The sequence below is a fragment of the Dendrobates tinctorius genome, unplaced genomic scaffold (assembly GCF_039654945.1).
Source record: "Dendrobates tinctorius isolate UK_male_01 unplaced genomic scaffold, ASM3965494v1 ptg000009l, whole genome shotgun sequence".
NCBI lineage: Eukaryota > Metazoa > Chordata > Amphibia > Anura > Dendrobatidae > Dendrobates > Dendrobates tinctorius.
In genome coordinates this window covers 24539678-25116393 of record NW_027361677.1, presented here as the reverse complement: position 1 = coordinate 25116393, position 576716 = coordinate 24539678, and the positions used below count along the sequence as shown (strand labels likewise).

Genomic DNA, 576716 nt, shown 5'->3' with positions numbered 1-576716 from the left:
CAACCTATTCCCCCACAAGAGCTGGAAGAACAGGCTGAAGAGCCTCGCTGAGAAAGATTCTGGCAAAGGGAAAGCGACAGAGACATACAAGAAAACGGGGACCAGGTACGTCTTCAACATTGTGACCCTTTCTCTGTAGGTCAGCCTCCAGTTCTTCCATCGCTGAACCTTTGCATTTCCGGTTTCCAATTTCTCCTCACAATTTAGCATAGCATTATCATCCCAAATTTAACCCCCAGGATCTTAATATGGGTGGAGGCTTTGGAAAACTGCGGCAGATCAAAGCTGGGCTCAGTATCTAATGTCCACAGAGCTTGACTTTTTTCAAGGTTGACAAGAGACCCGGAGGCCTCTGAGTAGCTTCTGATGGACGCAGATAACATCTGCACCTCACGAGGATTGGAGATCACCAGCGTCACATCGTCCGCATAGGCAACAACATTCAGAGGCGGGCAGTGGGGGACCGGCACCCCCTGAAAATCGCACTCCTGCAGTGACCTCAGAAACGGGTCTAGGGCAAAAACATACAGGAGCGGACTCATTGGGCAGCCCTGCCTCACCCTCGCCCCAACTCCAAAGGTGTCACCCTGCCAACCATTAATCAGAGGAAAGCTCACCGCCTCTCTGTACAACGTCTTCAGCCAATCCACAAATTGTCCCGGAATACCGTACTTTGACAAAGTGGCCCACAGATAGTCATGATCAACCCTGTCAAAGGCTTTAGCCTGGTCCAGACTAACAACATATCTCCCACACCGCAGAGCTTTACATCTCTCAAACATCTCTCGTATCGAGATGACTGCTCCAGAGATGTTCCGCCCTTTTACTGTGCCAAACTGAGAGCCTGCCAACAGTGCCGGGGACAAACAGACTAACCTAGAAAACAGGATCTTTGCTAGAATCTTCCTGTCCACATTCAAGAGGGCAATCGGCCTCCAGTTCTTGATGTCGCTCGGCTCTTTACCTTTAGACAGCAGAATTAACGAGGACACTCTCATGGATGGAGGCATCAGGTGATTTTCTAGACAATTTCTATACACATCCACGAGAATTGGAGCCAGGAGGTCTCTGAATTTCTTATAAAATTCTGCTGTTATACCATCTGGACCTGGTGCCTTCTTCAGATATAACTTATCAATAGCCTCCTTAACTTCTTCCACCGTTAAATCTGCTGTCAAAGGAGAAAAGTCCAGATCATTAGTATCAGGCACTGGAGTTGCCTCCAAGAATTGAGTCATCTTATCTTTATCCAAAACTTTCCTCTGAAACAAGTCAGCATAGTAAGATCTCACCACCTCCAGGATACCCTCCCATGAATCCTGCAATATACCCTGGGAGTCGGTGAGACCCGTGACCATTTTTTTGGCCACCCTCTCCCTGCAATTCTCAAAGGGATCAGGGGCCCCTAAGGACCCATAATCCCGTTCAAGAACCAGGGAGGTATACCTGCTATACTGATACTGCTTTATCTCAGATTTCAGCCGGTCGATCTTCACTTTGTCATCCCCGCCCGCCGAATACAGTGACTCCAATTCTTTGCGCAGCTTTAGGTACTGGCTGTACTTATTCCTCCCTTTATTAACTGACAGTCTCTTTAAGAGGGATCTGATATCCTCCTTGACGTCCTCCCACCAGTCGGTCATGTTGTCATAGAAGTCAACCCTGTCTAGATGAAGCTGGATAAGGGAGTGAACACGGCTCTGAACATAGGCATCATCCAGGAGACTGGAATTGAGCTTCCACAACCCTCTACCAATATCCGGACGGTTAGAGGAACCCAAAGAGAAGCACAAGGCGAGGTGATCAGAGTAAGGGACGACCTTCTCACTCAGGGCACCTACAGCCTCAGTAGGACTGACAAAAGCAAAATCTATCCTACTGCTCCTGTTGGAACATGAATATCTTAATCTTGGCTGTCGCCCACCCTGTGTGAAAATGTCAGTCAGTCCTGCCTGCATTATGACGTTATATAGGACCTTACCATCCCTGGTCACTGCCCTGCCTGAGGAGCTGTCACCTGATGTCATTATGGCATTAAAGTCCCCCGCCATCACCACTGGAAGAGAAGTGAAGAGGTAAGGCTTGACATTATTAAACAGCTGGATCCTGTCAGTCACTGTCTGTGGCCCATAGATGTTAATAAGCCGGAGTCGCCTCCCATGGACAGTGACTTCCAGGACCAGACATCTTCCCATGACCACCTCCGTCATCCTATGCACAGTCACATCATTGGTGTTAAACAGGACAGCGACCCCGGCGTAAGGCTCCACAGCCAGTGACCAGAAAGAAGGACCGGACCGCCATTCCCTCTCAGCCTCTCTCATAAGCCCCAGAGATGTCAGTCGTGTCTCCTGCAGGAAGATGACATCTGTGTCCAGATATTTGACATGTTCATACACCGCATGTCTAGTTCTCCTCAGCTTAATGCTATTCATATTGCTCGAGGTCACTGTCAATGAGAACCCCGCCATCACAGCACAATAAAGAAAGAGCAGAGTAACAGCCATCATCATGACTCAGAGATGTTCTGTCCACCACTTGTGTCCATGTCAGACTCTACCTGAGGGTCCACAGATAAGGGCTTCCGCTTTGGCGGGGGATGCTCCTCTATGTCCCTGTCACACTCAGCATCAACTTTCCTCAACTCTTCCTCATAATCGTCACCATTGGAGTCAGATAAAACTCCATACTTGTTGGACACGACCATCACTCCTGCAGAATTCTGAACCTTCTTACTAGCACTCTGACCAGTGTCATATTCTGCCTCAGGTTTACGGGAGGATGTGTTCTTTTTCTTCCTTTTATTATTATTAATGCTCCAGTCATCAGATACAGACAGCGATGCTGAAGGGGGGGCTATCTGAGGCTGCTGGACCTGATGGACGACCTCCATGTTCCCCTCTGCACCCTGCTTCTCTGGTGCTGCCTGAGTGGACTCCTGGTGGGCATCTGAGCTGGTCAGCATTTCTCCTGACATTAAACACTCCTCCTCATGTGTCCCTGCCACCACATCCTCATCCTCCTGAGCCTCTGCCCCTGCGATCACTAACTCATCAGGGAAGACTCTGCAGATGTTGTGCCAGGCATCTGGACAGTCCCTGTGAGGGTGGCCCATCCTACCACAGAGGTTTCACCTGACGTCCCGGCAGTCTGCAGCGACATGGCCGATTGCCCCACACAGACTGCACTTCACCACAGTACAGGCGTTAGCCAGATGACCTTTCCCGCCACATTTGAAACACTTTCTGGGTTGCCCGTGATAATAACACCTTCCCTTCTCCCTCCCAATGAAGAAGGAGTTGGGTAAGTGGGCAGTGATGTTATCACATTGCCGCAGTTTCACCAAGACCCTCCACCCCATTGTCCAGATACCATCCTCATCTCTGACCTTGGTGAGTCCAGAGACGAGGTCACAGTGTCTCCGGAGCCACACCTCGATGTCCTGTGGAGGAACGGCCTCATTCCAGAAGGTGATATTCACTGTGACAGTGTCCGGCCTGGAGATAGGAACCAACACAAACTTATTCCAGCCCTCAGCATCTTTGAACTTGGGGTAATTGGCCCAGAATCTGTCCAGGTCAGACATGAGCTTGAAGCTGACCTCGTAGCCCTGCCTGTCCTGAAGATTAGACACCGCCAGTATCTCATTTGCCACAAACCCCATCTGGCCGCAGAGCAGCTCTCTCACCACATACCTGCGATGTGGCAGATCCTCCTTGGCACCTAAGTATTTAAACCGCACCACATTAATACGTTTGAATGTCTGGCCGGTATACCTGGCGCTGGAAGTGAAGGATGGGGCGCCGCGGCTCCAGGCATTCCTGGGGGGCACCTGCTGGGTCACACTGGGCTGACTGACAGGGAGAGGGCCTGCAGCAGGGGGGGCTGTCACACCTTGTGGGTTAGATGGCAAAGGGGGATAATCACATATCATGCACACTATCATAAGCAGCATCATTATCAGACAGTTCGACATCCATTACAGAATGTGAAACCCCTCCAACCCCCGACCCCATGAGCACAGCATCCCCAGCCACAGTCTGTGCTTCAGCCTCAGCCTCGGTCTCATCAGCACAAACAGTCTCACAAATACTGTCCTGCTCCTGTGTGGGGCACTCTGGGACCTGTGGTGCCTCTGCTGGAGTCTGCAGTGTGTGCTCCTGTTCACACTCGGCTGCCTCCTCAACACAAACAGTCTCACATACACTGTCCTGCTCCTGTGTGGGGCATTCTGGGACCTGTGGTGCCTCTGCTGGAGTCTGCAGTGTGTGCTCCTGTTCACACTCGGCTGCCTCATCAACACAAACAGTCTCACATACACTGTCCTGCTCCTGTGTGGGGCACTCTGGGACCTGTGGTGCCTCTGCTGGAGTCTGCAGTGTGTGCTCCTGTTCACACTCGGCTGCCTCATCAACACAAACAGTCTCACATACACTGTCCTGCTCCTGTGTGGGGCATTCTGGGACCTGTGGTGTCTCTGCTGGAGTCTGAAGTGCATGCTCCTGTTCACACTGAGCTGCCTGCTGCTGCAGTTGTTTTCCCTCCTGGAAGCAGAAGCGGGCAGCCTGTAACACTGGCCGTGTCCGCTGCTGGGGGGTCCCGTAATGAACATCAGGGGTCCTGGCCTCTACAGCACAGTCCTGCTTATAGGAGGCGAACCGCTTGCGGTTCCTGTAGGTCTCTGCCAGGGGCCCCATGCTCTCCAGCACAGATTCAGTGTCCTGCACAACACTCGCCAGCTGTACACCCAGTGTGTTCAGTCTCAGGTCATAGGCGTCATTACTGGCAGGATTAGTGGCCTTTAGGCTATAGATGAAGTCTACCTCCATTTGCAGCGCTTTTTTTTGCTGCTGTAACTCACCCAGTTTTCGGACAAGTCCCCGGTATCTCATCCGCTAGCTGCAGCTCGGGTGCACGCGCCGGCTCCACAGGTTTAGCCTTGACCACGGGTACAGGGGTTTTGAAGAAAGTCTTGTGCGGGTCCACCATAGATGGTTTTGTGGCCCCTTGGCTGGATGTAGGCTCCGCAGCAGGTTTATCGCTGCCACCTGTGACCGTGTGCGTCCTGACCGCGCCATACTGCCATGTTGCTGTAGGTTTTCCTGCATTGTCTGTCTTTCCAAAGACGTCTGTCTCTGCCTGGGAGCAGGAGAGGTGATCTGCACAGCTGGGGCCGATCTCACCTGTGCACCTGGCAGGAGCTGCTTACTGACTGGGGAGCTACAAGACTTCACATTCAGCTGGATTCCATCACTCACTGACACTTTTCCTTCTTGCTTCTTTGCTGGAACTGGAGAAGGTTTTCCTCCCAAAACTTTAGTCACAGCTTTCTCCTCCTTCACCGAACTGCTGCAGCTTTGACTCGCTGCATTCACTGGACTCACAGTGGCTTTGGGATTAACATTCCCATTAGTAGAAGCCTGGGAGGCTAGTCCCAGTGTAGGCCGGGAAGCCTGGGCCTTGACTGTGGAGCTTCCCCGCCCAGGGTGGCCCCTCCCTGGGCTTGCTCCAAACATCAGGAGAACCACTGACACACAACCTCACAGCTAGGAGGCAGTATTATAGTAGTTATATTCTTGTACATAGGAGCAGTATTATAGTAGTTAAATTCTTGCACATAGGGGTAGTATTGTAGTTATATTCTTGTACATAGGGGGCAGTATAATAGTAGTTATATTCTTGTATATAGGGGCAGTATTATAGTAGCTATAATCTTGTATATAAGAGCAGTATTATAGTAGTTATATTCTTGTATATAGGGGCAGTATTATAGTAGATATATTCTTGTACATAGGGGCGGTATTATAGTAGTTATATTCTTGTATATAGGAGCAGCATTATAGTAGTTATATTCTTGTACATAGGGGCAGTATTATAGTAGTTCTATTCTTGCACATAGGGGCAGTATTATAGTAGTTATATTCTTGTACATAGGAGCAGTATTATAGCAGTTATATTCTTGTATATAGAGGCAGTATTATAGTAGTTATATTCTTGTACATAGGGGCAGTATTATAGTAGTTATATTCTTGTACATAGGGGCAGTATTATAGTAGTTATAATCTTGTACATAGCAGTATTATAGTAGCTATATTCTTGTACATAGGGGCAGTATTATAGTAGTTATATTCTTGTACATAGGGGCAGTATTATAGTAGTTATATTCTTGTACATAGAGGCAGTATTATAGTAGTTATAATCTTGTACATAGGAGCAGTATTATAGTAGTTATATTCCTGTACATAGGGGCAGTATTATAGTAGTTATATTCTTGTACATAGTGGCAGTATTATAGTAGTTATATTCTTGTACATAGAGGCAGTATTATAGTAGTTATAATCTTGTACATAGGAGCAGTATTATAGTAGTTATATTCCTGTACATAGGGGCAGTATTATAGTAGTTATATTCTTGTATATAGGGGCAGTATTATAGTAGTTATATTATTGTATATAGAGGCAGTATTATAGTAGTTATATTCTTGTGTACATAGGAGCAGTATTATAGTAGTTATATTCCTGTACATAGGGGCAGTATTATAGTAGCTATATTCTTGTACATAGGAGCAGTATTATAGTAGTTATATTCTTGTACATAGGGGGTAGTATTATATGAATACATCAAATGCAAGACATAAAAATAGACATCTGCCATCAAACTAAATTTGTATTCCTGGATTAAAAACACATGTGACATGCACACATATGAACAAGTCGGTAGGACACTGTTCATATCACCCACTGACTCAAACACAAACAGAGAGCTCAGAATGACAATTGTGCAGAAATATCCTGCAGTAAAACATATACCAGTAGTCAGCAAGTGCTGATAAAAAAGATGATAACAAATACAGGGTATTTAGTCGATACTTTTTTTTGCAAAAAAATGTATACCAAGCTGCTCCACCCCGTCAAGGTAACCCCTATTGAAGCAGTCCCTATCTAATGTATTTAAAACCTGAACATGTGAACAGTGTCTAAATGAACAGGATGAAGACAGGCGCTTCTTAGTATGGGCACGTGGTGTAAGAGAGGCTCTTTATGTGCAAGTCACGCAAGACAGGGGTGGTGTCTCTCAAATCATGCATAGGCACGGAAAAAAACTGGATTGTAAACACATGTGACATGCACACATATGAACAAGTCGGTAGGAAACTGTTCATACCACCCCAGTGGCGTAGCGTGGGGGGGCGGTCCGCCCCAGGCGGCACATGTGTGGGGGCGGCGCGGCAGCAGCAGCAATTCCACCCTGTGGGAGAAGCACGGAGGCACAGTGCAGTGCAGCGGCGGGCAGGGAGCGATCACAGCAGCTCCGCTGCCTGCGAGAGGGAATAGCAGAAGCGGAGCTGCAAGGACCCGTCCTGCTTCCTGCCCGGAGGCCGCGCTTCCTGTTTGACACAGAGGAGTGCCGCTGAATGACGTCATCATTCAGCAGCCGCTGCTGTGTGAGCGAGGAAGCGCAGGCGATGCTGCGGACAGGTGAGAGGAGAGAGGTGGTGTCTGTGTGTATGTATGTCTGTGTGTGTGTATGTATATGTCTGTCTGTGTGTGTGTATGTCTGTGTGTGTATGTAGTATGTCTGTCTGTGTGTGTATGTATGTGTGTGTATGTCTGTCTGTGTGTGTATGTCTGTCTGTGTGTGTATGTAGGTTAGCCTGGCCCTGGAGGAGATGGGGACATGAGAAGATCGTGATGGGGAGAGAAGGCCATGATGCCTGGGGTGACGGGAGAAGGCCATGAGGGGGTAATGGGAGAAGGCCATGATGGGGGTAATGGGAGAAGGCCATGATGGGGGTAATGGGAGAAGGCCTTGAGGGGGTAATGGGAGGCCTTGAGGGAGTAATGGGAGAAGGCCTTGAGGGAGTAATGGGAGAAGGCCTTGAGGGGGTAATGGGAGAAGGCCCTGAGGGGGTAATGGGAGAAGGCCTTGAGGGAGTAATGGGAGAAGGCCTTGAGGGAGTAATGGGAGAAGGCCTTGAGGGAGTATTGGGAGAAGGCCTTGAGGGGGTAATGGGAGAAGGCCATGTGAGGGTAATGGGAGAAGGGCATGTGAGGGTAATGGGAGAAGGCCATGATGGGGGTGATGCAGAGAAGGCAATGATGGGAGTGATGGGGTGATGGAGCAGACAATGATGGGGTGATGGAGCAGGCAATGATGGGAGTGATGGGGAGAAGGCAGTGATGGGGTGATGGAGAAGCCAATGATGGGAGTGATGGGAAGACAATGATGGGGTGATGGAGCAGGCAATGATGGGAGTGATGGTCTAGAAGGCAGTGATGGGGTGAAGAAGGCAATGATGGGGGTGATGGAGAGGGCAATGATGGGGTGGTGGGGGAGAATGCAATGATGGTGGTGATGTATAGGGCAATAAATGGGGGTGGTGGAGGAATTGATGGAGGTGGTGGAATGGGCAATGATGGGAGTAGTGGGGGAGAAAGCAAAGATAGTGGTGGAGAAGAAAATGATGGAGGTGGTGAAGAGGGCAATGATGGGGTGGGGGAGAGGACAATAATGGGATGTGAGGGGAGGAGGACAATGAGTGGTGTGGGGGATTGGGATGGGAGGAAGGGGGACTTATAATGGCCTTAGGAACAGGGGGAGGTGGAGGAAGACATTATCGCTTATTATGTCTAACACAGTCCCTTAGTATATAGCATACTCACTATGTCTAACACAGTCCCTTAGTATATAGTGTACTCACTAATTCTGTATAACACCATCCTTAGTTACATAGTTTCCTCTTTTATTATGTATAACACCATCCCTTATTACGTATCATCCTCTCTAGTTATATATGGTGCCGTCCCTTATTATATAGCTTCCTCTGCTGTTATGTATAGTGCTGTCTCTTACATAGTGTATTCTTGTTAATTTTGTTATTTACAGTGCCCTCTTTTATTACATAGTCCCTTCTCTTTTTAGATATAAAATGACTGCTGATCGAGGAGCCGGTGACCAAACTACCAGTCCATCAGCTCCTCCATTAGAAAGGAAGCTTTCCCATGCTCCATCAGCCATCATTGCATTATACAGCCAACAAGACAGGACGGTATGTAATAAATAACAGGGCTCTATATAATCCAATATGTAAGGGACGGTACTGTACATAACAAAAGAGGGCACTGTGTAAGGGACAGCAATATACATAATAAAGGAGACTATGTAATATATATACCTGTATGTGTGTGTGTGTGGCTATATAATATCAATATCTATCTATCTATATGTATATATACTCACACACACGTAGCTTTGATGCCATAAAAGGAGGGGGGCCCGGACACATTTCTTGCACAGGGGCCCCAAGCTGTCAGTGTCCGCCCCCTGTCCGCCAAAATAATTTGTACTTTCTGGTTTTTTTTCTGTCACATTATTAAAAATTATTATTAAAAAAGCCATTAGGTCTTCATCCAGCATCATCAAGCTAATACATATATATAGAGAACTGCAAGAAGATGAAAGTCTAGAAATTTAGAAATAATAGCAGAGTTAGTAGCAGACTAAAAATTAGATCTTTGAGTGTAGTGTGGGCTCTTCGGATGCTTCCGAATTATCAACGACCAAAGGGGCGGCAAATTTTTCGACCGCCCAGGGCGCCACAAACAGCTGCTACGCCACTGTACCACCCACTGACTCAAACACAATCAGAGAGCACAGAATGACAATTGTGCAGAAATATCCTGCAGTAAAACATATACCAATAGTCAGCAAGTGCTGATAAAAAGATGATAACAAATACAGGGTATTTAGTCGATACGTTTTTTTGCAAAAAAAAATGTTTGAGTCAGTGGGTAGTATGAACAGTGTCCTACCGACTTGTTCATATGTGTGCATGTCACATGTGTTTTTAATCCAGTTTTTTCCGTGCCTATGCATGATTTGAGACCCCACCCTCTCTTGTGTGACATGCACATAAAGAGCTGGCTTACACCACGTGCCCATACTAGGAAGCGCCTGTCTGTATCCTGTTCATTTAGACACTGTTCACATGTTCAGGTTTCAAATACATTAGATAGGGACTGCTTCAATAGGGGTTACCTTGACGCGGTGGAGCAGTTTGGTATACATTTTTTTGCAAAAAAACGTATCGACTAAATACCCTGTATTTGTTATCATCTTTTAATCAGCACATGCTGACTACTGGTATACGTTTTACTGCAGGATATTTCTGCACAATTGTCATTCTGTGCTCTCTGTTTGTGTTTAAATTTGTATTCCTGTTTTATCACTTGAGGCATAGTTGAGGTCACATTCAGGACAAATAGTTTAACGTGATTTATAAAAAAAACCTGTCATGATCCCAGTGCAGGTTTTGACCTGCACGTCAGGGGTTAATGTCTTGAGCTCAGTGCAGGCTTTGACCTGCACACCTGGGGTTAATTATTGTGGCCTCTCTTTGATTCAGGCAGAACTTTTTTTTCCACGCTTTCAATTCTCCATTACTTTTCAACTAGGGTCCAAAAATGTTAAAGCGGATGCCCTGTCAAGAAGTTTTGACTCGGTGTCTCCCCCCGAGCCGCCGTCCTCCATTCTTCCCCCAGGAGTGGTAGTGGCGGGGGTCTCATCAGAGTTGGAACAAGAAATTTTGAGGGCTCAGTTCCTAGCTCCGACGACCAGGCCAGGGGATAAATTGTTTGTTCCGGATTTATTGCAGCCTAGACTTCTGCAGGAGTTTCATGAGTCTAGGATGAGTGCTCATCCAGGTATCACAGCCACTAGAGAGGCAGTAGCCAGGATTTTTTGGTGGCCTTCACTGGGGTCCGATGTCAAGAAATTTGTTGCTGCTTGTGGAGTTTGTGCCCGCTCCAAAAGCTCGCTTAACCGGCCGGCTGGGGAACTCATACCTTTACTGGTTCCTGATAGGCCATGGACTCATCTCTCCATGGATTTTATTACCGGTCTTCCACCTTCCAGGGGCAATACCGTGATCTGGGTGGTGGTGGATAGGTTTTCAAAACAGGCCCATTTCATTCCCTTGGCAGCACTACCCTCAGCAGAAAGATTGTCAAGGTTGTTCGTACAGCATATGGTCCGATTGCATGGGGTACCCCTGAATGTGGTGTCTGACAGAGGTTTGCAGTTTGTGGCCACATTTTGGAGGGCATTCTGTATGAAATTGGGCATCTCACTCTCCTTCTCGTCGGCATATCAACCGGAGAGTAATGGTCAGACGGAACGCACCAATCAATCCCTGGAACAAATTCTCAGGTGTCTGCCATCCGCCAGACAGGAGGATTGGTGTGATGCATTACCATTGGCGGAATTCGCTTTTAACAACCCGGTGAGTCAGTCCACCAACATGTCCCCATTCCTAATCAATTATGGGTTTAATCCTCATTTTGGGGAGTTTTCACGGGTGGATTCTGGTTGTCCAGGGGCAGAGGGGTCAGTCCAACGGTTAAAAAACCTCTGGGCTGAAGTCCAGCGTAATATCTCTCGGGCCCAGGGGAGGTACAAATATTTTGCTGACAAAAAGAGGGCCCCGGGACACGTTTCAGGTGGGGGAGAAGGTTTGGCTTTCCACACATAACATCAACTTGAAGGTACCGTCAGCTAAATTGGGACCACAGTTCATTGGTCCGTACGAGACTGTAGAGATAGTCAACCCGGTGGCATATAGGTTGAGTCTCCCCGCCTCCTTAAAAATATCCAATGTGTTCCATAAATCTCTGTTGAAACCCGTGGGGTCTGTCAAGGAGGACTCCAAGTCTGTTGTTCCTCCAGTGTTGGTGGATAGTCACTTGGAGTATGAGGTTGGACATATTGTGGACTCTCGGCGGGTGCGCCGCTCTTTGCAGTACCTGGTCCACTGGAAGGGATATGGACCGGAGGATCGCTTGTGGGTCCCTGCTCACTCTGTTTATACAGATCGCCTGGTTCGGGCTTTCCATGCCAAGTACCCGGGGAAGCCTGGGGGTCCAGAGGCCCCCTGTTGAGAGGGGGGTACTGTCATGATCCCAGTGCAGGTTTTGACCTGCACGTCAGGGGTTAATGTCTTGAGCTCAGTGCAGGCTTTGACCTGTACACCTTGGGTTAATTATTGTGGCCTCTCTTTGGTTCAGGCAGAGCTTTTTATTGCCCTGAGATACTCCAATCCCTGTCAGTTATACTTTTGCCTTTGGCCGAGTGTTGTGACCCCTGTGTGTTTGTTGTCTTATGGCTTGTTTATATGGTTCTGTCCCCCGTTGTGAGTTTGCCTGTTGATACTGTACTGTATATCTGCTTCTCTGGTTTCTGACTTCTTGGCTACGTCTTGACTATCCGTTCGGTCTTGCCCTTTGGTAATTGTCGTGCTATCTCGTGCTTTGACCCCGGCCTGATCTGGTTTATTTCCCTGTCTATGCCTATTAGTAACTTTGTTCCGTAGTTACCATTCTAGGAGTTTTCCTGCAGCTCCTAACTCTCAGAAGTTTAGGCCACGCCCCCAGCAGTCACGTGATTCAGGTCCTGCGGGTCTGAAGCACGCATCTTCCCGCTCCACAGGTATCTCTGAGCACAGGTTGTCTTACTCAGGACACGCGCACTGGCTCAGTGAGCAAGTGCAGTGCGGTGTTCCTGACAAAAACATTTACAAATATATATTTTCTTTACACTTTAGGAGAACTTTTGTATGGCACCAATGATGTAGATGTCCCTCGTTGCCAGAGATACACTTAGGAATCCCTTTTTACTTTAAGTGTTCACAAACTTTTTGTACAATTTCATCAAATGACTCAGGAATGGAAGGATAATGAAGTAAATCAGAGCATTTGACAGAAGTCATTTCTCAGTCTTTTAGTGCTATAAAAATATTCTGAATTATGTGAAACCTCTGCTTCTATCTGCCGAGCAGGTGAAGTGATGGAATATTTCTACAACTGAGAAATAAGATACCAACTTTTCAATTTTCCTCCCTAATCCCGCAATCAATCAGAATCAGCTTCTCATTTGCCGTCTTGTCTGACTCTATTTGCATTCATTTTATTAAGTTATTCATATATAAGGGAGGTAATAGTCCCATTTGCTGGAGCCCAGTGAGGACTACTAGGGCTGGCTACTCATGGTCTTCAGGGTCCTTCTGTGTTTCTTCCATTTCATTTTGGCCGCCAAGAGCAAAAAGAAGAGGAATATAACTGGGACCCCAATGCAAAATTTGGAACATCAAATTTATAGATTTGGCCCCTTTATGTGGCTTTTCCGACCGACTTTCGAGCAAGGGTTTGGGTGCAAATACATACTTAATTTGAATAAAAAATAATACTTATAAATAAAAAAAAATAATAGTTTAATAATTATAAAAACTAAGCTACTAAGAAAAGTGCAAGAGAAAACAGAAGTCCAAAATAAGATGAAAAAATAAAACTTTCCTTTATTAAATATGTATTAAATCTATATTATATTTATAACTGCATGAAACTTTTTTTAAAAAGTAACAATATAAGGAAAAATTTGTTATCGAGGATAAGGACCATACAGCTTGTTATCGAGCACAAACATGAAACATTCTCCTTTATTAAATATATATTAAATCTACATTACATTCATATTAAAATGTATACAAATTGACATAGTAGATACAACTCCAATTCCAAGAAAGTCGGTAAGCAGTGGAAAATGTAAAGAAAACAATAATGTGATGATTCGGAAATCTCTTATCACCATATTTTTTTTCGTCACAGCAGAACACAGGACACAGACCGGATGTTGAACGTTGGACATTTTTCCTTTTCATGTGAAAAAATTGGCAGAAACACATCTCAAGTTGTGACAGAGTTAACAAAAGGCAGTAAAAGTAAATTATGAAAATGAAAATCAGCTGGGGAGTCAATTTTTAACTAAGTTACATGACTATGTATGAAACGAGCATGTTAGAGAGGCAGAGTCTCTCAGAAGCAAAGATGGTCGGAGGTCAACAATCTGTGGACAACTGCATCTAAAATTTGTGGAAAAAATGTAGAAAAAATGTCCTCAATGAAAAATTGCAAAGACTTTGAATATCCCATCATCAACAGAGCAAAATATCAGAGATTCTGGAGAAATTCATGTCCACAAGTGACAAGACCGACACTCAGTATTGGATGATCGTGATCTATGGGTTCTCAGGCAGTACTGCATCAAATACAGGCATGATAAAATCATGAAAATCCCTGGGCTCAGGAATAACTCCAGTAATCACTGTCTGTGAACACAGATTGCCGTGCAATCCATAAATGTAAGTTAAAGCTCCATCATGCAAAGAAGAAGTCGAATATCAATACAATCCCGAAACGCGGCCAACCTCTGTGGGACAAAACTCATTTATAATCAATTGAGGCAAAATGGAAAACTGTTCTGTGGTCATATGAATGAAAATATAAAATTATTTATTGAAACCACAGACGCTGTCACCTGAGGACTCAAGAGGAGTAGGACCATTCAGCTTATTATCAAGGAGAGGGAGTATCAACCTTGCCATTGAGATGAGGGACCATCCAGCTTTTTATCCAGTAGAGGGAACATCCAGCTTGTTATCATTGAGAGGGACGAACCAGCTTGTTATTGAGGAGAGGGGGAGAGGGAGCATACAGCTTGTTATTGAGAAGAGGGACCATCTAGATAATAATCGAGGAGAGGGATCAATCCAGCTTATTAACGTTGAGAGGGACCATCCAGCTTGTTATTGAGGAGAGGATAGCATCAAGCTTGTTTTCAAGGAGAGGGACCATCCAGCTTGTAACCAAGGAGAGGGACCATCCAGCTTGTTACCAAGGAGAGGGACCATCCAGCTTGTTATGGAGGTGAGCGACCATCCAGCTCATTATTGAAGAGAGGGACTATCCAGCTTGTTCTCCAGGAAAGGGACCATCCAGATTGTTATCTAGGAGACTGACCATCCAGAATGTTATCAGAACACTTCTGCTCTTTGGTATATGGTGGAGGTATTAGTGCTTCTGTTTGGGGAAGCTTACACATTAACGATGCCATCAATGCTGAGCCTTTAATATAAGTTTTGGATAATCATCTGCTCCATCCAGACAATGTCTATTACATGGAAGGCCTTGTATATTTCAGAAAGATAATGATTAATCACATACTGCATCAATCACAACTACCCAGCTCTGCAGAAGAACAGTTCAGGTGATGAAGCGGTCAACTGCAGTTTAAACCTTTCGCCAGTAGAAGACATTTGGAAAATTATGAAACAAAAAATCAAACAAAGACCCCGAACTGTGGAGAAGTGAGAATCCAACATCAGACAATAGTGGGACCATGTTCCTCTCCCAAAACTCCAGCAATTGTCTCCTCACTTCACAGAGTGTTGAAAAGAAAAGAGGGGATCTTACACAAAGGTGGACACGGTTCGGGCACAACTTTTTTGATATGTGTTGCTGCTATTAATTTCTAAATGAGATATTTTTTTTTTAAATAAAATGGACTAATGTCCAACATTCAACTTTTGATCTACGGTATGTTTGATGCTCTGTTGTGAAAAAGATATGCGACAAGAGATTTCCCAATCATTGCTCTTAATTTCTTTACATTTTACAGAATTTTTTTGGACTTGGAGTTGAACAATGATAATGGATAATGAACCTTCTCAGAGTATCTCTCACTTCTATTTAGAAGTTTCAACGATTCAGTTTACGGAAGGTGAGAAGAAATACAGATGTGGCCAAAAGTTTTGAGACTGACCCAAATTTTGGTTTTCTCAAAGTTTGCTTCTTCAATGTTTATTGTGGCAATTTCCATTCATTCTAGATTGTTATGAAAAGTGATAGATGAATTCTAAAGTCATTCCTTACAATGAAAATTACTTCGATCACAAAAACCCCATTTCTTATTCCTGCTGTGTCGAGGTAAATAGGATGGAAGAAAACATTAAATGTAACAGCCATGTTTCATCGAGATGCAGAAAGTGACAGCTGGGAGAGCTGGAGCAAGGAGGAAGAATGGAAGGATGCATAGATTACAGCAATTGACGTTGAGACACTTGTAGTATCATCATGATCCCGTAATGAAGCGTTTCTGCCGGGGTCCGGCCATCGACACATAATATAGAAAGAAATATAACTGCTGCAAGAACAGGGCCGGAAGACGGAAACGAGGAGACAAACTCCACTTTATTTCATATTTACATCTAAATAGATATTGTCCTTGTTGGAGTTAACATAAAAGGTATCACAATCCAGAGTAATCACAATCAGAGATGTACTGGAGTCATGGGATCAACTGGACTAAAATACCAATGTACAGCGTAATATAGGGACTAAGGATGAGCGGACCAGTAGAAGTTCAGGTTCTGGTACATGATCCAAGCTTTTTTTCAAAGTTCAGTTTGGGTACCGGAACTGTACGCAACCTTGAACCAGAACCTGAACCCCATTAAAAACGATGGGGACCCAAACTTTTGAGCTGGAAAGATCTATCTCTGCAAATGACTCCCTCTGGAACTCCGAACATTGCAATGGACTTCACGGAAAAGTCTGTGTTCGGCATTTAGTACCAGACACTAACTGTCCGGTACGAACCCTGAACCTTTATGTCCGGGTTTGCTCATCTCTAGTAGAAACTGAACTTTATAATGACCATGAACTTTTCACCACAACGTTTTTTTAATCTGTGACCATGGGCGTACCCACCGTGGTGCAGGGGAGGGGAGCTGCCCCCCTACAAGCAGTGGAGCGGTGCCTATCATGATGAGGCCACCTGTTTTTCCTGCCGCCGGCCCTTTAAATCTTCGGGCATGGTGGCTTTACAGGTGCGGGCGCTCGCGCAAGCATCAGTGAGTCAGTGGCCACTGAACGTCAGGACGTTCTTTGTGGGCGGAGAGAGCGCTCCGCTATCACCATCTCCCGCCCCTGGCTGCAACTCGCCGCTGAACATATCAGGTCAGGCATCCGGAGGAGCTCCTAATACCCGCACGATCCTGAGGCAATCGCTGTTATTCTATTTAGTCAGTGACGTCACGCTGGGTCTGGGTGAGTGCTGACTGGGCTGATGTATATACAGGGGCTGGCTGTGGCTGATGTAAATACAGGGGCTGACTGGGCTGATGTATATACAGGGACTGGCTGGGCTGATGTATATACAGGGGCTGGCTGTGGCTGATGTACATACAGGGGCTGGCGGCGGCTCGGCTGATGTATATAAAGGGGCTGGCTGTGGCTGATGTATATACAGGGGCTGTCTGTGGCTGATGTATATACAGGGGCTGGCTGTGGCCGATGTATATACAGAGGCTGACGTATATACAGGAGCTGGCTGGGCTGATCTATATACAGGGGCTGGCTGTGGCTCTGCTCATGTATATAAAGGGTCTGGCTGTGGCTGATGTATATACAGGGGCTGGCTGTGGCTGATGTATTTACAGGGGCTTGGAGCTGGCTGGGCTGATGTATATAGTGGCTGGGGGCTGACTGGCTGGGCTGATGTATATAAAGGGGCTGGCTGTGGCTGATGTATATACAGGGTCTGGTTGTGGCTGAGCTGATGTATATACAGGGGCTGGAGGTTGGCTGGGATGATGTATATACAGGGGCTGGCTGTGGCTGATGTATATACAGGTGGTGCTTGGCTCAGTGGGCTGGACCTGGTGATGATATATATACAGGTGGTGCTGGGCTTAGTGGGCTGGACCTGGGGATGATATATACAGGTCGTAGTGGGCTGGATCTGGTGATGATATATATACAAAGGTGCTGGGCTCAGTGGGCTGGACCTGGTGATGACATATGCAGGTGGCGCTGGGCTCAGTGGGCTGGACATGGTAATGATATATAAACAGGTGGTGCTGGGCTCAGCGGGCTGGACCTGGTGATTATATATATACAGGTGGTGCTGGGCTCAGTTGGGTTGGACTTGGTGATGATGTATATAAAGGTGGTGCTGGGCTCAGTGGGCTGGAGCTGGTGATGATATATATGCAGGTGGTGCTGGGCTCAGTGGGCTGGTGATGATGTATATACAGGTGCTGGGCTTAGTGGGCTGGGGAATGTGATGATATATACAGGTATGGGGCTCATTATACTGTATGGAGCAGTTTAATTCACCTTTTTCGTTCTAAAATTTTACAACCTGAACGATCATGGCTTGCCCCCCCCCGCCTAGTTTTGATCCTGGGTACACCCGTGTCTGTGTCTGTTCAAGTTAGCCTGTTGCCTCCTGTTGAAACCATCAAGTATGGTGCCTCCCCATGAGTAGAATTGTTAAACTATCTTCTGTGTATATATGTACTCCTTCCACCAACCCGGGGAACTGTTCTACTACCAAGTGACAATCTATCATCTATACATGCAGTATCTCTCCAACCATCTAATATGTATTGTGGTGTAATGACCACTGTTTCCGCTAGGGGGCGCTGTGTGGATGTCCCAAGAGAGAGAATGAGTGGCAGAATATGGAAGGACCGTTATGTATCTCAAGGTGGGTGGCCTTGAGATGGAGACTGATGCGTGTGTTGATCAGCAGTGATTCTGCTGCGGTGCTGTGTCATTGTGTCAGGGAGAAGTCTCCAGGTAGCTAGGGAGACGGGAGGACATGGTTACCTACAAACCCACCCAGGGGGTGTGTTTAGTACTCTATAGTAAAAGATTGTGAGTGTGTCAAGGACCTGTGATGAGGTCATAGCCATGTGACCCAGTGGGCGTGGCTACGGACCATATATGGTGGCCAGGGTAGGTCACAGGGGTTGAATGCAGGGACCTGGTTGGTGCAGAGCGGAAGGTCCCGCGAGGAGAGTTGTCTCCTGGCTCACAGCATGAGAGGTGGCTGTGAGAAATGGCGATGTGTACCTGAGCGTTCCCTGGAGGGAACGAATGTGTGCGATGGTGAAGCCGCATGACGAACCCTGATGGGTGAGATAACGCTGAGGCTGAAGAGCTGCGCCATGGACATGTGCATAACCTGTGTGAGTACAGGATAACCAGAGTGAAGCTCTGTAATGGACGCTAAGCTGTTGTATATTGCTGCTGTGGGTTTATGATGGAGGAATAAACCGCATGGACTATCTGATGGTTTTATGAAAACCCGGTGCCGGATGTGTTTTATTCGCTGCCAAGCGAGTGATCCCCTGCTGGAATTACAGCGCTACCTCACAGTATCTATTATCTATGTATTATCTATCTATCTTCTATATATCTATGTATCTATTTTCTATGTATTATCTATTATGTACCAATCATCTATTATCTATCTGTTATCAATTATCTATAATCTATCATTTATTATACAGTGGGGCAAAAAAGTATTTAGTCAGTCAGCAATAGTGCAGGTTCCACCACTTAAAAAGATGAGAGGCGTCTGTAATTTACATCATAGGTAGACCTCAACTATGGGAGACAAACTGAGAAAAAAAAATCCAGAAAATCACATTGTCTGTTTTTTTTTCATTTTATTTGCATATTATGGTGGAAAATAAGTATTTGGTCAGAAACAAAATTTCATCTCAATACTTTGTGATATATCCTTTGTTGGCAATGACAGAGGTCAAACGTTTTCTGTAAGTCTTCACAAGGTTGCCACACACTGTTGTTGGTATGTTGGCCCATTCCTCCATGCAGATCTCCTCTAGAGCAGTGATGTTTTTGGCCTTTCGCTTGGCAACACGGACTTTCAACTCCCTCCAAAGGTTTTCTATAGGGTTGAGATCTGGAGACTGGCTAGGCCACTCCAGGACCTTGAAATGCTTCTTACGAAGCCACTCCTTCGTTGCCCTGGCGGTGTTCTTTGGATCATTGTCATGTTGAAAGACCCAGCCACGTTTCATCTTCAATGCCCTTGCTGATGGAAGGAGGTTTGCACTCAAAATCTCACGATACATGGCCCCATTCATTCTTTCATGTACCCGGATCAGTCGTCCAGGCCCCTTTGCAGAGAAACAGCCCTAAAGCATGATGTTTCCACCACCATGCTTTACAGTAGGTATGGTGTTTGATGGATGCAACTCAGTATTCTTTTTCCTCCAAACACGACAAGTTGTGTTTCTACCAAACAGTTCCAGTTTGGTTTCATCAGACCATAGGACATTCTCCCAAAACTCCTCTGGATCATCCAAATGCTCTCTAGCAAACTTCAGACGGGCCCGGACATGTACAGGCTTAAGCAGTGGGACACGTCTGGCACTGCAGGATCTGAGTCCATGGTGGCGTAGTGTGTTACTTATGGTAGGCCTTGTTACATTGGTCCCAGCTCTCTGCAGTTCATTCACTAGGTCCCCCCGCGTGGTTCTGGGATTTTTGCTCACCGTTCTTGTGATCATTCTGACCCCACGGGGTGGGATTTTGCATGGAGCACCAGATCGAGGGAGATTATCAGTGGTCTTGTATGTCTTCCATTTTCTAATTATTGCTCCCACAGTTGATTTCTTCACTCCAAGCTGGTTGGCTATTGCAGATTCAGTCTTCCCAGCCTGGTGCAGGGCTACAATTTTGTTTCTGGTGTCCTTTGACAGCTCTTTGGTCTTCACCATAGTGGAGTTTGGAGTCAGACTGTTTGAGGGTGTGCACAGGTGTCTTTTTATACTGATAACAAGTTTAAACAGGTGCCATTACTACAGGTAATGAGTGGAGGAAAGAGGAGACTCTTAAAGAAGAAGTTACAGGTCTGTGAGAGCCAGAAATCTTGATTGCTTGTTTCTGACCAAATACTTATTTTCCACCATAATATGCAAATAAAATGAAAAAAAAACAGACAATGTGATTTTCTGGATTTTTTTTTCTCAGTTTGTCTCCCATAGTTGAGGTCTACCTATGATGTAAATTACAGACGCCTCTCATCTTTTTAAGTGGTGGAACTTGCACTATTGCTGACTGACTAAATACTTTTTTTCCCCACTGTATATCTATTATCAATCATCTATCCGTCTCATATCCATCTATACTAGTGATGAGTAAATGGCTCTTTGAACAAAACATTGACATATTGGTTCCATGATACGGGAATTCCCTAGATCTCAAATCAATTACGAACCTGGGGTCAATTCTTAACTAGTGAGTGAACAAAGAAAAACAAAAAAATTGTGATACACTCTGATAAACTCCGGGCACTGATTAGACAAGAATAGGCGGCCATCAGTCAAGATTTGGCCCAGAAGTTGATATCCAGCAGTTGAGGTGAAGGAAGAAAGTCTTGAAAAATAAAGGTCAACACTGTAAATATCGAGTCTTTGCAAAAACGTGATGTATTTTCTCAATAAGCGTTTCAAAAACGTAGGAAATGCTTCTAATCGTGCTTCAGTAATCACAGAAACATCCAACTAAATGTTCTATTTTGTAAAAACCAAGTCTGAAACCTTTTGGCCAAGATTGTTCACAAGTATGTGATTTCCAATGATCTCCAGGGGCTTGCTGGAGTGTTTGTTTATTTATACCCATCATGAATATAGCGGTTCTGTACATAAAGACATGATAGCAAAGTGCAGAATTCATACTGCAGCTGCCTAATAAGCAAAATATACACCTTGTGTCCTCTCGGACGAAGTGCAGCTACACAACTCAACAATTCTTTGTTCTAGTATTCTCATTACTACCCCTTGCGCATCATTTAAATCAGACTAGTGCTATCTATGGTTTTCATGGACAGCACTCATACCCATGTTATTCCGTGGGGCCGTGTGGATTTATTCCTCAGACCGAGAGGTCCGCACAAAGAAATGAGTCCAATTTTGAACCCAGTGTTGGATCACAATCAGCAACGCAAGTCTCTGGGTCAAAAGAAAATATTGGACAGCACTCGGATGGCATCTAAGTGTGATCCGATTTTCAGGGACTGACTGATCGAAAAGGTGGAGAATCTTTATTTTTCTCTCCACCTTCAAGAAAAACGTATCAGAGTCTGATCAGCATAATAAAAACGTTTTTTCTTGGTTGGAGTAAAAATGGTCGTGTGACCCTACGCTACGGGTGAGATTTAGCAGACCTGAAGATTTACAGGATTGTTACTTTTATAACTCAAATATTAACATTATATTATCCAAAAAAAAAAAAAAAATATATATATATATATATATATATATATAATTAGAAATAATAGTGAAAAAATTGCAAAAAAAAAAATCCTCTGATTTAATGAAGATTAGTCGCAGCGGTCACTTAAAGGGTGACAGCACAGATCTTACAGATATTGTAAGCTGTGCCTTTAACAGAAGCATAGACGTTTCCCATTACCTTTCCGGACGGCCGCGTCTTCTATGTTGTGGTAAAACACAAATCAAGTCATTTGTGATGCACAAGGCTATGGCTGATTGGCGGCAGCAGGATGCCTTGATTATGGGTACGATGGAGGATGGCGCCCACTTTATGCCCTTTTGTTTCCCACCTTAATCCACTGATTGAAATCAAATCTGTTTACTGTGATTTTTTTTTTTTTTTTACACAGAAACGACCAAAACAAATATTTGCCGTTAATTGCGGCCGCCTGTTCTTAATGGTGATTGCAATAATCCCTCTGAAATAAGATGTGAAATATTTCACATTTCTGAGCAGCTGATTTGTTATAGTTGCGCTAAATTACACTCTCTGCCGCCGAGTCTCAAGTATTCTCGTTTTTTTTCATCAATCCGTCTTGAGCGAATTGATTTGCATGAGGAAGAAACCGATGATATGAGACGAACCTGACAAGTAACAGCGATCTCCATATACCGGAGGCTCAGCTCCATCAGGTGGTGCTGTGTTATAAAGGGTTGGCACTGCCGCCTACAGCGCAGGGGTCTGAACCTCAGGGGCGGAACTATATGAATCGCAGAAGTTGTAGTACATTCCAATCTTAGTACCGTCATCCAGATAAAAGGGCACTAATGCTATTAAGTCACAGAGTATTGTACACTTACCAATATGACATATATGTGTGTTTATATTTTATCTTATATCTGATTCTTTCAGTTGTCCAGGAACCTCAGGGGCGGAACTACATGAGCTGCAGACGCTGTAGAACATACATGTCTGAGTAGCGGAAGCCAGATAAAAGGGACACTAAGGCTATTAAGTTTTTAGGTGTTGCATACTTAGCATTATGACACATACATATGTTTATATTTTATCTTATATCGGCTTCTTTCAGTGGTCCAGGAACCTCAGGGGCAGAACTATTTAGGTTGGAAAAACTAGTGGATCCATGCCCTAGTATCGAAGGTACGCTAAAAGGAGCACTGATGCTCTATAATCATAGGGTATTGAACACTTACCAATATTTCAATGCACTAAATCAGGACATTGACCCAACCCTTGGAACTGCCCCAGAACTTCAGAACCACTGACTTCTGGTTAAACACTAGTCCTTTTGCTAATCGGTTATTGCTATGGGGTCGGATTTCGCTGCACCAGGCGTATATCTAAATGTCCTCACTAAAGCAATAAGGCTTGTTGGCACCTGTCCAGAAACCATCATCAGAGAACATAGTCTCTCCCTGGTAGCTCCAAAGGTAAAAAAATAAAAAATAAAAGTGGGAGTGAAGACCAAATGTCAGAAAAGATGCCCACAATTGAAAATCTTTCATTACTGAAGAAAAGGTACCAATAAGGCCCCATGTTTGCCTGTTATACTCCCATTATGGACCTTGGTTTGTATTGTAGTTTGTAGCTACACCCCTGCTTAAAGTACTCACTTCCTTTTAAGTTAGCTTCAAAATCTGATCTTCTAGAGAGCAAGCCCTATTCGAGACCCCAGATATCGAGGAACTGGTACTTATAGGGTGCTAAGGTTAATTCTTACACTCCCATTATGGGCCCTAGTAAAGATTTTGCATTGTAGCTTTTGGTTACACCCCTGCTTAGGTTACTCATGTCCTTTGAAATTGGCCACAGAATCTGATCTCCTAGACAGTAAGCCCTATTTGAGACCCCCCGATATTGAGGAACTAATACTTATAGGGCCCCCTTGTTACCTGTTACGCTCCCATTATAGGCCCTGATACAGATTTTGCATTTTAGCTTCTGGTTACACCCCTGCTTAAGGTACTCTCTTCCTTTGAAACTGGTCACAGAATCTGATCTTCCAGCCTCTAGGCCATATTTGAGACCCTCCGATAATGGATAACTAGTACTTATAGGGCCTCATTGTTACCTGTCCTGCTCTAATTATTGGCCTTTGTGCAGATTTTGCATTGTAGCTTCTGGTTACACCCCTGCTTAAGTTACTCTCTTCCTTTGAAACTGGTCACAGAATCTGATCTTCCAGCCTCTAGGCCATATTTGAGACCCCCCCGATAATGGATAACTAGTACTTATAGGGCCTCATTGTTACCTGTCCTGCTCTAATTATTGGCCTTTGTGCAGATTTTGCATTGTAGCTTCTGGTTACACCCCTGCTTAAGTTACTCTCTTCCTTTGAAACTGGTCACAGAATCTGATCTTCCAGCCTCTAGGCCATATTTGAGACCCCCGATAATGGGGAACTAGTACTTATAGGGCCTCATTGTTACCTGTCCTGCTCTTAGTATTGGCCCTTGTGCAGATTTTGCATTGTAGCTTCCGGACACACCCCTGCTTAAGTTACTCTCTTCCTTTGAAACTGGTCACAGAATCTGATCTTCCAGCCTCTAGGCCATATTTGAGACCCCCCCGATAATGGATAACTAGTACTTATAGGGCCTCATTGTTACCTGTCCTGCTCTAATTATTGGCCTTTGTGCAGATTTTGCATTGTAGCTTCCAGACACACCCCTGCTTAAGTTACTCTCTTCCTTTGAAACTGGTCACAGAATCTGATCTTCCAGCCTCTAGGCCATATTTGAGACCCCCGATAATGGAGAACTAGTACTTATAGGGCCTCATTGTTACCTGTCCTGCTCTTAGTATTGGCCCTTGTGCAGATTTTGCATTGTAGCTTCCGGACACACCCCTGCTTAAGTTACTCTCTTCCTTTGAAACTGGTCACAGACAACAGAGCTGCACTTTTTTGTGCTCCATGTTGGTAGGTTTATTTGCAGCCCCATATAAGACTATGATCGGCGAGTTGCACTGAGTGACACATTCAGCTCTGCTACCTCCGTAGTAATAAATCATAACACCAGACCGATCATTGGGTCATGCAGAGAGGTAACGGTGGCGGCTTCTAATTGCACATCCCTGGAAATGTTCTCGGCCAATGATTTTCTGCAGCCATTTGGAAACGATTCAGTTTTGGAAATGTCAGACCTAATTGTACGAACCCTAAGAACTTTCCGCCGGCCTGAAAACTTGCTTCACTTCTCAGCGATTTTCACACGTCTCTGGAGACAGGAAGGTGATGCCGCGATGTCGGAAGGTTAATTATGTAACCTGCGGATTAGTTTTATTCTGATATCGTTTCTCCACTTGTAAATTCTTTTTTATAAATCAGAGAGCAAATCTCACATTTTATGGGATATTTATCTGGGTGTAGCTGAGCTGGGTTTGTCTGAAGTAGTAGTTTGGTCTGCAGAGCTGTATTTGTCACGTAGTGCAACCTTGAATCAAATGACTTTTTAGGTGTAGTACGGCTTGTAAGATCTAACAAGTTTTTCACATTTAGTGGAGTTGAGTTTATTGTTCAGCGTGTAAGATATAGCAGTGTTTAATTTGTCCCATGTAGTACAGAGTTTTAAGTGCAGTGGAGATGAGTGTAAAATGTTGCAGAGCTTTGTTTGTCACATTTATTGGAATTGAGTTTTTAGGTGCAATAAGGTGGAATTTTTTAAGATCTAGCAGAAATGAGTTTTAGGTGTCGTAGCGCTGAGATTGTAAGCTATAGCAGAGGATTCTAGGTGTAGTAGGGCTGTGTTTGCAAGATGTAGATGACTTGAGTTTGTAAGATATGACAGAGCAAAGTTTGTCACATTTAATACAGTTGAGTTTGTATGTATAGTAGGGTTTGTTTTGTAAGCTATAGCAGAGTTGAATTTATTTCATTTAGTAGAGTTTACTTTTAGGTGTAGTGGGGATGAGTGTAGAATTTGCCAGAGCTGAGTTTGTCACATTAGGGTGAGAGAAGATTGATTCTTTTAAGCTATAGCTTCGAGATTTAGGTGTACTAGAGTCGAGTATGTCACATGTAGTAGATAGAAATGAGTCTGGAAAATGTGGCAGTGCAAAGTCACATTAAGTTTTCGTGTAGGAGGATTGATTTTGTAAAATATAGCAGAGTTGAGTTTGTCTCATTAAGTAGCCTTAACTTTCAGGCATAATAGAGTTGAGTTTGTAAGATGTAGTAGAGTTGAGTTTTAGAGTTTCAGGTGTGGTAGGCCTGAGTTTGTAATATGTAGTAAAGTTGAGTTTGTCTCATTAAGTAGTGTTGTGTTTTTTTGGTATAGTAGAGTTGTTTGTCACCTGCAGTAGGGTTTGGTTTTATAATTTTAGATGTAGCAGGGCTGAGTTTGCAAGATGGATAGAGTTGAGTTTGTCACATGTAGATGAGTTCAGTTAGGAAAAAATGGAAGAGCAAAGTTTGTCACATTTTTTACAGTCTTTTGGTGTAGTGGGATTGATTTTGTAAGATATAGCTGAGCTGAGTTTGTCTCATTAAGTAGTGTTGACTTTCAGATGCAGTAGAGTTGAGTTTGAGTTTTAGATGCAGTAGAGCTGAGTTTGTAACATATAGTAGAGTTGAGTTTGTCAAATGTATATGAGTTGAGTATCAGATGTAGTAGGGCTGCCTTTGTCACATGTAAATTAATTGAATTTGAAAATTGTGGCAGGGCAAGGTTTGTCACATTTAATAGCGTTGAATTTGTAAGATATAGCAGAGCGGAGTTTGTCTAATTAAGTAGCGAGCAGAGCTGAGTTTGTAAGATGTATTAGAGCTGAATTGGCTACATGACGAGCTGAGTTTTCACTTTTCAGGCGTAAGATGAATTAGAATTGAGTCTCACATGAAGCAGAACTGAGTCTCACATGAAGCAGAGTGGAGTCTGTCACATGTAGCAGAGTTGAGTTTTCAGATGTAGGACTTGTCCATCTATTCTGGTTCAATGTTGATTATGAACAGGACAGTTTTCTTTCCTGAGTCCAAATATACCGATCTGAGTAAATCCCTGGATCGACGCCCTGAGATTGTCCAATGCAGCAGAGCTGCGTGTGTCATTTGTCACTAGTGCGGCTTCATCTGATCCTGCAGGTAGCGCAGCAACGCTTCGCCGGGCGGTGCGGAGACGGAGAGTGCAGGTGACAAGGCATACACAATGGATTGCCGCGCTCTCGGGTGTTTAGCATCATGTAAAGGTCAGCACCAGTTAGTCACAGTGAAATAAACATTTCCCGGATCTGGAGAGCGGAATACATTATAATAAATGCACCGGGGATGGAGACAGGAGGCGCACCTGCACACTCTACTGTGGATGATGCACCAATATATCTTCGACCATGCCATGCTCCGAGAAGCTGAGATAAGTGTCCGATGAGCCGGATTATTCCCTTTCAAAGGAGTTGTCCAATTATGTGTACATTTTTTTTTCTCTGCATGTGATTGGGGCAAAAGAACATTTTTGTAATTGGGTTTCATTAAAAATTTTGCACCGTTTGCCTTTTATAGCCTCTGTGTTACTCTGTCTATTGCTGGCTGCAGAATGAGTTAACTGAGCATCCATCAGTGAGCTCTTTCTGGGGACTTGGTAACTCTTTTATCTGTCTTTTTCTGAGCTACTACCAGCTGATATATGACCAGAGGCCAAATCACAGTTACATATGCCGGGAAACAAAGAGCTTAGTCGCGGTCAGACATACTAAACTGACACTGTGATTTCTGCTCCGGAGGAGCCATCGGATGGGCACCAATCTGTCTTCCTCATGCTTTCCAATTTCCGAGAATCTGAGATACAAGGAACTGTTTGCCTCAGATTCTGAAATGGTCCAGAATATTTCTCCAACCCTGTGCCGCCTGTGACACGCAAGGTCCACTGTGGCGAGGGCCATTGCCAGAAATATGGGTACCTCGGTGAACTCGCCCTTAGCTTGATAGGTATATGGCATGATTGCTCAGATCACCGCGAGTCCTCACTGCCCAGCGGCCGATGGCGTCCACCCCGGCTCTCAGATTGACTTTGATTGGAAATGAATCTATGACCTTCGCTTTCCAAGACACATAATATGGCTATAATGTGAAGACCCCACCAAACAGCATCCCGTAACTCAGCATCTTGGAACTGTGTGAAGACACCACCAAACAGCATCCCGTAACTCTGCATCTTGGAACTGTGTGAAGACCCCACCAAACAGCATCCCGTATCGCAGCATCTTGGAACTGTGTGAAGACACCACCAAACAGCATCCCGTATCGCAGCATCTTGGAACTGTGTGAAGACACCACCAAACAGCATCCCGTATCGCAGCATCTTGGAGCTGTGAAGACGCCACCAAACCGCATCTCATATCTCAGCATCTTGGAGGTGCGAAACTCCACCAAACAGCATCTCATATCTCATCATCTTTTAACTGTGTGAACACCTCATTAAACAGCTTCCTGTATCTTAGCATCTTAGAACTGTGTGAGAAATCCACCAAAAAGCATCTTGTATTTCAGCATCTTGCAACTGTGAAGACCCTATCAAAAAGCCTCCCATATCTCAGCATCTTGGAACTGTGTGAAGACCACATCAAACAGGAGCACATATCTCAGCATCTTGGAACTATATGAAGACCCCATCACACACCATCCCATATCTCAGCATCTTGGAACTGTGTGAAGACCACATCAAACAGCAGCACATATCTCAGCATCTTGGAACTATATCAAGACCCCATCACACACCATCCCATATCTCAGCATCTTGGAACTATATGAAGAGCCTATCAAACAGCAGCACATATCTCAGCATCTTGGAACTATATGAAGAGCCCATCAAACAGCAGCACATATCTCAGCATCTTGGAACTATATGAAGACCCCATCACACACCATCGCATATCTCAGCATCTTGGAACTATATGAAGACCCCATCACACACCATCGCATATCTCAGCATCTTGGAACTGTGTGAAGACCACATCAAACAGCAGCACATATCTCAGCATCTTGGAACTATATCAAGACCCCATCACACACCATCCCATATCTCAGCATCTTGGAACTATATGAAGAGCCTATCAAACAGCAGCACATATCTCAGCATCTTGGAACTATATGAAGAGCCCATCAAACAGCAGCACATATCTCAGCATCTTGGAACTATATGAAGACCCCATCACACACCATCGCATATCTCAGCATCTTGGAACTATATGAAGACCCCATCACACACCATCGCATATCTCAGCATCTTGGAACTATATGAAGAGCCCATCAAACAGCAGCACATATCTCAGCATCTTGGAACTATATGAAGAGCCCATCAAACAGCATCCCGTATCTCAGCATCTTGGAACTGTGTGAAGACCACATCAAACAGCAGTACATATCTCAGCATCTTGGAACTATATGAAGACCCCATCACCATCACACAGCATCCCATATCTCAGCATCTTGGAACTATATGAAGACCCCACCACACAGCATCCCGTATCTCAGCATCTTGGAACTGTGTGAAGACCACATCAAACAGCAGCACATATCTCAGCATCTTGGAACTATATGAAGACCCCATCACACAGCATTCCATATCTCAGCATCTTGGAACTATATGAAGAGCCCATCAAACAGCATCTCGTATCTCAGCACCTTGGAGCTGTGTGAAGACCTCATCAAACAGCATCCCGCATCTCATCACCCTGGAACCCTGTGAATGTGACATGTGTAAACGAGGGCTACTAGGCTTAATTACAGTAATAATTAGCATTGTCAGATGGAGACTTGGAAGAACAGTTTCCCCTTTAGATGTGACGCGAGACTCCCAGGAAGGATTTCGGATCCGACCTTTTATAATGAATTGGAAATACCATGATTGGCTCCCGGTGCTAATGGCGTCTGATACCAGCGCCAGCGTCTGGACGGGTGCCAGGCTGTTTGGGGATGTATAGAGTGTCTAAAAACAGCTTGAGACAGCTTGTAATAGGAGCCGCGAATATGTAGAGCGGCCACTGGGGACGTGAGCGCCGAGCGAGGAGCGCGGATTACTGCAAAGGTCAGGACAACTTTTCATTACATCTCGCGGCTGCACAAAAGTCTCCAAAAACCTTCAGAAAAAGCACCAAACCTGAGCGTTAGCCGAACCTACTCTACATATTATATTAGGGCACCGATTGCCCAATATACAGTAACTAGCAAATTGGGGGGTTTAAAGGGGATGTTCACTTTATGTTCTAATGTATTTATTAAATATATTATATAAATATATAGTATAAATAGATCAGGTGTAGTTATAGATTCTACAAAGAAGAATGTGTTTCTATGGTAACAGACTACAAACACGCTCGCTGTAGTCTGATCTGCCTCCTTTGGCAAAAAATATGTATGTTTTGCAAATCTATAGTTTGAAAGCTACAGAAGATTCCAAGAATCTCGTATAAATAAGAAGTCCCCCCCACCAAATTTTCATTACTATGAACCTGACCCCCAACACCCAAGTGGAAGGGGGAAATGGGAGTCACATGTTAAAAAGTGGGTCAAGCTTAAAAAAAAAAAATCTCCAAAAAGCTGGTATATTTATACAAGCCTAATATCCACTTCTGGCACCAGAGCCTCAAGAGCAATTACTATGCTTAAAATCCCAGGGGCAAGTTCAGAAATTGGCAAAGGGGAGTGGCTTGCCAGTATATGGGAGTGTCCATGCTAATAAAAAGTTAAAAAGTATTTTTTTTTCCAGCACTGGCATATTTTTATGAAGCACATGAGCCTCGGAGATCAAGTGCAACATCACAGATTCATAGGCACATTCAGGAAGGGGCAACGGGGTGTGGCCTGTTGCAAAGGGGTGTGGCTATGTTAATAAGGACATTAAAAAATATGTTGTTGGTTTTCTACATTTGCGTTGTCTTATGTAGCAGATGTTCCTCTAGATCCCCGTCTGACTCCAGGACCACTGAGAACACAATGTGAAAGGACCTTTATCGACTATTGAAAAAGTTGCATAAATCAGTCGCAAACATTTGGAAAACAAAAATGGTGCCTATGAAAAAAAAGTGGGAAAGCATAAAATAGGCTGAAAAAAAAAAAAAAACAGAATTCGGCACTCATCAAAAAGTGACTAAAAATGGCAAGAAGTAGACAAAAAAAGGCGCAAATGCAAGAATGTATCAGATCCATAATCTCTAGGTAGGTGCTATGTAAAGACTGTAACTGGGGGGGGCTTGCGGATATCTGCTTCCCATGTGCCGGGTGCCAGGGGAGCTCGGATACAGGTGTGCAGTGAATCCAGCTCGGCGCTTTGGCATATGTATCCGAGTGTGAACAGCGCTCGGCCATGATTAGGAGGAGCAGTGAAGTGTGGAGTCCTAGTAATGGGCATGTCAGGAACCATGTTTCCACACTACGCCTATTATCCAAAAAAAAGTGCATTAGCCACTTCACAGCCAAGGAGATAAAAACCTATCGCGCCGCGCACAATCTAAACAGCTGGCAGCCCCGTCAACTTGATTTGATTTTTGATATGCCTTATATTCTGCAATTTGTACCGTATTACGGCTCTTCTCCTCCTGCTCTACGAAGAGACGCCGCCGCTGATTGTCATTGCTCTGAAGCCGCAAGAGACGCCGAGAATTAAGGCTTGTAAAACGATCAGCCGGGCGAGTACAGTACAGGATATGGAGGATACGCGCCTGACGCCGCCATGGCCAAAAAACAAATCTAGAGCAAATGAGCAAATTTGGATTGTAGTAAATGAAGTCAATATCTTGTTTTCACAGCAATATATGATGGCACATGGTACTAGGGCAGATGTCTCCACTGTTGGGATTTTCCGGTGGAAATATTTCGATTTGTCGTGCATTTCTTTTTCTTAAGTGAATTAATTCTAAACAGATAAAATTTGCTACAAATTTCCCAATTTTTCTAAGTCCAGCAAAACTGCGAGAAGGGGGTTAAAAAAACAGGTTATATTCACATATACCCATCATTACCGATTACTAGCCCGCCGCCACTATTCCTCGTTCTTTATTCACATATACCCATCATTACCGATTACTAGCCCGCCGCCACTATTCCTCGTTCTTTATTCACATATACCCATCATTACCGATTACTAGCCCGCCGCCACTATTCCTCGTTCTTTATTCACATATACCCATCATTACCGATTACTAGCCCGCCGCCACTATTCCTCGTTCTTTATTCACATATACCCATCATTACCGATTACTAGCCCGCCGCCACTATTCCTCGTTCTTTATTCACATATACCCATCATTACCGATTACTAGCCCGCCGCCACTATTCCTCGTTCTTTATTCACATATACCCATCATTACCGATTACTAGCCCGCCGCCACTATTCCTCGTTCTTTATTCACATATACCCATCATTACCGATTACTAGCCCGCCGCCACTATTCCTCGTTCTTTATTCACATATACCCATCATTACCGATTACTAGCCCGCCGCCACTATTCCTCGTTCTTTATTCACATATACCCATCATTACCGATTACTAGCCCGCCGCCACTATTCCTCGTTCTTTATTCACATATACCCATCATTACCGATTACTAGCCCGCCGCCACTATTCCTCGTTCTTTATTCACATATACCCATCATTACCGATTACTAGCCCGCCGCCACTATTCCTCGTTCTTTATTCCCATATACCCATCATTACCGATTACTAGCCCGCCGCCACTATTCCTCGTTCATTATTCACATATACCCATCATTACCGATTACTAGCCCGCCGCCACTATTCCTCGTTCTTTATTCACATATACCCATCATTACCGATTACTAGCCCGCCGCCACTATTCCTCGTTCTTTATTCACATATACCCATCATTACCGATTACTAGCCCGCCGCCACTATTCCTCGTTCTTTATTCACATATACCCATCATTACCGATTACTAGCCCGCCGCCACTATTCCTCGTTCTTTATTCACATATACCCATCATTACCGATTACTAGCCCGCCGCCACTATTCCTCGTTCTTTATTCACATATACCCATCATTACCGATTACTAGCCCGCCGCCACTATTCCTCGTTCTTTATTCACATATACCCATCATTACCGATTACTAGCCCGCCGCCACTATTCCTCGTTCTTTATTCACATATACCCATCATTACCGATTACTAGCCCGCCGCCACTATTCCTCGTTCTTTATTCACATATACCCATCATTACCGATTACTAGCCCGCCGCCACTATTCCTCGTTCTTTATTCACATATACCCATCATTACCGATTACTAGCCCGCCGCCACTATTCCTCGTTCTTTATTCACATATACCCATCATTACCGATTACTAGCCCGCCGCCACTATTCCTCGTTCTTTATTCACATATACCCATCATTACCGATTACTAGCCCGCCGCCACTATTCCTCGTTCTTTATTCACATATACCCATCATTACCGATTACTAGCCCGCCGCCACTATTCCTCGTTCTTTATTCACATATATCCATCATTACCGATTACTAGCCCGCCGCCACTATTCCTCGTTCTTTATTCACATATACCCATCATTACCGATTACTAGCCCGCCGCCACTATTCCTCGTTCTTTATTCACATATACCCATCATTACCGATTACTAGCCCGCCGCCACTATTCCTCGTTCATTATTCACATATACCCATCATTACCGATTATAACCCGCCGCAACTATTCCTCGTTCTTTATTCACATATACCCATCATTACCGATTACTAGCCCGCCGCCACTATTCCTCGTTCTTTATTCACATATTTCCATCATTACCGATTACTAGCCCGCCGCCACTATTCCTCGTTCTTTATTCACATATTTCCATCATTACCGATTACTAGCCCGCCGCCACTATTCCTCGTTCTTTATTCACATATTTCCATCATTACCGATTACTAGCCCTCCGCCACTATTCCTCGTTCTTTATTCACATATACCCATCATTACCGATTACTAGCCCGCCGCCACTATTCCTCGTTCTTTATTCACATATACCCATCATTACCGATTACTAGCCCGCCGCCACTATTCCTCGTTCTTTATTCACATATACCCATCATTACCGATTACTAGCCCGCCGCCACTATTCCTTGTTCATTATTCACATATTTCCATCATTACCGATTACTAGCCCGCCGCCACTATTCCTTGTTCTTTATTCACATATACCCATCATTACCGATTATAACCCGCCGCCACTATTCCTCGTTCTTTATTCACATATACCCATAATTACCGATTACTAGCCCGCCGCCACTATTCCTCGTTCTTTATTCACATATACCCATCATTACCGATTACTAGCCCGCCGCCACTATTCCTCGTTCTTTATTCACATATTTCCATCATTACCGATTACTAGCCCGCCACCACTATTCCTCGTTCTTTATTCACATATACCCATAATTACCGATTACTAGCCCGCCGCCACTATTCCTCGTTCTTTATTCACATATACCCATCATTACCGATTACTAGCCCGCCGCCACTATTCCTCGTTCTTTATTCACATATACCCATCATTACCGATTGTCATGATCCAGGTTGGATGATGATAGTTAAAAGCACATGTAACCTTTTTTTTTCCTTAAGCTGTGTGCTTAAGTTTGGTTTTGCCCCCGGTGGCCATTAGGATTATTACACAGTGGTGTCTTTTGTTCTAGTCTGCCCCCGGTGGTGGTTAGCGATATTACACGGGAATCACTAACAGGTGTGATTCCTCTGGCTTAACTATAAAGGTGTGTCATGTGCTCTCACTGGTGTTGGTGATAGTGTTCATTTCAACCATCCCTGGTGGAGGAAGGAGCTAGAGAGAGTTCCTTGCAGCACAGTCTGAGTCCTGGTGTGGAAGGAGTCAGAGGGGATTTCCTTGCAGCTCTGACAGAGCTTGGTGGCAGCTATTCAGGAGGAAAGCTGCATTCTGGTGATGGACTCTGTTGCTGGGAGCAAGAGCAACAGAGGAAAGCTAAGTGGTGTTTCCCTGTTTGTGCCTTTCCTTTATGTGTGTTTCAGTGCAGTGGTGGGATTAGTCTCTGCACCGGCCATTTCACTAGAAAGGGGTAGGTGCAGGGTGAGCCAGGGTTTAAAGGTATCCTGATCGGCGCCCGGTGCGGAACCGGCCTAGGGATCGGTACGAGTGTACAAGACACTGACTCAGGGGAGTGCAGGATGTCTCCACATCCCCATTTCCTATCGCAGGGCCCACCATTGTAATTGTTTCCCTGGTGTTTCCCCTTATTATTTAAATTCGCCTGCTGGAGGCGGTGTATCCGGCTTCACGTCTTATTATTTAAATTTGCCCTGCTGGAGGCGGTGTGTCCAGTCACACATTGACCATTACACCGATAACTAGCCCGCCGCCACTATTCCTCATTTGTTATTCACATATACCCATCATTACCGATTACTAGCCCGCCGCCACTATTCCTCGTTGTTTATTCACATATATCCATCATTACCGATTGCTAACCCGCCGCCACTATTCTTCGTTCATTATTCACATATACCCATCATTACCGATTACTAGCCCGCCGCCACTAGTCCTCGTTTGTTATTCACGTATACCCATCATTACCGATTACTAGCCCGCCGCGCCACTATTCCTCATTCATTATTCATATAAAACCCAACATTACCGAACACTAGCCCGTCACCACTATTCCTCGTCCGGTCCTCTGATTGACACTTTCATGGTCTTCTCCCTCCGACTCTTCTGGCTGGAACTGCCGCTGACTAAGTGTGGAGCAACTCACCTCAATGATGGGACCATGAGGATCCAGGTCAGTGGCGGCACCAGCCAGAAGACGTAAAGGGAGAAGAAGACCAAGGAGGAAAGGTGGCAGCTGGACATGTACGGGAAGGGTATAGAAGATGCAAGTAGATAAAAGTTTACCGATTCAATACACAATGGATTTATTTACTTGAATATCCTCTTTGAATTTTGGGAAATTTGGCCAACTCCAATATGGATACCATGGGGAAAGGGAGAATCTATCAGTAAGCTCCTTCTGACACCAGGGTTTTACCTAGAAGGCTTCATTCACCAGTCCTATGTTTTTGTACGAGTGATATCTGTAGTTTTCAGGGATAACAATCGTAATTGTGATATTCTATGGGGTCATTCACATGTTTCCGTGGAAAATTGTGGAGACGTGTCAGAGTTTCGGATCAGGGTCAGTAAAGCAGGTCCATGAAAAAAATTGGACCAAACCCGGATGACATTTATGGTCCAATTTTCCGGGACAGTCACATAGGAGTAGATGAAGGCACTTGCAAACTCTCCAGTCACAAGGAGCTCACTGATGAATTCTCAAATAACTCATTCTGCATCCAGTTATAGTCAGTGCAACACAAACTATAAAAGGCAAATGGTGCAAAACTTTTAAAAGTGACTCAATAGCAAAAATGATTTTTTAACCAATATACGGTACATTGATTTAAGTAAAAAAAACGCCCTGAAGGTGTCCACACCTGGAATTCATGCAATGTCTTGTGGTGTCACGCTACATTAAAATGCAATTTTATGCACAGCTCCATTGTAGAAAGTGAATAATCTGCTATTTAGGGAGTGGGAATCAAATGTTCGCAAATTTTAGTTGGCCATATAACACCAAGCAACAAGACTATACTGTGCCATTCTGGTGGTCTGAACTCTGGGACCCCAGCAATCCTCTGGAATCTGAGAACTCGGTCTCGAATGGAGAGAAGGTGCACATGCTTGGCCTCCTATCTGTGCATTGTCTACAGGAGCACAGCGCCGTGTTGTTTTCACCAGTCTCTTGGGCAGTGATTGGATCACTGTTCTCAGGATCCCAAGGGTGAGACCACCTGTTTTCAATTATCCCCTATTCTATGGATAAGGGATGACTTACTATCTTGGGAATATCCATTGAATATTAGGCACCATGGTGGTCACAAGCTTTGAGTGGTGCCACCCGAGGACAGCCCTGGTGTCCTGCACCATTAGCTGGGACCATGTGTCAATTGTCCATTGTTTATAGAAGAGAAAACTACTAAGGTTTACATACTCAACGTTCAAGAGGGGACCTGTTACTCAACGTTCAAGTGGGGACCTGATACTCGACGTTCAAGTGGGGACCTCATACTCGACGTTCAAGTGGGGACCTCATACTCGACGTTCAAGTGGGGACCTCATACTCGACGTTCAAATGGAGACCCGATAAACATTCAAATGGAGACCCGATACTCAACGTTCAAGTGAGGACCTGATACTCAGTTTTCAAGTGGAGATCTGATACTCATTGTTCAAGTCGAGACCTGATACTCAACGTTCAAGTGGGGACCTGATACTCGACGTTCAAGTGGGAACCTGATACTCGACGTTCAAATGGAGACCCGATACTCAACATTCAAATTGAGACCCGATACTCAACGTTGAAGTGAGGACCTGATACTCAATTTTCAAGTGGAGATCTGATACTAATTGTTCAAGTCAAGACCTAATACTCAATGTTAAAGTGGGGACCTGTACCCAGAGTCATGTGATATGACCTGAGAGGACGAGAAATGTCCTTTGGGAATACATTGCATTAATGTCATGGCTGACAACAAGTGGCGTGAAGAGTCTTCTCCATAGACGGTAACTGGATGAAGACACCTACCATTATGTAAGACAACAAGAAGAGGGATTAGCTCTTAGAAGAGTATGATAAATCACTTTATTATGTCTTATGTTGTTGTTATTTTGCTTTTTTTATGCCTTCTTTCCAACACTTGTTATGCTGCCATCTGGCACGAGGATGGGTCATTTGATTTGGCACTAATGCTTGGTCACAATGTGGGGCCACATAAATTTTTTGCCATAACATTTTTTTAATCCTGTGTTTGGTGCGAAATGTGGAACTCAAGTCTGGAAGAGGGGTCAAAGACACAAGAACCATTGTTGCCAAATGTCCAACGAGAGGTCTCCAGTGATGTGGTCACTTGTCAACTCTTTTAGAAAGTCTGAAGGGCTCCTGCTAAAAAAACGGGAGACCTTACAGAGTTTGCGGAAATGTTGTCAAGTCTCAATGGTGTTGGTGGAGTTTCGTAAAAGGCTGGGCTCGCGGAAGGTTTCTTGTGTATGACATCAGGATGCTTTGCCATTAGATGAAGCACCAGCATGCACATAGAGGGTGAAGGAATGGTCATGGAGAGAAAAAGGGTGAGGTCACAAAACACCCTGAATCCGGGATGGATCCCTAAGAGTTGTTAAGTAGAGGTCCAACCTTACATGATCACTGAAAACAAAGCAAAGCCTAAAAGCAGTAACTTCAGTATCCCCCACCATCAGCGGAGAAGTGGAGGAAGTGAGGGCACCGTACAATGCAACAGATGTTCACAGGGAAGCCGCAGCACGCTCCGCTCTGAATATTAATCAGGTTCCCCTGAATTGTGGTGACATTAAACATTGGACCCAAGGGACCCAAATGTCAATTAAGTTTATCCAAAAGAAATGTCATTTAATTTCATTGCGTTAATTATACTGTCTGTTATTACTATGTACAAGTAAACAGGAAAATACACATCTAAGTAGTTATATATGAGAAAAGGCCTTAAAGGGAATGTGTCACACCGGCCACTGGGGCTATTCTAGACCTGTGCACATGTACATTAGCAGCAACAGACTGGCCTGGATCCTATCCTTTATACTGAAGCATCAAATGAGCGTGTGCAAAGTCAATATAAGAGGAAGCTGTGAAATCACTGTGTATAGTGGTGTTAGATCTTATAATCCTGTCTATGATGATAATACAACTGTTGAAAAGTCATATGTACAAAATATTTAAGAAAACTCTGATCAAGTATTCCATTTCCCTGCAGCACTCCAACAGGAGGAATTGGGTATTACATGTTGTTCGCATAATGCAGGAAAGGACAGGTCCTCCAAAGACATTTTGTAATGACTCCTGTCCCGGGAAAAAGAGATGAAAAATCTAAACATGGGACCTTCTCTATTAGCTTAAAATGTAATAATACTCTGTATGAAAATGTTTTTTCCAAAAAAAGATAATCCTGAACATGACTATTATTTTCTGGCTTGTCAGACTTGCCAATGTCATATATGCCCGATTAGGCATCCCACGGTTCACATTTTCCATTAGGAATGACCAAAATTATAAAAATTGGTTTTAGCATCAGCAAAAATGTTTTATGGACGTTTTTAGAAAACCTAAATAAATCAATCCTGCAGCACATAAAGACATTCTACAAAACTGTGTTTCCAGCTGTATGGTGAGAATCTCGAGAAGGTCTTCTAAAGGAGAAATATTGTTGTGTAGCCTACACAAATTGTGACCTCATCACCGGAAAACATCTTTGGAATAAACTTCAACATAGAGGGTTAGCCCAACCTTGTCACCCTACACCTATCCTTCCATCCATGCTCCAAAATTGAGTAGAAAGAAAACCTTCTGAGAAATTTGTAGGCTGTTCCACCTGCACTAACTCGTATTGATGCAGCTGATGTCCATCGTCTTGAGATGTTTGCCAAGTACATACACTTGTGTCCTTCCTTACCTTTCCATGTTTCTCTACGGACTCCTTCTTCTTACAATAAAAATTCAATAAAATATCACAACATGTTATCAAAACTCTCAACAGGCTGCAGCTTATTTCATAACCACCGTATGGTCATCTATAAAATAAATATCTCCTGACAGAGTATCATAAAATCAAGGGTTTTTTAAGATGTTGGCCCGGAGTAAGGTATTAATGAACAATTCTCAGGGTAGGTCATCAATGTCAGGTCGGTAAAGATCTGGCAATCCCACCGATCAGGTCATCATTGGAGCTGAAACATCAAGGCTCCATGGACTTTGTGGCCTTGTGGTGGCTCTTCTTGGATCTTCAGCTGAAGAGCTGCAGTAGCCAAGGATAGTGACAGGTTCAGACCTGTGGGGGTGTCACTTGCTGTACCCTCTCCTGTTGTGAGTTCATTTTCCCCTTCACCATTGAGGTCTGATGATCTCCCTCTTCTGGTGAAGGAAGGTAGTGAGGCTGATTACCAAGCACCTGAGCAGAATGATGATGACTGGCTGACTGGAATTGCTGACTGGATATAAGGCAGCCGACGCCCTTCTTCCTTGCGGGTGATTTCTCTGAGGGATTCTTGGAGACCAGTCTGATTCCTGCTCCTCAAAAGCTAAGTTTTCTGCTTTGCTTTTTGCATTTGTGTTTTGGTTTTGTTTTGCATTGTTTTTCTGGATTTCTGCCATTCCCTGCTGGGGTGAGCTGAATTCCTTTTTGCTCTGTCTTCAGAAAATACCTTTTCTGAATATAGTCTTTTTGAAGCCTAGCGTCTTCAGGGCTTTTTTCCCTATCAGTCAGTTGGCTCTTGTTTTTTATAGGGTTTTGGCGGCTTACAGACAGCAGCTTTTCTATCCTGTCCTATTTAGTTAGCTTGGGCCCCATCATTTGCTCAGCCTATCTTTCTATCTCTGTTAGTGTTTTTTCATCTTGCTTCACTGTCATTATATGTTGGGGGCTGCCTATTGCTTTGGGGTCTGCTCTGGGGCAGTTTAGATTTCCCTTTCTGTCTTTAGGCTATTTAGTTCTCCGGCTGTGATTGAGGGGTCTAGGGCACCGTAGGAACCCCCCACGGCTACTGCTAGTTGTTGTTGTTAGGTTCAGGGGTCTGCAATCCGATAGCTGCCAACTTCTCTGGTTTTCTGGACTTAGCTAGTATTTCTGTTTTTGCCTCCTACGGTGACTCATTCATAACACTCTCCAGTGAGATATTGCTGACCCATCCCAAGGATAGAACGTCAACATCTCATTCTTAGACAGCTCCTTTTAGTTGGTCATCTTGCTCCATTCCTCGGGAGGAAAAGTAAGGAACGGTACATCTTTATGCAAGTAAAGTTTGAGAATCCATCCTGGGAACGTCATAGATGTGCGGTCCTATGGTTGAGTTGGACCTACATGTTCGCTGTAAGAAAACATCACCTCCGGCTTTGGTGACCCTTCCCATGGATGGTCATGATATTCCCCTTCATAAAAATTTGCAAATCTGTTGGGCCATTCTTTCAGCGAAGGAATAAGCAGTCCTCCTGACATACATATAAGCTAGAATGACATCAATTTTGCGCTTCGGACGAGAGAGCTTTCTTTATGCCTCCTCTGACAGCCTGCATTTCCTACACGCGTTTCGAGTTTGGAGAAGAAATATGGTCGCCTGTTGTTGTTTACACGGTAGAGTGGGGTTTTTTGTCCCAGAAGTGGCTCCTTTCATTCCTGGTTTATGTTCTGCGGAGGTTTTCACTGAGACAGACATAAAACAAGCACATGCTTCTTAATACTCCAGCACCATCACAAAGGAGAATTAACAGTGACAGCAAGGAGAGAATTCATGTTTTGTTTCTTACATCAGATACTAAGCAGATGCTCCGAGGTATCGAGACAGATGCTCAAGAATTATACTCAACATTATGCTCAATTTCAACTTTTTGCAAAATTGTGATCTGATTGGATGCTATTTACTGGATAATCTATCATGGGATGGCTGTGCGCATTATAGGGACATCGGATCAGTGGCGGTCTCAAAATAAGTGCAAAGTGCTCCCCACCCTTAGCTTTCTGCAAATTTTAGTAAGAAATCCAAATTTTCACAAGTCAAACACAACACATCACAACATGCTGAATAAACTCTTGACAGGTTGCAATTCTAGTCTTGACCACCAGGTAGCTCCACATAGATACATACAGTATAAATATCTCCCAAGAGAACATCGCAAAATTAGAAAATTTTGCTAATTGACTTTGTGGCAAATTTTTGATTACATATTTTCAAATCTTTAGACCTTTTTATCTTGTGTTGTGGACACATTTAGCAGCCCATTCAATAAAGGGGCATGGTTTAAAGGAAAAAGGGAGTGACTTAGATAAAAAGGGTGTGGCTTAGAGAATGATGGTCATAAATTGATAGAACCATGTGCTCCAAATTGTGTCATAATTGCACCAAATTTGAGCATAGCAAGCCAAGCAATAAGTGTTGCATAAATGTTGTAAAATTAAAGACAGATGTATCTGAACTTGCACAAAAGGGAGTGGTAAACGTGATAAGGGGTGTGGTTTAGATTAAAGGCGGTGCTCCAAATTTTACCAAATGTAAAAATAATAATCCACCAAGGGTAAAAGTAGTCATAAAATATTGGCCGACCACGTGGTTCTTCAGTTGGGAACCTTGGCGTTTAAAAATCAAATTAATTATGAATTTTCCAAAATTTTCAAATTTAGTAGAATCTAAGGTTTTTGAGCAACAGCTTGTACAAATACAGCAAAATGTCCAACCCTTCACCCGTCTGGCTGCCTCAGCTCCTTTGCTCGCTCCCTCTGGTCTTCAGATCAGTCTTCTTTTGACACTACGCCTCCCGCGGTCATATGGGGCACAACGAACGTCACTGACGCCTATGTCACCCCCAACGTGACCAAGTGAGTCCTGGTCCTTTATCCGAAAACCGAAGGGAGCGAGCGTAAGATCGGGTGTAGACCTGCAGAAAAAAGACAGGGGAGGGCCCAATTAATTTTTTAACCCCTTTTTAGCCCTTGTTTGCTCTACTTTTGGGGTTCGGAAGAGCATAATAAATATTTTTTAAGCATTTTCAATTCTGACTGAATTTCATTTGGTCGATTCGGATCTGCCCGCCGATTTAAGTTAATCTGTCAAGGTTACACCCAAACCCTTTTGCCCATATTGTGTAGTATTGCACTATATGACGATTTAATGTAGTATTGCACTATATGACGATTTAATGTAGTATTGCACTATATGACGGTTTAATGTAGTATTGCACTATATGACGATTTAATGTAGTATTGCACTATATGACGGTTTAATGTAGTATTGCACTATATGACGGTTTAATGTAGTATTGCACTATATGACGGTTTAATGTAATATTGCACTATATGACGGTTTAATGTAGTATTGCACTATATGACGGTTTAATGTAGTATTGCACTATATGACGGTTTAATGTAATATTGCACTATATGACGGTTTAATATAGTATTGCACTATATGACGGTTTAATCACATAACTCTCCATAGATAATCTGAATTATTTTATTTTTATATCACCTTCTGCTATCAATAAAATTATATCATGTCCGTCGCTGTGCGCCCATCGTGCCGTCCCCGCAGCTTCCCGTTCACGGTTCGTATATGATCAGACAGGCTTGAAGTACATTAAAATTTGTTGCCGGCTTGTCTGTCAGCTTTATTTTTTTTGTTTAAGGAATGTCATAACCTGTTCCGGCGCCGCCGGAGGTGCTCAGGCAAGGAGAACGACTGCACGGCGGCAGGAAGTAACCTTCCAACAGGACGACTTCCCTGGATGAAGCTACAATAAGACATCGGTGCAGCGCATGGTCGGATTTATGGGCCCTGACATAAAGGAGCGGGATCGCCCCATTCAGGATCCTCAACTAGGCGCTGCTAAAAGGAGCGCCCCCCCTTCTGGAGCACCCGGCCTCTCCGCCCATTGGTTTTAATTGGCTGCTACCTTATCTCCCTTGTGGTGGCACTGTTGGGAGATTGAACACCTGCAGCTGATCTTTTTCTGTTTCTAAAGAAAAAAAATCTTCACAATGGTCTTCACTGTAATCAAATATATCAATAGTAATGATAATGAAAGGACAGTCAGTGGAAAACTGTTTGCTGGGGTCTTCTGATTGCCCCTGGAAACAGACAACAGTTTACCTTTGTCCCCCTATCTACCAGGTACGTTCCGGCTGACCTTAGCAAAAGGCTGGACAGTTGATCTCCATCCCATTATCAGTCATATGTCTTCTAGTTGCTCCTGGAAACAAACAACAGTTTAGCTTCATCCCTCTATCTACCATGTGCCTTCTGGTTGCCCTTGGCAACAGTTATGCTACATCCCATTGTCATTCATATGTCTTCTGGTTGCCATTGGCAACAGGCCACAGTTTCGCTCAATCCCATTATCAGTCATGTGTCTTCTCGATGCTCCTAAAAGCAGAAAACAGTTTAGCAACATCCCCCTATCTACCATGAGCCTTCTGGATGCCCTTGGCAACAGTTCAGCTCCATCCCATTGTCAGTCATGTGTCTTCTGGTTGCCATTGGAAACCAAATATTGTCTCAACCGATAATCATCTGGTTTGAGGCCTATCGGCTCTTCTAATTTCTTATATATAGCTGCTGTCTAATGGTCACCCCTGAAAACAGGCAGCAATTTAGCTCTATCAATTGTTCACCATATGTATACTGGCTGCCCTTGGAAACTGCCAACGCTGTCAACCACAAGCCTTCTGGTTGCCCTTGGAAATGCTGTCAACCACAAGCCTTCTGGTTGCCCTTGGAAACGCTGTCAACCACAAGCCTTCTGGTTGCCCTTGGAAACGCTGTCAACCACAAGCATTCTGGTTGCCCTTGGAAACACAAAGCAGTTTGGCTCTGCCTCAATGTCAGCTACGTGCCTTCTGGTTGGAACAGCAGATATAGCTCTAGCCACCATCAGACACATTTATCTGGTTGCCCTTGGCAACAGACAACAGTTTAGCCCGTTCCTGCTGTCAGACATTCTTAAAAGGATATTCTTATTTATGATTGGTGGAAGTATATCCTTTTGACTCCCATCTATGAAAATTCAGGGGCCACAGTACCATTTTTTATATGTCTGGCCTACAGTGGCCACAATAGCTTAGGAAACTAGTCAAAGTCCCATTCACTTGCCGCCCCCCGCAGTGACATTGCAAGGAAAAACAGTCAGTGGAGGATAACTTTATCTTAGGGCTGTTTCCTTTTTATTTCCAGGATTAGTGAGGGTCCAAAAGGACCTCTCGTGATCATAAAGTGATGGCATATCCTACTATCATCATAATCCAGAGGAGAATTTATTTTTTACCTAAATTCATGTATTTTGGTCAAAAAAAGGTAATTTTTGCACAATTTGGCTTTTACAGGATCTGTGTTCATAAGTCAGCTGAGAAGAACTCAGAAACAGACAGATAACTATCAGAAGGAGCTCACTGAAAGATTCTCAGTTAACTCATTCTGCAGTCAGTTCAAAACAGAAGCAAAAAAAGCAACGTAGTGACGCCCTATAGTTTTGTTTTTTTTGCATATGAGGCACATTTTTGGACTTGTATTGAAAATACAGATCCAAGTCAAGGACTACACTACAAGCTACGAAACCCAGTGCCGTGAAATTTTTAACAATTTTGGTATTGTGCCTCAGGAGCCCAGGAATAAAGAAGAGAGACGTCTGTGGTTTCAGAAAACATATTTGTTTTTCTCTTTTATTCCCTGTAGTAAATTCTCATTTTTCTCCTGCATTGTCAAAACTTTAGGGGTTCACTTCCCATTTTTCATCTCGGAAGGGAACGGTATTTTAGGCCTTTCTTCTTTTCAATGTCACTTTGAGTAATACGAAGAAATGTCATCGGAATTGAGTTTTAATATTTCAGTTATTATATAGATCTCGGCTAATATATTGAATCGCCTGAAGGGTCCCTAAATTTCCATGAGAGCGCTGTCGTAATTACAGACGCTGGGTCCTGCCAGGCGGAACATTCTATGAAATATATCCGCACTTTTCCAAGGAAACTTTCCTTGCATGCAGCTTTCCTTTCATAATTTTGTCAGCAGAGTCTCAGTCCAATTAAGACAGCTACAAAGATTTTTTTTTTTTTTTTTTTAATGAGACGGATCCACGCGTCACTCGAAATATTCCAACCCAGCAGATTTTAAAGACTTGAGGCGTTATCTTATACAGGAAAGGATTAAAAATAGATCTTCATGGCCTCTCGAGGAATCTCTCTTATTTGTCGTTTTGAAATGTTGTTAATTATAAGCTGGCTGATAACAGAGTACAATAGCTTGTTTCTAAAAATAAAAAAAAAATTGATGTTGCCAGTCAATTCCAGAGCTCTGTGGTTACAGCGTCACTCGCAACCTTAATATTTGATGCTTAAAGGGAACTTGTATGCGCGTTTTTACTTGTGGATGTAGTGGTACGGCTGCATAGGCGCTTGACCCCTGATAAAAATGATACCTTTTTAGTAGAGATCCGATGTCCCAGTCATGAGAAATCTAGTGTAAAAGCTATATGCAAATTAGGCTGCTGGAAGAAGTAGTCTAAGTGCACTGACACACCCCAGCCCAGTGCACTTCCTGATTGATTTGCATATTGTTTCTACATCAGATTTTTCATAACTGGAACATCCCATCTCGATAAAAAAGGTATCATTTTTATTGGGGCACACAGGTCTTCTCAGCCACACCAGTAATTCTATATTTAAAAATGTGCTGACAGGTTCCCTTTAAGAAGGTATTCGAAAAAATAAATTGTAAAATTGAAATGATCAGTAGTGATCTGTGAAGGAGCCTGGTATCAAGTGCTTAGTTTATCTGCAGCGCCACCAGAGGAGAAACTATCAACATGATCCCACAATCGCCAGCACCTTGCAGAACTATTACTATCAACGGGATCTTGCAATCGCCGGAACCTTACAGAATTATTACTATCATCGGGATCCCGCGATGATCGTTAGCACCTTGCAAAATTATTACTATCAACATGATCCTGTGATTGCCTTCACCTTGCAGAATTATTGCCATCATCGGGATCCTGCGATCGCCTGTGCCGTGCAGAATGATTACTATCATCGGGATCAAGCAACCGTCAGCGCCTTGCAGAATTATTACCATCATCGGGATCCTGCAACCGTCTGCGCCTTGCAGAATGATTACTATCATCGGGATCAAGCGACCGTCAGCGCCTTGCAGAATTATTACCATCATCGGGATCCTGCAACCGTCTGCGCCTTGCAGAATGATTACTATCATCGGGATCAAGCGACCGTCAGCACCTTGCAGAATTATTACCATCATCGAGATCCTGCAACCGTCTGCGCCTTGCAGATTGATTACTATCAGTGAGATCAAGCGACCATCAGCGCCTTGCAGAATTATTGCCATCATCGGGATCCCGCAATCGTCTGCGCCTTGCAGAATGATTACTATCATCGGGATCAAGCGACCGTCAGCACCTTGCAGAATTATTACCATCATCGGGATCCTGCGATCGCCTGTGCCTTGCAGAATGATTACTATCATCGGGATCAAGCGACCGTCAGCGCCTTGCAGAACGATTACCATCATCGGGATCCCGCAATAGTCAGCGCCTTGCAGAATGATTACCATCATTGGGATCAAGCGACCGTCAGCGCCTTGCAGAATTATTGCCATCATCGGGATCCTGCGATCGCCTGTGCCTTGCAGAATGATTACTATCATCGGGATCGTGCAGTTACCAGTGCCTTAGACACAAAAACACACATGGGCTGTGCACACTGCAAACAAGTCTGTATGACAATGTTCACACCACCAAAAGACTGAAGCACAGAAAAATACAGTAAAAAGTAACAGTAAACAGCAAGTGCTAGTAAAAAGATGATAACAAAACGGTATTTAGTTGATACGTGAAATTGGTTTCTTGCTATTGCAAGTCTGGGGAGGTTCCTCCCCTCTCTTATGGGCCGTGCATACAAAAGCCGTCTACCATCGAGTGTCCACATCAGACATCACCTGCCTGAATGCTGCTTATACAGGTACTATACACATGATCAGGCTTTTAAATACATCGGTTAGGGACTACTCTGAGATGGGTATACCTTGACGTTTGGTAGAGCAACTTTGCATACATTTTTTGCAAAAAACATATCAACTAAATACCCTGTTTTGTTATCTTTTTACTAGCACTTGCTGTTTACTGTTACCTTTTTACAACAGAGTATTTTTGCGTTTGTTTTACTGTATTTTTCTGTGCTTCAATTACCAGTGCCTTGCAGAATGATTACCATCATTGGGATCCCACGAGCACCTGTGGCTTGCAGAATGATTACTATTATGGGGATCAAGCGATCGTCAGTGCCTTGCAGAGTTATCACTATCATCGGGATTCCGTGATCGCCTGCGCCTTACAAAATGATTACTATCAATGAGATCCCGCGGTCGCCTGAGCCTTGCAGAATGATTACTATCATCGGGATCCCGCGATTACCAGTGCCTTACAGAATGATTACTATTGTCGGGATCAAGAGATCTTCAGCACCTTGCAGAATGATTATTATCGTCGGGATCAAGTGATCGTCAGCACCTTGCAGAATGATTACTATCGTCGGGATCAAGTGATCGTCAGCACCTTGCAGAATGATTACTATCGTTGGGATCAAGTGATCGTCAGCGCTTTGCAAAACTATTACTATCGTCAGGATCAAGTGATCGTCAGCACCTTGCAGAATGATTACTATCGTCGGGATCAAGTGATCGTCAGCGCCTTGCAGAACTATTACTATCGTCGGGATCAAGTGATCCGCAGCACCTTGCAGAATGATTACTATCGTCGGGATCAAGTGAGCGTCAGCGCCTTGCAGAACTATTTCTATCGTCATGATCCCGCAATCGGCAGCACCTTGTAGAATTATTCGCTTTTGTGTAGGGATGTTACTATGTGCGATTGAAGACCGGAGGGACATAATCCCGCAGGATGAGCTCTCAAATTCGGGAATGAATATGAGTTTAGCACAAGATATGGAGCGTGCATGCTTTATGCAGTCCATAAAGATGAGAGACAATGCGGAGGAGCCGCCTCTGAGCACGCTCACATCTGCTGTACCTGCTAATGGCCCGCAGCCTCTCATCATTATGATGGAGAAGGCACTTTGCTGGTGATACAAGGTATCCAGTGCTGACAAGAACACGCTGACTCCAAACGTCTATTTTTCATCAAATTGTAACAAGCATTTGGTTGTTAGCTCATCGGAGCAGCATTAGTAGTGTTGGGCGTAATGACAAACAGGTCTGCTTCATCTGCCTCTTTATTCTATAGGACAGTCTGACCTACAACTACAGGGTATGGGGTATATTTATCTATTAGAGATGAGCGAATCGTCTTGCAAGACCCTTGTCCAACAGCCAAGTCAGTATTTTTTCCCCACCGGACGAGAGCGCAACGTTGCGCCAATCTAAAGTCTATTTTTCTACTATTGATCTGTTTTTCTAAATATATTTATATCATCACCATCATCTACACCGACCAACCAGCAGGAATTCTGCCTCTCAAGGACTCGTTAGTTTATCTTTAAGAAGCCTCCTAGTCTGCACTCATTACCTGTATTAATTGCACCTGTGTAAGACACCTGTCCACATACTCAATGACACGCCAACCTCTCCACCATGGCCAAGACCAAAGAGTTGTCTAAGGACACCAAGGACAAAATTGCAGGCCTGCTCAAGGCTAGGATGGGCTACAGGATAATAGGCAAGCAGCTTGGTGAGAAAGCAACAACTGTTGGCACAATTAGTAGAACATGGAATAAACACAAGATGACTGTCAGTCTTCCTCGGTCTGGGACTCCATGCAAGATCTCACCTCGCAGGGTAAGGATGATTGTGAGAAAGGTCAGGAATCAGCCCAGAACTACACGGGAGGACCTGATTAGTAGCACTAGTCCGTCATGGATTAAAATCCTGCAAGGCAAGCAAGGTCCTACTGCTCACGCCAGCACATGTCTAGGCCAGTTTGAAGTTCGCCAATGACCATCTGGATGATCTAGAGGAGGCATGAGAGAAGGTAATGTGGTCAGATGAGACCAAAATAGAACATTTTGGCATCAACTCCATGCGCCGTGTTTGGAGGAAGAAGGATGAGTTCAACCCCAAGACCAACGTCCCAACCGTGAAGCATGGTGGGGGAAACATCATACTTTGGGGGTGCTTTTCTGCAAAGAAGACAGGACAACTGCATTGTATCATATGGAGGATGGATGGAGTCATATATCATGAGATTTTGGCCATCAACCTCCCTTCCCTCAGTAAGAGCATTGAGGATGGGTTGTGGCTGGGTCTTTCAGCAAGACGAGCCAAAACACACAGCCAGGGCAACTAAGGAGCGTTCCAGTAAGAAACATTTCAAGGTCTTGTAGTGGCCTAGCCTTCTCCAGACCAGAGCCCAATAGAAAATCTTTGAAGGGAGCTGAAACTCAATGTTGCCCATTGACAGCCCCGAAACCTGAAAGATCTGGAGATTTGTATGTAGTGTACCTAAGATACGGTGATCTACGCCATTTCCTACTCTATGTGTGACACTCTATTGATCCGTGCTCTTCAACTTACGCCTATGCCATAGTTGTACAACTAATCCACGCTGGGAGTTGCAGTTTCGGAAAAGTAAAAGATCCACAAGTTAAAAACGGTTGCAATAAAAACCAGTCCGATGCCAGGCGGAGACTGAGTCTCTCTGTCACAGAGTATTTAAGAGATTCCCGCGCCAAGTGAAGAGTGCCAATCCACAAATTCTAATATCATTATCGCTCTTGTACTCTCTAAGCCGCTGTATAATAGCAGCTACTTACTATCCGCAATTACCCGCAAGGGACGATGGAAAAAAGAAATAGCCCACGTAGAATATAGTATAATTTCCCACATTTGTGCTCAAGATCAAAATAATTGAAGTGATGTGCTGAAAACGGCAATTTGTCTTCTAGCGTTTTTATTAAATTTCTCATTTGACTTTTCGGGGCGAATCTCCACGACGATGGAATTTAATCCAATTTGACTAAGAACAATGGCGGCATAAACTGATGGATTACTTCCCCGTATTGTCACCCGGCTTTCCCAGACTCCTGAATGGCCTAGATTCACCTATGTAAATCTCATACTGTTTTGCACCTGCAGCTCCTATGCAGATTTATGGGTCTCCATGACTACAGACTGCAAAACAAGTGGTCATGCCCCTACTGATAAGTCAGACTAAAAATAACCATATCCTTTAGATAGTAGTTAAGTCCCTCATACACACCAGACTAATGATGTTTGAACCCACGATCTTAACATTATAAGATACTGAGCTACAAGCTCTGGTGAAGCCTCTAGGAGAATTTTGTGTACTTGATCTATATTTCAGGCTCTGACTCCATAGGCAAATTACATAGAGATACATTATACATAACAAAGTATTTCTATGTACTTGTATTCTAGATTTTTTATTCCTATAAAATTTATAAAAAATAATAATGAAAAACTTTTTTTTTCTCGCACCCTTAGACTTGAATTTGTAAGCCAATATCATCAACATTAACAGGAATAAACACATGAAATAGATCATTCCGTTTGTAATGACTCTATATAATATATGAGTTTCACTTTTAGTATTGAAGAACTGAAATAAATTATCTTTTTGATCAAATTCTAATTTTGTGAGCAGCACTTGTGCAATCCTGCTTTTAGTATGTTCCCTCACATGTAATCCCAACCCCACTTAGGCTAGTTTCACATTAGCGCTTTTGAGCGCAGCGACGGCCCGCGCACGGCCGCCGCTATGCCCCGCCCCCTGCTGCGCCTCCGCCGGTAGCTCCGCCTACCGACGCAAGACGCTGCATGCGTCCTGCGTCCCCTATCTTTATCACTGGGGGAGCAGGCCGTGCGCAGTATGCGTTTGGCGGCGCATGCGTCCTTTTCACGGTGCGCCGAGCGCAAACAAACTGCAGCAGGCTGCGTTTAGCGCTGGTCGGCGCACTGTAAATAGTCCGAAGAGGCAAGTCTTGTTTGATGTTATTTATTCATGATAGGTGGCCACTGTCATGTGATTGGAACATCAAACAACTAACTTGTGTATTTTCATGTTTACCCAATATTATATTGAGTAAGCCTTTGTTTAAAGCATATAAAAGCTGGGAGGCAGCCAGAAGAGACGGGAGCTTGTGGACCTGTGTGAGAGGACGCTCTTGACAGTGTGGGTCCTAGGGCGCATTTCTGTCTTCGCTGACCACTCCTCCAGCTGCAATATTTTCTGGACAGACGTAAATGCCCCTAGTGAAGATTCTTTTCTTTTCTTCTTTCTGATGTAAGTATATGTACCAAAACCTTTGTAATTTGAATATATAAGTATACGCAATATCATACTATTTTCTATTTCGATATCATTAGCATACACTCCATTGATTTGTTGTTTTTGTCACTTGGATTGATCATTGTATAATAAAATTGTGTTATATCCAAGTAGTATCCTTCTTTAAAGCCGTATCCGAACCTTATTGCTGAACAGTTGGCAATACACCATCCCATAGTACCATGCCCATATACCCATCATACATATCCTCCATCCCATAGTCCCATGCCCATATACCCATCATACACATCCTCCATCCCATAGTCCCGTGCCCATATACCCGTCATACATATCCTCCATCCCATAGTCCCGTGCCCATATACCCATCATACATCCTCCATCCCATAGTCCCGTGCCCATATACCCATCACACAATCTCCATCCCATAGTCCCGTGCCCATATACCAGTCATACATATCCTCCATCCCATAGTCCCGTGCCCATATACCCATCATACATATCCTCCATCCCATAGTCCCGTGCCCATATACCCATCACACATCCTCCATCCCATAGTCAACCATTATGACATCATAATGAGCGGGGGGGCTTGCAACCTTTGTTGACATCGGCGTCGCCATGGCAACCATTATGACATCATATTGAGGGGCGGGGCTTGATACACACACACTTTTTCCCCATTATGTAGATAGGGGCAAAATTGTTTGGTGAATTGGAACGCGCGGGGTTAAAATTTCACCTCACAACATAGCTTAGGACACTCTCGGGGTCCAGATGTGTGACTGTGCCAAATTTTGTGGCTGTAGCTGCGACGGTGCGGATGCCAATCCCGGACATACACGCATGCATACATACATACATACACACACTTGAGCTTTATATATTAGATTACACATATATGAGAATATGGTTATCTTGACCTCTATTGCAGGCAGACAACCTAGAAGCAGAATATACAAGTCCATAGAGATACATTGTATATACAACAATGTATTTCTATGGTCCCTGTATACTGAGGTGAAGAAAAAGATGTGCACCCCCTGCACCTCATGTACCCCCACCCATGTTCCCATGATGTACCCCTATTCCCTAATTACCTGTCAGCAGTGTCTCTTCCTGTCCATGAAAACACTTTACTTATAATCTGAAGCATGGCTCCCCCCATAAGTCACACGGGCATGACATCATCACAAGACATGGGCGGAATCCTGGATGTTTGGGTCCAGCCAAACAGTTAAAAAAAAGTCTGGGTTCAGGTACCAGAACACTACCCGGACCTGGACCCATTTCACTTGAATGTGTTTGTCACGCTGTCATGTGCATGACAGCGTGGCACACACCGCTTCTAATCGGTGGAAAAATCATCATCGCTGGTCAAATTGCCAGGATTACCACTCTGTCAAACGACAGCATGAGCCCACAGCTGTGATCAGAGGTATAAAGTTTACCACCGGTCATTAGTGCAGGCTTATGGGACTACTGCTCCCAACAGCCTACGCCTGCTGCCGCTAATAACAGAGAGAGCAGGCGGCGGATGATGGGAGTATTCATCAGCCGTTGCCTGCGCTCTAAATAATTAATTTAAAAAAAGGTGTGGGTTCCCCTGTATTTTTGATAACCATCCAGGCAAAACTCACAGCTGGAGGCTGCAACCCTCAGCTGTCAGCTTCGGTAAGGCTGGTTATCAAGAATAGATTTAAAAAAAGGTGCCTCTCCATTACCAATCCATGTGCTTCATGTCAAAGGACAATACAAAGGTGACATAAACCCCACAAATATGAACCCCACTTGCCCCCCCCCCCGCCGCTACAGGGCACGTGGGAAAAGCAGGGCAAAGCACCAGAATTGGTGCATCTAATAGATGTGCCTTTTCTGGGCGGCTGCGGGCTGCTATTTTTAGGGTGGGGGGGTCAATATCTAAGTCTCCTTACCAGCCTGAGAATACCAACTGCCTGTTTTAGTTTAGTTGGTTGTCAAAAATGAGGGGACCACACTGTTTTTTTATTTATTTAAGTAATTAAAAAAAAAAGTGTGAGGACCCCTCTAATCTTTATATCCAGCCTTGCTAAAGCTGACAGTTAAGGGTTGCAAGAAAATAATGTGAAAAAGCAGCATCCAATCCGGGTGAAAAATACTCACAAAAATGTATTCTGCTAATGGCAGAATAAACTATTGTGAGTATTTTTCACCCGGATTGGATGCTGCTTCTTCACATTATTTTCTTGGAATTGTCATGTCCATTTGGGTGTCTGGACTGGAAGCGTGCATCTCCTGAATGATCTTGTATGTGCTGTCGGCTGTTACTTTATTTTGCAGTTAAGGGTTGCAGTCCGCAGCTGTCAGTTTTGCCTGGCTGGTTATGAAAAATACAGGGGAACCCATGCAGGCTTATTTTTATTATTTAGAGTGCAGGCGCCAGCTCATGAATACTCCCATCAGCCGCTCCTGCTCTCACTATAATTAGCGGCAGCAGGCTTAGGCTGAGGGGAGCAGTTGTCCCATCAGCCGACGCCAGTGACCGGAGGTAAACTTTATACCTCTGATCACAACTGCAGGCTCACTCTGTAATTTGGCAGCTTGGGAACCGTGGCTCTCTGACCGGTGGTAATGATTTCACCGCCGATTAGAAGCACAGTTTGTCAGATTAGACAGCACTATTACGATTAGAAGCACTGTTTGACAAAGCAGCAAACACACAACGTATTGATCAATGGGGGTCTGACTGATGGGACGCCCACCGATAAGCAGAATGGGGCAGTTTTATACCTGCCAGAATGGAGTGACGGGGCACATGCTCAATCACAGATTCATTCATCCTCTATGTTATGCACTTGTCCCTGATCTATGAGCTTTTTATATTTCTCATCCAATCAAAACATGGCCACGCCCACAGAGATATGATTGGTTTAAAAGGAAATTTGCACAATAAATTCCAGGAGTCATAACTCTGGAACAGAGGAGCATAGAAAAAAAAGAAAAACTGTTCCAGAATCAGTGGAACAGCAATAATTGGAGGAGGCACTGAGTTTAAATGAAAAAAATCAAGTGAAAGATCCCTTTAAGGGAATTTGTAGCAGCACAAATATACAATCACCTTTACATAGTCGGCAGAATCTGCAGGATCAGGTGGCAGAGGGATTGGGTATGTCAGATTTCCAACGACTGATCCTCTTTTTTTTTTTTTTTTTGGGGGGGTGGGGGGTGTTGCTGCTAGACTAGTTTTGCCATATTTCCGCAATGTTCTGCAGGACCGCAAGACTTTTCATGGCACAGAATGTTTGTGGCAGGCTATAATGAGGAGCTGAGGGAGCGAAACATTGTACGTCGTGCTGCATCGCTTTCTGCCATCTGGGTTCTACATCTGTCTCCACCCAGACGAGCACAACCGCCACGGTATGTGTCACATAACAGATCCCTGGGCCATTGTGCTACCATCACACTCTCGCTCCGATCCCGCTGAAATGGCTCGGTAATTTGCAACTGTTTTCTGGAGGAATTAGCTATAATGAGCGTCGGGATATTATATACATTAGATGAAAACGGTAAAAGGAAAAAAAATGGTGTAAAAAATTTGCAGAACTGATAGAACCTGGCAGAGGAAAGTAACTTCAGGTACAGATCAGTGGGTACGGCGTACTATAGTTATAAATGCTGTAAACTCATCTCCGAGGTCAGTGAGTCAGTGTATCCAAGCCAAGTGTGATACTGTCTGCTGAGACATTGTATCTAACCCTATTAAGTGGGATACTGACTCCGGAAAAGCTACACGCTCTGCTATACTGTTATAAATGGAGGCTGCATATAGTTACTCTATGGGCGGTGTATGAGTCTCAGTTGGGTTCACGCTGTATGGGGGATTTAAGAAAAGATGGCGGTACTAGATAAGTGCAATGTAGGTAACACATAGATAGGTGATGTACAGTGCCTACAAGTAGTATTCAACCCCCTGCAGATTTAGCAGGTTTACACATTCGGAATTAACTTGGCATTGTGACATTTGGACTGTAGATCAGCCTGGAAGTGTGAAATGCACTGCAGCAAAAAAGAATGTTATTTCTTCGTTTAATTTTTTTTTAAATTGTGAAAAGTTTATTCAGAGGGTCATTTATTATTCAACCCCTCAAACCACCAGAATTCTGTTTGGTTCCCCTAAAGTATTAAGAAGTATTTCAGGCACAAAGAACAATGAGCTTCACATGTTTGGATTAATTATCTCTTTTTCCAGCCTTTTCTGACTATTTAAGACCCTCCCCAAACTTGTGAACAGCACTCATACATGGTCAACATGGGAAAGACAAAGGAGCATTCCAAGGCCATCAGAGACAAGATCGTGGAGGGTCACAAGGCTGGCAAGGGGTACAAAACCCTTTCCAAGAAGTTGGGCCTACCTGTCTCCACTGTTGGGAGCATCATCCGGAAGTGGAAGGCTTATGGAAACTCCTGTTAGCCTTCCACGGCCTGGACAGCCTTTGAAAGTTTCCTCCCATGCCGAGGGCAGGCTTGTCCGAAGAGTCAAGGCTAACCCAAGGACAACAAGGAAGGAGCTCCGGGAAGATCTCATGGCAGTGTGGACATTGGTTTCAGTCAATACCATAAGTAACGTACTCCACCGCAATGGTCTCCGTTCCAGACGAGCCTGTAAGGTACCTTTACTTTCAAAGCGTCATGTCAAGGCTCGTCTACAGTTTGCTCATGATCACTTGGAGGACTCTGAGACAGACTGGTTCAAGGTTCTCTGGTCTGATGAGACCAAGATCGAGATCTTTGGTGCCAACCACACACGTGACGTTTGGAGACTGGATGGCACTGCATACGACCCCAAGAATACCATCCCTACAGTCAAGCATGGTGGTGGCAGCATCATGCTGTGAGGCTGTTTCTCAGCCAAGGGGCCTGGCCATCTGGTCCGCATCCATGGGAAGATGGATAGCACGGCCTACCTGGAAATTTTGGCCAAGAACCTCCGCTCCTCCATCAAGGATCTTAAGATGGGTCGTCATTTCATCTTCCAACAAGACAACAACCCAAAGCATACAGCCAAGAAAACTAAGGCCTGGTTCAAGAGGCAAAAACTCAAGGTGTTGGAGTGGCCTAGTCAGTCTCCTGACCTTAACCCAATTGAAAACTTGTGGAAGGAGCTCAAGATTAAAGTCCACATGAGACACCCAAAGAACCTAGATAACTTGGAGAAGATCTGCATGGAGGAGTGGGCCAAGATAACTCCAGAGACCTGTGCCGGCCTGATCAGGTCTTATAAAAGACGATTATTAGCTGTAATTGCAAACAAGGGTTATTCCACAAAATATTAAACCTAGGGGTTGAATAATAATTGACCCACACTTTTATGTTTAAAATTTATTAAAATTTAACTGAGCAACATAACTTTTTGGTTTGTAAGATTTATGCATCTGTTAATAAATCCTGCTCTTGTGTGAAGTTTGAAGGCTCTAACTTATTTGCATCTTATCAAACCTGCTAAATCTGCAGGGGGTTGAATACTACTTGTAGGCACGGTATGTGTATTGTATCAATGCTGTATGAATGTGTGCTGTATGGGAAACTATAATTACTATATAAATGCTGCTTATAGAATATGTAGTATGATATAGGTGAGACATGTGCTGTATAAATAGGATATGGATACATTTTAAAAATTACAAAAAGGAAAATGGGCTGATGCAAAAGATTGGGCACCCTTGGAGATTTGCATGCTCAGATAACTTTGACCAAGGTCAATTAGCCTGTTAGGGTTACAGCTTGTTCACAATTATCGTTAGGAAAGGCCAGGTGATGCAAATTTCCCAGCTTTATAAAAACACAGCCTCCTCTAACCTCATGACAAAAACAGCAGCCATGGGATCTACTAAACAGCTGCCTAGCACTTTGAAAATGAAAATGGTGCAGGCTCGCAAAGCAGGAGAAGGCTAGAAGAAGACAGCAAAGTGTTTCCAAGTTGCCCTTTCCTCAGTCCGAAATGTAATTAAGAAATGGCAGTTAACAGGAAAATGGAGGTCAAGATAAGGTCTGGAAGACCAAGCAAAATTTAAGTAAGAGCTTGTTATAGGATTGCTAGAGAGGCAAATTGGAACCCCCGCTTGACTACAAAAGATCTTCAGAAAAATTTTGCTGACTCTGGAGTTGTGTTACATTGTTCTACTGTTCAGAGACAACTGCACAAATATGGCCTTCATGGAAGAGTCATTAAAAGAAAACCTCTCCTGTGTCCTCACCATAAAATTCAGCGTCAGAAGTATGCAAAAGAACATCTAAACAAGCCTGATGCATTTTGGAAACAAGTCCTGTGGACCGATGAGGTTATAATAAAACTATTTGACCACAATGATCAAAGGGCTGTGAAGAGAAAAAAAAAGGCACAGAATTTCAGGAAAAGAACATCTCGCCAATCATTAAGCATGGGGTGGATCAACCATGATTTAGGGTTGTGTAGCAGCCAATGGCACAGGGAACTTTTCACGGGGAGAGAGAAGAATGGATTCAATGACATTTCAACAAATTCTTGATGCAAACATAACACCATATGTAAAAAAGCTGAAGGTGAAAAGAGGAAGAGGATGGATCCTACAAATTGATAATGATCCTACACGTCACGATCCACAATAGATGACCACAAAAGGCGCGAGCTGAAGGTTTTACAATGGCCCTCACAGTCCCCTGATCAGAACATCATTGAAAATCTATGGCTAGACCTCAAAACAGCAGAGGAAGCAAGATGACCCAGGAATCTCACCGAACTTGGAGGAACTCTCCAAGGAAGATTGGCTGAAAATCCTTCAAACAAGCAATGAAAGACTCTTGTCTGGCTATAAAAAGTGTTTACAAGCTGTGATACTTTTAAAAGGGGGCGCTACTAGGTAATAACCATGCAGGGTGCCCAAACATTTGCATCTGGCCATTTTCCCTTTTGCAATTTTTAAAATGTAAAAGATGAATATATATATAGATGTGGATATATATACATTGCCTAAAATACAAAGGAAATGTGTCATCTGTAGCTTTAGGCCTTTTAGAGATCATTTGACCCTCCAATTGCTTACCGTAATTGTTTACAATAACAGTGATTTTGACCAAACTTTTACATGCTACTGTATTCCCTATACAGGGCGGCACACAATCCACCACTGACTCCCAAATCGTGCGGGAATTTCCACAGTGATCGCATGGAATGCAGAATAGAAGTCGCATGGCGTCCAGGACCTTCATGCTGCGCCTACGGCGGTGTCCCCAGATTATAAATGTGGAGCAGTGTCAGGAGATGTAATGAGATTGCTGCACGGCAGGGAGCGTCCTGGTAATAAGTGGCCCGATACACGTACAGATGGCTCTCCGTCCTAATAATACGACGGGCACATCACATATTAATATGATCTAATAAGTATCTCTTTTCCGGGAACCTGGTTGTCACAAAAGCTTTAATCTGCGACTAATGGACGGCAGGTGCCGAGCGGACGGAGCGATCAATCTCTGATAATATACTATAGTGATTAAAGGTCCATATGGATGATACATGGAGCGTCTTCCCCGCGCAGAACAAGTGGAAGGCTATCTAGGATTATTCTCCCCGTAGGATAAAGTGAGAATTAATCACATGGCGAAAAATCTTATTGATGAGTCTTGGCCCTGACTTCCATTGTTCCCATTGTGCCGTCGAGAGAAAAATGGCCTCGCTGAACGATCACGGTTCATGCTGAACTCGGACTGGTTGGCTTTCACATTTAGGGTATGTGCAAAAGATTTTCCAAACTATTCAGAAGACACTGGATATTACTGGCATAACATACCCTAGACCATAAAAAAAAGCCGCCATACACTGACAAACATTAGTTCCGAAATAATACTATATAGTGCTCATATGATATATACTGTTGCCATACATTGCTAATAACAGTAGTCTATAGCAGTCGTGTAATACCGCAATACAGCGCTTAAATAATACCGTACAGTGACAAAGAACATACTGTAATAGAGATTTTATAAAACACTCCCTCTAATAACAGTGCCATATAATGCCTAAATAATACTACCATACAGTACCCAAAAAAATAACATCATAAAGTCTAACGTTTACATAAGTGATCAATATAGAATAGTGCCACAGTCCATGTTATAGTACTGAAAAGAAAAATAGAGCCATAAAGTGTCCAAATAATATAGCTGTGCATGCTAAAAAAAGTGATATACAGTGTATGCAGGCCTACTATTAATAGCCAGGAAAAAATATGTGAAGACCACAATCCAAACACAGTGCCATAAAAGCCATCAAAATGTGCCAAATAACAGTACCCTATAGCAGCCATGAAACACGGCAATATAGAGCTTATATATTAGTGCCACATGGTGCTGAAATAATAATGTTATACATGCTGAGAAAACTGCACTTAGCCCTCCTGCTAAAATATGTGGAACCCCCAAATTTACTTAAAGCCCCCAAAAGAGTGCCATATAATAGCTAAACAATGCCGTAATACAGTGACAAATAATAGCACAATACAGCACTCGATAAATAAAGCATTAAGGTGCTGACTTAACAGTTCCATATACAGCCTAAATAAAGCTACCATACAGCACTCACAAAATAACGCCATATGGCGGTTATATAACAGTTCCACAAAGTGTGTAAATAATGCAACCAAACAGTGCCAAATGAACATACTACATAGCACTTACAATGTTATGCCATATAATAGTTATATAATAGTTCCATATTGTGCAGGAATAAAGTGAGAAATAAAAATACTCTATGGTACTCACAAAATAATGCCATATAATGATTACATAACGGTTCCATATAGTGCCTAATAGTGCAACAATACACTGCTACATAAAAGTACTATACAGCCCTGACAAAATAACACCATATGGTAGTTATATAACAGTTCCACAGAGTGTGTTAATAATGTACCATACAGTGCCATGTAAATGTTCTATACAGCAGCCACAAAATAGTGCCATATAATAATTATACAATGGTTCCATATAGTACCAAAATAATGCAACAATACAGTGCCACATAAAAGTACTGCACAGCCCTCACAAAATACCGCATGACAGTAGTTATATAATGGATCCACATAGTGCCTAAATACTCTCAGCACATGATGCCCATGTAATCCTGCCTTACAGAGCTTCATAATAGCCCAGAAATGCTGAAATAATGGTGCCATATGGGTGACCGCATGAAGCTGTGTGGCCCTTGTTCCAGCACCTATTTTTGGTCCTGTCCCCCCCCCCCCCCGATAATATTTTCCCTTCCTCTAGAGATGTAGTTGCGGCTCCCGACACTTTGGGGAATGATCTATGAGCCACCATCACTCCTGGAAAGCTTGTATATAATTAGATTCCGTTCATTTGAAGATTAGAGTTGGGCTGACAGATTTATTATCAGCTGTGTGTGCCGGGAAGAAGACGGACCTGACGGCACCCGGCAATGATGGATTTGATTAAGTAGGCAAGAAACGTGCGCCGTCCAAGGAGCGTCCTCAGCGACGTCCAAACAGTGACCTCAGCACTGGCCGAGGAGCGTCCTTAGCATCGGCCGAGTAGCGTTCTCAGCGCTGGCCAAGGAGCATCTTCGGCACCGGCCAAGGAACTTCCTTAGTGACGTCCGAGGAGCATCCTCAGCAACGTCCGAGGAGCGTCCTCAGCAATGTCGGAGGAGCGTCCTCAGCACCGGCCAAGGAGCGTATTCAACACCGACCGAGGAGTGTCCTCAGTGACGGCCGAGGAGCGTCCTCAGTGACGGCCGAGGAGCGTCCTCAGTGCCAGCAGAGGAGCGTCCTCAGCTACGTCCCAACAGCGACCTCAGCGCCGGCCGAGGAGCGTCCTCAGCATTGGCCGTGGAGCGTCCTCGGCACCGGCCAAGGAGCATTTTCAGCTCCGGCCAAGGAACTTCCTCAGCGACATCCGAACAGAGTGTATTGCCAACTGTTCAGCAATAAGGTTCGGATACGGCTTTAAAGAAGGCTACTACTTGGATATAACACAATTTTAATTATACAATGGCTATAAAACACCAAATTAATGGAATGGCAGATATAATATTACCCTATCTTGTTAATTTCATGTGAATCCTACAATTATTATGAATTATAATACATAGAGAAATAAGTATCCATACTATACATTACCAAGCAGTATTGCAACATCACTTCTCCACTGGAGGGACCACAGTGTCAAATGAGAAGGAAATGCTCTGGTCTTGTCATCAAAGAAACCGTGCACCCACGATAGCTTCTGGAAATGTCCCCGCCTCACTGACACAGGTCCACCTTTTTATACACAAAATTCCCACATTCCCTCTGTGCAGTAGGCTGAGTCATCAGAATCTTGAAACTGCACAAGACTTGAAGGTCTGTTTGCTATAGCCTCTTAGTGTGTTTGCACCAACCAGAGATTTGTTTGCCAATAGCATGTCAACCCAGACTCTGTTTGCCTCTGGTCAACTTGTCAAAGTTGTCTATTACTGTTCAAAGTTCAACATATGTTGCTTGTTACAAAGTTAACTCTTCATGCTCATAGCTTAACACTCTAACATGGTAGCATATGGGCAGCATGACTTCCATAATCACCTATTCTGAAAACTGGATACCTATCGTAACCCAGACACACACTCAGACATGTCAAGATGTGTATCACAATCGGTCCTCGATTATGGATGTCATGCACGATCATTGCTACATGAGACCATAACATTTCGGTCTCTCTTGTCTTCGAGAATCATACTATTATTGAGCACAAGACTTCCTTGTTCAAGCAGCATAAATATTCATTATCTGTACAGTTGTTATTCCTATTGTCCTAGGTTATATATAAGAATATACCACACAACTCTTATATTAGAATACCACACAGAATTAGTTGGAAAGCTCCTTGTAGAATTCCCATCAACCACCCCCCAAGTGAAATATTCAGTATTTATCACTGTTTATCAACAGGGGGTCACTTGTGTGCAAATCAGGATAATGAATCTTTGAAACGCAGAGCTTCAAAGACCACAGAACAATTCCTTGTCTTACGGTATTGACACAGAGCAAACGCTTTGTGGCTCAGTGTCAAAGTTCAGCATTAATGATATTACACCATAGTATATTGCAATCTAGTGTTTGGATTCAAACAACCATATTTTATATTTGCAATACTTTCTACCCTTGGTCTAATGACCACACTATATCAAAGCATATAAGCAATATATTACAATATGTAAGCTATAAGATATCCATATTTTTATTAGCACCACACAGAGTCCTCAGTGACGGCCGAGGAGCGACCTCAGCACTGTCAAAGGAACGCCTCAGCGACGGCTTATATCTACTCGGGCTAACGTGTCACTAAATGAAACTTTGGAAAAACTCAATCATGTACTCGTCTTCTGGGACGTTTCCGCAGGATGAAGCGAAAACTATTTACGCCCCATTAATCACCCCCCCCTGCAGTGTCTGCTCGCTGATGGTATTATTTGTAAAAATGCTCACTAATTACAGCAAGAATAAAGAGCGATTTTCTGTGTCCTGAACTCACTGACAAACGACAAGAGGGGTAACCGGACGCTATAAGATCAGGCCGAGGCTCTCCTGAAATACTCTGTGCTGCTCCATGCACCATTACTCTATCACCTATCCGCTTGTATCATCGCCCTCCTTATGTCATCACACTGTCCTTCTTCGCACTAACATTAGACAGGTTACTGTCTCCTATATGATCAAGTGGAGATTTAGAAAAATAAATAAATAAAACTTAAAAAATATATATATACAGTGCCTTGCGAAAGTATTCGGCCCCCTGGAACTTTTCAACCTTTTCCCACATATCATGTTTCAAACATAAAGATACCAAATGTAAATTTTTGGTGAAGAATTAACAACAAGTGGGACTCAATTGTGAAGTTGAACGAAATTTAGTGGGGGACCGCTATGGGTACCAGATTCGTGCCCAGTTATGCAAATTTGTATGTTGGCAAGTGGGAACATGAAACCATCTTTCCCGAGGGCAGGCTGCGCGCGAATCTGGTACTCTGGCACCGCTTCATAGATGATATTATTTTTATTTGGTCAGGTGGGCCTACTCTTTTAACAGATTTTATTGATGAATTGAATAAAAATTGTTATTTTTTAAAATTTACCGCAACTACTAGTCTCACGGAGATTAACTTTTTAGACTTAAAAATCTTTATTGAGGACAACACCATTCAGACACAACTATTTCACAAACCCACTGATTCAAACAATTATATTTCGCTAGAAAGCTGTCATGTCGCAAGTTGGCTTCTTAATATTCCAAAGAGCCAATTCATACGGGCTCATAGAAATTGTTCCAAGTCACAGGACTATTTAACTGAGGCTGAAACTCTAATCAAAAAATTTTGTCAAAAAGGTTATGATACCCAATCCCTGCTAGCAACCAGGGAATATATTGGACATATACCAAGGGAACAATTCCTCAGACATAAAATAAAAAATAAAGAAAATATTAGTATAGACGAGATTCCTATCATCACCCAGTATAATTCAAATAGTCAAATTCTCAGAAAAATTGTAAATAAACACTGGGGTATTTTGAAGAATGATAAAATCATAGGGGAAGTTCTACCAGCCCGCCCTAGGTTTGTCTTTAGAAGGGCAAATAATTTAGGTAACCTGGTAGCCCCTTCTATTTCAATATCTAAAAAAGGCCCCAATTCTCATTCACAACAGCAATTAAAAGGTTTTTTTCCCTTGCAAAAAATGTGTATCTTGCAGAAAATTAGGCAGTAAGAAACAATTCTCTATTATAAATAAATCCATGGAGATTCAGATTCGTGATTTTATCACCTGTGACACGAAGGGGGTGATATATTGTATCACATGTCCATGTGATAAATTATATATAGGTCGAACGATACGTCCCTTAAATGTCAGAATTGGGGAACATTTACGGAATATTTGTAAGAAATTCACAGGTCACCCCCTCTCTAATCATTATCTTACACATCATGGGAGCTCCCTAAGGGATACTAAAGTGACTGGGATTCAAATAGTTAAAAGAAGTATCAGGAAAGGTAATTTTATCCATCAGATGTCCAGGGTGGAAAGTAAATGGATATTTGAACTGAATACTCTGATCCCAAACGGTTTAAATAGCGAGATTGAGCTATTTGCTTTTAATGCATAGTATAATGCTCCAAAGCTATATACTGGAGGCTATATAAGGGTTCCTCTTGCTCTAGGGGGCCATCCCTGAAGAAGGAATCAGTGAATTCCGCAACGCGTAGGATTTGCCATTGCTTTCTGGCCCCATCAGCGCCCCATAGGGCTTTCTTGCCTGTCACGTGATCTATCACGTGACTGTGACGTCACGCAAGGTCCTTCAGCTTTTTTGGACCTTGCAGGCCTGCTTTTGCAAGCGGCGGCTGGTACTCTTACAGCCTGCCGATATACACCTCCAGCTGCGCGCCAGTCACCGGCCGGGACGGCGGCATGCTAGGAGGTAGCACCCTTTAGCTCCAGTAACTTTTTATATACCTGTGTCGGGGAGTATCATTGGGAAAGCACCTGGAAATCCACCCTGCATTCTGAAGACCTTTTTCCCTGCCTCGCCAGTTTTTAGCTTCAGTAAAGGTAATAGATTTCTTCATAAGATATCTTTATTTAACCAAGACACATTTAATTAGCGCAAGTTTCTATCAGGTTTATTTATTATTATTATTTTATGGAGACAACTTGAGTGGTGTGATGTCTTATTACTTGCTGCTTTGTGTTCTGTGGGTGTACGCTTTAGCGCCATTGGTATATACATATATTTATTGCAAAGTTCAACATATGTTGCTTGTTACAAAGTTAACTCTTCATGCTCATAGCATAACACTCTAAGATGGTAGCATATGGGCAGCATGACTTCCATAATCACCTATTCTGAAAACTGGATACCTATCGTAACCCAGACACACACTCAGACATGTCAAGATGTGTATCACAATCGGTCCTCGATTATGGATGTCATGCACGATCATTGCTACATGAGACCATAACATTTCGGTCTCTCTTGTCTTCGAGAATCATACTATTATTGAGCACAAGACTTCCTTGTTCAAGCAGCATAAATATTCATTATCTGTACAGTTGTTATTCCTATTGTCCTAGGTTATATATAAGAATATACCACACAACTCTTATATTAGAATACCACACACAGAATTAGTTGGAAAGCTCCTTGTAGAATTCCCATCAATCACCCCCCAAGTGAAATATTCAGTATTTATCACTGTTTGTCAACAGGGGGTCACTTGTGTGCAAATCAGGATAATGAATCTTTGAAACGCAGAGCTTCAAAGACCACAGAACAATTCCTTGTCTTACGGTATTGACACAGAGCAAACGCTTTGTGGCTCAGTGTCAAAGTTCAGCATTAATGATATTACACCATAGTATATTGCAATCTAGTGTTTGGATTCAAACAACCATATTTCATATTTGCAATACTTTCTACCCTTGGTCTAATGACCACACTATATCAAAGCATATAAGCAATATATTACAATATGTAAGCTATAAGATATCCATATTTTTATTAGCACCACACAGCGTCCTCAGTGACGGCCGAGGAGCGACCTCAGCACTGTCAAAGGAACGCCTCAGCGACGACTTATATCTACTCGGGCTAACGTGTCACTAAATGAAACTTTGGAAAAACTCAATCATGTACTCGTCTTCTGGGACGTTTCCGCAGGATGAAGCGAAAACTATTTACGCCCCATTAATCACCCCCCCCTGCAGTGTCTGCTCGCTGATGGTATTATTTGTAAAAATGCTCACTAATTACAGCAAGAATAAAGAGCGATTTTCTGTGTCCTGAACTCACTGACAAACGACAAGAGGGGTAACCGGACGCTATAAGATCAGGCCGAGGCTCTCCTGAAATACTCTGTGCTGCTCCATGCACCATTACTCTATCACCTATCCGCTTGTATCATCGCCCTCCTTATGTCATCACACTGTCCTTCTTCGCACTAACATTAGACAGGTTACTGTCTCCTATATGATCAAGTGGAGATTTAGAAAAATAAATAAATAAAACTTAAAAAAAATATATATACAGTGCCTTGCGAAAGTATTCGGCCCCCTGGAACTTTTCAACCTTTTCCCACATATCATGTTTCAAACATAAAGATACCAAATGTAAATTTTTGGTGAAGAATTAACAACAAGTGGGACACAATTGTGAAATTGAACGAAATTTATTGGTTATTTTACATTTTTATGGAAATTCAAAAACTGAAAAGTAGGTCGTGCAATATTATTCGGCCCCTTTAACTTGCGCCACCTTTTGCTGCGATTACAGCTGCAAGTCGCTTGGGGTATGTCTCTACCAGTTTTGTACATCGAGAGACTGAAATTCTTGCCCGTTCTTCCTTGGCAAACAGCTCGAGCTCAGTGAGGTTGGATGGAGATCGTTTGTGAACAGCAGTTTTCAGCTCTTTCCACAGATTCTCGATTGGATTCAGGTCTGGACTGTGACTTGGCCATTCTAACACCTGGATACGTTTATGTGTGAACCATTCCATTGTAGATTCTGCTTTATGTTTGGGATAATTGTCTTATTGGAAGACAAATCTCCGTCCCAGTCTCAGGCCTTTTGCAGACTCCAACAGGTTTTCTTCAAGAATGGTCCTGTATACGGCTCCATCCATCTTCCCATCAACTTTATCCATCCTCCCTGTCCCTGCTGAAGAAAAGCAGCCCCAAACCATGATGCTGCCACCACCATGTTTGACAGTGGGGATGGTGTGTTCAGGGTGATGAGCTGTGTTGCCTTTACGCCAAACATATCGTTTAGCATTGTTGCCAAAAAGTTTGATTTTGGTTTCTTCTGACCAGAGCACCTTCTTCCACATGTTTGTGTCTCCCAGGTGGCTTGTTGCAAACTTCAAACGACACTGTTTATGGATATCTTTGAGAAAAGGCTTTCTTCTTGCCACTCTTCCATAAAGGCCAGATTTGTGCAGTGTACGACTGATTGATGTCCTATGTACAGACTGTCCCACCTCAGCTGTAGATCTCTGCAGTTCATCCAGAGTGATCATGGGCCTCTTGGCTGCATCTCTGATCAGTCTTCTCCTTGTTTGAGATGAAAGTTTAGAGGAACGGCCGGGTCTTGGTAGATTTGCAGTGGTATGATACTCCTTCCATTTCAATATGATCACTTGCACAGTGCTCCTTGGGATATTTAAAGTTTTGGAAATCATTTTGTATCCAAATCCGGCTTTAAACTTCTCCACAACAGTATCATGGACCTGCCTGTAGTGTTCCTTGGTCTTCATGATGCTCTCTGTGCATCAAACAGAACCCTGAGACTATCACAGAGCAGGTGCATTTATACGGAGACTTGATTACACACAGGTGGATTATATTTATCATCATTAGTCATTTAGGACAACATTGGATCATTCAGAGATCCACAATCAACTTCTGGAGTGAGTTTGCTGCACTGAAAGTAAAGGGGCCGAATAATATTGCACGCCCCTCTTTTCAGTTTTTGAATTTCCACAAAAATTTAAAATAACCAATAAATTTCATTCAACTTCACAATTGTGTCCCACTTGTTGTTGATTCTTCAACAAAAATTTACATTTGGTATCTTTATGTTTGAAGCATGATATGTGGGAAAAGGTTAAAAAGATCCAGGGGGACAAATACTTTCGCAAGGCATTGTATATATACTGTATATATAGTAAAATATTAAAGGTGATGTCCGGGAGTCAGGACTAAGATATTCATGACCTATTAAAGGGATAGGTCATTAATATCTGATTGGTTGGGCCACACATCTGAGCCCAGAACATCCCAGCTCCATACACTGCTTAGTGGGCATTCCTGGGTACTGCACCTTAGTTCTCATTCACCTGTATGAGAGATAAAGTCCAGTACCAGGGAGCAGTCACTTATCAGTGTAAGGAGACAGCAGTTGATTGGTGGGGGTCCTCTTGTGATTAGTACTGATGAGGGGGCTTAATCATGAGCAGAGGCACCAGGTAGTAGGAGGTTTGCAGGGTTCTGGGCCAGTGGCCACGGACTACTGAAGTGGCCACTAAACTAAGGTACTGCAAACATTTTTGCTCAACTCTAGCTGACACACATGTTAATCCCAGACTATCCCTTTAAATTTAAGGAAAATAGTAAAGCAAAAATTTACAAAAGCAAATAAGGAAACAGACACAAAACAAATAAAAAAAATGCAATCAGAAAATCAAATAAAAGATTACAATTAGATATCTAAGGAAAAAATATATAGTTGGGTCCTTTCTTAACCTGTTTATATATCAGACATAGGCTTAAATATTTAATATACGATGGTGCTAAAACATAAAAAAGCCCAGATGGCATCCATCGTCCCCCATGTTAAAAAAAAATTTTTTCATTTAGTTGCTATCATAACATATTTTTTCAAGAAAAGTTAAAAGGAATCTGTCAGCGGGTTTTTGCTACATAATCTGATGGCAGCATGATGTAGGGGCTGAGACCCTGATTCCAGTGATGTATCACTTAGTTTATTAGGTGCAGCAGTTTATATGCAATCACAGTTTTTTCTGCAGGGGATCTAGAAATGCTGAGCCCTGTATAACCCCGCCCACACCACTGATTGATAGAAATCAGTGGTGGGGGCGTGGTTGGACTACTAATCCCGAGCCACCTAGTCCTGCAATGATAATCTCCTACTAATAATACATTGATTTTATTAAAACAGCAAAACACAACTTAATAAGTAACACATCGCCGGTATCAGGGTCACTGCCACTACATCATGGTGTTCTCAGATTACACAGCAAAACCTGCTGACAGATTCCCTTTAAGGGTGAATGAACTGTTCAGTATAAACACGAATTTTCGGGCATCTGAGCTTTCTCTGACATATTTCACTCAGTAAATGATCATTTATGATACATCTAAATTGAAATATTAATGTGGAAGAGATGATGCTTAGAGAACAAGTTCTAGAGGGAGTCAATGACGATTTATGCTTAGACTTGATTGAAGGGGAGAAAAGTAATACAAATATTACTAAGTTTCCAGGGAAGAGATGATGCTTAGAGAACAAGTCTAGAGGGAGTAAATGACGATTTACGCTGAGACTTGATTGAAGGGTGAAAAGTAATACAAATATTACTAAGTTTCCAGCGAAGAGATGATGCTTAGAGAACAAGTTCTAGAGGGAGTAAATGATGATTTATGCTGAGACTTGATTGAAGGGGAGAAAAGTAATACAAATATTACTAAGTTTCCAGGGAAGAGATGATGCTTAGAGAACAAGTCTAGAGGGAGTAAATGACGATTTACGCTGAGACTTGATTGAAGGGTGAAAAGTAATACAAATATTACTAAGTTTCCAGCGAAGAGATGATGCTTAGAGAACAAGTTCTAGAGGGAATAAATAACAATTTATGCTGAGACTTGATTGAAGGGGAGAAAAGAAATACAAATGTTACTAAGTTTCCAGCGAAGAGATGATGCTTAGAGAACAAGTTCTAGAGGGAGTAAATGACAATTTATGCTGAGACTTGATTGAAGGGTGAAAAGTAATACAAATGTTACTAAGTTTCCAGCGAAGAAATGAAGCTTAGAGAACAAGTTCTAGAGTAGAGGGAGAAAATGACGCTGAGACTTGATTGAAGGGGAGAAAAGTAATACAAACGCTACTAAGTTTCCGGGGAAGAGATGATGCTTCGAGAACAAGTTCAGCTGTAACTTCACGCACAGGGAGAAAATCATGACATTGACCCAGAGGACACAGAACCAATATAGATTTAGATTATTAGTCATCTGCTGTATCACAAATTGTCAACATGAACATAATAAACTCAGAGAAAAAGTCTCATTTTAGCATCTTTTAATGTGATTTCCTTTCCCTTTGTGTTTGTTATTTGATAAGGATGCGACAGATTCCACCTGCTGCACTCCCGGGACTTGCGGGATATTAAACATGCTGATCGAAGACAATGTACTTTATATTGTCACTTCTAACGCAATGTACAGCTGGTTCTCTATGCCTGGAGTGGTCATGCTTACCAAGTAGGAGCTAAAGTCTTGCAAAGTGACCGAGACAAGGTTATAGGGATACAACTTACTTTACAATGTATAAATCAGTGGGAACTGGTGGTTTTGTAGAAGGTGATCTGACCCTGGTCTGAGCATGGTGCCATTGTCCTGGGGGGGGGTATCTAATGATCACCAAAAGGGGAATGTTGTGAAAAATATCTAATATAAAAGGAAAAGCAGCATCACACACTCGTTGGATTTACTGGGTTCTCAAAAGCGATGGTCAACTCTCTGAGAAGGTTCTCCGCTCTTATGGAGATTGTATACGCGTAGGTAGTTGTACAGAAGATTTTTTTGTATTTCGGGATCATAGAATCGTAGAGTTGGAAGGGACCTCCTGGGCCATCTGGTCCAACCCCCTGCTCAAAGCAGGATTAGCTAAATCATCCCAGACAGATGTCTGTCCAGCCTCTGTTTGAAGACTTCCATTGAAGAACTCACCACCTCTCGTGGCAGCCTGTTCCACTCATTGATCACTCTGTCAAAAAGTTTTTCTAATATCTAATCTGTGTCTCCTCCCATTCAGTTTCATCCCATTGCTTCTAGTGTTTCCTTGTGCAAATGAGAATAAAGTTGATCCTTCTACAATGTGACAGCCCTTCAGATATTTGTAGACAGCTATTAAGTCTCCTCTCAGTCTTCTCTTTTGCAAACTAAACATTGCCAAATCCTGCAACCTTTCCTCATAAGACAGGGTTTGCAGACCGATCACCATTCTGGTCGCTCTTTTCTGAACTTGCTCCAATTTGTTGATGTCTTTTTTAAAATGTGGCGCCCAAAACTGGACACAATATTCCAGATGAGGTCTGACCAAAGAGGAGTAGAGGGAAATAATGACTTCACGTGATCTAGACTGTATGCTTCTGTTAATACATCCTAGAATTGCATTTGCCTTTTTTGCTGCTGCATCACACTGTTGACTCATATTCAGTCTGTGATCTATTAGTATACCCAAGTCTTTCTCACATGTGCTGTTCCTTAGCCCTATTCCTCCCATTCTATATATGCTTTTTTCATTTTTATTGCCCAGATGTAGTACTTTGCATTTCTCCCTGTTAAAAACCATTCTGTTAGTTGCTGCCCACTGCTCCAGTTTGTTTAAATCTTTTTGAATCCTCTCTCTCCCTTCTCTAGTATTAGCTATCCCTCCTAGCTTTGTGTCATCAGCAAATTTAATCAGTTTACCCTCAATCCCTTCATCTAAATCATCGATAAAGATGATGAACAATACAGGGCCCAGGACAGAGCCCTGTGGTACCCCACTTGAGACATTCTTCCAATTGGATGTGCAGCCATTTACGACCACTCTTTGGGTCCGATCACTAAGCCAGTTATGAATCCACCTAACAGTTGCCTTGTCCATTCCATACCTAGTCATTTTTTCAATAAGGATTGTGTGAGATACTTTGTCAAATGCTTTGCTGAAGTCAAGATGTACTATATCTACAGCATTTCCCTGATCCACCCAATCAGTGATACCGTCATAGAAGGAAATTAAGTTAGTCTGACATGACTTATTAGTTACAAACCCATGCTGACTCTGTTTAATCACTTCATTCTTATCCAGGTACTGACATACATGTTGTTTAATAATTTGTTCAAAGATCTTTCCTGGTATAGAAGTCAGACTCACCGGCCTATAGTTGCCTGGGTCCACCTTCTTCCCCTTTTTGAAGATAGGAACAACATTTGCTCTTCTCCAGTCTTCTGGGTCTTCTCCTGTTCTCCAAGAATTTTCAAAGATTATGGAGAGCGGTTCAAAAGTTTATTCTGCCGTCTCCTTCAGTACTCTGGGGTGTAATTCATCTGGACCTGGAGACTTGAATTCATTTAGGTTAGCGAAGTGTTTCCTCAGTATATTTCTGTTTATAGTTATCCTGGATTCTTCTATTCCCTTAATAGGACAGTGAAGAACAGTTGATGTTACATTTCCTTTCTGAGAGAAAACAGATGCAAAATAGGAATTTAAAAGTTCGGCCTTCTCAATATCCTGTCTTACCATTTCATCATTTTCATCCTGTAAAAATCCTATAGCATCTTTGACTTTTCTTTTACTTTTGACATATCCCCAAAATCCTTTATTATTGCTTTTGACGTTTCTTGCAAGCCTCAATTCATTGTCAGCTTTAGTTAATCTGATTCGTGCCCTGCAGGTTCTGCAGACAGCATTATATTCTTCTTTAGCTATGCCTCCCTCTTTCCATTTTATAAACATTTCTTCCTTCCTTTTTAGCATGTGCTTAAGTTCTGTGTTCATCCATCCTGGTTTCCTTAAATGCTTCCTATTATTCCCTCTTTTCGGAATTTATAACAATTGTGCTTTGAGAATTTCATTTTTCAAGATTTCCCATCCTTCCTGGACATTTTTGTCCTTAAGGATATCCAGCCATTGGATCCCGCCAATTATCTTTCTGAATCCCTTAAAATCTGCCTTTCTGAAATCTAACCTTGACGTCTGAGTCTTCACAGGTCTTCCTCCTCTATTTATCCAAAATAGCATGGTCGCTACCTCCTAGGGTCCCAGCCACTTTTACCTCCTCAACCATTTCCTCCCTGTTTATAAGGATTAGATCCAAGGTAGCAGTTCCCCTTGTTTTCTCCCCTACCTTTTGGAAGATAAAGTCGTCAGCAAGAGAGGATAAGAATTTCCTTGACCTGTTAGTTTTGCCTGAGAGAGATTCCCAACAAATGTCTGGATAGTTGAAATCTCCCATGACAACTATGTCATATTTTTTGGAGAACTTGGTCATTTGATGCATAAAGAGTTCATCCATATCTTCAGCTTGCACAGGCGGCCTGTAGTAAATGCCTACAATGGTGTCCTTTCCATTGTTCTGTCCTTGTATTCTTACCCAAACAGTTTCCACAGAACTCCCAGTCTCTGAAGCTTGGATCTCTGTGCAGATATACGCGTTTCTAACATACAATGCGACTCCTCCTCCTCGTTTATCAAGTCTGTTTCTTGCAAATAAGTTGTATCCTTCTAGTCTTGTATTCCAATCATGTGTATCGTCCCACCAAGTTTCAGTGATTCCAATGACATCATATTTCTTTTCCTGTGTTAGTAGTTCCAATTCTCCTTGTTTGTTGCTCATGCTTTGTGCATTAGTATAGAAACATTTTAGTTTGTTATTGGTTTCTCTTTCTCCAATATTTTTATTATTTAGATTCTTTTGTCTTTGTTCTTCCTTTCCACTTCTAATAGCAGAGTTCTCAATAGCATTTGTCAGGTGTATGGCTTTTTCTGGTCTTTTGCTTCCCTTCCCGCATTGTTCTAGTTTAAAGCTCTTCTTACAAGTGTAGCAAGACGACTTCCAAATACCTGCTTTCCAGTCTTCGTAAGGTGCACCCCATCTCTAGCAAGTAGTCCATCGTATAGGTAATTCATTCCTTGATCCAGAAATACAAATCCTTGCTGACGGCACCATCGACACTAAGCATGCCCACATCAGTACGGCACTGAGAATGTCACGTGACTTTTATATGGCTCCACGATCAGCATGCCCACTTCAAGATAAACTTTAAGAATGTCCCATGACTTTTTTCCAGATCAATACCAAGCATGAACATAAGGTTAGTCCTGAAAAAAAAAAGTCTGACCTATATACACAGGATAGGCCATAACTTGCTGATCATCAAGGGTCCAACTACTGGGACCCCAATGATCCTAGGATCCGTCCTCTCAATGGGAGAGCCAGAAATAATGCTCAGATTTCTCCAATAGTCCCAAAGACAATGAATGCAGTGGAGGACAAGCAGCTGCACACCCGTCCCGCTCATGATGAGGCTGTAGAGATCAGCAGTTTATTCTTATAGATAAGGGATGATATAATTTTTGGGAATACACCTCTATCGCACTGCTAAGCCGAACGCAGAGCAAGTGGAGCCGATGAGGGCAGGAAAGGGTTACTGAAAGCGCTCCGAGCTCTGCAGTATAATCCATGAAACATTTTTGTCACGGAAAAAAAAAGTTAATGGTTTGTAAATAACACAAAAAAATAAAGCTGGAATTGTGGGAGGAAGGAACAGCTTGTGCGAAAGTTTTGTCAGGAGATGCCAAGTTTGGCCATCTAAAGGAATTACAGCCCAAATCTGCATGTGCATAAATATCCAGTCAGATTGCACACAGCTGTCGGTTCTCTCCCAGGGTGGGTGAAATGGATCTCACAGCAGCCCGGGTACATATACAATACAGACACAATGCAGAGTGCCATATTTCTATGGAACACTTAAAGGGGAACTTTAACTCATTTTTAAAAAAAAAAATAGCACACCTCCTCTTATTGCAGCTTCTCCGCTGATTTTGGAACAGTTTTCCTTTTGCTTCTACGCCCCTCCGTTACAAAGTTATGGACCAGGTAAGATGGTGCAAATTTTCCCTTCAATCAACTGGGCGTGTACCACAGAACTTCAATGTGGGTGTGGCCGTGTTTTGATTGGCCAGCACCAGAGGAGAAAACGTAAATGTTCTTTGGTACACACCCAGTATGTTGCAGGGAAAATTTGAACCATTATTATCAGGGGGCATAACTCTGGAATGGAGGGGCGCAGAAGAAAAAGGAAAACTGTTCCAAAATCAGTGGAACAGCGACAATTAAAGGAGGTACTCAGTTTAAATTAAAAAAAAATCCCCTGAAGTGTCCCCTTTAAACAGATTTGTATAGTTTTGCAACAGCTACAGATGGAGAGTACTAAACCCTTACTTCTTGATGAACTATGCACAGCACTAGAAAGAAGTGAGCCGTATTCACATAAGTCCGCAGAGGAGCTGTGTACATAAAAGTTTGGAAGACTTTTAATCAAGACTATTTGTGCAAATGAAGTTTCGCATATAAAATGTAAAAGTTGCAAATGTCTGCACACCCTTCAAAGAGCAAATCAAATTCACTTTAAATTTCATTAAAAAAAATTGGATTCTACAGAATACAATTTTTTTTTCAAAAATTTTGGAAAATTGTTCCTTTTTAGGTCTCAAGCGACACCGTGAGGTCATGTAACACCGAAGGTGCCAATAGCCAAAAACTGAACAGACAGATAAGACTGGAGCCAGGAGGAAAAGTGAGTAGATGAGAAAGTGGGGTAGGGACCTGCAGCACCTGGAAGAAGAAGGGCGTCCTGAGTATAAAAGTTTTTATTTTTAACCCTTCCTTTTATATTATGATATGAAGTCTGGTCAGATCTCAGAAATTCAATTTCCGTTGCATGAAATCGATGCAATTTACTGGCAAAATTTCAAGCAAATGTAAAGAATCAAATCTCATCAGTTTCGCTCCTCTATACTTTACAGTGAGTCCTGCTGAGCCTTAAAATCAGCATCATGTAGTCCATTAGGATGCTATTTGTACTGCTTTACAGTATATGTTAGCATTATATTGTTAGTTTTAGAATATCAGCAGCAAGAAAACATGGCTGTGTTTTTCCAAAATCAGAGCTTCTGGTCGTATATAGTATTGCAGCTCCAATCACTTTCAGAAAGCTGCAATACCAGACACAACCAATGTGTGGCGCTGTTTCTGGAAGGCATTGTTGCTTTTTTTCTTCTGTATAATGTGCTCCGAGGGCACATTCAGCTCTGCTGCATCAGCGCCCATTAGACACGACAGGGCAGCAAATTGCCATTCCTTCCATTATTTTCAATCTCGTCACATAAAAAAGAAGCCCCACGGTAAAGATCGACAAGAGCGCTTCCTCCACAGTCGGCGCTCACCAGAGTCGGCAACGCTAAGATCTTTTGCATTTTGCCGACATCAAATAAGCAAATCAAACAAACTCTGACATGCATCAAAAATGATCGCGCAGCAGGAATCGTCAGATCAAGCAGAACACCGGCCGCCGCACCCTGCCTTCTTACTATATAAGTATTATATTGAGAACAGAAATTAACCCCTTCTTTAACAAACGTCAGAGCTGCCAGGGATTTCTTGCGCATCTCCGGCATTGATGCCTCGTGTTGCATTAAACTTTTATTTTCCCTTTCTTTCATTTTTTTTTCCTTACTTACCTTCTTTCTTTCTTTTCCTTTCTTACCTTCTTTCACTTTCTATTATTTTCGTTCTTTCCTTATTTGTCATTTTTCTTTCCTTTATTTCTTTTTCTTCTTCCCTTCTTTCCTTCCTTTCCCTTCCTTCCTTCCCATACCGTCCTTCCTTTCCCTTTCCTTTCCTTCCATACCTTCCTTCTTTCTTGTTGCTGTGCACAAGGCCCTCTTCTGGAGGTTTCCTAAATATCCCAAGGATTAGCGCGCAGTTATACAGGAATACAACAGTAAATTCCAACCTGAGACTGTGGAAAAACTACAACTCCCAGCATGGCCTGACAGTTTAATACAACGCTCAACTTTCCAGTCTGTACACACTGTGTGAGGAAACATTCCACCCTCTATATTGTATACGGTCATATAGTGCACTAATGCATATGTCATCAAGTGAGTGATTATAATAACCGCCAGGTAGCATCCTTAAATAATGCTGTCATACTGTACATGTTCAACTGTCTTTATACGATGAAGCATCCCACTCCTCTATGTTGTATATGGTCACACAGTTTACAAATATCCATATCATACATTATATACTTAAAACTGTCAGGTAGGGTGCCTAAATAATGCTGTCATACTGTACATGCTCAACTCTGGAGTTTCTTTCCAGTATACAAGGAAACATCCCACTCCCCTATGTTGTGTATGGTCATAGATGTTATAAATATCTGTATAATACTCTAATTATGGCCGCCATATAGAATGCTTAAATAATACTGTCATACTGTCCTTGCTCAATATTGCAATCTCTTTACATTATATGAGAAAACATTTCTCCTTGTATGCGATGTGCAGTCATACAATGTACAAATATCCATATAATACCCTAATTATAACCGACAGATAGGGTGCTTAAATAATGCTGCCATACTGTACATGTACATGTATTATGCAAGGAAACATCTGACTGTTCTATATTGTGTACTGTTATACAATGTACAAATACCAATATTATAAAGTGTCAATTTATAACCGCCAGATAAGGTTCATAAATATTACTGTCATACTGTACATAGCCTTTTCATATAGTGCTATACATGTAACTAGCTACCTCTTTTATACAAGTAATACTGCCACAATGTCTAATAAAATACCACCATATAAGGCTCAAATACAGTAACCAAATTCACGCATAAAATAGGCTAATATGATAGTCCTACAGTTCCAGTCCCAACCTTCAGCAAGAGCGGCTGATGGCGCTGCAAAAAAATATATTAGTGAAATATTGTAATATAATTCCTTAATTATGCAATGGTAATTTTTCCATTACTGCCGCCATATGGTGCCTCCACCGATTCCACAATGGTGATTGTCCCATTACCTCCACCAAAACTCCTTCTAGACCCTTTCCCATGAAATCACATAGTATGTAACAAAAGTTTTCCCTTTTTGTGCCAATCATCAGGATCCATACCTGCACATATGGCTTAACTGCTAGTGGACACTGTATGGCACTACTATTTGGAAATTGTGCGTTATTCCAATTATTTAGATGTTTGCTAGTGATCTTACATTGGCACAGTACGAAGGCATTATTTGGACGGTGTTGTTATTTGTGCACAGTATGGCATGTGTTTTGGACATGGTATCCTTATTTTATTTGCAGTATTAATTGAGCACAGTAAGGTAGTATTATTGGAGCATAATACATAGGTATTATTTGAACACAGTACGGTGGCAATACTGGATTCCAATATAACAGTATTGATCATGGAATGGTTGTAATACTGGAGTACAGTATAGTGGTAATATTTGAGCACAGTATGATAGTATTATTGGAGTACCATATAGCTTTATTAGTTGAGCCCAGTATGGCAGTATTATTGAAGGACAGTATGGTGGTAATATTTGAGCACGATATAATGATATAATTGTAGAATTATAATGCAGATTAGTTGAGTATAGTATGATAGTAGTATTGGAGAATCATATGGCAGTGTTAGTTGAGCACAGCATGGTCACAGTATTATTTGAGCACAGTACAATGGTAAAGTATGACTAATATGGCAGGTCAACTGAGCACAGTATGGTACTATGAATGGTGCATAGTATTACAGTATGATGGTAATATTTAGGCATAGTATAATGGTATTATTGGAGTATAAATAGATTAGTTGAGGATAGTATGATAGTATTGTTGAAGCAACATGTGGCTGTATTAGTTGAACACAGTATAAGAGCAGTATTATTAGAGCACAGTATGGTGGTAATACTTGAGCTCAGCATATTGATATTGCAGGAGTACAATATTGCAGTATTAGCTGAGCACAGTATAGTAGTAGTATTATTCGAGCACAGTATGGTGGTAATATTTGAGCACAGTATAGTGGTATTGCAGGAGACGGAGTGTAATATGACAGATTAGTTGAGCACAGTATGACACTATGAATGGAGTATGACATGATGGTATTATTTGGGAACGGTATGGTGGTATTATTTGAGTACAGCATAATGTTGTTATTGGAGTATAAATGGCAGAATTGTTGAGCACAGTATGATATTAATATTGGAGAACCATGTGGCTGTATTAGTTGAGCACAGTATGGTAGTATTATTGGAGCACAGTACAGTGGTATTGAGGGAGTACGATATGGCAGTATTAGTTGAGGACAGTATGGCACTATGTATGGAGCATGATACGTTGCCATTACTTAAGTACAGTATGGTGGTATTATTTGTGCACATAAGGCGGTAAACCAGTGGCTTTTAACCCCATTCACGACATGAGCCGTACATGTATTACGCATGTCGTGTCTCTCACTTTGATGTGGGATCCAGCGCTGAGCCCACATCTTTCCCGGCACGTCAGTTGTTTTGAACAGCTGATATGTGCCCCTAACAGCCCGGGTGGAATCGTGATCACTGTTAACCTGTTAAATACTGCTGTCAATCTCTGAAAGCGGCATTTAATGTGATTGCGCTGGAAGCACATCACTAATTCCGCCCTTTGGAGCCGGTGTCACATGACCGCGGGTTGCCGATGGGTTGGCATGAAAACCTGGGGTCTGTAGCAAACCCCTGTGGTTGTCAATGCCGGTTTGCTATGAGCACTGCACAGCAGTCGGCGATCATAGCAAGTGTGCATTTCTGCTACATGTACGTAGCAGAGCTGATCGGGCTGTGACAGCTTCTAGTCTCCCATGGAGGCTATTGAAGCATGCAAAAAGTAAAAAAAATGTTTTTTTAAAAATATTTAAAAAATAAAACAATGTAAAAGTTCAAATCACCCCCCTTTCGCCCCATTCAAAATAAAACAATTAAAAAAAACAAAAAACATACACATATTTGGTATCGCCGCGTTCAGAAAGGCCCATCTATTAAGACATAAAAATAATTAATATAATCGGTAAACGGTGTAGCGAAATAAAAAGTCAAAACGTCAAATTACTTTTTTTGGTCACCGCAACATTGCATTAAAATGCAATAACAAGCGATCAACAGATCAAATCTGCATCAAAATGGTATTAATAAAAATGTCCGCTGTCATGCTCGCCATGTCTGTTTTGCCTCATGACCCCTGGAGCGGTGTGCACGCGCATCTCATGTCTGCTATCCTGCATGTTCCCTAGAGCAGTGTGCACACTCACCTCATGACTGTTGAGCTGCGGGATGCCTGCATTTCTGCTCTGCCTTCTGTGATCGTCTCGGCATGTCTGAAAACCCCTGATCATGTGACCTCTCCTAGGATCCCGCACTGTCTGGTTTGGCAATCCTCTCTGCATGCCTGGAATCCTGATCATGTGACTGCTCTCTGTGATCCTGGAGGATCTGAACTGGAAGTTCTCGCCTGGTCCTGACCCAGAAGTGGCGGTGCTAATGCCCTATATCAGACCGCCCCTCCCTATGCTCAGGGCCTGAGTTATTGTGTTGCTTCCCTGCATGGCTGCTTGGTCTGCTGGGTCGCTCCCTCTATTCTGTGCCCCTGCACTTTTCTCTGTCTTGCGTCTCTGCACATGCTCCGTGCTTGTACTCCGTCTCTTGTCCAGTGCCTTATCTACTGTTTGTCTGATGTGCCATGTTCGTCCCTTGTCCTGCTTGGACTTGTAGTCCTTCTGTTATTCTCTTCCTTGCCATGTCTTGTCTTCGCTATGCTCTGCCTTGTTTCCTCTCTGTTCTCTGTCTGTTATTTCTGCTCTCTGTTCTATGGTGCTCTCTAGCACATTCCCTGGCTAGTCCCAAGACTTTACCTTGGCCTGGCTCTGGGCTTCGGCCTACGCTCTGCTGCTAGCCCTGTTCCTGCTCTGACCTGACTCTGTGCTTCTGGCTATGCTTCCGTACCGTGTTCCGTACTCTGGTCTTGCTCTGCCCTGTTTCTCGTCTTGCCTTGCTTTGCTGCTTCGTGTGCCCTTTGCATGCGCATGACCTTCCTAGCCTTCTGTTTGTGCCTCAGCCATGCCCGCCCTAGCTGTGCCCGCCTGCTTGTGCCTCAGCCGTGCTCGTCGGTCAGTGACAGCTGTGTCGCCTAACACGCCTCAGCCGGGTTCGCTGGAGTCTTGCCCGGCTGTCAGAGCCACAGCCCGATCAGCTAGCCAGTGCCCCAGCCGTGCTCTCTGTGCTCCCTTGCACCTCACGCTGTTTTAGCACTGTGCTCTTCGTGCTCTCTATAGCACGCGCAGGCCCTCGCCTGCCCATGGCATACCTCCCCGTGCTTCTGTAAAAGTACGCGCAGGCTTTTCCATGTCCCCTATTGTGCCTTCTTGCACGCACAGGCCCTAACCCTGTCCTTGAACCCTGACCCTGGCGTGCCTCTCTACACGCGCAGGACTCTGCCTCGCCTGACCCTGGCGTGCCTCTCTGCATGCGCAGGACTCTGCCTCGCCTGACCCTGGTGTGCCTCTCTGCACGTGCAGGACTCTGCCTCGCCTGACCCTGGCGTGCCTCTGCATGCGCAGGACTCTGCCTCGCCTGACCCTGGCGTGTCCCTCTACACGCGCAGGCCTCCGTCCTTGTACCTGTCCCTGGCGTGTCTCTCTGCACGCGCAGGCCTCCGTCATTGTACCTGTCCCTGGCATGCCCCTCGGCATGCGCAGGCCTCCGTCCTGTGAACCTGATCCTGGCGTGTCTCCAAGCACGCACCCTGCCTGAACCCTGGCTTGCCTGCCAGATTCCCGAAACCTGCCGACCGCTGCCAGAGGCCCAGAACCAGATGACTGCGGCCTGATGTCCGGAGCTGATGTCCGCAGCCTGATGCCTGGACCCTGTCGTTCGTTGCCAGTAGTCCGGAGTCTGATGCCATTGCACCCTGTCTTGGATCCTGGCGTGTCCTTGCACGCACACTGCCTTGGACTCTGGCGTGTCTCTCGGCACACACCTTGTCTTGGACTCTGGCGTGTCCTAGCACGCATCCCTTCTAGGAACACTTGTGTGATCCCTAACACGTACCCTGCCCTGGACTCTGGTATGTTTTCGTGCACGTGTTATGCCTGGAATATTTGGCGTGCCCTGCACGCATCCTGCCGTGTTTCACTGTTTGTGCCCTGCACCTGATTCCCTGTTTATGCCTTGCACCTGAATAAAGTGTGAAACCACCTTTGCTGAAAAAACCCTGTGACTTCGCTTTATGTTTGGTATCCTGTCTGTCCTGTTGCCAGACACTCAATAGTGTCTCCTTGAGCCGGCCGTCTGGTCCAGCTGCCGTGGTGGCTCACCCCTTTGGTCTTGCCCCTGACACTCCCTGTACAGGGGGTGGGTTCTCACTAGGTCAGCTCGCCCTAGGTGGGTGGGTGCCACGGCCCAGAGGGTCCACTCATTCAAGAATAACGACTCAGCGTAAGCTGACGCTCGTCACATCCGCTCGGCGCACAAAAAATAATCCTTCACCCAACAAACAAACTTTTAAATTTTTTCACCACTTAAACGGAAAACAACCTACACATGTTTGGTATCTACAAACTCGTAATGACCTGGAGAATCATAATGGCATGTCAGTTTTAGTATTTGGTGAACGTGGTAAAAAAAAAAAAAAAAAGCAAAACAACAGTTGTGGAATAATACTTCTTTTGCAATTTCACCGCACTTGGAATTTTTTCCCATTTTCCAGTAACAAATGTTAAAACCAGTGGTGTCGTTCAAAAGTACAACTCGTCCCGCAGAAAACAAGCCCTCACTTGGCCATATTGACGGAAAATTGAAAAAAGTTATTGGTCTTGGAAAAGGGGAGCGAAAAACAAAAACGCAAAAACAAAAAGGGGTTAAAGTTCTTGATGTGGTCCTGATACCGTCACTTTGTGCACGTCCCTGATAATCTTGCTTAGTTATATCAACACCAATGTGCCATAAATGATGTAAGGTCGACATCCCTTAAAGTATGAGCCTAATAGGGAGACATTTCCTCCATCTTACAGACATGTAATCCCTAATATCTGACATCAGAGTCGTCTCTGCTCATTTCCATGCACACAGCCCTTTTTCATGGAAGGATCAAGGAGAAGACTGACTTGTCTTCTCTGGGAATTTTCGCCTTCGGCTCTGCCTTTTGCAGTTTTGTCGTGTAACCTGGTGAACGTCTGAAGTAAGAATTCGCGAGCCGACACGAGGAGAAACACTTGATCTCTTTGTACTTGACACTGACATCTTGGATGGGAAAGTTGTAGAAGCCCAGAAAAGGGCGGATGACGGAGGAGAGGACACAAGGGCTTATTGAGCGCGGACTGTGCCGAGATTCAGTGAGACAGACAGCACCATCGTATCCACGGCCTCAGGGCACGGGACCGCCACAAAGGAAGGAATCCGGGGTGACGACAATGGACGCGGTGTCATCAGGCATCACATCCTCGCTAGGAGCCACCAGCCGCCATATTTCTTTTTTATCTTTCGGTTCTACTTAAATATTTACGGAGATTCTTTCAGTCCGGGACATAAATGTGTCACCCATAATGGGATTAATGATCTCAATAAAGCCGAGTAATGGAGTCATTTCATTACATTACGAGACGCATATATTCACGAGAATTTACTGGGCTCCAAATAACATCAGGATCCATGGAAGAAAAGATCATTCCGGTATCAGCTGTCTATATCAGGTCTGTGTATCCAGAGATAGAGGGAAGGAGAGATAGACAGAGAAGGATGGATAGATAGCAAATAGATAATAGATGGATGGATAGATAACAGATAAATAATAGATAGATGATAGATAGAGAGAATAGATAGATAAATAGATGGATAGATAATAAATAGATGATAGATAATAGATAGATAATATAGAGATAAATAGATAATATATAATAGATAGATGGATAATAGAGAGATGACAGATAATATATAATAGATTGCCTTTGCTGTACCTGTACATCTCTCATCAGTAATCCCTATTATCCTCCCTATTACTATGCCCCCGTCCTCGGCCCCTACAGATTCCATTACCCATATGTTCTTGGTCAGATGCCTCCTTCTAGTCGATGACTCCTTGAGATATAAGATTTTGGGGAGCAGAGCGGCCGGTCACGTGTCCTCGCACCCCTGTAGATATAATGGCAGCGCGGCCTGAATCCCTCATTTCCCAGCAGATGTGTTTGCCGTACAGGTGAGACTAAATAATGGCGCTGTCTCCATTGACATGTGAGGCGTGCAGCTTTCTGCTGTAGGGGACAAGTGATCGCTGAAATATTCAAATACGGAGATTGCATAATTTATTATATACCTTTACACAGGACAAACAGGCGCCGGCGCTGGGAAAGCTTTCTGCGGGAGATTGATGGAATGGCCGGGACCGGTGCCTTACAGGAAAGAAACGCCGCCATATACATTCACAGTAAACGGAGTAATTCTTGTCTAGTTATATCCTGTAATGATGATGACTACTACTCTCATCCGGCATTAACCAGGCGCATACAATGTCTATTTTCAGCATAGCACCAGCTTAATCCAGAGCAATGTACAAAGATTGAAAGAGTAAGTAAACTTTTATCGAACCCTATTCGGCATGTTGCACTGACAGCATCACAGCTGCTGAGATGACGGCATCACTAGTCCCAAAGACTTCGTAGCTTTCTCTATTCACATTCGAAGCAGTCTTCAAAACTAATGAGGCAAGGGAGTGACAGTCACAGCCCTGCAATGCACTGCTCACTGCTAGCAATAAAGCTGCATACTTTTTGAATTTACTGTTAGAGAAGAACAGAGAAATAATGGCCCTGAATATTAGGATTACTCCTTTAGTCCGTAGATATAAACGTCGCAAATTGTGAAACTAGTTTCCAGAAGAAGTTTCTCTTTAAGGCCTGTTTCACACATACGTTTTTACCTGTCAGTTGCCATCCACCAAACAGGCGGAGGACGGATCCGTGTCCGTCGAGACAACAACGGGTGCCACCGGACCGTTGATATGACTGGATCCGCCGATCTAGGAATGTAAAAGGAACCGCGCTTAAAAAAAAAAAAAAAAGACAGCCGATGTGCCGGGGGGACCGCGAGAAGACATGTGCCGGGGGGAGCTCGCGATGTCGCGGGAGGTCGGAGCTCGGGTGAGGAGATGGCGGGAGCGATGGTCGGAGCTTGGGTGAGGAGACAGCGGGAGCGATGGTCAGAGCTCGGGTGAGGAGACGGCAGGAGCGATGGTCGGAGCTCGGGTGAGGAGACGGCGGGAGCGATGGTCGGAGCTCGGGTGAGGAGACGGCGGGAGCGATGGTCGGAGCTCGGGTGAGGAGACGGCGGGAGCGATGGTGAGAGATTTTAGCGGCTCCCGGGACGGCAGTAACGGGTTCAAATGCTTCCCAGGGCTATGATTCTGGGCATGTGCGGTTCAAACTGACGGTCCGTCAGAGAGAAAAAACGTTGCAGGGTCCGTCTCATCCGCCCGGGAGCCGCTAAAATCTTGGCGGATCCGTACAAAAACGTGTAGGACGGACGACTGTCAGTCAAGATCCGCCAATAATGTAAGTCTATGGGGAAAAAAAACGCATCCGCCCTTTTTGAGCGGATCTGTTTTTTAAAAAAAATTGGCGGATTTTGACTGATGGCAAATAACGGATGTGTGAAACAGGCCTAAATGGTCACTGCACTTTCAGACAAAGAGTCAACTACTAGGCGTCTCCCTTCTGCCTAACTTGATCTCTACCGCCAGTTGTCAAGTATAATTTGTCACTAGCAGCAGAGATGCCAAGATGGATTACCGGAAGTGGAGTGAGGGTTTGTCTTTCCTTACAGGAATTGGGGAAGGGTCATTGTCTCTCCTTATATAAAGTAGGTGGGTCTTTGTCGCTCTACAGGAAGTTGGGCGGGTATTTGTAGCAGGATGTGGGGGTATGACTGTCTCCCTACATTATTTATGGCTGGGTCTTACTTCTACAGTCTCTTTTTCTCTCTACAGTAAGGGTGGCCGGGTCTTTGTCGCTCTTCAGTAAGGGTGGCCGGGTCTTTGTCTCTCCACAGTAAATGTGGCCGGGTCTTTGTCGCTCTTCAGTAAGGGTGGCTGGGTCTTTGTCTCTCTACAGTAAGGGTGGCCGGGTCTTTGTCTCTCTACAGTAAGTGTGGCCGGGTCTTTGTCTCTCTACAGTAAGTGTGGCCGGGTCTTTGTCTCTCTACAGTAAGGGTGGCTGGGTCTTTGTCTCTCTACAGTAAGGGTGGCTGGGTCTTTGTCTCTCTACAGTAAGTGTGGACGGGTCTTTGTCTCTCTACAGTAAGGGTGGCTGGGTCTTTGTGTCTCTACAGTAAGTGTGGCCGGGTCTTTGTCTCTCTACAGTAAGTGTGGCCGGGTCTTTGTCTCTCTACAGTAAGTGTGGCCGGGTCTTTGTCTCTCTACAGTAAGGGTGGCTGGGTCTTTGTCTCTCTACAGTAAGTGTGGCCGGGTCTTTGTCTCTCTACAGTAAGTGTGGCCGGGTCTTTGTCTCTCTACAGTAAGGGTGGCTGGGTCTTTGTCCCTCTACAGTAAGGGTGGCCGGGTCTTTGTCTCTCTACAGTAAGTGGAGGCAGGTCTTTGTCGCTCTTCAGTAAGTGTGGCCGGGTCTTTGTCGCTCTTCAGTAAGTGTGGCCGGGTCTTTGTCTCTCTACAGTAAGGGTGGCTGAGCCTTTGTCTCTCTACAGTAAGTGGAGGCAGGTCTTTGTCTCTCTACAGTAAGTGTGGCCGGGTCTTTGTCTCTCTACAGTAAGTGGAGGCAGGTCTTTGTCTCTCTACAGTAAGTGTGGCCGGGTCTTTGTCGCTCTTCAGTAAGTGTGGCCGGGTCTTTGTCTCTCTACAGTAAGTGGAGGCAGGTCTTTGTCTCTCTACAGTAAGTGTGGCCGGGTCTTTGTCTCTCTACAGTAAGGGTGGCCGGGTCTTTGTCTCTCTACAGTAAGTGGAGGCAGGTCTTTGTCTCTCTACAGTAAGTGTGGCCGGGTCTTTGTCGCTCTTCAGTAAGTGTGGCCGGGTCTTTGTCTCTCTACAGTAAGGGTGGCTGAGTCTTTGTCGCTCTACAGTAAGTGTGGCCGGGTCTTTGTCTCTCTACAGTAAGGGTGGCTGGGTCTTTGTCTCTCTACAGTAAGTGTGGCTGGGTCTTTGTCGCTCTTCAGTAAGGGTGGCTGGGTCTTTGTCTCTCTACAGTAAGTGTGGCTGGGTCTTTGTCGCTCTTCAGTAAGGGTGGCTGAGTCTTTGTCGCTCTACAGTAAGTGTGGCCGGGTCTTTGTCTCTCTACAGTAAGGGTGGCCGGGTCTTTGTCTCTCTACAGTAAGTGTGGCTGGGTCTTTGTCGCTCTTCAGTAAGGGTGGCTGGGTCTTTGTCTCTCTACAGTAAGGGTGGCCGGGTCTTTGTCTCTCTACAGTAAGGGTGGCCAGGTCTTTGTCTCTCTACAGTAAGTGTGGCCGGGTCTTTGTCTCTCTACAGTAAGGGTGGCTGGGTCTTTGTCTCTCTACAGTAAGGGTGGCCGGGTCTTTGTCTCTCTACAGTAAGGGTGGCTGGGTCTTTGTCTCTCTACAGTAAGGGTGGCTGGGTCTTTGTCTCTCTACAGTAAGTGTGGCCGGGTCTTTGTCTCTCTACAGTAAGGGTGGCTGGGTCTTTGTCTCTCTACAGTAAGTGTGGCCGGGTCTTTGTCTCTCTACAGTAAGGGTGGCTGGGTCTTTGTCTCTCTACAGTAAGTGTGGCCGGGTCTTTGTCTCTCTACAGTAAGTGTGGCCGGGTCTTTGTCTCTCTACAGTAAGTGTGGCCGGGTCTTTGTCTCTCTACAGTAAGGGTGGCTGGGTCTTTGTCTCTCTACAGTAAGGGTGGCCGGGTCTTTGTCTCTCTACAGTAAGTGGAGGCAGGTCTTTGTCGCTCTTCAGTAAGTGTGGCCGGGTCTTTGTCTCTCTACAGTAAGGGTGGCTGAGTCTTTGTCGCTCTACAGTAAGTGTGGCCGGGTCTTTGTCTCTCTACAGTAAGGGTGGCTGAGTCTTTGTCTCTCTACAGTAAGTGTGGCCGGGTCTTTGTCTCTCTACAGTAAGTGGAGGCAGGTCTTTGTCTCTCTACAGTAAGTGTGGCCGGGTCTTTGTCTCTCTACAGTAAGGGTGGCCGGGTCTTTGTCTCTCTACAGTAAGGGTGGCCGGGTCTTTGTCTCTCTACAGTAAGGGTGGCTGGGTCTTTGTCTCTCTACAGTAAGGGTGGCTGGGTCTTTGTCTCTCTACAGTAAGTGTGGCCGGGTCTTTGTCTCTCTACAGTAAGTGTGGCCGGGTCTTTGTCTCTCTACAGTAAGGGTGGCTGGGTCTTTGTCTCTCTACAGTAAGGGTGGCCGGGTCTTTGTCTCTCTACAGTAAGTGGAGGCAGGTCTTTGTCTCTCTACAGTAAGTGTGGCTGGGTCTTTGTCTCTCTACAGAAAGTGGGGGCAGGTCTTTGTCTCTCTACAGTAAGTGGAGGCAGGTCTTTGTCTCTCTACAGTATGTGGAGGCAGGTCTTTGTCGCTCTTCAGTAAGTGTGGCCGGGTCTTTGTCTCTCTACAGTAAATGTGGCCGGGTCTTTGTCTCTCTACAGTAAGGGTGGCTGGGTCTTTGTCTCTCTACAGTAAGTGTGGCCGGGTCTTTGTCTCTCTACAGTAAGTGTGGCCGGGTCTTTGTCTCTCTACAGTAAGGGTGGCTGGGTCTTTGTCTCTCTACAGTAAGGGTGGCCGGGTCTTTGTCTCTCTACAGTAAGTGGAGGCAGGTCTTTGTCGCTCTTCAGTAAGTGTGGCCGGGTCTTTGTCTCTCTACAGTAAGGGTGGCTGAGTCTTTGTCGCTCTACAGTAAGTGTGGCCGGGTCTTTGTCTCTCTACAGTAAGGGTGGCTGAGTCTTTGTCTCTCTACAGTAAGTGTGGCCGGGTCTTTGTCTCTCTACAGTAAGTGGAGGCAGGTCTTTGTCTCTCTACAGTAAGTGTGGCCGGGTCTTTGTCTCTCTACAGTAAGGGTGGCCGGGTCTTTGTCTCTCTACAGTAAGTGTGGCTGGGTCTTTGTCTCTCTACAGTAAGTGTGGCTGGGTCTTTGTCTCTCTACAGTAAGTGGAGGCAGGTCTTTGTCTCTCTACAGTAAGTGTGGCTGGGTCTTTGTCTCTCTACAGAAAGTGGGGGCAGGTCTTTGTCTCTCTACAGTAAGTGGAGGCAGGTCTTTGTCTCTCTACAGTAAGTGGAGGCAGGTCTTTGTCTCTCTACAGTAAGTGGAGGCAGGTCTTTGTCTCTCTACAGTAAGTGGAGGCAGGTCTTTGTCTCTCTACAGTAAGTGTGGCTGGGTCTTTGTCTCTCTACAGAAAGTGGGGGCAGGTCTTTGTCTCTCTACAGTAAGTGGAGGCAGGTCTTTGTCTCTCTACAGTAAGTGTGGCCGGGTCTTTGTCTAACTACAGTAAGTGGAGGCAGGCCTTTGTCGCTCTACAGTAAGTGGAGGCAGGCCTTTGTCTCTCTACAGTAAGTGGAGGCAGGTCTTTGTCTCTCTACAGTAAGTGGAGGCAGGTCTTTGTCTCTCTACAGTAAGTGTGGCCGGGTCTTTATCTACAGTAAGTGTGGCTGGGACTTTGTCTAACTACAGTAAGTGGAGGCAGGCCTTTGTCACTCTACAGTAAGTGGAGGCAGGTCTTTGTCTCTCTACAGTAAGTGTGGCCATGTCTTTGTGTCTCTACAGGAAGTGTGGCCAGGTCTTTGTCTCTTTTCAGTAAGTGGGGTACGATCTTTGTATCTCTACTCTAAGTTTAGGATAGTCTGTCTCTCTACATTAAATGGGGTTTGGTATTTGTATCTCTATAGTAAACATGGCCATTTCTTTGTCTCTTTTCAGTAAGTGTGGCTGTGTCTTTGTCTCCTGACAGTACGTATGGGTGGGACTTTGTCTCTATACAGTACTTGTGAGGTTTTTTTTTTGTCTTTCTAAAGTAAGTGGGGGCAGTTCTATGTCTCTCTACAGTAAGTGAGGGCAGGTCTTTGTCTCTATACAGAAAGTGGGGCAGGTCTTTGTTCCTCTACGATAACTTTGGGTGAATGTTTATCTCTCTAGTGTAAAGCTCCCGTTACACTCAGCGACGCTACAGCGATCCCGACAACGATACGACCTGGTAGGGATCGTTGCTGCATCGCTATGTGGTCACTGGTGAGATGCCAAACAGTCAGATCTTCCCAACGACGCAGCAATGATACGGTGACCCGTAGCGACCTTTGTAACGATGTTGGCGGTCGTTGGGACCCTGTCACATAGCAGCTACTCTGACGATTCAGACCTCGATGAGGGATGTACTGTGTGACGCAGTAGTCACACAGGCGTGGATTTGCGGTGCCTTTTCCGCACCCTCTCAGCTCCAATTGGTGGTCGCTACTGCGTCCTGATTGGCGGCCTTGCCTTAAAAGAAGGCAACATAGTAGCGCTTCCATTCTTTGTTCCTAACCGCGTGCTGGTTTGCAGTACACTGATAGAAGCCAAGCCCTCCCTCCAGTTTTGTTAACGGATCCGTGGCAGCAGCCTGAAGTAGAAATTAAAAGAATAAAATTCGAGAGAGAGAGAATTTTTTTAGGTGCCAGAATGGAAAATGCAGCTGTGGGGGTTAAAATAAAAGATATCTTCCGGGCATGTTCAATTTTAAAAGATGGAATCTGTTGCTGGATTCCGTCTTTTAACGGAAAACGACGGATCCTGCGCCCATAGGCCTCCATTATAGCCAATGACGGATTGTTGCTGTCCGACTTTTTGACGTTCACAAAAAACGTTCCTGTGTCCGTCGTCTCCGCCCGACGGACAAAGATTTTCCGATGGATCCGTCGGATGAAACGTGAGGCCATCCGTCACAATCCGTCGCTAATACAAGTCTATGAGAAAAAAAAGGATCCGTTTTTTTTAAAAAATGACGGATTGTGACTGATGGCAAAAAACTGATGTGTGACAGAGGCCTAAGAAGTGGGGGGTCTGTCTTCATCTCTCTGCAGTAAGTGTGGGTGGGTCTTTGTCTCTCTACTTTGGACTCTCATTACTATGTGCCGAGAATTGAAAGTCCAGATATGCCATGTACACTATCAGTCATCCTCTGTGTTGTAGTAATGGTGGCATCGGAGGCACACTTATTATGATGCCCTTTTCCATCCCTTAATAAACATAAGAATTAATAATCCACTTCTGAGAATTAAAGCCACCTGTGGGCCTCACTATTAACAGTGTGGTCAGCGATACCCAGTAGCACTCAGGATGATGAGAGTCCAGTGTGATGCAGAAGTGGGATGAAGATGTCCTCCGATATCTGTCAACATGTACGGACAGTCCGAACTCTTGTTGCCAGCTTGTAAATTACTCAGTATCAGCAGCCGCCGTCGGGACTATTCATCTAGAAGCCAAGTTTTAATTGACTGGCACTGCCATAGTGACAAACAAAGCTCGGGCGGACGGATTCTACCATGAGGCTCATCAGCAATTAACGAGATTGCCCAGTATCTCATTAATGGAAAGAGCAGATAAATGGGCGACTGTCTTAAGAACGGGCTCAACAATCCAACTAGACTTTTTGCCAGCCAATTAGCTAAAGCAGTCATACCAATTATCCCAGTAGTCTAGGGCAAGTTGGTCGATGGACTGTTGACAAAAGACATAGTCTTCTTAAAAATCCTGAACCCAAAAGAAAGGGTGAACCAAATGACTATAGAAAAAGTGACTCCACCATTTTGAGAAGTTGACTCCTCTTCTTGAGGCATTAGATCCTATTGGCATCATTAGAGGCACCATAACCCACAGTGAAATCAGAATAAACCCAACAGCTTACTAGGAACTAGTGGAATGACTTAAAGATTCAACCTTTTCTTGTGAAGCCACAACCACCAAACCACTGGACCATCCACAAGCCATGATGGCTTAATTGACGTTGAAGAATGTTTGAAGCTCTAGGAGTCATTGCCAAGGTTGATGCCTGAGAGATACCAATATTAGAAATGGAATATGATAAGTGGAAGGACCATCTTACATTTTATATTGGTGCCCCAAAGCACCATTCAATGGTCCCACATGTACCCTACTGCTTCATTCAACGATCACATGTGCCCTGCCGCTCCACTCAATGGTCACACGTATGCCTAGTGCTTCACTCAATGGTTACACATGCCCAGCCATTCCATTCAATGGTCATACATGCCCTACTGCTCCACTCAATGGTCACACGTGTGCCCTACTGTTCCACTCAATGGTGACACATGTGCTCTGCTGCTCCACTCAATGGTCACACGTGTGCCCTGCTGCTCCACTCAATGGTCACACGTGTGCCCTGCTGCTCCACTCAAATGGTGACATGTGAGCCCTGCTGCTCCACTGAATGGTGACACATGTGCCCTGCTGCTCCACTCAATGGTGACACGTGAGCACTGCCGCTCCACTCAATGGTCACACGTGGGTCCTGACGCTCCATTCAATGGTCACACATGCCCTGCCGCTCCACTCAATATTCACACTTGCCCTATGACTCAATTCTATGGTCACACATGCCCTGCCACTCCACTCAATGGTCACACGTGTGCCCTACTGCTCCACTCAATGGTCACACGTGTGCCCTGCTGCTCCACTCAATGGTCACACGTGTGCCCTGCTGCTCCACTCAATGGTCACAAGTGTGCCCTGCTGCTCCACTCAATGGTCACACGTGTGCCCTGCTGCTCCCCTCAATGGTGACACGTGAGCCCTGCCGCGCCACTCAATGGTCACACGTGGGTCCTGACGCTCCATTCAATGGTCACACGAGCCCTACGACTTCATTCTATGGTCAGACGTGACCTGCCGCTCCACTCAATGGTCACATGTGGGTTCTGACGCTCCATTCAATGGTCACACATGCCCTGCCGCTCCACTCAATATTCACACTTGCCCTATGACTCAATTCTATGGTCACACATGCCCTGCCGCTCCACTCAATGGTCACACGTGTGCCCTACTGCTCCACTCAATGGTCACACGTGTGCCCTGCTGCTCCACTCAATGGTCACACGTGTGCCCTGCTGCTCCACTCAATGGTCACACGTGTGCCCTGCTGCTCCACTCAATGGTGACATGTGAGCCCTGCCGCTCCACTCAATGGTGACACGTGGGTCCTGACGCTCCATTCAATGGTCACACGAGGGTCCTGACGCTCCATTCAATGGTCACACGAGCCCTACGACTTCATTCTATGGTCAGACGTGACCTGCCGCTCCACTCAGTGGTCACATGTGGGTTCTGACGCTCCATTCAATGGTCACACATGCCCTGCCGCTCCACTCAATATTCACACTTGCCCTATGACTCAATTCTATGGTCACACATGCCCTGCCACTCCACTCAATGGTCACACGTGTGCCCTACTGCTCCACTCAATGGTCACACGTGTGCCCTGCTGCTCCACTCAATGGTCACACGTGTGCCCTGCTGCTCCACTCAATGGTCACACGTGTGCCCTGCTGCTCCACTCAATGGTCACACGTGTGCCCTGCTGCTCCCCTCAATGGTGACATGTGAGCCCTGCCGCTCCACTCAATGGTGACACGTGGGTCCTGACGCTCCATTCAATGGTCATACGAGGGTCCTGACGCTCCATTCAATGGTCACACGAGCCCTACAACTTCATTCTATGGTCAGACGTGACCTGCCGCTCCACTCAATGGTCACATGTGGGTTCTGACGCTCCATTTAATGGTCACACATGCCCTGCCGCTCCACTCAATATTCACACTTGCCCTACGACTCCATTCTATGGTCACATGCCCTGCTGCTCCACTCAATATTCACACTGTTACGGGCTGGCGGAATGCACCAAATAATAAAGAAGGTATAAGGTGCGTTCGCAGCCCGGGGTCCACCGTGCATAGATGGTAAAAGCTGCTCGGTAATGGAGGACGTTATATGGCGGTACAATAGAGGAACACAAGGGGTTAACTCCACCTAGTGTGTACAGAGCCGCCCAACCGCCAAACACAAATGCCACAGCCTGTTTATGCTCACAGAGCTCGGCAATGTGAGCACTGGTGTATAGACACAGAACTCTACCCCTGAGACACTGGGTTAGAGTCCCTCTAGTCACAATAGTGCTCGGCACCGCAACTGCGATGCCTGAACAGACACCTATAGGATGCTGTGCCCTGCTAGAAGTCACAGGGTGCAGCTGAACGTTGCTTACTGCACAGCACAGCTCTGGCAGACGCCACTAACCAGCCTAAACTCAGGCCTGGAAAGCGCATAGGACGCGCACGGCGCCGTACTAACAGATGCTGCAGTAACGTGGTGCCTTAGATTGGCGCACACAGGCGCTAGCATGTGTGAGGAGCAGGGAGCACTGCGACGCTAGGCAGTGCCACACAACTCGGCGCTGACTCTGAACTCTAACCCTAATAACATGCGTATCAAAGGGAAGGGGTTTCATAATGAGTCATTCAGCGGTTCACAAACATCCATCATCACACACATCTTTACCAAATATTGTGTATACTAGCGCATGGCCGATTGGCCATGCAAACCTTTTATAGCAGCGTCCTTCCGGGACCTTCCTGGTGGTGCAATCCGAGCTGGAGAAGGACCTAAGCATGTGACCTCCGATCTCCAATGAGAGATCGTCCCACGGGCATGCTCAGTAGACCGAAAGGAGGACAGTCCCTGGAGTAGCTCGCTGCTGACCAGCATACGTTGCTATAGCTGGACCAGAGGTGGCAGCAGCAACCAAACCCACAGAGCTCGTTTGAGCAGAGCGCAGGGATCGACGAGTCTGCTGAGCAGCCTCCTATGTGGCTGGAGAGGAATGGGAGACCGCAAAAGGCCAGGGTCGGGATTCCTGCTGTACAGCGTCAGGAACCCGACGCCTAACACACACTTGCCCTACGACTCCATACTATGGTCACATGTGACCTGCCGCTCCACTCAATGGTCACACGTGGAAGCTGCCGCTCCATTCAATGATTATGTGTCTTTCTCCGTCAATGTCATGGACTTTGAGTGAAGCGGCACCGCACGTGCTCAACCTCCGCTCAAACTCCCCTAATTTCATTCAATCATAAACTGAGGAGAAATGTGAAACTCAGAACCCCCATTCCAATAATCAGTGGGGTCCCAGCACTCGTACATTTATCACTCACCCTGTGCATCGGTAATAAATGTCTATTAGGAGTGTCCTAGTAATCCAACATCATCATCTTTTATGTGAAATGAGATCCATGAGAAAGAAGCCAAACCTCAAGTCTCCCGGCCACCGGACGGCTAATGCACTGGTAATACGGAGAGGACGTCTCTCAGGGGCCGATACAGCGATACCCTCCTATACCAAGGTGCATTAATGTGGATACAGACGCAGGTGCAGTAATGGGAGCTTCCAGTAATACACTTGGTTTCCGCTCTTCAGTGTTCATTACTAGCAGACATAAATCACACATTAATCCACTCTGTAGAACGCTGTCCGTGCCCATTATGCCACGGCAATGGCGTGCCAACTAGGCAAGTATTACAAAGCACCGGTGTAAAGTTCGCTCATGCCCATAGGCGTCATCAGTAGCATGTTTCGCTGGCCTCCCTACAAAGCACAGGCGTGTTATCTATGATCGAGCAGCCTGCTCTAATGGCAAGAGTTGTACATATCCGGCTATACTTGTGAAGACATGAAATCTGGAATGTATTGGAGGGCAGAATGCCAACTGCCTCACCTTCCCGCAGGTCTCAGATTTATTCCATGCCTCCTCAGTCTCCCCAAAAAACACATCTAATGGGAAACAGCAAATACAGTAGAAAAGAGAAGAGAGGAGCAAGGTGGGGAGAGGAGGGGGATGCAGCTGCAGCTGATAAGTGTAATTATTGTCATGGCTATCAGTGAAACAGCATGAACGGTAGAGGAGGGCATGAGGGGAAACATTTGACGGGTCAGGCTACACATCAGGAAGTGTGCCCACTCAGGAGGCATGGTAGCGCCACACTACGGCTGTCTGCAGAGGCAGTTTTTTTAATAACAGTGGTGCCAATCCTAGTGCCAATAGCTGCACTAAATTCCTAACCAACGGCACAAACCATCAAATTAACTAAATTACGATACAAGTACAGGCGGGCAGAAGAACCAATGTGTTCTCACCACGTCCCAACACCTGCTTGTCCAATGATTATATACTAGCATGTGAGGACATGGTGGACGTTGTTTCTATTGAAGAAGCACCTAGAAAACCAAGTTGGCATGGTGGAAAAACCAGTAACTATCTCTGCTACTAAAGGTACCTCTGATGATGAGGAGGTTTGGGCCACCAAGCTTACTGTTCTCCTGGGACAGAAATACTAGTGTATAAACATGTAAAAAAAACAGGGATATCAAAAAGCAACTAACATACACACACTCACCAAAAGTAGAGAGGTATATAGGGAAAGGTAGGAAAGTACAAACCAAACAGGATAGTGAGTGAGGAAAGCATACACACAAAAACAGCATGCAACATTCTCCAGCAGCAACAATGATCTCCAACTCAGCAAGGATACTCCAAAGGGCTAGGAAGCAAAGCTTTCACTGGCGAGGCAGAGGGGGTCTGACCAGATTTTATAGGGAGAGGAAATGACCAGGTCAGGAACAGCTGTGAGATGGAGCTGCAACTTTCTAACCAGCATAGAAAGGTTAGTTAATCTCTTCAGCTCCAAAGGAAATTAAACCCATTTAATATGAAACACAAACACACCGGATAAATGGAAGTTCTGTGATTCACAATATGTAATGTTTTCTAACCCCAGATCTCCCAGGAGGATGTGGCACACTTGTGTCACACAGAGTAGAAAAACTCTTGACAGTGACTTCTGCCAACCTATGATAGGTACAAACCCCATGTGGAAGTTGAAAGAGATGTAGACATTGAAGAGGCACCTAGAAAACCAAGCTGACATGGTGAAAATACCAGTTTGTGACCTTTTCAAAGGAGCCCCAGGACGAACTCTACATCTACGGTTGTCCCTCACCGGTAGATGACAGTGGTGACCATCAAACTCAAAATATCATTGCATTGATGACATCTTGTAGACATTATGGGCTTCTACAACCTATGTACCAATGATGGGAACCATGAATATTGCTACTTTGGATGATCGTCACTGTGTGCCAGGTATCTGCGCTCAGTGTGACAGTTCCTTCACCAATAGGTTTAACCCAAATATACCTGTACCCCTTTCGTCTAAATAATATAGAAAAAGAGACTAAACTGTGAGATGTTGACACTCGTATCACATTCCTAGGGTATCACCTAGACATGGTCGGTGATGGGTAGATACCAGTATGTGGTACATATCTTCACGACACCACCAAATCTGATCTGTGACTCCTGAAGATGCCACCATCCCCGTATCCAAGCCCTGTAACGCCACAATATCTCCTGGGATCTGCTACTTAACGAGGATCTGCAGCCTGAAGAGGTTTCTTGTGGAACACCCCTATTTATGGCGAACCCCAAAAACCACCATTGCAAAGTAGAAAACACGTGCGCCACAATGTAGCATTTAGAAGAGTCGTGAATGGGCTACTATTCCAAAAGTGCATGCAATGTAATGTACCAGTATAGCAGAGCTGAAGTCAGGCGTAGCAGAACTTTGATTTCTGCACAGGACTGCTGCATCCTCTGGGACAAAGCAGCCGACATTCGGAGCTGAAATTCACCTCTCCTGCGCACATTTGTGATAAATAATGAACTTTTTGGGACGAAGCTTGGGCACCAAGAGGAGAGTAGAAGTCTTCACACCCCAGGAGTGGTTAGAGTTAACTCTTCAGTGACTAGACTGTAACTCTTAACTGTCAATCAAAATCCTTATTTCATCCTATGGATCACGTATGTTGCCTATCCAGGACTGAAGAGGCAACGCAAATGTTGGATGCCGATACTGTCTTGTGGCTCAGCAGCTTCAAAATGTCTTGTCCAATATGACAGGGAACACTAAAAGGGACAACTACCTGCATCTAGTCGAAAGCTTGTCGGAGCAACGCGTAACATATTATGCACCTATATAACTACGGGATAAGTGTAGCAGCCACGGAGAATTTTTGTGAAGTTTGACAATATATCATCCTTTGCCTCCTACTGTTGTGATGTTGTATCCACCTACATGATTTCATTTCTCTTTTTCATTGCCGATAGTGAACACGCCGTACACTACAGATAATGTGGGTGTATACAGTCAGGTTTCTGAGAAATCCTCTATATCTCCTGATATCACCCTCCCTACTCCCAGGAGCTCGGGGGGCCACCGGCCGTGTGGTGAGCCCCTCCTGGGCTGCCTTATTGCTCATCTGATGGTTTTCATTACAGCTCCCAGCAATAAATATTAATCTCAGTTACCTGACTGCTCCATATTTTTCTCATCTGTAAATCTCCCCTTATTTTCAATGCCATCTCCAGTGCGGAGCTGCACTTAACCCTTCTCCAGCCAAATCAGCCTCCGCACAGATCCTCCTCCTCCCATACCACTGAGGTTTAGTACAAGTATTAACTTGCCATAGGAGCTTGCAATCTATTCTAGAGCATAGTTATTATTACAGTGGGCAGAAGAGCTTGCTGTCTATTAAAGAACACACTTGTTGCACTGAGTATAGGAGCTTGCAATCTATTGTAGAATTCAGCTGAGAAATTGGGCACAGGAGCTTGCAATCTGATAGAGAATACAGACATTACACAGGGCACAGGAGGTTGCAATTTGTTGTAGGACACAATCATTGCACCGGGTACAAGAGCTTGCAATCTATTTTACAAAACAATTGTTACCATGGACACAAAAGCAAACAATCTGTTATAGAACGTTATTATCACACCGAGCCTATGAGCTTCCAATCTGTTTTGCAACACTATTCTGACACAAGAGCTTGCAATCTAGAGTAGAACATAGTTGTCACACTAGACAAAGGAGCTTGCAATCTGTTTCACAACACAATGGTTATCCAGCACAAGAATTTACAATCAATGCTAAAACAGAGCGGGTACAGGCGCTTGCAATCTATTGGGGAAAAAAAGCAGTAGTTACGTTTGGCATAGACACTAGCAGTCTAGATATAATAATTAGAATGGGCACAAGAGCTTGCAATCTATTTCATAACATAATGGTTATACATATATTAAATATATATTCCAATCATTGGTGCACTGAGCCCAGGAGCTTGCAATCTATTTTGCTGCACTGCTAATACACTATGCACAGGAGCTTGCGATCTATTTTACCCCACAATCCTTATATCGGGCACAGGAGCTTGCGATCTATTTACCCCACAATCCTTATATCGGGCACAGGAGCTTGCGATCTATTTTACCCCACAATCCTTATATCGGGCACAGGAGCTTGCGATCTATTTTACCCCACAATCCTTATATCGGGCACAGGAGCTGGCACTCTAATTTACCCCACAATCCTTATATCGGGCACAGGAGCTTGCACTCTATTTTACCCCACAATCCTTGTATTGGGCACAGGAACTTGCACTCTATTTTACCCCGCAATCCTTATATCGGGCACAGGAGCTTGCACTCTAATTTACCCCACAATCCTTATATCGGGCACAGGAGCTTGCACTCTAATTTACCCCACAATCCTTATATCGGGCACAGGTGCTTGCACTCTATTTTACCCCACAATCCTTATATCGGGCACAGGAGCTATTTACCCCACAATCCTTATATCGGGCACAGGAGCTTGCACTCCATTCTGTACATTATAATGATACAAACTTCCACTTTAAAGCAAAACGTGTTGGGAATGCAGTAGGGGTTGCTTAGCAATTCAACCTGCAGGATGATTTAGGGGGGGTTCTGTAAATAAGAGATGCCAGAATTTTTACAACCCCCTCCCCAAAATAACCCAAAAGGATTCAACACCAGGAAGGCTCGGATGATAACTGCATTTTATTCCACAGGAATAGGAAGACGTGGGAGCAGTAGATGTTGGAAGGAAGGGAGAGATCTTGTGCTGTGACTGACAGCAGCAGCCGTGCCATGCCTTGAATGGAGGAGGCTCAGCTGTTCTGCTGGGGTATGGGGGTCTTTCTCACTGCTGCAGTGAGGAGGGGGGAGATATACAATATTCTGAGCAGGGAGCAGACACAAAAAGCTATAAGCTACTTTGTCAGGGGTGCAACATATAAAACACAATTTCCATTGCAAAATACATGATGGCATCTCCAGGGGGATATTCTTCCCAATGCAAACTTCTGTAGAAATGGTGTCCTTGCAATCCACAGGCTCAGCAATCCAGACATTAAATAACCACACTGCATGTTAACTAGGCAGTCCATATAGGGAGGGGGGTGACCAAATGCCCCTCCAAATTCCAGGCTGCCAACTTTCAAGCTACACCAGACCAAACCCCACACTTGGGGGGGATTCCACTGCAATGTGTCCTAAGATGCAGCTTTAGAGAATGGAAAGGGGGTTTCATCTCCAAAAAAAGGGGGGGGGCGAATACAGCCAGGAGGGTGGGGTGCTGCATGACCCAACAAAAAAGAAAAAACACAGCACCCATCAACTTTAAAGAGAGGGTAGGGGGGATCAAGCAAGGATAATACCCCAAAAAATCAGCCCCTCACTCACTGTGCTTAGTATTCACACCTTGCCTTGCCATCCACACACAAGAAGGAAAAAAAGCAAATGCAAAGACACTGTGTATGCAGCAGCACAATACATACAACAAGCATTGGAGGAGCAGAGCTCTTACCTGGGACAGCAGCAGGGACAGGGTGACTTGTGATTTGGGATCCATTTTGCCAGCTTTACCAGGGACTGGAGCTTCTATTACACATACACCAAGGCTGCTCTGTGCATATTTGCACTGTGAAACAGCCTTTGAGAAGAGGCTTCTCGTTGAGAGCCAGCCAACTTCCCAAATAGATCAGCAGCATCATCAGTTAAGCATTGGATAGAGGCTGGTGACCAGAGCCAATGGCTTTACAAGGTGCATTTCATCACAGCATATCCCCAGATTGTGAGGCTTTGCATTAGGTAAACGCCTCTGGCAATCACCACCTTTATATATTGTATTAAATCCCCCTGTATTAAGCAGTATTGCCAAGTGCTGTGCATTTTCCTTCCCTGATCCCATGCACTCCTCATCAGCGCAGAGCTCAATATTTACATGTTTACTAAACAGATAGAATGTATCCAGAGGAAGAGGACACAATGTAGCAGGATTCCCAGAGGTCTGGGGACATGTACATGGCTTCCCAACCATTGGGGTACATGGTATCTTTAGTAAAAACTAGCCTGGCATTGAGGGATGGGAGGGTGAAGCTGATGGCACATGGATGGGTGAGGGCAGCTGTGTCCTACAGAGGAAATCTATTCATTGGGAGTAATGAAAAGTAAAGTTACATCCATTGCTTCCATTCACTGACATGAATTATAGGGGGTGAACTTATGTTTGGGTAGATCCATTGATTCCATTCACTGACAGTTAATATTGGAGGATAATTTAGTATTTGGGTAGATCCATTGATTCCATTCACTGGTATTAATTGTACCCCCAATATTACCTGTCAGTGAATGGAATCAATGGATTTACCCAAATATTAAATTCACCCCCAATATTAGCTGTCAGTGAATGGAATCAATGGATCTACCCAAATACTAAATGTACTCCCAATATTACCTGTCAGTGAATGGAATCAATGGATTTACCCAAATATTAAATTCACCCCCAATATTAGCTGTCAGTGAATGGAATCAGTTAATGCAGCCAAATACTAAACTCACTCCCATTCTTACCTATTTGGGTTGATCCATTGATTCTCTTTCACTGACAGCTAATATTGGGGGTGAATTGAATATTTCAGTAGATCCACTGAATCCATTCACTTATGGGTTGAATTTAATATTTATTTAGATCCACTGAGTCTAAAAAATTGGGCAAGTCAAAATTTAAATTTATTTGCCGCATATGGAGCAAGTCATAGTAATTTTGGGGGTGAATTTAATATTTGGTTATTGTCCTTTACTCCTTTCACCGACATATAATATTGAGGTGAATGTAATTCTACAAATTGGACGAAAACCAAAATCTAAAAAGTCATTGTAACACTGGGGGTAAATTTAATATTTCTATAGAGCCCTTGATTCCATTCACTGACAGATAATATTGGGTGAATTTAATATTTCGGTAGCTCCTTTGATTCCATTTACGGACAGGTAATTTGAGGGGTGAATTTAATATTTAGTTAGATCAATTCATTCTTCATATTTTGGTAGATCCATTGATCCCATTCACTGACAGGTCATTTAGGGGTGTGACCTTAATATTTGCTTGAATCCTTTGATTCCAAAAGTTGGGTGGACTCCAACATCTAAATTTCTTTTCCGCATATGGAGTAAGTCACAGTCCGTACAGAGCTGTTTATGGTCTGTAATCCCAGACACATAGTTCTGCAGCGGAGCTGTATACACTAAACGGTAGATTTCCACTAATTGCGTTTGGTCAAAACGATGTCTAGAGGTTTGTAATCTTTGTATAAACGATGAAAGAAAGAAAATCGTGTAACTTTCTAACATACTGTGAACGTTTCTGCAAATTCTGCTTGCTGTCAATGAATGGAAAAAACGCACGTTTACATTCTGTAGAGTCCAAAATTGTCTCACAGATGAACATTTTTTTTCTCCAGTTGTTTTCAGTCCAGGCAATGCTCTGTGAGCATAGTTTGTTACAATGAACTCAAGCTATAAATTAGAGAATTGGCTCTAAACAAATTGAATATATTCAGAATTTTCCCAAATTCAGGAATTCTGGGGAATCTGAATTTTGGGCGACCACCTCTGAATCAACAAGGTTAAAAAAAAAAAATAATAAACAAGGGGCCTTGTCTCCTGCAGCATCACCCACAGGAAGGAGAGGAGAAGGGAGAAGAAAAAGGCAGAGGAGAGCTGGGCGAGGAAGCTGCTGATGGGACAGGTATGGAGAGGCGCCAAGCAGTGGAGAGCATGAGTGTATTTTTTTAGGCGCTTTCCAGCAGATTAATCACGCCAAATTTATTTAATACAGAATCTAGATTGTCTAGACTGGATGCAATGGTAGCAAACCCTCATCTGTGACTTAATGTATAAAGGGGGACAGCAAGCAGAGTTATGAATATTGGGTTACAGAGAGATGATAGATTAGAAACTTGGTGCATGAGGATGAGAATTTACAAGTAGGACAGGCCGGTATATGGATATAATGGGATGGATAAGAGATAGGGAGAAGTAAGAAGGGTGACGGGAATAGTCATAGTAATAAAGTAGCGGATGGAGATGATGAATGATAATGAAGAAGGATGATAGATGATGGACAGCTCATCTGATGATAACAGTGCCGAGCAGAAACCCTGAAGGAGGATGGAAATGAAGAGGAGTGATGGACAGTGTATGGGGAGGGGGGATTATTTATTCCTTATCTCTTGAATCTGTTATGAGATTTTCATACTTTGCAACAAAAATATTAAAATAAAGAAGTCGCGTCTTAGCCAACTGTTGGGAAGAATGGGGTGATTTAAGAAAGAAAAATGTCTAACCGGTGTTGGACTACGTTCATATGGGTCAGATTTGGTACAGAATTGGAAATGAATTTCGCAATGCCACAATACCATAATGTCACAATATCACAGAGGGCCGGAACTCAATTAGTGGTAGTTACATAGGGCAGCTTCCTCTAGTGATGGATACAGAGGGCTAGTTCACTCTAGTGATGGTTACAGAGGGCCAGTTCACTCTAGTGATGGTTACAGAGGGCCAGTTCCTTCTAGTGATGGTTACAGAGGGCCAGTTCCCTCTAGTGATGGTTACAGAGGGCCAGTTGCCTCTAGTGATGGGTACAGAGGGCCAGTTCCCTCTAGAGGTGGTTAGAGAGGGCTAGCTCCCTCTAATGGTGGTTACAGGCCAGTTCCCTCTAGTGATGGTTACAGAGGGCCAGTTGCCTCTAGTGATGGTTACAGAGGGCCAGTTCCCTCTAGTGGTGGTTACAGAGGGCCAGTTCCCACCAGTGGTGGTTAGAGGGCCAGTTCCCTCTAGAGGTGGTTACAGAGGGCTAGCTCCCTCTAATGGTGGTTACAGGCCAGTTCACTCTACTGGTGGTTACAGAGGGCCAGTTCCCTCTAGTGGTGGTTACAGAGGGCTAGCTCTCTTTTTAGTGGTGGTTACAGAGGGCCAGTTCCCTCTAGTGATGGATACAGAGGGCCAGTTTAGTGGTGGATATAGAGGGTCACTTCCCACTAGTGGTGGATACAGAGAGCCAGTTACCACTAGTGATGGTTACAGAGGGCCAGTTCCCTCTAATGGTGGTTACAGAGGGCCAGTTCCCTCTAGTGGTGGTTACAGTGGGCTAGCTCCCTCTAATGGTGGTTACAGAGGGCCAGTTCCCTCTAGTGGTGGTTACAGAGGGCTAGCTCTCTTTTTAGTGGTGGTTACAGAGGGCCAGTTCCCTCAAAAGGTTGTTACAGAGGGTCAGCTTTCTCTAGTGGTGATCACAGAGAGCCAGTTCTCTTGAGTGGTGGTTACAGAGGGCCAGTTCTCTAGAGTGGTGGTTACAGATGGTCAGCTTCCTCTAGTAGTGGTCACAGAGCACCAGTTCTCTCAAGTGGTGGATATAGAGGGCCAGCTCCCTCTAATGGTGGATACAGAGGGCCAGTTCCCTCTAGTGATGGATACAGAGGGCCAGTTTAGTGGTGGATATAGAGGGTCACTTCCCACTAGTGGTGGATACAGAGAGCCAGTTACCACTAGTGATGGTTACAGAGGGCCAGTTCCCTCTAGTGGTGGTTACAGAGGGCCAGTTCCCTCTAGTGGTGGTTACAGAGGGCCAGTTCCCTCTAGTGGTGGTTACAGAGGGCCAGTTCCCTCTAGTGGTGGTTACAGAGGGCTAGCTCCCTCTAATGGTGGTTACAGAGGGCCAGTTCCCTCTAGTGGTGGTTACAGAGGGCTAGCTCCCTCTAATGGTGGTTACAGAGGGCTAGCTCCCTCTAATGGTGGTTACAGAGGGCCAGTTCCCTCTAGTGGTGGTTACAGAGGGCTAGCTCTCTTTTTAGTGGTGGTTATAGAGGACCAGTTCTCTTTTTAGTGGTGGTTACAGAGGGCCAGAACTTGATCATTTTAAAGTTTGTCTTTCACAGGGGACTTGGAGCTTTGTATCAATATATAACTAAAATAAAATGAAGGCAGATGCGGCATCTAAAATGATTTTAATATTAAGAGATGAAAATCCCCTTTAAGGCAGTGATAATAGTATCAGTGTATTAGATGAGCATGTGATTGAAGGCATTTATTTCCTCCTACATCCGTAGTGTGAAGTTGTAAGGATTGTTATTCTTTACTATGTATTTGGTTTTTTTTTTACGCCACTACATAGTGTTGCATTTTCACACTCCTGGCAGCAGATGGTTCAGTGAGGAGTAGGCAGCGGCGGCGGCAGCAGCTCAGAGACAAGACTTGATTACATTTAAATTTTACCCATCTTCTTTGCAAACATCCTATTCAGAGGAATAATTAGTCGTCCTTGGAGGAGGGGAAGGTGATGTCTTATGCTTCATTCTCCTTCTTGAGAAAAAAAAATCTTAGGTTTGCCTGCGGCTGGGCGATGATCAGAGCCTGCTCAGAGTGATAATCAGCTGCTCTCACTGTCACAATGTATAGTGGAGGGGAGGGATGAGAAGAGTAGGGGCATTCATTGAGGAGGGGAGACAAGGGGTCAGAATCGCAGCGATCGACAACAATGATCCATTCTACTGGCGCAAGGCTCGGGATCTGCCATTATGTAGCAAGTATTAATCACAATGTAATCCTGCTGACAGTAACGCTGGATGTTTACATGTATTATTAGTACTACTCATGTCACACAGCGCAGGATACAGGACAGGCAGGAGGCGCAGATCCCATGAGGGCGAGCGCTGCTCTGAGGCTGATCGTCTACTGCAGCACATTGCTCTGATCACTTCTGCAGGAAGTTCTTTGTTCTGCGCTAATCAATGATTAGCTCCGGTCTCTGGTCTAGAGCCTCAATAATGTGCAGTATTGCGTGCCCCAGCTGCTGCAGAACCTCATAATACACCTCAGCTGCTGCAGAACATCATAATGCCAAATACAGACAGGATTGTATAATATGGATGCTAGCTGCTGCAGAACCTCATAATGCACCTCAGCTGCTGCAGAACCTCATAATGCACCTCAGCTGCTGCAGAATCTCATAATGCACTTCAGCTGCTACAGAATCTCATAATGCACCTCAGCTGTTGCAGAAACTCATAATACACATCTCAGCTGCTGCAGAACCTCATAATGCACCTCAGCTGCTGCAGAACCTCATAATGCACCTCAGCTCCTGCAGAACCTCATAATGCACCTCAGCTCCTGCAGAATATCATAATGCACTTCAGCTGCTGCAGAATCTCATAATGCACCTCAGCTGCTGCAGAACTTCATAATACACACCTCAGCTGCTGCAGAAACTCATAATACACATCTCAGCTGCTGCAGAACCTCATAATACACATCTCAGCTGCTGCAGAACCTCATAATAAACACCTCAGCTGCAGCAGAAACTCATAATACACCTCAGCTGCTGCAGAAACTCATAATACACATCTCAGATGCTGCAGAACCTCATAATACACCTCAGCTGCTGCAGAACCTCATAATACACATCTCAGCTGATACAGAACCTCATAATACACCTCAGCTGCTGCAGAACATCATAATACACCTCAGCTGCTGCAAAACCTCCTGAAACACATTCCAGCTGCTGTAGAACTTCATAATACACATTTCAGCTACTGTAGAACCTCATAATACACACCTCAGCTGCTGCAGAACCTCATAATATATACCTCAGCTGCTGCAGAAACACATAATACACATTTCAGCTACTGCAGAACCTCACCTCAGCTGCTGTAGAACCTCATAATATACACCTCAGCTGCTGCAGAACTTCATAATATACACTTCAGCTGCTGCAGAACCTCACAATATACACCTCAGCTGCTGCAGAACATTAGAATAGACAGCCCAACTTTTATGATACAGAACTCTGAATTTCCTGTAAAGACATACATTTTAATGATGATATGCTGAGCGCTTGCAGCCACCACTAGAGGGAGCTGTTAAGACATCTACATACTGCCTTTTGATGGAGCTTAATGTGTAAGTAGAATCTATTCAGCTACTAGACTCCCCCCAGTGGTGTCTGAAGTGTATTACATGGGATTTGAAGCTCTGTATGTAAAAAAAAAATCCAACAGTCATAATATTGGAAGAAATTCTTCAGATTAAACAAAGATTGTACTAAAGGGAGGACATTCCTCCGGTCATATTATGGACCCAGACTGTTACAAATCCGCCCCAGTGACTTATTAAGGCGGGCTTCTGGGTTCCCTTGAGGGTTCTGTCATTTTGATGAAACTTATATTGCTGCATACTGAACTATTCATGACATTAAAACTAACATTCAGCACTGCAGTGAGATAAAACACTAAAAAGCAGGCGCATAGGATATATACACTCACTGGCCACTTTATTAGGTACACCATGCTAGTAAGGGGTTGGACCCCCTTTTGCCTTCAGAACTGCCTCAATTCTTCGTGGCAGAGATTCAACAAGGTGCTGGAAGCATTCCTCAGAGATTTTGGACCATATTGACATGATGGCATCACACAGTTGGCGCAGATTTGTCGGCTGCACATCCCTGATGCGAATCTCCCGTTCCACCACATCACAAAGATGCTCTATTGGATTGAGATCTGGTGACTGAGGAGGCCATTTGAGTACAGTGAACTCATTGTCATGTTCAAGAAACCAATCTGAGATGATTCGAGCTTTATGACATGGCGCATTATCCTGCTGAAAGTAGCCATCAGATGTTGGGTACATTGTGGTCATAAAGGGATGGACATGGTCAGCAACAATACTCAGGTAGGCTGTGGCGTTGCAACGATGCTCAATTGGTACCAAGGGGCCCAAAGAGTGCCCAGAAAAAATTCCCCACACCATGACACCACCACCACCAGCCTGAACCGTTGATACAAGGCAGGATGGATCCATGCTTTCATGTTGTTTACGCCAAATTCTGACCCTACCATCCGAATGTCGCAGCAGAAATCGAGACTCATCAGACCAGGCAACGTTTTTCCAATCTTCTACTGTCCAATTTCGATGAGCTTGTGCAAATTGTAGCCTCAGTTTCCTGTTCTTAGCTGAGAGGAGTGGTACCCAGTGTGGTCTTCTGCTGCTGTAGCCCATCTGCCTCAAAGTTCGACGCACTGTGCGTTCAGAGATGCTCTTCTGCCTACCTTGGTTGTAACGGGTGGCAATTTGAGTCACTGTTGCCTTTCTATCAGCTCGAACCAGTCTGCCCATTCTCCTCTGACCTCTGGCATCAACATGGCATTTCCGGCCACAGAACTGCCGCTCACTGGATTTTTTTTCTTTTTCGGACCATTCTCTGTAAACCCTAGAGATGGTTGTGCGTGAAAATCCCAGTAGATCAGCAGTTTCTGAAATTCTCAGACCAGCCCTTCTGGCACCAACAATCATGCCACGTTCAAAGGCACTCAAATCACCTTTCTTCCCCATACTGATGCTCGGTTTGAACTGCAGGAGATTGTCTTGACCATGTCTACATGCCTAAATGCACTGAGTTGCCGCCATGTGATTGGCTGATTAGAAATTAAGTCTTAACACACAGTTGGACAGGTGTACCTAATAAAGTGGCCAGTGAGTGTAGATAGCGATACTGAGCAGTTTAAGTGGGAATCCAGCTCTGAGGTGAGATAACCACTTACCAGAAAGCAGCCATGCATCTACTGTATGTCTGCATCTCGCTCTGTTCCTCCCTCCACTTACCAAAAACTTAAATGGGCAGTCTGACTTTTTTTGTGCTATGTAACCTGAGAGCAACATGATGTAGCGGCAGAGACCCTGATTCCAGTGATATGTCACTTACTAGGGTTTGTGTTTTGCTGTTTCAGTACAATCAGTCTTTGATTGATTTTTAATGAAAAGTGTTACTTTTAAAAAAAAGAGACTTCTTATTTTAATGTAGATGTACTGGAATGATAAATAAAAATGGTTGCTAAAGTATAGGCACCCTTGGAAATAGGTAGTGATTTGATAAATCCCCTATGCCAGGGGGATACGTCTCTTTATCCTCATCTGGCTGCGGGGATCCTTGGGTGAGAGCCATGCTCACAGTGCCAGGATTAGTAACCTCATTCCCATTCTGTGCCACGCCGCGCCATCCGTGCTCCTTTCATTGTCTCTTACCGCCGCTGCATTCCATAGAACCAAGTGTTAGTTCTATTCTCCGCGGCAACCACTTCATCATTCATTAATTCTGCACATTCCTCCATCCTTGTTACATTGCACGTCTGGCAGACGAGTCTCTATCTCACCATCCAAATTATTTTCCTCTCCCGACACAGATTCTTCATAATCACTTATTTTCCTTTCTGTGCATTAGTGTTATGCTGCGGGATAATGATTATGTGGGGAGATGTATATCCCCATATGATCCTCTATAGATGGGTACGTTACATAGGGGGCAGCAACAGTTACAATTAGGATAAGGCATCCGAAAACATTCCACTTATTTGTACAGTGTAGGAAAAAAAAAGTGGGAACCGTCAGCAAGCAGATTCGTCCACTTATTAAACATTCTGTTTTGGTTATTATTCTAATCTGATAATGGTTTTTCTAAATACCAGGTCTATCCGATCCGAAGATGATCCAATCTCTTGTTTGTTTTGTGGAAACCATCAGCAAGCAGATTAGTTATGTCAATAGATGCCATTTTAGTTATTATTCTTGTCTTTGCTAAGTGCTATTGACATGAAATTCTCACCAGATGTAGGTAACGACCCATCCAATCCGCACAGGGAAAGAAACCAAACCATAGGTGTCCATAAATTATGTGTAATAATGAGAAATGACACAGCAAAAAAAGTAACCGTTGCTATTTAGAAACCGCCAGCAAGCAGATTAGTTGCTGTTAACTGATCTTGTTATCTGAAAATCCAGGCAAGCTCTTTTTACAGCCACCAAGTAGAATTTATAATGAAACCATCAGCAAGCAGATAGGTTGCTGTCGACAGATCTCATTATTTTGATCATGTAAGTGAATATCTAGCTCAGTTTATTAACATATAAACAATGCAAATTGTTCTTTTGCTATTGTGAAACCATCAGCAAGCAGATTAGTTGCTGTTGACTGATCTCTTTGGCTGATAACATCCAGGTTAGTTCATACTAAAGCATAAAAATTGTCCAGAATGAAACACCTAACAAAAAATCTTTCAGTGCTATATAGAAACCGTCAGCAAGTAGATTATTTGCTGTTTACTGATCTTGTTAGTATGATAATTGCTTGAGCGAATATCCAGGTTTGATCAATTAATTAAGACATTAAAATAACTTCGTAGTTGTTAAGCAATGAGTGATCCTGCAATAGCAGCTTGCTGATTGTTTCCAGGTAAAGTAAAAAAACATGAAGATGCTGGTGACCTGTTATTCAGCACAACATTGTATGAAAAAGTTAAATGATGGTAATATATTTTTTGCCACTAGGTGGAGCTCTAAAGTACAATACTGCATGGACCATTTTTATTCTAAAGTGCAGACCCTGTGGTCAGATGTGGTATTACACAGCAGCCTGGAATATTCCTTGACTCCTCGATCCCTGAGCTTTCCAGTTAATTTAATTAGAAGTATTAATTTCCACTATCTCAAAACTAGGAAAATGTCTGCAAGATTCAAGTACATAAATTACCATAAGAAATTAATTGTCTCCTTATTTCTTTAGCGGCAAATTACAAATCACAGGAGAAGTTGCTACTATGGAAAATAAGTGTTGTTCTACATTGCTACTTGTGGAATAAAACCAGAAAATATCTGTGTCATAAAGACATATCCCAAAATGCAAGCATTCCGGTATTGTGCAATCTTCAGCTAGGCCACTAGAGGCTCAGCTGAGTCATAATCTAATGCTGGGTGAGCACTGCTGGCACCACATGGGCACTGGGCATCAGCTCCACATGTTAGTCAGTCATAGGCTTTGTTCCTATGGTATTTTGGGGTATTTCTGGAGGAATCCCGGGGCATTAATGGGGCACAGATTGAGCTAGATACATATAAGGTGTAACTGTCGGTAAGAATAGAATAGACTACTCTGGATCATGATCCAACCGCCCTCCCACAGTGTACAACATCCGGCCACATTGCCCCCTGTGTATAACATCCGGCCCCATTGCCCCCTGTGTATAACATCCAGCCCCATTGCCCCCTTTTGTATAACATCCAGCCCCATTGCCCCTCAGTGTATAACATCTAGCTCCATTGCCCCCCAGTGTATAACATCCAGCCCCTCACCCCCGGTGTATAACATCCGGCCCCATTGCCCCCCTGTGTATAACATCCAGCCCCATTGCCCCCCTGTGTATAACATCCAGCCCCATTGCCCCTCAGTGTATAACATCTAGCTCCATTGCCCCCCAGTGTATAACATCCAGCCCCTCACCCCCAGTGTATAACATCCAGCCCCATTGCCCCCCAGTGTATAACATCCAGCCCCTCACCCCCAGTGTATAACATCCAGCCCCATTGCCCCTCAGTGTATAACATCCAGCCCCATTGCCCCCCAGTGTATAACATCTAGCTCCATTGCTCCCGTGTATAACATCCAGCCCCTCACCCCCAGTGTATAACATCCAGCCCCATTGCCCCTCAGTGTATAACATCCAGCCCCATTGCCCCCCAGTGTATAACATCCAGCCCCATTGCCCCCCAGTGTATAACATCCAGCCCCATTGCCCCCCAGTGTATAACATCCAGCCCCATTGCCCCCAGTGTATAACATCCAACCCCATTGCCCCCAGTGTATAACATCCAGCCCCATTGCCCCTCAGTGTATAGCATCCAGCCCATTGCCCCTCAGTGTATAACACCCAGCCCCATTGCCCCCCAGTGTATAACATTCAGTCCCATTGCCTCCTATGTATAAAATCCGGCCCCTCACCCCCAGTGTATAACATCCGGCCCCTCACCCCCGGTGTATAACATCCGGCCCCTCACCCCCGGTGTATAACATCCGATTCTTCGCCCCCAGTGTGTTATATAGAGCCCCCCGCCATGCCGTCTGCCTTTTCTAACGTGACAGAATGGTGCAGAACTCACTGATACCAGCGCGGTCCTGTAATAGGAGCCACCGGGGTAACAAGTCCATCCAGCACATTTCTTCCGTCCTAAATCTTCCCCCTTCACTTGTGAGTGATATTATTGAGAAGCGGAAGAAAAAAGCAGCAACTCGGCTACAAAGTGGAGACCCCGTAACGATACAGAGCAGGGGTGCCGAGTCCTGAGGAGCAGAGGGCAGAAAAGTCACCACCACTCTCCTGACCCCATAACTGCAGAGTCCAGACCTCCTATAAATATTGCGCCCCCACTAGGAGCTTTATGGCCCAGCAGCTGTATACAGCCTTACATCACCAAGCACAATGCCGAGCGTCGGATGGAGTGGTGTAAAGCCGCCACCACTGGACTCTGGAGGAAACATGTTCTGTGAAGTGACAGATCATACTTCTCTATCTCTCTCTGTATACAGTATATATATATACACACTACTTCCCATAAATATACTACATGCTGGAACTTGTAGTCCTGCTCCATCGTCCTCCAGCTCGTGCGTCTCCCTGACGTTTGGATCCGTCATTATCTCTCTGAATTGAGGATACATTAGAAATAATTGATAACCATTAGAGGTATCCGCCGCTGACCGCTTCATCTGCTCGGAGAGGATTCATTAATTACATAATTACAATCTATTTCTGTCCTGTTGTTGAGAATGTTTTCATGTCTAGAAAGCAAAGCGCTGGGGGATCTTGTAATGAGCGGATGATTACGGATATTTTTACTTTCCCAATTCATGTAACATATAAAATGGAGAAAATTTGCATCAGATCTTGATTAAACATTTCTTGCAAAACTTCTAAATGAGATAAACTTTGCCCCTAAAGCCGAACTCGGCTCCGATGCATCTAGGAAGAAAAATGAAGCAACTTTGCAAGCAGCCTTGGTTAACAATGTCCCATCATTCTGTCTCTACAGCTCCTATGCAGACGCATGGATTTCCACGGTAACAGACTACAAACAAACCTCGTGTAGTCGGGTCAGACAGTCACAATTGATTCCATGCGTCTGAAACATCTTGTTAATCTTTCTAAGATGTGTCTGCAAAAATAAGAGAAGGGGTAATACGTGATCGGAGTGAGGCTCATTTAGGAAAATGTTGCTGAAATCATTCCCTAATTTCTAGATGCAATTTCTCGCAGATTGGTGATCTCCGACCATCTTTGCTTCTGGGAGACTCTGCCTCTCTCACATGCTCGTTTTACACACAGTCGTGACTTAGGTGAACATTGACCGTCAAGCTGTTTTTCATTATTCCCTGTTGCTTTTCTAGCCTTTTCCTAACCCAGTACCAACGTTTTTGAGATGTATCACTGCCAGCAATTTCTTAATGAGATAGTTTTTTAAATAAAATGAAAAAAATGCCCAACGCTCAACATCTAATCTGTGTCCTGTGAAGAAAATATGGCGATAAGAGATTTCCAAATCATTTAATTCTTGTTTTTTTTACATGGTTGGATGGATGGATAGGTGGGTGAATTGGTGGATGAATGGATGTAGGATGGATGGAAGGGTGGGTGAGTTGATAGATGGATGGATGGATTGGTGGGTGAATGGATGGATGGAAGGAAGGGTGAGTGGGTGGGTGGATTGGAGGATAGATGGAAGGAAGGGCGATTGTATGGAAGGATGGGTGGGTTAATGGGTGGATAGATGGAAGGAGATAAGGATGGATGGATGGAAGGATAGCTGGGTGGGTTAATGGAAGGATGGATTGATAGAAGAAAGGGTGGAGAGATAGATGGGTGGCTGTATCAGTTTGTTGGCGAATGGATGGAAGGATGGTTGAACAGAAGGAAGGAAGGACTGACAGATGGGTGGGTGGATGGGGTAGAAAGAAAGAAAGGAAGGAGGGAAGGGTGGGTGTATGAATGGATGGAAGGATGGTTGAACAGAAGGAAGGAAGGACCGACAGATGGGTGGGTGGATGGGGTAGAAAGAAAGGAAGGAGGGAAGGGTGGGTGTATGGATGGGTAAGTGTATGGGTGGATTGATGGAGGGAAGGGTGGATGTATTGATGGCTAGACAGATAATTAAAGAGGTAGATAATATATAGAATGACAGCTAAAATTCCTTAAAAAGAAGTATAAAACAGCCACAATTAAAAAGTGCGACAGACACTACACTGAAAGCAGCCGGCAGGTAGATTGCTGGGCACTAGGCTTGTGCTGAGGAGGTTGCTGTTCTCGGTCACATGAATGATTTGTGCACTAAGTAACATTTATAGCAGGGTTTGATGTTTGGTGGATTTTGGGTTCCTGGGATTTAGGAGCGACCTTAGAGTTGGGGTGGGATGGCTGCTTCCACACTGGACTCTACGTTCTGGACCTGCTCAGCTGCAGCTCCACATGCGGCTCTGGAGGGGATTAAATGGGACATTGCCAGTAAGAAAGAGAAGAAAAGCCGAGTGTCTAGAGAAGATGGAAAGCGGAGTTCTGCGGAAACTTCTGCTAGAGGTGGACTCGTGTGCCTTGGGGAAAGTGAGTTCCCCCATGTCCTGCCTGGGTGTAAAAATTGAATTATGTGATTTGTGCCTAAGAAAAAGTCTTGTATTATTTTTTTTATTACTAAAGTTTACCATTTACTTTATTCTCTGCTGATTGTGACCTGACAGTTCTGCCCCATTTATATCCACAATAGATAGATGATAAATCTCTGGATAATGGACACGTAACAGCCGGATGATGGATCTCTGCACAGAGAACGTTGCACATAGTGACGCACACTTTAGCCTCTATAATCTCCACATTTGGGCCGTTTTGTCATTCCCCGACTTGTGTTGTCCGCAGTTATGACTTGATGCTACAACAGAAGGCAAATAGCATCCGTGTAATCAGAACTGATGCTGAAGTTACGGACGCGGGGTCGCTTCAGTGAGATAATATCGGAGATAACACTTTCAAATTATTTTTCGAGGAGCCATGGCGGCTGATCTCAGCCATTAATGGTAATAACGCCGGGGGGTGAAGACGCACATTTTAGAACATGAATACATCTGTAATACACTTAAAGGGATTGTTTGGTCCAAATCTATAAGTCTGCAAACACTGTGTGTGACCGCAGACTAATGAATTCCCCTGGAGCACGCACTGTGCTGCGGGGATTCACCGGATTCTGAGTCAGGACCGGAGGGTAAGTATGAGTTATACATACTCCTGGCCAGTGATCATGGCATCAATCCATACACCTACATGGACCTATGCCGAGCTCTGAAGGTCCTGGCTGGGAGTATGTTTAACCCATACTTAATTCCGGTCCCGACTCAGAAACTGGCAAAACCCCGCTGGGGGATTAATAAGTCTCCAGTCACACAGAGTGATTACAGACTTACTAATGTGGACTGGACAACCCCTTTAAAACGTAAGAAATGGAAACTATATGCACACACTTCAAAAGTTGGATGATGATGGCAGAGGGTTTTTTTTTTTACTGTGCATTCATTTGCTAAATGGAGATGTGGATTGAATTTGATGTGTATCAATATAGAATCATAGAATCATAGAATCGTAGAGTTGGAAGGGACCTCCTGGGCCATCTGGTCCAACCCCCTGCTCAAAGCAGGATTCGCTAAATCATCCCAGTCAGATGTCTGTCCAGCCTCTGTTTGAAGACTTCCATTGAAGGAGAACTCACAACTTCTCGTGGCAGAATATGTCTCATAGTGGTCCGCACAGTCATGCCCCTAGCAGTTTGTACAGCCGTGCCCCTAGTGGTTTGTACAGCCGTGCCCCTAGTGGTTTGCACAGCCGTGCCCCTAGTGGTTTGCACAGCCGTGCCCCTAGTGGTTTGTACAGCCGTGCCCCTAGTGGTTTGTACAGCCGTGCCCCTAGTGGTTTGTACAGCCGTGCCCCTAGTGGTTTGTACAGCCGTGCCCCTAGTGGTTTGTACAGCCGTGCCCCTAGTGGTTTGTACAGCCGTGCCCCTAGTGGTTTGTACAGCCGTGCCCCTAGTGGTTTGTACAGCCGTGCCCCTAGTGGTTTGTACAGCCGTGCCCCTAGTGGTTTGTACAGCCGTGCCCCTAGTGGTTTGTACAGCCGTGCCCCTAGTGGTTTGTACAGCCGTGCCCCTAGTGGTTTGTACAGCAGTGCCCCTAGGGGTTTGTACAGCCGTGCCCCTAGCGGTTTGTACAGCCGTGCCCCTAGTGGTTTGTACAGCAGTGCCCCTAGTGGTTTGTACAGCCGTGCCCCTAGTGGCTTGTACAGCCGTGCCCCTATTGGTTTGTACAGCCGTGCCCCTAGCGGTTTGTACAGCCGTCCCCCTAGCGGTTTGTACAGCCGTGCCCCTAGTGGTGTGTACAGTACAGCCGTGCCCCTAGCGGTTTGTACAGCCGTGCCCCTAGTGGTGTGTACAGCCGTGCCCCTAGCGGTTTGTACTGCCGTGCCCCTAGCGGTTTGTACAGCCGTGCCCCTAGCGGTGTGTACAGCCGTGCCCCTAGCGGTGTGTACAGCCGTGCCCCTAGTGGTGTGTACAGCCGTGCCCCCTAGTGGTGTGGACAGCCGTGCCCCCTAGTGGTGTGTACAGCCGTGCCCCCTAGTGGTGTGTACAGCCGTGCCCCCTAGTGGTGTGTACAGCCGTGCCCCCCTAGTGGTGTGTACAGCCGTGCCCCCCTAGTGGTGTGTACAGCCGTGCCCCCCTAGTGGTGTGTACAGCCGTGCCCCCCTAGTGGTGTGTACAGCTGAGCCCCCTAGTGTTGTGTACAGCCGTGCCCCTAGCGGTTTGTACAGCAGTGCCCCTAGTGGTGTGTACAGCAGTGCCCCTAGTGGTGTGTACAGCCGTGCCCCTAGTGGTTTGTACAGCCGTGCCCCTAGCGGTTTGTACAGCTGTGTCCCTAGTGGTGTGTACAGCCGTGCCCCCTAGTGGTGTGTACAGCCGTGCCCCCTAGTGGTGTGTACAGCCGTGCCCCCTAGTGGTGTGTACAGCCGTGCCCCCCTAGTGGTGTGTACAGCCGAGCCCCCTAGTGGTGTGTACAGCCGTGCCCCTAGCGGTTTGTACAGCCGTGCCCCTAGTGGTGTGTACAGCAGTGCCCCTAGTGGTGTGTACAGCCATGACCCTAGTGGTTTGTACAGCCATGACCCTAGTGGTTTGTACAGCCGTACCCCTAGCGGTTTGTACAGCTGTGTCCCTAGTGGTGTGTACAGCCGTGCCCCTAGCGGTTTGTACAGCTGTGCCCCTAGTGGTGTGTACAGCCGTGCCCCTAGCGGTTTGTACAGCTGTGTCCCTAGTGGTGTGTACAGCCGTGCCCCTAGCGGTTTGTGCAGCTGTGCCCCTAGTGGTGTGTACAGCCATGCCCCTAGTGGTGTGTACAGCCGTGCCCCTAGCGGTTTGTACAGCTGTGTCCATAGTGGCGTGTACAGCCGTGCCCCTAGTGGTATGTACAGCCGTGCCCCTAGCGGTTTGTACAGCCGTGGCCCTAGAGGTTTGTATAGCCGTGCCCCTAGCGGTTTGTACAGCCGTGGCCCTAGCGGTTTGTACAGCCGTGGCCCTAGCGGTTTGTATAGCCGTGCCCATATTACTCTGCATTACAGTCCATGAGACAGTCGGTTCCTATCATGGGGTCAATTATACACTTGACCGGACTCTTTCCAGTCCTCCCAGCCCCAGCCATTACCAGTGAGCCTCTGCTCTCCGACCTGCTCTGCTCTTCTTTCTTATCTGATGATGCTGGTAGCAAGGTCAGGGCTGCCACTAGGAATTTCAGGGCACCATACTGGCAAAAATTTTGGGCCCGCTTGAGACTCTGCCTCCACCCTCCTTGAACCTTCCACAGTCCCACTGCCCACTCTTGGAAAAACTCCACTTCTACACTATGTCCTCACCAATCACACATTAAGGCTGTGTGCCCACGTTGCGTTTTATATGCGTTTCCGCCGCAGCGGCAATGCTTAAAAAACGCATTCCCATGCAATCCTATTAGTATTCCGCAATTGCTGTGCCATGCTGCTGATTTTACCCCTGCGGAATCACATTGCAGTAAAATCAGCAGCATGTCCATTATTTCTGCAGAATCGTGGCGTTTCCGCCGCCATAGGATTGCATTGAAACGCTCACTTTACACATGTGGCTATGCCCACCATGCGTAAAGTGAGCTCATGTGCGGATGGTACCCAGGGTCTGGAGGAGAGGAAACTGTCCTCCATGCCCTGGGTACCATATTCTTGTAAAACATAGAATTAAAATAAAAAATTGGGCTATACTTACCCTCTGTCGGCCCCCGGAGTCCTCAGTTGCCACCAGCGCCAATGAGGACTCCGGGGGCCGACAGAGGGTAAGTATAGCCCAATTTTTTATATTCTTTTACTATTGATGCGGCATAGGCAGCATCAATAGTAAAAAGGTGGTCACACTTGTCAAGCACTATGCTTGACAAGTGTGACCAACCTGTCAATCACCTTCCCAAGTGATGCTTCAAATCCCTTGGAAAGCGCAAGCATTCTGCACGCAAAAAACGCTTGCAAAATGCTTGTTTTGTGGGAAAACGCATGCAAATTCCGCATGCGTTTTACCCGCCGCAGGGAGTTGCGGAAATGCTGCAGAAATTTCTGCAACGTGGGCACTTAAATGACCTGCGGTTTACCTGTGGATTTGCCTGCGGGTTGCCCCTGCGTTTTGACACCAGTACAATGGAGCAGGTGTCAAACCGCTGCGGAATCCTCACAAAGAATTGACATGCTGTGGATTTAAAGCCGCAGCAAATCCGCAGCATGTGCACTGCGGTTTTTAAATTCCATTCATTAACATTGCACTGTACATTGCTTGCTGATCCGCAGCAGAACCCGCACCGTGTGCACACACCCTAACAGTTCCCACCAGATCACATACATGGCGAGCGGCTTTTGTTTCAGCCAAAAGTATTTTTAAGCCGCTAGTACGGCAAGGTAGACTCTTTTAGCCGGGCCCTGCTCTACTCTACACTATCCAACACTAATTTTAGGTATATCACTCTCATCATTCTCCCCAGCTCTGCCGGCAATCGGTACAAGCATGGGAGAATGATGAGAGCTGTTTTCAGCACCCGCCGCTGGGGAACAGCACTTACTGTAGCGCTTCCTCCCAGGCGCCGATGTGTGTCACACGGATGACATCAATGTGTGTTCTCAGTGTGCACATGTGCAGGACGTTTTGCCGTTCGTGCCGACGGTAAAAAGCAGATGTGTCAGCATTTTTTCTCCACAGACACACTGTCTGTAGAAAGACACTGACATGTGCACAGGCCCATTCATACATGTGTCAAGTGTCTCCGGTATGTGTGAAAACTGTCACCACACGTACTGGAGACACGGATGTGTGAAAGAGGCCTTAGTGTGATCCGATCCTCTTGGAAGAAAGAATCGGAGCACATTGAGAAGAGAACTTAATTTCTCCATCTTCTCCATTGTCTGAGGCAGTGGAAGTCGGACTGCAGTCAGATGACAGCTGAGTGCAGGCCGATGTATCACACACATCCATAGATTTCAGTGGGTGCGTGTGATCTGAATTCCAGAGCCACTCGCAGCGTGCTGAAGATTATTTTTCCACAGGCCAATTTTGGTTCGTAGAGAAAAAACAACAGATCTGCGCTGCCCCATAGTATAACATTGTGCCGAGAGTTATCCGATAAAACATCACACAGCGCTCGGCCGTGTTATACGCTCGTGTGAGAGAGCCCGGAGAGCCTTTATCCCCTGCAGATCTTCTCCCATCAGCCTCTGATGCTGGAGGCCGGCCTCAGTTACTTGTTTTCTGTAATACTGTGGATATACTGTATATATATATTAGTGTTTCTATACATGACACCTCTGTGAGCTGAGCCTATTCCTCAGCTATAAATCCTGACGAGCAGCGTCCTGGAGACCCCCTGCAGAGACACGTGAGGCTGCTGTGCCCCATCTGCCCCCTGCAGAGACACATGAGGCTGCTGTGCCCCATCTGCCCCCTGCAGAGACACATGAGGCTGCTGTGCCATCTGCCCCCTGCAGAGACACATGAGGCTGCTGTGCCCCATCTGCCCCCTGCAGAGACACATGAGGCTGCTGTGCCCCATCTGCCCCCTGCAGAGACACATGAGGCTGCTGTGCCCCATCTGCCCCCTGCAGAGACACATGAGGCTGCTGTGCCCCATGTGCCCCCTGCAGAGACACATGAGGCTGCTGTGTCCCATCTGCCCCCTGCAGAGACACATGAGGCTGCTGTGCCCCATCTGCCCCCTGCAGAGACACATGAGGCTGCTGTGCCCCATCTGCCCCCTGCAGAGACACATGAGGCTGCTGTGCCCCATCTGCCCCCTGCAGAGACACATGAGGCTGCTGTGTCCCATCTGCCCCCTGCAGAGACACATGAGGCTGCTGTGCCCCATCTGCCCCCTGCAGAGACACATGAGGCTGCTGTGTCCCATCTGCCCCCTGGAGAGACACATGAGGCTGCTGTGTCCCATCTGCCCCCTGCAGAGACACATGAGGCTGCTGTGCCCCATCTGCCCCCTGCAGAGAAACATGAGGCTGCTGTGCCCCATCTGCCCCCTGCAGAGACACATGAGGCTGCTGTGTCCCATCTGCCCCCTGCAGACACGTGAGGCTGCTGTGCCCCATCTGCCCCCTGGAGAGACACATGAGGCTGCTGTGCCCCATCTGCCCCCTGCAGAGACACATGAGGCTGCTGTGCCCCATCTGCCCCCTGGAGAGACACATGAGGCTGCTGTGCCCCATGTGCCCCCTGCAGAGACACATGAGGCTGCTGTACCCCATCTGCCCCCTGCGGAGACACATGAGGCTGCTGTGCCCCATCTGCTCCCTGCAGAGACACATGAGGCTGCTGTGCCCCATCTGCCCCCTGCAGAGACACATGAGGCTGCTGTACCCCATCTGCCCCCTGCAGAGACTCGAGGCTGCTGTGCCCCATCTGCCCCATGACAGGACACCGTGGCTCCATTCAGAAGACTGAAGTTATCAGAGCAGTTTGGAGAATAAATGACACCTGTGGGAATGAGAGGGGGCTGCCGTATCCTGTCGGGGGGGGGGGGGGCTGCCGTATCCTGTCGGGGGTGGGCTGCCGTGTCCTGTCAGGGGGGGGGCTGCCGTATCCTGTCGGGGGGTGCTGCTGTGTTCTGTCGGGGGGGCTGCCGTGTCCTGTCAGGGGGCAGATTGGGCTCAGCAGCCTTAGGCTAAGTGCACACGTAGCGGAGCTCTCTCGGAAATTATCGCGAGAATTCCGGAATTCCATTCCGCGGGAAAATCGCATTTTAAATTCCAGCGATTTTCCCGCGGAAAAACTAGCATTTTGCAAGCGTAATTAGCTTGCCGAATTGCTAGCGTTTTCCAAGCGATCTGTAGCATCGCTTGGAGAACTGATTGACAGATTGGTCACACTCGTCAAACATAGTGTATGACGAGTGTGACCAACTTTTTACTACTGAGGCCGCCTATGCAGCATCAGTAGTAAAAGATAGAATGTAAATAAAAAATAGTGTTATTCTCACCTTCCGGCGTCCCGCGCATCCGTTCCCAGTAATCCTTTGCGAAAATGCCCGCGATGACGTCAGTTCTCGCGGGATCGCGACGTCTCTCGATAATTCGCGATGACGTCGCGCGAATGACCGCGAGACTTCGCGATCCCGCGAGAACGGACGCCATCGCGGGCATTTTCGCAAAGGATTACCGGGAGCGTGGAGAGAGGCGGGAAGGCTGCGCGGGACGTCAGAGGGTGAGAATAACAATATTTTATTTTAAATTCTATTTTTTACAGGGATATGGTACCCAGAGCCCGGAGGACAGTCTCCTCTCCTCCGGACCGTGGGTACCATTGTTCTGCTTACTTTCTGCATGGTGTGCACAGCCACATGCGGGAGGTAAGTGGAACAATGCATTCCTATGGGTGCGGGATCGCCGCGATATTAATGAGCATGCTGCGGTTTTTACCGTGAAGCGATTCCGCCGCGGTAAAAACCGCAGCATTAGCACAGCATTGCGGAATCCCATAGGAATGCATGGGACGCTTATTTTTCGCGGCAAAATCCGCGGAAATGCAAAAAAAAATGCAACGTGTGAACTCAGCCTAACGCTTCTCTGCAGGGGTGAGGGTGTGACCGCACACACTGTGCTCTTATCAGGGTCTATAGCCGACACAGACGGGTCAGGACATAGCAGCGTCCTCAGTGATGTGCTGACAGTATGACTGACGGAGCGTCTGCTGCAGGGGCTGGAGCCTGTCATCACACCGTCCATACACGTCACACAGGCTCAGTCACACTCCTCACCCGGGGGCTGCGCTGCTCCTGACTGTGACTGAGGAGAGGAGCCCGCGCTAAGCAGGGATTGGCTGGTGGGAAGTCCCGCCCTCCTGTGGCTCAGCACTGACTGGCTCTCCCAGCTGTCTCTCACAGTGACTCCTCCTCCTTCTCCCTCCACACACCGCTCTGGCTGATGAACAATGTGTGAGACTGACGCCGGCGTCACGTGGGGTCACAATCCAGACAGTGCGGCACTGAGCCTCCACCAGCACAGGGGTCTCCTCACACACAGGCTACAGCTGGTGGGAAAATGGCAGCCTGAAGGTACAGACCTCTAATATTACCTGCGCCAAGACAACATGGCTATAACAGGGCAGCGCTAGTTCTCAGCGGCCATAACTGTGAGCGCCTCCGCTCCCTCAGGGGCCATAACTGTGAGTGCCTCCGCTCCCTCAGGGGCCATAACTGTGAGCGCCTCCGCTCCCTCAGGGGCCATAACTGTGAGTGCCTCCACTGCCTCAGGGGCCATAACTGTGAGTGCCTCCGCTCCCTCAGGGGCCATAACTGTGAGCGCCTCCGCTCCCTCAGGGGCCATAACTGTGAGTGCCTCCACTGCCTCAGGGGCCATAACTGTGAGTGCCTCCGCTCCCTCAGGGGCCATAACTGTGAGTGCCTCCGCTCCCTCAGGGGCCATAACTGTGAGCGCCTCCGCTCCCTCAGGGGCCATAACTGTGAGTGCCTCCACTGCCTCAGGGGCCATAACTGTGAGCGCCTCCACTCCCTCAGGGGCCATAACTGAGTGCCTCTGCTCCCTCAGGGGCCATAACTGAGTACCTCAGGGGCCATAACTGTGAGTGCCTCCGCTCCCTCAGGGGCCATAACTGTGAGCGCCTCCGCTCCCTCAGGGGCCATAACTGTGAGCGCCTCCGCTCCCTCAGGGGCCATAACTGTGAGCGCCTCCGCTCCCTCAGGGGCCATAACTGTGAGCGCCTCCGCTCCCTCAGGGGCCATAACTGTGAGTGCCTCCACTCCCTCAGGGGCCATAACTGTGAGCGCCTCCACTCCCTCAGGGGCCATAACTGTGAGCGCCTCCGCTCCCTCAGGGGCCATAACTGAGTGCCTCCGCTCCCTCAGGGGCCATAACTGTGAGCGCCTCCACTCCCTCAGGGGCCATAACTGTGAGCGCCTCCGCTCCCTCAGCGGCCATAACTGTGAGCGCCTCCGCTCCCTCAGGGGCCATAACTGCGAGTGCCTCCACTGCCTCAGGGGCCATAACTGTGAGCGCCTCCACTCCCTCAGGGGCCATAACTGTGAGTGCCTCTGCTCCCTCAGGGGCCATAACTGCGAGTGCCTCCACTGCCTCAGGGGCCATAACTGTGAGCGCCTCCACTCCCTCAGGGGCCATAACTGTGAGTGCCTCTGCTCCCTCAGGGGCCATAACTGTGAGCGCCTCCGCTGCCTCAGGGGCCATAACTGTGAGCGCCTCCACTCCCTCAGGGGCCATAACTGTGAGTGCCTCTGCTCCCTCAGGGGCCATAACTGTGAGTACCTCAGGGGCCATAACTGTGAGTGCCTCCGCTCCCTCAGGGGCCATAACTGTGAGTGCCTCCACTCGCTCAGGGGCCATAACTGTGAGTGCCTCCACTCCCTCAGCGGCCATAACTGTGAGTGCCTGCGCTCCCTCAGGGGCCATAACTGTGAGCGCCTCCGCTCCCTCGGGCCATAACTGTGAGCGCCTCCGCTCCCTCAGGGGCCATAACTGTGAGCGCCTCCGCTCCCTCAGGGGCCATAACTGTGAGCGCCTCCGCTCCTTCAGGGGCCATAACTGTGAGCGCCTCCGCTCCTTCAGGGGCCATAACTGTGAGCACCTCTGCTCCCTCAGGGGCCATAACTGTGAGTACCTCTGCTTCCTCAGGGGCCATAACTGTGAGTACCTCCGCTCCCTCAGGGGCAGGCTCATATCATCCTCCTGCATTCCTGCCTTTCACTATCTGTCTGCATTGTACAAGAAGTAGATGGAAGTCACATTATACCCTGTGTCTGGCTGCTCGGAGAATGCGCTGACCCTGGCTGGCGCCTTAAAGTCACTTATAGATAAATTGCGCAAAGTGTAATCGGGGTCATCCGGCTCACTGTGATGATAAAGGAGCAGGCCCACCTGGAAAGTCGCTGTTAAGTTGGGGGGGGGGGGGCGGATCCCGTTATTTTACCTTTTACTGTGTCATGTCTGTAATGAGTCAATTTCCTGCAGTTCTAAAATGTCCTGTGATCTCATGTGAGGAGCAACATTAAATAGTTGTAGGTACGGCATGAAGTATTAGCTGGGAGATGGTCAGATCTAGGTGCATGCCGTCCATTGGGCGGGACAGTGGCGGTGGCCCCATGTCTACGCTAATCACTGGTTGTGCAATTTTACTAATGCAAACCAGTAGGGAAAAAAATGGCTTAAAGAGAATCTGTCCTTAAAGGCAAATCTGGTTATTGTGATAAGACACAGGGAAAAAGAGTCCAGGCACGGAGATAGGAGTCCGGGCGTTTGGAGAACAGGCCAGAAATGAGGAAAAGAACACAGATACTGCTTAAAAAATCCAGGGCAGAGAGAAGAGTCTGTGAGGAAGGGAGAAAAGAGGGGAGCAGAGTGTACGAGAAAGGGGAGGAAAGCATGTGGGGAAAGGGAAGAGCATGTTCTAGGAGGGTGGAAGAGTATGTGTGTGAGGAAGGGGAGGAGAGCATGTGATGAAGGGAGAAGAGCCTGCCAGGAAATGAGAGCCTGCAAGGAGGGGTGGAGAGCCTGCAATTAGGGGAGGAGAGAGTGGTGGGAAAGGGAAGAAAGTGTGCGAGAAAGTGGAGGAGAGCATGTGAGAAAGGGGAAAAAAGTGTACAAAGAAGGGGAAGGAAGTGAGCGAGGTGGAAGGAGAAAAGTGCGGGATAGGAGGAGAGTCTGTGGGAAAGGTGAAGAGAGTGTGCAAGGAAGGGGAGGAGAGTGTTCTAAGTGGGTGGAAGAGTATGTGTGTGAGGAAGGAGAGGAGAGTGTGCGAAGAAGGAAGAAAAGCCTACGAGGAAAGGAGAGCATGCAAGGAAGGGAAAAGAGCCTTTCAAGGAAGGTAGGAGAACCTACAAGGAGGGGAGGAAAGTTTGCAAGGAAGTGGAGGAGAGCATGTGAGGAAGAGGAAGAAAGTGTAAAAAGGGGAGAAAGAGTGTCCTAAAGAGGGGAAGAAAGTGAGCGAGCAGAAAAGAGAGAAATGTGGGATAGGAGGAGAGTCTGTGAGAAAGGTGAAGAGATCTTGCAAGGAAGGGGAAGAGAGCATGTGTGCAAGGCAGGGGGAGAGTGCTTGAAGAAGGGAAGAGTAAGTGTGTGTGAGGAGACCATGTGATGAGGGGAGGAGAGCATGTGATGAGGGAAGGAGTGCAGGGGAGGAGAGCATGTGAGGAGGGGAGGAGTTCAGGGGAGGAGAGTAGGGGCGGAGTGCATGTGATGAGGGGAGGAGAGCATGTGATGAGGGAAGGAGTGCAGGGGAGGAGAGGAGGGGAGGAGTTCAGGGGAGGAGAGTAGGGGAGGAGTGCGGGTGAGGAGGGGAGGCGTGCGGGTGAGGAGGGGAGGAGAGCATGTGAGGAGGGGAGGAGTGCAGGTGATGAGGGGAGGAGAGCATGTGAGGAGGAGAGGAGTGCGGGTGAGGAGGGTGTCAGAGACACCGCACTACACTTGCTCATAGAGCCAGTGCGCGTGTCCTGAGTACAGAAGCAGTGCTAAACGAGGTACAGGAGGAATAAACAGACGGGAGGTCAGACAAAGCCAAAGGTCATACACAGGATCACAGTACAGTACCAGGGATGAGACAGAGCGGATAATCAGGGCCAAGCAGAGATCAAAACCAAACAGACATAGGAGGTACCAGGCAGAATCCAAAGCGATATCCAGAGAACAGACCGAGTCATACACAGAGAATCAAGTAACCAGAACACAGCACTAACACACTCAGGGGTCACCACACAAATGCCAAGGGCAAGAGTATAACTGACAGGGTTGGGAGCGTCCTGAGGCTATAAGAAGCCTCCCCCAGAACCAGGGAGAGGCCACAATCATAGCCCCAGGTGTGCAGGTAAGCCTGCATCGGGATCACAACCTTTAACCCCAGAAATGCCAGTCATCAGCACTGGTTCCAAACATTAACCCCACGTGTGCGAGTCAAACCCGCACTGAGATCATGACAGTACCCCCCTCTCAACGGGGGGCCTCTGGACCCCCAGGCTTGCCCGGGTACTTAGCATGGAAAGCCCGTACCAGGCGATCAGCATGCATCAACCGGGCTGGCACCCAGGACCTGTCCTCCGGTCCATATCCCTTCCAATGAACCAGGTACTGTACCGACCGCCGTACCAACCTGGAATCTACGATATGACCAACCTCGTACTCCACCTGCCCCTCGACCAAAACAGGAGAAGCAGCAGACTCGGAGTCTCCCCGGACTGCTTCAAAAGGTTTCAGTAGAGATTTGTGGAAGACGTTAGGGATCTTGAAAGAGGGTGGAAGGCACAGCCTATACGCCACTGGATTGATTTTTTCCACAATCTTGTACGGGCCAATGAATTTGGGGCCCAACTTGGCTGACGGAATCTTTAACTTAATGTTTCGCGTGGAGAGCCAAACTTTCTCTCCCACCCGAAACATGGGACCAGGTGTTCGTTTCCTGTCCGCAAAATACTTATACCTGCCTTGAGACCTGGATATACGCCGCTGGACTTCTGCCCATGTATTTTTTAACCGCTGAACAGAGTCCTCAGCCCCGGGGCACCCCGAATCCAGACGAGAAAACTCACCGAAATGAGGACTGAACCCATAGTTAATCAAGAAAGGGGACCTACCAGTGGATTGACTCACCCGACTATTGAAGGCAAATTCAGCTAACGGCAGCGCATCGCACCAGTCACTCTGTCTAGCAGAGGTTAGACACCTGAGGATCTGTTCCAGGGACTGGTTAGTGCGCTCCGTCTGCCCATTGCTCTCAGGATGGTATGCAGACGAAAAGGACAGAGACATACCTAATTTTTTGCAGAAAGCACGCAAAAACTTAGCCACAAACTGCACACCATGATCAGACACCACATTCAGGGGTACCCCATGCAACCTGATCACATGCTGCACAAACAACCTGGACAACGTCTCAGCTGACGGTAGTGCGGACAGGGGTACGAAATGAGCCTGCTTAGAAAACCTGTCCACCACTACCCATATCACTGTATTACCCTTAGATGGAGGGAGATTGGTAACAAAATCCATGGATAAGTGAGTTCATGGCCTTTCGGGCACTGCCAAGGGTATCAGCTCCCCTGCCGGCCGGCTATGAGAGCTTTTAGAACGAGCGCAGACCCCACAACCAGCAATGAATTTTTTTATGTCCGAACCAAGGGTAGGCCACCAAAAGATCCTAGCCACCGCCAGACGTGTGGCTGAAATACCAGGGTGAGCACTCAGCTTGGATTCATGGAACTCCTGCAAGAGTTTCAGGCGAAGTTCCTGTGGGACAAACAACTTCCCCTCCGGCTTGGCCGCCGAGGCCTGCGACTGGGCCCCCTGAATCTCCCGTTCCAATTCAGATGAGACCTCTGCTATCACAACCCCAGGGTGAAGAATGGAGGACGGTGGCTCAGGGGGTGACACCGGCTAAAAACTGCTTGATAAGGCGTCAGCCTTGACATTCTTAGACTCTGGACGAAATGTAATTGTAAACTGAAAACGGGAAAAAAAAAGTGACCAACGGGCTTGTCTGGGCGTTAGTCTTTTAGCAGACTCAATGTACGACAAATTTTTGTGATCCGTGATCACCGTAACCGGGTGACTGGCCCCCTCCAAAAAGTGCCTCCATTCTTCAAACGCCAATTTGACCGCAAGAAGCTCTCTATTGCCTACGTCGTAATCTCTTTCCGCAGCAGAGAACTTCTTGGAAAAGAAAGCACATGGCCTGAGATTGGTTAGAGTGGCAGGCCCTTGGGACAACAGCGCCCCCACCCCCACCTCAGAGGCGTCCACTTCCACGACGAATGGTTTGGACGGATCTGGCTGCACTAACACAGGAGCAGACATAAAACATTTTTTCAGCGTCGCAAAGGCCGCTTTTGCGAGCGAGGACCAATTTCTCACATCCGCACCTTTGCATGTTAGATCCGTGAGAGGTTTGACCACTTGCGAAAACCCCCGGATAAATTTGCGGTAATAATTGGCGAACCCCAAGAAGCGCTGAAGACCCTTAAGATCTCGGGGTTGCACCCAATCCGCAATGGCCTGCACCTTGGGGTCCATGCGAAAACCCTCACCGGATACAATTAACCCCAAAAAGGACAACTCTTGTACACAGAATACACATTTTTCCAATTTGGCATACAAATGATTTTCTCTCAGCCTTTGGAGCACAGTTCGTACATGTTCCAAATGAGAATACTTGGGGGAATATATCAAAATATCATCTAAGTAGATAACGACAAAACGAACAATGAGATCCGAGAATACCACGTTGATGAAATTCTGAAATATGGCAGGGGCGTTGGTAAGACCAAACGGCATGACTAAATTTTCAAATAGTCCCTCGGTCGTGAGGAACGCGGTTTTCCATTCATCCCCCTCTCGGACCCTTATCAAATTATATGCCCCCCCGAAGGTCCAGTTTAGAAAATCACTTTGCCCCTGATAGTTGGTTACATAAATCGGGAATCAACGGAAGGGGGTACGTATTCCGTACAGTAATTTGATTAAGCTCCCGGAAGTCGAGACAGGGACGTAACCCGCCATCTTTTTTCTTTACAAAAAAGAAACCTGCCGCCACAGGTGAGACTGAAGGACGTATGTGTCCTTTGCGCAGACTTTCAGTAATGTACTCCTTCATAGCCAAGCGCTCAGGACCGGACAAATTAAACAGACGGGCTTTGGGTAATTTAGCCCCCCGGGACCAGCTCAATAGCGCAGTCAAAGGGTCTATGTGGCGGTAACGTCTCGGCCTCGCTTTCGGAGAATACATCTTCGAAGTCCTTTAGGCATTCCGGAATACCTTCCAGCTCGACAGATGACAGACACAGATTTAACAGGTTCAACCAGCCGTGCGGCTTTATCATATAACTCAAAATCATTAAACCCCCATTGTACAATCTCCCCCGTTTTCCAGTTAATAACTGGGTTATGGTGTTGTAACCAGGGCATGCCCAACACCAACCCTGCAGGTAGATTGTCCAGCACAAAACAACTTATGTTTTCCACATGAGTAGCGCCCACTCTGAGCGAAAACACATCAGACATAAAGCGAATTCCCTCCTTAGTGAGGGGAGATGAGTCAATGGCCATCACCTTGATCGGAACCTTGAGCCTAACTGTCCCTATCTTGCAGTGTGTGACCAATTGGGAGTCAATAAGATTAATAGATGATCCGCAGTCCACAAAGGCTGTAGAGGAAAAAGAACTACCATCCACAAACAGTTCCACAGGCAGTACTACTTTAGAAAACGAGGAAAATGGTACCTGAGGGTCTGAGCAGCCTCCCCGTTGACTACCCAGACCTAGTCGTTTCCCGCCGACTGGGTTTGAAGACGGGCAATTCGGGCACTCCCTTTTCCAATGTCCCGTTTTACCGCAGTAAAAGCATAACTGCTTGTCCTTCCGGCGTTTCCTCTCCGTATCCTTCAGGGAGAGGGCGCCTACATCCATGGGCTCAGGGGCAGTCTCTTTTCCACTGGGGAATAATGGAGTATCCACCTGCATCACCCCTCTGGCCCGCAGCCTGCGGACCATCCGGACGGCCTGGGTCATGGCGTCCTCGAGAGAGTTAGGTGGGGGATGTAACGCCAAGGCATCCTGCAGCCGCTCGGACAAGCCTCTGCGAAAGAGTCCTCGGAGTGCGGCGTCGCTCCAAGAGACCTCTGCCGCCCAGCGGCGGAACTCAGAATAAAACCACTCAGCTGTGTGTTTCCCCTGACAGACACTCATCACCATGTCCTCTGCCAATCGCACTCGGTCAGGTTCATCATAAATGTGCCCGAGGGCCTCCAAGAATGCGTTCACTGACATACGTTCAGGAGCAGAGGAAGACAGAGAGAAAGCCCGTGCTTGCTGAGCCCCCCGAAGTAGGGAAATAATGACCCCCACCCTCTGGAACTCATCCTCGGAGGAGCGGGGCCTTAGAGAAAAAAAAAGCTTGCATCCTTCTCTGAAAGACCTGAACTCCTTTTTATCCCCTGAGAAAAGGTCTGATAATTTGACCGGAGATTTGGGGGACGCTAATGACACATCCCTACCCTCAGAACTAGAAGCCCCTGCATCGACAGCCCCCTGCACAGTAACCACCAACTGTTGCTGGGTATGGGCCATCGTGCGTTGTTCGACATTGAGCTTATGGAACATTTGGGTCAGGTGCTTGACCTGATCAGCCAAGGCTTGTATGGGATCCATGAGGATAACACACACTTTTTTTTTTTTTTTTTTTCTTCAGAAAAAAAAAACAAAAAAAACTGAAAGGGTCAGTTATAATGTCAGAGACACCGCACTACACTTGCTCATAGAGCCAGTGCGCGTGTCCTGAGTACAGAAGCAGTGCTAAACGAGGTACAGGAGGGATAAACAGACGGGAGGTCAGACAAAGCCAAAGGTCATACACAGGATCACAGTACAGTACCAGGGAGGAGACAGAGTGGATAATCAGGGCCAAGCAGAGATCAAAACCAAACAGACATAGGAGGTACCAGGCAGAATCCAAAGCGATATCCAGAGAACAGACCGAGTCATACACAGATTATCAAGTAACCAGAACACAGCACAAACACACTCAGGGGTCACCACACAAATGCCAAGGGCAAGAGTATAACTGACAGGGTTGGGAGCGTCCTGAGGCTATAAGAAGCCTCCCCCAGAACCAGGGAGAGGCCACAATCATAGCCCCAGGTGTGCAGGTAAGCCTGCATCGGGATCACAACCTTTAACCCCAGAAATGCCAGTCATCAGCACTGGTTCCAAACATTAACCCCACGTGTGCGAGTCAAACCCGCACTGAGATCATGACAGAGGGGAGGAGAGGAGGGGGAGAAGAGTCTGATTTGATTAGTTGGTGGCTTGACTATAAACAAAGATGAAGAGACCAGTCCATCAGGCTGAGCTGATTAAAAAGATCAGACTCTTCCTCCTGTGATGAACTTGATATTTTACGCTACCCATGGTATAATGAAAAAGATTACCGATTCCCTAGATAAAGTGACATCTCTGTGTTCTTCGGGGGTGGTTTTATTTAAAGCAAGGGTTGGGTCCAACATCTGGAGTTCAATTGATGGGAGGTACAATTTTTTTTATATCATTAAAGACCATTCATTTAAAAATGCAGCCACCAGGCTAATCACTCCGGATCCGGCTCTCAGCACCCAGTGACCAAGAAGAAAACATAGTATTTTATTTGTGCAGAGTGGCTCTAAATTCTATGTGACCCATGGTAAAAATTCACTGTGCTTCACTACATAGTCTTTCTAGTCTATTTTGACTTCTCGTTATGGTTTTACCCTCTCCGCTATTCTCCCAGGTAGCAGCCATTGTGCTGAATTCCGTGTATTCTGCGCAAAACTTCTTGGAACAATTGACGGTTACATAATTGGTTCATTTGCAAAGCTGGCATGGCAGACACGATGTACTCTCCCAGGCAGCAACTATCGCCCCATCCCCCGAAGGAAAAGTGAACAGAACTAACAAATTTAAAATTCTGCTCAGAACGGGACCCCAGTAAAACCATCGCTCCACCCCATCGCGGTCCTGACCAGAATCGCCAACAGATTCTGCACAATGAGCCAGATCCAAGTGACAGAACATTCAATGGATACAATGTATCAAGATACAATCACTTCTAGAATCCCGAACCGATTCACGCCTAGCAAGGGTTACATTAATATTTATGTGGCAGCGTTAGGAACATCTCCAGAACCCAACCCCACAAGCCACTATTAGGGGAAGGCGCCATTATTGTCCTGAGGTAAAGGAGGCACAGAGCAGTATATCAATTACTCATTCCTTATATTTCAATGCAAACGACCCAAAATTTCCCCTGACCTTGTCGAACTATTGCTCTATTTTTCCTGTAGGAAAAGATGAGCAGATAGATAATATAGTTTTCTGGAAAAATAATAATCTTTATATAGCGCTAACATATTCCGCAGCGCTTTACAGTTTGCACACATTTTCATCACTGTCCCCGATGGGGATCACAATCTAAATTCCCTATCAGTATGTCTTTGGAGTGTGGGAGGAGACCCACGCAAACACAGATGTTGTCCTTGGTGGGATACGAACCCAGGACTCCAGCGCTGCAAGGCTGCGGCACTAACCACTGAGCCACCGTGCTGCCCATAAAATATTCAATCTAACTTGTGTTTTATTCATTTCCATCTCTGCTTATTCTGGGTTAGGAGTCCAGTGCGTGGGAAAGGTCATAAGCACACTGCCAGTCATTGACTAGCACTGCCCACTGGACTCCTAAGCCCATGCAATAATTTGCAAATTATATGGAAACCTTCTACAATAAATGATATCTGTCCGGCTCCATCTGATCTGTCATCATGTCAGCAGATTAGAAAGATCTTTTTTATGGTGACTGGTTCCTTTTAAGAGATTTCTTTGAAAAAAAGAAAAGAAGTAAAAAAACAAATTTTTCCATTCTTGTGTGCAGCTCCGCAGCTGCTATAAAGGCCATCACACAGATAAAGCAGCTGCAGATGATATTATGGAGCATATGTACTTAAAGGGGAAGGTTAGGAGAGGTGTAAAAATAGCTGCTCTGAGATTTTTACAATGTATCAGTGCAGATAACATGTATCTGTCTTTGTAGCCATCCGTTTTTACATGGTTTGTTAGGCCTCTTTCACACTTCATTTTTTTGCATCAGTTCAAATCCGCCAAAAAGTCAGAGAAGCGGATCCGTTCTCAACTGATGTGAACGGATGGCACAGGATCCGTTTTCAGACGGATCCTGAAAATGAGGAAATAAAGGAACTGCTGGCCGGGGAGAGAGAGAGAGAGAGAACGGATGCAACGGACAGCAATCCGTCACAATCCGCCATTAATGCAAGTCAATGGGGAAAAAAAACGGATCCTCAAAAGAAAATTGAGGATCCGTTTTTTTCAAAACCTGGCGGATTGTGACTGATTGTAAAAAACGGAAGTGTGAAAGAGGCCTTATATGGACATCCATGTCTTAGGAGATGGACTACATTCATCGGCCGTGTCTTAGGAGATGGACTACATTCATCGGCCGTGTGTTAGGAAATGGATTTGTCACGATCCATGCTGGATTGTGACAGATAAAAGCACATGTAACCTTTTTTTCCTTTAAGCTGGTTGCTTAAAGTTAGTTTTGCCCCCGGTGGCCATTAGGGTCATTACACAGTGGTGTCTTTAGTTCTAGTTTTGCCCCCGGTGGTGGCTAGTATTATTACACGGGAATCACTAGCAGGTGTGATTGCTCTGGCTCTTGCCTATAACGGAGAGTCAGGTGGTCTCACTCACTGTTGGTGATATTGGTCATTTCCAACCATCCTTGGTGGAGGAAGGAGCTAGAGAAGAGTTCCTTGCAGCTCAGTCAGAGTCCTGGTGTGGAAGGAGCAACAGTGAGGAGTTCCTTGCAGCTCTGACAAAGCTTTGGTGAAGTAGCAGCTATTCAGGAGGAAAGCTGCACTCAGGTGCTGGACTCTGTTGCTGGGAGCAATAGCAACAGAGCAAAGCTAAGTGTTTTTTCTATGTTTGTAACTTTCCTTATGTGTGTTTTAGTGCAGTGGTGGGATTAGTTTCTCCACCGTACAATTCATTAGAAAGGGATAGGTGCAGGGCGAGCTAGGGTTTTTAGGTATCCTGCTCGTCGCCAGGTGTGGAACCTGCCTAGGGACCGTCAGGAGTGTAGAGACACTGACTCAGGATAGTGCAGGAGGTCTCCACGTCCCCGTTCCCTATTGCAGGGCCCTCCATTGTATCGGTTTCCCTGGTGTTTCCCTTATCTCTGTAAATTCGCCCTGCTGGAGGCGGTGTATCCAGATACATGTGTAACTATTGAAATTCGCCTGCTGGAGGCGGTGTATCCGGCTGCACGTTTCTTTGTTTAAATTCGCCCTGCTGGAGGCGGTGTATCCAGGGTCACGGGTGTCATAGAAATTCACCCTGCTGGAGGCGGAGTATCCAGTCTCCCGTGACATCACAGGATTACATTCATCGTCAGTATGTTAGGAGATGGACTACACTCATCATCCATGTCTTAGGAGATGGACTACACTCATCATCCATGTCTTAGGTCAGGGGTGGGAACCTCCAGCCCACGGGCCGCATGCGGCCCGCAGTGGCTTTTCATGCTGCCCGCGGGTAGGTCCCTGGAATCCTCAATGCTCGGGCGGCTGCTGTATCCTGTCAGCTGCCGACCCTTTAACCCCCAAGTGCACAGGCACGCAGCGTTCATTACAAAACGCTGCCTGCCCTGCACATGATGATGTCGTCTGGGTGGTCGGGACTAGTGCCCAATGCTCTCCCATCCACATGTCCCGGAAGAGGAGATGCTGCCAGAGAGTCAGCGATCTCTGTGAGTGCGTGCCCGCAGCTCTGTGCCTCCATGGGGATCTGTGCCCTCCAGCTATGTGCCCCCCGTGATCTCTGTGGCCCCAGCTATGTGCACCCCTGTGATATCTGTGGCTCCCAGCTTTGTGCCCCATGTTATCTATGTGCCCACCTGCTATGTACCCCCTGTGATGTTTGCGCTCCCATGTGCCCCTTGTGATCTGTCACCCAAAGCTATGTGCACCCCTGTGATCTTCGTGTCACCCCTCAGTGATCTGTCCCCCCAGTGCTATATATTCCCCCACAGCTGCTGCATTTACCCCGAAAGTGTATATCCCCCCGAGTACTGTAAATCCTACCACCTGTGATATATATAGTCCCCAGTGATGGAGAAGCAGCTCCAGCCGTCACATTAAGGGTGAGTTACCGTAACTAATTGTTAGCCTGAAAATTACCGCTGTATATTTAGTCAATGTACCCACGTATGCAGAAAATCTGCATGAAAACCGGACTCCTTCCCAGAAAACGCTCGTTTTTTTTGCGCGTTTTTGCGTGTTTTCCCGCGCATCCCCAGTCTCATAGAAAATAGCTAGAATTAATGAGCATGCTACGTTTGTTACCGCAATGCGTTTTTTTCGTGGAAAAAAACGCATCAATATGCACAAAAAGTGCTGAATTCATTAAAATGAATGGAATGCTTCTTTTAAGCATTTTTGCTGGTAAAAAAAACGCAAAAATAACGCTTACGTGGGTACACAGCCTCAAGGTGATCATTTTTGTGTGGCCCTCGAATGATGGTAGAAATTTCCAAATGGCACCCGGATGGAAAAAGGTTCCCCACCCCTGTCTTAGGTGATGGACTACAGTACAGACCAAAAGTTTGAACACTACCTCTTGAAGCTCATCAAGAGAATGCCAAGAGTGTGCAAAGCAGTAATCAAAGCAAAATGTGGCTACTTTGAAGAACCTAGAATATAAGACATATTTTCAGTTGTTTCACACTTTTTTGTTAATTATATAATTCCACATGTGTGAATTGATAGTTTTGATGCCTTCAGAGTGAATCTACAATTTTCATAGTCATGAAAATAAAGAAAACTCTTAGAATGAGGTGTGTCCAAACTTTTGGTCTGTACTGTATACTTTACATTCATCTTCCATGTCTTAGGAGATGGAATACACTCATCATCCATGTCTTAGGAGATGGACTACATGCATCATCCATGTCTTAGGAGATGAGCTACATTCACCGTCCATATGTTAGGAGATGTAATACATTCATCATCCATGTCTTAGGAGATGGACTACATACATCATCCATGTCTTAGGAGATGGGCTACATTCATCGTCCATATGTTTGGAGATGTAATACATTCATCATCCATGTCTTAGGAGATGGACTACATGCATCATCCATGTCTTAGGAGATGGACTACATGCATCATCCATGTCTTAGGAGATGGACTACATGCATCATCCATGTCTTAGGAGATGGACTACATGCATCATCCATGTCTTAGGAGATGGACTACATGCATCATCCATGTCTTAGGAGATGGAATACATTCATCATCTTTCTCTTAGGAGATGGAATACATTCATCATCCTTGTCTTAGGAGATGGACTGTATTCATCATCCATGTCTTAGTAGATGGACTACATTCATCATCCATATCAACCACATCATTTCCACTCCCACCTCAGCCTTTCTTGTACCTTCTGCTTGGATGGAGGCTTCAGGGATTTGCACCCACTCTCTAAGTGCTGTTTTCTTTTACCTTTCTTCAGATGCTTTCACTTTGCATCCAACTCATCACAAACCATCTCCATTGGGTTGAGGTTGGATGATTGTGGAGAAAATGTCCTCTAACGCATTCGCTATCCCTTTCCTTCTTGCTCGTATCGCTGTGAGATGGTTTTGATTCATTGTCCTGTTGGTCACTTTAAGGCTATGTGCCCACGTAGCATTTTTCATGCAGAAAATTCCTGAGCGGAAACGCACACCGTGTTACCGGGAAAACGCATGCGTTTTATGAAGTGCTTTTGTAAGCATTTTTGATGTTTTTGTTAAGCGTTTTTGCATGCGTTTTCCTATGCGTTTTTGCAATACAATTGAATGTATGCAGGAACACGTGCGTTTCCGCAAAATTAAAGAACATGCTGCGTTTTTTTCTGCTAAACGTTTCTGCAGCAGAAAAAACGCACCATTAGCACAACATGTGTGGATTCCATTATGATTACATTGGATGCTTTTCTTAAAAAGCAGCAGAAACGCTTGTCTAAAAGCGCTGCGGAAGCGCTTAAAAAACGCAACGTGGGCACACAGCCTAAGTGTATACCAGATGGGATGGTGGTCACTGTAAAACACTGTGGACATCATTCCGGGTGAGTGTACCTTGGAAGAAATTATCAGCAGTGTCACCAGCAAAGCACCAGGACACCATAACACTTACCCCACCATGCTTCACGGTGGGCACCACACATGTAGAAACTATCCGCTCACCTGTTCTGCGACTCACAAAGAAATGGCGCCGGCATTGGAGGTGGGTAATGTAGCAAATTGGAGAGGACAATCTCTAAAAATCCATGCAAGTTACATTCTGGTGGTGCACAGACAAAACCTTGACAATCAAATTCCCTTTATGTGGCGAGATGGATAGAATTGTTATAATCAATAAATTATACTGTAAATTATTGGAAACCCTAAAAACCTACCAATACTTCCAGAACAAAATGCAAAAAGCAACACTTAACGTAATAATTTGGGCTTCTGCCAAGCAGATATAGGAATCCAGAGACGGTACAAAGACCCAACATTAATCTGCTCATTAAATTCTGATGTGATTTTGATTGCAACATTTTAATAAACAAAAATAATTTATTACTAGATGTCATCATGAAGAATCTTACTGGAAATGTATCACTAAGCAGGAACAGAGATGACACCAAATCCACGAGGTTTCTGCTACAGCAGTGATTTCCAGTAGTTATATTCTTGTATATAGGGGGCAGTATTATAGTAGTTATATTCTTTTACATAGGGGCAGTATTATAGTAGTTATATTCTTGTACATAGGGGCAGTATTATAGTAGTTATATTCTTGTACATAGGGGCAGAATTATAGTAGATATATTCTTGTACATTGGGGCAGTGTTATAGTAGTTATATTCTTGTACATAGGGACAGTATTATAGTAGTTATATTCTTGTACATAGGGGGCAGTATTATAGTAGTTATATTCTTGTAGATAGGGGCAGTATTATAGTTGTTATATTCTTGTACATAGGAGCAGTATTATAGTAGTTATATTCTTGTACATAGGGGGCAGTATTATAGTAGTTATATTCTTGTAGATAGGGGCAGTATTATAGTAGTTATATTCTTGTACATAGGAGCAGTATTATAGTAGTTATATTCTTGTACATTGGGGAAGTATTATAGTAGTTATATTCTTGTACATTGGGGCAGTGTTATAGTAGTTATATTCTTGTACATAGGGGCAGTATTATAGTAGTTATATTCTTGTACATAGGGGCAGAATTATAGTAGATATATTGTACATTGGGGCAGTGTTATTGTAGTTATATTCTTGTACATAGGAGCAGTATTATAGTAGTTATATTCTTGTACATTGGGGCAGTATTATAGTAGTTATATTATTGTACATAGGGGCAGTATTATAGTAGTTATATTCTTGTACATAGGAGCAGTATTATAGTAGTTATATTCTTGTACATAGGAGCAGTATTATAGTAGTTATATTCTTGTACATTGGGGCAGTATTATAGTAGTTATATTCTTGTACATTGGGGCAGTGTTATAGTAGTTATATTCTTGTACATTGGGGCAGTATTATAGTAGTTATATTCTTGTACATTGGGGCAGTGTTATAGTAGTTATATTCTTGTACATAGGAGCAGTATTATAGCAGTTATATTCTTGTACATAGGAGCAGTATTATAGTAGTTATATTCTTGTACATTGGGGCAGTATTATAGTAGTTATATTCTTGTACATTGGGGCAGTGTTATAGTAGTTATATTCTTGTACATAGGGGCAGTATTATAGTAGTTATATTCTTGTACATAGGGGCAGAATTATAGTAGATATATTGTACATTGGGGCAGTGTTATAGTAGTTATATTCTTGTACATAGGAGCAGTATTATAGTAGTTATATTCTTGTACATTGGGGCAGTATTATAGTAGTTATATTCTTGTACATAGGGGCAGAATTATAGTAGATATATTCTTGTACATTGGGGCAGTGTTATAGTAGTTATATTCTTGTACATAGGAGCAGTATTATAGTAGTTATATTCTTGTACATTGGGGCAGTATTATAGTAGTTATATTCTTGTACATAGGGGCAGTATTATAGTAGTTATATTCTTGTACATAGGAGCAGTATTATAGTAGTTATATTCTTGTACATTGGGGCAGTATTATAGTAGTTATATTCTTGTACATAGGGGCAGTATTATAGTAGTTATATTCTTGTACATAGGGGCAGAATTATAGTAGATATATTGTACATTGGGGCAGTGTTATAGTAGTTATATTCTTGTACATAGGAGCAGTATTATAGTAGTTATATTCTTGTACATAGGTGCAGTATTATAGTAGTTATATTCTTGTACATAGGGGGCAGTATTATAGTAGTTATATTCTTGTACATAGGAGCAGTATTATAGTAGTTATATTCTTGTACATTGGGGAAGTATTATAGTAGTTATATTCTTGTACATTGGGGCAGTGTTATAGTAGTTATATTCTTGTACATAGGGGCAGTATTATAGTAGTTATATTCTTGTACATAGGGGCAGAATTATAGTAGATATATTGTACATTGGGGCAGTGTTATTGTAGTTATATTCTTGTACATAGGAGCAGTATTATAGTAGTTATATTCTTGTACATTGGGGCAGTATTATAGTAGTTATATTCTTGTACATAGGGGCAGTATTATAGTAGTTATATTCCTGTACATAGGAGCAGTATTATAGTAGTTATATTCTTGTACATTGGGGCAGTGTTATAGTAGTTATATTCTTGTACATAGGAGCAGTATTATAGTAGTTATATTCTTGTACATTGGAGCAGTATTATAGTAGTTATATTCTTGTACATAGGGGCAGAATTATAGTAGTTATATTCTTGTACATTGGGGCAGTATTATAGTAGTTATATTCTTGTACATAGGGGTAGTATTATAGTAGTTATATTCTTGTACATTGGAGCAGTATTATAGTAGTTATATTCTTGTACATAGGGGGCAGAATTATAGTAGTTATATTCTTGTACATTGGGGCAGTATTATAGTAGTTATATTCTTGTACATAGGGGCAGTATTACAGTAGTTATACTCTTGTACATAGGGGCAGTATTATAGTAATTATATTCTTGTACATAGGGGCAGTATTATAGTAGTTATATTCTTGTACATAGGGGCAGTATTATAGTAGTTATATTCTTGTACATAGGGGCAGTATTATAGTAGTTATATTCTTGTACATAGGGGCAGTATTATAGTAGTTATATTCTTGTACATAGGGGCAGTATTATAGTAGTTATATTCTTGTACATAGGGGCAGTATTATAGTAGTTATATTCTTGTACATAGGGGAAGTATTATAGTAATTATATTCTTGTACATAGGAGCAGTATTATAGTAGTTATATTCTTGTACATAGGGGCAGTATTATAGTAGTTATATTCTTGTACATAGGGGAAGTATTATAGTAATTATATTCTTGTACATAGGGGCAGTATTATAGTAGTAATATTCTTGTACATGGGGCAGTGTTATAGTAGTTATACTCTTGTACATAGGGGGCAGTATTATAGTAGTTATATTCTTGTACATAGGGGCAGTATTATAGTAGTTATATTCTTGTACATAGGGGCAGTATTATAGTAGTTATATTCTTGTACATAGGGGAAGTATTATAGTAATTATATTCTTGTACATAGAGGCAGAATTATAGTAGTTATATTCTTGTACATAGGAGCAGTATTATAGTAGTTATATTCTTGTACATAGGGGCAGTATTATAGTAGTTATATTCTTGTACATAGGGGCAGTATTATAGTAGTTATATTCTTGTACATAGGGGGCAGTATTATAGTAGATTTATTCTTGTACATTGGGGCAGTGTTATAGTAGTTATATTCTTGTACATAGGAGCAGTGTTATAGTAGTTATATTCTTGTACATTGGGGCAGTATTATAGTAATTATATTCTTGTACATAGGAGCAGTATTATAGTAGTTATATTCTTGTACATAGGGGAAGTATTATAGTAATTATATTCTTGTACATAGGGGCTGTATTATAGTAGTAATATTCTTGTACATGGGGCAGTGTTATAGTAGTTATACTCTTGTACATAGGGACAGTATTATAGTTGTTATATTCTTGTACATAGGGGCAGTATTATAGTAGTTATATTCTTGTACATAGGGGCAGTATTATAGTAGTTATATTCTTGTACATAGGGGAAGTATTATAGTAATTATATTCTTGTACATAGAGGCAGAATTATAGTAGTTATATTCTTGTACATAGGAGCAGTATTATAGTAGTTATATTCTTGTACATAGGGGCAGTATTATAGTAGTTATATTCTTGTACATAGGGGGCAGTATTATAGTAGTTATATTCTTGTACATAGGGGGCAGTATTATAGTAGTTATATTCTTGTACATAGGGGCAGTATTATAGTAGTTATATTCTTGTACATAGGGGCAGTATTATAGTAGTTATATTCTTGTACATAGGAGCAGTATTATAGTAGTTATATTCTTGTACATAGGGGCAGTATTATAGTAGTTATATTCCTGTACATAGGAGCAGTATTATAGTAGTTATATTCTTGTACATAGGAACAGTATTATAGTAGTTATATTCTTGTACATAGGAGCAGTATTCCATGATTAAGCCCTTTCAGGGTGAAACACGTAGGAAATTGCTCCCCTCCATACGCCTCTTTATGTCGTTTTTACCTGATGGTATGAAGATTTTATATTCTCAATAAAGCAATTATTATTTTATCTCCTGGAGACGCTGGAAAAATCCTTCTTTATGTTAGGAGCAGTATTATAGTAGTTATATTCTTGTACATAGGAGCAGTATTATAGTAGTTATATTCTTGTACATAGGGGCAGTATTATAGTAGTTACATTCTTGTACATAGGAGCAGTATTATAGTAGTTATATTCTTGTACATAGGGGGCAGTATTATAGTAGTTATATTCTTGTATATAGGAGCAGTATTATAGTAGTTATATTCTTGTACATAGGGGCAGTATTATAGTAGTTCTATTCTTGTACATAGGGGCAGTATTATAGTAGTTATATTCTTGTACATAGGGGCAGTATTATAGTAGTTATATTCTTGTACATAGGGGCAGTATTATAGTAGTTATATTCTTGTACATAGGAGCAGTATTATAGTAGTTATATTCTTGTATATAGGAGCAGTATTATAGTAGTTATATTCTTGTACATAGGGGCAGTATTATAGTAGTTATATTCTTGTACATAGGGGCAGTATTATAGTAGTTATATTCTTGTACATAGGAGCAGTATTATAGTAGTTATATTCTTGTATATAGGAGCAGTATTATAGTAGTTATATTCTTGTACATAGGGGCAGTATTATAGTAGTTATATTCTTGTACATAGGGGCAGTATTATAGTAGTTATATTCTTGTACATAGGAGCAGTATTATAGTAGTTATATTCTTGTACATAGGGGCAGTATTATAGTAGTTATATTCTTGTACATAGGAGCAGTATTATAGTAGTTATATTCTTGTACATAGGGGCAGTATTATAGTAGTTATATTCTTGTATATAGGAGCAGTATTATAGTAGTTATATTCTTGTACATAGGGGCAGTATTATAGTAGTTATATTCTTGTACATAGGAGCAGTATTATAGTAGTTATATTCTTGTATATAGGAGCAGTATTATAGTAGTTATATTCTTGTACATAGGGGCAGTATTATAGTAGTTATATTCTTGTACATAGGGGCAGTATTATAGTAGTTATATTCTTGTACATAGGAGCAGTATTATAGTAGTTATATTCTTGTATATAGGAGCAGTATTATAGTAGTTATATTCTTGTACATAGGGGCAGTATTATAGTAGTTATATTCTTGTACATAGGGGCAGTATTATAGTAGTTATATTCTTGTACATAGGAGCAGTATTATAGTAGTTATATTCTTGTATATAGGAGCAGTATTATAGTAGTTATATTCTTGTACATAGGAGCAGTATTATAGTAGTATTATTCTTGTATATAGGAGCAGTATTATAGTAGTTATATTCTTGTACATAGGAGCAGTATTATAGTAGTTATATTCTTGTACATAGGGGCAGTATTATAGTAGCTATATTCTTGTACATAGGGGCAGTATTATAGTAGTTATATTCTTGTACATAGGGGCAGTATTATAGTAGTTATATTCTTGTACATAGGAGCAGTATTATAGTAGTTATATTCTTGTACATAGGGGCAGTATTATAGTAGTTATATTCTTGTACATAGGAGCAGTATTATAGTAGTTATATTCTTGTGCATAGGGGCAGTATTATAGTAGTTATATTCTTGTACATAGGGGCAGTATTATAGTAGTTATATTCTTGTACATAGGAGCAGTATTATAGTAGTTATATTCTTGTGCATAGGGGCAGTATTATAGTAGTTATATTCTTGTACATAGGGGCAGTATTATAGTAGTTATATTCTTGTACATAGGGGCAGTATTATAGTAGTTATATTCTTGTACATAGGAGCAGTATTATAGTAGTTATATTCTTGTACATAGGGGCAGTATTATAGTAGTTATATTCTTGTACATAGGAGCAGTATTATAGTAGTTATATTCTTGTACATAGGGGCAGTATTATAGTAGTTATATTCTTGTACATAGGAGCAGTATTATAGTAGTTATATTCTTGTACATAGGGGCAGTATTATAGTAGCTGTATTCTTGTATATAGGGGCAGTATTATAGTAGTTATATTCTTGTACATAGGAGCAGTATTATAGTAGTTATATTCTTGTACATAGGGGCAGTATTATAGTAGCTGTATTCTTGTATATAGGGGCAGTATTATAGTTGTTATATTCTTGTACATAGGGTCAGTATTATAGTAGTTATATTCTTGTACATAGGGGCAGTATTATAGTAGTTATATTCTTGTACATAGGAGCAGTATTATAGTAGTTATATTCTTGTACATAGGGGCAGTATTATAGTAGTTATATTCTTGTATATAGGGAGCAGTATTATAGTAGTTATATTCTTGTACATAGGGGCAGTATTATAGTAGTTATATTCATTAAAATGTATTCATACAAATAAATATAATACTGCTACAACAAAATGTTTGTCTGCCTTCAGAAGTGATCTCAGCATAGAGGAATTTGCAGAACTTTGTAGTATATGCAGTAATTAAGGCTGACACATTCCAATATCTCAGATGTAAGAGAGGAATCCGGCACTGGCGCGTGTACACCGGCCGCACAGATTTAATAAAATCTCCAGTGTAATTTCACATAATGGTGCACAGTGTCTGATATACTGCCGCCCTGACTGTAATAGGCTGCGCGCTGGTGCCGGACAATGCTCGGTGATCTGCAGTACACAGAGTGATGACCGCAGGGATGGCTTTGGATGCTTTGACTCTGAGCGTCCGCTGTGTTGATTTATCAGGATGCAATGACTGAGCGATTAGAGCCCATTCATTGGGAATTCAGAGATCGTCCTATTAGGAGAAGAGAAATAAGAATTATCAAGTGATGACTAGGGCTGAAGCTTCTGTATCTTCCCAGAGTAAACATTGAAGGTTTCTATTTATTGACTGCAAGCAGAGATCTTGGAATCCATTGGTGCAGTAATGGTGTTGTCAGCTCAATACGACCGTCCAGGATGATCTACTTTTGTCCTTTAATGCTGGCGCTCCCTGATTCTGTTTATAGAGAAGTTGCTGACTATTGTAGCGAGCAACTTTTTTTTTTTTTTACCAAAAGTGCATTTATTTAGAGCTAAAAAAAAACAAAACATTTTTATTTGGATTTATTTAAAAAATTTGCCCTGTTTGGCTTTTCCTGTTTCTTTTTTTTTTAGTTAATTGAGAATCTATTAGAGTGCTGTCCACAGGCATAGGGGTTTATAGCTCTTATTTTTTTTCTGAGCTCCTCTGTGTTGATTTATGACCACAACACAGCACAGCTCAGCTTTGATGTGGTCATAAATCAACAAAAAGGAGTTAAAAAAGAAAGTTCCAGAATGGACTCACTGATTGATGTTCAGTTAACTCTATATCTGTGTAACGTGAAACAAAGAGTTTGTTTAAGATAAACTGTTTTTAATGAAACCTAAGTCCAAAAATTTTCTTTTTAAGATGCATCAGAGTGAAAAAAAAAAAAGTATCCAGAAAGTTTCCATATTTTGTAAGTGTTACCAAAATAGTCAGATCCAGAGAATGAAAAGAAAATTGATAGAATCGGAGTCTAAGGGCAAAACGGAGTCAGAATCGAGGAGAGACCATCAGAGCAATAACGACCAAAACCTGACTGAGAGTCAAAGGACTAATCCAGAAGAGTAGTCTACGATTGATGGGTCAAACATCAAAGTGATAGTGTATCCAACGATACAAAGGACACAGCAATTTTTAGTAGGGTTTGTGGGCCACTTATTGGCTACCAAGCCCACCCTTTGATTTGCTGGTTAGATGATCATCTTGGCTAGTTGGCTGAGCATGTGGCTCATACACTGTGCCGTCGAGAAGACCTTAGAGATGGCGACTGCCGGAGAAGGTGCAAAAAGTGGACTGGAAATTGGGGACTGTTGTGAATGGTGGTCTACAGGCTCCCCCAGCTATTCACAGATAGAGGGTCTCAATGTTCTCCCAGCTTCAAAGAGTTGGCCAGCCCTCCAGGATGTAGACATCCCTTGGATGCAGAGTCCATTCTGTATAATATCACAGCAGAAGGCACAAGATCTTCTGCAGCATGAAAAACAACTCTCTGTAATACTCTCTGATTTTCAATTACTAACGTAAGACATTTTTTTTTCTTTGTGTCTTGGGTTTAATTCCCAAATTAGCCCATGGTGGCTTATCTCTACCTGCCAGGCAGAACTGTCTGCGAAGATTCAATCCATGTCCCAGGGGATCACAGCCACAAATTGACACTAATTGCCTCCTTACTTGACAGTCTAAGCCTGGAAAACAAGAAGTAAATGGTTGCCACCCTTCTCTGCATTACCCCTAAAGACAGACATTGAAGTCATCTTGAAGCCACGATGCACAATCCCAGAGCCTCTGATAACATAATTAACGTCAATCAGGTTTGGTGAGTCATTCAGAGCTGGGCCTTGGATGTTCTGCTAAACCTCACAATTTGAGTTATGGAGAAAATGTCTCTTGTATCACCGATGGGTGATGGGATTGGGAGAACCTACAAAAAGTAGGCTTGTGTTCCCCTTTTGTGGCTTGCCTTCAATGATTGGATCCAACATGGCATACTGAGATATTCGAGGCCAGTCACAGAAACACGCCACTGGTCTCCTGGCCAATGTCGGCACCTCAACACTGCAGTCTAAAGGGTGGAAGTGGCATAACACCAGTTGGGCAGTGCCGAAAAAATAGACTTCCATGTGTTTGGTTGTAGATGTCCAGGAGAAGATTATATGAAGTCCTAGGATGTCAACATGAAAGTGATTCCAGCAAGGGTCTTTAGGAGAACAACACGGTGCCATGTATGGGAATGACTTCTCCATTAACCATCGGTCATTGAGTGTCAGGAGGGCAAGGATTAAAGGAGTTCTATGAACAGAAGCATGGGGAGGGGTCTTATAATTAGCCAATGGATCTGACTGTAGACGGCCATTCGGACCCATTGTAATAAATCATCTCCGTTGAATTTCGGGTCCATTTATTTCATACAAGCTGAACCAACACCCACTTCATGACCCCAAAATTGGTGAGAGGGCAAAACAAAGATTATCACGGTAAAGATGAGACCTGTAGATTAGAAGCGAGGTTTCTCTTATTCACACCAATGTGCTTAGATGCCTTTCGGCGCCGAAAAACGTTGTTGTGAATTATCAATCTTGCTTGTACTCTACAGATCTTTCCGAGAGTGCAGTCGGCACATTGTGATATTCTCCGCTTTGCCAGACTGTTACCTGGATGATACTCTTTTCCAGACACGGGGCTGCAGCTACGGCACATGAGGCTTCTACAGGTCCTTACATAACCCTTACAGATGACCTCCGCCATCACCCTCTCCTCCATCTTCTTCATTACGGTACTGCCCTATCTGTGCCCATTTGTCCCATCCATATCTTATGAAAATGGGTGATTGGTGTATGGCTATGAGTACAAGGATTATAAGTTCAATATTCCTTGATGGTAAATGTAAACACAGACATGGACCATATTGGCAAACCCTAAGAGATAAGTCTCAGGACTGATTAGTGCCTTAATTTTCTTTGAGACTGCACTGTTGAAGGAAGAACAGTGATGTCCGTAGGGTTGACCCATATAAATTCACCACATCATAGAGACAGACTAGAAAAACCCTCAACAAGGTTGCAACACATAGATACCTAGAGCATAAACATCTCTCGGCAGAGTATCGCAAAATGCAATAATCGTCTCGTACCACTCATATTGGGATACCTGGATCCAAGAAGAAGGGTATGGAAATTATTGTACAAATACATTAACGCCAGCATAAGTGGATGCCAACATGGTAAGATCATAAATCCAATAGGTCCCATTGAGGAACAGGGTGCAGATTATCACCAATGACTTTAGTATAGATTTAATACTGCTACTTTTTGAGTTCAACCAGCCAATAAGAGGGCTGAAAATTGTCCAAAAACCTCCTCATCAACAGACTTGTGCATGGACTCCTTAGACATGTAAACAAAAATGTAAAAAAAATATATAAAATTTGCCTTTTAGTTTTCCATTTTCAGACCCACCAGAGTATTGTTTTCTGTATACAACTTTCTTCCTCTTTCCCTTCTGTTATCTCTAACACTGAGAGAAGATTGACCTTGGTGATGGTTGTCTTGCTGTTATGGGTGTGTCAGGTTCAACAGACAGTCGCTCTGCATCTAGCTGCAGAAGGTCTGTTCATTTGGCATTGCAGACGGCTTAGACCTTATGACTTTTGGACTCAGTGGCAACCTTCTTCCGGCTCTAATTGGCACACCTAGACCTGGGTGTTTATAGACTCTTAGTCTGCTTCAGGGAGTTGCCGGTGATATTCACTTTTTCCCTTGTGATGGCTTGGAGCTATAGCAGTCGCTTAATTCCTCTCTGGTGCTCTTGTAGGACGTTTGGTGTTAGCTCTCTGGAGTCTGCTCAAGTTAAATTTCTCCGCTCTTGTTTGTCTCCCTTCTTGTCTTGTCTGGACACCTTTGACATGTAAACGAAAATTAAAAAAAAAAATTAACCTTTAGTTTTCCATTTTCAGACCCACCAGAGTATTGTTTTCTGTATACAACTTTCTTCCTCTTTCCCTTCTGTTATCTCTAAGGCCTCTTTCACACATCCGGTGTTTAGAGTCCCGCAGCGTGCGGTGAAAAGCCATACTGCCGAATCCGGGCTGCAGCGCTGACACCGGAGTTACATGTGTCGCCTGATACGGCTTTGACCAGATTTAAAGGAGCCAGCCGCAGAAAGCTATGCTGAACCGGGGGACGAGAGAGAGAGAGACGAGAGATGGGGACTAGAGAGAGAGATTCGCCGGGCACTTGTGGGGTTAAAACTCAGTGTCCGGGCATGCGCTCTTTAAAAAGCCGTTCCGGCGCTGCAAGAAACGTAGCAGGGAACGTTTTTTGCAGATGCCGGACTGCGCATGTTTGCCGTATCCGGCATGATGCGGCGATCATTACATTCTATGTAAAAAAAAAACGGATCCAATTCCGGATCAGTTTTTCACAATTTTCGCCATATCGTGCCGGAATACAAAAGACGGATGTGTGAAAGTAGCCTTACACTGAGAGAAGGAAGTGTGAAGGCAGAGAGAGCCGTCAGAGCCAGGAGCAGGACTCTGATGGTTTTGCAGATGAGCAAGCTAGTTGAAAAACTTGCACACACTTTGTAGTGGCAAAACTTTAGGAAATTTTTTTTACACTTTAATTATTTTAGGAAGTAAAATGAGTTTTCTTCCTTAATTAATTTGCCTTGCTGCGTAGTCGTAACTACATTTTCCTGGCCAAGGCAAAGCGGCTTCTTGATACTCCAAAAGCACCCGAGTGATGCCCTTGCTTGAACTCTCTGAATGCAGGGTATATGCTGGGAAATCTGTAAATCTCCGTGTAGCAAGTACGGTAATTACAGTTTTTGCTTGAGATTCCCATCAGGTGATAAAGCTTTCACACGTTTTCGAGTTAGATCATGCCTGTACCGTTCAGTCGGACCTTCGCTTGAAGGACATGTATTCAGACTCATTCGGTGGTTTAGATCATCTACAACGTCAGCAGAAAGTGGCGTTGGATGAACTTTCTTTTTTTTTTTCTCCAGTTGATGAATCCTAGATGTATTTATGAAAAGGTTTTTTTTTTATTGCATTTGCAGACTCCAGTGCAATGGAGATAAATAATTTATCCTCATCTGCTCTAATTACGAGTGTTCTCTCAGCTCCTCACGGCCGATGAGACAGATACATCTTCAAAATTCTAATCAATGAGCAATTGATATCTCCCTCTGAGCACATCGCCCATAGCGGGTCAGTAAATTCTGCTTTCGCACATTGAGTAGACGGTAAAGTAACACCACAACACGCTCACAATGTGGTGCCCTTTGAATCACATCCGAGCGTTGGTGGGTGGATGTGTGGAGCTCTTGACGGGCCATCTGGGAGTAATATACTATGGGTTTATTAAAATGGTGAAAGGGAAAAGTTGTTGATGCAATTCTGAATCTTCAATAAACTAGACAATCAATTATAAAAGTGGGTAAATGCCCCTTAGGTTTTTCAACTTTTCATAAAGATTGATCTCCGTGATGGTTGTCTTGCTGTTATGGGTTTGTCAGGTTCAACAGACAGTTGCTCTGCATCTGGCTGCAGAAAGTCTCTGCTTTTGGCATTACAGACACCTTCTTAAACCTTCTGACTTTTGGACCCAGTGGCAACCTCCCTCCGGCTCTTTTTGACACACCTAGACCTGGGTGTTTATGGAGCTATAGCAGTCGCTTACTTCCTCTCTGGTACTCTTGTAGGACGTTTGGTGTTCGCTCTCTGGAGTCTGCTCAAGTTAAGTTTCTCCGCCTTGTCTCTCTTCTTGTCTTTAGTGTACAGTAGGGACTGACCAGTGCTCATTCCCCCTTTCCTATTCAGGGCCTAGCTTTAGGAATATACAGGGCTTAGATTTCCTGTTTGGCGATTGGTGTGGAACCAATATAGGGATGGTAGAGTAGGCAGGGTGCTATTAGATCTGCCTAGGGGTCTCTACTGCGCCATTCCCTAGCGTTTGGGCTTCCATCCCCTCATCCATTCGTGTTGCACTTAGTCTTCCCACACTGTGCACGACACTTGCACATAATAAATGGTGGCATCAGCTCTGTGTAGGCAAGAAATTTCTTTTATGCAATTTTGGACTGGTTTTGCAATTTTTTTTTAACCTCATGAGTTTGTTAGAAACATCTGGAAGCAGAAGCTAGAACTGCAAGATATTTCTTCACTTTATGATAAAAAAGAGCAATTAGGAGCACTTATATTTTTTTCTTAAAAGACCTGCAAATAACTCTGACAAATGTTCCAAATGACAGACAGGTGCCTTGTTCAACTTCTAGCCAAAGTGTATGGGCATTTTTCAGGGCTTATCTACAACATTTTATAATGCTGTAGATAAGCCCTCAGTCCGACCTGCAAAATAAGAAAAATAAGTTTTATTATACTCACGCTGGCGGTCCAGTCCGATGGGTGTCGCAGGTCCAGGTCCGGCACCTCCCATCTTCTTGCGATGCCGCCCTCCTGTTTGCTTCATCGCTCCCCAGCATCGCACTCCTGTGCAGGCGTACTTCTCTGTCCTGTTGAGGGCAGAGCACAGTACTGCAGTGCGCAGGCGCCGGGAAAGGTCAGAGAGGCCCAGCGCCTGTGCACTGCAGTACTTTGCTCTGCCCTCAACAGGGCAGAGAAGTACGCCTGCACAGGAGCGCGATGCCAGGGAGCGATGAAGCAAGCAGGAGGGCGGCATCGCAAGAAGATGGGCAACGCCGGACCTGGACCTGCGACACCCATCGGACTGGACCGCCCCCCCGGTAAGTATAATAAAACTTATTTTTCTTATCTTGCAGGTTGGTCCGGGGACTTTTCTGCCACATTATAGAATGCTGTAAATAAGACCTGAAAGGCAGTAGCCGCATCTTATAGCTGCCGAAACAGGTGACAGGTTCCCTTTAAGCACCCCCTGGTAGCCCAGTGTTAGATCAGATATACAGGGTGGACAGTAGTGTGAGCAACCTCTTCTTACCTCAGCTCCCGTGATATCTCCAGTATTAGATCTGATAGACATGATGGACAGCAGTGTGAGCAGCCTCGTCTTCCTTCAGCACCCCTGGTATCTCCAGCATTTGATCAGATAGACAGGGTGAACAGCAGTGTATGCAGCCTCTTACCTCAGCACTGCTGGTATGTACAGTCTTAGATCAGATAGACAGGGTGAACAGCAGTGTGTGCAGCCTCTTATTACCTCAGAACTGCTGGTATATCCAGTATTAGATCAGATAGGGTCAACAGCAGTGTGAGCAGCCTCTTCTTACCTCAGCACTGTTGGTATGTCCAGTATTAGATCAGATAGACAGGGTGGACAGCAGTGTGAACAGCCTCTTCTTACCTCAGCACTGCTGGTATATCTATTATAATTTCAGATAGCATGAACAGCAGTGTGAGCAGCCTCTTCTTACCTCAGCACTGCTGGTATTTCCAGTATTAGATCAGATAGACAGGGTGGACAGCAGTGTGAACAGCCTCTTCTTACCTCAGCACTGCTGGTATATCTAGTATAAGTTCAGATAGCATGAACAGCAGTGTGAGCAGCCTCTTCTTACCTCAGCACTGCTGGTATTTCCAGTATTAGATCAGATAGACAGGGTGGACAGCAGTGTGAACAGACTCTTGCCTCAGCACTGCTGGTATATCTAGTATAAGTTCAGATAGCGTGAACAGCAGTGTGAGCATCCTCTTACCTCAGCACTGCTGGTATATCCAGTATTAGATCAGATAGACAGGGTCAACAGCAGTGTGAGCAGCCTCTTCTTACCTCAGCACTTCTGGTATGTCCAGTATTAGATCAGATAGACAGGGTGGACAGCAGTGTGAACAGCCTCTTCTTGCCTCAGCACTGCTGGTATATCTAGTATAAGTTCAGATTGCATGAACAGCAGTGTGAGCAGCCTCTTCTTACCTCAGCACTGCTGGTATTTCCAGTATTAGATCAGATAGACAGGGTGGACAGCAGTGTGAACAGACTCTTGCCTCAGCACTGCTGGTATATCTAGTATAAGTTCAGATAGCGTGAACAGCAGTGTGAGCATCCTCTTACCTCAGCACTGCTGGTATTTCCAGTATTAAATCAGAATATCCACTGGGAGCCCAACTTCCTACACATGAAGAGAGGGTGCAGTACTTCTACAGCACATGCTCACTGGCATCTGTCCTAACATTCTAGGACTGTTGGTCAGTATAACAAGATTTCGGCCGTTTTATTTGTACAGTGAAATAACTCTTTAGGCAAATCAATTGTGATTTGCTACTTAAATATATTTAGGAATTTATTGTAGCCGCATTTCCTTTTAACCATTTTTTTTCTATTCTCCTTTAATAACCTAGTGCATAGATGTAACCAGTCCAGCATTCTTCATTCTTATGAATTACATATATCAAGCTTGTCTACCAAGCTAATGAAATCCTAAGGGTTCAGAAAGGTCACGGAGATGAAAATCTTAAGTAGCTGTTCCCTCAATTCTTCCATTTGAAGTCTACAGCTGTTCTTTTACACATTCCCACGCATTTCACACTCAACATCATCCCTTCCCTTTTATACTTCAACCACGGAAATCAACGTAGAACTTGAAAAAAAAAAAACATAGATGATATTTTGGATTGTTAAATCACGTAATTTGGAAATTCACCTTGACCCTAGCAGATTATAATAAAATATGACTGCTACATAATAAAAAAAACACCAATTGCCTGGAAAAGAGTGGAGATAATAGCGCCTTAAGGGACTTGTTTTATTTTTCTGATTTTGATTTTTAATTTATCCCTCTATTTTTATTCTAAGGGTACTCGAATTTCCCATCTGTATCGGTTTAATGTGTTGCTAGCTGTTTTTTATTATTTTATTTTTTTTTTTTTTTAACAGCTAAAATATGCTTTGTGTTTTCTGTTCCCCCCCCCTGCATTTGTACCGTGCCATTATGCAACCTCCGATAATGTTTTATGGAAATTGTCTTCCACTAAAGAAAGGCAGTAAAGAAAGACAACAGATATTTTTAAATGTCACTTTATAAATTAGACGTCATACTAAATATCAGAGATCATTAGTGCATTGATACACCTCTCCTCTCGAAAAGCCGTCCCGAATGCATAATTCCCGTTAGAAGGGAAGTGGGTGCTTTATTTATTCATTCATTCATTTATTTTCCTTTTCTTTCTTTATTTGTATTTAGTTTTTGTTTTATTTTTTACATTTATTTTTTATATTCATTCAATTTATTATAATAATAAAATACGATCAATTATAATACAATTTATTTTATTTATTGCATTTAATATTATTTATATATTTTTATTTATTTGTATATTTACTTTATATGCAGTCTTTTTGTTTATTTTTATTTTATTATTTTTATAATATATTTATAATAAAAACAACATATTAAAACAGAATATATTAGTTATAATACAAAATAATGTATTAGTTATTAATTTAAATAACCCTATCCTGTGTTACTGACTGCCCAGCCATGTATCTAATCCTATCCTGTGTGATACTGACTGAAGAGCCGTGTATCTAATCCTATCCTGTGTGATACTGTCTGCTGAGCCGTGTATCTAATACTATTCTGTGTGATACTGTGTGCTGAGCTGTGTATCTAATCCTATCCTGTGTGATACTGACTGCTGAGCTGTGTATCTGATCCTATCCTGTGTGATACTGACTGCTGAGCTGTGTATCTGATCCTATCCTGTGTGATACTGACTGCTGAGCCATGTGTCTAATCCTATCCTGTGTGATACTGACTGCTGAGCCATGTGTCTAATCCTATCCTGTGTGATATTGACTGCTGAGCCATGTGTCTAATCCTCTCCTGTGTGATACTGACTGCTGAGCCATGTGTCTAATCATCTCCTGTGTGATACTGACTGCTGAGCTGTGTATCTAATCCTCTCCTGTGTGATACTGACTGCTGAGCTGTGTATCTAATCCTATCCTGTGTGATAATGACTGCTGAGCCGTGTATCTAATCCTATCCCGTGTGATACTGGGCTCCCCCTGCAGTCTGTGTCAGAGGGTGGTCTGTGTTGGCACAGTAATAAATTGTGTTATTTCCAGCTTTACAGAAGGACGATAACACCATAGAAATGATAAGAATAATAGGCCAAATTGTTTGGTGAATTAGAACGCGCGGGGTTAAAATTTTGCCTCACAACATAGCCTATGACGCTCTCGGGGTCCCGACGTATGACTGTGCAACACACACACACACACACACACACACACACACGTTCAGCTTTATATATTAGATAATAAGCTTTATTCCAGCCTATCTGCTCTCATGTATACACTCATTCTGCTAATTTTGTTGCACATAAACATTTATTTTTTTTTTACAAAGCTCTAAATTTTTTATTATAGGAACGGGTATAAAAAAAAAAAAAAAATAAGAATTTCTTGTTCAGAGTGAAATATAGCAGGCCCATTATGTGGCATGGCAAGATATTTAAGGAAAATGAATTTTATCTTTGAACAAAGCGATAAGGATGACATAAATCTACCATTAAGGATTTACACATTGTATTCCCAAACAAAGATCCCTATGTTGTTACAGAACACCAAATAAAGTCCCTCAGATGAGTTAGTGCTATGAGATTTCTTTTGTATCCGATGTAAAAGGCTTTATTGTACTGGTGCAACAATTGTTAATGAGTTAAAACTTTGTTTCATGGTAGGAAATTACAATTAATCCTTATTCCAATGCATGGTATGGAGATAAAGACTTCATGGTCCACATCACACTTCTTATCCACAAGCTCCCTCAGTAATAGAGCTCATCTAACTAACAGATTGTTCTTCGGAGCCAGTAATATTAAATGCTACGGACACTGTTGACATAGAAAAATAATATTTTTAGTTAATAATATTGCACTATATTTCAGTCTGCAATATTCATTGCTTCATTGATTTTCTGACTCCTGATATGCAGATTGCAGCATGATCAAGGTTTCAGCTTTTTGTCTAGAAGGAGTGTCCCTCCCTATAGGCTGGATGTGAGGTCTTTGTGTCTCTCCCAGTAATATAGGCTGAATGTGAGATCTGTGTCTCTCCCAGTAATATAGGCTGGATGTGAGGTCTGTGTGTCTCTCCCAGTAATATAGGCTGAATGTGAGATCTGTGTCTCTCCCAGTAATATAGGCTGGATGTGAGCTCTGTGTGCCTCTCTCAGTAATATACGCTGGATGTGAGGTCTGTGTGTCTCTCCCAGTAATATAGGCTGAATGTGAGATCTGTGTCTCTCCCGGTAATATAGGCTGGATGTGAGCTCTGTGTGCCTCTCTCAGTAATATAGACTGGATGTGAGGTCTTTGTGTCTGTACAGTTATATAGGCTGGATGTGAGGTCTGTGTGTCTCTCCCCTGTAATATAGGCTGGATGTGAGGTCTATGTGTATCTCCCACTAATATAGGTTGGATGTGAGGTATGTATGTGTCTCCCAGTAATATAGGCTGGATGTGAGGTCTATGTGTTTCTTCCACTAATATAGGTTGGATGTGACGTATGTGTGTGTAATATAGGATGGATGTGAGGTATGTGTGGCTCCCAGTAATATAGGATGGATGTGAGCTCTGTGTGCCTCTCAGTAATATAGGCTGGATGTGAGGTCTGTGTGTCTCTCCCAGTAATATAGGCTGGATGTGAGGTCTGTGTGTCTCTCCCAGTAATATAGGCTGGATGTGAGGTCTATGTGTCTCTCCCACTAATATAGGTTGGATGTGAGGTCTGTGTTTGTCTCTCCCAGTAATATAGGCTGGATATGAGGTCTTTGTGTCTCTCTCCCAGTAATATGGGCTGGTTGTGAGATCTGTGTGTCTCTCCCAGTAATAAAGGCTGGATGTGAGCTATGGGTGCCTCTCCCAGTAATATAGGCTGGATGTGAGGTCTGTGTGTCTCTCCCAGTAATATAGGCTGGATGTGAGGTCTATGTGTCTCTCCCACTAATATAGGTTGGATGTGAGGTCTGTGTTTGTCTCTCCCAGTAATATAGGCTGGATATGAGGTCTTTGTGTCTCTCTCCCAGTAATATGGGCTGGTTGTGAGATCTGTGTGTCTCTCCCAGTAATAAAGGCTGGATGTGAGCTATGGGTGCCTCTCCCAGTAATATAGGCTGGATGTGAGCTCTGTGTGCCTCTCTCAGTAATATAGACTGGATGTGAGATCTGTGCGTCTGTACAGTTATATAGACTGGATGTGAGGTCTGTGTGTCTCTCCCCTGTAATATAGGCTGGATGTGAGGTCTATGTGTATCTCCCACTAATATAGGTTGGATGTGAGGTATGTATGTGTCTCCCAGTAATATAGGCTGGATGTGAGGTCTATGTGTTTCTTCCACTAATATAGGTTGGATGTGACGTATGTGTGTGTCTCCCAGTAATAGTGTGGATGTGAGGTCTGTGTGTCTCCTAGTAATATAGGATGGATGTGAGGTATGTGTGGCTCCCAGTAATATAGGCTGGATGTGAGGTCTGTGTGTCTCCTAGTAATATAGGCTGGATGTGAGGTATGTGTGTCTCCTAGTAATATAGGATGGATATGAGGTCTGTTTCTCCCAGTAATATAGGCTGGATGTGAGCTTTTTGTGGATTCAAAGTGCTGATTTCTTCACTAGCTCACATATCTGCCCAGCTTCTATCCTGCACTTATTTCCTCTTAAGCTAGGTTCACACGCTCCAAAAAATCCTCCCCAGATACTGAAATGTTGGCATTAAATACGCTGCTCAAAATATGTATGGTTTTGTCACATGGATTTTGATGCATTTTTATTTCCCCATTCATTTGAATGGATGAAAAACACTATAAAAATGCTAAAAGAATTGACATGCTGCAGATTTCAAATCTGAAAAAAAAAAAAAGCAAAGTGTGCATGAGATTTCTTAAATGTTATTCACATTGCAAGAAAGGCACACAACAAATATGTGACATGTTTTCCTCCTTATCTGCAGGGCTGTGGAGTCGGTAAGCCAAACCTCCAACTCCCGACTCCTCAATTTCCATAACACCGACTCCACAAAAATGGGCTCAGACTCCGACTCGACAGCCCTGCTTATCTGTAGCTTTTTTTCTTTGAGATCACTGAGACTGTAGATGCTTTCTCCCCTATACAGGCTGTGGAGATCTGTTATACCCTTTCCATACTGCTATCTCTAACACTGAGAGAAGGGATGAGGAGAATAGACAGTGTCAGCTATTAATGGCAGTCCTATACACAATGAATGACTGTTTTCCTCCCCGCACCATTCTTAAGATCACTCGAGATCCCAGCAGTCAGACCCCCAGCGATAATTAAGCAATCGCCTATCCTGTGGGGACAATACAAGAGCTTTTTAGTGTTTTGTTAGATACATTTAGGTTTGAGTATTAACAATATTAAAAATATTAGCACATAATTTTGCATCTAATACAGACATCATGTTAAAAGGTGAGATTGACTTAGGCTGTTAAATATAAAGCAGCTAATCTCTTTAGCAATGACTATGTAAGTGTGCGCAACTCCCGCCATGCACTGCTCAATGGTAGCGGGATTGTGATCTAGTTTTTAGTTGTGATTGAAGAGAACATTGTGTTCCTTTAAATGATAAAGCAAATTATTTCCAAGGTCATGGAACATGTTATGTAGAATTTTACTGTGTGATGCTGGAAAAGTGATATACAGAAGTAAAGTTTTGCTTTGTGTGTAGGTTGAATAAACTCTGCGGGGAGATGCCCTTCTACTCGGTAAAGCAACATGGGGGGGCTGCATGTGTAGTACAACTAGCTGGAGCCGTATGACGAACCACATAGAGAATTATTCTAAGTGTTGTCATACATTTTGGTGCTTGTACCTGTGATGACCTCAACAATCCCAATTCAAAACAAAAACTATGAATGTGAAGTAAGCTAGAGCTATTATTTGGGAATCCCTTATTGCCATATTTTATTGACAGAAGAATGTAGATCACGGATCAGAAGGTGGACGTCTTTCCATTTAAAAAAATTAACTTATTTAGAAATTGACGGCAGCGACACATCTCAAGACGGTTGGGGGCAGAGTTTAGATCATCATAGTAATCAGTAGGGCGACTAGAGTCCGTTGAGTTCTGGCGCAAAATTGGGACCTGGCCACCTCCCCTGTATGTTCATCAGATGTATGGACCCTTGTAGTGTTCTAAGCTGCACCCTTAGGGTGTGTGCACACGTTGGGGATTTGGCCCTGCGGATCCGCAGCAGTTTTCCATGCGGTGTACAGTACCATGTAACCTATGGAAAATAAAAACCGCTGTGCACATGCTGCAGAAAATTCCTCGCAGTTTTGCCGTGATTTATTTTCCGCAGCATGTCAATTCGTTGTGCTGATTCCACAGCGTTTTTACACCTCTTCCATTTTAGGAATCCACAGATGTAAAAATGCAGGCGAAATCCGCACAAAATCTACAGAAAATCTGCAGGAAATCTGCACTAAATCAGCAGGTAGAACGCCGGTCATTTTACCTGCGGAGTCAGCCAAATCCACGCTGAAAAATCCACAGCCAAATCCGCAACGTGTGCACATACCCTTAGGGATCGATAGCTGGGACGACCCGAAGGAAGGTACAGTGAATGCCAGAAGGTGCTGAAGAACACATGAAACCACGGATGCAGACCGGACAGGCTGACAGTGATGTGGGCCGGCTGACATAGAGAAAAGCACTGGCAGGTGCAACTGGACCAGCTGACATAGAGATAAGCCCTGGCAGGTGCAGCAGGACTGGCTGACGTACAGATGAGCACTGGCAAGTACAGCGCTCTCGGGTGACGTAGAGATGAGCACTGGCTGTTGCAACGGGACCAGCTGACATAAAGATGAGCACTGGCAGGTGCAGCATACAGAGATACGAGCACTGGGACCTGAGAACTAACAAGAGTGTTAGGAAACAAACTTGCAACATTGCACAGGCATTTCCATGTTGGAGGAGGTGCCTTAAATAGTAAGTGTCCTCCAGCTATTGGCTGGGGACACTTGGGGGACACGTGTGGCCCCTTAAAGAAAAGTAAAGTGTGCGCGCAGCCCGGAGTGCTGCAGACCCTTAAGTAGGATGGGGATCGGGGGCGCTGAGTATGCTGGCATCTCTGCAGGGAGAGAGGGACCGCACGCAGAGAGTTTGATAACAACCAATCCACTGTTTGCCATTGCCCATTGTGGCCTCACTAATCTGATCTACGCTAATCTGTGCTTCGCTGCTTCTCTCCGAGGTGCATTGATGTCCTGTTCACAATCTCCACCACATCAGATTTATTTTTCTGCTTTTATCATATTTTTGACTTGTTGTTTTTTTTTTTTCTCTTTTTTTTTGCTATTGCTCTTAACTTCTAGAAAATACAGAGAATTATAGAAATAATTATACTAACCTGCTCTGACAAAGTCCTATAAAAAGTCAATACAAATGCCACAATAGAATTCAATTTACGGGAGTCATTTCGAAATGGTCCTCGCACCGCGCTGTTAAAGCACACAGATAAAAACGACTATTTTTTACTTGGTTATTAAGTGCAATTCCCTTAAAATCATTTCCCTGAAACAGAACTACAAGTGATATTGTGTCTGACTCCTTTAAGCTTTTTTTTTTTGGTTCATGGAAAGGGATTGAGCTCTGAAAAGCTGTAAAATGCGTCATGGATTGTAATTATAAGAGGTTACATGGACTTTGGGTAATTGAAAGAACACCATGTACGGTACGTCATTTATCATGCAAATTATTCCTATGCACATTGTTAGGAGACATCTAGATCAGACCATTATTCTGTAAACGTAAAGAGAAAATCTGGAAAGTTTTCGGTAGTCGCAGCAGGTTACTCCCTGGCTCCAAATATAAATCTCTTGGTCAACCACCTTATGTAGATGCTTAGTAAAAAAAAAACATACTGTATCTGCAACCATGCTTGGGTAACAGGCCAGCCCCTGGCGGGAGAGCAGGTCCACTGACAATGGAGCTTAGTGGTAGATCAACCACAAAATAGAAAAGGGCCACTGGACCCTCAGGGAGGATTGGAGACCACTGCATAATTTTTCCAAGATTGAATGCGGCATTGGCATGGTCAGTGCCTGCATCACTAGCCACCAGATGCTGGCTGTACCCATGACCTCCATGGATTAGCCTCTAACTGTACTCCCGACCACCAGGGACCAGTCACCAACTTTACCTCTGACCACCATGGACAAGACACTGGCTGTACCCCTGCCCATCGCGGATTAGACACTGATTGTACCTCTGACCATCATGTACCAGTTACTGGCTGTACAGCTGACCATCAATGACCAGTTACTGGCTGTACCCCTGACCAACATGGACCAGACACTGACTGTTACCCTGACCAACATGGACCAGACACTGACTGTTACCCTGACCAACATGGACCAGACACTGACTGTACCCCTGACCAACATGGACCAGACACTGACTGTTACCCTGACCAACATGGACCAGACACTGACTGTTACCCTGACCAACATGGACCAGACACTGACTGTTACCCTGACCAACATGGACCAGACACTGACTTTACCTCTGACCATCATGGATCAGACACTGGCTGTACCGCTAACTGACATGGACCAGACACTGGCTGTACCCCTGACCATCATGGAAAAGACGCTGGCTGTACCCCTGACCATCATGGACCAGACACTGCCTGTACCCCTAAATGACATGAGCCAGTCATTGCCTGTTCTCCTGACAGTGATGGACCAGACACTGGCTGTACCCCTGACCTTTATAGACCAGTCACTAGCTGTACCCCTAACCATCATGGATCAATCACTGATTGTACCCCTTACCATTATAGACCTGTCACTGGCTGTACCCCTGACCATTATGGACCAGTCACTGGCTGTACCCATGACCATCATGGACCAGTCACTGGCTGTACCCCTGACCATTATGGACCAGTGACTGGCTGTACCCCTGACCATTATGGACCAGTCACTGGCTGTACCCCTGACCATTATGGACCAGTGACTGGCTGTACCCCTGACCATTATGGACCAGTGACTGGCTGTACCCCTGACCATTATGGACCAGTGACTGGCTGTACCCCTGACCATTATGGACCAGTCACTGGCTGTACCCCTGACCATTATGGACCAGTGACTGGCTGTACCCCTGACCATTATGGACCAGTGACTGGCTGTACCCCTGACCATTATGGACCAGTCACTGGCTGTACCCCTGACCATTATGGACCAGTCACTGGCTGTACCCCTGACCATTATGGACCAGTCACTGGCTGTACCCCTGACCATTATGGACCAGTCACTGGCTGTACCCCTGACCATTATGGACCAGTCACTGGCTGTACCCCTGACCATTATGGACCAGTCACTGGCTGTACCCCTGACCATTATGGACCAGTCACTGGCTGTACCCCTGACCATTATGGACCAGTTACTGGCTGTACCCCTGACCATTATGGACCAGTCACTGGCTGTACCCCTGACCATCATGGACCAGTGAGTGTCTGTACCCCTGACCATTATGGACCAGTCACTGGCTGTACTCCTTATCATTATGGACCAGTCACTTGCTGCATCATTGATCGGTAGGTAATGGATTATGACTGCTACATTGTTAATTATGGACCATGCCCAAACAGTACTACTGAACACCAGGGAATGGATGCTGACTGTACAACTTACAAACCGGGGATGGATGCTGATTACAAAACTGTCCACCAGGGAGCATAGTATGATTGTACTACTTACTGCCATGGAGTGGATGCTGATAGCACCATTGTCCACCATGACTAATGTTTACCACTAGGGAATCGATGTTGGCTGCCCCTCTGTCTAGCAGGGACCATACACTGACTGTGTTCCTACCACCAGAGAATAAATGCTGACTGTACCTCTGTCCTCCAGGAACCATACACTGTGCAACTTAATGCTAAGGAATGGGTGTTGATCGTACTACTGTCTACCAGGGACGATACCATCAGGCAATGAATGCTGACCGTACCTCTGTCCACAAGGGACCATACCCTTATTGTACTGCTTACCATCAGGGAATAGCTGATGGGATACCTACTTCCTTTATTTTAGGGAATCGTACAGACAGATAGGGACAGAAAATAAATTACAATAAGCTAAACCTCAATATTAAAAATGTTGGAATGGCAAAAGTCATGGGGTGCCGGAGCTGGAAGGTCGTTCCCCAGATGAACCTTCTCCAACGTTGTCTGTTTTCTTGGAAAATTTGTTTCGCTCTGAATAAAATCTGGAATGACCTTGGGACCATTTCCACGTGACGGCTCTTATATTTCAATGTTTGCTTAATGAAAATATAAATGATCAAATTCTCTTCACCCTCCGCAACAAAATAATAGAAACTGCAACCATATAAATGTCAAGTATAAGCTGATGGAAATCTCCATTCAGCCCGGGATTCTGTGCATCACTGTATTCAGCCATTATCTACCTGTCCCAGTATATCATAATAATGTATTTGTATTTTCTTCCGTTTTCTTTGCAGCTTTTGATAATGTGAAATATTGTCATCTAAAATTATGCAAAGACCTTCAGTGCGATTTAAAGAAATAATGTAATAAATGAAGGATATGTTGAGGTTTGAAAACTCAGATAATTTTTTTCCTTTGCGATGCAGAGTAAGTCATGCCCCTATCTTCAGGAGTGTATCGCCCTCTTGCCTCCCAGTTTCTTGTTTTCGAGGGGGGTGGTGCACTCTTTAAGATTGACAGCTTGGGTCAGCGGTATGGCTGAGCAAATGGCTTGAACTGTGCACTCTCCAATGTTGCTGACAGAGGCAGCTTCGGAAGTGAGCAGAAACGCGGAGGCTGGCCGGATCTAGCAATCTGAGCAGTGCTTACAAGCTCTATAGCAAAGAGCTTGTAAGCGCATGTCACCTCCAAGGTGACCCGTAGCCTTGGCAATAAGCTGCACACTACTAAATTTAAAAATATCCCTGCCTTCTTGTCAACAGGGAGGATCTTAAAAAAAAAAAAGATAAATTGCAAAGTTGCTTGTTTTGCAATTTATACCTAATTAATATGAAGAGAAGTATTAATGAAATAGAATTTCATATAACACATTGGAGCATTTCTTCTTTCCCATCCTCCCAGAGGTAGTAAGATATTTTGGACGAGTTTGGGGTGGTGTTCAATCAGTTTTCCTTCCTTTGCACTGAAGTTTTGGATATGTCATTTTGTATGATCTGAAAACAAAACTGGAGGAATTCTCCATCACCATCTTGTGTGATGATCTACAAGTCCCTTACCTAGCGCCCATTCCATTGAAGCCCCGTCTCCTGTAAAAAAAAACGTAAAATAATAAACAAAAATACCTTATGCCTGTTACGCTGCGGATGACGGTAGCGAGAGTGGACCCTCTGGACCGTGACGTCGAACCCTCCCCGAGGGAGCACACCAAGTGGACCGACCCCTATACAGGGACCGTTAGGGAACAGACTCGGGGAGTTCAAGCGCGACGGCAGCCAGGACCAGGGGTCGGCTCAGGAGGGTGAGCAGATGACGAGGAGCAGTGGAAGATCCGGAGAGGAAACAGGATGACCAGGGTCCAGAGGCGGAGGGAGGTGCAGAAGGACGGAGGCGGATGGCGGGAACCAGGAAGAGGCAAACTGAAAAGGGAAGGAGACACAGAGGGTTACCAGGCGGCACAGGCGGGAGAAACCGGGATAAACAGGAGGAAGAAGCGAAGACTCAATGGGTAACCAGAGAGCGAGCTGCAAGCAAGCAGCTAGTAGCAGCGAGCGCGGCCTAGACAACAGAGAGAGAACTCAGTAGTCAGGCGCCTCCACTAAGGGAGGGCGGCCTGAAATACCTGGTGGTGGCCTCTGATAGGTCAGGAGGCTGGTCCAGGTCAGGTCACGCAGGGCAGGCTGCTGACGGCAGAGGCGCGCGGCCTAACCCTCCGGCGCGTGCGCAGAGGCACAGTGTGCGCGGCTGAGGGAAGTGGAGGAGTGCGTCGGGACGCCGTCTGCCAGAAAGCGAGAGGAGCGGGGGCGCGCGTCCAGACTGCGTCAGAGGAGGGAGTCGGACCGGGAGCGGAGGCGGTGAGTATGGGAGCGGGGGCAGTGGAACGGGGAGCGGTGCTGACAATGCCCATTCCATCTAAGCCAACGTCTCCTGTAAAAAAAAGCAAAAATAAAAAACTACCATATCCCTCACCTGTCTGACGTCCTGTCCCACGCTGTAATCCATGCCTGTGATAAGTTGTTTTCAACCTGGACTGTGCCAAGATGCGAAACGTCCAGGCTGAAAGACATGAGAATGAGCTGCTGCAAGCGCAGCCTCAGTGACTAACTGTTCTAAGGCACCAAAGTACCTTTTCCGGCCCTGGTTTAGCATACGTATGTCACTACAGAAAATACCAGACAATGCATGACCCGTGTCTTCATTGCCAGTGAAATGGTCCTTAATTTGAAGACCCTGTCCAGTGACTTCATTGTTGATTTGCATATAGCTATTCAACTATTGACTTCTGGCATCGTTGCTCCATCTTGAGTGATTATCGATCCCAGTAGGTTGAAGTCCTTTATAACTTCCAGTTTGTCGCCGTCCATCTCAAATGTGTCCCGGTCGTACCTGGCAGTAGTTAGTATCTTTGTCTCCTTTGTGTTGAGTAGCAGTCCCATGTCGGAGCTTTCCATCTAGACACATCGTGCTTCATTCCATCTACACCTGTTGTATCGTCTGCATATTTAAGTTTGTTGATGATGATGTTGATATCCAGCAATTTTGATTCTTTCTTTTTCGGCAAGTCCTACCTTCCTGAACATAGCTTTTGTATATAAATTGAAGAGAAATTGTGACTGGATGTAGCCTTGTCTGATGCCTCGCTCTACTTTGAACCGTGCCTTGTCGCCGTGTTCTGTTCAGACCTTTGCTTCTTTATCAATGTAATGGTTCTAAATGAAGCTGATCCGATGGTTTGGCACATTGATAACCTTCACGGTATTCAGTTTGTAGACCCCTAAAATGCAATGTTTCGGAATGTTGAGTAGCATTTATTCTACATGTATCCCTAAACCACTTACTATACGTCACATAGTGAAACAGCCATCTCCTCTTCCTCCCCTTCTAGCAGAAATACTGATGTCGTCGACGTATTTCAGACAAGTACTTACAATCCATGGTTCCTTGCAGTCTAACCTTTCAATCGGCATGGAGTCTTTGTATCACGATTCTACAGTTCACATGTTAGAAGTTTCCGCAGAATGATCGCCCGTGTTTAAGGTCAGGTAAATATAATATGCAGAAGAAAGGAATGCAGAGAATGTGTCAGAGGAAAAAGAACCCTGGTAATAAAGCAATTATTTTATCTTCTGATTGAAGGACGTTTGAAGCTTCAGCCAAAACAATGTAACCGGAACAAAGGGCTTTACACATGAGAATACAATTCAGCTCATAGTAGATGTAGTAGATGCAAATTCTGAAGGTAACAGCCATGTATTAGTAATTGCAATTCTTTTTTTATAATCCATATGGTGCAGATTTTTTATGCTTGTTCCTATGAATATTGGACGCCACATGAACTGTGCGTCACTAGTCTTCACTAACGAGTCTGAGCTGTTTTCTGATTAAGTCCTCAGCACATTTTTGCAGTATCTCGTATAAACGTAAAAGTAATCCGAAACAAAAGCAAATCAATGTAAATGTCAGATGAAATGTTTAAGCTTTGATATTCAGTGTGACTTCCAGTCATAGCAATAAAAGGGATTTATAATAAGATCTGAAACCCACACCGGACGTCTTATCAAATGTGTTAAAACAATTAATTACATCTAGCGCAGTAAAAAAAAGAAAATTAGAGCGTGTTTGACGGGAAAGTCATAAAGGCTGTAAATACCTAATATAACTTGGTGGGAAAAAGGGCACTGACGGAACATACTGCAACATGAAGGGCAGGAACAGCGAGTAACTAGCAATTCCGTAAGGCCAAGTATTAAGCTTCCAGTGAAGCAGCTTACTTATCTTCTGTTCTTGACAACCTACCAGTCTTATCCTACCTAATATTCTTTACTTATCTACTAATCTTGCCCCCTTCTGCTAGTCTTGATTTTTCTGTTAGTTTGAACCCCTTCTGTTAGGGTACCGTTACACCTAGCGACTCACCAGCGATCCCGACCAGCGATATGACATGGTCAGGATCGCTGGTGCATTGCTAGGTGGTCGCTAGTGAGCTGCCACACAGGCAGATCTCACCAGCGACATCGCTGGGGACGGGGATCGCTACTTACCTGTCAGATGCGGCGATCCTGCGTCCTCCCGCCCGGCTCCACGCATCGCTCGTCACAGCAGGAAGCGCCGCAGGAAGTGACCGACGAGGAATGATCCAGGAGCTTCTCGCGCGATCAGCGATAACCAGCGGGGGAGCCGTTCGGAGGTAAGTATCACATGCAGCGATATCGCTAGCAATATCGCTGCAACATCACAAAATCGGTGACTTTACAGCGATATTGCTAGCGATATCGCAGTGTGTAACGGGGGCTTTAGTCTTGACCTTTCTGTTAGTTTTAACCCTTTCTGCTAGTCTTGACCCTTTCTGCTAGTCTTGACACCTTCTGCTAGTCTTGACCTTTCTGTTAGTTTTAACCCCTTCTGCTAGTCTTGACCCCTTCTGCTAGTCTTGACCCCTTCTGCTAGTCTTGACCCCTTCTGCTAGTCTTGACCCCTTCTGCTAGTCTTGACCCCTTCTGCTAGTCTTGACCCCTTCTGCTAGTCTTGACCCCTTCTGCTAGTCTTGACCCCTTCTGCTAGTCTTGACCCTTTCTGCTAGTCTTGACCCTTTCTGCTAGTCTTGACCCTTTCTGCTAGTCTTGACCCTTTCTGCTAGTCTTGACCCTTTCTGCTAGTCTTGACCTTTCTGTTAGTTTTAACCCCTTCTGCTAGTCTTGACCTTTCTGCTAGTCTTGTCATATTTAGTCTTGACCTTTCTGCTAGTCTTGTCATATTGATAAGCTCCTGTCTCAACACCAGAATTTTGCTCCGCTTCCTCCTCCTATCGCTGTCACTTTTTGCATGCTCCACTGCGTGGCTTACTAGTTGCACGCTGTGCCACTGTGACATCATCATCCAAAATCTTTTACGGTCCATTTAGACACACTTCTGTGTCTGAGCATGCGGTCAGTATTGTCTTCAGTTGCTATTTAATGGAGTTTACCATTACCCAGATTCTTTAGCTACAATTATCCTTATCAAAGTCCTGTGATTTTTACATCTACTGCTCCTCAGAAATGCTGGTCAACCCATCATTTGCTGTAGGCATTATGTACTGTTATTTTGATACTTTCATATTATGTTGCATTCCCTACATTTTATTGCAGTTTTTACAACTTTTGCATTTACTGCTCCTCAAACCTGCTGTAAGCATTACAAACAGTTATTTAGAGACTTATGCTGCAATCTCTTTATTGGATTGTGATGTCTTTAATTTGTATCTACTGCTCCTCAGAACTGTTGGTGGTTAACCATCGTTTGCTGTAAGCATCACGAACTGTTATTTAGAGACTTTTTACATTATGTTGCAATCTCTGCATTCTATTATGTCATCTGCAACTTGTACCTGCTGCTCCTCAGACCTGCTGGTTAATCCATTGTTTAATGTAGGCATTATGAACTTTTATTTAGTGACTATTTGACTTACCCTGTAATCATCTCTGCAATCTAATGTGACTTCCAGGGTGTCTTGCTCCACTTGTCATCTTGTATAGCCCATTGATAAGCTCCTGTCTCAACACCAGAATTTTGCTCCGCTTCCTCCTCCTATCGCTGTCACTTTTTGCATGCTCCACTGCGTGGCTTACTAGTTGCACGCTGTGCCACTGTGACATCATCATCCAAAATCTTTTACGGTCCATTTAGACACACTTCTGTGTCTGAGCATGCGGTCAGTATTGTCTTCAGTTGCTATTTAATGGAGTTTACCATTACCCAGATTCTTTAGCTACAATTATCCTTATCAAAGTCCTGTGATTTTTACATCTACTGCTCCTCAGAAATGCTGGTCAACCCATCATTTGCTGTAGGCATTATGTACTGTTATTTTGATACTTTCATATTATGTTGCATTCCCTACATTTTATTGCAGTTTTTACAACTTTTGCATTTACTGCTCCTCAAACCTGCTGTAAGCATTACAAACAGTTATTTAGAGACTTATGCTGCAATCTCTTTATTGGATTGTGATGTCTTTAATTTGTATCTACTGCTCCTCAGAACTGTTGGTGGGTTAACCATCGTTTGCTGTAAGCATCACAAACTGTTATTTAGAGACTTTTTACATTATGTTGCAATCTCTGCATTCTATTATGTCATCTGCAACTTGTACCTGCTGCTCCTCAGACCTGCTGGTTAATCCATTGTTTAATGTAGGCATTATGAACTTTTATTTAGTGACTATTTGACTTACCCTGTAATCATCTCTGCAATCTAATGTGACTTCCAGGGTGTCTTGCTCCACTTGTCATCTTGTATAGCCCATTGTCTGGTCATTGGCTTTGTTCTGTGTACACGCTATTCCATCACACCAGGTGAGCATAACAACTCATTCTTGACCCATTTTATTACCTTGAGCTCTTACTTAATCTCGCAGCTTTGACCTACTTACTATTCTTCATATATCAGCTTGTCTTTCTTGATCTACCCACTAGTCTTTTACCTTTCCACTAGTCTTAACGTATCTATTACTTTTGATCTAACAAATAGTTTAGACCATTCTTTAAAACTTGATTTATCGAGTAGTCTTACATTATCGACCAATCTTCACCTCTCCACCAGTCTTGACATACCCTTTAGTTTTTGCCTACCTATTAGTCTTGACCCAACTATGAGTCCTTATCTATCTACAAGTCTTGATCAACCTACTAGTTTTGACTAGTCTCGATGTACCTACTATTGTTCTTGATCCATCTTCTGATTTTTGACCTACATTCTGGTCTCGACCTGCCTCCTAATGTTGACTTATCTACCACTTAGTGTACTTTTTTTTTAGTCTTAGCCTTTCTTCTAGTCTGCCTTCTCACTGCTAATTCATCGGCAGATTTCCTAGAACGTAGACGACTGCTACAGTATAATGATAATTGTGCAGCTTTTGTTTTAGAACATATTCTCCTTTATCTTCATCACAACCGTACAAATACTGGGGATGAATTGGGACTAGGATGCACAATCTGCACTTGAGTCCTTCGGTGCTGTATTTTTTATCTATGTTGACTAAAAAGAAGACGACACAAATCCATGCACGTTCCTATTCACTAAGTGTTTCCACCATTCTTTGAGAAGCTGCACTGTTCTCCTTTCATCCGCATCATTCAATTCCAATGTATTGATAAGTTCTGCGCTCCAGTAATTCTCAGCTTTCTGGGTTGTCTCTTGACCTTTTCTTCATTTTTTTTTTTTTCTCGGCTCTCATTCTAAATTTATCACCTGATTCCATCGTAGATTCCTTATGGTGACATCTACTAGTTCTGTCGAGATATTAATTTCCTCTCCTGTACAAAGAAGTGGAAAGGGAGGAAAAATAAGCTGTATGTGAAAGTACTGACGAGCCCGGACTGGCTACAATCCTTGGGCTATTGAAATGTACATTTTGGAATAAGAGCAGTAATAAGCCTCCAAAAAAATCTTATCATATGTCGGCCATAATAGCCCCCATGGTCAGTCTTACATGTAACCAGGTTAGCCCAAGGCTGTTCCACCCTCTTCCACTGAAAACAACCTACCTATAGATGTGTCCTTCCTTACCTTTCCTCTGGTCAAGATGAAAGCTGCCAGATGACCAGCTTCGACAAGAGAAAAGAAAAATCATGATTTTTGTGATACGCTGTCACAAAATTATTCAGATTTGCTCAATTCTGAGGGTGATTTAGTGTAAATCTGATCTGCCTGCAAAAAATTATGAACTCTCAAAAAGGGCTGTCCTTGCACCCCCATACCTGCCCAGTCGTCCTTCAACCGGCTCCTCGTTGGTTTTCTCCTCCCCCCGGGACTTTCAGCAAATCATGCGCTTGTGTGGGGCATTATGCACACCAGTGACTTTATTGGTGTTCATCTTTTTCCCATGTGATCACTTGGAACTAGAAGCGCGTCGGTGATATGTGCTAAACTGGGCAGAGTCATTATCGACACTCAGGAAGACCTGGAAGATGGAGTAGACCAAAGATGAGCCAACTGGAGGACCGAGCAGGAAGAAATGAAGGCAGGACAAATATGGGGGGGGTCGAGAGTAAAAGAGTTTATAAATTTTTTTTTTCACCCTTTCTCAGGCCATACGATCCTATAGAATGATGGCAGTCTGCATTGAAATTTGCAAATTTCATCGTGAACTTAGTTTGGAATCAACGGTTTGTAGATTGCGACCCATCGAGGGTTTTGCTGGCCATTCCAGACAAAGTATTGCCTTCGTATTGTGCACCTATAGGCACATACAGTATAAAGCTCTCCCGTCAGAGTATCGCCAATTTTTTTTTTCTTAAATGTTGGAGAAAGTGGAAAGAAGGAGTCATCTGTATCTTAACCCTTCACATTGCTTAGACATTCCTCTCATTAGGTTCCCTCAGAACAGCTTTATTCCCAGACTTCTTGGCAGAGAAAGTTTTATTTTATTTTTTTTCTCCGTATAGTTGTAAAGTATTATCTTTCCAGATATCAGTTTTATGCTTCCGAGACAAATAATCAATGAGGGTTGAGCGTAGCTATCTAAATCACAATGGGTAATGGCAGCCTTTCTTTTTCTTCGGAGATGTTTGTCGTGGCAGAGCTGGATTCTCCCGACCTCATTATTTTTCTTTCCAGACTTCCATTATGACTAATTATCTTCCTTTCGTCAATAATGACACGACTGGAAACCCTTTTTTTTAGGATAATATGCTCTCGGCCATAAATTAAATGGCTTTGTATAAAATGAATTTATGAAAATCACATTGTGCGGACACATTAGATCCTGGAGATGGGAAAGTCGCTCATTGTTGACCGGGTGGGGCACGGAGTGTCTACTTTAACAGTAGAATTCCAGGACTTTTCACACAGTCATCTCCTAGTTTTGCAGTTTCATAGCTCTGGGATGTGATAGTCTGGTGTGAATCATGCCAAAAGAAGTAAGAAAATTCTGAGATAATTCGGACTAGAGGAGAGTGAACCCAGACTGTAAAGTTCGGGGTTCGTACAGGACATCTAGTATACGGTGCTGAATTCCGAAAACGGACTTCTCCTGGAAATACGTTTTATTGTTCTGGAGTTTCGTGGAGGAGAGAGAGATTTTCAAGCTTCAAAGTTCAGGTCCCCATTGATTTCTATGGGGTTTGGGTTCAGGTTCAAGTTCGGGTACACTTCTGGTATCTGAACTTTGGACAAAAGTTTGGTGAACCCGATGAACCTGAACTTTTTTATGGGTCCACTCATCCCTAATCAAGACAAGCACTTTTTGCTCTGTAAGTCCACGTGGACAGGTGACCGCTGCAGCCAATCACTGGTCAGTGATGCATTAGACACCAATGCAACCAGTGAATGGCTGCAGCTGTCACCTGCCTGTCTGAACTGAACAAGAAGCACAGAGATCAGAGAAAGACCAAAGTAGTTTTCCAATGGGAATATTAAAGGGAATCTGTCAGCTGATAGTAGCCTGATTTAGGGGCAGAGACCCTGATTCCAGCGATATATCAATTACTGTACTGTGTGGTTTTGTTTCAGTAAAATCAGTGTTTTATCAGCAGGAGATTATCACAAGAGGACTAGGTGTTACCTCGCTCCTAGTCCAACCATGCCCCCACCACTGATTGGCAGCTTTCTGCCAATCAGTTGTGTGGGCGGGGTTATACACAGCTCAGAATTTGGAGCTCTGCTAGATCTGCAGCAGAGAAAACTGTGATTGTATCACAACTGCTGCATCCAGTAAACTAAGTGATACATCTCTGGAATCAGAGTCTCTGGCTCTACATCATACTGCTGTCAGATTACATAGTAAATAACTCCTGACAGATTCATATTATTTTTTTTCTGAGTGGTTTAATAAAAATAAAATTCAGGGAAGCTTTTAATCCAACACAATGAGGCAAAGAAGCAAAACTGTTAATTATTTTGATAAGTAAATGTTGAAAGCCAGGAAACTGAAATTTGACCAAATGAGATCTTTACCCAGCTGATCACCCGAGTCCTGGGGGGAATGTCTGACCACACTGGGATTGTCCCTCCTATGTAATTGCATAGTATCTTATTTTCCGATGTGTCGCTTAGTACAACACGTTCCCATTAATTTCCCCAATGCATCAGGTACTTAGGATTATGTGTGACTTACTGGTGACTTTATTGCCCAAGGTATATTTTCTCCTGGGCAACTCTTTGATAAAGGCGTTGTATGAAATTCTGAAAAAAAAAGTGTATTTTGAAATCAAAATAGCGCCTCCATGTCCAATGGCCATTTTTGGAAGTGCAGCTAAGTGCCTTCCAAGTAAATGGAATTTACCTGTAATACCAGAGATGGCACATGGACATGGGGGGGACGCTATTTTGAAGATTCTCATATGAGCTTGATGAGGTGATACCTTCTGGGTCTTCTAATTGTGATGCACTCTGTTGACTACAACCAGCATAGATCAACAAAATGGCATCAATTTGTTGATCTACTGTATAGGTCTTGGGTATAGAAGATCGTTGTCTTCATATGTATTAAAGGACATCTATTGCTGCATAAAACAGATGAGTGAATTGATTCAATTAAAATTTTTATGAATTAGCAAAAACCGACAAATGTGTACAATTTGCTCTCCGCTTCATGCAAATAATCTAAAATTGGATGAGCCAGAAAAGACTCAAATGACCTCGGGTGGACTTACTCATCATGCATTGCAGCTGTCACATGGTATAGCACAGCCAATCATAAAGAACTATCGGAGGCTGAATAAAATCTGAAGCAGGGAATGCAGCAGCCTTATTGTGGTGTATCTGGATAGTGAGAGGACGTCACAGCTGAGCCAGAGACAAAGCTATAAAACACTCAAAATGGGCAGGGAATATGTAACAGGGTAGAAGTGAAGAACGTTTACCATCACTTTTCCCAGAGCCATTTAAGTTGAGGTTAGTTGGACATTACTAAGACTGTATTTGCTTTAAAGAGTTCAAACAAGTTGGACACCTCTGAGTGTTACACATTTCTTTTCAGGGTAGTTGAAGGCTTTGTATAACTTTCAAACTGCTGAAAATCAAATTTTTGGGAAAAAATTTGGTGAAGCTTGGAAATGTTATGCACCTGTCCCAGGTCTGGGCTGTCCCCCCCTCACTCCGGTCTGCTGAACTCTGCTGTGTTCCACATCAGGCTTTGCAGATGGCAATGCGTGATCAAATGTGATTATCTGCCTGGGCTAATATACGGCTCACCAAGACTCACATCTGTGTCTTGGTATTAAGACTTTTAGTTTGTAAGTGCATTGCTACATGTCCACCTGTGGCTTCCAGAACCTATACTACCTGATCCCCATATTCTGCTACATGTCCACCTGTGGCTTCCAGAACCTATACTACCTGATCCCCATATTCTGCTACATGTCCACCTGTGGCTTCCAGAACCTATACTACCTGATCCCCATATTCTGCTACATGTCCACCTGTGGCTTACAGGATGTCTTCTGACCACCTGCAGCTTTCAGAACCTCTACTACCTGATCCCAGTCTTCGATGACTTCTGCTACCTGTTTCCCATTCTTCCAGGACTTCTGCTATGTGTCTACTCTTGACTTCCAGAACATCTCCTATCTGCCTGCGGTTTCCAGTATCTCTTCTACCTGTCTGTGGTCTCCCAGACATCTCGGTATGCCTGCAGTTTCCAGTACCTCTTTTACCTGTTTGGTGGTTTCCAGTATTTCTACTACCGGTCTGTGGTCTCCAGGACTTCTCCTGTCTGACTGTGACTTCCAGGACATCTCCTGTCAGCCTGCGGTTTCCAGCACCTCTGCTACCTGTCTGTGCTCTCCAGGACTTCTGTCTGTGACTTCCATGATGTCTCCTGTCCACCTGCAGTCTCCAAGACCTCTGCTACCTGTTTGTCGCATGTCTCAGCTGCACTGACGTTCATGGCCCATGTGCCCACCTGGACTTTGGGCTTCAAAAATCCACCTCACCTAGTTAGCCTAACTGATAATATGAATTTCCAAAAATGTGCTCATCACGCTGTCATTTTCAAAAACAACTCCGAGATTCAGAGATGTTGGACTCCGGTGTTCAACCTAAGGGCCCATGCATAAGGATCTGTGGCACAGAGCCCCCAACCCACATTATTACAGTCACATACTGTCACTCTCTGCATCTTTCATAAGCAGCCAATGAAAAATTAAGTTTTGGCATGCTTCGATGCACATTGTATTAGAGAGCTATTCGCACTTGGTAACTTTACTTCTAGGTAAGAATACCATAGGCACTATATGGCGGCACACATTCTACTCCTTACAGACCAATAGTCTCTTCCACTGACCCTAAACTACACTTCAAGGAGCCTTTCTTCTGAAGGACAAAATGACTGGGATGAGGTTGTCTTCATTATGGTTCCAAAAATTGCTCCAAAACTGCTGGGTGTGGATAAGGTCCTAAGCCTCTTATTGTTACCACGAGTAGTGGATTGATCCCATATCCAATTGTCTCTCCTTCACTAATGAGCCTTGATAAAAAGCACAACCACAAGCAATTCATGACTGACTAATCACCTCCGAATATTACCGCAAGTACAGAATAATCCAGATTTACGACAAGTATCTTCTTAGCTGGACCAGTATCTACCAGGAAAAATTACTTTTCCACCCTCCAATTTCTCACTGTAAAAACACAATATTCAGAGCTTCTAGCCACTCAATAGGCTGCAGTTCTCATCATTACCACCATGCGGCAACATTTCAACACATAGAATCATAGAATCGTAGAGTTGGAAGGGACCTCCTGGGCCATCTGGTCCAACCCCCTGCTCAAAGCAGGATTCGCTAAATCATCCCAGTCAGATGTCTGTCCAGCCTCTGTTTGAAGACTTCCATTGAAGGAGAACTCACCACTGCTCGTGGCAGCCTGTTCCACTCATTGATCACTCTAACTGTCAAAAAGTTTTTTCTAATATCTAATCTGTGTCTCCTCCCATTCAGTTTCATCCCATTGCTTCTAGTCTTTCCTTGTGCAAATGAGAATAAAGTTGATCCTTCTACAATGTGACAGCCCTTTAGATATTTGTAGACAGCTATTAAGTCTCCTCTCAGTCTTCTCTTTTGCAAACTAAACATTCCCAAATCCTACAACCTTTCCTCATAAGACAGGGTTTGCAGACCGGTCACCATTCTGGTCTCTCTTTTCTGAACTTGCTCCAGTTTGTTGATGTCTTTTTTAAAATGTGGTGCCCAAAACTGGACACAATATTCCAGATGAGGTCTGACCAAAGAGGAGTAGAGGGAAATAATGACTTCACGTGATCTAGACTGTATGCTTCTGTTAATACATCCTAGAATTGCATTTGCCTTTTTTGCTGCTGCATCACACTGTTGACTCATATTCAGTCTGTGATCTATTAGTATGCCCAAGTCTTTTTCACATGTGCTGTCACTTAGCCCTATTCCTCCCATTCTATATATGCTTTGTTCATTTTTATTGCCCAGATGTAGTACTTTGCATTTCTCCCTATTAAAAACCATTCTGTTAGTTGCTGCCCACTTCTCCAGTTTATTTAAATCTTTTTGAATCCTCTCTCTCTCTTCTCTAGTATTAGCTATCCCTCGTAGCTTTGTGTCATCAGCAAATTTAATGAGTTTACCCTCAATTCCTTCATCTAAATCGTTGATAAAGATGTTGAACAATACAGGGCCCAGGACAGAAGCAAAAGCATCTCCCTACAGAGTATCACAAAATTGTATTTTATTTAAGGATGGTCATCTGGCAGCGCTCATGTAAGGAAATGTTGAGCCAAGAGGAAAGAAGAGGAAGGACACAGGGCAATTAAATATTATTGCTTACACAGCTGAAATTTGTTACAGTGTGTTAAACTATGAAATAAATAATAATAGTAATCAGTCAGGGTAGTACTCTAGGAGATGAATACATCAGCAGCATAAATCTTTTCACTGACTTGGACTCCATGCTAAAAGCTTTTAGCTGCATCTATGCAAGCTCAGCAGCCGTGCAAGCAGGACTAGGGCAGGTTGGTTAGTTGACGCTATGAACATGAGCCATGTGAACGACCCGATCTAAAAATTATACATCTGCACAGGTATATGAGGGACTGAATGGCTTTGTTTCTTCATGCTAGATTTTGTTTTAGATTTAGAGCAGGGAAGTCAGACTCAAGCACACACAGGACCAAAACTGAAAAACCTGGACAAAATCGTGAGCCAACCAGTATACCAAATAATGGGCACCACATTGTTCTCCATACAGAATAATGGACCCCACATTGCCCTTCATACAGAATAGGCGCCATAGTCCTCCTTACAGAATGAAAGGCCCCACATAACCCTCCATACAGTATAATGGGCCCCACATAGTCATCCATACAGTATAATGGGCCCTACATAGTCCTCCATACAGTATAATGGTCCCCACATAGTTCTCCAGGCATAATAATGGGCTCCACATAGTCCTCCATATAGAATAATGGACCCCACATAATCCTTCATACAGAATAATAGACACCATATAGTCCTCCATGCAGAATAGTAGGCGCCACATAGTCCATGCAGAATAATGGGCCCCACATAGTCCTCCATACAGTATAATGGGCCCCACATAGTCCTCCATACAGTATAATGGGCTCCACATAGTCCTCCATATAGAATAATGGACCCCACATAGTCCTTCATACAGAATAATAGACACCATATAGTCCTCCATGCAGAATAGTAGGCGCCACATAGTCGTCCATGCAGAATAATAGGCCCCACATAGTCCTCCATACAGTATAATGGGCCCCACATAGTCCTCCATACAGTATAATGGGCCCCACATAGTCCTCCATACAGTATAATGGGCCCCACATAGTCCTCCATACAGTATAATGGTCCCCACATAGTTCTCCAGGCATAATAATGGGCTCCACATAGTCCTCCATATAGAATAATGGACCCCACATAGTCCTTCATACAGAATAATAGACACCATATAGTCCTCCATGCAGAATAGTAGGCGCCACATAGTAGTCCATGCAGAATAATGGGCCCCACATAGTCATCCATACAGTATAATGGCCCCACATCGTCCATCATAAAAAATAATGGACCCACATAGTCCTCTATACAGCATAATGGGTCCCACATAGTCCTCCATACATAATAATGGGCTCCACATAGTCCTCCATACAGAATAAAACATCCCACATAGTCTTCCATATAGTATAATGGGCTCCACATAGTCCTCCATACAGAATAATAGACCCCACATCGTCCTTCATAAAAAATAATGGACCCACATAGTCCTCTATACAGCATAATGGGTCCCACATAGTCCTCCATACATAATAATGGGCTCCACATAGTCCTCCATACAGAATAAAACACCCCACATAGTCTTCCATATAGTATAATGGGCTCCACTTAGTCCTCCATACAGAATAATAGAGGTGGCGGTTCTTGTGTCACGGGCTAAATATCACCACCCTGTGGGCCAGAGTTTGACATGTATGATTTAGAGGATGGAATCCTGTACTGATCACTTTCTGACCACACAGCTGCAGGACTCGTTACAATGGAAAGCTCTGATCCACTATAACAGAGATGAAATTTAAAGCAAATTTCTGCAAAGCCAAAAGCAAGCAAGACCTGCTAGACCCGGCCATTTTCTCAATCCTGGGTAGATATTTTCATGTTGAAGACAACTGGAATTTATGTAGACATTTGTTTTTTGTTTCTTATTCGTGGTGCTGGACCCCCCAGTGGCTTCGGAGCGGTGACAGGTAGTGATGAGATGGATCACTCAAGCGTCTTCTACACTAAAAGGATTGCACACTTGAGCAACAAATCTTTCCTCTACTACCGAATGGAGCACGAGGCATAACCAAAGGTCAGCATGTCCTGTTAATGCCACAGCGAGGCGCCACGTCGTCTTTATTCTCCTAAACAAAAACGAATTAAGGTGTGGTGCATCCTGACTGTAAACTAACCCAGCAGAGAAAGTTATCCAGCTAGCTGGTCTGCAACCTCAAGTATTGTTCCAGTATAATACATTATAGGAACAGAGAAGCGCAAATAGGGTGTTATCCGATGATACTTTTTTAAAAATATAAGAGATCCACTCACCTGCTGTTGGAGAGATCAAGCCGATGAGATTAGTAGTCAGCTGCTGCACGTCCAATGGTCCAACAAGTGACTGCCGATATATCAGATCCTGTGGAACTTATTTTTGGACTTCCATGTGCTGCTTGACATAATACACGATTCCAGTTATAATTGAAAATCATTTATTCCCAACGCGTTTCAAGGTAAAAACTACTTCTTCCTCAGGGGATGACAGATGTCTGTCATCCCCTGAGGAAGTAGTTTTTACTTTGAAACGTGTTGGGAATAAATGATTACTCTTCAATTATAACTGGAATCGTGTATTATGTCAAGCAGCACATGGAAGTCCAAAAATAAGTTCCACAGGATCTGACCTCAAGTATTGTGGAACTACAACTCCCAACATGCATGGGAAGTTTGCAATGTACAGGTAAAACTGAGCTTCATCAAAGACCACAGTTTAATGTTTATTCCTTATCCTGCATGTCTCCTGCATGTCTCAGATCGCCGTACACAGCCATGTTCTCCCTTTTCCTGAAACATATCTCGAATAAGCTGGGGAGAAAGTCACAGCTGTCCGTCTACCAATATCACCTATCAGTTGTGTCTCTCATGGTGGGTCCCGCTGAGGTTCCCTCTATATTGGGTTCTTTCTTTAAGAATCACTCGCTGCCTCTTTTCTCAGTAAAGGGGTCTTCATTCTGCCATGTGGTATCAGCCACATCATTACTCACTTTCTGCCTTTCAGCTCTTTTTATAGCATCAGAGACATCTAGTGGTGAAAATTAATTACAGAGATTACTGTAGATTACAGAGTTACTGAAGACCTCAGGCAGATTACAGAGTTACTAAAAAACAATAAAAAACAAAAAACAGTTCAGATTTGTTTTTTATTCATTTCATTGTGCATTCAGTGCATATATGGGTGTGACCGCCCTTTTTCTGAGCTGGGAAAGCCATCCAGTCTGGCCTAAACTGTTACTAGTGGTTCAGCCGCTCGACCCTTGTTCACATTCACGCCACTTGGCAAGTGATAAGGTTTTAAATACTAGAGTAGGGACTGTCCCACAAGGGTTGCCGTGACGTGGCGGGATGGCTTGTACATTATTTTGATCAAAATTATGTTTACTAAATACCCTTATTATTATTACCTTTATGCATTATTTGCAGTATATTTTTTACTTTTAGTTCAGGATATTTGTGTTTTTTGCTTTTTGTTTTCTCTGGTTAATGGTCATGTGTTAATATGCACTTACATTGTGCATACACATTAACTTACTTGTCTCAGTTCATATTTGTTTTTTATTCATTTCATTGTGCATTCAGTGCATATATGGGTGTGACCGCCCTTTTTCTGAGCTGGGAAAGCCATCCAGTCTGGCCTAAACTGTTACTAGTGGTTCAGCCGCTCGACCCTTGTTCACATTCACGCCACTTGGCAAGTGATAAGGTTTTAAATACTAGAGTAGGGACTGTCCCACAAGGGTTGCCGTGACGTGGCGGGATGGCTTGTACATTATTTTGATCAAAATTATGTTTACTAAATACCCTTATTATTATTACCTTTATGCATTATTTGCAGTATATTTTTTACTTTTAGTTCAGGATATTTGTGTTTTTTGCTTTTTGTTTTCTCAGATTACAGAGTTACTGAAGACCTCAGGCAGATTACAGAGTTACTGAAGACCTCAGGCAGATTACAGAGTTACTGAAGACCTCAGGCAGATTACAGAGTTACTGAAGACCTCAGGCAGATTACAGAGTTACTGAAGACCTCAGGCAGATTACAGAGTTACTGAAGACCTCAGGCAGATTACAGATTTACTGAAGACCTCAGGCAGGTTACAGAGCTACTGAAGACCTCATGCAGGTTACAGAGTTACTGAAGACCTCATGCAGGTTACAGAGTTACTGAAGACCTCATGCAGGTTACAGAGTTACTGAAGACCTCAGGCAGGTTACAGAGTTACTGAAGACCTCAGGCAGATTACAGAGTTACTGAAGACAGGCAGATTACAGAGTTACTGAAGACCTCAGGCAGGTTACAGAGCTACTGAAGACCTCAGGCAGGTTACAGAGCTACTGAAGACCTCAGGCAGGTTACAGAGTTACTGAAGACCTCAGGCAGATTTCAGAGTTACTGAAGACAGGCAGATTACAGAGTTACTGAAGACCTCAGGCAGGTTACAGAGCTACTGAAGACCTCAGGCAGGTTACAGAGCTACTGAAGACCTCAGGCAGGTTACAGAGTTACTGAAGACAGGCAGATTACAGAGTTACTGAAGACCTCAGGCAGGTTGCAGAGTTACTGAAGACAGGCAGATTACAGAGTTACTGAAGACCTCAGGCATGTTACAGAGTTACTGAAGACAGGCAGATTACAGATTTACAGAAGACAGGCAGGTTACTGAAGACCTCAGGCAGGTTACAGAGCTACTGAAGACCTCAGGCAGGTTACAGAGCTACTGAAGACCTCAGGCAGGTTACAGAGTTACTGAAGACCTCAGGGAGGTTACAGAGTTACTGAAGACCTCAGGCAGATTACAGAGTTACTGAAGACAGGCATATTACAGAGTTACTGAAGACCTCAGGCAGATTACAGAGTTACTGAAGACAGGCAGATTACAGAGTTACTGAAGACCTCAGGCAGGTTACAGAGCTACTGAAGACCTCAGGCAGGTTACAAAGTTACTGAAGACAGGCAGATTCCAGAGTTACTGAAGACCATGCAGGTTACAGAGTTACTGAAGACCTCAGGCAGGTTACAGAGTTACTGAAGACAGGCAGATTACAGAGTTACTGAAGACCTCAGGCATGTTGCAGAGTTACTGAAGACAGACAGATTACAGAGTTACTGAAGACCTCAGGCAGGTTACAGAGTTACTGAAGACCTCAGGCAGATTTCAGAGTTACTGAAGACAGGCAGATTACAGAGTTACTGAAGACCTCAGGCAGGTTACAGAGCTACTGAAGACCTCAGGCAGGTTACAGAGTTACTGAAGACAGGCAGATTACAGAGGTACTGAAGACCTCAGGCAGGTTGCAGAGTTACTGAAGACAGGCAGATTACAGATTTACTGAAGACAGGCAGGTTACTGAAGACCTCAGGCAGGTTACAGAGCTACTGAAGACCTCAGGCAGGTTACAGAGTTACTGAAGACCTCAGGCAGGTTACAGAGTTACTGAAGACCTCATGCAGGTTACAGAGTTACTGAAGACCTCATGCAGGTTACAGAGTTACTGAAGACCTCATGCAGGTTACAGAGTTACTGAAGACCTCATGCAGGTTACAGAGTTACTGAAGACCTCAGGCAGGTTACAGAGTTACTGAAGACCTCAGGCAGGTTACAGAGTTACTGAAGACAGGCAGATTACAGATTTACTGAAGACAGGCAGGTTACTGAAGACCTCACGCAGGTTACAGAGCTACTGAAGACCTCAGGCAGGTTACAGAGTTACTGAAGACCTCAGGCAGGTTACAGAGTTACTGAAGACCTCATGCAGGTTACAGAGTTACTGAAGACCTCAGGCAGGTTACAGAGTTACTGAAGACCTCAGGCAGGTTGCAGAGTTACTGAAGACAGGCAGATTACAGATTTACTGAAGACAGGCAGGTTACTGAAGACCTCAGGCAGGTTACAGAGCTACTGAAGACCTCAGGCAGGTTACAGAGTTACTGAAGACCTCAGGCAGGTTACAGAGTTACTGAAGACCTCATGCAGGTTACAGAGTTACTGAAGACCTCAGGCAGGTTACAGAGTTACTGAAGACCTCAGGCAGGTTACAGAGTTACTGAAGACCTCAGGCAGGTTACAGAGTTACTGAAGACCTCAGGCAGGTTACAGAGTTACTGAAGACCTCAGGCAGGTTACAGAGTTACTGAAGACCTCAGGCAGGTTACAGAGTTACTGAAGACCTCAGGCAGGTTACAGAGTTACTGAAGACCTCAGGCAGGTTACAGAGTTACTGAAGACCTCAGGTAGGTTACAGAGTTACTGAAGACCTCAGGTAGGTTACAGAGTTACTGAAGACCTCAGGCAGGTTACAGAGTTACTGAAGACCTCAGGCAGGTTACTGAAGACCTCAGGCAGGTTACAGAGTTACTGAAGACCTCAGGCAGGTTACAGAGTTACTGAAGACCCCAGGCAGGTTACTGAAGACCTCAGGCAGGTTACAGAGTTACTGAAGACCTCAGGCAGATTGCAAGAGTTACTGAAGACCTCAGGCAGATTGCAAGAGTTACTGAAGACCTCAGGCAGATTGCAAGAGTTACTGAAGACCTCAGGCAGATTGCAAGAGTTACTGAAGACCTCAGGCAGATTGCAAGAGTTACTGAAGACCTCAGGCAGATTGCAAGAGTTACTGAAGACAGGCAGATTGCAAGAGTTACTGAAGACCTCAGGCAGATTGCAAGAGTTACTGAAGACTTCAGGCAGATTGCAAGAGTTACTGAAGACCTCAGGAAGGTTACAGAGTTACTGAAGACAGGCAGATTACAGAGTTACTGAAGACCTCAGGCAGATTACAGAGTTACTGAAGACCTCATGCAGGTTACAGAGTTACTGAAGACCTCATGCAGGTTACAGAGTTACTGAAGACCTCAGGCAGGTTACAGAGTTACTGAAGACCTCAGGCAGGTTACAGAGTTACTGAAGACCTCAGGCAGGTTACAGAGTTACTGAAGACCTCAGGCAGGTTACAGAGTTACTGAAGACAGGCAGATTACAGAGTTACTGAAGACCTCAGGCAGGTTGCAGAGTTACTGAAGACAGGCAGACTACAGAGTTACTGAAGACCTCATGCAGGTTACAGAGTTATTGAAGACCTCATGCAGGTTACAGAGTTACTGAAGACCTCAGGCAGGTTACAGAGTTACTGAAGACAGGCAGATTACAGAGTTACTGAAGACCTCAGGCAGGTTGCAGAGTTACTGAAGTCAGGCAGGTTACAGAGTTACTGAAGACCTCATGCAGGTTACAGAGTTACTGAAGACCTCATGCAGGTTACAGAGTTACTGAAGACCTCATGCAGGTTACAGAGTTACTGAAGACCTCATGCAGGTTACAGAGTTACTGAAGACCTCAGGCAGGTTACAGAGTTACTGAAGACAGGCAGATTACAGAGTTACTGAAGACCTCAGGCAGGTTGCAGAGTTACTGAAGACAGGCAGACTACAGAGTTACTGAAGACCTCATGCAGGTTACAGAGTTATTGAAGACCTCATGCAGGTTACAGAGTTACTGAAGACCTCAGGAAGGTTACAGAGTTACTGAAGACCTCAGGCAGGTTACAGAGTTACTGAAGACCTCAAGCAGGTTACAGAGTTACTGAAGACCTCAGGCAGGTTACAGAGTTACTGAAGACCTCAGGCAGGTTACAGAGTTACTGAAGACCTCAGGCAGATTACAGAGTTACTGAAGACCTCAGGCAAGTTACAGAGTTACTGAAGACAGGCAGATTACAGATTTACTGAAGACCTCAGGCAGGTTACAGAGTTACTGAAGACCTCAGGCAAGTTAGAGTTACTGAAGACCTCAGGCAGGTTACAGAGTTACTGAAGACCTCAGGCAGGTTACAGAGTTACTGAAGACCTCAGGCAGGTTACAGAGTTACTGAAGACCTCAGGCAGGTTACAGAGTTACTGAAGACCTCAGGCAGGTTACTGAAGACCTCAGGCAGGTTACAGAGTTACTGAAGACCTCAGGCAGGTTACAAAGTTACTGAAGACCCCAGGCAGGTTACTGAAGACAGGCAGGTTACAGAGTTACTGAAGACCTCAGGCAGGTTACAGAGTTACTGAAGACCTCAGGCAGATTGCAAGAGTTACTGAAGACCTCAGGCAGATTGCAAGAGTTACTGAAGACCTCAGGCAGATTGCAAGAGTTACTGAAGACCTCAGGCAGATTGCAAGAGTTACTGAAGACCTCAGGCAGATTGCAAGAGTTACTGAAGACCTCAGGCAGATTGCAAGAGTTACTGAAGACCTCAGGCAGATTGCAAGAGTTACTGAAGACCTCAGGCAGATTGCAAGAGTTACTGAAGACCTCAGGCAGGTTACAGAGTTACTGAAGACCTCAGGCAGGTTACAGAGTTACTGAAGACCTCAGGCAGGTTACAGAGTTACTGAAGACCCCAGGCAGGTTACTGAAGACCTCAGGCAGATTGCAAGAGTTACTGAAGACCTCAGGCAGATTGCAAGAGTTACTGAAGACCTCAGGCATATTGCAAGAGTTACTGAAGACCTCAGGCAGATTGCAAGAGTTACTGAAGACCTCAGGCAGATTGCAAGAGTTAGTGAAAGCCACAGGCAGACTGAAGACTCAAGAACTGGAAGACAGGAGGCGTCATGGATACCACAGACAGGTAGCAGACAAAACTCTGGACTATCAAGAAAGTACAAATACCATGGAAGCCTCAGGCAGCTAGGAATCCACAGGTGGACACACAGCAGAGGTTCTAGACAACCGGGAAGTCCTAGATGACATGGAAGTCCAAATACAATAGAAGCCTCAGGCGGCTAGGAGACGTCCTGGAAAAAGCGGGTAGACACGGCAGAGGTCCTAGACCAATGAGACGAGGTAGCAGCCAGAACTATGGAGAAAGTAGAAAGTCTGAAAACCATAGAAGTTGCAGGCAAATCGGAGACGTCCAGAAAAATCCAGCCAGTTAGCTGAAAGCTGCAGAAATGTAACTCGGGGACTAGAAACTACAGGCATCTTGGAGACTAGATAGGAACTGTGCACAGACAAACTAAAAGTTTTACTAGAATGTCTTAATACTAGTGTGTATTATGGGAGGCCTTATATAGGCCCAGGAAATAATCACATGGGAGCACGTCGGGGTACTTGCAAAGCGCAACATGGAGCACAAGAAAGTCTAGTGGACCGGGGTGAGGGAAGCAAAGCACGGATCTGGGACAGGTGTGTAACACCTATGGAATGAGCACAGTTGTAAAAAAGGGGGAGCATACGGGGTTCACCCCCTTATATTGTGACTACAGTTCCAACTACATGCAAAACGTTCTGTGACTTCAGCCTTCGTACACAGTTGCAGGCTGTCAGTTACATGTTGTCCGTGCATGCTGGGAGTTGTAGTGTTACAACAGCTTCGGCGCTGCCCCACCTATATCTGCCTTTACACACAGCAGGGAATTGTAGTCTCAAAGTAAACGGAAACCACTGCCCCAATCGGAGACATGATATCGGATATCTCCGTCCCCGACTGTTTTTAAAATAACATTTATTTTTAAATTTATTTTCATCCTTTTTCCCGTTCCCGCCGTACATTACGCTTGTTTACAATATTCTCCTTCCCCTTCTTTCCTCAAGGCTACGACCGTCAACTGTTCAACGGATCAAACCTCCATTAAAATGTAATGTTTGCGGCTTTTGCATTCACTTCTGAATGTTCTTGCTGGAGTTCGTCCATTGCATTAGGACCACAACTCTCGCAATCCCGCAATGTCCTATTGCTTTATTATGGCGGACGAGCAGAACATCTTCTGTTACCGCAATATCACGTTATTACTTCGCCTTTAACGCCCTTTATATATTTCATTGCACCATCATGTTCACTAGCGCTGTACAATTTGCAGTCCCTGTGGCGCACCGTCTAAAGGGCACCTAACATTTGTAAAAAAAAAAAAAGTTTTCATATATTATATGAGCTATAAAGTGTTGCTGATTGGTGCAGATTAAGGTTCTGATGCCCCCATTGATTGCGCAAACTAAGTGTGCCCAATGTAGTGTGAATCCATACATCGGCCGCTTCGCTTGCTCTGCAGATGTCTAAACCTCAGGACCCGGACCTCCATCGATGAACGGTACTTTGCAGCTCACTTATTAAAAAAAACTTTTTTTTGCAAATGATAGTAACACTGTAATTCTCTTGCAATCCTAGATGTCACCTGTGGACAGGTGTGGCGCTGTTTTGAAAATGCAGCAGTCTTTCTGGTTCTGTACAATTATCAGTTTGTTTTTGGAGTGTAGGATGGGCTCCATGCCAGGGGCGGACATATTGATGACGCACAGGGGCGACCACCACCTCCAAAGCAGGTGGAATGGTCTCCGCCAGTGGAAATGACATATGATGCGCTTCCAGAAAAGTCCAGCAATTCTGTCTCATCACAAAACCCTGCAAGTGCAGAGATGGCGGGTGACGCCTCGGTAATTTTTACCGCTCCTGGCGACTACGGTCTCGTGACCTCTGCCTATCAATCACATGATTAAAAAGTGATTGCGGCACATTACGGGGATCATTAGGCGCTCTCTCCGTACAGTTCAGCACCGCGGACAGTTCTACATGGAATCTGCTGTGCTGGAAATCTCCATCAGGTGAACGGCTCCGCAGTCTGCGGCACAAATGGGAAATGTTCTACCTATTACGGGGATGTCAGCAATGACAGACAAGTCATCGCCATTAATAAGAGCCTCCGGCATGTCTGCCATAGTCCGCGCCGTCCGTGCGTTACTGTTTACTGGCTTTATGGCCACTTCCATAACTGTGATGGACAATTATCTACAGATGGAGCAGAGCTTGGCATTTAACTCTGATGATGCAGTCCTATGTATAAGCTCAACTTACTGACAGTCCTATGTAAATGCATAGATGACTCATTCCAATGCATTTGTATATGTGTTCAAAAATGAAGGGCTCCACAGGTTTATGAGACGTAAGGGAGGACAAGCAATTATAGGTCTGTTGAAAACTGCTGCAAAAGTAGCAATAAAATGGCAGTAGTCTCCATAATGTCCATTACTCGGAGAGATAAAGGTATTGCACCTAATCTCCTAGTATGAGGATGCTGCATTCATCGAGGTGGGTGCAGGACCCCCACTGATCTCATTAGTTGCTTAAGAGCGGACAACTCCTTTAGGAGCATAGAAATCAAAGCACATCTGTACTATGTAGTGTCTGACACAATATACATAAAAAAGAGGAATATAATTTAGATCTTTAGGCAGAGAAAATGGTGTTCTGCACAGCACTTGTTTTCTGTCTAAAGATCTAAATTATATTCTTTTTTAAATAAATTGTACTGGTATATAAAGATATATATATATGTGTAACAGTACATTATAGGTAAAGAAAAAAAACCAGATTGCAGTTTGTGGCTCATTGTTAGAGTTTCTGTCTTTCAAACTACAGCTTCAAAAAAATAAAATGAGAGACGAGTCAAATTTTCCCCATGACTATTCTCCAACATCACAGGCAGAGGAGATCCTCCCATCCCTGGCAATCTGACTGCTCAGTTCAAGCCTTTAAATAAATGTAATAATTCTTTACAATTTTTTTTCTGTTGCTGTAGTTTGAAAGACAAAAACTTTAACAGTGAGCCACAAGCTGCAATCTGCTTTTTTCCCTCTTTATAGGCAGGGTCTCCTTTCTATAGACAGTGTCTCTTCTACATAGGCAGGATCTACTCTATATAGGCAGGGTCTCATCTATATAGGCAGGGTCTCATCTATATAGGCAGGGTCTCATCTATATAGGCAGGGTCTCATCTATATAGGCAGGGTCTCTTTCTATGGGCAGGGTCTCATCTATATAGGCAGGGTCTCTTTCTATAGGCAGGGTCTCATCTATATAGGCAGGGTCTCTTCCTATGGGCAGGGTCTCTTTCTATAGGCAGAGTCTCCTCTGTATAGGCAGGATCTCCTCTGTATAGGCAGGGTCTCCTTTCTGTAGGCAGAGTCTCTTCTATATAGGCAGGGTCTCCTTTCTATAGACAGTGTCTATTCTACATAGGCAGGATCTCCTCTATATAGAGAGGATCTCCTCTATATAGGCAGGGTCTCATCTATATAGGCAGGGTCTCATCTATATAGGCAGGGTCTCTTTCTATAGGCAGGGTCTCTTTCTATGGGCAGGGTCTCATCTATATAGGCAGGGTCTCATCTATATAGGCAGGGTCTCTTTCTATGGGCAGGGTCTCATCTATATAGGCAGGGTCTCTTTCTATAGGCAGGGTCTCATCTATATAGGCAGGGTCTCTTCCTATGGGCAGGGTCTCTTTCTATGGGCAGGGTCTCTTTCTATAGGCAGAGTCTCCTCTGTATAGGCAGGATCTCCTGTGTATAGGCAGGGTCTCCTTTCTGTAGGCAGAGTCTCTTCTATATAGGCAGGGTCTTCTTTCTCTAGGCAGGGTTTCCTCTATATAGGCAGGGTCTCTTTTCTATAGGCAAGGTCTCGTCTATATAGGCAGGGTCTCCTCTTTATAGGAAGGCTCTCCTCTTTATAGGAAGGCTCTCCTCTATATAGGCCGGGTCTCCTCTTTATAGGCCAGGTCTTCTCTTCATAGGCTGGGTCTCCTCTTTATAGGAAGGCTATACTCTTTATAGGAAGGCTCTTCTTTATATAGGCCGGGTCTCCTCTTTATAGGAAGGCTCTCCTCTATATAGGCAGGTTCTCCTCTTTATAGGCCAGGTCTTCTCTTCATAGGCTGGGTCTCCTCTTTATAGGAAGGCTCTCCTCTTTATAGGAAGGCTCTTCTCTATATAGGCAGGGTCTCCTCTTTATAGCCCAGGTCTCCTCTTTATAGGAAGGCTCTTCTCTATATAGGCAGGGTCTCCTCTTTATAGCCCAGGTCTCCTCTTTATAGGAAGGCTCTTCTCTATATAGGCAGGGTCTCCTCTTTATAGCCCAGGTCCCTTTATAGGAAGGCTCTCCTCTATATAGGCAGGGTCTCCTCTTTATAGGCCGGGTCTCCTCTTTATAGGAAGGCTCTTCTCTATATAGGCCGGGTCTCCTCTTTATAGGAAGGCTCTCCTCTATATAGGCATGGTCTCCTCTTTATAGGCCAGGTCTCCTCTTTATAGGAAGGCTATCTTTATAGGAAGGCTCTTCTCTATATAGGCCGGGTCTCCTCTTTATAGGCCGGGTCTCCTCTTTATAGGAAGGCTCTCCTCTATATAGGCAGGGTCTCCTCTTTATAGGCCGGGTCTCCTCTTCATAGGAAGGCTCTCCTCTTTATAGGAAGGCTCTTCTCTATATAGGCCGGGTCTCCTCTTTATAGGCCAGGTCTCCTCTTTCTAGGAAGGCTCTCCTCTATATAGGCAGGGTCTCCTCTTTATAGGCCGGGTCTCCTCTTTATAGGAAGGCTCTCCTCTATATAGGCAGGATCTCCTCTTTATAGGCAGGGTCTCTTCATAGGCTGGGTCTCCTCTTTATAGGAAGGCTCTCCTCTTTATAGGAAGGCTCTTCTCTATATAGGCAGGGTCTCCTCTTTATAGCCCAGGTCTCCTCTTTATAGGAAGGCTCTCCTCTTTATAGGAAGGCTCTTCTCTATATAGGCAGGGTCTCCTCTTTATAGCCCAGGTCTCTTTATAGGAAGGCTCTCTATATAGGCAGGGTCTCCTCTTTATAGGCCGGGTCTCCCCTTTATAGGAAGGCTCTCCTCTATATAGGCAGGGTCTCCTCTTTATAGGCCGGGTCTCCTCTTTATAGGAAGGCTCTTCTCTATATAGGCCGGGTCTCCTCTTTATAGGAAGGCTCTCCTCTATATAGGCAGGGTCTCCTCTTTATAGGCCAGGTCTTCTCTTCATAGGCTGGGTCTCCTCTTTATAGGAAGGCTCTCCTCTTTATAGGAAGGCTCTTCTCTATATAGGCAGGGTCTCCTCTTTATAGCCCAGGTCTCCTCTTTATAGGAAGGCTCTTCTCTATATAGGCAGGGTCTCCTCTTTATAGCCCAGGTCTCCTCTTTATAGGAAGGCTCTCCTCTATATAGGCAGGGTCTCCTCTTTATAGGCCGGGTCTCCCCTTTATAGGAAGGCTCTCCTCTATATAGGCAGGGTCTCCTCTATATAGGCAGGGTCTCCTCTTTATAGGCAGGGTCTCCTCTTTATAGGAAGGCTCTTCTCTATATAGGCCGGGTCTCCTCTTTATAGGAAGGCTCTCCTCTATATAGGCATGGTCTCCTCTTCATAGGCCAGGTCTCCTCTTTATAGGAAGGCTCTCCTCTTTATAGGAAGGCTCTTCTCTATATAGGCAGGGTCTCCTCTTTATAGGCCAGGTCTCCTCTTTCTAGGAAGGCTCTGCTCTATATAGGCAGGGTCTCCTCTTTATAGGCCGGGTCTCCTCTTTATAGGAAGGCTCTCCTCTATATAGGCAGGGTCTCCTCTTTATAGGCCGGGTCTCCTCTTTATAGGAAGGCTCTCCTCTTTATAGGAAGGCTCTTCTCTATATAGGCAGGGTCTCCTCTTTATAGGCCAGGTCTCCTCATTACAGGAAGGCTCTCCTCATTACAGGAAAGATCTCCTCTTTACAGGAAGGCTCTCCTCTTTACAGGAAGGATCTCCTCATTACAGGAAGGCTCTCCTCATTACAGGAAGGATCTCCTCTTTACAGGAAGGCTCTCCTCTTTACAGGAAGGCTCTCCTCATTACAGGAAGGCTCTCCTCATTACAGGAAGGATCTCCTCTTTACAGGAAGGCTCTCCTCTTTACAGGAAGGATCTCCTCTTCGTGTTGAGGCTCTTTTTTTATTCTCTCTTTACAGTCACCTAAATCTGGACGATTCTGAATGTCAGTGACTCATATTTAATATAGAAATCCTTCTTTTGTGCATTCACTGATTCAACAGAAATAGGGAAAAAATAGAAAATCGTCTACATTTCACCCAAATGAAACATTTTTTGCTTTCCTGAAGAATATCTGTCCCTATGATGGAAATAAAATAAGATGCCTTGGCCACCGCTCTTGAGCAGGTCACTGACAGAAATTGATGATATGAATAATAGAAATCTCAGTGCTGTCTCGGACTTAAGCTCACGTCTCTCAAACTGTCTCCCACCGAGCTCGAGAAATAGCTGCTTAATCTGAAAATGCAAACAAAAGTGTGAAAAATCATTTTATTTTAGATACCCCAACAAGATACAGCATCAGTCAGAACAATTCCAAATGTATCACTCCGAGATGCGAGGTTGTAATTTCACCAGGAGCTCCCGATCCCCCAACGAACCCTTTTATTAAGGTGCCCAACACATCCCCTGACACATCTAAATGACCAAAGTGAACTGAACTTTCCAGTATCTTTTCAGAATAAGTTGTTGTAAGTGTGTACACGAGGAATGACACTATTCTGGCCGTTATATGACGTATCCTACAATATTGAGCAGTTTGATCGATTAATGCAGAGCAGTTGCGTAGCTAAAGTTCGATGGGCGTCAGTGCGCACTTTGGGCCTGGCCCCACCTGTATGTTGGTCATATGTATGTGTCCTTGTAGCGTTCTAGTTCCTATTGTCATGATTCAGGCTGGATCTGACAAGTTAAATGGACAAATTGACCTTTTTTTCCTTTGGCTGTGTGCCAAAGTGGGATGTTTGCCCCCGGTGGCCATTAGAATTATTACACGTGGTGTCGTTCATTCTAGGTTGCCCCGGTGGTGGTGAGTGGTATCGCGCTTTAGTTCTTTGGTTTAATGTGCACGTAATTACAAATCAGGGGTGAGGCTCTATAAAAGAGTGTCAGGTGTGTTTGGTCACCGTTGGTGATAGTTACTCATTCTCAAGTAAGCCTGGGTGAAAGATGGAGCTGAACAAGAGTCCTGGGCAGCCCAGCCAGAGGGGACGAGTGGCAGCTATGGAGTCTGCATGGAGTGCTGGCATGGATTGGTGGAGTCCAACGATGGGGTCTGCAAGAAGGACTGGCATGGCGTGGTGGAGTCGCAGTTTATGGTGTCAGCAGGAAGTGCTTGCATGGCTTGGTGGAGTGGCGACTATGGTGAGAGTTGCACACGGCATGCTGGACTTGGTTGCTGAAATTCAAGCATGCTGGACTTTTTGGCAGAAAAGTTTGACTCAAGCATGCTGGACTTTTTGGCAGAAGCTGGACTCATTTATGGGACTCTGTTTACTGGGCAGCTGCAACTGGTGGTGGACTCTGCTCCAAAGCTGCACTATGGTGATGGATCCGTTTATGGTGATGGATCCTGTTGGGGGAGAAGATGCACACAGGTGGTGGGCTCTGTTGCTGGGAGTGTAAGCAACAGAGCACAGCTAAGTGGTGTTCCCCCTGTATTGTCAGTGCGTCATATGGGTTCGCCTTGCTTTACTCGCTGCGTCCAGACACACGTGACTGTGACACCTATAATGACATACATGTTCACTATGTAATTGACTCTTGGGGCCACTGTTCAGCTACATGCAGCAATTATCTGACCCTAGTTCGCAAATTTACTTTTGCTTCTATGTAATATTAACTTGACTAGCTTGTTTGAAAATGGTTAGATTATACCTTTTTCTGCAAATTATGAATCAAGTGCAATAGCACTACTCATTAGCGATTCTTCACAGGGGCCTACCAGAGGATTCTCCTGTTCTCCTAATGTCCCCCGTCCTGGCTGTTTCCTGTAATAATCTCCCTCATCGTGGCCACCATCTTGTAATACTGTTCCTAACCCTGGTATATTGTTCCTCATCCTGTGCCCACTCCTGTTATAATATTCCTTGTCCTAAACCCATTCCTGGGAGACATTGTCCCATATCCTGACCCCTTCCTGCAACAATGCCCCCATTCTTGTATAATGTACTCCATCATGGGACCCTTTCTGGTATACTGACTCCTGCCCTGGGCCTATTCCTGGTATAATGTCCCCCATTTTGTGCCCCTTCCTAATATAATGTCCTTCATCCTTGGCCCCTTTCTTTTATAATGTCCCCAATCCTGGGTCTCTTCCTGCTGTAATGTTCCCCATTGTGGGCCTCTTCCTGGTATAATATTCTCCGTCCTGGGCCCCTTCCTAGTATAATGTCCTCCATCCTTGGCCCCTTTCTTGTATAATGTCCCCCATCCTCAGCCTTTTCCAGTAATAATGTCCCCTATCCTGGGCCCCTTCCTGATATAATGTACCCCATCCTGTCGCCTTACTCTAATAATGTCTCTCGTCCTAGTCCCTTCCTGCAACAATGTCTCCATCCTGGTATAATAACTTCCATTCTGGTCCCCTTCCTTGGATAATGTCCATCTCGGGCCCCTTAGTTTTATAATGTAAATTGTCCTGGGCCCCTCACTGTAATAATGTCACCCGCCATAGACCCTTTTCTGTAATAATTCAAAAAGAGAGTTATCTTACCATAATTGGATATGAGACAGTCAATGCACGGAGCCGCCCTGGTGCTGGTCAGATTAAATTGTAGAAAGAAAAGGAAAAAATCTCCAGCGTTGAAAACAAGATGATGAATGTTAAGTGAAATGTTACTTTTATTTTTTCATACACCATGGTTAAGGCTTAATCGGTTAAACGCGTTGGTTTGACCAGCTCTCTGTGGTGTACAAGCTATGATGCTTTTTAATTGAAGAAATGCAAAATTTCTCTTATTGTAATGATGTCCCTCATCCTGGCCCCTTCCTGCAACAATGCCCCATCCTGGTATAATGTCTTCCATCCTGGAACCCTTTCTGGTATAATGAAACCCGTCCTTGACCTGTTCCTGGTATAATATCCCCATCCTGGGCTCCTTCCGGGTATAATGTCTCCTGTTATGAATGGGTCACTGAGGAGGAAAAAGCCTAAACATGCTAAGCCCCAGAAAAACCAGAGAGGTTGGTAACTATGCAGATCCCTGATCCTACCACACAACTAGCAGCAGCCGTGGAGCGTGCCTACGATGAACCTAGACGCCTCATCACGGCCGAAGGACTAAATAAGCCTAAAGCAAGAAAAGGGAAAACTAACTGCCCCAGAGCAGACCCCAAAGGAATAGACAGCCCTCACACATGTATTGACGGTGAAACAAGATGAAAACACAAACACAGGTAGGAAAGTAGGCTGAGCAAACGATGGGCCCCAAACTAACTAGACAGGAGAGGAAAGGAAACACACTGTCTGCAATCTGCCCAAAACCCTACAAAATAATGTCCAACACTTCTGATAGCAAAATTAACCCTGAAGTCACTAGACTTCTCCCACTATATCAGCACTCTGAAATATTCTGAGACAGAGCAAAAAAAGACCAAACTAGTAAGGGACAAAAAGCAAATTGGCAAAATACTGTTAAATAAGAGTGGAAATTCAGCACAGCCCCCAGCCGGGGCTGGCTGAACACACAAAAAACTGACTAGACCAACAAAATCAAGTGTGAATATTGGCAGAAAAACTTAGCTTTAGATGACTGGAACAGAGCTGAAAACCAAGAGCTGACAAGCCAGAAGGAATCACCAGGAACTGAATAGGGCGTCGGCTGTCTTAAATCCAATCTGAGATTCCTGAGGTCCAATCGTCATCCTCATTCTCAGGTGGCAGATCTCCACTGATCAAATCAGCCTCACTACCTCCTGTTACCACCAGAGGGAGTCTGGAAGGAGAACTCACAACTGGTGAATCAGAGAATGAACTCACAACAGTCTCCCATCATGGGCCTCTTCCTAGTATATTATCCCCCTTCCTAGTATAATGTCCTTCATCCTTGGCCCCTTCATTATATAATGTCCTCCATCCTGGGCCTCTTCGTAGTATAATATCTCCTTCCTAGTATAATGACCTTCCTTGTAACATGTCCTCCATCCTGGATCTCTTCCTGGTATAATGTCCTCCATCCTGGGCATCTTCCTGGTATATTGTCCCCCATCATGTGCCTCTTCCTGGTATAATATCCCCTTTTCTAGTATAATGTCCTCCATCCTTGGCCCCTTCCTTGTATAATGTCCTCCATCCTTGGCCCCTTCCTTGTATAATGTCCTCCATCCTGGGCCCCTTCCTTGTATAATGTCCTCCATCCTGGGCCCCTTCCTTGTATAATATCCTCCATCATGGGCCTCTTCCTGGTATAATGTCTCCCTTTCTAGTATAATTCCCTCCATCCTTGGCCCCTTCCTTGTATAATGTTCTCCATCCTGGGCCACTTCCTTGTATAATATCCTCCATCATGGGCCTCTTCCTGGTATAATATCCACCTTCCTGGTATAATGTCCCTCATCATGGGCCTATTCCTGATATAATATCTCCCTTTCTGGTATGATTACCTCCTTCCTGGCCCCCTTCCTTGTATAATGTTCTGCACTTCAGACATTATATAACCCATTGTATCAGCTGTAGCCACACTGTCTCTAGAATATCACCATGTAAAGTTTTTAAATATTATGTTGCTTTTATTTCCTGGGGATCAAATTGCATTTCATGGAGTGAATTTGGAAAGTTTCCAGACCCCAGTCCTTGTAGTATCTGTCCGAGGGCGAATCGGAGGAATAAAAAGTTAATCTGTTTATGTTTTCGGCGCTCCTCTCTCGTCTCCGGCACATATAAATCTCGCTGATGCAGCCTGTGTTACTTATATTGTGCATGTTGCATTTCACAATTTTAATGCCACTAAACAGTAAAATAGAGGCAAGTACAGATCTACTGTTTTTTTATCGGATTTATTTTTATACTTTTCTGCCATTAATCGATGTGTGTGTGCACAAAACGGCTGAAATATGATGCCAAGGTTCCTGAATACAATGCAAAAGTCTGAAACACCCATTAGCCTCATTTTTTTATAGGATCCTTTGCTCTGAATTGTTTTCCAGAACGTAAGGAAAGTTTCTCTAAAGTTCAAGGTATTTAAACAGTACCCTAACCAATCAGATGGCCAGAAGAAGTTTACTCCGCCTCCTTGACTCTTCCTAAACAGCACTCAAGGCAGGAGAAGGTGTTGTGACCGAATTGAATCTATAAGGCAGGGACAAATGTTGCAAGAGATTTTACCTCTGAAGATTCAGTTCATAACACTGTGACCATGGTAGAATGCTTTGTTGGTGCACCCCCTACCATTAAGAAGTCAAAAAACATACCCCACCGTTACACGAAATGCACCCCTTTCTTAAGAGGTTTTGCAATGCAAAAAAAAAAAAATGAAGTCAAAGCTGCTAAAATTTGCCTCGAGAAAGTCTCCAGTGTCAGTTTGTCATCAGTCCTGGCTGATTGCTCATTTTAATAGCCAAGCTAGCCCCCTTCTTTATCACAGCTGATATATAGACAGAAAAAGGGGATGACTTGGCTATTGACGCAAGCAGCCAACCCCTTTTCTGGCACAGCTGATATATAGACAGAAAAGGGGGCTGACTTAACTATTGATACAAGCAGCCAGCCTCCTTCTCTGGCACAGCTGATATATAGACTGAAAATAGGGCTGACTTGTCTATTGATTTGAGAAGCTGATATGCAAACGGAAAGGGAGCTGGCTTTTCTATTGATATCAGCAGCCAGCTCCTTTCTCTAACACAGATGATATAGAGACAGAAGAGAGGGCTGACTTAGCTATTGATGCAAGCAGTCACCCAGCCCCCTTCAAACACAGCTCCAGTCTTGTGATGACATGAACCACAAAAAGGTCCTGCTGGAACCAGATTTTGTAGCTGAAGATCAAGGAGTAGGGATGGGGGGAACTCAAATGGTAAAGTTCAGGGTCCGTACCGAACACCTAGTGTGTGTGCACAGACCCCGAACACGGACTTCTCCGGGAAATCCATGTTACTGTTAGGGTTCTGCAGCCCCAAAAACTTGTTGAAAGACTGCAGCGCAATCAATCAACAAGACTTACTGTGTAGGCACTTCCAGCTCAATCACAGCCATCAAGTATTGGCATGACTTTGATTGGCTGGCGTACACGGCGTAAAAGAAAAAAAATTGTTTTTTTTTTTAAATTATTTATTGAAATAATTTCAAAAAACATGTTGAGCTGCCTCTTTTTTGATAACCCGCCAGGATAATTCTGACAGCTCAGGGATGCAACTCATAGCTGTCTGCTTTAGCTTGGCTGGTTATCAAAAATGGGGGGACCCCCATAACATTGATATTATTTATTTAAACTGAAACTGCGCTCTGCGAGACTCAGCTGCTGGGGAACTGAGGTGACTTCAGCTAGGTTATCTCCGTTCACAGCGCCCGGTTCTAACAAGGTCAGGGCCCTTGCAAACTAAAATAACCTTACTGTAAGGTCACCTGAGTTAGTTTTCTTGCTGCGCAGCACCAGTCCCGGACTGATGAACAACTGGCACTCGGTACTCTGACATTCATCAGTCCAGCACTAGAGCTACCATGAGACCCAGTGGCTGTGAGTTCACAGCCACTGGGTCTCCCAGCAGCTGCGAGGCCTGGAAACCTCATAGTAAACTTTGAGGGACACTTTTAGGTTACTTGTGTTTCCAGCTGCTTGAAGACCTGGAGGCTGTGAACTAAGGTTACTTTGGGTGTGTATTTTACTGTACTTGTTAATAACTAAAAAGTAAATGAAAAAACTGTGTGGGGTCCCCCTGTAATTTTCATAACCAGATGAGGGAAAGCTGACCACTTGGGACTGATGTTAATATTTTGGAAAAAGGCCAATAGCCATAAAGGTTCCCAGGCTATTAATATTAGCTCACAGTTCTTTGCTTAGCCTTTACTAGTTATTATAGGGGAGACCCCCTAAAAAATAACTTGGTGTCCCCCCTATATTTACTAACCAACAAAGGCTATGCAAACAGCTGCGGGCTGATATTAATAGCCTAGGAAGGGGTCATGGATATTGGCCCCCTTCCAGACTAAGAACATCAACCACCCCAGAAATGGAGCTTTCATAAGATGTGCCAAATCTGGTACTTAGCCTACGTTCTTCCCACTTGCCCTGGTGTGGTGGCAAGTGGGGCAAAAGTTGTGGAGTTAATGTCAGCTTTTTTTTATGGCCTCTGACATCAAGCCCATGGGTTAGTAATGGACTGGTGTCTATAAGGCTGGCTTCACATTAGCGTTGAAACAACGCTACGCACTGCGTCGGTAAGCCCCGCCCCGAAAGATAGGGTGCGCCGATCGCATGCGTGCAAATGCGATAGTAGGCGGTGATCCCGGATGGGGCGGGCAGGGAGCCGGATCGGGGCGGGGCTTACCGACGCTGTGCGCAGCGTTGTTTCAGCGCTAATGTGAAACCAGCCTAAGACACCCCTACTACTAACCACATACTCATATGTAATGAAGACAGAGAAAAGTCCTTTAATTGATATAAACTCGCTGACTTCTTTATTTGAAATAAAAACTCCCTGACCTTCTTTTACCCATTTATTCTCTAAAAATTAAAAAAAAAAAAGCTAAGTTATACTCATCTTTCCTCCTATAATCTATTAAGGGCCATGTCCCACGATGATCCATATTGTTTGTAGAGATTCCACATCAATGATGTGACTGCTCTCCACGTCATCCGGCTCAGATCGAGCAGAGCGTGAGAATGTGGCTGCATGTGACCGGCGGTGTTTTCATTAAGGTTACTGATGGTCACATTCTACTCTGTGTTCCGGCTGGCGTGGAAAGCGGTTGCATCACTGATGTGACTTCTCTCCAAACCATCTGGATCTTCGTGGGAGATGGCCATTAATGGATTATTGGCAGAAAGTCAGTATAATATTGCTTTTTTATTTTAATTTTTGGTGAATAAATATTTAAAAGCGGGTCAGCGGAGTTTTTATTTCAAATAAAGGAGTCTGTGTTTTTTTCAATTAAAGGACTTTACTCTGTCTCTATCTTTATTACATTTGACTATGTGTTTAGTAATGGGAGCGTCTGATAGATACCTCTCCAGTATTAAAGTGAATCTGTCACCCCCCCCAGGCGTTTTTAAGTAAAAGCCACCTTGTGCAGCACTAATGCTGCATTCTGTCAAGGTGGCTCTTTTACTTAGTGTCCTTTCCACCGCAGAAATAATCGTTTTTAAAATTGTTCAAAAATACGTGAATTTTGACAGGAGGGCAGGTCTTTCCCCCTCTGACAGATGCCTCGCATCCATCAGTCATTTCTTCAGTATTTGGCGCCGCCTCCTCAGTGTTCTTTTGAAATGCTGGCGCCTGCGCTGCACCATAGTTTCGTGGGCATGTGCAGTTAGCGCTGCCCGACGTGCACATGCTCTCAGATCACATCCCGGCCTTCATATTGCACGGCCAGAGATCCCTCCCCGCAGTCGCTTATGATTTATTCACACTGCGGGGCTGAGAATCTTGGGCATGCGCAGTAGTTCTCTGCGGCTCTCATGCCCAAGATTCCCACTCCCGCAGTGTGAATAAATCATAAGCGACTGCGGGCATGAAACAACTGACATCAACCCCACAACTATTACCCCACTTACTACCTCTTATGCGAAGAGCCAGGCAAATCACCAGAATTGGGGCATCTAATAGATCTGCCTTTGCAGGGGTAACTGCGGGCTACTATTTTTAGGTGGAAGAGGGCAAATATCCATGCTCCCTTCCCAGTCTGAGAATACCAACCCCCAGCTGTCTGGTTTAGCTTGACTGGTTATCAAAAATGGAGGGGACCCCATGACATTTTTTTTAATTATCTATTTAATTTAAAAAAATAGAGTAGGTACCTCTCTATTTTTGATAACCAGCCAAGATAACGTGACAGCTGAGGGCTGCAGCCCATAGCTGTCAGCTTTACCTGCACTGGTTATCAAAAAAGAGGGGACCCTATGCAATTTTTTTATTTTATTTAGGGAGCCGTTAAGATATCAATTACATGAATAAATTACATATTTGCAGATTTAACAAGATTAATTTTTTCTACCAGGAAAAAAACCTTTTAAGACTGATTGAAATTGGCGCTCTTTAGTCTAAAGCTGTTATGAGACTGTCCACATTTAGAAAAAAAAGGTCTGCAAACTTTTGCAAAAAAAGTCAACACTCTTGTCCAAGGGTTGCACAATAGTCTACCTAACTTGAGTGCCCCCTTCAGACCATTTCATAAACTTCAGAAAATGATGTCAACGTCACTTCTATTAAGTATCCTTAATGGTCCGCGGTCTCCCTGGTGCCCAGCTGAACTTTTACTTTCTACAATTTCCATAGATCCAGCCATGCCGTACTTCATATTAATCCCCGGATCAGCCGCACAGTACACTCTTTAATTGTTAATGACTCTATAATTGCAGGAAATTTGCAGCTTGGTTCATTAGTGCCTTGGCTTGTGGTTGAGCGTCATGCTGAGTGAACGTTTGCTCAGCCCATATACATCGCTCTTCCTGTAGCTGTTTGCTCCAAGTTTTGCCTGCAGAATGTGCTGATATCACACTTATTCTTCTGATTATTTTGCCGTGGAAGGAGCTCACGGTCGTTAATGAAAAGTAAAGCATTAATTATCTTTTAGTGTTATTACTGCCGCGCCTCCAGCTTTCTTATATTACAGGGTAGTAGGCAAGACGTCAACATGAGGGGTCCCTTGTAAATTATTCATCAAGTACGTTAACCAAGGCCAGTGGTCTGGCTGTGGGAAGAGCTAAAATTGCAGTGGCTCTAGGGTCCCATTGTCTATATGGATGCAGAGTTTCCCTCCGGCCCAGGAGGTATAACGGGCTTGTAAAAAAGTTTGAAGCCATAATGAAGATTATGCAATAGGGCCCATGAGATTCAAGTTGTGTATGACCACTCTTACCCCCCACTGTTCAAAGGAACTGGGGTCCCAACACCCTGTTTCATATCGTTGTGGTTGGGTTTGAAAGGAGCGTTGTGGTCTTGCATGGTCTTTCTTAAGAAGACAGACCTCAAGCTCTCGGATGACAATGGGTTGGAAGCTCTGCTCTTCCTAAATTTGTTCGGAGTTTGCTTATACCTTGCTGTTTTCGTCTGTGGCGGAGGATTGGGAAAGGGTTTCTCCAGGGGGTCCTCTGCTTGTGACAAATATCATCCTTGTGAAGTCATAATTTTGTCCATTGAAAGGAGCGCTATGGTCTTGCATGGTCTTCCGGAAGAAGACAGACCTGAGGCTCTCAGATGACAATGGTGTGGAAGCCGTGCTCTTCATAAACTTGTTAGGAGGTTGCTTATACCCTGGCCCTTGCTGTGGTCCTCTGCGTAGGTGGGTTGGGGAAGGGTTTGTCGAAGGGATCCTCTGCTTGTGATGGATTTTATTATTGTGATGTCACAGTTTTGTCCATTAAAAGGAGCGTTGTGGTCTTGCATGGTCTTCGGGAAGAAGACAACTGAAGCTCTTGGATGACAATGGGGTGGAAGCTGTGCTCTTCTTAAACTTGTGGGGAGATTGCTTTGTTGTTCTCTGTGGTAGAGGGTTGAGAAAGGGTTTCTCAAGGGGTTCCTCTGCTTGTGACAAATATCATCCTTGTGAAATCACAATTTTGTCCATTGGAAGGAGCGTTGCGGTCTTGCGTGGTTTTCGGGAAGAAGACAAACCTGAGGCTTTTGGATGACAATGGGGTGGAAGCTCTGCTCTTCCTAAGCTTATGGGGAGGTTGTTTATACCATGGCCCTTGCTGTGGTCCTCTGTGGTGGACGGTTGGGGAAGGGTTTATCCAGGTAGTCCTCTTTTTGAAATTTTTTTATACACTTTTTTTTACTCTTAATGAAAGTAACAATTTTGGGCATGGTTTTTTATAACCGGTGCCAATTCATTTAGGTCTACGAGACTAACGGAGAGCGTGCAGTATAGGTCTGCTTCCACTGAAGAACTGAATTTAGCAGTTTTGGTCATGTGTGACTATGGTGGCCCCCTTCTCATGATCTTTGGGGCCAACAACGATCAGACATTTATCATCTATCCTTCTTGCTGGGGGGGAGAAAACCACTTGAGAGAGGTTTCCCAAAAAGGTTGCCAGGATTTGCCATCGCTCTCTGATCATTGGAGTCCACACTTGGAATATGACCTGCGAGGTCTCACTACTAGACTGGGTTCCAAGGACCCTGATGGCCCGGACATGTAGAGTTTTCCTAATCGATTGATTGGGCATCATTATCTTGGTGCTTGCTCCATGCATGCTCCATTCGATATCGTTTTAGCAATGTAACAATCTGGCAGTCATTTGTGTTTGTAGAGTTGTATTGTAGTTGAGTATAATGTACATATCTATCACATATCATGTGCCTCAGTGAGCCTCAGTGCCCAATGTCTCCTGCCTAACATAAAGCAATTTATCTAGAAAGTAGTCAATTCCCCGTAATCTGTCATAACCAGGGAAGTGCGTGCCGATAGTGCAGATAGAAACGGCACAGATCACACACTGTCCATACGAGGACTGCAGGAATAAGGAACAAGATACTAATCATGGGTTTATAGTCTGCTCACAGTGTGTGATCCGCATTTTAAACCTCATTAATCCAGTTTTCATGTATAACAAATTTTACTATGTCCTCGGTCAGAGACTGACTGCAATTATAAAATGTTATTAGTTATCATATACAAAGATACATTTTGAGAGAGTTGGAGAGAGTAAGAGAAGAGGGAAAGAGAGGAGGAAGCTTGTGGGAAACAGAGCTGGAGGGTGAAAAAGAGGAGAGGAAGAGGGGATAAAGAAAGAGAGAGCCAAATAGGGTGAGGAAGGGATAGTGAGAGCAAGAATTGGAGTAGAGAGAAAGATGTGGGGGGGGGAATAAGAGGTGGAGGATTGGAGAAAGGGAGAATAAGAGACAGTGAGAGAGCAAGAGTAGAGGAGAGACAAAAATGTGGGGAGAGAGAGACAAGAGAAGAGAGAGAATGAGCAAAAGTGGGAGAGGAGTAGAAAGTTGGAGAGAAAGAATAGGGGGGAGTAAGAGAGATGCAAAGAATAAGGAGGGAGAATGTGAGTGAGAAAGCGTGAGAGTAGAGAGAGGGAGTCAGCAAGAGGGAAGCAGATAGCGGGGATGAGAGGTAGAGAAAGGTAGAGAGGAACAAGAGGGAAGGAGACAGTGGGGATGAGAGGTAGAGGATAAGAGGAAGGGAGAGAGGAGCAAGAGGGAAGGAGACAATGGGGATGAGAGGTAGAGGATAAGAGGAAGGGAGAGAGGAGCAAGAGGGAAGGAGACAATGGGGATGAGAGGTAGAGGATAAGAGGAAGGGAGAGAGGAGCAAGAGGGAAGGAGACAATGGGGATGAGAGGTAGAGGAAGGGAGAGAGGAACAAGAGGGAAAGAGAGTGGGGATGAGAGGTAGAGGAAGGTAGAGAGGAACAAGAGGGAAGGAGACAGTGGGGATGAGAGGTAGAGGATAAGAGGAAGGGAGAGAGGAGCAAGAGGGAAGGAGACAATGGGGATGAGAGGTAGAGGATAAGAGGAAGGGAGAGAGGAGCAAGAGGGAAGGAGACAATGGGGATGAGAGGTAGAGGAAGGGAGAGAGGAACAAGAAGGAAAGAGAGTGGGGATGAGAGGTAGAGGAAGGTAGAGAGGAACAAGAGGGAAGAAAACAGTGGGGATGAGAGGTAGAGGATAAGAGGAAGGGAGAGGGGAGCAAGAGGGAAGGAGACAATTGGGATGAGAGGTAGAGGAAGGGAGAGAGGAACAAGAGGGAAGGAGAGACTGGGGATGAGAGGTAAAGGATAAGAGGAAGGGATAGAGGAGCAAGAGGGAAGGAGACAATGGGGATGAGAGGTAGAGGAAGGGAGAGAGGAACAAGAGGGAAAGAGAGTGGGGATGAGAGGTAGAGGAAGGTAGAGAGGAACAAGAGGGAAGAAGACAGTGGGGATGAGAGGTAGAGGATAAGAGGGAAGGAGACAATGGGGATGAGAGGTAGAGGAAGGGAGAGAGGAACAAGAGGGAAGGAGAGACTGGGGATGAGAGGTAGAGGATAAGAGGAAGGGATAGAGGAACTAGAGGAACGTAAGAGAAATAGAGAGGCAGAAAAGGAAAGGTGGGAGGATACAAAGAGAATGGGGACAGAGGGATAGAAAAAGTGATAGACAGGGAGGCATAAGGAAGGGTGAGGAGAAGGGGTGAAGAAAGGAAGAGGAGAGACAAGAAGTGAGGGATATAGAGACTCAAGACGGTTAGAGGGTGAAAGACAGAGAGAAAGACAAGAAATAACTGAAAAGTGTGGGAGAGGGAGGTAGAGAGGATGGAAGGACTGATACAAATAAAAAGGTAAAAGGAGATGGAAGAGAAATTGAGAGAAGATAGAAGAGAAAAATTAGGGATATAGAGGAGAGGGGGTAGAGAAGATAGAGGCATAGTGTAGTTAATGTGGAGGGCAGGAGGGGTCTCTCCAGGCCCATTTACGTGGTGAGGCCAACCTAGAGCAACTGCCACTTCTAACTGCCATTGCCTCCCTGCTCTACCATTCTCGATTAGGTAGGATGCAGGTAACTTTAGACCTGCATTCTACAGAGTGACAAGGTCACAGACACCAACATCCTGGTGCGCCACCACCGCGCCATTCTGCCTGTGGTCGGACACTGACTGTGCCGCCATAGTCGTCAGGATTCGGGAATATTTACATTTTCTTCTATTGGGAACTCATGGGGCATTACAACTACTTATGGAGAAAAAAAGAGGGGCAATATTATTATATAAGGGGTGAATAAAGGGGCATTATTACCATATATGGGGAGCTTGAAGGTTGGTGGCTCAATAGAACCATACACGGGGTATTCAATGGACATTGTAACTATAGTGGATCTTGAAAGTTTGTGAATTCATCAGAATTTTCTATATTTCTACATAAATCTGACCTAAAACTACATCAGATTTTTACACAAGTCCTAAAGGAAACAACAAATAAACCAAATAATACAAACGAGTCCAAACTATGAGGCTATGTGCCCACGTAGCGTGTTAAAACGCACACTAAAAACCGCACTCCTTCCCAGAAATCGCGCGTTTTTTTCCGTGCGATTTCACCGCAATTTTACCGCGATTATGATCGCGATTTTGCCGAGATTTTCGTGTGCGATATTCAAGCACTTTCCAAGCGATTTGAAGCATCACTTGGAAAGTGATTGACAGGTTGGTCACACTCGTCAAACATAGTGTTTGACAAGTGTGACCAGGTTTTTACTATTCAGGCTGCCATTGCGGCATCAATAGTAAAAGATAGAATGTTAAAATGCTAAAAAAAATAAAAAAATCGGGGTATATTTACCTTCCGGCGTCCCGCGCTGCATTCCCGGGCCACAGCGTTCCCAGTAATGCCTTGCGAGACCTGTGATGACGTAGTCTCGCGTTGCTATAGCGATCGTAGAGTCATGCGAGACTACTTCATCACTGGACCGTGCCGCAAGGCATTACTGGGAACGCTTAGGCCGGGAATGCAGCGCAGGACGCCGGAAGGTAAATATACCCCGATTTTTTATTTTTTATTCTTTTTTTTACAGGGGTATGGTACCCAGGGCCTGGAGGACAGTCTCCTCTCCTCCACACCGTGGGTACCAACCGCACATGAGACGCTTAACTATGCCCACCATGCGGGAAGTAAGAGATTCTCATGCATTCCTATGGGTGCGGAATCGCGGCAATTCTTTGCGATTCTGCACAAAAGAATGAGCATGCTGCGATTTTTTCCGCGATGCGATTCCGCCGCGGGAAAAAGCACAACATTAGCACAGCATGTGCGGAATGCCATAGGAATGCATGGGGGCGTTCTGCACACAATTTTTAAACGTTTTCGCGCCGAAAATCACGGCAAAAACGCTTAAAAATCACTACGTGGGCACACAGCCTTAGACTTAGTACTTTTTCGCTTAGAAAAATGATTAAATATTGCATGTTTGTTAGTGACCCGTACGAGAACCATTAGAATTAGCAGATAATTTGAAGGTGAAATTAATGATCTGTCATCCCATTGATTGCAAAAATTGATTGGGTGTGAGGGGTTGACCTATCAGTCTGATCTTCCCAATACATTTTTGGATGTATATCATGGCACCAGCAAATAAGATTTCTTAGGATCTCAAAAGAAGAGTTGTTGATGCTCACGAGGCCACAAAAGGTTAAAAAAAAAAATCTATAAAGAGTCAAATCAGACAACTTATGTACCAGTGGAGTAAATTCAAGACCATTATTACCCTCCCTAGGAGTGGTCGACCAACAAAGATCACTCCAAGACAAAGACATATAATAGTCTGCATGGTCACAAAGGAACCCAAGGTCACCTCTAAGCAACTAAAGGTCTTTCTCACATTAGCTAATGTTTAAGAGCTCACCATTATGAGGAAACTTAACAACAATGATGAGCATAGCACCATTGCAAGGAACAAGCCATTGCTCGCCAAAAAGAATATTCCTGCTTGTCTTCAGTTTGCAAAAGATCACCTGGACAACCTAAAAGGGTGCATAAGGATTATCAAAATTAACCATCGATTATATCCAGCCGCCACCCTCACCACCATAGAAGTAAACATTTCATTATGCAGCGTTCCTCTTAAATAGAATGAGACCTCTTGCCAAGAAAAGAGAATAGATTTGAGTTTTTGGCTGCAGTTCACCTTCATTGAATGCATTTCCATAAAATATTCCTTTTTCCTGTGCAGTTTCTTTCTATTAAAGGGGTTTCTCTTTTTCTGGAAGACAAATACGATGATTTAAGCAGCCCTTAATTCTTCTCGTTACCAAATGTCTTCTTTCCAGGACATTGTGAAGGCTCTTATACAACAGGTCGTGACAATAGGGCTGTTAGCCGGAAAACTAGGCCAATTTACAAAGGGGAAAAAATCTGCTTTCTGTGATCAGGCACAATTTACTAATGTCCTTTATCATGCTTGGTTGAACATAGTATTCGATACAACGCCGGAGGGATATGATGAATTTTACGCAAATTTAGCAAAATTACATTTTTCTCCCAGATTTCAAGGTGATTGCTGGAATTAACCCGAGTGGAGCAGAAGAGCCATTGTGATGCTGCGGGTGTAGGCACGCTTTCACCATTTTAGCACAGGCTTAAACGTTGCTTTCCCAATATTTCATTTATAAGACGTTTTCTCATACTGTGCTACCTTTTAAATTTACTCAGCAGGAGAATTATTCCTCCATGTTATGCCTCAGATTGTAAATGAGTCTGCTCCACTAACCACCTGCCTGGGATTAGATTCCACTCTCAAGCAACACTGCATCCTTCAAAGTGGCATTAGCCGCCGATGAAATATTCAGACATGTCAGTGGTTTCTTCATAAGGTTTCCATTTTGGACATATAATTCCATTATGCTTCTACTGCAGGTTCGTTCAGCAGAATATAAGCTACACTGTATTCAGTCAAGAGATTGTATGCAGGTTAGTTCCATTATCGTTCCTCATGGGTGGTTGTTGTGAACACTTTTGACCTGACTTCTGAGTTTGGGCTCCCTCTGGTGGTTGCTGCTGGTAATGGAGCTGGTCTGGCTGACAGAAGTCAATCACCTGAGCAGGATGATTGGAGGTCAGGTGTTACAGACTGGGGAGATTTAAGTGAGCAACCTTCCCTCAGCTCTTGCCGGTGATTTGGTTTTCCTCCTGAGCTTTTTGGAAGTCTGCTTGCCTCCTGCTTCATCTTGCATCTTTCAGATAAGTTATTTGCTTGAATCTTTTTGCATTTGATCCATTTTTTGCTTGTCTCTTATTTCTGCCTTGCTGGTGTGAATCTACCCTGGTTCCCTGCTGGGACCTGTGCTTGACTCTTGTTTCATTTGCCACTGCTAATGTCAGTCTTTGCAGTATTTCTGAAATCCCCTGTTATCCTCCTCGGTTACCTAATCATATCAGGTGGTACTTTTCTTCCAGTGGAAGGTGTGAGCTTCCTCAGAGGACCCCTTTTTGACTCCTGTAAGTGGAAGGTCCTACCTTTGCAGACCAAGCTTTTCTATTCTGCAGGAGGAAGGATCTTCTTCTGAGGACCAAACTGTTCTATTCTATTGCAGGAAAAGGGTTCTTCAATTGAGGACCTTAGCTATTATACTCCTTGTTAAGGAGTTTTGGATGAGGGCCCTTCCTCTGTGGATGACACTCTTCTGCTCTCAAGCAAGCGGAATCTTACTCAGAAGAAAACACTTTTACATTACTGCAGGAGAACGTAATTCCCCTCGATAGTCACACCGTTCTACTTCTTTATAAGGAAGGTTCTTCCTTTGAGAACCAAATTCTTCTGCACTCCTGAAGGAGGAGAGAACTTTCTTCAATGGACACACTATATTATCCTGTAGGGGAGAGTCTTTCCCTTGATGTTCAGACTGCTGTACTTTCGTGCAGGAGGACAGTACTTCTCCCAATGACTAGGAGTATTCTACACCAATTAAGGAGGATAGTGCTTTTATTGAAGACTACACTATTTTACCTCTGTAGGAAGAGATTATATCCCATGGGAAACAGGCTGTTCTACAATTTTGTCTAAGGAATCTTCCCCTGAGGACCACAATATTCTACTGAAATGTAGTAGAGATTTTACTTAGAGGACCTCACTCTTCTATACTCTATCAGGAGATAGAAATTTCTTCAAAGGACCACACCATTCCTTTACATAGGAGATGGGACCTTCATCTGAGAACAATCTTCTTTTACTTTTCTGAAGGAGCAGGGATTTTCTCACAAGCACCACATTCTTCTAAATTTTGTGTAGGTGGAACCTTCTCTTGAGGACCTCTTTCCTGTTCTGCTGGAAGTACCTTTCATTGAGGACTTCACTCTTTTATCCTGTTCTGTTAAAGCAATTTTCCCCACAGCACCATACTGTTTAATATTTCTACAGGATAAAATAAGGGACTTTTTTCTAAGGACAATACTCTTTTGAATTTTAGCTGGAAAAAGGAGATTCCCCCAAGGCAAGTCACCTTCCTCTGAGAACCTAACACTTCTTCTCTCCAGCAGGAGAAACCTCCCTCCCTTAGGACAACACTAATCTATTTCCCTGCCGGAGGAGGAACGTTGACTAAGAAGCTCCCTTTTCTACTCTACAGAGGAACGCCACCCCTGAGGAAGACACTGTTCTACTTTCCTACAGAAGATCGGACTTTCCTCTGAGGACAATACTATTTTACAGTTTAGATGGAAGAAGAAGATTACCCCAAAAGAGGGCATCTTCCTCTGAGGTCCAAACTCTTCTAATTTCCTGCCAGAGAAGCCTCTCACTCCCCTTCAGGACAACAATATTCTACTTTCCTGCAGGAAGAACATTCAACTGAGAACCTCCTTTTTCTACCGTACAGAGGAGCTTCTACCTTAGAGGACCACTCTCTTTTCCTTCCCTACTGAAGAAGGCACTTTCTTCTGAGAACTTCACTTTTCGACTTTTCTTTCACAGAAACCTTCAACACCTTCAACTGTTCTACTTTCCTACAGGAGAATGGATCTTCATTTAATAACTTCACTTTTCTTTTTTTCTGGTCAAAATAATCTTCCTCCAATGACCACAATATTCTCCTTTCCTGGTAAAGAAGGGACCAGAAACCTCTGAGAACCACACTCTTATTCTGCAGTGAATGAGAAGTGGTCAGGGGTTGACAAGTCCTCTTGTCTTTTTTGACTTTTGCTATGAGGCTTAGGATGGAACATCCCGAAAGGAAACTTGAAATGAAAAACTAATGATTCTGATTTTTTTTTTTTATTAGTCATTAGTTTGAGATTCCAGTTTATCTTTCAGCTCTGGAGACCTATGACCAACATTTTAACCTGCATTCCAATAGATAAAAGTATAAAAAGGCAAGTTATATAAATCCTCTTTTTGTTGTTCCGCTGTATCAAGCGGTTATCACAAACAAATTGTCTATCCATATTACGCGACGGTTGAAGTGGAATTCTATCGGTGAATAGAGGTAAAAATAAGTCAAAAGAAAACCAAGAAAATACAAAAAGAGCCGTAAGATCACTGACAGCGATCCTGACTCAACCCTGAGTCACTGACTGTTCGTGGGCCATTGTCTTTAGGGCGGCTGTTCTCGGCAGCCTTTAGTCTCAGCATTCTACTGGGAAAAGATGTTGTAAAAGCTTCCTATATCCTACAGATGGCGCTAGCAAGGCAACCGTTCCAAAATATAATTCCCCACAGCCTCATTTGCATAATATCAGAATTGCTTCTCTTATAAATGATACAATCCCAATAATAACACGCGTCAGAGGATCGCACCCTATATTATCTCCCGGATCGTTTTCCTCATTTTTATATCCATTTATGGTGTTATTTATTCTTTATTATGTGAGAAAATGTAAGAAATTCACCCCATCCTCCTGATAAAGCAGAGAAATGTAGGCACGACATTTCTCCGTAATGTTAAGAGAAACAGCGGGCAGAACTGATTAGTAATGATTTTTCTAGCTTTTATGAATTTTTCTTCCTACAGTCAGATAAATGAAGCCAGTGGATATAACAAAGGATATAATGAATGTAGAAAAAAAGCTAAAATAACACAATTAAATCATAAAAAAATAATTATAATGATTAGGAAATAATAATAACGGCCATGATTGTAATTTAATGTGTTTTACTTAATAATCTAATCTCTGAGAATGAAGGAGCTATAGCACGTACTGTTCCTGCACAGCACAAACCCCCTGTTCACCATGATGGGACTATGCTAAGCGTATGGCGGGGGAACTGTGGACCGCTCAGGGTCAAAATTGGTGAAGGTCCCAAAAATTAGACTATACCTTCTGAAAAGTAATGGCAGTGATTCCATCACTTTCCAAAATGAGTATAACCCTTTAAGTCCCATCTTTGCTTTCTCAATTGTTTCATTTGAGCACATTATGGCGGTATTAATTGGATATTATATGGTGGTATTTAAGTAGGCATCGTGCTCCATGTAACAGAACATTATTTGTGCTATATAGTGCTAGCGGCGGTGTACAGTATTGTTAAGTATATATTAGTAATATCTGGGCACTCTATGTTGATATTATTTCTGAACCATATGTTACTACTATTTAAGCACTAAATGGGTGATATGTATGATATTATTTGAGCACTTTATGCAGCAATTATTTATGCACTGCGTGGTGGTACTATTTGAGCACTCTATGGTGGTATTTTTTGCATCATATGGTGGAATTATTTGAGCATTGCTAGTTGATATTAGTTTAGCATTGTATGGTGGTATTTGAGCACTGCATATTGGTACTATTTGTGCACTGAATGTTGGTATTTTAGCACTGTATGTTGGTATTATTTGAGCACTGAATGTTGGTATTATTTGATCACTGTGTTAGGCGTCGGGTTCCTGTCGCTGCACAGCGGGAATCCCGAGCCTTACTTCTGGCGGTCTCCCATTCCTCTCCAGCTGCAGAGGAGGTTGCTCAGCAAACTCGTCGGTCCCGGTGCTCTGCCCAGACCAGCTCCGTGGGTTTGCTTGCTGCTGGCACCTCTGGCACAGCTATGGCAATGCATGCTGCTCAGCAGCGAGATTCTCCAGGGACTAAGTTCCCATGTCGGGCCACTGAGCATGCCCGCGGAGTGATCTCCCATTGGAAATCAAGGGTCACGTGCTCAGGTCCTGCTCGTGTTCGGATTGGTCCATCCGAGAAGCCAGGAAGGTCCAGGACGCTTGCGGCTATAAAAGGTTTGCATGGCCGCTCGGCCATGCGCTAGGATAGCCTGTATTTTCAGACTATAAGGAGTGAGTGGTGTATGCACGTATGAATGTCTCTGGTGACTGACTCATTATGAAACCCCTACCCTTGGTACGCATGTGTTGTGCAGCCTAGCCTGCTAGCGCCCAGGCTTAGGCGTAGGTAGGACAGAGGTTGAGTCAGGCATTAGCCATCATCAGTGACTCGGCACGCCTCAGAGCCCCGTGCTCCACACACCATAGTCAGCATTTATAGCGGTGCTCGTGTCAGCGATGCCGTGCGCTCAGTGGGCCTAGCAGGACTCTAACCCCGTGTCCTTGGGGTAGAGTTCTGTGGCCGCTTGCTGTGCGCTCTTTTGGCCAGGCTCTGTGAGTTAAACAGGCTCAGGCATCCACATTCAGCGGCTGTGCGGCTCTGTGAATTAACAGAGTTCACTCCTCTTCACATTGGGTGACGTAACCCACGTGTGACTGTTTTTATGCCGCTCTATTCTTCCGCCATTACCTAGCAGCAGTGTACCACCTCTGCACGGTGGACCCCAGGCTGCGAGCGCACCTATTATAATTTTATAATTTGGTGTGTTCCGCCAGTCCTAACACACTGTATGTTGGTATTATTTGAGCGCTGTATTTTGGTACTATTTGAGCACTGAATTTTGGTATTATTTGAGCACTGTATGTTGGTATTATTTGAGTACTGTATGTTGGTATTTGAGCACTGAATGTTGGTATTATTTTAGCACTGTATGTTGGTATTATTTGAGTACTGTATGTTGGTATTATTTGAGTACTGTATGTTGGTATTTGAGCACTGAATGTTGGTATTATTTTAGCACTGTATGTTGGTATTATTTGAGCACTGTATGTTGGTATTATTTGAGCACTGTATGTTGGTATTATTTGAGCACTGAATGTTGGTATTATTTGAGCAATGAATGTTGGTATTATTTGAGCACTGTATGTTGGTATTATTTGAGCACTGTATGTTATTTGAGCACTGTATGTTGGTATTATTTGAGCACTGAATGTTGGTATTATTTGAGCACTTAATGTTGGTATTATTTGAGCACTGTATGTTATTATTTGAGCACTGAATGTTGGTACTATTTGAGCACTGAATGTTGGTATTATTTGAGCACTGAATGTTGGTATTATTTGAGCACTGAATGTTGGAATTATTTGAGCACTGTATGTTGGTATTATTTGAGCACTTAATGTTGTTATTATTTGAGCACTGTATGTTATTATTTGAGCACTGTATGTTGGTATTATTTGAGCACTGAATGTTGGTATTTGAGCACTGAATGTTGGTATTATTTGAGCACTGAATGTTGGTATTATTTGAGCGCTGTATGGCTGGTTTCACATTTGCGCTTTTGTGCGCAGCGCACCCGTGCACCTATGTTTAACATGACGTGCGCATGGTCTTGCGCACACTTGCGTTTTCGTGCGCATGCGTTTTTTTGTCTTTCGCGCCAGGCGCGCCAGACGCAACATGTTGCATTTTTTGGTGCGCCCTGTCTCGGCAAAAAAACGCATGCGCACGCTTGCGCACGGAATGCGCAAAAACAACACATTGAAGTCTATGGGAACGCGTGCGTGCGCATGGTCTTCCGCACGGTTGCGTTTTTTTGCGCATGCGTTTTTGAGTTAAACAAGTCTAGAATGTTCTCTAGACAATGGAAAAAATGACACACCTAAAAACGCATGTGCCTAAAAAAACGCAAACGCATGCAAAAACGCATGTAAAACGCAAGCAACGCTGCGTTTTTTTGACGCATCAGAGTGCGCATGACGTTAAAAAAACGCGCGTTTGTTTTGCGTTTTTCTTTGTGTTTTTTATGCGCCCGATGCGCTGCGCAAAAAAACGCTAATGTGAAACTAGCCTTAGTTGGTATTATTTGAGCGCTGTATGTTGGTATTATTTGAGCGCTGTATGTTGGTATTATTTGAGCACTGAATGTTGGTATTATTTGAACGCTGAATGTTGGTATTATTTGAGCACTGTATGTTGGTATTATTTGAGCACTTAATGTTGGTATTATTTGAGCACTGTATGTTATTATTTGAGCGCTGAATGTTGGTATTATTTGAGCGCTGAATGTTGGTATTATTTGAGCACTGTATGTTGGTATTATTTGAGCGCTGAATGTTGGTATTATTTGAGCACTGTATGTTGGTATTATTTGAGCGCTGAATGTTGGTATTTGAGCACTGTATGTTGGTATTATTTGAGCACTGAATGTTGGTATTATTTGAGCACTGTATGTTGGTATTATTTGAGCACTTAATGTTGGTATTATTTGAGCACTGTATGGTATTATTTGAGCACTGAATGTTGGTATTATTTGAGCACTGTATGTTGGTATTATTTGAGTACTGTATGTTGGTATTATTTGAGCACTGAATGTTGGTATTATTTGAGCACTGTATGTTGTTATTATTTGAGCACTGTATGTTGGTATTATTTGAGCACTGAATGTTGGTATTATTTGAGCACTGAATGTTGGAAGTATTTGAGCTCTGTATGTTGGTATTATTTGAGCACTGTATTATGGTATTTGAGCACGGAATGTTGGTATTATTTGAGCACTGAATGTTGGTATTATTTGAGCACTGAATGTTGGTATTATTTGAGCACTGAATGTTGGAAGTATTTGAGCTCTGTATGTTGGTATTATTTGAGCACTGTATTATGGTATTTGAGCACTGAATGTTGGTATTATTTGAGCACTGTATGTTGGTATTATTTGAGCACTGAATGATGGTATTTGAGCACTGAATGTTGGTATTATTTGAGAACTGTATGTTGGTATTATTTGAGCACTGAATGTTGGTATTATTTGAGCACTGAATGTTGGTATTATTTGAGCACTGAATGTTGGTATTATTTTAGCACTGTATGTTGGTATTATTTGAGCACTTAATGTTGGTATTATTTGAGCACTGTATGTTATTATTTGAGCGCTGAATGTTGGTATTATTTGAGCACTGAATGTTGGTATTATTTGAGCGCTGTATGTTGGTACTATTTGAGCACTGTATGTTGGTATTATTTGAGCACTGAATGTTGGTATTATTTGAGCACTGTATGTTGGTATTATTTGAGCACTGTATGTTGGTATTATTTGAGCACTGAATGTTGGTATTATTTGAGCACTGAATGTTGGAAGTATTTGAGCTCTGTATGTTGGTATTATTTGAGCACTGTATGATGGTATTTGAGCACTGAATGTTGGTATTATTTGAGCACTGTATGTTGGTATTATTTGAGCACTGAATGATGGTATTTGAGCACTGAATGTTGGTATTATTTGAGAACTGTATGTTGGTATTATTTGAGCACTGAATGTTGGTATTATTTGAGCACTGAATGTTGGTATTATTTGAGCACTGAATGTTGGAAGTATTTGAGCTCTGTATGTTGGTACTATTTGAGTGCTGTATGTTGGTATTATTTGAGCACTGTATGTTGGTATTATTTGAGCACTGAATGTTATTATTTGAGCATTGCATCTAGATATTATTTGAAGCTCTGTATGGTGGTGTTTTTTTGCATGGCATGGTAGTATTTGAGCTACTTATGCTGGTATTACTAATACACTGTATCGTATTTCTGCACTGTATGTTGGTACTATTTAAGCCCTTTATGTTGATATTATTTCTGCAGTATAGGAACATAAGTTTTGGCCATTGCTTATTGTTATTCTTTCAGCATTTTATGGTGGTATTATTTGGTTACAAAGTGGTGGTATTTACTTGTGTGACATTTTACAGAATATTAGTTTTGCAATGTGGTCTTTGCGACACTCTTTACCTATTAAGGCGGTTTGGTAAATCTATGTGCTCTTAAATGGGCACCATACTGTATTGTACTGCCATTTACACACTGTACGGTATGGTTATTTGTGCACGGTATGACAGTACTACATAAGTGCCATCAACAAAAGGCACTGCCCTGGGAACCATCCAACAACCATTTTTTTTTTTTTTTTATACCAGTATCCTTTTGGCTTTAGAAGCAGCAGATTGGCATTGGGCCGAATGAGATTCACCACATTGTCACATATGATGTGTATATATAGGAGCAGGTTACATGGTTGATTAATGAGCTTTACTTCTACTGTTCTAGAACGATAGACGCCACATGCCCAGAGGGGAATATGCACGAATTATCCACCGTTCTTCCATCTGAGCCCATGTGATTGGTAATGTGTACTACCTGATGACAGCACAAGGTATTGTTATATCCTTACTTTCCAGCCATAAGTGAGTCAGTAATTATATCACCATGTTTTACGCAATGTTCATAATTGCTTTTACACCTTGTTAGCGCGGCGTTCCCACCTGCTATAATATCACTTGTTCTTTTCTGTGAGAGGCGTCAGTCATCGACTATTCACAATGTAAATGATGCCGCTGCTTTCAGCCAGAAATAAGGGTGCAAGGATATGGTAGCAACACTGCGAATCCCACTCCTGCACAGAATCCAACCGGCTTTAGAAGCAGCTGATTGACATTGGGTAGAAAAGTAGACTAATGGGGACTGTATAGGGAATATACCATATTGCTCCTACTGGTTGCATTGGTCACACTGTCTTTTTTTTATGGCCATCACTGGGCAACTATGTAAACCCATGAAAGAATTCCACATACTACACCATAAGAAAATAGTGCACTATGAGTGACAATTATGTTGGTGAGGGTACAGTTTTTTTTTAATATACTTATGTTCTCATACTGCCCCAATGTTCTGCAATATGCATTAGGTAGGGTTATGGTCGCACTGTGGTCAATGGATCAGGGACTCAACAGATCCAGAAGATTTTATGGGAGGAACAGTAGTGAATTCAGTTCTATTCTTCTCACTGGAATAAAAAAAAAAAAAAGCACAGAAGAACCTGACATACCTCTCTGTGACTCAGTGGAGACTAAAGATCTCACACAACCCACCTAGTCCCAACAGATTGACCCACGCCATTACACTATGGCTCCTCTGACGTCTACATAGACCTTCCGGAGGTGACCTCTCAAAGGAGTGAAGGTATTGTCAACTCATACCTCTATAGTGACAACCGCTCAATTCTCCGAAAGATGTTCTCTGTCATGACTTGTTACATGATGGAAAGATGGCACCAGTTTTCTGAGTTCCTACAAAACTTTACAAGAAGTTTACCACAAGGTAAGCCTAATGCCCAGCATCTCCTCAGATACCTCAGCCTTCACTGTGGCCTCCAATTCACCAAAAGTCCCACGATGTATAAGCTCACATTAGTTTCCAGCCAACCAGCTCTACCGACATGCACAAGCTCACGATTGTCCCCAGCTCATGAACAATGGATATGTCCATTGTGGTCTCCAAACCTGGCAGGTCCACTTTATCCTCCAGCCCACCAACTCTACCACAAGGGACAATCCCACTCTTACCTCCAGCCCAACAACTCTACCACAAGGAACAATCCCAATTTTACCTCCAGCCCACCAACTCTACTGTTATCTCCAACCTACCAACTCTTCCATGATGGACAAGTCCTCCAGCCAAATGACTGACAACTCACGATGGACATGCCTACTCTTACCCACACCCTATTGATTCTCTTTGATGGACTAGTACACTCCAGCCCACTTGGATGGGCTCAATGCCTATCTAATACATCAATCAATTACAGGTACTCCAAGAATCTCACACATCCTGACTACACAGACTACTAAGGCCAAACATCTCTCCTACATATCCTACCACTTGAGTACTCCTACCAGCTACATGTGGCAACACTTTAGTGCCACAACCAACACCTGTTTCAGTGATATACCTATATCTTCCCAATACTGTTAGATGACAGCCAGAAAACTTCCACTCCGTCTGCCAGCTGTTTGGCAGAATATGGTGGCAGCATTGTGACTCGCACCCCCAAATTCCACAACTCCTTAGACACAAAGGCGCACAGAAAGCGCTGTCCAAAATTACCTAAAAATTCAACACAACTATTATACATTGCATCAACATCCTGTACAACAAACAGAATCCTGTCGGCTTTAGAAGCAGCTGATTGACATTGTGCAGAAAAGTGATGGAGATTAAATTGCCAAGAAGGCTACTAATGTATCATATATGCCCGATACGGGATTGGGAACCTAAAAATGAGTCGGCCAGTGAAATGCACCACTAACAATGAGCTCAGACTCGAAAAAGAGACCTTTATTTTCCACACTTCATTGCTTATCTTATAATATGTATGACACCCAGTAAACAAATTTCCCCTCTAATGAATCTGTTTGTCAGATGTGCAGATCCAGCCGGTTCTGCTTACGGACGGCAATGAAATCAAGCAGTTTGCTGCAATGTATTCTTACCAGGTGCCATTGTGTAAACTGGGTCACTGTAATTTGTCTGTTGTGGCGTGACAGAGCCGTAATATTCATGCCATTTGCCTCTCTGCATTTTCCTATTCACAGTTCAGTGCTGCTGGAGACTGTCAAATTGCCAGCCATCTGCATTGTTTCAGAGCGCAACGAACACACCACAGGCTTCCCATCCCCTCCTAGATGGAGGACGCCTGACCGAGGACGCTTTGCAATGCTCTTATACCTTCCACCAGGGACTTGCATCTGGTCAGATAGCAACGAGCTGGAGCTAACTAGTATGATGGGGATCAGGAGTCTGCAAAAGTGCATCAAGGAAATGTACGCTGCTACGTTCCTCCAGATCGGTATCCAATAGACCGGTGAAGACTTTCATTACTTCTCTTTCTAATAATTTCATAACTGAAGGTCCCTCGGCAAGCAGACCCATTACCTGCTTTGTTTTAGAAGGCGAGTAATGAAATCTTGGATTACACAGTTTTGATACCGCTTGGACAAAATGTGAACGCTGCAGCCAATCGGTGGCCATCACTCTACCGGACGTTAGCGTCGGCAGACATACAGTGAAGGCAGCACTCGGAATAGAGGAGCAGCACTGATCTGGCAAGTGAGTATTAATAATTGTTATTTTTGCCCCTCCTTGACCCCATTAATGATGGGTTGTCCATTAGTGGAGTGTGTTTATGTTCAGGAGAACAACGCTCCTGGGCCTCCCAGAGGCGAGGGAGCGGCTCGCTCCTGGAGACTGACAATTTGCACCAGAGGAACGGTTGAGTCTCTGGTGGAAATTATCTGCTCTCTGAGGTTGCAAGGAAAAATGGCTTTTCCTCTGGAGTATCAGAGGACCCCAGGGGCCTTGTCACACAGGGGCCCAAGAGGTAAGGGGGCCACTACCACCTCTAAAACAGGTGGAATTGTGCATAATGATGAGATATTGGACTGCAAAGGGGCCACATGTTGTTCTTGCACGGCGGGCCTTTTCTTTCTCAAACTGGTCAGATCCAACACTTTCACGCCTAGTAGAAAAAAAGCCTAAAAGCTTCTTTCCTAGTAAGTCAGCCACCTCTGATAGACTACAGAAGTGGCCGGTAGCCTTGGCAATAAGCAGTAAAGTATAGAAATGTCAAGATCTCTCCGTTCTTCATTTTACAAGTACTTATCAATTATATAAAAAAAATTAATCTAATTGAAAACTTCTTGCCAAATCTCTTTAACAAAACTTTTGTTAAGTTTATTATTTGTTTTTAAAGTTGTCCTCTTGTTCTAAGGGACTCTTGACAATAAACTGATCATAAAGTATCTACAAGTTGGTATCATGAGTGATCAGTTGGTGGAAACCTGAGAGCAAGTGTTCAAGTTCCCTGCAGCGCCATCACAGGTCGCATGAAGTATTACATAGCATCAATGAGATGTCTGTGTCGTCCTGGAAAAGGATGGGTCCTCCAGATCCAGATGGAGAGATGTTCTTGGAAATCATTCATCTAGGGGGCGAAAGAATGGGTTCTCCAAAGTCAATAGTTGTGCACGGTGCTGTCCGTAATGGCCACCTACGGTAATAACCTCTACCAATCATTGAGATGTTTGTTATTCTCCAAACAGTATCTTTCCGGCTAGCTGGGTACAATAAGTTCCTGTATCGTCTCATAATTAAGTTAATAGCCAATAATATGCAAAATGTGGTGTTTGATAACAAAGCGCTGGGCATATGCGTTGCAGCCATTTGGCACTTACGTTCCCCTATTGGCTATAAAAACATCATCAGTTCCATCAGACTTCTGCCCAATTTCTCCGGCTGTGTTGATTACAGCAGACCTTTTGAAACGTTTTAGCGATTATGAGTCTAATTTCCAAAGTCATCTGGTAAGATTCAGGGGCCGTGTTGTTTCCTTGTGATTTAGAAGAACTCATTCAGAAAAGCAGATGGCTCAGAGTCAATCCCGCTAAAACTAATGGAGTCCGACCGGACGCGCGTCTTCCCGTGAACCCAGAAGATAGATATGGGAGGAGAAGACGACCAGATGCAGTTTTGTTTTCTGAAATAAAAAAGAAGAATTTTCCTTCTTGTTAAGGATTAGAGCCTGGAATATAAAAACCTCCTACCGCTTAACTTTAAAGTCCGTGCCTAGCGTCATGGCGGTTTTTTTTTTTTTCTCTTTTTCGAGATTAACCTTCTCTTTCGGAGGGGAAAGTCAGATTTGTGCCCATTTTGTTGGACGCTTTGGATGTTGAGATTGCTTGTTCGACTTCATAGGCTCCATTCACTACAAACCAAGCGCCTAATCCCCTCCCAAAAAAATGTTACCGACCAAAGAACTCCCTCATTAAATGTCCTACTTACCAACGCATTCAAGACGGCTTAAGAAAATATAAGCCTCTTGACCCGTGTCTGCCACTTAACAACTCTGAATGCCAGCTCAGACTGAGCGTATTAAAAAATTAAGTATGACCAATTCTTTACCATCCTAAACTTTCCCAATGTTTTCATTCATATAGATGTTCTTAAAGGGAACGTGATAGGACAATTTTAATACTAGAAATAATCATATTTTTATCTAGGTCATAATAAAACAATAAAAATGACACCTGTTTTGTGGAAATCAGATGTGCCAGCGCTGAGAAATCAAGTTTTGAAGCCAGATAAAACTTAGCCTGAAAGTGCACTGGGGGGGAGTGTCCATGTACTCAGTGTCTAGACACGCCCCCTGATGCACTTCCATGCTAATTTGCATGTGATTTCAAAGCTCCATTTCTCAGCGCTGGAACATCGGATTATCGCAGGACAGGTATTATTTTTATTGATTTACTTTGACCAATACAGCCATACCACTAATTTAAGTAGTAAAGTCATCCTTTTAATGAGGAAATTCCCACATTATTTAGAGGTCCATCGTCCCTTTATACAGAACAAGCGCACATCCACTTATTGTTGCATAGTAATCTTTGTCCTAACCATTGTACTGATGCAGAAAGTGTCATAGATATCATATAAAAACGTATTTGTGAATTATCCCATTAAAAATAGATTATAGTGGCAAAGCGCAAAGTCACCTCTGAATGGGGTTGCCTTCATATAAACCTTTTGGACTCCTTATGTCAGAGTCATAACCCACCAAAAACCCTAGTGTTACATTAAGTGGGCTAAATAGGTGAGGTGGAACCTCTAAGCCCAAGGTCCGGGTGGGCACATGGGCCACAGGTGTCAGTGCAGCAGCTAGGTGGAGCACGTGGAACAAGGATAGCTGAAGGACTGGAAACCGCAGATAGGTGGAATGCTGGAAACCACTGGCAAGTGAGAGACGTCCAGGATACCACAGGTAGACATTTAGAAAGTACTGTAAACTAAAAGTTTTAATAAAGTTCTGAAAGTCACAAGCAGACAGGAGAGACATACTGGAAGCCACAAGCAGACACATAGAAGGCAGATTAAATAAACTCCTGGAAACCACAGACAATCAGACGTGATGGTGGAAACCGCAGGCAGGTGGAAAACGTCCAGGAGACCGCCAGCAAGCACGCAGGATACTAGAAACTGCGGACAAGCAGGGAATGTCCAGGAGATAGGAGGCAAGCAGATGGGATGCTGGAAACTCCAGGCAGGAGACATCGAAGAAACCACAGGCAAGCAGGCGTGATGCTGAAAACTGCAAGCAAATAGGTAGTGATACCGTAAACTGCAGGCAGGTAGGTATAGTCCTGAAGACCACTGGCAGGTAGGAGGATTACTGGAAAACGCAGACAAGTAACTCATGGACGTGAAACTACAGACAGCCAGGAGATTTCCAGAGATTGTGGACTGCAACCATGCTCAGATAACTAAGGCTAGTTTCACATTTATGTCTTTGTGCGCAAGTAAAAACGTATGCAAAAACGCACATGCGTTTTTGCATGCGTTTGCGTTTTTTATGCGCATGCGTTCTCTAAGTGTCACATTTTACAGGAGGAAAATCCTTGAAACAGACTCCACCAATGGGACACCAGTAGACGTGTGTCATGGGAATTCTTTATATAGACCCTGTTACAGCTGAATTCTTCAGATTTTGCTGCTGATGAAGAAGACATGCTGCAATAAAAAAGAGACATTAGGTTTTTATACTCACATTTCAAACAATGTTTGAACCAGTGTCTAGACATGTTTACTCTTAAAACGCATGCGCACGCAAACTCATGTCCATGCGCACGACTGCGTTCACATAGACTGTAATGCGTTGTTTTGACGCATTCTGTGCGCAAGCGTACACATGCGTTTTTTTGACGCCTTTGGACGGACCCAAAAATGCAACATCTTGAGTCCGGCGCATCTAGACGCACACCTGGAAAAGACGCATGCGTACAAAAACGCATGCAAACGCAAGACCATGCGTATGCCATGTTAAACATAGGTACGCATGACACATGCGGACGGATGCGCACGATGCGCTGAGCACAAAAACGCTAATGTGAAACCAGCCTAAGAGAGTTACAATACCAAGACCCAGATGTGAGTCTTGGGAGGCCTTATATAGGCCTAAGAAATACAACACATGAGGGAATGCCACTTGACGTGGAGCAGAAGAAAATCAAACAGAGGGGGCATGTGCGGGACAAATACAGTACTCTGGTGGGCCACTAGACCTACGCAATAGAAGTAGTTGAATGAATAAAATAGTCCCAAATGCCCCAAATCAGAGGCCATAATATTTAATGGTGGGATATGCCAAAATGATTGACCAATCAAGACTCATTGACTTCAGTGGGATAGTTTTCTAGGCATGCTCTGATCGGGTAAAAGGTCCATTAAAGTCAATTAGACACTAATGGCCTATCAACGCCACTGGTGAAGGCTTTGGCTTTGGGAGTGTGGTTCACATGACCTTCACTAGGGTCAATGCAATTCAATAAGTCTGTTCAAATGAAATTTTTTTCATATTTTGGATGAGACCATTGAAGTCTATGGGTCTACAAAAAATATATATATATATATAATCCCCGTAACATTTGATTTTTATGACTATATTGCCCGTAACATAAAATTTACAAGACCAAATCCAATTTTCAATTGACTGCTCATGCATAAAAACGGTGTAAATAAACGTACATATGGATGACCACACAGATGAAACATAATCAATTTTTCTGGATGAAAATCAATTTTTTTTTTTTTTTAATACACGCTTGTGTGAACGTGGCCTTTTAGTACCTTTGCATCCTGTTGTGGCTTTGACTGCTGTCGGTGCGAAGCAAGAAAGATAAAACAAGTCAAATGTTTGGACTTTGGAGCTGATACGTTATTATTCCGCCGTGGTGTCTATATACACAAACAGCTTTGCAGCTGTACAATCTGTGGACCTTGAGATATCATTTCACAGGTTGAATTACCGCAGAACATACATTACAGCACCGTTATCTTTTATTCATGCATTATAGAAATGTATGGCGGTACGTTATCCTCAGCCGCATGGCGGAGCTTCCAATCTAAATTCCATACTAACACATCAACACAGACACCAGGAACGCAGAGGTATCAGTCGCTCTTACGCTTTGGTGCCCGAGGGGATCCCACATAGCAAAGACATCAGCACTCTAAATGTTACACCGTTTGCATTGCCCACGCCGTACCCTCACATTACAAGAGTACTTACGGTGTCACATATTAGTAATGCATGAGGCTTAAAAAGGGACCTGTTACATATAACAACATCATCGTAGAGAGGAGGAAATTATCAGATTAATGTTTTTTTTTATAGTTAATATTTGTTATAACTTGGCTTTTTTAATGTATTTTTTTCATTTTAATTCCATCCCTTTTAATGCATAGTAGTCCAGTGGGCGGGTTCATTGTCACTGGATTCCTGTAGTAAAAAGGAATTTATATTACTTATTAAAAGTTATAAGTGCTAACCAAAAATAATAGATATTAATCTGCTCGGCTTCTTCCACACTGTAGCATGTTGACTGCGCGCAAATATGACAGATTCCCCTTATTAATAAAAACAATCATCAAATCAGATTATGAAACTAAGTGGTGGTTGGTGAGAAGGTTTCACTCTACTAATAGTCAATGGTTAGCTGGTAATGAGCATCAAGGGCTCTGTTGTGAAATGGAGTTAACCAGTTGGAGGAAACCGAAGGCCATTTGTTTCCTTCGGCACTGGTCCGATCCAACGTGGTTAGAAACCACCAAGAGTGTTGTTTGACGTATTTCCGAGTCTACAACATAGTCTATGATGCGTTGACTCCAGAGGGAACATATTAAGTTTCTACTGGTTCTGTAGATACCGTGATGTTAGGCAACATTGGGTATGGTGAATGCCTTGGAGGAACCGTCATGTGATGTTTGAGTAGTGGTTACTTAGGTTGAGAAACACTGGTCTATAGGAACGTGGTCTTACTAGAGATTATCAAAGCTCATCTCAAATCTTGCAAAAATTCATCAAATCAGATTATGAAACTAAGTGGTGGTTGGTGAGAAGGTTTCACTCTACTAATAGTCAATGGTTAGCTGGTAATGAGCATCAAGGGCTCTGTTGTGAAATGGAGTTAACCAGTTGGAGGAAACCGAAGGCCATTTGTTTCCTTCGGCACTGGTCCGATCCAACGTGGTTGGAAACCACCAAGAGTGTTGTTTGACGTATTTCCGAGTCTACAACATAGTCTATGATGCGTTGACTCCAGAGGGAACATATTAAGTTTCTACTGGTTCTGTAGATACCGTGATGTTAGGCAACATTGGGTATGGTGAATGCCTTGGAGGAACCGTCATGTGATGTTTGAGTAGTGGTTACTTAGGTTGAGAAACACTGGTCTATAGGAACGTGGTCTTACTAGAGATTATCAAAGCTCATCTCAAATCTTGCAAAAATTCATCAAATCAGATTATGAAACTAAGTGGTGGTTGGTGAGAAGGTTTCACTCTACTAATAGTCAATGGTTAGCTGGTAATGAGCATCAAGGGCTCTGTTGTGAAATGGAGTTAACCAGTTGGAGGAAACCGAAGGCCATTTGTTTCCTTCGGCACTGGTCCGATCCAACGTGGTTGGAAACCACCAAGAGTGTTGTTTGACGTATTTCCGAGTCTACAACATAGTCTATGATGCGTTGACTCCAGAGGGAACATATTAAGTTTCTACTGGTTCTGTAGATACCGTGATGTTAGGCAACATTGGGTATGGTGAATGCCTTGGAGGAACCGTCATGTGATGTTTGAGTAGTGGTTACTTACGTTGAGAAACACTGGTCTATAGGAGCATGGTCTTACTAGAGATTATCAAAGCTCATCTCAAATCTTGCAAAAATTCATCAAATCAGATTATGAAACTAAGTGGTGGTTGGTGAGAAGGTTTCACTCTACTAATAGTCGATGGTTAGCTGGTAATGAGCCTCAAGGGCTCTGTTGTGAAATGATGGAGTTAACCAGTTGGTGGAAGCTGAAGGCCATTTGTTTCTTTCAACACTGATTTGATCAAGCCTGGGTGGAAACCACGAAAATTGTTGTTGGACGTATTTCCAAGTCAAGAAACTAGAGTCTACGATGCGTTGACTCCAGAGGGAACATATCAAGCTTCTACTGGTTCTGTAGATACCGTGATTTTAGGCAACATTGGATATGGTGAATGCCTTGGAGGAACCTTCATGTGATGTTTGAGTAGTGGTTACGTATGTTGAGAAACACTGGTCTATAGGAACGTGATCTTACTAGATTTGATTAAAGCGCATCTCAAATCTTGCAAAAATTCAGAATTCGCAATTTTTATGATTTGATTTGTGCAAATCCACTAAAAGTAGTGACGGGCTAGCCCATACTTTACTACATTCACAAGGGCTGGAAGGAAGTTATACAAATTTTAAAAAATAATACTCAACCGGCCCTTACTTATCTCCTTTGACCTTTACTATATTTGGTGTCTTCGAGCCCCGACACAAATCATTCTACATGATATTGCGCATCGTGTGACATCATAACGTCAAAGTCTCGTTAGCAGAGGAGACGCCAAAGGTGGCTGGCGCAGTAAGATACCAAAGATGTTCCAGTGAAGACCTCACCAATAACCAGACCAAAGAGGACAACCAGAGCAGAAGTGTGCAGCAGGAAACTTGAGGGTGAGTAGGGCACGATTTTAACAATTTTTGTAAAAATTTTCTTGACTCTGGAGAGACCTCACAGCTTAATTATGTACATTCAAAAAAATTTGATACAAATTGAATTTCCTTGCCAATTTTGTACGAAGTGCAGAATACGAACTTCAGCAAATTTGCCTATCCTTAGATAATGCCTAGACCAGAACAAGTTCAGGGTAGGTCATTCTTTTAAATTTAGATTCGGTTTGTAGACAAGGAGTTTCTAACTTCCTCAAATCTTATATAAAGTATAGCGGAGCAATAAAAGATATGGATTTTCCATTAGAGTCTGAAACGCATAGGGAAGCAAAGCTCATCAATACTCAATCTTTAGCCATGCAAAATCGCAGATTAACTTCACAAAACCCTAAACAACCCAGAGTATTAAATGATCACAGATTAGAGATTTATTTGCTTAAATACAACACAATGTTCTCCATTATCCTCTATACCATCTGTGAAACGCGTCACTTATTAATCTGAAGAACTAACTTCTCTGATGGATCGCCCCACAATGTCACATGTCGGAAATGAAACCCACAGTTATATTTTTTCATTCTGATTTTTGATTTAATTTGCAGTCACTTCAAATTTCTCCCCGTGCATGGCTGCCTAAATTCATTTCACTTGTCAGGAGAGAAAAATTTTCATAATTAAACACTAAAATGTGGTGGCCTTTCGGCAGATTAGCACATATTTCATATTTGTTTTTTTCTGTCCTCCAGTCGGCCGCATCAGTTCCTCTTTTCGTTCCCTCTTTCTCTTCGATGTGCATGTCTTATTTTTTTTTTTTCTATTCTGTCTGTGTTTTCGGTAGATAAATGTAATCACTGGGATGTTGGACAGCTCCACTCGAAAGTTCATTGAGTAACAATGGCAATGGAACTGCAAAGCCATGGAAGATACTTAGGCTCATGTCTCAATGAGTGCAGTCGTGAAACGCGCCACTTCAACAAAGTACGGGGAAAAAATGAACACATGAGGGACGTGGAAAAGCCATAACATTGCTGGAAGACTTGCCACGCTAAAGGTGATAGAGATCAGTGAATCCAAAGAAATTTGATTCACTTGATCTTACATAGGAAATTCAATTTACGTTGAATTTGTTTTACTAAATTTGAATTGCCTTTACAAGCCAAACACCAGAGCTTAATAAAAAGGGGTTAAAAGATAAAAAATATTATACCCGCTTCGTTCTTCACCTGTCCTGGGGCTACCAACCCACTCCTGGTCCTCCACCGACTCCATACCTCCCTCCAGCTCCAGACTTCATTTTTGTCTTGAGTCTGTTTCGGTCTTCGTTGACTCGGATGTTCACTAGACTAGAAGTGACGTTGAGGCTGGACGTGCCGCTGAATGAAGGTGGAAAAGGAGACTGGAGTCAGATAGGAAAAGTAAGCCAGAAGAGAACTCGGTAAGGTAAGGGAGTATGGGACGGACACCAGGATGGGTGAGGAATCTGAATGTTTTTTGCGAAATTCGAAGGAAATTTAATCCACCTCGAATTGATTTGCTCATATTTCAAAAGTGGCGACGGACATACAGTAAGAGCAAAGTCAGTCGAACTCCCCATTGAAGGATCAGATTTCTATCTTAAGTGTATGGAGGCCTCGTGACTCTCCCTCAAAATCATCAAGTTGAATTTCAACACCCGATTCTCAGAGGTGCCCGGTAATGGCTATTCACGCTCCCACGAATGACTAATCCCTATTGAAAACACATGGTCCCCTATTGATGCTAATGGTCCCCAATGCAAAAGCTTCAATGATACCCTCAATTATTGCAGGTTTATAATAATAGGCCAAAAGGACTTGTTTGTCCCCCTAGGCTCCAGGGCTTGGGTGTGATTGCAACCCCTGCACCTATTTAAGTTAATCAAAACCGCATACACATACTGTTTGTATGAGGCATTGGCTGCACAATAAGTCAACAGCTTTTAAGGATATATGGGCTTCTAAATAGATGACAGTGGAGGTCCTATGGTTGATATAAAGGCATACAATGTATTTTATTTTGGCTTGTCTCTTCTCTAATCATTATGTGTTCTATGCCTTGCAATAAAAAATAAGCACATTACGCATTTTGGGCCTATCCAAAACTCTACCTACCTCTAGATGGGATTTGGATGAGTACAAAACATGTTAGAGCTTTGGTATAAAAAATGCACCCAGTTGAACCTTCTTTACCAAGATGTCCTTTCAGACCACTAGGGTTAGGCGTACTTTCACCAATACTCTTCCAATTAGCCATTGGATTAATCTTCGCTTTAGTGGAAAGATCACGGTATTTGGGCAATGTTTGAAGGAAAGAAGAAGCCTTGATGGTATATAATTAAAGTTTTAATTCAAATCAACGTTTTTCAGTGCTGGACTGATAGAAAAAAAGTGTCGGTCATACACCAAAACGCGTTGGTGTGAATAAATATCTTAATAGTATACCTTTGAGGCTGGTGTGATTAACCCATATGGACATCCACCATGCGCTCACTTCTATGCCACATCTGTGCCCTTCATCCATGGAAACTGCCCACATTTGTTTGTGGCTACACAAGTTGGATACCCTGACGGTGATATGAACATGGATCTGTTCAAAAATAAGGTAAGTAACCATCATAATTCTAAATATATCATTAAATTAGAGATAATAAAAATAATGAGTAACTCAAAATAAGGCAATTATTTGTCAAGTAGATGTTGACTCAACATTATAGATGAGATCTTAAGTAAAATGTTCAAGGATGTTTGGGATGAACCCAAGTCTAGATCACGACATAATCAAAAAATAAACTAAATTAGCAATGTAGCTAAAACTTTCCAGTTCCAACATTGTGGCAGTGGTATCGCCACTATGATCTGAGTCGAAACTGGTTGGTATTGGTGGTATTGCTCTCATATGTTTGGGCACAACAAATCAGCGTGATCAAGGTCCCATAATCTCAGTTTTGTACCAACGTGTCGATTTATTCAAAACCATGAATTCTTTGGAGAAAAAAAAGTTGATGAAGAAAAAATTGGTGGGGTCTTCTTCTTCGGAACTCTGCCCGATTTACACAGTTTGGTCATGGAAGAATTACATGGGCCATTTTAATTAAAATTTAGTTATTTTTTTTTTCAAATGTTAAAAAGGAACCCAGACTCCAATATTTGAAAGCTGAAGATTGACCAAAAATTGGAACATGTGGTGGAATATTATTGACCTTGTAAACTTATAAATACTTTTAAAGATGGCCAGGAGCTTTAATTATCTGTGGTTAACATAGAAAAACTGAAAAAAATTATGTTGTCTTTTTTAACCAAATTCTAGTCTTTATATACACATCACGGATGATTGTCATGGACCCCTTTTTGTAGGAGTCTCATTTATTAAAAATTGTTCAAAAAAGCTCAGTCTACCATAGTATGAAGCTAAAGATAGGCAAAGAAGACCTGAAGATTGGACAAAATTTGGATTCCAAGTGACCTCTGACAATTTTAGATCTTTTTTTGTTTGAGATCTTAAGAGAAACGGGATTCACATTTGGAGTTGTTCCTATTGTTGTGTATCTACTCATGTATGGATTGCTCTCCTCAAGAGGCTTTTCTATGATCCAGTCTTCGGCCAACCCTACTTTTCCATAAAGAGCAGCAACCTGCTGAACATATCAGACCCTTGATTTCAGCAAATCAGTGGGAGTCTCAGCACTTTGACCCTGCCAATCAAAACTTTGAAAGTCTCTATCATACTCAAAAACTTTTTTAAAAGTTGATTTACTTTATAAGACTTTTTTTTAGATGACCAAGAGCTTTAATTATTAATCGTTGACCAGGAACGTTAAAAAAAAAAAATATGGTGTCTTTGTCCAAACCCTTTCCTCTTTACACACAGTTTGGTCATGGAAGAATTACATGGATCATTTTTACTCAAATTTAATATTTTAAAAATTGTTCAGAAAAAGGACAGGAAGATAAAGATAATGACAGGAAGCTAAAGATAGATGACCTGAAGATGGGCTGAAGCTAAAAATCGGGTGACTTGGGATCACATTGACCTTCTCAGACAATTATAGATCTTCCTTCTTTAGGTTCTTAAAAAATATGTAAATAGGAGACCCACATTTGAGGTTCTTCCTTTCTTCCTAAACTGGTTGATATCTACTCAAGTATGGGTCGTTCTCCTCTAGTAGATGGCACTAGCTGAAAATGGGCTCATTGACTTTCTGTAAGCCCATCTTTCATCGGGTCACTTGGGATCACATTGACCTTCTCGGACAATTGTAGATGTTCCTTCTTTAGGTTCTTAAAATAAATGGAAATAGGGGACCCACATTTGAAATTCTTAATTCCTAAATTGGTTCATATCTACTGAAGTATGGGTCGCTCTCCTCTAGTAGATGGCACTAGCTGAAAATGGGCTCATAGACTTTCTGTAAGCCAGTCTATCATCGGGTCTCTTGGGGTCACATTGACCTTCTCGGACAATTGTAGATCTTCCTTCTTTAGATTCTTAAAAAAAATGTAAAAAGGAGACGCACATTTGAGGTTCTTCCTTTCTTCCTAAACTGGTTGATATCTACTCAAGTATGGGTCACTCTCCTCTAGTAGATGGCACTAGCTGAAAATGGGCTCATAGACTTTCTGTAAGCCAGTCTATCATCGGGTCACTTGAGATCACATTGACCTTCTCAGACAATTATAGATCTTCCTTATTTAGGTTCTTAAAATGGAAGATAGGGGACACACATTTGGGGTTCTTCCTAAACTGGTTGATATCTACTCCAATTATGGGTTGCTCTCCTCTAGTGGATGGTCCTAGCTGAAAATGGGCTCATTGACTTTCTGTAAGCCAGTCTTCAGCTATCTCCAGTTCTTAGAAACCAGGAGCACCTTCCATCCCTTTCATTTCAGTAACTGGTGGGGTTCTCAGCACTAGGACCTTCACTGATCAAAACTTTTCACATGTCTCTGTGATATTTGCAAAGTCCGGTTACTATATAGAACTTTTTGTTATGACAAAGAGCATTGTCAATGACCAAGAGAACCGGAAAATGTCAGGTCCCTGTATTAAAGTCTTTTACGACTAATGTCTCTATGGTAATGGGGTTTACGGCAATAATAACAACATTTTGGTTTATCAACCTCAATAGATATGAAGGAACCAAATAAGTTGCTCAAGGCTCTTTAATTTCCTTACAATATGTCAAAGTATTGAAATTTTAAGTAGAATGCTTTTCTCTGTTTTTTTCCCCCTCAAACTATTGATTTAAAGGCGTTATGTCAGATGCTCGGAGTCATTGACTCAATGACATATGTCATCTCAACCCCCTTACATTCCCACGTCCTTAGGAGTAGTCCTTATTAATGTGCTTTATGTCCATTTCTCCCTGTTGTCCATTGAAATGAATGATGCCATCTAGTGCTGTGCGTCCCTGGCAATATCAGGGGGCATGACACCTCCACAGCTAATTATATTTCCAGCTATTACCATATATCGGCAGCAGATTATTAATCCATTAACCTTGTCTCTTGATTTATGCTGCATCTAATACAGTACATCACCTCCCACTCAAGCAAGTGACATATGCATCCTATTAATGTTATTCCATAATTGTGAAGCCAAAAACGTAATTTAAAGGTGCATTTATATTCATGGCTATGGATGGGTACAGCGAGTTCCCGCACCTCTGCTTCCCACTCGTGACACCGAAAATGAGGATTTTTCCTTCGATGTCACTGATATTCAGCGAGATCATTAATAAACTTGTCGTAGAGTGATTTATGCATCAATATTAAGGGATCATGTTTCTCCGGTAAAACTTGGCACAGATGTAAAGCGTTGAGTATCCACTGAGATCCTTTACTAATAACACAATGCTAATTGCAATCTATTCTGTGGAATGCCAACAGGTATATACAATCTAACATTAGTCACTTCTTCTGCATTTCTCTTGGGTGTGATTGTTATATGCAAAGGTGACAACCCAGGTGCAGAGGTGATGACAAAAGTGACAGCCAGTAGATAATGATGACCACCAAAGGTCAAGAATGACAGCCAGGGAAAAAGGTTGACTATCCGAGAATTGGACATTAGAAAATAAGGGACATAACTATAGGACAAGGATGGCCACCATACAACTAATGGGACACCCAAAGAATAAGAGTGACCACTACAGTATAAGGGTGACCACCTCAGGGCAGCATTGACCATCAGAGAACAAAAGGGACAACCAGGAAAAAAGCTTGTCTATCATAGAATAGGGTTGACCCCAGATGACATGAGGACAATTAGACGGCAAAGATGACCACTACACAACTAGTAGGACAACTATAGAGGACAAGAATGACTACCATACAACTAGTGGGAGAACTAAAGGAGAAGAGTGACCAACAGAGGACAAGGGGAACCATCTCAGGACTCCATTGACTATCAGAAGTCAAAGTGGACAACCAAGGAAAAATAAGATTCCCCTAGAATAGGGTGGACTCCAGAGAACACGGGGACGAGAGGACAAGCATGACTACTGTACAACTAGTGAACAACGAGAGGACAAGTGTGACCACTACAGGACAAGAATGACCATCAGAGGAAAAGGGGGCAACCAGGACACCTGGACCAATAGGGCACGGGGCACAACCAGAAGATAAGTGACCACTAGAGGACAAGCTGGGCAGCCAGGGAACGAGGGTCACAAACAAAAATCAAAGATAACCAGCAAATATCAGAAGTGATAATTAGGCAGTGATTGTGATCTCCAGAGGATTAGAGTGACACTTAGAAGACAAGAGTGACAATCAGAGGACTAGGATGACTACTCAGTGGATAAGAATGACCAAAATATAAGGGTAATCTTCTCTGCACAAAGATGACAACCACTGGTCAATGGAGCCCAACACTGGAAAAAGATGACATCCAGAGAAGAAAGGTGACCACCAGAGCCTAAGCGTGACCGAGGACAAGCATGACCACCACAGAATAAGGAAGACTACTGGAAGAGCTGAGACATTGGCTGGATAAGTTAAGGGTAATTATCTGAAGGTCTTATTTATATACCTGTTTAATGAACATAGTTGAAGGACAATTTGCCTTATTGTATCACCTAGTTCTCAAAGTAACATTCTAGCAGTCTCCATGTTACATAGAAAGTTGTAGGACCTTCTACACCACAAGTAAAATGATGGAGGCATCATAACGTAAGAAGCCTTTGCTCCTAATGCCCTCACAGAAATATGGTACTTGTTACAGGAACTCATCAGTTCAAGGACCCAAGTATAGTCTCTGATCAATAATGACTCTACTACAGGAACCAACAGGAGAAAATTGGGTTGAGGCATAGCTATCCGTACATGGCTCACAACTGCATGAGGTTAAGTAAGCCCATGTTGGATACATCTGGCAGTGGATCATCTTCTCTGAGATAAAAAGATCAGGCATGTTATAATTCAACAGTCCAATCCTTTCCTCTCACATCTGCCAGCAGAGAAAGGTCAGGACACATTATATGGTCGTTTGGTCCTTCTGAAACCGGAGGGTTTGGACAACATTGATGTAGAATATATGGCCACCATAAGGGTCAGGATGAGAAGTCGGGATTCGCCCATGAGCCACCACCACTGTACCTTGAGGGTCAATTTAGCTTATTCTAAGCATCTACAAACCACAGTTAATTCTTTTTTCTTCATGGTCGCTGATTTGTAGCCGTTATGAGCTGAGTGTGTGTTTCTGCACATTTTATCAGCATTTTCTTCCTAAACCTCCTGACTTGCCTAAGTCCTGTCAAAGGTGATTTGCACTTTGTAAGATAAATTAGGCGTAAAAGAGTAATTTCATCAGAAACTTGTGAAGCTGCTACCTTTCTGGAGGTTTTGTGATCTGCTGTGTGTGGAGACAATTCTCGGCTCATTAATATGCACGGTGTGCAGAATTTCACAGTCCTCCGAGACTGGTGATCCACACAGTCACATAAACTGATATTATAGGATGAATTAACCCCTGTACGGAGGAACCATTAAGACTATCTTGTCCTGTAGTCTACAGTAGAGCAGGTTATAAAAACCATAATGTGGGTCGTTTGGTGTAGGTGCTACTGGAGCGGTGATAATGCTGAGAAATATGGAGGTCGAGGGGGTGAATGTTGCTATGCCTTAGAGAAACCTATCGGAGTGTTCAGACTTCATTTACAGTCATGGCTGAGACTTGGGTAATTATGGAGGCACTATGTTATCGCTATGTCTATGCTCTGTGGTTTAGAGGTGGACACACCATTGGGACAACAGGAGCCCAAAAGCAAGGGGTCAGGGGGCCACTACCACCTCCAAAACAGGTGGACCTGTGCGTTATGATGAGCTCTTGTGCTGCAAAGGGCCCATATATTGTCCTTGTACAGGGGCCTCTTCTGTCTGTGTCCACCCCTGCTGTGGCCATCATAGCTTTGGGGGCTCTATATCCTTCACTGGTCTGGTGGTCTACGTCGGTCATGTGGCTGGATCAGTATTGGAAGAAAAGAGACCGTCACGGACCCTCGCTACATCCCAACAAGGGTTAGAAAGAACCTTTTTTGTTTTGGCATTTCCCTACAAAGGGATGAAAATCTCAAGGGTCTAGAAGTAATTTAACGACCAATGTCCAAGCTAAGATAAATTTTGGAAGAGCGGCCGGTCAGATCTGGGCAAGTCTTCTCACCTACATCCAAATATTTAGTTTCCTAAACTACAGTTTGTAAGTTACCAAAAATATAAATATTCGGAAATTTACCATCCATTTTGTAAATTTAGTTCTGCAAAAGTTGGCACATCCAGATATACACCCGCGTACGTTAGATACCGACTCCGCCACCCCCTTCGAAAGAGCCGAATGGGCGGATGTAAAACGAAATTGCATAGATAAATAGAATTTAAGGGACGCACATACAAGCCGTAAAAAATTATTTTGTTTACGCTTTTTGGCTGCAATTTTTTATCACCGCACATTCAGATTAGATTGTGCACGTAATAGCTACATTATACCTGGTATAAAATATCCAAAATGTTGTACGTCGACAGAGATGGGGACAGATCTGCTCACAAACAAATCCCATTTAGATGGCGGCCGTTAAACCTCAACACGTGTAAGAAGACGGGAAATTAGTTTTATCTGTTTTTTTATTCCAAAACGTCTGTTCATGGAGCAGCGATGTTAAAAAAAAAAAAAAAAAAATCCCAAAGATGGAAATAACAATGTATTTTTATGGGAATATTTTATATCCCTGGCAATTATACTGTGATTGTTTAAATAGGGTGGAGTGCTTTACAGCATACCTGTTGTTTCAGGTCATGTTTTGGAATCAGCTGTCCTGCGCGTATGTGAGGAATAGCACTATTTCTGGCCACTACATGAGTTGTATCCTGAATTTTTCACCAGTTTTTTCCCTCAGAAGACTCTAATTGTAATTTTCAGTTATCACTGAGCTGTTGGGGGTAGAATTGCTGCTATGATGTCTATCATAAACACACACACACACGAGGGTTTCCTGCTCTCCTGCCTCTATGCAGCACATGTTCAGAAAAAGTAGCATGGAATACATTATACAGCAGTACTGAGCAGTGTAGCTGTGATTCCAACTCTGGGTTTGAATAAAATACTTGTATGGAACAACATTGAGGACAATATAGAACAGTAAGGAGCAGTGTAGCTGTGAATTCAGCTCTAGGGTAAGATAATATACTTGTATTGAGCAGCTTTAAGGAGTATACATTGCAGCACTGAGCAGTGTAACTGTGAATCAAGCTCTGGGGTGAGATACAATACTTCTTTGTCTGGATCAGCATTGATGACATTATGCAGCAGAACATCTGTAAATCTAGCTCTGGGGTGACATTAAATACTTGTATGGATCAGCATTGAGTACAATATACAGCAGTACTGAGTAGTGTAACTGTGAATCAAGTTCCTGGATGAGATAAAATACTTGTCTGGATCTGCATAAAGAACATTGTGCAGCAGTATTGAGCAATGTAACTACAAATACAGATATGGGGTGAAATAAAATACTTGTATGGAACAGTGTTATGAATGGGTCACCGAGGAGGAAAAACAACACAAGCTAAGTCTCAGAAAACCAGAGAGGTTGGTAACTATGCAGATTGCAGATCCCTGATCCTAACCACACAACTAGCAGCAGTCTTGGAGCATACCTACGATGAATCTAGACGCCTCGTCACAACCGGAGGACTACATAAGCCTAAAGCAAGAAAAGGGGAAAACTACCTGCCCCAGAGCAGACCCCAAAGGAAAGACAGCCCCCACACATGTATTGACAGTGAAACAAGATGAAAACACAAACACAGGCAGGAAAATAGGCTGAGCAAACGATGGGGCCAAACTAACTAGAAAGGACAGGAAAGGAAAGACACTGCAATCTGCCAAAAACCCTACAAAAATAATGTCCAACACTTCTGATAGCAAAATTAACCCTGAAGTCACTAGACTTCTCCCTCTATATCAGCAGTCTGGCCTCTTTTTGCTCTGTCTCAGAATATTTCAATCTAATAAGGGACAAAAAAGGCAAATTGGCAAATACAGATAAATAAGAGTGGAAACTCAGCACAGCCCCAGCCGGGGCTGGCTGACCACACAAAAAACTGAATAGACCAACAAATGCAAGTGTGAACATTAGCAAAAAAACTTAGCTTGAGAAGACTGGAACAGAGCTGAAGTCCAAGACCTGAGAAGCAGACTTAATCACCAGCACCAGGATAGGGCGTCGGCTGTCTTATATCCAGTCTGATACTCCAGAGATCCAATCGTTATCCTCATCATCAGGTGGCAGATCACTACCACTTAAACCAACCTCACTACCTCCTGTCACCACCAGAGGGAGAACGGAAAGAGAACTCTCAACTGGTGGAGCAGAAAATGAGTTCACAACAGAACAGTATTGAGGACAATATACAACAGTAGTTAGTAGTATAGCTGTCAATTTAGCTGTGAGATAAAATACTTCTAGGGATCAGCATTGAGAACAATATACAGCAGTAATGAGCAATGTAGCTGTGAATCCAGCTCAAGGGGGAAATAAAATACTTGTATAGAGCAGCTTTAAGGAGAATACGCAGCAGCACTGAGCAGTGTAACTGTGAATCAAGCTTTGGGGTGAGATAAAATACTTATTTGTCTGCATCAGTATAGAGGACATTATGCAGCAGTACATCTGTAAATCCAGCTCTGGGGTGACAAATACTAACTTGTATGGATCAACATTGAGGGCAATATACAGCAGTACTGAATAGTGTAACAGTGAATCAAGCTCCGGGATGAGACAAAATGCTTATTTGTCTGGATCCACATAAAGGACATTATGCAGCAGTATTGAGCAATGTAACTGCAAATACAGATCTGGGGTGAAATAAAATACTTGTATGGAACAGTGTTGAGGACAATATACAAGTAGTTAGCAATATAGCTGTGAATTCAGCTCTGAGGTAAAATACGTCTATGGATCAGCATTGAGAACGATATACAGTAGTACTGAGCAATGTAGCTGAGAATTGGAGGAGAGTAAAACTTACATGTATAGGTGTTGATGCTTTCTAGTGTGTCTGTGCTTCTCTCTCTACCCACTACATATACTTCAATAGACAGCTGTAATCTGATCCCTCAGTGAGCTGTCAGTCCGTCCTTCCTTGAGCAGGATGGGTTTTTGCAGTTTTTCAGAACGCATTAGGAGTTCAGGAGGAGGGGAGAAGTGGTTCATGACATGACTACAGGTTGTTTTTGGTATTGCAATTCAGTTCTATTGAAATGCATGAAGCCGAGCTGCAATACCACATCCAACCTGTATGCAGATGTGGAGCTGTATTTGGAAACAATCTTAAACAAATACGCATTAAATAACTGTATTCGATTTTCCCGAGTGCAGTGAAGTGACTATCATGGACGTGAAGCATTGAGTTATCATCAAAGCTCAGGCCCAAAAGGAAACACTTTTTTTTTCTTTTTTTCCCTTGTTTTACAAAATGTTAGCTTTTAATAATTGTCTGAGGATTCAGACGGCAGATAAATCTGCTCAGGAATCTCGTAAGTCTGAAATGCTAAATGCCATCTCCTGACCTCAATTTTGGTAGTAATTACATTGTGCCATAATTACTCGGAATAATCTATTTTGTAGCATCGCCGTCCCCTGGTAAATTCAGAGCTAATAGTCAAATATCAGACAAAACCCCCGATGTAATGGATCTTAATCATATTGTTCAAAGAACTAATTGTCAATCCGTCATGAGCGATAAAGAAGGAGGTTGGGGGGATAGAGCCGCCATCGTAGATACATACGTCACGGGGGTCACTCATATTCATCTTAGACCCTCCATATGTACTGATTGGTTAGTGCATGGTTCTTTTGTTTGGAGGCGCCTTGGCTTGGCACTTAGAAGGGGCAGCTGTGGTTGGGAAATTATTCTAGGGGATGGGGGATATGGTATAATATGGGGGATTAGTGGCTAATACACTTATGGAGTATTTGAGTTATATGTTATGAGTACTTTTATGGCACGTACACTACTGTGGGAGTGTTAGTGACTAGTCCACTGTTGTCAGGGCATTTATACACTGGTATATATATTCCCCATCCTGGTATATATATCCCCTATCCTGGTATATATATCCCCCATCCTGGTATATATCTCCCATCCTGGTATATACGTCTCCCATCCTGGTATATACGTCTCCCATCCTGGTATATATGTCCCCCATCCTGGTATATGTCTCCCATCCTGGTATAGATGTCTCCCATCCTGGTATAGATGTCTCCCATCCTGGTATATATGTCCCCCATCCTGGTATATATGTCTCCCATCCTGGTATATATGTCCCCCATCCTGGTATATATGTCTCCCATCCTGGTATATATGTCCCCCATCCTGGTATATATGTCCCCCATCCTGGTATATATGTCCCCCATCCTGGTATATATGTCTCCCATCCTGGTATATATGTCCCCCATCCTGGTATATATGTCCCCCATCCTGGTATATGTCTCCCATCCTGGTATAGATGTCTCCCATCCTGGTATAGATGTCTCCCATCCTGGTATATATGTCCCCCATCCTGGTATATATGTCTCCCATCCTGGTATATATGTCCCCCATCCTGGTATATATGTCTCCCATCCTGGTATATATGTCCCCCATCCTGGTATATATGTCCCCCATCCTGGTATATATGTCTCCCATCCTGGTATATATGTCTCCCATCCTGGTATATATGTCTCCCATCCTGGTATATATGTCTCCCATCCTGGTATATATGTCTCCCATCCTGGTATATATGTCCCCCATCCTGGTATATATGTCTCCCATCCTGGTATATATGTCCCCCATCCTGGTATATATGTCCCCCATCCTGGTATATATGTCCCCCATCCTGGTATATATGTCCCCCATCCTGGTATATATGTCCCCCATCCTGGTATATATGTCCCCCATCCTGGTATATATGTCCCCCATCCTGGTATATATGTCCCCCATCCTGGTATATATGTCTCCCATCCTGGTATATATGTCCACCATCCTGGTGTATATGTCTCCCATCCTAGAGGGTGGACAAAAGTATTGGCACTGTCCGAAAAATCATGTGATACTTCTCTAATTTGTATAATTAACAGCACCTGTAACTTACCTGTGGCACCTAACAGGTGTTGGCAATAACTAAATCACACTTGCAGCCAGTTGACATGGATTAAAGTTGACTCAACCTCTGTCCTGTGTCCTTGTGTGTACCACATTGAGCATGGAGAAAAGAAAGAAGACCAAAGAACTGTCTGAGGACTTGAGAAACCAAATTGTGAGGAAGCATGAGCAATCTCAAGGCTACAAGTCCATCTCCAAAGACCTGAATGTTCCTGTGTCTACCGTGTGCAGTGTCATCAAGAAGTGTAAAGCCCATGGCACTGTGGCTAACCTCCCTAGATGTGGCCGGAAAAGAAAAATTGACAAGAGATTTCAACGCAAGATTGTGCGGATGTTGGATAAAAAACCTCGACTAACATCCAAACAAGTTCAAGCTGCCCTGCAGTCCGAGGGTACAACAGTGTCAACCCGTACTATCCGTCGGCGTCTGAATGAAAAGGGACTGTATGGTAGGAGACCCAGGAAGATCCCACTTCTTACCCCGAGACATAAAAAAGCCAGGCTGGAGTTTGCCAAAACTTACCTGAAAAAGCCTAAACCATTTTGGAAGAATGTTCTCTGGTCAGATGAGACAAAAGTAGAGCTTTTTGGGCAAAGGCATCAACATAGAGTTTACTGGAGAAAAAAGAGGCATTCAAAGAAAAGAACATAGAATCATAGAATCGTAGAGTTGGAAGGGACCTCCTGGGCCATCTGGTCCAACCCCCTGCTCAAAGCAGGATTCGCTAAATCATCCCAGTTAGATGTCTGTCCAGCCTCTGTTTGAAGACTTCCATTGAAGGAGAACTCACCACTTCTCGTGGCAGCCTGTTCCACTCATTGATCACTCTAACTGTCAAAAAGTTTTTTCTAATATCTAATCTGTGTCTCCTCCCATTCAGCTTCATCCCATTGCTTCTAGTCTTTCCTTGTGCAAATGAGAATAAACCTCACACATGGTGGAGGTTCCCTGATGTTTTGGGGTTGCTTTGCTGCCTCTGGCACTGGACTGCTTGACCGTGTGCATGGCATTATGAAGTCAGCAGACTACCAACAAATTTTGCAGCATAATGTAGGGCCCAGTGTGAGAAAGCTGGGTCTCCCTCAGAGGTCATGGGTCTTCCAGCAGGACAATGACCCAAAACACTTCAAAAAGCACTAGATAATGGTTTGAGAGAAAGCACTGGAGACTTCTAAGGTGGCCAGCAATGAGTCCAGACCGGAACTACATAGAACACCTGTGGAGAGATCTAAAAATGGCAGTTTGGAGAAGGCACCCTTCAAAAATCAGGGACCAGGAGCAGTTAGCCAAAGAAGAATGGTCTAAAATTCCAGCAGAGCATTGTAAGAAACTCATTGATGGTTACCGGAAGTGGTTGGTCGCAGTTATTTTGGCTAATGGTTGTGCAACCAAGTATTGTGTGTGTGTGTGTGTATATATATATATATATATATATATATATATTCCATCCTGGTATATACAGTATGTCTCCCACCCTAGTACAGTTGTGGCCAAAAGTATTGACACCCCTGCAATTCTGTCAGATAATACTCAGTTTCTTCCTGAAAATGATTGCAAACACAAATTCTTTGGTATTATTATCTTCATTTAATTTGTCTTAAATGAAAAAAACACAAGAGAATGAAGCAAAAAGCAAAACATTGATCATTTCACACAAAACTCCAAAAATGGGCCAGACAAAAGTATTAGCACCCTCAGCCTAATACTTGGTTGCACAACCTTTAGCCAAAATAACTGCGACCAACCGCTTCCGGTAACCATCAATGAGTTTCTTACAATGCTCTGCTGGAATTTTAGACCATTCTTCATTGGCAAACTGCTCCAGGTCCCTGATATTTGAAGGGTGCCTTCTCCAAACTGCCATTTTTAGATCTCTCCACAGGTGTTCTATGGGATTCAGGTCTGGACTCATTGCTGGCCACCTTAGAAGTCTCCAGTGCTTTCTCTCAAACCATTTTCTAGTGCTTTTTGAAGTGTGTTTTGGGTCATTGTCCTGCTGGAAGACCCATGATCTCTGAGGGAGACCCAGCTTTCTCACACTGGGCCCTACATTATGCTGCAAAATTTGTTGGTAGTCTTCAGACTTCATAATGCCATGCACACGGTCAAACAGTCCAGTGCCAGAGGCAGCAAAACAACCCCAAAACATCAGGGAACCTCCGCCATGTTTGACTGTAGGGACCGTGTTCTTTTCTTTGAATGCCTCTTTTTTTCTCCTGTAAACTCTATGTTGATGCCTTTGCCCAAAAAGCTCTACTTTTGTCTCATCTGACCAGAGAACATTCTTCCAAAACGTTTTAGGCTTTTTCAGGTAAGTTTTGGCAAACTCCAGCCTGGCTTTATGTCTCGGGGTAAGAAGTGGGGTCTTCTTCGGTCTCCTACCATACAGTCCCTTTTCATTCAGACGCCGACGGATAGTACGGGTTGACACTGTTGTACCCTCGGACTGCAGGGCAGCTTGAACTTGTTTGGATGTTAGTCGAGGTTCTTTATCCAACATCCGCACAATCTTGCGTTGAAATCTCTTGTCAATTTTTCTTTTCCGTCCACATCTAGGGAGGTTAGCCACAGTGCCATGGGCTTTACACTTCTTGATGACACTGCGCACGGTAGACACAGGAACATTCAGGTCTTTGGAGATGGACTTGTAGCCTTGAGATGGCTCATGCTTCCTCACAATTTGGTTTCTCAAGTCCTCAGACAGTTCTTTGGTCTTCTTTCTTTTCTCCATGCTCAATGTGGTACACACAAGGACACAGGACAGAGGTTGAGTCAACTTTAATCCATGTCAACTGGCTGCAAGTGTGATTTAGTTATTGCCAACACCTGTTAGGTGCCACAGGTAAGTTACAGGTGCTGTTAATTCCACAAATTAGAGAAGCATCACATGATTTTTCGAACAGTGCCAATACTTTTGTCCACCCTCTTTTTTATGTTTGGTGTGGAATTATATCCAATTTGGCTTTAGGACAATTCTTTTTGTGTTTTTTCATTTAAGACAAATTAAATGAAGATAGTAATAACAAAGAATTTGTGTTTGCAATCATTTTCAGGAAGAAACTGAGTATTATCTGACAAAATTGCCACAACTGTAGATCCCCATTCCTGGTATATATGTCCCCCATTCTGCCTCTGTTTTCTAATACATAGAAAAATAATAAACCACTATACTCACCTTCCCTCTGCTCCCCCGCCTCACGGCGTCCTCTTCTGAAACCGGCAGCTGACTTCAGCATGTAAGCGATGGAAGTGCATGACGTCCCTGCCATGTGCTCCCAGCCACGTGCACACCGACATCACCTGCTGGCCGCTGATTGCTGCACACGCTGGGTCTGTGCACCACAATACACTTCAACTAAATGTGCATCCAAGGACGCGCATCCAGTAGAAGTTTGCACTGGCGGCGTCGTTGGGTCCCCCATTCGCATGAACCCGATCATTACGTCCCTGGTGGCTCTTGCTCAGCATCAAAATAAGGACTGGTGATGGACAACTCTTGTGGGCTTCCTTCTAATCGTAGCCATTTTATTCTTTCCCACAGTCAGACATGCAGCAACGAACCTGACGACTTATGATCAGCATGTTTTCTCTTCTTTTGGACGGCGGGGTGTGTTGGGAATAAATATTCTGTTCCTAAAAGAAAAACAGCAACTTTCCTCGACCATAATCATAATTCTTCTTCTTTTCTTCTCTTTGTAATTGGATTATTTGCAGATCTGAAATCTTCGCTTCTTGTCTTATTGTCGGATTTATTTTTTCTTTATTTTGCATAACTTTTCCTAATTAGCTTTTCTCGCCTGGACCTGAGATCAGACACCCAACCCAATTAGTGCTCCTGCGGCTAATACATGCTGCGACTGCAATCGTTTACCATCAAATTAGGCTGGCGACTAATCATGGCGGTCCTAATTAATATGTGCCCCGTCCAGCCCCGGCTCCAGATTCCAGCACATTAATCTTGGCTTCTCTCCTTGCTGCTTCCTTGAGTTGCAGGTCGGCTTATTAGCCATTTAATCCCTTTATCTACCATTGCTCCCTGTATTGATCCATTTTGGGGACTGCGTCCACTCTATTGCAAGGCATGAACCTGGTAGCGTCGCTGTGAGCAGGCGCTTGCCTTACTTGAATGTGACGGTGGGTTATTTTTTTCTGTGCTGTTTTTATTTAATTAACACGTTTATGATTTTGATGTCAAATGTTTTCTTCACACAGTTATTTTAAGAAAACAATATTGATGGAAGGAGAAATAAACACGCACTATGTGATAGAGGAGAAGCAGAGCTGAGCGGGGAAGAAACGCTTTTGTCTTCTTTGCACTTATGTTATTTTTGGGAACTTTTTACTTCCAGTTGCTACACACCTCTCCTGGATCCAGTGGCGGGTGCCATGTCCTCCTCCTTCCTCTGACTCTATTAAAAAAAAAAAGTATACTCTCAGGACTTCTAGACCAGCTCGGTAGTTGTGTCCATACCCCTACCATGGACTGCTTCCCTGTGCCTGCTATGCATGAACCTTGTGACAAACGCACAACTGCAACATTGGTGATTTTAATTATAGCCGGTCCCTACGTACCCATAAATGCAGGCATTGCTGACAGAGGTGTCCACATTCACCCAGGAATTCAGACATCAGCCTTAGAAAGGTATTCACACAGTGTAGGTACCCATCAGATTTGAGGCCGCCTTGACGTTGGCTGGTGGGCAGATAATATTTGGCAATATTTTATACTAAGCATCTGATAAATTTTTTCTATAATTCCAAAGCTGTATTGCAATTCTAATTACATATATTCCACATTGACATGCTTTAGCATGATAGAATGCAACCATTCTTTGTATATTGTCTATGGGGGTAGCTCCTCTTGGTATGCACCTATTCACACTAGTTTGGATGTGCCAGTCAGTTTTTTTGTCTCTTGTCGGTTACAGCTACAGACATGACAGGAGACCCTGGGTCCGGTTTAACAGGTTCAGATTTGCTGTGCAGTTCAGTTACACATGGCTGCAGCATACAGACAGTGTCCCCTTTTTGGTAACGTTCCCTTTGTCCTGTATGCTATCAGTCCTTGCTTCCTTTCTGCCTGACCTGCCCCTGCCTCAAACTCATATATACTGGGGTCTGTTCTGCCTTAGACTCTCTAACAAACCTAGCTCTGTTTTATGGCTGAGTAACTCTTGTATATCACTGACCTGCTCTACCTTGGATTCTGACTCAAATCTAGCTCTGCAAAATCGCAGAGTTACAGTGTACCTGCCAAATCACAACCAACTCTGCATTGGACTCTATGACAAACAAAGCTCTGATCTATCTTTGCGTCATCTCTACCATATCATTGTGTAACTGAGCTCTGTTTCACCAGTTCTTCATTGATGAGTCTCTTCTGTTTCTTGTGGTTTACAGCTCTACTACATCAATTGAGAGGAGCTCTTCTCTACTTCATCGGATCACTTGATTCCCATTTGCTTTTCTTATTGTCATTCTGCTACACAACTTCTGCTGCTACATCTGGATTTCCATGGTGCACCATCATCATCTGTCCGTGCTGCAAAATACGTGATCATCCGAACCAAGGGTTTTGAGTATCCCCTTCATCAGGTGAGACATAGCACCAGTAAAGCAAAGCATGACAGTCACAGATTTCCAGATATATGTATCCACCACAAGTGCCCCTCACTGCCTGCCTGTTTCATGCTTCTGGCCCAAGAACCATTTTCAGCCCCTTTACCAAAGGTGGCTTGAATACAGCCTGTGTCACCTTAATTGTGTAAGCGTTTCCCTAAGGTGTTTAGGCCACAGGTACCTGCTTTAGGGCTTGTGCCTTTTTGTTGTTCTTTAGGCTGGAGAGCCGAGATAACTTTGGCCATGACAAGTATCGTTGTGTGCCGTTGCAACATTGCAAGTGAACGATGTAGCAATGTGAAAAGCAAGTGGCAAAAGGTGAGAACCGCTTGGATTCTTTGCAACTTACTTGTCACGGTACTTTGTAAGTGACAACGTGATGCTACAATGTCGCAGTGGTATACAGCGCTTTTTGGTTGAAAAATGTGTTGAGGCTAAAGTCTCCATATAGCCCCAGCCTTAGGGAACAATCACACACCCGTCTAACTCAGACAAGGATCGTAATGCAATGCTGGACTGGCCGTCGGCTCTACCCACCCAAACGTGACAGCATGTATTTGTATGCAGCCGCCACGCTTGGGCCGGGAGAGCTGACAGCCAGTCCATGGACAGCGTTACGATCCTCGTTCAAGTTTCTACCCACCCAAACGTGACAGCGTATATTTGTATGCAGCCATCACGTTTGGGCCGGGAGAGCTGACGGCCAGTCCATGGACAGCGTTACGATCCTCGTTCAAGTTCTACGGCCAAGTGACTCTACCCTTATGATGACTGTTACCTGGGTTGCCCTATACGCTGATTCGTTTCCCATTCAGCCCTATACCCAGGGATTTCGTTAAATGGCTAACCAAGAAAAAAGAGATGATTCCTTTTTCCTTGATTACCTTTTGACCGGAGTAACGTTTCCGCCCAGAGGAATCCTGAAAGCCTCAGTCAGGGTGAGTAGGCTTATACATGTTTCCCTACTACTACTCCCAACATTGCCTGCCAGCCACTAACAGACTGGGCATTTGGGGAGAATACTGAGAGTAGTAGTTTCACTCCAACTGGAGGTACGCTGGCTGCTGATCTCCGCTATTGGGGTACGGCACATAACAGCAGAGGTGGAACCCCAATAATAAATTCAGATGCAGAAAATATTTATTCCTCCTTTCTATTAGAGGGTCCTCCGCTGCAATAAATGCAGAAAAATACTCTAGAAACTAGAAAACAAAGGTTTCTAACTTTGTGACCCCGTGAGCCGCACCGCACGGCGCTGCTCTGCTCATTTCCATGTGAGCAATTTATTCCATAACAGTCTGTGTGTTTCCGCATCCGGCCATCTGCTGCGTCTCCGCTCATCATCGGCTTCTGCCGTTACATATTGTCTTTGTTACTTTGTTACATATTTACAAATAAGTAGAATACAGAAACAATGGATACAATGTACAGAAGAATGGAAACGTCAAGGAGATTCCGAGCCTCGTTACAAGCAAAAAATCCCAAAACTAACGCAAAGTTCCGAAACAAATAAAACAATTCTTTCATTCATCATCAATTATATTTGATAAATACTGTATCATTGGATACAAATGGTGGATTAACAGATGTTCTAGAATATTGGATGGGTTGTATTGCCTCTTATCTCTAGAACTAACACTTCTTAAACAGAATCGGTGAACAGGTTTTTTTTCGGTATAGTGTAAGAACAGCATGATGTAGGGGCAGAGACCCTAATTCCAAAAATGTGTCACTTCCCAGGTGTTGCTGTTTTAATAAAATCAGTGTTTTATCAGCAGATTATCACTACAGGACTACATATCTGGTGCCTCCTAGTCCAAACCACTACTGATTGGCAGCTTTCTGCCTATGCACAGAATACACATGAAGCTTTCAATCACTAGTATGGGTGGGGTTAAACAGGGCTCAGCATTCTGAGCACTGCTAGATCTGCTGCATAAAAACAGGGATTTTATCAAAATGACACCAAGCAACCCAGCATGTGATACATCACTAGAATCAGGGTCTCTGCCCCAACATCATGTTGCTGTCGGATTACATATAAAAAAAACTGCTGATAAATTCTATTTAATCCTTAGAACAAAGTGTCTGCAGAGCTAGCTAAGCCGTATTAATGAAAAAGACCTCTTTAAAGTGGTTTTCTGACCACCCATCCTACGCGGTGCAAGGAATTACGAGATCTGCAACCCATTAGGGGCCACTATTTGGGTACAGAGCTCATGAAGGATAATAATGTCCCAGAGCAGACATTGATAGAATGGCGCCAGTAATAGAGGTATCTGTTTCTTTTATTGTACACTGGGGAATACAGTATTTGGGAGGGGGTCGTCCCAGTAGTGGAATACCATAGTAATGTGCCATCTATTTACAGGGCTTTTTCGGGGAATTGGTTGGTTGTTTGCTCACAGTAAAATTCTCTCTTCTAAGGATACTTGTACCTATGACAGACCAAAACCTCCTCCCAAAGCTTCATAATAACTTCCACTAATCATTGGGCTTATGGCCAGCTTAAGGCAAGACTTCCTTTAAGAAGAAGAATTTATCTACCACCCAGAAATCCTTCCTATAATTTCTTCTCGTCTAAGTAAGAATTTATCGGAGATGCACGTTAATTCACTCTGAATGACCTGACCGCCACATTTTTCGATTCTTCTGGGGCTTTGATCAGTGATCCATGGACTAAACTATAGATCAGCTGCTCATTTCCAGCTGATCAATCTTTCTACAGACAATATTGACGGCTTCCACATTCAAGAGCCAACCAGCCTTATCCACAAAGAGCGTTCAGCAGGTTCTTACCCAATAACAAGAAGACCTTCTCTTTTCTACATATTCACTGCAATTATATAGCAATTATTTCATGATATATTATCATCAATGAGGGGTAATCATATTAGAAGATCCCCTAAGGAGGACAGGCCAGTGATCAGCTGATCGCCATATTGTTCCGCTTCGGAAATCATGGACAGTCAGTATAGTCATGAGAAATTTAGAAATAGCCATACCAGTGGTTGGATATCCAATATGTCTGGTCAGCCTGATCTCAAGCCATGGCAACTTGATGGATGAACGATTTGTAGGAAGATCGATTGTCACTGGGATACCGAGACAGAGAGGGGCCAGAAGATGACGGCAAACCCCTGCACTGATTAGAACTGCTTCTCAATCCAAATAAACAGTGCAGGTTTTCCTTGCTCTGTCATTGCAAGGGTTAATCAGTTCAGTTGATCACCTTGATCTCTCCATCCTGAATTGTCTCAGCTGTTCTGTGTTGGCCACTCCCCTCTGGTTTATATGCTCACCAGTGGCACTTGGGAATTGCCAGTGATAGTTCACACTTCCTGGTTTGGTGTTGAAAGAAAAGTTCAATGCTTGGAGTAGGCGGTTGGAGAGTCGTTCAGGAGATTTCTGCGTGGAGTTGGTTTGCAAGTTTATCCTCATCCTCTCCCGTTTTGTTTCTCCTTTCTATTCCTCTCCTTTCCTACTCTGTTGTTTTGTGAGTATATTTGTATGATCGTAGTTTTCTTTTATCCCTGTCTAAAACATGATCTTTATTAGATATATCATAAAATATTGCTCAGTAGCTAAGTATATTTAGAAATTGAAATTGCATGGGAAAGACAGAGAATTGGTCAGACAAAAGGAAGCACCACAGATGCACATGATGTCACAAATTAGCGTAAGACAAAATTGTGCACAGAACAATCAGGGTAAATGTGAAAAAAAATAAATAATGATGAGACAAAAATCCCAATCATTAACTGCTAGTGAGTAGTAACTCAAAGTACCAGGGGGAACAAACACATACATAGAGTGGCAATGTGGGGTAAATCAATTAGTCTGTGCAGAAAATAGTTACCTAGAAGCTGTGGTGCCACCACCCCAACATACGTTTCGGCAGCAGTGCCTTCTTCCCCCATGTCACAGTTTTTCCTGTGTTTGTGCCTTTCTCAGTAATACAGGCTGGATACGAGGTGTATGTGTCCAAAGCGTGGCAGACTTCACTAACACTTATGCATCAGCTATACTTCATTCCTGGAGTGCTTTTCCATTTATTATGCATTTAATTCTCCCTACATAATGTTTTCTCTGCCCTCTCTGAGAACATAGATGCTTTCACCCTCTCCACACTTTTATCTGCCGTTTACAACCTTTAACCTTATTTCTTCAACACAGAGAGAACCAGGAGCAGGAGCTTTGATGGATTGATGACAGTTTGGCAGACCAGCTATCTAGATCAATGATGTACAGACTCTGCAGGACATTTATTTTAATGAAGACTTTCTAAAACAATAGTTACATTTGCATTTGTTAAGCAAAAGAACAATAAAAAATGCCCGCTGTCACCTTGAAACAGGCAAATCAACATGTAATTGTCTGCAATGAAGAGCTCCTTTAAATATTCCCCAAACTTTTAAAATAAAGTAATTTGTCTTAAGGTTCAGTAATATCACGTTTCACAGACTTACATTTACCACCTCTGTCCCTAGAAAGTATTGTAAGGTACTGGCCTTTCCACCCTCCTCGCTCCTCTCATGTTCTATTCTCCAGATCCCACCTTTCATTTCGCAGTGGCTTCTAGAAATTTATTTCAACAGGTGAGAATTCGGTATTGAACGGCGAGAGCGGGCGGAGAGGGAGATAGCATCTTCAGTTACAGTACATGAAGCAGATTAGATGTACTGTCGGTGGAGAGAAAATTAAATAGAGCATTAAGAGAGCAAGGAATAAATGAGATTAAATGCAGATCCAGTTCTGACAGTAAATTACAGCTCGGGGAAGAATCCGAGCAAAAGGTATAATGGGATAAGCATACAAGGAGCTGCTGCAAGTGTGAACATAGAAGGAGAGAGGCGAGCGGGGGAGAAATAGCTGGAGGTGAAGTAGAGCCTTACTGTGGATAGGAAGCCTGGAGTCTGCGGTGGGGGAGATGCATCAGGAAATATAAGGTTGTTCAGGGTCACATAAACAGCACTGCTTTCTTTCTTCTTAAAAGAAAACCCAAAGTCCCACGCTTGCACTGCTCTCAATTCCCATTATACTGCAGGCCAGTGCTGAGAGATCAGTCTGCAAAAAGCACAATTGTCCTGGGAAGACATCCTGTATATGAGGGAGTAGCTGTACCACTCAACTTGGAAACGTAGGAACACGGGACACATCATGCGGCATAGCCCCCTACAGGCCCACTAACAAGGTATGATGCTCCACACAGAAGGATACCCCCAGAATCCTTCCACACAGAATGATGTGCCACAAAATATGATGCCCCCACAGTCCTCCCACATATGGTGCCCCCACAGTCCTCCCACATTATATGGTTCCCCCACAGTCCTCCTACATATGGTGCCCCCACAGTCCTCCCATATATGGTGCCCCCACAGTCCTCCCACATAATAGGATGCCCCACAGCCCTTCCACTTATGGTGCCCCCACAGTCCTCCCACATATGGTGCCCCCACAGTCCTCCCACATATGGTGCCCCCACAGTCCTCCCACATATGGTGCCCCCACAGTCCTTCCACATATGGTGCCCCCACAGTCCTCCCACATATGGTGCCCCCACAGTCCTCCCACATATGGTGCCCCCACAGTCCTCACACATATGGTGCCCCCACAGTCCTCCCACATATGGTGCCCCCACAATCCTCCCACATAATAGGATGCCCCCACAGCCCTTCCACTTATGGTGTCCCCACAGTCCTCCCACATATGGTGCCCCCACAGTCCTCCGACATATGGTGCCCCCACAGTCCTCCCACATAATATGGTGCCCACACAGTCTTCCCACATAATAGGATGCCTCCACAGTCCTCCCACATAATATGGTGCCCCCACAGTCCTCCCACATAATAGGATGCCCCCACAGCCCTTCCACTTATGGTGCCCCCACAGTCCTCCCACATATGGTGCCCCCACAATCCTCCCACATATTATGGTGCCCCCACAGTCCTCCCACATATGGTGCCCCCACAGTCCTCCCACATATGGTGCCCCCACAGTCCTCCCACATATGGTGCCCCCACAATCCTCCCACATACTATGGTGCCCCCACAATCCTCCCACATAATATGGTGCCCCCACAGTCCTCCCACATATGGTGCCCCCACAGTCCTCCCACATAGTATGATCCACCTACAGTCTGTCACGATCGTGGTTTGTGGAACCGCTGTGCCATGGACCGCGGGGAGCCTGGAGGAGCATGACAAAGCGATCACCTGACTATTAACTAGAGCATCTGACGGTGACTTTAGACTTGGCTCCCGATGAACGTCAGGTACCACTCCAGGACAGACCAATGGTCACGCAGCAGCTGGACCCCAAGGACAGACTGGATGGAGCAGCAGGCAGAGCTTGCATTCTACTGTGTGAGGGAGCACTAAGGAGGCATTATACTGTGAGGGAGCACTAAGGAGGCATTATACTGTGAGGGGACACTAAGGAGGCATTATACTGTGAGGGGACACTAATGAGGCATTATACTGTGTGGGGGGCACTGAGGAGACATTATACTGTGTGGGGGCACTGAGGAGGCATTAGACTGTGTGGGGGGCACTGAGGGGTTATACTGTGTGGGGGGCACTGAGGAGGCATTCTACTGTGGGGGGCACTGAAGAGGCATTATACTGTGTGAGGGGTCACTGGGGAGGCATTCTACTATGTGGGGGGCACTGAGGAGGCATTATACTGTGTGAGGGGTCACTGAGGGGGCATTATGCTGTGCAGGTGGCACTGAGGGGGCATTATACTGTGTGGGGGCACGGAGGAGGCATTATACTGTGTGGGGGGCACTGAGGAGGCATTATACTGTGTGGGGGGCACTGAGGAGGCATTATACTGTGTGGGGGGCACTGAAGAGGCATTATACTGTGTGGGGGCACTGAGGAGGCATTATACTGTGTGGGGGGTACTGAGGAGGCATTGTACTGTGTGGGGGCACTGAGGAGGCATTATACTGTGTGAGGGGTCACTGGGGAGGCATTATACTGAGTGGGGGTCACCGAGGAGGCATTATACTGTGTGGGGGGCCCTGAGGAGGCATTATACTGTGTGGGGGGCACTGAGGAGGCATTATACTGTGTGGGGGGCACTGAGGAGGCATTGTACTGTGTGGGGGCACTGAGGAGGCATTCTACTGTGTGGGGGCACTGAGGAGGCATTATACTGTGTGGAGGGCGCTGAGGAGGCATTATACTGTGTGGGAGGCACAGTGGAGGCATTATACTGTGTGGGGGCACTGAGGAGGCATTATACTGTGTGAGGGGTCACTGAGGAGGCATTATACTGTGTGGGGGCACTGAGGAGGCATTATACTGTGTGGGGGGCCCTGAGGAGGCATTATACTGTGTGGGGGGCACTGAGGAGGCATTATACTGTGTGGGGGGCACTGAGGAGGCATTAGACTGTGTGAGGGGTCACTGAGGGGGCATTATACTGTGTGGGGGGCACTGAGGAGGCATTATGCTGTGCAGGTGGCACTGAGGGGGCATTATACTGTGTGTGGGCACTTTCCAGGCGATACACTGTGCCTCTGTGCAGGGGAAGGACTACTTTGAGACATCAATTAAAACTCATACACATTTGAGGCGTCTAGATTCAAGTCCTGGAGCACGCAGAGGAGAATCTTGAGTCATCAGTATTGTTGATTTGCATATCGTTACCCACTGCGCTTCCTAATGATCTTCCCTTTCATTTTAATTCATTGCAAAGCGTCTGTGGAAACAGGGCTCCTGATTTAGGTGCTGGAAGAAAATGAAGCAAGAATGCAATTACTGTTTCTGAAATTCACATAGAAGGTATGAGCTCCAAGCTGGGAGGATGTGCCACATGTTTACTGTCTCCAGGACGCCTCGTAATTTCAGCTCCTGACGCGCTCTTTCTTAAATGGTGATCACTCCTCAGTCATGACAATGACTCCGGGGGAATAGCAGTCACTGCAGGGCTCGGGCCAGGATGGGCTATAAATGTGTTCGTCGACAAGAAAGTGGAATTTATCTAATTTCTTTGTACGTTTAAATAGTCGTCTGTTAGCAGCGGGTCTGTCGAGATGCCGCATTCAGCTGAAGGATAATAAAGCAATATCCATATGGAGAAGAACATGTCACTGGCATGCAGGGTGGGTTACAGCGGCAAAATGCAGATTTTAGCGATCATTGTGCTTTTTGTGTTCCTATGTGGAGAGGGGACAACGCGGTCTTGTGCGGGGAGAGGATGACAAGTCTTGTGCGGCGAGAGGACCACACGGACCTGTGTGTGAAGAGGACCACGCGGACCTGTGTGTGGAGAGGACCACGCGGTCCTGGGTGGGGAGAGGACAACACTGTCCTGGGCGGGGAGAGGACATCGCGTTCTTGGACGAGGAGAGGGTGATGCGGTCCTGGGAAGGGAAGTAAATTAAAAAAATGGTGTGAGGTATTATTTTTAATAACAAGTTGAGGGAAAGCATACAGCTTGTGACTGGTGTTATTATTCCGGGACGGGGCCAATAACCATGTAGCTTCCCAGCTTATTAATATCAGCTCACAGATGTCTGCGTCACCTTTACTGGTTTTTAAAAAGGCAGGAACAGAAGAAAAATGACATGGAGTACCCTCTATTTTAAATAACCAGCAAAGACTAAGCAGACAGCTGTGGATTGATAATAATAGGCAGGGAAGGGCCATGGGTATTGGGCCCTTTGCAGACTAATAATACTAGCCCTCGGCCACCCCAAAAATGGCACATTCATTAGATTCGCCAATTTTGGCGTTTAGCCTCGACTCTTCCCAATTACCCTGGTGTGGTGGCAATTGGGGTAATGATTTGGAGGTTGATGTCAGATTTGTGATGACCACTGACATTATGCCCTAAGCCCAGGGGTGAGTAATGGAAACATGTTTGTCAGACACCCCATTATTAACCCCGTAGTCAAAAGTAATAAACACACTCATACAAAAGGGCTTTCGTTGTAAAAAGCACTGTACCAGCAGAATAGTGAGTGCAGCTCTGGAGTATAATACAGGATGTAACTCAGGATCAGTAATGTAATGTATGTACACAGTGACTGCACCAGCAGAATAGTGAGTGCAGCTCTGGAGTATAATACAGGATGTAACTCAGGATCAGTAACGTATGTACACAGTGACTACAGCAGCAGAATAGTGAGTGCAGCTCTGGAGTAACTCAGGATCAGTACAGAATCAATAATACTTTCACAGTGGAGGATATTGCTTCACTTTTGCAATTTTATGATTCTTTTTCAGTTCTGTATGTACAAGAACACTGTCACAATCGCTCTGGATACCCAAATGCCAAAGATTGTCTCAATATGCGACATACATTATTTGAAAAACATGAAAGGACATCTCCAAAATCTACTTTTCCCACGAATGTCAGCCTTTTTACTGTCAGAATGGAACGGATAATGATTATGTGGCTGGGGATCTAATGTTCATTATATGTCCTTTATCATTCTGACAAGATGTGCATAGTATAAGAAAAAGTCTGGAAATTATTGAGCTTCATACATGAGAGTTGTTGCAGAAAAAAAGTGCAGCAATCCTTCGTAAAAACCAGGGAGAGTAACCTGCTCTATATAATGGACAGCGGCAATCTGATATCAGATCTGATAGTTTTAATAGTCAACATTTCCAGATGTTCAGTAACTTGTATACTCCAGAGCTGCACTCATTATTCTGCTGATGCAGTCACTGCCACACATGCATTAAATTACTGATCCTATACTGATCCTGAGTTAGCACCTGTATTATACTCCAGAGCTGCACTCACTCTTCTGCTGGTGCAGTCACTGTGTACATACATTACATTACTGATCCTGAGTTACATCCTGCATTATACTCCAGAGCTGCATTCACTATTCTGCTGGTGCAGTCACTGTGTCCATACATTACTGAACCTGAGTTACATCCTGTACTATACTCCAGAGCTGCACTCACTATTCTGCTGATGCAGTCACTGTGTACATACATTACATTACTGATCCTGAATTACATCCTGTATTATACCCCAGAGCTGCACTCACTATTCTGCTGGTGCAGTCACTGTGCACATACATTACATTACTGATCCTGAGTTACATCCTGTATTATACTACAGAGCTGCACTCACTATTCTGCTGGTGAAGTCACTGTGTAGATACATTACTGATCCTGAGTTACATCCTGTACTATACTCCAGAGCTGCACTCACTATTCTGCTGATGCAGTCACTGTGTACATACATTACATTACTGATCCTGAATTACATCCTGTATTATACCCCAGAGCTGCACTCACTATTTTGCTGGTGCAGTCACTGTGCACATACATTACAATACTGATCCTGTGTTACATCCTGTATTATACTCCAGAGCTGCACTCACTATTCTGCTGGTGCAGTCACTGTGTACATACATTACATTACTGATCCTGAGTTACATCCTGTATTATACCCCAGAGCTGCACTCACTATTCTGCTGGTGAAGTCACTGTGTACATACAGTACTGATCCTGAGTTACATCCTGTACTATACTCCAGAGCTGCACTCACTATTCTGCTGGTGCAGTCACTGTGCACATACATTACATTACTGATCCTGAGTTACATCCTGTATTATACTCCAGAGCTGCACTGTTATGATGAGTCACCGAAGGAGGAAAAAACAAAATACTAGCTAAGTCCAGAAAAACCAGAGAGGTTGGCAGCTATCGGATTGCAGACCCCTGAACCTATCCACAACAACTAGCAGTAGCCGTGGGGGGTTCCTACGGTGCCCTAGACCCCTTAATCACAGACGAAGAACTACATAGCCTAAAGACAGAAAGGGGAAAACTAATCTGCCCCAGAGCAGACCCCAAAGCAATAGGCAGCCCCCAACATATAATGACGGTGAAGCAAGATGAAAACACTAACACAGATAGAAAGATAGGTTGAGCAAGTGATGGGGCCCAAGCTAACTAAAATAGGACAGGATAGGAAAGCTGCTGTCTGCCATCCGCAAAAACCTTATCCAAAATGTGCCAACCGACTGATAGGAAAAACAGGCCCTGAAGTCGCTAGCACTCAGGTATATTCTGAAGACAGAGCAAAAGATCAACAGATCAGAGACAAAAATGGAATTCAGCTCACCCCCAGCCGGGGATGGCAGAACTCCCAAAAAACAAGGCAAAACAAAACTGAAGTGTACAAAGCAGAGCAGAAAAACTTAGCTTTGAGACGCAGGAATCAGACTGGTCTCCAAGAATCCAGCAGGATCACCAGCAAGGCAGAAGGGCGTCGGCTGCCTTATATCCAGTCCTCAATTCCAGCCACCCAGTCATCATCTAGCTGCCCAGGTGTTTGGTAATCCGCCTCACTACCTTCCTTCACCAGAGGAGGGAGTTCATCAGACCTCAACGGTGAAGGGAAAAATGAACTCACAACAGTACCTCCCCCTTGAGGAGGGGTCACCGAACCCTCATCCATTCCACCAGGGCGATCCGGGTGAGCCCGATGAAAGGCACGCACCAATCTTTCGGCATGAATATCAGAGGCAGAGACCCAGGAATTATCCTCCTGACCATAACCCTTCCACTTAACCAAATACTGGAGTCTCCGTCTAGCCAGACGGGAATCCAGTATCTTCTCTACCTCATATTCCATGTTACCTTCAACCAATACAGGGTCAGGAGGTGCCACCACAGGAACTACTGGTTCAACAAACCTCTTCAACAAGGACTTATGAAACACATTATGAATTTTAAATGTGACAGGAAGAGCCAACCGAAAAGAGACCGGATTAATAATCTCCAAAATCTTGTAAGGCCCAATAAATCTAGGCTTAAACTTAGGAGAAGCCACCTTCATAGTAATATTTTTTTATGACCACCAAACCATATCACCCACCTTAAACTGGGGACTAATGGTCCTACGCCGGTTGGAAAACCGCTGGGCCTTTTCCTGGGAGAGAGACAACTTATCCACTACTTGGTCCCAGATCTGGTGCATTCTCTCCACCACAGTGTCAACACCTGGGCAGGCAGAAGGCTCCACCTGGCCTGAAGAAAATCGAGGGTGAAACCCAAAGTTACAAAAAAAAGGTGACATCAAAGTGGCAGAACTAGCTCTATTATTTAAAGCAAATTCGGCCAAGGGCAAAAATGAAACCCAATCATCCTGATCGGCAGAAATAAAACATCTCAAATACGACTCCAAAGTCTGGTTTGTTCTCTCCGTCTGCCCATTGGTCTGAGGGTGAAACGCAGAGGAGAAGGACAACTGAATTCCCAGCTTGGAACAGAAAGTCCTCAAATCTAGACACAAACTGAACTCCTCTGTCAGATACAATGTTCTCAGGAATCCCGTGCAAGCGAACCACCTGTTGCAAAAACAAGGGCACCAACTCTGAGGAAGATGGCAACTTAGGGAGTGGTACAAGATGGACCATCTTAGAGAATCTATCACAAAGCACCCAAATAACAGTCATTCTCTGAGAGACAGGCATATCAGAGATAAAATCCATTGAAATATGGGTCCATGGCCTCCTGGGCACCGGCAAAGGCATCAACAAGCCACTAGAGCGAGAACAAGGTTTAGACCGGGAGCAAGTCCCACAGGACTGCACAAAATTCCTGACATCATGAGACAAGGCGGGCCACCAAAAAGACCGACTCACCAGATCTCTAGTACCAAAAATACCTGGATGACCAGCCAATGCAGAGCAATGAACTTCAGACATCACTCTCTTCCTCCACTGGTCAGGAACATACAACTTTCCACTGGGACAGCGCTCAGGTTTGTCCTCCTGAAACTCTTCCAGAGCACGTCTCAAATCGGGCGAGATGGCAGAAAGAACTACCCCCTCGCCTAAGATGGTAGCAGGCTTAGTCACAACAGGAGAATCAGCAAGGAAACTCCTAGAGAAGGCGTCTGCCTTGACATTCTTAGTGCCCGGAAGAAAAGAAACCACAAAATCAAAACGTGTGAAAAACAAGGCCCACCTAGCCTGTCTAGGATTCAAGCGCTTGGCCGACTCCAGGTAAATCAAATTCTTGTGGTCAGTAAGGACCACGACTTGGTGTTTGGCTCCCTCCAACCAATGTCTCCACTCCTCAAATGCCCATTTCATGGCCAACAGTTCCGATTCCCCACATCATAGTTACGTTCGGATGGGGAGAACTTTCGGGAAAAGAAAGCACAGGGATTCATTTTAGATGTCACAGGATCTTTTTGGGACAACACCGCTCCTGCACCTATCTCAGAAGCGTCCACCTCTACCTGAAACGGGAGTGAGACATCAGGTTGCCGCAAAACCGGAGCAGAAGTGAATCTTCGCTTCAGCTCCTGAAAGGAAGAAACAGCCTCCGGAGACCAATTCAGCACATCAGCACCCTTCCTAGTCAAATCAGTCAATGGCTTGGCAATACCAGAAAAATTAGCTATAAATTTCCGATAAAAATTAGCAAAACCCACAAACTCCTGGAGGGCCTTCAAAGAAGTGGGCTGAACCCAATCATAAATGGCCTGTACCTTGGCCGGGTCCATTTCAATAGTTGACGGAGACAAAATAAATCCCAAAAATGAAATCCTCTGTACCCCAAAAAGGCATTTGGATCCCTTGACATACAGGGAATTCTCCCTCAAAATCTGGAACACAGTCCGAACATGTTCCACATGAGAGTCCCATTTCTTGGAGAAGATCAAAATATCATCCAGATAGATAATCAAAAATTTATCCACAAAGTCTCGGAATATATCGTTCATGAAGCACTGGAAGACAGAAGGGGCATTAGTGAGCCCAAAAGGCATCACCAGGTACTCAAAATGTCCCTCCGGAGTATTAAACGCCGTCTTCCATTCATCCCCCTGCTTAATGCGGATGAGATTATAACGCCCCCTGAGGTCAAGCTTGGTAAACCAGCAAGCACCTTTAACTCTGGAGAATAGATCAGAAATCAGGGGTAACGGATACTGATATTTAACAGTAATTTTGTTGAGGGCACGATAGTCAATACAAGGCCTTAATGAACCATCCTTTTTAGCCACGAAAAAAAACCCAGCACCTAAGGGTGAAGAGGATGGTCTAATATGACCCTTCTCCAACGACTCCTTAATATAGGATCGCATAGCCTCGTACTCGGGTACAGATAAATTGAAAAGCCGACCCTTGGGGAATTTACACCCCGGGTTCAGCTCAATTGCACAGTCATAACTCCTATGAGGAGGCAAAGACGCAGACTCATTCTCACTAAATACATCATAAAAGTCAGCCAAATAGTCAGGAACATCATGCGACTGGGGAGAGGTGGAGAAAACAGGAGCATCATTAAGGGCATACCGACAACCCCAACTCACCACAGACAAAGATTTCCAATCCAGAACTGGATTATGAATTTGCAACCAGGGAAACCCCTGAACAATGGTATCATGCAAATTATGCAACACCAAAAATCTGCAATTTTCTTGATGGTCTGGGGCGACCCGCATTACCACCTGGGTCCAAAACTGAGGTTTATTCTTCGCCAAAGGAGTAGCATCAATACCCCTCAAAGGGATAGGCGTCCGCAGAGGTGTCATAGGAAATCCACAACGTTTAGCAAAATCCAAGTCCATCAGGTTCAGAGCTGCTCCCGAATCCACAAAAGCCTTGGTGGAAAATGTGGACAGGGAGCAGATCAGAGTAATTGCCAGAAGAAACTTAGGTTGAACACCACCCACAGAAAACGTGTGTGCACAACGTTTCTCTCGTTTAGGGCAGACAGAAATAATATGCAAGGCATCGCCACAAAAAAAAGACAGCTTATTACGCCTTCTGAACTCCTGACGTTGCGCCCTAGACAAAACTATCACATTGCATAGGTTCAGACTTTTGTTCAACAGGTGGCAACATCTCTCATGTAGTTTTGCGTTCACGTAAACGCCGGTCCACCTGAATGGCTAATGACATAGAATCGTCAAGACCAGAGGGAACAGGAAATCCCGCCATAGTATCCTTTACAGTTTCTGACAAACCCTTCCGAAAGAGGGCTGCCAAGGCACCATCATTCCAGGTAGTAAGGACCGCCCACTTTCGGAATATTTGACAGTACAACTCTGCCGAATCCCGACCCTGGCTTAATGCCAACAGGGTCTTTTCAGCCTGATCAATAGCATTAGGTTCATCATACAACAACCCCAAGGCTTGAAAAAATGCGTTCACATTATTCAGAATAGGATCATCAGGTTTCAAAAAAAACGCCCAATCCTGGGGATCGCCGTGCAGCAAAGAGATGACAACTTTAACCTGCTGCGCGGAGTTCCCCGACGAGTTAGGCTTCAAGGCAAAAAATAATTTACAATTCTTGAAATTCAAGAATTTAGACCGATCCCCAAAAAACACATCAGGAGTAGGAATCTTTGGTTCAGCAGCATGTGAATGAGCAAGATAGGCGAAAATTCCCCGCACTTCAGTAGCGAGCTGCTCCACACGATCAGACAATTGCTTCATCTCCTTAGAGAGAAAAATTCCCCCTACGGCCTCAGAGATATAGAGGAAAAAATATGCACAAAGAAAAAAATTCTGACACCTTTTTTTTTTTTTTTTTTTTTTTTTACAATTCTCTTCTGCTGTTGAGTACCCTAGGATCTGCGGTATGGCTGGTGATTCTGTTATGATGAGTCACCGAAGGAGGAAAAATCAAAATACTAGCTAAGTCCAGAAAAACCAGAGAGGTTGGCAGCTATCGGATTGCAGACCCCTGAACCTATCCACAACAACTAGCAGTAGCCGTGGGGGGTTCCTACGGTGCCCTAGACCCCTCGATCACAGCCGGAGAACTACATAGCCTAAAGACAGAAAGGGGAAAAACTAAACTGCCCCAGAGCAGACCCCAAAGCAATAGGCAGCCCCCAACATATAATGACGTGAAGCAAGATGAAAACACTAACACAGATAGAAAGATAGGTTGAGCAAATGATGGGGCCCAAGCTAACTAGACAGGATAGGAAAGCTGCTGTCTGCCATCCGCAAAACCCCTATCCAAAATGTGCCAACCGACTGATAGGAAAAACAGGCCCTGAAGTCGCTAGGCTTCAAAAGACTAAATCAGGACTCAGGTATATTCTGAAGACAGAGCAAAAGATCAACAGATCAGAGACAAAAATGGAATTCAGCTCACCCCCGGCCGGGGATTGCAGAACTCCCAAAAAACAAGGCAAAACAAAAACAAAACCGAAGTGTACAAAGCAGAGCAGAAAAACTTAGCTTTGAGACGCAGGAATCAGACTGGTCTCCAAGAATCCAGCAGGATCACCAGCAAGGCAGAAGGGCGTCGGTTGCCTTATATCCAGTCCTCAATTCCAGCCAACCAGTCATCATCTAGCTGCCCAGGTGTTTGGTAATCAGCCTCACTACCTTCCTACACCAGAGGAGGGAGTTCATCAGACCTCAACGGTGAAGGGAAAAATGAACTCACAACATGCACTCACTATTCTGCTGGTGCAGTCACTGTGTACATACATTACATTACTGATCCTGAGTTACCTCCTGTATTATACCCCAGAGCTGCACTCACTATTCTGCTGGTGCAGTCACTGTGTGCATACATTACATTACTGATCCTGAGTTACATCCTGTATTATACTCCAGAGCTGCACTCACTATTCTGCTGGTGCAGTCACTGTGTGCATACATTACTGATCCTGAGTTACATCCTGTATTATACTCCAGAGCTGCACTCACTATTCTGCTGGTGCAGTCACTGTGTACATACATTACTGATCCTGAGTTACATCCTGTATTATACTCCAGAGCTGCACTCACTATTCTGCTGGTGCAGTCACTGTGTACATACATTACATTACTGATCCTGAGTTACATCCTGTATTATACTCCACAGCTGCACTCACTATTCTGCTGGTGCAGTCACTGTGTGCATACATTACATTACTGATCCTGAGTTACATCCTGTATTATACTCCAGAGCTGCACTCACTATTCTGCTGGTGCAGTCACTGTGCACATATATTACCTTTCTTATCCCGCACTGCTCCTGAGATACTTCCTGTTTTATAGGTCAGAGCTGCATTTGCAATTTTGCAAGCTCCTGAAGACATATCTGCTGACATCCCCTACTTTATCCATAGTGTTTCTCTTATATAGGAGCAGTGTAGATGACTGTATCTTTTCTATAATGTAGTGCATCACAAAATGTTGAATTAAAACTGCTCTTTTTGGTGCCTTTCTGTTGACAAATTCTTGGCAGGACAGACTCTAATAGCAACCAGCAGAATTATGAATGCAGCTCTGGAGTATAATGCATGTCATAACTCAATGCATGATGAATAATATAATACACTTACAAACTTGACCCAATATTTCTGTGGATCATATCTGTACACACGTAAACCTTAGGATAATATGTAGACACACCCTGTATATGTGGCAGCCATCAGTGCACGTGACAGCCGCCCCCCACTCTGGGGTCCTGTACGGAGGAACCTTCTGAACATGTTTTTACTTTTATTGCACAGATTTGGTTGAAAATGATTCAAATCTGGTTGCTGTTATGAATGAAGTTATTGAACGCTGGTGCGTCAGGGGACAAAGTGGCAGAACATACGGTGATACGCCACTGATCAGACATACGTGCACATTGTTTCAGCCACCCCTGATCTCTTGCACAGAGTGGTGCGATTCTGCAAGGTAATAAAGCACATTGGATGATCCAATCTAACACATCTCTGCATCCTGAAAGCTGTCATCCGATTTTTCTGCTGCAATATCATCCCCTGACAAGGCGAAAAAACAAGAAACAAAACAGAGGATCGTGCCTGCCATATTCTCCCGAGTCCTGAATAATCAGAAAAGAAGTCAATTAAAGATTTCCTGGTCTTAACTCCTTTCCGACATCTTCCGAATATGTAGTACACATATTGAGTCTGGGTGTAAAGAGCGGGCTCAAGAGCTGAGCCTGCTTTATACATGATGGGTGCCAGCTGTGTTGTATAGCCAGCACCTGCTGCTACAACAGTGATCAGAGCTAGCTCCAATCTCTGCTGTTTAACCACTGCTGCCAAGCTGTGTGGATGCCTCACAAAGCATTAACAGAGTGCCGATGGGCTGCTATGAAAGCGAGGATCTCCTGAGGGCTGCTTGCCGCTGCCATATTTGGTCTCCTATGAAGCTCGCACTGTTTTCTATTTCGACTCACCACAGTGAAAACTGTAAATCCATTGCATATTTAGAGTGAAAATCCACTGAATCGCTCACAAAAATCAGTTCTTGCTTTGATAGGTACCGCTCATCCATGATTGTCCACGGAGGCGTAACAACCGTGGTCATAGAAAGCCCACCGACGCCAGCAACTATTTCAGCTGAATGTGTGTGCTAGGACGCACATTCAGCTGAGATATATTGCGGTACAGAGACCCGTCGGCTCCCTGCACCACAATACATGGTGCTGGCCAATCAGAGGCTGACAGCTGATGTCTGCAGACGGTACATGACGATGACAGCTGTCAGCCTCTGCGAGGGCTATTGATGAGGAAGCCGCGCATCATGTGAGCAAGGGAAGGTGAGTAAATGTTTGTGGGGAGGTTTATGCTTTGGAGAACAGGGGCACACATTTACCAGAATTGGCGCTGAGAGGTGGGCGGGACTATGGGAGTGGAGAGCGGAGAATATTTATTTTCCTTAATAGCGGGCACATGTGCTAGTAGCAGCCATCGGCTTACTGCAGCAGCTAGGCAATCACCTGTGTCCGCTATTAAGGAAAATGAATATTCACTGCTCCCCACACCCATAATCCCAGGCGCGGGGAGCAGTGAAAATTTCGACAGCTGACGTCAACATGTGGGGATGCATGGTAGTGACGTCACAAGCTGCTTACATGCTGAAGTCAGCTGCCGGCATCAGAACAGGACGCCAAGTTGCATGGGAGCGAAAGGAAGGTGAGTACAGTCTTTTTTTCTTAATGTGTGGCTTGATGGGGACATATATAGCAGGATGAAGACCCATCTATAGCAGGACAGGAGGACATAATTAACAGAATGGGGGCCATTTGAAAAATATTTGAGATATAATTTCATGTCATTCATTTGTATCCTATTTTGCATGGGTTTGTAAAACCCCCTTCCTTTGTCCTGCTGTAACAGGACACCTAGCTTATCAGGTGGTCAAGCTTGCTTGCAATATGGAATCCATGCAGTGTAACTGCTTTGATCTGACAGCTATGATTTCCTAATGAGAATATGGACTTATTGTACATCCTAGTCACGCACCGGTTACATTTTCGAGATTACTAGAAAGGCTGAATGTCTTCCAGGGTCTCGATCCGCTCTAGCACTCCAGGGTGGGGAGATACGTAGAATGGCTATTATGAGCCAGGTAGCAAAGCTATGTTTGGTTTCAGCATGTAGCAGAAGCCTTGGCCAGATCCGATAGCACCAAAATTGCCTTCCTAGGACCATCCATTAAGGATTTATGACCCATTTTAGGTTTTGGAGTTTTCAGCTGCCAGAGGCAAGGGGAGTGGATTTATGTCCAGCCCAGAAGGCAAGAGCGGAGTGACCCCAAGGGAGTTAAATGCTCATGTAAAGCATGGCCTATTATTTTTTTCTGTGGAGTTAGCGACGACACATCGTGAGGTGAGAAGTCAAGGAACAAAGGTGACCACCAGTCTCCCATATGGTAGCCTCTCCCCTACAAGCCAGACCTTTCATCTGACTGGTATCTGATTCATATTCTGCATACTTTGTCCAACCACTATTGCATTTGTATCTCTGACCATTGTATATGTATAACCATTGTGTATGTACTATCTTGTCTAGTATGTCCTTAGGGTATGTGTCCACGTATGCAGAAAATTTCTGCATGAAAACCAGTCTTTTTCCCAGAAAACGCTCGCTTTTTTCCGTGCGTTTTTGCGCAAAAAACTTGCGTTTTTGATGCGTTTTTTTCACACGTCCCCAGACACACAGAAAATAGCTAAAAACGCAGACTTTTCCGCAAAATTAATGAGCATGCTGCGTTTTGTGGAAAAAAACGCATCAATATGCACAAAAAGTGCAAAATGCATTAAAATGAATGGGATGCTTCTTTTGAGCGATTTTTAAGCGTTTTTGCCAGTAAAAACACTTAAAAAATGCGGAAAAAAACGCTTACGTGGGCACACAGCCTTAAGGCGATAAATAAAATGTATAATTTAACCTGGGGCTACTCTTGTATCTTGATCCACAAATCGACACTTCTATTTTCTCGGCTTTAACGTTCCCTACTACCCTGGCTGATTTCTGGCCCAATATAATCCCGTTAACGGACCAGACTTATATCTAACGAAGAACTGTGTCAAGCTGACCTTAGGTGTTCTCAGTGGGTGTGGAACGTGTCCCTGGTGCAAGTGAGGACAGCTTACCACGTAATCCCTCGGATGTAATAGTGATAACAGGTGGTGTTGCGAGGTGCACGTTCATCATATGTGATGGCAGCATGGTGGGATCGAGATAATAGTGTGTGTGAGTGCAGGACCCATACTACCAGGCACCAAAGACTACCAGCAGTACCTTTTTGCCACTGCGATCTTAAGATTAGCTCAGCACTAGACAGTCCAAGTGCAAATACTGTAAGGTGTGTGGGTGCATCAGGTTGCAGCTCTGTCAATTACCAAAGATTGAAAGAATGGCCAGTGACACCAGGGGCAGAGCCCGTGAGATGGCCAGTGCTACAGATGGTGGGGAGGAGGTGAAATACGATGTTGCTCAAGCAGAGGGGAAGTCCAGCCCAGGCTCCACAAGGAGCCAGTCGCCGGTGGTCAGTCCTACTGTGGGCCTCTCACTACCTGCCTGTCCCCCTATGCAGGTGGGCTCAGATACCTTACTGTAAGCCGCCCTGGTCAGACTCAACGCTGGAGACAAGGCCATTTATGAGACCCTCATGCCAGCAGCAGAATATTGTGAAGCAGCAGAAGATGGAGAAGTGTCCTGCTGAATCCAGAACGGTTAGGAGCTATGAACTAGAGGTGAGTAGGACATACAGATAATGTTGCTGCAGCCCTGGCTAATCAAAAGCCGTGTCAGGGATGCCGATGGTAAGAAATTTGCAGCCTCCCATCCTGCTATTAGGTAGCACTGACATGGACGTTGTATCTGAGTCCCGTAAATTGATACGCTCATCTCTAATCCCAACTGTCCCAGAAACAGTGGACAGTCCTAGATTTGGGTTTACGCCCTGCAGTCTCAGATGTTTGAATTTTTCTCACTATCACCGCCCTTCTGACATCTCTTGACAGGGGAGAAATAAATGGTAAATAGATGTGGCCAAAATTTGCCTTAGTGCGCTACACATGACGCATGATCTGTCCCCCTTTCTGTTCATCAAAAGTTGGGGAGTATGTTTAATGTAGGGGCAACACAAATGTTCTTATAGGATATAAAATGCTATTGTCACTCTGGGTGAGGGAGAAGAAACGTGCACAACAATGGGGAGAGGGAAGGGAAGCCCAAACACTAGGGAAGGGGGAGCGGAGACCCCTAGCAGATCTAACAATACCCTGTCTGCCCTAAACATCCCTAAATAGGTTCCGCACCTGTCGCCAAGCTGTAACCTAATCACTGCAGGACCCTAGCAATAGGCCCTAGTTAGGGAAGAGATGGAGAGAGTCAGCCCCCACTACAACTAAAGACATAGAGGATGGACAAACGAGGGGATACACTTAGCTTGAGAGGACCACAGAGATATCACGCCAGCAATCCTCCAAGAGTGCTCCAAGAAGACACTAGCTGACTGCTAGTACTTCCAAACAGACAGAGGGTAACTCAACTAACACCAGCACCCTGCTGAAGAGACTGAATGTATTTAAACCTTCAGCAAAGGTGTGCTAATTATCAGCAGGATGTAAATGTTGGGTCCTAGAGGGAGAAGAATATCACTCCATAACAGAGATGAAAATATCAAGAAGGTGCTTGTAGAGCTAATCGCAATGACCTTCTGCAGCCGGATCCAGGATGACTGTCGCACCTATGACAGCTATGAATGCCCATACATCTAACCAACATGGGGGGTTAGGTCCACATTTTGCACTGGAGCCCATCAGACTCTAGTTACGCCACTGGTTGTCCATTCATTTAAATGGCCAGTGTGGCTAGTGAGACACAAACCCCATTGGAGGTGTAATGATGGGTATTTTCTGGAATACAGCAGTGCTGGTGACCAGTGAAAGAAAGTAACAGATGAGAAGAATGTTTTAGAACGTGATGATTTGGACATTTCCATTTCTTGGCAGTTTTCTCTTGTAAGGTGGACGTGTTATTTAAGGAGGCGCCGAACGGTTCAGTATCGGAGCATCTCCCCCCAGGAGCGGATTAGAAGCTGTATACAGGGGATTGTATGCTAATCAGCAGAGAAATGGTTATGGAAATACAATGAGACTACGCTGTTTGTTTTGCCAGTTTCCTGCTGCAATTACTGACATGCAGCGTGTATTACTAACAGCAAGTGACTGCCTGAGATCCTGTGAACCCCGAGGCTGAGAATTGTGCCGTTATTCTGTAGTAAAGGAGAGGATAATGTCACAACAAGTAAATCACATAGGAAATGCTTTCCTGTCATTGTTGGAGCAGATCTTCACATGTGGCTTCTGCAATGATTGCTTGCCCACTGCAAGTCTTCAGGATACAGCGTATACTTATATGTATCCATCCGTGATGGAAAAACATCTACGCGGCTCCATCACATCTACACTATCATAGCGGGTAATTGACCTATTCTTCAGGACCTGTTCATCAAGCTAGACCCCATGGATAACCCTGTGACTGTCCTGTGATTACAGCTCTGGCTGTCACTGTTATGGGGTCACTGACTATCCTGTGATTTCAGCTCTGGCTGTAACTGTTATGGGGGCACTGTTACTGTCCTGTGATTACAGCTCTGACTGTCACTGTTAGGGGGGCACTGTGACTGTCCTGTGATTACAGCTCTGGCTGTCACTGTTATGGGGGCACTGTGACTGTCCTGTGATTACAGCTCTGGCTGTCACTGTTATGGGGGCACTGTGACTCCTGTGATTACAGCTTTGGCTGTCCCTATGATGGGGGCACTGTGACTGTCCTGTGATTACAGCTCTGGCTGTCTCTTATGGGGGCACTGTGACTGTGCTGTGATTACAGCTCTGGCTGTCCCTGTTAGGTGGGGCACTATGACTGTCCTGTGATTACAGCTCTGGCTGTCCTTGTTAGGTGGGGCACTATGACTGTCCTGTGATTACAGCTCTGGCTGTCACTGTTATGGTGTCACTGTGAATGTCCTGTGGTTACAGCTCTGGCTGTCACTGTTATGGTGTCACTGTGAATGTCCTGTGATTACAGCTCTGGCTGTCACTGTTATGGTGTCACTGTGAATGTCCTGTGGTTACAGCTCTGGCTGTTACTGTTATGGGGTCACTGTGACTGTCCTGTGATTACAGCTCTGGCTGTCACTTATGGGGGCACTGTGAATGTCCTGTGATTACAGCTCTGGCTGTCACTGTTATGGGGTCACTGTGACTGTCCTGTGATTACAGCTCTGGTGAGTGCACCATATCCTCAATGTTACAGATCCATGTAGGATGCCGCCATCAGTGTGGGGGATAAATGCGAGGACAGCGTCTCGCGCCTGGTGCCGTGCCCTGATATTTGTGGAGGTGAGGATGTTGGATATGCTAATGGCATCTTTGTAGGTAATTTAGGGCTGATGCTTAGTCACACTCAGCAACACAAGTGCAGGCGAGATCCTGCGCAGAGTACAAATGTGACACGCTGTATCGCAGGACGAAGACCTCATGGTTCCAGCTGTCAGGACACATGGAAAATCAGCCATTGTTCCCAAATATACAGATTGTACCCACATAATGTACAGGCAGACACCCCAGCCCTGCAATATAGGGGCTGGATAACAACCCCTGTGAGAGCCCTCGAGGTGTCCAAGATGGGTGATCATTGTTGATATTAGGATACAATATTTATATTTGCCTATTTTTAAGAGTTTGAGATACTTGAGAAAAGCAAGAATTATCCTTATTTGTAAACTCTGCACCAAATGCGAGACCATGGCCCGTATACATAACAAAGGGAGGCAGCAGAACGAAGCCTGCAAAGAATGCATTATTGATAGTTTGTAAGAAGCAATGTAAGAAAATAACAAAAATAAATAATCCTAATAATAAATATACAAGATGGATGAACAGAGGGAAGGACTGATGCAGTTAGGTCAAGAAATATTTGCATAGTGCATTTTAGCTGTTTACCAAAACATATTCAAGATAGTTATATAATCCATATGCGTTTAAAGTGCCGACTCTCAGCTTTAATTTGAGGGTATTTACATTATAATTGAAGAAAGGGTTTAGGAATTACAGATCTTTATTTAGCTGCTTCTTTTTAAGGTCAAAAGTAATTGGACAATTATCTTAAAAGCTATTTTATGGGCTCCATGAGTTTCATTAATCCATCATCGATTAAACAGGTAAAAAGCCTGGAGCTGATTCTAGGTGTGGCATTTGCATTTGGAAGCTGTTGTTGTGCACCCACAACATGCAGACAAAGGAGCTTTCAATGGAAGAGAAACAGACTGTCATTAGGATGAAAAAGGAGAAGAAATTCATCAGAGAGAGCAGAAATGTCAGGAGCGGCCAAATCAACAGTTTGTTACATTGTGAAAAAAATAGCAAAGAAAACACCCTCACAGCAGTGAAGATCACTCTCCATACAGTCAATCTTTCAGTATCTAAGTCCATCATAAAGAGAAGACTTCATGAGAGCAAACACAGAGGGTTCACCAAATGGTGCAAAACATTATTCAGAATGAAAAATAAAAAGGCCGGATCAAACTTTTCCTAAAAACATCTAAAGAAGCCACCCAGTTCTGGAAAAGCAAAACTTAGATCAGCCTGCTCCAGAATGATGGGAAGAAGAAAGTCTGGAGAAGGCTTGGGGCAGCTCCTGATCCTCGGAACAGCACACCCTCTGTGACACATGGTGGAGGCAGTGTGATGGTGCAGGCATGGTAGCTAGATAGATATGAGATAGATATATATGAGATAAATAGATAATAGATAGAATTTTGCATTCTCACAAGTTTCTGTCCCCATTTATCCCCGGTCCACAGGGCTGATCTGTACATAGACCTCCATAGCCGCTTCCATATATAACAATCCTTTCCCTTGTGTGAACCTGTCAAATTAACATTGACATTTGCTTGACAAATTATATGTTTGGCAGACAAAGCATCGAATTAGAAAAAAAAAAAGGAAATTTTACGACATAAATATATGTACATGTCTCTGATGTTATTTTCACCGTGTAAGGTGTCAATTACACTCCAGCTCTACAGGATCCCCGCTGCGACTGTGGTTACAATTAATGAAATGTTAATTAGATCCTATGTTTATAAAGCAAGCTCAGCACATTATTAATGTATCGCTCTGCACAGCAATTACATGTTTAGGCTGAATGATGTGATACTGTAACACTCGGGTCACTGTTTTATCTGTGTGATAGAGGTGAAAGGCACAAATGAGTGATTCAGGGTCCTAGAGATATTTCCTTCATGTATGCATGTGCTTTATTAAGGAGGATGGAAGAAAGGGAAAGAAGAAAGAAGGGTGGATGGGAGGGAGAAAAGAGGAAGGAAGAAAGGGAGAAAAGAAAGAAGGATGGATGGATGGAAGGGAGAAAAATAAGGGTGGATGGGAGGGAGAAAAGAGGAAAGGGAGGAAGGAAGAAAGGGAGAAAAGAAAGAAGGGTGGATGGAAGGAAGAAAGAGAGAAAAGAAAGAAGGGTGGATGGAAGGGAGAAAAGAGGAAGGAAGAAAAGAGGAAGGAAGAAAGGGCTTAAGAAATAAGGGTGGATGGATGGAAGGGAGAAAAAGAAGGTTGGATGGGAGGGAGAAAAGAGGAAAGGGAGGAAGGAAGAAAGGGAGAAAAGAAAGAAGGGTGGATGGGAGGGAGAAAAGAGGAAGGAAGAAAGGGAGAAAAGAAAGAAGGGTGGATGGAAGGAAGAAAGAGAGAAAAGAAAGAAGGGTGGATGGAAGGAAGAAAGAGAGAAAAGAAAGAAGGGTGGATGGAAGGGAGAAAAGAAGGAAGAAAGGGAGAAAAGAAAGAAGGGTGGATGGGAGGGAGAAAAGAGGGAAGGGAGGAAGGAAGGAAGAAAGGGAGAAAAGAAAGAAGGGTGGATGGATGGAAGGGAGAAAAGAGGAAGGAAGAAAGGGAGAAAAGAAAGAAGGATGGATGGGAGGGAGAAAAGAGGAAGGAAGAAAGGGAGAAAAGAAAGAAGGGTGGATGGAAGGGAGAAAAGAAAGAAGGGTGAATGGGAGGGAGAAAAGAGGCAAGGAAGGGAGGAAGGAAGGAAGAAAGGGAGAAAAGAAAAAAGGGTGGATGGATGGAAGGGAGAAAAGAAAGAAGGGTGGATGGATGGAAGGGAAAAAAGAGGAAGGAAGAAAAGAAAGAAGGGTGGGTGGATGGGAGGAAAGAAGAAAGAGAGGGAGGAAGGATGGAAGGGACCAAAGAAGAGAGGAAGGAAGGAAGGGATGTAGGATGGATGGAAGGGAGGAAAGAAAAAAGGAAGGGATGAAGGAGGGATGGATGAATGGAAGGAAGGATGGATAGAAGGGAGAAAGGGAGGGAGGTTGGAAGGTTACAGAAGGATGGAAGAGGGGAGGGAAAAGGGAGGGAAAACAAAGGCAGAAAGGGTGGGAGGAAGGAAAGGATGGTGAAAGAAGGGATGAAGAAATTAAAGGAATGTGGAATGGAAGGGAACTGAAGGAAGGGAAAAGGATGTAAGAGGAGAGGGAAAGAAGACGGAGAGAGGAAAAGAGAAGGAAGGAAAGAGGAGAGAAGGGGGAGGAAGAAAGTAAGAGGAAGGAAGAGAAGGGAAGGATGGGAGACAAGGAAGGGAGAAAGGACTCCACCATGCAGCCCATTTTTAAGTGCCTCCTTATTGTGCATCTTGAAGCATCCACACACGCTAGTTTTCGGAGAGTCCAGTATTTCAGCTGATGTTGTTTGTGCGTTTTTCTTTGCATCCCGAACAATTTTCCTGGCATTTGTCACAGGTGAAGATGTCGCCTTTAGGAGCCGTTCAAACCCATTTGTGTCAACTTCTGTGCGTGTTATCAGGCCAAAATCACCAGGGTATGTGAACTTTTGATCAAGGTCATTTGGATGTTTTGGGTTGTCTTTATGATTTAAAAAGAGAAAACACAGTAGTTTGACAATAAATGGCTTCACCCAATCACTAACCATGAGTGGAGAAAAAGATTTGGTGTTATCATCCATATTCTCTGAAAAAAGGCCAAGAAAGCAAAAATTCTGCCGGGGTATGTAAACTTTTGAACACAACGGTGTCTCCTAAATATCCTCCTGAGTGTTGCCTGTTCCTACAGAAATCTCGTCCTCCACAATGTCCTTTGGCGACCTCTCCTCCAAAGACGAACGCAACGCAGAATAAAAACGGATTAATGAGTCCTCGTTCATGCTTCCTGCAAGGCAAATGAGATTACGAAACCAAATGGTGTCTGATAATAATATCTCTCTGTTCTCTCGTGATTTCTGATGGCTTGGTGCAGGGGCAGGATTCTACTTTTATTTTACATGCATCTCCTGGTAGATTAGAAGGATGAAATCACTTTAAAGGCAAAAAGTTAACTCCTTTTTTTTTTTTTAATTGTTGTTGAGCTGGCCATGTCAACTACCCAGTGTCTGAGGTTATGTATAACAAAAGAAAAATGGCTGCATCCTTAAAGGGGTTGTCTGGAAAAAGAAGCTTAGCCATCGCCCAACGTTTCGACCTGAATGACGGTCTTTTTCAAGGTCATCTGTAATGGAAGAGTGCAATTATAAGACGGTCAAGCAAACCCAACAAATGTATTCATTCTTGAGTAAGCATCACAGTCTTTGTATTTTTAAGTGCCAAGTTTATGTAAATTGTTGTGATGTATAATGTGAACTGTGGCTAGTTTTAATGATGGTGATCATGTGTGTAGTTTGACAGAAGGGATGGTGAGAGATAATGTTTGGACCAACCCAGAGTGGGAGGGGAAGAATTGTAGGGAAAGTGACAGTTTCCTGGTAGTGAAGAAGATTGGACCTGGAGTGCGTAGAGAAAACACCTAAGGTCCAGTGGGAGCAGTGCGGCATTCTCATGTGTCCAGACTGAGCAGAGACCAAGAGGAAAGGGATAGCGAGATCCGGAGCAAAAGTGACTGAGGGACAGAGTGAATTATCGGAGACGGGTCCTGGGAGAGGATGTCTAGTAGTAAAGTCCAGAGTTTATTACTCCAAGAGGTACCGGGCCTAGATAGGACTGAGAATACGAGATGAATGGAGTCCCTTGGGAGTTCCAGATCATCATCATTAGAGAAGATAAGTATACTGGCACCATAGTTCCCCTAAGGGGAAAGAAGCCGTCGTTGAGTAAAGGTCTCTTGCTAAGCAGAACGGTAGTGTCGAGCTGGGTTGTGGTGAGGAGCAGTGACTATAGAGGACAAGTAAGGAGAAAGGAATTGAACCTGTGTGTTTGTGAAGGAAACGTTCATAAGATTGTGTACCTGCTGTCTCCTTTATATATTCCCTTCTACGGTTCCGTTCAGTAAAAAAAAGTTTATTTTTAAATGGTGGTCTCCATCCTTAAACTGTAAAACATCTGGTCCTGGTAAACCAGCAACATGGCTTGCATAGGTGTAAGGCCCTCACAGCGAAAGTCCACACACCCAGCCAGGACCCCAACCTTCATGTAACATGCCGGGGCGCAAGAGACGCGTACCTCGCCCACGGATGCCACTCAAAGCTGGTCACCCAGACAGTGTCTGCTTGAGAAAAAAACATAATGATGATAATTTGGATATAAAACCGATCACAGAAAACCATAAAAGAAAAAAACAAGAGAATGGATGAAAGTAGAATCTGCAAAAGTTTGAAATGTTAATTTAATAACGTATTTATCACTATAGTAGACTTTTATTTTAATTTTGCAGTTCTTTGTTAGAAACAAAAAAAGTTAGAAAACTTTTGTTATTACATAATTTCCTAGATTTTTTTGCTGTGTGTCTACGGGCCATCAGAACGTTCAGTCCCTGTAATTTACTTAAGTGTCACGTAGCTCATTTTTATTTTGAGTAGATGGCACTTGCCAGCATTAGTGTCACAGTGAACCTTATAAAGGAGCGAGAGAGAACATTGCCCTCAGGTGGATAAATATCTGGGCCACATGTACGACACTCCATGTTCTGCTTGATTTCAGTCATTCTTTTTGTGCGTTCTTCTGAGAATTCCTCTCCTCCCGTGAACTTTTTTCTCTACATCAGACAGTGCCGTGAATTTAAAGCACTCGAGCTGTTGATCTTTCTTGGGTCAGATGATTTACAATTCACAAAAAAAGGGTATTACGGTCTCAAAGAGGACAGGGGCCGAACACAGAACGCACTTACATGTCATTGTATTTAGATCTCTTTCTCTCTGGTCCTGACCCGTGAGTTTACGTAGCTCTGTCCTGAATGGCAGAAAGCTGCCATAACAACAAACTTTGTTTAAATCAATAGTCCAACTGCATAAAAAAAACTTTGTTTTATATCTTCTCAGTGAAATCTGCTTCTTTCTCCACTTATGAGCCACGTCTACTTCTCCTACAGCCTCCTGAACTCATCACTTACTCTCATATACACAGAGAAAAACTGCTAAAATCTGTCTTGCCCAAAACAAGCTGGACTGCCACCTCCGTGAGGGACTTGGGTACAGCTACCTATGGAAGTTATCTATAAGGGATTGAGGAGCAACGTAAAAGAGAGACACATGGATTGACCTGATGCTTTCTAGTAGGATTGAGCTGCTTCTTTCTAGTTAGAGGTTGAGCTGCTGCTTTCTAGTAAGAGATTGAGCTGCTGCTTTCTAGTAAGAGATTGAGCTGCTTCCTTCTAGCAAGAGATTGAGCTGCTGCTTTCTAGTACGAGATTAAGCTGCTTTCTAGTAAGAGGTTGAGCTGCTGCTTTCTAGTAAGAGATTGAGCTGCTTTTTTCTAGTTAGAGGTTGAGCTGCTTCTTTCTAGTAAGAGATTGAGCTGCTGCTTTCTAGTACGAGTTTAAGCTGCTTTCTAGTAAGAGGTTGACCTGCTGCTTTCTAGTAAGAGATCGAGCTACTGCTTTCTAGTAAGAGATTGAGCTGCTGCTTTCTAGTAAGAGGTTGAGCTGCTTCTTTCTAGTACGAGATTAAGCTGCTTTCTAGTAAGAGGTTGAGCTGCTGCTTTCTAGTAAGAGATTGAGCTGCTGCTTTCTAGTAAGAGGTTGAGCTGCTGCTTTCTAGTAAGAGGTTGAGCTGCTGCTTTCTAGTTAGAGGTTGAGCTGCTGCTTTCTAGTAACAGGTTGAGCTGCTGCTTTCTAGTAACAGGTTGAGCTGCTGCTTTCTAGTAACAGGTTGAGCTGCTGCTTTCTAGTAAGAGGATGAGCTGCTGCTTTTTAGTAAGAGATTGAGCTGCTGCTTTCTAGTAAGAGATTGAGCTGCTGCTTTCTAGTAAGAGATTGAGCTGCTGCTTTCTAGTAAGAGATTGAGCCGCTTCTTTCTAGTAAGAGGTTGAGCTGCTTTCTAGTAAGAGATTGAGCTGCTTCTTTCTGGTAAGAGGTTGAGCTGCTGCTTTGTGGTAAGAGGTTGAGCTGCTGCTTTCTAGTAAGAGGTTGAGCTGCTGCTTTGTGGTAAGAGGTTGAGCTGCTGCTTTCTAGTAAGAGGTTGAGCTGCTTCTTTCTAGTAAGAGATTGAGCTGCTGCTTTCTAGGAAGAGGTTGAGCTGCTTCTTTCTAGTAAGAGATTGAGCTGCTTCTTTCTAGTAAGAGATTGAGCTGCTTCTTTCTAGTTAGAGGTTGAGCTGCTTCTTTCTAGTAAGAGATTGAGCTGCTGCTTTCTAGTACGAGTTTAAGCTGCTTTCTAGTAAGAGGTTGAGCTGCTGCTTTCTAGTAAGAGATTGAGCTGCTGCTTTCTAGTACGAGATGCTGCTGCTTTCTAGTAAGAGGTTGAGCTGCTGCCTTCTAGTAAGAGGTTGAGCTGCTGCTTTCTAGTAAGAGGTTGAGCTGCTGTTTTCTAGTAAGAGATTGAGCTGCTGCTTTCTAGTAAGAGATTGAGCTGCTGCTTTCTAGTAAGAGGTTGAGCTGCTGCTTTCTAGTAAGAGGTTGAGCTGCTGCTTTCTAGTAAGAGGTTGAGCTGCTGCTTTCTAGTAAGAGATTGAGCTGCTGCTTTCTAGTACGAGATGCTGCTGCTTTCTGGTAAGAGGTTGAGCCGCTGCTTTCTGGTAAGAGGTTGAGCTGCTTCTTTCTAGTAAGAGATTGAGCTGCTGCTTTCTAGTACGAGTTTAAGCTGCTTTCTAGTAAGAGGTTGAGCTGCTGCTTTCTAGTAAGAGATTGAGCTGCTGCTTTCTAGTACGAGATGCTGCTGCTTTCTAGTAAGAGGTTGAGCTGCTGCCTTCTAGTAAGAGGTTGAGCTGCTGCTTTCTAGTAAGAGGTTGAGCTGCTGTTTTCTAGTAAGAGATTGAGCTGCTGCTTTCTAGTAAGAGATTGAGCTGCTGCTTTCTAGTAAGAGGTTGAGCTGCTGCTTTCTAGTAAGAGGTTGAGCTGCTGCTTTCTAGTAAGAGGTTGAGCTGCTGCTTTCTAGTAAGAGGTTGAGCTGCTGCTTTCTAGTAAGAGATTGAGCTGCTGCTTTCTAGTAAGAGATGCTGCTGCTTTCTAGTAAGAGGTTGAGCCACTTCTTTCTGGTAAGAGGTTGAGCCGCTGCTTTCTAGTAAGAGGTTGAGCCGCTGCTTTCTGGTAAGAGATTGAGCCGCTGCTTTCTGGTAAGAGGTTGAGCCGCTTCTTTCTGGTAAGAGGTTGAGCTGCTGCTTTGTGGTAAGAGGTTGAGCTGCTGCTTTCTAGTAAGAGGTTGAGCTGCTGCTTTGTGGTAAGAGGTTGAGCTGCTGCTTTCTAGTAAGAGGTTGAGCTGCTTCTTTCTAGTAAGAGATTGAGCTGCTGCTTTCTAGGAAGAGGTTGAGCTGCTTCTTTCTAGTAAGAGATTGAGCTGCTTCTTTCTAGTAAGAGATTGAGCTGCTTCTTTCTAGTTAGAGGTTGAGCTGCTTCTTTCTAGTAAGAGATTGAGCTGCTGCTTTCTAGTACGAGTTTAAGCTGCTTTCTAGTAAGAGGTTGAGCTGCTGCTTTCTAGTAAGAGATTGAGCTGCTGCTTTCTAGTACGAGATGCTGCTGCTTTCTAGTAAGAGGTTGAGCTGCTGCCTTCTAGTAAGAGGTTGAGCTGCTGCTTTCTAGTAAGAGGTTGAGCTGCTGTTTTCTAGTAAGAGATTGAGCTGCTGCTTTCTAGTAAGAGATTGAGCTGCTGCTTTCTAGTAAGAGGTTGAGCTGCTGCTTTCTAGTAAGAGGTTGAGCTGCTGCTTTCTAGTAAGAGGTTGAGCTGCTGCTTTCTAGTAAGAGATTGAGCTGCTGCTTTCTAGTACGAGATGCTGCTGCTTTCTGGTAAGAGGTTGAGCCGCTGCTTTCTGGTAAGAGGTTGAGCTGCTTCTTTCTAGTAAGAGATTGAGCTGCTGCTTTCTAGTACGAGTTTAAGCTGCTTTCTAGTAAGAGGTTGAGCTGCTGCTTTCTAGTAAGAGATTGAGCTGCTGCTTTCTAGTACGAGATGCTGCTGCTTTCTAGTAAGAGGTTGAGCTGCTGCCTTCTAGTAAGAGGTTGAGCTGCTGCTTTCTAGTAAGAGGTTGAGCTGCTGTTTTCTAGTAAGAGATTGAGCTGCTGCTTTCTAGTAAGAGATTGAGCTGCTGCTTTCTAGTAAGAGGTTGAGCTGCTGCTTTCTAGTAAGAGGTTGAGCTGCTGCTTTCTAGTAAGAGGTTGAGCTGCTGCTTTCTAGTAAGAGATTGAGCTGCTGCTTTCTAGTAAGAGATGCTGCTGCTTTCTAGTAAGAGGTTGAGCCACTTCTTTCTGGTAAGAGGTTGAGCCGCTGCTTTCTAGTAAGAGGTTGAGCCGCTGCTTTCTGGTAAGAGATTGAGCCGCTGCTTTCTGGTAAGAGGTTGAGCCGCTTCTTTCTGGTAAGAGGTTGAGCCGCTGCTTTCTAGTAAGAGGTTGAGCCGCTGCTTTCTGGTAAGAGGTTGAGCCGCTGCTTTCTAGTAAGAGGTTGAGCTGCTGCTTTCTGGTAAGAGATTGAGCCGCTGCTTTCTGGTAAGAGGTTGAGCCGCTGCTTTCTGGTAAGAGGTTGAGCCGCTGCTTTCTGGTAAGAGGTTGAGCTGCTGCTTTCTGGTAAGAGGTTGAGCTGCAGCTTTCTAGTAAGAGGTTGAGTTTCTGCTTTGTAGTAAAAAATTGAGCTGCTGCTTTCTAGCAAGAGATTGAGCTGCTTTCTAGTAAGTGTTTATGTAACCCCAGAGCTGGATTCACAGTTACACAGTTCTTACTAATTCTGTATAATGTCCTCCATGCTGTCCCTGCTTTTGAACATGGAGAGCAGGAATCACGTGTTTGCCGTGAATGTCACCTGAAACTATTAGTATGCTCTAAGTGGGCTCTGTTACTTAGCAGGCCCCTTTGCGCCTGTACAGAATACACATAAGGTATGTACCACCAACGTATGCTTATAGCAGCACTGAAGGGGTTTTCTCACTGACAACGAACTCGATAAAGACTATTAAAGATGAAGTGCAGTAACCTGTTTTCCGAATGTTCCTAGACTTCAAGACTTGTTTCATGTTTGATATTTTCTTTCAGTATTGAAACGTATAAAATGTATTATGTTTATAAAATACAAAATTTATTAACACATTAGGTAAAATTAAGAAAAATACACATTTCTTTATTTTTCGAATTGGGAAAAGTGGGATTATTTAAACTTTTATGTATTTTTTTTTTAAACTTTCACTTTACACTCTATTTTAGTCTCTCTAGGGTAGTTGAACTTGCAATTGTTTGATCGCTTGTGCCAAGTACTGCAATGCAAACCTGTTCAGTGAGTCATGCTGCTCCAAGGCACTTCTCTGATGAGATCTTTCAGTCCCTATCTCTTTGAATGGCAGGCATCTCCATGCACACACAGTGAAAGACCTGTCAGTCATGGAGAGCAAGGCGGGAAGAAGCCGTCAGGAATCAAATGACTAGTTCCCTTTATATTTTGCAGTACATAGTAAAATTGCTGATCTACTATGAAGCCCAGCCACTGTTAACAGTATACGGCAATGAATCAACAATGTTGCTTGTGTTTGTGACCGTCTGCTGGCAAATACCTCAGCAGCACTTCCTTCACACTTCCAGATACAATCATGGAGTTCTTTATAGGAGCAGCGGGGGCCTTCAGTCGGTTCCGCCCTACAATAACAATCCATGTGCTCCCCACGATCACGTCACGGAGAGGACGATGCGGACCAGAATGATTGCATTGTACAATTGCTCCATTTAAATGGGGCTGTTTTTAAAGATTAACAATGGCATTTAAATAGTTAACAGCAATGATCGGAGCTAGCTCCGGTCGCCGATGTTAGAGAAAGATGAAGGCAGTGTAACACAGCTGGCACCCACACCCAACACTACATTAAAGGGGTTGTATAGAAGTGAAAAAAAAAAAAAAAGGCTGCTCACTTCAAATAACAGCGCCACACCTGTTCACAGGTTGTACGTGGTATTGCGGCTCAGTTTCATCCACTCCAGGTGATCTGATGTGCAATAACGAGCATAATCCATGAACAGGAACGGCCACGGTTTTTAGAAGAAAGTAGTCAAGTAACATTTAGTATGTGGAGGAGATCTGGAGCATCAATTAACATCAAAAAAGTGGAGAAAATGTGGTGATACTGTGAGAGACTTCAGGGTTAAAGCGGGAAGATGGAAAGGCTTGCAGAGAAATCCTCCCTGCTCATCACACACATGGCGCGGGCCTCTCCCTAGCGGCATGCTAATTGCCAGTTAAAGTCATGTCAGAGGATTCTTCTAGAAAAGCTTTCCGCACTTCAGGACGGCGAGGATCGGGGAGTCAGGCAGTCGGCATGGAAACCGAGGAAGATGAAATCACTTTCAACCTGTTTGTCAACTTTAAAAAAAAAAAAAAAAAAAAGAAAATATTTTATTTACTACCGTAGAAGAGAAGAGATTGAATGTTGTCGGGATAGATAACCGGCGCATGATCAATGAAGGCCCAGATCTCCCTGGTTGCTAGGTGACAAAGGGCACTAACGAGCAACTAGGCCTCATTTATCTAACCTTGGTAACAGTAAAACTGTCTTTGTTGCCCCCTAGCAACCAATGAGAGCTCAGCTTTCATTTCTAATACTGCTTGGAAAAAATGAAAGCTGAGTTCTGATTGGTCGCTAAGGGCAACAAGGACAACGCGGCCTAGTTTGTTTTGGCCAAGGTGAAGCAAAGCCTTCCATCATCCTCAGTCGTCACTACCTTACCTTTAAAATGAAATAAAAGAAAAAAACGAGCGTCCGCTTTCCTTGCTGTGCCAAAACACTGTAAAAATGGCTTCTTTCTGGCCTTTCCTCTTGGCTTGACTTATCCCAAGAGGGTCAAAATGACCAATTTAAAAAAAAACAAAAAAAAACTTGACTTTGTGATACTCTGTTAGGAGATGTCGATGCCATATTGGCTGCAGTGGTATGTGCACCGTTGACATGACCACCACTGTTGCCAATATCCAATCAGTGGCGAAAAGACGGTGCTGGACCTGAAAGGGTGAGCACCTACAGTGTTATTTTATAAGGATTAGTGGTGAACTTTCCTGAAAATGGACAATCCCTTTAAGCCATAAAATCCAATATTGTCTTTATCTACGCTCTGTTAATTGCACATCGCGCTTTTGTCATCCATCTCCTTGGCTGTAAAGGACGGGCAGCATCCATGTCAGAGCCATTATTGGAGGGTACTTCACCTGCTCGAAAGCAGCAGAAAATCTACTAAATAAATGGAGATTTAAAATTAAAAAAACAGGCCTTTAACCTGGAGTCGCCTCTCCACCAGATGTAGTCATAATGTACATTTATTTAGTCTAAGATCCACTTGGAACTTGGTATGAAAAGCTTTTAGCAGCTCTTTAAGGGCTTACAAGTCTCTCGTAATATCACATCCATTACAAGCCTTGAGGATTTATTTTTTATTTTTCTCTACATTTGTTTTGTAAACTTATTTTTTAATGACTCTCGAAACTGAAATGCATTCCGGAAAGTCGATTCTGTTGGTAAAACAATATTTGATGTGTTTTCGGTTCCTCCGCGCCCCACTCCCCCTCCCCAATCATGGCACCTCTGAGGATTTAAAGCCCATGAAATTATAATGTGCTTTTACAAGATTCCTGGCACTAGGAGATATGTAGAGAAACTGACCCTGGTATTGATTAAAAATCAATCGTCCTCGGCACAACAAGGTGTATTGTTCTCATTAACGAGTCATGAGGATCATCTCACTACCTGGATGAGGAACCACTAAGAGCGTTGCCCTCCTCAATTAACTCCGATAAATGAAGTCCTTGAGTCATCCTCTTCTCTAAAGGCCATTCAGCCGTTGTGTATATTTCTTTCAAGGTTGGGTAACAAGCAACATGGCCACCAGTGTAGCCATAGATGAAGTGGTAGTGGCAAGGGGGCACCAAGAGGTCCTGGGTATGTAGATACAGTATATTGAGAAAAATATTGGACACACATCTCAAGAGTTGTCCTCTTTAAAGGCCATTCAGCTGTTGTGTATGTTTCTAAGACGGTTGGTTAACAAGCAACATGGCCACCAACTTAGACATAGATGAAGTGGTAGTGGCAAGGGGCACCAAGAGGTCCAGGGTATGTAGATACAGTATATTGAGAAAAATATTGGACACACATCTCAAGAGTTGTCCTCTAAAGGTCATTCAGCTGTTGTGTATGTTTCTAAGACTGTTGGTTAACAAGCAACATGGCCACCAACGTAGCCATAGATGAAGTGGTAGTGGCAAGGGGCACCAAGAGGTCCTGGGTATGTAGATACAGTATATTGAGAAAAATATTGGACACACATCTCAAGAGTTGTCCTCTTCTCTAAAGGTCATTCAGCAGTTGTGTATGTTTCTAAGACGGTTGGTTAATACATGGCCACCAACGTAGCCATAGATGAAGTGGTAGTGGAAGGGGCACCAAGAGGTCCTGGGTATGTAGATACAGTATATTGAGAAAAATATTGGACACACATCTCAAGAGTTATCTTCTCTAAAGGCCATTCAGCTGTTGTGTATGTTTCTAAGACGGTTGGTTAACAAGCAACATGGCCACCAACGTAGCCATAGATGAAGTGGTAGTGGCAAGGGGCACCAAGAGGTCCTGGGTATGTAGATACAGTATATTGAGAAAAATATTGGACACACATCTCAAGAGTTGTCCTCTTCTCTAAAGGTCATTCAGCAGTTGTGTATGTTTCTAAGACGGTTAACAAGCAACATGGCCACCAACGTAGCCATAGATGAAGTGGTAGTGGCAAGGGGCACCAAGAGGTCCAGGGTATGTAGATACAGTATATTGAGAAAAGTATTGAACAAACATCTCAATCACTGAATTCAGGACTTTTCCTTTGTCCTTGGTGTATAACATCTGGCCGCCCACCATACCATCTGTCTTAACTAACATGTGACAGGAGCTCACTGATACCAACGCGGTCTTGTAATAGGAACCATTGGTGTACCAAGTCCGTCCATGACATTTCTTCTCTCCCAAATCTTCCCCCATCACCTGAGAGTGATGTTATTGAGAAGTAGAAGGAACGGCAGCAACTCCGCAACGTAGTGGAGACCTCGTAACGTTACAGAGTGGGGTCAATGAGTGAGAAGAGGGCAATTTGGAGATGACCCCTTTTCTGTTGCTTATAACTGTGTTCAGTGCATAAGGTCCATCTAGTCTTGATTGAGGGAGTTTGGTGAAGGAACATGACCGGCTGCACAGAGCCCAGACTTCAACCCCATCCAAAAACTAGAATGAAGATTGTGAACCCAGTCCTCTGCCAACATCTGAGTCTGACCTCACAAATGCTCCTCTGGATGAAGGGACAAAATTCCCACCGACGCCTACAAAATCTTCTGGAGAGTCTATCCAAAATATCAGAAGTAGAGTTGAGCGATACCAGCCGATACTTGAAAATATCGGATCGGAATGGATCGGCCGATCTTAAAAAAAAAAAAAAAAGTATCGGTATCGCCGATTCCGATACCGGGAACCAATGCAAGTCAATGGGGCCAAAATATCGGAATTAAAAAAAACCCTTTCTTTCCTTGTAGGTTAATTCTACATGAAGAAAAACAACTAAGAATAATGTAGAATGTATTGTGGGAGGTGGAGGAGACATTAAAGCCATAGAGGTTTAGCCCAATCAAATGGAATAGCAGGAATTAAACTTTTTTTTTAAAGACGTTAGGAGTTACAAAGATATTGACTATGTTAGCCTCATTTATATTTTGCCAGACATGTATGTCTTCTTCTTTCTTCTTCTTTCTTATTCTTCTTCCTTTTTTTACCTTCTTCTTCTTCTTCTTATTCCTTTTTTTACATTCTTCTTCTTCCTTTTTTTACATTCTTCTACTTCCTTTTTTTACATTCTTCTTCTTATTCCTTTTTTTACATTCTTCTTCCTTTTTTTAAATTCTTCTACTTCCTTTTTTTACATTCTTCTTCTTCCTTTTCTTACATTCTTCATATTCTTCTTATTCAACAATTATTATTCTACATATTCAACTTCTTCATCTTCTTCCTATTCTTCTTCATCATATTCTTATTTGTGTCAGGCATTCCTGTAGTTGTTATCTAGAAAAGTTAGAAGTTTACACCTTCCGTTCTGCCTGTCACAAAAGATTTACAACAGGATTTGTCCGCGTTCAGTTTGGCCTGCAGTAGCAGGCCTTTTCCAGGGGCACCACAAGGAGGAACGGACTCACCCCCATACACTGCTTAGTCTTCTTCTGCTTATAAATAAGATAATATCATTTGCTCAGAGTATTAGTCTTATGCTTAATGTTCTTCTGCTTTGTTTTTTTATGCTTCTTTGTCTTCTCTCTCTTGTTGTTCTGTATCTTGGTGGTTGTCTTCCTGTTCTTTGTCCTCTTGAACCAGCTGACGGTACTGGCACCCGGAGGGGCAGCAGAAGGAACAAGAGCCAATGGCACTACCGAGGACCAGCTGACGGTGCTGGAACCCGGTTACTAAGCAGGAGGTACCTGTGCTACAAAGCACTACCAAGGACCAGCAGACGTTGCCGGAACTCGGATACCGAGATGGAGGCACCTAGGCCAAAGGCTTTGCCGAGAACCAGCTGACGGTGCTGGAACCCGGATGGGTAGCATAAGCTGCAAGAGCAAATGGAAATAGCGAGGACCAGCTGACAGTGCTGGCACCCGGAGGGGCAGCAGAAGGAATAAGAGCCAATGGCACAACCGAGGACCAGCTGACGGTGCTGGAACACGGTTACTAAGCAGGAGGTACCTGTGCTACAAAGCACTACCAAGGACCAGCAGACGTTGCCGGAACTCGGATACCAAGATGGAGGCACTTAGGCCAAAGGCTCTGCCGAGAACCAGCTGACGGTGCTGGAACCCGGAGGGGCAGCTGAAGTTACCCCTGAAAAGCAAAGTTGGCATGCCGCAAGCTGGCCGCAGTTACCGAATCACACAGTCCTACAGGGGGTGCTTGTCCTACTGGCACTACGGAACAAGCCTTTCTTACCAGAACCCGCAGTCCACAAAGGAAGCACCTAAACTGCTGGCACCCTAGCCTCGGCTAACCCAACCGCAACACGACATGGCAACTTGGGGTGGCAAACTGACATTGACACTTCCCGGAAACAGCAGGCAGGGCTGGAACCAAGCTGGGCAGGAGGGAGTACCCGTGCCAAAGTCAGTGTCACGGGGGCTTAGTTCAACTAAGGCTGAAATACCCTGGGCCCCTGTGGTGTCCCTTTTACTAGGGGAAACCCTGTCTGACCCTCAACCCAGGGTTTTTGCTGAAGGTGCAAATGCCTGAGCCTCCGACCTTTCCTTATCTCCTGCTCAGCCCTGCACTTAACCCTCCACCCTCCACCCAGTGAGGAGACACACCACCAAAGCTCCCACACAAATAATGACAGACAGGGAGAACTTAAACTGCACTGCGCCGCACACACAGAGGAATAAACAGTAATGTGAACAGGGCACAACTAAACACAAATATGGGAAGGAGAAAGGATAACGACGGATCATACGACACCAGATACGAATCTCTCTCTGCAACACCTCCACTCCAGACCGGAACCACTTGGTATGAAACACAAGCTATAATCGGCGACGCCCATATGCCAGTATGACTATTTAAAGACCGTGGGCGTGACTAACCTTCCAACCTGGTCTCCAGCAGGATTAACCCCCGAGAGCCTGAAGATCAAGCCGGCGCCACTGAGGCTATAGTGGCTGGAGGTGGAACTACCTCTGCCTGCCGGACGCTGTGGTGTGAACAGCGTCCGACATGACAGTACCCCGTCTTCCACGAGGGACCCCAGGGCCCTCAAGACTCATAGGACCCGGCTTGTCCGGATGACGACGGTGAAAAGAACTGACCAGCCGATCCGCATGTATGTCTGAGGCTGGAACCCAAGACCTCTCCTCCGGACCATACCCCCGCCAGTGCACCAAATACTGAAGAGTACGGCGTACTACTCGAGAGTCCACTACCTTGGCGACCTCGAACTCTAAATCGCCATCCACCATGACTGGAGGTGGCATCGGCGTCGTGTCCACCAAGCCTACCACCTTTTTCAATAAAGCCCTGTGAAAAACGTTATGTATTCTGTACACCGCAGGAAGTTCCAACCGATAAGCCACTGGGTTAATGATGGCAGAAATCCTAAAAGGCCCAATAAACCTTGGACCCAGTTTTAAAGATGGGATTTTGAGTTTTATGTTCTTCGTAGCTAACCACACCCATTCAACCACACACAGGTCCGGACCTGGCACGCGTCTACTGTCAGCCACCCGTTTGTACCTGGCACTCATGCTCAACAAACGCTGTTTCACCCGCCTCCAGACTGATGACAATTGGGCTCCTAGCTGATCCTCCTCCGGGACACCCCCGGAGTCACCCTGACGTAAGGTACAAAACTGAGGATGTTGACCGTACACACAAAAGAATGGAGACTCTCCTGATGACTCTTGGCGGTGATTATTTAACGCGAATTCGGCCAGAGGAAGGAAAGTAGACCACTCCTCCTGGTTGTCGGACACAAAGCATCGTAAATACTGTTCTATAAATTTCCTATAATAATTCGCAAACCCAAGGAACCGCTGGAGTGCTTTCAGACTCTCCGGCCTCTCCCATTGCAGCACCGCTTGCACCTTAGCGGTGTCCATTTTAAAACCGGCTGCGGACACAATATATCCCAAAAAGGGCAACTCCTGGACAAAAAATAAACATTTTTCCAGCTTAGCATAGAGCTGGTTCTCCCGGAGCAACTGTAACACCTGCCTAACATGCTCCAAATGAGTGTCCCGATCGCTAGAATAAATGAGGATATCATCCAGGTATACAATCACAAATCTCCCCAGGACATGAGCAAATACATCATTAATAAAATGTTGGAAAACGGCAGGCGCGGTGGTCAACCCAAACGGCATAACCAGACTCTCAAAATGACCCTCAGGAGTGTTAAACGCCGTCTTCCACTCATCCCCCTGACGGACCCTTATGAGGTTATACGCCCCCCTGAGGTCCAGCTTGGAAAACCATTTCGCCCCCGCTACCTGGTTGAACAAATCCGGGATCAACGGCATTGGGTAGGGATCACGGATAGTAATCTGGTTTAACTCTCGGAAATCCAGACACGGGCGTAACCCCCCATCTTTCTTCTTAATGAAGAAAAACCCCGCGGCTACAGGCGAGGACGAAGGCCGGATGTGACCTTTGCTCAGACTCTCCGCGATGTAGTCTTTCAGAGCTTGTCTCTCAGGACCAGAAATATTAAACATCCTGGCCTTAGGTAATTTGGCCCCGGGTTTTAACCTAATCGCACAGTCATAGGCTCTATGTGGAGGCAGTTCTGAGCAACCCTTCTCAGAGAAAACATCCGCGAAATCCTGCAAAGCCTCCGGCAGGCTGGGCATCACGGCGGACACACATGTGGCCAAGCAATTGTCTTGGCAGAAACCACTCCATTGTACTATGTCCTGAGTTTTCCAATCAATTACCGGGTTGTGCCTGGACAGCCATGGAAAACCCAGGACCATTTGAGCTGGGAGATTACGGAGGACCCTACATGTAACCGACTCAGAATGTAGGACCCCAATGTGGAGTTTCACCTCTGCCACAAACTCAGTAATCTCCCCTTGAGGGAGGGGAACAGCATTAATGGTCACCACCTGTATGGGGTGAGGAAGTCTTTCGATCTTAAACCCGGCGGTGTGTGCAAACTCCTCATCTATGAGATTGGTGGCGGAACCGCTATCCACAAACACTGATATAGGTAGCTCTCTGCCGGCGATAATAACCTTGGCAGGGAGCATACATTGAGATACCATCATGGAGGATATGCATACGCTCAGTTGGGTCTCCTCCATACCCTCTGAGCTTAACAGTTTTCCGCCGGTGTGACCCTCTTAGGTAGTACCGGGCAAACGTTAACATAATGACCTCCTTTACCACAGTAGAAACATGCTCCGGGCTTCCGGAATCCCGGAGCGCGAGGCTGAACCTGTGCCACGCCAGCAATCTGCATAGGTTCAGGGGACTCATCTACTTCAACCACACCTGCACCTCTGTTTTCCCCCAGAGGTAGCGTCTCCTGTGCCCCCTGACGAAAACGGCGATCAATACGTATCACCAAACTCATGGCAGACTCCAATGATGCCGGAGTCTCATACATCATGAGGGCTTGTTTCACCCTCCCTGATACCCCATGAATAAACTGGCTCCGCAGTGCTGGGTCATTCCACTGTGTGTCTACAGCCCAGCGGCGAAATTCCGAACAATAGTCTTCTGCCAAGCGCTCCCCCTGGCAGAGGGCGCGGATTTTAGATTGCGCTAGAGCCAGTCGGTCAGGGTCATCGTAAATGAGCCCGAGGGCAGAACATTATCGACCGAATGAAATATAGCAGAGTCAGCTGGTAAGGAAAATGCCCATGCTTGGGGGTCACCACTCAGTAATGACAACACCAGCCCTACTCGCTGGGCCTCATTACCTGAGGATATTGGCCGCATGCGGAAGTATAATTTGCAGGCCTCCCGAAATACGACAAATTTGCTGCGATCGCCTGAAAATCGTTCTGGCAGCGGAAACTTCGGCTCTGCACCGATACCTGCAGATGCCGTTTGCACCTTTGCTACTACCAGGCCCTGCTGCTGAACTGCCCCTTTCAACTCGGAGACCTGTAAGGACAGTGCCGCCAACTGGCGGGTTATGGAATCTAATGGATCCATGGACTCCTGAAAAAATGTGGGCCGATTATAATGTCACGGGGGCTTAGTTCAACTAAGGCTGAAATACCCGGGGCCCCTGTGGTGTCCCTTTTACTAGGGGAAACCCTGTCTGACCCTCAACCCAGGGTTTTTGCTGAAGGTGCAAATGCCTGAGCCTCCGACCTTTCCTTATCTCCTGCTCAGCCCTGCACTTAACCCTCCACCCTCCACCCAGTGAGGAGACACACCACCAAAGCTCCCACACAAATAATGACAGACAGGGAGAACTTAAACTGCACTGCGCCGCACACACACAGGAATAAACAGTAATGTGAACAGGGCACAACTAAACACAAATATGGGAAGGAGAAAGGATAACGACGGATCATACGACACCAGATACGAATCTCTCTCTGCAACACCTCCACTCCAGACCGGAACCACTTGGTATGAAACACAAGCTATAATCGGTGACGCCCATATGCCAGTATGACTATTTAAAGACCGTGGGCGTGACTAACCTTCCAACCTGGTCTCCAGCAGGATTAACCCCCGAGAGCCTGAAGATCAAGCCGGCGCCACTGAGGCTATAGTGGCTGTAGGTGGAACTACCTCTGCCTGCCGGACGCTGTGGTGTGAACAGCGTCCGACATGACAGTCGGTTATGAGCAGCAACTGGCGATGTTGGAGCCCAGGGACAAGCACTTAGCAGGCTGAGGCCTGATGTGCTGTCAATTGGGAGGCAGCAGGACAGATTGCCATCAAAACAGCAGGGGAACAGCTGACGTTACTGAACCCCACAAACACAGGAGCTAGTGTTTTACTCTGTGAAGACGGCACTTCCGAGCAACAACTGGCTGTGTTGAAGCCCAGGGACAAGCACGGAGCAGGCTGAGGCTGCATTGAAGAAATTTTAAGATCGGTTGTAGACTTCTACTAATTTTAACCAAGCTCCACTTAGGCCTGTGGCTTCACTGATTTTCGTATTTCCCCTGTCCTCCAACCCCGCCAGTTACAGCTCCGAAGTGGCGTCTGCACAATCCACACTTGTTCCTGTGTTACAGGTGTTCAGTCCGGTCAGTTAATCCCCTGATGTGTGTCCGGCAATGTCGCCTGCTCTGTCCACATTCCCATAACTAGACTTTGCCATCCACACAGCAGGGGATCAGCTAGCGTTACTGAACCCCACTGAGACACGGGAGCAAGTGTCTCTTTCCGTGTGGACGGCACTTCCGAGCTACAACTGGCTGTGTTGAAGCCCAGGAAATAGGAGGGTGTAGGCAGAGGCCTACTGTCTTTGGAATGCGGAGACAGCAGGAGAGACTGCCATCCACACAGCAGGGGATCAGCTAGCGTTACTGAACCCCACTGAGACACGGGAGCAAGTGTCTCTTTCCGTGTGGACGGCACTTCCGAGCTACAACTGGCTGTGTTGAAGCCCAGGAAATAGGAGGGTATAGGCAGAGGCCTACTGTCTTTGGAATGCGGAGACAGCAGGAGAGACTGCCATCCACACAGCAGGGGATCAGCTAGCGTTACTGAACCCCACTGAGACACGGGAGCAAGTGTCTCTTTCCGTGTGGACGGCACTTCCGAGCTACAACTGGCTGTGTTGAAGCCCAGAAAATAGGAGGGTGTAGGCAGAGGCCTACTGTCTTTGGAATGCGGAGACAGCAGGGGATCAGCTAGCGTTACTGAACCCCACTGAGACACGGGAGCAAGTGTCTCTTTCCGTGTGGACGGCACTTCCGAGCTACAACTGGCTGTGTTGAAGCCCAGGAAATAGGAGGGTGTAGGCAGAGGCCTACTGTCTTTGGAATGCGGAGACAGCAGGAGAGACTGCCATCCACACAGCAGGGGATCAGCTAGCGTTACTGAACCCCACTGAGACACAGCAGCAAGTGTCTCTTTCCGTGTGGACGGCACTTCCGAGCTACAACTGGCTGTGTTGAAGCCCAGGAAATAGGAGGGTGTAGGCAGAGGCCTACTGTCTTTGGAATGTGGAGACAGCAGGAGAGACTGCCATCCACACAGCAGGGGATCAGCTAGCGTTACTGAACCCCACTGAGACACGGGAGCAAGTGTCTCCGTGTGGACGGCACTTCCGAGCTACAACTGGCTGTGTTGAAGCCCAGGAAATAGGAGGGTGTAGGCAGAGGCCTACTGTCTTTGGAATGTGGAGACAGCAGGAGAGACTGCCATCCACAGCAGGGGAACAGCTGGCGTTACTGAACTCCACTGAGACACGGCAGCAAGTGTCTCTTTCCGTGTGGACGGCACTTCCGAGCTACAACTGGCTGTGTTGAAGCCCAGGAAATAGGAGGGTGTAGGCAGAGGCCTACTGTCTTTGGAATGCGGAGAGACTGCCATCCACACAGCAGGGGATCAGCTAGTGTTACTGAACCCCACTGAGACACGGGAGCAAGTGTCTCTTTCCGTGTGGACGGCACTTCCGAGCTACAACTGGCTGTGTTGAAGCCCAGGAAATAGGAGGGTGTAGGCAGAGGCCTACTGTCTTTGGAATGCGGAGACAGCAGGAGAGACTGCCATTCACACAGCAGGGGAACAGCTGGCATTACTGAACCCCACTGAGACACGGCAGCAAGTGTCTCTTTCCGTGTGGACGGCACTTCCGAGCTACAACTGGCTGTGTTGAAGCCCAGGAAATAGGAGGGTGTAGGCAGAGGCCTACTGTCTTTGGAATGCGGAGACAGCAGGAGAGACTGCTATCCACACAGCAGGGGAACAGCTGGCGTTACTGAACCCCACTGAGACACGGGAGCAAGTGTCTCTTTCCGTGTGGACGGCACTTCCGAGCTACAACTGGCTGTGTTGAAGCCCAGGAAATAGGAGGGTGTAGGCAGAGGCCTACTGTCTTTGGAATGCGGAGACAGCAGGAGAGACTGCCATCCACACAGCAGGGGAACAGCTGGCGTTACTGAACCCCACTGAGACACGGCAGAAAGTGTCTCTTTCCGTGTGGACGGCACTTCCGAGCTACAACTGGCTGTGTTGAAGCCCAGGAAATAGGAGGGTGTAGGCAGAGGCCTACTATCTTTGGAATGCGGAGACAGCAGGAGAGACTGCCATCCACACAGCAGGGGATCAGCTAGCGTTACTGAACCCCACTGAGACACGGGAGCAAGTGTCTCTTTCCGTGTGGACGGCACTTCCGAGCTACAACTGGCTGTGTTGAAGCCCAGGAAATAGGAGGGTGTAGGCAGAGGCCTACTGTCTTTGGAATGCGGAGACAGCAGGAGAGACTGCCATCCACACAGCAGGGGAACAGCTGGCGTTACTGAACCCCACTGAGACACGGCAGCAAGTGTCTCTTTCCGTGTGGACGGCACTTCCGAGCTACAACTGGCTGTGTTGAAGCCCAGGGACAAGCACGGAGCAGGCTGAGGCTGCATTGAAGAAATTTTAAGATCGGTTGTAGACTTCTACTAATTTTAACCAAGCTCCACTTAGGCCTGTGGCTTCACTGATTTTCGTATTTCCCCTGTCCTCCAACCCCGCCAGTTACAGCTCCGAAGTGGCGTCTGCACAATCCACACTTGTTCCTGTGTTACAGGTGTTCAGTCTGGTCAGTTAATCCCCTGATGTGTGTCCGGCAATGTCGCCTGCTCTGTCCACATTCCCATAGTTATGGGAATAGTTATGGGAATGTGGACAGAGCAGGCGACATTGCCGGACACACATCAGGGGATTAACTGACCGGACTGAACACCTGTAACTCAGGAACAAGTGTGGATTGTGCAGACGCCACTTCGGAGCTGTAACTGGCGGGGTTGGAGGACAGGGGAAATACGAAAATCAGTGAAGCCACAGGCCTAAGTGGAGCACGGTTAAAAATCAGTAGTAGTAGGACTGTGTAGGCAGCAGGAGGCTTTGCCATCCACACAGCAGGGGATCAGCTAGCGTTACTGAACCCCACAACATTTAAGTCAATACCTGGATAAGAATGAAGTGATCAAACAGAGTCAGCATGGGTTTGTAACTAATAAGTCATGTCAGACTAACTTAATTTCCTTCTATGACGGTATCACTGATTGGGTGGATCAAGGAAATGCTGTAGATATAGTATATCTTGACTTCAGCAAAGCATTTGACAAAGTCTCTCATACAATCCTTATTGAAAAAATGACTAAGTATGGAATGGACAAGGCAACTGTTAGGTGGATTCATAGCTGGCTTAGTGATCGGACCCAAAGAGTGGTCGTAAATGGCTGCACATCCAGTTGGAAGAATGTCTCAAGTGGGGTACCACAGGGCTCTGTCCTGGGCCCTGTATTGTTCAGCATCTTTATCAACGATTTAGATGAAGGAATTGAGGGTAAACTGATTAAATTTGCTGATGACACAAAGCTAGGAGGGATAGCTAATACTAGAGAAGAGAGAGAGGATTCAAAAAGATTTAAATAAACTGGAGAAGTGGGCAGTAACTAACAGAATGGCTTTTAACAGGGAGAAATGCAAAGTACTACATCTGGGCAATAAAAATGAAAAAAGCATATATAGAATGGGAGGAATAGGGCTAAGTGACAGCACATGTGAAAAAGACTTGGGTATACTAATAGATCACAGACTGAATATGAGTCAACAGTGTGATGCAGCAGCAAAAAAGGCAAATGCAGTTCTAGGATGTATTAACAGAAGCATACAGTCTAGATCACGTGAAGTCATTATTTCCCTCTACTCCTCTTTGGTCAGACCTCATCTGGAATATTGTGTCCAGTTTTGGGCACCACATTTTAAAAAAGACATCAACAAACTGGAGCAAGTTCAGAAAAGAGCGACCAGAATGGTGACCGGTCTGCAAACCCTGTCTTATGAGGAAAGGTTGCAGGATTTGGGAATGTTTAGTTTGCAAAAGAGAAGACTGAGAGGAGACTTAATTGCTGTCTACAAATATCTAAAGGGCTGTCACATTGTTGAAGGATCAACTTTATTCTCATTTGCACAAGGAAAGACTAGAAGCAATGGGATGAAACTGAATGGGAGGAGACACAGATTAGATATTAGAAAAAACTTTTTGACAGTTAGAGTGATCAATGAGTGGAACAGGCTGCCACGAGAAGTGGTGAGTTCTCCTTCAATGGAAGTCTTCAAACAGAGGCTGGACAGACATCTGACTGGGATGATTTAGCGAATCCTGCTTTGAGCAGGGGGTTGGACCAGATGGCCCAGGAGGTCCCTTCCAACTCTACGATTCTATGAGACACGGGAGCAAGTGTCTCTTTCCGTGTGGACGGCACTTCCGAGCTACAACTGGCTGTGTTGAAGCCCAGGAAATAGGAGGGTGTAGGCAGAGGCCTACTGTCTTTGGAATGCGGAGACAGCAGGAGAGACTGCCATCTCCACAGCAGGGGAACAGCTGGCAGTGCTGAACCCCACTAACACTTGAACGAATGTGGCTCTGTGGAGATGACACTTTTGAACACCAACTGACGCTGTTGGAGCCCAGGATTAGGCGAGGAGCAGGCTGGGGCCTGTTGCTTTTGGCAGGTGAAGGCAGCAGGAGACTTGCCATCGCCACAGCAGGGGAACAGCTGGCAGTGCTGAACCCCACTAACACTTGAACGAATGTGTTTGGCTCTGTGGAGACGACACTTCTGAACACCAACTGACGCTGTTGGAGCCCAGAATCAGGCGTGGAGCATGCTGGGGCCTACTGGATTTTGGCAGGTGTAGGCAGCAGGAGACTTGCCATCTCCACAGCAGGGGAACAGCTGGCAGTGCTGAACCCCACTAACACTTGATCGAATGTGTTTGGCTCTGTGGAGACGACACTTCTGAACACCAACTGACGCTGTTGGAGCCCAGGATCAGGCATGAAGCAGGCTGGGGCCTACTGGATTTTGGCAGGTGTAGGCAGCAGGAGACTTGCCATCTCCACAGCAGGGGAACAGCTGGCAGTGCTGAACCCCACTAACACTTGAACGAATGTGTTTGGCTCTGTGGAGTCGACACTTCTGAACACCAACTGACGCTGTTGGAGCCCAGGATCAGGCGTGGAGCAGGCTGGGGCCTACTGGATTTTGGCAGGTGTAGGCAGCAGGAGACTTGCCATCTCCACAGCAGGGGAACAGCTGGCAGTGCTGAACCCCACTAACACTTGAACGAATGTGTTTGGCTCTGTGGAGACGACACTTCTGAACACCAACTGACGCTGTTGGAGCCCAGGATCAGGCGTGGAGCAGGCTGGGGCCTACTGGATTTTGGCAGGTGTAGGCAGCAGGAGACTTGCCATCTCCACAGCAGGGGGACAGCTGGCAGTGCTGAACCCCACTAACACTTGAACGAATGTGTTTGGCTCTGTGGAGACGACACTTCTGAACACCAACTGACGCTGTTGGAGCCCAGGATCAGGCGTGGAGCAGGCTGGGACCTACTGGATTTTGGCAGGTGTAGGCAGCAGGAGACTTGCCATCTCCACAGCAGGGGAACAGCTGGCAGTGCTGAACCCCACTAACACTTGAACGAATGTGTTTGGCTCTGTGGAGACGACACTTCTGAACACCAACTGACGCTGTTGGAGCCCAGGATCAGGTGTGGAGCAGGCTGGGGCCTACTGGATTTTGGCAGGTGTAGGCAGCAGGAGACTTGCCATCTCCACAGCAGGGGAACAGCTGGCAGTGCTGAACCCCACTAACACTTTAACGAATGTGTTTGGCTCTGTGGAGACGACACTTCTGAACACCAACTGACGCTGTTGGAGCCCAGGATTACGCATGCCGCATGCAGAGGCCAATGGGCAGCGTTTTTTATGGAGGTTGTTGACTACTACTGATTCTAACCATGCTCCACTTAGGCCTCTGGCTCCACTGTCTCTACTATTTACCCTGGCCTCCAACCCCGCCAGCTACATCTCTGAAGTGGCGTCAGCACAATCTACACTTGTTCCTGTGTTACTGGTGCTCAGTCCCGTCAGTTGATCCCCTGATGTTTGTCCGGCAAGTTCGCCAGCTCTGTCCTCATTCCCACTACTGGTTATGGGAATGTGGACAGAGCAGGAGACCTTGCCGGACACACATCAGGGGATAAACTGATGGGACTGAGCCACAGGAACACAGGAACAAGTGTAGATTGTGCTGACGCCACTTCAGAGAAGTAGATGGCGGGGTTGGAGGCCAAGGGAAATAGTAGAGACAGTGGAGCCAGAGACCTAAGTTGGGCACGGTTAAAAATCAGTAGTGGTTTGAATGTTGATGGAGCTGGTGACTTTGCCGTCCACACAGCAGGGGATCAGCTGGCGTTACTGAACCCCACTAACACAGGAGCTAGTGTGTTTCTCTGTGCAGACGACACATCTGAGCGACAACTGGCTGTGTTGAAGCACAGGGATTATAGTTCAGGTGGTAGAAAAATGAACACACCAGCAGACCTGGATACAGTTGCCAACCACTAATTTAGTCTGTAAGAGGAATGGCAAAGTCTTTGGAGATCCAGGCCTTGTTCATTTTCAGAAAAGTCAGCCGGTCAACATTATCGGAAGATAGTCGCGTGCGACGGTCTGTTAGTACACCACCTGCGGCACTAAAGACGCGTTCCGATAATACACTGGCAGCAGGGCAAGCCAGCACCTCCAATGCATACTGGCTAAGCTCTGGCCATGTATCCAGCTTAGAGACCCAAAACTTGAAGGGGGAAGAGCCATCTGGGAGTACAGTGACAGGGCAAGACATGTAGTCTGACACCATCTGACGGAAGCGTTGCCTCCTGCTGACTCGAGGCGTCGCTGATGGTGTAGACAATTGTGGTGGACACACAAAACTTTGCCACATTTGGGCCATAGTGATCTTGCCTTGTGCTGCGGCGCTGCCTCTGCTCCCTCTTTGTGCAGAGTTTCCTCCACTGCCTCGACGCACAGAGCTGCTTTGTAAAGCACTAGCAACAATGCTGTCGGGTGGAATGGAAAACATTATGGACTGCACCAGTGACTCTTCGTACTCCCGCAGTTTACGCTCCCGGTTCAACGTTGGTATGAGCCTTTGTACGCTGTCCCGGTAGCGAGGATCTAGGAGGGTGTACACCCAATAATCAGCCGAGACGAGAATGTGGGCGATGCGGCGGTCGTTTCTCAGGCACTGCATCATGAAATCAACCATGTGCTGCAGACTCCCAACTGCCAAAGAACCGCTGTCCCCTGTTTGAGGCGTGACCTCGGCCTGCTCTGCATCACCCCACCCTCGCTGTACATACTGAGTAGAGGTTTGTGTACCTCCCTCCTCTGGAGAGATGTCTTCCTCCTCCATCGACTCCTCCTCATCCTCCTCACAAAGTGTCCCCTGCCTAGGCCTTTGTGAGGAAACACGTAGCGCAGACTGTCCAGAAGCAGATGGCATTTGGGACTCCTCATCCTCCACCTCTTCCGAAACCTCATCCCTTAGTGCTTGCAGTGTTTGTTGAAGCAGGCAGATAAGGGGGACAGTCATGCTGACTAGTGCATCATCTGCACTCGCCATCCGCGTGGATTCATCGAAGGCACGCAAAACGAGGCAGATGTCCTTCATAGAGGCCCACTCAATGGTGCTGAAGTGTGAACGGCGCACAGTGCGACTTGTTTGCGCCTGATGCAGCTGGTACTCCATGACTGCTGCCTGCTGCTCACACAACCGCTCCAACATATGTAACGTTGAATTCCACCGGGTGGGTAGGTCACACATGATGCGATGTTCCGGAAGGCCAAATCGTCGCTGCAGAGCAGCGAGGCGCGATCTTGCCGTGCTGGAACGCCGCAAGTGAGCGCACTCTATGCGGACCTTGTGCAACAGTGCATCAAGATCTGGATAGTCCCTCAGAAAGCTCTGCACGACCAAGTTAAGCACATGTGCCAGACATGGGATGTGTGTGAGGTTGCCTAGGCCAAGAGCTGCCACCAGATTTCGGCCATTGTCACACACTACCAAGCCCGGCTGGAGATTCGCTGGCCCAAACCACACATCGCTCTCCTGCTTGATAGCATTCCAGAGCTCCTGCGCTGTGTGGCTTCGATTCCCCAAAGAAATTAATTTGAGTACAGCCTGTTGACGTTTGGCCACGGCTGTGCTCATATCGGTCGTAACAGGCTCCTGCTCTGCTGTTTCTGAGGAACTTGAGTAGGAGGAGGAGTCTATGTGTACAGACTGTAGTCCTGCAATCCGTGGCGTTGGAAGAACACGTACAGCGCCACTCTCCAGATCTGTACCCGGCTCCACAACATTGACCCAGTGGGCAGTGAGGGAAAGGTATCGTCCCTGTCCATGGTTACTGGTCCACGCATCGGTGGTCAGGTGGACCTTGCTACTAACGGCGTTTAGTAGCGCATGTTTTATTTTGCCCTCAACATGTTTCTGCAGGGCAGGGACGGCTCGCCTGCTGAAATAAAAGCGGCTGGGCACGTTGTATTGGGGGACTGCCAATGCCATTAAGTCCCGGAAGGTGTCAGTGTCCACAAGCCTGAATGACAGCATTTCAACTGCCAGAAGTTTGGCAATGCCAGCATTCAGAGACTGTGCTCGGGGATGGTTTGCCGAGTAAGGGCGCCTTTTATTCCATGCCTGTGCTACCGATGGCTGTGATGGATGGGAACATGCTGCTATGGGTGGAATCTGACAGGGTCTCCGGACAACAGTGGCAGAGGTTCTTCCTTGGCGATCCTGTGAGGAAGCCGAACCAGCAGTGTGTGAGCTGGAGGAAGAGGCCCCAACACGAACTGAAGAGGTGGTAGGTGGTGCTGTACGTTGGCCTACGTCTTCAGGGTGTCTCGGCAACTCCAACTCGTGCTTGGTGCGCACATGTTTCGACATATTTGTGGTATTGAGGTTGCTGACATTTCTCCCTCTTTTGACTTTCTGATGACACAGCTTGCATTTGACAAAGCAAATGTCATCTGCAACTGTGTCAAAAAAGGACCACGCACTGCAAGTCTTGGGAGCGCCCGTTTTGCCTTTGGAATGAGGAATGCTCCTAACGGGTGCCGAAGTGGAGGGTACAGGCAACCAAGTCTTCCCCCTCCCTCTGCCTCCTGTGTTGGCCGGTAGAGGAATCTCTTCCTCCGAGCTGCTCCCACCACCTTCCTGTTCCTCACGCCATGATGGGTCAAGGACCTCATCATCTTCCCTCCCCTCTTCAAACAGCTGCTTCTCCGGGGTTGTCTCGCCAGCACCGTACGCACCAGAAAGTGGCAACTGAGTCTCGTCATCATCTGATGCGTACTGAGGTGTGCTGACCATAGGCACTGGCCCACTCGCCTCTTCAGATTCAGAGGGACAAAGAAGTTGCGCATCACTGCATACTCCCTCTTCTTCACATTCAGGAATGCTGCTTGGCTGGCCCCCTCTTTCCAAGCCAACAGATTCCGAGAACAGAAGTAGAGACTGTGATGGCTCTTATCCATGTCTCTCTGACTTCCTGGGCACTTTGGCAGGTGGTGAAGAGACAGATGGTTGCTCTTCGGTGCTCTGGCCCTGAGAGGATGTGGAAGTAATTGAAGTCGATGCGTTAGCTGCCATCCATCCGACAACGGCTTCAATTTGTTCCTCCCGCAGCAGTGGGGTACGTTGAGGTCCTACAAAGCTGCGCATACAGGACTGTTGCCTGCTAAAACTGGGGGATGCTGATCCACTGGTGCCCGCAGCAGGCCCAGAATCCCCACGTCCTCTACCTGCAGAATCCCCACGTCCTCTCCCTGCAGAATCCCCACGTCCTCTCCCTGCTGAAACTCCACGCGCCTTACTCCCTGCCTTCTTCATCTTGCCAGACTGCTTAAGATAGGCAGAAAAGTACAAAGGGGGGCCTTAGTGTGCTTATTCCTGAACAGCTGGTTACAGGTACAAGAAACACTAGTTTTATGAAGTGTGTGTGTGTGTGTGGACTACACTTTAATAGGAGCTGATGTGGCCTACACAAGTTCCAAATGTAGTGTTTGGTGAACTTTTTTTGTGGTTTCTTTGTTGGAAACAAACTCAAAGTATGTGAACAAAGAATTGAAACTGATAGTATCACCAACTTTTTGGAGCTATTACAATGCAGGCAGGTAACCTACAATGCAAAAGATGAGGCTCCAAAAAAATTGGGTAATACTAATCTGGCTGCGCCGGCAGGGCACAAGCCAGAAAAAAAGGCTCCTCTATCTACTCCTATATAGTGTTTGCAACCAACCAATGTTGATGGATACGGATGGATGCACACTAATAGGAGAAGAAAAAATGAGCTGCACTCAAAGACAAATATGTGTGAGGCAGTGACGCACGTTGAGCGTCCTACAACCAGACGTAGCTGCAGGACACTCTACTCAGCGTGAGCTGCACTCACACACAGTCAGAGACCTCTCAGACAGCCGTGAACAGTGCAGCTAAGTGGGCACTGGCACTGACAGGCTGCAGAAAGGCTCCGCTGTGTACTCCTATATAGTGTTTGCAACCACCGTAGATGGAGACGGATGGATGCACACTAATAGAAGAAAAAATGAGCTGCACTCAAATAAAAATGTGTGAGGCACTGACGCACGCTGAGCGTCCTACAACCAGACGTAGCTGCAGGACACACTACTCAGCGTGAGCTGCACTCACACACAGTCAGAGACCTCTCAGACAGCCGTGAACAGTGCAGCAAAGTGGACACTAGCACTGAAAGGCTGCAGAAAGGCTCCGCTGTCTACTACTAGTGTTTGCAACCAACGTATATGGATACGGATGGAAGCACACTAGATTGAAATTATGTAAAAAATGCAGCTCAAAAATTAAAAGATGTATGAGGCAGCAGTGAGGCACGCTGGGCAGCCTACAACCTGACGTGGCTGCAGGACCCACTCCACAGCGTGAGCTGCACTCACACAGCCCTTGCAGACAGCTGTGAACACTGCTGCTAGGGCAAAGAAGGCTACAGTGGTGGTTTATGTAGCCTGGGTAAAGCACTAGATGTTTGGTGGAATCGCTATTTCTAACTGTCCCTCACAGTCTTCTACAGCAGCCTGTCCCTAACTGAATTCACAGCAGAGTGAACCAGAAATGGCGGCTGCGGTGGCTTTTATAGTGCATCATGACATCATTTCGGCAGCCAATCACAGCCATGCCAATAGTTAACATGCCTACATGCCTAACAGGATGTGCCCACACTTCGGAGGATTCCCATTGGCTTAATCAAAGCAAGCAGGCTCATAGCATGATGGGAACTTCCGATTCCGGTATCCGATATGACAAAAGTATCGGAAGTCAGTATCGGAATTCCGATACCGCTAATATCGGCCGATACCCGATACTTGCGGTATCGGAATGCTCAACACTAATCAGAAGATGTTATATCTGCAGACGGGCTGACTCCATATTAATGTCTGTGGATATAGAATGTGAGGCCAGAAAAGCTTCTGGAGGTGTAATATGCAGTATTTCAATACTTTGTCCACATAGTGTATATGCCTAGAGCAGCAAAACATAGGGGTTCCTCATTGATCTTGGACCCCAATGCAAAATCTGTGGCAGGGTTCCTTAAACACCATGTCAAATTATAATCCTGGTGTTTTATGTAGCAGAGGGGTCTTTGGAGCCCCTTAGACATGAGTACCGTGAGTGACTGCATCATCTGTACCAAAGAGAGAAATAAGCGCACGTTGAATTTTGTTCCTGTGTTCATGTGTATGGGGGTCAGGAGGAAAAGATGTCAGCTAATTTGGTGTCTAGTCCTATCCTATTTATAGGGGTGACCCCTGGATCACTTGGCCAAATGCAGGGTAGTCTGCCACCATGACGGCTATATTACTTAGGCTACTTTCACACATCAGGTTTTCGGCGTCAGGCGCGATCCGGTGTCGTGCCGGAATGCCGGATCCGGCAAATGTTTTGTAAAACCTGATGTGCCGGATCCGGTTTTCTGCCGGATCCGTCTTGTTCTTGACAGACAAAACCGGATCCGTCTCATCCGGTTCATCCGTTTTTCTATCCGTTTTTCGACGGATTACGCCGGATCCGGTTTTTAAAATTGACCCTTGTGGCCTTCCGAACGGGATTGGCTACTGGAAAACTATATATAGCATGTTCCTACAGCCCTTCTTTGACAGGTTGTAGAGGAGAAAGTGCAGGTTGGAGAGAAGAGCAAGTTACTGGCGAAGATGGATGTTGTCATTGGAAATATTACCACTAGAAGTTCTGTGACGGTTTCAGTAATGAGGGACAATTTTGCACTATACTTTATGTCACCTCAAGGCAGAGTACACTGGCAGGATGACAGAGTGTGAAAGATTTGTGCCCTAACCAAACTTGTGTACCTTCTGGACCAACAGTATATACCTTTGCCAACCAAAGTTGGCTATCTTGTCATGGTCTCTATTTTTAGCTTTAGGCCACAGGTGTGTACCTGGTTGTGTTTTATGCAAAGTATTTCACCTTTTAACAAAAGTTGTGTACATTGTTAGGAAATCACCAACAATAAACACAACTTTTTAGGTGAAATACTTTGCTTCAAACACAACCAGGAACACAACTGTGGCAAAAAGCTAAAATTTACCCACAGTTATATACCTGGTTTTGAATACCTTTTTACCTTTGAAATACCCTGTATTTAACCTTTTTTTTAAACATAGTTCGCCGCAGAAAGAAATGACAGACAACCATTGTGAAACGATAATTTAACTTTTATTTAAAATTTTTTTTTTTTTTGTAAAATGTTTTTAAAGTGCAAAAAACTTTTTTAATAAAGGTTTTAAACCCAATGGGCATTTTTATTAAAAAACACACATTACAAATCTGTGTAGTGTGGGGTGGAAATACTGCTGGAGGGGCTGCGGGACACTTCGACACTGGGTGTGTGGAGAGAGGACTGGGATCGTGGTGGGGAAGGAACAGTTAGAGGTGAAGGTGTGGAAAAAGCTACAGAATGGGTGGACATGTGGGAGGCAGAAGAGGTGGTGGGCGGTGGAGTGGAGGGTTGGGCAGGGACTGTAGGAGCAGATGATGTTGATGGCAAGTTGTATGGGGAAGGAGTTTGGTACGGGGAAGGAGTTTGGTACGGGGAAGGAGTTTGGTACGGGGCAGGTTGCTGGAAGTGGGGAGATGTCTGGTACTGGGGAGGTTGCTGGTACTGGTGAGGTTGCTGGTATGTAATAGGAGGGGGAGGATGGAAAGTGGCTGGAGGGGGTGCAGATGTAATAGGAGGGGGAGGATGGAAAGTGGCTGGAGGGGGTGCAGATGTAATAGGATGGGGAGGATGGAAAGTGGCTGGAGGGGGTGCAGGTGGAGGAACTACAGTGGTGGGAGGTGGAGGTTGGGAGGTAACCTGCTGTAGAGCACCATGGCACGAATGCATTACATGCATCTGCTGGGTAGGAGATAGTGTTGCCATGCGCTCCACAACAGACCTGAAAAAGGTGTGGTTTGGCGAAGATCTTGCTTCTGAATGCATGGTTTGCAGAAGTGTCTTCACCTCCAGAATGCTGGAGTTGATCTGCTGAAAGCCTGCGGAGATTTGCTCTGACAAGACTTTTAGACAGTTCTGGAAAGATGCATTCAGATGCAAGAACTCTTGCGCATAACTCTTTTCCTGACCCCTCTGCCGCTGCCGCCCAGTACCCGCAGGTGTACTAGAGGTGGCAGGGGCAGAAGGGTGGGGTAAAGGGAAAGCGATCTCCTCACCAGCAGCTTCATGTAATGTAGGCGGCCACGATGCTCCTGTGCTGGTGGATGGGACAGATGGGTCGAATGTGTGGGAAGGCTGGGAAGGTGCAGATGTACTGGGGCGGTCGAAGTGTCCCTCGGTGCCGGTCTCCTCAGGGATCGCCTCAGAAGGGTCCAATCGTGCAGGCTCCCGAGTGCTGCTCACCGTGCTGTGGAATAAAGAGAAAAAAAAACAATTAAAATACTGACATGGTATGGCCCTGGCTGAAAAAAAAAAGTTACATCTAACATTTTTTTTCACATGTGGTGTGTAATATTTACCTTCTGGTGACCATTGTTTCCCGGAGGAACGACAGGGCTTCTGCGTACTTGTACTTGCTCCTGCGTCCTCCAGATCCACTCTGGGCCCGCATCTCTTTATTGAACTCCTTCTTGAAACGATCCCTCACAGACCGCCACCGCCTCACAATTCACTCCCCTGAAACGAGAAAGGACAAAGTGGTTAGTATACAACATCAGTGTTTCCCAAACTCCAGTCCTCATGGTCCCCAGGGGTCATGTTTTCAGGATTTCCATAGTAAATAGAAATCCTGAACACATGATCCGTGGGGACCACGAGGACTGGAGTTCGGGAAACACTGGTTTACATCAAGCAACCGGTACTGTATATACTTACGCTCTTTAATCTGGGCCCGAACATCGAGGTCCTCCCAGCGGCCCACAAGGAGCGAACAGATTTCCTCCCAGAGTCGTCGGGTAACGATAAGGTCAGCGTGGCGGCGGTCAGCCATATTCCAGAGCGGCTTCCCTGCAAAAAAACAAAGCAAAAATATTTATACTTACACGCTGGTGACCGCCGCGTTGCTGTCGCCGACGACCCTGGGAGGCACTGCGAGGACCTCTTGGCCGAGCACCAGATTGGGAAGACTAGAGAAGAAAACAAAAAATGTTATGTCTTTGGATGTAGGCATTTGTTTGCTGTGTGTGGTCTGCAGAACATTGTTTTCTATGTGTTGTATGTAGTGTGATGTTGTGTTTCTGCGTTTGATGCAAAAAACTTACCAATTGTGAGCCCACTCCAAGTGTCTGTCCACCCCTTCCTTCTTCTTCTGGGAGCTCCTCTTCATCTTGTGATTCCTGTTTTGAAATAAAAGGCAATGAATACACATATATTACAGAGATGATGGATTTTGGAAATAAAAACTTACCGTCAAACGCTGACGATGCGAGGGAGGGCTCCCAGAAGATGTGCTGTCCTGTTGATGGCCAGACTCCATGGCTGTGGGTATTGCTGCTGCTGTTGCTGCTGCCAGTGATGCCATTTCTGCTGCTGCTGCATCTCTTGGGCGGCTGTTGAATAAAGAGAAACAAAGGGCCAATGAATATCTTGATATTCCATGGCCCTAGTTTGGAGGAATGGGGGATTTGATAATTACCGTCTCTCATCTGCTGCTGGACTCCCCTCCTCAGCATGTTCCATTTGCTGCTCCATTTGGGGTGGTGGTGGTGCTGATGGTGCTGCAGTGGTCTCCTGCCTTCTCCTGCTGCGCTTGGTTGCTTTCTTGGGTGGCATGTTGGGTGTGGCTGTGGGTCCCACTGTCTTGCTTTTATATATGTCTTGTGGGCAGAGCTACTGAGCATGCTCAGATCAAAAAAACCGGATCCGGCCACCGGATCCGGCTTTCGCCGGATCAGGCGCATTGCGGCGCTCATAGGCTTTCATTGTGTGAAAAAACCGGACGCGCCGGATCCGGCGTGTCCGGCTTTTTCGCCGGAGACAAAAAACGTTACAGTAGCCGTTTTTTCCAGACGCCGGATCGCGACACATTGCCGGATCCGGCGAAAACCGGATGAAACGCATGGCCATCCGGCGCGATCCGGCGCAAATGCAAGTCAATGGGGGGGAAACCGGATCCGGCATTGCATTTCGCCGGATCTGGTTTCTGTCAAAAGCGCCGGATCGCGCCTGACGGCGAAAACCTGATGTGTGAAAGAGGCCTAAGAGTACTATAGCTGTCACTTTTTATGTACAGTACTATGGCTGGTACCGCAATGCAATGAATACACGTTGACTGGCACTGTTATAGGAGTAATATGGCTGGTTTGCTTACGGGGGTCTTATGGTTGACACTGGCTTCTATAGCTTACACTGTTTCGGGAGACTGGATGGCACTGTAATAGGAGTGCTATGGATTGCACTTTTATTATGCGCTGGTGTAGAAGAAAGAACCAGGCTGCAAGTGCTGCTGAAGCGCCAGGTCCGGAACTGTTGGGGCCGAACCTCCTCTTACAGGGGAAGGAATATGAGGACGGAGGAGACCCATGACCTGCAGAGAGGGGGCGTGGTGACTCGGGAGTTTGAGGAGGTTTACGCAGGAAAAGAGAAGGTCTTCCGGCCGGAGGGCTTGGAGAGAGAGGACCTGCGCCGCGAGCAGCAATAGGCCGTGCGGCAGTGATAAGGGTTGGGTGCAGTAAGGACAGGGGAGCGTCGCGGAGTGTGCCGGTCAGAGCACGCTGAGTGGGAGTTTGTTGGGAAAGGCTCCCGGCCACAGAGCACAGATCCAGGACAGGTGCAGTAAAAACTCACAAGTACCAGCAGGCGTGCAGGGAGACACGCGCCGGGCAGAGCGTTGCAGTGCGGCTATCCAGGTACCAGCGTGTGTGCTGAGAGTCGGGCGTCAAGAGAAGCATTGCGGTGCGGGCATCCAGGTATTGGTAGGTGCACAGGAAAGCACATGCAGGGTAGAGACTTGTGCAGAGCTGCACTCTTCGGCTCTGCAGTTCAATGGACTAGGGGCTCAACGGGCAAAACCGGTGACCGCCCGCTGCCTGCCGCCAGAAGTGGGACCACGTGTTAGGCAGGGAAGCCTGAAGACGCGGCACCGGCCTCCGCCGGCATCCCATCACCCATCGGACTGCAAGCATGGAAAGGACAGCGGAGTCACAATAAGTTGAACCTGATAAAATGACTGTTGAGTTAAAATAGCCGTTACAATGTTAAAGTGGTTTAACCCCTTCTTGGATTCCTGCGAGGAGAACCCCTTTTTGTGTTAAGTAAACCACACCATTGTTAACCCTTGCTCTGCACCTCTGTATACTGCATCCTTTTACCTGATTTACACTACAGTATGACTGGCACTGCGATGAGGGCACTTTGACTGGCACTGTTACAGAATTACTGTGGCTGGTTTGTTTACGGGGGCTTTGTGGCTGGCACTGGTATAGGGTCTCTCTAGCTTCCACTCATACAGGAGACTGGGTGGTACTGTTATAGATTGCACTTTTATGATCTACTACGACTGGCACTGCGATGAGGGCACTTTGACTGACACTTTTATAGGCGGACTGTGGCTTACTGGTACTTTAATGGTGGATCTAAGCACTGTTACACGGTTTATACTGTTACTTCTATAAGGTACTAGCTGAAGAGCCCAGCGCTGCCCGGGCATAGTAACTACGGTTAGTTATAACAAATTATAATGATTATATATATACAGTATATCTATCTGAATGTAGAGCCCCGCCCACTCCACATACCCACATTCACTATAATATCCCACATGATCCCGTCAGCCAGAGCCACTGGACTACTACCCCCAATATCCCACATTGTCCTGTCAGCCAGAGCCACCGGACTACTACCCCTAATATCCCACATCATCCAGTCAGCCAGAGCCACCAGACAATACCACTAATATCCCACATCATCCAGTCACAGATGCCGGACTACTACCCCTAATATCCCACATCATCCCGTCAGCCAGAGCCACCGGACTACTACCCCTAATATCCCACATCATCCCATCAGCCAGAGCCACCGGACTACTACCGCTAATATCACACATCATCCCTTCAGCCAGAGCCTCCGGACTACTACCCCTAATATCCCACATCATCCCGTCAGCCAGAGCCACCAGACAATACAACTAATATCCCACATCATCCCGTCAGCCAGAGCCACCGGACAACTACCCCTAATATCCCACATCATCCCATCAGCCAGAGCCACCAGACAATACCACTAATATCCCACATCATCCAGTCACAGATGCCGGACTACTACCCCTAATATCCCACATCATTCCGTCAGCCAGAGCCACCGGACTACTACCCCTAATATCCCACATCATCCCGTCAGCCAGAGCCACCGGACTACTACCGCTAATATCACACATCATCCCTTCAGCCAGAGCCTCCGGACTACTACCCCTAATATCCCACATCATCCCGTCAGCCAGAGCCACCAGACAATACCACTAATATCCCACATCATCCAGTCACAGATGCCGGACTACTACCCCTAATATCCCACATCATCCCGTCAGCCAGAGCCACCGGACTACTACCCCTAATATCCCACATCATCCCATCAGCCAGAGCCACCGGACTACTACCCCTAATATCCCACATCAGCCAGAGCCACCGGACTACTACCCCTAATATCCCACATCATCCCATCAGCCAGAGCCACCGGACTACTACCCCTAATATCCCACATCATCCCGTCAGCCAGAGCCACCGGACTACTCATAATATCCCACATCAGCCAGAGCCACCAGACTACTACCCCTAATATCCCACATCATCCCATCAGCCAGAGCCACCGGACTACTACCCCTAATATCCCACATCATCCCATCAGCCAGAGCCACTGGACTACTACCCCTAATATCACACATCATCCCGTCAGCCAGAGCCACCGGACTACTCCTCCTAATATCCCACATCATCCCGTCAGCCAGAGCCACCGGACTACTACCCCTAATATCCCACATCATCCCATCAGCCAGAGCCACTGGACTACTACCCCTAATATCCCACATCAGCCAGAGCCACCGGACTACTACCCCTAATATCCCACATCATCCCATCAGCCAGAGCCACCGGACTACTACCCCTAATATCCCACATCATCCCGTCAGCCAGAGCCACCGGACTACTCCTCCTAATATCCCACATCAGCCAGAGCCACCAGACTACTACCCCTAATATCCCACATCATCCCATCAGCCAGAGCCACCGGACTACTACCCCTAATATCCCACATCATCCCATCAGCCAGAGCCACTGGACTACTACCCCTAATATCACACATCATCCCTTCAGCCAGAGCCTCCGGACTACTACCCCTAATATCCCACATCATCCCGTCAGCCAGAGCCACCAGACAATACCACTAATATCCCACATCATCCAGTCACAGATGCCGGACTACTACCCCTAATATCCCACATCATCCCGTCAGCCAGAGCCACCGGACTACTACCCCTAATATCCCACATCATCCCATCAGCCAGAGCCACCGGACTACTACCCCTAATATCCCACATCATCCCATCAGCCAGAGCCACCGGACTACTACCCCTAATATCTCACATCATCCCGTCAGCCAGAGCCACCGGACTACTACCACTAATATCCCACATCATCCCATCAGCCAGAGCCACCGGACTACTACCCCTAATATCCCACATCATCCTGTCAGCCAGAGCCACCGGACTACTACCACTAATATCCCACATCATCCCATCAGCCAGAGCCACCGGACTACTACCCCTAATATCTCACATCATCCCGTCAGCCAGAGCCACCGGACTACTCCTCCTAATATCCCACATCAGCCAGAGCCACCAGACTACTACCCCTAATATCCCACATCCCATCAGCCAGAGCCACCGGACTACTACCCCTAATATCCCACATCATCCCGTCAGCCAGAGCCACCGGACTACTCCTCCTAATATCCCACATCAGCCAGAGCCACCAGACTACTACCCCTAATATCCCACATCCCATCAGCCAGAGCCACCGGACTACTACCCCTAATATCTCACATCATCCCGTCAGCCAGAGCCACCGGACTACTCCTCCTAATATCCCACATCAGCCAGAGCCACCAGACTACTACCCCTAATATCCCACATCCCGTCAGCCAGAGCCACCGGACTACTACCCCTAATATCCCACATCATCCTGTCAGCCAGAGCCACCGGACTACTACCCCTAATATCTCACATCATCCCGTCAGCCAGAGCCACCGGATTACTCCTCCTAATATCCCACATCAGCCAGAGCCACCAGACTACTACCCCTAATATCCCACATCCCATCAGCCAGAGCCACCGGACTACTACCCCTAATATCCCACATCATCCCATCAGCCAGAGCCACCGGACTACTACCCCTAATATCCCACATCATCCTGTCAGCCTGGGTCAGAATCAGAGCGCTGAGTGGAACGGTCCTAACTTCCATACCGGAGATCCCTTTAAGAAGGGCCTGGGGTCAGTACCAAAGTGCAGACTGAATTTGCCCTAACTTCCTCACCAATGATCCCTTTAAGAGACCCTGGGGTCAGGACCACAGAGCTGAGTGGAACGGTCCTAACTTCCATACCCGGGGTCCCTTTAAGAGAGGCCTGGGATCAGAACTAAAGCGCTGGATGGATTTGCTCTGACTTCCATACCAATTATCCCTTTAAGAGGGAAGATGTGCCTACGGGATGGAGGATGTGTGATGGGTATATGGGCACGGGAGGGGGGATTCTTTTCTGTCATGTGCTCACTGCTCCTTTCAGGGGGGCAGACAATGGCTGGAGCTTATGTTCCCGGGGATGCTAGATTTCTCCTACCATGTCAGTGTCTGCTGAGGGTGTTGTCAAGTGGGAAAACTTGCTCATAGCAACCAATCACAGCTCAGCTACTTTTAAACAGCTCTGGTAAAATGAAAGATGCTTAGTGATTGGTTGCAAGGAAAACTGTTGGTCATAGCAACCAATCACAGCTCAGCTTCAGCTTCTTTTGAACAGCTCTGGTAAAATGAAAGATGCTTCGTAATTGGTTGGTGATACACACATACATACATTCAGTTTTTTATATATAGATTGTGGCTGGTATTATTGCAGGTGTACTGTGACTAGCTGTGTGGAAATCATTATTAACAGGGTACTGTCACTGTTATGGGGCATTGTGGCCATTACTGTCATACTGGGACTTTAGCAGCCCAATGGCAGGTACCACAATGGATTACTCTCACTGATGCTATTATGAGGGCATTGTGGTGTTATTAATACTGCATGGCAGTGGGCCAGATGTTATATAGTCAGCACTGTAACAGCTTATTATATATAAGATCAGATCTCATCCCGATCTCTCTCGAATGGGACTGTGCAGCGAGTTTGATGTGGGTCGTGGCCAGGATCTTAGATTAACGAGCCTATATTGCAACATGATAAAAGTAATTGCACCCGAAAGTTGCCGTCACCATGTGGACCCAGATCTACCGGTTAATTAATTTTTAAAAAAAAACATATAAGAAAAGATCCTAGTGTGGGTTTTGCATTCTTTCTCGTATTGTTATTGCAGCACATTTGTCATTTATTGTCATAATTACGCCGCTATCACTCACAAGGAGGTCGAGGAGACGTTCAGTCCAGCTGTCCACCCACTTACAGTGCTGTCAGATATAGATCAGACACTCTTATCTAGAATGTTCTCTAAATGTATAGGATTCTATAGAAGTGCTCATGGTACATTACAACAGCCGGCGGGCTATGCTCATAATCCAGGGAGTGGTCACAACAGCTGCCGCCTACAGCATACAGAACTGAACCAGCCGCACTGCAAATAGAAACAAAGCAGCCGGTGGGTTCAGTAATGGAGAAATCCTGGGGATAGAAGTTGGAAATATGTGATATGTTTACTCATGATCTTCCATGAAACAGTAGATTTCCGATAATCCAGCATGATCAGGACAGGCTGGTCGGATTTATGGGTATTCCTTATAAAGACGGGGATTATAGTGGTTGTCTAAAATTAGCCAGATTATTGGCATACCTTATAAACAGTAGGCACAATACATAAAAATATATAAAAACAAAAAAAATTGCTCAATTCTTTGTCTGAGAAGCAGCTTCTCTTTCTCCCCTCTCACAGCGAGAAGTCCCAGCACAATCTGAATTACTGATCATGACATAGGGATAGATGATAATTGTGAAAACAGTATGGGTGCCACCACAGGTCCTCCCACTGATCATCAGAATAGGAAATTTATGTCTCTCGTTCTTCCCTGATTTTCCACTGACCACAAGACCATGGCCAGAGGGATCTGAATAGAGCAGCAGGTCGCACGTGCAACCTGCCACGCCATTCAAAGTCTATGGCACTGAAGATACAAAATATCTGAGCTCTGCCACAGGCTATATCTGTCAGTGCCATAGACGTAGAATATAGCTGTAGGGCGCATGCGCAACTAGCTGATCAACTCAAATCTATGGTCTTCCCGCCTAGGTAGAACCCCCTTTAAGTAGTGATGAGCAAATCTGTTGAAATCCAAATTCACAAGTTTTGCCAAACTTACCCAGGAAATTTGATTCATGGGAAATTGATTCCCTGTAAATCAAAAGTACTCCAAAACCTCTTATTGGCCTGAAAAAAAAGTGCAACACTAAGCTACTCCAATGCTGTGCTGTCACACACTATAAGTACAGTTTCACGACTTTCCCTCCCTATTTGTTAGGGCTCCTGCACATGAACGGGTTTGATCAATATGATTTGCATAATCGGACCGATTTTCTCAGATGAGAAAAAGTATGGTTGTGTGACCATAGCCTTACTTGGACTGAGATGCGACGTCCTCTCACTATCCAGATTCATCATAAAGTGGTGAATCTGGACAGTGAGAGAACGTCACATATGATTGCATCACTCAAGGTGGCATGATCCTTCTCTGGATGATCCCATTACATTTAATGAACATCAGATCAATCCTTTCTACCTTTAAGTCATTGTGACTTTTTTTGGAATGAGGAGGCAGGATGAGGTTGGGTTCACAGGAAAACGCAGCCAGAATCGGGCCTTATATCGACCCTTTGCAGTCCAATAGCTTATCATAATGCACAATTTCACCTGATTTGGAGATACAGGTGGCCCCCTTACCTCTTTGGCCCCTGTGTGGATGCACAGGTTACACCAATTATATGTCCGCCCCTGGTATGCTTTGCAATGATATAGCAGAAATTATCTTTATATTGCACAAAATGTTGGAGTGATCTGCGCAACAGCGCCACCCTTGCCCATGGTCTGTTTATGGTATTGCAGCTCATCCCCATTTACTTGAATATAGAAAGCCTGTATTTTTATAGTCAGGACTGAATCAGATATTCTATTGCTGCGCAGGACAGTGCAATATGGCTCCGTGTCAAAAGTTGCATTAATCGGCCTCGTGAATCGCTGTTTATAGGCTCCGAACAACTGTTCCCTCGGAATTGGACTGAACACAGAGCAAACAGTCATGTTTTTTCCTACTTGAATGGATTCGAGGCTAAATTGTTCCCCTGAATTTTGCTAATCCACATCTGGCAAATTAGCAGTTTATGGGCAGATTTAGACAATTGGCAGCATTCTGCCCACTATAAATCATCCCGGATGCTTTCATATCATCCAAACACAAATGACCTTGACTGTAATATAGAGTAACAGTCTCCAAACTGTGACTCTCCAGCTGTTCAGAAACTACAAATCCCAGCATGCAACAAGACAAAGGTATTGCCATTCTTGGGTACCTGCTTTTTTTCTCTTTTAGTCTCATCCTCAATCCACAAATGGTTCTGAACTTTGGTGCATCTTGAGTTTCGGAGTCACAACGGTGCACAAAGTCCATAAGAACAAACAAAACTTTCCTATATGGAAACTATCAAGAGAATAATTCCAGACCGGATTGTGTGCAAAATCACTCGGGGAATCAGCCAACAGTCATGTTCCCAGAGAGATTGCCAAGAGAAGACTTGGAAGCCACGTGCCCGGTACGCTCCGCAGATGGCACGGGTTTGAGCGCAGTGATACCAGCCACGCAGATAAGAGAAGGGTAATTGGAAATGAAATGTAAACTTTAGACTCTTTCATTAGTAATTTTCAGAATATACCAAATAAAGGCGCCTTGCCCAGAAATTCCCTTCATGGTGACAACTGATTTATTGGCTCGTGGGTGGTGGGCGTCCATAATTTCCTCACGGGAAGTGACAAAGGAATTGGATTTACAATTTATGACACCATAATTAAGCTAATAAAACCATAATATAAAGCCATGTGCATACAGTAAAGGTACTATATGTACTGCTATATGGTGCTGCTGTACGGAGCCTCCATATAGCACTGCGTTATAAGGGTAGCAGTATTATAGAATGTCATGGAACATGGCACAATATGTTTCTGCAGGGTTACTGATGGAAGAGGCAAAAAACCTTTGTGTGAAATTCCAGTATGGTGCCATATTATAGTGCCATACATGAGGCACAAGGTCCATGTTTTCAAAAGATGGTATCACCTTCGTGAGAATTAATGATTTAAACCATTGATAGTTCTCTGCTTTGATTTGGAGACATCGAGCTCAATTTTTCCTTAAATGTTGGCTTTTGAGTTTTGGGGTTTTATTTTGCTTTTTTTTTTTTTTTTTTGCACTATTTCATCTTTTTCTTAGAGCCCAAGCCAACATTTAATTTGGGAAAATGCTAGAATTGAGAGTCCATGTCTTTAGGACCCTTCTTAAATTGACTTCAGGCAATAGAAGGATACTGTTAGGCTCAGCTGGGGAGATGGATCCTCCAAGTCCAAAATCTGAATGAGCACATGTGCAACGGGCACTTGTACATTAAGAAAGTGAGGCATACAGGAAATAGATAACAGAGGTATTGTAGACCACAGGCGAACAAAAGACTGGGAGAGGTACTGGAAGCTGCAGGCAGACATGACACATCCTGGAGACCGTAGATGGGTAGCAGAGATGCTAGAAACTGCAGACAGGTAGCTGAGGTATTCAAAGCTGCAGGCAGACAGAAGTGGTCCTGAAGACCGCAGACAGATAACAGATGTACTGTAGACAGGTATCAGAGGTGCAGGAAGCCACAGGCAGACAGGAGATGTCTTGGAGACCACAAAGCTACTGCAGACAGGTAGCAGCGGTGCTGGAAGCCACAGGCATACAGGAGACTGCATACACTGATACTGAAGATGGGTACCAAGGTTCTGGAGACCGCAGACAGGTAGCACAGGTCCTGGAGACCGCAGACAGGTAGCACAGGTCCTGTAGACCACATACAGGTAGCAGAGGTCCTGGAAACTGCAGGCAGACAGGACTCAGGAACACTAAAATCTTAATACCAAGACACAGGTGTGTGTCTTGATGAGCCTTAGATAGGCCCAGGCAGATGATCACATGGGATCACGCCTGACCACCTGCAAAGCTTGACGATGAACACAACAGAGTTTAGTGGACCATGGATAGGGATGCAAATCCTGGATCTGGGACAGGTGATGATCCTCCAATAGTCATAGTTCTATGAGACCATAACTTTTCCAAAATCAGAAGGTCTCCTCGCTGGGATGATTGTCTTGTGTTGAAAAGTTCATCAAAGTTCTGTTTTACACTTAATCCACCTATGTCACTGCCTTGTAAAGATCACGTAGCAAAGAACGCCTTGGAAAACACAGACTGAGAAAGACGTAGCGGAAAGATTGGACATGTTGGACTTTGACATGCCCAATCTTTTGTTGCTGCAATAAGGGGAGTCTGGCAGCAGTATATTCTCATTTTTCCATTGAAAGCACATGGCCGCCAATAATATAAAATAAATGTTTTTGGGGGTTTTTTGACCAATTTCTTAACAAAAATGACACCAGAGGATTAAATACTTTTCTGCTATTTGATTATTTGGATTTATACCTTCTCATCATTTTTTATGGCGGAATAAATTGAGAAATTCCCAAATATTTCAGAGAAGGTTTATAAACGTTTTTTTTTTTTTTACCTGCACTGTACCTAGGAATAATTAATTGTTTTATGATCTAAAAGTTAAGTTTAAAGCAAAGTAACTTTTTGAGCAATTGGGTTTGTCATTTTCCCTTAGGAAAAACTTGAAGAAAGCTTATCCATGTCAGACCAGACAGCCAATTACATAAAGATACACGAGGAAGCAGGTAGCAATATTGCCACACACGGGGGATTGCATACTTTCTTGGATAATCTGTAAAATCATAAATTCAAAGTGGCATTTACCAAGAAAACAAGAAGTGAAGATCTTCGCTATCAGACGTTGGCTTGTAGGAAGGGTGCTTTCAAAAATTCTTAAAGTGTGTTTGATACCTAAGAAAGACTTGGCCTTATTGTTTAATGCGGTTTATATAGGAGTGTTTGGTCATAAAATTATTGGTGTCCATGATTTTTTAGGTATTGTTCCAATATCCAAAAAAAGTTCAAAAGTTTGGATTTCCAAACCTATAAAAATGAAAGACTTTTCTTATGACCCCAGGGAAACTGTCATGGGGTTACCGTGACCGTGATGAGCCAGAAGAGTGCAGCATCTGATTGCTCCTACTCCAGCGCTGAGAAGAAGCTCTTCTTCATTTTAATGGTTTTTATTCCTTCTGGCAGAACAGGGGTTAATCGGCCATGTTGGAAATCTCTGTGCTCGCAGCTGAGCTCGGTGAGCCACTCCCTTCCCCTTTATAATCTGGGCTCTGTTACAAATCCTTGTCAGAGCTAGCATTTGCTGCATGGCTAACAGAGGGAGAGGAGTTCATACCAGATGGAGAGTTGGAGGAGTTTTTAGTGACTATTGCTTGGTTTGTAAGTGTGGCAATTCCCTATCCTTCTCTGTTTTGGGTTATTCCCCTACCTCCACGCCCCGGTGCATTCCTCTGTTATTTGTGAGTGAATTTTTTGTATGCCTGGAGTTTTCTGTTAACCATTGTTTGTCGGGTTGGTGTACTGCGATGCACAGTAGCACTCATCATCCCTGGGTGGGGAAAGAGAACAGATGGAGGGCAGACTCAGGAGATGAGGCAAGGGTGCAGGCCCTGGCATCTTCACCTTCAGAAGTATCCCGAGGAATAGGGCGAGCTAGGGCGTACCATAGTCTTAAGGACAGGGAAGAAACCCCTGGTCCCGTGTCACTCGACAGCTGTGTCGTGACAGAAACGACGTAATAGCCCTTCCATCCATAAGGCGGCTTGCCCTATAGATTAGATTAAAATGATAGAGGATTTGCCATCCAGGTAAGATAGAAATTATCCTTCATGATTGGATCATTGCACCCATGTGATCTCTGTGACCGGGTATTTAACAGGGCATGTGTCACTGTGTAAGCCACGCCCCCTGAGGAAGCGGTTGTACCGCGAAATGCGCGTTGGGGTCTCCCTGGACAGCGGTATTGTCACTGGCTGACATGATGGGTATGTTGTAACCTGCTATGACTGTTACATTGGGCAAATGTGCAATATGTGATTAGATCGCTCCTCTCTCTTCATTATTTTATTGCTATCTAGGAGTGTTATATCTCCAGAGGATTACATTCACTGAATGATAGAGAGTCGCTTTCACAGCATATACCGTTCTTTGCCTGCATTATAAGAGATACTTTTGTGTCAATTTACCCTGTTGTGCCATTGACTGTACCGCTAAGGGTTTTCTTTATGTATCCGGCTATCAAGGACACTAGTTTTTTATGCCTTCATGGGTTCTGCTCCCTGTTTTTGTCCTTTCTAAACAATAAAGATGGTGATTTGTATGTAGCTTTGGCCTCAGTTTCTCCTTTTTCATAGTCCTTTTTGGAGTCGTTTCTACTCCTAATTTTTTGGGGGGCATTTATGTGCACTTGCACAGTATGAATTATAATGTATTTTGAGGGTTTTTGTTTTGTTAAGATAGAAATTGTGTATATTTTCTCCTCTAAACCCTTTTAGTAACCATTGGACCAAGTGGTGATACCAACCAGGATTTACCCCCCTCTCCATTAAGGCACCTACACCCTTGGTGTTGCCATAGAAAAAGGGTGGGTAGCTAAAATGGGGTGGTGCCGAAAATGGACTCTCATTTTCATTTTTTGCAATGGCCCTTTTTGTTCTACGATTGCAATATTTTCCTGATGTTTCCCCATGGATCATTTTTTTTTATAGGGGCGCAGCTAGGGGGGTGCTGGATATGACATGGGATGCTAACGAAACCAATTGGTCATAGACAAAGCATTAAGTCTAACACGACAAACTGGGACCCTTTAACCTTGAAAGTGACCTTGAGAAGGTACTCCAATTTCCTGGGTGATGTCATCATCAGCCAAAATGGCATTTCCCCAAGATACCCCCCCTCCCCCAAATATATATATAGTTTTTTTCATTTTTGACTTTTGCGGCTTAGCCCCGGATATATAAGCTTATTTTATCTTGTGTTAGGATTTTATCAGCTCAAAACAAAGCCTGATAATCTCTTTCTGTTTAATTAAAGCAATCCTCTTAGCTCCGAAATTCACGCATTAAGTAATTCTTTGAATATTCTGACATTTGTAAATTGAACATATTGTTTCTCCCGAGATAAAACTGTATAATTGATCTCTGTGCTTGGAAATAGCACTTTATGTGTATGGCGAGTGCGACATGTTGGGCTGCTTGTCCTTCTCCTGTCATTTATGTTGTGGCACCCATCTATTCCAAATTAAACTTCTGATTCATTCTCTATATTGCAAACACTAAGAGTTAGGCACATGGCAATATAATATTATATTTGCCCTTATTTACCTCTATAGCTGAAATACTACGTGGGGCGGGGCTTAAAGGGATCGTCTACTTGAAAAAAAACTATATACTGGAATATGCTTAAAATGAAAAGTTATGTAACGTACTAATATACTTCAATTATCAAAAGTGTCTTGATCTGTCACTACAGCTGAAATACTACAAGGGGCGGGGCTTAAAGGGATTGTCTGCTAAAATATATATACTGGAATATGTTTTAAATGGAAAGTTATACAACTTACTAATATACTTCAATTAAAAAAAAAAATGATGAAACAACTGGAGTAAACTTGAATGACATGCATGATGTAAAAGCATGTTCACACTGGCCATAAAAGCAAGCAAAACCAAAGGCAAAAACAATGTGTTTATATACCCTAATGAAAATAAACAAGTAAAAAGGCAAGTGCATTAAATAACATAGGGTACTGTTATGACTGGGTCACCGAGGAGGAAAGCAAGACCAAGCTAAGCCACAGAAAACCAGAGCGGTTGGTAACTAAGCGGATTGCAGACCCCTGATCCTATCCACACAACTAGCAGCAGCAGTGGAGCGTACCTACGATGATCCTAGACGCCTCGGCACAGCCAGAGAACTAAATAAGCCTAAAGCAAGAGAGGGGAAATCTAAACTGCCCCAGAGCAGACCCCAAAGAAATAGACAGCCCCCAAACATATATTGTCGGTGAGACAAGATGAAAACACAAACGCGGGTAGGAAAATAGGCTGAGCAAACGATGGGGCCAAAACTGACTAGACAGGACAGGAAAGGAAAGACACTGTCTGCAATCACGCAAAAAACTCTGCAAAAAATGCCCAACACGTCTGATAGAAAAATACTGAAATCACTAGACTTCGCCCACTATATCAGCACTCTGGTATATTCTGAGAGCAGAGCAAAGAGAGGCCAATCTAGTAAGGGACAGAACCAAACTGGCACAAGCAGTAACATAAGGATGGAAATTCAGCACAGCCCCAGCCAGAGCTGGCTGACCACACAAAACTGAATAGACAAAACCAAATCAAATGTGAACAATAGCAAAAGAACACAGCTTGAGAATGTAGGGACTGAGCTGGAACTAAGACCTCAGGAGGCAGGAATAAATCACCAGCAGGGATAGAGGGAGTCGGCTGTCTTAAATCCAGTCAAAAACTCCAGATGTCCAATCATCCTCATTATCAGGTGGCAGGTCTATGTTAATTAGATCAGCTCCATTACCTCCTGTAACCACCAGAGGGAGCCCGGAAAGAGAACTCGCGACCCCTCTGTCAATACAACCAGCTCCACTACCTTCACTAGCAACCAGAGGTAGGCCAGAAAGTGAATTCACAACAGGGTACTTGGTAAACACTGTTTTGATCAAAAAAGTATAAAGCTGTCCCACCACGGCAAGGTAAACCCATTTGAGACAGTAGCTACACTAATAGTTAAAACCTACCTAGTGTGAATAGTGGCAGTCTCTGGGTCCCAAACGGACACCCAGCTTCAGAGGGACTATAAGTGAACTACACAGCTCAGTAGAAAGGAGGCCACACCCTATTTGTACTGAATACAAAAATGCTGAAGAAAAACCAAAAATACTGAACTGGAGTAAACTTGAATGACATGCATGATGTAAAAGCATGTTCACACTGGCCATAAAAGCAAGCAAAACCAAAGGCAAAAACAGTGTGTATATACCCTAATGAAAATAAATAAGTAAAAAAGCAAGTGCATTAAATAACATAGGGTACTTGGTGAACACTGTTTTGATCAAAAAAGTTCAGTTTTTTTGGTTTTTCAGCATTTTTGTATTCAGTACAAATAGGGTGTGGCCTCCTTTCTACTGAGCTGTGTAGTTCACTTATAGTCCCTCTGAAGCTGGGTGTCCGTTTGGGACCCAGAGACTGCCACTATTCACACTAGGTAGGTTTTAACCGTTAGCGTAGTTACTGTCTCAAACGGGTACACCTTGCCATGGTGGGACAGCTTTATACTTTGTTGTTCCTATATGGTTAAAAATGTTGCACCTCTCATTTAAAAAGCTCCCTTTGCGAAATCTACGATACAGCCTTACATTAATCTCTACATGATGGGTGGCTGAGAGTGTTGTACTGGTGGAGAAATACCTACGGGATCCCTTTATGGGAAGATCTGGATGGGACAAATGCGCACAGAATAGGGCAGGACCGTAAGAAACAAGATGGGGTGAGGGTGGTCGGAGCACTCACCTGTAAGGGTTGTGTAAGGACCTGTAGAAGCCTGATGTGCCGTAGCTGCAGCCCCATGGCTGGAAGAGAGTATCATCCGCAAGACAGTTTGGCAAGCAGAGATTATCACAATATATAGACTGCGCTTACGTAAAAGGATGAGATCCGGAGAGTATATGCAAGGTTTTTTATTCACACCAATGCGTTTCAGCACCTTCCTCACAGTAATAAACCAAGTGTGAAGGGACCATTGACAAATAAATAGCATTAATCAATGGAATATTCTTTTAAAGGAAATATTTCATGGGCAACAAATATGCTATTTTATTAATTGGTGTAAATTCCCCTATTCTCCTGAATCCGACGCTGTTTTTCTTTACTTTCTGCGACTCTCCGTTCCTGAGATATGGCCCCCTCTTCCCTGCATATAAATCTTGACTCTTTTGCTCAGAGGGTGTGGTCCTCTTGGACACGCCCACATAGAACACCCACTTGGCTAAGAAGACTAGAGTTATATACAAGGAAGAAGGGGCCATATCTAAGGAATGGAAAGGCGTAGAAACAAAAGAAAAACATCGCCGGATTCGGGAGAACAGCGGCTGTTACACCAGATTTAAAAAATATATATATTTATGGAAGTGACATCCTTTTTTAATACTTTACTTAAAATTGGTTTAAATCTCCTGTTCTATTTTCTGCAGCTCTAACAGAAGTAACAGTCTGCAACCTTGTATAATTGTTTGCTTTGATCCGTGCATCCCCATCGGGCCGCGCTAACGGCGTCTGTCTGTTCCAGTTACCAGCCTCGTCTGCGGCACAATATGACACGCCGCATGTGATCTCTGGAGGGGTCTCGGGGTGAATTGTCATTCTCATCACATTGTGAAGCAATATCTCTTGACCATTTAAATGAGATGAGTTGGGTATTTAACAGGCGTCCCCCCCGGAGATACGCCGTGCCCCGCGCTGCCCTGTAAATCGCTTCTGCCCCAGCAGTGGTTAAATGCAATTGACAAGTTATTGTAAGTGACTCCTGCTAGAAAGCAGCGTGGGCTCGGTGCATACATATGAGATACTGTCATTTACAGGGCTTTATATCTCTGGAAGAGACACCCGGCCCTGACATAAGACATGTTAATCCCCTCAGCGTGCACAGAAATCCTCGCACGCCGCATTCTGCTGCTTGGCAAACTGTCTTTGGAGATTTCACCATCAGAAGCGCGAGCAATTTGGCCTCTGCTGCGGCGGAAATGTGTTTAGGGCAATTCTGTTCTATCCAAAATATATCTACTTATACACAGGGATTAGGAGCGCTCTTAACTCCTCGCCTGCCAGCAGCAGCCAATTAGAGGATATCGGGGGGTGGGGGGATGCTGCATTATTATTATACTGCTTTTTCATAATTCTAGCACGGGGCGCGTAGATTAGATTAGTCTGGGTTATATATTATGTCAAAACATGTGAAAATCACATAATTATATTAATTACCCAGTATTGTACTCCAGTGCTGAATTCACAATTCTGCTGGATGGAATTGGAAACAGTCAAAAGACACGCCTCTAACATTTTGCATAACAGTGAGTGCAGCTCTGGAGTATAATACAGGATGTAACTCAGGATCAGTAATGTAATGTATGTACACAGTGACTGCACCAGCAGAATAGTGAGTGCAGCTCTGGAGTATAATACAGGATATAACTCAGGATCAGTAATGTATGTACACAGTGACTGCACCAGCAGAATAGTGAGTGCAGCTCTGGGGTATAATAATACAGGATGTAACTCAGGATCAGTAATGTAATGTATGTACACAGTGACTGCACCAGCAGAATAGTGAGTGCAGCTCTGGAGTATAATACAGGAGGTAACTCAGGATCAGTAATGTAATGTATGTACACAGTGACTGCACCAGCAGAATAGTGAGTGCAGCTCTGGGGTATAATAATACAGGATGTAACTCAGGATCAGTAATGTAATGTATGTACACAGTGACTGCACAAGCAGAATAGTGAGTGCAGCTCTGGAGTATAATACAGGAGGTAACTCAGGATCAGTAATGTAATGTATGTACACAGTGACTGCACCAGCAGAATAGTGAGTGCAGCTCTGGGGTATAATATAGGAGGTAACTCAGGATCAGTAATGTATGTACACAGTGACTGCACCAGCAGAATAGTGAGTGCAGCTCTGGGGTATAATACAGGATGCAACTCAGGATCAGTAATGTATGTACACAGTGACTGCACCAGCAGAATAGTGAGTGCAGCTCTGGGGTATAATACAGGATGTAACTCAGGATCAGTAATGTAATGTATGTACACAGTGACTGCACCAGCAGAATAGTGAGTGCAGCTCTGGGGTATAATACAGGATGTAACTCAGGATCAGTAATGTAATGTCTGTACACAGTGACTGCACCAGCAGAATAGTGAGTGCAGCTCTGGGGTATAATATAGGATGTAACTCAGGATCAGTAATGTAATGTATGTACACAGTGACTGTACCAGCAGAATAGTAAGTGCAGCTCTGGGGTATAATACAGGATGTAACTCAGGATCAGTAATGTAATGTATGTACACAGTGACTGTACCAGCAGAATAGTAAGTGCAGCTCTGGGGTATAATACAGGATGTAACTCAGGATCAGTAATGTAATGTATGTACACAGTGACTGTACCAGCAGAATAGTGAGTGCAGCTCTGGGGTATAATACAGGATGTAACTCAGGATCAGTAATGTAATGTATGTACACAGTGACTGCACCAGCAGAATAGTGAGTGCAGCTCTGGGGTATAATACAGGATGTAACTCAGGATCAGTAATGTATGTACACAGTGAGTTTCCATAGACAGTGTAATGTGTGCCAATGTCCTTTTATTGTGACCCACTACCAGTGAGAGGAGCTAGTCATGGGAACCTGACAGAATTGCAGGGGTGTCAATACTTTTGTCCACAACTGTATGCTACCTGAACTAATAGTCATCCCAGGTGCATGATATCCTCCAGGTCTACGTTGGCTCCTCTGATCCCGCTCCCCTGGATTGACAAGTCTCATATATTTGTATAGAGAGACCTCTGAGCCGAGGGTATCGGGGTGGGGAGAAGCTGCCTAGGACCGGCCTTGGACCAGACGCATAGTTCCCAGCTGGCCAGTACTCTGGTACGGTTACAATGATGCAGCCAGGCTCTGATCCATGCTGCCTGTGGTTGGGGCGGCATTAGTCTTCCGTCAGGTTCCCATAAAGAATTTTCCCTTTTATTTCCAGAATAGGGGACTGGAGTTGAACACATGTTCCCCGATGGAGGAGGACGTTGATTTTTCAGTCTTTTCCATCAGTTTTTGCATTTGAATCAGTTTCCATCTCTAGGTCAGTGTAATATTCTCGGTATCACTGATCCGTCTTCCAAATCTTCTTTTTCCTTGTGACTTTGAAGAAGAAAAATCAATTTATTCTATGTTCTCTTCCCACAATTCCCAGTCCTGTTGACTGTTTATCCTGTGCGAATGGGTATTTAATTACAAAACTAAATATCAAGTGCAGGCTGGTTGCACCAGCCCCCATTACAGGCACGGTCTCCAGGGGGACATCAGGAGGTGTTAACTGCAGGAAGATAAAGGTTACTAAATCTACATTAGGCTCTTTAAATCATTTTAAAAAAATGTTAAATGTTAAATGTCATCTGCAAGTTCAGCAGCGATGCGGAAAGATGAAGCAGAATTATGAAGGATGCTCCTGTTTTATTCACACTGCACATGGGGCTGGGACTGGGGTTGTTAAGGAGCGCAGCTCTGCAGTAACATCTCGTCAGTGGGAAGTAAGCTTTTAAGAAGGGACATGTATAATTTAGAGCAATTTGCAAAGTTACTATAAACCCTGAAAATTAGTTAGGCAGAAAAGTTATCAATTCTATTCTGTATTTAACTCCAGAGCAAAATTCCTAACTTTTCTAGTCAATTGCTACTCACCTGTCCCACCTCCAAAGGCGAGCTCGCCTTCCTTTCCCTATGGCCGACTCCCTCTGTGATAGTCCATGCCGGGTTGTTCTTCCAGAATTCACCTTTGATGTCTTCAACCAATTCATTACTCTAGCCTGGTGTCTGATTAACTACTTAGCTTCTCGTGACTGCTGTTCAGTGATCAGTTCCTATTACCAGCTCAGGTCTGCTATTCCTGAGGTTCTCCATAACCTCAACGCTACAGAATCAACGTACCTGACGTGCCAGCTTGTCTGTTATTCCCTGTGCTGCTTGCACCATTAACTCAGGTGAGTAACGATACATGATTACCAACTCGTCTCTACTATTCCTGGTGCTGCCCACTCCCTCAACGCTACAGAATGAAGGTACCCGATTACCAGCTAGTCTCTGTTATTCCCAGTGCTGTCTGCATCAATAACTGTGCTGATAGCAAACTCATCTCTACTATTCCTGGTGCTGCCCACTCCCTCAACGCTACAGAATGAAGGTATCCGATTACCAGCTAGTCTCTGTTATTCCCAGTGCTGTCTGCATCAATAACTCTGCTGATAACAAACTCATCTCTACTATTCCTGGTGCTGTCAGCGGCCTTAATGCTACTGATTCAAAGTACCTGATAACCAGATTGTATCTTCTATTCCCAGCACTATCCACACCATTAATTCTGCTGAATCAAGATATATGATAACTAACACTTCTCTGCTATTCCCGGTGCGGTTCGCACCCTCAGTGCTAATAAATCAAGGTACCTGATAATCGTCTTTTCTCAACTCTTCCCAGTGCTATCCACACCATTACTAAATCAAGATACATGATAGCCAATTTTTCTCTACTATTCCTGGTGCTGTCCACACCCTAAATGCTACTGAATCGAGGTATCTGATAACCAGCTTTTCTCTTCTATTCCCAGTGCTATTCACACCCTTGATTCTGCTGAATCAAGATACATGATAACCAGCTCATTTCTAGAGTTCGTTCGATTCACCGCTGAAAGCATTGAGGAACGTACCCGAACCCCATTAGATGCAATGGGAGGCCAAACCAAACTTATACACAACACATTAAGGGGTGGCAAAAAGCTTTGCAAACAGCTGAAATTAGGGGCAGACACTACGAAAAGTGGTATCAATTCACCCACAGTAGAAATTTGCAAATGGCACTGTAGCAGTCAGCCATGGGCCATGCATGAGGTATCAGAGTCTGGCCCAGCATTTACAGCTTGAAATTGAAGTTTCAATGAGGACCTTTGCTGTCTCAAAAAGGGCCCAGGCTAGGCCACTCTTGCCACCCCTTCGAACTGCATGTTCGCGACCGCTGCTGGCCACAGCCAGAGTTGTGGCTGAGAATGCAGTGCTTATCGTGGTTGCATCACTTCGTGTCTGTGTGGGAAGTCGCAACGTAACCTCCTCGTCTTCCTCCTCCTCTACTGACCTCCTCAGCTGTGTGCCTCTGGGTTGACACCAAGTGTGATCTACTACCTCATCATCATCTTCTCTGTTCTCCCACTCCTCACCCTGAGAGTCACCCTCCTCCTCTTCCTGCCCTGACACCACAGTTCAGTCTGTGTGCATCTCTGGTATCTGAGTCTCATCAGGATCTCCTCCACCCCTGGTGGTTAATGTCTGATAAGAGTCTGGATTCTGCTTGGACCCTACTTTGTCTGGCCCCGGATCCAGCGGGAAAAAATTTGGGGCATCGGTGCAGATGCTTTCCTCCTCTGGATTCTGTGAATCTTTGGAGTAAACCTCTGATGCCCATGGAATAAAATGCGTGAACGGCTCTGCAGAATGGCCCATCTGAGGTTCCCCACAGTCACTTGAGCGTTTGGAAATTTGTGACTCGGGGGGAAACAAAGGTGATAGGAGTGCCACCTCTGAAGATTGTTAAGGAGGAGGAGAAGGCACTTGATGCAGCGCTTACCATCCACTGGAGAGCATGCTTTTTCTGGCCCTCATCTACAAGGTGTACCGCTGTGCGGCTGCCAAATAAAGGGAGTGGAGTTGTCCGTCCTGTAACAGATGTCAGTGGTCTTTGGATAGGACGAGACGGTGTTTGCTCAGTTGAGCCTTCATCAGCATTAACTCCTAACCCACGTACACGTTGAACACCAAGCCTATGCCTCCTTCCACCACGACCTCGCTTTTTCCCACTCATGTTGTCAGTACCCTTCCCCTCTTGTAACCTGCTCTTTCACAACCTTAGGCCCACCGCAGTCAGTCACCTGTCACTAAATGAACAATCACTATTTATTTTCTTAGAGATTGTGCCTGAACAACACTGTTATACCTAGCAATTTTTAGAGTGAATCTGGTCATCTGATTTCTCACTGAAACACAGTTTTATCACAAATGATTTGGAGTAGCTAAAAGGGGCCTCATGGCTGCACCCCAATATTCCGCTTATCATACAGCGCCACTATCCTAGCCAAAGTCATACAAAAGCATGAGTGGAAACGTGATGATATGCTGAACTGTGACCAACTTTAAGTAAACATGCTCGTGACAGCGAACACGGATCCGAATGTGCTACGTTCGTGCCGAATGTGAGATTGGTGAACGTTTTCCGAACAAGTTCGCTCATCTCTAGGCACATGTTCCTCCATGCTACTTTTATTTGTGGCAATCTTTGGGGGACAGAGTGGTATCGTCAGGCATTTAAAGACACATTTTAACAACAGAGGTAGGGCAAAGTGCTTTTCTTCCTTCTAATTCAATTGAGCCTCATCTTCCCCTATACATACAATTTGCTGTAGGAGAAAATCGATTGAATAATTAATCTGACGTTGCCCCCTTTTACAGTGCCGCAGTGAGTGTCACCAAATAATGTGTCCTGGTCATAGGCTGCCCCTATAGATAACGCCTAAGACTGTATGCAGTAAGCTCCTGAGCTCCTTCTAGTGGTGAATGCAGACAGCATGTTACCATTTTTCTGTCTGTAAACTTTTAAAGCTTTATTATCAGAAAACTGTGCTCCGTCTGCTGTAAAGTTACATTCAGAAATTAAAATGTACAAAATATTGTGTGGCCTGCTTAGATAAAATTATGTCCAGAGGCTGATGTTCACTTTAAGTTGATGGCATAAAAAAAATTCTTCATTTATTATAAGAAGCCACAGACCACAGGGCAAAGAAAAGAACACAGAACTGCGAGTAACCGAGACATATATCTTCAAACAGCAGAATGTAAACAGGTATATGGAAGGCACAGTTTGACATTGGATCAAATGAAAAGGGAAACATTGGGAGAAGTTGGCAGTAAATGAGCGCGCGCAGCATTGTTAAACAGATGGTTTGTCTTGTATTCGGAAATCTCGTTCTCTGATGTTAGATTTTAGCAAACAAACAATTACAAACAGCCATGACTGGGGGAGACAGCAGACGCTGCATTACCCTGAAAAGAAGAATGCACCATTATTTACTCCCTAGGTCACATTTCATCCATGTCTAATACAACTAAGGTTAAGGATTTGACGTAAAATGGAAATCAAAAACAATTGTATTAAATTGGTACATGGTGCTGAAATAAAGAGCATGTACAGTACTCGCCACTGGATTCTGCTTCGACAGACTGGAGGCGATGTCATCACATCCACCAGTCTTCCGACTCTGCAGACGATTTTTGGTCAGCTCACTGGTGGTCGGGATGTCATCGCCTTCTGTCTGGTGGAAACAGACCTGACAATAAAAAAATTTGTGAAGACCAAGCCTTTCCGTGACACATGATTTTTCATCCATCTACAACAGATTTTTTGATAGTTTGGCTTCAGGACATGCGGGTGGTTTACCTTTATGTCCTCTTGTTGATAGTTTGGCTTCTTTATTTTTCATGGTAGTCTTTTCTTCTTCATCAGCTTTTATTTATTGGCTTCCTTTCTGAGAGCTTACATTTTGTCTTCCTAAGATGTGGCTCCAAATACATTGACAGTATGTGCCATGTTGGAGAGACGTCCAGGTGGTTTATCTTTGTGTCTTCTTGTTGATAGTTTGACTTCTTTATTTTTCATGGTAGTCTTTTCTTTTTCATAATCCTTTGTCTGAAAGCTTATATAAGTCTTATATGTGGATGGATCCTCATACACTGACTGTAACTACCGTGCTTAGGAGACGTACAGGTGGTTTACCTTTGTGTTCTTTTGTTGAACGCTTTGGTTCTCTATCTGGGTTTCGGTTGTATCTGCTCACTTGCAGCGTTTGGTCTTGCGCTGACTTCGGCCATTTGTTCAGAAATGGTATAATGACTGTCAGTATTCGGTTCTGCTCTCATTTCTGGTGATATCATCATATTATCTATTGAATGCTTTCTCAGGCTCGTTTGTGTAGTTCATTAGTGCTTTGTAGATGTTTGTGACTCAGACATTGATTTCACAGATGTTTATGCCATGTGTGGATATTGTTATTGTGTCTATGTGTGCAGGGTCTCACCTTTACTTTATTGACAAGTTTCCATCAATGATAATAAGCATATCATCTTGGAATTTTACAATGACTCCGTCAACTGCTTTACAGATATCAGTCCTTCTAGACTGGGAACATACAACACGTCTTTTGCTGTATGGCTAAATTCTGTCCTTTTTTACTGGATATCATGAGGGCTACATGTTCAGTGTCTTCTGCATTTATTTTGCTATCATCAGCAAGATAGATGGTTTTCTTGTAATTTAAGTCAAGTTTAGTGAAAAAGCTTTTATTGTTTGTTATGTGTCTTGTTGCTCTGGAATCGATGCACAAACCTTGTAATCTATCATTATTTGTCACTTTAAAGGGTGCCACTCCAGTTATCCGCACATAATCAGGGATTGTAGCTTTGACCCTTTCTTTAGTCCCTTTTGGAAGTAGTTTTGGTCATTCTGCCTTCCACGTGATACATTGATGTCACCGGTACCATTTTTTTCAAGTGCTTGTTTAACCCCTTTCCGCCATGGCCATTTTACATCCTCTTATGGGACTTAAAGCTGCGATCATCCGAGCGTTTGTACTAGACAACGTCACCTGGATTGCGCTGTAATACACGCCAATCCGAGGCCGATAGCTGCTGTCAGCTTGCCAGTCACGCACGGCGCATAGCAGTGACAATATGCGCTGCCCATGTCGGCTAGCCTATGTGAGCTGCAGGCTTCTGCACTGACTATGGAAAAGGACGCTTTGTGTCATGGGAGCGCTGGAAGGTGAGAATAACTTTTCTTTTTTAAAATATGCTGGTGAAAATGGAAGGGGTTCAGGATGGGACATTATACCAGTATGTGGTGGGAGACTTATACCAGGATAGGGGATATTATGTCAGAATGGGGGACATTATACCAGGATGGGGACATTATATCAGGATTGGGGACATTGTCAGAATGGGGGACATTATACCAGGATGGGGACATCATCTCCCACCTTGACTACTGCAACATTCTCCTCTGTGGCCTCCCTGTTAACTCTCTTGCACCACTCCAGTCTGTCCTCAATTCTGCTGCCCGACTAATCCACCACTCTCCTCGCTACTCCCCTGTCTCTCCCCTCTGCAAATCCCTCCATTGGCTCCCAATTCTCCAACGAATCCAGTTAAAACTACTAACACTGACCTACAAAGCCATCCACAACCTTTCCCCTCCCTATATCTCTGAACTAATCTCCCACTATCTTCCCTTACGTACTCTTCGATCCTCCCAAGACCTCCTACTCTCCTCCACACTTATTCGTTCCTCACACAACCATTTCCAAGATTTCTCCCGAATATCCCCTATCCTCTGGAATGCCATGCCCCAACACGTCCGATTATCCACCACCCTCGGATCCTTCTAACGGAACCTGAAAACCCATCTTTTCAGGAAAGCTGACAGCCTGCAATGACCATTCTGCCGCCTCACCACCACCCAAGCTGCCGCCTCATCACCACCAAAGCTGCTGCACCCCCGACCTTCTGTCCCTTCCCCACTATCCCTTAGAATGTAAGTCCGCAAGGACAGGGTCCTCTCCCCTCTGTATCAGTCTGTCATGGTAAATTTGTTGTGGAAACTTGTTTACTGTAAACGATATCTATAACTTTGTATGTAACCCCCTTCTCATGTACAGCACCATGGAATTAATGGTACTATATAAATAAATAATAATAATTATACCAGGATGGGGGACATTATACCAGGATAGAGGACATTATACCAGGATAGAGGACATTATACCAGGATAGAGGACATTATACCAGGATAGAGGACATTATACCAGGATAGGAGACATTTTACCAGAATGGGGACATTAAACCATAATGGGGACATTATAGCGGAATGGGGACATTAAACCAGAATGGGGGTCCTTATACCAGGATCGGGGCACTTGTACCAGTCTGGGAAGATTATACCAGAATGGGTACATTATTCCAGGATGTTGGGACTTACTGTATACCAGTATGGGGATGGACCAGGATGGAGGGCACTGGAAAGAGACAGGATGGTGGCATTATTACAGTAAGTGGCCCAGAATAGGGGAGATTATTACAAGAAGGAGCCAGGACAGAGGACATTATTAGATGAGGGGGGTGAACACGTATGTCTTTATAGGATCTAGAATGCTACAAAGGCCTATACATTTGGCCTGGTTGGGGGCCCAGGTCCAATTTTGCAGCGGGGCAATTGGACTCTAGTTATGCCACTGAGAATACAGGAGAATATGTGACTGGTGTATGATACACTATCACTACAATCATCCGATGGTATAATCTGGATAATATGTGACTGTTATATATTATTCTATGACTGTGGACATCAGCTGCATTTGTTCCTGTATATTACACTGGATGTCTGTGCCCCTCCAGTATACAGAATAATATGTGACTGGTATATGATACATACAGACATTATATGTTATACAGCATATACACGGTCATATATATATGTATATACATACAGTAATGTGTATACTGCATAAGATCTAATGTCTGTGTCCCTCCCCATGATTATTATGGAGTTGTCTCTCCTGACCCACTGGACTCTATAGTTCAACTCAGGAGTGTTACTCTGGTTTAGGTGTTTGATTGCAGAGAAATTTACTTCTGAAACTTTTTCCAGAGCATATGGATAAAAAAAATGACTTTTCATATCTCCTTCAGAGATGAGAGTATTGCCAAGTTTATGGATGTGAGGATGTTCAGGGTTTAAAAAAACAGGGCCAATATCATGCTATGCATAAATATTCTTGGAACTCTATGAAATATAAAACTAACCCTGATGTGTTTTTAGATTTTTTATTATAGGCATATTTAGACAATAACTGATTTTAGGTTTGGGTCCAAGCTGAGGTATCCACAAGGTGGTCTGCTCTGGAGGTGGTCCATTTCATTTCCTTCTTGGACTCCGAAGTTCCTCCAGGTTTTTCGCAACGTTTACCTTTCTTGTACCCATAAGTTAGATCTCCTGCCGCAGGTCCGGACGGTTGCCAGAGATTTCCATTTGGTTCCAAGCAATTTTGCTGCATAAATGCCTAACCTTACCTTTAAGGGGTTCGGATGGTTAAGTAATTTGAGAAGACCATTAAAAAGCAATTTCAGGTTCAATGGAGACAGTTCTTCATAAGGAAGCGCTTCCTTCAGCATCTCCAGATGTTTCAGCACGGCCTTCTTTTCAGTATTGAATCCTATAAAGCTCAAAGACTGAAGCATCATTGCCTTCAGAAGTCTCGGTTGCTTTTGACCTAACGCTACATAAAGGCTCTGTGAATTTGCTCTTTTTGCTTCTTCGGTAATATGGCCTCCCAATAACATCCTTAGATTTTTGCAGTCAATCAAGGGGAGCGAGTAGAATAAGGCCACTACACTAGATGCTGCCAAGGGTGACTCTTCAGAGTGCAGATTGATGAATAATCTGGACAGACAATATTCGACATGGATGTCAAAAATGTCAACTATCCCTTTGCCGCTTTCTGCTATGACGGCAAATAGTGAAGCAGCGTGCATCTGTACCACGGGGTTGATGTGGTTGAAATGTTTTGTGCAAAGTCCTATCATCTTGGGGAAGTTCTCACCAAGTTCAGATTGCTTCATAAGTTTTACGATTTTGCTCAATGTCTTCAAAATCTCTATTATGACAGTTGACTCTCGGTGGTTTACTGAATTTTTAATCAAAGCTTCACAGATTCTTCTCATTACTGCCCTTACCTCTACCGGAGTGCCCCTTGTAGCCTTCCCAAGGGCTTCTACTGCCAGAGTGCATACAACCAAGTCTGAGCTCTTGGTCTTCTCAATCATTGCATTGATTACCTCTGTAGCCATTTTTGTATTGAGCAGTCCAGGATGACGTAGGAGCTCAGAGAAGAACAAGGTGCTTGTGATGTTGGCAGCTCCAGATCTTAGACCTGTGAGCAGGCAAGAAATTAGATCTTCATTTATTTGCTCCTTCATGATGATTCTCTGAACAAGCTTTGACATCACTTTACGTAGTACATTGATGTCGAATGGAAATTGTGCGCTGGTATCCCCCCGATTGCTTCCAAATACAGGATACATTGTTGGTGGGTCCAACTCGAAACTACTGCAAGCTCTCGTTGACCACTGATCACTCCTGATCAGGTCATCCACCTTCTTGATTTTCTCAAATGGTCTGGTCACTAGTTGATGTTTTCATAGAGATACAAGGTTAGGGACCCTTGTGTCCCCCAAAATCTTCGTACAAAGGTCCTAGTCTTTTGGATTGTCCAAAGTATCATGAAGAATGCTGATGCAAGAAGCAAGGATGGGGAATGTATGGACTCAGTGCTTTTGTGACATCACCACATTCTAGGATCTTTATGATGTCATCAGCTGCGACCTTAGAAAACACACCATGGAAACCATAGTGTCATTATGACGCCATCCGCTCTGGTTACATAAGATGTAGAGGTATCTGCCTTACATCGTTATTAGAAAGAATATTTCCCCTTTTTTGCAAGTAGTCTTGATCTCTACCCCCTAACAAATAAATAAAAAAAAATGGTTTTATGTTTAAGAGATGCATAACTATTTTTTATTTTTCCATTTATAGAGCTGTGTGAGGTCTTGGTTTTTATGTACCATTGTGTGGTACATACAACGTTTTAATCACTTCTTTTTGGAGGAAGTACAGCAATCAAAAAGCCTCAGTCGTAATGTTTCTCCTTTTTATCATCTGGGTTGTACAATTTGATATCTTGATAGATTGGACTTTTACAGATGTGTCAGGACTGAATATACTTAATTGTATTTATTTTTTAATTACTTGATTTTTAAAGGGGGAAAGGGAATAATTGAGATTTCTATTTTGTTTTTTTTTAATTGAATTTACTTTAAATTGTATTTTTTAGTCTCCCTTATGAACTTTTACAATATTTTGTAATGCTTCAGTATTGCAGAATATAGAGAATCCCACGGTCTCATTGGAAGCCCAGTCTGTTGCTGGGCTTCACAAAAGCAACTAGATGGTGGCAGTGGAATGGCAACCGATTGTCACCCTGTCGTCATGTCATGATGGGGAGATGGGTGCCCAAAAGGAGATGCCATTAGGATACCTCAGTCAGAGATAGGCAGGGGCATTTAAGTGGAAAAACAGCAGAGATCAGTGATGGCTCTGGTCGCTGCTGGTAGACTCAGGTGCTGGTTGTAGAAGAAAGCCACCACCCAGTGTGTAGATCCTGGGCCGCATCCATAAATCACCATCAAATATGTATGAGGGCTTCCTGACTCCCCCCAGGTGTTAGCTGTAGAACACAGCTCCCAAGCTCGCTCTATACATGCAGAGTACATATTTTCACACATATATGGCGGATGTCATAAATTGGGATCGGGGCAGAATGTGTCCCAAGAAGATGCAAAGGGTTCTGCCAGGTGCTGGTGCCGACCCTGATAATAATGGAGTTAGTGATAATGGTGGCAACGGCGGTGATCGTGGTTATGATGATGATAGTGGTGAAGATATCAGTAGTGATGATGGTGGTGGTGATATCGAAGGTGCTAATTGTGATGATCATGGTTATGATGGTGGTGGCAGCAGCGGTGGAGATCAAAGTGATCATGATGGTGATTATGTGGCGGATAATTAAAATGGTGGTGATTGTTATGGCGGTGATTACAATGTGGATGATGAAGATGGTGGTGATTACGATGGAGATGATGAAGATGGTGATTATGATGGGGATGATGAACATGGTGATTACGATCGAGATGATGATGGTGGTGATTCCGATGGGGATGATGAAGATGGTGGTGATTACGATGGAGATGATGAACATGGTGATTACGATCGAGATGATGATGGTGGTGATTACGATGGGGATGATGAAGATGGTGGTGATTACAATGGAGATGATGAAGATGGTGATGATTATGATGGGGATGATGAACATGGTGATGATGATGAAGATGGTGGTGTTTACGATGGTGGTGATTACGAAGGGATTGATGAAGATGGGGTGATTACGATGGGGATGATGAAGATGGTGGTGATTGTGATGGGGATGATGAAGATGATGATGAAGATGGTGGTGTTTACGATGGAGATGATGAAGATGGTGATGATTATGATGGGGATGATGAAGATGATGATGAAGATGGTGGTGTTTACGATGGAGATGATGAAGATGGTGATGATTATGATGGGGATGATGAAGATGATGATGAAGATGGTGGTGTTTACGATGGTGGTGATTACGAAGGGATTGATGAAGATGGGGTGATTACGATGGGGATGATGAAGATGGTGGTGATTGTGATGAGGATGACCACGATAGTGGTGATTGTGATGGGGATGTTGAAAATGGTGTTGATAATGGCATCATTGGTGATAGTTATGATGATGACGGTGGCGATAATAATGGTGCCCTCACAGTGCACATCATCTCCTGACTTCTTTTGCATTTTGCCCCGGTCGGAGTAGTGGTTTTCGGTAGAACACACGGCACATTATTGGATAGTCATCAGCTGATGGATGCAGATATGTCCATACATGCAATCGTAAGGGTGTAGCAGGACCTGCCCAAAAGTTGGCAGCCGCTATATTCATACCAATAGCTTGGTGGCTGAAGAAATAGAAACTCCTGGCCAATCTACACGGCATTAGGAAATGAGAACGTACATTCCAAGGACACATTCTGAAATCATTTCTTGCACGCTCACATAACCCCTCTTTTAGGAAAACACATCTACATTGTCCTCTGCCCTTTCGTTATTCTTCCATAGGAGCGCGCTATGAAGCCAAAATAACAATATCACACCTATAATTGGGGAATCATTCAGCTGAATTTTCGGGACGTTTCTTCCATCCTTGGCTTCTTCGTCGTCACTTTTTCATGGTATAATATTTATATTCCACAAAGTTAAAAAGGAGAAAATGAAAGTCTATAATGGCTTCTCAAGTTTGTTGCTCCAGTTTATTGCAGTCATTATAATGTAGCACCAGAATAAAGATCTCAGATTGTGAAGCTGAAGTGCTCGGGGCGATGTGTGCGAGTCTCATCTACTCATAGCACAAAATCATCACGGAGTCTGCTGAGAAATGTGCAGCTGCTGCGCCATTAGGGAATTGTATCTGTGCCATCTTCACCGCAATCACCAAGTCATTACAATATAATGGCATACCATAGACCGGATGCTGGAGAGAGCAGCAATCAAGAGTTAAGTTAAAGGGAAAGGTTGAAGAAGAAAGAGAAAGATTAAGGAAAGAATGTGATAAACTTGGCAGGATGACTTGATTAAAATACAATTTATTGGTGACTACCTGCCTCCAGCCACAGACATAGAGAAAAATGTTAGAATTCTGGTTGCCTCAAGCCACCACTAGGGGGAGCTCAGGCGCTTACTGCATACAGTATCATTGTTGAGTCCAATATGTACTTTTATGCAGTGAGCTCCCCCTAGTGGTGGCTCCGGACACTCACTGTTTTAGAAATTAACTGTTTGTCCAGAGATTTTGAGATGAACATCAGAGAGCACTAAAAATATATGAAATAAATATATAAAAAAAAATATGGAACAGATTTTTAGACCTATTTCAATTGAAAAAAAACCAGAATGGTGTTCATGGGTAGATATTCAGATTAAAGGGGTTCACAAGTTCAAATGATAAGCGAGGGTCTCTGACTACAAAACCCTGTTACGTAATATGTGATCATTGATATTAAGCTTAGTAAAACTGAAAAGAACTTCACCCAGATGAGTGATTTAATTTTTGGGCATCAACCTTAGAAACTATTGGAATAAGGGGTCACATTAGAAACAAATTACATACTCTTATGGCAAGTGACAAGTCCTTTTTATCATAGAATGATGGAGTTGGAAGGGATCTCTGAGGCCATCGTCTCCAACCTCCTGCTCAATGCAGGATTCACTAAGTCATCTCAGACAGATGTCTGTCCAGCCTCTGATTGAAGTCTTCTATTGAAGGAGAACTCACCACCTTTCGTGGCTGCCTGTTCCTCTCGTTGATAATTTTAGAGGTGAAACACCAGCCTGTTAACTTAGGGGTGGGGTTTTAAGCCTGGAAACTCAGGGGTGGGGTTTTCAGCCTAGAAACTCAGGGGTGGGGTCTTCAGCTTAGAAATTAAGAGGTTGGATTTAGTCTAGAAATGCAGAGTGAAGCCATCAATCTATAAACTCAGAAGTGGAGCCTTCAGTCTAGAAACTCAGGGGTGAGGCTAACGACTTAGTAACATAGGGGTGAGGCCTTCAGTCTAGAAACTCAGAGGTGGGATTTAGTCTAGAAACACATGGATGAGGCCATCAAGCTTGAAACTCAGGAGTGGAGTCTTCAGCATAGAAACTCAGGGGTGAGGCCATCTACCTTGAAACTCAGGGGTGAGGCCATCTACCTAGAAACTCAAGGGTGAGGCCATCTACCCAGAAACTCAGGGGTGGGGCCTTCAGCCTAGAAACTCAGGGGTGAGGCCATCTACTTAGTAACATAGGGGTGAGACCTTCAGCCTAGAAACTCAGAGGTGGGATTAAGGCTAGAAACACATGGATTAAGCCATCTACCTAGAAACTCAGGAGTGGAGTCTTCAGCCTAGAAACTCAGGGGTGAGGCCATCTACCTAGAAACTCAGGAGTGGAGTCTTCAGCCTGGAAACTCAGTGGTGAGGCTATCTACCTAGAAACTCAGGGGTGAGGCCATCTACCCAGAAACTCAGGGGTGGGGCTTTCACTAGAAACTTAGTGTGAAAACATTGGCCTAGAAATTCATAGGTGTGGCCATCAACCTAGAAACTCAGTGGTACAGCCATCAACCTAGAAACTTAGGGTTGGGACCATCAGTCTGGAAGCTCATGGGTGGGGCCATCAGCTTATGGACTGAACTTAGTTTGCATAGGCAACAAAAATGATTTAGATGCTACCATCTCTCCTATAAAGCAATTTTAAAAATGCAAAATTGTCTAGAGCAGTGTTTTCTAAGATGGTTGTCCAGACATACAGACAGTTGAGCTTTGCAACTGCTAGAGATCCACAGGTTGGCAATCAGGGCTGTAGAAGACCTGTGCACTCCCCTATGGAAATTTCAAGGGGTAAAGTACTTTTTGGAAACTCTTCCTCTCCACTAATGATTCCATGAAGTGGGTAAATAGGCCTGTTAAAAATGTAGGGGTCACCCTGGACCTGGAGGGTAAGGTATTAACTTCCATCAAGTTATTTAAATAACATTCTCAGAAGTAAGTGAACCTGTTATTTCATCAGGTAAGCTTCTGCTTTTATAGCGATATAAAAGTGACATGATACCAGCTGTTAGGAGCTAAAAAAAAACATTAAATTGTAAATATGAAGTGTTTGATTGCCAAACCAGGCGGCAGCTGGGGAGATGGTATTAACAGTCTGATGGATCATCATTTTTTTTTCTGCTCTACCGGTGTATAAAATATGTCTTATGGGGGGAGCACGTGATGAGATCCCTAATGGTTTCCCATTTTCTACTTATAATAGAAGTAAACGGGCCATTGAGTTCAGTGCAAAGACGGCTAATATTCATAGGGTGAACTATTCGGATCCGGCATGGTACAGTTGGGTTGGAGGTGTCAGGAGGGTGGAGACGTGGCCCCCCCACCATAAAGCCACCTCAATGGAGTGTACAGCATATGCCATTCCGGATAGATATAAAATAATGGGTTTAATGATATGTTGGCCATTTCCATCCTATTAATGTTAGTATCTGCGGAGCGCAGCTCCTCGGCACTTGCGGGCGAAATGCATCTTATTGCAATTGTCTTCAGGTGCAGAAAGAAAAGGACATGCGGCAGGCTGAGTTTATGGCCACAGCTGTACTTTACTATTAATATACCTTTGTCATAGATTAACTCATAAAGTGCCAAGATTGACTCACAAAGTGCCATTCCCCTGCGCCACCCCAATGATTTTGCCCAGGTCACACTCTGCGCTCAATACGGGGAGAGTGTCACCCATCTTTCCCATCCTCCTGATTAGCATATATTTAGTATATATACCCCCTTGCAGATAAATCTGTGTCCTTATCCTCTGGACGACACACTCGCCCTGGTACCAAGAAACGGAAATTCTCTAACCTGCAGAAACCTATGAGCAATGAATATAAAATGATAGCAGGAGGTCATCCGGGGAATCTATCGCTTTCAGCTGCAGGTGCAGAAGAAGATCCTTCTCGGAGGTTATGGGTTCCAAGTCTATGAGACCGAGCTGTGAGGAGCAGGAGTTCGGACGCAATCGGTGCATAAAATAATTCTATGCCCCTCCATTCTGCAGGGCAGTGCAGCCGTCATTAATAATCCTTCTAGACGTAAATGTAGCAAAGCTGAATGTGTAATTTATAGACGTTTATGTCATATCAGACCAATCCCAATATGAAGGTCATTAAAATGAATACAAGGTACAGACCCAGAAGTTTTTCCAAATCTCATAGACTTTGAGTAAGAACAACTCCCTTGATTTTAAAGGAATGAATCCCTGCTGAAAAATCTCTTTAAAGGGGTGCTTTCACTTGCCATAAATATGTAAACCTATTACCCAGTATAAATGCCGCTGTTCTCCTGAATCCGGAGACGTGTTTCTTTTTTTCCTGCGCCTCTTCGTTCCTGAGATATGAACCTCACTTCCCTGTATGTAAATTTATTTTTGGTAAGTGGGTGTGGTCCTCAATGACACGCCCACATAGAAGTGTTCATGCCACACCCACTTAACTAACAAGACTAGATTTATATGCAGGGAAGATGGGGTCATATCTCGGGAAGGAAGAGGCGCAGGATCAAAAGAAAAACATCACCGCATTCAGGAGAACAGCGACATTTACACCAAGTAAAAAAATACATATTTATGGCGAGTGACAGGTCCTCTATAAAGGGAGAGGAGGGATACTGCAGTAGGTTCACATTCAGTCTTATGATAAATCATATATTGGACACAAATCACAAGGGGTACTCACTTTTTAAGATGCCACTATATGGAGTGGAGAGGGTGTGGGTGACCCTGGATGCACTGCTCCCTGTGGACAGACTAGGGGGTGCCTGTTTCAGATCTTTTATTGGGGCTCAAAGGGGTAAATTTCTAATTATTCCTATCATAGTAATCTTCCTTAATAGGTGACAGGTTATCAAATGTTCTGGATCACCAGACGGTTATCGGTAAGAAACAAGCAGAGGGATCCCCTAGCTGCTTCTTTCTCCGTCTGCTCCTTTGGTGAGAATCCAGATTAACAGAAGCTATTCCAGATTATCAGATGCCAGATTGAAATAATTTTTGCTACACTGTAAATATACTTTTTTGCATTCGATCTGTAAGCAGACGTCACGTAACCCATTTGCAAGAAACAAAACCCTTCCATGAGCCGAAGCTTGGAGCAGAGTCATACTGCCCTCTTTTGTGCAGCAGAAAAATCTGGGATTGGATTGAATATGATTATTACTTGGCGATGATTTTTTAATTTGTGAATGTGGATAATTTTTTATCAATATTCATAATCTAATTATCTTGGTGCGTTAAAAGGTGGTACGCGGAGGAGCATATACATCACAGGCGGGGCTGGAGCATATACATCACAGGCGGGGCTGGGAGCATATACATCACGGGCGGGGCTGGGAGCATATACAACACAGGCGGGGCTGGGAGCATATACAACACAGGCGGGGCTGGGAGCATATACAACACAGGATGGGCTGGGAGCATATAATCACGGGCGGGGCTGGGAGCATATACATCATGGGCGGGGCTGGGAGCATATACATCACGGGCGGGGCTGGGAGCATATACAACACGGGCCGGGCTGGGAGCATATACATCACGGGCGGGGCTGGGAGCATATACATCACGGGCGGGGCTGGGAGCATATACATCACGGGCGGGGCTGGGAGCATATACATCACGGGCGGGGCTGGGAGCATATACATCACGGGCGGGGCTGGGAGCATATACAACACAGGCAGGGCTGGGAGCATATACAGCACAGGATGGGCTGGGAGCTTATACATCACAGGAAGGGCTGGAGGCAGATGCATCACAGGAGGGGCTGGAGACATGTACATCACAGGAGGGGCTGGGGACATGTACATCACTGGAGGGGTTCGTGACATACATTACAGGAGGGGCTGGGGACATATATGTCACAGGAGGAGCTGGGGACATATACATCACTGGAAGAGTTTGGGACATATACATTACAGGAGGGGCTGGGGACATATATGTCACAGGAGGAGCTGGGGACATATACATCACTGGAAGAGTTTGGGACATATACATTACAGGAGGGGCTGGGGACATATACATCACAGGAGGTGATGGGGGCATATAAATCACAGAAGGGGCTGGGGGCAAATAATTCACACGAGGGGCTGTGGGACACACTCATCAAAAGAGGGGCTCGGGGTATACACATCACTGGATGGGCCGGTGGACGTACACATCACAGGAGGGACTGGGGACATACACATCACTGGAGAGGTTGTGTGCATATTCATCCCAGGAGGGGCTGGGGGATATACATAAAAGAAGGGGTTGAGGGACATACACATCACAGGAGGAGATGGGGTCATATACATCACAGGAGGGGCTGGGGGAATATACCTCAGAGGAGGTGTTAGGGGACATACACGTCACATTAGGGGCTGGGGGAATGCATGTCACAGGAGGGGATGGAGTAAACATAACACAGGAGGGACTGGTGGCATATACATCACAGGAGGGGCTGGGGACATATACATCACAGGAGGGGCTGGGGGATATACATATCAAAGAAGGGGCTTGGGGTATACACATCACTGGATGTGCTGAGGGATATAGACATTATAGGAGGGGCTGGGGGCATATACACGCCACAGGTAGAACTGAGGGTATACATCCAAAGAGGGGTGTGGGGCATACACATCACCAGAGGGACTGGGGGCATACACGTCACAATAGGAGCTGGGGGAATACATGTCACAGGAGGGGCTGGGACATATATATCACAGGAAGGGCTTGGGTATACACAACACAGGAGGGACTGGGGGCATATATATCACAGGAGGCCATATATATCACAGGAGCTGAGGGCATATGTATCACAGGAGATATGGGGGCCTATATTTTACAGGAGAAATGGAGGCATACACATCACAGAACGGGTGGAGGCTGATCCTGGGCCATTTACATTACAGGAGACGCTGGGACCGTCACTGCGGTATTCCTGGTGGGATGGGAGTACAGAGTGCGCTGATTCCACCCACAAAGTACGTCCAGTGTGAGGACGTGATACTTGCATGCGCTGCAGGGTTCAGTAGTGAAATCTGCATGTGCATGCTCGCGCTGCAAGGAGTAATTAAAAGGCCCGGGGCCGGCGGCCAACCCGAGCACTCAGGTCCCTGGGAGTCTGCCTTGGAGCCAGAGGAAACGACTTCTCCATCCCTGGGCTATGTGCACACAATGAGGTTACACAGAAAATCCGCTGCATATACAGGACCCGCATTGAAAGTGAAGTTCTCCAAAAATGTAATTTACATTCGTATTAGAAAATCTGCAGTGGAAATTGATGCTTTGAATCCCAATTTATGCTGTAGATTTTCACAGCACAAAAGGTGAAATCAGCGGTAGATCTGCAACAGAATCTACACGATTTGGTGCAATTTTTGTTGCTGTTGAGGATTTTGCTGCCTCATTCTCCCGGATCTGTTCTACATACACATCCCTTATTTATTATTCCACTGCAGATTTTTCTCGAACAAATCTGCAAGTAAAATCTGCAACAATTGCATTTCTTTTAATTGAATCCATTGCATCTTCCAGATGTGCCTTTTCTGGGATGGCTGGGGGCAGATGTTTCTAGCCGGGGGGGGGGCAATAACCATGGTCCCTCTCTAGGCTATTAATATCTGCCCTTAGTCACTGGCTTTCCCTCTGAGGTAGAGAAAATTGCGCGGGAGGGACATATATAAATCTAACGGATTTGCAATGATTTACTGTATGTAAACCTTGTCTCATATCCTGTCGGGTTCTGTAATGATCTTACAGATTCCAATTGAATTTTCACCTATTCTGCTATCTACCTCTATATGAAATATAAATATATATATATATATATATATATATATATATATATATATAACTAGCTTAAATATATATGTGTGTCAATGACATATACAGTGCCTTGCGAAAGTATTCGGCCCCCTGGAACTTTTCAACCTTTTCCCACATGTCATGCTTTAAACATAAAGATACCAAATGTAAATTTCTGGTGAAGAATCAACAACAAGTGGGACACAATTGTGAAGTTGAACAAAATTTATTGGTTATTTAACATTTTTGTGGAAATTCAAAAACTGAAATTTGGGGCATGCAATATTATTCGGCCCCTTTACTTTCAGTGCAGAAAACTCACTCCAGAAGTTCATTGTGGATCTCTGAATGATCCAATGTTGACCTAAATGACTAATGATGATAAATATAATCCACAGTCTGTGTGTAATCAAGTCTCCGTATAAATGCACCTGCTCTGTGATAGTCTCAGGGTTCTGTTTGAAGCACAGAGAGCATCATGAAGACCAAGGAACACAACAGGCAGGTCCATGATACTGTTGTGGAGAAGTTTAAAGCCGGATTTGGATACAAAATGATTTCCAAACCTCTAAACATCCCAAGGAGCACTGTGTGTTCTAAACTTTCATCTCAAACAAGGAGAAGACTGATCAGAGATGCAGCCAAGAGGCCCATTGTAAGGAGTAGCAAGAGTGGACCCTCTGGGTCACGGTACCAGGATCCCTGGGGCGAGCTGGCCAGGTGGTGCCGACCCCTATACAGGGACCGTTAGGAGCAGGCCCGAAGGAGTCGAATACTGCGACAGCTGATACCAAGAGGGGCGGCTCAGGTGCGGATGAGACAAACAAGGCAGAGGTCCAGGAGCGTCCCGAGTCAGGAGCGTCCGGAGTCAGGAGAGACCAGACGGGGCCAGAGTACCGTACGGAAGGCACACGATAATCAGGCGCCTCCATGAGGGAGGAACCGCCTGATATACCCTGTGCTGGAGCTTGATTGGTAATTGCTCCACAGGGCTGGTGCAGCAGGGGTTAAGTGAGGGGAAGAGCGCGTGCCCATGGCCTAAGGCGCATGCCCGGGACAGGAGCAGAGGAGGAGGAGGAAGCCCCATGCAGAGCTGCAGGACGGGAGACTGGGGGCACCGCGCGCCGGCTGGAGTGGTGAGCGGGGAGTCGAGGGGAGACCCTGGGAGCAGGAACAGGCAGAGCGGAACCCGGCGAGACAGGTGACGCCAGCCCCGACCTGACAGGCGGCGCTGGTACCGACCTGCCAGGCGGCACGGGTGTGACAGTACCCCCCTTTACGTCTCCTCCTTCTGAGATTGGCCAAGAATCGGTCCATGATGTGTGGAGCATCCACATTCTCTAGCGGCTCCCAAGACCTCTCCTCAGGACCGAACCCTCTCCAATCGATGAGGAAAAAGGTCTTTCCCCTAACCTTTTTCATGGCCAAAATATCTCTCACCTCAAAGACGTCATCGGCCTTCTGGCTGAGGAACAACAGGAGGCGCAGGGCAGAACTGATTCAGGACGACCGGTTTCAGGAGCGAGACATGGAAGGCGTTATGGACCCGGAGTGAAGCAGGCAGCCTCAATCTATAGGCTGTATTGTTGATGCGTCCAAGAATCTAGAAGGGACCGATGGGTCCCCGGTACAATTTATACGAAGGGATTTTCAAGCGGATGTGCTTGGTTGACAGCCAGACTTTGTCTCCTGGATGGTATGGAGGGAGATCCCTCCATCTCTTGTCGGCTTGTTTTTTCATCCGGGCCGCGGCCTGTACAAGAGCCTCTTTGGTCCTCCTCCAGACCTGGGAAAACTTGGGAAAGGGCATCAGCGGCGGGTATGCCAGAGGATGAAGATACTGGCAGAGGCACACCTGGGTTCTGACCGGAGACCACAAAAAACGGAGACTTGGTGGTGGATTCATTGGAATGATTGTTATGGGCGAACTCTGCCCATGGAAGATGATCGACCCAATTGTCATGATGGGCGTTGGAGAAGTTCCGCAGGTAGGAGGTCAAGACGTGGTTGACCCGTTCGACTTGCCCGTTGGTCTGTGGATGATAAGCGGAAGAGAAATCAGCTCTCCTGAAGCGGGAGGTAAACTGTACCCCACGGTCAGACATGATTCGCTGAGGAAGCCCATGTAATCTGAAAATCTGATGAATGAATCATAGAATCATAGAATCGTAGAGTTGGAAGGGACCTCCTGGGCCATCTGGTCCAACCCCCTGCTCAAAGCAGGATTCGCTAAATCATCCCAGTCAGATGTCTGTCCAGCCTCTGTTTGAAGACTTCCATTGAAGGAGAACTCACCACTTCTCGTGGCAGCCTGTTCCACTCATTGATCACTCTAACTGTCAAAAAGTTTTTTCTAATATCTAATCTGTGTCTCCTCCCATTCAGTTTCATCCCATTGCTTCTAGTCTTTCCTTGTGCGAATGAGAATAAAGTTGATCCTTCTACAATGTGACAGCCCTTTAGATATTTGTAGACAGCTATTAAGTCTCCTCTCAGTCTTCTCTTTTGCAAACTAAACATTCCCAAATCCTGCAACCTTTCCTCATAAGACAGGGTTTGCAGACCGGTCACCATTGTTGTTGATTCTTCACCAAAAATTTACATTTGGTATCTCCATGTTTGAAGCATGACATGTGGGGAAAGGCCGAAAAGCTCCAGGGGGCCGAATACTTTCGCAAGGCACTGTATATCATAACGAAGCACCAAAGTAGTGCAGAAGAGCTGCAAAGAAGAACAATCTGGATCAGAAGGGGTTAAAGGGTGGACCCGAAAGGAATTCTGCCACATCTCTGACACATGCCAATAGCATTGGATGACACTCCTTATAGTCCCCAGGCAATGCCTGGAGCAAAGGGCGGCAGCATGGATTCACATAGCCTGCGCAACAGTATTACTAATTGCATTTTTATAGCCCTATTTAATTTATATGCCTATTAGTGTACTGGAAGCAAACGAACAAAAAATATATTCTTTATGCAGCGGAATTAAATAAAGAAAAATTCCCCCATTGTTTCGTGGGGTTTCGTTTGTTTATGGCATTTACTATGCGGTAAAAATAGCACGTCGACTTTATTCCGTGAGTCACCATGAACAGGCAGAAACCAAATATATTTATTTTTCAATTTATTTACTACTTTTACACGTTAAAAAAAAATTGATTTGCGTCGCCATGCATTCAATGTTTATGGCGGAATCAAAAATATTTGGCATATTGTAACTTTTTTTATTTACAGTGTTCACCGTTAATTTTCAGAATCTTTTACTTAATAAATCAGAATTATTTACAGTTCTTTTTCAAGGAATAAAGGTTCACATTTTCCTTTAGTCCCAATAGGTGACATAGCTGCTATTTACCCATATCTGTATCTATTGTGTATGGCTCGTGCCCTTACATACATACGAAATAACAGCTACTTTCCATAAATGATTATGTAGGTTATATAATCAATGCTTTTTGGGGCACTACGTCAATCATAGTAACCGCGGTTTTAATTTTTTCCCCCTAAATCAATAGTCTATGTAAAAATAAGATTCTCCACTTTGGATGAAGATTCTGTCCGATTTGGAAGCCGTGGGCAAGCCGGGTAACGGGACAAAATGGGCCATTTTGGAAAACCGATTGACTACTACCAGAACAGTCGTGCATCCAGAAGAGCAGGGTAAGTCGGTAACAAAATCCATGGTGATATGTTGCCAGGAGGCTTCGGGAACAGGCAACGGCTGAAGGAGACCAGAGGACAAGCTTCTAGGTACCTTGTTCCTGGCGCAAATTGAGCAGGAGGCCACGGAGTCTAACATCCTGGCGTAGAGAAGGCCACCAGTAATAACGGGAAACCAGCGCAAGGGTCTTCTTGATGCCAACATGTCCAGCGGTCTTGGAGGAGTGGCCCCAGCATAGTACTTCTGCCCTTTTGTCCTGCGGGACGAGGGTCTTGCCAGGCAGCACGGAACGAAGATTCACCGGAGCTACCGTGATAAACCGGGCAGGATCGATAAAATGCGACGGAGCCTCCTCCACTTCAGGTGACTGCAGGGACCGGGAAAGAGCATCTGCTTTGGTATTCTTGTCACCGGGTCGGAAGTGGAGCTCGAAGTCGAAGCGAGAGATAGACAATGACCACCTGGCTTGTCTGGAGTTGTCTTTTAGCTGACTGGAGGTAGGCCAAGTTTTTGTGGTCAGTGAAGATGGTGAAGGGATGGACTGCCCCTTCCAGGAGATAAGGCCACTCCTCCAGTGCCATCTTTATGGCCAGCAACTCTCGATCCCCAATCGTGTAGTTACATTCTGCGGGTGAGAATGACTTAGAGAAGAACCCGCACGGAGCCAAGTGCCCGGTGGACATCTTTTGGGAAAGAATCGCCCCAGCCCCAGTAGAAGATGCGTCTACCTCCAAGACGAAGGGCTTGCCAACCTCTGGCCAATGCAAAACCGGAGCTGTGGCAAAGGCCCGCTTCAGGGCGAGGAATGTGTCTTCAGCTTCCGAGGGCCAGATGTTCGGTCTTGCTCCCTTCCGGGTAAGGGCAACAATAGGCTTGGTCAAAGCAGAGAAGTGCGGAACGAATTGCCTATAGTAATTTGCAAAGCCCAAGAACCGTTGAATGGCTTTCACTCCGAAAGGTCGGGGGCATTTGAGCACCGCTGACAATTTCTCTGGGTCCATTCGCAACCCCGAGTCTGTGATGATATACCCCAAGAAGGGTAGGGAGGTCTGCTCAAACAGGCATTTTTCTAACTTGGCATAAAGTTGATTCTCCCGCAGGCGTTGCAAGATCTGGCGAACACTCCTCCTGTGAGAGGACAAGTCTGGTGAAAAGATGAGGATGTCATCTAAATACACCACGAGGCACGAGTACAGAAGATCCCGGAAGACGTCGTTAACAAATTCTTGGAAGACCGCTGGGGCATTACAAAGTCCAAAGGGCATGACCAAATATTCATAATGGCCATCCCGCGTGTTGAAGGCGGTCTTCCACTCATCTCCGGAACGCATTCGGACCAAATTGTAGGCCCCCCGTAGATCCAGTTTGGTAAAGATCCGGGCACCACGCAGGCGGTCAAACAGTTCGGGAATAAGTGGTAGAGGATACCTATTCTTGACTGTGATGTTATTTAAGCCTCGGTAATCAATGCAAGGTCGAAGGGATCCATCCTGCTTACGAACAAAGAAAAACCCGGCCCCTGCTGGAGAAGACGACTTCCGGATAAAGCCCCTGGCCAAGTTCTCCTGGATGTACTCCGTCATGGCTGAGGTTTCTGCAGGCGACAACGGGTATATTCTTCCCCTGGGAGGAGTAGCTCCAGGAACTAGCTTGATTGGACAATCGTAGGCCCGATGCGGAGGAAGGGTCTAAGCTTCCTTCTTGTTGAACACATCCGCAAACGAATGGTAGGCCACAGGAAGCCCCGGAAGATCCGCGGGCACTTGGTGCAGACTGGTACGGGTAACAGGTAGCAGACAACGTTCTTGGCAAGAGTGACCCCAGCGAAGGACTTCCCCGGAGCGCCAAGCAAAGACTGGCTCATGCGACCTGAGCCAGGGCAGGCCAAGGAGCAGGGCGTGACACAAATTAGGCAAAACATAAAAAGCAATTCTCTCCCGGTGGAGAGCTCCGATCTGCATTTCCAGCTCGAGAGTGACTGTGGTGACGGGGACAGGTAATGGCTTGCCATCCACCGAGGTGATCACACACGGCTCTTCAAGGGTGATGACAGGAATCCGAAACTTGTCCACCTCTTTCATCCGAATGAAGTTGCCTGCCGCATTCGAGTCCACATATGCCTCCAAAGATCTACGCTCCTGACCTAGGAGAATTATAGCTGAGATAGTAAGGGGTAGAGAGGGAAAAGAGTCACCTAGAGAGGCCTCTCTTACCTGGCCTAGGCGGAGGAGTTTCCCGGCCTCTCAGGACTGAAACGCAGGAAGTGGTTGGTTCCACCACAATAGAGACATAATCCTTGCTCTAACCTTTCCCTGCGCCGCAGCTCCGATAGCTTAACGCGATCCACCTGCATGGGCTATGGGGCAGAACTACTGGCAGGCTTGAACGAACGAGGACTGGAGGCTGGGTTGAACCTAGATGGGCTTCTCTCCCTGACTGTCTCGCGGGAGTGTTCCTGGAACCGCAAGTCAATACGAGTAGCCAGGGATATAAGGTCTTCTAAAGAGGTGGGGGTGTCCTGACCAGCAAGCTTGTCCTTGATATTCCCCGAAAGCCCCCTCCAAAAAGTCCCTACCAACGCCTCATTATTCCACCCCAGCTCTGAGGCCAGGGTATGGAAGCGAATAACGTACTGTCCCACGGTAAGAGTTCCCTGTCGGAGATTGAAAAGGGACTCCGTGGTGGAGGCCAGACGCCCGGGTTCGTCAAAGACCCGGCAGAAAGTATCCAGGAAGTTGTGTAGGCTGGATACCACCGGATCATCCTGCTCCCACAGGGGGTTCACCCATGCCAAGGCCTCCCCCTCGAGATGGGACACGATAAATGCCACCTTAGCCATATCAGACGGGTATTGCTGGGGCAACAGCTTGAAATGTAGGCGGCACTGATTAAGAAACCCCCGGCACAATTTGGGATCCCCGCTATACCTAGGAGGCTTCCCCAAACGTGGAGGTGGCTGAAGTGCAGGGTCGCGGGTCGGGGCAGAGGCCGCTGCGGGCGACTGCAGGGACTGCAAATGGTCATCAATGTCGGATAACTGAGTGTCCATGGACTTCATAAAAGCCATAATCCGGGTTTGGTTCTCCCGCGAAAAGAGAGGTTCTTTTTGGGTGGCTGATTATGCTGTAAAGAGTAGCAAGAGTGGACCCTCTGGGTCACGGTACCGGGATCCCTGGGGCGAGCTGGCCAGGTGGTGCCGACCCCTATACAGGGACCGTTAGGAGCAGGCCCGAAGGAGTCGAATACCGCGACAGCTGATACCAAGAGGGGCAGCACAGGTGCGGATGAGACAATCAAGGCAGAGGGCCAGGAGCGTCCGGAGTCAGGAGCGTCCGGAGTCAGGAGAGACCAGACGGGGCCAGAGTACCGTACGGAAGGCGCACGATAATCAGGCGCCTCCATGAGGGAGGAGCCGCCTGATATACCCTGTGCTGGAGCTTGATTGGTAATTGCTCCACAGGGCTGGTGCAGCAGGGGTTAAGTGAGGGAAGAGCGCGCGCCCGTGGCCTAAGGCGCATGCCCGAGACAGGAGCAGAGGAGGAGGAGGAAGCCCCATGCAGAGCTGCAGGACGGGAGACTGGGGCACCGCGCGCCGGCTGGAGCGGGGAGTCGGGGGGGAGACCCCGGGAGCAGGAGCAAGCAGAGCGAGACAGGTGACGCCGGCCCAGACCTGACAGGTGGCGCTGGCGTGACACCCATGATCACTATGGATGAACTGCAGAGATCTACAGCTGAGGTGGGACAGTCTGTCCATAGGACAACAATCAGTCGTACATTGCACAAATCTGGCCTTTATAGAAGAGTGGCAAGAAGAAAGCAATTTCTCAAAGATATCCATAAAAAGTGTTGTTTAAAGTTTGCAACAAGCCACCTGGGAGACACACCAAACATATGGAAGAAGGTGCTCTGGTCAGATGAATAAAACTCAAACTTTTTGGCAACAATGCCAAACGATATGTTTGGCGTAAAGACAACACAGCTCATAACCCTGAATACACCATCCCCACTGTCAAACATGGTGGTGGCAGCATCATGGTTTGGGCCTGCTTTTCTTCATCAGGGACAGGGAAGATGGTTAAAATTGATGGGAAGATGGATGGAGCCAAATACAGGACCATTCTTGAAGAAAACCTGTTGGAGTCAGAAAAAGACCTGAGACTGGGACGGAGATTTGTCTTCCAACAAGACAATGATCCCAAACATAAAGGAAAATCTACAATGGAATGGTTCACAAATAAACTTATCCAGGTGTTAGAATGGCCAAGTCAAAGTCCAAAGCTGAATCCAATCGAGAATCTGTGGAAAGAGCTGAAAACTGCTGTTCACAAACGATCTCCATCCAACCTCACTGAGCTCGAGCTGTTTGCCAAGGAAGAATGGGCGAGAATTTCAGTCTCTCAATGTACAAAACTGATAGAGACATACCCCAAGCGACTGCAGCTGTAATCGCAGCAAAAGGTGGCGCAACAAAGTATTAAGTTAAAGGGGCCGAATAATATTGCACGACCTACTTTCAGTTTTTGAATTTCCACAAAAAATTAAAATAACCAATAAATTTCATTCAACTTCACAATTGTGTCCCACTTGTCGTTGATTCTTCACCAAAAATTTACATTTGATATCTGTATGTTTGAAACATGATATGCGGGAAAAGGTTGAAAAGTTCCAGGGGGCCGAATACTTTCACAAGGCACTGTATCTATACTATGTGTATACATGTATTCTCTCTAATCTATTTTAACCTGTCAGTGTGATTTTACAGTATAGCGCACTGAATTGTCGGCTTTTCTAAAGGACACCCGTGTGTATTTCTCGCGTGTCACACATATATGGTCCGTGTGTAATCCGTTTTTCTGTTGCACCCATAGACTTGCATTGGCGAGTCTCGGCCGATATAGGCAGCATGCTGCGATTTCACCCGCACGTATAATACGGGCAAGAAAAAAACGGATGATGGGAGCTGCCCCATAGGTTAACATCGGTCCGAGTGCTATGCGATTTTTTTCTCGCATAGCAGTCGTCAGTATTTCTCTAGTGTGACTCCGGCCTTACAGAGCGTTTGCAACTCTTTTATCTTTTTTTTTTAGCACTTCTCAGCTTATTTTTGACCTCAGAACACATCCAAGTGGATTGTGCCACCAAGTTTAGAGCCTGTAAAAGCCAAACGGTGCAAATGTTTTAATGAAAGCCAATTGCAAAAATTGTTTTTAGCCCCAAATACAAACTTATAAGTAGAAAAATAAAAAAGTCTGCAAAAGTGGACAACCCTTTTAAGAAGTTAGACGTTAAAGGGTCATATTTTTGACCAATATTAATCTGGCTGACTGGTAAAAATTTACCTGTGGCAAGGGGTGTAACTTGAAAAATATCCCAAAGCAAAGTTTGTAAAGGGGCCATTAATCGTCACACATCTTTAATAGTACTGGTCTCTGTATATTAGACAGAGGGATATTTGTGACCCTTTGTGGTGAGACTACAATAGCTGCAGACCCTATAGTTATGGCCCTATATAGATATTCTAGAAAACCATAGAGGAATATGTCCAAGCACTTAGACGTATAAATTGGCCAGGATTGATGTAACCTTTGGAAAACAGCGCCACCCTTGTCCACAGGTTGTATCTGGTATTACAAGTCAACCTTATTTATTTCAATACAGGCTCAATTATTCTAATAGATACTGGTGAAGAAATAAAAGTGAGTATTTCCAGTGAGTATTCCCTATCTAATCTCTGTCTCCCATGCCTGTGGTCCGCAGATTATTCATGTCCGCTCACTTGAGTTTCACGGGATGAAAGAGATAACAAAAATCTATTCTTTCTCTGAGCGGTTACCGATACAGTGAGGCAAATCTATCACAAATGTCGAAATATCACATCCTGCTCGTCTGCGAAAATTCCTCCCCGAGATATTTAACTCTTAAGGTCCAATTGCGCAACTGATTTCTGCCCATTAACGAGGGTTAATTAATTGCTTAACGACAAATTCAGGGAAATAGTTGGCTCTTCAAAGGCACGGGGTCCTAATCGTGGCTACATAATATCATAATGCAACGTAGAATTTCGTTTTGTGATCCTCGACAGGCTGCAATTCACATCGCAACCACTGGGTGGCCACGTACAGACACCTATAGTAGAAACATTTCCCGGCAAAGTTGCACAAAGTCATGTGGCTTATTTTGGTTTGTAGAAAACTAATCATCTCGCATCACACGTCTCAGGATATGTCAAGCCAAGAGGAAATGTAAGGAAGGAAACAAATGTATATACTGAGGATGATGCCTGAAGAGGAATATGACATCCTAGCAGTAGTGTAGCATAGATTGCCAGCACCTGGGGGGGGGGCTGTCAGCAACCCTAACCCAATAATAATTCCCCTCTAGTTCCCAAAAAACAGGGAAACAAATGATGCCCCATAAAATAAATAATGCCCCCAGAGTGCCCCATAAAACAAATAATGCTCACAGAGTGCCCCATAAAACAAATAATGCTCACAGAGTGCCCCATAAAATAAATAATGCCCCCAGAATGCCCCATGAAACAAATAATGCCCCCAGAGTGCCCCATAAAATAAATAATGCCCCCAGAGTGCCCCATAAAACAAATAATGCCCCGTGTGCTCCATAAAACAAATAATGCCCCCAGAGTGCCGCATAAAATAAATAATGCCTCCTAAGTGCTCCATAAAATACATCTCTTCAACCTAACCCTAACTTCTGGTACCTTCCCCTCTACCTTCAAACATGCCACCATAACACCCATCCTCAAAAAATCAAACCTTGACCCAACCGCTATGCCCAGCTATCGCCCCATATCACTGCTCCCGTTTGCTTCCAAACTCCTCGAACAGCATGTCCATGATCAACTTTCCTCCCACCTCTCATCTAATTCCCTCCTTGACATCCTGCAATCTGGCTTCCGCCCCCATCACTCTACCGAAACAGCCCTGACCAAAATTACCAATGACTTACACACAGCCAAAGCTAACAGACAGTTCTCCATCCTCCTCCTTCTTGACCTGTCCTCTTCCTTCGGCACAGTCGACCACTGCCTACTGCTACAGATTCTTTCTTCTCTTGACATCAAAGACCTTGCCCTGTCCTGGATTTCCTCATACCTTTCTGACCGCACATTCAGCGTTTCCCACTCCCACACGACCTCCTCATCCCGCCCTTTCTCTGTTGGAGCCCCCCAAGGCTCTGTCCTGGGGCCCCTACTTTTTTCCATCTATACTCTTGGCCTAGGACAACTCATAAAGTCCCATGGCTTCCAGTACCACCTGCCCCAGATGTCACCTCTCTGCTGTCCAGAATCCCAGAGTGTCTATCAGCCATATCCTCCTTCACCTCTCGCTTCCTAAAACTCAATGTAGACAAAACTGAACTCATTATCTTTCCTCCATCTCACGTATCTTCCCTACCCGATCTATCTATTATGGTAAATGGTATCATGCTCTCTCCCACACCTGAAATCTGCTGCCTTGGAGTAACTATCGACTCTGCCCTGTCCTTCAAACCACACGTCCAATCTCTTGCCACCTCCTGTCGCCTCCAACTCAATAATATTTCCAGAATCTGTCCCTTTCTCAGCCCTCAATCTACTAAAACTCTTGTACATGCCCTCATCATCTCCGGCCTTGACTACTGCAACACTCTCCTCTGTGGCCTCCCTGCTAACTCTCTTGCACCACTCCAGTCTGTCCTCAACTTTGCTGCCCGACTAATCCACCTCTCTCCTCGCTACTCCCCTGTCTCCCCCTCTGCAATTCCCTCCATTGGCTCCCAATTCCCCAACAAATCCAGTTCAAACTACTAACACTGACCTACAAAGCCATCCACAACCTGTCCCCTCCCTATATCTCTGAACTAATCTCCCAGTATCTTCCCTCACGCAATCTTCGATCCTCCCAATACCTCCTACTCTCCTCCACACTTATTCGTTCCTCACACAACCGCCTCCAAGATTTCTCCCGAATATCCCCCATCCTCTGGAATGCCATGCCCCAACACGTCCGATTATCCACCACCCTCGGATCCTTCAGATGGAACCTGAAAACCCATCTTTTCAGGAAAGCTTACAGCCTGCAATGACCATTCTACCTCCTCACCACCGCCTGAGCTGCCGCCTCATCACCACCAGAGCTGCTGCACCCCCGACCTTCTGTCTCTTCCCCACTATCCCGTAGAATGTCAGTCCGCAAGGACAGGGTCCTCTCCCCTCTGTACGAGTCTGTCATTGTAAATTTGTTTACTGCTAACGATATCCATAACTTTGTATGTAACCCCCCCCTTCTCATGTACAGCACCATGGAATTAATGGCGCTATATAAATAAATAAATAATAATAAAAAAATAAATAATGCCCCCAGAGTGCCCCATAAAACAAATAATGCCCCTGTGTGCCCCATAAAACAAAGAATGCCACCTAAATGCCCCATAAAAACAAATAATGCCCTTTAGAACAAATACAAATAATGCATGAGTGTCCCATAAAATAAATATTGCCTTTTAGGACTAATAATGCCTCTTTAGAAAATATTAATGACCCTTTAGTTCCTAGTGGAAAAGCCAAACTTCACATGCCACAAATGCAAGCTTGTGTCCCTGTTGGAGGAAAAGTTGCAAAATCTCGAAGAGAGGTTAGCTACGTTGAAGATCATTAAGGAAGGTGAAGAGTTCTTGGACAGAGCAGAATTATCTCTTCATGTTACAGAAAGAGAAGAAATTCGAAGTGCACCTGAAGAAACAGAGGAATGGAGACATGTGACCCAGAGAAGCAGGAGGATCAGGAGGCAGTCAGCACCCATACTGCTCAGGAACCAGTACCAGGCCCTCACACAGGAGAACGATGAAGAAATACATCAGGATAAGACTTTGCCAACAAGCAGCAACCTTGTACGCCTTCAGAGTCCTCCTGGATGGAGAAAGAAAAATGTTGTGAAGAAGAAACGGAGAGTGGTGGTCATGGGGGATTCCCTGTTGAGAGGAACAGAGGCCGCTATCTGCAGACCGGATATAACTTCAAGAGAAATGTGTTGTCTTCCAGGTGCAAAAATTAAAGATGTGTCTGACAGGATATCAGGACTCTTCAGACCTACAGATGACCTCCCATTCCTGCTACTACATGTGGGGACAAATGACACCGCAAGAAATGACCTGGAAACCATCTGCAGAGACTTTGAAGACTTAGGCAAGAAAGTGAAAGAACTGGGAGCGCAGGTGGTCTTCTCTTCCATCCTCCCAGTGGATGGCCATGGAACAAGGAGGTGGAATAAGATTCTGCAGGTGAACAACTGGCTACGTCGATGGTGCCGTCAGCAACGATTTGGATTTCTGGATCACGGAGTGAACTACTTATACGATGGACTACTTGCTAGAGATGGGGTGCACCTTACGAAGACTGGAAAGCATGTATTTGGAAGTCGCCTTGCTACACTTGTAAGGAGAGCTTTAAACTAGAACAACATGGGAAGGGAAGCAAAAGACCAGAAAAAGCCATACACCTGACAAATGCTATTGAGAACTCTGCTATTAGAAGTGGAAAGGAAGAACAAAGACGAAAGAATCTAATTAATAAAAATATTGGAGAAAGAGAAACCAATCACAAACTAAAATGTTTCTATACTAATGCACAAAGCATGGGCAACAAACAAGGAGAATTGGAACTACTAACACAGGAAAAGAAATATGATGTCATTGGAATCACTGAAACTTGGTGGGACAATACACATGATTGGAATACAAGACTAGAAGGATACAACTTATTTGCAAGAAACAGACTTGATAAACGAGGAGGGGGTGTCGCATTGTATGTTAGAAACGCGTATATCTGCACAGAGATTGAAGCTTCAGAGGCTGGGAGTTCTGTGGAAACTGTTTGGGTAAGAATACAAGGACAGAACAATGGAAAGGACACCATTGTAGGCATTTACTACAGGCCGCCTGTGCAACCTGAAGCTATGGATGAACTCTTTATGCATCAAATGGCCAAGTTCTCCAAAAAATATGACATAGTTGTCATGGGAGATTTCAACTATCCAGACATTTGTTGGGAATCTCTCTCAGGCAAAACTAACAGGTCAAGGAAATTCTTATCCTCTCTTGCTGACAACTTTATCTTCCAAAAGGTAAGGGAGAAAACAAGGGGAACTGCTACTTTGGATCTAATCCTTATAAACAGGGAGGAAATGGTTGAGGAGGTAAAAGTGGCTGGGACCCTAGGAGGTAGCGACCATGCTATTTTAGAATTTTGGATAACTAGAGGCGGAAGACCTGTGAAGACTCAGACGTCAAGGTTAGATTTCAGAAAGGCAGATTTTAAGGGATTCAGAAAGAGAATTGGAGGGATCCAATGGCTGGATATCCTTAAAGACAAAAATGTCCAGGAAGGATGGGAAATCTTGAAAAATGAAATTCTCAAAGCACAGTTGTTAACAATTCCGAAAAGAGGGAAGAATAGGAAGCAGTTAAGGAAACCAGGATGGATGAACACAGAACTTAAGCACATGCTAAAAAGGAAGAAAAAAATGTTTATAAAATGGAAAGAGGGAGGCATATCTAAAGAAGAATATAATGCTGTCTGCAGAACCTGCAGGGCACAAATCAGATTATCTAAAGCTGAAAATGAATTGAGGCTTGCAAGAGATGTCAAAAGCAATAATAAAGGATTTTGGGGATATGTCAAAAGTAAAAGAAAAGTCAAAGATGCCATAGGATTTTTACAGGATGAAAATGATGAAATGGTAAGACAGGATGTTGAGAAGGCTGAACTTTTAAATTCCTATTTTGCATCTGTTTTCTCTCAGAAAGGAAATGTAACATCAACTGTTATTCACTGTCCTATTAAGGGAATAGAAGAATCCAGGATATCTATAAACAGAAAGATAGTGAGGAAACACTTAGCTAGCCTAAATGAATTCAAGTCTCCAGGTCCAGATGAATTACACCCCAGAGTACTGAAGGAGATAGCAGAAGAAATTTTTGAACCCCTCTCTATAATCTTTGAAAATTCTTGGAGAACAGGAGAAGTGCCAGAAGACTGGAGAAGAGCAAATGTTGTTCCTATCTTCAAAAAGGGGAAGAAGGTGGACCCAGGTAACTATAGGCCGGTGAGTCTGACTTCTATACCAGGAAAGATCTTTGAACAAATTATTAAACAACATGTATGTCAATACCTGGATAAGAATGAAGTGATTAAACAGAGTCAGCATGGGTTTGTAACTAATAAGTCATGTCAGACTAACTTAATTTCCTTCTATGATGGTATCACTGTTTGGGTGGATCAAGGAAATGCTGTAGATATAGTATATCTTGACTTCAGCAAAGCATTTGACAAAGTCTCTCATACAATCCTTATTGAAAAAATGATTAAGTATGGAATGGACAAGGCAACTGTTAGGTGGATTCATAACTGGCTTAGTGATCGGACCCAAAGAGTGGTCGTAAATGGCTGCACATCCAGTTGGAAGAATGTCTCAAGTGGGGTACCACAGGGCTCTGTCCTGGGCCCTGTATTGTTCAACATCTTTATCAACGATTTAGATGAAGGAATTGAGGGTAAACTGATTAAATTTGCTGATGACACAAAGCTAGGAGGGATAGCTAATACTAGAGAAGAGAGAGAGAGGATTCAAAAAGATTTAAATAAACTGGAAAAGTGGGCAGCAACTAACAGAATGGTTTTTAACAGGGAGAAATGCAAAGTACTACATCTGGGCAATAAAAATGGAAAAAGCATATATAGAATGGGAGGAATAGGGCTAAGTGACAGCACATGTGAAAAAGACTTGGGTATACTAATAGATCACAGACTGAATATGAGTCAACAGTGTGATGCAGCAGCAAAAAAGGCAAATGCAATTCTAGGATGTATTAACAGAAGCATACAGTCTAGATCACGTGAAGTCATTATTTCCCTCTACTCCTCTTTGGTCAGACCTCATCTGGAATATTGTGTCCAGTTTTGGGCACCACATTTTAAAAAAGACATCAACAAACTGGAGCAAGTTCAGAAAAGAGCGACCAGAATGGTGACCGGTCTGCAAACCCTGTCTTATGAGGAAAGGTTGCAGGATTTGGGAATGTTTAGTTTGCAAAAGAGAAGACTGAGAGGAGACTTAATAGCTGTCTACAAATATCTAAAGGGCTGTCACATTGTAGAAGGATCAACTTTATTCTCATTTGCACAAGGAAAGACTAGAAGCAATGGGATGAAACTGAATGGGAGGAGACACAGATTAGATATTAGAAAAAACTTTTTGACAGTTAGAGTGATCAATGAGTGGAACAGGCTGCCACGAGAAGTGGTGAGTTCTCCTTCAATGGAAGTCTTCAAACAGAGGCTGGACAGACATCTGACTGGGATGATTTAGCGAATCCTGCTTTGAGCAGGGGGTTGGACCAGATGGCCCAGGAGGTCCCTTCCAACTCTACGATTCTATGATTCTATGATTCTATGATTCTATATTATAATGAATGCTGACCCCTGATTCCCCCCTATAAAAGTAATAATGCCCCTTTTGTTGTGGTAGGACCTATGCCTCCACTACGAATTTTGTGCCCAGTGAAGCCGCCCTACAACACCCTTTTAGGAAAAACAGTCATCAAAATCTTTTTTTTTTTTTTTTTTTTTTAAGTATGTGAACCCTCAGTAATTTCAGGGAACTCTGCACTAAGGAACGACTATAATATCAGAGTGGATCACGGCCAAAGTGAATATTTAATCCGACCATGATAATTGTATGCAGTTTAATCAGGTCAAATTGAAACTCCGCAGCGTTGGCACAATTCAGTTTATTGTGCACAAAATGCCATTTGTCTTTGTTTACCTGCTCTAATTAAATGAGAGGACGTTCAGATTCTGCCCGAGCAATTAAACGCCAGCGTCGTAGTTAACCGTGGAAAAGTTTGGAGAACTTTTTGCTACTTTTAAAGAGTGAATCAGCAGAGCAATGAGGTGTGGTTATGGTATAAAATTAGCTTTCCTTCTCCTGCTCACTTTTTCCTTCCTTCAACAACCTCTTTTCCAAGATCGGGGCATACAGACGCAATAACCACCCCTTTTTGTAGTATAGCAGCCAGTTCACAATTATTTCCCCCCCCCCAGGAAAACAACGAGATAAGGAATCCACCTTAATGTTCTTGTTCCCCGGCCTAAATGTGACAAAAAAGTTAAACATGGTAAAGAACAATATGCCTGTCGAGGCGTTAAGGGCCCATCGCACACAGCGAGATCGCTAATTTTGTGACGCCACAGTGATCTTACCAGCGATCTCGCTGTGTGTGACAGGCATCAGCGATCGCATCCCCCCCCCCCCCCCCCGCCGGCTATCGCTGATCATGCTTGATCGTCCTGGGCCATTTTTTGATCGTTGGTCTCCCGCTGGCCAGCGCGCATCGCTGCGTGTGGCAGCGGGAGACCAGCGATCAGCGAGCTCCTAGCGCTTTAAGCAGACGCTAGGAGCTGGTATCCATGGTATCCAAGGTAAATTTCGGGTAACTAAGTGTGCGCCGTCACTTAGTTACCCGCTGTGTACCTTAGAAACCTGCGTGCTCGCGCAGGGAGCTGGTAACCAAGGTACACAGCGGGTAACTAAGTGACGCGCTGGCTTAGTTACCCGATATTTACGTTAGATACGAGTGTCCTCGCTGGTCCTGATCGCTGGTGAGTCTGCCTGTTTGGCAGCTCACCAGCGATCATGTAGCGATGCACCAGCGATCCTGACAAGATCATATCGTTGTCGGGATCGCTGGTGCATCTTTTAGTGTAACGGGACCCATAGACGTTTCGCACACTATAGATCTACGAGATTCTTATGATCCGTGATTACCATAACCAGATGAACTGCCCCCTACAGAAAATTCCACTCTTCAAAGGCCCACTTGCCTCAGACCAGGTTTCCCTTGGCCCCAGACCTCCAGCACATTGGGGTGTCTCTTTATGTCTCTGGCGAAGACGGCAATCCACCCGAATAACCAGAGACATGGCCTCCTCAAGGGAAACTAGAGTCTCATACAAGGCTAAGGCATCCTTCACCTTTACTGATAACCCTTTACAGAACTGGCAGCGGTGTGCGGGGTCATCCCACTTAGTTTCTTAAGACCACCTACAAAACTCAGAGCAATAATCCTCCGCCGGCCGGTCTTCCTGCTGGAGCTGACGTAGTGTGATCTCAGCCAAGGAGACGCGTTCGTAGTCATCATATATATGACCCAGTGCCAGAAAAAATTCCTCCACCGTCTGGAGCAATTGGGAGTGAAATGAGAGAGAATTCTCATGCTTGGTGATGTTACAGCTCACCTCCTCCTCCTGTACAATGACAGATAACATCCCTATATGCAGTAGATAACACAGGATCCACCATTCACAATAGATGTCACAGCTCATCTCCTCCCTCTTCTGTACAATGACAGATAACACCTCTACATACAGTAGATAACACAGGATCCACCATTCACAATAGGTGATGTCACAGCTCACCTTCTCCTGTACAATGACAGATAACACCTCTATATACTGTAGATAACACAGGATCCACCATTCACAATAGGTGATGTGACAGCTCACCTCCTCCTGTACAATGACTGATGACACCTCTATATACAGTAGATAACACAGGGTCCGCCATTCATAATAGGTGATGTCACAGCTCACCTTCTCCTCCTGTACAATGACTGATGACACCTCTATATACAGTAGATGACGCAGGATCCACCATTCACAATAGGCGATATCACAGCTCACCTACTCTCTTCACAATGTCCTGCTCCTATATTGCAGCATGCTCAGACACTGGTCAGTGCCAGTTTATTGAAGCTAATGTCCACATGAAGGAAATATAAGTCTACTATTAAGCCTAATGGTTAGTGTGAAAATTGCAAGATTTTGCCTTATTTTATTTTAAATACAGCTTTCTAAATAAAAACAATCATAATAAAAATATTTTCTATATATATTTACATAAAAGCCTAATATAAATAGTATGTCATTTTTGATTACACATTCCCTTTAAAGTAGATTTCCAGTTTCCCATGACGCTAGTTACTTCTCATGGCCAAGCCATGAGTCAGAATAGTTGAGGAGTCCAAGGTCAGAAGCCAGCAGGGTACATCATAAATAGAAGAAAGAGACAAAAGCGTAGTCAGGTAACGTTCCAAGGTCAGAATACCAGGAAGATAGCGGATCAGCGCAGAAGGGGATAAACAGGCGGATGGTTAGAACGAGGTCCAAGGTCAGGCAACAAAAGATCAAGTAAAAAAAACTCAAGCCGCAGAGAGAATAAAACACTAGATGAATGTACGTCTGGCAGTGGTCTGGGAGAAACAGATCAGTTTAGTTGCCTGGCAATCACCTGGGATAGTGAACACCTGGAGACAGCCAGCGCTTCCCAGTCTCAGGTTGGATGGCCAAGCGGTCAATCAGCACAATGACAGCTCAGCACTCCCCTGTACCAGATAGGATGTCTGAGCTGTCAATCAAGGTACTAACAATTTCAGCACGCCCCTGTTCCAGACTGGACGACCGAGCTGTCAGTAACTGCATCCCAGACACACTGTGGGGTGGAACCGTGATGCTTTCAAGCCCTTTATTTGAATGGGCACCATGTAATACCTCAGTTCTCCTGTAGTGGCTGCTGCAGAGAAATGTGCGATTGCCTGCAGCTTATAATGATCGGCTTGGGTAGGGCTCAGGTGCCTGCAGTTCTTCCTGTTATTACAGCTCATGTGATCATAGCTGAATGAAACTTTTTCCATCGCAATATCATAAAATCAGGCAGCATAGATCTGCAGTGGGAAACTGCCCCTTTAATGGCTGCAAAAATCTCTAATTATGGTTTCTTACTATAACGAGGATGGCAGTGATGACCGTTTCATGCTACAATGGGCTCCCTCCCTGTCACTGTAACCATCGGGTATTTTAGCAGAGAGATGAGGGATAAATATTTCACAGCGAGAGCAAAAATTTCCAATTTGTAATTCAATTGCAAGATTTTCACAGACGGGAAAGACAAAAACTGTAATTGCAGATTCCCAATTATCACTGAATGGGGCACCTGCTCCGACAACAGAGAGGGGACATTTTTAGATTTCCTCGCCGCTGGCAAGTCAGACATTTCATTGTGCTCTGTGCACTACACCAAATTTACAGGATGAGGACGGGAACCTCATCACCAGGCGGTGTGACAGTACCATGAAGGCATCACGTTATAATGGTAGAAACCAGCAATAAGATGGATTAAATGAGCTTCCAGGTCACCTGAAACGTTACCGTGAACCACAAGAGACTAGGGACAAAAGGACAACAATGAACAAAAGGATTGAAGGGACTTTACAGAAAACCAAAGGACACCAAGGACTTTATTGTGAGGTTAGGACACCAGAGACTTTAGCAACCAAATGATACTAGGGACTTTAGTTTGACTTTAAGACACCAGAAACTTGACAGTAGCCCAAGGATACCAGGGACTTTATAGTCACCAAAAGGATACCAAACACTTTACTGTGATTCAAAGGACACTAGGGACGGCGCAGTGAACAAAAGGACACTAGGGACATTACAGTAAACCAGAGGACAGAATGGACTTAATATTGAACCAAAGGAGAACGGACTGTGCTGTGAATATTAGACACCAGGGACTTTACAGTAAACCAAAAGATATCAGGGATTTTATAGTGATCCAAAGGACACCAGGGACTTTACAGTAAACCAAAGGACACCAAGGACTTCACTGTAAATATTAGACTCCAGGGACTTTATAGTGAACCAAAAACACCAGAGGCTTTACAGTAAAACAAAGGACAACAAGGACTTTACTGTAACTATAAAACACCTAGGACTTTATAGTGAACCAAATGACTCCAGGGACTTTAGAGTAAACCAAAGGATACCAGGGAATTAACTGTGACTATAAGAGACCAAGGACTTTACTGTGACTATAAGACACTGTTGACTTTATAGTGAACCAAAGGAAACCAGGGACTTTACAGTAAACCAAAGGATATTATGGATTTTATTGTGGACCATAAAGATTTGATTGCAGAACCAAAGGACACAAAGGACTTAAATAGGAACCAAAAGGACTCCAGGAACCCTATAGTGAACCCCTAGTTACCAAGGACTTTACAGTGAACCACATGACACCAAAGACTTTACAAAGACCTAGATGGGATGCTCAGACTTTATAATGACGCCAGGAACTTCACAGTGAACCATGTGAAACTAAGGACTTTACAGGGTAAAGATGACAAGAGACTTTACAGATCAGCAGGGACTTTAATTTAAACCACACAAAACCAGGAGATTTACAATGAACCACAGAACATCAGAAACTATATATATATATATATATATATATATATATATATTCAGCTACTATGGGATTTATTGGGTTCATGTGAAAATACAGTAGCAGCAGTATATGTGTCACACAGAGGTTAAATTTAGATGTTCTCTTGACTGAATTTGTGGGAAATTGCTGTAAACCGTCAGTCATACTGAGTATTTATGCCTCCGAGCTCTTATTGACACCTCCATTTGTTAATAGTTCTAAAGGAACAAAGCTTTTCTTAAAATGGAAATCTACTTGATATGAGAAGAACGCTTGAAGGTTTGTAGAATGAAATCAGTAAATACATCGAGTTCCGAGTTAAGAACGGTTACAGTGTGTCAGGGGTGGCAGGCTCGCATTGTATGAGATTGACAACTCTCTTCTAGTAATGTAATCTAGCAGTATATTATATATATATATATCTGTCAGGTCGCAATACGGGTGACACCAGATGCAGAATTGTCACATGATAACCGGAAAAAATTATCTAAGAATAATAAGGATTGAAAAACAGACATTCACATGAAAGGGATTTAAACGTTTACCCAACGAGCCATCATTGGCCATTTTTCATCAGGTTGGGTTTACCAAAAGGGATTAATAAGGTGCTTATCAAACACATACTTGATTCAGATCATGTCACCATGTCCCCTGGAGGTCCCAGGAGAGAAGGGACCCCTTGGAAGTTTATCTTGTCCTCATTTCATTGGGAAGGTTTCCAATGAGTTACAAACATGAAATTGTGGCACCTCATGAGCGGTACTTGCACATATCCAACCCTTTTCTTATCAAACACACAGTAGATTCAGATCATGTCACCACGTTGGTCCCCTGGGGTCCCAGGAGAGAAGGGACCCCTTGGAAGTTTCTCTTGACCACATTTCAATGGGAATGTCTTCAATTAGTTACAAACATGAAATTGTGGCACTTCATGGGTGGTTCTTGCACAAACCCAATCCTTTTCTCAACAAACACACAGTAGATGGAGATCATGTCACCATGTTGATCCCCTGGGGTCCCAGAAGAGAAGGGACCCCTTGGAAGTTTATCTTGTCCCCATTACATTGGACAGGTCTCCAATTAGTAACAAACACGAAATTGTGGCACCTCATGGGTGGTTCTTGCACAAACCCAATCCTTTTCTCAACAAACACACAGTAGATGGAGATCATGTCACCATGTTGATCCCCTGGGGTCCCAGAAGAGAAGGGACCCCTTGGAAGTTTATCTTGTCCCCATTACATTGGACAGGTCTCCAATTAGTAACAAACATGAAATTGTGGCACCTCATGGGCGGTACTTGCACTTATTTTAGGGAGATCCCAATTGGTAAGAGTTCTGAATTCATTTCAGGAGCACAAGTTGCACCAATGGTATCTCCATGCCTCTAGTCTTGGACAGTAAGTGTGTTGTTTGGAGGGTCTAGTATGGGGTCAGGATTTTTTTTCCGGTCTGTGTGGGTGTGTCCTATGTAAATAGACTTCGCATATGTTAAAAAGTTTAAATACATTTTTGGAACCTCCTTGACACATCGTTGCCAGCTGTCTTGATTTTGCTGGGACAGCTCCACAAAGTAGACCACAAAAGAGGTGTCATTTAGCAAATTTGTGCCTAAAAGTGGACATTTTTAGAGGCGTTTTAATGGGTTCTTCACAATTTGTTTGGTTCCGACTGCTCCCCAATTCTTTGCACCAGTTTTAGTTCACTTTCTCCAGGCGTAAAACACTTATCTGGAACATGTTGAAGTTGGCCGGTCTGGAGGGAAGACGCATATTCAATCATTTTCTTTTTTGTTACTTTCTAATGATGTTCAGTCTTTAAATACAGCTCATATGTAATTTTGATGTTCACCCCTGCCCGATCTCTGAAATTATACGATTGATTCTGTAGTTGTGACCTCAACTATCCATTCATCCGAGCATTAGATGTTGGTCGCCAAGACCCGTGGCACAACCGCTGATCTTTGGCATCAGATCCTTCCAGAAATGGAAGCATTATAAGAAGGTGAAGAATCTGCTACCAAAACCATAGGCATTTCACTATAGACATTGATGGGTGAATATGATAATACTGCATATTAATAGGACAACTCGAAAAATGTTGCAAAAGTAATCATACCCTAAGTATCACATGAGATATAAAAATGGCTGCAGAAACTATTTAAAAAAAACGAACAAACAGATGACTCCTCGAAATGATCCTACCGAAGATACAGAAATAATAATCTACTTAGTAAAAGATATTATATTTCATTTTCTCCAGACAATGCGCTGCACAGATTTACCATAGTTCTCATTTCCCCAAATGCAAAAGATGTATTCTTAAGAGGCTGTCTTCCCTCTTGAAACCTCATAAGAACTTTACTACAGAATGCTTGTATAAAGGACAAGAACTCATTCTGGCCCAAAATTGTCAGCAACTTACTGCACAGCTCTTTAGAGTATACCTTATCTGCTACCACAAGAATATACCCACTATAATATGTACCTACTATAATGCTTCCCCCTATGTACAGGAAAATAACTACTATAATACTGCCCCCTATGTATAGGAAATAACTACGGTACTATAATACTGCTCCTATGTACAAGAATATAACTACTATAATACTGCCCCTATGTACAAGAATATAACTACTATAATACTGCTCCCATGTACAAGAATATAACTACTATAATACTGCCCCTATGTACAAGAATATAACTACTATAATACTGCTCCCATGTACAAGAATATAACTACTATAATACTGCCCCTATGTACAAGAATATAACTACTATAATACTGCCCCTATGTACAAGAATATAACTACTATAATACTGCTCCCATGTACAAGAATATAACTACTATAATACTGCCCCTACATACAAGAATATAACTACTATAATACTGCCCCTATGTACAAGAATATAACTACTATAATACTGCTCCTATGTACAAGAATATAACTACTATAATACTGCCCCCTATGTATAGGAAATAACTACTATAATACTGCCCCTATGTGCAAGAATATAACTACTATAATACTGCTCCTATGTGCAAGAATATAACTACTATAATACTGCTCCTATGTACAAGAATATAACTACTATAATACTGCCCCTACATACAAGAATATAACTACTATAATACTGCCCCTATGTACAAGAATATAACTACTATAATTCTGCTCCTATGTACAAGAATATAACTACTATAATACTGCCCCCTATGTATAGGAAATAACTACTATAATACTGCCCCTACATACAAGAATATAACTACTATAATACTGCCCCTATGTACAAGAATATAACTACTATAATACTGCTCCTATGTACAAGAATATAACTACTATAATACTGCCCCCTATGTATAGGAAATAACTACTATAATACTGCCCCTATGTGCAAGAATATAACTACTATAATACTGCTCCTATGTACAAGAATATAACTACTATAATACTGCCCCCTATGTACAAGAATATAACTACTATAATACTGTCCCTATGTACAAGAATATAACTGCTATAATACTGCCCCTATGTACAAGAATATAACTACTATAATACTGCTCCTATGTACAAGAATATAACTACTATAATACTGCTCCTATGTACAAGAATATAACTACTATAATACTGCCCCCTATGTACAAGAATAATACTACTATAATACTGCCCCCTATATACAAGAATATAACTACTATAATACTGCCCCCTATGTACAAGAATATAACTACTATAATACTGCTCCTATGTACAAGAATATAACTACTATAATACTGCCCCCTATGTACAAGAATATAACTACTATAATACTGCCCCCTATGTACAAGAATATAACTACTATAATACTGCCCCATGTACAAGAATATAACTACTATAATACTGCCCCTATGTACAAGAATATAACTACTATAATACTGCCCCTATGTACAAGAATATTACTACTATTATACTGCCCCTATGTACAAGAATATAACTACTATAATACTGCCCCCTATGTACAAGAATATAACTACTATAATACTGCCCCTATGTACAAGAATATAACTACCATAATACTGCTCCTATGTACAAGAATATAACTACTATAATACTGCTCCCATGTACAAGAATATAACTACTATAATACTGCTCCTATGTACAAGAATATAACTACTATAATACTGCCCCCTATGTACAAGAATAATACTACTATAATACTGCTCCCTATGTACAAGAATATAACTACTATAATACTGCCCCCTATGTACAAGAATATAACTACTATAATACTGCCCCCTATGTACAAGAATATAACTACTATAATACTGTCCCCTATGTACAAGAATATAACTACTATAATACTGCCCCTATGTTCAAGAATATAACTATTATAATACTGCTCCTATGTACAAGAATATAACTACTATAATACTGCTCCTATGTACAAGAATATAACTACTATAATACTGCTCCTATGTACAAGAATATAACAACTATAATACTGCCCCTATGTACAAGAATATAGCTAATATAATACTGCTCCCTATGTACAAGAATATAACTACTATAATACTGCCCCTATGTACAAGAATATAACTACTATAATACTGCCCCTATGTACAAGAATATAACTACTATAATACTGCCCCCTATGTATAAGAATATAACTACTATAATACTGCTCCTATGTACAAGAATATAACTACTATAATACTGCTCCTATGTACAAGAATATAACTACTATAATACTGCCCCCTATGTACAAGAATATAACTACTATAATACTGCTCCTATGTACAAGAATATAACTACTATAATACTGCCCCTATGTACAAGAATATAACAACTATAATACTGCTCCTATGTACAAGAATATAACTACTATAATACTGCCCCTATGTACAAGAATATAACTACTATAATACTGCCCCTATGTACAAGAATCTAACTACTATAATACTGCCCCTATATACAAGAATATAACTACTATAATACTGCTCCTATGTACAAGAATATAACTACTATAATACTTCTCCTATGTACAAGAATATAACTACTATAATACTGCTCCTATACACAAGAATATAACTACTATAATACTGCCCCCCATGTACAAGAATATAACTACTATAATACTGCCCCTATGTACAAGAATATAACTACTATAATACTGCCCTCTATGTATAAGAATATAACTACTATAATACTGCCCCTATATACAAGAATATAACTACTATAATACTGCCCCTATGTACAAGAATATAACTACTATAATACTGCTCCTATACACAAGAATATAACTACTATAATACTGCCCCTATGTACAAGAATATAACTACTATAATACTGCCCCTATGTATAAGAATATAACTACTATAATACTGCTCCTATACACAAGAATATAACTACTATAATACTGCTCCTATACACAAGAATATAACTACTATAATACTGCTCCTATGTACAAGAATATCACTACTATAATACTGCCCCTATGTACAAGAATATAACTACTATAATACTGCCCCTATGTACAAGAATATAACTACTATAATACTGCCCTCTATGTATAAGAATATAACTACTATAATACTGCTCCTATGTACAAGAAGATGACTACTATAATAGTGATATTGAGAAGTTTATGATTCAGAACAAATGGGTAATTTTTGTGATCTTAAAACACTATATCGGACAATTACTGCTCACAATTTTCCCTATTTGAGGATAACAATGACTTTTCTGGAACATTTACAGTATAAATTGGAAGGCTCCCCAGCATGCGGTGTTATAATGCCCCTAGGAAGTTCCAGGTACAGCCATCAATAATTCCAGTCATCTTTGATATGTTAATAAAAAGAGACCTAAATTATCTTGAATCTTATTTACTGGTGGCCCTGGAGGAATAAACCGCTGAAGAACCTTAGTTCTCGGATCTATTGGGTATAATCATCAAAGGAGAGTATCGCTGAATATAGGACAGCACTCCAAGTGATAAATTCTCTGCCCCATGCCTTATAATGGCACTGCTATGGCAAAGGATATATTCTTTTATGGCCTTTATATTGTTGACTATTGTTTTTTTTTGTTTGTTTGAAGGGCCTACATTTGCTCATAAGTTCTTGTGTTTATTTTTTGTTGACGCAAATTGTCTCTTCAGAGAGGAAGAGGACTAGAACTCTAGTGCCACCTATTGGAGGTAGCAATCCTAAAAGTCAATGTCGACCCTTTAACGAGCCTTGTTGCATGACTTAGGATAAAAGCCAAGCCAGAATCTCAATTTGCAGACGCTGTGTTTCGGGGTACTGCCCCTCATCAGTGCAAAGAGTGAGATCTGGTTTAGCTGTGTGAGAGGTGTCTGACCGATATCCAAGAAGTATCATTTCTCCTTGCAGAGAATGACATGCTAAGCATGCCGAGATGAGGAGACTTAAAGCCGCAGTGCTCCTCTGGGAAATATGCAAATTGTCTCTTCAGAGAGGAAGAGAACTAGAACTCTAGTGCCACCTATTGGAAGTAGCAATGTCAACCTTTTAACGAGCATGTAATTCTCCGGAAGGAGAAACGATACTTCAGTGTCTGCAAATTGAGATTCTGGCTTGGCTTTTATCCTAAGTCATGTAACAAGGCTCGTTAAAGGGTCGACATTGACGTTTAGGATTGCTACTTCCAATAGGTGGCACTAGAGTTCTAGTTCTCTTCCTCTCTGAAGGGACAAATTGCATATTTCCCAGAGGAGCACTGTGGCTTTAAGTCTCCTCATCTCGGCATGCTTAGCATGTCATTCTCCGCAAAAAGAAACGATAGTTCTTGGATATTTTTTGTTGAGGGGAATTTGTCTTGGTTCTGGATCTGTTTTCTGGTACAGTGAGACTTCAACAAGATCTTCACTAGTTAAGGGGATCAAGTGTCTGTATTAATTGAGGAAATCTGACCTGGGGGGGGTCTGTATTGTTTTAGGTGATTTGGTTTAGGAGTCTGTTTTTGTTTAGTTGTCTTGGGTTTTCTTTCTGTTTAAGGGAGTTGGTCCGGGGTCTGTATCTGTTTAGAGGGTTTGTCTTAGGGCATGAATTTTGGGAGTCTACTCTGCACCCTGTATTAGCTTGGAGGGTCAAATATTTGTGTTAATTGAGAGGGTCTGATCTGGGGATCTGTATTTGTTTAGGAAGTCTGGTTTGGGATATGTATTTGTTTAGAGGTCCTGGTCTGGGGTCCGTATTTACCTATTTGTTTTTTGTTTAAGGAGGTTGATCTGGTGTCTGTATATGTTCGAAGAGTCTGTCCGGGGCATGAATTTTTTATGAATCCTGCTCTGGGGTCTTTATTAGTTTAGGGGCTTGAGGGTCTGTATCGATTAATACCACTATTCATGTTTGATTTAAGGAAAACCTTCCGAAACCTACCGATTTCTGCAGATTGATTTGTGTTAAGAGGTCTCTCCAACTCTCCCTTAACATATGAAATTGGGGAAAAAGATAAAAGATGGATTGGGCATGTTTAATTTACATGCCCGATCCTTTTTCTTTTTTCCTTCCAGCATATCAGCCATTCGCCATAAAAAAATAGAATTGACAACTGAATCAATTTTCCATTTCGGAACATTTTGGTTAGGAAGCAGTTAAGTGATTGTTCGCAGCTACTTTTTATGTGCTTGAAGCAATTAACAGTATGAAACTTATTAGGATCATCCGCGGAGCCGGAGTGATAAATATAACCCAGTGTTACAGCAGTGCAGCGAAGTGACTGACAGGAGACTGGATAATACCCGTCCCTCGGAGCACGCATTCATTAACAGGTACTGTGATCCCATCACGTCGTCACCTGGAATATTCATATCCCGAGTTTCTGCTCTGCTTCTCCTGTCCATCATCACACGCTGGAAACCTTATGGTAAATTAGGAGGATTCACAGAAACCTGGAGTCTTGACAGTTGCAAGACCATAATCTATTATTGCCGCAGCAGAAAAAAGCACCAAAGTTGTGCTGTTTTAACAGCGATGGACGTTTCTCAACGTTAATCCCTCCTACCGTTTTCTGTATGCAGCTCTCATGCCCACCTATGTATTACCAAAATTACAGACTACACCCCCAATCCTGCAGTGAAGTCTCAATTCGCCCTGCAGACAATAATGGACTGAAATGACACACGACTCGCGGATCATACTACACAGGGATTGTTTGTAGTCTGTAACCGTGGAGACCCACTGAGCTGCTTGGGAGCTGTAGATACAAAATGGTAGTAGGAGATTAGCAGATTCCTTTAAGCCCTCTCTACAAGCCCTTTATCAATCCATAGAAAAAGAGAGAAATCCAGGAACCAGGGCACAACATGTCCTCCTTTTGGTATCTTGTTTAGTGTAGAAAAATAACAACATTTCGGCAGTGCAGGGCCTTTATCAAACCACAGAAAAAGAAAGAAATCCAGGAACCAGGGCACCAGACGTCATCTTTTTGGTAATTTTATTAGTGAAATAAAATCACAATGTTTCAGCCATGCAGGACCTTTATCAAGCCAGAGAAAAAGAGAAAGATCAAGGAAACAGGGCATAGACGTCTTCTTTTTAGTATCTTTATTAGTGTAGAAAAATAACATTTCAGCAGTGCAGGGCCTTTATCAAACCACAGAAATAGAAAGAAATCCAGGAACCAGGGCACCAGACGTCATCTTTTTGGTAATTATATTAGTGAAATAAAATCACAACGTTTGAGCCATACAGGACCTTTATCAAGCCATAGAAAAAGAGAAAGATCAAGGAACCAGACGCCCTCCATTTGGTATCATAACAACGTGTAGTCTGTGCAGGGCCTTTATCAACCCATAGAAAAAGAGAGAAATCCGGGAACCAGGGCATCAGACGTCCTCCTTTTGGTAACTTTATTAGTGAAGAAAAATTGCAACATTTCAGCCATGGAGGGCCTTTATCAAGCCATAGAAAAGAGAAAGATCAAGGAACCAGGGCACCAGACATCTTCTTTTTAGTATCTTTATTGGTGTAGAAAAATAACAACATGTTGGCAGCGCAGGGCCTTTATCAAGCCATAGAAAAAGAGAGAAATCCAGGGCACCAGACGTCCTCCTTTTGCTAATTTTATTAGTGCAGAAAAATCACAATGTTTCAGCTGCGCAGGGTCTTTATCAAGCCTTAGAAAAAGAGAGAAACCCAGGGCATCAGACGTCCTCCTTTTGATAACTTTATTAGTGAAGAAAAATTGCAACATTTCAGCCATGGAGGGCCTTATCAAGCCATAGAAAAAGAAAGATGTGCATATGCGCTCTTATTTCTATGTCTTGAAAAAGGCCCTGTACTGCCGAAATGTTGTGATATTTCTGCTTTAATAAAGTTACCAAAAGGAGGACATCTGGTACCCCGCTACCTGGATTTCTCTGTATTGTTACAACCCTGTGGAGGGTTGCACCAAGTGTGCACGGACAACAGAGCGGAGCACGGGGATCATCTATTGCAAGTATAAGATTCACAATCTCCGGAAGATTGTTTTTAGTTCCTGACAGCAAACAGGGTTCTCGAAAATGAAATGAAAAAGAAAGAAGAACAAACAGATTTTGCAGCAATGCGTTAAACCCCTTTAAGTATGTGCCCCCCAGCGACCAGGGTGCCTCTTAATTTACAGGCACTTCGTTAGTCTTCTGCGGTTCACCCAGGCAGAGGATGATTCATGTGCGTGTCATGCAGCGGTGGCATGTCGCTCCAATTACAGGACTCACACTGATAGGTTTTTTGTTTTTTTTTACATTTTCACAAATGAGCCGAGCTGCTGCCGCGCTTCCACGGAACGTTTTATAACGCAACACGAGTCGGTTTTGCTCATTTTTAAGTTATTGCAAAGCTCATTAGTGATAAACTCTTAACAGTTATTAACTTCACAAGCAAGAGAGAAGATTTGCAATCCGTAAATTTGGAGATTTTCATTTAAAGGGATATTAAAGTCCATCACATGTTCGAAACGGGGGTTTCCTTTTATCACGACCTGGATACATTACGGGGCGACACAAGGCAAAGGAATTTAATTACATTTAGGCTCTAGGGTTATTCACAGAGGTCAAAGGGGTTAATCCAGAAGCAACAGCTCCCATCTATTCGCCACTGGGAGGATGGGGTCCCGTCAGCCCCCCATGTGGTTGGATCAGTGGTTATAACGTGGACTTTCTCTGTATTCTCGGTCTGTACTTGTCTATCTGACAGTTCCATGGATATAGAATGGATTGGTAGTGTGAAGAACCATTACAAATGGGGGTACAAGGGGTGAAAGACCCCAGTCATCACTCATCATACATTTATCTCTGTAACTAGGCAGAGCGCAGCCATATGCCTGATTATAGGGAGAGGGTAGGCTGATGTTACATTGTTAGATCCTAAGGTTCAGCTTGTGTTTTATTCAGGTGCTGTACTCATTACTTAAAAAGGAAATCGTCCACCATCCGACACTTGTTCAATGACGTACACATGACTACACTACACTATACCAGACACTATATTTAGTGAGTGCAGCTCTGGGGTATAATACAGGAGGTAACTCAGGATCAGGAATGTAATGTATGTACACAGTGACTGCACCAGCAGAATAGTGAGTGCAGCTCTGGGGTATAATACAGGATGTAACTCAGGATCAGTAATGTAATGTATGTACACAGTGACTACACCAGCAGAATAGTGAGTGCAGCTCTGGGGTATAATACAGGATGTAACTCAGGAGCAGTAATGTAATGTATGTATACAGTGACTGCACCAGCAGAATAGTGAGTGCAGCTCTGGAGTATAGTACAGGATGTAACTCAGGATTAGTAATGTATGTACACAGTGACTGCACCAGCAGATTAGTGAGTGCAGCTCTGGAGGATAATACAGGATGTAACTCAGGATCAGTAATGTAATGTAATGTATGTATACAGTGACTGCACCAGCAGAATAGTGAGTGCAGCTCTGGGGTATAATACAGGATATAACTCAGGATCAGTAATGTAATGTATGTATACAGTGACTGCACCAGCAGAATAGTGAGTGCAGCTCTGGAGTATAGTACAGGATGTAACTCAGGATTAGTAATGTATGTACACAGTGACTGCACCAGCAGATTAGTGAGTGCAGCTCTGGAGGATAATACAGGATGTAACTCAGGATCAGTAATGTAATGTATGTATACAGTGACTGCACCAGCAGAATAGTGAGTGCAGCTCTGGAGTATAATACAGGATGTAACTCAGGGTCAGTAATGTATGTACACAGTGACTGCACCAGCAGAATAGGGAGTGCAGCTCTGGGGTATAATACAGGATGTAACTCAGGATCAGTAATGTAATGTATGTACACAGTGACTGCACCAGCAGAATAGTGAATGCAGCTCTGGAGCATAATACAGGATGTAACTCAGGATCAGTAACGTATGTACACCGTGACTGCACCAGCAGAATAGGGAGTGCAGCTCTGGGGTATAATACAGGATGTAACTCAGGATCAGTAATGTAATGTATGTACACAGTAACTGCACCAGCAGAATAGTGAGTGCAGCTCTGGAGTATAGTACAGTATGTAACTCAGGATCAGTAATGTATGTACACAGTGACTCCACCAGCAGAATAGTGAGTGCAGCTCTGGGGTATAATACAGGATGTAACTCAGGATCAGTAATGTAATGTCTGTACACAGTGACTGCACCAGCAGAATAGTGAGTGCAGCTCTGGAGTATAATACAGGATGTAACTCAGGATCAGTAATGTATGTGCACAGTGACTGCACCAGCAGAATAGTGAGTGCAGCTCTGGAGTATAATACAGGATGTAACTCAGGGTCAGTAATGTAATGTATGTACACAGTGGCTGCACCAGCAGAATAGTGAGTGCAGCTCTGGAGTATAGCACAGGATGTAACTCAGGATCAGTAATGTAATGTATGTACACAGTGGCTGCACCAGCAGAATAGTGAGTGCAGCTCTGGAGTATAGCACAGGATGTAACTCAGGATCAGTAATGTAATGTATGTACACAGTGGCTGCACCAGCAGAATAGTGAGTGCAGCTCTGGAGTATAGTACAGGATGTAACTCAGGATCAGTAATGTAATGTATGTACACAGTGACTGCACCAGCAGAATAGTGAGTGCAGCTCTGGAGTATAATACAGGATGTAACTCAGGATCAGTAATGTAATGTATGTACACAGTGGCTGCACCAGCAGAATAGTGAGTGCAGCTCTGGAGTATAGTACAGGATGTAACTCAGGATTAGTAATGTAATGTATGTACACAGTGACTGCACCAGCAGAATAGTGAGTGCAGCTCTGGGGTATAATACAGGAGGTAACTCAGGATTAGTAATGTAATGTATGTACACAGTGGCTGCACCAGCAGAATAGTGAGTGCAGCTCTGGAGTATAGTACAGGATGTAACTCAGGATCAGTAATGTAATGTATGTACACAGTGACTGCACCAGCAGAATAGTGAGTGCAGCTCTGGGGTATAATACAGGATGTAACTCAGGATTAGTAATGTAATGTATGTACACAGTGACTGCACCAGCAGAATAGTGAGTGCAGCTCTGGGGTATAATAGAGGATGTAACTCAGGATCAGTAATGTAATGTATGTACACAGTGACTGCACCAGCAGAATAGTGAGTGCAGCTCTGGAGTATAATACAGGATGTAACTCAGGATCAGTAACGTATGTACACCGTGACTGCACCAGCAGAATAGGGAGTGCAGCTCTGGGGTATAATACAGGATGTAACTCAGGATCAGTAATGTAATGTATGTACACAGTAACTGCACCAGCAGAATAGTGAGTGCAGCTCTGGAGTATAGTACAGTATGTAACTCAGGATCAGTAATGTATGTACACAGTGACTCCACCAGCAGAATAGTGAGTGCAGCTCTGGGGTATAATACAGGATGTAACTCAGGATCAGTAATGTAATGTCTGTACACAGTGACTGCACCAGCAGAATAGTGAGTGCAGCTCTGGAGTATAATACAGGATGTAACTCAGGATCAGTAATGTATGTGCACAGTGACTGCACCAGCAGAATAGTGAGTGCAGCTCTGGAGTATAATACAGGATGTAACTCAGGATCAGTAATGTAATGTATGTACACAGTGGCTGCACCAGCAGAATAGTGAGTGCAGCTCTGGAGTATAGCACAGGATGTAACTCAGGATCAGTAATGTAATGTATGTACACAGTGGCTGCACCAGCAGAATAGTGAGTGCAGCTCTGGAGTATAGCACAGGATGTAACTCAGGATCAGTAATGTAAGGTATGTACACAGTGACTGCACCAGCAGAATAGTGAGTGCAGCTCTGGAGTATAATACAGGATGTAACTCAGGATCAGTAATGTAATGTATGTACACAGTGACTGCACCAGCAGAATAGTGAGTGCAGCTCTGGAGTATAGCACAGGATGTAACTCAGGATCAGTAATGTAAGGTATGTACACAGTGACTGCACCAGCAGAATAGTGAGTGCAGCTCTGGAGTATAATACAGGATGTAACTCAGGATCAGTAATGTAAGGTATGTACACAGTGACTGCACCAGCAGAATAGTGAGTGCAGCTCTGGAGTATAATACAGGATGTAACTCGGATCAGTAATGTAATGTATGTACACAGTGGCTGCACCAGCAGAATAGTGAGTGCAGCTCTGGAGTATAGTACAGGATGTAACTCAGGATCAGTAATGTAATGTATGTACACAGTGACTGCACCAGCAGAATAGTGAGTGCAGCTCTGGAGTATAATACAGGATGTAACTCAGGATCAGTAATGTAATGTATGTACACAGTGGCTGCACCAGCAGAATAGTGAGTGCAGCTCTGGAGTATAGTACAGGATGTAACTCAGGATTAGTAATGTAATGTATGTACACAGTGACTGCACCAGCAGAATAGTGAGTGCAGCTCTGGGGTATAATACAGGAGGTAACTCAGGATTAGTAATGTAATGTATGTACACAGTGGCTGCACCAGCAGAATAGTGAGTGCAGCTCTGGAGTATAGTACAGGATGTAACTCAGGATCAGTAATGTAATGTATGTACACAGTGACTGCACCAGCAGAATAGTGAGTGCAGCTCTGGGGTATAATACAGGATGTAACTCAGGATTAGTAATGTAATGTATATACACAGTGACTGCACCAGCAGAATAGTGAGTGCAGCTCTGGGGTATAATAGAGGATGTAACTCAGGATCAGTAATGTAATGTATGTACACAGTGACTGCACCAGCAGAATAGTGAGTGCAGCTCTGGAGTATAATACAGGATGTAACTCAGGAAATGTTATAAAATGTTGCCATATGTAAATGCCCTTTTAAGATTGACGCTTAACAGTATTGCTGTTTTCTTTATCTTTTTGTGCAAATGTCCTTTATATTGATTGGCAAAGCAACAGAGAGATGTATTGTGGGACATAATGAGCTTTTGCATAAGTAGAGTTGGGCTCTGAAAAAAATGAACTAGTTCATGAAGATAATACATAATTTTCGCATATCTAGCAGCTGCTGCTCTCGCGCCGGCCCATCGTGCAGTGAACTGTTAGGAAATGATCATTACTGCATTATATGTTGTGCGTGTAATCCCAGGTTATGAGATAATGAGATGATATTATGTCTCTGAATGATTTCTGCGGAGGGAAACGCCTGCGTCTTCCTTATCTGCAATTTACACCTCTGTGGAAGGAGGTGAAGAGATGTTAGAAAAAACCTGATAGGAATGTAACATAACAATTTGTTGGGGTTAGGAATCCGCAGTCGTCTCATTCATGATTGTTATCATTTATTTACTAAACTTTGTGTTGTACGACGATGGCATCTATCAATGGAAACCATCAGAGAATACGCAGGTGTATACAGTGTTGCCGAATTTTACTAGATCATCTGACTGTAATGACTCCATTTTCCAATATATAATATGTATCCATTTCTTATTGTTTTCTAGATCTCTCAAGATCTCACTTTCATTAAGTCAGAACCCTCGTTGTTTTCTTCCCTACGACCATAGTTCGACCACAAACTGTACTGTATGCTTCACTGGATGCATTGATACATATATAATATGTATCAATTTCTTTTTGTTATGTAGATATCTCAATATCTCCCTGTCATTAAGTCAGAATCCTTGTTGTTTTCTTCCGTACGACCATAGTTCGACCACAAACTGTGCTGTATGCTTCACTGGATGCATTGATACATATATAATATGTATCAATTTCTTATTGTTTTCTCGATCTCTCAAGATGTCCCTGTCCCTAAGTTGGAACCCTCGTTGTTTCTTCTATGCGACCATAGTTCGACCACAAACTGTACTGTATGCTGTACTGGATGTCGTACGTATAGTGGTAGACTCACTATAGAGCATGGTGCGGTAAAACTCAACCAATGAGACTGCCGGAAACCGGCTTTCTCTGGGTTCTTGACCCCAATTCTCAAGATTACTAGGCTTCAAACCCCCAGTAATAGGCAAAAATTCCTTAATCCTATGGATATGGGGTAACTTGTAATTTTAAGAATCCTTTTTAATGGATAGGTTACACTTTTGAGGGACAGAACTTGGTGGTTGCAGTTTTTACAGGACAATGCTTGGTGGTTCCACTTCTTTGAAGCTCAAACGCTTTGTGGTTGCGATGGCACAAGAGAAGAGGCAAGCAGCCGCAATGGCGAGACCTCACTTATCAGACGGTTTCTTCATGGGTCCGTATTTCAGATGTAACCACAAAGCAATCATACGCCCACAGTAGTATCTATCCTCGCTGATGGCGGTCAGCGGCTTCTCGTCCCGCCGTTCTAACAAACAACTGGCCATTCTAATTTAAAAAAAAAAATTCAAAAATTGTGCCAAAAGAAAAATTAGAAACTAATTGAATTGCAAATTATCAACATCTCCAGAGGCAAAAGCCTGTTATTCTACAATATAAAGTGTTTACAATGTGGCTAGCATGTCTCCCGTGCGGGGTGACCACTCCTAACACATGCAGTTTTACTCTGGTGATGTGTTAATGAGCTTGTATTTTTCACTGTTACGTTCTCGGGAGGCTGCGGAGCTGTAATCATCATGCCGCATGATTGCTTACCGCCTAATGACACCTACATTCCGCACAAACACTGACATATCATATATTGATGTAAGCGAGCGCTGGGCGCAAACGTGATGTAAATAAACACCTTGTCCCGCACTAACCCTATTATCGAACCTATAACGGGTGCCCACTATATTGGCCATTGGAGCAGACATGTCTTGTTGGGACCCTTATAGGACCATTGTCACCACTTGTTAAGCCCTAAAAAAAAGAAATCTTTCTTGAGTGTGTCCTCAGAAGGCAGCAAAAGCTGAATTCACTGGTGGAGGAGGGAACTATCATCTCCCCGCTTCACCGTTCAGCCCATGTCTGACTCTCCGTGCATTAGATGCAATGGGGCAGACCGGATTATTTCATCCTGGGAAAGGAACTAGGTGGGTAATTTTTACAATTTTTTATTCAGCTAGGGTATTATTCAGAATGGGAAGAGGGGCATCATACTGTGAGGGGGAGGCAGTGTGTTCCATCCATTTACTGGATGGGGCACTGTGGGTCATCATACTGGTTGGGGAAAATGTGGGGCATTATATTGGATGGGGCACTGTGGGGCATCATAATTTGTGGGGGACAATGTGGGGCATTATATTGGATGGATGGGCCACTGTGGGGCATCATACTGGTTGGGGACAATGCGGGGCATTATACTGGATGGGGCTCTGTGGGGCATCATACTGGTTGGGGACAATGTGGGGCATTATACTGGATGGGGCTCTGTGGGGCATCATACTGGTTGGGGACAATGCGGGGCATTATACTGGATGGGCCACTGTGGGGCATCATACTGGTTGGGGACAATGTGGGGCATTATACTGGATGGGGACAATGTGGGGCATCATACTGGTTGGGGACAATGTGGGGCATTGTACTGGATGGGGCACTGTGGGTCATCATACTGGGGGAGGACACTGGAGCATCATACTGGTTGGAGGACACTGGGGCATCATACTGGTTGGAGGACACTGGGGAATTATACTGGTTGGAGGACACTTTGGGGCATTATACTGGTTGGAGGACACTTTGGGGCATCATACTGGTTGGAGGGCACTGTGCGGAATCATACTGGTTGGAGGACACTGTGGGGCATCATACTGGTTGGACACTGTGGGGCTTTATACTGGTTGGAGGAAACTGTGGGGCATCATACTGGTTGGAGGACACTGTGGGGCTTTATACTGGTTGGAGGACACTGGGGCATCATACTGGTTGGAGGACACTGTGGGGCATTATACTGGTTGGAGGACACTGATGCATCATACTGGTTGGAGGACACTGTGGGGCAATATACTGGTTGGAGTACACTGTGGGGAATCATACTGGTTGAAGGGCACTGTGGGGGCATCATACTGTGTGGAGGACACTGGGACATCATACTGGATGGGGTGCTATAGGGCATCATACTGGGGGTTATATTGTGTGGGGGCAATGTGGGGTATTATTCTGTGTGAGGGCACTGTTAGGACATCATAATGTGTGCGGGGCACTTGGTGGCATCATACTGTATGGAGGAAGTGTGGGGGCATCATATATAAAGGTGAACACTGATGATGCTTTATTCTGTGGGAGAAATGCATGAAGGACTATCACACTATGTGGGCGCATCATACTGTGTGGTGTACACTGGGGGCATCATGCTGTGTGGTGGACACTGGGAAGAATCATTCTGTGTGGTGTACACTGGGGGGCATCATACTGTGTGGTGTACACTGGGTGGCATCATACTGTGTGGTGTACACTGGGGGGCATCATACTGTGATCATACTGTGTGGTGGGCACTGGGAAGAATCATTCTGTGTGGTGGACATTGGGGGGCATCATACTGTGATAATACTGTGTGGTGGACACTGGGAAGAATCATTCTGTGTGGTGGACACTGGGGGGCATCATACTGTGATAATACTGTGTGGTGGACACTGGGAAGAATCATTCTGTGTGGTGGACACTGCGGGGCATCATACTGTGATAATACTGTGTGGTGGGCACTGGGAAGAATCATTCTGTGTGGTGGACACTGGGGGGCATCATACTGTGATAATACTGTGTGGTGGGCACTGGGAAGAATCATTCTGTGTGGTGGACACTGGGGGGCATCATACTGTGATAATACTGTGTGGTGGGCACTGGGAAGAATCATTCTGTGTGGTGGACACTGGGGGGCATCATACTGTGATCATACTGTGTGGTGGGCACTGGGGGGCATCATACTGTGATAATACTGTGTGGTGGGCACTGGGAAGAATCATTCTGTGTGGTGGACACTGGGGGGCATCATACTGTGATAATACTGTGTGGTGGGCACTGGGAAGAATCATTCTGTGTGGTGGACACTGGGGGGCATCATACTGTGATAATACTGTGTGGTGGGCACTGGGAAGAATCATTCTGTGTGGTGGACACTGGGGGGCATCATACTGTGATAATACTGTGTGGTGGGCACTGGGAAGAATCATTCTGTGTGGTGTACACTGGGGGGCATCATACTGTGATAATACTGTGTGGTGGGCACTGGGAAGAATCATTCTGTGTGGTGTACACTGGGGGGCATCATACTGTGATCATACTGTGTGGTGGGCACTGGGAAGAATCATTCTGTGTGGTGGACACTGGGGGGCATCATACTGTGATAATACTGTGTGGTGGACACTGGGAAGAATCATTCTGTGTGGTGGACACTGGGGGCATCATACTGTGATAATACTGTGTGGTGGACACTGGGAAGAATCATTCTGTGTGGTGGACACTGGGGGCATCATACTGTGATCATACTGTGGTGGGCACTGGGGGGCATCATACTGTGATAATACTGTGTGGTGGGCACTGGGGGGCATCATACTGTGATCATACTGTGTGGTGGGCACTGGGGGGCATCATACTGTGATCATACTGTGTGGTATGCACTGAAGGACATCATACTGTGGAGGACATTGTGAGTCTTTATAGATGGGGCACTGTGGGGCATCACACTGAGTGGGAGGCTCTGATGAGGAATCATAATGTGTGGAGGGCACAGTGAGGTCACTGTGAGATCATAGTGTTTAGGGGATACCTTGAGAGCAGCGTATATTGTGGAGTACATACTTTGGGAAGAATGCATTTGTGTCATCATACTGTGTTGGGGGGCACTGTGGAAGCATTACAGTGTGGTGGGACATATCATATGTGGGGGACACTGTGGCGCACTGTACAGTGTGGGAAAAGGCACTGTGGGACACTATACTCTGGTGGACACTGTGGGGGGAATATACTGATGGGGAATGCACTACGACTCTACAAGGGCATCATATTATGTGTAAGAGGACACGGTGAGGGAATGAACTGTAGGTGTCGGGAAACCATGATTTTGGTATTATAGTGGGTGGGAACACTAAGGGACTTCCCTATGGACATTTTTGCTGTGGGATCATGACTTCTATTTCCTTGCCCATGAGATTTGTACCCTTCAGTTTTAGATCACATGGGGCAAACAAGGAGAAGGTCCAAGCCCACAAACCCCCAGCCTTGCTCTCTTTGAAGAAGGAGAGAGTTCTTGGCCAAAGCAGGCCCCATTGCCATAGGCTTCTTTTTGGTAGCCCATTCTGAACTTTGGGCAACTATTTTACTTTAGTATTGCTCACCATTTTTGTTTTTAGAGTAATACCCTATGAAATGCACTTTTTATATGTTTTTCAGCTACGATTTAGGAGCAGATGTGACCGTCAAGTAACTCAAGCCTGACTTCTCCTCTGCTATAATTTTTCTATTGACCCTGTATTGATTGTGATCTAGAATTGAGATCTCCTTTACAGTTGTCTTCGTGTATTTTTCTTGAAGTGATGGAAAGAAAAAAAAAAATACTTGAAATTTTAAAGGAGATAATGGGATCCGCATTGTGTTTCCATTTGGAGACGTTTCCTGCACGTAGATAATGACATTTCTACTCCGCTGAGAATTCAATCGGAGTTTGAAAAAGGATTAAAATAAATAAATAAATAAAAGATCCAAAATGAGAATAATTGCAGCTCGCTGGAGACATCCGGGATAATCGTTCCTTCACGGAGCCACAGATCTTCTCATCGGTGGAGGAAGGGGAACGGCGGCTTGTGATGACAGTGATGGTAAAGTGAAGGAATGATCTGCATATGTCACGAAAATCAGTGTAATGGCGGAGAACAAGGAAAAGCATCAGGATATGGGGGTCCGATAGAGACGGTAGTCGGACATTGACATGTCTGATTTACTAAATAATTATTGTACGTTGTGTTATATCCTCCTAGAAATTTTAGAATAAATTGACAACTACTCACCTCCCCTGGATCCAGCAACGAGTGTTGCGTCCTCCTCCTGCCACCGGCCACTTTGGAAACCTGATGTGCACCCCTGGCATTATGCTCCAATATATTATAGAATTCAGGTAGTTGGCACCCATGTTGCTTCCATTGACCACTTCTGATATGTGATCCCATGTCAGATCCAGCCTTTCTGCAGCATTGAGTAACTGCTATACCATATATATATATAGGACTCTGTGGCTAACCCAGCTCTGCTATATTGTAGGAGAAATCTACTGTACTGCTACTCAGTTCTACCCTGTACTTGTGACTTACCCAGCATTGCTACAATCACTGAAAACTCTGCTATATCATCTCTGCTATATTGCTGAGTCATTTCCCACCATACCTATGACAGCTGTGCATTGGACTCTGAGGCTAACCCAGCTCTGCTATATTGTAGGAGAAATCTACTGTACTGCTACTCAGTTCTACCCTGTACTTGTGACTTACCCAGCATTGCTACAATCACTGAAAACTCTGCTATATCATCTCTGCTATATTGCTGAGTCATTTCCCACCATACCTATGACAGCTGTGCATTGGACTCTGAGGCTAACCCAGCTCTGCTATATTGTAGGAGAAATCTACTGTACTGCTACTCAGTTCTACCCTGTACTTGTGACTTACCCAGCATTGCTACAATCACTGAAAACTCTGCTATATCATCTCTGCTATATTGCTGAGTCATTTCCCACCATACCTATGACAGCTGTGCATTGGACTCTGAGGCTAACCCAGCTCTGCTATATTGTAGGAGAAATCTACTGTACTGCTACTCAGTTCTACCCTGTACTTGTGACTTACCCAGCATTGCTACAATCACTGAAAACTCTGCTATATCATCTCTGCTATATTGCTGAGTCATTTCCCACCATACCTATGACAGCTGTGCATTGGACTCTGAGGCTAACCCAGCTCTGCCATATTGCAGGAGAAATCTGCTGTACTGCTGCTCAGTTCTGCCCTGTACTTATGACTTACCCAACATTGCTACATAACTGAAAACTTTGCTATATTGTTGAGTCATTTCTCACCATACCTATGACAGCTCTGCATTGGACTCTGTGACAAACTCAGCTCTAATCTCTCCATGCAAACTCTGCCATGCCATGGCCAGCAAGGATGCAATAATGATTCAACCAAAGAGTGATCCTGGGACATGTTGTTGTGGGGACATCAGTAGGATCTATAAACATGGACCGTTTTAGCACTTCTCAGAGATTTATATTGATATACGAAAACAGTCTACAGAACAATGGTTATATATAGCCTTTAAGGAGGATCTGTCACTTGTCATAATTTAAGTATTTTTTTACTTGGTGTAAATGCCGCTGTTGTCCTGAATCCAACATTGTTCTTCTTTTCTTCCTGCACCTCCCCATTCCTGATCTATGGTCTCTTCTTCCCTGGATGTAAATCAAGCCTTTTTATCGAAGTGGGCGTGGTTATCAACAATACCCCCATGGAGAATAATTGAGGACCACACCCACTTTGATAAACAGACTAGATTTATTCACAGGGAAGATGGGGCCAGATCTCAGGAATGGATAGGCGCAGGAAAAAAAGAAAAACATCGCCGGATTTGGTAGAGAAGCGGCATTTATACTGGGTAACAAAATGGCAAACTTATGGCAAGTCACAGGTCCCCTTTAAAGGGATTGCCTTACAGAGACAACACCCTTCTTCAACAAAGTAGTTAGACCAGCGGTGGCCCAATTTTTCTAAGCAGTGATTATTACAAATAGAGCAGTGGAGTCAATTTTGGATGGAATCGAGATCTGAGAGTTGACACACACAACCCATGAACACGCGTAGCACTGATTTTGGATGACAACAGCCATATTTTTCTAATCCTGGACAACCACTTTAAGAACATTCAGACAGCAAGCCCAATGAGTCAAGGCTTTGAGCACTTCTTCTTGCAAATTTTGCAAGACTTTAAAGTTCTGTCTCCAAGAACTTTGTACATTTTATGATGTATCTTCTACCCTGCAGATGTTTTTTCCTTATTCGTGCCTATCCTAATAGGAGGCATTCAGGGTCACCGCCATCTTGTTCAAGCTGCAAATTTCCAGCTAATGTCTTAAGTGGCAACTCTATCATTGAGTGAGATGCTGTACAGACAAGAACCTGAGTGATGTAAAGTGTCGCCCTGTCCGTACAACACTTTGCCGCCATCAGTCTGATCTCCATTAATCGTTTTAGATGATAGGAGGTGAAGTAAACTGGATTCACCTTCAATATCTAGATGAACGTGCTTTATCCCACCATTATTGGGGCAATTATAGATCCCGCAGAGGTCGTCACCTTGTCCTCACTGGCAAATCTGACTATATACGCAGTGATAGAGGAGAGCGGTCAGTCTGTTTACTATAGTGATGGCCCCTGGTGGCTCACGGACCACGGGAATCCATATGGGACCCACTGAAAGCCATCTGTATACAGTGGGGCAAAAAAGTATTTAGTCAGTCAGCAATAGTGCAAGTTCCACCACTTAAAAAGATGAGAGGCGTCTGTAATTTACATCATAGGTAGACCTCAACTATGGGAGACAAACTGAGAAAAAAAAATCCAGAAAATCACATTGTCTGTTTTTTTTTCCTTTTATTTGCATATTATGGTGGAAAATAAGTATTTGGTCAGAAACAAAATTTCATCTCAATACTTTGTGATATATCCTTTGTTGGCAATGACAGAGGTTAAACGTTTTCTGTAAGTCTTCACAAGGCTGCCACACACTGTTGTTGGTATGTTGGCCCATTCCTCCATGCAGATCTCCTCTAGAGCAGTGATGTTTTTGGCTTTTCGCTTGGCAACACGGACTTTCAACTCCCTCCAAAGGTTTTCTATAGGGTTGAGATCTGGAGACTGGCTAGGCCACTCCAGGACCTTGAAATGCTTCTTACGAAGCCACTCCTTCGTTGCCCTGGCGGTGTGCTTTGGATCATTGTCATGTTGAAAGACCCAGCCACGTTTCATCATCAATGCCCTTGCTGATGGAAGGAGGTTTGCACTCAAAATCTCACGATACATGGCCCCATTCATTCTTTCATGTACCCGGATCAGTCGTCCTGGCCCCTTTGCAGAGAAACAGCCCCAAAGCATGATGTTTCCACCACCATGCTTTACAGTAGGTATGGTGTTTGATGGATGCAACTCAGTATTCTTTTTCCTCCAAACACGACAAGTTGTGTTTCTACCAAACAGTTCCAGTTTGGTTTCATCAGACCATAGGACATTCTCCCAAAACTCCTCTGGATCATCCAAATGCTCTCTAGCAAACTTCAGACGGGCCCGGACATGTACAGGCTTAAGCAGTGGGACACGTCTGGCACTGCAGGATCTGAGTCCATGGTGGCGTAGTGTGTTACTTATGGTAGGCCTTGTTACATTGGTCCCAGCTCTCTGCAGTTCATTCACTAGGTCCCCCCCGCGTGGTTCTGGGATTTTTGCTCACCGTTCTTGTGATCATTCTGACCCCACGGGGTGGGATTTTGCGTGGAGCACCAGATCGAGGGAGATTATCAGTGGTCTTGTATGTCTTCCATTTTCTAATTATTGCTCCCACAGTTGATTTCTTCACTCCAAGCTGGTTGGCTATTGCAGATTCAGTCTTCCCAGCCTGGTGCAGGGCTACAATTTTGTTTCTGGTGTCCTTTGACAGCTCTTTGGTCTTCACCATAGTGGAGTTTGGAGTCAGACTGTTTGAGGGTGTGCACAGGTGTCTTTTTATACTGATAACAAGTTTAAACAGGTGCCATTACTACAGGTAATGAGTGGAGGAAAGAGGAGACTCTTAAAGAAGAAGTTACAGGTCTGTGAGAGCCAGAAATCTTGATTGCTTGTTTCTGACCAAATACTTATTTTCCACCATAATATGCAAATAAAAGGAAAAAAAACAGACAATGTGATTTTCTGGATTTTTTTTTCTCAGTTTGTCTCCCATAGTTGAGGTCTACCTATGATGTAAATTACAGACGCCTCTCATCTTTTTAAGTGGTGGAACTTGCACTATTGCTGACTGACTAAATACTTTTTTGCCCCACTGTATGTTAAGAGCCTTTTTGGCAACCTTTTGGGTGCACATTCCGGAGCTCCTATCTAACCGCTGGATCTATAGCACATCCCATTCACGTGAATGGAGCTGTGTTTCCTGCCTAATGATATTGATTCTTTAGATTGCCACCATAAAACTATGGTATATTCTGTAAAAATTTGACATAACATTCTAAAATAAGACTACCCTTTTAGGATCAGGTAGAACCATCCCCATATAGTGAGCTCCATATGGAACAGAGAGGCACCACAGTCATAGCTAAGAAGGGGAATAGATTAGATTAGTACATTTGTAGTTATTTTTTTATTCTCCAAATGCAGAGTTAAACTTCTTTCAACAGTTTTCATGAAAAAAATTCTAGCTGAATACTTTTGAAATACCTCATATAAATCCATCAGAGCTCCTGGTTCTGACAGCACTTTTTGCTCTCCCTCTCCTTTTAAAAGTGTTAAAGATAACATGGAGATGGGAGAAAGCATGTACAGTCTAAGGGAGGGCAGAGAAATCGGGCTAGTGAAAAGGAGGAAAACACTTGAAGAGGAGAAAGAAGCTGTGATGATTTATGAGCTAATAAAGACAGCAGCACCCTGGATGCCCACAGATTTTACATCCAGCCTACATTACTGGGAAAGAGACAGACCAAACATCCAGTCTATATTACTGGGAGATGAGAAAATGGAAAACGGTCTTAAGAGCGCAGGAAAGAGACTCAGACAAGAGATGGGTTTAAACCACAAAGCATTTCGACAGAGGATCCGTCTTCATCAGGTGGAGGTTTTCGGCTGGAGCTGCGGTGAAGACCTGACATCCTTGTCTGCCCCTGGGTTGCTTCCTAAGCGCTCCTTTATGACCGCTTATCACTGACTCTTATATTACTGGGAGAGACACAGACTTCATATTCAGCCTATATTACTTGGACAGACACACAGACTTCACATCCAACCTATATTACTGAGAGAGACACAGACTTCACATCCAACCTATATTACTGGGAGAGACACACAGACCTCACATCCAACCTATATTACTGGGAGAGACACAGACTTCACATCCAGCCAATATTACTGGGAGAGACACAGACTTCACATCCAACCTATATTACTGGGAGAGACACAGACTTCACATCCAACCTATATTACTGGGAGAGACACAGACTTCACATCCAACCTATATTACTGGGAGAGACACAGACTTCACATCCAGCCTATATTACTGGGAGAGACACAGACTTCACATCCAACCTATGTTATTGGGAGAGACACAGACTTCACATCCAACCTATATTACTGGGAGAGACACAGACTTCACATTCAGCCTATATTACTTGGACAGACACACAGACCTCACATCCAACCTATATTACTGGGAGAGACACAGACTTCACATCCAACCTATATTACTGGGAGAGACACAGACTTCACATCCAACCTATATTACTGGGAGAGACACAGACTTCACATCCAGCCTATATTACTGGGAGAGACACAGACTTCACATCCAACCTATATTACTGGGAGAGACAAAGACTTCACATCCAGCCTATATTACTGGGAGAGACACAGGCTTCACATCCAACCTATATTTCTGGGAGAGAAACATACCTCACATCCAGCTTATATTACTGGGAGAGACACAGACTTCACATCCAACCTATATTACTGGGAGGCACACAGAGCTCACATCCAACCTATATTACTGGGAGAGACACAGGCTTCACATCCAACCTATATTACTGGGAGAGACACAGACCTCACATCCAGCCTATATTACTAGGAGAGACACAGGCTTCACATCCAGCCTATATTACCTTGAGAGGCACACAAACTTCACATAAAAAAAACACAAAAATTGAGCTTGGTTTGAGTTGGTATACATGCAGCATATAAACACATGTTCACATTGGTCATAAAGTATACAAAACCTAAAAAAGACAAAATGAGAAAAACCATGTTGTAATTAAATAAATAATATATAGTAGTATTACTAAGAACTCTGAATTATTTAGATGCACTTTTTGCTTTTTATTTAATTACAGCAGGGTTTTTCTCATTTTTGTCTTTTGTAGGTTTTGTATGCTTTATGGCCAATGTGAGCATGCGTTTATATGCTGCATGTGTACCAACTCAAACCAAGCTCAATTTTTGTGTTTTTTCTTTGTATTCTTGCATTCTGTGCAAGCTGGGGTGTGGCCTCCCTCTCCTGAGCTGGAATTTGTATTTAAAGGCTTCCCCTGACTGGTGTCGACTGGTTGGGACCCATCCTTTTGTCTGCCCTTATTCACACACTGACGTCAACTTTGACACGATAAGGTTTTCAATATCAGACCGTGTAGGACCGTCCCGATCACAGTCACCTTGTCGATGGTGGGATGGCTTTTATGCTATATTTGATCAAATACAGTATTACTAAAGTAAAGTAAAGTGCTGCGGAATATGTCAGCGCTATAGAAATAAAAAATTTTATTATTATTACTAAGAACTCTGAATTATTTAGATAAACTTTTTGCTTTTTATTTATTTAATTACAGCAGGGCTTTTCTCATTTTGTCTTTTGTAGGTTTTGTAGACTTCACATCCAACCTATATTACTGGGAGAGACACACAGACCTCACATCCAGTCTATATTACTATGAGAGAGACACACAGCTCACATCCTGCCTATATTACTGGGAGAGACACAGACCTCACATCCAGCCTATATTACTGGGAGAGACATATAGAGCTCACATCCAGCCTATATTACTGGGAGAGACATATAGCGCTCACATCCAGCCTATATTACTGGGAGCGACCCACAGACCTCACATCCAGCCTAAATTACTGGAGAGACACAGACCTCACATCCAGCCTATATTACTGGGAGAGACACAGACCACACATCCAGCCTATATTACTGGGAGAGACATATAGAGCTCACATCCAGCCTATATTACTGGGAGAGACATATAGAGCTCACATTCAGCCTATATTACTGGGAGAGACATATAGAGTTCACATCCAGCCTATATTACTGGGAGAGACACAGACCTCACATCCAGCCTATATTACTGGGAGAGACACAGACCTCACATCCAGCCTATATTACTGGGAGAGACATATAGAGCTCACATCCAGCCTATATTACTGGGAGAGACATATAGAGCTCACATCCAGCCTATATTACTGGGAGAGACCCACAGACCTCACATCCAGCCAATATTACTGGAGAGACACAGACCTCACATCCAGCCTATATTACTGGGAGAGACATATAGAGCTCACATCCAGCCTACATTACTGAGAGAGACAGACTTCACTCACATCCAGCCTATATTACTGGGAGAGACGCTCCCGCGAGAGAAAAATCTGAAACTTGGATCAGGTTGCAAACTGCATATCAGGTGGTCTGGAAATTAATGAAGACTGCAATTTTATTAACTAAAGGAAATCATTAACATATGTAAAATAATTTATGTTCATGTCAGAAATGTCTATGTCCTTTACATCTTAATATTTGGTCATTGGCATCTAGGTCATGGGATCCACTTGCCATCCCAGCTAGAGGTATATCTTCTGTATCCCAGTGCAAAATCTGCAACAGGGCCATTATCTATCATGTGCCCGGGGGGGGTATCTGCAGGCGGGGTATTTGCCCTGGGTGAAGCCAGCAAAGGGCGCAGTCAATCCTTCTCATGTGTCTCCCAGGTGGCGACATTTTGCTGCTCCGCTGGGATCCAAGTTGGTTGTCATATTAGTATTTGGGTTTTTAGTTATCCATTATCCTGAGTTTTGGGGTATGTTTTTGCTTTTTGCAATTTCTGTATTGACTTGTTTGCAGCATTGTCAGACTGTCAAATTAAAAGTAATAAGGAACCCCCTGGACGGCTAAGATCAAGGTCCGCCTTAGAGAAATGATTAACAGTTATTGCCAGATGAGCATGTTCTTATGGGGCCACGGTGGATCCTTGTGTTTCCAGCTCCTGAATTACAGCGCACTGAGCGGAGCTAGGGATAAACAGCGGCGCTCACGAGGACGACACCTGCAGTAATTCACTTGAAATATATCCATGCTCCTAATTAATTTGTACGAATAGATGACTTTCTCGTGGTTAACTATCCGCAGGGAGCATCGGCCAACTAGCTAAAACTTCCCAAAGGGGAAATATCTGACTCTGCAAAAGCAACGCAGCAAGAAATGGAATCTTAAATACTGAGCACAGGAAAAGGACACAGGAGTAACCCGTTCTTTTTTTTTTTTTTAACTGTTTTTATTAATTGTAATTTTAACAACAAGGAAAAGGGTTCAAACAGGAGTAACCCGTTCTTGATTATTTCATTGGTCTCTTACAATTACCCCCCCAAAAAATGTCCCCAATAGAAATGTATAACCTATCAACAGAATAAGTTCTAAAAGTCTGACCACTGTGATCTCCATCAATCACGAGGACATGTCCGTATGGATTAATTGGAGTAACATGTTGCATCAACGTGCTCACCAGTGCCCCTCCATGTAATGCCAAGGAGCCATGTTCTCGTGATCGATGGGGAACCAAAGCGGTTAGACTTTATATCCAGGAACTTTGTCATCAAAGGCACCTGACCGGGTGCCTCACCTGAACTTGTTCCACCAGCAACTCTTCTGGTGCTGGTTGGTTCCGCATGTTCCTGTCTAGCCAGTAGGTGGCAACTTTCCCGCACTAATGACACATCACAAAGGTGCTGTTTAGGTGTACCATGACCTCCTCTTACACCACTCTCACTGGAGGTTCCCTACCACTGCCATCACTCTCTCTGCTGCTCAAACTTCAGAGACACATTACGACTACACAGGAGTAGCATGCCTTGGGATTCTTTCGTCATTTAGTCTTTCTGGCTGTCCCTTGAGGTCTCTATCTCTGAAGTACTGCCTTATTTATGTGACACGAGTGAACATGTGTTCTCCAATGGAGAGAGGGGAGCAAAGGACCTGTCCAGTGCTGCTCATTTCTATGTCAGGAGGTGAGCAGCTTTGTCAATGGTGCACCTACACTACAAACATCTGGCGGTGGGTTTTGTTCCTTGAGAACACAATGATTGGGCATGTCGAAATCGATCAGCCCAGTCCTTCTTGAGCATGTAGGTGTTTGAGCAGCTTTGACAATGGTGCACCTACACTACAAACATCTGGCGGTGGATTTTCTTCCTTGAGAACACAATGATTGGGCATGTCGAAATCGATCAGCCCAGTCCTTCTTGAGCATGTAGGTGTTTGAGCAGCTTTGACAATGGTGCACCTACACTACAAACATCTGGCGGTGGATTTTCTTCCTTGAGAACACAATGATTGGGCATGTCGAAATCGATCAGCCCAGTCCTTCTTGAGCACGTAGGTGTTTTTTTATGGAGGAGGAGCTTTCCTAAATAAAGGCTTACAATGATGTCTTTATACGCGGTTTCGTAATTACTCAGTTCACAGAAACACAAATTTTGTATTCTTCCTTGCTCGCGCTGGGTGGTGAATAACAAAATCAGCTCTGCGTAAAGCCGCCGGGAAGAAATTAGCTGCGTCGTATATTTTAAGGATGTTTTGTTCTGTAGCGTATTATCAATTCCCACAATGCTTTGAGAGAGGACCGAAAATAAAAAAAGGGGGCTACGATGGGGTCTGTCACCGGGGCTTGTGTGTCAGCCACATAAAATCAATGTAGAGCATAAAGCGCTCCTCGCCGGCCCTGGAGATTACAGATTTGCACAATGGCTCCTCCGCAACGATGTACGGATGGCGGTTAACCCTTTCCTAGCAGGACGTGCTTGCTGCACAGTTGACCATCATGGATTTTGTGGAAAGACGGGACATGGAGGCCATTAGCGGAGCGACCTACGGCTTCACCGTTCAACGGCTGCTCGGGGAGACGTGGAGCCGACAATGCAGGAGTAAATCAGCTTTTGCTAATGATCCCCTTAATGAAAGTTTTATTCCACTAAATCTGGAGTGAGGAGATGGAGCCTCCCGTCGGTCGTAAATCTCCGCGATATTGAGCCGCCATGTATAAAGGAAGGCGATAAAGGAGGCGATCCGGGCAGAGGAGGACAGTCACAATGTGGGCAATGGCCGAATATACAGAAGCAAACGATGTGTCGGACTGTGCTTATATGTCTACAAAATAAGGGGGGCACAAAGGGGTGGAGCTAATAAGAGATGTGGGTGTGGTTATAGAGACTGGGTGGGGCTTGTGCATATATATGGTGGGAGGTACACAATAAGGAAACCCGAAATAAATAGGGGTTGTTTGACCACTCAAGCTAGAAGCAAAGCACCCATAAAAGTGACAGCAATGGGACCCCCATGAGAGTGACTGCCACACTGCCCTTATAGTGGCAGCCATGCAGCCCCCATAACAGTGATAGCCATAGGGCCCCATAAGAGTGGCAGCCATGCAGCCCCCATAACAGTGATAGCCATGGGGCTACATAAGAGAGACAGCCATGCAACCCCCATAACAGTGATACAGCCATGCTGCCCCCATAACAGTGACAGCCATGTAGCCCCCATAACAGTGATGGCCATGGGGCTCCATAAGAGAGACAGCCATGCAACCCCCATAACAGTGATACAGCCATGCTGCCCCCATAACAGTGACAGCCATGTAGCCCCCATAACAGTGATGGCCATGGGGCTCCATAAGAGAGACAGCCATGCAACCCCCATAACAGTGATACAGCCATGCTGCCCCCATAACAGTGACAGCCATGGCACACCAATAAGAGTGACAGACATGCAGCCCCATAAAAGTGACAGTCTTGGGACCCTAATAAGAATGACAGCCACAATGCCCTCATTACAATGAAAGCCATAATGGCCCTATAAAAGTGGCAGTCATTGGACCCCCCATAAGAGGGAAAGCAACAATGCCCCCAAAAGAGTGACAGCCACCATGTCTCTATGAGAGTCACAGCCATCATGTCTCTATGAGAGTGACAGCCACCATGTCTCTATGAGAGTGACAGCCACCATGTCTCTATGAGAGTGACAGCCATCATGTCTCTATGAGAGTGACAGCCATCATGTCTCTATGAGAGTGACAGCCATCATGTCTCTATGAGAGTGACAGCCATGGCCCCCATATGAAATGAAAGACACAATACCCCTAAAACAGAAAAACAATCATAACTACTGATAACCCCATAATGCAGTGACTCCTTAACAACACACACAGCCCCTGGACCCCCATGATTGTAATGTTCACAAAGCCCTTATAACAGTGCCCCATAATTTTAGCAGCCATAGTGTCCTTGAAAAAGTGACAGTTACAGTGCCCCCATAAGTGAGATAACAATAGTGCCCCCATATCAGTGTCACCCACAAAGCTCCATAAGATAGAATGGCCCATAAGAGGGTCAACCACAGAGCCCCTATAACACAGACCACGACATTGCCCCATAACAGTTCCAGGTATAGTGCCCCCGTAACATTAACAGTGTTTATTCCTTCTCTCCGGTCTGTCTAACGATCCCAATTCCCTGTAGACATTAAAGTTAGACATAAAGTTGGAGACTTTGGAAAGGTTCTGAAAAAGCAATAAAAGAAAAAAAAAAACAAAAGAAATTGCAACTTTTAAGGATGCTTTTCAAAATAAGACAACCCTTTTAAATGATACAATTGCGTCTCACTTCACCCGCCACCAGTGGGAGCTATTTAGCATACTGCAGACTGTTTTATCAGAGGTTACTGTATAAACAGTATGCCGTAAGCTCCCTCTAGTGGTGGAGACAGGTAGCCATAATTACATGATAGTTTTTTCTTCTTTGTTTTGTTTTGGGGGGTTTTTTGCAGGAAATTATATAAAAATACATATTAAAATATACAAGTAAAAATAAGTAATTAAATATATACATATACACTAAGAGTGGATCATATAAGTATATATGAAAAAATATGTATATATATATATATATATATATATATATATGAAAACCCCTGTTCCATGACTCCAGTTTTTAAAAGAAGTGCTTTATCTTAATCACCCTCCCCAGGTCCCGTGTTGAGTGTATGCCTCTGCTCCCAGTGTCTTCTCTTGATGACATGTAAAGAGCGCTGCAGCCAATCATTAAACTCAACAGCTCAGCCCATGGGCGGCACGTGGCGCTCGGTGCTTACCGATTGGCTGCAGTAAAGACTCAACACTGGACTAGGGGAGAGTGACTAAAACTTTCCAAACAGTTCTCAAGAAACCACAAAAAGAGGAGCTATAAAGTGTTATGTTTCAACCATAGTTAATTTACCAAATGGCAAAAAAGCCCAAACTTAGTGGAAGGGCTCTGAAGATGGAAGTAATGGCCAATGCAATGAGCGAGCTTCTCTGCGGCACACACCGACAGACCCCAAGGTGACACTTCAGCTGCGGAGCAGATGTTTTCCCGCTGGTAACTAGCTGTAATACAGAGACGCTTTACAGCTGGGTCTTATTGTTCAGTGCTGAACATTCATGTGTTAATGATCCACTGAGAATGAGAAGACAACGACAACACAAGAACAATGCCGGCAGATGAGCCATAAGGAAACATGGCTGCCAGGCGCGGAGCCGCGATATGTGGGGCCGCCTCTGATTATCCCGGAGACAGTCACAGCGTCCTACTAAATTCTCCTCATCCTCATTGTCGTCAGCGGCAGAACATTAACGGCGTTCAGTGGATATCTGGAAATATTGAAGAAATTTGCCACTAATCGTATTGTCAAACTCTTCACGTGCGGATGAAAATCCCGAGCATCCCGGTCCTACAAGTCTTATATCCGGGTTTTCTTAGAAATAGGATATGAAGATATCCCAACCATCCAAGGAGGCGAGTCAATGAAAGGAGTGATCGATATGTATGGATAAGTATGGATGGATAAAGAGCAGAGAAGGGAGGTTCGGAGAAGCTAAGAATGTTCCGGGGTTATGTACCACGACCCGAGATACACCGGCTACATCACATTTATGCACCCAAGTACTATGTATGTACAGTAGGTAACGCAGGATCCACCCTTCACAATAGGTGATGTCACAGCTCACCTCCTCCTCCTGTACAATGACAGATAACACCTCTATATACAGTATATAAAACAGGATCCACCATTTACAATAGGTGATGTCACAGCTCACCTCCTCCTCTACAATGACTGATAACACCTCTATATAGAGTAGATAACACAGAGTCCACCCTTCACAATAGGTGATGTCACAGCTCACCTCCTCCTGTACAATGACTGATTACACCTCTATATACAGTAGGTAACACAGAGTCCACCCTTCACAATAGGTGATGTCACAGCTCACCTCCTCCTCTACAATGACTGATAACACCTCTATATGGATCCACCATTGACAATAGGTGTATACATGCAAAAAGCCGGAGTTGTGAATTGATTTGTGGAGAGGTTCAGATGAACACATCCAATATACTCACTCAAAATGCACTGAGCAGTCATAAAGAAATGATTTCTCCGCTACATTTTAAATTGGTGTCTTTAGTTTTCTATGTGAAGATCTCATAATCTAAATGCTCCTAAATCCCCTTGAAAATAGTACGAATAAACCCCATTTCCCTGCACTGTGACTGTCACACAGGAGGATCCGTCAGACTTTGCGTGGAGCAGACAACAATGGTGACTTGCCTCGCCTGTCTAATTCCCTCCCGTACCGTCACTAGGAGTGTGATGTCTCCATTTCAGAGGATGTTATCTTCTACAACTCCCTCCTCCCGATCCTTTTTTTTAAAATAGACACCAAAGAGTCCGGTAGATTCCACAATGTTTCAGTGCGGAGTTCAACGAAAAAGGAAAAGAGCAAAACCCTGCGACGCGCGTCCGTGTTGGCACAAGGAGAATAGATTCTTTTGTAGCTCTTCATCACAATTAATCTCCCTCAGTGCTGATCAAAAACGAGCCTGTACAAGATCGGGGGACCAACACAGCCCCCTTGTCTGACGGGGTACGACAATTAATTATTCGCCGTCAGTCCTCACCTGTTCACTATTAATTACAGCTTTGGTTAAGGTTGCCGCAGTCTTCCAAGGGTTAAAAGGCGTCTAAAAAAAATCATGGAAAGCCTTAATAACTCACAAATGATAATATATTTCCTAAAAATTCAGTTTAGTTCTTTCCTGGTTATCTTATCTTGGATGAATATCTTTGATCTTGTGTTATCCTGAAAAGTTGCTGCTATTTACCATTGCCTTGCTGGAAGATACCAGGCTGCATTTACTTCTCTGTTCTTTCTGTGTTTAACTATTTCACAGCTAGACTGAATTCTTGTGATGAACTGTTTCCCTGCCGGAAGATGCCCTATAGTGCTACTGCTCCTTTGTGTATACACATAGGAGCCCAAATCCTCTGCATTGACATATGATAAAATTCTGTCTGCCTGTAGCCACCACTAGAGGGAGCTAAAGAGCTCTCTGCATATTGTTTCATTTGTGTATACAGTGAGCGCTTTTTCTCCCTCTAGTGGTAGCTGAAGGCAGGTAGAATTTTATCACTTTATTATCTTTCTTTGAAGATAATTCAGACCTTCGTATGATGGTGTTAACAGGCAGCCGGGAATCGATTTCCCTTTAAAATCTGTAACATTTTTAGAATATTTTATTCTTTTTTTTTTTTTTACGCATTGCCTTGTTTTATTATCCTTTTGGTTCTCTGTAGTCTCCTCTCAATCTGCTTTTGTTACCTCCCCGAGGATCTCTAGTAATATAGAAATGTATTTTCAGTTTCAAAAGCTTCTTAACACAAGTCCGGGGGACGGAAACATCGCTTGCGGGAACAGCCTATGGATTTACACATAAAACGATGACATAGCTATAAGAATGCGGCTACATTCTCCGTCATGCGCTCCTGTAAAAGACATCGTACGGATGATTTAAAAGGAACGCGACGGGAATAATTCTTCACATAAAGAATAAGCCAGGAGGAGAAAAAAGGAATTGTCCAGGGAGTATTACGCTCACGCCATGCCCTGCTCACTCCATGTCCCGCAATGATTCATGTGCTTCATTCTAATGGAGAATGTGATGAAATATTTCAGAATTCTGACCATTTTAATGCTTCATCTTCCATTTTCCACCAGAATTAATCTCGGCTTAGTCAAAGTTGATCTATTGTAATTAGGCTTTTTTTTTTTTCGTATGGCTCTATACAATTAAGATTGTTTTGGCTGAGAATAAGAGATTCTATTACGACTCACATCATTCATCCCCCCCAAAATAGCTTGCCTGATTTGATTTTTAGCAGTCTCATTAATCCAGTGTGGATTGGATGCACTCGTGATAAAATGGGTTCCTACCTCCATCGCTTTGTAAAGGATGACTGTGCTCAAAGTTTAAGACAGACAGAAAACACTCCATTCCGTATGATTAATTCCATCATCGCGGGATGTTGCTTGCATTTTTTGTTTCTCCAATCACATCCAAAGCTGCATCCAGAATTACTTGCGTTTTTTGTTTCTCCGATCACATCCAAAGCTGCATCCAGAATTCATCGTGCCGTGCTAGCACTGCGGAAGCTCAGACGACAACACTATCCATTCTTATGTTAGACGGCAGACTGAAGGATGACGACGACTGTCAGATTCCAAATAATGGGAAGGCAGCTTTTTATGATAATATGGGATTGTGGCATTAAATTAACTTACAAAGTAGAAACGTTCAGGATCACTATATTGATCTGTGTGATAAAGTATGCCTTTCATAGATGATGTGCAAGTGTCGCGCTGTGACTGTCCTGTCTTCACTAAATTAATGGGATTCATATAGCTTAACAAGCAGCTAAACCGCTATACCGGGGTCCAATAAGGAAGACTGTAGTTGAATCTGTGGTTTATTGAACCAAGGTATATAGATGGTGAAACTACAATACAAAACAGATACATAGAATCAGTGCTGTGTTCATAGGAATACACAATATATAGGCATACACAATCTGCACTACTAGCTGAACGGGGGGAACTAACTAAGCTGACTAATATGAGAGATAGGGATGTATAGAGGGTACGTGTCATGTACCAGCGATGCTAATGCAGGGGGAGTAGAAAGATGAGGTGCTCTCAGTATGCAGACTTGATAAAAAATGGCAGATTGAAGAGAAAAAGGGGTCTGGAATAGACCATGGTACTTTGCAAACTTACCCAAGATACATTGTGGATTGGAGGGAAAATGAATCAGGAAGTACAATGCATAATAATATGTAGCTATGACTTTGGCCACTAGATGGAGCCAAAAACACTAAACATTAAACTATAGAGATCTGAACATTCTATACATACAGCAATCATTGTATGTTATCAAAATAGGCAGACAAGAGTCATTAATTATGTCGGAGACAGAACAGTGACGGTGTTCGGTAAGGAAGGGGGGCCTCAAACTGTCCCTGGAACCCTGGTACTCTTGATGGTAGAGAGGCCTGAATCTCTGACCTTACTATGCTCCTGTTAAACCCTGATCTGTCCCCTTCCCCACCCCATGAGGCATGTGACAGAAATGTAATGTGACAAAACAGGAATAACAGAAAACCTCTAACTATCACTGTCCCAGTGGTACTCTTGAAAGTAGAGAGCCCGAGTCTCCGACCTTAGTATGTTCCTGTTAAACCTTGATCTGTCACCTCACCCACCCATGAGGCATGAGACAAACATATAAGGTAAACAAGACACAAAGACAACACAGAAATAACAGAAAATATCTAACTATCCCTGCTCCAGGGGTACTCTTGAAAGTCGAGAGGCCCGAGACTCCCTCCTTTCTATGCTCCTGTTAAACCCTGATGTGTCCCCTCTCCCACTCCATAAGGCATGGGACAGAAATGTAAGGTAAGCAAGACACAAAAACAAAACAGGAATAACAGAAAACCTCTAACCCTAACTATCCCTTTCCTGGCGGAACTCTTGAAGGTAGAGAGACCCAAGTTTCCGATCTTACTATGTTCCTGTTAAACCCTGATCTGTCCCCTTCCCCACCTCATGAGGCCTGTGACAGAAATGTAAGGTAAACAAGATACAAAGTCAAAACTGATAACAGAAAACCTCTATCATACAAAAGCACTAACTAACAGGGAGGAAAATAGAGACAGGGAGGAATAAATTAAATGGGAACAGGGAACCACGAGATAAACACACACGTACTACAGCAAATCACGGAACATACTACAACAATTCTATTCCAACCACTTAGCTTTAGCACTCAGCACAGGAAGAGGAATCTTTCACCGGCAGGGACAAGAAGGTCTGGCCAGTTTTTTTGGAAGAGGAAATGATCAGATCAGAAGCAGCTGAAATGGATCTGCATGTTTCTGACCAGCATAGAAAGGGTTGTTAACCTCTTCAGACTTTTTGACTTTCTGACAACCAGTGATCAAGAAGGATGATGACTGTCAGTTTTCAAGTAATAGGAAGGCATCTTTTTATGTGATGGACAGTAATATGATACAATGTGACAGTGGCATTAAACTAATTTAAGAAGTAGAAACTTTCAGAATTACTATATTAGTCTGCATGATAACATTTATCTTAGATAGATGATGTGCAGATGTGTTGACCGTACTCCAAGAGACGGTGATTTTTTACTTTCTGATAAACATTGATTCTTGGTTTACTAGAAATTATTATTGTATGTGTATCACTGTGTAAGCATGACGAAGATTTAAAGCGTTTGGAAAAATAATTGCTGACACTAGGATTACCCTCAGAGCAATATTGACCTGAAACTTAAAGGGAATCTGTCAGCAAGTTTTTGCTATGCAGTCTGACGTAGTGAAAGAGAGCCTGATTCCAGTTATGTGTCACTTACTAGGCTGTGTTTTGCTGTTTCTATACAATCAGTGTTTTATCAGCAGGAGATTATCACTAGAGAACTAGCTGCTGCGTGCAGGGTAGTCCAATCCTCTATTGATTGCTTTCTGCAACAGAGAAAAAAAAATGTGATTCTATCACAACTACTGCACCCAGTAAACTAAGTGATACCTCTGGAATCATGGTGTCTGCCCCTACATAATGCTGCTGCCAAATTACATAACAAAAACATGCTGACAGATTCTCTTTAAGTGCGTTGTTTTGGTGTTTTCCAGAGACCCTTTGTGGAGTAGATAGGGCTACTCTAACCTTCATTCGATAGTCCATTGATTTCAACAATAACTGTGTAATACCCCATTTAACCCACGGGGGTGCTGTAATGTAATTCAACACTTGCTTCAATCTAATCTCTTGGGATCCGGAGATTTTATACCCATATCTTGGGGCAATTTATTGGTTATTTTTCCTACTTTACCACTGAATGTCAAGGAGACCGGCAAAATACTTATTTGTTACTGTAGAGCGGCAGCAGGGGAATTTATCACTGGCTTCTAAGCTCATCCTTGGGGGTCCAGAGATTTTATATCAACATTATATATACTTTTTTGATCACTTGACCTCCTCTTTTAACCACAAATGAGTATTACTTCATTTTTCCCTTTTTTTTGGGAATTTTAGACTTGATCTAAATCTGATCTCCAGGGACTTTACATCCAAATTATGAGAAATTCCAAGATTTCAACGAGAATTGTGCAATACTCATTTTGCCCTCTGGGAGTGCTGCAGGGTAATTAGACACTTGGTGATATCTAATGACTTGAAAGAGTGTCTCTTTCTTAGGACAGCCCATTGATTTTTTTTTTCTTTTTTTTACAAGACTTGTGTAATACTTTTTCCCCCTGTGGGGGTGCTGCAGGGTATTTGATTACTTACTTTTATCTCATCTTATACTTTCTACCCACATTCTGGTTCATTTCTTGGTTATTTTTCCTAACCAGATTGATTACAAAATTTTCACCAGAAGACTGCAGTACTTCATTTTCACTGCGGGGGTGCTGTAGGGAAATTGGGTTTAGTAGACTTTAAACCCACATTATGGGTAATTTTCCTGCTTTATCACTGACCGGTTTGACTACAAGTAAAGAAAAAAAAAAGTTTAAATTAAGCAATTTATGCATTAAAAAAAAATGTCCCACAAACATAACTGTCAGAAAAGCTTGTACAAGTAAAATTGTAATTAGGCGTAATTATATTTTTATAGGACAATTGAACACTGATGTGCCCATCTTGCTGCTTTATGAATATGATCACCATATTTAAATGGGTAAAATATTAATAATAAAATACAGTGTTGGGCTTTGTCCAATAAAGATTTAATGGCGGATTTAGAATTACAGTTGCCGGATGCATTTTTTCAAGCAATAATGTAAAATAATATTAATAAGCCTCAGCATTAATGATCATTAAATTATGCTAAAGACTTCTCCGCCGGTTATTTGCTTATTCCGCCACCTCCATAATGCAATCAGGTGGAACGTACAATTTAGATAATGACAACGTTGGACCAATTTAAAGAACATTTTCGCCTAAAAAAATATATTACCCGTAAATATAAATCCTTGACTCGTCCCTTTCTATCAAATTCTACCGGCGGAATGTTCGGTAATTACTGTATATTTGTTTCTGGGTAACTTTAGATGACATCCAATAAAGAATACAGTTGTGGCCAAAAGTATTGACACCCCTGCAATTTTGTCAGATAATACTCAGTTTCTTCCTGAAAATGATTGCAAACACAAATTCTTTGGTATTATTATCTTCATTTAATTTGTCTTAAATGAAAAAAAACACAAAAGAGAATGAAGCAAAAAGCAAAACATTGATCATTTCACACAAAACTCAAAAAATGGGTCAGACAAAAGTATTGGCACCCTCAGCCTAATACTTGGTTGCACAACCTTTAGCCAAAATAACTGCGACCAACCGCTTCCGGTAACCATCAATGAGTTTCTTACAATGCTCTGCTGGCATTTTAGACCATTCTTCTTTGGCAAACTGCTCCAGGTCCCTGATATTAGAAGGGTGCCTTCTCCAAACTGCCATTTTTAGATCTCTCCACAGGTGTTCTATGGGATTCAGGTCTGGACTCATTGCTGGCCACCTTAGAAGTCTCCAGTGCTTTCTCTCAAACCATTTTCTAGTGCTTTTTGAAGTGTGTTTTGGGTCATTGTCCTGCTGGAAGACCCATGACCTCTGAGGGAGACCCAGCTTTCTCACACTGGGTCCTACATTATGCTGCAAAATTTGTTGGTAGTCTTCTGACTTCATAATGCCATGCACACGGTCAAGCAGTCCAGTGCCAGAGGCAGCAAAGCAACCCCAAAACATCAGGGAACCTCCACCATGTTTGACTGTAGGGACCGTGTTCTTTTCTTTGAATGCCTCTTTTTTTCTCCTGTAAACTCTATGTTGATGCCTTTGCCCAAAAAGCTCTACTTTTGTCTCATCTGACCAGAGAACATTCTTCCAAAACATTTTAGGCTTTTTCAGGTAAGTTTTGGCAAACTCCAGCCTGACTTTTTTATGTCTCGGGGTAAGAAGTGGGGTCTTCCTGGGTCTCCTACCATACAGTCCCTTTTCATTCAGACGCCGACGGATAGTACGGGTTGACACTGTTGTACCCTCGGACTGCAGGGCAGCTTGAACTTTTTTGGATGTTAGTCGAGGTTCTTTATCCAACATCCGCACAATCTTGCGTTGAAATCTCTTGTCAATTTTTCTTTTCCATCCACATCTAGGGAGGTTAGCCACAGTGCCATGGGCTTTACACTTCTTGATGACACTGCGCACGGTAGACACAGGAACATTCAGGTCTTTGGAGATGGACTTGTAGCCTTGAGATTGCTCATGCTTCCTCACAATGTGGTTTCTCAAGTCCTCAGACAGTTCTTTGGTCTTCTTTCTTTTCTCCATGCTCAATGTGGTACACACAAGGACACAGGACAGAGGTGGAGTCAACTTTAATCCATGTCAACTGGCTGCAAGTGTGATTTAGTTATTGCCAACACCTGTTAGGTGCCACAGGTAAGTTACAGGTGCTGTTAATTACACAAATTAGAGAAGCATCACATGATTTTTCGAACAGTGCCAATACTTTTGTCCACCCTCTTTTTTATGTTTGGTGTGGAATTATATCCAATTTGGCTTTAGGACAATTCTTTTTGTGTTTTTTCATTTAAGACAAATTAAATGAAGATAATAATACCAAAGAATTTGTGTTTGCAATCATTTTCAGGAAGAAACTGAGTATTATCTGACAAAATTGCAGGGGTGTCAATACTTTTGGCCACAACTGTAAGTATGGTGCCCAGATAAATACTGAATATGGTGACCAGATAAAAAGTGAGACTGGTGCCCAGAGAAATACTCAAAACAGTGACCAATAAAGAATAAGTATAGTGCTCATATAAATACTGAATATGGTGCCCAGATAAAAAAAGTGAGTATGGTGCCCAGATAAATAGTGAATATGGTTGCCAGACAAAGAGTAAATATGGGGGGCCTAGACAAGCACTGAATATGGTGCCCAGATAAATACTGAATATAGTGCTCAGATAAAAGGTAAGTATAGTCCCCAGAAAAATTCTGAATATGGTGACCAATAATAAGTATGGTGCTCATATAAATACTGAATATGGTGAGTATAAAGTGTACATATTGTGCCTATATAAGCACAGAATATGGTACCCAGATAAATATTAAATATGGTGCCTGGTGCCCAGATAAAGAGTATATATGGTGGCCAGTTAAAGGGTAAATATATTGATCAGATAAGCACTGAAGATGGTGCCCAGATAAATACTAAATATGGTGTCCAAACAGAGAGTAAATGTGGTGCGCAGATGTGTACTGAATATGGTGCCCAGATAAAAAGAAAATATGGTGCCCCCCCAAAAAAACATGTTTCCACTAAACAGTGGCAAAATGAATTTGAAAAGACTCCTAAGGGATATCCCTTTTTTTAATTGTGCAAAGAAATACTCTGGCCAAATACAAAAGGAAAAACATCAGAACCATCATGTCAAAAGAAAGTGGGCTAAAGATGACCCATATAGAACTATAGGGGCAGTCACCTACTTAGAAGTCACTTGTCTGCTTATAAATAACTAGATTAAGGCCCGATGCTAGCGCATCGGGAGGATAGTGATGTAGCGCTGACCATGTGTTGTGCGGCACTGCGAGCAGCACACCTTTAGAAGGAGATGTGGTGACCATCCCGCCCATCTCTTTAGCTGTTCACAAAAACCCAGCCCTGTTAGGCTACTTTCACATTTCCGTTTTGAAGCATCAGGCGCGATGCGGCGAAAAATGGAAAAACCGGATCCGGCGCCTGCTGCCACCGGATCCGGCTTTTTTCCCATAGACTTACATTATCGCCGCATTGCGCCTGATGGCCATGCGGCGTGTCCGGCTTTAGCCGGAAACGGCAAAAAATGCCTGTCCGGCGTCTGCAAAAAAACGTTCCTTGCAACGTTTTTTGACAGCGCCGGACCGCTTTTTTGCAGAGCGCTTGCGCGAAGACTCTCTTTCCCTCTCCCTCTCCTGCACCGTATCTGGCAAAAACAGATGATCCGGCGGGCTGCGGCTCCTACTGGATCAGGTTTGACAACTTTTCGACGCAGCCCGCCGGATTTAAAATCCGGAAATGTGAAAGTAGCCTTAAAAGAGGAAATAACATATCTCAGCAGCAAATATGATGCTGGACCTTGACATCCGGGTTCATATCACCGAATGAAAGAATTCTGATGATACACATCTCCCCTCTTATACTTAATGTGTGTTACAGTAATATTGAGAATTATGTGTAAATGTATCACACCTAGGTTTTTATGTGGATAGGATATTTACTTAGTGAGCCTCACGCGAGATTTCGCCGACGCCATCTTGAGTATCGCAGGATTTAGCCGATCCAAGATGACATCGCCGCAAAAACATGTCGCCGGCGTGGACAACGTCTGGATCCAGGATGGCGCCGGCGGAAGAAGATGTCGGGGATCGTGCCGATGCTGACGGCGATCGAGGAGCAGCGGCGATGACGGCGTGAGTATGAAAGACGGAGTGAGAGAAAGGGTCATATGTGGAGTGAAAGAGGGGGGGACGTGAGTGGAGATGGTGAAAGGTGAGAGGAGTGTGTGTTGAGGAGGTGTGTGTGTTGAGGAGGTGTGTGTGCTGAGGGTTAACATGGCAAGAGGTGTGTGGTGACGGCTGGCATGGTGAGGAAGGTGTGTGTTAGGAAGGTATATGGTGTCGGGGAGTGTGCGTGGGGCAGAAGAGGCACAGTGCTCCCGCCAAAGGCAGCTTCTGTCAGGATGTGACGTCACCAAGTTACAACCGGACAGAAGCTGCTTTACAACAGGACAGAAGCTGCGTTACAACCGGACGGAAGCTGCGTTACAACCGGACGGAAGCTGCGTCACAACCGGACGGAAGCTGCGTCACAACCGGACAGAAGCTGCGTCACAACCGGACGGAAGCTGCGTCACAACCGGCCGGAATCTGCGTTACAGCCGGACGGAAGCTGCGTTACAGCCGGCCGGAAGCTGCGTTACAGCCGGCCGGAAGCTGCGTTACAACCGGACGGAATCTGCATTACAACCGGACGGAATCTGCGTTACAGCCGGACGGAAGCTGCGTTACAGCCGGCCGGAAGCTGCGTTACAGCCGGCCGGAAGCTGCGTTGCAACCGGACGGAACCTGCGTTACAGCCGGACGGAATCTGCGTTACAACCGGACGGAATCTGCGTTACAGCCGGACGGAAGCTGCGTTACAACCGGACGGAAGCTGCGTTACAACCGGACGGAAGCTGCGTTACAACCGGACGGAAGCTGCGTCACAACCGGACGGAAGCTGCGTCACAACCGGACGGAAGCTGCGTCACAACCGGCCGGACGGAACCTGTGTTACAGCCGGACGGAACCTGCGTTACAGCCGGACGGAACCTGCGTTACAGCCGGACGGAACCTGCGTTACAACCGGAGGGAATCTGCGTTACAACCGGAGGGAATCTGCGTTACAACCGGACGGAAGCTGCGTTACAGCCGGACAGAATCTGCGTTACAGCCGGACGGAAGCTGCGTTACAACCGGACGGAAGCTGCGTTACAACCGGACGGAAGCTGCGTTACAACCGGACGGAATCTGCGTTACAGCCGGACGGAAGCTGCGTTACAACCGGACGGAAGCTGCGTTACAACCGGACGGAAGCTGCGTCACAACCGGACGGAAGCTGCGTCACAACCGGCCGGACGGAACCTGCGTTACAGCCGGACGGAATCTGCGTTACAACCGGAGGGAATCTGAGTTACAACCGGAGGGAATCTGCGTTACAACCGGAGGGAATCTGCGTTACAACCGGAGGGAATCTGCGTTACAACCGGAGGGAATCTGCGTTACAACCGGACGGAAGCTGCGTTACAACCGGACGGAAGCTGCGTTACAACCGGACGAAACCTGCGTTACAGCCGGACGGAAGCTGCGTTACAACCGGACGGAAGCTGCGTTACAACCGGACGGAAGCTGCGTTACAACCGGACGGAAGCTGCGTTACAGCCGGACGGAAGCTGCGTTACAACCGGACGGAAGCTGCGTTACAGCCGGACGGAAGCTGCGTTACAACCGGACGGAAGCTGCGTTACAACCGGCCGGAAGCTGCGTTACAACCGGACGGAAGCTGCGTTACAACCGGAGGGAATCTGCGTTACAACCGGAGGGAATCTGCGTTACAACCGGAGGGAATCTGCGTTACAACCGGACGGAAGCTGCGTTACAACCGGACGGAAGCTGCGTTACAACCGGACGGAAGCTGCGTTACAACCGGACGAAACCTGCGTTACAGCCGGACGGAAGCTGCGTTACAACCGGACGGAAGCTGCGTTACAGCCGGACGGAAGCTGCGTTACAACCGGACGGAAGCTGCGTTACAACCGGACGGAAGCTGCGTTACAACCGGACGGAAGCTGCGTTACAGCCGGACGGAAGCTGCTTAGCGCATTTATTATATTAGATGTATTGAGTAACCTGGTAAATACCAGTACACAGCTCTGCTTATATAATGTCATGCGGTGCCCAGATAAGTTGTCACACAGTACCCTGATAAATGCAGAATATTTTATCCAGATTTTTAAAAAATCCGTATTTTCACAATTTTTTTTACATTTTATTTTGAGGAGAATTTCCCTCTCCAAACACAGAAGTAAAATCTTCTGAACCATTATGTTAGTAGTAGGAGGGTTGGGGAGGACCCATAGAAGAGCAGTCACTACCCTAAAGGTCATTTTTTCAGCTTATAAATATTGTAATAGTGTCACACGGTGCCAAGGTAAATACTGAATATGGTCCTCAAATAATATAAATATTGTTCCCATATAAAAAGTACATTCCCAAAAAATCCTTCCAGATAAGCAGATGCAAAAGGAATTTAAAATGACTCCTTAAAGGGATTTAGATTTTTTTTTCATTGTCCTCAGAATTGTGTCCAAACACAAACATAGAAAGTAAAAACATCAGAACCATCAGCCGCTGAAAGGCCGGAGATGACATGGAGAGGACATTCGTGACAGTCACTAGCATAAAAGTCACTTCTCTTTTTTATAAATAATATATACATATGTCCTGGTAAATACTCTGTGTAGTGTTGTGCATTGCCCAGATAGGTTTTGACACAAAGTTCCCAGATAGATATGTTAGTCACTCCAGATAACGTGCATCCAGAGAGTAAATGTTTCCAAATGAACAGGGGAAACATGAACTTATAAAAAAAAACTCCTAATGATTATTATTTTATTTTTAAACTATTGAGGAGAAATGCTATGTCCAAACAGAACCGTCATGACAGCAAAAGGAAGGCAGGTGATGACTGACCGTGCATGATAGCAAGCAATCACTTATTCAAGCAGTGCCCAGATAAGCTTGTTACACAGTGCCCAGATAAATACTGAATATGGTGCCCAGATAGAGAATAAAGACAGTGTCCAGATAAATACTGAATATGGTGCCCAGATAGAGAATAAAGACGGTGTCCAGATAAATACTGAATATGGTGCCCAGATAGAGAATAAAGACGGTGTCCAGATAAATACTGAATATGGTGCCCAGATAGAGAATAAAGACAGTGTCCAGATAAATACTGAATATGGTGCCCAGATAGAGAATAAAGACGGTGTACAGATAAATACTGAATATGGTGCCCAGATAGAGAATAAAGACGGTGTCCAGATAAATACTGAATATGGTGCCCAGATAGAGAATAAAGACGGTGTCCAGATAAATAATGAATATGGTGCCCAGATAGAGAATAAAGACGGTGTCCAGATAAATACTGAATATGGTGCCCAGATAGAGAATAAAGACGGTGTACAGATAAATACTGAATATGGTGCCCAGATAGAGAATAAAGACGGTGTCCAGATAAATACTGAATATGGTGCCCAGATAGAGAATAAAGACGGTGTCCAGATAAATACTGAATATGGTGCCCAGATAGAGAATAAAGACGGTGTCCAGATAAATACTGAATATGGTGCCCAGATAGAGAATAAAGACGGTGTCCAGATAAATACTGAATATGGTGCCCAGATAGAGAATAAAGACGGTGTCCAGATAAATACTGAATATGGTGCCCAGATAGAGAATAAAGACGGTGTCCAGATAAATACTGAATATGGTGCCCAGATAGAGAATAAAGACGGTGTCCAGATAAATAATGAATATGGGCCCAGATAGAGAATAAAGACGGTGCCCAGATAAATACTGAATATGGTGCCCAGATAGAGAATAAAGACGGTGTCCAGATAAATAATGAATATGGTGCCCAGATAGAGAATAAAGACAGTGTCCAGATAAATACTGAATATGGTGCCCAGATAGAGAATAAAGACAGTGTCCAGATAAATACTGAATATGGTGCCCAGATAGAGAATAAAGACAGTGTCCAGATAAATACTGAATATGGTGCCCAGATAGAGAATAAAGACGGTGTCCAGATAAATAATGAATATGGTGCCCAGATAGAGAATAAAGACGGTGTCCAGATAAATAATGAATATGGTGCCCAGATAGAGAATAAAGACAGTGTCCAGATAAATACTGAATATGGTGCCCAGATAGAGAATAAAGACAGTGTCCAGATAAATACTGAATATGGTGCCCAGATAGAGAATAAAGACAGTGTCCAGATAAATAATGAATATGGTGCCCAGATAGAGAATAAAGACAGTGTCCAGATAAATACTGAATATGGTGCCCAGATAGAGAATAAAGACGGAGTCCAGATAAATACTGAATATGGTGCCCAGATAGAGAATAAAGACGGTGTCCAGATAAATACTGAATATGGTGCCCAGATAGAGAATAAAGACGGTGTCCAGATAAATACTGAATATGGTGCCCAGATAGAGAATAAAGACGGTGTCCAGATAAATACTGAATATGGTGCCCAGATAGAGAATAAAGACGGTGCCCAGATAAATACTGAATATGGGCCCAGATAGAGAATAAAGACGGTGCCCAGATAAATACTGAATATGGTGCCCAGATAGACAATAAATACAGTGCCCAGATAAATACTGAATATGGTGCCCAGATAGAGAATAAAGACGGTGCCCAGATAAATACTGAATATGGGCCCAGATAGAGAATAAAGACGGTGCCCAGATAAATACTGAATATGGTGCCCAGATAGACAATAAATACAGTGCCCAGATAAATACTGAATATGGTGCCCAGATAGAGAATAAAGACGGTGTCCAGATAAATACTGAATATGGTGCCCAGATAGAGAATAAAGACGGTGTCCAGATAAATACTGAATATGGTGCCCAGATAGACAATAGTGTCCAGATAAATACTGAATATGGTGCCCAGATAGAGAATAAAGACGGTGTCCAGATAAATACTGAATATGGTGCCCAGATAGACAATAAATAGTGTCCAGATAAATACTGAATATGGTGCCCAGATAGAGAATAGAGACGGTGTCCAGATAAATACTGAATATGGTGCCCAGATAGAGAATAAAGACGGTGTCCAGATAAATACTGAATATGGTGCCCAGATAGAGAATAAAGACGGTGTCCAGATAAATACTGAATATGGTGCCCAGATAGACAATAGTGTCCAGATAAATATTGAATATGGTGCCCAGATAGAGAATAAAGACGGTGTCCAGATAAATACTGAATATGGTGCCCAGATAGAGAATAAAGACGGTGTCCAGATAAATACTGAATATGGTGCCCAGATAGACAATAGTGTCCAGATAAATACTGAATATGGTGCCCAGATAGAGAATAAAGACGGTGTCCAGATAAATACTGAATATGGTGCCCAGATAGACAATAAATAGTGTCCAGATAAATACTGAATACGGTGCCCAGATAGAGAATAAAGACGGTGTCCAGATAAATACTGAATATGGTGCCCAGATAGACAATAAATACAGTGTCCAGATAAATACTGAATACGGTGCCCAGATAGAGAATAAAGACGGTGTCCAGATAAATACTGAATATGGTGCCCAGATAGAGAATAAAGACGGTGTCCAGAATAATACTGAATATGGTGCCCAGATAGAGAATAAAGACGGAGTCCAGAATAATACTGAATATGGTGCCCAGATAGAGAATAAAGACGGTGTCCAGATAAATACTGAATATGGTGCCCAGATAGAGAATAAAGACGGTGTCCAGATAAATACTGAATATGGTGCCCAGATAGAGAATAAAGACGGTGTCCAGATAAATACTTAATATGGTGCCCAGATAGACAATAGTGTCCAGATAAATATTGAATATGGTGCCCAGATAGAGAATAAAGACGGTGTCCAGATAAATACTGAATAAGGTGCCCAGATAGAGAATAAAGACGGAGTCCAGATAATTACTAAATATGGTGCCCAGATAAAGAATAAAGACGGAGTCCAGATAAATACTAAATATGGTGCCCAGATAGACAATAAATACAGTGTCCAGATAAATACTGAATATGGTGCCCAGATAGAGACTAAAGACGGTGTCCAGATAAATACTAAATATGGTGCCCAGATAAAGAATAAAGACGGAGTCCAGATAAATACTTAATATGGTGCCCAGATAGACAATAGTGTCCAGATAAATACGAAATATGGTGCCCAGATAGACAATAAATACAGTGTCCAGATAAATACTGAATATGGTGCCCAGATAGAGACTAAAGACGGTGTCCAGATAAATACTGAATATGGTGCCCAGATAGAGAATAAAGACGGTGTCCAGATAAATACTTAATATGGTGCCCAGATAGACAATAGTGTCCAGATAAATATTGAATATGGTGCCCAGATAGAGAATAAAGACGGTGTCCAGATAAATACTGAATATGGTGCCCAGATAGAGAATAAAGACGGAGTCCAGATAAATACTAAATATGGTGCCCAGATAGACAATAAATACAGTGTCCAGATAAATACTGAATATGGTGCCCAGATAAAGAATAAAGACGGAGTCCAGATAAATACTAAATATGGTGCCCAGATAGACAATAAATACAGTGTCCAGATAAATACTGAATATGGTGCCCAGATAGAGAATAAAGACGGAGTCCAGATAAATACTAAATATGGTGCCCAGATAAAGAATAAAGACGGAGTCCAGATAAATACTAAATATGGTGCCCAGATAGACAATAAATACAGTGTCCAGATAAATACTGAATGTGGTGCCCAGATAGAGACTAAAGACGGTGTCCAGAATAATACTGAATATGGTGCCCAGATCTCTATATATAAAATTGAATGTGTGTGTCACCAATCAATCACTAAGCATCTTTCATTTCACCAGAGCTGTTTAAAAGAAGCTGAGCTGTGATTGGTTGCTATGAGCAACATTTTTCTCACTTCAGACAACACCTCAGCAGACACTGACACGGTAGGAGAAATCTAGCATCCCCGGGAACATAAGCTCCAGCCATTGTCTGGCCCCAGAAAGGAGCAGAGAGCACATGACAGAAATGAATCCCCCCTCCCATTCCCATTTACCCATCACACATCCTCTATCCCATAGGCACATCTTCCCTCTTAAAGGGATCTCCGGTATGGAAGTCAGGGCAAATCAATCCAGCGCTCTGATTCTCACTCCAGGCTTCTACTAAAGGGTTCAGTGGTATGGAAGTCAGGGCAAATCCACTCAGCGCTCTGGTTCTGACGCCAGGCCTCTCTTAAAGGGACCCCCAGTATGGAAGTCAGGCCAATTGCCTTCAAATGCTCTGGTACTGACCCCAGGCTCTCTTAAAGGGATCTCCTGTATGGAAGTTAGGGCAAATCCATCCAGCGCTTTGGTTTGACTCCAGGCCTCTCTTAAAGGGATCAACGGTATGGAAGTCAGGGCAATTGCCTTCAAATGCTCTGTTACTGACCCCAGGCCTCTATAATAATAATCTTTATTTTTATATAGCGCTAACATATTCCGCAACGCTTTACAGTTTTGCACACATTATCATCGCTGTCCCCGATAGGGAATTTAGATTTTGAGCCCCATTAGTATGTCTTTGGAATGTAGGAGGAAACCGGAGTACCCGGAGGAAACCCACGCAAACACGGGAAGAACATACAAACTCCTTGCATATGTTGTCCTTGGTGGGATTTGAACCCTGGACTCCAGCACTGCAAGGCTACAGTGCCACCGTGCTGCCCTATTAAAGGGATCATTGGTATGGAAGTCAGGGCAAATCCATCCAGCGCTTTGGTTTTGACCCCAGGCCTCCCTTAAAGGGATCCCCGGTATGGAAGTTAGGACCATTTCACTCAACGCTCTGGTTCTGACCCCAGGGTCTCGTAAAGGGATCATTGGTATGGAAGTTAGGGCAATTCCACTAGGCGCTCTGTTTTTGACCCCAGGCCCCTCTTAAAGGGATCCCCGGTACAGAAGTGAGGGCAAATCCACTCTGCGCTTTGGTACTGACCCCAGGCCTCTCTTAAAGGGATCTCCGGTATGGAAGTTAGGTCAAATCCCTAAGCGCTCTGATTCTGACCCCAGGGTCTCTTAAAGGGATCATTGGTATGGAAGTTAAGGCAATTCCACTAAGCACTCTGTTTGTGACCCCAGGCCCCTCTTAAAGGGATCCCTGGTATGGAAGTGAGGGCAAATCCACTCTGCACTCGGATTCTGACCCCAGGCCCCTCTTAAAGGGATCCCCGGTACGGAAGTCAGCGCAAATCCACTCAGCGCTCTGGTTCTGACTCCAGGCCTCTCTTAAAGGGATCCCCGATATGGAAGTTAGGACCGTTCCACTCAGCGCTCTGGTTCTGACCCCAGGCTGACTGGATGATGTGGGATATTAAGGGGAGTAGTCCGGTGGCTTTGACGGGATGATGTGGGATATTAAGGGGAGTAGTCCGGTGGCTTTGACGGGATGATGTGGGATATTAGGGGGAGTAGTCCGGTGGCTCTGGCTGATGGGATGATGTGGGATATTAGGGGGAGTAGTCCGGTGACTCTGGCTGACGGGATGATGTGGGATATTAGGGGTAGTAGTCCGGTGGCTTTGACGGGATGATGTTGGATATTAGGGGGAGTAGTCCGGTGACTCTGGCTGACGGGATGACGTGGGATATTATGGGTAGTAGTCCGGTGGCTCTGGCTGACGGGATGATGTGGGATATTAGGGGTAGTAGTCCGGTGACTCTGGCTGACAGGATGATGTGGGATATTAGGGGTAGTAGTCCGGTGGCTTTGACGGGATGATGTGGGATATTAGGGGTATTAGTCCGGTGGCTCTGGCTGATGGGATGATGTGGGATATTAGGGGTAGTAGTCCGGTGGCTCTGGCTGACGGGATGATGTGGGATATTAGGGGGAGTAGTCCGGTGGCTCTGGCTGATGGGATGATGTGGGATATTAGGGGTAGTAGTCCGGTGGCTCTGGCTGACGGGATGATGTGGGATATTAGGGGGAGTAGTCCGGTGGCTTTGACGGGATGATGTGGGATATTAGGGGTTGTAGTCCGGTGGCTCTGGCTGACGGGATGATGTGGGATATTAGGGGGAGTAGTCCGGTGGCTTTGACGGGATGATGTGGGATATTAGGGGTAGTAGTCCGGTGGCTCTGGCTGATGGGATGATGTGGGATATTAGGGGTAGTAGTCCGGTGGCTCTGGCTGACGGGATGTTGTGGGATATTAGTGGTAGTAGTCCAGTGGCTCTGGCTGACGGGATGATGTGGGATATTAGGGGTAGTAGTCCAGTAGCTCTGGCTGACGGGATGATGTGGGATATTAGGGGTAGTAGTCCGGTGGCTCTGGCTGATGGGATGATGTGGGATATTAGGGGTAGTAGTCCGGTGGCTCTGGCTGACGGGATGATGTGGGATATTAGTGGTAGTAGTCCGGTGGCTCTGGCTGATGGGATGATGTGGGATATTAGTGGTAGTAGTCCGGTGGCTCTGGCTGACGGGATGATGTGGGATATTAGGGGTAGTAGTCCAGTGGCTCTGGCTGACGGGATGTTGTGGGATATTAGGGGTAGTAGTCCGGTGCCTCTGGCTGATGGGATGATGTGGGATATTAGGGGGAGTAGTCCGGTGGCTTTGACGGGATGATGTGGGATATTAGGGGTAGTAGTCCGGTGGCTCTGGCTGACGGGATGTTGTGGGATATTAGGGGTAGTAGTCCGGTGGCTCTGGCTGATGGGATGATGTGGGATATTAGGGGTAGTAGTCCAGTGGCTCTGGCTGACGGGATGTTGTGGGATATTAGGGGTAGTAGTCCGGTGCCTCTGGCTGATGGGATGATGTGGGATATTAGGGGGAGTAGTCCGGTGGCTTTGACGGGATGATGTGGGATATTAGGGGTAGTAGTCCGGTGGCTCTGGCTGACGGGATGTTGTGGGATATTAGTGGTAGTAGTCCGGTGGCTCTGGCTGATGTGATGATGTGGGATATTAGGGGTAGTAGTCCAGTAGCTCTGGCTGACGGGATGATGTGGGATATTAGTGGTAGTAGTCCGGTGGCTCTGGCTGACGGGATGATGTGGGATATTAGGGGTAGTAGTCCAGTAGCTCTGGCTGACGGGATGATGTGGGATATTAGGGGTAGTAGTCCGGTGGCTCTGGCTGACGGGATGATGTGGGATATTAGGGGTAGTAGTCCGGTGGCTCTGGCTGATGGGATGATGTGGGATATTAGGGGTAGTAGTCCGGTGGCTCTGGCTGACGGGATGATGTGGGATATTAGTGGTAGTAGTCCGGTGGCTCTGGCTGATGGGATGATGTGGGATATTAGGGGTAGTAGTCCGGTGGCTCTGGCTGACGGGATGATGTGGGATATTAGGGGTAGTAGTCCGGTGGCTCTGGCTGACGGGATGATGTGGGATATTAGTGGTAGTAGTCCGGTGGCTCTGGCTGATGGGATGATGTGGGATATTAGGGGTAGTAGTCCGGTGGCTCTGGCTGACGGGATGATGTGGGATATTAGTGGTAGTAGTCCGGAGGCTCTGGCTGACAGGATGATGTAGGATATTAGGGGTAGTAGTCCGGTGGCTCTGGCTGATGGGATGATGTGGGATATTAGGGGTAGTAGTCCGGTGGCTCTGGCTGACGGGATGATGTGGGATATTAGTGGTAGTAGTCCGGTGGCTCTGGCTGATGGGATGATGTAGGATATTAGGGGTAGTAGTCCGGTGGCTCTGGCTGACGGGATGATGTGGGATATTAGTGGTAGTAGTCCGGTGGCTCTGGCTGATGGGATGATGTGGGATATTAGGGGTAGTAGTCCGGTGGCTCTGGCTGACGGGATGATGTGGGATATTAGTGGTAGTAGTCCGGAGGCTCTGGCTGACAGGATGATGTAGGATATTAGGGGTAGTAGTCCGGTGGCTCTGGCTGATGGGATGATGTGGGATATTAGGGGTAGTAGTCCGGTGGCTCTGGCTGACGGGATGATGTGGGATATTAGTGGTAGTAGTCCGGTGGCTCTGGCTGATGGGATGATGTGGGATATTAGGGGTAGTAGTCCGGTGGCTTTGACGGGATGATGTGGGATATTAGTGGTAGTAGTCCGGTGGCTCTGGCTGATGGGATGATGTGGGATATTAGGGGTAGTAGTCCGGTGGCTCTGGCTGACGGGATGATGTGGGATATTAGTGGTAGTAGTCCGGAGGCTCTGGCTGACAGGATGATGTAGGATATTAGGGGTAGTAGTCCGGTGGCTCTGGCTGATGGGATGATGTGGGATATTAGGGGTAGTAGTCCGGTGGCTCTGGCTGACGGGATGATGTGGGATATTAGTGGTAGTAGTCCGGTGGCTCTGGCTGATGGGATGATGTGGGATATTAGGGGTAGTAGTCCGGTGGCTCTGGCTGACGGGATGATGTGGGATATTAGGAGTAGTAGTCCGGTGGCTCTGGCTGACGGGATGATGTGGGATATTAGTGGTAGTAGTCCGGTGGCTCTGGCTGATGGGATGATGTGGGATATTAGGGGTAGTAGTCCGGTGGCTCTGGCTGACGGGATGATGTGGGATATTAGTGGTAGTAGTCCGGAGGCTCTGGCTGACAGGATGATGTGGGATATTAGGAGTAGTAGTCCGGTGGCTCTGGCTGACGGGATGATGTGGGATATTAGTGGTAGTAGTCCGGTGGCTCTGGCTGATGGGATGATGTGGGATATTAGGGGTAGTAGTCCGGTGGCTCTGGCTGACGGGATGATGTGGGATATTAGGGGTAGTAGTCCAGTGGCTCTGGCTGACGGGATGATGTGGGATATTAGGGGTAGTAGTCCGGTGGCTCTGGCTGATGGGATGATGTGGGATATTAGGGGTAGTAGTCCGGTAGCTCTGGCTGACGGGATGATGTGGGATATTATAGTGAATGTGGCTATGCGGAGTGGGTGGGGATCTGCACTCAGCTTTATATATATATATATATATATATGTATAGATAGATAGATATATATAGATAGATATAATTATTATAATTTGTTATAACTGACCGTAGTTAGTTACTATGCCCGGGCAGCGCCGGGCTCTTCAGCTAGTAGAGAATAAAGACGGTGTCCAGATAAATACTCAATATGGTGCCCAGATAGAGAATAAAGATGGTGTCCAGATAAAAAGTGCATTCAGGTAAACATTAACAGACCAGGAATGTCTCTGTGTTTTAGCCATTACTGGGGGATCCAAAACGATCTTGAGTGAGAGCAGTTGGGCTTTTTTTGAGAGTTCTCTTCTCTGACAAAACCTGGGCCAGTCTGCAGGTAGGGAGGCTAGTGAAAAACTAATATTTTTCTCCATTTTGAGGGGGAAGTTCACAGCTTCACGTTATATAAATTATTGATATCCACTGCACCAAGGCACAAAAATTATCCCAAAACCTGGACCAGACTGCAGATATGGAGGCTACTGCATAACTAATCTTTTTCTCAGCTTTTTTGGTGAAATTTCCAGCTTTAAGATACATATATCTATGAGGTTGACTACAGATTGAGGTTGACCATGAGGAAAGCATTTATGGACAGGGATGTCACTGTGTTTTAGCTATTACTAGGGGATCAAAAACTATCTGGGTGACTGGGAGCTATTTTGCCTTTTTTAAGAATGGCCTTCTCCGACTAAACCTGGGCCAGACCACAGTTATGGAGGCTAATGCATAACTAATCTTTATCTCCGTTTTTTGGGGAACTTTCCAAGTTTCCAGTTTCAGGATACCTAAATCGTTGATATCCACTGCACGAATGCACAAAAATTATCCAAACATTTCTTTTTCTTGTGCCATGACTAAATGCAGATTTAAAGCCGTTTTATTAAAGTAAGTTGAAATTAAGTTTGACAAATGCCGCCTTTGCTTCTATCCTTGTCCCAGCCCGTAAGATACTGTAGGTTCTTCCCATTATTTCATGGACATTAGCCAGTCAAATCTCATCTGTTCAGCGCTATAAGCCTCTCTGGAGCGTTACCTAGCTCTACTTAGGTTGGCTCCACTGATCCCGCTGTCACTTTTCTTCTACCAAATGAAGAAATATATTGGCAAGTTTGAGAAGTCATGATGACATCTGTGAGGATAATCATCCTTCACACTGAGTTCCCAGCAGAAGAGGTCACCATTTTATCGAAATGGAGGTCAGTCATCTCTTCCTCCCTGATAGAATATGTATGTTTCCACTTGATGGTCACAGCTTGGAAGGAAGCAGACATCTCACTCTCGGAATTAATCATAAGTAAGAAAGTTGTTGAAAGCTCTATGGAGGTGTCCGGTACAGTTTCTTGGATGCAATAGCTAAGCTATCGCTTTACTACACCTGCAGAAACAAGATTGTGAAAATTACTTTATTTTTTAAACCATGTACTGTAGATGGTTGAAAAAATTAAGATGTAGTTTGTTTGTTTTTAATTCTTGCTCTAGTGCAATAGCTACTTAGAAAAGAGGGACAATAATTCATAGTATATTCAGATGTTGGATGCATTGAGTTTTTAGGGATTGGAGCCCTTGGCCATCACCATGGGAGCTTGGACTAGATGCCATGGAACCCACTGGTTGGTTATTCAGATGTGACCCTCTCCACTGATATCCTTATCTTTCCAGACATTTGTTATGTTTTTGTTAATTTCTTCTTCCAGCCAAGCCAAGCTTGCATGGGGTGTCGTCGGGAAAAACAGCCGCCAGCCAAGCGAGCATGCAGATGACAACTGTATGGCCAACTGTAACCTACGTGGTAGTGGAACCACTGTTGCCATGGACCGAGGAGAGCTCTGAGGGGTGTGAACTGGTGAACACCTGACTGTTCGCTAGAGCCCTTGACGGTGAGGTTAAACCTGGCTCCAGATGGCCGCCAGGTGCTACTGCAGGAAAGACCTTGGACACATGGCAGCTGACCTCCAAATGGACAGGAAGTTGGAATGGCCAGGAATGGGGGAAGGCTCAGCTGGTATAGGCAGGCACAGCAGGTATACAGGAACGACAGGTGCTGGCAGGTATGGCTGGTATGCAGAAAAGCATGGCAGGTACTGGAAGGCACAGCTGGAATACAGGGAGTCACGGCAGGTGCAGGCGGGTTCGGCTGGTATACAGTAAAGCACGGAAGGGTGCTGGCAGGTACATCTGGTATACAGGCAGGCACGGCAGATGCAAGCAAGTACAAGCAGGTATACAGGCAGACACGGCAGATACAGACAGGTATACTAAAACAGGTGACCTGAGAACTAGCAAGCATGCAGACAAGCAGAGTGAACACATTGCTCAGGCACCTCCCAACTGGTGGAGGTGCCTTAAATAATAAGTGTCTCCCAGTCATTGGCTGGGGACAGATTAGGATGGTGTGTTCTCTCCTTAAGAGACCGAGATCTTGAGCGTTCTAAGTGCAGTTCCCTGGGATATGCCAGATGTGTGCAAACCCTGGGAGAAAGCAGCCTCAGGAGGAAGCACGGGCCGAGGGCTGAGGCAGTGAGTGAGTCTGTGTCCTTGCTGAGGGAGAGGAGGATGAGAATGGTGCAGGGTACCAACGCTACACCAACCCTAGTATAAACTGTAGAGTGTGTTCCCTCGCCTATTAATCTCTTAGGTTGATTCCCAAGTGCTTGTGACAAGTGGAGACCTCTCTCTCATTGGTGGAACGGCGTACAGAGATTGATGATAGATATTTAAGCTCTAAAATTTCCAACAGCGTGGTCTTATCTCGTGGATAAAAAGGACCTTTTATGGCACCACTTTGGTCCAAGATCCAGTTGCAAGTGCAACACCTTCACTCACCATACTTATACCCTGTAGACAGGACTCTTTCGACTTCGCTTGGAAGGATGTTGGGTTTCGGTGGCACAAATTAAGAATGGTCCTTAAATTATTAATAAATTTGCAAAACGTCACCATAAACTAGGTTGTCTCTTACTGGCTCCGATCTGCCAACGCTGCCGCTCACAAGTTTTATAAAGGAGAACATCCCTCAGTTCTAGGCGACCGCAAGTCAGTTGTTTAGTGTGCAGGAGAAGTGATGTACATAGTTTTTCCTGCTGAATTCATCCCAATCAATACCCGGAGAAGAGAAAGCTTCATCTTAAAAAAATAAACAAGCACCTTACTCCTTATTATAGATTTTGTTGCCAGCGATCAATATGACATTGTCAAGAGTTACAGCATCTTTCTGCTCCGTCTATATAAGCATGCGATACTGAGGGTGAGAAACAATTATGGCTCAGTAAGTGTTCGAACCTGAGCCTTATAATATCCCCGATAATATAAATATAATTTTTTATGACCTGCTGTGTAATCAGTGGATACGCACCATTGGCACAAAGGGCATTTTCCATTATAAATTCAAGTTGTTATAGTCAAAATCATAACAAATATGCATTTTTAATATCTGAGCCCAGCTATTAGAATGAATCAAAGAGAATGTACCTTGACTTACCATCGTGCCAGAGACAGGACGGCAGCACTATCCTTACTTGTGTCATTTATTGATAGAGACAAGGACGCAATACTATCTTTACCCATGTCATTTATTCGGTGAGACAAAGAGGCAGTACTATCTTTACCCATGTCATTTATTCAGTGAGACAAGGAGGCAGTACTATCTTTACCCATGTCATTTATTCAGTGAGACAAGGAGGCAGTACTATCTTTACCCATGTCATTTATTCAGTGAGACAAGGAGGCAGTACTATCTTTACCCATGTCATTTATTCAGTGAGACAAGGAGGCAGTACTATCTTTACCCATGTCATTTATTCAGTGAGACAAGGAGGCAGTACTATCTTTACCCATGTCATTTATTCAGTGAGACAAGGAGGCAGTACTATCTTTACCCATGTCATTTATTCAGTGAGACAAGGAGGCAGTACTATCTTTACCCATGTCATTTATTCTGTGAGACAAGGAGGCAGTACTATCTTTACCCATGTCATTTATTCAGTGAGACAAGGAGGCAGTACTATCTTTACTCATGTCATTTATTCTGTGAGACAAGGAGGCAGTACTATCTTTACCCATGTCATTTATTCTGTGAGACAAGGAGGCAGTACTATCTTTACCCATGTCATTTATTCTGTGAGACAGGGAGGCAGTACTATCTTTACCCATGTCATTTATTCTGTGAGACAAGGAGTCAGTACTATCTTTACCCATGTCATTTATTCAGTGAGACAAGGAGGCAGTACTATCTTTACCCATGTCATTTATTCAGTGAGACAAGGAGGCAGTACTATCTTTACCCATGTCATTTATTCAGAGACAATAAGGCAGTTCTCTCTTTACCTATGTAATGTATTGAGCAAGACAAGTAAGCAGTACTGTCTTTACTGATGTAATTTATTTAGGGAGACGAGGAGGAAGTACTATCTTTAGCAATTTAATTTATTCAGAAAGACAAAGAGGTAGTACTATCTTTAGCTATGTGATTGATTTGGAGGCAGTTAATAATAATAATAAATTTTATTTCTATAGCGCCGACATATTCCGCAGCACTTTACATTTCAGAGAGGATTTGTACAGACAATAGACATTACAGCATAACAATAATCACATAGATCATAACAGATACCAAGAGGAAAGAGGGCCCTGCTCGCAAGCTTACAGTCTATGAGGAAAGAGGTAGACACGAAAGGTGGGTGGTAACAGTTGGCCTGATTGTATGGACCAGCCATAATGTTAAGTGTGTGACAGTACAGACGCAGAGGGCTAATGGATGCATAAAGCATGTGGGAACATGATGCGGGGAACCTGGTTATGGTAAAAACTTTTGGCTGTGCCACCCAGGGATAGTTAGGTTAATGTGTTGAGGCGATAGGCCAGTCTGAATAAATGCGTTTTCAGGGCACGCTTAAAATTGTGGGGATTGGGGACTAATCGTATTGACCTGGGAAGTGCATTCCAAAGAATTAGCGCAGCACGTGTATAGTCTTGAAGACGGGAGTGGGAGGTTCTGATTATTGAGGATGCTAACCTCTGGTCATCAGCAGAACGGAGGGCGCGGGTAGGGTGGTATACTGAAACAAGGGAGGAGATGTAGGGTGGTGCTGAGCCATGGAGGGCTTTGTGGGTGAGGGTAATAAGTTTATACTGAATTCTGGAGTGGATGGGTAGCCAGTGTAATGACTGGCGCAGGGTAGAGGCATCAGTGTAACGATTGGCGAGGAATATGATCCTGGCTGCAGCACTCAAGACAGATTGGAGAGGGGAGAGTTTGGTAAGAGGGAGACCGATTAGAAGAGAGTTACAATAGTCGAGACAAGAATGAATAAGAGAAACAGTAAGAGTTTTTGCAGAATCAAAAGTAAGAAAAAGTCCAATTCTAGAAATGTTTTTGAGGTGCAGATAACAAGAGCGAACCAGTGATTGGATGTGGGGGACAAAGGAAAGCTCGGAGTCAAGTATGACCCCAAGACAGCGGGCCTGTTGCTGGGGAGTAATAGTGGAACCACACACAGAAATGGCAATGTCGGGTATAGGTACATTAGTAGCGGGAGGAAACACCAGGAGTTCAGTCTTTGACAGGTTCAGTTTCAGATATAGTGAGGACATGATGTTAGACACAGCGTTTAGACAATCGCCGGTGTTATCTAGAAAGGCTGGCGTGATGTCAGGAGAAGAAGAGTATAATTGGGTGTCATCAGCATAGAGATGGTACTGGAAACCAGATCTACTGATTGTTTGACCAATAGGGGCAGTGTACAAGGAGAAGAGGAGGGGGCCTAGAACCGATCCTTGAGGGACCCCAACAGTAAGGGGAAGATGAGAGGAGGAGGAACCGGCAAAAGATACAGTAAAGGAGCGGTCGGAGAGATAGGAGGAGAACCAGGAGAGAATGGTGTCCTTGAGGCCAATGGAACGGAGCATAGTGAGGAGGAGCTGATGATCCACAGTGTCGAATGCTGCAGAGAGATCCAAGAGAATTAGCATGGAGTAATGACCATTTGATTTAGCTGTTAGCAGATCATTAGAGACTTTAGTGAGGGCAGTTTCAGTAGAGTGTAAAGAGCAGAAACTGGATTGGAGAGGGTCGAGAAGAGAGTTATCAGAGAGATAGCGGATCAGACGGGAGTGGACCAGTTCTATCTCTACCTATGTCACTGAATGGGAGAGACAGAGAAACAGTACTATCTTTTCCTAAAGTGCTACAAGGAGGTGTTACTTTTCTTACATATGTCAATAATTGAGAGATACAAGGAGGCAGTTCTAATCTTACATATGTAATTAATTGGGAGGGACGGAGAAACAACATTACCTTTGCCAAAAGTGTTTACAGTGAGAGTCAGGAAGACAGAACCACCCTGGTATCAGCATTTGTAGGGTAAAACAAGAATACAGTACTATCTGTGTCTTTTCCAATTACACTAAGAATAGAGGAGGTAGAGACTCTCAATGTGTCACTCTACATTGTTTACAAGTAAAGACAGGGATGCAGCACTACCTGAGAGTGGCTGTTACAGGGAGAGACTCTGTGTCAACAGCATTTATAGGGAGAGACAAGGAGACAGTACTATCTTTGTCACATCATTTACAAGAACATACTGTATATGTCAGCAGCATTTACACGGAGAAACAGGAATCCAGTAATATCTGTGACTACATCAAATGAGAGACTGGGAAGCAGTTCTATCTATGCCAACAGATATTTAGAAGTAGAGACTGAAAGGCAATACTATCTCTTCACAGAAATTAGAGAAAAGACATGGAGGCAGTACTATCATGTCAAAATCATTTACAAAGAGAGACATAGAACCAGTACTTATGGCTTTTACATTTTATTCCCATATGTCTTTGTGCTAAACGATGACTGAGGAATTGGACATTTAAACACACCAGACGCTTGTTAGATTTGTTTTCACTATGTAGGATACTGTTTTTTACAGATAAATTTAAGTATGGATACATACAAGCTGCGCTAGTTAATTTGAGAACATTTACAGAGGGAAACCAGGATGATGTACTATCTGTGCCAGCAGAATTTACAGGAAAAGACAATGAAGCAGTACTGAAAGAAAAGCAGTACTATCCACGTTAATAATATTTACAAAGAGAGATGGGGAGACAGCACTATCTGGGCTTTGGCGTTTACAGGAAGGCAGTACTATCTGTGCTGATGGCATTTACAGGTAGGCAGTACTATCTGCATCATCAGATTTTACAAGAAAGAACTGTGAGGCAATGATTTAGGGGTCTATTACATAGGAAGAAATAAGGGAACAGAATTATTAGCCCCTAGACACATTTACAGAAAAGGAGCAGTAAGGCAGGACTATTTACAACAATTACAAGGAGAGTCAAGAAGATAGCACTATCTGTGCATATGTCCTCTACATGGAAAGTCAAGGACACTGTACTGTATGTGCCTGCAACATTTATAGTAGGAAATGGGAAATCCATCATCTATGCCTCCATATGTACAGGGGAAATAAAACAAAGACGGGGAGGGTACAGTAGCGAATTAGCATTTTTTTGGGAGGTGGGTGACTGAGTGACCAAAGACAGTGCCCTGTAGCCTTCAAAATGGCCGTCTATGCCCGATAAGACCTTACCCTAATGAAACTAATTATGGAAATAATTACGGTAGATATTATTTTAGAATATTAGATCTATGGTATATTCTTTTATTACGTATTTGGACAGAGTTGCGCCTTAATATATGAACCCAGAACCTTAGCGGATATATGACCTTAATCAGAGGACGTGGCTGCCTTGAGCTTATTTTCAGCAGCATTTTTAGATCTAAAAGACCTTGTCTTCCTCCAGATTTCTGATTTATTGTAATAGAACCTTTTAGATTACACTTTGAATGACAATCTCTGCAGGTTACGGTATAAATTTCCTCCTATTTACATGAATGGAGGGAAGGGAATGTAAAAGTTAAGAAGCCGGCTATAAATCTAGAAGATTCCCGTTGTACTGAAAGAGACAGATAATTCTTTGACTGCAGCTGTGAAATTTGCCAGGAACTGCTATTTATTACCATTTTTTTAACAAAATCTCATGGGGCAGTTTAAAAAAAAATCTGTAATTCTTGCCAGCTTTTGAATGCAAGGATGCGGCAGGGGGATCAACCCAACCTGTGCTCTGAAGCTATGCCCCATTTACAACCCCTCTTCATGCCTACCTAAATGTCGCTAGTTTTGGGAAGGTTTTCGGCAAATTTGGTGGAGCCTAAAAGATTTGCAGACTCTTCCAGGAGTCTTGGAGGTCTCCCTTTAATTTGAGAACCTCCAAGATGTTTCATGACAGTTGGCAAATATGGAGGCATAGTGATTGCCACAAAAGAAGACAGCAGAGATAAAAGATCAGTAGAGTAACTCAAGGAGCTATAAGGTGGTCCTCACACAGAAAGATTTAGGAAAATATGGTGTCGGCGTCAAGACCATCAATGACTGACGATCTGCAAGAAGGTGAGTAGGACTTTGTCATGTCATGCCGAGCTCTCCAGAATATGAGACAGTCCATGTTTATTGGGTGGAAACTCATAAATAGCAGAACCCTATTTGACCTCCTACTTTGGACACATCATACAAAGAGAGCAATCACTGGAGAAGGACATCATGGTTGGAGGAATAGAAGGAACAAGATGAAGACCAGCAACCTGATGGCTTGATACTATCAAAATAATGACGGAGAAGACCCTGGTGGACCTATTTAGACATTGTGGTTGGAGGAATAGAAGGAACAAGATGAAGATCAGCAACCTGATGGCTTGACATTATCAAAATAATCATGGAGAAAACCCTGGTGGATCTATCTAGACATCATGGTCAGAGGAATAGAAGGAACCAAAGGAAGCAGCAAAATGATGGCTTGACACTATTAAATTAATGACGGAGAAGACCCTGATGGACCTATCTAGACATCATGGTTGGAGGAGTAGAAGGAACAAGAGGAAAACCAGCAAAATGATGGCTTGACACTATCAAAATAATGACGGAGATGACCCTGGTGGACCTTTCTAAACTTGCACAAGATCTATCTTTCCACAGAGCGTTGAAAAATCAAGTCGCCATGGCTTGAGATTGAGCTGAAGGCCGTTAATAATAATATCCAAGGAAATATGGAAAGGGCTTAGCCCAATGAGAACCCAATCAATATTCATTGTATGTTAACCCGAAACGGTAGCGTATCTAAATTGGGTGTAATTTGGGTAGGTCAAGCCAGGCCAGGACACCTCTGGGTCCAAGGCTTTTTGTAAAACAGTCTTTCTAGTAGAAAATTGATGCTAACGGCCGATCCCTTTGATATGCTATTTGCTAATGCAAAATTCAACTTTCCGAGAAGCCCCAAAAACTGTGCCGGAGATCTATGTGTCCTGCCAGAATAAGCATTAGAAGTGGCGCTCACATTCACACCGAGGCGGTAGGAGGAGGCCGCGGGAGGGAGTCCGTGCCAGGGTAATCTATAGGTGTTCATTTACTGCTGGCGTTTAAAATTTTAATGCAGAATATCTCCCATTTATGACATCAGATATTGTGAATTTGCAAGCTCTCCCCGTCGGCCCAACGTGTTTTATTCATCTAGCATGTAACTGCAGAAAGTTTAATCAGCACTAAATTCTCGCCAAGGCTGGATGAGGCAGGAACATTTGCTATCCCCCCCTCCTAGGCAGACCTTTACACACTTGGAAGAAGAAGCAGCAGTCTGATTTCCAAAAAAATGTTAACCGTTTCAGCATCATACTCCATAGGACACTAAGGAAAAATTAAATATAGGTCGTCTGCAGGAACATTCTTCATTATGGACAACAAGGATCCGGAACCAAGACAATAGAGAAGACCCAACGACAAAAAGGTAGAATGACGTCTGCCACCGTAAGATGCTATGGATAAACGATGAAAAAAAAGGGTACTATAGTATATAATGGGCAGAAAATCCATAAAAAGCTATCTACATTAAGGTGCACCTTGGGATCAAACCAGATGCCCATCTGTAGAGAGTATACTCCTCGTCAGTACCGGCCAGGGTCCTGACTGGGTGGATGGATTGGATGTCTTTGGTGCAGCCCTAGGAGGTTCTGAATTTTATTAGATAGGCTCAGCTGATATATGGAGACTTGGAAGAAATGCACCATGGATAGAAATATGCAAATCAGTTCTTCTTTGGCCAAACTGGACAACCCCAAAAAGGGATAGGTGATAAATTATTGATCGGTGGGAGTCCGACTGCTGGGACCTACACAGATCGTCTGAACTTTTATCCCCATTAGACTGGAGCGGCAGTGCACATGCTGGACCGCTACTCCATTAATTCCCCATGTGGCTGCCGAAAGCAACACTTGTTTTTTACGGCAACCCTATAGAGAGTGAATGGAGTGTCGGTCAGACATCCGAAGTGCCACTACATTTTGTCACTGAGATACAAATTCCCTGTTGTGCCGATAGGGGCAGGTTCCAGCATGTGGATCCACCACCAATCAGTAAGCTGTCACCTATCCTATGGATAGGTATTAACTTGTTTCCACCAAATCACCCCTTTGGGCATTAAAAGGTTCTTCATACTTTGTAATGCTGCACAAGAAAAGTCTGATTAAATTGGGCAGGTACAGGAGGTGGAGATAGTCTATTCCACCCTCCATAGGTTGTCACTCAGGGAGTTTAGTCTAGTTTTAATGCATGACGTCAAGTTTTTCGGACGGTGCAGCTCAGAATTCCGACACATTCATAGAGTGTTTGGGTGAGAACTGCCAGTGCATCAAAATTGGTCCGGTGTCTTCCAGTTTATGGACTCAAAAAAGGACGTGATCTTAGAGAGTAGGTGGAAGACATTTTAAGCTTCTGAGATGGAACTGCCACCAGTCAAAGCTCGCATTAGAGCTAGCATTTTTCAGGTACATTTTTACCCTGTGCTCTTCTAGGAGAGCGAAACCGTTCAGTAAAGACGCTTTAGTACATTCCTGCCTTTTTGCCCCTCATTAGTACGCAGAGTTGTCTACAGGTCTGGTTTAGGTTTTCCCATGTAGCTTAAAGTATCCAATGCATTTAAAACCAGTACCCCGTATATAAAAACCCCTCTTACTAAATTGGGTAACCTGATCAGTTGACCTCCGGGTGTACGGAGAGGATGTCGGGTGAGAGAAGGATTCGGCAGTTTGAATTCAAATGCCTGATACTTTTTATCTCACATGACAGTTTGGCCGAACCAAGTGTTCTAGCGCATGGGGGGAGGTGGGACAGTTAACTGGGCATTTATCTGACGGATATTTCTTGAGTATGGTCACTTTAAAATATAAATGAAACAACTGACTTCCTTCTCCAAAACTAGATCTAAGGCGAGTGCAGAATCTCCCAGCAGGGTGATCACATCATCACAGTGGAGCGTGACATTCGTCGAGTACCGTGGGAAGTTAGGCCAATTTTTTTTTTTTTTTAAATTGCGCTTTTCAAATGAATACTTCAAATTTCCGCCATTAACGAATACCTCCGGGAGGCGGAGAAAAAAAAAACACATTTCAGTTTTAAACAATTACATTTTTCCAGTTCTACAAGCGTACACATGTCACCGAGCCACTTAAAACGTCCGCTCGTGTGTTAGAGAGCCGATGAAAACATCCCAATCAGTCCGCTCCACGGTGTTATATTTTATTCATAGACGGGGGCTGCTCTCCGCTCTCATGCAAGGCTGGAAAGTCTTGTCACAAGCCCAGCAAGAAATGTCTGTTCCAAGTAGTGGCTTATTATTCCAATTATTAGAAGCACTAACCAGTTCACGGAAAGCGACGCGCCACCGTGCCAACGCCACTTTATCTAACTTTTATACTTGGACAGGTAATAAAGTGCTAGATCGGTGTTGGTCCAAAAGCTAAAAAACCCCACCAATCTCTATCCGAATCGATTGACAACCGAGCAGACACACCACCTCGTCATTCATTCTCTCTGGGACCGGCAAGGAATGAATGGAGCAAGTAACCAGTTTAAGGTCGGAGTCAACAAGTCGGCTCATCACAAGGTCTATCAGTTCTGGCGCAACAAACCCGGCAGTGGAGGAGGCTCGTACGCTTCACAATACTGAGATCACAGACTTCCATGCAAGCAATGTGCGACGCATGTTATACAAGTCTGGAATGGTGGCCGGAAAAAAGGCGAAGAAGCCTCAACTTCAATATTGTCATAAGAACCGTTTGTTCGACTTTGCCAAAAAGTACGGAAAGTGGACAGTAGAAGATTGGAAACGGGGGATATGCAACAATGAGACAAAAGTCAATAGAGTAGGCTCTGATGGGTGCAAATGGGAAGAAACGGGGAAAAGGGGCTAACGGATGGAGAAATTGAAGGAAACATCAAGTTTGGTGGAGGAAGCTTGATGATACTTGACCGGGATTGATGGTGGTCTCAATGCTGAGCTACATGTGAGTATCCTACAAAGTAAGTTACTTTTTACACTCAAGTACTGTGGATATAAAAAGGACAACATAGTCTACTAGCAGGACAATGGCCCTAAGCGTAGAGCGAGATTGGGGAAGAAATGGGCCAACGAGAGAAGAACTGGACTGTTGCTCAGTGGTCCAAGGTGTTTTCAGATTAAAGTAAATTTTGCTTTTCATTTGGAAATCAAGGTCCCAGAGTCTGGAGGAAGAGTGGAGAGGCCACAATCCAAGCTGCTGGAGGTCTAGTGTGAAGTCTCCACCATCAGTGATGGTTTGGGGAGCCATGTCATCTGCTGGTGTAGGTCCACTGTGTTTTATCACGACCAAAGTCAACGCAGCCGGCTACCAGGATATTTTAGATCACTTCATGCTTCCCTCTGCCGACAAGCTTTTTGGAGATGGAAATTTCATTCTCCAGCAGGACTTGGCCCCTGTCCACACTGCCAAAAGTACCAATACCTGGTTTACAAACAACAGTATCACTGTGCTTGATTGGCAGCAAACTCGCCTGACCTTAACCCCATAGAGAATCTATGGAATATTGTCAAAAGGAAGATGAGAGACACAAGACCCAACAATGCAGACGAGCTGAAGGCTGCTATCAGAGCAACCTGGGCTTCCATAACCCCTCAGCAGTGCCACAGGCTGATCGCCTCCATGCCACGCCACATTGATGCAGTAATTGATGCAAAAGGAGCCCCGACCAAGTATTGAGTGCATTTACTGAACATACATTTCAGTAGGCCAACATTTCGGATTTTAAAGTCATTTTTCAAGCTGGTGTTATAAAGTATTGTAATTTCCTGAGATAATGACTTTTGGGTTGTCATTGGCTGTAAGCCATAATCATCAACATTAACAGCAATAAACACGTGACATAGATCACTCTGTAATGACTCTATAGAATAGAGGAGAGTCACTTTTTGTATTGAAGAACTGAAATAAATTCACTTTTGGATGATATTCTAATTTAGTGATAGGCACTTGTTCATACAGGGGAGAGGAGGCCATATCTCCGGAGCGGACAACATCACTGGATTCAGGAGAACAGCGGCATTTACACCGGGTTTTACAAAATGCAGATTCACAGTCAGTGACCGGTCCTTATATTTCTGTTGAGTTTATAAATGTGCTCTGCAGTTTTTTCCCCCCTCTTATTAATGTGCCCCTCTCCTTGGCTTTTCAGTACCGGGTATATTACTCCACCGTGCGGCAGGCTATAAGGGACAGCCAGGAGCCATCAATAGTGGCAGTGCAATCTTTTATATAATTACCAGCTTCGTACAAGAATGGAAGGGAAAGGGTAGACGACAGCAAAAACCATTAAAACGGTGATTGGAAAATGGACCTGATGCTAAATGAGTTATTCCTGCGCTGCCATTCCCCTAAATCACCATAGGCTCCTCTCCACACAGAGGGCTCTCAGCCTAACAAATGCTACAGATTATATTTCATCTCATCATCCCATTATCTGTAACAAGAAAATCCTTTCCACTGACATGGTGGAAAAAAAGAGTTCAATGCATTACACTCTGTGCTGGTGGAGCAGACCCTGGTGTGATGCGCTGCACGCTCTGTGCTGGTGGAGCAGACCCTGGTGTGATGTGCTGCACACTCTGTGCTGGTGGAGCAGACCCTGGAGTGATGTGCAGCACACTCTGTGCTGGCGGAGCAGACCCTGGTGTGATGTGCTGCCCACACTGTGCTGGTGGAGCAGACCGTGGTGTGATGCGCTGCACGCTCTGTGCTGGTGGAGCAGACCATGGTGTGATGTGCTGCCCACACTGTGCTGGTGGAGCAGACCATGGTGTGATGCGCTGCACGCTCTGTGCTGGTGGAGCAGACCATGGTGTGATGTGCTGCACTCTGTGCTGGCGGAGCAGACCCTGGTGTGATGTGCTGCACACTCTGTGCTGGTGGAGCAGACCCTGGTGTGATGTGCTGCACGCTCTGTGCTGGTGGAGCAGACCCTGGAGTGATGTGCTGCACACTCTGTGCTGGTGGAGCAGACCGTGGTGTGATGCGCTGCACACTCTGTGCTGGTGGAGCAGACCGTGGTGTGATGCGCTGCACGCTCTGTGCTGGTGGAGCAGACCATGGTGTGATGTGCTGCACACTGTGCTGGTGGAGCAGACCATGGTGTGATGTGCTGCACACTCTGTGCTGGTGGAGCAGACCCTGGTGTGATGCGCTGCACACTCTGTGCTGGTGGAGCAGACCATGGTGTGATGTGCTGCACGCTCTGTGCTGGTGGAGCAGACCATGGTGTGATGTGCTGCACACTCTGTGGTGGTGGAGCAGACCCTGGTGTGATGCGCTGCACGCTCTGTGCTGGTGGAGCAGACCATGGTGTGATGTGCTGCACGCTCTGTGCTGGTGGAGCAGACTATGGTGTGATGTGCTGCACACTCTGTGCTGGTGGAGCAGACCCTGGTGTGATGTGCTGCACGCTCTGTGCTGGTGGAGCAGACCATGGTGTGATGCGCTGCACGCTCTGTGCTGGTGGAGCAGACCATGGTGTGATGCGCTGCACGCTCTGTGCTGGTGGAGCAGACTATGGTGTGATGTGCTGCACACTCTGTGCTGGTGGAGCAAACCCTGGTGTGATGTGCTGCACGCTCTGTGCTGGTGGAGCAGACCATGGTGTGATGTGCTGCACGCTCTGTGCTGGTGGAGCAGACTATGGTGTGATGTGCTGCACACTCTGTGCTGGTGGAGCAGACCATGGTGTGATGTGCTGCACGCTCTGTGCTGGTGGAACAGACCCTGGTGTGATGTGCTGCACACTCTGTGCTGGTGGAGCAGAACATGGTGTGATGTGCTGCACGCTCTGGGCTGGTGGAGCAGACCATGGTGTGATGCGCTGCACACTCTGTGCTGGTGGAGCAGACCATGGTGTGATGCACTGCACGCTCTGTGCTGGTGGAGCAGACCATGGTGTGATGCGCTGCACGCTCTGTGCTGGTGGAGCAGACCATGGTGTGATGCGCTGCACGCTCTGTGCTGGTGGAGCAGACCATGGTGTGATGTGCTGCACTCTGTGCTGGTGGAACAGACCATGGTGTGATGTGCTGCACGCTCTGTGCTGGTGGAGCAGACCCTGGTGTGATGCGCTGCACGCTCTGTGCTGGTGGAACAGACCCTGGTGTGATGTGCTGCACACTCTGTGCTGGTGGAGCAGAACATGGTGTGATGTGCTGCACGCTCTGGGCTGGTGGAGCAGACCATGGTGTGATGTGCTGCACGCTCTGAACTGGTGGAGCAGACCATGGTGTGATGCGCTGCACACTCTGTGCTGGTGGAGCAGACCATGGTGTGATGCGCTGCACGCTCTGTGCTGGTGGAGCAGACCATGGTGTGATGCGCTGCACGCTCTGTGCTGGTGGAGCAGACCATGGTGTGATGCGCTGCACGCTCTGTGCTGGTGGAGCAGACCATGGTGTGATGTGCTGCACGCTCTGTGCTGGTGGAGCAGACTATGGTGTGATGTGCTGCACACTGTGCTGGTGGAGCAGACCATGGTGTGATGTGCTGCACACTCTGTGCTGGTGGAGCAGACCATGGTGTGATGTGCTGCACGGTCTGAACTGGTGGAGCAGACCATGGTGTGATGTGCTGCACACTCTGTGCTGGTGGAGCAGACCCTGGTGTGATGCGCTGCACGCTCTGTGCTGGCGGAGCAGACCCTGGTGTGATGCGCTGCACGCTCTGTGCTGGTGGAGAAGACCATGGTGTGATGTGCTGCACTCTGTGCTGGTGGAGCAGACCCTGGTGTGATGTGCTGCACACTCTGTGCTGGTGGAGCAGACCATGGTGTGATGCGCTGCACGCTCTGTGCTGGTGGAACAGACCCTGGTGTGATGCGCTGCACGCTCTGTGCTGGTGGAGCAGACCATGGTGTGATGTGCTGCACGCTCTGAACTGGTGGAGCAGACCATGGTGTGATGTGCTGCACTCTGTGCTGGTGGAGCAGACCCTGGTGTGATGCGCTGCCCGCTCTGTGCTGGTGGAGCAGACCCTGGTGTGATGCGCTGCACGCTCTGCTGTTGGAGCAGACCCTGGTGTGATGCGCTGCACCTCTGTGCTGGTGGAGCAGACCATGGTGTGATGCGCTGCACGCTCTGTGCTGGTGGAGCAGACCATGGTGTGATGCGCTGCACGCTCTGTGCTGGTGGAGCAGACTATGGTGTGATGTGCTGCACACTCTGTGCTGGTGGAGCAGACTATGGTGTGATGCGCTGCACGCTCTGTGCTGGTGGAGCAGACCATGGTGTGATGTGCTGCACACTATGTGCTGGTGGAGCAGACCATGGTGTGATGTGCTGCACTCTGTGCTGGTGGAGCAGACCCTGGTGTGATGCGCTGCACGCTCTGTGCTGGTGGAGCAGACCCTGGTGTGATGCGCTGCACGCTCTGTGCTGGTGGAGCAGACCATGGTGTGATATGCTGCACGCTCTGTGCTGGTGGAGCAGACCATGGTGTGATGTGCTGCACGGTCTGAACTGGTGGAGCAGACCATGGTGTGATGTGCTGCACACTCTGTGCTGGTGGAGCAGACCCTGGTGTGATGCGCTGCACGCTCTGTGCTGGCGGAGCAGACCCTGGTGTGATGCGCTGCACGCTCTGTGCTGGTGGAGAAGACCATGGTGTGATGTGCTGCACTCTGTGCTGGTGGAGCAGACCCTGGTGTGATGTGCTGCACACTCTGTGCTGGTGGAGCAGACCATGGTGTGATGCGCTGCACGCTCTGTGCTGGTGGAGCAGACCATGGTGTGATGCGCTGCACGCTCTGTGCTGGTGGAGCAGACTATGGTGTGATGTGCTGCTGGTTTGCTCACATGATAATTGATGCTAAGCAGAGGTGGCCCTATAACAAATGGACTGACAGGGTCTAATGCTGGGGCAGGCTTTGCTTTTCTCTAGCACAATACATGGGGCATGTTCTGTATGACACTGAGTATGGGGCATGTTCTGTATGACACTGAGTATGGGGCATGTTCCGTATGATACTGAGCATAGGGGAATGTTCCGTATGACACTGAGTATAAGGGAATGTTCCGTATGATACTGAGTATGAGGCATATTCTGTATGACACTGAGTATGGGGAATGTTCTGTATGACACCCAGTATGGGAATGTTCTGGATGACACTGAGTATGGGAATGTTCTGGATGACACTGAGTATGGGGAATGTTCTGTATGACACTGAGTATGGGGCATGTTCCGTATGATACTGAGCATAGGGGAATGTTCCATATGACACTGAGTATAAGGGAATGTTCCGTATGATACTGAGTATGAGGCATATTCTGTATGACACTGAGTATGGGGAATGTTCTGTATGACACCCAGTATGGGAATGTTCTGGATGACACTGAGTATGGGGCATGTTCCGTATGATACTGAGCATAGGGGAATGTTCCGTATGACACTGAGTATAAGGGAATGTTCCATATGATACTGAGTATGAGGCATGTTCTATATGACACTGAGTATGGGGAATGTTCTGTATGACACCCAGTATGGGAATGTTCCGTATGACACTGAGTATAAGGGAATGTTCCATATGACACTGAGTATAAGGGAATGTTCCGTATGATACTGAGTATGGGGCATGTTCTGTATGACACCGAGTATGAGGCATGCTCTGTATGACACCGAGTATGGGAATGTTCTGTATGACACTGAGTATGGGGCATGTTCTGGATGACACTGAGTATGGGGCATGTTCTGTATGACACTGAGTATGGGGCATGTTCTGTATGACACTGAGTATGGGGCATGTTCTGATGACACTGAGTATAGGGCATGTTCTGTATGACACAGAGTATGAGGCATGTTCTGTATGACACCGAGTATAGGGGCATGCTCTGTATGACACTGAGTATAGGGGAATGTTCTGTATGACACGGAGTATGGGGCATGTTCTGTATGACACTGAGTATGGGCATGTTCTGTATGACACTGAGTATGGGGCATGTTCTGTATGACACCGAGTATAGGGGCATGTTCTGTATGACACTGAGTATGGGCATGTTCTGTATGACACTGAGTATGGGGCATGTTCTGTATGACACCGAGTATAGGGGCATGTTCTGTATGACACTGAGTATGGGCCATGTTCTGTATGACACTGAGTATGAGGCATGTTCTGTATGACACTGAGTATGGGGCATGTTCTGTATGACACTGAGTATGGGCATGTTCTGTATGACACTGAGTATGGGGCATGTTCTGTATGACACTGAGTATAGGGCATGTTATGTATGACACTGAGTATAGTGCATGTTCTGTATGATCCTGTATATGGGGCTATATATGTATATGGGCGTGTTCTTACTATTACTGTGTATAGGGGCATGTTCTGCTGACACTGTGTAGGTGCATGGTCTGTATTGCACTATGTGTAGGGGAACGTTATGACTTATACTGTATATAGGGGCATATTCTTTCTAGCAATGTTCATAGGACTGTATTCTGTATGAGACTGTTTATCGGGGCATGTTTCTATAACACTGTGTTAGGGGCATGATTTTTTATATCACTGTATAGGGGGAATATTTTGTATGGCACTGTGTATAGGGGAGTGTTCTGAACTAGCCATATTCTGGCTAGTTCTGTTTATAGGTGCACAGTATTTGTAGCACTGATAACGAGGCATATCCCAATGGTATGCTACCAATTGACAAGCTGGGGATACCCCTTTAAGAGGTATACCCATATTTGCGGTGCTCGGTAGTATAAATGAATGGCGTGCCCTATGATTACTCCGGATGTTGGCGTTCTTTATACCACCCAACGCCATTGACCTGAACTAGTAATTTTGAAATCACAATAATAATAATGTAAATACTATAATTTATAATCAGGATAGCTGGCGCTCGCTCCTCGCCGTCGGCCTCTGATTAAGCGTCTGACAGAATAAAGAAAAAAAAGCTTGATTTTATTTGCAGGTGCCGCCATGTCGCATTTCAGTTTAATGACAGGGTACGAGTGTATTCTGTGTGAGCGACCACCAATTACTCCACCGCCGTGTATTTATTCTCTTATTCCCGTAACCTGCAGCAGCCATTGGTGAAATTACGGCTCGTGTGATAATTAGCAGACACGGCCCTGATTCCGGGGGAGGACGGCCGGTGTGTGAGATTTAACCACCGCCATGCTGGTAATGTAAGAAACGGCAAAGAGATGGTGCTTAAAGGGTAATTCCAGGGAAATTATGTGCAATGTGTATGTCAGGCTCCTTCATCATCTCTCTTATTTACTGAGGTTTCTTGATTTTGTCCTGAGAAAAACACCAGGGCTTCCTACAAAAGCCTTCACCTCATTGTATGTGGACATGCACTGAAGCCTGCCTGCTGTCAATCCGGAGCAAGCTCTGCAATGATGTTGAACCGATCCTGTAGCTTAATCCTGTTCAGTAGACAGCACTGGCATTTGCTAGCCTTTCTTAGGTTCCCTAAAGCCTTCTTCACAGCAACCAAACTTCTCTCTTTGGGCTATTTTACAAACAGCAATGTCCTTGCCTGTAAAGCTCTTTTGATGCAAAGTCATGAAGACTGCATGTGTTTTCTTGAAGGTAACCATAGTTGACAGAAGTCAAATATTTCAAGCGCTAGCTCCCTTTTAAAGCAACCAGTCTGCTTTTATCATTCAATTACCACGGCAGCGTGATATAATCTACCTTGTCCTTGTTAACACTTTCTTCTCACTGGAATGATATAATCAGGTCATTTTGTAGCAGGGCGTTATTTTAGTGGAAAAGAAACCCTGGCTTTATTGGCCCATTGGAAACATTTTGATTGAAGACACTGTCCTAGGAGGATTTGTATGGAGAGATTTAAAGGGGTTGTCCAGAGTGGAAGAGTTATCACCCGGAATCGAGTATCCCTTTAAGTCCAGTTTTCTCTAATTTACTAGCCCAAAAAAATACACGGCTCTTTTTTCTCTCCATGAACTATTTGTCAGTTATCAGAGGTGCGAGCCATCGTATCTGTATTAAAGAAGAATATCATTTTCCCAGAAACTAATTGGAAAGCTGCTCTAGAACAAAGTAGTTAATATTTCCATTATAGTGAGCGGAAAGTACATGAATTTCACCTTTATCTTCTCCCAGCTTAGGGCGCGCTACATTATTTATTATAACTGAAATTAAAACTCGCAGAAGCCCCGGCAAGACGTTCCGTAATTGTCCAGGAATAAAGATTATTATTATTCTGCAAAATTAAGTTTTGCTCAAATTGTTCATTATGTTCATGCTCTTGTATTTACTACGGAGACATACTACTGACATCAGAAATGGCGGCTGCAGATAAGGCGAGCGGCGGAGGGCGCAGAGCCACCGGCAGCTTCAGCAGAGCGTCTCCTGCCTGCTGGTGTGTCCCGCAACTACCGATAGGTTTGATTCCTACATGCGTTCTCTGCTGTCAAAGAATGTGGACAATCCTAATTACTGTACATGGAAAGACTAGAAACCTAGCCACATACCACACGCCTGTCACTTGCCGGACACATGCCACACACATGCCCCTTACATGCCGGACACGTGCCACTTACACGCCGGACATATGCCACACACGTGCCACTTACATGCCGGACATATGCCACACACGTGCCACTTACATGCCGGACATATGCCACACACGTGCCACTTACATGCCAGACATATGCCACACACGTGCCACTTACACGCCGGACACATGCCAAACACGTGCATCTTAAATGACGAACACATAGCACACACATGCCTCTTACATGCCGGACACATGCCACACACGTGCCCCTTACACGCCGGACATATGCCACACACGTGCCTCTTACATGCCGGACACATAGTACACACGTGCCTCTTACACGCCAGACACATGCCAAACAAGTGCCTCTTACACGCCGGACACATAGTACACACGTGCCTCTTACACACCGGACACATGCCACACACGTGCCACTTACACGCCGGACACATGCCAAACACGTGCCTCTTACATGCCGGACACATAGCACACACGTGCCCCTTACACGCCGGACATATGCCAAACACGTGCCTCTTACATGCCGGACACATAGCACACACATGCCTCTTACACGCCGGACATATGCCACACACGTGCCTCTTACACGCCGGACACATGCCAAACATGTGCCTCTTACACGCCGGACACATAGCACACACATGTGTCTTACATGCCGGACACATGCCACACACGTGCCTCTTACATGCTGGACACATACCACACACGTGCCTCTTACATGCTGGACACATACCACACATGTGCCTCTTACGTGCCGGACGCATGCCACACATGTGCCTCTTACATGCCGGACACATACCACACATGAGCCTCTTACACGACGGACGCATGCCACACGTGCCTCTTACACGCCGGACGCATACCACACGCATGCCTCTTACACACGTGCCTCTTACACACCGGATGCATGCCACACTCGTGCCTCTTACGCGCCGGACACATACCACACATGTGCCTCTTACACGCCGGACGCATACCACACCCGTGCCTCTTACACGCCGGACACATACCACACACACGTGCCTCTTACACGCCGGACGCATACCACACACACGTGCCTCTTACACACCGGACACATACCACACCCATGCCTCTTACACGCCGGACACATACCACACCCGTGCCTTACACGCCGGACACATACCACACCCGTGCCTCTTACACGCCGGATGCATACCACACATGTGCCTCTTACACGCCGGATGCATACCACACATGTGCCTCTTACACGCCGGACGAATGCCTCACACGTGCCTCTTACACGCCGGACACATACCACACACGTGCCTCTTACACGCCGGATGCATACCACACATGTGCCTCTTACACGCCGGATGCATACCACACATGTGCCTCTTACACGCCGGACGCATACCACACACGTGCCTCTTACACGCCGGACGCATGCCTCACACATGTGCCTCTTACACGCCGGACGCATGCCTCACACATGCCTCTTACACGCCTTATGCATACCACACACGTGCCACTTACATGTCGGATGCATGCCACACACGTGCCTCTTACATGCCGGACGCATGCCACACGTGCCTCTTACACGCCGGACACATACCACACCCGTGCCTCTTACACGCCGGACACATACCACACCCGTGCCTCTTACGCGCCGGACGCATACCACACATGTGCCTCTTACACGCCGGATGCATACCACACACGTGCCTCTTACACGCCGGACGAATGCCTCACACGTGCCTCTTACACGCCGGACACATACCACACACGTGCCTCTTACACGCCGGACACATACCACACCCGTGCCTCTTACACGCCGGACACATACCACACCCGTGCCTCTTACACGCCGGACACATACCACATCCGTGCCTCTTACACGCCGGACGCATACCACACCCGTGCCTCTTACATGCCGGACGCATACCACACACACGTGCCTCTTACACGCCGGACGCATACCACACACGTGCCTCTTACACGCCGGACGCATACCACACACGTGCCTCTTACACGCCGGATGCATACCACACACCCGTGCCTCTTACACGCTGGACGCATACCACACACACGTGCCTCTTACATGCCGGACGCATACCACACATGTGCCTCTTACACGCCGGACGCATGCTTCACACGTGCCTCTTACACGCCGGACGCATACCACACACGTGCCTCTTACATGCTGGACACATAGCACACACGAGCCACTTACATGTCGTACATGCTGGACACATAGCACACACGAGCCACTTACATGTCGGATGCATGCCACACACGTGCCTCTTACATGCCGGACGCATGCCACACGTGCCTCTTACACGCCGGACACATACCACACCCGTGCCTCTTACACGCCGGACACATACCACATCCGTGCCTCTTACACGCCGGACGCATACCACACCCGTGCCTCTTACACGCCGGACGCATACCACACACACGTGCCTCTTACACGCCAGATGCATACCACACCCGTGCCTCTTACACGCCGGACGCATACCCCACACACGTGCCTCTTACACGCCGGATGCATACCACACACCCGTGCCTCTTACACGCTGGACGCATACCACACACACGTGCCTCTTACACGCCGGACACATACCACATCCATGCCTCTTACACGCCGGACGCATACCACACCCGTGCCTCTTACACGCCGGACGCATACCACACACACGTGCCTCTTACACGCCGGACGCATACCACACCCGTGCCTCTTACACGCCGGACGCATACCACACACACGTGCCTCTTACACGCCGGATGCATACCACACACCCGTGCCTCTTACACACTGGACGCATACCACACACACGTGCCTCTTACACGCCGGACGCATACCACACATGTGCCTCTTACACGCCGGACGCATGCTTCACACGTGCCTCTTACACGCCGGACGCATACCACACACGTGCCTCTTACATGCTGGACACATAGCACACACGAGCCACTTACATGTCGTACATGCTGGACACATAGCACACACGAGCCACTTACATGTCGGATGCATGCCACACACGTGCCTCTTACACGCCGGACGCATGCCACACGTGCCTCTTACACGCCGGACACATACCACACCCGTGCCTCTTACACGCCGGACACATACCACATCCGTGCCTCTTACACGCCGGACGCATACCACACCCGTGCCTCTTACACGCCGGACGCATACCACACACACGTGCCTCTTACACGCCGGACGCATACCACACACACGTGCCTCTTACACACCGGACACATACCACACCCGTGCCTCTTACACGCCGGATACATACCACACCCGTGCCTCTTACACGCCGGACACATACCACACCCGTGACTCTTACACGCCGGACACATACCACACCCGTGCCTCTTACACGCCGGACACATACCACACCCGTGCCTCTTACACGCCGGACACATACCACACCCGTGCCTCTTACACGCCGGACGCATACCACACCCGTGCCTCTTACACGCCGGACGCATACCACACATGTGCCTCTTACACGCCGGACGCATGCTTCACACGTGCCTCTTACACGCCGGACGCATACCACACACGTGCCTCTTACATGCTGGACACATAGCACACACGAGCCACTTACATGTCGGATGCATACCACACGCGTGCCTCTTACACGCCGGACGCATACCACACCCGTGCCTCTTACACACCGGCACATACCACACCCATGCCTCTTACACGCCGGACGCATACCACACCCGTGCCTCTTACACACCGGACACATACCACACACGTGCCTCTTACACGCCGGACGCATACCACACACACGTGCCTCTTACACACCGGACACATACCACACACGTGCCTCTTACACGCCGGACGCATACCACACACGTGCCTCTTACACGCCGGACGCATACCACACGCGTGCCTCTTACATAACTGACAATTGTTCCACGTCTCACTAACATCGTGACACATGCTCCGCTTGGGCCATTCACACATTAGACAAATCCCAGTGGCACCCGACATACCAACCAGTCGCCAGATTTATTTGCACCCTACTGACCACTGATCGGCCCCTCGCACCATAACTCTCCCCGTCGATACTGAACACCGCGATGCTTGTGTGTGCATGCTCGGCCTCTGTTCAGACTGGGCTCTGAGGCGCTCTGTTCCGGGTGTCAGAGGGGGTCCCAGCAGTCGGATCCGCGGTGATCAGGATTATCTTAGCTCCGGGGTCCCCTTTCCCCTATATAGATGCCACTGGGTATACCTGCACCTTACTTTGTGCAACAATATAGAAAACTCCTGTATAAAGCCATAACTCTTTCACGCTTGGAGAAGGTTCCCTCGACGCGCGGCAACTTAGCTCCGAGATATGGCGTAAACTGTATATTGTGATAAGTGGTTGGGTAATGGAATTCCTGGCTGCTGTGATCTCCAGTGACTGATGTAGATAGCAGCGAGACGTGAATTATGCACACAATTCACATTTGCTTCCCATCAGCAGGGATAATAACAGCGGCGGAGCAACTGCATTGATGAAAACCTCCGCCGGTGTAACAAACTCCGAGAACAATGTCGTCTTACACCGCCATTAAGACAAACAATAAAAGCTGAGCAAAGACCGGGAAAAACCGGCAGCAATGTCTGAAGCGCGGGCTTGATGTAAATGGCGCTACCTGACTTCACGTTGATTAAGCATTCCTCTTGCGGGATCTGCATGAGCCGCGCTCAATTCAATCTCCGGCATTGGGTTATGTTTCTCGTTTCCCCATTGACAGATTCATTTTTCATTTGGGTGAAATAGAAAGTTGAAATCCAGTTTCGCGTGGGGAAAGAGGCCATGTTGTCACCGCCAAGTGGCTGCGTAACTCTTACATCCTGTATTATACCCCAGAGCTGCACTCACTATTCTGCTGGTGTAGAGTGTAGAGAAGTACTCACAGGAGTATTTCTCTTCATATATCAGCCAGCGCATACGTCACAGTATGCTCACAGGAGTATTTCTCTTCATACATCAGCCAGCGCATACGTCACAGTATGCTCACAGGAGTATTTCTCATCATATATCAGCCAGCGCATAGTGTCACAGTATGCTCACAGGAGTATTTCTCATCATATATCAGCCAGCGCATAGTGTCACAGTATGCTCACAGGAGTATTTCTCTTCATATATCAGCCAGCGCATACGTCACAGTATGCTCACAGGAGTATTTCTCTTCATATATCAGCCAGCGCATACGTCACAGTATGCTCACAGGAGTATTTCTCTTCATACATCAGCCAGCGCATACGTCGCAGTATGCTCACAGGAGTATTTCTCATCATATATCAGCCAGCGCATAGTGTCACAGTATGCTCACAGGAGTATTTCTCTTCATATATCAGCCAGCGCATACGTCACAGTATGCTCACAGGAGTATTTCTCTTCATTTATCAGCCAGCGCCTACTTCACAGTATGCTCACAGGAGTATTTCTCTTCATACATCAGCCAGCGCATACTTCACAGTATGCTCACAGGAGTATTTCTCATCATATATCAGCCAGCACATACTTCACAGTATGCTCACAGGAGTATTTCTCATCATATATCAGCCAGCACATACTTCACAGTATGCTCACAGGAGTATTTCTCATCATATATCAGCCAGCGCATAGTGTCACAGTATGCTCACAGGAGTATTTCTCTTCATATATCAGCCAGCGCATACGTCACAGTATGCTCACAGGAGTATTTCTCTTCATATATCAGCCAGCGCATACGTCACAGTATGCTCACAGGAGTATTTCTCATCATATATCAGCCAGCGCATACGTCACAGTATGCTCACAGGAGTGTTTCTCATCATATATCAGCCAGCGCATACGTCACAGTATGCTCACAGGAGTATTTCTCTTCATATATCAGCCAGCGCATAAGATGCAGTATGCTCACAGGAGTATTTCTCTTCATACATCAGCCAGCGCATACGTCGCAGTATGCTCACAGGAGTATTTCTCATCATATATCAGCCAGCGCATACGTCACAGTATGCTCACAGGAGTATTTCTCATCATATATCAGCCAGCGCATACGTCACAGTATGCTCACAGGAGTATTTCTCTTCATACATCAGCCAGCGCATACGTCACAGTATGCTCACAGGAGTATTTCTCTTCATATATCAGCCAGCGCATACGTCACAGTATGCTCACAGGAGTATTTCTCATCATATATCAGACAGCGCATACGTCACAGTATGCTCACAGGAGTGTTTCTCATCATATATCAGCCAGCGCATACGTCACAGTATGCTCACAGGAGTATTTCTCTTCATATATCAGCCAGCGCCTACTTCACAGTATGCTCACAGGAGTATTTCTCATCATATATCAGCCAGCGCATACGTCACAGTATGCTCACAGGAGTATTTCTCTTCATATATCAGCCAGCGCATACGTCACAGTATGCTCACAGGAGTATTTCTCTTCATGTATCAGCCAGCGCATACGTCACAGTATGCTCACAGGAGTATTTCTCATCATATATCAGCCAGCGCATACGTCACAGTATGCTCACAGGAGTGTTTCTCATCATATATCAGCCAGCGCATACGTCACAGTATGCTCACAGGAGTATTTCTCTTCATATATCAGCCAGCGCCTACTTCACAGTATGCTCACAGGAGTATTTCTCATCGTACATCAGCCAGCGCATACGTCACAGTATGCTCACAGGAGTATTTCTCTTCATATATCAGCCAGCGCATACGTCACAGTATGCTCACAGGAGTATTTCTCTTCATATATCAGCCAGCGCATACTTCACAGTATGCTTACAGGAGTGTTTCTCATCATACATCAGCCAGCGCATATTTCACAGTATGCTCACAGGAGTATTTCTCTTCATATATCAGCCAGCGCATACGTCACAGTATGCTCACAGGAGTATTTCTCTTCATATATCAGCCAGCGCATACGTCACAGTATGCTCACAGGAGTGTTTCTCTTCATATATCAGCCAGCGCATACGTCACAGTATGCTCACAGGAGTATTTCTCTTCATATATCAGCCAGCGCATACGTCACAGTATGCTCACAGGAGTATTTCTCTTCATATATCAGCCAGCGCATACGTCACAGTATGCTCACAGGAGTGTTTCTCATCATATATCAGCCAGCGCATACGTCACAGTATGCTCACAGGAGTATTTCTCTTCATATATCAGCCAGCGCCTACTTCACAGTATGCTCACAGGAGTATTTCTCATCGTACATCAGCCAGCGCATACGTCACAGTATGCTCACAGGAGTGTTTCTCTTCATATATCAGCCAGCGCATACGTCACAGTATGCTCACAGGAGTATTTCTCTTCATATATCAGCCAGCGCATACGTCACAGTATGCTCACAGGAGTATTTCTCTTCATATATCAGCCAGCGCATACGTCACAGTATGCTCACAGGAGTATTTCTCTTCATATATCAGCCAGCGCATACGTCACAGTATGCTCACAGGAGTATTTCTCTTCATATATCAGCCAGCGCATACGTCACAGTATGCTCACAGGAGTGTTTCTCTTCATATATCAGCCAGCGCATACGTCACAGTATGCTCACAGGAGTATTTCTCTTCATATATCAGCCAGCGCATACGTCACAGTATGCTCACAGGAAGTGTTTCTCATCATATATCAGCCAGCGCATACGTCACAGTATGCTCACAGGAGTATTTCTCTTCATATATCAGCCAGCGCCTACTTCACAGTATGCTCACAGGAGTATTTCTCATCGTACATCAGCCAGCGCATACGTCACAGTATGCTCACAGGAGTATTTCTCTTCATACATCAGCCAGCGCATACGTCGCAGTATGCTCACAGGAGTATTTCTCATCATATATCAGCCAGCACATACTTCACAGTATGCTCACAGGAGTATTTCTCATCATATATCAGCCAGCGCATACGTCACAGTATGCTCACAGGAGTATTTCTCTTCATATATCAGCCAGCGCATACGTCACAGTATGCTCACAGGAGTATTTCTCTTCATATATCAGCCAGCGCATACGTCACAGTATGCTCACAGGAGTATTTCTCATCATATATCAGCCAGCGCATACTTCACAGTATGCTCACAGGAGTATTTCTCATCATATATCAGCCAGCGCATACGTCACAGTATGCTCACAGGAGTATTTCTCTTCATATATCAGCCAGCGCATACGTCACAGTATGCTCACAGGAGTATTTCTCTTCATATATCAGCCAGCGCATACGTCACAGTATGCTCACAGGAGTATTTCTCTTCATATATCAGCCAGCGCATACGTCACAGTATGCTCACAGGAGTATTTCTCATCATATATCAGCCAGCGCATACGTCACAGTATGCTCACAGGAGTGTTTCTCATCATATATCAGCCAGCGCATACGTCACAGTATGCTCACAGGAGTATTTCTCTTCATATATCAGCCAGCGCATACGTCGCAGTATGCTCACAGGAGTATTTCTCTTCATACATCAGCCAGCGCATACGTCGCAGTATGCTCATAGGAGTATTTCTCATCATATATCAGCCAGCGCATACGTCACAGTATGCTCACAGGAGTATTTCTCATCATATCAGCCAGCGCATACGTCACAGTATGCTCACAGGAGTATTTCTCTTCATATATCAGCCAGCGCATACATCACAGTATGCTCACAGGAGTATTTCTCATCATATATCAGCCAGCGCATACGTCACAGTATGCTCACAGGAGTATTTCTCATCATATATCAGCCAGCGCATACGTCACAGTATGCTCACAGGAGTATTTCTCATCATATATCATCAGCCAGCGCATATTTCACAGTATGCTCACAGGAGTATTTCTCTTCATATATCAGCCAGCGCATACGTCACAGTATGCTCACAGGAGTATTTCTCTTCATATATCAGCCAGCGCATACGTCACAGTATGCTCACAGGAGTGTTTCTCATCATATATCAGCCAGCGCATACGTCACAGTATGCTCACAGGAGTATTTCTCTTCATATATCAGCCAGCGCATACGTCACAGTATGCTCACAGGAGTATTTCTCTTCATATATCAGCCAGCGCATACGTCACAGTATGCTCACAGGAGTATTTCTCTTCATGTATCAGCCAGCGCATACGTCACAGTATGCTCACAGGAGTATTTCTCATCATATATCAGCCAGCGCATACGTCACAGTATGCTCACAGGAGTGTTTCTCATCATATATCAGCCAGCGCATACGTCACAGTATGCTCACAGGAGTATTTCTCTTCATATATCAGCCAGCGCCTACTTCACAGTATGCTCACAGGAGTATTTCTCATCGTACATCAGCCAGCGCATACGTCACAGTATGCTCACAGGAGTATTTCTCTTCATATATCAGCCAGCGCATACGTCACAGTATGCTCACAGGAGTATTTCTCTTCATATATCAGCCAGCGCATACTTCACAGTATGCTTACAGGAGTGTTTCTCATCATACATCAGCCAGCGCATATTTCACAGTATGCTCACAGGAGTATTTCTCTTCATATATCAGCCAGCGCATACGTCACAGTATGCTCACAGGAGTGTTTCTCTTCATATATCAGCCAGCGCATACGTCACAGTATGCTCACAGGAGTGTTTCTCTTCATATATCAGCCAGCGCATACGTCACAGTATGCTCACAGGAGTATTTCTCTTCATATATCAGCCAGCGCATACGTCACAGTATGCTCACAGGAGTATTTCTCTTCATATATCAGCCAGCGCATACGTCACAGTATGCTCACAGGAGTATTTCTCTTCATATATCAGCCAGCGCATACGTCACAGTATGCTCACAGGAGTATTTCTCTTCATATATCAGCCAGCGCATACGTCACAGTATGCTCACAGGAGTGTTTCTCTTCATATATCAGCCAGCGCATACGTCACAGTATGCTCACAGGAGTATTTCTCTTCATATATCAGCCAGCGCCTACTTCACAGTATGCTCACAGGAGTGTTTCACATCGTACATCAGCCAGCGCATACGTCACAGTATGCTCACAGGAGTATTTCTCTTCATATATCAGCCAGCGCCTACTTCACAGTATGCTCACAGGAGTATTTCTCATCGTACATCAGCCAGCGCATACGTCACAGTATGCTCACAGGAGTATTTCTCTTCATACATCAGCCAGCGCATACGTCGCAGTATGCTCACAGGAGTATTTCTCATCATATATCAGCCAGCACATACTTCACAGTATGCTCACAGGAGTATTTCTCATCATATATCAGCCAGCGCATACGTCACAGTATGCTCACAGGAGTATTTCTCTTCATATATCAGCCAGCGCATACGTCACAGTATGCTCACAGGAGTATTTCTCTTCATATATCAGCCAGCGCATACGTCACAGTATGCTCACAGGAGTATTTCTCATCATATATCAGCCAGCGCATATTTCACAGTATGCTCACAGGAGTATTTCTCATCATATATCAGCCAGCGCATACGTCACAGTATGCTCACAGGAGTATTTCTCTTCATATATCAGCCAGCGCATACGTCACAGTATGCTCACAGGAGTATTTCTCTTCATATATCAGCCAGCGCATACGTCACAGTATGCTCACAGGAGTATTTCTCATCATATATCAGCCAGCGCATACGTCACAGTATGCTCACAGGAGTGTTTCTCATCATATATCAGCCAGCGCATACGTCACAGTATGCTCACAGGAGTATTTCTCTTCATATATCAGCCAGCGCATACGTCGCAGTATGCTCACAGGAGTATTTCTCTTCATACATCAGCCAGCGCATACGTCGCAGTATGCTCATAGGAGTATTTCTCATCATATATCAGCCAGCGCATACGTCACAGTATGCTCACAGGAGTATTTCTCATCATATCAGCCAGCGCATACGTCACAGTATGCTCACAGGAGTATTTCTCTTCATATATCAGCCAGCGCATACATCACAGTATGCTCACAGGAGTATTTCTCATCATATATCAGCCAGCGCATACGTCACAGTATGCTCACAGAAGTATTTCTCTTCATATATCAGCCAGCGCATACGTCACCGTATGCTCACAGGAGTATTTCTCATCATATATCAGCCAGCGCATACGTCACAGTATGCTCACAGGAGTATTTCTCATCATATCAGCCAGCGCATACGTCACAGTATGCTCACAGGAGTATTTCTCTTCATATATCAGCCAGCGCATACATCACAGTATGCTCACAGGAGTATTTCTCATCATATATCAGCCAGCGCATACGTCACAGTATGCTCACAGGAGTATTTCTCATCATATATCAGCCAGCGCATACGTCACAGTATGCTCACAGGAGTATTTCTCATCATATATCATCAGCCAGCGCATATTTCACAGTATGCTCACAGGAGTATTTCTCTTCATATATCAGCCAGCGCATACGTCACAGTATGCTCACAGGAGTATTTCTCTTCATATATCAGCCAGCGCATACGTCACAGTATGCTCACAGGAGTATTTCTCTTCATATATCAGCCAGCGCATACGTCACAGTATGCTCACAGGAGTGTTTCTCATCATATATCAGCCAGCGCATACGTCACAGTATGCTCACAGGAGTATTTCTCTTCATATATCAGCCAGCGCATACATCACAGTATGCTCACAGGAGTATTTCTCTTCATATATCAGCCAGCGCATACATCACAGTATGCTCACAGGAGTATTTCTCATCATATATCATCAGCCAGCGCATATTTCACAGTATGCTCACAGGAGTATTTCTCTTCATATATCAGCCAGCGCATACGTCACAGTATGCTCACAGGAGTATTTCTCTTCATATATCAGCCAGCGCATACGTCACAGTATGCTCACAGGAGTATTTCTCTTCATATATCAGCCAGCGCATACGTCACAGTATGCTCACAGGAGTGTTTCTCATCATATATCAGCCAGCGCATACGTCACAGTATGCTCACAGGAGTATTTCTCTTCATATATCAGCCAGCGCATACATCACAGTATGCTCACAGGAGTATTTCTCTTCATATATCAGCCAGCGCCTACTTCACAGTATGCTCACAGGAGTGTTTCACATCGTACATCAGCCAGCGCATACGTCACAGTATGCTCACAGGAGTATTTCTCTTCATATATCAGCCAGCGCATACGTCACAGTATGCTCACAGGAGTATTTCTCATCATATATCAGCCAGCGCCTACTTCACAGTATGCTCACAGGAGTGTTTCACATCGTACATCAGCCAGCGCATACGTCACAGTATGCTCACAGGAGTATTTCTCTTCATATATCAGCCAGCGCATACGTCACAGTATGCTCACAGGAGTATTTCTCATCATATATCAGCCAGCGCATACGTCACAGTATGCTCACAGGAGTGTTTCTCATCATATATCAGCCAGCGCATACATCACAGTATGCTCACAGGAGTATTTCTCATCATATATCAGCCAGCGCCTACTTCACAGTATGCTCACAGGAGTATTTCACATCGTACATCAGCCAGCGCATACGTCACAGTATGCTCACAGGAGTATTTCTCTTCATACATCAGCCAGCACATACGTCGCAGTATGCTCACAGGAGTATTTCTCTTCATATATCAGCCAGCGCCTACTTCACAGTATGCTCACAGGAGTATTTCACATCGTACATCAGCCAGCGCATACGTCACAGTATGCTCACAGGAGTATTTCTCTTCATATATCAGCCAGCGCATACATCACAGTATGCTCACAGGAGTATTTCTCTTCATATATCAGCCAGCGCCTACTTCACAGTATGCTCACAGGAGTATTTCTCATCATATATCAGCCAGCGCATACGTCACAGTATGCTCACAGGAGTATTTCTCTTCATATATCAGCCAGCGCATACGTCACAGTATGCTCACAGGAGTATTTCTCATATATCAGCCAGCGCATACGTCACAGTATGCTCACAGGAGTATTTCTCATCATATATCAGCCAACGCATACGTCGCAGTATGCTCACAGGAGTATTTCTCATCATATATCAGCCAGCGCATACTTCACAGTATGCTCACAGGAGTGTTTCTCATCATATATCAGCCAGCGCATATGTCACAGTATGCTCACAGGAGTATTTCTCTTCATATATCAGCCAGCGCCTACTTCACAGTATGCTCACAGGAGTATTTCTCATCGTACATCAGCCAGCGCATACGTCACAGTATGCTCACAGGAGTATTTCTCTTCATATATCAGCCAGCGCATACGTCACAGTATGCTCACAGGAGTATTTCTCATCATATATCAGCCAGCGCCTACTTCACAGTATGCTCACAGGAGTGTTTCACATCGTACATCAGCCAGCGCATACGTCACAGTATGCTCACAGGAGTATTTCTCTTCATATATCAGCCAGCGCATACGTCACAGTATGCTCACAGGAGTATTTCTCATCATATATCAGCCAGCGCATACGTCACAGTATGCTCACTGGAGTGTTTCTCATCATATATCAGCCAGCGCATACATCACAGTATGCTCACAGGAGTATTTCTCATCATATATCAGCCAGCGCCTACTTCACAGTATGCTCACAGGAGTATTTCACATCGTACATCAGCCAGCGCATACGTCACAGTATGCTCACAGGAGTATTTCTCTTCATACATCAGCCAGCGCATACGTCGCAGTATGCTCACAGGAGTATTTCTCTTCATATATCAGCCAGCGCCTACTTCACAGTATGCTCACAGGAGTATTTCACATCGTACATCAGCCAGCGCATACGTCACAGTATGCTCACAGGAGTATTTCTCTTCATATATCAGCCAGCGCCTACATCACAGTATGCTCACAGGAGTATTTCTCTTCATATATCAGCCAGCGCCTACTTCACAGTATGCTCACAGGAGTATTTCTCATCATATATCAGCCAGCGCATACGTCACAGTATGCTCACAGGAGTATTTCTCTTCATATATCAGCCAGCGCATACGTCACAGTATGCTCACAGGAGTATTTCTCATATATCAGCCAGCGCATACGTCACAGTATGCTCACAGGAGTATTTCTCATCATATATCAGCCAACGCATACGTCGCAGTATGCTCACAGGAGTATTTCTCATCATATATCAGCCAGCGCATACTTCACAGTATGCTCACAGGAGTGTTTCTCATCATATATCAGCCAGCGCATATGTCACAGTATGCTCACAGGAGTATTTCTCTTCATATATCAGCCAGCGCCTACTTCACAGTATGCTCACAGGAGTATTTCTCATCGTACATCAGCCAGCGCATACGTCACAGTATGCTCACAGGAGTATTTCTCTTCATACATCAGCCAGCGCATACGTCGCAGTATGCTCACAGGAGTATTTCTCATATATCAGCCAGCGCATACGTCACAGTATGCTCACAGGAGTATTTCTCATCATATATCAGCCAGCGCATACTTCACAGTATGCTCACAGGAGTATTTCTCATCATATATCAGCCAGCGCATACTTCACAGTATGCTCACAGGAGTGTTTCTCATCATATATCAGCCAGCGCATACGTCACAGTATGCTCACAGGAGTATTTCTCTTCATATATCAGCCAGCGCATACGTCACAGTATGCTCACAGGAATATTTCTCTTCATATATCAGCCAGCGCATACGTCACAGTATGCTCACAGGAGTATTTCTCTTCATATATCAGCCAGCGCATACGTCACAGTATGCTCACAGGAGTATTTCTCATCATATATCAGCCAACACATACGTCGCTGTATGCTCACAGGAGTATTTCTCATCATATATCAGCCAGCGCATACTTCACAGTATGCTCACAGGAGTGTTTCTCATCATATATCAGCCAGCGCATACGTCACAGTATGCTCACAGGAGTATTTCTCTTCATATATCAGCCAGCGCCTACTTCACAGTATGCTCACAGGAGTATTTCTCATCGTACATCAGCCAGCGCATACGTCGCAGTATGCTCACAGGAGTATTTCTCATATATCAGCCAGCGCATACGTCACAGTATGCTCACAGGAGTATTTCTCATCATATATCAGCCAGCGCATACTTCACAGTATGCTCACAGGAATATTTCTCTTCATATATCAGCCAGCGCATACGTCACAGTATGCTCACAGGAGTATTTCTCTTCATATATCAGCCAGCGCCTACTTCACAGTATGCTCACAGGAGTATTTCTCATCGTACATCAGCCAGCGCATACGTCAGTATGCTCACAGGAGTATTTCTCTTCATATATCAGCCAGCGCATACGTCACAGTATGCTCACAGGAGTATTTCTCTTCATACATCAGCCAGCGCATACGTCGCAGTATGCTCACAGGAGTATTTCTCATCATATATCAGCCAGCGCATACGTCACAGTATGCTCACAGGAGTATTTCTCTTCATATATCAGCCAGCGCATACGTCACAGTATGCTCACAGGAGTATTTCTCTTCATATATCAGCCAGCGCATACGTCACCGTATGCTCACAGGAGTATTTCTCATCATATATCAGCCAGCGCATACGTCACAGTATGCTCACAGGAGTATTTCTCATCATATATCAGCCAGCGCATACGTCACAGTATGCTCACAGGAGTATTTCTCATCATATATCAGCCAGCGCATACGTCACAGTATGCTCACAGGAGTATTTCTCTTCATATATCAGCCAGCGCATACGTCACCGTATGCTCACAGGAGTATTTCTCTTCATATATCAGCCAGCGCATACGTCACAGTATGCTCACAGGAGTATTTCTCATCATATATCAGCCAGCGCATACGTCACAGTATGCTCACAGGAGTATTTCTCATCATATATCAGCCAGCGCATACGTCACAGTATGCTCACAGGAGTATTTCTCTTCATATATCAGCCAGCGCATACGTCACAGTATGCTCACAGGAGTATTTCTCATCATATATCAGCCAGCGCATACGTCACAGTATGCTCACAGGAGTATTTCTCATCATATATCAGCCAGCGCATACGTCACAGTATGCTCACAGGAGTATTTCTCATCATATATCAGCCAGCGCATACGTCACAGTATGCTCACAGGAGTATTTCTCTTCATATATCAGCCAGCGCATACTTCACAGTATGCTCACAGGAGTATTTCTCATCATATATCAGCCAGCGCATACGTCACAGTATGCTCACAGGAGTATTTCTCATCATATATCAGCCAGCGCATACGTCGCAGTATGCTCACAGGAGTATTTCTCATCATATATCAGCCAGCGCATACGTCGCAGTATGCTCACAGGAGTATTTCTCATCATATATCAGCCAGCGCATACGTCACAGTATGCTCACAGGAGTATTTCTCTTCATATATCAGCCAGCACATACGTCACAGTATGCTCACAGGAGTATTTCTCTTCATATATCAGCCAGCGCATACGTCACAGTATGCTCACAGGAGTATTTCTCTTCATATATCAGCCAGCGCCTACTTCACAGTATGCTCACAGGAGTGTTTCACATCGTACATCAGCCAGCGCATACGTCACAGTATGCTCACAGGAGTATTTCTCATCATATATCAGCCAGCGCATACGTCACAGTATGCTCACAGGAGTATTTCTCTTCATATATCAGCCAGCGCATACGTCACAGTATGCTCACAGGAGTGTTTCACATCGTACATCAGCCAGCGCATACGTCACAGTATGCTCACAGGAGTATTTCTCTTCATATATCAGCCAGCGCATACGTCACAGTATGCTCACAGGAGTGTTTCTCATCATATATCAGCCAGCGCATACGTCACAGTATGCTCACAGGAGTATTTCTCTAAGAAACTCTAGAATGAAAAACAAACATCATTAAACATCAAAAAATGGCAAAACTGTTCAGACAACACTTTTCAGGGATATTCAAGAACTTTTATCTAAAATCTGCATTTATAATTAGTCCAGGAGGGAATCTTGGCAGGGGGTGTAGTATGCCATGGTATTGGAAGAGTGCAAGGGGCGGTTACAGTGGGGGCTTTGCATGCCTCCATCAGGTGTCCCACCTCTATCTTTCCATCCCCCTATCTCATTTGTCGCCACCCTCTTGGGTCTGGCAAGTTGCAATTTACCTTTTCTCCTCAGATCTTGCCATCTCCTCAACAGGTCACTTGTAGAGATCCCATCTATCTCCTGGAATGGAACTCCACTAGCTATCAGGTCACAAAACAACTCGGTCCTGCTCTTTCTAATTTGAGTATCATCCTCTTTTCTCCTTTCTTGATCTACTCTCTTTACTGTACTATTGTTTGATACTTTTGCTCTCTCTAGAGCTGATAGCTGGGAGATTAGATTGCATGCTGTGTATACAGTAGTGGAATTTCCCATAAGTGCACTGAACATAGTGAATAATGGGGCTTTGTAAGCAGCTGGGGCACCTTCTATGAACTTATTCTTCATCAATACCGTCAATATTGCAGCATCTGGTCCCTTCCAATCCTCAACAACAGCAAAGTGATCATTCAGATCTGGCACAGGATTGCGAGTTATGCCACCTATACCTGCAATTTCTCTCAATCTCTGAACTCCATCTGCAAGAGTCTCCCACCGTGTCTGTGGTAATAATTCCATGGGAGAGTCATACACTTGTGCCACAGAATCCCTCACCAAATGCAGCAAAGAGAAATTCACTGTAGTGTCCCTTGCACGTCTCATTTTTAGACACACCATAGGATCAATACAAATACTACAAAGTCCTACTGCCTCAAGATGGTTCAAGATTATAGTATCGGCTCCCTGATCCCATAATCTGAGAATCCATGCTAACAAAGGTTCTCCTGCTTGCTGCCTGTACCTGGTAGCTAATTCTGATAATTCTCCGGCTGTATAATTCCCAGCTTCCTCGGTCATTGAAGCTTCTGCTCCTGTAGCTGCGTTTCCTGCATCCATCCTATCTCCACTACGCTGTGTGACTTCTCTCCTAGTTTTAGTAGTCACAATCGGTCTGGCTTGCTTTTCTTCCTCATCTGTCTCACAGCCATCACATTCTAGCAAATCTGACCATTTCTCACGTGCAATCATGGTTCTAATCTGTGCAGTACGAATATCTGACACTGGCCGCTGTCTCCTCCTGCGCCTATTCTTATTCACATTTTTCATTACATAAGCTTCAAAATTCCTTTGCATATTGTCATGTTGTTTCATTTGGTCTCTCAAGGCTGATTGCAAGCTAATCCTTTGCTCCATAGCTGTATGCTGTTCTAAACGCAAGTTATCTCCTCCTGTAATCTTTGGGACACTTGCACACAGATCCATCCAACGGCTGCTGCAGCTTTCTGCTCTTTTGCATCATACCTTGAGAGATCAAATTTGCCAGCCACATCCTGAGGATTTGATAAGCGCTGTCCCTCCATATATTTGTTACATTCCTGTGCCACTGGGGTCCACTTTCCTGGTAACACCCATTCTGGCAAAGATCTGACACTACTCTGAACTGCTTTCCTACTCTTAACAAACTTATTCAATTTTGCAAACATTTTTATTCAAAACAATCCCACTTCTGACACCAATTTTGTATTGTACGGGTTCCAATGGATTGTGATGAATAAGAAAATGCTCACACAAGAATTGAATTTACTAAATTGATTTACTATATAAATATTAAGATTAATATATAAAACTATAAATACATATGCATTAATCAGAAACAGGCATTATTCATACATTACATTATTCAGATAGTCTCATCTCAGTGTCCTCTCTGGTCTGTCACATCTCTTTCTCTGTGTATCTCTCTCTCTGCTAATCAGTACCCTCCTTTTATCCCCCCCAAAAGCATCCAAATGTGTCTTAAGGTACTGTCACACTTAGCGATGTACCAGCGATCCCGACCAGCGATATGACGCTGTCAGGATCGCTGGTACATCGCTAAGTGGTCGCTAGTGAGCTGCCACACAGGCAGATCTCACCAGCGACATCGCAGGGGTCGGGGGTCGCTACTTACCTGTCACACCAGGCGATCCTGCGTCCTCCCGCCCGGCTCCACGCGTCGCTCGTCGTCACAGCAGGAAGCTGAGGACGAGAAACAGTCCAGCCTGTTCTCGCGCGATCAGCAATAACCAGCGGGGGAGCGGGTTGTAGGTAAGTATCAGACACAGCGATATCGCTAGCAATATCGCTATAACGTCAGTAGTTATAGCGATATTGCTAGCGATATCTCTTAAGGGCATGTCACACTAAGCGATATCGCTAGCAATATCGCTATAACTTGTGACGTTATAGCGATATTGCTAGCGATATCGCTGTGTCTGATACTTACCTACGACCGGCTCCCCCGCTGGTTATCGCTGATCGCGCGAGAACGTCCAGGACTGTTTCTCGTCGTCAGCTTCCTGCTGTGACGACGAGCGACGCGTGGAGCCGGGCGGGAGGACGCAGGATCGCCTGGTGTGACAGGTAAGTAGCGACTCCCGACCCCAGCGATGTCGCTAGTGAGATCTGCCTGTGTGGCAGCTCACTAGCGACCACTTAGCGATGCACCAGCGATCCTGACCGCGTCATATCGCTGGTCGGGATCGCTGGTACATCGCTAAGTGTGACAGGGCCTTTAGTGTGACAGGCCCTTTAGTTAAAAAGCTTTGTTCTATCCTTTAATGCTAATGAGAAAGTCCCCTGACCAGATAACATCCTTGGGAATTTTTTCACATACCCAATCTAATTATGGCAACGAAGGTCCTTTGCTGGTAGATAAGTGTAAGCCAGTTATTTGCTCTGCATGGACAATTTGACCATCTGGTTGAAACAAGTTTCAATGACCTTCTAGGAAGGTTCAAAGAGCTGAATATATATATATATATATATATAACTGATTGAAACTATATCAATAGTTGGTATTAATTAATTGGAGTGTTGAAACCATTAAAAATAAATCATAGTATACACCAGGTGGCAGCCTTACATATTAGCTCAATTGGGACATTCACCCTCTCGGCCCAGGAGGATGACATGGCTCGCGTTGAGTGAGCCTTTATACCCTGTGGAGGGTCTTCTCTTTTTGCCGAATATGCCATCGTGATCGCAGCCCTGATCCACCTGGACAGTGTGCCTCTCGTAACTCTAGACCCCTTCTTGTTACCCTGGAAGGAGACAAAAAGAGACCTGCTCTGCCTCCAGGGACTGGTCCTATCAAGGTAGGCTAGTACTGCTCTCTTCATGGCCAAGATGTGATATTTAACCTCTTCTGGTGTTACGGGGCTCTCATAGAAGGAGGGTAGGCAGATCTCCTGGGATCTATGAAACTTAGTAGCTCGTTTGGGAAGATAAGACGGGTCCGTTTTTAACACTAGTTTGTCCTGGGTTACTGACAGGAATGGGGGATCTACCGACAGGGCTTGAAGATCACTTACTCTTCTTGCTGAGACTAAAGCTACCAGTAGAGCGGTTTTCAATGAAAGGCATTTTATTGATGCTGAGTGTATAGGTTTGAATGGGGCCTGAGTGAAGACATCTGAGACCAAGCTAAGGTTCCATGTTGGTACCTGAGGAATGTGAACTGGATTCGCTCGCTGACAAGCCAAAATAAACCGGGCCACCCACTTATTACCTGCCACGTTGTGGTTATATAAGGCTCCTAGTGCCGATACATGGACCTTTAGAGTGTTAACAGAGTCTCAACTCTCGGCCCTTCTGCAGGAATTCTAGAATGGCTGTAACAGGTACTTTGCTGGAAAGTCTTGCTGGGTGAAAGGCTAAAATTTTTTTCCATACTTTAGCGTAAATCCTCGTGGATTCCGTTCTACTCTGTAGAAGGGTGTCAATCAGATTATTTGAGAACCCTCTTAGTTTCAATAACCCCCTCTCAAATTACATGGCGCTAGGCGCAGGGCTTTGACCCGGGGATGGTAACAGGGTCCCTGTGAGAGAAGGTCCCGATGTAGTGGGAGAATCCATGGGTCGGTTATTGACATGACCATCAGCCATGAGAACCACGGCCTCTTGGGCCAAAACGGGGCTATCAAGATGACCTTCGCCCCATCTATTATTTTTCTGACCACCGTTGGTAACAATATCATTGGAGGTAAGGCATAGGCTTGTTGCAATGTCCAGGGTGCTTGGAGGGCATCGAGCACGTCTGGATTGTCCGTTCTGTATAGAGAAGTGAACCTTTCTACACGCCTGTTGGCCCTTGTCACGAACAGATCTATTTCTGGTCTGCCCCATCTTGCCGCCATCATCTTGAAGATGTTCCGGCTGAGGAACCACTCCCCCTGATGTAAAGTCTGGCGGCTGAGAAAGTCCGCCCTGGAATTGTCCACTCCTCTGATGTGGAGCGCAGACATGGAGCGGAGATGCGATTTGGCCATCTCTAAGAGTCTTTCCATGATAGACATGAGTGGTCCTGATCGCGTGCCTCCTTGCCGGTTTATGTACGCTACTGCGGTGGTATTGTCCGATTGGATTCTCGTGTGGGTTCCTCCTAGCTGCGGGAGAAATTTAGATATAGCATAATATATCGCTGATAGTTCCTTCATATTAGATGAACTCCCTACTTCTAGCTCGGACCATTGAACCTGCACCATATCTAGATGAGCTCCCCACCCCGAGGGGCTAGCGTCCGTGGTGACTATTTTAGAGGGGACAATCCACCATGGAACTTCCCCCCCCCCGCTAGATTGTTTGGGCCCAACCACCACTCTAAGGAGCTGATCACTTCTGGTGATAGGGACATCCTCCCTTCCACCGCCCTTGCAGCCTATCTGTTTCTTGTAAAATGGCCCATTGCAATTTTCTGCAATGGAATTGGGCCCACTGAACCCCCGGAATGCATGATATTAGGGACCCCAACAAGGACATGCCTTCTCTTAAGGACATCATGGGTTTATCACTTGCCCACCATATTTTGTTAACTATGGCCCGTGCTTTTATTTCAGGTAGAAAGCATTTTTGACTTACAGAGTGTATTTGTAGGCCCAGGAACGTCTGACAGGTTACCGGTTTCAGTCTGGACTTCCCCCAGTTGACTAGCCAGCCTAGTGTCTGCAGGGATGAGACAATATCAGCTATCCTGCCCTTGCATTGGGAAACAGAATTCCCTACTATGAGCAGGTCGTCCAAATACGGGACTATTAGGCCATGTGCACACGATGCAGATTTGCAGCGTTTCCGCAGCGGATTTTACCGCGCAGAAACGTTGCATATCCGCATTGTGATGTACAGTACCTTTAAAATGAATGAAAAAAAAAAACGCTGTGCAGACGCTGCGGATTTTTCCGCGCTGTTTTCCTGCGGTACAAAATCCGCAGCATGTTACTTCTTTTGTGCGGTTTTCTATCTCCCCTGTTACCAAATCCGCAGGGGGAAGACCGCAATGGAAAACCGCACAAAAACCGCATGAAAACCGCGTGAAAAATGGAAGAAATCCGCAGGAAAAATGCAGGTCATTTGACCTGCGGTTTTCTTCCATTCTGCACGGAAAAATCCGCAGGGCTCAAAACTCCGTCTGCACTCAGCCTTAGGGTGTCCTTCAGCCTTACATGTGACATCACCTCTAGCATTAGCTTGGTAAATACGCGGGGTGCCATGGATAATCCGAACGTCATCGCCGTAAACTGGAAATGTCGTATCCGGCCTTCTAACCAGACTGCTACTCGTAGGAATTTCTGGTGCTCTCTGTATATAGGGAGATGGTAATATGCATCCTTTAGGTCCAAGACTGCCATATAGCCCCTAGGGAACAAGAGTTTTATTGCTGAACGTATTGACTCCATTTTAAAGGAATGCAGCCTCAAAAACGTATTAAGCTTTTTTAAATTAATTATTGTCCTAAACAAACCATCTGGTTTAAGGACTAGAAACAGGGGAGAATAAAACCCCATTCCCCTTTCGTCTCTTGGAACATCTATCAGAACGCACTTAGACAAGAGCGCTGCAATCTCCATTTCCAATGCTTCCTGCTGTGTTGGAGACTTCAGAGAAGTCAATAGGAAGGTGTCCGGTGGGTACCGAACAAATTCTAGTCTTAGGCCCGACGTAACAATATTAATGGCCCAGGGGTTAGATGTAATTTTTTCCCATTGGTGGCTGAATTCTAGCAGCCTGCCACCTACCTGTGAATTGGTGCTACCGGAATCTGTCCCCAGATCTGAAGGGACGTTTCCCAAATAGGCTGCCTCTCTGCTTGGGATCTTTGTTGCCCCAGCGGTCTTGAAATATCCTTCTTTTTACCAAACGGAGGCTTCCTGAAGGCTCTCCTGTTGAAGGGAATGTACGGATTAGGGAATCCCTTCTTTCTCCCGCTTTTGTCAGGATCTCATCCAGCTCTGTGCCAAACAGGTACTTACCCTTACAGGGTATGGCGCAGAGTTTGTTTTTTGTCTGCGTATCGCCTCTCCTCCCCTTCAACCATAAGGCCCGCCGGCCTGCGTTGGTTAATCCTGCCGCTCTGGCAGATAGTCGGAGGGAGTCAGCTGAGGCGTCAGATAGGAAGGCCGCTGCACCCTTAATCAGGGGAATAGAGGAAAGGAGCTTGTCTCTAGATGCTCAGCTTTTTATCTTTTCCTCCAACTCATCCAACCATATTATCATGGACCTCGCCGTGCATGTGGCTGATATCGCCGGCTTGAAGGCTGCCGTGCATGCCTCCCAAGATCGCTTGAGGAATGTATCTGCCTTGCAATCTAAGGGATCAGATAATGTTCCTGAGTCTTCCACTGGTAGGGAAGAGCGGCGAGAAGTGGAGGCCACTGCCGCATCCACTTTGGGGACTCTCGACAAAGACGCCAATTCGTCATAATCAAACGGGTATTTACGTTTGGATGTGAAGGGGAGAAAGGTTCTCTGGCCCAGTTTTTCCCACTCCCTTTTCACCAGCTCCTTTATTGCTGGAACTACTGGGAGGCCCAGACCTTTTTCTGAGAGATACCCGCGAACATTATTTCCTGTGGGGTTTTGGGATCTTTAGTATCAGATAACCCCATGGCATTCCGCACATACTTTACCAAATTATTAACACTGTCCGTGGGAAAGCAAGTATGCTCATCGTCTGAGGATAGGTAATCCTGGGATCTGAGTCCAGTTCCCCAGTCTCTGAAGGTGATCTAGACGCCGGTGAAGCTATCCCTCTGGCGGGGGACTGCCCCCCCCCCTAGACTACTGGAACCGCCTAAGGCCCGCAGTTCTTCCCTAATTATTGTACGGATATCCTCCTTTTTTCCAGAGGATTCCTCCTGTAGGGTCTGCTCGATACAGGTCTGACACAACCTCTTAGGGTGACTATCTGGGAGGGGTTGGGAACATAAGGCACATTCCCTGTGTTTAGCTTTCTCCGTTCTTTTGGCCTAAGGGGTATGAAAAAAGAAAAAGTGGGGGCGCCATCAGCTTGGAGCTTGACCAAAAAAACACTCACCTGTGAATTTCGTCAGCATAATACCGGCTGCGGGGTTCGACACTCAGGCTGAGGCGAGGCGTGAGACGGTTTCTTCTCCATGGGCTCGCTCTGCCTAGAGCGTCCGCTAGTATTTCTCTTGGAGCTGCCACTCCTTCTGGTGCTGTCACGCCTTCTCGTGCTACCACTTCCCCTGGTACCGCCATGTAGAGATTCCCATGGCTGTCCTAACTGGAGCGAAACCGGGTTGTTTGTAGACGACATAGCTGCGCAGCGGTACGCCTCTGGCCGACGCTTTTATGCAGCTTCCTGGTTTCGCCTACTTTCTTTTTTTGTTCTTCCCAGTGCGCATGCGCGGTCGCCGCCCGGCGATACCGCGGTCTTCTGCCTCTCCTGCCCCGGACATTGTCTCCTGCACTTCCGGGTCGCCCTGTCTTAGTACGGGAGCGCCGGCCTCCTCCTCTGCCGGGCGCCTCCTGACGGCTGCCCCTGCATCGCCGGAGAGACATATGCTGACCCCGTCACGAATGTAATTCTCCCCTTAAGCGCTCCCGGCACTTACTGCGTCCGCGCGAGCTCAGGGACTCCATCCTTCCCTGGCCTCGCAATGCTCAGTGGGGGGAGAGGGAACCATCCACAGCCGCCCCGAAGCTGCGCCGCGCTCTGTAATGCGTGCGTGCCTTTTAAAGGGAGAATTCTGGTGCCGGCTCTCCACACATCAAAAAGTGAGCCAGGCACACTCCACCAAGGGCTCACCCGCATTACCAGCTGAGGGGGGAGTCCATCCTCTGATCCGCCCGACACTGCTTCCAGCTCGCGGGCGGCTGCCGGGCCGGCATCCTCTTCTCTCTATGGGTTTCTTCTAGGAACAGGAAACCACCTGAGGGCGCGAGGGGGACCGCCCCATTTATCTCTCTGTAGGTGTCCTGTTCCTAGGGGCGGATCCCCTCTCTCAGCGGGTGCTGTCGCGGCGAAGAGAAAAAAAAAGTAAAGCACAAAGTAAACATTTGTCAGGGTCAGGAGGGGTTAAATAAATGATAATAAGGAAAAAAAAAGTAAGATTAAAAGATTTTTAAAAAAAAGGAAACGCTTGTTAAAGAAAAAAGTGGAGGGAAAAAGAAACACAGCGTGAAAGCAAAAATTGGCCAGGTTAGGAAGGAGTTAAAAAATAATAAAATGATTAAAAAATAAAGATTAAAAGGTTAAAAAAAATCTCATTAAAAGAAAAGGAGAAAAGAAAAATGAGAGCGCCTAAGGAAAAATTGGCTGGGGCAAGAAGGGGTTAAATAAAATAAAAATATTGAAAGTTAAAAAAAAAAACCCTCTTGTTATGATAAAAAAAGGAAAAATAAACCGATAGCACAAAAGTAAAAACTGTGCCAGGGCACTAAGGAGTTAAATAATAATAATTGTAGTAGCAATATCTATATTAAAAGGTTAATGGAAAAAAAAGGGAAAGGAATAATGGAAGGGGAGAGGAGGGGTGAGAGGACGCCATCTTGTGACTGGCAGGCCCCGCCCTGGGAGCCCAGGCAGGTCACGTGGTGCCGCATCCAGCATCGGCTGCTCTCCCCTGCCGCCGCAGGAGCGGCCGCTGATTGCTGCTGTCTGTCGCTAGGCAGTGCCACTTGCCAGTGAGGCGCCGAGGCCTGTGGTCGTCAGTCGCGATTCTGCCCGATATCGGCGACTCTGTCCCGGGATTTCCAGCATGGCCACCGAAGTGGGAAGACTCTCCAAGAACCTCCTGCGGATGAAGGTAAGACACGGCCGGGAATCAGCGGCCGCCATGTTTGTGAGTGAGGCGAACACATGGCAGCAGGAAGGGGCCGCCGCCGCTGCTGCAGAACCTCTTCTTCTGGGCTAGCTGTTAATCATTAAAAAAGACTAACTCGCGATGTATATTGCAGCTGGCGGTCTGCTGGGACTTGTAGTTCCACAGGAGAACACTGCAGCCTTCTGGGCTCCTTTTTATTGTCCCAGCAGAGTATTCTAGGCCACGTATCCCTTTGTGGTTTCCGTTCTCCGGACCTCTGCTTGCTGTCAGTGGCTGATACTAGTTTGTAACTTTTTCCTTCTTTTACTGTGCTCTTCCCCCACCTTTTTTTTGACAAATAGGCGTGGCTTAGAGAGGGGCGGGGCCTGTGACTGCAGCCCCAGGCGGACGGATTGGTCGTGCAGCGCGGTCTGGAGAGATGCTCTGGGCTGAATGAGGCTGGAGTTGGTTTTCTTTTCTGTTTTATTCTAGGTTTAGTAATAAACAGTAATAACACACCCTGCAGCGAGGAGCCTGATGGGAAGACGCTGAGTAATGGGCATCGTAAGTATGCCAAGCCCGATGCCCAGACCCACTTGGCCCCGGCGGGGGCGCCCTGTTCTACATGTCTGCAGGGTGAGGTCAGTGGGCCAAAGTCGTTTAACCCTTTCACTGGCGCCCTCTATGATGCCCGCCTTTGTGCCAGTTTTATAGTTTTTGTAGCTGTCGATAAGTGTCTTCCCACCAGGCTCCTCGCTGCAGGGTGTGTTATTATTGTGATGATTATTGTTTGTTATTAAACCTATAAAAAACAGAAAAGAAAAAATTGCCAAATAAGAAACCAACTCCAGCGTCGTCAGTGATTGGCTGTAGAGACTGCACATTATTATTGTTATAGCGCCTTTATTCCATGGCGCTTTACATGTGAGGAGGGGTATACATAATACATACAAGTACAGTAATCTTAATACAAGTCACGACTGGTACAGGAGGAGAGAGGACCCTGCCCGCGAGGGCTCACAGTCTACAATGGGATGGTTGAGGATACAGTAGGCGAGGGTAGAGGTGGTCGTGCAGCGGTTTGGTGGATCGGTGGTTACTGCAGGTTATAGGCTTGTCGGAAGAGGTGGGTCTTCAGGCTCTTTTTGAAGGTTTCGATGGTAGGTGAGAGTCTGATATGTTGTGGTAGAGAGTTCCAGAGTAGGGGTGATGCGCAAGAGAAATCTTGTATGCGATTGTGGGAAGAGGAGATAAGACGGGAGTAGAGAAGGAGATCTTGTGAGGATCGGAGGTTTCGTGCAGGTAAGTACCGGTAGACTAGGTCACAGATGTACGGAGGACTCAGGTTGTGGATGGCTTTGTATGTCATGGTTAGGGTTTTGAGCTGGAGTCTTTGGGTAATGGGGAGCCAGTGCAGGGATTGACAGAGGGGAGAGGACGGGGAATAGCGGGGGGACAGGTGGATTAGTCGGGCAGCAGAGTTAAGAATAGATTGGAGGGGTGCGAGAGTGTTAGAGGGGAGGCCACAGAGCAGGAGGTTGCAGTAGTCAAAGCGGGAGATGATGAGGGCATGGACTAGGGTTTTTGCAGATTCTTGGTTGAGGAATGTACGGATCCGTGAAATATTTTTGAGTTGAAGTCGGCAGGAAGCGGAAAGGGCTTGGATATGTGGTTTGAAGGAGAGATCAGTGTCAAAGATTACTCCGAGGCAGCGAGCTTGTGGGACTGGGGAGAGTGGGCAGCCGTTTAGTTTAATGGATAGGTCCGTTGGGGGGGTCACGTGAGATGGGGGAAAGATGATGAATTCTGCTTTGTCCATATTAAGTTTCAGAAATCTGGCGGAGAAGAAGGATGATATAGCAGACAGACATTGAGGGATTCTGGTTAGTAGGGAGGTGATATCTGGTCCAGAGATGTAGATCTGTGTGTCATCAGCATAAAGATGATACTGAAAGCCATGAGATTCTATGAGCTGTCCGAGGCCGAAGGTGTAAATGGAGAAGAGCAGGGGCCCTAGGACTGAACCTTGCAGGACACTGACGGATAGGGGGCGAGGTGAGGAGGTGGTGTGTGAGTGGGAGACGTTGAATGTCCGGTCTGCTAGGTATGACGCAATCCTAGAGAGGGCTAAGTCTGTGATGCCAAGAGCACATGCCTGAGACCAGATGCAACTGTGTTCACTGAGACCAATCACACATGATTGTCTGCAGTGGTCCCTGCTGAAAGAGGAAGCTTAAATACTGAATGGGGTAGGGGGCACCCAGGCAGCAGTATGGAAGGAGCTGCAGAGGATTGGTCGGTGTTTTGGGGCTTTAGAAAAAATAAATAAAACCTGTTGTCCAAACCCCTTTAAGACTATGCATTGGGTGCCTGATTAAAGACATTGCTGTATTACAGGGGTATACTGGATGGATGAAGTTATCCCTCCTCTATAGGATTGGCAGAATGGGGCACTTTCACCCTCGCTGGTGGGATGGTGCGCAGCCCGGACCCCGCTTTGTCCATTTTCTATGGGACTGTTATAGCCGAGTGCAGCGCTCGGCAGCCCCATGGAGGATGAATGGAGCGGCGCTCGGCCATGCACCTGTCAGGTGTCACAGGAAAGAAGGGTCAGACATGTTCAGGGTCGATATGCCGGATCCTATGTTTTTAAAGGAGAAAATTCATCAAGCGGATGTCCGAATTGTTCCCCCATCCTCATGGGTTCTACATGCAGCCCCAGATACTTCAGGGTCTCGGAGGGTTAGCTCTCTGGAAGCTACAAGTGTGTGGCCAGCTTAAAGGGATTGTCAATTACTGGACAACCCCTTATTAATGAGCCAAGAGAGTTGGCGGTGGAGGTGCTCTCCTCTCGGAGCGACGGTGCTCCTCTGTACTCACTGCTGCCTCCACAATAACATCCAGAGGTGGGGGGGGGTGTCGTGTGAGCGCTGCAGTCAATCATTGTCTCTGAGCCTGCGAGGCGAGTCGTTTATATTTTATAAATGTATTATTTTTATTTTTACTTCCTGGGCCCATTAATAAAGATGATGATAAATAATACTAAAATATTATACACAATAATAAGAATAATACTAAAATGTGATTTAAAAAAAAAATTACGGTAATAAAAATGAATACTAAAATGATAAACTAAATAATTAAAAAATATGATAAGTTGAATATAAAATGAAAATAAATTAAATAAAAAAAACAAACTAAAATATAATAAAAAATAAATTAATAAAAATACAGTATTAATAAAGTAAATACAAGTTATAAAATTAAAATATGATTAATAAAGCATCGTCCAGTAGTGGACAATCACTCCGAGTGAGCCCTAGTGTCAGGCTTATATGACAGACCACCTTGGGGTTCTCTCAAGGGTAACAAAGAAAAAACGAAGGATGGGGGTACAGCTATCCAGTCCATCAGCTTGTGTATTATGATGATCCCACTATCGGTCCATCCGCTTGTGCAGCAGAGGGTCTGGAGTGGTGCCCCCACTATCGGCTGTTGGGAAGCTCCTGGACCATTGCATTCTTCTTGGGTCCCCAGAGCTGACTTCACAGAGGTTCCCCCTTGTCCTCGATCAGATCAATGAGCTTCCATGCTCCCTTTAATTACAGTGATCAGAGGGTAAGCGATATCCACCTTCCCCATTTTTTTTTTTTGGGGGGGGCGACTCCCTTTGAACATTTAAATGGCCAGTTTTGCAGCGCAGTAACCAGGTAGTCGTGTACTGGGGGTCACTAAGGTGATAAGTGTCGTCAATCTACCATCGTGTATTAATATACTACAGTGCACGGCAGAGAGGAGAAGTAAAGAAGAAAAAAAAGTGCGTTACACCCCCCACCCCACATATGATTAATGGGTCACATCAGACGTCCCCCCATGTGTCTCCATAGCTGCTATTGATTGTTACCAGGCATTGAAGTGACAATCAGCCCCCAGAATCCTCGCCTCTGAACAATGCACTTGGCCAGCCGTCACCGAGGCTAATGAGACTTCCCGCTCGGCCACTTTTAGCTGAAAGTTATGAGCTCAGGCGAACTCTCTGATTAGAATAGGAGGTGTCAGACTGTCCGAAATGTCAGCTGTAGAGCCGCTGGTGAGCGGGCGGCTTCTCAATAACCCCTCTCTGCTGTAAGTGGGTGTTTTATGGATTTTTTTTTTTTTCGTTTTGTGTTTGATTATAATTTTGCTTTTTTCTGCAGCAAATGACTTTGAACTTTTTTCATTTTTAAGAAGCGGCATTGTCAAATTGTGCAGCTGAAAGGTTCTCTGCTGGCGAAAGTCACAATGCCATGCGGTTCTGATCGTCGCCCTCCCATCACATCTGGGACCCGCGAGTGTGGGCAGCGCATGCACAGCCAGCACCACAACCCATGTTATAGCAAAAAGAAAAAGATTGAAGCTGCAATTTTACTTTCTATCTTCCCTAAGCCTCGACAGTTTTTCAGTGGGACTGTTATAATTTGCCGGCGGGCCAATTTCAGGCTGACATACCAGTATTGTATTACCGCATACGGGCACAGTTGGGCGGTGAAGGTACCGCTCAACGTTATTGCCATTCGTATCATTTTAGCAATCTGTGCGCATTTAAAGGGGAACTCCTAAAGAGGGCAGATTCCATTTAGATTGAAAGCTGGATCACCTTGTTGTAGTTGCTCCACGGCCATCAGGAGGGAGAAGTCGTCCTGACCGGATAAATGAGGGGTCCCCTGCCTTCAAGGAGGATCCTGCAGCTATCCGGTGTGTTTTGTGGCTGTGCCATAAATATCCACTACTCTATACTTATCAGATCGGTGGTGGTCTGCCACTTAGCACCCCCACTGATGAGCTCCTACTAGCTTTGGTGACACAGATGTGTTCACATAGTAGTGGCCACTGCTGGGCGCTGCAGATCGGCACCTATGTCGTAAGGCGTGGGGATGAAAAAACGACCTCGCTCTTTACGTCCGCGCTTCTCCTCTCTTTTTATAAGCCATTTTCCTTCCACTGTCAAATTACAGTACGAAGCCATGATGTGAAAAGTCAGCACACAAGCAGGTATTACTGACAGAAATGCTTACTGCATCAGACGATAGGCAGAAGCTTCATGGCTGCCAGAATCCGGTGCATCCAAAGGTGAGTCATCCATTGTGCGCAGCCATGGCTTCTGTGTTGTCAGGAGCAAGCGCTTACCGTGCAGGCGGTGTGCCCACCTCTATACATCTGCATTAAAAGCAGCGGGGTGCCCCATTACCTGGTAAGTGCATGTAAAACGAACACTGACGTGAACACAGGTAGATTAAGCAGGGCCTTCATAATGAGGCTCGGAAGCCGCTGACCCACATTACCACCGCAATCTCCGGTCACGCACTGAAAGATTTCCCCGCTAATGCAAGGCGGCCCGCCAGGTACGTCTAATGGAAGGCTAATAAGCGCAGGGAGGGTCCCGCTGCCTGACCCTCTCATTCAGCCATTTACTGGAATGTATTCAGTGGGATGGAAGTGGCGGAGTTCTTAAACCAGCCGTCGCGTTATATTCATGCCGCCATTTGGTTAAATTGGTGTAATTGTACGAGATGCGGCTTCTCAGAACACACACGCCTGCTGGAGGGAGCGAAGTCAGTGGGGCATTATGGAGGGGGCGAGGTGTCTGTTTCAGGATAGGGATGAGCGACGTTGGTGACGCTGCAGTCACGGCCGTCTAGGGAGCAAAAAAAGAGATGGAGCGGACGTATCCGCTCGCCGTGGTGTGTGCGGTGAGTGTGCATATGGCTGTGGGGTGTCCCGACTCTCTCCTGTCAGAATCTTATTCAATATATTCCTGTTTCTTTTTTTCTTTAGTTTATGCAAAGAAGTCTTGACCCAGAAACCAAGAAACAGTTAGAAGAGGATGAGAAGAAGATCATCAGCGACGAGCACTGGTTCCTCGACCTGCCAGAGCTGAAGGAGAAGGAGTTAAGTTGCACTGATATGTCGCATCCTGTGGAAACGCACAGAGCCATGACGAGTCACAGCCGAGTGTCAGCGCTGCGCCGTTCATGGAAAGTCGCACAATCGCAGAGTGGTGTCGTGCAGCCCTGCGCCATCTTATTGCCCACAGTCCTATAATATGTGCGCAGAGGCTGCAGATGACGCGCTCCGATCCTCTGTTTGCCCAGCGTTCACACTTGGATCCTGACCTCTGCAGTATTTATTGGGTTTGTGTTAGAAATGGCTTTTTAAATGCAAGAGGCTGCAACCTGTAATAATTGGAAATCCCTGGAGCTTCTCGGCCCACTGCAAAAAGCTTCCCAGCGACTCTAATTTACAGCCAGGCTAGCTGCGCTGGCCGGAGATAGTGCAGGTTTTTTATTTTCTTTGTAACCATAGATCTTAAAGCTTTAAACATTCCTTGAGATACTCGCCCTTTTAATATCACTATATCAATAGCACTCCGCTTGCAGAATTGGAGAGCGCACGGTACATACGGCGCCGCCGGGATGAAATGTCAGTCATTTTGGAGTCAGAAGTCAGAGTAGACGTGCGCTGCTGGTGATCAGTCATGACAGCGACCCCTTTGATGTTTCTATTGCTTATTTTTCTTAAAATCTAAACTTCTCGTACGTCGGCAGCACAATAAATAAAGGTGTGCTGTTGACTTTATGCGTGACCGACCTATGGTATGATTGTGACAGCACCGGTCTGGTTGGCACCTTTCTAATTAGCCAAATCTTTAGAGGCCGATGCCTTGAGGCCAGTGTTATTGTCTGTGAGAGGAGGAACAGGCTGCAGAATAGATCAATTGATCTGTACGTCAGCTGGCGAGGATTTAGAAAAGGTGCCAAGATGGTAAGATAGCCCAGCAATAAGGGTAAGGAGATGGAGATGTAAGGGTTGCGTCCCATTTGTTAGCACGTGAGCAGATGACGGGCAATTAAACACACACGTGAACTGATTGAATCTTCCCAACCTTTTTCAGGAGTTTTATCATCGAAGAGAGAAGTTTCCTTCCGTGCGAAGATTTCCTTTATGGCAGAATGTCCTTCAAAGGGTTTAATCCGGAGATTGAGGTAAAGGGTTGTGTCAATGGTATGAGATAAAATCAGGGCCGCCTGCGATATCCGTAGGGATCTGCCCATTCCCGCGTAGGTCATGTCTGGCCTTTAAAGAGGTTAAGAGCTTCTGCAGTAGAAGTGGTGCTGATGACGTTACCGCCTGCAGAGATGTGTGCACGAGTCCTGTCCGAGTAGGAAACATGCACAGTACCTGCTGCGGGTCATTAGTGTCATCCTATGCCAAGTGAGCGCCACTAGACGTTGCTATATCATTCATTTTCAGCTTCATTTTTGCTTGTAGACTTATCCTAGCAGTGATTGCTACCATTGTCTGTTCCTTGGGGCCGTATTCATAGGGCTGGGCTTTAAAGAGGGTGTTGATAAAATTCCAGATATAATTGTTGTAACTGTTGCTCGGCCGTCGCCACAGCCTGGACCCCCTCCCCACTATCACCTGGCCAAATTATGTTGCACGTCAGTGGGCGATCTGCTAACGTGACCCCAACATATGATTTATTTCACTAGGTAGGCCATGACATTTCTGCCATATTGTGCACATAAGGTGGTGGAATTATTATGGCATTTTTGGGGGGTGATAGGGATTTTCTGCAGCCTGTCCAAACCCCCATTTGTGGCCAAATCCTGTAACATCTATCTAAAAGATTTATAAATTCAGAAAGGCTTTTCTAAAAAAAAAATCACTTTGCTGATCTTTGGCAACCATTTCTCCAGGCAAAATATTTTATTAAAAGTGAACTCTATTTATGTCAATCGCAGTGAATAATTCCACTGAAATTATCCGTCTGGTTTTGTAAAGCTGTGGCGGGTCCAGCGAGACATCCCGGCCTTGAGCTTAGCACAGTGGATGAGAAATGAACCCGATCGGGGGAATGTGAATGTTCCCTTTTATATTATCTGGATTCCGGACAGGCAAGTGGCACGTCCTCACTTCCAGCTTAGGATTGGGGTATTAGATGGCTCCCATTACCCCAATGAGCAAAGGCTTATTCTCACCATGGTCAATTTATTTTTTTTTTTTGCGGATCCCTTAGTAGGAAAAGGTGCATCTGCGAAGTGCAGGGTGTCCCCGGTGCTAGGCCCGCTGTCACCATGACGTATGACCCTTAGTCTCGGGTCATGGTCCACTCAATCATCTCGTTTCTATTCTCAGAAACTTATGGTCCAGATGAACTCCAAGACAACGGAGACAAAGACAGAAGAGGAAGACCCTGACTTTGGAAAAATGGACGTGGATGTGACAGATGAAGAAATGGCTCTCCGGTAGGGTTTATCATCATCTTCCATGATCATAAAGTGATGAGAGCTGTGTCATTAACATATATGAATCCAGGAACACCGCCGTGAATCACAGCAGGGAGGCTTCAAGGCTCCGGGATGTTGGGGAGGTGTCGGGCATACGGTGACTAATTCACATAGCTCTTTATAGGAAGGGGCAGAGATTTGCCAAAATTAGGACGTTGTATGGAAAGCAATAGTTGGTCACAAAAGTGCAGTGCAAAGTTCTCCGGTTATTAGGAAGTTGCATTCGTTACAAAACTGAACCCAAATTTTACTTTGCAAAATGGGAAAACTCATAGTTTACTTTCCCATTACAAAGCATTCTGCACTTGTGTATATCAGTTTTCATGGGGATGCACTTACCAGACGTAGGCGAAAGGGCGTCCTGCCCTCCATTAGGCTCAGGGTTGTGCAGACCCTCGGGCGACAGAGCCTTGCTGGCCCCTCTTCACTTTCCTTCTTGCCTTCCAAGAGTTTTTCTTTTTGTCAATACACCTCTATCAGGCATTTTTGCAGTAGGAGAATACTTGTGTAACTACTATACAGCTTTTTTACAGAATTTTTAATGACTTTTTTTTTTTTTTTTTTTTTTTTATAGCTCAGGCAAGGTGACTAAATAGCAGTGATTTGTGCCATAGGCAATTGATCTGCGCAGTTTGGATAAATAATAATCTTTATTTTTATATAGCGCAAACATATTCCGCAGCACTTTACAGTTTGCACACATTATCATCACTGTCCCCGGTGGGGCTCACAATCTAAATTCCCTAACTGTATGTCTTTATTCATTATCTCAGGAGGTTGCGTACGTGGCAGTACCAAGTATAATATCACATTTTTTTTCTATTTAATAAATGAATATATAATTTTATTAATAAGGATTTTTTTTTTATTTTTGTATATATGTATGTGTATATGATCTCATTTGTACATTTTTTTATTGAAGGACGTGCTTCCTCCATTTTTGCAATATCATTTTTTTGATTTTGGTTAGGGGGACTTGAACCTGCGTCCACTTGTACAGTACACTTTTAAGTTATGAAGCCCAGCAACAAGCTGTCCAGACATACAGATATGGGGGGATTACAGTAGACCCCCGTATAGCAGCAGGTAGTCGCTTGCTCTGCATGCCTCTCCCTTATGCTATTACACATGAGCTGCAAAAGAAAAAAAAATTCCTGTGATCCATCTTAGTAAAGTCCTTCTCCCTTTTACCTTTCCAGATACGGGTCGTTAGTGGACAGCATCAGAAAGAAATTTGCAAAAAAGAGAGACCACACAGCCACGCAGGAAACAGAAGATGAAAACAGTAATGTTAAAAGCCGTAAAATGAAGAAAGCTTTTCTGAAGCCTCAGGACTGAGCTGCTGCAGAACATGAAGGACTGTTTGAAAGCCTGTGTGTAAATCTGACAAATGTACAGTTCACTTTAATTGTTTTAGATTTATTTTTTATTTTTATAACAATATATATGAAGCTGTAAATCAAATGGACGCTTTCTTCACGTCTATACTTTGAGGGACGAGTTTTTAATAGGTTGTGTTTTGGTTTGCATCTCAAACTCATTTGATTAATTGGGGCTGAGCTGCAGTATCTCATACAGACCATGGAAAAGTGTGGCGCTGTTCCAGGAAGAATAAAGATCAATCTTCAGATTGCATGTAACCACTTTAATGTCGTTAGTACATTACATTATCCTGTACTGATCCTGAGTTACCTCCTGTATTATACCCCAGAGCTGCACTCACTATTCTGCTGGTGCAGTCACTGTGTACATACATTACATTACTGATCCTGAGTTACATCCTGTATTATACTCCAGAGCTGCACTCACTATTCTGCTGGTGCAGTCACTGTGTACATACATTACATTACTGATCCTGAGTTACATGCTGTATTATAACCCAGAGCTGCACTCACTATTCTGCTGGTGCAGTCACTGTGTACATACATTACATTACTGATCCTGAGTTGCATCCTGTATTATACACCAGAGCTGCACTCACTATTCTGTTGGTGCAGTCACTGTGTATATACATTACATTACTGATCCTGAGTTATATCCTGTATTATACCCCAGAGCTGCACTCTCTATTCTGCTGGTGCAGTCACTGTGTACATACATTACATTACTGATCCTGAGTTACATGCTGTATTATACCCCAGAGCTGCACTCACTATTCTGCTGGTGCAGTCACTGTGTACATACATTACTGATCCTGAGTTACATCCTGTATTATACTCCAGAGCTGCACTCACTATTCTTCTGGTGCAGTCACGGTGTACATACATTACTGATCCTGAGTTACCTTCTGCATTATACCCCAGAGCTGCACTCACTATTCTTCTGGTGCAGTCACTGTGTACATACATTACATTACTGATCCTGAGTTACCTCCTGTATTATACTCCAGAGCTGCACTCACTTTTCTGCTGGTGCAGTCACTGTGTACATACATTATATTACTGATCCTGAGTTACATCCTGTATTATACTCCAGAGCTGCACTCACTATTCTGCTGGTGCAGTCACTGTGCACATACATTACATTACTGATCCTGAGTTAGATCCTGTATTACACTCCAGAGCTGCACTCACTATTCTGCTGGTGCAGTCACTGTGTACATACATTACTGATCCTGAGTTACATCCTGTATTATACTCCAGAGCTGCAGTCACTGTGTACATACATTACATTACTGATCCTGAGCTACATCCTGTATTATACCCCAGAGCTGCACTCACTATTCTGCTGGTGCAGTCACTGTGTACATACATTACTGATCCTGAGTTACATCCTGTATTATACCCCAGGGCTGCACTCACTATTCTGCTGGTGCAGTCACTGTACATACATTACATTACTGATCCTGAGTTACATCCTGTATTATACTACAGAGCTGCACTCACTATTCTGCTGGTGCAGTCACTGTACATACATTACATTACTGATCCTGAGTTACATCCTGTATTATACTACAGAGCTGCACTCACTATTCTGCTTGTGCAGTCACTGTGTACATACATTACTGATCCTGAGTTACATCCTGTATTATACTCCAGAGCTGCACTCACTATTCTGCTGGTGCAGTCACTGTGTACATACATTACTGATCCTGTACTCATCGTGTACAAAGACACTAGAGCTGCACTCACTATTCTGTGCAACAAGAAACTTAATGATTAGTTTTAAGTGGAGATCAGCAGAATTATGAATGCAGCTCTGGGGTATAATTTAGCCTGTAGCACAGGGTCATTACAGGATACCGTGAAGTTACTTACCGTTTATATAAATGTATAGCCATGTGTCAACTGCTGGGTATTAGTATGTAATACCGTGTAGATAGATTACTCTCGTCCAATGTAAAAGAAAAAAAGTTTCATTTTTCAGTGACCCGTAGTTGGTCAGGGCTATGATGGCCGGTCAGGCTCTTATACAACGCTGCATGTAGAGTCATAGACCATTAAATGAAGGCTCTACGGATAAAGATTACTCTCCAGGGGAACGTGGTGTGAATCTTGGCTTTTTTTTTTTCCCAAAAAAAACCTTTCACCATCATTGTCCATTTCCTGTATTTTGTTAAAATGCTCACTGGAATAAGGGAAAATTGCAATACCACATACAGCCTGTGAACAAAGGTGGCACTGTCTATATTAGGTAACGGTGTCAGATTGTATGAAATCTCGTCTCCTCTTCTGATGTGATGTGTGCAGAAACGTGTCGGCTCATTAAATATTTTTATAGAAGCTTTAAGCTGTTTTCTAGAATTTTTTCCCATCTTTCTTGTCCTTTTTAAAGGGGTGATATGAGCCTATAAAGTGATGACCGATCTCTAGGATTTGCCATAATTTTGTAATCCGTGGGGGTCCAACCTCTACAGCAGCCCACCTTGAACCTGAGATGATGGAAGAAGGCATGGGTATTGATTTTGTGCTGCTTTCCCTTTCAAGTTTCCCCCTTCATAGTGATGTCCTGACCACCCACTGTGCAGGGAACTGTTTGTAGCCTCCCGATTATAAAGTGCTGTGAAATATGTTGGTGCTGTAGAAATGCCAGAGCTGCCCAGGATTTAAGCCACAGAAGTGAAGAGAGCCCTGGTCCTACCCTGGCAACGCAAATTGTTTTGCTCAACCCTAGTAATTTTGGGATGTGACGTACTGTGCAAAAGTTTGTCAGGTGTGGAGAAAATGCTGCAAACTAAGAATGCTTTCACCAATAGAATCTGTGAGCAGGTTTGACCAGAGAGCAGCATAATGTAGGGGACAGAGAACCTGATTCCAGTGTTGCTGCTTGTTACTGTTTCAATACAATCAGTGTTTCATCAGCAAACCAGATTATCACCAGGACTAGAAGTCACGTGCAAAGAAGTCCAGCTAATGTCTAACCCCGCCCCCACCATTGATTGGCATATTGTTGCCAATCAGTGTTGTGGGCGGAATTATTCACAGCTCAGCATTCATAGCAGCACTACATAGACAGCAGTGTGACCATGCTCTGCCTTCAAGCCAAGATTTAGAAGTGGACTGGAGTTTTAGGATGTGATGTTAAAGCTCTTTTGAAGAAGCACCAAGAAATGTGCAATACTGAGGATTGTAGATACAGTGGTCAGACAAGGAAACTTAGTGCAACAGATGAAAGACATATGCTTAATTCCCGTCTAAATCAGAAGAAAACCAGCCGTGCCATCAGCTCAGAACTGGCAGCAACCAGTGGCCTCGGCTACAACCATCTCTAGTATGCAGACGTTTGACCACAAGTGCTCTTGATGGGAGAATTGCGGCTAAACACAGCAGTGACATGGAAGAATGTCAAGTAACTCAACTATGGACGAAACATGACATCACCGCTGGTCACATGCAGCCGTGTTCCCACAATCAACTCGGTGTGTTCCGACTGGCGTGGTGAGAGGTCACATCACTGATGTCACCGCTCGCCTAACCATCCGAATTGTCGTGGGACATGGGCATTAATGGATTGTCAGCGGAAAGGTGAGAATAACTTTTTTTTTTTTTTTTATTATTAAATGGATAAAAGAGGGCTGGGAAGTGTTTATTCAAATTGAAGTGTGTCTTTATTAAATTTGACTGATGGGTTAGTAGTGGGGTTGTCTTGGTGTCCTCTCCATTGCTAATCCCTGGATTTCATCTCGGTGAACCTAAAACAGCTGACATCAACCCCACAACTATTACTCCACTTACCACCGCACCAGGGCAAGTGGGAAGAGCGAGGGTTAAGTGGCAGCTGGGGGCCTATGTTCTTATTCTGGGAGGGGGCCAATATCCAGACTCGGCTATCAAGATCAGCCTGCAACGCTCTGTTTAGCCTTTGCTGGTTAGTAAATATAGGCTGGACCCCACATTTGTTTTGGGGGGTTCTATAATAACAAGTAAAGGCTAAGAAAACAGCTGTGAGATGATACTAATAGCCTGGGAACCTTTTATGGCTATTGGCCCCTTCCCAGAATATTAACATCAGCTCCCAGCTGTCGACTTTCCCTAAGCTGGTTAGGAAAATTAAAGGGGACCCCACACTTTATTTATACAATAAACACAGGTACAGAAAAATAAACACGCAAAGCTTATTTATCTTTATCTTTGAACATCTTTAAAACATAAAACGCTTTCATATCCATATGTGGCACACTGACACAGGATGTCACACGGACTGGTTTTTCTAGTAGAGGAATACCAGGACGTGTGAAGGGGACCTTAGGGCCCTGTTACAGGCTTCAATGTCCCAGCGATCCCACCAACGATCCGACGTGGATGGGATCGCTGGGACATAGCCGATTGCTGATGGGCTGTCACATAGACAGACTCACCAGCGATCAGGACAAGTGAGCACGCTGGTATCCAGGGTAAACAGAAGGTAACTAAGAGCTGCGCGGCTCTTAGTTACCTGCTGTTTACCCTGGATACCAGCTCCCAGCGTCGCTGATCGTTGGTCTCGCTGTCAAACACAGCGATGTGTGTTGCCCAGCAGGAGACCAACGATAGAATTATGGCCCAGACCATTAGGCAACGATTAACGATCAGCCAACTGATGCAACGTTGCAACGATATCGTTCACAATATCGTTGTGTGTAACGGGGCCTTAATAGAGAAGAATGATCTGCACAAGCAATATCCACAGAGGATCTGAGGTCAGTTCTCCAAGATGTTTGGAACAACCTCCTGTAAGTTTTTGGGGGAAGAGTAGAGCGTTTGATTGCAGGGTATTTTTTTTTTTTTTTTACACCTTTTTCTGCCGCTCTTTTGTTTCTTTAGAAAAGACTAAAGACAAGACGCCTTCCAATTTTAGCGTAATAAAGGCTTTGCGAGGAGAAAGCCGACAACATGTCCTAAAACAATAGCGGCATTGTGTTTTTTTGTTGTTTTGCTGCCTTTTTTTTTTTCTCTCGCCTTAAGATGGAGAAGACGTTTTCACTCATTGTTTTATGGAACGTTAATCGTGTACTTTATAAAAAGACGAGCGGCATTTAGCAGCCGATGCCTTGTTTTGTACAACAAACGATCTTGGCGCTGTTAAGTGGTGCGGTGATTGGCAGTCGGGCATTCAGCGGGTATATAATTGTGTTTTTCTTTATTTCCAGATGATACAGCGTATAATACCAGCGAGCACTTTGGTTTCAAGTACGTATTTCAGAGAACATATCTGCTTCTCCTTATCTCCTCTCTCCAGTGAGTTTGTCATGTTATGCCTTGATATCATGCCTTAGCGCGGCTGATGCGGGTGCATTATTACATATTGGGCTTAGCTGGAGGAATATGACTAATGCGGAAATGTATTAAATTGTATGATGAAATATTTAGCCCACAAGTCTGGTTTCACCTTCCTGACCGGGCCATTTTTTTTTCCAATTCTAACTACTGTCCCTTTAAGAGATAATAACTCTGGAACGCTTCAACGTATCCCAGTGATTCTGAGATTGTTTTATCGTGACAGATTGTGCTTCATATTAGTGGTATGAGTTCCATCTATTTACGAAAATATCGAAAAATTTGCCCACAAAATTTGAAAATTTTGCATTTTTCAAACTTTGAATTCTTAACGCCCTTAAACCGGATAGTTATACCACACAAAGTACCCGAGAGTGATGCCATTTTAAAAACTGCACCCCTCGAAGTGCTAACAAAAACCACAAGACGTTTATTAACCCTTTAGGGGCTTCACCAGAAATAAAAGCAACGTGGAAGGGAAAAAAATGAAAATGTTACTTTTTCCCACCAAAATATTGATTTAACCCCAAATTTTGCATTTTCAAAAGGCCAACAGGAGAGAATGAACCGTACGATTTGTTGTGCAGTTTCTCCTGAGTATGTCGATGCCCCATACGTAGACGAAAACTACTGTTTTGGCGCACGTCCAAGCTCAGAAGGGAATGCGCACCTTTTGACTTTTGGAGCACAAAATTTGCTGGCATAAACAGCTGACGCCATGTCACGTTTGGAGAGCCCCTTATGTGCCTAAATCAGTGGAAACTCCCGACAAGTGACCCCATTTTGGAAACTAAACCCCTCAAGGAACTTATCTAGAGGTGTGGTGAGCGCCTTGAACCCAGAGGTGCTTCACAAAATTTTATAACGTTCAGCTGTGAAAATGAAAAAATAAATTTTTACTACAAAAATGTTGCTGTTTCCTTCACACAAGGGTAAGAAGAGAAAATGGACCCTAAAATATGTTGTGTGATTTCTCCTGAGTTCATAGTTACTCAACATGTGGTGGAAAATTACTGTTTGGGAGCACCAATTGAATTCCGAAGCGCAATTTTGCCTGAAACACATTGCGGATGCCATGTCATATTTGAAGAGCCCCTGACATGCTAAATCAGCAGAAACCCCCACAAGTGACAACATTTATAAACTACACCTCCTGAGGAATTCATCTAGGGTGTAGTGAGCATTTGTAATCCTCAGGCGAGTCAAAAAATTGTATAGCATTGGGCTGAGTCCATGGAAAATTACGGTTTTTTTGGCCCCAAGTGTTCAACTTCCAAAATTGATAATATGAGAAAATGGACCATACAATTTGTTACACAATTTCTTCTGAGTACTCCAATACCCCATATGTGGTCGAAAACTACTTTTGAGGCACAGTGGAAAGCTCAGAAGGGATAATATTGGAAAGCGCCATATTGGAGTTCAGATTTTTCTGGAATGGTTTGAGGGTGCCATGTCACATTGGCAGAGCCTCTGAGGTGCCAGAACAGTAAACCACCCCCCCAGAAGTGATCTCATTTTACAAACTACACCTCAAGTTCATCTAGGGGTGCAGTGATCATATTGACATCACATGCGTCTAGGCTAAGGTTGTCCTGCGTCTAGGCTAAGGTTGGCCTGCGTCTAGGCTATGTCAGGATCCTGACAGCGCCGGCGTACAGCCCTCGCTGAGCAGGGACTCACCAGTGCTGTAGGGGTCCCGGGGACAGTAACAGCTGGAAAGTACAGACGCACAGGACCTGAAGGCTGAAGTATTAGCAAGCAGGCACAGGACCTACGGTCATGTGACCACAAGGGGGCGGGGCTTAGCGTCCTGCTTGCTAAGATGGAAGAACACTCAGAGTCGGGCAAACCAGAGATCATACACAATACGGGCGAACGAGGTACAGGAGGGACAAGCAGATGGGAGGTCAGACGAAGCCAAAGGTCATACACAAGGGCGGTGCGGTACAAAAGGGACGTGCAGAGAGCAGTCGAGTCACAAGCAGAGAGTCATACACGAGAGGTAGGGCAGTACAAGAGGGTCAGGCAGAACTCGTAACAGGGACAGAACCAGATCACAACCAAACGAGCAACAAGTTTTCAGGCACAAGGCACACATATACAAGAGGTCACTTAACTCAGCCGAGGGCAGGAGTATAACTGACACCGGACCCAGGTCCAGTGAGAATTAAATAGCCGCCCTCTGCCAGAGAGAGGCGGAACAATTAACCCCCTGTCTGACAAGGACGGGCCAAAGCGAAAACCCGTCCTGGATCATGACAGGCTAGGGTTGCCCTGCGTCTAGGCTAAGGTTGCCCTGCGTCTAGGCTAAGGTTGCCCTGCGTCTAATTTTTTGTTGGTGTCTTTCTAGTCTGTCTAGTGTACGTTTGGCCTTTGTCTAGCCTAGGTATGGCCTCTGTTTAGTCTGTTTGACCTGTCTCTGAATTACAGCATTGATTAATCTTCCACAATGTGTCGATTAAATCCCTGACTTTTATGCCGAACCTAAAGCAATGACGATTCTTTGTACATAGAAGCAATGAAGTCATTGTGTGAAGCAGAATGTGACTGCACTAGCAATTAGGATGGGGATCTAGGGATATATTCTATCCCTTAGCCCGGGGAGCTCCAGGCGGCCCCTCTGGACATTACTTGCAGCGGATTAGTCCTCCTGACAATTAGATTTTTGGAGCTGGGTAAACACTGCGCCCCCGCCGCAGGTTGACTTAGTTTTGTACATGGAGCCCACAGAAGCTTATTGCGTGTCAGTTTAGACTGTGACACGTTCCATTTGGTTTCACACAAGTTTAATAGAACAATTTCACCATTTTGCTGAGACCAGCATTTCTAGACAATAAAAACAACATTGCCAAAATGCTTTTATTCAGCATTTACTCCTCCTCCCCCCACTGAGCGAAAGCCAGCGAGATTTTTACAAGATCAGTCTAAACTTTGTGTTAAAGGGATATTTCCTACAATTACACTTTACGTATCGATGCCATAAATGTCCGACTGGGTGAGGGATGAGGGACAAATAGATCTCACCATCTATTTCCCTATCCATGGAGACATTAAAGGTCTGGACACCTGTATGATTGGGGTGGATCAGTGATAGACTTGAAGGTCAGTCTTCCACCGTTTTTGGTGCCATCAATAGCTCTTTCACGCAAGTTTCTAATTGGAAAAACCCCTTGAAAGGGCACTTGTCCTTGGACACCACATGGTCTTATGCCTTTTAACAACTTTTGAAGAACTACTCCATTGCAGCCCTGCATACCCTGAAGTTGTACCAAGCCATGGGATGAGGACCAAGTGGTCGATTCAGCTTCTTCGAACCATTCTGATGCCACCCCCGCCGCTTCTGATCGATTTAGATAACATCTTTTAAACCATTCCGCACAATCTCTGAAATATCACACCTTCACTTTTGAAGGGTAGACCGACGTTTCCTCAGTAGCTTTACCCTGGATCATTGGACACTATTTCCGCATACAACAGATTTCTTAGACTTTGTGAATGGCTTAAGTGACCTGAGATACACCAACCAGAGACTGGCATTAACAGGCGTAGAGGGGAGCTCCTCCACTTAGGCTTTCGCTGGTTTGGATAGGTACCCTACAAATACCCAAAGAACCCTGAGGTTTGGAGAATACTGTCCATAATGTTTACCTTGCAGCCAAGTTCTGCAGATTTGCACTCACTGAATCCTCTTAATCGCAGAAAACCTATTCAATATCTAAGTCGCTTTCAGTGTGTATCTTCGATTTGTGCCATCTTATACCCTGTACAGATCTGGTGACCCCTGAGGCAATGTAAAGAATCCACAATTTGAGTCTTGTGCGATCCACATTCTGTAAAACTCCTTTCCAGGATGTCCCCCTGACAGCACCATGGAGGACGTCCTCCTCCTCCTTACAGGGGCTGGAAAGCACACGAGAGGTTAAAAGATCCCGTCCCACCCCCTTTCCCTCAGTGTCTTTCCTATCCCTACATGGAGGGACACGCGAGAGGATTGCTCAGGAACTTACCGGAGGGCTCAGGGGGAACGTGCGGCCAGTCCAATCCTTCCCCCTGTTAAGGAAGCCCGGGGCCGAATCTCTCCGGTGGGGAGTCCCTCTGCCCCAAAGGCCAGGAGCAGGACGATGCTCCTGGAGGGAGCCGCTCCTCCCGGTGGGAGGCTCTCGGCTCCAGTCCGTGGCGGTCGGAAGCCGGTCCCCGGCAGGCGGCTGGTGGTGCGGGCGCCACAAACAGAGCGCCCTCAGAGGCGCAGGCGGGGCCTAGTGTCCAGGCAGGAAGCGGAAGTGGCCGGGGCGATTCCTGGGCTATGGCGAGAAGACGCACGTCACTGCCGGTGACGTCACGCGCCGGATTTGAAACGGCGCGCGTTCCAGCAGCTCTGCTACCCGGCAGTTTCAGTGGTAATGGACCCAGAGGCTCTGTCAGATGGAGGGGTAAGTGCGCCCGGCGCAGTCCGCCCTCCCCTCAGCCATCCCCGCATCCCAGGACGACTGACCCGACTGTCCCTATCTTATATCAATAGGAGAAGGGAACCCCAGCAGCCCACCCGACAGTGAATAAGGACCCGGCCAAAGCCACATCTAAGTCGGTCAGATGCTCTGTATGCAGGGTAAAGCTGCCAGACACCCAGGTCAAAACCCTCTGTGGACCCTGCACATCAAGGGTCGTAAGAGACGAGCAGTCATCCCTCCTAGCGGAGATGCGATCCCTGATTCAGGAGGAAGTCCAGGCCTCCAGATCCAGCCTCGCACGGCAGCAGTCCCCCAGTCCGGGGCCAAGCCGCAAACGGTCGAGGTGGGAGGCAGAGCCAGTCTCTGAAGCAAGGTCTATCGAACGGCCAGTCTTAATACATTTTGCAAGCACTACAAGCTTGATGTGCTATTAGGTCAGCATACTGCATTTGGGAGAGAGAAAGGTTCTCCAGGTGGTAATCCCACCCTGAGGAGGTGATTTGGTACTCTCCATGGTGCTGTCAGGGGGACGTCCTGGAAAATAGGTATTAGACTTACCGGTAATGATGTTTCCAGGAGTCCATCCTGACAGCACGGGTAGTTCCCTCCCTGTTACGCTATATTCCGTAATGTTATGTCATATGCTGTAATATGATTGTATCATTAAAGTGTTATTGCATTATCCATGCTGTGGTACTTGTTAAATCACTGAGGGAAAGGGGGTGGGACGGCATCTTTTAACCTCTCGTGTGCTTTCCTGTCCCTGTAAGGAGGAGGAGGACGTCCTCCATGGTGCTGTCAGGATGGACTCCAGGAAACATCATTACCGGTAGGTCTAATACCTATTTTTATCTGCAATACTTTCTCAGACATGCCTCCTGATCGTAATTGGCCCGGCTAGTTCCCATTGATGGTATTACTAAGAGGCAGTGCGCCCTCTTTCCTTAAATTATAAGGTCCAGGCTGTAAAAATCAGATTTCTCTCCCGGTTTATACCTCTAATCCTCTTAACGGATACTGTCCTCTTAGCTCCAGGGATTAATGTGTCCAGAACAGATAATCCGCTCTCATTGCCTCCGTGTGACAATCCGATTAAATGTCTCCTGACCCCGATGTCTACAGCTTGTAATTTTGCTCAATATTTGTCTTTTTTTCCATTTGGTCAAGCCTACCTCAACTTTTAATGTATAACTACAGAAACTCCATACAGCTGGTGATTTTCCAATGAAATCAGGGAGCAGTGGATATTTTGGGGAGCAGCATTTGTAGTACTCTACATTGGAATAGTGAAGGCTGAAGCTGATCAGTGGCCACTGATTGGCTGCAGCGCTTATTTGCAGGTTGGTCCGTGACCTCCTGAAGGCACAGAGCAAAAATTGGAGGATCAGTGGCGGTCCGGAAAATAAGATTTGCATTGTGGCGCTATTAAGAAGGGGTTATCAAATTGTGTTCTTCATAACCACCTTCCAAATTAGGTTTATTAGCTGGTTGTCCAATTGTGTCCTTTATAGCCACCTACGAAATATTGTGTAGGTCCCCAGCTACCATTAAAACAGCTCTGACCCATTGAGGTATGGACTACGCAAAATCTCTGAAGGAGATCTCTAATATTCCACCAAGAATTTGGATGGTTTCGTAAGTCGTGACGTTGGGGCTCGGTGGATCGGACTTGTTTCTCCAACATATTCCACTCGTGATCACTCGGATTGAGATCTGAGAACTTGAAGTCAAGTCATCACCTTGGACTCGTTGCCTTGTTCCTCTGCCCTATTGCATTGGCAGTTCACCAGTTGTCCATCTTTGGACCAAAAAGTAGGAAGCTAAGAACGATCTACTGCAAACTTGGAACTCCTGTTCGTGAGAGGTTCTGACTCAGCGGTCTAGTCCTCACGAGACTCTCAGATCCTTACACTTGCCCAATTTTTTGGCTTTCGACACATCAACTTTATGAACTGACTTCACTTTCTTCCTAATATACTGTATCCCACTCATTGACAGATGCCGTTGTCATAAAATAATCCACGTTATTCAAGTCACCTGTCACTGGTTTTAATGAGATGAATTTCGGCAAATATCCCCTGTAAGACCGAGTTGTAGAAGAACTGAAAATTATACTTGTTTCTGTAATTAAAGAGTCTATCTCATTATCGCCATTCACCTCTGCAAAATACCGGCCTAATAAAGGGAGATGTGCCACAGATTTTTTTTAGAAGTTATTATTTAAAATATTACTCAAAAATTGCTTGTTAACCAAGTTAAATGTCTTGGCCGTCCAATTCCAATTATCATGAACCTGCCATGGAGTAAAGGTCACAGTGCATGACGGGAGTAATTTAACAACGGTTTAAATGTACTTTTCATGATTGGATTGTCTTGTTTCTGTCTTGATTGTGAAAGCTTCATAGGCCTCACATGACAAGTTTTAATTCATGCATCGTGGTTCTGAGTCCCCCCGAGGCAGATTATAATTAAATGAGATTTTAGGCATGGCACCGTTGGTTAACACTGTTGTTTTTTTGGGATCGAATTCTGATCAAGGCTCCATCGGTAATGAATTTCGTTTAATAACTTTCCGTTTTTGCCTGAGACTAGTTGAGTTTCTTTCCACCATCCAAAAATTTAGAGCGAGTCAAACTGGCCCTTCAAAGACGATCCACATCGGTCACGGTTCCAAGTCTAAAATATATCATGGTATGTGGGACCCGGTAAAAGGCAACTCCATTTTTTTGTCACGGTTTTGAATCATTATATATGTTTTGTCATTAAAAGTGTACTTGTACTTTTGTATAGCTGGATGGTATATCCTCACAAAATTTGTCCCTGGTTGATCTAAGGTCCCCAAGCCCAACACTTCTGATAGGCTAGGACTGGCCAATTTTTGGCTGAAAATTCTAATAAAGCCAAAATTGATAGCCTTTTTTGGATATTTTTAGGTTGCATCAAACATGCCTCTTGGTAGATCCTTAGATAGTTTAAAAAAAAAACCCTCATGGGCCTTCCATCAGTCCAAAGTCCATAGCTCTATGCCATGATTGCCTGTTATGGTTGTTATGCTAATAGCAAACAGCGAGCCACTGAAGCCACAACCTGATGTGGACTAACTAATTGAAAGCATACAGTCTAAAGGGCCCTTTACACATAGCGATATCGCTAAAGCATCACCGATTTTGTGACGCAGCAGCGATATCACTAGCGATATCGCTACATGTGATACCTCTGATCAGCTTCCCCGCTGGCTATCGCTGATTGCGCGAGATCGGCCTGGTCCTTTTCTCGTCGCCGGCGCCGACGAGCGAGCCATGGACGTGAGCGGAAGACAGTCACTCTCGCCGCTTCTTGACAGGTGAGTCCGACCGCTGCTGCATCGCTGGTGAGATCTGCCTGTGTGGCAGCTCACTAGCGACCATTTAGCGATGCACCAGCGATCCTGATCGCTGGTGCATCGCTGAGTGTAACGGGACCTTAAGGACGGTTTTCACACATCTGACATTTGTGGTCTATTTTTCAACCTTCAAGCAGTGGACCATCGAATCCACAATCTGATATGGACTAGCTAAACCAAGTTGCAGAGTCTAAGGCCCCCATCACACACAACGATCTCGCTAGTGAGATCGCTGCTGAGTCACAAGTTTTGTGACGCAACAGCGATCTCACCAGCGAGATCACTGTGTGTGACACTTCTCAGCGACCGCCCCCCCCCTGCCGGTTATCGCTGATCGTCCTGGAATGGCCAGGACTTTTTTTGATAGTTGGTCTCCCGCTGCCAGCACGCATCGCTGTGTGTGGCAGGCGGGAGATCAGCGAGCTGGCACTGGCAACTAAGGTACACATCGGGTTTCTAAGTGGCGCACAGCGCTTAGAAACCCGATGTGTACCTTGGTTACCAGCGCGCTGGTGCAGGGAGCTGGTAACCAATGTACACATCAGGTTTCTAAGTGCCGCGCGCTCCTGACAAGGTCATGTCGTTGTCGGGATCGCTGGTGCGTCGCTATGTGTGACGGGGCCCTAAGGCTGGTACCACATGTCCGACATTCATGGTCAGTTTTTTACTCTTCAAGCAGTGGACCATCAAAGCCTCAATCTGATATAGACTAGCTGAAACAGGGCACAGAGTCAAAGTCCGGTTTCACACATCTGCTTTTCACCCTTCAGTCAATATTTTTGGGCAAGGAATTCCCAGGTCACAACTCCTGGAGCATTCTTGGATTGAGGAGATTACTTGAAATACTTGGTGACGACCTCTTCTGGCAGCACTTGCCCTGGCAACCTGATGCCACAAAGACAGAGCGCTTCTGAGCAGGAGAAGATAACCAGGGGCTGCGGGTTCCAAAAGCAGAAGTTCATGATGTCATAAACCATTTGATCACCTGTATAAACGTTGACCCCTAGATTCGTCATCTCACCCAGTCTCAACTGTGCCTCTTGGTGCACTATTACTAAAACTAATCCTATGGAGAAGCTACTTGAGACCCGTTACCGTTTCTGCATTTATATACTTATTAATACTTCTGTGAGAGAACTATTAGAAAATAAATTGATATGGGATTCTTTACCTGTAGTCTTCCATACAATTGCATTTCCCCCAGAGCTTTTATTTATAACATCTACACAGTGTGCAAAACCATAAGAGACTTTTTGAGCGCAAAAGAAAATTCTCCAGCGTCCAATTCCTAGCATAAGCAACAATAAAAAAGGTCAAATCAACAAGATGGCAATCTCCTGTGTTTGTAGCTGTTCCCGTCTAGCGGAACGTAATGTGGGACTATTGAGTGAACTGTATATATAAGATCATCGCAATGACCTTTAGGACATGTTCTTATTATTACCGAGGAAGAAGTTCTAAACTTTACAACTTGTTTCGTTAACTTTGGAGTCTTCCCGGGTGGTTGATTTACCAGGAGTCTAGACCGAAGAACAATTCCCGAAGCTTTAATTCTCAAATTATCTTCCTCATGGCGGCTTGTTTTGTAGCTTTCAACTTACAGAAGATTGACTTTAGATTACAGATCTTCCAAGTAGTCAATGATTGAAAACTTCTAGACCTGGAGGACACAAATTCATAAGAAGGAAGTAGTTTTTGTCAACGTTTCATAGTTTTAAAGCTGAAAAGAAGGGGCCAAGACAATCAAGATTACCCTAGAACCTGACATGTTGATCCACAAGAAGCCAAAAACCCAATGAGGCAGATGCTAACCACATTTTTGACCCGTAATAGGGGAAAAATTCCCTTTTAACTCCAGATATAGCAATCTGACCAGTTCCCTGGATCAACGTCCCATCTCCAAAATCAAGTGCTCATAACCTGTAAGAAAGAAAGGTGTCCAAGCCCTTCTTTAACTTCTTCAGGGAATTGACCATTACAACACTACAGATGTTGTAGAAGAAAGTTCTGTAGTCCAAGGGATAACCATTGTTTCTTCTAGACTCTGAATCATTCCTTGGGAGAGCTTGTCTTAATTTCTTAAAGTCTCAAACATTATGTTCTGCCATAATTAAGTAATACTGAGATTTCAGCTCATTCCATCCCAAGAAAAGGCCTTGATAACCACCATCGATAATGTAGATCTTGGCCGTTAACCAGGGACAATGGATCTCTTTAGGAAAAAGCAAGTAAGACTTCTTTAAGAGATTAGTTGCAATTTGTAATCGATTATTCTACCATTAGTAATCCTTAATCTTCATATTCTGCCTAAAGGAGATACTAGGTGCTGCTTGGGGTGGCCCAAAAAGTATGTAAGTACAGACCCCTGACTAACAACATTATGGCTTAGTTGGCCATTCACAAAAGACTTTATTTTGGCCGACCATTTAATATGTGTGAAATTTTATGCCCATGTTCATTCATCTGTGAAGTACCAACTAGTGGTGTACTGAGGAATAGATGTGTATCGCACAGACAGAAGTCTGCTGCGATCTGAATCCAGGCAGGTTGCTGGATCTTGTAGTCCCACAAACCTGTATTTTTAGTAAAGGGCTGGATTTAGGGTTAACCAGAAGTGATGGGTGGGACTGGCTGGTGGGAGTGGTGTTCTCCTGTAAAGACAGGAAGGTCCTATTTGTTTCCTGTGGGAAGCACATGAAGGAAGTCCATGTGTGAGATTGGAGCTCTGGACGGTCCAGGAGGCGCCAAGGGTCTGGACTACGGACACGAGCTAGAGGAAGGCAGGCTGGGACACCTGAGGTGCTGTTAGCCAGGTAACTCAGAGCCTGGGTCATGGTGTCCTGACGGACGTCAGACATTAGAACTGTGTGAATAGAACCGGACTGGAATAGACTGTGGATTCTGTGTTGTTCACATGCCTACCAGGGGTTATAAAGTGGTTTATGAGGCTGTAGCAAACCAGAGCTGTGGGTTTGTTTAAAAGGAATCTTCTCCTGTGTGTTCCAATATCGCTGCCAAGCGAGCATACCCCAGCCCGCTGGTGATCGCTACATCACACATCATATATCTGGGGACGGCGGGGTGGAGGATCGGGCATGTTGAAATTCACCTTGCCCAATCATTTGTCCTCAAGAGAGAGAAGCTCCCTCAGAGGTGTATGGAAAAACACTATTCTGTTCTTCCTATGTGCGCTTGGCCGAACAAATGCATGCTTGGCTGAACTGAGTGTACATGTGTATCAGAAGGGAGCGAGGAATACCGTTAGAACTGTTTGGTTTCTAAATATCCTGTTCTAACTTTGTCTACAAGTAGCTTTGGCTTCTGTTTATTGGAGTTACTAGTTTCTGACCATGTGATTTAGAAAAGTAAGAGGTTGGTCTCTGGGTGACCAGGTGACCATGAAAGTAGCCCCAGGAGAGTTAATATGGCCGACTATAGAAGCTTTCAGATACCTACTTCCTGCCCCAACACAACTGGCTGATTTTAGGAGCTCCAATTTTTGCTTTGGGTTGAACAGATGAATGAATAAAACCAAGGGAAATAATGCGCACATTGAGTAGATTGTACTGTGCCTTTGTATTGACCGGGAATATAAAAGTAATTTGAACCACCTCGTCATCCCATCATTGATTTCTTAGGTTCCGCCTGTGTTCCAGCACAGAGAGAACGAACGTTCATTGTTTACGGACAAAAGTTAATATGATCTTTGATAACTGTGAAATATAATTATTAAGTAGAGTTCTTACACTATAATTAGCAGTAAGCCCAAACCCCAAATTACAAGTATTGTTACTCACCTGTACACTTGGGGGAAACTAATGCTTCTAGTAGTTTTACATTCAGAGCTCGGAACGCAGGAGCGCTAATTGGATAGACACATACAATCGTATCAACCAGCCCCCAAAAATCCAGTCCAACCAGATCCTATGAATGGGATCCACGCCTGGTTTGTGGGATGAGTGTAGACTTTTTGGTCCTCCATCTTTGTTTTCCTACCTATGGATTTCAGCTGTTGCAAAACTAGAACTCCTAGGTAGTTGTAATTTTGCATTCTTATTGGTCAGAGCCCAATATTTTGGGAGAGTCTTCAAGGGAATGTATTTTAAGCTAATGCTAATCACACCTCCCAAATTTTTTTGAAGGACATTAGAGGATCTGTACAGAATAAGAAAGAAATTACTGCTTTCTTCCATAAACAGCACCACAACTCTAAACGGGTTGTGTCTGGTATTGCAGGTGTAATGCCATTTATTATTATAATATTAGGATCCTACGTGTCAGATTTCCAATGGCCGAAGCATGTGTCTTATTGAGGAGGATCCAGTATATCTGTGCATTACACCAAGAGCTTACTGGTGTAATGCTTATTTGCTCCTGTAGAGGCAGCGCAGGGAAATTGAACACTTGTTCACTGGTTCCAGCACTGCTGATCATTGTGATCACTGCAGCAGGAAGACTTTTTTTTTTGGGGGGGGGGGGTCCTGAATTTTCCAAATGATGTCTATAAAGCTGAAAACGTCATAAGCCTTCTTCTCACCTGATCAGTCCCTTGTTCTTTGGGAGGTCCTGTTGACATTTTGACTACTAGCTAGCTTCTCCAGCCAATCGATGGTTGGACGGGCCGGTGTTTGGCTGCAGCGGTTACATACAGAAAGTGAGACACTTGGACTTTTGGATAGTTACCTAAGATCGATGAGATGACTAGAGCAGAGGCCCTGAAGCGGCTGGGGATTTATAAGGTTATGTTATCTCACCGCCCCCATTTGTGAACATTTTATCAAATGCCGGATAGCCCTTTCAGCCTCTTTGGTATAATATTATGGCCACTAAGTGTCACATGCCATATTTATTGCAGGAAGGAACCCAGCGCCGCCGTGGATGAGTAATACGAATCAGCGTGTAATAAAATGTTTCTGTTCTGTACGACTATGTACTGCCGCGCCATTCCTTATTAGCCCTTCTCTGCCTCGCTGAGCCCGTTGTGTTGTGAATTTCTCAAAATGATCTTGCACAATAGCAATACCTGGCGTTAGCAGCCAGGAGCCCGGCAAACAGATCGCATTAGCACGGCAACCTCACGGATAAGGCAATCTCAAGACCCCATTAATTCACTCTAGAAGCTGATGGAAATCTCAGGAGAAGGTAGGAGGCCTTTTTACATTCTGGTTTTTACACCATCAGTTATAGGAACTAATAAAAGTTTTATTTTTGGGCGTCAAAGCAGAGAAAATCTAATTCTGCTTTTAATAGCCGCGCCGACTGCTTGTCACTAACACCCACACTGGGAAGTGGCAGCCAATTCTTGAAATGGATGAGAGGGGAGGAGGGAGTTATTAATAAGCCCCAGGAGTCATAAGGAGTCAATATTATAGAAATACAGTACGTTATATTGGAAAGCGCGATTGCAGAGGTCGGTGATTATTACCAGAGTGGTTTCACCTCTCAGCTCTTCTAGATTCCCAAATGGCAAATTTGCCTAGTTTTGTCTCGTTTTCAATTTATTTAGCACTAGCTGAAGAGCCCGGCGCTGCCCGGGCATAGTAACTAACTGTGGTTAGTTATATCAAATTATAATTATCCTCCATCCCATAGTCCCGTGCCCATATACCCATCATACATATCCACCATCCCATAGGCCCGTGCCCATATACCCATCATACATATCCACCATCCCATAGTCCCGTGTCCATATACCCATCATACATATCCACCATCCCATAGGCCCGTGCCCATATACCCATCATACATATCCTCCATCCCATAGTCCCATGCCCATATACCCATCATACATATTCGCCATCCCATAGTCGAGTGCCCATATACACGTCATACATATTCTCCATCCCATAGTCGAGTGCCCATATACCCATCACACATCCTTCATCTCATAGTCCCATGCCCATATACCCATCACACATCCTCCATCCCATAGTCCAGTGCCCATATACCCATCATACATATTCTCCATCCCATAGTCCCGTGCCCATATACCCGTCATACATATTCTCCATCCCATAGTCGAGTGCCCATATACCCATCACACATCCTTCATCTCAGTCCCATGCCCATATATCTATCATACATATTCTCCATCCCATAGTCGAGTGCCCATATACCCATCATACATATTCGCCATCCCATAGTCCCGTGCCCATATACCCATCACACATCCTTCATCTCATAGTCCCATGCCCATATACCCATCATACATATTCGCCATCCCATAGTCGAGTGCCCATATACCCATCACACATCCTTCATCTCATAGTCCCATGCCCATATACCCATCATACATATTCTCCATCCCATAGTCGAGTGCCCATATACCCATCATACATATTCGCCATCCCATAGTCCCGTGCCCATATACCCATCACACATCCTTCATCTCATAGTCCCATTCCCATATACCCATCATACATATTCGCCATCCCATAGTCGAGTGCCCATATACCCATCACACATCCTTCATCTCATAGTCCCATGCCCATATACCCATCATACATATTCTCCATCCCATAGTCCAGTGCCCATATACCCATCACACATCCTTCATCTCATAGTCCCATGCCCATATACCCATCACACATATTCGCCATCCCATAGTCCCGTGCCCATATACCCATCACACATCCTTCATCTCATAGTCCCATGCCCATATACCCATCACACATATTCTCCATCCCATAGTTGAGTGCCCATATACCCATCATACATATCCTCCATCCCATAGTCCAGTGCCCATATACCCATCACACATCCTTCATCTCATAGTCCCGTGCCCATATACCCATCACACATATTCTCCATCCCATAGTCGAGTGCCCATATACCCATCATACATATCCTCCATCCCATAGTCCAGTGCCCATATACCCATCATACATATCCTCCATCCCATAGTCCCGTGCCCATATACCCATCATACATATCCTCCATCCCATAGTCCAGTGCCCATATACCCATCATACATATCCTCCATCCCATAGTCCCGTGCCCATATACCCATCATACATATCCTCCATCCCATAGTCCAGTGCCCATATACCCATCACACATCCTCCATCCCATAGTCAACCATTATGAAATCATAATGAGCGGCGGGGCTTGCAACCTATGATGACATCAGCGTCACCATGGCAACCATTGACATCATAATGAGGGGCGGGGCTTGATACACGCACACTTTTTCCCCATTATGTAGATAGGGGTAAAATTGTTTGGTGAATTGGAACGTGCGGGGTTAAAATTTCGCCTCACAACATAGCTTAGGACGCTCTTGGGGTCCAGACGTGTGACTGTGCCAAATTTTGTGGCTGTAGCTGTGACGGTGCGGATGCCAATCCCGGACATACACGCATACACACACTTGAGCTTTATATGTTAGATGGTACTGAAACAACAGATGGAAACTGAACTCTATGGGAGTGTTACCAGTCATCTGGTGCATTAGTTCTTGCGCCAGATGAAAAAAAAAATGTTGCAGGCTGCGTCCTGAACGTTGCACAACTTTGTCATCTGTTGGCTGGACCCAACTTGTGTATGAGAACCCAGCATTTAGGCTCACTTGATGAGGTGCATCCTCTAAGCCCATGGGCCAGATGGGCACACAGGCCACGGGTGTTAGTGCAGCAGGCAGGTGAGGCACGTATGAAACGGGTAGCAGAGGTACTGGGAGCTGCAGACAGGTAGCTGAGGTACACTGGAATCTGCAGGCAGACAGGAAGCTGAAGTACTGGAAGCTGCAGACCAACAGGTATCTGGGGTACTGGAAACCGAAGGCAGACATGTAGCTGACGGATAAAAGCTGCAGTCAGACAGGTATCTGAAGTACTGGAAGCCGCAGGCAGACTGGTAGCTGAAATACTGGAAGCTGCAGGCAGATGGGTAGCTCAATACCTGAAGTACTGAAAGCCACAGGCAAACTGGTATCTGAAGGACTGGAAGCTGCAGGCAGACAGCTGAAGTACTAGAAGCTGCAGGCAGACAGCTGAAGTACTGGAAGTTGCAAACAGAAAGGTAACTAAAGTAGTGGAAGCTACAGGCAGACAGGTAGCTGAAGTACTGGAAGCCACAGGCAGACAGCTGAGGGATGGAAGCTGCAGGCAGACAGGTAGCTAAGGTACTGGAAGCTGCAGGTAGACAGGTAGCTGAGGTACTGAAAGCTGCAGATAGACAGGTAGCTGAGGTACTGGAAGCTACAGGTAAATGATGGGCTAGAAGCCACAGGTAAACAGGTAGCTAAATGACTGGAAGTTGCAAGCAGACAGCTGAGGTACTGTAAGCCACAGCCTGGAGCGTAGTTAATGTACTTGAAGCTGCATGCAGACAGGTAACTGAGGGACTGGAAGCCGCAGGCAGACAGGAGACATCCTGGAGACTGCAAACAGAGAGCTGTGCACAGACAAACTAAAAGTTTTAATTCTAAGACACTTGTATGTGTATTGGTGACCCTTATATAGACCCAGGCAGACGATCACATGGGATTGCGACAGCCCATCTGCAAAGCCTGGCAATGGAGCACAAACAAGTTTAGGAGACCGGGGTAAGGGAAGCAAAGCTCAGATCCAAAACAGGTGCGTTACTGTAACACCAGCTTTACACAGTTTTCACTTTACAATTACAAAGACTACCCCCAATGAATATGATCCTGTAGGTCCCACTCTTGAGACCATTTCCAAATGGCTGACTTTGCCAGAGAAAAGCGTAGCTGACTACTAAAGGGACAGATCAGGTCCATCATGGCCAAAGTCAGAGCCGAAGTCGAGGGTCTGAGTGGTGACTCCCTGACTATGACATTCATATGCCCTAATGTCAGGGAAAGCCGGATCGGTCACACTGAAGGAATGGTCACCCACGTTTCTCCAAGTATAACTGAAGAAACTACAGGAAGAATTTAAAAAGAAAAGGACAAATCAAGGACGTAATTGCTTTATTTTAAAGAGACATTCATATATATATATAATATATATATGTTGGTCATTTACAAGGGATGAAAGAGATTTTTACACTTCTGAGGTTACAACATGGTAGTCGCTGAACCGGCATTGTCATAACAGGTAACAGTAGGACATGTCAGGGAGATTCATTATGAGGGGATGATGACGTGCTCCTAAATTGGGAGATAGATTGAAATCCGAACATAGAGTAACATTGTCTTTACTGAACGTAGCTGCCATCCTAATATCAGAATGTATAATTACAGGCTGGCAGTCATCTGCATTCATTCCTATGTCTATCTAGATGAACAATCATATCCCTCAGTATTATGCCCGCGAATCTGTGTCAGAAATGTAACTCAAAGTGACACGCCGCTCCGCTCTATCCAGACAATAAGACGCAGATCGTGCTGAAATTTTAATTTAACCCCTAGAGTAATATCCAGCCTAATATACCATAAGGCAAAGATTGTAAAGAACTGCAGAAAGTCAATAGCGTGCTACAGGAGAAAATGTAATAATAACTATTGAATTGCTTAAACGTCGATCAGCAGGTTAGCTTTAGCCTCTAAAGGTTTTTTTTTTATAAAATAATCCCTTAAAGGGGAACTTGTCACTTGACGTAAAAATGTAAGTTTATTACCTGGTATGAATGCCACTGTTCTCCTGAATCTGGCGTTGTTTTCTGTTTGTTCCTGCGCCTCTCCGTTCTGGAGATATGGCTCTCTTTTCCCTGTATGTAAATCTAGTCCTGTTAGCAAAAGGGGCGTGGTCCTAAATTCTGGGTGTCTGTATGAGGATTAAGTGGCCATAACTCAGGAATGGAGAGGCGCAGAAAGAAAAGAAAGACAACGCCAGATTCGGGAGAACCACAGCATTCACCCCAGGTAAAAAAAAAAATTACATATTTATGGCAACTGACCGGTCCTCTATATACAAATTATTACAATGGGATACAACTGATATTCCCTAAATGAGCATAGATACAATGTAACAGCCATAAGTATCACACATAGATCTATGGCACACTTACATTTTCCTTATCTGCCACAAAAAAAAGCATTTTTCTTTCTATAGTCAGATGGTTATAAGCTCCAATTACCGTCTCTTGTGTTATGGGATCTTGCTCACAATAAACATTAGAAGTGGAAGAACATTTTTGTACAATTTTGCAGAAAACAAATGTTTGATTCATGTTAATACATTTTGGAAGAGGAACCTCTCCGTTACAATTACTGTATGTATCGGGCTCAAAGTTATCTCTATAAAGAATAGTAGACTCCACTCCCGGAATCCTGCATCAGTTCTCACTAATATTCATTACATGCAGGGAATCATGTTCACAACACTCAGGAGATAGACACTTGTGAATTCTTGCTCAGTTTGAAGATTCACATTATGTGAGATATAGGACATGTTTACCTTCTTACAGTTCAACTGTTGTATAGCGATAACAGTCTTAGAGACTCTCCACCAGCAGAATAGTGAGTGCAGCTCTGGAGTATAATACAGGATGTAACTCAGGATCAGTAATGTAATGTATGTACACAGTGACTGCACCAGCAGAATAGTGAGTGCAGCTCTGGAGTATAATACAGGAGGTAACTCAGGATCAGTAATGTAATGTATGTACACAGTGACTGCACCAGCAGAATAGTGAGTGCAGCTCTGGAGTATAATACAGGAGGTAACTCAGGATCAGTAATGTAATGTATGTACACAGTGACTGCACCAGCAGAATAGTGAGTGCAGCTCTGGAGTATAATACAGGAGGTAACTCAGGATCAGTAATGTAATGTATGTACACAGTGACTGCACCAGCAGAATAGTGAGTGCAGCTCTGGAGTATAATACAGGAGGTAACTCAGGATCAGTAATGTAATGTATGTACACAGTGACTGCACCAGCAGAATAGTGAGTGCAGCACTGGGGTATAATACAGGATGTAACTCAGGATCAGTAATTTAATGTATGTACACAGTGACTGTACCAGCAGAATAGTGAGTGCTGCTCTGGAGTATAATGCAGGATGTAACTCAGGATCAGTAATATAATGTATGTACACAGTGACTGCACCAGCAGAATAGTGAGTGCAGCTCTGGAGTATAATACAGGATGTAACTCAGGATCAGTAATTTAATGTATGTACACAGTGACTGTACCAGCAGAATAGTGAGTGCTGCTCTGGAGTATAATACAGGATGTAACTCAGGATCAGTAATATAATGTATGTACACAGTGACTGCACCAGCAGAATAGTGAGTGCTGCTCTGGAGTATAATACAGGATGTAACTCAGGATCAGTAATGTAATGTATGTACACAGTGACGGCACCAGCAGAATAGTGAGTGCAGCTCTGGGGTATAATACAGGATGTAACTCAGGATCAGTAATGTAATGTATGTACACAGAGACTGCACCAGCAGAATAGTGAGTGCAGCTCTGGGGTATAATACAGGATGTAACTCAGGATCAGTAATGTATGTACACAGTGACGGCACCAGCAGAATAGTGAGTGCGGCTCTGGGGTATAATACAGGATGTAACTCAGGATCAGTAATGTATGTACACAGTGACTGCACCAGCAGAATAGTGAGTGCAGCTCTGGGGTATAATACAGGATGTAACTCAGGATCAGTAATGTATGTACACAGTGACTGCACCAGCAGAATAGTGAGTGCAGCTCTGGAGTATAATACAGGATGTAACTCAGGATCAGTAATGTGTATATACACAGTGACTGCACCAGCAGAATAGTGAGTGCAGCTCTGGAGTATAATACAGGAGGTAACTCAGGATCAGTAATGTATGTACACAGTGACTGCACCAGCAGAATAGTGAGTGCAGCTCTGGAGTATAATACAGGATGTAACTCAGGATCAGTAATGTGTATATACACAGTGACTGCACCAGCAGAATAGTGAGTGCAGCTCTGGAGTATAATACAGGAGGTAACTCAGGATCAGTAATGTATGTACACAGTGACTGCACCAGCAGAATAGTGAGTGCAGCTCTGGAGTATAATACAGGATGTAACTCAGGATCAGTAATGTAATGTATGTACAAAGTGACTGCACCAGCAGAATAGTGAGTGCAGCTCTGGGGTATAATACAGGATATAACTCAGGATCAGTAATGTAATGTAAGTACACAGTGACTGCCCCAGCAGAATAGTGAGTGCAGCTCTGGAGTATAATACAGGATGTAACTCAGGATCAGTAATGTAATGTATGTACACAGTGACTGCACCAGCAGAATAGTGAGTGCAGCTCTGGGGTATAATACAGGATGTAACTCAGGATCAGTACAGTCATGTATAGGGATGTGAATTCATAGGGTTGCTGTGTCCAGCATTGCTGTAAATTACTTGTAGAATTTCTGAAGATGAAGTATTTTGGTCATTTCCTGCAGGTTTCTTTATACCCAGGAATGTGGCGATGGATCCGCTTCGTTAAGTATCCGTTCCCTTGGATTCAAGGACAGTGGTGCCGCTCTATAACGCGCTCCTGCTCCTTTGCAGCCCTTCAATATCTTTTTAAGATTCCAGAGAAAGCGAAGCCCGAGAGGAGTCTAATGAAGGGGACTTCAGGGGATTAGAGTAAATGAGTAATTCTCCTGTTATCCTTTTACATCTGCAAGTAAATTGCCTGCCAGGAGTTTAACTGCTAGTGAGAATGTGGCGACATGGGGAACACGTAAAGAGCGGCGCAGAGAATGAGCGGGCAGGACATACCCCCGTGGTGAGGGCACCTGCTAAATACCCCATTAGAGCTGAAATAAATGGCTCAATTGCACTCACTAAGTGACTTATCACAGCGCTAGGAGCTAATATTTAGGATGACATTTAAAGGAGATTTCCTAGACTTTAACATTGATCATCTATCTTTATTAATGTTAGTATTGGCTGACTACTAGCACCGCCAACAATCAGCTGAGTGAAGCAGCACAGCGCTGCACATTGTGTAGTGGCCATCAATGGTACTGCAATCCCTTTCTCATATCGTGGGAAAGAGCTCTGTACATTGTATAGTGGCCATGAGTGGTACTGCAAGCTGTGTTGCCTTCTGGAAAACTGGCCCCTTTTAACAACTGATCTGGGAGACCCCTTTAAAATTAATGTTTATTTTTTATCCCTTATCCAATCTAAATATTTTGGGAATTTTCATTTTCAGAAGGTTTCTTCTGGTCTGCTGTTCCTCAGGGGTGGGATCAAAGCCATTTAGAAGGGTGGAGACAGTATGTTCAGAGGTGTGATTTGTGAAAGGGGGGTGTTAATTGCCAAATACTTCACATTCCACAACTTTTCTGTCTCTTAGATGCCACTTTTAGAAAGTTGGTATGTACGTTTCAACCCCTTTTATTGAACCTCCATTCAATGTATGGACATTATATAGCAGTGGCCACATATAGTCAGACCATTTTTCATTAATCTCTAGGTCTATGCAGAGGATTTGCAGCTAAATACTGTATATCGGTGAGACCTGGCAGCTGATCACTGGCCCCATACATAAGGTAAGTGCCACAAAATCAAAATAAACTCTCAGGCCTGCAATATCAGAATGGCCACGAGAGGGCGCTACTTTCTCTCCGAATTCTCTTTTTTTTTTCAAGGAACTGACATCAATTCTTATTAATAAATGTCAGAAAGAGACAGATTACATAATAATGAACATAATCAGATTGTATAAAGTTAATAAATACCTAAAAACGAGCGTCAAAGAACATATCACTGTAGGATAAACCTGAGTAAAGTGTGTGGGGCAGGATCTAATGCTCCTTTCCCATATTCAGGACCCATTTTCTGCCAGGTTATAAAAATATGGATGAAGATTATATGAACAGCGCCCCTTAGTGGTTATTGGGAAACTGAAGGACCTGTAAGTAATATAGATAATATGTGGGGATCATCTTACGCTAGGACCATCTATTTGGTATAGATTTACACATGGAAACAATCAGCATGCAGGTATCAATATATATTTAATTCTTTTTTTTTTCTTCTGAGGTGTAGATTTCTATAATGTTAACAGCAGTTGGTGTTCGTAAGATTCTATGGAGGAGGAGGAGCTTGTGGCCGACACAGACGTTCTACTTCAAGTTCTCCAGAAATGACCGTTACATTTTAAAAACAAGTGGATAATATGTTGCCATATAGGTAACGGACTTCAGTCCCTTCTTTCACTGTGCCGGTAAGGCTGGAGTCACACACAAGGTAGAAAAATACGGACCGTATTTAACGTCCGTAATGCGCATAAATGGTCCCTAAATAGTGCTCCGTATGTCATCCGTTGTCAGGGTGTGGCCGCGTATTTTTCTCATGTAAGCATCCGTATGTGATCCGTATACCGTTTTTTTCTCGCAACCTTGCAAAATAGTGATGTAATGGTTTTGAGGCCTGCACATAATATAATCATTAGCCTGCACCCTGTTTATTGCCTCAGCATCAGGTGGCAGCCTCCAATCTGCCCATTTTGGTGCTCTGCTTGTGTGCTGGTTGTTAGCAAACATGTCTGACACACTTCAGTTCACCCCAACTGACCGTGTTCTGTTCAACTGGTTTTTGTCCTGGCGCTTTGGCCAGCCATACCCAGTGATAGTGGATCCGCGGAGGAGGAGACGCATGTGGGTACATCCACTTTTGAGGCAACGACTCACAAGAGGTCATTTTCAGCCCCTCTATTCTTCTCTGCGGGAGCATCCGGGTAAATTCTACCAATACTGTCGCATGAGCATTACCACATTTGATCGACTCTTGGAGACAGTGCGCCCTGGGATCACCTTTCAGGACACAAGGATGCGCAAAGCTATATCTGCAGAGGAGCGACTTCTACTCACAATACGGTATGTACTACACAACCACGTTCTCCATGTTCATGATGTGTTGCCCAAAGTATGTATTTTTTATTTTGTCCTAAGTTTAATGTCCTCATCTTATTCCAGATATATATAAACTTCCAGAGCAGAATGTTATGTGTAATATGTACTGAATATCACTTAGTCATCGTGCGACCAAATATATGTGAGTTAGTAGATCTGAAGTTTGGTATGTACCTGGTGTTTTGTTAATTTGTACATTCTAAAATGTTCCATTCTGTTGTTCTACAGCTTCCTGTCCACTGGCCTGTCTTATGCCGCCCTCCACCATGAGTTTCTCATTGGAAAGTCAACCATTTCAGGCATAGTGAGGTCTACATGTAGTGAAATCTGGACAAGACTCCATCAAGTGGTCATGCCCGAGCCCAGGATGGAAGACTGGTTGAGGATATCAAGGGACTTTGAGGAGGACTGCCAGTTTCCTAATTGTATTGGGGCCCTTGATGGCAAACATATCCGGGTGCGTAAGCCGCCGAACTCAGGCTCCCAATTCTTCAATTATAAACAATACTTTTCTGTTGTATTGTTGGCTCTGGTCGACCCTCAATACAAGTTTATAATTGTTGACATTGGGGCCTATGGAAGGACGGGAGACTCTAGAGTCTTCAATACTTCCATAATGGCTCGGCGGCTACGCACCAACCAGTTGGATCTCCCACCACCACGCCAGCTACCGGGCTCCACTCAAGAATCAGTCCCTTATGTCCTTGTGGCAGATGAGGCGTTTCAGCTAACGCGCAATGTCATGAGGCCATATCCCCGGAGCAACCTTGACCACAGGCGCAGAATTTGTAACTTGCGCCTATCACGTGCTCGGCGACTGGTGGAGTGTTCCTTTGGCATTCCTTGGGCCAAATAGCGGGTACTCCAGTCTGCCATTCAGCTGAGTGAACAAAATGTAATGAAGTAATTAAAGCCTGTGTGGTTCTGCATAACTTCACCAGGATACATGATTGTTCCTCCTCTGATGGTGTTGTGCGTAGGCCGGACAATGTGCGTAGGGTGAGACCACCTATCAACCCTCAACGTAGACCGCTCTCTGGCCTCAAAGTGCGTGATATTTTCACTAATTACTTTCTGGCACCTGAGGGGGAAACTTCTTGGCAAGAGAATGCTGTGTCTATGTTGTAAATGTTTGTTTTTGGGCTTTGGGAAACTATATATATTACACCCCCTTATGTCTTTTCTCTGTTTATAAAGCAATGTGTAAGCATATGGCAGCATGTGATGTAAGCGCATCACTGATAAAGACAACAACAATTGAAAGTGAAAACTTTTTATGTATCCTTTTTAAAGGCCTTGTGAAGCCTTTTGTTATTTATCAAAATGGACAGAATTGGCCTTAGAACACAAACAAATATTTATAATGCTACAATACAGCATTTAACCACAAAAACACACACAAAGTTATAAATTGTAGTATGTGGGGGGTGGAGAAGGCGGCAGCCCTGCCTGTGTTGCCTGATGGCTAGTGTGGCCACCTTGGCCCTCGGCCTGTGTGGGGGCATACTCTTGCCCATGATGGAGGTAGTGGGCCTGCTCATGGGCTTGAGGTGGATACTGGGCACTATGATATTGGAGACGACTCTCCTGTTGGGGCTGGTAGGGCCGTGAGTCAAAACCACCAAAATGGCCATTTCGTCCCCAACCCGATTGGGACCAGCCTCCAACATTGGCTGGGAACAAGTGGCCATATTGGTGTGCTGGGTTACACCCTGACATTTGGGAATGATGTTGCCAATGTTGGGTAGGGGGGGGGGGGGGAGGGTGTGAGGTGTAGGCCCATGTGTAGGAGGATCCTCAGAGCCTGACTGAGCAAGCACTTGGGGGTGTGGGTTAAGACGCATGAGATTCCTGGGTGACAGCTGCCACCTCTCCACAAACTCAAACAGCTCATAAGGGGTATTGGGGGGTGTGCTTGCATCAATTAGGATCTGAATGGATCCTCGCACACATAGCCGCACCTCACGGGGAAGGGAACGAAGATAATGGGCAAGGCTGCGTGAGTGCTCCCCCTCCCCATCAGTGGCAACTCTGTTACGAGAATTTTGGTCCCCTGTATCCACATTGGTCGTGGTATCAGTGGCAGGGATACGGCGCCTTCGTCTATCTCGCCGGTGTGGCACAGCAGGCTGGGTGGAGCCCTCTAGCCAAACAGTTGGGCTTCTGCTGTTGCCCTGTTCATCCTGGATGTCGGGTGGTGATGCAGCTGACGGTCCTTGTTGTGGCTCTGTTCCTGGTGGTGGTGTTTCTGGTGGTGGGCCAGGTTCTAGGGCAGGATCAGGTCGAGCTGGAGAAGTGACTTGGGCCTGGCTCCTTGGAAGCTCACAAGATGGGCCAGACACCTCAACCCCTCCACCTACAGGATCGATGATGGCCTCTGATTCAGACCCTGCCTCCCTTTCAGTGATGTTAGTGTGAGTTCTGTGATTAAATATAAAATGTAGAAAAAGGACATTTTTGATCGGGCACTATAAAGCATTTGTGTCATGTGGTGTTTTGGTATACTTACGGTCTGAGATCCATAATTGGAGCGAGGAACGAGAGGCGGTTGAAATAAACATATTTCCTCTTTGTGTGGGCCCCTGAACCACTTCTTGCCCGCTGCTGGCGCTGACGGCGATACTGGTCACGGATGCTGCGCCAGCGTCTCATCACATCTTCGACTGCAATGTGACATAAAAGAATGAAAACTTACAATTTGCCGAAAACAAGTTTTTGAACTAGTATCAAAGTCATGTGGCCTACTAGGGTGTGAGTTCTACCCAGGGTGGCATCTAGCATTGGTGCAACCAGGCCAGACGCACAGGGTCACAGTAGCTCAGGGGGCAAGTAGCAACTCTTTAAACTGGTTTTGCTAGGCATTATGAGGAGCTTGGGGACAGGGTAACATTCTCTCAGGGTAAACAGTGGGTCCAAAAATAATTTACAAGCCACAAGGGCCCAATATCAGAAGCACAGGATGTGGGGGGGGGCCTACTTGTTAAATTTTTTTGGGATGGCAGGTAATTTGACATACATAATTTATGTGCACGTACTTATGTGCTGCTGCTCCTCACGTGGCCGATCACCAAAATCAGGGAACATTTGGAGACATATGCGTCTCCATGCAGCCTCCTTTCTTGCCCGGTCAGCATAATGTGCATCCCGTTGGGCCCATAATTCCGGGCGATCCTGCACAAGAACAATTCGCAGCTCCACATTCAGATTCCGGTAGGGCGCCATGATGCTGGGTTCCGTGGAGGCGTACTTCCTGGATGTCTGGAGTGCTTTTTGAGCTAATTTGCATATCTAAGCTTCCTGATGATGGATTGGCCCATTTCCTGTCACCAGGAAAAGTTTTGCGTATTTCTCGCAAGTCACACGGGTGTTCCGTGTGTAATGCATTGTTTTTGCGCACCTATAGACTAGCATTGGCGTACTACGGTCGTAATACGCTGACAATCGAAGCATGCTGCGATTGGCACGGACCGTAGAAAATACGAGAGAAAAATACGGCTGATGGGAGCTGCCCCATAGAGAATCATTGGTCCGTGGGCAATGCGTTTTTTTATCGCCTCTCACTCGTCCGTATTCCTCTCTAGTATGACGCTGGCCAAAGTGTCAACTGGGCGTGGCCTAACCAGCTAAGTGTCCTGAATGATCCCTTCCCATTTCATCATTTTTTGCAGTGTAAGCCAGCATCTTTCCAAGGTGATACCTGCCCAATCATTTTCCCAGCTTTGGGGGTTCACCCTCAGTGATAGCAGGGAAAGTTACTGCTTATGCAGAATTACTAATGAGGAGTCAATCCTTGACCACGCTCACTTAACACTTTCCAACATAATGCATAACTGATTTTTTTTTTCTGTTCCCTGCCTAGCTGTGTTGGTTTTAGGGCAGGGAATAACCTTGTACACTCCCTTTAATTCCATCGATTCCACATTCGCTAAAGCAGACAGACTTTTAAGGGGGGGGCGCTGATACTGGCCGGTCATCCCCTTTATTTTGCTTCCTATGTTGGATAATAAAAGAGGATCCTGGGGTTTAGGGATCTCACTTTATGAATCGGATCATCTTTAGTCCAGACTGGTGGAATTCCGGGAATATCGGAATGCCGCTTAGTAAACTTAAACCTGCCTGTTTGTAGCCTCCAGCAGTGAACAGGTTAAACCACCGCGCACGCTGTCCGTCACACGACATCCCACCCCCCGGAGGGTCTATCCTGTATATTTTCGTGCCTCGTAGCTGCATCTATTGTTAATTCTGTTCTCTTTTCCTGCTCAAGTGTTGCCAGTCAAAACTATCTGCGCCACGGAGCCAATGTTTATTCCACGGACGGATCAGAATGTCCCGGCGTTTTCGGTACAATTCCTGGGGGACGGTATATACAATGTATACCTGTATTTGTAGGAACACTCATTGTACAATGTAACACAATATTTAGTTCTCACGGAATGCGGAGATTTTCCTGTATGGATAAAATTAGGACTGGAGGGAAATTTGGTGACCACAGTGCCCCCTACGTGCCTGTAATGCCACAATCGGGGTTCATCAGGTCGTTTTCTGGGGACAAACCATTTTAAAAATTAAGTGCTTCTTCAGGGATCTCGCTCCGCTTTTTCAGGGGGTAAATGTCTCCATTTGTGCTGCTTCTGTTTCGCTTCTTATCAGTCCAGTGTTTAACTCTATCACAGAGGTGGAACGATCGCAATGACGCGCCATTTTGGGCACCAATGCACCCCTCGTGACGGGACTTTAGGTGCCGATGGGTCGTAACGGAAGCTGGGGGTCCTGGGCTTCATATGGGACCCTCATCTTCTCAATATAGGGAAAAGCTGTAATTTCCAGAACTAGCGATCATAGGTTCAATTCACTTAAGGGGAACAGAAAATAAAGTAAAAAAAAAAGTTAAAAAAAATATAAAAAAATAAACATTGAATCGGCCCACTTTATTTATATTTAATAAATTTTTACATTTGATCTCGCTCAGTCCGTAAAGGACTGATCGGTCACAATTTAAAATTAATTAACCCATAAGATAAAAAGAAAACAAATCGAAATGCCAAAATTGTTGTTTTTTGGTCACTGCTCCTTCCTAAAAAAGATGCAATAAAAAGTGATTAAAACATAATATGTTCCCCAAAATGCACATAAAAAAAGGCCTCATAAAATTCCATCAGTGAAAAAATATAAAAAAGGAACGGATCTCAAAAAATGGCGAAACAAACACATTTTTTTTTTTTTTTTACATTATGATTTTTTTTTAGCAACTAAAATATATATATAAAGGAAAAAAGAATATATATAAGAAAATAAAGCTACAAGCTTGGGATCGCCGCAATCATACTGACCTTAACCGTTATATTGCTGGGTCATTTTTGGACGCCATAATAAAAAAACTCCAAAATAACAGGGGTTTTTTTCCCCATTTTAGACTTTTTTTTCCTACTTTCCAGTACAGTAAATAGTAAAATGAATGGTGTCAAAAAAAAAAACCACCTAGCTATATGGATGGAAAAATAAATAAAAGTTATGGCATTTGAAAGACCGGGACAAAAAAACAAGAGCACAAGAAAAGGGGGTTAAATATGGAGTGGCGCTATTAAAAAGGTGATAAGTTGGCAGCCCTGAAAGGCACCGGCGGCTGGGAGTGGGCAGGGATGAGGAGCGCTGCCCGCACATTAACTTTTATGAAGACATTTTTCTTCGGAACTGTGGGCGATACATAACAAGCAGCAGACACGGGCGAGCGGGATATCAGCACCGGGTTACGGTGACCTGCTCGTCGTCCTTAAATAAAAAATACAGTTATTTTATCAGAAATAAATCTGTCATTGACCCAAGATGAAACGCGTCGGCCACCAGATTTATTCACCAGCCGCGGCGCGCTTTAAAAGTCACAATTTTACCATTATTAATATATACCGAGCGCACTTTCAAGGTTGACGGCGTCTTGCAGTTACCAGTGCGGCCGGGCTCTCCGCTCCTAACTTCTACCTGTCTGGATACAACAGGAATGTCAATTGTTTTTAGCATTCACCCTGTCATCTTTACTGTCAGAGCGATGGAGAATGGACATGGGATGTAAATCTTGCGTGCAGAGAGAATTTAGAGGTAGCAAAGGGGAAGTACTTTGCCGAGGATCAGAGCTCATCAATTTCTATGCATTAAGGAGACCATGCCCGGAAAGTCTGCAACTTCTCGGGTGGTGAATATAATCCTAGGACTACAGTGGAGACTGACACACAGACAGAGCTATGGAAGACAGTAGCAGCATATATGTGCCATATACGTGGGGGCCCCTTGAGGGAGCTGACCTATATCAAAGCGTATCCATTTTTTAAAAAAAATTTCTATTTATTAAGGAGAGCATGCCCGGAAAGTCTGCAACTTCTCGGGTGGTGAACAAAATCCTAGGACTACAGTGGAGACTGACACACAGACAGAGCTATGGAAGACAGCAGGAGCATATATGTGCCATGTATGTGGGGGCCCCCTTGAGGAAAGTGACCTATATTAGGGGATGAGAATCTCCAGAAGGACCCAAAAAGCATTGATATGGGGGGAGAACAACAAAGGCATGTGTCAGGGAGGTCACCACCATTATGCCTTGGTCAGATATTTTCATATAGGGCTAGGCCGCACTTGCCAAATTTTGACAGCTATTTCCTGGCAGATTTATCCCCTTAAACACCTGTGCCATATATTTTCGGCACAGGTCACGTGCAGGCTGATTCCAGAACTGAGTCCACTCCACTCCATGCCTGGCAGACGCTGACATCTGCCTGTAATAGTCGAGACTGGAGCTGGCTCTGATTGCTGCTGTTAACCATTTAAGTGCTGCATTCAATTTCTGACAACAGCATTTATATTGCTTGATTGGAGATGTAAATATTGAAAAAAAAAGTTATAGCTCTTAGTGGAAAAAATTGAGAGTCCAAAGCCCAAAAAATCTCTGGGTTCTATAAGAGTTAAGCCAGATTCTGTAGAGCCCAGGACATGCCACCTTTTTCGAAAGATCAGGGTTTTCCCCCTTTTTTTCTGGAGGCATCCAGATGTTTTGGAAGACATGACTATTATAGTTTAGGGAAAAAATTTTCTGGAGGCATCCAGATGTTTTGGAAGACATGACTATTATAGTTTAGGGAAATTAATAGTCGAAAAAATAGCTGTCAGGACCTGGTGGTTAGGGGTGTGACAGTGTCAATCAGCTCCTTAAAGGGACCTTATTTTTATATGTAAACCACTGGTTGAGGAAGAAGGTTTAACAATGTGATCAAGGTTACTGTCTACAACTCTGAATAAGGTAGCTGTCAGCAAGTTTCTGCTATGTAATCTGAAAGCGGCATGATGTAGGGGCTGACACCCTGATTCCTTTGATGTGTCACTTACTAGGCTGTGTTTTACTGTTTCTGTACAATCAGTGTTTTATCAGCAGGAGATTATCACTACAGGACTAGGTGTCTTGTGCTTTACTGGTCCAACCACGCCCCCACCACTGATTGGCAGCTTTCTGTGTACACTGCTAATCAGTGATGTGGGCGGGGTTATGCAGGGCTCAGCATTTTGAGCTTTGCTAGATCTGCAGCAGAGCAGAGAAAACTATAGCTGTATCACAACTGCTGCACCCAGTAAACTAAGTGATACATCGCTGGAATCAGGGTCTCAGCCCCTATATCACTCTGATGTCAGATTACATAACAAAACATTCTGACGGATTCCCTTTACGAATAAGGGGCCCAAAGCACGTATAGGTATCTCATGGATCATCAGCTCCCCCCTATTTATTGTTGTATGTACAACTTCCAAAATAAATACTTTCACCATCCACCCGGGAAATAAAAAAAAGTACTATTTTTGGATGTAATCGACGTCTATTTGTCCTCCGCTCGTTGTCTACCTCTATTGATTTCTGCTCCGGCCCCTGTAAAACCAAGAATTATTTTTGCTCAATTAAAAAGTGAACTTCCACAATTCGTCTCAAGCAGATTTATTGATTTGGAACTTGTCAGGTGGAAGAAAAAAAGAAGCAAAAACTAACAAAGATGTCCAGCTCCGAACAAGATGGAGTCAGCATTTTCTTTTAAAAGTGCTTTCCTCCGGAGGATTGTGTGAGCTGCACATTATACAGAAAGCAAAGAACTAAAACATAACAATAAAAGAAAAGTTGCACAATCAACAGGTTAATTTAACCCCTCGGCGGAGAAGTCTCTTGACATATTTGCATTAACACAAAGAGCTTGAGACCTCGGGGTACGTTTCCAGGTCAGTGAAATGTCAAAATGTTTTTAATTACTCAGCTCCACAGGATTTGGAACATAATAAACCGGCGCCCCGCCGTCTTTTTTTTTTTTTTTTTTTTTTGCTTTAGTCGGGAACTCTATGTGAACGGGATTATTTTTGTTACCGTATTTAAATACCTTTTTTCCCTGGATAAAAACTTCAATTGTTATTGCTTCTACCAGAAACAAAAAGCGGCTTATCTGAAAGCAAAAGAAATTCTTCATGCCCATAATTAAAAGTCAGTGACATGGCTAGGATCTGCCATCTGACCCAGTTGTAGGCAGCAGGGACATAAATCCCTTTTTTATTTAAATAATAGGTTTTATAATAATGTAAATACTGTAAATGATTCAAATTTTTTTTTTTTTAATTTTTTTTTTTATATATATACTTTCATCACATTGTATTTAAAAGTGTTGGAAACCATCAACAAGCAGGAGAGGCTGCCGATGTCCCATGTAATTTTATTACTCTTTATGTTTGACCATAGACTATGGAATTGAAACTGTCAACAAGTTTCTTACAATATTAATCTTAATTTAGCTTTCTACTTAGTACTCTGAGTGCACATGGGTGTAATATCCTAAATTTAATATTATTGGCTCATTAAAGGAGGGACAACTCCTTTCTTAACTTTTTTATCTCCCGTCTTCATTGGTAATAAACTGCTATGTATACACTTCTTCAAGAAGTTATGTAACAAGGCATAACAAGCAGGAGAGGCTGCCGATGTCCCATGTAATTTTATTACTCTTTATGTTTGACCTTTGACTTTGGAATTGAAAATGTCAAAAAGTAGCTTGCTATATTAATCTTAATATGGATTTCTACTTAGTACCCTGAGTGCACATGGGTGTAATATCCTAAATTCAATATTATTGGTGCCTTAAAGGAGGGACAACTCCTTTCTTGACTTTTTTTTTATCTCCCGTCTTCATTGGTAATAAACTGCTATGTATACACTTCTTCAGTTCAGTTCAGAAGTTATGTAACAAGGCACGTGGCTTTCCGTTTCTTTAGGAGAAATGCGCTGGGAGGAGTGGGTCATACCAGTGAGATTGTTCGTTCTGAGGTTTTTATTATATTATCAGAGCTCTTTGTTATTTTTATTTTATTTTTTTTGTAGTGAGTTTTTTATGCGGCGCGGCACGGTGGCTCAGTGGTTAGGACAACATCTGCAAGGAGTTTGTATGTTCTCCCCGTGTTTGCGTGGGTTTCCTCCGGGTACTCCGGTTTCCTCCCACATTCTAAAGACATACTGATAGGGAATTTAGAATGTGAGCCCCATCGGGGACAGTGATGATAATATGTGCAAACTGTAAAGCGCTGCGGAATATGTTAGCGCTATATAAAAATAAAGATTATTAAAGATTATTATGTTCATATTTTTTTTTTGTCTTCTCTCCATTTAGGCCTTAAAGGAACAATTCACATTGAGCGTGAGTACCACAACGTCTATTTGTAGGGTGCTATCCTCTGCTTCAGATGAACCTCGGAGAAGTGAACCAAGTGAGAGCACAGCAGCCCAATAACAGCTGCTGATTAGCTGCAGAGCTCACATAACATAAAAATGTCATGCAAGCCCCAGGAGATCCGTCACCGGCATTTATTTTACAAGGAGGACTACTTAGTTTTAAAAGGTAGTGGACAACCCCTTTAAGTATAAATTACAGGCCCAGACTGTGCAGCCCATGGATAATCTCTAGTATTTTACAAGAAACATTTTGCTAGATTCCTTTTCCCTGATTGTTAATGGATCCACCTTGACGGTGAACCCACGGTACAGCCATATCTCACATGAACTCGCCCTCCATAATTCTGCAATAACCTGAGCTATTAGTAAACCATTTCACTTCGTCAGTAGTAATTTCCTTTCACCTCCTGGAACTGAGGACTGTCATTACAACCATAAGTGTCCAGGCTTTATATTCATGGAGCTCTGGAAAATGAGTTTCTATGTGACCGCGGTGTTGCATTAAGGGAGCTGCCTTACCTTCCTGGCCTTCTGCCTCGCCTCCAAATGTGGAGAATATAAGATGCCCGTTACGGGCAAGCCAAACTATTGTATAAAGCTAGGCTAAATGTACCTAGAAGCAGAATTGGTTGTGCAAAGTATCCTGAAGACCTTCAAAAAGTTTATCCTTCGAGTCATTAATTCTTTGACCATGGCAAGAATAAGCATGTCAACGAGAAGTTCAACCAAGGTGGTCATCCTGCATCATCAAGAACTCTCCCCAAAAAGTTTGTACAAATAGGATTTTCTAGATATTAGAGAGTTGTCAAGGTAAAGGAATCAGATAATAAAGGGGAATAATTTATACTGAACGAGAAAAAAAACATGTCCAGCCAAAAAAGTATCTCGAAAGAACAACTCTCACCATGATGAACCCAACACTTCATGAGGAAACACAACGAAAGAGAAAAGGACTACAAGGTGAAACCTGATGATCCTATGGAAGAAATCTCCCATTGCTATGAACACTAAAATCTGAAGCCCTACATCATGCCCTTCAGGAAACATCATCCCCTTCAGGAGACTCGTAGGAAGACTGCAGCAGATGACCATCATCAAACGAATCAACCTTTGGGTTGAAAACGATACAGCTCTGGTATCGACTCTCAAATTGTGGAAACCTCAAATTTTAACTCTTTTAATGAGAAGTCATACCTAGTCTTCATGGAAAAACGTAACAAAGAGAAGTATCCGTGATTATCCCAATGACATCAGCCCTGAACTTACAGGAACATCTGAAACCCAAGTTCATCCCCTACATCTGGTAAAGCCTTGTCTCCTCAGGTCTTTATGGAAGGATCACTACCAATTGGAAGAGTCACCTATGATTGATTTCTATCAAAGAGCACCATGTGGTTTAGTATCTGTAGGGTTTTGGTTCCATGTTTCTGCTGATTGATTCGATCTCTCGTCATAGAGATCTGTCACAGGTTTGGATTGGTGAAGGATCATGAAAAAGATCACTAGAACTAAAGGGCTTCTGACACTTTTAGAAGATCTCAGAGCTAAGGTGGACAACCTTTAAATAAGAATATTATTGTGACATGTTCCTAATATTATAGTAGAATTTGATGCTCTGTGGTAAGAAGTATGGGACCCACTACTTCTAAATGTGACTCTTCAAAGAAAAGTTCCACCAACCAGAATAATGAAGTTGAGGAAACCTTTGCATCACATAGAGAGTTCTTAACCCTACGCCAACCTAAGGATTGGGGTCTTGTTGGTGGATGGAGATTCCCCTTCGGTCATTGCTATAATAGGGCATCTTAGTAGTGCTCCATCCGGTTGCAGATGGTTGATGCAGACCCCAATCTTCCCGAAAGACGATCTACTTGCTCTAGAGAGTTCTTTGTGGCTTTGTCCTTCTGCAGGTTCAGACTTGCCGCCGATTCATTTTTATTGTGACGCTTCGACACTGGGAAATGATTCAATTCTGGGAAAGAATATTTCATAATTCCCAAAATCCTGAGCACATGAAAGGAATCAGACAGCTGTGCAAACTGGTGGCGGCTGTAAGAAAACATTGGCGTCCACAAGCCGTGTCATTCTATAGCCTAAGGATATATCTGTTCCAGTGGACATCACACAGGTGGCCGGAAGGTCACTGTGGACTATGAATTTTCTTCCAACGCTTCCAATTCATTGCCATCCAGAAGGGGTATCTGCATTTTTATGGCAATTTTACATCCTAGATAACCTTAAAGAAGGATGAAGAATCAGGAATGGGGTCAGCAATCAAACCTTAATGTTTCTGAATGGTTTACGCGATGGGCCATCTCTCTTTTTTGGTCCCTCACGTGGTTCTACTGAAGACTATATCTGACCAAAGATTTTGGTTCCAGATCCAGGGACACCTTATTTTCCCGCCATAACGGCAGTAGAAACCCTAATATTTTTGAATGATGCCGTACAAACATTTATAGCTTTAGTCCCCGTCTGCTCCCTCTTCTCGTACATTGGAATATTTGGGCCTTCGTGGTTAATCTTTTCTCCAGGTTGATTACCATAATTACTTAGAACAAGGATGAGGTGACATTCGGGCCGGCATCCTAATATCTTGATTTTGCTTCCAGAGCTGGCTTGTCCGTCACGACGAGTGCAGACTGCAGCTGAGCCTGCCAATCACTGTTCTGCACGGTTTAATTCGAGATGATTGACAGCTTTACTCTACGGAAACTTCTAATGGAATCACCAAGGTTTTCTCCGATTCAACTTTTTTTTTTTACCTGCAGAGCATGAACACAAAGTCCAGGCTAGGAGCTCCTGTCAAGTCCATATCCAGAGCCTTATGATTAATTGTCCCCCTCCAGTTCTCAAGAATGGGAGCTCAAAGCCCACAGTGCTTAAAATTCTGGAACATCTCATCTTCTCTTCTATGTCCCTGCTTTCTGGATATATTTATTTATTCCCAGATACATAGCACAGAAGCCGCCACAGTCAGAATTTTTTTTTCTCCATCTCTTATCCTGCAAAGGAGAACCACAATTTGATGCTGTATATACATGAAACATGAGCTTCAGTACAATGGCTCCGGGCCTTGAATATGCAATGAGAAATCGAGTTTAAAATGGCCCAGCGGCTGCACAGATCCTCATCACACCGAACCGGGTGGGAAAACATCTGCAGCTATTAAATGGAAAGGTGCCGTCTTCATGGAATATGCAGAGTTGCAAACGCCGGTAGCGGATATTTTAGACGGGGCAAGGTCGCATCAAGGTGACCACAAGAGGTCCCGAGATGGAAAATGAAAATCATCATAGAGAAAATAAACTTTTCAGTCTATAACAAACTGAGAATCTCTCCCGATGTTGTCATCCTGTGCTCCATTGGTACCGCTGGCGTTACCCAGAATACGCGGCATACGACGGACGTTTCCCAAAAAACAGTGATTTAAGTGATTATCCACTGTCTAACGTCATGCAATTTTTAGTTCCAACATTAAAGGGGTTGTCCAGGACCTAGATATTGATCCAAGTTTCGCCTTGTGGTTTCTTTTTTGATGCCCCAAGAAGAAGCTGAAAGGTGAAACCTGAAGCTGGAACAGGCAAATGACCTAGTGTTTATGTTATTCTTTATATGCATTTTCACAATTTTGTGTCTAAGTAAAAAAAATTGTGAAAATGAATATATAGAATAACATTAAGAAAAGGTAATTTGCCTGTTTCAAATCCAGGTTTCGCCTTGCAGCTTCTTCTTGGGGCATCGAAGAAGAAGCCACAAGGCGAAACCTAGAATTGGACAGGCAGATGACTTGATTTGTAAGTTTTGTTATATATGCGTTTTCACAAGTTTGTCTGTAAGTAGAATAAAAACCTTTCGGGATAAAGGTGTCTTCCTAAGTGCCACTATTGAAGTCCACATCTGTCTTTTTCTATTGATTTCAGGAGGAAATTTGGTGAAAAGATGAGAGGGAAAAAAGTAAGAATGCTGCAAGGGGTTTAAAGACACATCATCCAACACTCTGGTGACAATGTGAGTAGATCTTCCTTACTGTGTTCCTTCTTTTGGAACAATGGATTTAATTAGGTCCACAGTGAGCCCACATTATTAGCTGATTGGTGAAGGTGCTGGGTATTGGACCCCCACCGATCTGATATTGGTGGCCTATCCTGATTGTTACTTCACTGGCCCGTCAACGAGCGCTGCGTTTCGCCTCTCTCTCTTGTGGTTCCCTGTGTTCACCAGTCAAAAGAAAGAGGCGTGATTATGTCCTGCTGCCTGGTCTACAATACTCCAGTTCTGCTGCTCAGCACTGATACATAATAGTCTCACTACTAAAGCACCGCTACTCTGCTACATCTCCACTATTACAGCTCTGCTACATCAAATTCTACACCACTCTAGTACCACTGTTCAGCTCTGCTACATTCAGGTCTCCACTACTCCAGTTATGCTTCTCAGCCCTGCTACATTATTATTATTATACAGTTATATAGCGCCATTTATTCCATGGCGCTTTACATGGGAAAAAGGGGAAATATAGACAAGTACAACAAACGTGAGCAAAACAAGGCACACACAAGTACAGAAGGAGAGAGAAGTCTCCACTATTCCATCTCTGTTGCTCTTCTCTGCTGCATCATTCTCCACTATTCCATCTCTGCTGCTCTTCGCTGTTACATCAAAGTCTCCACTATTCCAGCTCTGCTGCTCTTCGCTGCTACATCAAAGTCTCCACTATTCCATCTCTGTTGCTCTTCTCTGCTGCATCATTCTCCACTATTCCAGCTCTGCTGTTCTTTTCTGCTACATCACTCTCCACTATTCCAATTCTACTGTTCTTCTCTGCTACATCAAAGTCTCCACTATTCCATCTCTGTTGCTCTTCTCTGCTGCATCATTCTCCACTATTCCAGCTCTGCTGTTCTTTTCTGCTACATCACTCTCCACTATTCCAATTCTACTGTTCTTCTCTGCTACATCAAAGTCTCCGCTATTCCAGTAGCGCTGCTCAACTCTACTACATCCAAGCCTCCATTACTCCAGTACCGATGCTCAGCACTGCTACATCAGTCTCAAGCAACAGCTCCCCTAAATCTCCAGCACTGCTGCATTACTGACTCATGTGCCCTGCTGCAGCAGCGCCACCAATCCGTGCTACATAAGACCTGTGTATCCGCATCTGATGCCACAATAAAGGATTATTTTGCGCGGGACGGAATGTGCCTATCCACTTTCTTCTTCTGAGTTTACTGTCTACTGATTCAATATTGTGTATGCGGTAAGCACCCTCTAGTGGTGACTCCAGGTAGTCAGAATGTCATCAGGTATAAAAAGTAACTGCAATTGCTACAAATGTTCAAAATTTGTATATATGGTATATAAAAAAATGCTAAAAATTCCCCTTATGACTGAATTGGCACTGAAAAGAAGGATAGCAAGGCTGAGAGTAGACATCTCACTGCATTAGTATTCAGATTCTTGATGGAAAACCCTTTAAACTAAGTCATATATAAAATGCCCAAGACCAGGATGTGTAAACTCACACTCATTACACCCCGTCTTGTTACCAGTAGTAAATTACACTCACAATTTTGCTCATAAAGTGAACGGGACACGCTGCATTTAGTGGATGACAATCCTTCTGTGTCCGCCCGTGAAGATTTCCCTCCACTTACGCGTAATCACCATTATTTGTACAAAACGTCAAAAAAAACGTTCTTGCATTCCTGAACAGTCGATGATAAATAAATATGATGTGCGACAAGAAAATCTCCCCCTCCATAAACCAGCAGATTTGTCCAAAAATGACAATGAGGATAATAACCGTAATATAGCGTGTCACTTTCCCAAATGCTCCATTTTGGAAATATCTCCTGGCCACGGCTGTCACTTCATATCTGGATCTCTCTTTCCAAACAGCCCTTCAAATCCCGTCTGCTCCCTCAAGCCGAAGACGACACATCACATTACATGTTCTATTGATTGCGATGAGCTCCCGTCTCATTCTCCGCGGATTCCCATGTAAAGCGCCGGATCTGAGCAGGTGGTCGCGGCACACTGGGAACATTCTGGGGGCTTCTCTCCGTAGAATTCAGACTATCGTATTTGACAATTCTAAGGTTCCGATTCACCATCCACATTTTTTTTTTTTTGTAAACCACTTTTTATTGTCTCGTGATATTCGTTGACCTTTTTTTCTACCAAATTTTTCAAAATGGTTCATAACAAGTCTTAAAATTTTCAGAATAAAATTCCAGGCCTTTGGGGGATTATTGGAGAGCATCCACCAGTCATGGTGCTCATCTTTACTCCTGTCCATTGGCACAATAGACTACAGTAGGCAAGTGAGCGTCAGGAACTAGGCCATGGGGCAATGGAAGAAGGCAGACTGGTCAGATGAATCTCGTTTTCCATCATTTGGGCAGCCGGGTGCGTCTCAGTTGAGATAAAACAAGGAGGCTGGTGGAGGAGAAGTGATGCTCTGGGAAACCTTGTGTCCTGGCATCATCTGGATGTGACACTTAACCATTGTGCAGTCCAAGTACCCGCCTTCATGGCGACGGTATTCCCTAGTGGCAGTGCCCTCTTTATTTAGGATGATTCTTCTGCCACATCCAAGAAAGGTTGAAGGAACATGACAAAAACATTGAGGTGCTGACTTGTCAATCCAATCAACTAGGATGGACAGGAAAAACCAAACCATGGAGGTCCCAAATCAAAAACGTGAAGGATCTGCTGCTACCTTCTTGGTGCTGCCTGTTACAGGACATCGTCTTTTAGGGTCCATTCTTTGACAGGTTAGAACCATTTAGGCATCAGGAGAAGGACCTGCACGTTCTTAGGTAGTTTTTAAAGTTATGGTTGATTTGTAGATAAAACATGAAGGTATGCCATTGGGGAATATCTTCACCCCATTGTATTCTAATATCAAGCAAATCGTGTGGGTAACTCTGGTCATTGAGTGACTCAACGTTTAGGTGGCATTGGCCATTTGATGCCTCGAGCTTTATCCTATTCATAGACGAGGAGTATTTGGCCTTGTGTGACGATAGACAACAGAACTCTAATTTTTGCATTTTCACCAAGGATCCCCCAAGGACGGAGATGAGAGATTTTTTACTGCGCACAGCCGGTAACATTAGGATAGATTGGTCTTGGTGGCAAAGGTCCAAACGTCTCCCTGGCCGCTGACTGTGAGCAGGTGTAATCCTATTTACTATATAACACAATGTGGTGTTCTGTTTCACGCTGGCTCCAGCTGCTACGCCATGGTTTTGTCTGCTTTGGATTCCTGGAATATACTTTCAGATTTGATTTGTTTTCTCTTTTAGCTGCTTTTTTTTTAGGTTACAACTGTGATGGCTTATCGAAAGGCAACGATTCTCGTCACTGGTCATAAATTTTCTCTACTAGGTCGTCCAAGGTGGTCCCTTTATCTTCATGCTCAATCAAAAGCTGTCTAGGAGCCATCTCAACAGGTTCCTAGGAGGGATAGGTCAACCCGAACTGTAAAATGTGGTATAAACACATAGTGTCTGTGTACGGATCCCAAACATGGACTACGCCAGGAAGTCCATGATACTGTTCGGCTTTGGCAACCAAAAGTTTGTTGAAAGGCATGCGGTCTACTCTATTTGTGCTAACCAGTGCCAGTAAAGCTGACAACTGCCGGCTGCAGCCCCCAGCTATCAGCTTTATATTGGCTGGTTATCAAAAATTGAGGGGTACCATGCCAGGTTTTTAAATGTTTAAATATGTGTATGTTTTTATTACATTTGACTATGGGGTTAGTAATTGGGTGTTTTATAGAGGCCTCTCCATTACAAACCTCTGGGCTTAATGTCAGTTGACATTACAAAGGTGACATCAACCCCACAAATATGAACTCCACTTTCCACTGCTAAAGGGCAAGTGGGAAGAGCCGGGCAAAGTGCCAGAATTTGTGCATCTAATAGATGCGCCTTTTCTGGGCAGCTGTCGGCTGCTATTTTGAGGCTGGGGGGGCCAATATCCATGGCCCTTTACCAGCCAGAGGACACCAGCCTCCATCTGTCTGCTTTAGCTTGGATGGTTGTCAAAAAATGAAGGGGGGGCTACATGCCGTTTTTTAAAATAATTTAAAAATACAGCATTGAGACCCCTCTATTTTTGAGAACCAGCCAATATAAAGCTGAGGGCTGCAGCCTGCAGCTTTACCTGGGCTGATTAGCAAAAATAGAAGCTCTCCAATTTATTGTACAGGTGCCAGCTGGTGAATACTCTCATCAGCATACACCTGCTCTCATTGCTATCAGCTAGACCAGGAGTATGATGTTAAGAGTAATACTCTTGTCAGCCTACGCCTGTGACCGGTGGTAACCTTTTTACCGCAGGTCAGAGCTGCTGTCTCACACACTGTCATCTGTGTGACAACGTGGGAACCGCAATGCTCTGACTGGCGGTAATGAACTTACCGGTGATCAGAGCCGATGTTTCTTGTGCTGTCACACAGATGACAGCGTGGGAAACACCAGATATTTGGGCCCTCCATTCATTTGAATGGGGTCCGGATTCGAATTCGGGTACTGTTCTAGTACCCCAACCAAACTTTTTTAAAATGTTCTGCCGAACTCCATGGACCCGAACATCCACAGGTCTGCCCATCACTAGTTCCTAGCTATAAGAAAGGCACTTCTACCTAATCAAATCCAAAAGCACTTTAAAACGTGTCTGACAAGTGTCTTCCTATGAGTGTCTGTAGGTGGAGACCTGTTAGTCTAGGGTAATGGGGCATGGAGAAGCCGCCAGGGACCTGCCTTGGACATAGTGCCCGGCCGGTTTATCTGGCCATGGTACAGTATGGACAAGGTCCATCACCGCAAGAGCTGCTCTAGGCCGGACATATCCTAATTATCAATCTATCTACAGTCATAAATCACCGTATGAATGTTCTCCCAATCGAGAACGTTTCTCGTAATTTGTCCTCTTCTTCAGAGGAATTAACTCACTGATTTACATCAGTCTTCTCTTAAATTTGCAACTTTTTTCTTACTGAGGGTTGAAGGATATTGACAATATATATATTTTTTTTACCTAAATACATGTATGGTAATTTGGGCTAAAAAAAAATTTTTCCAATTGCAATTCTATAAAAAAAAATGCACGATTTGACTTTTTTTTATATGTTCTTTGCTGAAGAATGAGCTAACTGAGAATTGGTATGTGAGCTCGTTCTGATGGGGAGTTTGTTCCTTTTTTTTTTGCCTTTCATTGAACTTCTTTTTTGGTTATTTATGACCAAAAACCACATAAGAGTTGAGCTGAACTTTGATGTGGTTCTAAATCAGCTCAGAAAAAGCACAAAAAAAATTCCCTATGGAGACTAGCTCACTGACTGATTCATAGTTAACTCATTTTGCAATGGGTAGGAAAGCAATGTCACAGGGTGCAGTTTTTTTTCTTATGAAACTCAATTGCAAAACGTATTCTTAGCTCAAAAAGCTAGAAATTTTTGCACATAGAAAGCATTATTGCACAGCGGGGACTGGATTTAACTCTAGCCAGAGCCGTATCTGGGGGGGAGATAGCCGGGGCATGCGCCCCGGGCGCAGCCGGCAGGGGGGCGCAGTCGCGCCGCCTAATGCAGCAGTCCGCAGTGTGTCCTGCGGTGTTCTGCATTCTGCCACTCCCCAGACTGGGAGTCGGCCGTACTCTGTGCCGGCTGACAGCCGATACACAGAAGCCGCAGTGCCAGCTCCCAGGAATCAATTGTACTCGCATCTTACAGACGCGAGTACAACGGAAGCTCTGACGGCCGGGTGAGAGCGATGCCAGCAGCGTGATCATGTCATGTGATCACGCTGCTGATGTCAATCGCCGGTGCTGCAGAGGCGCACATGGGTGGTAAGTGCTCCAGTAGATCTGAAGACACCAAAGATTAAGTGCATGAGGGGGATTTGGAGGGGGATGGTGGATTTAATGTGTGCGGGGAGATTTGGAGTGGGGATGTAATGTGTGCGGGGAGATTTGGAGTGGGGATGTAATGTGTGCGGGGAGATTTGGAGTGGGGATGGGGGATGTAATGTGTGTGGGGAGATTTGGAGGGGGGATGGGGGGATTTAATGTGGGCGGGGATATTTGGAGTGGGGATGGGGGATGTAATGTGTGTGGGGAGATTTGGAGGGGGGATGGGGGGATTTAATGTGGGCGGGGATATTTGGAGTGGGGATGGGGGATGTAATGTGTGTGGGGAGATTTGGAGTGGGGATGGGGGGATGTAATGTGTGTAGGGAGATTTGGAGTGGGGATGTGGGAATGTAATGTGTGTGTGGAGATTTGGAGAGGGGATGGGGGATGTAATGTGTGTGGGGAGATTTGGAGTGGGGATGGGGGGGATGTAATGTGTGTAGGGAGATTTGGAGTGGGGATGTGGGAATGTAATGTGTGTGGGGAGATTTGGAGGGGGGATGGGGGATGTAATGTGTGTGGGGAGATTTGGAGTGGGGATGGGGGGATGTAATGTGTGTGGGGAAATTAGGAGTGGGGATGGGGGAATGTAATGTGTGTGGGGAGATTTGGAGGGGGGATGGGGGGGATTTAATGTGGGTGGGGAGATTTGGAGGTGGGATGGGGCACATGTAAGAGGAAACAGTATGGGGAGCGAACGGGGGAATGTATGCGGACCCAGTATGAGTAGCGATGGGAAAAATGTATGTAGGCACAGTATGGGGAGTGAGGGTGCTGGGATGTGTGCAGACACAGTATGTGGGAGTCAGGGGTATGTGTGAGCAGACAGTATAGAGAGTGAGGGGGTAAATATATGAGGAGACAGTATGGGGGAAGAAAAGTGAGTGGGCACAGAATAGAAACTGAGTAGTGGGGGAGTAGCAGAGGAAGACAGTGTAAGGGTACAGCCAGGAGGGGACAGTATACCAAGGAGGGGGAGTGTGATGACAGAGTACAGTATAAAGACTGGTCCCTATAGGGGGGATACAGTGTGAAAGGACGGTGGGTAGAGGAGGCCGGTATGGAAAGGAGAGTTCAGTGTGAAAAGCATGTACCATAAGAGAGACAGTGTGGGGGGGGCCATATTTTGTGCAGACAATATAGTGAGGGGCAATTTTTTTTTTTTTTTTATTCAGGAGCATTATAAAAGATAAGAGATAGATAATAAACAAATAGATGATGGATTGATAGATAATAGATAGATGATTGACACCTCACCACTTGCACGCTTGGCCCGCACCCGTCCCACCTCATCCCTACCTCAACAATCTTCATCCTAACTCTAACCCATCTCTTCAACCTTTGACTTACAAATGGTGTCTTCCCCTCACCCTTCAAATATGCTCCGATCACACCCATCCTCTAGAAAAGCCCTCCCTCACCCCATCCTCTATCTAGCTATTGCCCGATGTTTCTTCTCCCTTACGCCTCAAAACTACTGGAACAGCATGTATATCTTGCACTGTCCTCCCATCTCTCCTCCTGTTCCCTCTTTGACCGGTTACAATCTGGCTTCCGACCGCATCACTCAACTGTAACTGCCCTAACTAAAGTCACTAACGACTTACTAACCGCCAAGAGCAAGCGACACTACTCTGTTCTCCTTCTCCTGGACCTGTCCTCTGCCTTCGACACCGTAGACCATTCCCTCCTGCTACAGATTCTCTCATCTCTTGGCATCACAGACTTGGCCCTATCCTGGATCTCATCATACCTAACAGACCGAACATTTAGTGTCTCCCTCTCACACACCACCTCCTCACCTCGCCCCCTGTCTGTTGGTGTTCCTCAAGGCTCTGTCCTCGGACCCCTTCTCTTCTCCATCTACACCTTTGGCTTGGGACAGCTCATAGAATCCCATGGCTTGCAGTATCACCTCTATGCCAATGACACGCAGATCTACCTATCTGGACCCAACCTCGCCTCCTTACTGACTGAAATCCCACAATGTCTGTCTGCTATCTCAGCCTTCTTCTCTGCTCGCTTTCTCAAACTGAACATGGACAAAACAGAATTCATCATCTTTCCCCCATCTCACTCTACCCCTCCACCAGACCTATCCATCAATGTCAATGGCTGCTCTCTTTCCCCAGTCCCGCACGCTCGGTGCCTTAGGGTGATCCTCGACTCTGCGCTCTCTTTCAAGCCACATATCCAAGCCCTCGCCTCCTCCTGCCGCCTCAAACTCAAAAATATTTCCCAGATCCGCTCATTCCTCAACCACAAAAACACTAGTGCATGCTCTTATCTCCCGCCTCGACTACTGCAACCTCCTACTCTCTGGCCTCCCCTCTACCTCTCTTGCAACACGCCAATCTACCCTAAACTCTGCTGCCTGACTAATCCACCGGTCTCCCCGCTATTCCCCAGCCTCCCCCCTATGCCAGGCCCTTCACTGGCTTCCTATCGTCCAGAGGCTGCAATACAAAACCCTAACCATGACATACAAAGCCATCCACAACCTGTCCCCTCCATACATCTGTGACATGGTCTCCCGGTACCTACCCACACGCAACCTTTGATCCTCTCAAGAGCTCCTTCTCTACTCCCCCCTTATCTCCTCTTCTCACAACCACATACAGTTATGGCCAAAAGTATTGACACCCCTGCAATTCTGGCAGATAATACTCAGTTTCTTCCTGAAAATGATTGCAAACACAAATTCTTTGGTATTATCTTCATTTAATTTGTCTTAAATGAAAAAACACAAAAGAGAATGAAGCAAAAAGCAAAACATTGATCATTTCACACAAAACTCCAAAAATGGGCCAGACAAAAGTATTGGCACCCTCAGCCTAATACTTGGTTGCACAACCTTTAGCCAAAATAACTGCGACCAACCGCTTCCGGTAACCATCAATGAGTTTCTTACAATGCTCTGCTGGAATTTTAGACCATTCTTCTTTGGCAAACTACTCCAGGTCCCTGATATATGAAGGGTGCCTTCTCCAATCTGCCATTTTTAGATCTCTCCACAGGTGTTCTATGGGATTCAGGTCTGGACTCATTGCTGGCCACCTTAGAAGTCTCCAGTGCTTTCTCTCAAACCATTTTCTAGTGCTTTTTGAAGTGTGTTTTGGGGTCATTGTCCTGCTGGAAGACCCATGACCTCTGAGGGAGACCCATCTTTCTCACACTGGGCCCTACATTATGCTGCAAAATGTGTTGGTAGTCTTCTGACTTCATAATGCCATGCACACGGTCAAGCAGTCCAGTGCCAGAGGCAGCAAAGCAACCCCAAAACATCAGGGAACCTCCGCCATGTTTGACTGTAGGGACCGTGTTCTTTTCTTTGAATGCCTCTCTTTTTCTCCTGTAAACTCTATGTTGATGCCTTTGCCCAAAAAGCTCTACTTTTGTCTCTTTGTCTCATCTGACCAGAGAACATTCTTCCAAAACGTTTTAGGCTTTTTCAGGTAAGTTTTGGCAAACTCCAGCCTGGCTTTTTTATGTCTCGGGGTAAGAAGTGGGGTCTTCCTGGGTCTCCTACCATACAGTCCCTTTTCATTCAGACGCCGCCGGATAGTACGGGTTGACACTGTTGTACCCTCGGACTGCAGGGCAGCTTGAACTTGTTTGGATGTTAGTCGAGGTTCTTTATCCAACATTCGCACAATCTTGCGTTGAAATCTCTTGTTAATTTTTCTTTTCCGTCCACATCTAGGGAGGTTAGGCACAGTGCCATGGGCTTTACACTTCTTGATGACACTGCGCACGGTAGACACAGGAACATTCAGGTCTTTGGAGATGGACTTGTAGCCTTGAGATTGCTCATGCTTCCTCACAATTTGGTTTCTCAAGTCCTCAGACAGTTCTTTGGTCTTCTTTCTTTTCTCCATGCTCAATGTGGTACACACAAGGAGACAGGACAGAAATGAGTCAACTTTAATCCATGTCAACTGGCTGCAAGTGTGATTTAGTTATTGCCAACACCTGTTAGGTGCCACAGGTAAGTTACAGGTGCTGTTAATTACACAAATTAGAGAAGCATCACATGATTTTCGAACAGTGCCAATACTTTTGTCCTCCCTCTTTTTTATGTTTGGTGTGGAATTATATCCAATTTGGCTTTAGGACAATTCTTTTTGTGTTTTTTCATTTAAGACAAATTAAATGAAGATAATAATACCAAAGAATTTGTGTTTGCAATAATTTTCCGGAAGAAACTGAGTATTATCTGACAGAATTGCAGGGGTGTCAATACTTTTGGCCACAACTGTACAAGACTTCCCCCGTGCTTCCCCCATACTCTGAAACTCTCTACCACAACACATCAGACTCTTGCCTACCTTGGAAACCTTAAAGAAGAACCTGAAGACCCACCTGTTCCGACAAGCCTACAGCCTGCAATGATCCTCGGTCTACTGAACCACCGCACGACCTGCTTTACCCTCTCCTACTGTATCCTCACCCATCCCTGTAGACTGTGAGCCCTCGCGAGCAGGGTCCCCTCTCCTTATGTACTTGTGTGTCCCTTGTCTTGCACATGTTTACTATACTTGTCTATATTTGCCCCTTTTCACAGGTAAAGCGCCATGGAATAAATGGCGATATAAAAATGTATAATAATAATCATTAATAGATGATGGATATATATATAGAAAAACCACAGCAGCACTCTGTGAATGCCCAGACATATTGTGACAATGGAAATACCAACTTCCAACTGCATTGTCCCTCAGTAAGATGTACTTACAAAAAAGCGAAGATTCTTAATACATAAATTGGCCAATTCATGTGTGCCCATCACCCACGGCAAGGTGACACTTCCCTGATGGGTCCTCTCATCACCCTTCCATGACACTGAATGTGCACATGACACTTTCAGGCTAAAAGTCTACAATAATGGACAAATATGTCTCTCCCGGGCTGCAACCCAACAATTTGAATGGGCAAGTAGAATTGGTTGAGAACTCCTGCAGGTCAGTTGGAGGAGCGCAGTGTCAGAGCAGAGGGAGTCACCCCCTCCAAATCAGCTATACAAAAACCTGACCAGCACCTCCCAAGTGTGAATAGGTGCCAGCTGTAGTGACTGCAAAATATGTATAAAAAGCCCAGCAGCAGGAGAGAGGTGTGCAGTCACTACAGCTGGCACCTATTCACACTTGGGAGGGGCTGGTCAGGTTTTTTGTATAGATAGATAAATATATAGATGATAGATACAAGAGGACTGCTGCTGGAGACATTGCTTCAAGAGTCACCACACACAGACGTGTCCAGGACATGGCCTACAACTCCTCACTTTAGAAATTGAAATCAATGAACAGATTGGTTAGATGTGTTGGGCGGCTATGTCTATTATTCCTGATCTTCCCATAGGTGCCGGGAGTCATATAGATGACTTACCCAGAGGTTATCACTCAGGCAGCATGATGGCCCAGTGGTTAGCACTGCTGGTGTCCAATGCTGGTGTCCTGGGTTCAACTCTGACTGAGGACGATGAGATTCCTCCTCTCAGGTATATTTTAGAAATTGTAGTCAGTGATTGTAATGGGACCTGCTCTAGTTTTTTCTGACCTTCCCATAAATGCTGAGAGTCCTATTGATGATCTGGGCAGAAATAATCTCTCAGGCAGCACAGAGGCTCAGTGGTTACCTCCATTACCATCCTACAGTTGGGTTCTGAGGTCAATGAGATTTGAAATGAAATCAGAGGCCTCAAATGGAACCTGCTCTTCCTTCTCATGACCTGTTGGTGGGCACTGATAGGCATATTGATGACCTAGCCATCAGGTGGCTCAGTGGTTCGCTCCCTTACCCTTCAGCGTTTGGGTCCTTAGTTCAATTCTGACTGAGGTCCGAGTAATTTTACCTCTCAGTTGTGCTTTAGAAATTGCAAATGGACCTGCTCTAGCTTTCTTGATCTTCCCATTGGTGCTGGTAGTAATGTCAATGACTTTGCCAAACATTGTCTTCTGAGCAGCACGGTGGCCCAGTGGAAAGCGCTGGTGCTTTGCAGTATTGGAGTCCAGGGTTCAAATCCCACCATGGATGACATCTGCAAGGAGTTTGTATGTTCTCCCTATGTTTGTATGTGCTCCAAAGACATACAGGTAGGTTCCAGTGATGGTGTTACCTGTGTTTCTGAGGGTCAGAAGAGTGTTTACATCTATGATGGGTCAAAAGAGCATTTACATTGATGAGGGGGGGACAAAATTTTACTAAGTCCAAAAACTACTTTAACAGTCAATTTCTTGTATCTGGACATTCATCCAATAAGGACAGACACCACTCTGGATACTTGCCCAATGAAGGGGACAGGCAAGCAGCCCTCCTGGATGTAACACACTAGATGTCTTTGGCGTGAGGATGACAGCTCAGTCAGGCAACATACCAACACCTTGCAGATGTCATCCATGGTGGGATTTCTGGACTCCCATGGTGCAAAGCACCAGCGCTTTCCACTGGGCCACCATGTTGCTCAGAAGACAACCTTTGGCAAAGTCATTGATATTACCACCAGCACCTATGGGAAGATCAGGAAAAACTAGAGCAGGTCCATGTTCAATTTCTAAAGTACAAGTGAGAGGTAGAATTATTCCAACCACAGTCAGAGTACAACCAAGGACCCAAGCACTGAAAGTTAAGGGAGCGAACCACTGAGCTACCATAGCATTATATGCTGATGGCTGTGTCATCAATATGTCTATCAGTGCCCAGGGTCCTTGGTTCAGTTCTGAGTAATTCTACCTCTCTGTTGTACTTCAGAAATTGCAAATGGACCTGCTCTAGTTTTTCCTGATCTTCCCATAGGTGCTGGTAGTAATATCAATGACTTTAGCAAAGGACATGCTCTGAGCAGCACGGTGGCCCAGTGGAAAGCACTGATGCTTTGCAGAATGGGAGTCCAGGGTTCAAGTCCCAATGCTTCAGTCCTAAGTTAAATTCTGACTGAGGTTGGAGTAATTCTACCTCTCAGTTGCACTTTAGAATTTGCAAATGGACCTGCTCTAGTTTTTCCTGATCCTCCCATAGATGCTGGTATTAATATCAATTACTTTGCCGAAAGATAACTTCCAAGCAGCACAGTAGCCCAGTGGAAAGCGCTGGTGCTTTGTAGCATGGAGTCCAAGGTTCAAATCCCACCATGGATGACATCTGCAAGGGGTTTGTATGTTCTCCCTGTGCTCAGGTGGTCTGCCACCCATGCTCCAAAGACATACAGGTAGGGGCTAATGATGGTGTTACCTGTGCAGCATCCAGGAGGGCTGCTTGCCCCCTTCATTGGGCAAGTAGTCCCAGTACTTATTGGATGAATGTGCTCATACAAGTGATTGGCTTGTATATAGACAGCTCAGTTGCTTGAGCTGTTGTCTTTTTGGACTTAAAATACATTTAGTGACTGTAAGTCCAAAAAGACAACAGCTCAGTTGCTAGCGACTGAGCTGTCTATATACAAGCCAATCACTTGTATCAGCACATTCATCCAATAAGTACTGAGACTACTTGCCCAATGAAGGGGGCAAGCAGCCCTCCTGGATGCTGCACAGGTAACACCATCATTAGCCCCTACCTGTATGTCTTTAGAGCATGGGTGGTAGACCACCTGAGCACAGGGAGAACATACAAACTCCTTGCAGATGTCATCCATGGTGGGATTTGAACCCTGGACTCCCATTTTGCAAAGCACCAGCGCTTTCCACTGGGCCACCGTGCTGCTCTAGAGATAACCTTTGGCAAAGTCATTGATATTACTACCAGCACCTATGGGAAGATCAGAAAAAACTAGAGCAGGTCCTTTTGCAATCTCTAAAGTGCAACTAAGAAGTACTCAGACATCAGTTAGAATTGAACTGAAGCATTGGGATTTGAACCCTGGACTGCCATGTATCAAAGCACTAGCACTTTCCAGAGCGCCACTGTGCTGCTTGCAAAATGTTGTTTGCTAAAGTCATTGATATTACTACCAGCACCAATGGGAAGATCAAGAAAAACTAGAGCAGGTCTGTTTGCAAATTCTAAAGTACAACTGAGAGGGAGAATTATTCCGATATCAGTCAGAATTGAACCAAGGGCTCAAGCGTTGAAAGGCAACCGAGCTAACCACTCCTTGCAGACATCACCCATGGTGGGCTTTGAACCAAGGACCCCAGCGCTGTAAAGCACCAGTGCTTTCCATTGAGCCACTGTGCTGCTCAGAAAATAACCTATGGCAACTTCATTGACATTACTACCAGCACCAATGGGAAGATCAGGAAAAACAACAGCAGGTCCATTTGCAACTGAGAGGTAGAATTACTCCAACCTCAGTCATATTTTAACTAAGGACCCAAGCATTGAAAGGTAAGGGAGGTAACCAATGAGCCACTGTGCTGCCTGAGAATTGGTGGATGTCTAGGTCATCAATATGCCTATCAGTACTCACCGACAGGTCAGTACCCACAGACAGGTCATGAGAAGGAAGAGCAGGCTCCCTTGTGGACACTGATCATTTTCTGAGAGGAGGAATCTCATTGTTCTTGGTCAGAGCTGAACCAATGAAAACAGCAACAAGAAAAAGAAAGCCCCAGTGTTCCCATGCTGCCCCATGGGTGCTTACCCACCAGCAACAGCAGGCTGTGCACCGAGCTATGAGACGGGAACTAAAGGCTTATAGTAACCGTGTTCTCAGACAAGAGACCGGCGAGGGCGGCCGTTCACTGTGGGACATCTCTGACACATCCACGTACAAGAAAACATCACGTAGTAATCTCCAGGACACGGTCTCCAGAGCTCGGTGCACAAGTGTCCTAGATCCATCCCATTCTTGAATGGAGCAGAGGTGCGCGGGCTTATCCTCCACTGCATTCATTGTCTATAGAAATGTCTGGAAATAACGGAGCTCTGCGTTCTCAGACGTCCCATAAACAATGAATGGAGCAGAGTGTGAGCAGCTCCACTTCCAAAGACATACTGATAGGATGCGAGTCCTGACGGGGCAATAATGGCTGCAAAGTGAGACCGTTCTTATGAAGCATAATAAATAAGCATATTGATTGTACAGCACTTTACAGACATCACTGCGCCCATCAGGGGTCATTATCTCCTACAGGTCTGTCTTCACAACATGGGAGGAAACCCACAGTCACACAAAATCAGGGCTGTGGAGTCGGTAAGCCGAACCTCCGACTCAGACTCCTCAATTTCCACAAGTCCGACTCCCTCATACATGGCTCATGTGTAAGTGATAAATTTGCTGTAGTAAAATGGTGACATCAGGCTTTTAATCATTATTATGAGACAATAATCAAGCCATTTAGAGAGAACATACAATATATTTATTGGAATACAACTTTAGAACAGAAAACGTTTGCATACTTACAATTTATTATACACTGTGCAGTAAGTGGGAAAAACAGTTTTCAGCAAAAACGTCCTGAATAACGTGTGTGCAGTCTATGAATGTGTTCTGAGGAATAGTATCGCCTCCATCCAATCCTCCTCCATAGAGGACCTCACATCTGACCTCATTATTGCTACAGAACAACCTCTCTACAGTCACTTGGGTTGGTGACAAAGCCGTAACCACATGGGAACATCTCTAACAATCTCAGGGTGTAGAGGAATTGCCTCGTGCGCAGTCAGTGCTGATTAATGATTGAAATCTTCTACTTCTCTGAGAGCAAGTGAAAAATGTTGCTGAAATATGGTCGATGTGTTTTCTATGGGAGTGGAATCTTTCTCCTTGCAGCAACGCTTTGTCTGCTCCATGTAGTCCGAATACTTGTCGAAATCCAACTCCTCGTCTGATGAGGATGAAGGAACGGCAGCAGCAGCACTGGCAGGATGATATCCAGAATAACCAGAGCAGCTGTGACGGCACAAAGATGCATCATTCTCCTAAAATGCGTCCAGGAAAAAAAACGTTTTCTTTATTAGTTTCACCTAGCCTGCTAGAAAAAGTACAAAAAGTGGAGTGTTTCTTCAGGACCCCCGGCTCTGGCGATGGCAAAAATTGTGGAATCACTGACCTTGGAGGATGTTCATTCAGTTGTTTAATTTTGTAAAAAAAAAAAGAAGCAGATCACAGACATGGCACAAGTCATTTCAAATGGCAACTTTCTGGCTTTAAGAAACAGTAAAAGAAATCAAGAACAAAAAATGTGGTAGTCAGTAACGGTTACTTTTTTAAACCAAGCAGAGGGGAAAAATTATGGAATCACTCAATTCTGACGAAAAAATTATGGAATCACCCTGTAAATTTTAATTCCCAAAACTAACACCTGCTCAGATTAGATCTGCTCGTTAGTCTGCATCTAAAAAGGAGTGGTCACAGCTTGGAGAGCTGTTGCTCCAAAAGGACTGACATGAATCATGGCTCCAACACGAGAGATATCAATTGAAACAAAGGAGAGGGTTATCAAACTCTTAAAAGAGGGTAAATCATCACGCAATGTTGCAAAAGCTGTTGGTTGTTCACAGTCAGCCGTGTCTAAAATCTGGACCAAATACAAACAACATGGGAAGGTTGTTAAAGGCAAACATACTCGTAGGCCAAGGAAGACATCAAAGTGTCAAGACTTAAAGCAATGTGTCTCCAAAACAGGAAATGCACAACAAAACAAATGAGGAAGTAATGGGAGGAAACTGGAGTCAATGTCTGTGACCGAACTGTAAGAAACCGCCTAAAGGAAATGGGATTTACATACAGAAAAGCTAAACAAAAGTCATCATTAACACCTACACAGAAAAATACAAGGTTACAATGGGCTAAGGAAAAGCAATCCTGGACTGTGGATAACTGGATGAAAGTCATATTCAGTGATGAATCGTGAATCTGCATTGGGCAAGGTGATGATGCTGGAACTTTTTGTTTGGTGCCGTTCCAATAAGAATTATAAAGATGACTGCCTGAAGAGAACATGCAAATTTCCACAGTCATTGACGATACGGGGCTGCATGTCAGGTAAAGGCACTGGGGAGATGGCTGTCATTACATCTTCAATAAATGCACAAGTTTATGTTGATATTTTGGACACTTTTCTTATCCCATCAATTGAAAGGATGTTTGGGGATGATGAAATCATTTTTCAAGATGACAATGCATCCTGCCATAGAGCAAAAACTGTGCAAACATTCCTTGAAAAAAGACACATAATGTCAATGTCATGGCCTGCACATAGTCCGGATCTCAATCCAATCGAAAATCATTGGTGGAAGTTGAAGAAAATGGTCCATGACAAGGCTCCAACCTGCAAAGCTGATCTGGCAGCAACAACCAGAGAAAGTGGGAGCCAGATTGATGAAGAGTGCTGTGTGAGGCCATGTGCACATGATGCAGATATCCAACGGATCCGCAGCGGATTTTACCGCGCAGAAACGTTGCATATCCGCATTGTGATGTACAGTAGCATGTAAGTCAATAGAAAAAAAAAAACGCTGTGCAGACGCTGCGGATTTTTCCGCGCGGTTTTCTTGTGGTTCAAAATATGCAGCATGTCACTTCTTTTGTGCGGTTTTCCACCTGCTCCATTCTCCAAATCCGCAGGGGGAAAACCGCACAAAAACCGCAAGAAAAAAGGAAGAAATCCGCAGGAAAAATGCAGGTCATTTGACCTGCGGATTTCTTCAATTCTGCGCGGAAAAATCCACAGGGCCAAAAAGTACGTCTGCACTTAGCCTGACACTCATTAAGTCCATGCCTCAGAGACTGCAAGCTGTTAGAAAAGCCAGAGGTGGCGCAACAAAATACTAGTGATGTGTTGGAGTGTTTTTTTGTTGGTTTGTTTTTCATGATTCCATAATATTTTCCCCTATACAATCATGGCCAAAAGTTTTGAGAATGACACAAATATTATATTTTCACATGATCTGCTGCCCTCTGGTTTTTAAGTGTGTTTGTCAGATGTTTTTATCACATACAGAAATATAATTGCAATCATATTATGAGAAACAAAAGGTTATATTGACAGAATGAGTTAATGCAGCAAGTCAATAGAATCATAGAATCGTAGAGTTGGAAGGGACCTCCTGGGCCATCTGGTCCAACCCCCTGCTCAAAGCAGGATTCGCTAAATCATCCCAGTCAGATGTCTGTCCAGCCTCTGTTTGAAGACTTCCATTGAAGGAGAACTCACCACTTCTCGTGGCAGCCTGTTCCACTCATTGATCACTAACTGTCAAAAAGTTTTTTCTAACATCTAATCTGTGTCTCCTCCCATTCAGTTTCATCCCATTGCTTCTAGTCTTTCCTTCTGCAAATGAGTATAAAGTTGATCCTTCTACAATGTGACAGCCCTTTAGATATTTGTAGACAGCTATTAAGTCTCCTCTCAGTCTTCTCTTTTGCAAACTAAACATTCCCAAATCCTGCAACCTTTCCTCATAAGACAGGGTTTGCAGACCGGTCACCATTCTGGTCGCTCTTTTCTGAACTTGCTCCAGTTTGTTGATGTCTTTTTTAAAATGTGGTGCCCAATATTTGCAGTGTTGACCCTTCTTCTTCAGGACCTCAGCAATTCTCCCTGGCATGCTCTCAATCAACTTCTGGATCAAATCCTGACTGATAGCAGTCCATTCTTGCAAAATCAATGCTTTTATTTTGTCTGAATTTGAAGGTTTTTGTTTGTCCACCCGTCTTTTGATGATTGACCACAAGTTCTCAATGGGATTAAGATCTGGGGAGTTTCCAGGCCATGGTCCCAAAATCTCTATGTTTTGTTCCCTGAGCCATTTAGTTATCACCTTTGCTTTATGGCAAGGTGCTCCATCATGTTGAAAAAGGCATTGTTGATCGCCAAACTGCTCTTGGACGGTTGGGAGAAGTTGCTCTCGGAGGACATTCTGGTACCATTCTTTATTCATGGCTGTGTTTTTAGGCAAGACTGAGAGAGAGCCCATTCCCTTGGCTGAGAAGCCACCCCACACATGAATGGTTTCAGGATGCTTGACAGTTGGCATGAGACAAGACTGGTGGTAGCGCTCACCTGGTCTTCTCCGAATAAGCCGTTTTCCAGATGTCCCAAACAACCGAAAAGGGGATTCATCAGAGAAAATGACTTTACCCCAGTCCTCAGCAGTCCACTCCCTGTACCTCTTGCAGAATATCAGTCTGTCCATGTGGAGAGAAGTGGCTTCTTTGCTGCTCTCCTTGAGACCAGGCCTTGCTCCAAGAGTCTCCGCCTCACAGCGCGTGCAGATGCACTCACACCTGCCTGCTGCCATTCCTGAGCAAGCTCTGCACTGCTGGTAGCCCGATCCCGCAGCTGAAACACTTTTACGAGACGGTCCTGGCGCTTGCTGGTCTTGCTGGGGCGCCCTGGAGCCTTTTTGGCAACAAGGGAAGCTCTCTCCTTGAAGTTCTTGATGATGCGATAGATTGTTGACTGAGGTGCAATCTTTCTAGCTGCGATACTCTTCCCTGTTAGGCCATTTTTGTGCAGTGCAATGATGACTGCACGTGTTTCTTTAGAGATAACCATGGTTAACAGAAGAGAAACAATGATGCCAAGCACCAGCCTCCTTTTAAAGTGTCCAGTGGTGTCATTCTTACTTAATCATGACAGATTGATCTCCAGCCCTGTCCTCATCAACACCCTCACCTGTGTTAATGGAGCAATCACTGCAACGATGTTAGCTGGTCCTTTTAAGGCAGGGCTGCAATGATGTTGAAATGTGTTTTGGGGGATAAAGTTCATTTTCTAGGCAAATATTGACTTTGCAAGTAATTGCTGTTAAGCTGATCACTCTTTATAACATTCTGGAGTATATGCAAATTGCCATTAGAAAAAATGAAGCAGTAGACTTTGTAAAAATTAATATTTGTGTCATTCTCAAAACTTTTGGCCATGACTGTACTTGGTTAAAAAAAGTAACCATTACTGACTACCATATTTTTTGTTCTTTTAGTGTTTTTTAAAGCCAGAAAGTTGCCATTTGAAATGACTTTAGTTTTGTGCCATGTCTGTGATCTGCTTTTTTTCTACAAAATTAACCCCTTAATGACTGCCGATACGCCTTTTAATGGCGGTAATTGAGTGTACTAAAACCACAGCGCCGTTAATTCACGGCGCTGTGGAGAAAGTACATAGCGCCCCCCCAGTGTCGGATTTTCTCCAGGGTCTCGGCTGCCTGGGGTAGCCGAGACCCCAGAGAACATGAATCGGTGGGTTTTTACCAACCCCGCTTTTGCGATCGCCGTTATTAACCCTATAACGGCGATCGCAAAACAAACAAAAAAAGTCGCGATTATGCATTAAATTTCTCTTTCCTCTGATGTGATCGCACATCAGAGGAGAGAGAAATAGGGTCCCCGATCCCCCCTGGTACCTCTCCGTGGTCCTCCGTCTCCTCCCGGAGGTCCCGCGGCCCTCCGGCGTCGCCATCTTGAAAATGGCGGGCGCATGCGCAGTGTGCCCACCGGGAATCTGCCGGCTCCGGCTGGCAGATTCCATTCATTATTTTGATCACTATGATAAACGATCATAGTGATGAAAATAAAAGTACATAACCCCCCGTTTATCACCCCCTTATATAGGCAAACATAATGAAATAAAGAAAATATTTATTTTTTCAGCTTTCCATTAGGGCTAGGGTTAGGGCTCGGGTTAGGGTTAGAATTAGGGTTAGGGCGAACTAGGATTAGGGTTAGAATTAGGAATAGGGTTGGGATTAGGGTTAGGGGTGTGTTGGGGTTAAGGTTGGAGCAAGAATTGAGGGGTTTCCACTATTTACCAACTTTGGGGGTCTAAAAATTGGGGTCTAAAAAAATCACTTTTGTGGAAATAAAAAAGACTATTTATTTTCACGGCTCTGCGTTTATAAACTTCTGTGAAGCGGTTGGGGGTTCAAAGTGCTCACCACACATCTAGATAAGTTCCTTAGGGGGTCTAATTTCCAAAATGGGGTCACTTGTTAGGGGGTTTCCACTGTTTACGCCCATCAGGGTCTCTGCAAACGCAACATGATGCCCGCAGACCATTCCATCAAAGTCTGCATTTCAAAATGGCACTCCTTCCCTTCCGAGCTCTCCCATGCGCCCAAACAGTGGTTCCCCCCACATATGGGGTATCGGCGTACTCAGGACAAATCGCACAACAACTGTGGGGGTATGATTTCTCCTGTTACCCTTGTAAAAATAAAAATTTTGGGGCGAAAAGATCATTTTTGTGGAAAAAAAATGGATTTTTTATTTTCATGGCTCTACGTTTGAACCTTCAAGTGCTTCACAGAAGTTTATAAGTGCTCACCACACATCTAGATAAGTTCCTTAATGGGTCTAGTTTCCAAAATGGGGTCACTTGTTGGAGTTTTCCACTGTTTAGGCACATTAAGGGCTCTCCGAACGCAACATGGCATCCGTTCTCAATTCCAGCCAATTCTGTGTTGAAAAAGTCAAACGGCGCTCCATCCCATGCGAGCTCTGCCGTGTGCTGAAAAAGTGGTTTACCCCCACATATGGGGTATCGGCGTATTCAGGGGAAATTGTACAACAAATTTTGTGGTTGATTTTCTCTTTTAACACTTGTGAAAATAAAAAAAATTGGTTCTGAAATAAATTTTTTGCAAAAAAAAGTTAAATGTTAATTTTTTCCTTCCACATTGCTTTAGTTCCTGTGAAGCACTTAAAGGGTTAATAAACTTCTTGAATGTGGTTTTGAGCACCTTGAGGGGTCTAGTTTTTAGAATGGTGCCACTTTTGGGTGTACACCCCTCAAAATGACTTTAAATATGATGTGGTCCCTAAAAAAATGGTTTTGTAAATTTTGTTGTAAAAATGAGAAATCGCTGGTCAACTTTTAACCCTTATAACTTCCTAACAAAAAAAAATTTTGCTTCCAAAATTGTGCTGATGTAAAGTAGACATGTGGGAAATGTTATTTATTAAGAAATTTGTGTGACACATCTCTCTGATTTAAGGGCATAAAAATTTAAAGTTTTAAAATTCAAAATTTTCAAAATTTTTGCCATATTTCCGTTTTTTTCATAAATAAACACAAGACTTATCGAAGAAATTTTACCACTAACATAAAGTAAAATATGTCACGAAAAAACATTCTCAGAATCAGTGGGAGCCATTAAAGCCTTCCAGAGTTATAACCTCATAAAGGGACAGTGGTCAGAATTGTAAAAATTGGCCTAGTCATTAAGCTGCAAACTGGCTCTGTCGCTAAGGGGTTAAACAACTGAATGAACATCCTCCAAGGCCGGTGGTTACATAATTTTTGCCAGGGGTTGTAGGTGCATAAGAGAGTCATTATACACGTTGCCTTCACTTTTTCCCCTTTTTGTATCTTCTCTTCTCCAGACTCTGCCGTACAGTGATGTCAGTATTCGATGATGAAGACGGGTGCAGTGTGCAGAGAATATGCGGACAGTGTGGTATAGGTAAGGGAGGTAATAAGGTGCCACGTGCGGATCACCGGGCACATAGGAAAAGCAGGATATGGGAATGAGGACCCCGCGGCCACAGGAGGGGTCTTCTTATGTAATGCAGGTCCGATGCTCGCACACAGCGGCTGCTGTATTTCTCTGTGCTGCAGGCTCAGCAGCTGCACCTGCTCACACTTGCTTCATTCTGCAGGAGGTGCCGGTCAGGTTGTGTTCCCGCTCTGGCCCCACACACAGACATAAGTGGGCACGTGGCCGGGTCTGGGTGCCCTCGGAGTTGGCTCAGTGTGTGATTCTCCAGGACCACCGCAGAGTATAAACTCATGGGGGTCCAGGCCGCCCATCTTCTGCTGAGATGTTTAATCTGCCAGGATAAGCGGGGACGTGGCTTCTTCTTATTGTCCCTGTACAGCAGCGCCATTGTTTACTCTGAGGATCATGGCGACGGTAATCCGTTCTGCCTGTGTCACATCCACGGGCATAACAAGTGTCACCTGCAGAGCATCACTGCCAACCGCTGCAGCCCCATGTAAATCAGAATGGAGCGCGGCAACATGGACTCAGTACAAGCACTTGTGTCAGGCAGGAGCTGCTAAAGCCTCCATGTTCTCCATGGCCCCAGTGCAGCACCAGAGCCGCGGGATGGCCTAGAGCCGTGCAGCCCATCTCCGGCCCTCAGGGTCCACCAACAGCTCGTGTTTTTAGGATTTCCTTAGTATTGCACCAGATGATAACTGTGTCACCTCCACATGTAATAATCCCATCACCTGGGCGATAGTAAGGACCAGTCGGTGGCCCTTGAGGGCCGGAGATGAGGGATGGCCCAGAGAATGGAGCAGAGCTGCAGTACCCGGCACAGAAACACGCATAAATTCCCAGGTAGGACTGGTTCTCACAGTACTGGTCCCAGTGTCAGGCCAGAGAGGAAGCGCTGGTTGTCAGGCTCCTCTTACCTCCCGGGGGGCACATTTCTGGCTGTCCCCCCTGGCGTTCTCAGGGTCCCTATCTCCCCTCTCGGTGTCAGATCTCCCCACAGGCTTTCATGTTCCGCTTTTATCAGGGACAGTTCATGATTCTATTTGCTGTAAGATTCCTCCCCGGGCCACAGCGAAGCCCGAAGTCTGCGCCGCTCTCCTGACACATCAGTAATGGAGCTGCTCCTGACGACTGCCGGCCGCCATACTGCCCTGACACGCCATATGGCGGAGGACGCTGGGTACGAAGGGTGTCCTACACGCATCCTGAGACCTGCAGAGCATCGCTCCTCCACCTCCTGACCAATCATTACACCACTGACCTCTCTGCAGGACATTTCGTTTCCTCAGTCGGTGGGTGACTCTTGGATTTTGGTGACCCCCATATCTTGGTGCACAGTGGAGGTGATGACTGCACCTTCGCTGGTGACGAGTTGTCTGGCCCCTGCTGTAATGACCCCGTTGCTACCCATGCTGATCTAAAGGCCCCGTCACACAGCGATCTCGCTAGCGAGATCCCTGATTTTGTGACGCCACTGCGATCTCGACAGCGAGATCGCTGTGTGACGGGGATCAGCGACCGGCCCCCCTGCCGGGTATCACTGATCGTGCTCGATCGTCCTGGGCCATTTTTTGATCGCTGGTCTCCCGCTGGCCAGCACGCATCGCTGCGTGTGGCAGCGGGAGAGCAACGATCAGCGACGCTGCACGCTGGTTTCTAATGCAAACATCGGGTATCTAAGAGCAGCGCGGCTCTTAGATACCCGATGTTTACATTGGAAACCAGCTTGCTCGCTGGTCCTGATCGATGGAGGGGCTGTGTATGTGACAGCTCCCCAGCAATCAGCCTAACGATGTCCCAGCGATCCCATCCATGTCGGATGGTTGGTGGGATCGCTGGGACATCATTATGTGTAACGGGGGATTTACACCGTCTCTTCAGTTCCACACAGCGCTGATTACATGAACGGAGCCCGTATCGCCCGCCGAGCGCAGGGAACGTGGCTGTACCCGGAGGATTTTCCATCGTATTATGTGTCTGGAGGTGAATGAGTGCAAGTCTGATGACGGTCAGGCCGCAGCGGCCTCAGACCCTGCGTCGCTGATCCCAGATTTACTGCACGGACATGTAACATACGGAGCCGCCCTGATATATATAATGTGTCTGTGCTGCCGAGGGCGAGACCCCCAGAGTGAAAGAAGCAGGAAACTACGTGAGAAAGCACAAACTGACAGCAAGCAGAGACCTGTGGCTCCTAAAAATCATCTTGGTCACATCCGGGTCACATGAGGCATCAAGGAAATCCCCAGCCTATATCCAGCCTTATCTAGCACCCTATGTCAAGCCCCACAATCCCTTACCTTGTGCTGGGCTTCCTTAACCTGTGGGACAGCACACAACCTCAAACTATTTTTGGCCCCCAAACTCCCCCACCCTATGTTGGGCCCTATGCTAAGTTCACACTCTATTGAGCCCCCATAATCCTGCACCCTGTGTCATGTTCTATAATAACCCCACAGTATGCTGAACCCACACACTCTTCCACTCTATGTTGTGAGCTATAGAACCCCAAACTAAATTGAGCCCCCACATTCCCCCATCCTACGTTGTGACCTATACTAACCCCACACTATATTATGCAAGCCTACAACCTGCAGTAACCACCGATCGACCAAACCGCTGCACGACCAGCTCTACCCTCGCCTACTGTATCCTCACCCATTCCTTGTAGATTGTAAGCCCTTGGTATTTCATCTGTGATAAATGTGCAACCAGATGGCTCCTGTCACCCTCGTGCCCGAGCCTCCCCAGCATTAGGAGCACAGTAGGGAGGTCAGACAGAAATTGTGATAAAGTCACGAGCGACTGGGCAACTCGTGCACATCTGTCTCTGCTGTGTCATGGCCCACATAGTCTCCATCACAAAAAACGCCTGGTACCCATCTCTCACAGACCTGAATGATGATACAGATGATGTATTCTTACATTTCAGAGATTAGTGAGAAGTATCATGGAAGACATTGATGATGTAAATAAAATAGACCAGGACATATATGTGTACTAGATATGAACAGGCGAGATCTGAGGTCCGGGTGTGAGGAGGCGAGATCTGAGGTCCGGGTGTGAGGAGGCGAGATCTGAGGTCCGGGTGTGAGGAGGCGAGATCTGAGGTCCGGGTGTGAGGAGGCGAGATCTGAGGTCTGGGTGTGAGGAGGCGAGATCTGAGGTCTGGGTGTGAGGAGGCGAGATCTGAGGTCTGGGTGTGATGAGGAGAGATCTGAGATCTGGGTGTGAGGAGGTGAGATCTGAGGTCTGGGTGTGAGGAGGTGAGATCTGAGGTCTGGGTGTGAGGAGGCGAGATCTGAGGTCTGGGTGTGAGGAGGCGAGATCTGAGGTCTGGGTGTGAGGAGGAGAGGTCTGGGTGTGAGGAGGAGAGATCTGAGGTCTGGGTGTGAGGAGGAGAGATCTGAGGTCTGGGTGTGAGGAGGAGAGATCTGAGATCTGGGTGTGAGTAGGCGAGGTCTGGGTGTGAGGAGGCGAGATCTGAGGTCTGGGTGAGAGGAGGCGAGATCTGAGGTCTGGGTGTGAGGAGGTGAGATCTGAGGTCTGGGTGTGAGGAGGAGAAATCTGAGGTCTGGGTGAGAGGAGGCGAGATCTGAGGTCCGGGTGTGAGGAGGCGAGATCTGAGGTCTGGGTGTGAGGAGGCGAGATCTGAGGTCTGGGTGTGATGAGGAGAGATCTGAGGTCCGGGTGTGAGGAGGTGAGATCTGAGGTCTGGGTGTGAGGAGGTGAGATCTGAGGTCTGGGTGTGAGGAGGCGAGATCTGAGGTCTGGGTGTGAGGAGGAGAGATCTGAGGTCTGGGTGTGAGGAGGAGAGATCTGAGGTCTGGGTGTGAGGAGGAGAGATCTGAGGTCTGGGTGTGAGGAGGAGAGATCTGAGGTCTGGGTGTGAGGAGGAGAGATCTGAGGTCTGGGTGTGAGGAGGAGAGATCTGAGATCTGGGTGTGAGTAGGCGAGGTCTGGGTGTGAGGAGGCGAGATCTGAGGTCTGGGTGTGAGGAGGCGAGATCTGAGGTCTGGGTGTGATGAGGAGAGATCTGAGGTCCGGGTGTGAGGAGGCGAGATCTGAGGTCCGGGTGTGAGGAGGCGAGATCTGAGGTCCGGGTGTGAGGAGGCGAGATCTGAGGTCTGGGTGTGAGGAGGCGAGATCTGAGGTCTGGGTGTGAGGAGGCGAGATCTGAGGTCTGGGTGTGAGGAGGCGAGATCTGAGGTCTGGGTGTGAGGAGGCGAGATCTGAGGTCTGGGTGTGAGGAGGCGAGATCTGAGGTCTGGGTGTGATGAGGAGAGATCTGAGATCTGGGTGTGAGGAGGCGAGATCTGAGGTCTGGGTGTGAGGAGGAGAGATCTGAGATCTGGGTGTGAGGAGGAGAGATCTGAGATCTGGGTGTGAGGAGGCGAGATCTGAGGTCTGGGTGTGAGGAGGAGAGATCTGAGGTCTGGGTGTGAGGAGGAGAGATCTGAGGTCTGGGTGTGAGGAGGAGAGATCTGAGATCTGGGTGTGAGGAGGCGAGATCTGAGGTCTGGGTGAGAGGAGGCGAGATCTGAGGTCTGGGTGTGAGGAGGTGAGATCTGAGGTCTGGGTGTGAGGAGGAGAAATCTGAGGTCTGGGTGTGAGGAGGAGAGATCTGAGATCTGGGTGTGAGGAGGAGAGATCTGAGGTCTGGGTGTGAGGAGGAGAGATCTGAGGTCTGGGTGTGAGGAGGAGAGATCTGAGGTCTGGGTATGAGGAGGCGAGATCTGAGGTCTGGGTGTGAGGAGAGATCTGAGGTCTGGGTGTGAGGAGGAGAGATCTGAGGTCTGGGTGAGAGGAGGAGAGATCTGAGGTCTGAGTATGAGGAGGGCATCTTTAAGGGCATCATGTGGAGATTGGCTGCAGAAGACCGGAGAAGATGGAAGTCTGCAAAGACGGTTGTGGATGAGAAAACTCATCATGGGGTCTGGACAAGATGAAGAAAAGCAGAATGACTCCAGAGATGACATCATCTATAAGGTACCTGGATGTAAATGTTATTTGTGATACTGACTAATTCTCATGTTTTTACTTATGTTAGGAGTGTTAAAGGGGTTGTCCAGGTTTGTGCTGAGTCTGCAGACTTCTGAATTCTCACAGTGCACACTGCACGCTGTCAGGATTCTCTGGTGTTGGCGAATTACATACAAGCGGTCACATGCTGACTAGACATGTGTGGCCTGACTCAATGAAAATGAACGGAGCGAGGCCGGGCACGTCTAGTCGGAATGTGGCCAGAAGTATATAAATCACACACTTGTGCTGACATGACCGTCCATCGGTAAGGGAGAATCCTATATGTGTGCAGTGCATTCGTTGTGAGAATTCAGAAGCTGCAATGTCAGGATTCAGCTCTGCAGGGTCCAGTAGTCATCACATGGACACTTCACACATATGCGATTTTCATACTTAGGCTATGTGCACACGGTGCGGATTAACCGCGGATTTTTCCATGCAGATTTTGCACAATCCGCAGATCAAAAGACCTGCGGTTTATCTGCGGATTAGCCTGCGGTTTTGCCGAGTGGTTTATCACCTCCACAATGGAGGAGATGGCAAACCGCAGCGGAATCCGCAGAAAAGAATGACATGTCAATTCTTTCTGCAGATTTGAAACCGCAGGCAAAACCTTGCGGAAAAATCCGCACCGTTTGCACAGCGGTTTCAATTTTCCATAGGCTAGAATGGTACTGTACATCACCTGCAGTTCAGCTGCGGATCCGCAGGGCCAAATCCGCACCGTGTGCACAGAGCCTTATGGTCCTGTGACGAGCTTCTCTTCCTGCTTTTCTCAGTTTTTCACTGATCATTGAGATCATTAGGGTTCGAATACCGTTAAAATGATACCAAATTTGGTATCATTTTAACAATATTCATGAATTAATTTATATATTGTTTTCTCTTTTGTCACAAATAAATCACTAAAAAGGAACAATGGAATTAATTTCTTTCGTGGGCTTTTTTTTTGGGGGGGGGGATTGTTTTTCACATTTCAGTACAATATATGGTAACATGAATGCTGTTATTCACAACTACAATTCTTCTTGCAAATAAACCTGCCCTCACCTGATTGTGTAGATAGAAAAATAACTAAAAAAAACCCTTATGGCTCTTGAATAACGGGGAGACAAAAGAAAAGCTCACAAATGAAAAACCTTGTTCTTAAAGGGAAGCTGTCAGCATAATTTCACCCCCCAAACTATATATATGTGCCGGTAGCTCTTTGAAAGACAAGTCCGACAATATCTTTACATGGCCGGTCCGTTACTCCGTTACTGAGAAATCAGCCTTTGAATTGATATGCAAATGAGGCTGAAGAGTTATGGTAGATCTGAAACCTCAGCACTCCAGCTCTATTCCTTGCCCATCGCCGCCTCTTTCTGCTTGACTGACAGCTCCATTGCCTGATTTCACACATCGTAAAGGCCGCTAGTCAAGCAGCAAGAGGTGGCGCTGGGCATAGAGTAGAGCTGGAGTGACAGAGGCTTCACATCTATCATAGCTCTTCAGCCTCATTTGCATATGAATTCAAACGCTTATTTCTCAGTAACGGAGGAATGAACTGACTATGTAAAGGTATTGCTGGACTTGTCTTTGAAAGAGCTACAGGCATATATAAATGGTTTGGGGGTTGAAATCCTGCTGAAACATTCTCTTTAAGGGGTTAAAAATGGATTTCCACTGACTCTTTAAGAGAAAAAGTTGCAGAATTAGGAAGCAATGTTCTACATTCGTGGGAGGACTGACTATTTGAGTATAGGCAAGGAGGGGGTGACCTAACCCAACAGAGATCAGTGCTGCTCACTTCCCCATCAAGACCATGACTGGTGGTGGTAGGAGGCCCATGACCACTTTTAGTCTAGCCCTGGATGACTGCTTCTGATCTAGTGAAAGTCGCCTGGTTACATCATACATCTCCACTAATGGAATAACAAAAAACTCTTCACATTTAATAAAAAATTTAGCATACAAAAATACCAAGATGGGTAACACAACATGTGATCCCACCAATGAAGAACCCACCATCCATAGTAATGCATTCAACATTAATTTCCTGTTTTTAGGCCATGAAAGAAAATACTAAGAAAAATTAAAATAAAAAAGTTGTAAAATTTTCTTTAGGTTGTCAATGAAATGAGCATGAGACATACTATTTTTTTAATACTTGAGTCTTTGCAGATTTTCCAACCAATCCTGTAAAAAATTTCCAAAAATGTTGCCCCCGGCACACAATGCATCATGTAAATGGTGGATATTGAGAATGGTTTGGCCTCATCAGGACAAGATGGCATCACTAATGTTTCCAGCGGTGGATTAGTCAGGTCTGGCATGAAGCTTGTTGGAAGTCTTCATGTGTTTTTGTCAAAAATTTTCCACTGTCCCATCGTGAACGGAAGCTCTAGTCCATTTTATTATTAGACTTGGACTTCCGTAGGGATCTTGGTAGGATATTCCGGTGGATTTGGAAGATTTGTTTTGCAAAGTTATCGTAAACCCAAAGAGGGAAATAGCGGAACAAACAAGGGATGAGATAGGCACACCGGCCCGGCGTGTAGGAGAAGTAGGGTTCTCGAGCCAGAAGAGCATGACTCACGTCATCCAGGACCGGGGACAGGTCTGGGGAGGTGATCGTAGACATTGTGTAGCGAAGTTCCTTCAAGCTGGCCAGGTAGTCCTCCCCGTAATCTTCTTTCACCTCCGGCATGATGTTATCAAGAATGTTCTGGTCTTGACTTGACCAATGTTCTCGAGATCCAAAAATATCTGCAAGCAGAAGGCGGCACATCTGGTTTATGGAGCTTGTATAATTTATGAGGAATATTCCCAATATGAATGTAAAACAAGCAGGCATAAATTATGGACGAGACTCCTCAGCGGATTTGCGGGTTCCTATACGAGGAGTGGATGGACTGGCAGTGATATGTGATTTTTAATTAGATGACCTCATAAATATGTAAATTACCCCATGGGCTCTCGTGTGGGTTTTGCAATGTATGTTTAGCCCTTATCTTGTCATGTTGATCTATCACTCTCCATCGTATACAAGTCTACTTATGGAGTATGATGAAAATGTGATTATTGCAAGAGAAGGGTGATGGGGGAAGGTGGAATAATTTTAGGGTAGATTCACTTCAGATCCTTTTAAATTTGCATTTCTTAGCCGAAAATTTCAAAGAGGACCTCGTCCCAAAGATTACAGTGTGTCAACCAATATGATACCAGGCTTGGCCTACAAATTCAAAGAAGAGGACCTTGTTCCAAAGATTACAGTGGGTCAACCAATATGCTACCAGGCTCAGCCTAAAAATTCAAAGAAGAGGACCTCACCCAAAGATTACAGTGGGTCAACCAATATGATACCAGGCTTGGCCTACAAATTCAAAGAAGAGGACCTCACCCAAAGATTACAGTGGGTCAACCAATATGCTACCAGGCGCGGCCTAAAAATACAAAGAAGAGGACCTCACCCAAAGATTACAGTGGGTCAACCAATATGCTACCAGGCTTGGCCTAAAAATTCAAAGAAGAGGGCCTCATCCCAAAGATTACAGTGGTTCAACCAATGTGGCGCCAGGCTCAGCCACCTAGGATAGAAGAGTCTAGATCTGCAGAAAGATCTAGGTTATTTTCATTACTAACTATGGAGACGAGAAACCATCAAAGCACCCCAAGCTCCAAAGGCCCCATTACTCCCTCTATTGTCTGTACCTTCCCAGCTAATTTATCACGTTGACCCGGAAGATGATGGCCAATCCAGGGATGCCCCAGGTGGCAGCACGATGGTTGGGACTTTTACCCTTCTACATTGGAATCTGGAATTGGATTTTAACCGGGACCAACATCAACTTGGAGGTTTTTTTTTTACTTAGATGCAAGAACAGCTAAAAAAAAAAATAATTTTTGAGGATTTGCATCAAAAATGTATGTCTTTTAGAGGCATTTTTGGTTCCTTAAATGTTGCAGGATGCAGAATGAGCTTACTGAGAAACCATCAGAGTTTGTAATTCTTTTATCTAAACTTTTTGTTGATTTATGACCACAGGCCGCATTAAAGTAGAGCTGAACTTTGATGTTGTTACACACCTGTGCTGGATCTGTGCTTTGCTTCCCTCATCCCGACACACTAAACTCTGTGGTGCCCACATCGGGCTTTGCAGATGACCCGCCATGTTCCCATGTGAGCATCGGTCTTGACCTATATAAGGCTCACTGGGACATCCCCTTGGTTTTGCAATAAGACTTCTGTGTTGTTAGAAGGGCTTGCTACACACCTTTTCCTGCACTCTCCCTGCCTGCCTCTGGTCTCCTGCCGTCTCCTACCTACCTGCCTGTGGTCTCCTGTGCCTCGGCTCCACGCCTCCACCTATCTGCTGCACCAGTGTGCCCACCCAGACCTTGGGCTTGGAGGATCCACCTCACCTAGTGAGTTTAACAGATGTGGTCACAAATCAGACACAGCTGAGAGGAGCTCAGAAGAAGAGAGATAAGAGTTCCAAATTCTGTATCAGAATGAGCTCACTGATGGATTTTCAGTTAACTCATTCACTTATTATTTTAAGCAAATTTGCATAAGTCCTGCCTCTACAGTCTGTTCAGATCTACAGAAAGCGTGTGTGGTGCGCAGAGAAGGCTTCTCATTCATGTTTCTGCTTGTTTTCATCCAGAATGGAGGACAAACCCATCCTTCACACTCATATACGTACTTGTCCTGAAGCCGCTCGGGTGGACAGCGGACACGTTCACTCCCCATTTGAAGAGATCTTGGCGCATCACGGCAGAAAACATGGTCAGAGCCGCTTTAGAAGCTGCGTAAGCTGCAAACCCGGGAAGTGGTGAATGTCCTGAAGAAGACAAGAAGACGGGATGAAGAAAATGCCTCCAATCCTGATAGAGCTGAGATGTCCGCAGAATTCTCCAGCTCTCCGGACATGTTGGGGGTGGTTGTTGTTAAACATATGGTGCATATTAGAATTGTGTTATGACCATATTCAGTACTCAGGTCCTGTTGAGGGTAGTAGTGTTCTACTTATAATGGAAATTTACTATAGCCATACCTAGTGATTGGGTCATATTAGGAGTTGTAGTCTTCTATGCATATAGGAAGTGTATTATAGTAGTGGTCGGATCATGTTGGGGGTTGTAGTGTTCTGTGCATATCATATAAATGAACTGTATTACGACTGTTTAATGGTCGGATCATGTTGGGGATTGTAGTATTCTATGTACAGAATATATTAGACTTGTAATACGATGATATCCAGCAGTCGGGTCATGTTGATGTTGGGTGTTGTAGTATTCTGTCTACCTGACATACTGTGGAGTATAAGTGTGCCCTAAATACAATCTCTCGACATCCCCGCGTTCCCGGAGAGCCGCACCCGTCTCCTCCATCCGACTGATGTTTGGGAAATTCTTTTCTATCACCAGGATGAAGTGGAGATGGACCGGACCCCCATAATGATGGAGCCTCGTTCATGGTCTCCCCCTCCTCCATATCATGTACAGGGGCCCCTGCCCTGACTCCTATAGGGGCCACTGTACATCTCACAGACCCCCCCCCCCCGCCCCGCAGTGGTCGGAGGGCTCCGCTCCACTGAATACTTTCAGGCTTGTTCCATTCTGCACAGTTAATCCCCACTGAGGTGATTGGAGGTCGCGGTGACCTGGGATCCTTTCACAGCGTCGGGTCACACATGCAGTCAGGATATAACCGCACGTACCGTCCATTGTGCAGAAAAAACCCTTTTCATCTGATAACAAGCTAGAACTTGCATGCGCCGAGCGACGTGCGAACTAATCCGGTACAGACACATTGTTTAATTGCTCAGTTTTAAGTAGATCTGGATTCTGGGGTCAACGAGACACAAATAAACCGGCCACGCTGTGATCCTGAGAACTTACGCAGGGGTCTGCTGCGATCTCTATGGGAGCTCTGTAGGATCGGAGATAAGCGGCATTCTTGGGACCTGACAGCCACTTATCTCCTCTGTGGCATGTCCTGTTGGTCTGACCGTGCTCGTTTAATTACGTATATACACTTGCTTTATACCCAGGGTTAGTCTTGCTCTCCTACCTCTTGCTTTACATATGTACTTGTAAGGGTAGCGAACATCTAAAAGATTAAATGAGATATCCAAATATAAATACTCCAGGTGCCCCAATTGTTAGATATATGCAGGCAAAATATGTGAAGGGGGCTGGCTGACTGCAATGTGAAATATGTGAAGGGGGCTGGCTGACTGAAGTGTGAAATATGTGAAGGGGGCTAGATGACTGCCATGTGAAATATGTGAAGGGGGCTAGCTGACTGCCATGTGAAATATGTGAAGGGGGCTAGATGGCTGCCATGTGAAATATGTGAAGTCGCTGGCTGGCATGTGAAGGGGGCTAGCTGACTGCAATGTGAAATATGTGAAGGGGGCTAGCTGACTGCAATGTGAAATATGTGAAGGGGCTGGCTGGCATGTGAAATATGTGAAGTCGCTGGCTGGCATGTGATGGGGGCTGGCTGACTGCAATGTGAAATACGTGAAGGGGGCTGGCTGACTGAAGTGTGAAATATGTGAAGGGGGCTAGATGACTGCCATGTGAAATAAGTGAAGGGGCTAGCTGACTGCAATGTGAAATATGTGAAGGGGGCTAGCTGACTGCCATGTGAAATATGTGAAGTTGCTGGCTGGCATGTGAAGGGGGCTAGCTGACTACAATGTGAAATATGTGAAGGGGGCTAGCTGACTGCCATGTGAAATATGTGAAGTCGCTGGCTGGCATGTGAAGGGGGCTAGCTGACTACAATGTGAAATATGTGAAGGGGCTAGCTGACTGCAATGTGAAATATGTGAAGTCGCTGGCTGGCATGTGAAGGGGGCTAGCTGACTACAATGTGAAATATGTGAAGGGGCTAGCTGACTGCCATGTGAAATATGTGAAGTCGCTGGCTGGCATGTGAAGGGGGCTAGCTGACTACAATGTGAAATATGTGAAGGGGGCTAGCTGACTGCCATGTGAAATATGTGAAGTCGCTGGCTGGCATGTGAAGGGGGCTAGCTGACTAAAATGTGAAATATGTGAAAGGGCTAGCTGACTGCCATGTGAAATATGTGAAGGGGCTGGCTGGCATGTGAAATATGTGAAAGGAGCTGACTGACATGTAAAATATGTCAAGGAGGCTGGGTGACTGTTACTTTCAATAGCCAAGACAATCCCCTTTCCTGTTATCATGCATAATGGAGGAGGGTATATCTCTGCACTGACTATAGCAGTAACCATGGATACCTAAGCTACTGCAATGCCCTGGACAGGAGGTAAGCATCATAGCGAATCAGAAGAACTATACTACATTTCTAATTGGAGGTATTTGTTAATATTATTAATATTACTTCTATTATTACTACTTCCAGCTCTAGGCTCAACACAAGATAGTGTTTCCTATGACGGCAAATCATCAGTGCCACTAGCCATCCCCCTTCTCTGCCATGACTGATGTATAGAAAGAGAATTGTATGCATGAAGGGCCTGGCCGACTGCTTATTTCAAGCTAAGTCAGGCAACCTTCTTTGTCATGGCCAATGCATGGCTGGCTTAGCTATTAAAATAAGCAACCAGTCAGCCCCCTCACCATCTATGAAGCTATGTCTCTTATCCCATGTGCAGGGCACTGCAGTAGCTTAGGTATCTATGGTTACAGACACTTCTATAATGACAGTTAGTTGTTAGTGGTTGTAACCCCGGATACCTAAGCTACTGCAATGCCCTGTACATGGGGTAAGCAACATAGCTAATCAGAAGAACTATACTACATTTTCAAAGGTATTTGCTAATATTATTACACCTACTACATCTTGAGATAAGATGTTGGAGATAGGAGTACCCCCTTTAATGGTCAGGGCACCTGGTCTAACTGAACTATGTTAATGTTTTGGGTTTTTTTGGGTGGGGGCAATCCCTTTAAACACACAACTGTTAATTTTCTCATTTCTCCCCTTACGTTTTCCTAAAGGAAAAATAATATCGGCATAAGGTAGCGGTATCGACTATGCTATAAAACCAGTTTTTGGACCTTCATAACTCACAGGGCTTGTCCATAGCAGACTGCCCCTTTAAGGTAATTAAAAAATAGCCATGGTGAACCGAGACCATCAACTTTAAGTTTTATCCGCATAGTAACAATGTAACGTCGCTCTGCCCAGAGCCTCCATTTTGTCCTTCCGCGTGTAAACCAGAGATTATATACAGTATGTGCAATTACAATTACATAACAAACTAATTAAATAATCAAAGAGCCAATTACTGAGCTGTGACGAGCCAGTTCTGGCAAACTAACGAGCTCATTAATTAATAGTCAGGATCTTAGACTTGGCTTTTTGGAAAATTTGATTGATCCATCCGCTAATATTTATATACATAACTGACAGTATGATTGTACGTCGGCGGTGTGGTGTAGTAGAGGGCTGCAGGTGCACAGGGCGGGTGTCAGTCACTAGCCTGACTAATGGGTTCAAATCCCACCAAGGACAACATCTGCCAGGAGTTTGTATGTTCTCCCCGTGTTTGTGTGGGTTTCCTCCGGGTTCTCCGGTTTCCTCCTATACTCCAAAGACATACTGATAGGGAGTTTAGATTGTGAGTCCCAATGGGGTCAGAGATATTGATGTCTGTACAGCGCTGTGGAATGGCGCTATATAAGTAAAATAAATAATGCTCAAATGCAGCATGAGCAAATTATACTGGGTGATAGATTAAAAAAAAATAGATACATCCAACCTTTGAAGAAGTGACGGCGAAACTGGTATTGACTTTGAATGTATTTTTTAGTGGTATTTATTTTACTTACTTATATAGCGCCATCATATTCCGCAGCACTTTACAGGACATCATCATCTCTGTCCCTTTGGGGCTCACAATCTACATTTCCTTTCAGTATGTCTTGATAATGTGAGAAGAAACAAGAGACCCCAGAGGAAACCCACGCAAACATGGGCAGAACATACTAATTCTTTGCAAATGTCGTCCTTAGTGTGATTTGATCCCAGGACTTCATTCATTAGACTCACTTCCTATTATTTATTTATGCAGAATGCACACTCTATTATCTGATTAATACCACTATGGATCTTTTTTGGCAACTTGATGACTTTCCCGTCTTATTTTTTATGCTTTATATATAAAATAAAGAATAAAATGTATGTTTTGAATTATATTTCTGGCATCGTTACGGTAGGTTTGATAAATAGCTCAGCTAATATTCCGCGGTGTCCCTACAATGGCCATTACAAAGAAGGAGCTCGCTGACTGCTCAGATAATAATGCAGACTCCTGGAAGCATTGGTTAAATATCATAGTTTTTACCACAGACTCCTGAAAACCAGCTTCTTATATTCTAAGTTTTTAGGGGTACGATATCTGTTGCCTGATCGATGGTTAGGCTGACAGCTATCACTCCCGGCTGCTCTATGCAACAGCGAGCGCTCCTGTGTTCTCTACGAAAGAGCCACTGCCAGATTACTCTGGCAATGGCTTATCTCGTAGCGAACAAAAGGATCGGGAGTCCAAAATTGGACATGTCATATACCCCACCTACATCATCTATCAGGGGAAGTCTCATACACAGAAAGGGAATACTTAACAGAACTTTGGCAACTCCCGTGAAATCTCAGTCTACCACATGGTATATGGTTCTGACTGGATAACCTTGTATAGAGTAGCGTAATCTGACGAACCAACATATTCTGCTCCAATGGAGGCCAAAAGGACAGCCTTTTGCCCTTTCTAATGTAACCCAATATGGTACATGTGATAAACAACTCGTTATCTACTATTCTCACCATATGTTTTACTAATCCTCTTACCCGCCATACTAGAGATGGTCACAAGTCTTCCCTTGGCTTTCCTGAGTAAGGGCATAAACATCTTGGTGACTTGAACGACTCCAATGAAATTCACGTCCATACATTGCTTGTAGACGCTTATGGGTAGCAATTCTCCATCAGCCATGTAGCCAAGAACTCCAGCATTGTGTACGATCCCCCAGAGACCTGGAGCAAGGAACAACTATGTTACCATTAATACTTGTGGTCGACATATTGCCAGGGGGTAATGCTTCTCAGATTGGTATCTGGACTCTTCCCTGGGATAAAGTAAGTAGATATTCCCTAGATAGAGGGTTTCACCACTGGAGACATTAGCTACCGAGAGGCTCAATACCAAAAGCTCTTTAGAACATTTGGAGTCCATGACTAATGCAGTGAAGTGAAGAAGAGTGGGCAAAGAAATTGGCCAAAGCCGCCACCTGACCGGATCACAAGACTTGGTAGATGGCTGCTCAGCAGGGCACTACAGCACTCACATCCTCATGTAATCAGTAAGTTCTTCTTTTATGTGGTTCAAGGTGATGGATCCAGTAGTTTGGGTCCATACACTCAACAACTGCCCAGTCGGAACTGAACATGAAGCGTGTTAGTGGTGGCTCACATGATTAGTGGTGGATCACACCATTAATGCAGGCTCACACCATTAGTGGAGGCTCACACCATTAGTGGTGGCACACACCATAGTGGAGGCTCACACCATTAGTGGAGGCTCACACCATTCGTGGTGGCTCACACCATTAGTGGTAGATCACACCATTCGTGGTGGCTCACACAATTAGTGGTAGATCACACCATTAGTGGTGGCTCGCACCATAAGTGGAAGCTCACACCATTAGTGGTGGCTCGCACCATAAGTGGAAGCTCACACCATTAGTGGAGGCTCACACCATTAGTGGTGGATCACAGCATTAGTGGTAGCTCACACCATTACTTCAGGCTCACACCATTAGTGGAGGCTCACATCATTAGAGGGGGCTCACACAATTAGTGGAGGCTCACACCATTAGTGGTGGATCACAGCATTAGTGGTAGCTCACACCATTACTTCAGGCTCACACCATTAGTGGAGGCTCACATCATTAGAGGGGGCTCACACCATTAGTGGAGGCTCACACCATTAGTGGTGGATCACAGCATTAGTGGTAGCTCACACCATTACTTCAGGCTCACACCATTAGTGGAGGCTCACATCATTAGAGGGGGCTCACACCATTAGTGGAGGCTCACACCATTAATGATGGCTCACACCATTAGTGGAGGCTCACACCATTAATGCAGGCTCACAACATGTGTACATCTGGCAGCCGGCATTGATGCAAACAGCTAATCATGGGAGGTGTCGGATGTCGGACCTCTGCTGATCTGATATTGATGACGTGTCCTGAAGAAAGTCCATCGATATCAAATTCCCAGAAAACCCATAACCAATGTTCAAGAGCTTCTTGTGTCTCATCTGCTATTAGTATTCACTGCATTAACTGTACTCTGAAAACCTACATCTGGCCGGTCCCTATAGATTACTATGAGATGTTTCTTTGTCTCCCAAGGTTGCCTCTGTTTAATTCAGAAGAAACTATTCATCACCAAAATATATTCACAGTCAGAAGTCGGTCCCGTCCATTGTGTGCTTGTCTAAAGAGCATATTTACATTCAGACACAATGTATGCGCCTACTGTATCTCATCCCTTCCATATCTCCATGAATAATTCCATCATTGTAGGCTTTGCTTAGAAGATATCTGCTTCCATAATCAGCTGCTAAAAAAAAATCAATGCTCCTGAAAAGGCGTCTCAGAAGCCTCTTGCGTATGACTCTTCGCTTTAGCTTGGCACCATACGATGAATGGTCATTATTAATACATCATTTCATACTCATTTCAGTAGCCTACGATGGTCCTTGGGATAGAGTTTAGCTGGCCAAACACGGAAGATATCTAAATCCGCTGGTATTGGTGACATCGGACAACTACCCAGAGCTCAGCTGTTGACCTAGATTGACCATATTGGATTTCGACATGCCAGATCCTTCATACCTTTGACAGATAAATGGCTACTAGAAGTTTCTTAATGGTCTCCCCTTTAAAAACAAACATGCACGCCTGACCAAACATGCATGCTTGACTAGATTTGGCAGTCATAGCCGTTGCCAACCTTCTCATGTACGTTGGCCTGACTCGCTAATCCAAGAAATATCAGCGAAGAAGTCTAGAGGTCTTCTTGTAGGATAGTCGTGGCTATGAAAAATGAGCTCAGCATGTTTAGTTAGGCTTTAACCTACCAAGATTGCTGCTGAATGGTTATGTCGGCCATTTAAGGGGATGAGGCGCCAGGTCATAGCTGATGATGCTTGTTGGTAACTCTACAGAAAAATATTGCGATGAAGTGCCGTGAAATATTCCAGTGGTCCAACTAAACACGCCATACTCATTTTTCATAGCCACGACTACGGTCCACATCGGCCATTTTTGGGGTCTGCCATCACAAAATGACTGTTCAAACCAAACAGTAGAGTGCACCTTCTAACCTATGTATTATCCATCTATCTCATAACTGTCAATAAAGGAAGAGAAGGACGGAAATAGATGGAAAACAAGTAAATGGGGAGTAATTTTTGTGCGGACAGGCTCCTTTAAAGGTTCTGTTCATGAGTTGTTTTCATCTTTTGGTCCATGAATGATGGCTATCAAACTGGCGCCGGCTCAGTCGGATGGGCTGGAGTCTGACCATTGTCATATACTGACCTCATTACATACAGGAATAGGCAAAAGAGTCTATATCTAGCTCTCATCGAGCCTGGACATCCGCTTGAGTAACCCACTAGAATATTATCGAAAGTAGGTTTGGTCTACAAGTCATTGTCTTAATTCTGATTCTTTCTTCTGTCAGATATTTTTTTGGACAAACATCTCAGAAAAAAAACAACAGACAATACTGAAAGGTGATGAGATCTATCTAGCACAAAGCTGATGTCAACGGAGCCCTACTCTGCTTTACTCATGGCCGTGTAGTCTCCATTCAGTGCTTCATCATTATACGGAGAAGAATATTATATTAGTCCAGTGATAACTCTTGAGTTTACAGAAGTATGTACCTGCATCTTGAACCCGATTTTTCACTTCATCGTAGACCGCCTTTATTTGTCCTTGATTTGTGACATCAAGTTGGATCAACGATAGCCTTGAAGAACAAACCCTCCTAAGTTCTTCGGCACCTTGCCCTTTCTTATCCAAAACACCGGCGTAGACAAGAACGCCCAGTTCATCAAAGTACTTAGCTAAAGCATGTCCAAGCCCCGAATCACACCCTAAACAGGAGAAAGAAAAGTGAGAAAATTTTGTAAGGCCCATCCAAAGCAAACATCTCACCCCCACATCAGCTAGGAATGGCGTTTGTTGACTAAAAGCTACGAAAGTCTACAGAAGCATTAACTGTCTTGGTGATTTCTACATCAGTAACCGCATAGCCCAAGGCTTGGGTTGATTGGAGGAGACATTGTTTTTCCATTAGAGATAATCCCTTCATTTAACAAAATAGCAAACACCTTCTGACATACTTTGCGGCTAAATTTCACATTACAAAGAAGGGAATTGTGTCTTCGTGTCTGTAGACGGCACAGGAAGAAAATAAAGCTTCAGATGTGGAGAAGCCAAATCTGTCTTATCGATCTGTACATTTTAATGAGAAAATTCCAATGTAAATAGGTTAGATTAAAAAGTGCTGTAGACATCTGCATGACGTGAAGGCAACCACAGTCAACTGAAGTAAAAGGACCGACTGACCTTGGAGGAATCACCTAGAACATCTGGACAAAACAGTGGAAAAAGTGCTTAACTGAAGCCAAAGAGCCATCTAAGTCCTCGGAGGAAACACCCTAGCCATCGTTAAAACATGGAGGCAGATATAATCAAGGAAGACAAAAAAGAAACCCTCAGACAGAACAAGGTGGAGGCAACTCGAGTAGTCAAAAAGCAACTAAATCCTTTGAGGAAACGGCTCAGACATCTTTACAACATGGAGACGGCTGAAGTCAAGAAACAAACTAATTCCTTGGAGGAAATGACTGAGGCATCTATACAACACGGAGTGAACAATACTAGATCGAAGTTTAAAGAATTACTAAGTTCTTCGATAAAACACCCAAGACATTGGCACAGGACAATGGCAATCATATGAAATTGAAGTAGCAACTAACTACTTGGAGAAAGCTGTATTTTTAACATTTTTCTCCTCTAAGAACTCCATCTCTAATTTTCAGTTCTCTCTGAGCTAGGGGGTTGTTTCTAGCTGATATAATGTCTCCGTTATATACTGCACTCATAGATATAAAGGATTCCTGCTGTTCTGTATCTTTGTTGCTTATGTTCAGAAGCAGCATGGAAGACATTATAAGCAGTACTGAGCATTTTGTAGCTGTGATTCCAGCTCTGGGGTTAGTAACACTTACTAGAAAGCTGTAGCAGCATGGAGTACATTATACAGCAGTACGAAGCAATATATAGATGTGAATCCAGCTAAGGGAGTTAGGGACACTTACCAGAAATCTGAAGCAGCATAGAGGTCATTCAGTCCTGAGCATTTTGTAGCTGTAAATCCAGCTCTGAAGTTAGGGACAGATATGAGAAAGCTGGAGCAGCTTTGAGGGCATTATACAGAGATACTGCACATTGTGTACCTGTGAATCCAGCTCTTGGGTTAGAAACACTTACTAAAAAGTTGCAACAGAATGGAGAACATTACACAGCATTAGTGAGCATTGTGCAGCTGTGAATCCAGATTTGGGGCTAGAAACACATGCTAGAAAGCTGCAGCAGCATGGAGGACATTGCACTGCAATACTGAGAATTGTGTAGATGTGAATCCAGCTTTGGAGTTAGAAGCATATACTAGAAAGCTACAGCAGCATGGAGAAGATTATAGTGAAATACTTGAGCAGTACAGTTGTGAATCCAGCACTGAGGTGAGGTATACACATTTTTAGAAAGCTACAGTATGATCTGTCAGAGTTGTCTCTGCCTGTTCTCCCATTCTGCTACTCCCTCCTTCACTCTCTATAGACTTTAACTGGCAGCTGTAATCTGATCTCTCAGTAGTTAGTTCATCCATCTAATTTTGACCAAGGATTTGTGAGGTTTTATTCAGAGTGAATGATGAATTCAGGAGACAGAGGAAGGGAGTAGGGGCAGAAAAGAAGTGGCTCAGAAATGGGAAAAAAAGGCATATTCCTCCGATAAGATACATTACAAAGTTTTTCATATTCGCTTGAACTGCTAATTTATGTAAAGTTTATAAAAATGACAATAACCATTTAAGATTTTTTTTTTAAAGGATGGTCCTGAATAAAGAGATTATCTGCAATAGAAGCACCCTTGTATTTAAACCATGTCAATGGGTGGCGCTGTTTCTGGAGAAAAAAAATAATTTTCATCTGTTTGATCATAAATCGGAGGCTGATAAGTTAATCAATAAACTTCAAAGCTTAGTGCCAGGGTCAATACACTTTCTGCTATTTTTGAACATCAGCCTTGTGTCAAGGTGGAAAATTTGGATTTATTTCCTCTGAAATCTCCGCGTCATCATTTAATATGAGAATATCTGACTAGATATCGGGAGAGATAAAAGATTGACTTAAACTGCGCTGCTCTGATTCCGGGCGGATGATCAAGAACAAGACTAAGTTGTTTCTTTGAAGATCATGCCGCCCCAACGCGCTCTCAATACGCGATATATATAATTTTGTTTCTTGTAAGGAAGCAGATATCTTATTGCTTCCAGAGAAAAGTTCTCAAATTCTCTTTAGATTAATAAATATTAAGGACAATAATAATTAATGGGGGTTGTCTAGGACTAAAGACCCCTACACACAGACTAAAATTGTCCGAACTGTTGACTGTTCTTTCTTTCTGCTACTTTCTCCGATCTCCATAGACTTTAATAGGCAGCTGTAATCTGATCCCTCAGTGAGCAAGATGTCCTGCTTCCAGCTGATTGGCGGGGATATCGATTGTCAGACCCCTACCGATATGATACTATTGTAAGGAGGAGAACCGGGCAGTGGGTACCTGTGCTGGGTCCGGAACTGTCGGGGGGAAGGAGTAAGAGACTGGACGGACCTTTACACCGGGAAGCAGATGGCGTGGCTGAGCGAGTACAGGGACAGCACGCACTGAAACAGTCTTGGCGGGAGCAGGCAGTGTGCAGTAGAGAAAGAGGTGCACGTTTCCCTCTCCCACAAGGAGTTCCTCAGGAGGCACATGATAATCTCTTTGTGCTCACACTGAGCATCAGATATGGCGCCTGGTTGACTGATACCTGCACCAGGCGCCATATCTGATGCTCAGTGTGAGCACAAAGAGATTATCATGTGCCTCCTGAGGAACTCCTTGTGTGGGAGGGAAACGCGTCAAGGCGAGACGAAACTTAAATCAGCAATAAGCTAAGTTTCATTGGATGTGTATATTGGCTGATCTTGAATTCGGGCATCATGCAATATGAGGGCATATAGCAATAAGTGTGGCACTGATATGTTTACAGATGTATGGGAGCTATAGTGATTCATTTTTGGTATCTTTTTTGATGCTCCCGTGAATACTAATCCCTGTATGTATTAAGGGATACTATTGGTTCCAGGAGAGTTAACATTATATGATATAGCTCCTTTCTCTTTTTTCTGATTTGGGCTCTTTTGCCTTCATATATGATGGCCCTTATCTAGTTGTTGGAGAAGAACGAGAGGGTACTGGTCAACAGTCCATTTAAATCCCCATATAATCCATTGTCCCATATTCCCTATGTGTGATCACATGTATGTGTAAGGGGTACTTAGGGCTAGCAAGGGACAGTCGACGTGGTGCGGGGGCACCAGTATAAAGTAGGGTGAAAAAGCTCCGCTGGTAGGCAGGGACTGTTGAAAATAGGGAATCCAGGCCAAATTTTTCCTTGTCTTCTCCCACAAAATAATAATTTTTTTATCGGTTACTGGTTGTACACCCTCCCCCCCCGTCTTATAGTAATTTTTGGTGGTCTGTGATGATTTAAGGTTATTGGAATTATATTTTTGGACTGTGTCTATATTATTGACCAGATTTCCTGCTTTCCTATATATTTCCTTACTCTGATTGATTTTTTTCCCCTGAGAACAGTATTTAACAGGGTGAGTAGGGATAGCCACCGTGCAGCGGGGGCGCCATTTGCGCTTCAAGAGGGTGCCAACCTCCGCTGCTAGGTAGGGGGAAGAAAAGGGCCACTTAGGGTTAATTAGGCCACTGATCCCCCTATCCTATTCTTTTCATTTGTGTGACTAGGGTTTTAATTCAGCTCAGCAATAAATTGCTTGGTGATTTTTGGATGTTCTATGGTTTTAAATATTAATAATAAAGTATATGCATTTTTAGAATTAGTTTTTGTTTAGGAGCCATTTTTATGACTGATTCATTCTGAACTTTTTTCATCACATATAATGCTCACTATCTGCATGCTCGTCACATATAATGCACACTCTTTGCATGCTGTCACATATAATGCATGCTCTTTGCATCCCCATCACATATAATGCATGCTCATCACATACAATGCACGGTCTTTGCATCCCCATCACATATAATGCACGCTCTTTGCATGCTCATCACATATAATGCACGCTCTTTGCATGCTCATCACATATAATGCACGCTCTTTGCATGCTCATCACATATAATGCACGGTCTTTGCATGCTCATCACATATAATGCACGGTCTTTGCATGCTCATCACATATAATGCACGGTCTTTGCATCCCCATCACATATAATGCACGGTCTTTGCATGCTCATCACATATAATGCACGGTCTTTGCATGCTCATCACATATAATGCACGGTCTTTGCATGCTCGTCACATATAATGCACGCTCTTTGCATGCTCATCACATATAATGCACGGTCTTTGCATGCTCATCACATACAATGCACGGTCTTTGCATCCCCATCACATATAATGCACGCTCTTTGCATGCTCATCACATATAATGCACGCTCTTTGCATGCTCATCACATATAATGCACGCTCTTTGCATGCTCATCACATATAATGCACGGTCTTTGCATGCTCATCACATAATGCACGCTCTTTGCATGCTCATCACATATAATGCACGCTCTTTGCATGCTCATCACATATAATGCACGCTCTTTGCATGCTCATCACATATAATGCACGCTCTTTGCATGCTCATCACATATAATGCACGCTCTTTGCATGCTCATCACATATAATGCACGGTCTTTGCATGCTCATCACATATAATGCACGCTCTTTGCATGCTCATCACATATAATGCACGCTCTTTGCATGCTCATCACATATAATGCACGGTCTTTGCATGCTCATCACATATAATGCACGGTCTTTGCATGCTCATCACATATAATGCACGGTCTTTGCATGCTCGTCACATATAATGCACGCTCTTTGCATGCTCGTCACATATAATGCACGCTCTTTGCATGCTCGTCACATATAATGCACGCTCTTTGCATGCTCGTCACATATAATGAATGCTCTTTGCATGCTCGTCACATATAATGCACGGTCTTTGCATGCTCGTCACATATAATGCACGGTCTTTGCATGCTCGTCACATATAATGCACGGTCTTTGCATGCTCGTCACATATAATGCACGGTCTTTGCATGCTCGTCACATATAATGCACGGTCTTTGCATGCTCGTCACATATAATGCACGGTCTTTGCATGCTCGTCACATATAATGCACGGTCTTTGCATGCTCGTCACATATAATGCACGCTCTTTGCATGCTCATCACATATAATGCACGCTCTTTGCATGCTCGTCACATATAATGCACGCTCTTTGCATGCTCGTCACATATAATGCACGGTCTTTGCATGCTCATCACATATAATGCACGGTCTTTGCATGCTCGTCACATATAATGCATGCTCTTTGCATGCTCATCACATATAATGCACGCTCTTTGCATGCCATCACATATAATGCACGCTCGTCACATATAATGCACGCTCTTTGCATGCTCATCACATATAATGCACGGTCTTTGCATGCTCATCACATATAATGCATGCTCTTTGCATGCTCGTCACATACAATACACGCTCTTTGCATGCCATCACATATAATGCACGCTCGTCACATATAATGCACGCTCTTTGCATGCTCGTCACATATAATGCACGCTCTTTGCATACTCGTCACATATAATGAATGCTCTTTGCATGCTCATCACATAAAATGCACGCTCTTAAACAAAAAAGATGATAGGGTGCACTGCCAATGTTATGGAATGGGGGAGCTACATCATATATCAAAATCAAACCGCGACTAGAAGAATAGCCATACAAGAGTGAGGAGCACACCCATAAAAGTCAAATGTTAACACACATAAAACACTATACCAAAAACAGCCATGAAAACAGACACCCAATATAATATGATACATGCAATAGGTCTACAGCACTGGTATATGTCATGGAGAGGACCCAAAATGGGATACACAAAGAACAGCTACAAGGAACCTAAGGAAACAAAATAGGGGAAGTACCCGTATATAGAACAGAGGCCGACCTAAGACCCTGTGTTAGGTCCATGGTGATAATGAGGTACAGTGGGGAAAATAAGTCTTTGATACACTGCCGCCGATTTTGCAAGTTTTCCCCCCTACAAAGAATGGACAGGTCTGTAATTTTTATCGTGGGTCCACTTCACCTGTGAGACACAATCTAAAAATAAAAAACGGAAAATCACATTGTATGATTTTTACATAATTAAATTGCATTTTATTGCATGAAATAAATATTTGATCACCAACCAACCAGCAAGATTTCTGCCTCCCACAGACGTTAGTTTTTCTTTAAGAAACCCTCCTACTCCGCACTCATTACCTGTGTTAATTGCTCCTTTTTGACCTTGTTACCTGTATAAAAGACACCTGTCCACACACTCATTCAATCACACTCCAACCTCTCCACCATGGCCAAGATCAAAGAGCTGTCTACCAGGCACAAAATTGTAGACCTGCACAAGGCTGGGGTGGGCTACAGAACAATGTCCAAGCAGCTTGATGAGAAGGCAACAACTGTTGGTGCAATTATTAGAAAATGAAAGAAACATGAGATGACTGTCAATCTTCCTTTGTCCAGGGCTCCATGCAAGATCTCGCCTTTTGGGGTAAGGAGGATTCTGAGAATGGTCAGGAATCAGCCCAGAACTACACGGTAGGACCTGGTCAAGGACCTGAAGAGAGGTTGGACCACAGTCTCAAACATTACCATTAGTAGCACACTACGCCATCATGGATTAAATCCTGCAGGGCAAGCAAGGTGCTCCTGCTTACCCTAGCACATGTCCAGGCTCGTTTGAAGTTCACCAATGACCATCTGGATGAACCAGAGGAGGCATGGGAGAAGGTCATGTGGTCAGATGAGACCAAAAAAGGACTTTATGGTATCATCTCCTCTCACCCTGTTTGGAGGAAGAAGGATGATGAGTACAACCCCAAGAACATGGTCCCAGCCGAGAAGCATGGTGGGGGAAACATCATGCTTTTCTTCAAAAGGGACAGGACGACTGCAGCGTGTTGGAGGAAGGATGGGGTCATGTATCGTGACATTTTGGCCAACAACCTCCTTCCCTCAGTCAGAGCATTGAAGATGGATTGTGGCTACGTCTTCCAGCATGACAATGGCCAGACACACACAGCCAGGGCAACTAAGGAGTGGCTCCGTAAGAAGCATTTCAAGGTCCTGGAGTGGCCTAGCCAGTCTCCAGACCTGAACCCAATAGCAAATCTTTGGAGGGAGCTGAAACTGAATGTTGTCCAGCGACAGCCCCGAACCCTGAAGATTCTGGAGATCTGTATGGAGGAGGGGGCCAAAATCCCTGCTGTAGTGTGTGCGAACTTGGTCAAGAACTACATGAAACGTCTGACTCTGTAATTGCAAACAAACGTTTCTGGACCAAATACTAAATTCTGTTTTTCTATTGTATCAAATACTTATTTTAGCAATAAAATGCAAATTAATTATGTAACAATCATACAATGGGATTTTCTGCATTTTGTTTATAGATTCTGTCTCTCACAGGTGAAGTGTACCTACGATAAAAATTACAGACCTCTCCAGAAGTGGGAAAACCTGCAAAATTGGCAGTGTATTAAATACTTATTTTCCACACTGTACATGATGTAATTTAAGTGACTAGTGTTATAATAAGCAATAGTCACATCAGAAAAGCAAAGTGAAAAATATCAACATGACCCATACAGATACTGTACCTAGCAGGGAAAAATTATGAAGTTTATGCAAGAAATGTCAATGTGCACAGCAATGGACTGAAAACCTGCATGCATGGCGCACAAATCAAGAATACAAACCGCACTATTACTAGGTTATCTACATGTAGCCTCATATATGCTTATTTTCTCACACATCCCCTGATGAAGCTGCATGCATGCAGCGAAACAAGTGGAGTTTGTTTTTTCGTGTATCACATTCTGGGTCCTCTCCATGAAATATACCAGTGCTGTCGACCTATTGCATATATCTCTTTTGCATTGTGCCCTTTATCACTGGATGTAGAGCATTATATTGGGTGTCTTGAGGTTTTTATGGCTGTTTTTTTGTATAGTGTATAATGATTTATGTGTGATAACATTTATTGACTTTTATGGGTGTGCTTATCACACTTGTATGGCTATTCTGGTAGTCTTGTAAAGGGACATCACATGAAATCGGAAAATCTGTGGCCTTACAAGACAGGCGCAGAGATCAGGGAAATAGCAGAACATTAGAACTGAAAGTACAATAGAATAGCCCTGGCGGGAGGCAGCCTTTTATTTTAAGAATGTCCTGGAAAACTTCAATGGGAAGCTGTCAGCACATTTTCACATATGGAAGTAGAGGTACAGCTGTATAGGTGCTTGTGCCCCCATAAAAAGTTATGCCTTTGTTGTAGAGATCCGATGTACCAGGCCCCAGAAATCTAGGGTAGAATCCACATGTAAATCAGGCTGGAAGTGCTCTGGGTGCGACAAAGCCTTGTAAGAAGTCCTAAAGCAATGAAACTCCCCCAGTGCCTAATTTATATATGTCTTCCACACTATTTACTCATTGCTGGCACATCGGATCTCTACTAAAAAAGTATATATTTTTTTTTTGTTTGTTTACCAAAGGATAGGGGATAACATCCCAATCGACAGGGTTCTGACCACCATGGCCCCCACTGATCCTGAGAACCGGGGCTCTGAAGAGCAGAGCTCGATCATGATGCGCCCTACATTCTTGGTGGGACCGCCGGTGATTGATGATCTTAGTTCTGATTGTTTAGGTATATTGGACTTTTTCTTGGAATTTTTTTTGGACTAAAACAGTCATGGCAGCCAAACTTCCCCCCTCCCCATAGGACTTGTTCAATCTTCAAAGAGCAAATGGTTTGTAAATCTCTCTGGTCTCCGGTGGTAAATAAAATAAGGATGATTTATGGAGAGATGAATGGACCCAGTGACCAGACAGCTTTAAAGACGTTCTCTATCAAATTAAACTATCACTGGCAGGTCGCAAATGTCTAAGATGTGCAGATGGAACCGTGCGTAATTTATAGTCCTACTATGTGTCTAACATATGGGATGAGGTGCATTCAACCGCAGGCTTCAATGCTCTCACAGGAGATAGAAATAAATAAGAGATGTATCCTATAGTCTATGCCCCCCAACCTCTCCAAAAAAACAACAATCCATCACCTAAAAGGGATAGTTCCAGCTTACACATTTAATGAAAAAAAAAGGGACTTCTGCTAATGCAGAAGTAGTTGCGCATGCGCGGCCTTCTCCGTTCACTTTTATAAAAGTTCTGAAAATAATTGAGTGTTTGCTAATTTTTTTGAAACTCCCAAAGAAATGACCTGGACTATAAGTTGGTATAAAAGTATAAGAGCATGTTCACACTGGCCATTAAACAGATAAAACTTGAGATAGAAGCAAAATAAACATATACCCTGCTGTAAGTAAAAAGCAAATGAGCATATAAATAACAGAGCACTTAGGAAACGCTGTTTTTGATTAAAAAAAAAAAAAGTGTAAAAGTCATCCAACCGCGACAAGGTGTACCCAAATAAGAGAACAGGAGTATCCCAACTGGGTACACCTTGTTGCGGTTGGATGGCTTTTATGATTTTTTTTAAATCAAAAAGTGTTTACTAAATACCCTGGGTTATTTATCTGTACAACTGGCAATGCAAGGCAATGGGTGCGTGTAAAAATTTGGACCGCACTCGGATGCCAATTTTCACCAACTGTCAGAATGGAGAAACTTTTTTTTTCTCCACAAGTCCGAGAAAAACTGATGCCACTCTTCCTCAAGCCCCGATCAAAATAATCAGACCTTTTTTTGGGGGGGATGTGGAGACATCAGTCGTGTGATCCTACCCTTGCAAAGATAGCCAAAAACATTTATTTTCAGAACTCTTATGGGGAGAGATTATGCCAGCCAATGTGGTGTGAACATGCCCTAAATATCTCACGTAAGAATGAACTCTAACTTTCTCTTCTTTAGGGAAGACTTTTCAGAAGTCTCACTATCAGCAAAGGCAGGATTATAATGATAGGTAACACCTATAACTCAAAAACATGATTGAAACAGTGGTGCATTTTCTGAAGATTACAGTCCCTTTAAAGGGAAACTGTCAGTAGGATCTACCCTCCTAAACAGTGTATATGAGCACGTGAGTCATAGGAAGCGGAATAAAATGACACCTTGATATCTGCGATACAATATCTTATTCCACGGAAATCCACCTTTTTCTTAATACGTAAATAAGCTGTTAAGATCTATGGGCTGGACATAGATCTCTCGAGAATCTGCCTTCAGAGATAATTATACATGAAAGGAGAAGATACCAGTGTGAGACATGTAGATCATGAGATCAGACTGTCAGTTATTACATGTCTCACGCTGGTAATAATCTCTGGAGGCAGATTCTTGATTTATGTTGGGCCCATAGATCTTAACAGCTCATTTACATATTACGAAAAAGATGGCTTTCTCTGGAATAAAACATCGGATCACAGATATCAAGGTATCATTTTATTTAGCTTCCTATGACCTGCATGCCCATATAGATGGCTCTGGACGGTTGATCCTACCTACAGATTCTCTTTAAAGGGAGTGTAACCGCAGAAAGTGACCAAGAGATTGGTTTCCAGATTTCCTGGACTCTCCGAATTGCAAATCCGTCTACATATTTACTGGGTGTCTGCTTGTCTTTAAAAAAAAATTTTTCGCAAAATATTTCCCATTGTGTGAGATTTAGCTACACAGCTTTCCAACTGTTCGAGACATTTCAGCCAAATTTTTTTCAAACTTTACAAAACTTCAGAATTTTTGTAATAGTAAAGTATCTTTTCGCCAGTAACAGGCTCCTGACCTAGAAAAGTTTCCTTCTCTTAACAATTTTGCCCTTTTGTTTTTTTTTTTTTTTACTTTTTTTTTTTTAAATATAAAAACTGTAAATGTCTTTTTAAATAATAGATCATTAAGCGAGAGCGGCCGGGCGGCGAAGGAAGTGCTATAGCTAAGGACTGGCGTATTCAAATAGCAAAGGACAATTTGATGTAACGGTTTCGCTGGTGGAACTTTCAAAAGTACATTACAGAGAAATACAATTTCCTTTAGTTATGACGCAGGGGAACATTGGTTTTTATAGACTTTGCCTGGGATTTATGGACAATCTCTGTATTTGGGAGTCATTGCCGGCCTGTGGCAAGGAGAAGCAGGCATGGTCGGATCGCTGAGGCATCTAAACATGGTCTGTACAAATCTATCTCGTGCTGCACTCCCAGCCGGACACCGTCTCACTCCATAACAAAAAATGCAGCTATTTTTTAACCCTTAAAGGAAAGAGGACACTACCAGCCCTTCCCTTCCTGAGCTTTGACATCACTCATTGTGAATGGTGGACTATGTGTCATCTATTGTATATAGAGTTACTATTGGTCATTGTACAGGAGGGGGAGGAGGTGAGCTGTGACATCACCTACTGTGAATGGTGGATCCTGTGTTATCTACTGTATAGAGCGTTTACCAGTCATTGTACAGGAGGAGGAGGTGAGCTGTGACATCCCCTATTATGAATGGTGGATCTTGTGTTATCTACTGTATCTAGAGGTGTTATCAGTCATTGTACAGGAAGGGGAGGAGGTGAGCTGTGACATCACCTCTTGTGAATAGTGGATCATGTGTTATCCACTGTATATAGAGGTGTTATCAAGTCATTTTATTTTGATTTTATCTATGCAAACATTTCTTAAATAATTATTAAAAAACAGTATACTTGTACAAACATGCCTCCTAACGAAGCCCAGAGTAGTGAAACGTGCGTCGAGGTTAACTAGCTGCTACCTACCCATTAGTTCTTATGCACATTGTAAAACATTAATATAGCCCTGGATTACCCCTTTAAGGCCGGGGTCACACTTGCGAGTGTGATGCGAGAAACATGCGCGAGTCTCTCGCATCAATACCTGGCACTGCTGCCAGCACTCGGGACCGGAGTGTGCGACTGCATGTATTTCTGTGCAGCTGAACGCTCCGATCAGAGTGTCGGCGGCAGTGCCAGGTATTGATGTGCGAGTTTCTCGCATCACACTCGTTTCCTACTGTAGCAATGGTTGCATTGTAAGCTTTCCGATTACTCTGGTTGATTTTATGTCACTTCTACATTTCTTTCTACATTATTAACACTTCGAGGAGTTGGAGGTAATCGGGACAATGCAGATTTTAAGTTATGTGCAGTGTTGAGGTCATTGCCAAACGACCAGGGAAGACAAACTTGAAGACTCTTAGCAAAAATATTAGTCAGTTACGGTAAATTCCGCACCACAGTCTGGCCCCGTGATACGAGCCGTGCTCAGCTAAGCGGTGTAATATAATGCTGACACTCCGGTAATCCCTTCCACTGTTAATCAAATAACTCGGGATCAGCACAAGCGAAACTTATAACTCGCAGACAGATCCCCCGACGATTCTTATTGAGGGGGAATGCAAATGTTCTGATTAATACAAATACCGGGATTACCCCGGAATTCAGGAAAATATTTTTTTTCGCCCTGAGCGGATGTGTTTATTGATACCAATTTGGGTAGATACGATGTTTCGATCGCCTGTTATTCCATTTTATTGCAATATTGTTGCGGCCAAAATTCCCCGTAATTCTAGTGTTTTTATTCTTTGTCTCATTACGCCGTTTACCGATCGCATTAATTTACTTTACATTTTGATAGATCGGACTTTTACCAATGCAGCGATACCAAATGTGTGTATTTATTGTTTTATTTTTAATAGGGCAAAAAGGGGGTGATTTGAACTTGTGTTTTTATTTTTTCATTTTTTTTTTTAATTTATATATTTTTTTTTTTACTGTATTTAATAGTTTCCTTAGGGGACTTGAAGCTGCGATCGTCTGATCGCTTGTGCTATACACATCTTCAGCCCTACTACGTATAGTGAAAATCACGATCTCTACGAATGCCGGCTTTCACAGGAGGATTGTAATGACAGGCGCAGGGGGTCTTCAGCAGACTCCTAGCTGTCATAGCAACCCATCCGAGCACCATGATCACATCACTGGGGCGCCGATTGAAGTGTGCAATTACGTGCCCCCCTGCAACAGCCACAGGCGGAGCTCTGCTCCACCAGTGGCTGTTAAGGGCACATGATGGCTATTTAAATCAGCCATCATCTGCTCGGCATGCGAGTTTGCATCAAAATCATGTAACTGGCATAAGACGCTCCTGAATTTCATATTTCGGTTAAGGGATACAAAGGTTGTCTAGTCTTGGGGTTCAAGAAGTTTATAATATGACTTCAAACTTGCTATTCCTCACAGCGTGCGCACTGTCTGGATTCGCCGGAGCTGGGAGCCTGACATGCCGACTAAACATGAAAAGCCTTGCTCAATACAAGTGAATTGAGTGAGGCCAGTCACGTCTAGTTGGGATGTAACCTGTCGTTTGCTTCAAACGCCAGAGAATCATAACAGTGCGCACTGTGAGGACTCACTAGTCTATAGTCGCATTCTTGAACCCCTTTAAAGACTAAGTCACTTTTTCTTCTACTATTACTAAAATCCGTAAAAGTCCACCAGAAAAAAATGATTCTGAGATCGACTCTCCATCTATGAAGAGCATGCGCATCTCCATAACTGGTACCATTACCTACAAAGGACATATATCATCTTTAAGGTATAGCAGGATATTTGCGAAAATAGGAAATACAAAATGGGGTTGTCTTCTGCTGGATCTTTGGGATAGATACTACGTCAGTAGCTTGGCCCAGTAGAGCGCCCTCCGGTGGGCCAAGCCAAGAAGCGAGGCTCAGACTTGGCCCAGTAGAGCGCCCTCCGGTGGGCCAAGCCAAGAAGCGAGGCTCAGACTTGGCCCAGTAGAGCGCCCTCCGGTGGGCCAAGCCAAGCGAGGCTCAGACTTCGTCACTGGTTTCTCTCCGATCCCCTACCAGCATCTTATGTAACTCCAAGAAGTTCTGATGTAACAATAAGTAACAAGTCTTTCTGTGACCTCTCAGGATGTCCCAGCTGATAACATTTTGTGACAGTCCTTTATCTTCTAACACTTATCCACCCAAAAGCAAAATGTTTTTTTTTTTTTGCAGAAACAGGTTCCTCCAAGATCATCCATGACTTGGCATAAATGCTATCGGGTAGCTCAGATGTCTACATGAGATGTTCTCCAAGTTCTAGACACAGCAGATTTCTGTTACTTGGATCCACGCGACTAAAGAAGTCAACAAGTTTCACCTATGAAACGGAAATATCTAAGGGTGTGTTCACACGCAGGATTTCTTATGCACCGTTTTTCTATTTTTTTGGTCATTCTTTTGAATGGGTGAAAAACACTGCAAAAACACTGAAAGAATCGAACAGCATGAATGCTGCAAACATACCCTACGTGCTTGTTCACACACTGCGTTTTTGCCAAGCCAAAAAAAAAAAAAAAGGTTTTACTGTCCCGGCAAACTGATTGATATTTCTAAAACGTCGTGCTTATTTTTTCCTTGCCAATTATTTCCGCCCCAATTCAATTAAATAGTAAAAAAAAAATGCATCAAATATCTTTTTCGCAGCATTTTTTCTGCAGAAATCCAAATTCCCTCTTTTCTGAAATATCTGGGGACCGCTGGAAGGAAAATGATTCATATAGTCATTTATTTAATATCCATGCATTTCCCTAACAGATCAATAAAGTTTCGACAAAGGGAATTGCTATTTATGCAGTTGTCTAATCTGTCAGTGAAGGTCTCTTAGAAGGATTTAATATGAATGCAACATCCTATTATATGTTATAAAGCAGCTGCCATTGGAGCAGTTTCCTAATATGTCAAAACGGATATGATATTTATACGATTCCCTATTATAATAGGGGAATTGCTATTTATGCACTTGTCTAATTTATCATTGAAGGTCCCCATAAAGGGATTTGGTGTCTATACCATCATTAATGTACAGTATCAGCGTAGGGAATTGCTATTTATGCAGTTCTTATCAGGTATTTATGCAAATCCCAAATATATAAGCAATTGATGCAGTTTCCAAACACATAAGCAGGAATTTCATGTATTTTGCAGACAAGGCTCATCAGAGGGAATCACTCATAATGCAATTCCCTAATATATCAGTTCCATTAAAGAATTTGATATTCTAGCAATTCCATCATTTACCTTTAAAACGTCTGCTATGGAGTTTCTTAATGTATCAGTGAGAATTAGACATTTTTTTATGCAATTGCTAATCATGCAATTCCTAAATAGGAGACGTGTATGCTGGAAACTGTCTTACCTGTGATGAGCACGGTCTTGCCTTGAGCCGTCAGCATCCTCCGTACAGGTATGGAGACGTAGTAGAGGGCACACGCCGCCACGAAGAGGGGGAGACCCAAGTGGCTGCAAAAGACGCAGCAGCAGAGTATCTCCAGCAGAAGAAGGGCTAACAGGCAGGACACAGACACATTCTCTATTTTCACCTTGTTCCTAATTAATTTGTGAGCGACTAATCCGCTGAAGAGAGCGCTGAGCGCGACGTACGAGAGCGCAGAGTCACACTGGACCGTTTCCATACTCCGGAGTCACGCTGACAGTTGTGACAAAGTTTCATTCAATGGGATGAATGGCAGGAGCTGGTAATAACCTGCTGCTTTAAATATTCACTTTCCTCCCACCTCTTTTATGTGCCTAGGCTTTATTTTTTTAACCCCCACCTTTCCCTTTGTTGGACACGAGGACTCCTCCCTCCAAACTTCACTCACTTGTATAAGAACTTTAAAGAACCCATTCATTACTACTACGTGATGGGAGGGAGGCGGACGAAAGACCTGGAGAAAAAGTTACTCATACTCATCGTATTAATGTCCCACATCTCCAAGGCATTGTTACAAAGATCCAGTGAATTTGTACATCCGGAGCCTTCTGGTTCATGAATTTCAATGTTCTAAAGGTGCAGATCGGAGACAACCTTGCAGCAAGAATTGAATTTCCCTGTAGCGCCCCTACAGGAGAAATGAAGCATTACCTTTGGTGCATTATGGGGTTCTCTAGATACATTCTGGCGAATAGATGACATTTCTGAATGGAGGACCCCTTTATTGGATGGTGCTCCCGTCTGGGTCATTTACGTTAATGTGACCCCCCTAACGATGTAATTTCTGATTGGTGGGGGCACCAGTTGTCAGATCCCGACCAACCGGAAATTGATGACATGATGACACAATTTTTATTGTAATTCATTAATAAAATAAAATAACTGCTGTTTCCAGAGCAAGAATTCTTACAAGAAATATTAAAAAAAATCTGATTAATAATGCATGATGGAGTTTTATTACCATACATCAAGACTGCTGCTCACTTTTCTGCTGTCTGATGTCTTGTTTTGTTATGGGCATATAATGCCTTTGAGATACAGACTTGATAAAGGGGAAAGAGGACACAAGATAATTTATTGCTGACTGCATAATGAGTTAACTGAGAATCTCTGAGTGAGCTGCTTTAGGCCAGTTTCACGCGACAGTGGCTCCGGTACGTGTGCTGACAGTTTCCTCATGTACTGGAGACACTAAGGCTGTGTTCACACACAGAGTTTTTTTAGCGGTATTTTTAGCGGTTTTTCCAATAAGGGTGGTTTCACATTAGCGCTTTTTAAGCGCACGCACGGCCGGGGGTAGCTCCGCCCCCGAGCCGGCTCTCTGCCCGGCGTGCCCGCCCCTTGCTTGTAGCGCCGCCTCCTAGCGCACAGCGGCGCCTGCGATCGGCGCACCCTATCTTTAGCATAGGGTGCGCAGATCGTGCGCAGGCCGTGCGCTAGTTGCACTTTGACCTGCGCTGCGCACTTTTGACGGTGCGCCGTGCGCGCCAAAATCAAACTTTTCGGATTTTGGCGCGCACGGCGCACCGTCAAAAGTGCGCAGCGCAGGTCAAAGCGCAACTAGCGCACGGCCTGCGCACGATCTGCGCACCCTATGCTAAAGATAGGGTGCGCCGATCGCAGGCGCCGCTGTGCGCTAGGAGGCGGCGCTACAAGCAAGGGGCGGGCACGCCGGGCAGAGAGCCGGCTCGGGGGCGGAGCTACCCCCGGCCGTGCGTGCGCTTAAAAAGCGCTAATGTGAAACCACCCTAAAACCGCTAAAAATAAGCTTCCCATTCATTTCTATGCATTTTGCACTTTTTGTGCATACTGATGCGTTCTTTACTGCGAAAAAAGGCAGCATGCTCAATTTCGCGGATTTTTCCGCATTTCTGGGTATTTCTATGCGTTTTGAAAACACGCGGGGAAAAAAATGCATAAAAACCGCTCGTTTTCTGCGCCAAAACCACACAGAAAACACGTGGAAAAAGCGCAGAAAAAAACGCACGGTTTCTGGGAAAGGAGTCAGGTTTTTCAGCAAAAATTTTCTGCTACGTGTGCACTTAGCCTTACACACGTAGACACATTAACATGAATGGTTCTCTGCACGTCAGTGTGTTTTCACGGACACACGCTCCTTGTGCAAAACACAGAGACATGTCAGTGTTTGTGAGAGCGCACGATCCGCAAAACGTGCTGAACACGGAGAACATTTCACACTGTCCTCCGTGTACACGGATGGCCGCCAGGGTAGAAGCGCTACAGTAAGCGCTGTTCCCCGGCGGCTGGTGCTGAACGCGGCTATCATTCTTCTCTCCTGCTCTGCCGGCAACAGCGAGCAGGAGAGAAGAATGAAAACCCGACGTGGGGTCCCCCTATGCTTATGAACCAACCCGGCGAAACTCACAGCTGGGGGTTGCTATTCTCAGGCTAGTAAGGGGCCATTGATCTTGGCCCCCCCAGCCTAAAAACAGCAGCCAGCAGCTGCCCAGAAAAGGCGCATCTATTTGATGCGCCTATTCTGGAGCTTTGTCGGGTTCTTCCCATTTGCCATGTAGAGATGGCATATGGGGTCATAAAGGGTTAATGTCACTTTTCTATTGTAAGGTGACTTTAAGCCTGTATTAGTAATGGAGAGTTGTCAATAAGACACCTATCCATTTCTATTCCTTGAGTTATTCAAGGGTTAAATAAACACACACAATAAGAACAAAGTATTTTAAGGAAAGAATAAACTACACAGTGTTTAAAGCTTTATTATACTCCTATTTCCATATCAATGCCATCGTTCTGTAAAAAACTATAAAACAATAAACCAACAATATCCATACCTGTCCGGCGATCAGTCACATCCCACGACGCAAATCCATCTCAGGGGTTAATCAGTTTACAGGCGGAGCGCTGCTAATGCGACCGCTCCGACTGCAAACTAATGGGGACTGAATGGAAGCAGCGTGCACAGGCTCTGTGACGTCACCGCTAGTTACTGAGCAGCCCCCAGATGTTAGTTTTGCCAGGTTGGTTCACAAACAGAGGGGGACCCCACCACAGGTTTTCATTCATTCTTTCTCTCCAGCTCACTGTTGCTGGCAGATCAGGAGAGAATGACAGCCGCGTTCAGCACCAGACGCCGGGGAACAGCGCTTACTGCAGCGCTTCTTCCCCGACGGCCCTCCGTATGGTCCCGATGTGGCACACGGTTGCCACGTAT

General features: G+C 44.6%; 3 protein-coding genes across 6 annotated transcripts in view; 1 reads left to right on the top strand and 2 right to left on the bottom strand.

The window, feature by feature from the left end:
* CDH13 (cadherin 13) overlaps positions 1–101120 on the bottom strand; it is an 834102-nt gene extending 732982 nt beyond the window's left edge. The window contains exon 1 of one of the 2 annotated variants that reach the window (XM_073585096.1): positions 100949–101120. In XM_073585096.1, coding sequence (XP_073441197.1) covers positions 100949–100993 — 45 coding nt within the window. In that variant the 5' untranslated portion in view covers positions 100994–101120. The remainder of the gene's footprint in view (positions 1–100948) is intronic. The other variant, XM_073585102.1, reaches the window with a different exon arrangement.
* Positions 101121–122810: 21690 nt separating this feature from the next.
* Positions 122811–478049, top strand: MPHOSPH6 (M-phase phosphoprotein 6). 3 transcript variants are annotated; one of them, XM_073585082.1, is made up of 6 exons: positions 122811–122944; positions 216220–216325; positions 471805–471917; positions 472922–473012; positions 474169–474278; positions 475520–478049. In XM_073585082.1, the coding sequence occupies exons 3-6, from the start codon at positions 471808–471810 to the stop codon at positions 475656–475658; spliced, it is 450 nt and encodes a 149-aa protein (XP_073441183.1). In that variant the 5' UTR covers positions 122811–122944; positions 216220–216325; positions 471805–471807; the 3' UTR covers positions 475659–478049. The 3 variants fall into 3 exon arrangements, with proteins under 3 accessions (XP_073441183.1, XP_073441176.1, XP_073441188.1); XM_073585075.1 differs by lacking the exons at positions 122811–122944; positions 216220–216325 and adding an exon at positions 465733–465993; XM_073585087.1 differs by lacking the exons at positions 122811–122944; positions 216220–216325 and adding an exon at positions 466145–466276.
* Positions 478050–546648: 68599 nt separating this feature from the next.
* On the bottom strand, positions 546649–574029 carry HSD17B2 (hydroxysteroid 17-beta dehydrogenase 2). The gene is made up of 5 exons (XM_073585062.1): positions 573449–574029; positions 557681–557893; positions 554569–554754; positions 549424–549561; positions 546649–547483 (listed from the first exon to the last, which is right to left on the bottom strand). Exons 1-5 carry the CDS (start codon positions 573723–573725, stop codon positions 547119–547121), a joined length of 1179 nt encoding a protein of 392 aa, XP_073441163.1. The 5' UTR covers positions 573726–574029; the 3' UTR covers positions 546649–547118.
* Positions 574030–576716: the final 2687 nt, after the last annotated feature.

Coding starts and splice junctions, on each gene's coding strand:
- MPHOSPH6 (XM_073585075.1), top strand. CDS start 465,946: ATGGCCACCGAAGTGGGAAGACTCTCCAAGAACCTCCTGCGGATGAAG. Junction 471,918..472,921: donor CCAGAGCTGAAGGAGAAGGA/GTTAAGTTGCAC, acceptor AACCTTTTTCAG/GAGTTTTATCATCGAAGAGA. Junction 473,013..474,168: donor GGTTTAATCCGGAGATTGAG/GTAAAGGGTTGT, acceptor TTCTATTCTCAG/AAACTTATGGTCCAGATGAA.
- HSD17B2 (XM_073585062.1), bottom strand. CDS start 573,725: ATGGAAACGGTCCAGTGTGACTCTGCGCTCTCGTACGTCGCGCTCAGC. Junction 557,894..573,448: donor CAAGACCGTGCTCATCACAG/GTAAGACAGTTT, acceptor TCTCCTGTTTAG/GGTGTGATTCGGGGCTTGGA. Junction 549,562..554,568: donor GACCATCTCTAGTATGGCGG/GTAAGAGGATTA, acceptor TGTCTTCTTCAG/GACATTCACCACTTCCCGGG.